The sequence below is a fragment of the Anser anser genome, assembly GCF_964211835.1.
Source record: "Anser anser genome assembly, chromosome: 12".
NCBI classification, from domain to species: domain Eukaryota; kingdom Metazoa; phylum Chordata; class Aves; order Anseriformes; family Anatidae; genus Anser; species Anser anser.
The window spans coordinates 12,069,141-12,645,504 of NC_139733.1; the positions used below are offsets into that span (position 1 = coordinate 12,069,141).

At 44.3% G+C, this 576,364-nt stretch overlaps 10 protein-coding genes across 41 annotated transcripts; 4 read left to right on the forward strand and 6 right to left on the reverse strand.

Moving 5' to 3' along the window:
- Positions 1-39,128: 39,128 nt before the first annotated feature.
- EEFSEC (eukaryotic elongation factor, selenocysteine-tRNA specific) lies at positions 39,129-202,855 on the reverse strand. Of its 14 annotated transcripts, none has more exons than XM_083795363.1 (8): positions 162,523-162,924; positions 129,311-129,518; positions 125,392-125,488; positions 122,548-122,712; positions 93,396-94,034; positions 80,125-80,281; positions 78,665-78,790; positions 39,129-39,986 (listed from the first exon to the last, which is right to left on the reverse strand). In XM_083795363.1, exons 1-8 carry the CDS (start codon positions 162,797-162,799, stop codon positions 39,802-39,804), a joined length of 1,854 nt encoding a protein of 617 aa, XP_083651489.1. In that variant the 5' UTR covers positions 162,800-162,924; the 3' UTR covers positions 39,129-39,801. The 14 variants fall into 14 exon arrangements, with proteins under 14 accessions (XP_083651489.1, XP_083651494.1, XP_083651501.1 ...); XM_083795375.1 differs by lacking the exon at positions 162,523-162,924 and adding an exon at positions 202,804-202,855 and having other exon boundaries at positions 39,229-39,986; XM_083795366.1 differs by lacking the exon at positions 162,523-162,924 and adding an exon at positions 168,863-169,006 and having other exon boundaries at positions 39,229-39,986.
- On the forward strand, positions 169,223-186,323 carry RUVBL1 (RuvB like AAA ATPase 1). Its single transcript, XM_083795393.1, has 11 exons — positions 169,223-169,419; positions 170,046-170,132; positions 170,762-170,894; positions 174,831-174,982; positions 176,301-176,390; positions 177,237-177,386; positions 178,657-178,720; positions 179,937-180,135; positions 182,096-182,198; positions 185,334-185,425; positions 185,750-186,323. The coding sequence occupies exons 1-11, from the start codon at positions 169,279-169,281 to the stop codon at positions 185,907-185,909; spliced, it is 1,371 nt and encodes a 456-aa protein (XP_083651519.1). The 5' UTR covers positions 169,223-169,278; the 3' UTR covers positions 185,910-186,323.
- A 3,312-nt stretch (positions 202,856-206,167) lies between the features above and the next one.
- SEC61A1 (SEC61 translocon subunit alpha 1) lies at positions 206,168-217,974 on the reverse strand. The gene is made up of 12 exons (XM_083795392.1): positions 217,817-217,974; positions 216,075-216,142; positions 215,374-215,439; positions 215,192-215,270; positions 214,204-214,335; positions 213,306-213,415; positions 213,059-213,212; positions 212,455-212,615; positions 211,617-211,814; positions 211,026-211,217; positions 209,348-209,424; positions 206,168-208,512 (listed from the first exon to the last, which is right to left on the reverse strand). The coding sequence occupies exons 1-12, from the start codon at positions 217,821-217,823 to the stop codon at positions 208,326-208,328; spliced, it is 1,431 nt and encodes a 476-aa protein (XP_083651518.1). The 5' UTR covers positions 217,824-217,974; the 3' UTR covers positions 206,168-208,325.
- Positions 217,975-229,292: 11,318 nt separating this feature from the next.
- On the reverse strand, positions 229,293-283,042 carry KBTBD12 (kelch repeat and BTB domain containing 12). 9 transcript variants are annotated; one of them, XM_083795356.1, is made up of 9 exons: positions 282,945-283,042; positions 282,054-282,185; positions 268,060-275,414; positions 261,103-261,163; positions 258,623-259,757; positions 257,406-257,676; positions 254,304-254,454; positions 245,634-245,831; positions 234,021-236,375 (listed from the first exon to the last, which is right to left on the reverse strand). In XM_083795356.1, the coding sequence occupies exons 5-9, from the start codon at positions 259,690-259,692 to the stop codon at positions 236,041-236,043; spliced, it is 2,025 nt and encodes a 674-aa protein (XP_083651482.1). In that variant the 5' UTR covers positions 259,693-259,757; positions 261,103-261,163; positions 268,060-275,414; positions 282,054-282,185; positions 282,945-283,042; the 3' UTR covers positions 234,021-236,040. The 9 variants fall into 9 exon arrangements, 8 of the variants coding, with proteins under 8 accessions (XP_083651486.1, XP_083651487.1, XP_083651482.1 ...); XM_083795354.1 differs by having other exon boundaries at positions 268,060-281,439; XM_083795357.1 differs by having other exon boundaries at positions 282,054-282,126; positions 282,945-283,041.
- Positions 245,959-346,747, forward strand: MGLL (monoglyceride lipase). Of its 2 annotated transcripts, none has more exons than XM_083795395.1 (8): positions 245,959-246,088; positions 283,937-284,075; positions 303,902-304,008; positions 329,239-329,375; positions 330,869-330,979; positions 336,658-336,747; positions 341,887-342,102; positions 343,070-346,747. In XM_083795395.1, the coding sequence occupies exons 1-8, from the start codon at positions 246,070-246,072 to the stop codon at positions 343,193-343,195; spliced, it is 945 nt and encodes a 314-aa protein (XP_083651521.1). In that variant the 5' UTR covers positions 245,959-246,069; the 3' UTR covers positions 343,196-346,747. The 2 variants fall into 2 exon arrangements, with proteins under 2 accessions (XP_083651521.1, XP_083651522.1); XM_083795396.1 differs by lacking the exon at positions 245,959-246,088 and adding an exon at positions 283,213-283,398.
- Positions 346,748-351,470: 4,723 nt separating this feature from the next.
- On the reverse strand, positions 351,471-381,432 carry ABTB1 (ankyrin repeat and BTB domain containing 1). Of its 2 annotated transcripts, XM_083795382.1 has the most exons (13): positions 380,227-381,432; positions 379,583-379,636; positions 378,532-378,594; positions 377,463-377,518; positions 376,409-376,553; positions 374,276-374,435; positions 373,312-373,357; positions 372,207-372,323; positions 366,796-366,911; positions 361,175-361,273; positions 360,435-360,602; positions 356,971-357,171; positions 351,471-355,138 (listed from the first exon to the last, which is right to left on the reverse strand). In XM_083795382.1, exons 5-13 carry the CDS (start codon positions 376,441-376,443, stop codon positions 354,932-354,934), a joined length of 1,149 nt encoding a protein of 382 aa, XP_083651508.1. In that variant the 5' UTR covers positions 376,444-376,553; positions 377,463-377,518; positions 378,532-378,594; positions 379,583-379,636; positions 380,227-381,432; the 3' UTR covers positions 351,471-354,931. The 2 variants fall into 2 exon arrangements, with proteins under 2 accessions (XP_083651508.1, XP_083651507.1); XM_083795381.1 differs by lacking the exon at positions 379,583-379,636.
- Positions 381,433-381,579: 147 nt separating this feature from the next.
- On the reverse strand, positions 381,580-411,749 carry PODXL2 (podocalyxin like 2). Its single transcript, XM_083795380.1, has 8 exons — positions 411,579-411,749; positions 401,504-401,797; positions 392,645-393,540; positions 391,530-391,604; positions 388,531-388,687; positions 386,980-387,041; positions 385,305-385,484; positions 381,580-384,961 (listed from the first exon to the last, which is right to left on the reverse strand). The coding sequence occupies exons 1-8, from the start codon at positions 411,622-411,624 to the stop codon at positions 384,752-384,754; spliced, it is 1,920 nt and encodes a 639-aa protein (XP_083651506.1). The 5' UTR covers positions 411,625-411,749; the 3' UTR covers positions 381,580-384,751.
- Positions 411,750-420,736: 8,987 nt separating this feature from the next.
- Positions 420,737-433,087, reverse strand: MCM2 (minichromosome maintenance complex component 2). The gene is made up of 16 exons (XM_083795831.1): positions 432,937-433,087; positions 432,279-432,469; positions 431,587-431,762; positions 430,987-431,250; positions 429,760-429,979; positions 429,249-429,456; positions 428,477-428,611; positions 428,074-428,265; positions 426,839-426,932; positions 425,932-426,182; positions 425,550-425,676; positions 425,219-425,331; positions 424,852-425,094; positions 423,876-424,058; positions 422,705-422,860; positions 420,737-421,794 (listed from the first exon to the last, which is right to left on the reverse strand). Exons 1-16 carry the CDS (start codon positions 432,940-432,942, stop codon positions 421,684-421,686), a joined length of 2,670 nt encoding a protein of 889 aa, XP_083651957.1. The 5' UTR covers positions 432,943-433,087; the 3' UTR covers positions 420,737-421,683.
- A 3,536-nt stretch (positions 433,088-436,623) lies between these two features.
- On the forward strand, positions 436,624-454,027 carry TPRA1 (transmembrane protein adipocyte associated 1). 6 transcript variants are annotated; one of them, XM_083795834.1, is made up of 12 exons: positions 436,728-436,795; positions 437,154-437,317; positions 440,505-440,707; positions 440,861-440,993; positions 443,490-443,576; positions 445,206-445,278; positions 446,291-446,370; positions 447,564-447,674; positions 448,074-448,134; positions 449,200-449,302; positions 449,922-450,002; positions 451,076-454,027. In XM_083795834.1, exons 3-12 carry the CDS (start codon positions 440,517-440,519, stop codon positions 451,308-451,310), a joined length of 1,155 nt encoding a protein of 384 aa, XP_083651960.1. In that variant the 5' UTR covers positions 436,728-436,795; positions 437,154-437,317; positions 440,505-440,516; the 3' UTR covers positions 451,311-454,027. The 6 variants fall into 6 exon arrangements, with proteins under 6 accessions (XP_083651959.1, XP_083651962.1, XP_083651960.1 ...); XM_083795833.1 differs by lacking the exon at positions 437,154-437,317 and having other exon boundaries at positions 436,624-436,795; XM_083795836.1 differs by lacking the exon at positions 437,154-437,317 and having other exon boundaries at positions 436,663-436,795; positions 440,509-440,707.
- A 1,804-nt stretch (positions 454,028-455,831) lies between these two features.
- CHCHD6 (coiled-coil-helix-coiled-coil-helix domain containing 6) lies at positions 455,832-566,714 on the forward strand. 4 transcript variants are annotated; one of them, XM_083795838.1, is made up of 9 exons: positions 455,838-456,006; positions 458,031-458,154; positions 459,309-459,378; positions 460,704-460,848; positions 489,614-489,634; positions 494,617-494,700; positions 514,998-515,068; positions 530,716-530,851; positions 566,173-566,714. In XM_083795838.1, the coding sequence occupies exons 1-9, from the start codon at positions 455,917-455,919 to the stop codon at positions 566,194-566,196; spliced, it is 765 nt and encodes a 254-aa protein (XP_083651964.1). In that variant the 5' UTR covers positions 455,838-455,916; the 3' UTR covers positions 566,197-566,714. The 4 variants fall into 4 exon arrangements, with proteins under 4 accessions (XP_083651966.1, XP_083651967.1, XP_083651964.1 ...); XM_083795839.1 differs by lacking the exon at positions 489,614-489,634 and having other exon boundaries at positions 455,842-456,006; XM_083795840.1 differs by lacking the exons at positions 514,998-515,068; positions 530,716-530,851; positions 566,173-566,714 and adding an exon at positions 495,977-496,484 and having other exon boundaries at positions 455,832-456,006.
- Positions 566,715-576,364: the final 9,650 nt, after the last annotated feature.

The window sequence follows — 576,364 nt, forward strand, 5'->3', positions numbered from 1 at the left end:
GATTTGGAAATCAGTTTTGCTGGTTCTTAGAAAATAAGAGTGTTTATGATTATTAAAAACCAAATGTAATTACGATCACATACAACACAGTCCCTTTGGAACAAATTATTTGCTGAACATTAAGGGGTTAGAGTTTGATTCGCAAAAGGAAACGATGTGTCTGAAAAATTATTCTTTTGTCTAGGGGCTTTCCAGAGACTGGAGACAGCAGGAGAAAGTGCTCCATTTTCGTCAACAAGCTGGAGAGAAAGTGTGGATGAAGTGCTATTTGTGGCTCAAGTCTATGATAAGAACACCTTAAAACATCAACAGTATCTCTTATCTCTTGTGCCTTTAACAAGGACCAGGGGTCCTGCCATCGTGCTAGTGAACAAATCACTCACCTCATCCTGGCTCTCTCCTTGCCAAATTGCTCAAGTGCTGCAAGCAGGGTACGCCCATGAGTAAGGAGCAGAGAAAGGAGCAAGTACCTCAGCTGACTGACGGCTGTGACCAGGGCTGGGCTTCCACAAGACAGCAGTATGGTGAAACCTGATGGCAGGACCATGAGCACAGATGGAGAGCCTGACCTAAACAAAACCAAAATAAGAAAAAAAAAAAAAAACAACAAAAATCAACAACGAAAACACAAAGCAAACAAAAAAACAACCACCAACAAAACAACTGTATGAGGCTGCCCGTTGGGTAAGTTGTTCCCCATTTCATTTGACTTACCTAGAGCTGGAACTCACTGCACAGTGATGAACAGCAACCTTAGCAGACTGAGCCTCACCACCTCTTCAACAGTGTAAACACAAGTTGCTCAACAGATGAGGCCAAGAAGTGCAAATACCAGACCAAAACAAGTACAAGAGGACTCTGGAAAAATATAATTGCTCAAGGGAGAATGTAGAGTTTGCATATACTTTCCATAACCGTACTGAAGGCTTTCGACCAAAGGATACCTCCAAAAATAAAGACTAATGCTAGGACGATGTTGATATTGAACCAGATAATTGTATGGCTATTAAACACCCATGCAAGGCATCCAAACCTGCACTAATGCAGGAAAACCAAGGTTACATTCAGCCAAAGGCAGTCTGCAGTCTCTCCAACTCCGACTCTCTCCAGCAAGCTTCCCTTCTCACCAGATATTTCATTTCTCCCTCTCAGTCCTGACTCCTAGCCATCTCCCCACTTATACCAGATACTCAGCATGCTTCCTCCCCCAAAGTAGATGGCAAGCAAGCTTCTTCTTGACTGAATTAATAAATCTTCATCCTCTATTTTGGGATGCATATAAAGATATAACAATAAGTCCCAGTCCCACATGTTCTGCCTTTTCTTATGTTTTCTCTTCCCTTGTGCTCCTAGACTGCATAGCCTTTGGAGAAGAGACAGTATTTTGCCTGACCTGGAAGCATGCAGTGAGCGCCACACAGATGAACAGCACTCTAAGCAATCAGAATTAATATTTCAAGGTAACTGAAGAACACAGAAGTTTGAAGGTTGTCCCCCTGCTTGCTCAGTTCCTATACACCGTCATACCACAACAGCAACTTTCTCCAGGCGTTTCAGACAGGAAACATTCATATTTACATCTTGCCTTTCATCCAAGGCTTCCACGCAACCCACTTGATACTCTATGTACCAGCCTCAACCCCTCATGCACCAGTTCTGTGTGAGCTACCACTCAACAGAAGATGCATCTGCCCCAGGGAACGTCACAGAGTTTCAGCAAGAAGCACCTTTCCTTGGAGTCCCAGCATGACCTGAACACCAAATCACTGTTACCTTTCAGAGGGGGCAAAAATCATGCTGCTAATCAGTTGTTGGCTTCTTGCAGGGGCTGAGAGCAGCCCTGCTATCAGCTCACTGGGGTGGGAATCACAGCACTTGGCTGATCACTCCCCTGGACGTGTTTTTAGCAGAAACTGGTATTTACACCTCAATCAGTGCATAGTCTTGTTAGGTACCATTAAACTTAGCTAGGATACCCACAGTTAAAGCCACATTTCAGCAGACACACAGGAGGTGTCTGCGCAATGCATGGGAATGAAACAGCGTGGGGTGAGATGCCAAGAGCAGCACCGTGCTGAGGGATGTTTCAGCACAGAGAAGTGTGCCTCATGCAGGCCTTCGGTGCAGGCATTCTTTTCCCTTCACATAACTGCATTGATTTTTATCATTGTTATATTTGGTTCAGCCGCCCATCTGGAAAGTTCTTGCCTCCCCCGGCCCCCATAAATAACCAAACCCAGCTCTAACCAAAGGCAGTTGACAGAATCAGCCCCGTTGCCCTTTGGCAGTTCTTCCAGGAATTTTTAGGGTTTTTACCAGTCAGGAAAAGGCTTTGATGCTTTGGAATCAGGATTTTATGAAGATCATTTTGTAGGGTTCAGCCAACTCATGAAGTGTCAAATGGGGGGCACTCTTTCATCTCATTGCTGGATGGGGAAAAGATCCTCCCTCTTACCGGAATGAGGACTCGAGAGGGGGGAACATCTCAGAGAGATGAAGGCTCATCCATAGAGGGGAGGGTTTCTTTTCTCTTGGTAGAGTCCACCCACCACATTCCCATCATACTGATTGCTGCAGTCCTATCTGTCTGGTCTCCAGGCTGCATCAGATAAGAGAACTGCCTGCTCGCTCCGGTTCTGATGCTGCGCCGTCGGGGCCTCCCAGCCGCAGAGCCAGGCTCTTCCTCACCCTCCTTCTCCAGCTGCCTGCTTCAGTGACTGCTGCATTGGTAGGGATGCTGTCAGAAAACCTGTCACTTGCAAAGAATGAGGCAGCGATCAAGAACAGCCTAAGGAAATTAGATCTTTCACTTTGCATTTCTAAACACCCAGTATAGAAAAAAGAGCAAGGAAACCCCCTCAAAATCTATGTGCAAATTGCTATCCAAAACAAGTCAAAGGTCTACCTGATATCCCATCTCTGACAGAACTCAAAGCTGTGTACCTCAGGAGATGATACAAATCCAGCCCATACCCATTTCTGCAATGACAGACTCCCTCTGGAAGAGGGAATACATCACTCCCCAGCTAGCAACCATGCCTGGGCTCTTAAAGGCTCGATTGACAGTTTCCCAAGCTAGTCCTGTTGTGAAAGGCATTCATGCATGCTGACGGGCTGCTCCTGAAATTTGCACCTCCATTGTCTCAAGCTTTGCAGATATCACTTGTTCAGAAGCTGCATGCACCAACTAATGGCCATTTGGCAGAACTCAGAAGGACTCGTGCAGCACTGCGGACTATGCAGCCCATCTTCATCAGCTGCTTGATGCTCTTCCACCTGGCTCAGCGCAGCTCAGTTACACAAAGATTGCTTTTGTATTCCTGTGAACAATTCCTTTGCTGACTGTCCCATTTACCATGACCTGTCACTTATTGCCTTTGTGCAGAGCTGGACCACAGTCATCCATGTGATATTTGCAAATGCTGAAGTCTCTGTCACCAAACCCACTGAAGACCATTCAGACCAGTGAAAACACAGAGATGCTCTTATTATACTCAGACTCGATTTACAGTATAGTTCTGCAGCCCAGAGGCCCCAGATTTAAGCTGTGCTACCCCATAACCCCAGAAGCTAAGAAAAGTTTGTGGGAGAAAATGAGCAAGACAGAATCCAAATTATCTTGCTGTCATAGTGAGCGGTTTAAGCTACCCACAATTTAGCACATCAGTATGCACAGACACCCCTTCCTGCACCCATGGAGACCATGATGGCATATTGGACAAAGTACTTAATTGCTCTTGATTTCTTACAGGAGAGCAAGCGGTAGTGTCACAGTGCTCTGGCAGATGTGCAGACACCAGATACTGACACATCCTACAAGAGGAGTGAAAATAGCAAGCAGGACACAGCCAGAGCTTCTGCTCTGCTCCTGCTGTGAAGCAGAATCCAAAGGCAATGTCAGCAGCAGTCCCCAAAGGAGATTACAGCAAAAAGGCTGACCCTGACAATGCTTCAACCTGCCTCATTCATGTCCTTGCCACAACCAAACACAGATGCCAGCCTGGGGTTCATCAAGATCATGGACCTACGTGTGAGGCACGCAGACAACACGAGCACACGCACTGCTGGCATGGAGGACTTCTGCTACATCTGCGCAGTGGTGCTGAGACCTAAGTGGGGAGAGATTACAAGAAACGTTTTAAGATGATCACCTGCCCTTAACACATTGCTTTCCTGGGGGACAGCCTCCACCCCACCAGAGAACTTGAAGCAGCTACTGAAAACAGACGAACAGGCTTGCAGCCATTTCTAAGCTAACCCAGCACCAGCAAGTTTCTGGGAAATCACTCTGGTGCTGTTGCATCAAATAGGTTTTTATGCATCGTATCTTTTGGGTCTAACTGCTAAAGGTGAAAGAATCGTGTATTTGCCATGCTGGAGAAAGACTAGCTCCTGTTTCCAGCTCTGTATGTATGACCTTGAAAAAGTCATTCAACTTTTCAATGGCTGAATTGTTTAACTGCAAAATGAAGCTCGTTCAGCTTTTGGCTGTCTTGTCTGTTTAGACTGTAAGCTCTTCAGGGCAGGGACTGTCTCTTATTAAGCTATCATAACTCTCTCTTAATTAAGGTCTTCTACACATCCAGGGGACTCACAAAAATGTCATAAAACAAAGGCTTTCTAATAAATTTTGGGGAATTCCACATTCTGATCCAAAACTACTCAGTGGTTTTCCCTGCTGAATATGGTGCTGAATCCCTTGTTAGACTGTGTGCGAAGGGGGAGGAGGGAGGCTCCTTATAATTTAAAGAGATTGCATAAAAGACAGTTTAAGTCCTTGTGGCTGTATATTTCTTTTAATTAGTTTATGCACAGTGCATTTGCATGGGAAGATGCACAGCGTGTGGACGGACTTAATTAGGAGAACAATACGTTCCCTCTTAAGATAATGACTTAAGGATTATGAAAATTATTATTCCAGATCCATCCATGGGTCATTCGAGGTTCAGTATCCAGCGAACTTTTAAAATGCATTGAGGTCAGCAGTTTGGATACTGTCAGTAAAGTCACTTGATTTTACTGCTGCTTAAATGATTAATTATGAACAGAGGCTGCATGCATCCCCCACGTTACACAATAGCCCAAGGACTCGCTGCATTTTGCATATGCCTTCAACTACTCTGGAGAGACTGATGCACTAAAAGGGGCCGTGAGATTCGCTGTAGTCATCTGCCAGCAACATCTCCTCCTGAGCTCTTCCCCCTCCCTTTCACAGGTCCTTTCCCTTTTTGTTCCTGGCTGGGGATGCAAGACATTTCAGTCTCCGTTAATGAATCTTTGTAGCTGAAGAACTAAGACAATTAGGTGAGTGTTTAAGGACACAGGTCACTAGCCCATGTAAAATGAGGTACAATACGTGCCATTTTAGAATAAAGTACCTATGGGCATCTGGAGACATCATCTACCTGTACCAGCTTTAAGTCTGGCAGTTTGGTGGGTCTCAAGAAAGGCATCTTTTCTGTCTCTCAGCCCTGGATGACTTGCACCTCTGTGCTCATACTGGTGGAGGGAAAAGTCTGTGAATGGCCCCAGAAGCCCATTGCAGGTGTGTCTCTGGGATTCTCATCAGGGGATTCTGCTTTCCAGAGGAAAGATGGGCACTGCCATACTCAGTTGCTCATGTATTTGACAAGTAAAGTCACAGACCCCTTTTAAAAACTGGGGCTTTGTTCCAAAGGGCAACAAAGGGGCTCTCAGTGGCTTTTGAGAACTTCTCTTCTTTGTAAGAAAACGTCTAGAACAACAAATGCTCAGGTCGCTTTTTGCAACCCTTTACATCAAACCAGAAAAAGCAGCATGCCCAGGAGTTGAGCTCTTGGCAAGGGCAGCCTGCAAGCAATGAAAAGCCTGGGCCAACAGGCTGCTGGCCTCCTCTCAGATGCAAACATACCCCATGATTTTCTTCACCATTTCAAAACTTCCTGAAGCCACAGAGGGTAGCTTGAGGCCAACCATGGATAGTTGGGCATCACAGATCAGCCACAGGATCTCACTGCACATTGCACTGCCTGCGGTGCAGGGCTGGGGGCAGGTGGAGAGCCAGCACCATGGCTGCTTCCTGCAATGCCTGGGAAAATACATTCCCAGAAGTGATCCCAAAGCACTTTACCAGCTATTTTTTAGTGTAGCACTACACAATGCACACAAGAGGCAGTGCTCAGCACCAGTCATTCCCTGCCCTCTTTCTCTTCCCCACTACCTGCAAGGCCAGAATTGCACAGCAAAGCCCCAAACCCTGTGTGACGGCTGGGCTGTGGATCCATCCCAACACAGCTCAGCACAGTCAGGCTACTATGGAGACAGGGAGCAAGGGAAAGAAAACATACCAATAGTTATACGACAAGAATAGAACAGCTCCTTGCTCATTTCTCACCCTCTGTTGTTGATAATGTAGCACCCAAAGCATGTTAGGCACTGTACAAGGCAAACAAAGATGTCCCTGCCCCAAAGAGATTACAATCTAATTCAGATTTTACAGTCATATTTCAAATGCACAGTGAGATCAAAGCCCTGCTCTCCTCCCCCAGGCACTCATTCTCTCTGGTGGAATATATCTTAATTCATAAATCAGAGAAGCAGCACGTCCCAGTGAATACTGCCATCCAGGACACAAAAGAAGATACAGAGATGCCAAAAGGTAGTCCTAACATCACATTAGAGCTTGGGAGGGTATTTCGGGGGGGCAGGAGAAGGGGAAACTTACGGTGATTATTGTTTTTCCATTAAAACATTTCCATCTCCAAAGCGTAGTTTTGTCTGGCTGCCATGCCACCAGCAGTAACAGCACATGACAATGATCCATGACACGCTAGAACAGAAAATAAAAATAGAGATTCTATTCATAAACTTCAGAAGCCATTAAGTGAGATAGTCTGAAAATACTTTAATAATTTGGGACAATCATCAGAGTACAGTAACACTTAATTGGAAAAGGACATCCTGAATTAGATTAGTAATTCCAAAGTAAAATCCCAATGTTCCCTGTTTTCTGATTCATTCACAGCTGGTACTAGCAGCATCAGGGCACACTTAAGCACACAAGAGTAAAAGGCAAGTCACCTCCCAACCATCATCCCCTCTGCAACTTCTAAGGGTTTCCCCCCTAGAAAAATCTGCAATTCAAACACTAAATTTGCCCCTGAACTGCTTAATCTGCAAGCTTCAGTGATCTCTCTGCAACGGGATGCACAGGCAACAGATGTTCAGAAACCGAGTTGGCAGTTTGTATCACCTGAACGTGTGATTGGGAGCAAGACAGAGAGGATGCACATTGCCTGGGAACATCTGATAACGCCGTGCCCTTCAGAGTCTGCATGTCGGTGAAGGGGCAGGAGCACGGCTTAGAAATAACCAGAAGCTTTCTTCTTCTTCCGTGAGTCACTCCTGCTTCAAGGAGCTGCAGCTTTGATTATTAACTGGGCTAGTCAGCTAGATATTTAAATGATTCCCAAAAGTCATTAAGAGCCCAATCAGATATGCAGTGCTTGACTCTAGCACAGGAATGCAGAGAGGGAATTATTTGCATAAACTGTGCTTTAGAGAAAACCTCCATGTATTTTATATTTCAGGGTACCAGGGAATCTGATTTAACCAAGTTGAAGAAATGAAAAAGAAGCTTAAGCAATTTAAGGGACAATATTAAACATAGAAGAGCAAAAAAAATAAAAAACCCAAAACATCAGCTACCACAGGGATTAGGAACAACAAAATATGATGTCAAAGCTTTCTTCCTCTCTATTCTCTAAGCAACAGGCAGCTCCTTTAGATTTCCCCTGACTTTTCAGAGAGAAAATTCAGCCTCAAAGTCAAAGCACTGCCTGAAGATGCATGCCTGATCAGGTCTCATGACCTTTCTGTCCTCTGTCCCAGCTCGAGATCACAGAGGGGAGCTAGAGCAAGAAGTAAAGGGGTAGGTGGATGCGGAAAGTCTGCCTTTACCTAGAAGCACCTTTACATTCACCCAGCCCCCATGCCAGAGCTGTAACAGTCTCCCACATCAAAAACTCAAGGCAAATCTTCCATGGATTTGTTTTTATAGGAAGTATGGGATGACAAGAAACCGACAGTGTTTGGTAGGTCTGAAGGCAACAGCGCACACGTACACTAGAACAAAAAGTAATACCCGGCTAGGAGCCACCTTCAGAGACAGGCAGAGGGCTGCTTAACTTGGCTGCAGCTTTTCTGGTGGTTTGTAACCCATTTTACATCTGTGCTATACCCACAGCAGCAGGTAGCTCCTGCCCCTGTCCTGCATATCCTCACGTGTACTCTGGCCATAAGGGGCTCCCCTCCAGGATGGGGAGCAGCTCAGGTCCCCCAGCACAGGGATCATATCCAGTACCTGAGATCCTTCCTGCTCTGGGTTACAATTAGAGGCACAACAAGCACATTTTTTTCCAGATCTGCAGCTCAAACAGAACTCATCCACAAGCAAGACTTGGGACGACTGGAAAGCTGGCCTCAGCCTGCAATATGTGAGAAAATAAGAAGGGAGGTGAATGAAGCTCCATGGGGCCCCCATCTCTTAAGGTGAAAAGAACAATCAACTACCCAAACGAACATCCTTACCCTGTGTTTCAGGCAGAAGTCAGCGTTCCCATCAGGAGCCAGAAGCCAGGGCAACCTGTGGCTGGTCACTGAGGCTCCTCACCCTTCAGTATCCCACCTGTACAATGGGGGATAAAATATTTTTCTTCCTTCTTTCCTTCAAGGGATGGGAGCTGACAGATTAAATGCACTCATGCCTACAAAGCCTTCCCCAGAAAGAAACTGTCATAAGGAGGGCAAAACTGTTATTGTTATTATGATTAGAAACCAAGGTTCTCCTGTGCAGTTATTTAATTAAACCATAAATACAAACGGATAAGTGTCTAATGAGCCAGCTCTACACAGTATATTTATATTCCTCTGAAAAGAACAATGCTTAAACTAGTTGCAAATAACAGTGCTCTCTCCCAGCCTGGTTTTCTCTGCAATCAGGAATCAGGCCGCACAGTAGTTTGCTGACAAATTGCTTCGTGTTATGAAGATAATGAAGGCATCAAATTACTTTGCACTCCTTCCCCCTGGAAGCAGCAAGGCTCTTGCCGAAAGAGATTGCCAGGGTTTTATTTGTGCATGCATGTGTGTGTCATTTGTGACAAGACAAGCCCCAGAGGCCTGTCAGCCAAGGCAGGGAGGCTGCAACCACGGCTTCTGGCAAGTCCCCGCTGCAGCCCTGACCTTCTGGCTGTGCACTTGTCGGCGCTGGGAGGGAGGTGAGCCTGGCAGAGAGCCACGGCCCCCGAGAGGTGTTTCTTCCTCCAGTACCCACAGATATGCGCCGGGTTGTTCTGGGAGAGCTCGCATGGGTACCACAAGCCATTTAGTCACATTAGGATGGCTTTTCCCTGTGTCTAACACACTCTGCTTTCCAGGAACAAAACCTAAAGCAGCAGATCCAGCGAAGCATTTGTCCAGGGGGTTGTGCAAGGTCATCTTCAGAACTTAAGCACTTGGCCAGATCACAGCCATTCTGCACCATGGCTCTGGAAGTTTGCCTTTCTTTCCCTTTCTGCCTTCCTTTTTCCCTTTCTGCCTGGTGAAAGGATGTTTAACTCCTTCTGAGGTGGTTTCTGAAACTCAGGGCAGAAGGATAGCAAAGAAAAATATTCCCACCCCAAGCTGTTATTAATAAATAATGTATTCTGAACAGGTAAGATCTCAGTAAACTGGATCCAAACAGCTTTTTAAAGCCCCTCCAGCCACTATGAGCATCAACAAGCCCAGCAAAGCTCTTTAGTGATCATAACAAATGTGTCAGGCTTTACTCTGCAATTGATTCGCTTTTGGTAACATAAGTTAAGCTTTAAATCTATATTTCATATATAATCAAGCAGCCAAATCAGCCTTTTGATATAGAACCCAGACCAGCCGCTGTGTCTTTATCTCAGAAAGCAGGAGGGCCAACAAAGCTACAGCCGGGGAAGTGACAGTTCTTCTTTATTATCCTCCCTGGTTGTGCCCATCTTCTCATCTCCCCTATCAAATTTCTGGGCCTTTTTGATAAAAAATAATTTAAGAGTGCGCTCCGCAGGAAGTGCACAAAGGTTACAGATTGAGCAATGCCTGGGAACCCCTCTTTAAAAGGTGCAACCATTAAAAGGGCCTGCAAACCAGAGTGGGACGCCAGCCCTGCACGCAGCCCCTTCTAGCGGCACAGAGGAGGATGCCAGGGTCAGACATGGCATGGGAAAGCTCTCCTCTTACAGTGGCTGACATCTCCTTCTGCTGTGAAAACTCAGACAAGGAGTTTTGAATCTCACTGACTGTGCACTTACTTGTTGGTGCTGCTTCTTTTCTCTCCACTCTCCCCTTTCTGCATTGCAAGCTTCCTGGAACAGCCCCCTCAACACTTCGGGGTCAGAAACAACTGAGTTGTTTCTTAAGAGGAAAAAAAAAAAGTTTTAAATTATCACTCAAGCAGTCTTCCCTGCTTTTTTCTTTCTTTTTAACTGTTGACACACTTGTACTCTCCTCCTTTGCTGGGGTTATGGTTTCACATTACGAGTTTGCAAGCTGTAAGTGTTTAAGGGATTCCCTCCTGACTGTCTCTGCCCCGCAGCACATGATCTCCTTTGCGGTGCTGCTGCAGCCATGCGTGACATCAGCCTGGCATGCGAATTGATCCACTTTCACAAGAAACATGCACGACTGTACAGCAGGATTTCTCTTCTGCAGCCGGATCAGTTCCCTGAGACATTTCATTGCACCACCTTACAAACCTGCAGGGTCACCAAAACGAGAGGGGTGCTGCGGGACGCAAATACCTCCAGACCATGACTCCAATGAGCAGTTTTGCAGTTGAAGTGACAGCTTGCCTCAGCTGGCCCACACCTTGCTTCGTTCCCTGCAAGCAAATCAGAGCATAGCATCTCCAAGTCAGCAATTAAGTCAAATTGTAAAAAACAAAGAAAAAAACACTTAAAATAGCCATCTTGATGAACCTATGTTTTTAGCTTAGCTCCTTCTGGGACATCTCAGAGTTGAGCTTCCCACAAGTGTCAAGGGATCTTAGGGTTTGGAAAAGGTGCAGTTCATAGACAGCTATAGAAGTAAAGGAAAGGATTCCACCCATTTATGAAAGGTAACATGGATTTATGCTCAAAGTCACTGCTCAGCCCTCTGTGAAGGCTCCACAAATCAATGTGTTTTTCACTTGCATGAATATCCCACAAATCAACATGCGACAGGAAATTTAAAGTTGAGGCTGGCACCTCCATCCATAACTCTCACTGTCGAGAGGAAAGAATAGGAGGAAAAGACCTAAAGGGCATATTTTGTGTATCTGGAAAAAATTGGACACAAGTTTCTGCCAGTCATCCACAACCCTATCCCACACGGACCACTTCTCTGTTACAGACCAACCCGCTATAGCACTCATTTTCAATGGGCTGCATTCACAAGTGCCAGCACCCTGAAAACCAGATCAGCAGAAAGACAAGGGTTTCTGAGCTTATCTGTCACTCCTCGTGCCAATTTCCCACCACTGCAGTTTGCTTCCAAGCCAACATTTAACATTTTGTTACTTCAAACTTTTTACCTTAAAATAGCAACGTAGTCCTGGAGTCTGCACCTTGCCTCGAGACACCAGGTGACAACGCTGTAAGGTCCTTCCCTTTTGTTGCAGCATCCCATCACAAAAATATGAGAAAAAAGATATTTCTGTCTACAGGAAAAAGGGATTTAATTTCAGATGAGTATGTTGCAAAGGAGCTACGTTACAGTTTGAGCTTTGCCAAATTCAGCTTGGATTCTTTACTGAAATTATTTCACAAGATGTGACAATTTCAGCACTTTCTGTGCCCTAAGCAAAACTTCCGAACCCGATATTCACAAAATTCACAAGAGAGTCGAGTCTTTTTAATACACGTACCCCCAACATACTTTTAGTTTTGTCTCAAAGTATCTTGGAAATGCATAATCTGGCTGATGGCTAACACCTGCAAAACAGGGTTGTTCCTGTGAGATTTTTTTCCAGTTTCAGGTTAAGCTCCTAAAAGATGTAAGACATGGCCACCACAGATGCATGAAGCCAATTAGCAATGTACAGTCATCAGAAGAAAGCTGGGATCTGGGGAACCTCCTGGTTTTAGGTGACTAATTTCAGACTTTTTAGAAGAACCTCATTTTTTAGAAAGGGCCATTTTATAACGCTCTCCAAAAGGCACCTCATGCCAAAGACCCAGTACCCCAAACCACTAGGCACTGCTTAGAAAGCCAGTCTTTACAGAAAGATTACAGGGAAGATTGTTTTACTTTTTAAAATAATGCTATTTATGGGCCATATATCTGCGCTTCCTGTGACTCTACACATTCACCCAAAGCACCTCGGTCCCGTTTCACTCTCCCAGCCCCAACAGCCCCCTCTCACTATGCCAGAACTCTTTCAGGTCAGGTATATTCAACGCAAGCGTCTGCAAAATTCTTGGGAGCGATGCACTGCTGTTGGGTTTTGTCCTGTCCCATTCTTCCCTTCCCCCCCCAGCAATGTGCCCAGTAGGGTCTATTAGCATACAAGACTATGAAATTCATTTCAGCTGAAATTAAACAAGAGAAGTTTAACCCTGAGGCTTCTGACAGTAAAACAGGCAGGGGAAAAAAAAGGGGGAGAGGAGAGCGGAGGGAAAAAGGGGAGAAAAAAGGAAAACTAAACCAGACAGCCTTGCTTGGTCTCGCTGCTCACAAACACGCACAGGACTGCTCTGTCAGTGCTTTGTAGGAGCAGAGCACTCGCAATCATACATTGCGTTTGGTCCAGCCTTAATTCCTCTCCTATGCAGATGATGAAAAGGTACAAAGGCCGTTTAATTAGCACGGCGTGTCACACCTTATAGCCTGTGTTCATTGCCTGGTAGCAACCGGAGGGGCGCAGAAATGCACACACACATGTACACAAACAGGCACGCTATCCTCCGCCCGCGACAGCTCCTCCTATGCAATTAGAGCTGGGTGCCCCCTAATTCTGATCTCTTGAGCATTTAATGCGTTTGCTCTGGGGTCTACACAATCCTGCTCTAATTTTGCCAGAGGCCTTTGTATAAAAGGCCTGAGCTGTGTGAAAGGTGATTTAGCAGAGATGGTGTCGGTGATTATTTTCAAAGGAACTGCTGCAGCCCCACCACGAGGGACACTGCAGCCTCCAGATAGGGGGCCCTTATCATATTTTCTATTCTCAGATAAGATTATGTTTCCTTTTTTCATCCTCCTTCCTGAATCTTCTTGATAACAATTGGGGGCCAGTTTAATCACAGAGGTTGAAATAACCAAAAAGGTTCCTAGGGTAGCGGTGGGGAGGGCAGGGAACAGGGCCAGGTGGGTGGGGAGGAGGGAGCGAGCTTACTGGTCGGAAAAGTTGGGTAAGAGCAACTAAGAAATAAAGCCAGCAGAAACAGGGTTATTTCAAAGGGAACAGCTGTTCAACTGCAACCAAACGAAAAGCACATGCAGCCAATGTTCTTGTGGTCGCCCGTCGAAAACAAAAACAAAGTGAGTTGTTCACGCGCCCATTCTGCGGTCTAAACAAATTAGAGTGAAAACGGGACCAGGACAGGGAGATGGATGACCTCAAAACAATAGGGACAGACCCTTTGTGAAACAGCCCTTTCTGTTGCTGGTGGCGGGGTTTCTAAACGCTAATAGTATCTTTGCAATACGACAAATCGCTGAGGCATGATGTGAATTGGGATCAGGGAGCTGACCCCGACCCCTGGGGTTTGAATCTACTTGGACTGGGCATGAAACAGAGAAGGGAGAAGCAAATGCCCTGTGTTACTGCCCCAGAAAAAGGGATTCAGACCTGCAGCTGAAGGTGTGTAGGTGACTCTGCATAGCTCTGTCCCATTCCAGGACAATGTGGTCATGTTACAGCACGGTGGCTTCCCCTAGCACATGCCCAGCAGGTTAAAAGCCCAGTTAGTATCTGAATGAGAGATTTTCTAAGAAACATTCAACAATGACACCGTGTCCTCTGAATCCATACTGAATCAGCACCCTAAATGTTGCATCAGAAGGTGCCAGGCTTTCAGAGCGGCAGTTAAGGGGCAGGAGGTGGGGTGGGGAGATAACACATTTCAGATGGGTTATAAATCAGAACTGCTCATCGCCTGTTGTTGTTAAGCACCCCCCTCCCATCTTTCTCAGTTGCAAAAAAAACTGAAAAATCCCATTCTGCTTTGGCAGCATTACCTCCAAACAAGCCCTCAATCACCAGCGTGTCTGTTGTGTCAGTGCTAACGTTCCCACACGCCAAACCACAGGGGACTGTTGATCCATCTTTGTGCAAAAGGAAACCTTTCAGTCCGTAAGGACTGTCTGCAGTGAGAAGCAAAGTGTATTTAAGACACCAAAGCTGCTCTAGAGGCATGTCCTAATTTTCTGAGCTGGAAAACTTTCCCTGAGGGCAACCAGAGAAGAGAAAGCCTTTGGGATATTGCCACCCTAAAATTACATTGGCAGAGACTGGGCCAGCACAAGCCATCCCTACCACAGTCCCCACTCAGACCTAGTAAAAAAAAGTCTGCATTTCCAGCTGCAACATTTGGAGGAACTTAACCCTGCTTAAGGGGGATCAAGTCACATATGAGGCCCCCAAACACCAGTGTCCATTAGTGACATCCATTCTGGAGTCACGCATGACTGGTTTGCAGGTGCCCCTCAGCTGGCTTCTGGCTTCTCATGGTCAAAATTACATTTTCAAAATTTACATTTCCATCCTTTGAGGCTGGAACCCAACCAAGGACCCACCTCCTTCCATCGACGGTCAGTCCTGACGGAGCCGTCAGAGCAGAGCACTTGTCCTCGAAGATACCCGCATGCAGAGTTCAAAGCCAGGCCTGTCTGACTGGAAGGCAGTGGATGGCAGCTTACCACAGAGTTCTTGGTAATAAAGTCTATTTGAAGACTCTCAGTGAAAAGTGTGTTCCTAATAAAGGATAACATTTCATGGTCATTATGCGATACACTTAACTTTAAAAGGAACAAAAATGCTGAGAAAGTCATTTTCTGAAAAAGGCTCTCGGATTTCATTACTATGGGTCAAGTGCCTGGGGAGAAGAATTAAAGAAAAACACGAACTTGTGCACAAATTAATTAAAGATATTTCCACTAATAAATTGTCCCTGTATCCCAAGGCAGAGCCTTCAGTTTGCAAAATGTGGTAATATTCAAGTTGTGGTTTTCTCCACCAGGCAAGCGGTTCAGCAACATTTAAAATCAAATGGACAGAGTTGGCGATGTAGAGTTTGGGAATAGGAGGGGGTCACTTCCTTCTTCAGCCCATAGAAAATTTCTGGCATTTTAGCGTATTTTTAAGAAAGAAAGCAAAAATGCCTTGGTACCCCTCGAGAGCCCAAAACCATGATGACCTTTTAACTTCTTATTTTTCCTTGATGCAGCCAATTTCCCCAAATAAGATCCCCTCCTCCACATTCTTCCACCAAAAATGCGAAGGACTGTTCCTTTTGATGCAAAGACAGTGCCAGTTGCTGTAACATGAGGAAATCGCACCATGAGGGGAAAGAAAACAAAACAAAAATCCCAGAAGGAAAACCAGAATCCACTGTCAGCAGCTTTCTCAGTAGTGGGCCTGACCCAGCCCAGCGTTCATGACCCCTTCCAGCCACGGGAGCAGCTACCAGGACAAGGGCTAGATTGAAGCAGCTAGGAGCAACTCTGGGATGGCAGCTGAAAGCCCTGGGCCTAGGCTGTTCCAACCAAAGGCCAACCAAAGGCCAAAGATTTTTGGTCTTCTTGAGAGGAGTCCTAGCCTGTAGGGCCACTGCTGGGGCAAAGCACTGTTGGCCCTTAGGTCAGGGGCTAGGATGCAGCCAGCACGCACAGGGCACATGAAAATTGCTGTCCTGTAAGGTGGCTTGCACAAGGGGTAATGGCTTCATTCTCAGCCCCATTTTCTCATTGTTCTCAGCTACCACCAAGAAAACCTGAAGCTGACCTTAATTTTCCTTTACTACTTTGATATTCTCCTATTTTATTGCCTGCCTGCATGCACACATTGGAAAGCACCTACAATGTTTTTCATTTGGAGAAGAGGAAGATTTGCAAGCCTCCTGCAGCGCACCTTCTGCAAAGACCACCACTGCTCTGCCCACAGAAGATGAGAGGATTTCAGTCTCCAAAGAAAGTAATTGACAAATCAGAACAAACTTCCCAGATACACAAACACAGCCAAACAGTCCTGTTCTAGGAGCTGGGATTGTTTGGTTTGTACTGACCTGATCCCATTTGAACATCCCTGTTCTCACACTGATCAGGGGCTGAAACGGAAGGAAACTGCTTCAAGCTTCTCTTTGCCTTTATTTTTTTTCCCCTCTACCCCCCACCACTTAAATTTCACAGGCACCTGAATCTGATCACAACTTCCTCTGTCCAGTGTAAAGTTTAGTCTGAGAGCGCGCACATACCACAATGCGTTGGGATAATATTAATGTATAGTATTCGAAGCCCCAGGGCCTGTATGTTTCATTAATTTCCTCCCCATTAAAGTAAAATGAGGATATCCTGTAGAGAATTGCAGTGAACCATTCGGACTGTGAAACTCGTCCTGACCCTGCTAAGAAAAACAGACAGAAGAGGAAAGAGCAGCTGATCGCAATATACAGCCACCCAAACGAAACACACGGGCTCCTTGCTCAGCCCTCTTTGCACTACTACCGTGCAAATATTTAGCTTAACAGGATGTGAAGAGATGGTCAGCAAGCGTTAAAAAAATACGCACTGATTTTTATTTGTTTAAAATGCAAAACATTTCCCGTACATTCTTTGCAGTGCATTAACCTCAGGCGCAATTTCCACTCAGGGATTGAGCAAGCCAGGGACCTGGGTTGCACACGAATAATTCGGATTACTTGCATCTGTTTGTGTGTGGCTGGGATGTGCATACCGATCCCTGCTCCCTCACCCAGGGCATCCAAGCTCTGCCAAACCCTCGAGGGCTGGCATCCAAAGGAAAATGCCTCTTCCAACACAACTGCCCATTGCGGTGGTCGCAGCCAGCCTGCAAAGGACTCTGTCATGTTGAGGATCCAGCAGAGCCCAAGGCCTTTGAAGGCACAATGATGTAGCCTCTCCTCCAATTTTAGCAACTTGTCTTCGGCTTTGTCCCTCACCTCGACCCCTCAGGCCTCCTCTACCCAGTGACCTTGGCAGGCACAGCCCAACACAGCTCACCTTCCACCCCACTCACTCAGGAATGACTTAGAGGAAGATGTTTTCCACTTTGGACTCGAATGGACAGGTGTAAATACATGGATTTTTTAATCAGCAGGAACCGTTTCTCTGTGTAGGACAAGGACAGGCACTCAGCTGAGGTTCCAGTTCCACCAGCTCCCTCGTTTTGGCTGTTTCCACCAGCCCTGCTGCTCCACAGCAGCCAGCGTGGCAGGCAAGGCAGGAGGCAGGGGTTTAACCCCTCTGAATATCACCACACAAGTGAAAAGACTAAACCAGAGGTTGCTTTCCCTTTTTCAGCAGCCACCTACCTTGCTCCTCAGGTTTTTCCATTTGTCCAGCAATTACCAAGCCCTGCTGGAAGTGAATCCCATGCAAGCAGGGTGAAACGTGGGGAGCCTGGGGACTAACCCTGCTCAGGAACCCACCACAAGGCGCACAGTTAGGGCACTTGCACATCACCTTGCAGTTGTTCTAGGAAACTGAACACCCACATTGGTCTAAATTACCTTCTGCCGACATGAGACATGCTTCAAAAACGCAGCTGGGAAATGAACGTACCCCCTCCAACACCGACCCTTTGAAGACCGAATTTCAATCCCAAATAATGGTTCTGCCCTGGTCCCAAAACTGCAGGTTAAAAAGCGTATTTTGGAGGCAGCCCTGGGGGTAAGAGGCAGCTGGAATTACCCTGCGCCAGCCTCTCTGGATTGTTAACAGACCTGCATGGCCAGGCTGCGGAGCGTGCCCTTCCCATGCCTGGGAGCACAGGGGTTTTGTGATGCAGGGTATGGGATAAAAACAGATATCGGTAAATCTCGGCAGGACTGGGAAGGTGTCCCCTGCCTTTTCCAAAAGGAATGAGGAAAACTCCTCTCTGCTCCTTCCCTAGATGCCCCCTTTGTGTCTCAGTACTCCCAGAGGCAAGGAGCTTGACCCTTCTATGGGTGTTGCCAACGGTGGTGGGATTGGAGAAGAGAGATGGCAGAAGTGCAGGATAACATGCTCCTCCCAGACCACAGCCAGTTAAAATGATCTCCAGCATGCGAGCACTTCAAGATAAAAATCGAAACACTGGCCTGAACAGCTGGAGAATTTGGTTAACTAACCCCCAAAATCTTTAGCTCAGCACCTCACATCTTCTCTGCAAAACCCTAATTCAGTCTTTACTTTTAAAATCTCTAGCCAACACATCTCGGTGCCAGAGATTCATAAGAAATATCCATTTGTATTTGCTTAAGCCTTAAAAGCAAAGCTCATTCCACAAAAAGCCTCAATTTCCAAGCTCCCATTTATTTTTACTCAGCTTCCTACCAGCTCCTTCCACCCAACCCCAGCATATTCTTCTCCCATTTGACTTCATGTTTCCCTTTTGCCAGCAATTTTCTTCTCCATTCTACCTCCAAAGCACCTTCTCTTACCTCTCTCAGAGCACACAATACAAATGCTTACCTGAAATTAGAGGTAGGCCTGAGGAGTGAAGGTTAAATCCAGATTTTACAATGTTTCTGTGGTTTTTGGCTCCAAGGCAGTGATTTGGGTCTGTCTCTGCTTCAAATGCCCTAAATTGCATGAAATATTTGGCCTCTGGGCATTACAGGAATGCACATAGTAATTAATCACAAAAGGCTCCAAGCACCATATATGCCAGTGAACACATTTGCACCATTCGGAATTGAAACAAGGACTTTTATGCTTGTATTTGCTTGTAAACTGCCAAGCCCCCACTGGAGACAACATACATATCGTTCCCCCATTCTGCACAGACCCATGCCTTTTGCCAGCTCTCAGCAGGGTGGGAGCAGAGGGGAGGACACACTCATGATATAATAAGCAACAGCCTGATGATTACTAATATTTCTTAATAAAAAAAACATATAAAAAAATAAACAAAAACCAAAAAACCACAACACAGCCCCCAGCTCATGATTTGAATAAGGGGGAGGGAAGAAGGTGCGTGGGGGAAATTGTCTTAATTAAAATTCTCCCTTTCATCCTGGTAATTACATTCAAACAGGCGACAGCAGCAGCATTGCTGCTTGTCACCATGCCAAAAAAAGAAATTGATTTGATCACCGGGACATCGTGTTGCATTAAATAAAATTCTTAAATATCTGCCAGTTGTTTTTTTTTTTTTTTTTTAACTGTAATTACTTCTAGAACACTGCAAAGAAGGGGGGAACACAGAAGAGAGAAGAGGAGGAGGAGGAGAGGGAGGAGGAAGGAGACCCAGTGGCAGATAATACGCCAGTAATGATGGAAACACCTGTAAGCCAGCGGAGATCTAGCAGCTATCAGCTCTGGCTGCATTCCATATCCATTAGCTACAAGAGGCTGCTTGGGCTCCAGGAAAGGAGGGTGTTAGCTCTGACAACTGGTGAAAAGCTGATGAAAACGTACCAAAGGGGCAGTCACGGCGCTGCCATTTGATAAAGAGAAAAAAAAATACAGAGAGGAAAGGGAGAAGGAAAAAAAAAGCCAGGAGTAAATCAGTCTAATTAATGGCTTTGCTCATTTATCGGGGGCAAATGCTAATTATTCTTTTTAATCACTTTTCTGCTGCAGTTGCTCATTCTTTTTTTTTTTTTCCTGCCAGCTCTGCTTAGTGAGAGAGGCCGGTAGAAAAGCAATCCAAACCTCAGGCTTATAAATAAGGAAAGCAGAAGAGAAAATGAAAGAACGGGTGAAATCTTTCCATGAAATCCTACCAGACTTCTCTCCATGCAGTAATTCCCAGCACCCTTCCTGGTCTCCTGCCCCTTTGTGACCCATACACTAAAAAACAAAATGCAGAGCAGCCCTTGACAGATAAATCAGAGGCCAAAAGATCCTAAAAGACAGCTTTTAAAAACATCCCTTAAAACTCTAAACTGCTCTCATAAACCACATTTCTGTCCCTTATTATTCACCAACATCTGCACGAATGGCTTTTGTTCACACCAGTCTATAGGAAACAACTCTCTGCTGGTAAACCAAGAGCTCATACGTGAATACACGTGTTTAACTTTCCTGTCTGTCCACAACGTGCAGGGCAAGGCTGTCAAAAGCAGCAAGCAACGTTGGTTGCACATCTCCAGACACCTAAAGAGCTTGGCTTTGAGCAAGCAGCTAACGCACCACTTTCTCAAGCCTCTTTAAGCTGGTTACCCGTAAAAACCACTAATTACCACTATAAATCTTGTTCTCATTCATCAAGTGGTAAGCAGAAACTTGGGTTTTGGTGACCAAGGAGACCATAAACACAGAGACTAAATCTGCAAACAAACCCACAGACTGAAAACGATTCAACAAAACCACCCAGCAAATTGTTAAAAAGAAAAAAAAAAAAAGAAACCTACATACAGAAGCAAGAGCCAGTTTGCAAACAAATCCCAACAGAAAAAGGAAGAAAGACTCCATTCATGGCAGTCTATTTGGAGTTAGACAAGCGATGAGCATCAGTGAAGAGACAGAGATGAAACAACTGTCAGGTCAGACGGACAGTACTGGGGAGTGCATGTGAGCAAAGCTGATCTACCAACACAGCTAAAATCTGAGAACCTGTTTTTCCTTACCTTGAATTTGCAGGGGGGGGAAAAGTTACTCGTAATAAGCTAGGAGAATCCACACAGCCTCTCCTATTAGAAGCAACGCTACCCATGGCAGGATCCAGGAGTGATCCAGGAGGACATGGGCAAGCTGCTAGAGGAAACCCCACCAGATGAAGAGCAGTGTTCTTTGGTCACAGTTTAAAGGTGTCCAATAAGAATTTAATTCAACAATCCAGTTACTGCACAGTAAATCCCCTGAGTAATAGATGAGTGTCTTTGATAGCTGCTAAACCTCAGTAAACAAGTCTTTAATCATTCATTGGTAATTAATTAGCAAACAAGAACTAATTGCAACTAGATAACTTCTTAGATTCAAGACAGTTGTTTTACGTTAATTAAATATAGAGGTCCATGAGTTACACAAATACATTCCAACCAACGTACATGCAGGTATCTAAAATGCACTAGGTTCCTAATGGCCAGCTTTACCGGTGAAATTTGTTCAAAGGAAGCTAATTTCAGGATGGTGCAAATACTGGCATCTGTGACTGGTGCTCATGAGCACTGACGTACCCACTGAAGAGCAGAAACTTCACTGGTGTTACTGCAGCCAGGGATAAGCAAGCTCAAGAAGTCAGAACCGAGACCCTAACAGTCAATGAAAGAGTGAAATAAGTGATAAATACATAAGGAATTTGTACTCTACTACATCTGTAGCCTGTTCTGTGAAGAGAACTAAATTATTCCTTGAAATGTTATTTGCCTGACTCTGATTCCAGCCCTAGCTGCGTTAAGTCAGGCTCCTGTCACCAATTCTGAAAAGAGCCAAAGCATTTGCCCCATTCATTTTCAGAGACTGATTTTATAACCTCTCAAAACCAGACAAAACCCCAAACCAACCTCAAGAAATCTTGCTACAGTAAGTCAAAACCCCAGTTTGGCATTGTCACTCATTTGGTGAAATCAAATGAAAACTTGTTCCTCTTGCTCTCCCAGGTTGACCAGAATCAGAGATTTTCAGGCCCACTGATTCTTTTGCCTGCCTCCAAAGACCACTTGCCAAGCAGCATTTACCAGCACAACGCACTAGCACCAATTTCTGGCAATTTTTTTGTTAGATAAGGCAAGATGCTGGAGTGTTGAAGTGCATCCCTGAGAGGAAGAGACCATTTGGAGTCACCTGTCTTTCCCTTATTCCTTCCCTTACAGCTACTGTGGCACGGTTCACTCCCTGCCTGGAAGCTAAGGTGAACTTTGTATGTCAGCACAGATCCTTACTGCGGTATTAGAAGTTTCCCCTCTGTTTTCTTCTCTAGATTAGCCTTGCAGCAAGACTTCATCTGCCTTTCTCTGCCTCCCTGTCGTATCCGCTTCCATAGCTCAGGTGGCCGGAGCTGCAGCACAGGGGCTCCTGGGCAGGGAGATAAGAGCGGGGAATGACAACTCCTTGTGGAAGGGGTACAGAAGAGAGGGGGAGGCTGGATAGATGAAATTCAGCAACTATCATTTAGATACGCAACTGAAAAGCCAGCAACCAAAGTCTGTGATCCAGGTCTCCAGCTCTTCACTGCAAGGAGACTGTACCCCGTCGGCGCGGCCTTCCCAGACACTGTACTACATACAGTTGCGGGATAATTTTATCCAAATGTGTAAATATGCAAAACAGATCATTAATGCATTTCAGTTCAAGCCCATTGCATGACTCTAACATCCCACTCCCCCCTTCTGTGCAGCTCAACCAACAGAACTCTGCTGCCCAAACTCCTCCGAGGAGCTGGCATGCAACTCCTTTTCCACGGCAGAGGGAGGACAGCAAAATCCATGCCACAGTACAGTCTCTTACCTGCCCCCATTTGCCCACCTGACAAAGTCAGCTGGGCTTGGATGGAAGTAGGAGGAGGAAGGGAAAGATTCCTCATTTTGACTGAAGTCTGCTGCTGCCTGCAGTCTCCCTCAGTTGTCTCTTATACAAAGAGCGTCCCTTCTAGGTCCCTGTGTCCCCCCAAAACCACACACATAGATCGTGTTTACAAACACACCATTTATATGTGCACTCGCAGGCAGCATGTGAGGAGAAAGATTTAGAAAAAGAAAAGTATGTCTGTCTCCATATACTGTAGGCTCCTCTGGTCTTTCCACTTTATTCTGCTTTATCTATCAGAAATATATTAACCCAAAAGCCTGTTTCCATCAAAGTCTTGATTCCATGAACATTTAAAGATAAGGCTTATCTTATTACTGGTGCATTAAGAACAGAAATCTAAAGGGCCACTGTCAATCATCTCCTTTTCTCTGTTTCTTTCACCCCTCTTCTCAAAGCAGCTTTGCAGAGAGCACGACTGGGATCTCAGAGGGGTTCAGGAAGAACTAAACGTGTGCAAACAAGCACAAGGAGGCCTCCTCCTCCCTCTCTGGTGAGGGGTACCACAGAAAGATGAGCGCTGGCTCTGAGGGTTCGGCCAGGGCCAAGCACGCACCTACATTAAGGGAAACAGAGCAGCGTCAAGCAGCACTCGTTCCAATCAGTAAGGAGTCCATATGAATTTCTACAGACACAAACCATCTTCTACAGCACAGACCCCTTTTGCAGATGATCTCAAAGCAATTTTCAGTAAGGTTGCATGGGGGAAACAAACCACTCAAAAAATCCAGGGCCCATGGAGAACATCTAACCCAAGGTCAGGGAGGACACCTGCATTCCTAATTCCATTGCACCTATTTCATTATAACCTCGCCCTTGCCATCCTTAACTACCACTTTCTCCTGGTATCTGGTCCTCTCCACATCATCTGTATAAGTTTTAGATGGTTCTTATTAGAATGTTTGCATCAACTGAGGCAGCATCCAAGTGTCTTGGCAGAAATGCTAGCTGGAGGTTTTTAAATTAAAAGGTTCTAGATTACATATGGAAAGCAGCGATCGTTTTCTCTACTGATCTTCTGGGACATAGCAAACCTTGCAACGGACCTGAATTCCACGTCTTTGGAGCAACTGAAATATCCACCTTAATTCTGCAGCAATGTGTTCTCCTTCCCTTGTGTGGGTTTTTTTTTTTTTTTTTGCTTTCTAATTAGAAGTTTTAATTCTGCAGTGAGTGTCACTAAGAACCCGAGCCAAAAATAACACAGTCTGTTCCAAAGGCCCTTTGAAAAGCTTTTATTTTTAAAAGCCAGAACAAGGCAGACGATCCAAGAGCGATAAATCTACGGTTTCTGAAAAGAGCTGAGGATAGCGGGAGGGCAAAGAGACAGCGAGGGATGAACAACACGCACAATACGTCTCGTAGCAAAAACAAACTATTCTCATGGACAGAACTATCAACTGTACATGTAAACCTCTAGTAGGGATTTTACCAGGCTTTTCTACAAGCTAAAATGGTTGCCACTAAGGATCTTCAGGCTCAAAAAGCCTGATCTCCTCTAACATCAGCACCTTCTGAACTGGGTTTGCCATCAGCTTTCCCAGCTGTAAGCTAAAGCAAAAGGTTTCAAGGCCTTTGCCACAAGGACCGTGCCCTGAGTAACTTGGGCAAGCACATATCCCCTTGGCATGGGAACACCAAAGGGAGTTCTCCTTTCCGGAAACACGGCTTTGGGATGTTGTCAGGTCACTCCACTGAGATAAGGTGAGCACAGTGAAGCCACCAGACGCGGTCAGTGATTTCCCAGCCATGCACATTGATCAGTTTTTATCTTCGCAGGCCTGGCACAGAGACCCCACCAGTCACCCCAGCCAGAGCAGCACCAGAGGTGCTCAGGACAGTCCAGCAAAGACCAGAGCAGGACCTGGACAGGTTTACTTGAAATGCTGCCTCTAAAGTAGTTTCACTGCACCTTCTTGATAGAGTTTTCCCTCTGTTCCTGAAAACTACCTGGTCTTCAGGGCAAAAATCTTACTGCTGTAGCCTACCACAGACAAGACAGCAATGGAAAGGATATCTCATGCTGGAACACCCTCTTGGTTTTCCACACCCTTGGCCAATACTGTTCTGTGCACGCACACCTGTTACTTAGGCCCACATCTTTTCCAAAGCGAACAGGACCTTCCAGTCCTTTCTTTTCCAGAGACTGACAGTTGCATAGATGGATTCCCATCACTGGGTCTGCTTTCAAACACCTTTAAGAAGTGTGATGTGTTGTGAAGGCCCTTACGCTTCAGCTGTTCTGACAGCGTAAGAAACCAACTACAAAGCTGAAGAGCTCCCAGGGGGCAGACACACCAACAGCTGCTGCTTTTCTTTCAGGCTACACTAATTTCAGCATGAAAACATCTGATCTCAACTATGGCTGCACAATATCTAACACAGATTCATTGACTCAGGTTGGAAAAGTCCTCGGGAGATCATCTAGCACCAACCTCCGCTGAAACCAGGGTCAACACTTATTTCAGACCAGGTTGCTCAGGGCTTTGTCCAGTTGAGTCTTGGAAAGTTTCCAAGAATTGAGCTTCTATAATTCAAATAATAGCCTGGTCCTACCTACATGGCTTTCTAAATAAAAATACTGTCCTCTCCCTCAAGTGCGCTGGGGTGGAGGGAGGCTGTACAAGGTTAAATTGTGTAAAATGTTTTAATGGGTCACTGCTGGAAAGAGAAAAGCATCTAAGTATTTCCCTGGCATACTATTTATTGTATCACAAACCTGCATTCAGGTAAACTTGTCTACAGAAGAAACCAAGTCGCAGCCAGCAGCTCAAAGTAGAATTAAAAGCAGGTTATATTTTATGGATGGTGGGAAAATGGAGGAATAAACTGTAGGTCTTAAAACAAAAATGCAGCACAGGGACATGAAATTTAACCAGGAAAACGCATCAGATGTTTATGCATGTTAGGTGTTTATTTTTCAATCAAGTACATGTGCCCAGATCATGACAGGATGTTTGAACTGTGCACATCAGGTCTTTTACCCACTGTTTATATGAATGTCATTCACTATCTGGCCTTTGCGGAAGATAAACAGATTGAAGAGAGATGGGGACATATCTGAGCTTTGCATTGCTTCCGCCTTTAACTCTGCTCTTCGTGCACTATAAGAAACAAAACCTCTTGACCATTAGGAATGTCAGAGAAAACAGCGAAGGGAGAAAGTGAATTGGTCATGAATCAGGAGGCAAAGGACAGTGCAAATCAAATGCATCTCCCAAAATACTTAGGCACTCTTAGAACAGAATAGTTCAGTTGGAACGGACCTACAAAGATAAAGTCCAACGGCAAGTCCAGCTGCCTCTCCGGATGTAGGAGGCACCCAGTGCAATTTTTCTGGTCTGAAAATGAGTCACAACGTAGCTGAAGCTAAGACCAAAAAGAAAGATCCACTTACCTGACAGACAACATTCAACACGAATGCCTGAAAGACTTGCTAAGGGGACTGCAGACCTGCCAAATCCTTGGTAACATTCAGATCGTTGGGCTTCTTCCCCACTCCAACACCTCTGAAATCTCAGAAGCCATGCAGTAGACTCAGACCTACGTATGATGCAGGGAGAGGGCCTTAAAAGCTAATCACAAATCAACCAAAAGCACCTGCATGGTTTTGCTGCGCCCCATTCCAACTAAACACTCCACCACCACAAACCTTCACTTGTAACCTTCACTTGTATTCTTCACGCAGATTCTACAAACATCTGTGAAAAGGTAGGACCTCAAGCATACCCTTGTACCTCAGGCTAGCCAGAAAGCCTAGGGAGGACACGGAAAATTTTAGGACTTCTGCATTAACTGATGCATACCAGTAAAGCACATCCACAAATCCCTTCTAGCAAGATCTTGTACTGCTTCATTCAACGCACAACTGCTTTGGATTATTCTTTGATACAGTGCAACATCATGGCCAAATTGACATAAAACAGGGTCACAAGCTCTGAGCCAGGAGGCTTTTGTTTTGTTTTTCTGTGGAGTCATCCTTGCCATGTTTTTGCAGTGGATTATCCTTCCTTACGTTTCACACACTATAACAACCAAAACACAATATCCAAATGCATTTAACGGTCCGTGCTCACGTGCTACCCACGACAGCCATTTTTCCTTCCTTTTTTCTTCCTTACTGTGTACATGAGGATAGGTTTAGGGATAATTATACTGGCATTAGACTATGCCCAAGAAATAGGTTAAATCCCTGTAGTCCAGGGAAAAATGCCCTAATTCTAGGCACATCCATGAGGCGCAGTAAAGAACTCTTCTGGAGGTCACCAAGGTCACTCATGCAGCCATACAGCATAGTGGGATATTGTGGGCAAGCCCATTCTACTGAAGTCAGCCATAAAACTCACTTTGACTTTTACAAGAGTAGGGTTGGGGCTACTGCTCTTAAAAATCCCATTCACAGGATACCACCTATACCTTCAAAATGTAATTAGAGAAATGGTTCAACCTATGGACCTAGCACAAGGTAAAAAGCTAAGAGCAAAAGGATATTTGTGGTGTTCGTTTCTATGTTCAAGCCTTTAGAGCACAAACTACTATCTTGATTGTTATCAAGAGGTCACACACTGACTAGAGATCAAGATGAACAAAAGGCAGCTGGCTAGGGGAACTCTATCTTTACACAGGCTACTTCAATCAGACGGTATTATAAAATGTAAAAGGATAGCAAGATTATGCACGAACCCTCAACAACCCCAAAACACCAGTGTTACTTTTGAATGGTTCACATACCCAGACTCCAAAAGAAAACAGCAAGTAACAAAATGACAACATTTAATAACAAAACAGCCTTCAAGCCTATGAGCAACAGCAACAGACTGGCTGCACCAAAGAGCGCTATTGATGAAACCAGTAGATGGAAAAGAGGGACTGACAGCAGAAAGGACAGGGGGAGGGTCTATTTTCTTGCACAGAACTGATGAATCTACCATTCAAATATCTGCAAATTCAAAGTGGAAAGACCACTTCCCTTGCATTTGGAGTACTATCATCAATTTCCCTTCAGACTATGATACCATCAAGCTCAGTGTACTTCCTGTGCGCTAAACTGTCCCTTGGCTGTTGTCTTTTCAAAAGACAAAAACATCTAATTCTATGTATTTTCACATCAATTATCCAAAGTGTTCGGTACAATTTAATCTTGTTGCACCATGGAGACACAAACATGTACTCCTGCTTTCTGAGCAGCCGTAGCATCAATGCATCATTTTAGCAGTCATGTTTACTACCAGGCAATGCCATAGGACAGCACTGTCTTCGGCCCCCTGGGGCAGGTGAGAAAGTAGTAAGCAGTTGCTTAGCTCCTTAATCTGTGGGCATAGTGAAAAGAATGGATGCTATAAAAGATAGCCCCCATTACCTTTGAGAATGGTCTCGACTCTTACTCATACAATCCTCGATGTTTCAAAACAAAGATTTTCAGATGTGCGCATCCCTGGTTACTACACAGGGTGCACACCAGCACTATGTATTCTCCATTCCTCCTAGTACCTGCAGCTGAGCCCCAGCCCTCACTTGGTGTGTTGTATTCAGTGTGTTTCCCGCATTGCCCCTGAAAACAACTGCCGTTGCTCCTTGGTACAACAGCTGCAGGGTAAGAGCACAGAGTCCTAGTTTCAAGCTTTTTGTTTCAGTCTCATCATTTCCCATCGCGAGCTGGGTGGAAGGGGAGATAAAGGCCGTCAGTCTGTCTGCAGAACAGGCTGGCTCTGTTTGCCCCATGCCCCAGCAAACAGAGGTTGTCGACTTTTAATGGAGCACTCAGGTTTCCGCCGATGCCAACTGCAGATAGAACAGCACAGTGGCAAACAAATTCAGGTCCCTGAGGGCTGCTCAGATTCTCCTCTTATTTGTTAGTTTACCTATAAAATACAGTTGGGCTAATTCTTGCTTGCATGGTTGCAAAGATACATTTCCCTCCTCTTTTCAGTTAGCGGGGGAAAAAAAATGAGCAAGTGCAGCAAGGCTAATGGAGTAAAAGAGCACTTCCCAGGACTTAGGCAATAGCAAACATTTTTCGCTGGGGATTGTTTGTCTAACACTGCACATGGGTGAAGCTGTGCTGCACTTTATAAAATGAGATTCATTTGTTACACACAAAAGTGCAGAAGGTGTCCTAATATCTACACGCTCAGATGGGCTTAAATTCAACAGCTCCTCATGACATTAGCTGTTGAATTTATTATATGCTTATTACAAGACTAGTGAAGGAGGAAGATTTATTGCCAAAGGTCTTCTTTGATTATTAAATATTAACAAACGTTTTAATCACACCTGGAAACATCATGTTATTGAAATAGGACAGTATACTCACCTGCAAGTCAAATTCCCAATTCCTACATGAAAACGACTTTGAAGGACTCCACAGACTCTTTTTGGATTCATATTCATCCTTGTCACCAAGCTATTGTTCAATTCACCTCCAAAATTTGCTGTTTCTTAGCACCAAAAGATATGCACAAGTTTGTTCAATTTAGACATGAGAGAAAAGCTGCAGTCCAGTCTGGGTTTAGATGCTACGCACCTGAGTGTTTGACGACAAGTCTGATTTACAGTTTTGACTATAGTATCCTTTAATTAGGAATTCAATGCTGTGAAGTCAGTCTTCCAAGTCAAGACTGAGAGGCATCTCCAAAAGCAGGAAAACTTGCGTAATGCCCATTTATAGGATATTTTGCACCAAAGCAACTTCTGACATTTTTCACAAGACATTCACGTAAGCTAGCTAGGGGAAAAAAAAAAAACACCTAGAGAAACTTATTACAGCCAGAACATGACACTGTTCAGAGAACATTAAGAGAGTAGTTATCAATGGTCCACTGTTTGGGCGGATATATTAAAACCATGGTTCACAGAAGTCTTTCTTCAAGCTAACACCGTTCGATATTTTCATTAATGGTCCTGATGACTGGCTAGATCAGGTGTAAATAAGTATCCTGGAGGAAAGGACTGGAATTTAAGTCATCCTGACAAATTAGTATGCAAGTAGTCTGAAAAAAACAGGAAGCTATTTAAGAGGGGATGCAGTAATATACTACACAGAAATGTGTAAGTGCAGAATGGAAAAACAAAAGCTCGTATAACAGACCTGCAGAGAGGTGTCATGACAGTTGAGTCACACATTACAGTTAACAAACTCCTGATTCTGCAAAACCAGCAGACAGGGAAGCATAAATAGGAAGATGGCATGAGACAAAACCAAAGTTAAAATCCTACTTTTTCCATTCAGTACTCACGAGGCCTTAGCTAGGGAACTACCTAGCTGAAAGAAATGCACTTCAGGAGAGACATGGACCATTTGGAGAAACTCAGGAAGACAGGCACGGCTCCAGTTCTACGAAACACAACCCCAAAGGGGAGAGACTTAGCAGACTTAAGAACATTCAGTCCAGAGGAAAAAGGATAAGCATGGATGTGATCAGTCTTCAGATACATAAAAGAGCACTGCAAAGAGAAAACTGGCAGTCTTTTCTGTGTCACAGCGGATAGGGATAATAAATAAATAAAAGGCTTACATTGCAACGTGAAAGATTCAAGTAACATACTGGAAGAAATGAACCTATCCTCTTTCTCCCACAAATTTACAATCCTAGCAACAGTAAAGCACTGTAACAGCGACAAAATCTCCAGGAAAACTTAGCTGGACACTGAGAATAACAACATACATATAACTGATCCTTCTTTTGGGTAGAGACAGGGACAAGATGACTTTTGGTTTCCCATCAAGCAGTGCTAGCCCCATCATTCTACATAAATCTAACATGTGACAACTTTTTACTGTGAAAGGCACAAACAGATACTTATCAATGACAGACTCAGTAGAGATCTTACCAGCAGATAAAACAAGAGGATACGGTTTCTTAATATTTTTATAGTGATCCTAATTGGATACAATCCCCCAAAACTCACCGAGAAGTTTTAGGTTTTAAAGTAACTGTTCATCTTTTGAGCATCGCTGCTAAGATGACATGACAAAGCTATAAGATTTCAAGGAAAAAAAAGTGGCGCTCTCAGAAACAAACTAGACACTCAAACCTTGCCATCTGATGTGGTGCAATCTTAGAACGAGACACTACCATATTGTCTTCCAAATCACGCACGAAACAGAGCTCCTCCTCTTAACACACAAATGCCACAAGCTAGGATGGTTGAAGCAATGCTGCTCTGCAACTTGGTGAGCTGGTGCTGGCCATCCCTCTAAGGGGCTGCACACCTGTGGGTGAAGCAAAGAGATTCTCCTACATCACAGTGCACAGTTGCTTACCTGGATTCGATATTCTGAGTTCAGAGTGATTAGAAACTCTGGTACTGCAAGCGTAAACAGCTACATTAGCCATAGAGGAAGACACCTAATTTGCAAGCCAGGAGCCACAGGCTGTTTACATCAGAGTGTCCCAGCCATAAACATTTAATTAAATCAGTCTTTTTTCAATCATGGCCTGTTTTCTACATCACTGCTCATTTTCTACTTGCTGCAAAGCCTCTCCCAGTGTTCCTTTTTCAAAACATTGAAATGCTGGACTCAGATGTTACTGCAATGGACAGAAGAAGCTTGGAGTAGCCTAGTACAGAATGGTATGCTGGGTTTGCTCAACTGCTCCTCAAAGGTTGCCTGGCTCAAGCTGCGTGATACTTGCAAAAGTCCTTCCAGCAAAAACTCATTCCACAGTGCTCTCTGAAAGCACTAGCTTAAAGTTCAAACAAATAATGAAACCTTCAGTTTTCCAAATGTAAAACAGAAGCTGCTTTCACAACCAGGTGAAAAACACAAGGATTTGTGCTGATGCCTGTGCCAACTCCCTGAGCAGCTTTGGACTAGCACTGCTCTGCTCAAAGGGGAGAACCTTGATGACATCCACTAATTACCAACTGCTGTTTCAAGTTAATCTAGTACTCTATGGCAAGTAACAAGGAACATGCTTCTGAACTATATTAAGATTCTTTTTCCTCTTTAGCAGTTTTTGTTTGTTTCAAAAGTAGGCAGGCAGGGTATCTTTACTGACTTCTATCAATTAGTATAAAAATGGTCAAGTGCACTAAGCGACTGGACAATCATAAGACAACTGTTACAATGCTTAGCTGCAATATTGACAATATCATTAAGAGTGGCACGCTAACAGAAATACATGTCTTCGCTATAGTCAAAAAAAATACCAAAAAAATTCTCCTGGGATTACAGACCAATGAACTTAGTTCAACATCGAGTAAACTGGTGAGGCACCAATCAAAACCAGGCTGGGTAATCATCCTGGTGAGATACGTTAAGCCCCCCAAAAGCAAAGAAAAATCGTGCTTCTCCACTCTACTGAAATTATCCACACACATTCACAAACCAATGGCTTACCAAGGACCATCTGTCTTGAAGCGTATGAAGACCTCCACAAGATGTTAAGGAGGAAACCTTGTAGCTCAGGAAGAGAAGGTAATCATGTCATAAACCAGAAACAGATGCAAAAAAAAAAATAGAGAGCTAAAAGTCCGGCTTTAACTAAATGAAAGATTAACAGGGTGCTAAAAAAAAAAGTCTCCATGCTAACCTCAGTGTTGCTTAACTTTAATGACTTCCAAAAAGAGAAGAACAATACTTTGGTGAGATTTGCAAACAGCCCAAAGTGAATTTAGCAGGTAGGAAGAGGAGGAAGAACTTAAGTACCACCAAAAACTGGGCTGAAATTGAGTATTGACAAGTGAAAAGTACACCACAAAGAAAGAATAAATTGAACTACACTGATACATTAACAGAAACATCCAAGATAAAAGATCTGGGCATCTGTGACCAGCTTAATAGAACATGAACCCTGCACAGCAGGGGCTCTGGAGGATGCAGGAATTAAGATGCTTTAGAAAAGAGACAGGTATTACTGAAATTATTAAAATGCCAGTGATCAATCTTCATTTTGAAGAGCACATTGATTTGATAAAGCCATTTGAAGCATGGATAACTTTCTATACCAACAGAGGCTCCAAAGATTTGCACTTCTGAAGACAGATGAGTAAGATGAGATCTGAAAAAGGTAAACATGCTAGCAGTAAGGAAGGAAAGAAAAATCACATACTTCTGTTCCAGCAGAATACAAAATTAACTGAAAATAAATTAAAATTGCAGGTTCATAATTAGTTTGTGGATTATAGTGCCACAAGATATCTTGGAAAACGTGTTTCAGCAATTTTTTAAATGATCGGGTATGTGTCTGGATAACAGAAAAACCCACACTTAAACTAGACAGAATAAAAATACAAATCTTCAGGCTTAAAGGACATAAGATATCCACCAAGTGTGAGGAGTCTGGGAAAACAGTTCCCTTACAAGTAGGTTATTCCATAATTATCCACAGCAGAAGTTTTTGTACTTTCCAGGAGTGTGATGCTGGGAATACGTTTTAGAATCTATCCCTATCTTCCCATGAATCTGCTTTAAAGCAGGAGGGAAGAAAAAAGAGATAAGGGAGCTTGAGGAACACAAAGCACATCTGCCCTCAAGGTTCCTTCATGTTCAGCAATATGTTGTACGTGACGTGTTAGACAGCTGACATTTGCAAATCAAAGATGGAGAAAACTCTCTAGGCATCTCCCTTTTACGTTACTGGATGGGACTGAAACCGAGAGCTGCAGAACCCCAGACATAGTAACTGATCTCCAAAGACAGGTACAGAGAACCCTCCCTACACTGGCAGCATCACACATGGAGTAAACAAACAGGCAAGGCTGATCCAATGAAACAGTCCAGCAATTCCCTTATTTGCCATTCAGTTTTGATCACCCTATGCACGGCCAGTGAATCTGTAAATCTCCTCTAAACTCAGGTCCCTTGGAACATACAAGGTCTGATCAGGAAGATGAATGCTACCTCGAAGAACGTTTTCTGATGATCCGACTCAAGAAGCAAAATACACCTGCAGGCAGAAGGGTGCAAGCTAATCCCTGTTGTGCTACAGCCCTACAGAGACAGCTGATCCTTCTGCAATTTCAAACTGCCAGTCAAAGCTTTAACATCTTAATACACAGCATGCAGTAATTAAAATTTCTAATTAAGGGGGAAAAAATACACTCACTAGCAAAACTAACATTGTAAATTAGCAAGCCTTATGTACAAATTGAGGATGGTCTCTGTTGTTCTTCTGTAGATCATACGAATGTTAGTATTTTAAGCAAATGATTCTGAACAAAGCTACCGTGTGCCCATTTTAGCAAACTGAGAAAAGTAACATTTGAAGTAACATTTGCTAGAAGAAGCAGATGGGCACACACAGATAATCTTTGAGTAACTTGATGCTGTCTGGAAGAGCTTCTAGAAGACTTTGGTCTTTCCAGGCAATAAGACAGTATTCTCACCTAGAGGGTGCAGAATCTAACTTAAGCTTAACTTTAACCAAAGCTAAGAAAAACTATGTGATGGATTGCTTGTTTTAGTTAAAATGAAGACTTTTAGGCAAAAAACACCATGTGGGGTCTACGTTTCAGCTTGTCCTTATAGAATGCTATTTTGGGAATGAATTCACCATAAGGGCATGGAGTGCTCCTAATTGTCAGGCTGAGGTTATAGGCACTAAAATATCAGTTTTCACTGACAAGTAGTATAAAAGAACTGGTTCCTACACGTCTGAATGGGGGCCATGCAATTTTTGTAGTCCAAGGAGGATGGAATCTCTGATTGACATGAATGAGGCCCTTGAGAAACCTAAGAATGAGCAACCAAAACACAAAAAAATGACTGCATGACTTCCAGTCAAAGAAAACAAGAAGAAATTGACCTAAACAGAACTTTCTAGAACTAATGAACAGCCTAGATTTCTTAAAAGATCATCAATAGTAAGAACGGTTTAGCCAAAATGCCAACATTATGGTGCTACCAGGCACCTCAGTCACTACAAGGGTTGTTCAGCAGCTCTCAATCTGGACCTCAAATTATCTTCTGGTTAATAAACAGTATCAACACCTGACAGGACCGAACAAAAACTCAATAATCAAAAGAGTTAGATCCTTAAGAGTGAGCCTTGGAGTGAAGGACAGGCTGAGGTTTACTAGCAATCTTGCTGTTGTTTTTTTCTGATTCTGTTTGATGAGTTCCTCTTACAACAGATCCTGAGCACGAGCTCCAAAAAGAATGAGATGGGAGTCCCTCTCTTCTCCTTTATTAGGAAAGAATAACAAATGTATTAGAAAGACCTAGTTCTCTGAAACAGAAGTCCCTTCTAGCTTTCATCTTTGACAAGCAACAGTCATTTGATGGGGGGAAAACAAGATTTGATTCTTGATCCTGGAAAGAGATTCATTCAGGCATAAAAATAAAAACTGTAATGCTTACTGAGACATCGAAAACCCATACTATCCACAACTCTAAATCCACTAACAACTGGAACTATAAACAGCACTACATGCACAGCAGATGTGGGACAGTCCCTATTCTGGTACTGGTAACAAGAAACTAGCAGACCCACCATACCCTGTCCTCATATCTAGTACCTATGGTGGAGCTACACAACCCTACTCAAACAATGCTCGTAACCTATTTTTGTACAGAACAGAAGAGTTTGAATCCCAGAAGGCTACTCCCCTTTCTCCAATCTCTTTTTTTAAACACAACCTCCTCAAATCCTTGAATTCCTTCTGGATGCCCATAATCTAGCAAGACTGACTGCTGCAGAATGTAATCCTACAGTTCTTCCCCTTCTCTCAGCAGGTTAGCTCCCTATGCGCTAGGCTTTATTTTAAAATTATTCTGTTTATATATTCAGTTAGTGAGTTTGTTAAAAACTCATATGTTTGTAAATAAAGAGCTTTTCAGCTCACTGTGAATATTAAACTAAAAGGAAAACACACAGTTTTTAAAACTGCTAATAACTATCATTCCTCTGCTGCCTTTCATCCTTCATTTCACAAGATCCCAGGGCTCTTTACAAATGTAAATATACAGCCTGCTCTCCCAGCAGTGAAATTCAGACAGTCCTGGGATGAAACATGGCTGCTCTAGGACATGACTGCATCACTCCAACTTCTATCTCATCATGCTGGGCTCTCACTTGTGCTCTGCCACCCTGTGGCTGTTCGACTGCACAGCTCAAGCACATCAAATGCCTACTGCCCACAGAGAGATGCCTTACACACTCCAAGAACTCTGCCAGAGCAGCTAGCTCACTTTTGTGTAGTCAAGTACTTGCAATGAATTAATACAAGTGGCAGAAAGCAAGGAAAAGAGCTACTTTCAGCTGAAGGTCACCAACAAACACACCAGGAGAGGACACTTCTGCTTCAGGATTTGGTCCACAGCCCAGAGTTAATGGCTCTACCCCAGCCATTAAACGTCCTGCCGCTCTTCATAGAAACTCTTCTTTCAAAGGTGGGTTGCAAGTTTCATCTGAAGTCTTCATTATCAGTGCCAGCACATACCCCGTTTTTAGGTGGGGAGATTTAGCTTTGATTCCAAGCAAAGGATGCCACCTACTGAATCCTTGCTACCATGATTGCATGACTTGACCCTCGCAGCTCAAGACCTCTGGCAGGATCGCAAGCCAGACTGCAGTACCAAAATAAGCTCCAAGGAAAAGCAGAAAACAGGCTTGGAAAAACAAAGCTTTTCTCACTGCTACTCGCCCCACTAACCCAAAGATGTATTACTCACTGAACATCTGCACAACCATAATAATTTCTAATTTTGCAACACTGACAACCTTAGTAGTATTAAAAAAACTCCTTACATCTTTATTCCATTTTGGATTCATTATAACACAGCCTGACGATATCTGCTAGTACATTACATTCTGCAACATTTAACCCCTGTTCCCAGTCGCTGTTCTTAACTTCACGGCTTAATGACACAGAGTCAGTAGATCACAATATGACCCTGTTAATATTTTTTTAATGCCATTTTTACAAATTACAGCATAATGCACTGATTAAAAGGATGAAAGGAAAGTCTCCACGTCTGTCTGGAAACCAAATAAAAGAATGTTTGAACATCTGTTCATCCTACAAATGTCTTTAAAAGCTTTGATTTTCCCATAATCATTTTGTTCCACCATTTCACCCTTTTTCGAGTGTGTATCCAACAGCCTCAGGACAGCAGCCAGAGATCTGCAGTAATAGCACATTATAATCAAAGTTCTTGGGCACACTTAAGTTCTCCTTTTGGAATTAAAATTGGGGAAAAAAACAAAACAAAACAAAACAGCCTTCGACAGATACCTCTCCAGCTGTCTGTCTTACACAAATCTCTGGTAGGGGAGCAAAATGAAAGGATGGGGCTTTGCAACAGGGGCTTTACACAGAGGACAACAAAGCACTGGGGCAGAAAATGGTGGCAGGTGAAGGCACTCACAAGAGATACGGCACGTGTGCCTCCGCACAGCCTGCTGCTCCTGGGTCAGCAGTAACTGCCCACAAGACCTCTGCCCCAAGCCCAAGTGCCTGAACAGTTACTCACCCCACACAGGAGCGGGATAAGCTGCAGGATAAGAGCCTTCCTTGCCAGGCTGGGCTCACAACGCCTGCTGGGGCAGCCCTGACAGCACCCACATTTACATCTCCTTCTCCAGAGGCAGGAGCAAAGCCACAACACAGACAAGCAGAAAGCAAAGGTGGGAAATGGGAGCACTGGGGAGGAAGCTAGGCCTTGGACTGGGGGGATGGAAGAACAATGGTGAGTTCATGTTCTAGGCTAAAGAAGATACAGAAAATGGGGGGAAAGATTAAAAAGGGTATTACAGGAGACTGGATGAGAAAGGGATGGAGGTACAATTCTGGAAGCTGTTGTTGCTCCCTCCCTTGGAGTACCCCAGGCAAACAGAGGGACCCTCCACACCAGATGACTTTTCAGCCAAGCACAGGCCTGCAGAGCAGTTAGAGTTCAGCACTAAAGAGTTTCCAAATGGATTAAGTTCCATAACAACTGAGTCACTGAGGCTGCTACAGGCAGGCAGCAGTGGAGAGGAAAAATATTAATCAGATAATGTTTTGTAAAAATAGCTACCACTATTTACATTTATAGGACATAGCGACTCCTCTCCAGAACTATTCAAAAATGCCTTATAAACGAGAAAGACCAAGACCTGCAAGTGCAAGGCTCGCAACTGTGGAGCAGCCAACAACATCCTACAGCATGATACCCTTCAGCATCAGGGCCCTTTTCTTTCCAAAACTCTAAGCAGAGTTGGCAGAATTTGGTCACCCATTTAAAATTTGGCAAGGACATTAGAGCCATAGAGATAAAAAATGTAAGATCCTTAATAATTCACTTTTGATTTTGCATTTAATGAGAGATTTTTTTATACCAGTAATTCTTAGACTAACCTGGTGTGGTAATAATGGCATTCCTTCTATGTCATCTGTTTCTCTAGCTTCCATCACTGCAGTATCTTAAGCAGAGGTAACAGTGCAGGATAAAAAACTGGATTTGATAAAGGCTTAAAAGAAAGATAACATAATAAATATTCTTTCCGAAGACTGCCTTTAGGGGTGTATGGGAAGAGAAGAGAAATAGGGAAGGAGAAGTGACAGAGGTGTGAAATGCATCTTTTTTCATTATAGAAGGATACATTTTCCAGCAAGGCTGGCAGCACAAGTCACATTAAGCCACAGCTGAAGTTGCCTGCCTAATTCCTCTGGGATCACACTGAAAGCATGCCCCATAATCTTATGGGATGTGTTAAAGCTTTGCTGGGACTCACTCAGCAGAAACTGTTTGGGATTATTCCACACAGCACTAATTCTGCTCTGATTTAAAGGGACACCATCAACCTAGTTTAGACACAAGACGCCCTGTCTCAAGACTGTCCAGCTGTAAACATCTTCTCAATAGCTGATATTTTTGCCATTCGTGCCCACTTTGGTTACCTGGAAATTAAAAGGAAACAAAAAAATGGGAAAAAACAGGATTATGTTAGCACGATGGATTCACACCTATTGATGGGCATTTGAATAACACTTTGATAAATGAGTATAGTGATCTATTGCACTTACTTCTATGCGCAACTAACACACTTAAGTTATTTCCCATGGCTGGCTCCACCGAATGTGTCGCAGGCTGCAATTTAACATCAGTAAGTAGAAGTAAATATTTTATTCAAAAGGCAGGAACTAACACTTTTCATGTTATCAAACCTGATTTCTCTTCAAGACTGCAGCTTCCATACCTGCGGAATTAGTGTTAGCTTTTATGTTATGGTGTTCTATGCTTTGTAAATAACAAAAAAGGGATACTGCCAATGCCCTCCTTTTTATGAGCCTAGAACATGAAATTAAGAGGAAGAACTAAAGCAGCCATGAAATCCCCATTAAACAACTAATGGTTTCTGAAGCATCTTGGAGATATTCATTTTACAAGGCTTATGCTGCAATCTTCTATCATTATTTTAATGAAATAAAGCCTCTATTTCCAGAGGCAACTTTTTCTTTCAAACGCAAAAGGCATTTCGGTTACAAAAAAAAAAAAAGAAAACAATTCTGGAATAGGATTCAACACAGAACCAGCAGGAAATTCAGAAAAGCTATATTAAATGTTACCAAAGATAGGTTCTTAAACTTTGGAACAGCAAATAGAACAATTAAGACTCTCAGTTACACGCATCATTATGTTTAATATGAAAAACATTTCTAGATAGAAATCATTTATAACAAAGATCCATACCACCTCTCAGATAGCATCTTACATAGTCACAGCTGAAGGAATGTGAAATATTCATTGTAGGTTTCACCTATTATATTGTGTGCTTTTTGTCCCACACTTTGCTTGGGAAATAAACCTAAACAAATCAGCTTCACTTTGTAGATCACGTGAAATTCACATCTTGACTGCATTTAAATCAATATTGGTGGCAAACTTAAATTACATGAAACAATTCTCCAGAAGAACACCACTATCAGAACGCACACCCAAATGCACCCATTCAGCACGTGACATTCTCCAAGAGGCCGTAAAGATTCACACTGCAAAGATGACAAGGTAAGCACATTCTAACAGAATAAAACCAGACTGCAGAGATTTCAGAAGGTGGCACGTAGTCAGCAGGAGCTTCCAGGCTCAGGCTGCAACAAAGGAACAGGTCTAATGCATTCAGGCAAGAAACACATTCCACCTGAATTCATTCAGAGTCTGGTCTTTCCAGTGTGATCAGAGGCCTCTTTGCTTTCTCAGGATTGAATCATTTTCTTCTGCGTGTCAAAGACGTATCTTTTAAAGAGAAGAGTGATGGTAACAGGTTGGGCTGAATCATTCTTGCTGCTTTCATCCTCTTTGTTTGCATCTCCCTTCCCTGCCTTAGATTTTTTCTTGGAGGCAGCAGTGAGAAGCATCTTGGTTTCTGGCTTCAGCCCATCTGTAAAAACCAAGAACATGCATGACAAAACGGCTCAACATCACATTTCAGTGTGTCTGGAAAAAATGAATAGGCAACTTTACTTCTGAAACCAACCAAAGGAAATAAGAAAGTACATCAGGTACATTAGGAAAGTTACATTTCTGTATCACTTCTGGACTACGGTAAATTACATGAAAAGACAGACAAGCCTTCAGACATAGTTCACAACAGCAAAACCCCAAATCCAGTGCAGTTTCCTACATGATCATTCCCAGACCCATTCTACTGCACACCCTGCAACAGACTTCCCTAAGCTCTATCTTTCTACAGCCTTTAAAGTATTTAAATGCAGACAAAAATTTAAACAAGCCAGGCCAACTTGCCTGGTCTAGGTCTTTTACTCAGCAGACCTTTCCTATTATTTACACACATTTCCCAGTTTCCTCGCATCAGTGAGAGTATTTATAAAAACATAGGTCATGAATGAAAAATAACAAGTGCTAAAATACTGAAATTGTATAGAGCCCTATACAAAGAGAAGGTTCTTGAATGTCTTTAGTCTATCTCCTAGGCTTGCCATAAACACACTGCTTAGTTTTAGCAAATGATACAGCCCTTTTTTAATTTTGGGCTAAAACACAGCTAAAGGTTATAACTCACTTCTAAAGGGAACCAGAATTAACCTACGGATGACTCTAGGGATCTAAACCAACCTGAATTTTTTCTCCAGATATTTGCGTCCAGACATAAAAACTAGCCCTTTTCTTCGTAAATGGATACGGCTCACTTAAACTTTCCTATTTTATTTTGACTCGACACATTGGTGACATTTTAGAGAAGAAATGCAAGATGGCAAAGTCCAAAGAAATACCATAAAACAGGAAAGATGCAGCTCCTAAAAGACCACTCCTGAAGAATTGCTTTCTTAAAGCAGAAGAGAGAAAACTCCTTGGAAGCTTATTCAGCACCACCTGAATACACTGAAACGTGGTTCTCAGGCACTTGGCCAAATTCAGTTCAGGTATTTTTAACCTGCGGTGTCACATAACCTTATCTCAAACACTTAATCAGCTTCTCCCCCCTCATATTGAAATTCAGCTGTGGATTCTCATATCACAGCCTGACAAAAAGATTGAGATGCTTATGATTTACTGGAGACAGGAGGTCTACAAGCGCAGGTGATTTGCTCTGTTCCAGACACATCCAGAGAGCACTTTCAGCTGATTGCACGGGGACGTGGCACCAGAGCCCACCTGCTTGTCCCGCTGTGTCAAGTAGCAAATTGTTCCAAGCCCCACGCGAAGGGAAGGCAGGAACCAGGGAAGTGTTGAACCAAGACTTGGAAACTGCCCATCTGCCATTGCATAACCAGAGGTTCTGAAGCAGCCCTCGTGCCTTGCCCTGCAGCACAGCAGCGTGGGGACTTTCACAGGCAGAGGGGTCTTGCTTCTTCCAAGACATGCAAGAGCACGAGAGGAAAACAACACAACTTACATAACAAAACAAACTACATCTCACACTAAGGTTGCAGAAGTCCAGCCTAAGGCAGAATCAAATTCACAGAGTTCTGCAGATCTCGTGTTTCGCAGTCACGGCAGCAGCAGATTTCTCTTTTCAGATCGAATACAAGAAAGCAATGATTATTTCATTGTGGAAATAATTGAGAGCGTTTTTCCTCGATGGCTGAGAAGTCTGATAATCACTATCTTTGCACATGTAAGGTTCAATTAATCAGACTAGATGATATGGTGTGGCCTGACCACATACTTATTATATGGTTTTATTATATGGTATAGTCATGTTTGATGCAGCTATTTCTTTTTTTTTTTTTTTAATTGGACACTTTCATACAAATCCCATTAATATCATTAGTGTTACAATCACTCCATCTTCATTATGCAAAATAATTTACCATTACATGAAAAGCAACTTATTTCCTATTTGGAAAGCTCCAAGATCATCCTGGGTGCTGCTAGAAAAAACAGCAACACACAAAAGTGAGGAAACCAAAATAAAAACAGCAAAAAAGAGTGACCTCATGCAGCCCTGCTCTCTACCTTTGCAGGATTTATTTCCTATTGTATGCTTTCTACTGTTTTGACCAACCTAATTGTAAGTGTCCCTGAACAGTGTTTCCTCCACTTTCCTGGGAAGACCATTTACTTCTCTGGACAAAGAAACATTTTATTTTGCTCTCTACTTGGTTTCCCTTTCTCGGTCTTATCACTATTGCTACGTTGCTGTTACTGGCACATTGCTGTTTAAGAAAGATGTTTAACTCCAAATCCTCTCAGAAAGACACACTTTAAATTAATTAAAGCAAACAAATCCTAAAACACTTCTATTTACGTTAGCAGGCTTCGCGAGACTAATTTCAAAAAATGCTAATTGACGGAAAGGAGGGAGGAAGGGAGGAGGTGTGACATTAAAACTGCAGCCAGCTTTCCCTTGCGGGTCTCTGGAGCTCGGCAGGCGGCTGCTGCCGTGCGATCCTCCCGTGCAGGCTGTAGGGCTGCTGGGCACTGATGCCTCCGCACCAGGGCTGCGTCGGTATGGGGGCGAAGTCCTAGCCACAAGGATGAAATCACCTCTGACAAAACTGAGCTTCAAAAGCTTCCAGTAAAGCCAAGAAGCACTCGGACTGCCCGACGTGGACATTACACCCCAACACTCAGTATATCCTCTTAGGCGTCTAAACAAAGAGCCCCGTGCTTGAAAAATGTCTTTTTCAAGAAAAATAGCATATACTGCACATATACAGAGGAAAACACTTAAAACCAAGCAAATCTCACCTTCTCCAACCTATCAGTTCCACTTCCAAACACGGGGAAGTAAAAATGCCTCACCTGCAGCTGTTAACACCTATTTGGATTCAAATAAGGCATCCCTGGTAAGAAGTTTACAGAAATGGAAGAATGTGATGGCTCCTACACGTGAAATTATGGGCTGAGAGCCAAAGGCAGCCCAGGTATTATTAAATTCACAAGGTATCTAAATTACCTAATCAGATCCCATGGCCCTCATTCTGCAAACAGATTAGGTGGCTGGCATCATACCCTAACAAATGGCATTTTCTGTTTTTCTGCTCTGGTGCCAGGAGGTCTAAGGGCTGAAGAGGTTCTGCGATACGGAGCGGCACAAAGGACCAGGCAGGGAGAGACAGGCGGGAGGCATAATCGGGGTTTCATCTACCTCCACGGATTTCTCGCGTTACACACAATGCATGCTTTGCATTTTACAAAACCAAGGAAATGAAGGGAAATATATCTGTCACCAAAGAAGACATCAGACCTTTAATAGCTGAAATGACGGATATTTTTAGATGGAGGTCTAGTTTAACTTACTTACATTAAGGGTCTAATCTCTCCTGAACAATAGCTATGTTAGCTTGAATACATAGTGAGAAATCTGTTCCATTAATTAAGTGCTGCCTGTACTACTCGGATTTGTAGCAAATGTTAATAGATTTTTTTTCTTCCTCTGTTGGACAATTACTTTATTTTTCCAAGTTGCTAATGGATTAAATTGAAAAGGTCCGTGTGTTAAAAAAGACTTTAGCTTCAAAGTTCTCAGAAATGCCTTGCATACAACAGTGAGAAATACCTATATATTAATATTATTAATGGGCAGTCCTCAGAGGCATAGAAGAGATCTGAAAGCTTAGCAAATTCATTCCCACCCATCATAACCACGTCTGTAATAAGAAGCACCCAGGTCTTGTGTAAAATATACTTGTATATACTAACCTGTATTAGATATGGAAATCTAGTAGTAAAACAGTTCAATCTACTTCATTCTTCTAGTTTCAATTACTACTACTAATTACCAAATAAGAATATCGGCTCTTATTCTTGGTCTCATCACAGTCTCAAGGATTAATCCAAACTGAGCCATTAACAAATGCAAAAATAAAACCTGCCAATTTGCAAACTCAAATAAAAAGCAATACATCATCAGGAAAAAACATTTTCCAAGTCTAAGAACAGTTTCATATGCACAAAATACAGGATAAGTGCAACATTTCATACAGTTTTTACAAATAAATCAAGCTTCTTAATGATTTGCAGTATCTCAGATTTGAAAGCATTGTGTCCAGCAGTTTTACAATTACTCATAAAAGAAGTTCAGTTCAGTTTGCATGGAAACATTCACGTTCCAGCAGCTTAGTATGGAAATGGCACATTGTGGAGTTCTCATGTCTAAATACAGGAAAACAATTTTTATTTTACTTTTTTTTTCCCCCCTTTTCTCTTAAATGAAGATAAGAGAATCTATGCAAGTTTTAAGGTTTCTCTAATACTACATGTTCTTCTTATGATAAACTTCATCAGAGGTCCCTGTAGCAGGGACTCAGCAGAGCCTGGTGTTACACACTCCCCTGCTGACCGCCAAGGTCTCCACGTCCGGCCCAGGGGATCGGCTCCACACCAGACTGCTGGCAAGTGGCAGCCAGCACACAAATCACAACACGCACATACAGCACATAAATGTCCGTAACCAGCAGGGTTTGCTTGTGTTTTGTTTTTACGACTACTATGTCAGCTGGAAAGAGGAAGAAAGCCAGTGCAGTATCTTTTCTTCTAATTCCTTTTTCTAGTCCAACTGCAGGATGACAGACTATTGCTGTGCTTTCCCCCCACCTACATACAGGTAGCAGCTGAAATAAAAATGTAAGTTTAATATTACTTTACATTTTACATTATCTCCCTACTTCACATCCTTCTTCAGTAAATGTTGTCATTCCTTATTAGTGTCATCTTTGTTGGCTTTTCTTTTGCTGCTTCTACTCCTTGAAGGGATTGCCAAGGGTGGCCTCTGCTATTTCTCCTAAAATCCAGCTCCTTCTTCCCTGACTCCCAATTCCACTTGCTATTCTGCATTTCAGCAGTTGACTCTTTCCTTTTCCAACTTCAATTTTCAGATTTCCCATCTCCAAATTATTTCCTGCTTCCCCAGATCATCTTCTCTTAAATACTGAAGAATAGTCCTGTCTCCTTTGAAGATAATTAAACATTTAAATGGAAGATTTTAAAGACTGAATGCTAGACACATTGCAGATGAGAAGCCAGATAACAAAATATCTCACTGTAGCCCAGCCAGAGATGGGAGTAATTTTTAAGCAACTGATAAACACGTCAGTGAAAACAGGTGTAATAATATAGGTCCCGGGCACGCTCTCCAGCACAGCCAAGGAGAATCATTTATTTTGCTGAACTTCAACAGCTTCCTTTCTCATATGCACACACGTAGAAAAAAATGCTAAGCATGCTAGCTAGCACTGATGAACATGAAGGTACTAGCTAGCATAGATCATTGCAGATTTTCCTTATGGCATTTAGAATTGTAACGGTATGAAAATTAAATTACAAGATTTCAAGTTTCTTGGTTCATGAGAACTTGACTTCCAGAACAAAATTACAAATCCATCCTATCAGCAGCAACAGAAAAAAGTCAGTAAATGTACTTCAGCAAGCGCCAGCAGTTTGCTGAGAAAGTGTTGGCCCAGAGAAGGCTCACAACTCTGGTCACACTTTTAGGAAAAAAGATTGAGGCTACACCAGTAGCAGTCAGTGGAACAGAAAATACTCCTTTTTGCATTCACAGTTCAGAGATTCCTAGACTATTCTTGACCTGCTGATACTGTTTCCAAACCTGCCATTCCATCCAGGAATTTGTGAACAGAGATTCAATGGGAAACTGAACCGTTCTCCCTTCTCTAAATGTTCTATTTACTTCCTTAGACTACTGCAGATAAAAGACTCAACAACCTGCAATTTCTTGTTACCTGTCAACATCTAAATGTTAAAAATTGATGGAACATCAGAGAACCAGTTAACATAGCACATTTGATGTCAGAAGTAATTTTTATCCTAAGTAAATGTAACCTTTTAGTATGACAGACATTTTTCTTTCTTCCTGAGGCAAGGAAAGAAAAGAGCAAAACTTAAAAGAGGCAAAGGTTTGAGGATAATCCTTACTCACAATGGATTATTCGTAACAGCTGTTTTTCACAATTTCAGGATTTCCTTAAATTGAACCCTGCGAGCCTGAACCCTCATTACACAGTTAAGGAGTGTGTGCCTGCATCAACTCTCCTGCTAACAGAGTACAAAACCCAGCTGACCTGAAAACCAGAAGTGACTAGAGGCCCACATGGAGACATCCACCCCAGTCCGATGCAGGGAGGCTGTGTCAGAGGGGGAAGACTGCACTCTAATAAAGCTTACTGCAATGACTGGCACTTGCTGGTACTGCAGGACTTCAGAATCCTGTAGTTCAGCATAACACAAGAAAGAACAGAAAACGTAAAATCCTGTTGCCTGAATTCTTTATATTATGCTATTGGGTAGCAATTCTGCTTCTCTGCTAAAGATATATCCAGAATTTTAACTTTTGATTTTATTGCAACTGAGGTGGTCATTTCTCTCCTCCAACATCCAGCAAAGAAAACTTGAGCTGATCAGCAAAAGGCTCTCTTTCTAAAGCCTTCCAAGAACAACAGTCCTGTATTACTCTGCCCATAAATTCTATATTGAGAACATCAGATATTCCACATCACAACTAGTAGACTGGATGGCTGGTCAGGTATAGACTGCTGGCCCTGTCTAACTTGCTGTCCCATCTGCCTGTCATTAATATATCATGCATCAGAAAAAACAGAGATGAAAACTGGGTCTTGAGCTAGAGTCTGGGATCAGTTAGAAATACCCTACCCAACATCAGGGTCAACACCCACCAGCCTTTCTAGCCAAAAGACTTAAGCGCAGTGCTCCTACTGGAGCCGATCTACTCTACTCCTAGGCATTCATCACCACGATAACAAGCCTAATGTAATTACCTAGACAATTTCAATGTAATAGTTGACCAGAGATTCACTCAAGAAACAAGGGATACTCCTGCTGCTGCCACTCCGAGGAGCTCAGGATTTGAGCTTCAATTACTTTCACAGATCAGGCAATGAACTTTACTTATGTAAATCCCTTCACAATTCTCCACTAATTCTATTTTGAATTCGCACCACCTTTTCCCACATCTCTCGTCAGCTCTCTTCAGAAATATTCTGTTGATTTTCAAACTCCAGAGTAGATTCATTTTTCTCTTTTGGCTGGTACAAGATCTGCCGTTATCACCTTGCCTGGCTCGTGAATATTAACAGAAGTACAGCATGAAGCTGGCCAGTGAGAGCAATCAGCCTCCATGGAGACCGGGAAGTGGACTCCTTCCTTCCAAATGAGAATTACACTAATGCCTCAGCATGGCACTTGGGATCTACTCAAAATATCCATAATTCATTGTTTGATGACAAAGACCAGAAAAAAAAAAAAAAAGTCTTACAGCCACTTGGAGCAGAAGTAGACTGCCGCATGCCCTGACCAAACGCTGCCATGACAGCCAGCCTGCAGAGCTGCTCCTGCAGCTCCAGCTTGGTAGGCTCTGGTTGGAAATCCTTAACTACTAAAACATTTTCCCATAAACTGGGGAACAGCTGCCCCGCACCACATCACAGAGGGCCGCAGTTCAGTGGTGAACTGAACTGAGTCTTGTGTATCAATTTGTTAAGTTTATACAGGCTTCCAGACTGAAAGGCATTATTACAAGAGGTGGTAATGCTGGAAATAACATGGATTTCATTATGGGCTCCCACTTAGCAGAGAAAGAGCTAATCTTCCTTGATGAGGAAGACAGAAGCCGTTTTAATTCAAGAGGCTGACCTAGGTGAAGTCGGGGCCAAAGCTGTATTTGGAAAGCTCTCACGTCAAGCTGGACACAACCCTTTCAAGCTCAGTGCCAACTCTACACAATGGCTTGAACTGCACTCTCCGGCAGCCCTTAAAGGCACATTTTGTATCTTGGCTTTTGCTGCAAGCAATCAAGAAAGAATGCAAGAAAACAAAACTGTTTCCCAAGCACTGTTTGCTGGTGCCATAATTAATATAATCAAACAATTCCACAAATTGCTTCCAATTGCTGGCGTCACTTTCATGTGCAGAGCCAGACTTTCAAAGAAGGGCCCTTCTTGTCCTACATCCTTACGCTGGTAACCCTTGCTTCACACAATAGTAAACAAGCCCTCACTAAATAGTGTAGGGTAATTTGTACTGTAATAGGTCCCCAAGGCACCATGGACACAATTTGAAATGCCATCTAATTTTTCTTTTTAATTAAAAAAGCAGTTACTATATTTAAACAACAACACAAAAAAGTTCAGAGGGGACAGTTTGGAGTTTCCCACAGCTCTCTGGGACTTTTCTCAAGGTCAGGAAGAGTTTTATAGGCTCAATTGGTACAGATTTTTTTCTTTAATTAGTCTGCCATACCCTCTGCATGAAGTCAGCGTCTTTATTTTCAGTCTGATATTTTTCATATTGCTAAGTGGAGCTCAGGCTCCAGTATCACCTGAAATCTATTAGCAGCTGAATGGTTATCAATACCATACGTCCCTATACATGCCTTGCCTGTCCCACCCTCTCCATAGTCCTAAACTTGCCATCTAGGTGGAAGGCACTCAGCTTACCACATTGCATTGAGCGTGTGTCTTTAGTTTTATAATTTATTTCCAGAAAAACGCTCAGGATACGTTACCCGATTTCCAAGATATACATTACATAACCACATTTTAACCTGTTTTTTGTTATGATTAAAACCCAACACCGGATACAAACGGACCACTATCATCTGAAGCCATGTAGCAGGACAGCTTCTGCACCTGACCCTTCTCCACTGTCAGGTGCCACTGCTCTGTAACCACTTCATTAAGTAGCCTACACAAACCCCCACACACTTTACGTTATTTGCAGTTTCCACTATGGGTTTTCCAAAACATATCCTAACCCAACATACCCATCAGCCCCAAATAACAGCTCTGAAATGAAGTAACACTGAAATGAAGTGACACTTAAGGTCTTAATTTCTTGGCTAGTTGGCCATACTGCAATACACACCGGTTGAAAGTACCAAACCTGACCTTGTCTTAGAGGCCAATCTGTATCTCAGCTGCCGTTACGTTGCGTGCCACAACCATCTGTTGGCTAAGCCCGTCTAGGACACCTCTCTTGAAGAAGTCTTTATACTTTGCACTCCCGGAACATAGCTCTGGCTTGTAGGCTTCACACAGTTTTGTTTCTGATGCCAAGCACCAACACAGGTTAGATCAGAGACTCCAGGGCACTGTGATTACAAGGTCTTGGCTATGCAAATTACACGCATACACAATACAATAAACCAACTCACAGAGCTACAAGACAGCAACTAAGGTAATCTTTGTCTTCTAATCCAACACCGTCCCATTAGTCTCAAGGAAAGGATTTTCAGAATAATTTTTGCACTGGCTATGTGTATGTTTTCAGAGCTTTAACAGCTGCAATTATGCCAGCTGAATTATTATACCAGCAATTATTCATAAACTGTTTTCTCTTGATGGTCACTCAAAGTGCCTGCAGTCACTGAGATCACACTCAAGTGCTATGCTCGATTCTCTCAGTACACCAGCAGGCAGAGCTCCCCCAGAAGGAAGGAATACAAAGACAGAGCTGGTTGTGCTAAGCCTGCTGATGATGTGCTTCAATGTTCTTCAAACACCACGAAGCAAAACAAATAACCTAGCCTTCTAAAGTGCATGGAAAATGCCCAGCACACAGCAGAAGCAATTGTGAAAAAAATGGAACTAATAAGGGCAACAAATTAATATAAATATACAAAACGTAGTTGGAAGCCTGGGAGCGTAGACAATTGTAGCTCATTACAATTCAACAGTAGAAAAATTACAGGCAGATCAGCATGTAACATCCAAGACTATTCAGAACACTCAAAGACAGAATAGTGTCTTAAAATCACAGTTATTTGGACCGGGAGGGGAGGATGGTTGCTTATTTTTAGAACTGATCATCATCTCTAGCAATGACAAACATTTGCTGCTCCGCAGGTTGCCTGGGGATCAGGACTCTGCTAAAGTGAAGCTGATCTTATGACAGATTCTCTTTTAAAAAAATCCACCCTCTCTTTTGCAGAATCACAGTCCTACAGGATTTCATTAGCACAATAAATATTGACAGCTAAATGGCTATACAGAGCCAAAACTTGACCTTCACTGCTTACTACTCAGCACAATGGATTTCTGTACTCACACACAACTCAGTGTTCCCTTGCAGGAGTCCTGGCAGTAGAACTCAGTATAAAACCATGACTTCTCATAACACTTTTACATAGCCAGCTTGACAAAAGCCCCTCTTTCATCAGGCCCTGTAATCAGTTGCACTTGCAAGAGCCTGGATACATACAACCTCACCAGCACTGTTCGTTCTCATCACATGGCTTCTACTACTGGTCTGGGGAACCAGGCACATCTGTGTTACTGGACCTCTAACAAGTACTCTTCCAGGATGCAAGAGAAGGAAAGAAACATGCAGACATCAACGTAAGTCAAATCTTGGAGAGTCTAAGACAGCTGCTGTCCAAGGCACTTTCACAAATTTTACTATAGTCACGGTCCTTGCTAATTAAATCCTCAAATCAAGAGGGAGAAAATCACCAAAATGTCCCAAAGAATTTAGCTATGTTATCTAGAAATAGTTCAAGGAACCACCGAGTAAAGGAACTTTCCTAATTCTGAGCCCCATAGAATATCAAGGCGGGACTAAATTTAACTTGGGCATGGGAGTTGTCAGGTCAGAGCCATGCAGCAGTGCACTGAAGATACTGATTTATTGTCAGTACCTCGCTCAGTACCTACAAAATAGTACATAAACAAAATGAACAATGCTTATGCTCTGAAACAACTAAAAATGTTCTGATTTCAACAAAAGGGACTAAAATTTCTCCAGCCTAGTGAAAAGGCAGCAACAACAACAAACAGTACCAATGTACAATCTCTCCTACAGCAGCCTTTCAAAAATGCACACAATGCAGAAGAAGTTCAGGTTTGCAGATCTGCCACAGAATCAAAGGCAATTCGTTACAAAGCAGCTTCAAATCAAAGTGCTGGATCCACAGGCCTGCCTGTAATCCTCCCATCTTGCTTGCAACTCTTGATGTGGAGTAGGCACCATAGAAGCCAGTTAAGCTGGACCAACACCGCTGACTTATCCCAGGCATCTGCTGCTCAGCGCTGGTCCAGAGTTTAAGTTTGGCGATATTCATCTTCCCCTGGGCTGCCTTTATACAGAAATCCTGAACAATGGGACTTCAGAATAAAGAATAAAACATTTTAAAAAAAAATTAACTTCTAGGCAAGGGCCTTTAATGCGATTAGAAGGGGGAGGGGGATTGGATAGCAGCTTTTTCTTTTTTATGTTATGTATATTGTGTGTAAACAAATATGCAATTTGCTTTAAAAAGATAAGGTGATTAAATTTTTATCGGGCTTGTACTCTGTTGTCATCACAACAAAGAGAATTAGGAGGAGGAAAGAAAGGCCTTTTTATTTGAATTATGCTCTTACCAGAGGTTCTCTACAGCACAGCTGTAAAGCCACTCAATGTTCTCCAAACAGGCCCTTTGATTGCATTTTATTCAACTTGTTTGCATTTGGAGCAATCGAAAGGAAAAGAACGCTCCACATTTTGATGTCTTAATGTTCCTTAATACCTTCTTTAATTTATATTAAGCTTCTTAACTAGGGTGATGAATTCTTCAAAAACAATAAAGACCTAGTGCAGAAATCTTTCACACACCATGAAAATTGAAATTATAATGTATTCATGGCTTTTTTTTTTGTTATGAAAAAACATCATTTAGAAGAAAGATTTAAAGTATAGAGAAAAATCCTGAAGTTGTACAAAAATTACTTGATCCACAGAAACAGATGAAAGTTCAAACTAATTACTACAAGGGAAATATAATGTTGTGGGAGGTGGAGCAGAAGAAACAGTATGAGAATCTTGGGTTACTATGAAGTTTTCAGTCTTTTAATAACCTATAAATTCCATCTCTATGACTTCCTACAAAAAAAAGGACTCTGGAAATTTGCGTAATTTTATTTTACCAAGTCCAATTCAAATGTTTGCCAGTTTTTCTATTATTCACAGACTTCTCCCCTAAAATGGCTCTCCAGGTTCACAGCTCCACAGTGTATTTCCCTCCAACCTTCTTTCGCAGCCTGCCAAGACCAACAGCACACACCGAGATCGGTGAACGCAGTAACGGAGCGCTCCAACACCCCCAGCTGTAGCAGCTTCGCGGGGTGTGCGGTCCCTGGGTGAGGTTCCCATACTGAAATGCCATACACAGGTGGGATCTCAGTCAAATGGGAGGCAGGATGCATGAGAAAGGCAAGGGGCGTGTAATAAAAAGTACAGGAGAGGCCACCCAAGGGACATGACTGGATGGGTTTGTTTTTGCAGGCACTATGTTTTCCAGTTATTGTTACAGGATGCTCAGCCTGGTTAAACTTCAAACACAAAATATTTGGCCCATGGAATTAAATCTACTCTCAAATATTCCAATATTCTTAAAAATACCTTCTGCAGCAAATGAATGCAGCTTTCAGTGAAAGTCTACTACTGTATTAATCACCCTCAGCAGGGAACATCCAGACAAGCATATTCTTGCTTTCCATCCCAGTTTGTCTACTTTTTAATTTGATGATCTAATGGAACTTTAGTTCTTTAGTTCTTCACATACATGTGCACATACATATAGCCACAAATACCTCATTTTGCTCCCCGTTTTCTTCCACCAAGTCTGAAGGAGAAATGAGCCAGCAAACCCCAATGCAGTGCCTAGAGCTGCGCTAGAGGCTGGGGACATGGATATGGCATTGGAGACATGAGCATCCTATGCCAGTCTTGAACTACATCAAATCACCTGACAAAATCACCTTGAAAGAGCAGATTTGGAAAAAAAAAAAAAAAAAAGGGATATATCGTTTTCATCTGGAATTACTGTTATTTTCTGTTAACTTCCATCAACTGCTCACCTCTCTTCCTTTTTAAGCAAACTTCCAGAAAGTTCAAATTAAAGCCTCATGAGAACGCCTGCCACATTTACAAAATGCTCATGAAAAAAGCTCACTTAGCTGTACCAGCAACCGACTGGCCACAACAATTAAAACAATTTAAAAAACACACTGTGCTGCCTTTACTATAAAGTAAAACAATGCCGATCTTAATCTGAGTGCACCCCGGGTGAAATGACACCTCCCCCTCCTGAACAGGGTCACACCATACAAGCACAGAAGCATCACAACCTAACTAACACAGCTTAAGAGCGTATATGGATCACTACAACGAAACTGAGGGAGCTTTCCCAACAAGTACTGAGAAACTGCAGACCATCCAAGGCAGCCCAGAATAGCTTCATAAAGCAGAAAGCTGTGCGTCGTCACCCTCTACCACGGTACTGTGTCGTCTTCACATCTGTCCTACAGCAAATCCCTGATTTTGCAGCAAACGGTGCTGAGAGACAAAGCAATGCTAAAATGGAAAAGAATTGAAGCACAATATTAACCTTTTATCCAGTAATGCCTACTGTATTCCACTTAAAAACTTTCCTCTGCATTTTTGTAAGCAAGCACGTAATTTGCATGTGCAAAGCAGTATGCAACTAGTTAGAAGCCTTAACTGTTGTATCTATGAAAGTTTGTGCCTTTAAGCAGAAATGATTCATGAATTTTAATTTGTTTTAAATGTTGAAAGATTCCACCCAAGTAAATTGAGTCAACAAGCCAGCAAAGGATGAAGACATGTATCTGTTTTTTATTTAAGAAATAGAAAACTCAAGTCTATACATTTCTTAGTTACCCACAAAGCTTCTAGCAGTGAAAAACACTTTGCAGTAACTACGTCTGTTGCATTTGTTCTAATTAAGACACTATGCTTCTCCCTATTCAGAACACGCTGGTTGAGCACCAAAGCCTTAACTGATTCTCTTTGTGTTATTTAACTACTACTATTTTAAAGTGTTCTTACACAAATGAATCAGCCAAAGATGCTGGAAATTAGGACAGGTGGAAAAGATTTGTAGAACAGGAACTCTAATGATGCTGAAGCAGCTAACAGAAAATCTTAAAAATGTTAGAAGTCACTCCGCCCTCCAAATTCATACTTTTAAAATGGGTATTTTTTTTAAAAGCATAATTATTATTCATATTTACCTCTTCAAAATCAAGACTTTCAGTTCAGCATTTTAATGCTTTTTCTCCATAAATCACAAAGCCTGGAAATAAACCTTTGAATCCAAAGTTGATGTTTTCTAATAGCTATTTTACAATACTTGGGCTCCAAATAAACAGCAAAGACTAATGCAGCCATATGGTGATACATTTACAAAGGGGCAGACATACTAAGACTTTAATCAAGATTGCCCAAGGTGCAGTACCAACGAGACAGTGACAGACTGAGCACATACAAAGAACTTAATACATCTATCCATGCCACAGCGATACTTCCATTTTTCTAGGCAAGCACCCAAGGGCTGGGTTTCCTTCCTCATCACACTCTTCCCGGGGCACAGGCTGTTCTAAAAGCTAGTCAAGTAAAATATCAGAAAATGCAGGTACACCTTCTGTCCAAGTCCACGGGAAGTTGATTTTAAGCTTGAAGCAGATTAGCTTTCCTGAGCCATCCCCTCAAAAGACTCCCCTCTTCTTTCTGAGATTTCCAGCCTCAGATGTTTGGGAGTAAGATGTAGGCAATTCACAAGGCTCAGAAGCAGAAAGCAGTAACAAGCGTACTAATGCCAGGTGACTGGCTGGAAGAGAACAAGTTCCAGAAGCTTAACTTTGAAGACTTCCACTACCAGTGCCAACCTGCTTCAGTGCCCGGATCCAAATCCAGCAGTGAGAGGGGAAAAAGGTTCACAACTATAGTATTTCAAGGGTGTTAGTGACAGTCAGGTCAGCCCTACGGAATATTGACCTCCTATCTGAAGAGTCACTGCACATTTCCAAAATCCCCAACTTGTCTTGACTTGCATTGCAAAACCCACACCCACTCCTCCCCCTAAAATTAGTGTTTCCAGGGAGCACAGTAAAAGGCAGCACTGAAGGAGAGGAAAATTAGATTATAAAAGACGTAACATAACCAGCCAAAACACACAAACAAGTTAAAAATAAATTAGCCCCATTACCAAAACCACAAAGGCAGCATCTTGTGTGATGACTGCTGATTTCATTACGTTTGGGTTCCAGTACAGTCCATTTCAGGAACAGGACTTCCCACATTTCAAGATTTATTATTCTTCACAAATAGCTGTTAAACATTTTCCTTGTGCTAACATATTAACATTTGTGATATCCTAACCTACTCAAAGACAACACAGGAATGTAGTTTAGCCTATCAACCTAAATAACCTGCAAATGACCCTACCAAAGTATGGAATATCTTTCGCCTGCTTGCCCTGACAAAGAGTTGCTAGAATATCGGACTTCTTGAAGGGGAACAGAGAGGAAATAAAACATTCACATTCAAATCACATTTTATCTGAAATTTATTCTCCATTTTCCAACTAGCTCCCCTCGCTCACATCATGATACTGCTCCAGTCAACTCTGCACTTCGCAACATCTACAAAGACATCCAACAAAAGGAAACAGTGTCCCTTCGAATACCCGTCTGTGACTGTGTTCTCTGTTTAGACCCCTGCCTCAGGGTTTTAATTCCATCCTCCCTTACTCTCTAGTTAGCCTCAGTGGTCCTGATGTCTCCACTTATTGTTCAGGGCAGAGCTGATCAACTGCAGGTTCTGTGACTGCAACCAAGAAGCCATTTACAATTCCAACAGCTGTTACTGATTTTGCAGCACAATCATGGCAAATCTGTGGTTTAGACTCTCCCTCCTCATGAGGAGGAGGAAAACAACAAGAACAAACAAAAAGAAAAAGAAAAGGGAAAGACTGGGAAAGTCACATGGATAAAGGACACAGCCTGATGAGATAATCGTTTTGCCTTCACAAAACACTAGCAGCATAGGAACTACTATAGCACATTACACCAAGCCTGAGGTCCTACCTTACTCAGGTTCCTTCCTTATCAATAGATTTTGGAGGACAAGGAACTCTACAGTGCACTACAACATTAAGTCACATTCTCCTTTTAAAGACCTACATTCCCTGCAGACACCAGCACCTGAGCGGTAGTGCTACCTCAGGTAATGCCCAAGGAAGCGGTCCCACGAGGAAGCACATCTCCGTGAGGGTTAACATGTCAATCCCTGTGCACACGCTTTGTTGGGCTAGTTCAGCTTTCACAGATGAAAACAGAAGCAGCAGCAGCATTTCCTCATCCTGCATATTGACAATATGAGAATGTGTGTTTTACATGCAGTTCATCATGGCTACAGATCTACAGTAAGTTTACATTAATACTTAAACTGCTAAAATTCAAGCTCTGGTTAAAAATTCTGTGATGAAAGGAAAAGCTTAAGCGAAAAGCTGAATCTTTACAAAATAAAACAGATGCATTCCCTTCCAAATAGGTTTAAACCATATGTCTTAGCAAGATTTTCCTCAGGACAATTGTCCTTTTTCCCTCTGAAGAAATACTGTATGGGAGACCCAGGGGAAGACAAGTCTGACTCTTGGAAGGAAAGTGGATACCTTGCCTAAGACTCATGAAAGCGGTTAGAATCAAGGCAGCATCTTAACTCCATCTCAAGAATAATAAAAAAAAAAAATCAGCCCTCATGTCTTAAACGAACATATTTAAGACAACCAGTGTGGTACCCACGTTCTGCTCTATGTGCAATAAAATCTTCAGTTTGCAAACAGGAGTGAATCAGCCTTATTTCCTGTATTGGGCAAAAAAAAAAACTGAGCAAAAAGCACACTAATATCATTTCTGCAGCAAGTGGTAAGCATAGAGCAACTATACTTTTAGGATTATGTTTCACATATACATGCATCATCTTAGACCTGCTAACAGCGTTTCACTAAAAAAGACATCAGAGATTAGAAATATCCAAATGAGACCTGCTCAACTTGCAGCTCCAATGTATACTTTTAGTTAATGTCATCAGAACAAAAAATAAAAAAATAAAAAATTGCCATAACATTAGAAGAACCTCGCACTCGGCTGTGCTGACTTCTAATGAAAGTTAGTTTGTGCTCTGCAATCTAAAATTATAATGGACAGACCACTCTATTCCCACCTTTTATTCAGTCCTATTTTACTACTCCAAATATATACTACCTAAATTTGTATACTCTTTAACAGTAGTTAATCTTCAATTAAAATACCCAGAGCAGAAACTTAGATAACTGGTTTAAAAGGTAAAAGCTTATTGACAAAAACGTATTCTTCATATTGCCTTTTTTTAATTCTGCATATTAAAAATGTCATTTTTGTGACTTGGAAAAAAAAATCTTCAGGAATAATGAAGGCTAACAAAAGACTGAAGAGCAGTAATTTAAAAAGCTCCATATGTAGCATCCTGATTACTGTATCAGTCCCATTTCCATAACGAAGGGAGAAGTCACCAAACTGCTGCCTGTCCTTTCTGGTGACAAGGAAAGGGCAAAGAGGACAGAGTGTTTTCACGGCATCATCCTTCAGGCTCTAAAGGAAGAACAAGAAGTCTCCTGCAGTACAATATGTGGGTGTCAGTGTCCGGCACTTTTCTGGAATACGGTAACCCCAGCTCTGGTGGTCCCTGCACATGTACTTAATTTGGAAGCAGCTGAGTTCAAAAGTTTATCCTCACTTTTTGACCTGCAAAGGTTTAGTGTGTGGGCGTGTGCAAGTGTGTACATCATACCACACAAGCTGAAGATGTGCAGCCACAATATACACAGTGTGCGAGTGCTGATGTGTACGGTTTTGCACGCAAAGCACATTACATATTTTTAAATATCATAACATTATCTAGCATACATTGGATTCATTGCACTGAAGGAGCATTCAACCTTACCAAGCCAAACAAGGACAACTTGCATTTTAAAATTCAGTAGGGTTCCGGAATTGATTGGCTTATTTTCAAAAGAATACATTAATAAAAGAATTTGCTAATGCAATACTACCTACTTAGTTTCAACATGCTTCATAGAAAATACAACAACCAAATTTGCAAGCCCAACCAGATTAACAACACTTACATGCCTGCCACAGGTACACCTGACTAATGGATACAATAGCCCAAGAATTATCTTCATATCGTTGTACATCACAGCCACTCCGAACTAAAGATGTAAGTGAAGCTGGGTTGAAGTAAGAGAGGCTGGGAAACTAGAAAGCACAGGGAATCTATAAAAGTCTGAAAACACTAAGTTTGTTAGTATTAGTGACAAAGGTACAGTCAAAGACTGGTAGAATAGTCAGATGTCAGAAGTTTTAAAGCATTCTCCAGGTGTCATCTGAATATTTTCTTGAGTTGCTCTAAAGCACTCTACAATTGGAGGCAGAAATCCCTGATCTTGCCACAAAGGATATATTTTTCAGCCATTTGTCATTTCAGAGCTCAGCCACAGAAGCAAGTTAGTGCATAACAGCTGAGCTTCGGTAACTGAATACACTCCTCAGCACATCATATGCACAACAGAATTCACTGGGATTTTAAGAGAGATCTGAGATTACGAACATATAGTTCATTTGTGATGAGGTTTGAGCATTCAGATACTGACTATCAATGAGATAACAAACAGCAACTCATTAATCCATGAAAATGTGACAGTATAATTGAGAGCAATAGTTTTCTCTGCACTTGCGTTATTCTGAAATCTTGAATCAATTGTTTACAGAAGCTCTTCACTTGTGTTGATAGCAGTAAGTGCTCTACATACCACTGAATCTCTAATAATTCGTAATGTGCAGCATGTATGAAGTAGTGGTTTGTTTTATTTAAAAGATAAAAACACCACACACAATGGATAAATAGTTCATGAGGGGAAAATAGATTTTAAAACGAAACAAGCACTTTGTGTTTGTTGATAAAGTTGTAATTTTCAGTCAGAATTACACAACAGTAACTCTCTATGACAAACCAGCTCCAAATACAACACGGAAAAAACACTTGGTGTGCAACACAAATCAAATAAAGTCTGTAGGCATAATGACACAGAAAATAAAAGTTACTTAACAGAAGAGCCCATACATCAGCAACTGAAACTGCAAATTAAAACATAAGAAGGTGCCCCAGGGGGAACACTTAGCACAAAGACACTACAGACAGCAAGTCTATGAAGACCAGACTACTTGACCAATGCCAAAAAAATGCAAGTCTCTCTTCAAAAGTCCCAGGGACAAAAAGTGAAAAGTTAATGATCAGAGCCATTGTGCATGTCAGACTTTCTTACGACCCAAAAACCTGTACAGCTTTCCAGGGAAATTTCCGGTTTTCAACAAAAATGTTTTATCCATTGCATTAACTTCATATCTGATTCCCCCAAAGGTGAAAAATAATGGCAAAAACCAAGATGACAAAAATTGTACTTCTCTTGTTATACAGTAGTCACATCTAGTGCAAAAGAAATGCTTGTGAATTATTATAGTTTTAGCATAGAGTAACAATTACTTTTTTAAACAAAAAAAATCACGATTTTAATGTTTTACCAAAGCAGAGAAATGAAATAAAGTTCATTGAGCAAGAAAGGGACAATGAGGGAAGAGGCGGCTCTCCAGCGCTGCACATAGCCCTGGGGCTGACAGCTCTATACAAGGGATGCCACCGCTTGCTGCTGCGCGTGGCATGGACAGCACATTTATTCTCTCATAAGTAAACTGGATCCTACTTGTTTTTATGTATAAGTCTGGAGGGACACTAGACATTCAATGATTGAAATGAGAATACAATTGAACTAGTAACTGTTGCTTATTTCAATGAAAACTGAAGAACAAATACTGCCTTACTGATGCCCAAAAACTGAAAGACAAATTGCTCTTGGGATATTATAGCCTAAGGGATAGATGCTTGGGTTGGGAATTAAGAAACACAGGCCTAGCAAGTTTTGTTTGACTTAGTTCACAGTATTATTCCATCTGTCTCAGTTTCCCCACTTATGAGATTAAGAAAACTACAATCCTTTATACAATGCCTTGAAATATACAGCCCTTTTTATGTAAAAACAGCTATATATTAAGTTTACAAAGCAGCATTGTTGATGAAACAGCCTGTTCCTTTTAATTTCATGTTTAAACAACTCCACTGAGGTCTGAAGATCATGATTTATTTTCAATTTTTCAAATTTGCAAAAAAAGACTTCTCTTGGAGATGTAATTCATGAGTTTAATGTTTCATCAAATATGCTTTTGTTAAGTGCTGTTGAACAGGCACATTACTCAAGGTCATAAACTAAGTCAAATCGCAGGCAACTAAGCAACTCCTGTCCGTTTTCTACAGCCTCCATGCCTACCACAGAAGGCTAATTATTTTACAACAAAACTCGAGAAGTGTATTTTCTCCCCTAGAGCCTTATTTGTTCATTGTTTCAAAAAGTTCTCTGCTCTCAGAGTATGAATTCATGTCTGCAGTTCAAGTTTTCCCATCAGAACCACAGTGCTTAATCCATCCGTACACCATCAAGAGTCAAGCATGTAACTTACCTTCAGCACTAACTTACGATCAATGCCAAATTTAAACCACAATGAAAGAAAACAGATGAGTTCAAAGAGAATCAGAAACGTCTCTCAACTTTACTAGACTGTGGTTCTTGCAAGGTCGTTGGTTAAAAAACAACGCTAAATTCTTCATATTTTCAAAAAAAATAAGAGTAATGTCTAGAACCAATTTATGTAGCCACATTCTTATTATGTCTAGTTTTGGAAGAAGTATCAATATAAAATGACCTGAGACATGAGCCAACCACTGCCACTTCCATTGCATTAAATGTTAGAATCGATCTTTTAGGCTTTTAACCAAAAACGACAAAACCAAAGCCAACTATCTCCACACAACCTTCACTTGCAGCACAGCAGGAGCAAGTGATGAAGCAGCCAGATCAGAGCTGAAAGGCCCTCAGCATTACACCTTGCTGCCATGAAGCTGTGGACCTTTACAGCACCTCTGATGGCTGGAGCAAGCTCTACTGTTAGGAAGCACCTGAGAAATGGAGGCAGCATACAGTGCAGGACAGTATGCAAGTCAGGATACTTGAAAAGCAAGCACAAGCTATGCATAGACATATTAATGATAGGACATTCTACAGAACATCTTCCTTAGTACAATCCTATAAGATACTCCTACTTTATACAGCCAAAGACTAAACCTCACTAATGGCAATGAAGAATAGCTCGTGGAACTTTGCCAACTGTGTTACCTTGCTGTGGCAAGAACACTGATGTGTATCAAGTTCTTTGAAATAGGAAAAGTCCTGTGACATCATGCTTAGAAGGTACCAGAAAGAGTGAAAAGAAAATCTAAGTTTACTAAAACTTTGATCTTTCCACACCCCTACAATTGGGAGTTGCCAGAAACTAAGGAGAATTAGGTCATCTGGAGAACATCTCAATATATTACAGAACATTTCCTGAAAGTCCATTTCCAGTTACACTATCAGACTATTTCCCAAGTCTTACAAATTATGTGACCACCAGTTTTCTTCTGAAGATTAATCCCCAACCAACATTAAATGCAGTGGATCAAAACACACTACTGTGACAAACTATTTATCAACAGTCAATGACAACAGGCCCATCATCTAACTGGCTGACCTGATAACTAACCTACAATCAAACCAACTGCAAAAGCTCCAGGAGCTTAGCTTGTACCAGTGGTGAAACAGAACACCACATTGCTCTTCACTGCACTGCAATAAACCCGCTGGCAACTTTACTTAATCTATCTCTGCTCCACTTCCTTGGAACACAGGTAATATCTTCCTTCACTGGGGTAAAAAGGAGAGGATAAACTTCATCTGCTTGTGAAACATTCAGGCACTAGCAGGAAGATGAGCACTATAAAATATCTGGAAAAAGAACTTGTAAATATTAATATAATGGATAGCAACCGTTTCATAATGAATAGAGTAATAAAATTCACATATGAAAATACAAAATTTCAACGTGTCCAGCTCTGCCCAGAATCATGCCAAACAAGAACTCTAAATGCAATTCCAGAGCTTGCCAGTCTTCTGCAAAAAGCCATGCCTCATCCTCTTTGCCTTGTACTGGAATAGTCACAGACCTTGGTAAGTTATTTAAGCATCAATGTAAGAATGAATTCAAACAGCTTAGAATTACCAGTTTTGCCACCCCCATTGTTTGTTTTTCTAAATCAATATAACATTTGCAGAAGAAGTCCCACAGAATTCCTTTCCTCATCTAAACAAAAAATAAGATGGTTATGAGGAGTGAGGATCTAAATGTCTAGAGAGTCATGATGATTATGTCAGCTCCGTTTTTAGCACAAGCCCCAAACATGCTAACAAAAATGACAGAAGTCATGGAAATTGAGAAACAAAAGTCTCAGGGCATTGTTTTGTACCAAAATAGATATTTCTATTTTTAGGAATAAAAACAAACCAGCATATGTATTGCTGAACTGTGACTGGTCTGGAAAAGGGAGTTCCCAGACTATGAAAGACTTGTGAACCTCACCCAAAATAAAGAAAAACAGGGTTGGTTGTTTTTAAAATCTGTTAGGACCAAGTGACCCTGTTAAAGGAGTTAGCTTATTCTACTCTCTTATGTTTTAGTGAAGATCTGTTTCATCTTAGTCAGTTCTACAGTTTACTCTTTCCAAGAATCTCCAAAGCCAACCTTTATTTCCTACCATATTTTCTTCCGAGTATATCCATGAGGCCAGCACTCACACATATTGGGAAAGTCGTTCCTGCACTGTGCACTGCTCAGAAAGAGCCTCAGCCCCTGAAAAACCTGGGTAAGACAAAAGTTGCCGTGTACAAACCTGTATGACAGAAGTCTGCTGTTTGGGAAATGAGTGGTCAAAAGCAATCTCATAATGCACAGCTGGGCAAATAAAAAACACACTACGCTTTCCTTCTAGGTATTATAAGCATGCCTGGTAAGAAAACAGGGGAAACGAGCAACTGCACTGGGATGAAAAGAGCCAGGAACATAGAACACTGTGGCAGGTGCTAAACAAAAAAAAAAAACAACAAAACCACTTTTCAGTATCTGGAAAATATGAGGATCATACATAGCTCTCCCAAGAGCAGCCAAAATGCACACACACAGTCGTGGGTCAGTATTTAACATAAGCCCACACTGAAATTCATGAAACCTCTTTGGACACAAAGCAGTGAAATCAAAAAGCACGGATGTTCAAATTGCAGCTCCATCTTCCTCTGAGCACTACATACAGCATTCCTTTGTATAACCTTGGCTGCAAGCCCACTGGTTTCACCACTGAATGCAGAGACGCACTGTAAAGCTTTTATAATTGTGGAAGCACATTGAGAAACTGCCTGAAAAGTGCCAGCACATGTCTGAAATGCCACCAGCCCATACCATCTCAAAATCACATGGCGCATTAAGGAAAGATTGGTAATTAAGACAGGAATAAAACAGGTCTAACGAACCCAATTTAATAAAGGAAATAAAATTATAACTACTGCAATCTCTCTCCTTTCACAATGACCAAACGGTGCACCAGATCAGCTTTCAGCTCTGTGCATGGCTGGGGGAAGGGAAAAGACTCATTTAACAGTTGGTCCCATTTAGTTATACAGAGCTGGAAGGAGGCAAAAGGGCAATAATGTAGCGATGAAGAAACTCCAAAGACCTAGAAAAGCATGGCAGCCTTCTGAGATGGTTTGCCAAAAGGCTATTTTGGAGACGGATAGGGCTACAAAGCTGCTATTAAGCTTCAATCCTTAAAATAAGCCCATAAACTCAGAAAATATTTATCTGGAAGGGTGGCAGCCCAATAAAAGTTTTATGAATGTTTTAAAACTGCCCTGTCAAGGGGCTAGCCGCTCAGTCACCTCCCTCCCTCCTAAAAAACAACACATGCAAGAAAGCGGGCCCGTGTGTCAGGTTCCCGAGCAGGGATGACAGGGCAGCCTGAAAAATGGCCCTGGGCCTCCCACGCCCCCTCAGAGAGGCTCGCGGGGCACGCAGGCCTCCAGGCCTCGCTGCCTCCGGCACGGGGAGCGGGGCCCTGCCACGGCCTCCGCCTCAGCAGGGAGTGGGATTCTCTGGGAGCCGTCTCCTGGTTCTCTCAGAGACCTTTTTCTCCTCCCCTCTAACTATCACCTGCTGGGGAAGTGGCGGGGGAAGTTGGTATACATAAATAAGGGACATGGGGAAATATGAAGGAAATCTGCTTTTAAAACTAGCATTTCTAAGCACACCTGGGTGTCCAGAGGTGGTAAGAACAGACGGCTTGCACCCCTCAGGTGGCCCTAGGGAGATGGTCAGCAGGACAAAGGTGAAGGAACAAGGAAAGAGCACTTTGGACTTCCACGCATCCCACTGTTTGTTAATGCTTAGACTGTACGCTGAAGAAGGAAAAAAATTAAGCTGAGGTAATGCAGATAAAGACACTGAATTTGTTTAAGAACATAATTCATTTGTTAAACTCTGCGTGAAGCCTGGCAATTCCAGACAGAAGAGGAATGCTGTTTCTCCCTCCTGCCACACATTTTTTCCTTTCCTATCTCCTCACCATCACCAAATCTAAAATCCTGCACAAAGCTAGGCCAGAAGCAGCTTGGCATCTTCCTCAAAAATCCAAGGGAGACTGATCATAGGCAGCTAAATCAAAATAGGATGCAAGATAAGAGCCAGTGACCAACGAAAGGCTGTTTCCAGCCAGACAAAACCTCACCACACACATTCAAAATTGCTTCCATGATAACCAGGTCCTTTTATTAGTAACAACTTCCAGAAAAATCAACTTCAATTTCTCCAGTTATTCTATGTTTCTTAGGCACAGACATCCTAAACGTATCCTTTCATTTCTTTCTCAAGTAAAATGTATGCAGGCTTGAAACAAAAACAAAACCAAAAAAAAGCAAACAAAAATAAACCAACCAAACAAAATCATGCCAACCTTGTGGCAGAACAGAGCCAGCCACCCTGAAGGCGGAGGTCTAACGTTCACGTAGGCAATGGAGCACACGCAACCCTGGGCTGGCGGTGGAGACATGTGGCTGTGGACAGTCCAGGGGATGGTTGGCAAGACAGATGTTTCCTGTCACCAGTGTCATGTTTGCATTACATTAGATTTTTATGTATTGTGTAACTCCATCCATCTTAGTGAACTGCCCATCTTGTAAAATTCTTTTAATTATGCTTTTTGTTATCTGCATTATCTAAAATTATTTATAGTATTATCATCTGGGTTTCAAACATCGGTTATAAACATTGTTGCAACAGTTATTAGATGGGGATTCATATACATAACATACACATCCATATATGCACACAGACACAATTTACTTTACAACTGCTTTGAAATACTGTAACACAATTTTGTTTTCCCAAATTACTACTCTACCAAAAAGGAAAAAAAAAAAAAGACCAGACCAAGAAGATGCAATCTGCCTTCCGCTGGGATGACAAAGCAGCAGTTTTCCTCATGATGGCACAGCACCGTCCTGTACTTGAAGCCTTGCTGGCCACTGCTTTCTGGGGGAGCGGAGCAGTCGCTGAGCCAGAGTTTGGCAGGAGTAAGTGCTCTGTTAGATTAAGTTTCAGCATAATGTTCTCGATAGGAATCGGAGCACCATCCCTAAAGTGCAACGGGAGGGTAAAACGCCAACCCTCAAGACGGATGGTTTGTTTTTATTTTTATAGAGATTTTCTAAACCTCAACTTTCACCTCTTAGCCCCCACCCCCTCCTGTTCTCAGTCACCTCCAATCGCCCATCTGTCTGCTTCATTTAATAGAAACCTATATTTCCTAGCTAATGGATGCATTTGGCCAAGAAGATAATCTCTTTGTGTTCGCTTCAGTTGTCACATTCCTGTTATCATATTAATACTGATTAAATACGAAACCCAACGTTTAAGTCAGACCCCACACATTATTTAAAAGTGACAAGACATTCATATTTTGGCACTTTGAAAACCTCAGCCAGTGTGGAAATGGCCTCCCGTTCCCACTCTAAACACATCACCTTTGAGCCAGAATGCCACCCATATGGATTTTTACATGACAGGATACTTTAGTAGTGCCTTCCTTTAGTAGTGCCTTCCTATTTGAGATCACTGGACAAAGTTCAAGTTTCCCGAGAAGCTCTAGGACTGGTACAAACCTCTCCCAAGAAAGGTGACAGTGCAGGTCAACCGGCACGACTCTGGGGATTACAAGATGGGAATGGCCAGTACAAATCTCAGAAACATTCAGTGGCAACTCACAGCACACGTTTGTGCCTCAGTTTCCCCAATCTGTATGCAAGAATCATTCAAAAGCAGTGAGGCTAGTTTATTAGCTTCCATTTGAGTCCTTCATGGCTACAGACTGGAAACGCTGCAGAAAAATGAAGTACAAATTGCCAGACACCAAATCAGCAAAAACAATTCAACGAATTCAGGGATTTAAGACAATTCTGTAACATGTCACATTTTAAAAGCAGCCAGTCACATACATGATAAAGCATACCTCTGACCCTGAGCAAAGTCATTCTCAAATTCCAGGACAGCTCTACACATCAGAACCCAGATCAATTTGCACTGTTCTGTTCTCTCCTACAGCCATCACCAGTGTCTGTGGAAGAGGAAGGCTGAGATGCAATAGCCACTGAAATTAACTCCATGAGACAAACACTAACTCACAGCATTGTTCAACCTGTAATAATCACTAATTTTTAAATAAAAAATAACAACATGGCTAATTATTTATTCAGGATTTATCCTATTTGATTTAATGGATTATCACTGCCAAGTCAAAAGTGGCACAAATTAGTTAGAATTCACCTCAAAGTTCTGGTGAAATTAGTTATGTACTGATTTTCAAAACTGCAATTCAGTAAGAACCTGAGTTACACATACCGCTCATCTCTGTGTGCAAATGTCAAGTCTGAGTCTGTAAGCACATTAATTAGTTACATATACTACATGTGCAAAGTATTTATGAATCACCGAAGACAGACTCACAGTGTTCCATCCCTTCTGATTACATCCACCTTTCCCAGAGACCAGGTACCAGTTACAGATGCTCCATTCAGCCCATACCTTTCCTAAAAAGGGATGCAACACCTCCTGCACAACTCTGGAGCAGATGAGGTTATACCATGGTCAAGAAAGCTCCCCTGAGATATCAAGAAGGCTAACCTAACCTTCTGAGATCCGTATAAACAAACAACCGAACATGGAGAGCCTTGAACTGAGGGACTGCTGTTTACCTAACCCCTGAACTGCAAAAGACATCAATCCCTGCCTTATTAAAGAAATGCATACGCTAGCCAGGCATGCCTGCTTGATCAGCCCTCTCCCGTTCACAGCTTCGCCGGGGTCGGAGGAAGTTCCAACAGGCCCCGTTCCATAAATAAAATCCTTCTGGCTGGCGATAACTAAATTGTATTAAGACTGGCTCAGACAATTTCAATTAGAAATAATCAACAGGGGTGGACTGAAATACCCTACTTCAATTTGCTTACAGTTGATCTTCTCCTTTTCCATTTCAAAGCGCTTTTAACTACCTCTTTCAGTGAGCGTAGTAGGGAATACGTAACATGCTTCCACTTACTATATGTGTAATCCATATGTATGTGTGTCCTGAAATCAAAATCACAACTACATAATATATGAATAAAAGCTTAAAGTACAGAGTCAAACACGTCTCGAACAGGAGATTCCCAACCATCAGCAAGCAAAACCAGGAAATTTCAGATTCTGAACGCAGACCCTTCCCCGCACAAGCTTACAAATTTGTCTCCTTACCCACATCCTAAAAGTCATCATTTGTGTATGTTACACATTCCTCCTTTCCTCATGAAAATTAGAGAAAGTTATTCAACCAAATTCATTTGCAAAACAGAAAAGTCTATAGCATAAACTCCTTATGAATACCAATATTATTTAAGATTTTTGAGCTTTATTAAAGACACTTAAAATCTGTTGTTAATCTACCTGAAAATTTTTTCCAAATGTCAAATAAAATGGATTTTTCCCCCTGAACTTTTAAGAAACAAGTTCTAAATGAGAATCACTCTTGCTCTTGTTCCTGCATGTTTACTCTGAAACCTAATCATATATTTAAGAGCAAGTCCTAGTGAAATTCATAATGATCAAGTGAACAGAAATAGTCAAGGTATTCTATTTTCACAGGTGTGAGAAATTCATTTGATTTTTCAAAGGAATGAACTGGCAAGCATTAAAAGTTATAAATATCTTAGTATTCTCTCCAAAAACATATTTCTATCTGGCCTTCGTCATGGCTGAGTCAATGGAAAAGGTTCCTAAAATATTCCATTTTTTTTTAAAGGAAAAGAGAATCACAAAGACAGGCTGAGTCATTAAACCCAAGCTTAAGTTTCACTTAAAGTAACAAATAAAAACACCAATAATTTACTGAAGGAGTTTAGTTTTTCCAAGGCCATGCTGCATCTTCTCCATCAGCCTTTGCAAATGCACCATCTGTACAACAGCTTTACCCATGCAAAATCCAAAGACACAACTAAAACACTCCAAAAAACTTCCCTTTCACAGTAACGCTGCACTGGCGTACTGTGGTCACTCAATGTCTTGTTCAAAAACAGGTCTCATAACTCTGTTTTCTGTCTCAGAAGTGCAACCAGCCAAGATCCAGAGCGTGGAATACGTGTGCTGAAGGACAGAAAGCACAGCTGAGAAGAGCTGAGTCTATTTAAAAATCGGTCTTTGCCATAAAGGCAGCGTCCCCTTATGCACACCCCTTAGAAACGCCTTATTTAATTAATGTGACTTTGTTGACAATCGGAAAAGAAATGCACTTCTTGCCTTTCTGGTGGGGGGCTGGTTTGTGTTTTTTTGTTTTGCTTGATTTATAAACTTTTGTCTCTCTGAACAGTCCTGGAGTAACAGTTGTTAATACCTTTCTTTCCATCAAGCAAAACTTCAATCCTGCTCTGAACGTGCGCAACTTCCAAGACAGAAAAAGAAAAAAACACCACACAACTAAAACCAATTACATTGCGTCCTCAAAATATTTACTTAGAGCATAACAAGGAAAACATCAAGAAAAACCATGGAAAATAGTCAGGGACCAGGGAACCAGGCATCAGTTTCCACACAAACTCCACAGGGACTACAATCTCTGTACATCTTCTCAGGAGGTACTTGTGAGAACAGTCAATTGTAATGAGCCATGAAAAGAAAATCCCCAGTTCATGATATACAGCCTGCTTCTGTCAGCAGGAACTTTCATTCTTTAGCACATTTTCAGTCCTTGAAAACGTCTTCTTTCTCTCGTGCTAGTAGTGCTACCTGGCACACACCACTTGGCATAGCCCATGTTACCATTATGCTCGCTTGAAAAGATAATTTATAGCAATCAGAAAAACAAACGTATATTCTTCACACTGCATTCATATTATAATACCAATCCTGATGAGTCGATACTTTAGGATTATACAGACAAACAGTCCCTAGCCTAACACATCCATACATTTACTGGTCAAAAGAGAAAAAAGGAATGTTATTCTTATTTCAGACTGAAAACTGAGAAAGTAAACAAATGCATTCAGAAGTAAATATATATGTGGCAGCAAAGCCAAGTATTAAATTAGAAATCCTTAGGTGCAAGCAGAAGACCGTACCATACAAACATTCTTCATTTATATACAAAGACAGACAATTTCGGATGAAACAAGTAATTGAAGGGATGGCACAGGTCCATTTTCTTGGTTTGGGGTTCTGTAGTTGTTAATATATTTACTTCATAGCAACAAAGAGCAGCTGAGGCTGCTCTGTATTGTGTGGACAAGGATGGTTGGCACAGGAAGGGACTGCAGGAGTAAGACGAAGTAAGTGGCCAAACACAGAAGGAACTGAGTGGAAGAGAGAGCAAGTACAAAGATTAGGGTAACATCAGAAAAATGAAACTGGGAAGCTAATCAGTTATAACAGGGAAGAAAAGGTTCTTTGAATTAGCAAACTGTCTTGATTTTCTAACCTGGAAGAGGTGGGAAGACAAGCAGGAGAGGGGTAGAGTGATTTGAAGGCTCAGAGGTTTTAAAAAAAAGTGATAAAATCCCAAGCTCAAACATATGCAACACGGAATTTTTGTGATTGAAGTTACAACCTCAGATATTAGGAGAAAATCTTTTCTAGGCAGGATGATGTTTTTTCTACTTTACACATACCTTTTATTCCAGCTATTAAGGACTTTCTTCAGCCTTTTTTAAAAATGGAATAATACTGTAGCTGGAAGCAGGAAATGCTTTTGTCGCTTATGCACAATATTACACAAAATCATGTTACAGCAGACCCCCTATCAAAGCAGGTCTATTGAAGCTCCAGTTATTTCCTACTCTTTATTAAACACTGAAAACCCTTTGTGAAAACACAAACCAAAGACTGCTTTACACAGACTTCCTTGAAATCAATGCACGCTATTAAGAAAAGCTATTTCTTGTCCCCAAACTCAAAACACAGATCAGCCTCTCAAGGTTAGCATCCTTGTCACATGCCAGTTCTCAAATCCACTAAGCACTGGCCACTGTTCCAAGTCAATACTTCAAATAGCCTGCAATCTGCCAACCACAAAGCTCTGTGCCTCCAGGAAGCCCTCATGGTGCATGTTTTTACTCAGACTTCAAAAAGATATCAGAACAAACACTGGTGGAAAGGGAAGGTGAAAGGCCCAGGGGATGAACGATCAAAATCAAGTAAATAAGCACAAACACTTTACAGAACAGGAGAGAAATTTCATTGTAAGACAGCAATCTGAATGCATGATCTATCCTTGTGGAGATATTTAACAGGATCAAAGGTAAATTATGTAAACGTTGGGAATATAAGTATTTTCCACCCAAATACTGCAAAGCCACGAGTGAGGACTGTAACGCCCAGAGATGGTAGCATCCCATCTTGCACACAAGAAAGCAAAAGATGAGGGAAATAATTCCCTCTTTGGTCACGTATAAACAAACTGCAGACCTGGGATCGCAATCTAGATCTCATGGATTCCACTTCCTTACTTTAAGTAAGCAAGTAGGAGGGCTCTCAGGGAAACTCGGCCACTTGAGGGAGAACAGAATGAGTTCCTCATGAACAGCTCGCCACAAAATCCCGTGTTCTGCCTAGGCACGGAGTGCTGCACAGTCATTTCTCACTGGAACGCACAACCCTTCAAAATAAAACTCCATGTTAGACATCTAAAGGAATAGAGGCAGCAATTGCAAAACATGCAAGTCCCACGCATGTTATCTGATACATTTAACAACTACTATTTTTTTTTTTTTGGGCAGTCCTTTGTATGGACACTAGTCTTGTAACTGAATCCAGGGTGATTCTCTGAATCCCTCACATTTAGATGTACTGACATCCATTGAGTCCTTAGCAAGAAAAGGGGGTTTTCTCTCCCAAAAGGACAGCACCTAACAACTGAATGGCAGTGAACTTCCACCAAAATTAATAGAAATGTCTATTTCACTTCTAACAGATATACATGTTTAGTTACACTTCTGAAGAAACTGTGCCTGGTCCCTTCAGTATTTTTTCCAAGGTACACACTGAAGCATCCCAAACTTGTGGAAAGTATTAGGGTCCTTATGTTGAACTAGATGAGAATTAAACAAACAAAAAAAAATGGATATTCTCATTTGCTGTAGGAGATAAGATATTACAGGATTGCTTTTAATTTTTAATTTTTGGTGCTCCAAGGTTGCCTAGCTAAGCTATACAGACACATAATAAAAAAGTTAGCTATATTCCTAAAGAGAAAAATACTTTTGCACTGGAGATTATAGTAAGAGAGTATTGAATTTGCAAAATGAAACACCTAGAAATGACAACAAAAACACAAACAGAAGGTAGCACATGCATCTTGCTCATGTGTCTAGTACACAACCAAACGTCTGTAGTATTTCATGAAAGAGCGATCACGTTCCACGCCATGTTCTAATACAAACTGCAATTTCAGCAGCGTAAACCCAGCCAGGTCAAAATTAAGTGCAGAATTTGATCTATAAGAACAGGATATTTGGTCTGTAGTTACTTTAGCAAGGCTTCTCCACTTAAAGCATACCGTATCCTAAACAGCAATGCAGCAAAAGTTTTCAAACTTGAATATAGCTTTATTTTGTAGTTGTCCATTTATGGAACTTCGCAACTATTACACAAACAAAATAGGACAGGATTACTTTTACAGGGGAAATAAACTTGTTCATTTCCTGATTTTGAATATTTAATTTTGCCACCCCCAAACAAACTTTTTCCCCCCCTTTTTTCATTGAAAAAGGTAACCCACAACAAAATAAAATAAATAAACAAACCCCTCCATTTAATAGAGAATTTCCTCAGCACTCTAGGCAAGGCTCACGATAGCCTGATATTGGCAGTTTATACAGCAGCAATACGAGGCACAAAGATATTAGATAATTTGGGAAAGGTCACCAGATAGGTTAGTGGTGATGTGGTGGCAAACATGAGCTCAGCAGCCTGCCCAGCTACATCAGTCACAGATGCAGCCTGTCAACGATCTAGACTATGCAACAGGGTCCAAGTAACTTGTAGTAGTAGTTGTAATTATTCAAAGATCAGCAAAGCAGCAGGCCTAAATATGCAAGGCACTTCTTTTCTCTTAGGGAGTGCAACTTTTCACAATAGCTACATTCCCCCAAAATAACAAAACCTGGATTAAGCGGGTAGACTTGTGACCACAGGAGACCTTACACAGAAGTAAGGTTATTATAAGCAGCAGCATTACCAGCTCTCAGTTTTACCACAAATCTCCAGATAAGTGCACTTCTTTTGAAATCCCAGATCCTAAAAAACATGCGACTGAGTGCAAATCTCAGTTTAAGTTATGTATCTAGCTATTGTGGCTTAGGAGAATCTTATATATATGAACCAAGTTTATCTAAGAAAAGAAACAATCTTTACCTAATTTTTTCTTTTTTTTTTCTTTTTTTTTTTTTTTTTAAGTCATTCTTTGGGGGCTTACCATTATGAGTACTTTGGACAGCTGACTACCAATGTCATTGCCAACTGAAATAACAACTGCTCAGTTTCAAAATACTTGTAAAAACCCACAATTGTCTCCCAAGCTCTGACCACATTATCTGATCTACATTTTATCCTCAAATTAAGATAAACAAATTCTAACTATAGCATCTTTCTACTTTGCAACAGGGACCTGAAATTTCATTTTAGGATATTAGAACAGTCTATGCTATTCTTAAGGCGGAAAAAAAAAAAACCACAGGAAAATGTCAGTTAGCGTGCCTTTGGAAAAGATTTTTGGCAGCTAAATGTCTACAGCCTCCATCTGCAGAGGGCAACCTTGAGCACAGAGACAGACTGGATTTTTCCAGTAACTGCACTAGAGCATCCACAAATCAGAAACTAATCCCCCCTCTACCCTGCACACCACTGCCTGAAACTGCTGGCAGAAATATTTGATAGGAAAATATATTACAGTTGTGTACTCTATACCGTACCCAACACAAGGGCTTACACAGGAGTTGGACCTTTTTCTTCCCCAGAAGCACTCACGCTATTTCACCTGGTACCTGATACCTCCATCGTCAGCGTCTGCGTGATCCCAGAAGAGCAACCTGACAAATAAACACTCCGATGGCAATTTGATATTCAAAGATGAGTCTTAATCTTCCCTGGGTGCCCTATCTATACTAGTACACATTACCAACTACACTGCAAACCGATATTACAGTCAACACATCACCTTTTAAAGCTCTACGATGAGAGACGTGGCCCTAAAATTCAGTCATTACAGCCAAGACCAAGATCTCCTGATATTACCATCAATGAGGCAGGCAGCCAGTTAATAAATTAACACTTCCTTGACTTCTGTTTTCATTCAGAAGGAATGCGTGTAAATCTTGACTTTGATTCTGCACAAAACACTCTAAGGTCAATAAATCTGGATATTCAGCTCCAAAGGTCAATACGGGCTTTGCAGGATGTCGCCACTTAAAAGGTAGGTTTCATTCCTTCAGGCCAACCTTTTTTTTTTATATAAACACAACACAAACTCCCAGTTCCTATGTGGTCACCAGGACTTTTACATTGCTACAGTTTAATCCGCTCAAGAGAGGATCATAGAGGGAAGCGATGCTTCCCTGGCAGCAAGCCTCTCGCAGCCTCTGTCCATGCTGCACTAGCCAACTTCCACAGAAAGGAAAGAAGGAGATTTATGCTTGAAGTACCCCTCAAGGATTTTAGGTTTTGTTTGTTTTAGAGGGTAGGGGAAGAGAGACTGTGAAAGAACAAGCAGAGCTAATCTCCAGCTTTTAAATAAAACACAGCTACACAGATTTCTTTGCCCTTGGGCTTTTGTTTTTCCTCTTGACTGAAATCCTGCTCAGCCTCACCTGATACTGACAGGGATGGCAACCCACCAGACCCTTGCAGCCAACAATTTTTTATTTTCTTTTATTAAAAGAGGAGCCAGGCTGGGCAAACATGGACATTAAATGTGCCTAAATTTCATTTGGCCTGAGAGAAGATTATCCTATTTTAATGCAACACAAGCAAAGAATTCCAAATGTCAAGATCTCCCACAAGAAGTATGCTGCTTAGTGACAGGATGTTTAATTATTTTCAGTGCAATGAAAAGGTTTAGCCTGCCCCGTTCCCCCTGATGTCAGTAAGGACTGCCCTCCAAATTACAAAGCTGGGAATATGACATTTATTTACAGTTGACTATTTAATACTCCTCCCCAACAGTTGTTTAAAAGAAACTGGAACTAATACTCCACAAGTGCCAGCTGCATTGATGTGCCGAGAGCCACCTGAAGAAAGCAAGACATCACCTCAATAAAAAATCACAACAAAATTTAGATATTTCTAAAAGGAAAATTATGGGAAATCACGTGCTACACATTTTCCTATTGTATTTTTTCCATCTTTGCATAATTCCAATTTCCCCAATATTATTTAGCCTCTACCTGATTGCCTTGCTTTAGTGGAATATGAAAAAATAACTGACTTGAGTCCAACTTCTAAACCCACGCTTTTTAACAGGAATTGAAATTATGCAGAGAAGCGCTGCTGTTCACCTACTGTTCTTATATCAAGACTTTCCCGTTGGCTTTAACTACGTGGTAAGCCAGAGTGGGATCTTATCCAACGGACAAAGTATGCAGCAAAATATAAAAACACCAAACTACAAAGGCATACCATTCTCCACAATACGCTAAGGGGGAAACATATTTAGCATTTCTACCCTTACTTTCACATATAAGAGTATGAGCGATTCTCAAGAATAAAGCGCACTGGTTAGTTCTTACCACTTTTTGTCATCTTATACCAACACTGCAGGATCCCAGAGCCATTGTGCCTCCTGAACCAAGGAGCACATCCATACTATTACTTCAGAGAGGACTTTCAGGTACATTTTACTCTTCTATCAAGGCAAGTAGTAGAAACACTGAACAAAGACTTGCTCTCTCGTATACAATAACACTTAAAAACGAAAGGTAGAAAAAGTTATTGGCAACAAAAGGCATAGTCACAAACAAGTTTGTCTTTACCTGTTATAAGAAACTTAAAACTACCATTATCAGGTACAGCTACAAAGAACAGCAAAGTAAAAAAAAAACACGTTGTATTCTCATTTTCTCATTTGTATCTCTTCTTACGAAAAGTATGCATTTTATTGTATTGAAATTTGCTCAATTCAGAAGTGTGTTCAGCTGTTAGGAATTTCTTAGATATGCACTGCTTCTCTTGCATTAAGAAAGAACGTAGCTTTGAATTCATCTCATGTAGAGCCCTTTTTACTGTATTGAGTCAAAGAGTGAAGAACTGTAGTCAAACACACCACAGTGCATCAGAGAAGATGAACGCTTTTGTAGCAACTAGACAGTAAAGAGAGACAGAAAATAAAGTGAACTATGCCACAGATATCACATGTTCCAATTAGATTTAAGAAGTCACTATATTTCACAATAATTAAACAAGACAAACACAACGTGTCAGAACCAACAAAATGGGCATATCTAGAGGCAATCTCTTAAAAGGTGTCATGAGAATTATCAAACCACATTATGATTTTGCAAACCAAGTAGAGTTTTACAGGGTCAGTTCCTGGGTGAGAGACAGTTAAACAAAATCCACAATTAGCAATAAGTTATTCAAACGATTCACTGAACTTTCCTCTGAATTTCTTACCAACCGGCATGACATTCCTAGGTGCAATGTACATTGAAATACGCTTTTTCCAAAGACTGTCATTGTTAGCTTTTTGTATTCCTTAGAACAAGGCATTTAGTTGTTTGTAAGGCATTTAGAGGCACATAGTTCCTGCCTCCCCAAACTTGTTCTTGATTTCAAAAGCGACCAATACTTTTCACTCCTTTACCCTGACTATATAAGTGTTCCCACTTACAAATAAAACAGCTGCCACATATCACCCACCTCAGCAAGAAGCACCTCATCAACAGCTCACTCATACATTCACACACACACACTTTCTTGCTTTACTTACAAAGCACAGTACTTTAAACTTGCTTTTAAATTCCGCTTTTTAAGCAGCTTGTTAAATGAAACAAAACTCTCTCATGAGATTAAAAATTATGTCCCCCCCTCTTTAGGTACTTGATTACTTTCCAGACTGGTTGTGTGATCCTCACCCTATCGATTAACACACCTTGAAACTTTTTACAGTTAAAACACAAATAGCTCTACAAGCAACCCCTACAGAATAGGGGGGTCTGCCATCAATTGGGGGGGGGACGATAAAAAACAAGAAACAAACCACAGCTCAAAACACCCACAAGCACTAAAACACCCACAACTCAAACAACTAGATGCCACTACAGTCTAGAAAGTAGGTTATATCTTGTAATTCAGGCAACAGTAGTGTGCTCAAAGACAAAAACAGAAACTAGATGAAAAATACACTGTCCTTCTACTTCCCACCATCTTGTTGTTTGTCTGTTTTAACCTGGAACAGGCACTAGCAAACAGCTAGGCTTATCTACACGTGTGTATTCTCCAAATGGAACTACATCACCTTCTCCTACAAAGATGATTTGACAGTACAAGAAATATCTGCCAAGTAACATCTCTCAATAGTCAAGTTACTCCTTGCTTTGTTTTATTTCATGTTATTAGCTTTACTTCTGCCTCCTTGGACCACCCTAAGGGATTCTTCTTCATTAAGTTCTTCAAATACTTGCAGATAATCATATCTCCCACTTAGACATCATTTAGCCAAGTTTCATGCATTTCTTTTCATCTTCTTTCCCTCATAAATCAATTCCTTCAGCCTCTTCAGCATTCTTGATGCTCTTCCCTGAATTTCTTCCAAACTGCTGACATCTTTCAGCGACTGAGGAACTTCCAATTGCATGCTGTACTCTATATGTGCTTTTTGTGCTCTAGAGAAATATAATTAAGACTTTTCAAGAAATACTAATGCTTCAATTCTGGAATAAATCTACATTAGATTTCATTATTTTTTTTTAAACAGAACAGATAGTAATTATACCCATTTTACAGAAAAGGGGATAGAAGTATGTTAATTATTGCTGCGCACAAGTGGTGCCAGAATAAGAAACAGATCCACATTCTGCCATTCCCAGCTGCGAGGTCTGCCAAGTTTCAGCCCGCGGACGACATAAAACAACGTTCCCAAGCTGTGATCTATAGGTGAACACAAGCCATTTCCAAGTGACAAGAAACAACGCTCGGAGAGCCCAACACTTCCTTGCATGAGCAGGCACAGTGCTAGTGGCCGTGGGCACCAGCAGGACCAGAGCAGCTCATGCAACGCACTACAAGGTGCCATGCTTTGCTTTCACCTCAAGCCATCAGGATACAGGTTTCTGGTACATCTACTCGATTTTTATTGCTTTGTGGAGGTTTGTTTCTAAAGGCAGCCCTCAGCTATCACGAGGTTAACTCCTTGAACAAGTTATTCAATTCCAGAGGTTAAGGCTGGTTTTAAAGACAAGACTGACCGACTGCCAGGCTGAGGCAATTCACGGCAGTTTCCAACTTGCACGTTTCCTTCCCTTCCCTCCCACTCCCTGACGCATTTGTGAAGGAATCACGGAGAAGTAACTTCAGAAAAATTAAAAGGAGCTCTTTGAAAAATATAACTGTTACAGACTATATGAGTGGAGGCAAGGCTGAAGAATGGGGGAGAAGGGAGAGAAGAATCGGACCATTTAAATTTAATAAAAGACTAGAAAACCCACAAACAGGATGCAGACATTAAAAAAGCAACACTGACCTAACAATGGAATGTGAACTGCAGTTGACTTAAACAGCATCACAGCAATAGCCCTCCCCCTACACACACATCTCTGCAACTCTTAAAGAAACAGTTTAGACCCCTCCAAATTCTGTGTTTTCTCCTGTGGTAGCCACACTTCGTGAGATACTCTTTCCGTGAGATATTCTTAGCTTGAGCTGATTTAGCTTATTGCCTCCTCTTTCCATATATAAACAGAATCCATATTTGACCCAGGCTAAAGAAAAGCAAACTAAATTGTATTATTCTGCTTGTTTACAGAGGTGTTAAATGCTAGTACTTTGCTTACATATTCTTACTGAAAGAACAATAAAGAGCCCTCTGCTTCATGGTCTACCGTTAAACATCAGAAAAGTATAACCAAGATTAGATTACGAACACCTTGGTGAAAGGTATCTTCCTACATTAACTCAGTATGCACAGCAAAAGGTAACTTTCTAAATCTGCGTATGATTTTCTTAACATGAATGTTGATTCACACCTATAGCTCCTGCTTACCATCCAGAAAGATGACAAACTCAGGCTTCTCTTGTCTCATGAAGAACAGTTTCCTCCATCCAATATGTAGAAATGCCAATGTAAATGGCATCCTCCCGTTATTCTTCCCTTTCATCGTATTTATGCCTTTAGGGGGAAAAGCTACCAAGATCACTACATTTTTAAGCAAGCTTTCATCTCGGTTTTCAACTTGAACCCTTTTCAGTGTTAAGGTCATCTACACATCATTTCACCACCTACTTGAAAGCATCCATTTCAGTGAATGCGTAAAAGCTTTTCTAGAATAGAAAACTCAAGGCATATATATGCCACGTGTAACATCTTTAAATATGCACCATGATTGCTATTTGCAAAGTCTAGCATTTGGTGATAAAATTGGAATTAGAGATAGGATAGAAAATGGGAGTCTTTTTTGCCTAATCAGTAGTGTTCCAAGGCAAAAGAAAGGATATTTGCTGGGGGTCAAGATTAGCTCATGTGCATCATGCTAAACTGAAAATAGTCAAAAAAATAGTCGATCTTTGGCAAGAAATCACTAAGTTTCAGTTTACTCTGCAGATCACTTCTTATGTGACTTTTTCATGTCATAAAACATCACAATTTTTTTTCCACTTATACAATAGAATCATCTTGCTCGTCTCCCTAAAAAGGGTGGAGGATTAACTAGTGACAAATGGGCTGAAAACGCTAGAGAAACAAAGTACTACTAGTATCTTTAAAATCTTATCCCACGGATTTGAGCTAAATGCAGCACCTATTATTGCCTGTTGAAAAGGCTCTGAACAACTTTTCTACTTTAAAAAAAGCAATAGTAATGACACTTATAAACTCTAGTACCCATCATTCCCCATGCTCTAAGCTAAGGAGGCATAAATCCTCGCTGTAACTCACCAAGGATGAAAAATACAGTACTATATAATATCATAAAACCAGAAGAGAAGCAATAAAAAACCCTCTCAATATCTCTAAAAACTCATTTATCAAAGCGTGTACAGTTTTTGCTTGAAGGCAAGATAGGTTGTAATATGCAGAACAGAGACGAGTTAAGGAACTTGCATCCAGTATTTGCTATTTAATAAGTAGCTACAGGTAAAAATGATTGCAGGTTTGTTTTCTTCTAATCAGAAGGGTTCTGGAGAAAACCATACATATATTGAGAGGAGAGATTTCCACAAACCTTTCTGGACAGTGCATGATTTCTATGGTACTGACAGTTAAAAAAAGTAATTTTGAGACCTCAGTCTGCTCACACACAGGGGATGTGGCTTCAGGCCATTAAGTCTCATAACGCAAGTCAATCACCATCATTTAATTAGAAGTAAAATCCACCAAATTGGTCCAACTGGTTTGGATCTGATGCCACAAACTTCAGGAAATTATTGGAAACATTCAGACTTGCAATATAGGAAGATCTCCTATACTTAACACAGATTAGAGTATGTCAGCTGTTGAGCACCCACCTGGAATTCGGATTTTAAATTTGCCACTTTGTCCAAAACCACCATCTATTATTCCATCTTCTCCTGTAGATAGTTTGATTTTTAGGCCCACAAAAATCTGGATGTTCGTTTCCTTTTTAAACAATGAACGACCAATCACGCTGTAATCATCCATGACCTGCAAAAGAAATAGGGCATTATGAATCTACAACCTTACAAGAAAAATATCTGAGATACACTGGTGACTTCTATCACCCCGCCCTTGGAAAACCATTTATCCCCAAATGAACAAAAAACTCTAGATTAGTCATCTAAACTGCTGAGCTTAAGGCAATTAGTGTCCAAAACTATAGAAGACTATGAATTAATAAATTTCTTCTTTCACCTCCTTTCTTTTAATACAGAAAGACTAAACCCTGCATCTGAACACACTGCAAAGATCAGTTAATAAAGATCTCTTTTCTGCTTGAAACCTTTCCATGAAAGTCACTTAAGTACCTATGCCCACAAAGTTTATTCCATTACTTGTCCTACAGCTAAGTACATTATCTCCAACATAAACATTTCTGTCTTGTAGCTCCAGAACTGCACTCCAACAGCTACACTTTAAAAGAAATGACAATTACTCAGAGTTTCTAAATACAGCCTTTTAAATATTCACCTTTACATACACATTGATTTGTTAAACTAAAAGCCTTGTGACCATTGTATCCAATTTTAATTTCAAGGTTTGTAACCCAGTGGGAAGAACCATTCCAAGTCTGGATTCTTAATTAAGCTATCAGGAACATGAAGCAGCAAGGTTGGCGGGTAAGGCAAGATAAACAACCCTCCCTCAGGCATTACAAAGTATAAGGTGCAGTCAAGTGAGCCTAATCCGGTAGGTGTGAATATCCTTGTATACCTAATGTCTGCAGTTACTCTACCTCACAGCCACAGCAAGAGCATTTATTTACTTATCAAAAGAAATAAGCAGGTATTACTTAAACCTTCCTGTGATTTTTTTTTTTTGGTGGCAGAAGCTGCTGCTCCTCCTATCTCGAGAGCAATTTTTAGTTAAACACAGAAAAATTTAAAGTAACTTAGAATGGTCAAAATTTGTACCTGACTTTGAACAGTCCCCTTATTCCATTTAAATGGCACCTTGAAGTGTTGCAGGTTTATTAAGCTGCTCTCCTTCCCCGGAAGCCTATTCCTCAAACAGGAGCGCGCACACAGATTCAAACCCCTAGCATTCTTGATTATTACTGTTGTTAAATACGTATGCCTTTATATTAAGGCCAAACAATCTCAGCTCATCATATCGCCCTAAATCTCAAATTAAATTTGTTTCCTTTTGTTTGAAATGGGGTTTACTTGCTCAGCCGTAACCAGCCCCGAAATGGCTGTGCAGTGAGCACAGCCTCACCCCAGAGCAGCATGGCAGCACCTCGCCCTGCCCCAGGCCCCGCGCGCACGCAGGACGGAGATGCTTGCAGCCCTTCCTTCGCTTGGAGATAACGGCAGCCCCACTAGCTCCACTTGCAGAGGAGTCAAAGCTGTAGGCAGAAGCATTCAGATGCCTCAACAACATTCGTTGCCTGAATATCCGCTCCCAGACTTTTTTTTGCCAGAAGGTTCAGGATTTTTTTCCCTTTTTTTTTTTCCCCCTTTTCTCCCCACACCACCAAACTGCTTCCAAGCAGCTTGTGAACCCATAATGGTAGTATCACTGCTTGGCAACCTCTGGCTTAAATTTAAAACCGAATAATGTCTTTTACTGAAGCGTCTGATACAGGTGGGGGGTAGATAAGCTTTCAGGCACACTTGCCTTTCTTTGGGTCTGAAGTAGCAGACTATCAGAAAAAGAAGCTGTTAATTCCAACCTGAAGCTGCACTTACGTTCTCAAAACATTCATCATTTTTCCAATTGTATGAGGTGGTCAAATAAAAATATTACTTCTTCCTATAAATCTTTTATTCCTAAAACAAGAATTTCAGACCTGAACACCCCCTCCCCTCCACTGCAGGCTACGCACTTCTTCCCTTGTGTCTGAAACGCAGTCTTACACTCCAGTGAGGCTCCTCCACAGATCTGCTTTCTGTAGTTACCCCCCAAAATGGCCCAGGAGGCCAACTTTAGACAATATAAACATCTTTTATTTTTCCAAGAGTGCTTCAACGTTAAATTTGACTTAATTAAAAAGTGCATTACAGGGTGAACAACTGTACTTTGCCAGCACAGTTCAGTTTAGCCTCCCCAGCAAGACTGTCAGAAAAAAATCCACCCTTGAACAATTTCTATAGATGCTACAGGCAACAGGCACTTCTGAGTAAACCAGTAGTGACAACTACAGTTAATACATGCACATGATTATATAACAAAAACAAAATCCATCACCAGTTAGGCTTGCCATACTCAATACCCTTTTAATTTTTCAAAAAACTTTTTTTTTTTTTTTAAATGTGCTTTTTATGGCTTTGCCCTTGTACACATGGGTCCAGCAAGGTAACTGAGGACTCCAGCTGCACCGCTTCTTTCACCTGGCTGGTCAATATGAAAAAAACACCTCCTTCAGCCAATCGTTACTATTGTGTCCATGCCTCCATTATTCCTTCTATTTGTATATGCCATTAGAAAAATAACAGCTTTAGCAGTGCTGAGATAGAAAGCACTCAGCAACTTGCCTGCATGCCTACTGGGAATAAAACCATTATATCCTGAGGTCTCAGTCCCCTACACTAGATATTGTTATATGTTTAATAATATCTATTCACCCCAAATCAGCCTATGACCAATTTACCCCTGAAGACGACTAAATAACGAGAGATGGCTGCTGGAACAAGAACTAAGGTAACTGATCGCTCTCTGCAGGAAAATAAATTGAAGAGGTAGAGCTTGGAGATAATTGCTACAAAGCAATTTTTCTCGGCTTTAAGACAATTTCATAAAAAATAACTGAAAAAATAGACTTTTTAGTCTTTGTTTGTAAAAAGCCACAGAAACGTGTGTTGCTCTTGCCGATTGAAACTCAACACTTCCAATTACTTTACCAGTAATTTACCTCCAATCGCTGGATTTTAAGTTAATCCCCTCTGAGTTCTCAGAACATCTACAATGGCAATCACTTTGCCTATTAGCTGAATAGCCTTTTGGGAGATCTTTCTGCTTTTCTCTCAAACACTTTTTTTGTTATAAAATATTATTAACTTAAAAAGCCAAATGCCGCAAAGACAGTAAGGGATACGCACAGTCTGCTCTGAAGCAGCAGCAAGGGGCCTAGCAATGAGGGCAGACTAATTTTATTAACTTCAGGGAAACTTCAAAAAGCTTTAGGGCTTTAATGCCAGACAGAGACGACCCCAAAAGTCAGTTTAAGTGCTGCATAAACAAAGGATTAGGGCAAGAAAAAGCTGAAGGCTCCTTGCATTTCTTGTTTATATTGTCATATGACCTAGTGGGAGTGGGAGAGGGCTGCCTCTCTGACTTTAATCCCCCATGGCATACAGTGGCGTTTCAGTTCACTGACCTACATTACGATAATATTTTTTTAAATTTATGGGCAGAGGTGCAGCATCAAACTCACTTAAGGACTTTAAAAAAGAAAAGGGGGCGGGAGGGGGAGAAATACTCAGAAGAGAAATTTCTGGCTGGTATAGTCTCCCCCTCTCACTTGGGTTAGATCAGCAGCTTAGAAAGGGATTTCAAGTTCAAAGGGAACGTCTCTGTTACTCTTGTTTTATGGCTTAGACCAGAGGACACAATAGCACTGAGTTTATGAAATATCCCTTCCCACTTGGCTTTTGTGTTTGCAGGGAAAAAAGTAAATAGCACTTTATAACCATAGGTGAAGTACGTACATCTCTGGCAAATAACCCTTGTGCTAATACCAAAAAGTTCACAGAAGAATATAAAGTTCCTCACACTCTCCAACTCAGCAGTGCTTAGTACACAGCATATTGCTACAGCACATTGCTCACAAAACCGCAGTTACATGCACTGGCACCCAGTGCAAACCATAGTGTAACGCCAAGGAAGACCTATGGGATTTCCCTTTGAGCAGGAATAGCAAGCTACGCCACCTACCCTGTTAAACCACCCTCATTTTTAAGAAAGCTTAGAAAATACTGTCATCTGAACACCCTCAAACAATCTGTCACATGCATTGCACACATGCAAGGCAGATAACTTCATATCTTAACACTACTTTGGAAAGAAATATGAGGATCAGAACTGAAGCACGCAACTGCAGATCAAACAAACCAGTGCTACAGTGAGATAGGAAATATAAGATTTCAGAGAAAGTAAAATATTAACTTATATTAAAAGGTAATAAAACATAAATATTGAATGCTAGAAAGACAGAAAAGAGCAACCTTTTCTGATTCAACTTATGGATGGTTTTCAATTAGCAAAAAAGATTTTAAAAAGTGATAAACGTGTCTGAGGAGTATCTTCAGCAAACAAAATTATCCATTGAAATCAAAGCAGAAAACAGGAGGGGGGAAGGAACAAAAAGAATATAAGACTAAATCTGAAAATACAAAGTATTTTTATTGCCTTACTGTACTTTAGAAAAAGTACACTTGAGACATCTTCATCATGATCAGTAAGAGCTCATTTGTTTCCAGAAAAAGTTTCAGAACAGTTTCCATTTCTGTCAGAAATGGGAATATTTTGGAGGCTGCAAATTCCTACTCTTTTTTTTTAAAAGGGTTTGTGCATTTAGGAAATGGCTGTACGTGAGGCCGCAGAAGGACAAAATAGAAAGAAACTGACAGGATTTCATTGACAATGGGGTTTGCAGTTTGATTCTCCAAAGACTGTTCTAGTTTTTGGTTTATTACCAAGAGCTACAGGTGAAGGACTTGGTACAAAGAAAAATTTGGTCAGCTACATCTTTTCCTTAAGAGCTTACATCAACGTAAAAGTATCAGAGGCTTTTCTTCCTGGAACTCCCTCCAGCACTAGAAGCTTTTAGTTGCGTGCTAGGCTCTAAAGACCTTCTCATCATCTTCCAAGCAAACAGACTAAATTTCTGCCTCGAAGATCCATCGAGGACAGATGAGAAGAAAAGTTCATCTCCTTCTGTACTTCATGTCTCATTACTGCTTTTCTAATAGAGCAAGAACCCAGCAAAAGGACATCTCCACATATCCACCAACTTTGGCTTTCAGATGGCCACATCTCTCCCCAGCCACATTTCTCGCATCAAAGAAACCTCTTCCTTCCTTTGCCTTTTGCCTTCTTTCCCTGTAAAGGTGCAATTGCATTTGGGAATTTCTGACAGGTGGCCATAAACACCCTTCCCTTCCCTGAGCATTCTGCCATCCCTACAACCTGGTTAAAACCAGCACAGTAGTGGAAGAGGAGTCTTTATTATTGAGTCTGCCCATAAGGGAGTAACAGCTGCGTACCAGACCTGACTGAATTTAAAAAGAGGTGAAGGAAACATGCACTGTAAAGGTATATGAGGATGTTACTGCTCTGTTTGTACCCCATGCATGCCTGGAGACATCAACACCAGCTGCCGCATAGCTTTTAAAATTCAACCTGGCCATGATGGAAGGATGCAGAGAAGACTCCCAAACTGGGGAGGGCTCCCAGGCCATGGTTCTGATCAACCACAAAGACTCTGTTGTATCTCCACGACTGAGGAACACTCAAACATTTTCTTCAACCGCTTTTAAGTACTTTAATATGGCAACCTCAGGCTCTGAGGTTTTAAACACTCAAAAGGAAAAATCAGCAAGACAACACAAAGTTCATTTTGGACAGTGCCTAATGGGTGCATAGCAGTAAGTTAACAAGCACAGTGATAGTAATTTTTTTTTCTACAGGAAACTGCCCAGATGTAACTTGGGGAGGTCAGAGGAAAACAAAGAACAGAGACTTAAAAAATCCTCACAGAAAATTAATCAGGGAATTAAGACAGGCTAGCAAAGGGTCGCCCAGAGCAATTAACAGTGATAGAGAGGAGAGGGCCAACTCAACGGACTCGTATCCTTCTCTGAAGACTCCACACGGACATACAAACCCCCCAAGTCTGTCCCCTCCCCTGACGTTCTGCAGCTCCACCCTCTGGACCCCCTGCCCCAAGTCCAGCAGCCCGTCATCTCTCCTGGACAGCAGCTTCCTTCCGATGCCTGGTTAACACAGCTCACGATATCGAGCCATACAAATCTGTACTACGCTGGTCAACATTTGTAATTCAAATCCTAGTGAAGGCATACAGTAGAGGGATGGTTACAGTTCAGTAATATGTGTTTTTAGTTTCACTTTACCTTTGTACTTTAAAAATGCCTAGGAAATTACATTTATATAAAACCTAAGTTATTTAAGTTGCAGAATTGAGCACTTAAGAAGTTAAGAAATGCCAGATGTCCATACAACCTTATTCCTGTCCCTCTTTGATATGCCCCATGATATAGTCTTTACATGACCACATCCAAAAAAATTTCACAGGAACCCTGCCTTATTAAGTGCACAGAGCAGAGGCACAGGGGAACAGAATTAATGTTGCATAGGCAACTGTAAATCTGGTATTTCCTAACTTTCAAGTACTTGATTTTGCAACCTAAGTAACATTCTTAATTTATTTTTGTATCCAATAAATAAAATGGTGTATTGGTTGCCTTACTGACAAACCGATTCCCCCACAGGTGACTCTTACACAACCTCAGAAAAATCAAGACCAGCTGTCCATACACTTGTAAGACCCAAAAGCATGTCTGCATTTTAAATTCAATAATATAAATAATAACCATAGGTGTTACTCAAACCTTGCAAAATTCTACTACCCAGTCATGTGGAACATGCCATTCTTTTGTTGGTGAGTGAACAAAATATCACGCTTTTCATATGAGTAAGCAGATTCTGTGACTTCGCTGGTACACTTTTTTGACAAATTTATTAAACTCTGTTAATCCATATGTTGCGTCAGTCAGTAAAAATCAGCACTCTTCTCAGTGCTGTTTAACAAAAATGGTATTTCTGTGTAATGAGCATACAGCCCTCCCTTCCCCCACTAAGCTTCCTTCACAAAACCTTTTACTCAGAAACAGAACAAGAGCCAATAAATAAATGCATCTTTTATATTCCTATTTTACAGTGCATTTTAACTAGTGAATGTGCTGTGCGCTTTTATTCACCTGATTGCCTTCATCTCTGTATTATTACTGTATTTAGCATACCATCAGCAGCCAAGCAGAACCAAACAAACTCATGTTCAGACTTCAAAGCAGGAAAAATATTAATTGTGGCGTCTGCATGTTTACAGTAGATGGAGTGACATCCACCACTTCTCCCAGCCGCAGTCACAGAGGTTCTGCGGACAGCCCAGGTCACTGCCAGTGCCTGCAGGCAGCACTCCTTTAGTTTTCACTGATCGGCCTGGTCTTAGGCCCTGCCTGCCTGTGCCTACATGACTCTGCACACCACGCCAGTCACCCAGATCTTGTGGCACAAAGTGTCTGTCGTTGCCTGACTGATGCAGTGTTTTACTTGCTATCCTGCTGGAGCTACAGTGCAGCTATAAGTAAACAGCAAAGCTTTAGCCCCAGCAAGCCAACGAAATGTCCCCTATCCAGAAGTTGGATGGAAGAATCCAACTACCTAAGCAGATAAAATTTACTTCTTGTTCCTAGCAGCACCACAACTATGCAACAGAAAATGCAAGGAACAGCATTTCCATGACAAATAGTTTACATACAGTGCATGGGCACAACCCTGTGAAACAAATTCTGGTATTACTAATATCTGGAAAGAATTCAGTGAAAAATATACCGAAATTGCTCTCACGTGACCCTCTCCTCAGAAATCTTCTCTATCCCCAAGCAAAGGCGACCTTCCCTAAAGCTAGGCCTCATGCCTCACGTGAACCATGTTGGATGTACCCCCTTCATTCATGGGCAAGTCCATTTTTCCTCCTTCAGCAGTTTGGTTTAGTGTGTGGCTGAGCTATTATGAACTTGACATGCACTCTGTAAATTATATGTTGGTATTTTCAGTCATAAAAAAGCTGTACGGAGCTGTAAGAAAATATGGCTGATAACTATTAAAGTTTTTAAATGCTATTTTCGCAACCACTTCACTTCAAAATGCCTACTCAGAAACACCAACTCTTTTTATCTTCCACTCAGATGCTCTGCCTCTCTGATAAAAATCTTGATAACTTACCCTGCTTTCACATCTCGCTCCTGCAACAATACTTTTCTCCTTGGGGACACTCAGATCACACCAATACTCAAACAATCAGTAACACCTTGTTATTAGGCAATAAGTGATCCTCTGGAAATTGAGCATGCTAGCTACACGATGGCCCCAGTCCCCATAAGAAGAAAATAAGAAAATTCACCGTCCAGCAAGCCACAAAACTCAGGAACAGCTTGGCTGTGAATAGGAACTAGGACAGCCCCATGGCCATGACACATGAAAGGAAACTGCTGAAGAAACAAAGTGCAACTTGATTACCATCAAGTAAGCACAGCCTAAAAGCAAGGCAAATAGTGAAGAAAATACATGAAAACATTGAAGTACACAGAGAATTCATTCTTCTTAACGTCAGATGAATATAGAAAAAAGTTATCTTTAGGAAGGACAAGCCCATTCTCGTAGAAAAAAACATTGTTATGCTTGAAATGGGAAAAAAATCACAATTGAGGTCTGCATTTATTTTCACTTAACAAGCTTGAAAGTGCATAAGGTGCAGCTTGTGCTCTGCAAACAAGGCAAGAGTTTTCCTTCTCTTTTTGTCTCTCCCCAAGAACTACTGATTTACGAGCATCCTTAACAATAGGACCCTGCGACAACCATCCTAAGATAAACCCTGCTTGTGCAAACACTTCTCAAAACGGGCAGAATATCTGAGTCATGCAGGAAAGCATGATGCACTTGTACAGTTCACCTTTCAGTTGAAATTCACTGCATTCAACCTGCATGTCCATGGAAGTCAGAGAGCAAATAATATGATAAACATAAAGGATTTATCCCAGGAACTGAGTAACTGCTTCGTGAGTCACACTGGAATTAAGCTGTGATGCTGCTTCGAGGTAGGAAAAAAAAAATCAGAGGTAGATATTTCAGAGATGTTTAGGATTAACACAAGACTTTCCCCCGAAGAACTGAGCAGGGCTGGTACGTGAGCAGCCTCTCTCCAGAGGCACACGACCAAGGACAACAGACACTGTTTACCTTCATAATTTGCTTGTCTGACTCCAGGGGCTGCTGACCTGCTACAGCTTTGCAAGCCCACCCTCATGACCACCATTCCAAGGGACAAACTTTCTTCACAGCATCTCATTTGCTGCTTTTTTTCTACCAAGACTCCCACATCACTATCCTTAAAGCAACGCTGGTGTTCACAATAGCACTCCCAGCTCTGCTTTTACTTTTTTTTTTTTTTAAATCAGTACAAGCCACTTGTTGCCAGCCTAGCACTTTTTCCTATTTAAAGTATATTTGTCAGGCAGCCAAGGTTTTGCAAAAGAAAGTACCCAGAGGGCCACAGCCTGCCTCCACATAACCACGCAAGAAAGCACTCTTGACAGAAACTTCCTTCCACTGTACTTCTTCCCTCTCAAGTCCCCTCTGCATGAGCAAACTGAACTAGTGTTTCATATAATTTTAAAATCAAGTTAAGCAAATACGAACCTTTGCAAAGGCCCTCTTCTGATTTTCCTTAATGCTAATCCCTAAAGATTTACTCTGACCCCAAAACAAATCTGTATTAAAGCAAAACACAACCATCCACACATCTCTGCAACAGTTTAATTGCATCAAGCACAATCATAACCCTAGTTTGAATTGCATGACTCCTTCATAACTAAAATGCAATTCCAGCATGGGTGCAGACCCCAAAAATTTACCATCTTGGTTAGAGCACGGTTTCTACACCATGCAGGGCTTCAGACAACACTAAGACAAAAAATATTTTGAAGCCAAATTTCTGAGATACTACAGTAAAATACCTAAAAAAAAACCAAAACCCTTCAGCTAGTGCATAAATGAACAAGAACACGAGAGAGGGGCTCAAGGATACACTGCAAAGAGGTAAATTTCAAGATCCCTGTGGGCTGTCACACTTTCTTTCCCAGCACTCCACTCAGTCTCAGTGTTAGAGAGGCAAGATACCAAAAGGAAAGGGAGCAGTGCAAAAGAAGTGGAAGGACACTTTAATTTTTGTAGAACATTTGCCATCAATGGAGCAGATAAGAAAATCCAGAGAGCTTATGCATAAGTTTCCAATAAAATGTACTAATTCAAGGCCATTGGCTAGTTTATGTATGATTTGGACTTTTAAAAAATATGGTGTTTATCTAGTTCATGGATTTGATTTCCATTTGAAACAACAGAAATGTCAACGTTGCTCTCAGAGAGCCAAAAAAACATCTTTGGAAATAAATATCCACCTTTTATTAAGAAAATAAACCTTAAAATCCAGGGGGGTGCTGTGCACAGGAGACACAAAAAGCACCGTGATGCTGAAACTTAATGAATTCACAATTCTTACTGTTCCATCAGTGCTCTGAAATTAATCCCAACAGAAACAAAAAGCCAAACCATAAACGCCTGATTTCTCCTGGGCAAACCAGTGGTTAAACTGCAGGGAATTTATTTTAATTCTAGTGGCAAGCGGGGGCCTGGGAGAGCCCCCAGCTGATGGGCTGCAGCACTTCAGCCGGCTATGGCCCAACTCTGCCGCAGCAGGGCGGGCAGACGTTACGCACCCGGCCTCCTCTCCCCCAGCCTCTCAGGAAGCTCTGAAGCCGATTTTCCCCAGCAGTATTCTCTGGAAGAAAAGTTCACTTCTCATGAAGGTAATTTGGATTTTTTATTTATTTTTAATGCCTCCCCAGGGAAGGTGAGGTGGGGGGAGCTTCCTTGCTCAACAGAGAGAATGAAATTTTCCTGTACCGGTGCCAAGAATAGACACCCTAAATTCAGCGATCCTAATCTCCAGCCATCCATCAGCAGCAGGGTGGGTCCAGCTGATTCAGATTTTCTATTAGCTAGTGACTTTGTGTACTAAAAAAAGTCGCTGTACCACCCAATTGTTCCTGCTGCTCTCTGCTCTGCGAAAGCACAGACTTCGTAGTAGCTCCCTCAACAAATGCCCTAAGTACTTCCCCAGCAGGCCTCTAACTGGCACCAGTCCTCTTCCCACCAGCCCTCCCGAGTCCCTGCATGCCCCTCTGACTTCACAGCAGGAACTTTTGCTACGGCAGCATTTGCTCCGCTGTCCTTTTGGCAGGCATCAGGGAAAACACCAACTCTGAGCATCTGCAGTACTGCAGGAGCCAGAACCTGAGGACAAGCCTAATCCGTAGATAGGCTGATGGTTCAGTGGCAACTGTTCATTTACAGGGCCAAGTACTATTCATACAGACTGTGATCAAGGCCCATATACAGGTCACACTGTGACATTTGAAGGAGGGAAAACAAACTCTCCAGCTTGGAGTTTATATCTGTACAGTTCACTGATGTATAAGCCTAGTAAATTAGTGCACTGGCCAGATATTAAATAACCTACATTCATTGGTGATTTTCTGTACAAGAAATTCAAATTTGAATAATATGATTAACATTATTCTGTTATTTACACAGTAAAATCTATAGCAGAACAAGTAAACCGGCAAAGCACTTAAAAATAGCACTAAATAAAAATTAAAAAAATATATGGCCAAGGCTCTCTGCAGTCAAGTTACTTCAGTCAGACAATTTACATTCTCACACTTGGCACTCTGCAAGTTTTCAACAACCATATGCAAGCGCCATGCATTGGAGCAAAAATAAAGAGAGAAGCCGAGACCAGTTCATTTCAGTTAAACAAAAAATCAAACACCACACATCTCTGGGGGTCACAAAACCTTTTGTTCTCATTCATATTCCTAACAGCCACAGAGAAACAAAAGGACTTAGTAAGCCAGGCATCTCTGGATTTTAACAGCATGGGCCATGCGCAAGCAAGTAAATTTTTAGTGGAGGTAATGGCAAACGTTTCATGAGTTCAAATAGTATTAGAGCAACAGAAGAATACAATGTAAAAAAATGAAAATGAGCAGAATTGGTATCCAGACATTCCCTTTTGGTCTAACCTCTGCAGCTTAGAACACAGACTACTTTGGACTCCATATTTTCGTTCAACATCACCATCAGGCAAAAAGAAAGGTAGCTGACCATTTTTAACAACGGAAAATCACAAGATACCTTCTAACAGTTTTGAAGAGTGACTGCTGACCCATCTTAAAGGTAAGTTTTTCAGAAAGTTAGATACCCTCTTGTTAACTACCTTCCTACTGACAAAATTGGCATAAAACCAACACCACAAAGTTCTCTAGTTCCTTTGCAAAGAATGGCCTCTAAAGTCATTAGTGGAAACACAAAGGAGAAACTCTGGAAAAGCAAAACCAACACAGAAGCCTCTGAGAGAACGGGGCAGAAATATGAATTGCCTATTTCATTAATATAGTGAGGCATTTAGAAAAGGAATCTCACTAATGCAAAATCATGCCCTTGGAAGGAACTTCATTTATTTTTTACTATAAAGTTAGTAAAACAAACATCGAAGTATTCAAGAAGCCTACACTATAAATTGCAAACATAGTGAGCTATGTTGATGAGTGTTTAGTCTCCTGTCGTAAAGTAAGGAGAGACCTTATTCAGTACTCAAAACAGCTTCCATGGAATTCTGAGAAGCAGCAGCAAGAATGCTAAATGTTTTGTTCAACTAAACCAACTTTTGGATTAGGAAAATAAAAATTAATAGTTCTTTACCCAGATGTTCATAAAACACCTAGCACACCAACTTATCAAGTAAACACTTGCTAAAATTTTCAACTATGCACATTTAGGGGTAAGCAATTAAATTTATATATTACACATCTCTATCTAAAGACATAGATCTTTACATTTTAATGTACTGCAGACTGTTAAACACATCAGTGGAAAGCTGGAAGTTTTGTCAACTGTTATATATGTTATGTTGAAAAGAACAGATGACCCACTTAGGAAGGCACACAAACAAGGCAAGTTTGCAGGAACACAATGGCTAGACCATCAAATGGATCAATGAAAAAACAGTATCGAGTTACTTAACACTGTATTGACCTAAATAAACTTGTCACTCTTAAGCAATCATCTCTGACTCTTTGCAAACAGGAAATATATAATACATTAAGTATACAAACATAAGAAAACATATATAAAGACTCTGGAATATAGCAGTGAAAATTCTGTTGCACACCAATATATGTAACTCAAACAGAACGAAGATTTCCCCTCTCCCACGTATAGCATCAAAATAACAACTTACCCTTTCCACTTGTCCTTCTTTGTGCTTCAGCTTGTACACTTTCAGCTTTGGAAGGAAAGTCTCTACGTAGTTCTTGTCTTCCATGCCTTGGAGCAGTACCCCATGGAATGCCAATCTGCAGGTGTTTGCGTGAATATCTGTATCCAGCTTGGAGCCGATCACAAGGCACAGTTTAGGGCAGGTGACGGGTTTTTCAAACTCTAGCAAAGCCCACTGTTGTCTTGGTAGCTGGACTTCTGATTGATCATTTTCTTTGTTCTCCTCTGAAGATTTCGAGTCCTTGGACAAATATTCCTCTTGATAAAGATAATCTTTTTCAAAATCAAAAACATTCTCTTGAATTTCTTCACTGAAGTCAGCAGGAGCTGGACTGAAAAACATCACTCTTCCCATGACTGTTTCATGACCAACGGTGATATGGAATTTAGCCTTGGTCTGAAGAGCTCCTCGAAAATACTGGATTTTCTTCAGGGAAATTATTGCAGCATGGATGGTGTGAAGTGATTCTGGGGTGCAAATCAGCCCTCGTTCCAGTAGTTTGGGATCAAACTGGGTCACACAGATGCCTACTCTGTCACCCTGCATAGCGTAAGTCACAGGAGTGTGGAACATCTGCATAGACTTGACTTTCTTTGTCACCTATTAATGAAAGAGCAAGAAAGAAAAAAATTAATTGCACACAAGCACATCACAAGCATAAAGCCATGTCACACCCTTCTCACTTCTAAGGAGGCTGATGTTCTAGAAGGGTGCACAACTCAGAAATCAGAAAGTGAAGAGGCTAAGAACATGATGCTATCATTTAAAGTTAGCATAGATTTGCATCTTACCTTGTTCTATTTCTGTTCACAAAACTGTAGCATTACAATGGCCAGAATTATGTTGATATTTGCTCCACCTCTACTGCAATAACTTGCTACTGTCTACAAATCAGATATCAGATATACCCACACCATGGAATAGCTTATTCAGTGTACTCTCCCCCAAGCACCTGTACCAGCAGAAATGTAGTAGTACAATATCCATCCATGCACCTGCCTCGCTGCTTTTCTACCCGCTTCCATTAATTTTTTCATTCAGTTTTTTGACTTGGTTAAAATCAACTGTGAAGTGCTCAGAACAAAATTGCTTTCCTTACAGTGCATTTGCACAACACCAAGCACAATGCAATCTTGTAAACTATCACATCAAATTAATTGATAATACAAAAAACTAAGATTGCATAGCCTATTCCATTCCACATATTACAAAAGAAAAAAAAAATCTTCAAAGTCTTTTACTGCAAATATCTGTATGCTTATAAATAAGGCTAGCATCACCACCACTAAAATCTGGGTGTTCCACCTGTTATGATTATCACATGAAAAGTAGAGCATTGTTCACAAATTAAAATCTATTAAAATATGTCCATATTAAAATCTAATAAGGTTGCCATTCTAGTACTTATTCGAAGGAGTTCTTCAGCAGAAGAGAAGAGTGAAATAAGCTTTTGAAGATCAGTCTTGGCTCTGCTTGATCAGACCAAGCCAATTTAGCTTAACAAGGTTTCATTTTGGCTTTTCTTTCAGTTCTGTAAACCATCTTTCAATAAGATTTTACAGGTTTGCGTGTAACCAAAAGTTTTTTCTGATAATATGTTTATGTTACCACCTGTTGCATTCATACTAATGGGCGTTGGAGAGTTGACCACTGTGCCTGAAGTCCTTACATTAGATACCAAGTTTTTAATACTGAAATGATATTTTTGGCAATAAAAAATACCTCTCCTAAATAAATATTAAGTACTTGGACAAGAGTCCTCAGTACAGAAAACTTACACACAACATTTTTGAAAGGCTGAAACCTCAAAATTCAGATCCAAGAACCAAATGCTCCATGGGAAAGCGCTTTTCTAGAGATCATTTCTTGAGTATGTTTTTATTAACATACAATGGATTATACTGTGGAATGTGCACAGAACAAAACCAGTAGCAGACCTCCACTCTCTGTATCATTTTCTTTTCTGCTGTCTTCCCTTTTTGATAGCTGTGGAACTGGTACTAAGAAAAGGTTCATGCCAAATGCTACTGTGCAATTTTCAGCATTCATGCCATTATTGTGTTTTACTCAGCTGCAACTATTCTCAAATTAATCCTCCACCACTGCATATACTTTAGCAACCCATCTTCTAATCCTTGCCTATCATATCTTCTATTCCTGGAAGTAAGAACTCAAAATGCACAAGCAGTGATGAAGAGAATCCCAAATCAAGTGCATTACGATCAGACTCGGCAGATCTGGGGTTCATTCTCAGTATGTCACACAACTTAGAGCACATCATTTAGGTTAGACTACTCAGAGCAGTCTAGAGAAGTTAACCTTATTAATCCCAGAATTATTTACTTGCAGGATAGCACTGAAAATCTCTGCTTTTCCTCCTGCATCTTGGATGCAATGTGTAAATGGAAATAAAGTGTTTATTCACCTTTTCCTTTTCTACAAAGCCTGCCAACCCTATTTGAAGGGCGTAATACTTGACCCCATACAAATCTTTGTGTGTCTTCTCAACACCACCAACATAAGCAATACTAAGAGAAGACTGTAGAAAAGAAGACAGAGAGTTCTCATAGGAGAACAAATTGTAGGAACTTAGATCAAAATAAATTAGGTGAAAAGTTTTTTTAGCTGAACAAAAACCTTTAGTAGCGGAAATATAAAAGCTCTCCAAATAAGCCAGGACAAAAATCATGGGAAATATACAGAAAGGTCCTTTGAAAAAGGAAAAAAAAAATAGCAGATACACATCTTCTGGAAAAGAACAAAAATTCTATATTTTTTCTTGAAAGTGTAATTATACAGATAACAATGGCTCCTACAAAGACTGTTTGGGCTCCCTGCATCTCTAGCTGCTAACCACAATCAAAAGATACACCCGCCCTTTTCCGAACTATGACAAGCTAATTATTGTAACACTTTTCAGATCAAGCATCACATTGATGCCTGTGTATTCTCCAGGTATCCAAAAGACATTATGAGAACGGAGAGATCAAGAGGTAGGTGTATGTACAAGAAGAAACCCTGGACCAAAATACTTTGGTGTGATCTTAACTAATGTCAAAACAGAATTTAGAGGCCATTTTAAATATTTATTAGAATTTTAGTTCAACATTTTTATATTCAAATATATATTCATTATTCCTCTGGAAAAACACCTGAGACAGTACTACCTCTCTAGATGGGCAGGAAAGAAACAATTTCATAGTTTTCACCTCTACTGTTCTGTTCACCTACAAGCTTGTAGTTTTGAAGGCTGGAAGTATCAGAGCTTGCATCAAACCCTTTCACCTTTCTTTCACTGTAACGTGCCTCTCCCTTTCCAGTTTCAATCACTGCAGTAGTTGCAGCACTGGTGATACTACAAATAATGGTTAAGGGCTTGTTTAAAAAAAGCTTTTGTAAATATGTTTCACAGAAAGGAGCAAGTACTACAGAATTGAAATTGCCATATGAAAAGTATCAGATTATTTTGAAAGACTATGATGTAATACGTGATAATTAAGTCTTCTACAACCATGCACAGAGTCAACAATAAACCAACAAGAACTACAGCATCTTCTATACCTCTTAAAGGAACTGAAACATGCACAAGCGACCTATGCAGACACAAAGGTTTTTATTATGAATCTTCTGGGTTTATAGTATTTTTTAGAAACATTTTAACACTTAAATAGCTAGTTAAAATATTCCCCCTAAATTAACTCAAATGATTAGGATAGATGTATTTGACATGCAGCTTATAAATAATGATCAGAAAGAATTAATAAGTACTTCTAGAATATTCATTTCACGTGATTAAACCTTTTCAATAACATTCACGTTTCTCAACTATGGCATAGGATGCTGGCTTGTATCAAAATATGGGCTGCCTTCTTTGATATTTTGCAGTGTTGATCTACATTCAAAGGAAGATATATTTATTGAATAACATTTTCCATGACAAACATTTGCTGCAATTCCTACATGTAGAAGAACCTTTGCAGTGGACTACCAACACAGGAGTATTTTCCAGTGTTGTATGAGACTTAACAGTATGGTTCCCCTTCATACATTTGCTGACAGCCCTGTCACAAGTCTTCAACCCAAGTTAAGAAAAAAAGTCATGAATCCTGAGTAATTTTCTTTCAGGATCTCTTTCAGAGAACAGCATCCTAGTTAAAAATCACTGAGAATTTGCAGAAGAACATAAAGCAAAGCTTTCCTGCCTCATCCCAAACAGATTATCCGTGCTGCCCTCAACATGGGAAGCAAGCTTCCCCACCGTTGCTGGGCTCACCCAGAACTTTCACCCCCACCTCATTTCTTTGTAGCTGGGTCTGATTTTCAGACAGCTCTGGCTGTCCTCTGACATGCAAAGGGAAAGGTACTGCATTACTCAACCTACTGAAAATCAGCACTTCGTAATGACCTACATCTAGTACCTTGTATACTATTTAATCATCCCATCTATATTCGTTGTTAAATGCAAACAGTCCTTCCCCTTATATTCAATGGTATCTGCTCTTGTGTCTGAAGTTCCTATAGACACATCAGAGGTCAGAAGGAAAAGAGAATTGTAAGAACACATTCAACTCCTTTCCTTTATTTCCTACACATTCTCAGTACTAGAATCTGCTGTAAAAGGACCATACAGCACAGTATCTTAACTGACCATAACCTCTGTTCCAAGAGTATAATGCACGGAGGAATTAGAATCTAGGCAAAACAATGCTATGCAATGCCTAGGTGACTGGGGAGAGGGGAATTAGATGACACAAGAGCTGAGTTGGAATTGCATCTTCAAAAGGTCAGACAGGACCAGCAGAAAAGTGAATCAGTGAGCTGATAAGCCCCCACTGGATCAAATAACAAGAGCCAAAGTAGCTCTAAATCACTAACTTCCTGTTTTCTGAGCAGACCACGAACATCACTACAGTATTTTACTCGATTTCTCTCTGAATTCAACTGACAAAGACATTCGTCCATAGCTTAGAGTACTTTTTTTCTTTCAAGACACTGAAGTATACAACCAAAATTCATCTTTGTTTTGTCTGGCATTTAAAATACAAACGTGGAAACACTGAGTAGGATGCAACTGGCCCTGAGGATTAGATTTATTTCTCTTACGCATATCTAGTTTCTCTATGTAAGGTACATCCACAAGTTATAACAAAATCCTAAACTTCCACATTTTCTCTTGCTTTACAGCAAGAGAAACTGCAAGTAGGGAGTTAGGGCTAGATCACTCAATGCACCCACCTACCAACAGACTGAAGTTAAATACTTACTTGGGAGCATTCTGGCCTGAGCAATACGAACTCATAACTGAAATCAATTCTGACCAATATCTTCAGCTTTTCTTTGCATTTATTTCAAGCACTCAATTACTATTCTCAAAATGTTCTCTGTAAAACAACCACCTCATCTACGAAAATAGAGCAAGGACCATTCTAACAATCCACTCAATAGAGACTTATTTTACTCTTTCTGGGAGTCAGGCATTTAGAAACAAGAAGAAAGTAAACGATGTTGAGAGTAACTTTAAAATGCCAGACGTTTTACATGCAGGTAAACATGGAAAATTTGGATACCATTGTAAAACATGCTACCAACTTTGCAAATAAATCCATTCCTTTTGCTTGCTAATAATGGAATGAAGGAATTGATGATATCATCATATAAATCAAGAACCAAGTGTTGAAATCTTACATGTGCAACAGGTTTTAGTTTACTGGTTTGGTTTTGTTGTTGTCGTTTTTAAATTTGTATAATCACAATAATGTTCCTAAAGCATTATGTAAAGGTCTGTAAAAATGGTGAGAAGAAAGTTTGTCTTGAAATGAATACTAAAAAAAAACCATGCAAAACAGAAATCGAAAGTACCCAAACGGTTCAGCCTTTGAGATAAACAAATGTGTTCAGTATAAGAGAACCTGTTATTTGAAGACCAAAGCAAAAGCTCACCATGATTTTCAAAGCAGTTTAGTACAGACTAATAGAAAACAGGATACAGAAAAAGATCATTAATGACTTTTTTCCCCGATATGTCAGAGCTTCTTTTCCTTTATTTATCCAAGTTCCATTAAGTTATCAGCCATATGCCATTGCTCATAGCTTCTTTAGATAAGAACCTAGCCATCCTGCTGCCTCTCCCAATGCTGCAAGTGCATCTTTCTGATATGAAAGATACAGCAACCGTACTTCCACATAATACTGATGAGAAAGTGCAAAGTTACAATAATTAGCATTGATAATCTAATAGAGAAAAAGACTGGATTATAAATGCAGCATTTATAGGAGTATTACACATGTATTACAAAAACGGACCCCACTTCAAGAGCAGACAACTCCAACCAGTTTAAAATAAAGATCACGTCTAAGAGTCTAACTGCTAAGATCTGCATCTTTAAACTTATGGCTGAGAGGGGAAAGGAACTCAAATGATGAATAGATTCAGTCCTGAGGTTCAGAATCAGAAATCCAAGAGTAAGCCTGCCTCAAATCAGAGTGAAGAAAATAAAGTAATACCTCAAGAAGTATAAAGAGACCTTGCATCTGAATAAGGTGCTAAAAACAAGAGACAACACCTTCATATCATCCACTAGAAGTGCCTGCTTGCACCTGAAGAGAACCAGTGAACCCAAAGCCCAGCTGCACCACCACAATGCATCCTATATTTGCTGCTTTTGAAAGCAATGACTGCCTTCCTCCCTACTGCACTACTGCAACTCCAACTAAAGAATAAGACACTCACCTTTCTGCTCCCAGGGTCATCTCTTTGTGGTCACAGGACATCACCCTGCACTGTCAAAAACACTGCCCACCTGCCCTAAAGGCTACCAGAACTTTGTTTTCAGCCAATCCCTGTCTAAGCCCGTGTACTGAAACTAAGAAAAACTCTAATTCAGACATAGGATTGTTCTTAGGTTTAAAAAGATTGTTTTATTATTATAAGTATAAAGCATACTAAATTCATTACTACATAAAATGAGGAAGACCATTTACAAGCAAAGTCCTATAGAAGAGTAAGCAGTGTTTTAGTGAAGACAAACCACTCTGCTCGAGAAACTTCAAAAGGACATCTAGGCTGTGAACGTACAAGACAGCAACAATGAGAATTCAGAAATCGTGAGTCAAGGCTCTTGCCCTACTCCATCCATACCCTCCACCACAAAAACGTTTATTTGAAAAGCTACAATATGGAATATCTTAACGTTCTGAGCCTGGAACAGGTTGCCCATAGAAGCTGTGGCTGCCCCATCCCTGGAGGTGTTCAGGACCACGTTGGACAAGGCCCTGGTCAACCTGATCTAGTGGGTGACATCCCTGCCCACAGCAGAGGGTTGGAATGAGATGGTCTTTAAGGTCCCTTCCAACCTAAGCCATTCTATGATTCTGTGATGCTACATCTCACAACAGGAGTTCCACAAATCTTCAACCAGGACTTCAGAAAAGCATGAAATAGGAATAACAACACATCATTGAACAGAAACTGCACAACAGAAACTTTGCCCAATGCTTAAGGTGTGGAAAGTCATCTCTTCTGAGTCAACATCCCAAGGGCAGCTAGGACCAACAACAAACAGGAAAAGCCTCGAAGAGAAATAATTAGAAGTTTGCTTATGTCACCAAGATGCTGTGACAGGTTTCTAAAATATCTTGAACATTTCTAGGATCTGCTATTTGACCACAGCCTCACTCAGTTTCCAGACAGAAAAGGAATATATAGCATGTGGAAGAAAATATATTTCACATAGAATGGTTCCTTTACCTAAATTTTTAACTGAAGCTTTTAAGTGCATCACTATATGACCACTCTGGTACTTATGTAATGCCACACACATGCTATCAGATTTTATTTAATCTACTCCTCCTGTTAAAATAACACCACAGCCCGAGTAGCCTGCACTGCAGCATTGGAATAAAGCAATATAAAAGAGGATATGAAAATCCCCTTAGCTTAATTCCTTTCACAGCATCTAAAATATGTCTATGCACCCAGTAAATAAAGAAGCAGGTCAATGATCTTACTCTCATGCTGCTCTGCTTTAATGTTATAATTTTAATTTAAATTACATGCATGTTATATTCATGCATACAACCACAAATCAAAAATTAGCAAGTGTTAAGATTAAGATTTGGCACATAATGTTAAGTGACCTTTTGTGCCTAGGCACTCTCCTGTAATCTTTAAGTACATAATCTCAAACTTTTTCAGCAGAGCCTGATCCATCCAACGCACAGGCTGAACAAACCTCACTGAACAAAAAAACTATCTTCTACTTCTTGTCCTCTGACTGAACTGGGGAATTTGTTCTTCACTGTAAACCATCAAATCCACACCGCAGTGCATGTATATTAATTCTCTGGAATTTTTGGTTATTTGGTAAAGTTCAGTGAATTTGTCACCCTTGTGATGTAACGTGGTATTACTCCTCACTGCCACAGATAGGAAGTTTGGCTGCATAATTTGGTAAGATCCAACTTCAAGAAATACCTCAGTGTCTGTTTTTTGAAAGTGAAACACTGATTTTTCAGAGTGTTTAATCATTTCATTGCAATTTTACTCAGTGGGAGCAAAGCTCGCAATCACCTCAAGCACTTCAGCTAAAACCCCCAAACCCAACCCATAGCTCCACAGCTTCCTATCAAAAGCCCTCCTAAAGTCAAGCTTCTTCCCATGTCTAAACTTCATCGCAGAAAAAAAAAATCAGGCTGGTCAAGCACGATCAGCCCTTGCAGAATTCCTCAGCAATTTTATGTTCTTCTCAGTTCATCCCTTACATCTGCTCCTTTATCTGGGATTCAGACGGGAAACACCAGAAGTTTCATGAAGCAATGACGATGCCATGCACAACTTTGCAGAGATAACAGCAAATCACAGGCAGCCTGACCTCGGTACTCGCTCTGCTCTGGGGCGCCAAGACCCACGGTGCCTTTATTCTCTCTCTGTATTGCTTCCTCTAGATCTGGGTCAATCTGTTGCCATACCCTGTTCACTCCACCAGAGAGGAAAGAACGAAAGGCAGACCCCTTTTATTCCTTGGGCCCAAAGAGCCTAACAGCCATTCACGTTGAACACACAGGGCTGTAGGTAGCAGAAGCCAGACACCTAATAGCCATTTTGAGATGAAAGGATATAAGACCTCTCCAAGTTTTCCTGTATCCAAAAATGAAGTCTTACGATGTCAAATAACCTTAAGTGCAAGGGGTACTGCTCGTGCTGTCACTCAAACAGCAAAGTATGCATTTTAAAAGCATACATAATGCTAATGAATTTAGCCATTAAGTATCTAGACAGAGAACATCAGAGCCACAGTAAAACTATGGCATGGAATAAGCTTAAAATTTACATACCAATTAAAATTTCTGCAACTTATCAAAATATATTTCAATAAATATTTTTCAAAGAAAAAAAAATCCAAGAAGAACTCAAAACCAGCGCAAAATGATAGGTTAAAGAAAGACTGCCTGGAATTTTCTTCCAACAAAATGAACTGAATTCTTTTTTTTTCCCCTCCAAATAGATTTCGGTTTAGAACAATAATAACACTTTTATCTGAAGACTTCAAAGTCACATGCAAAAGAATATATCACAGTAAACACAGGGTTGAAGGTTTTATAGAAGAACTTCTACTGGGATTTTTTCCCTTCTTCTTTAAAAGAAATTTGTTTACTACCAGTCTTTGAAAAGCATAAAAGGGGGAAACTATAGGCTAAACAAGTAAAACTTTTACATGTAAGGAACATTTGGAGCTTTGTGAGAAGGCTGGTTTTGGTAGAATGTGCGACATGTAGCCCAATGTGAGTAATATTATATCTCAAATAAAAATCAGCCCATGAATATACATAATCCAAAAGGTAATTCTCCCAATCTCTGAAATGTAATGGAGCCACTCTAGATCACTGAGGCATGAATATTTACCGTATTCAGGCTTTACTGCTCTCGATCTGGGTTCAATTTTGCAAATTAAAATGAAGGCTCTGTGGATAGAGAGATTAAAGAAGAGCATCCCAAAGCCTGCCTGTTTCCTTGGTGTGGTAGCAGTGATCTGGTTACCCTTCTGTTAGGTTATTTCTTTTTACTTAATGGAGTAGGTCAAAAGCAATTGCGAGTGGAAAGAGGAGGTCATTATTAGGTCATAACCTTGGAGTTAAAGGCTCACTAAAGAAAATAAACACAGAGTGAACATAAAGCTGCATTTAAAAATAAAACCTGTAATGAAAAATAATATTTTCAGGTCTTTTCACTTCTATTTTGACAGGTCAAGTGAGAAAAAACAGAACAAAGTCCTTTCTCGTGAATAAAATTCTCCTGTCCCTCCGCTAACATAAGCTCATTAATAGATGTGATCTACACAAAATGTAACAAAAGTGATGAGTAATTACTAAGAGATCCAGTAGGCTTCATTAGCTGTGGCAAATGTTAACATTAACTGTGATGATTTGTACATTTTCTGTGAAATACTTGGCATGTAAACACAACAGCACTCCAGTGCAATGCAGCAACAAGCAACACAAGCACGTACATCAGTACAAATCAAATGACATGGTACTACTGCTAGTGAATTCCTTGTACTAGTTACAAACAAAACAAAGGCTACCTCTGCTATGAGAGGAAATAAGGATTAATTGTTATTCATACAAGTGTTTTTTGCAAATAATCCTTTTTAGTTTATGAAATTAAAAATGATTGGTAAACAAAATCTTTATAGTTTTTCCTTGAGGTAGGAATTTTTGGTGGTAAATTTTAAAGAGTTGGACTGGAAAGCAATTTTTATTCCAAGTCAGTCAGTAACAGTGATTAAAATTAGACAAGTAAATTTATATCCTCCCTATTGTATATTTTCAAAATCTGAGCAGCTGAGTCAAGTAAAGAACAAACAGATTTATCCTTACCATCTTGGCAAATAATACTAAAGTATTAAAGGAACAAAGTAGCACAGTGCAAAGTTTGATATAGCAAAACCGAATCCTAACACACAGATACAAGGTGTAAGAAGTCAGGTTTACAGTAGTGGTTCTGATGAATCCACTCATATGTGGTTAAGGAAAAAAAGAGGACAGAAGGGCAGAAAAATGGAGGGGTAAAAAGGCGGCAGTGGGAGGAAAGGAATGAAGAGGTTATCTTATAACATTGGAAATAAAGCCGAAATATATTGGTCATTTTCTAGCCAAGCCAGCATCTACCACGTAGAGGTTCCACGTGGTATCTTTATAAATAAGAAATTCACCCTTCTTTTTAACCTCTGAGCTACATCCTGGTACCAAAGGGTTACTGTGCTTTGAAACCTTTACCAATGTCCTTACTAAACATTTAATATTTTTCTTTCTGCCTTCTTCAAGGCCCCAGATGTGTTCTTGCAGATCAAAAGAGACCAACTTATAAAGTTAAACGAAATCAAGGGCTTTTGTTCCGAGGCATCGTTGCTTAACTAATTATTCCTGGATGTTGTTTAATGAAATAGTGGTGCTATATATTAAAACAGTTAACAGGATGAGTTGCATGAGTTATAGGTAAGGTCTGATCTGGGAATATAAATTTAAGTTTTTCTTCAAAGGAGATGAAACAAACTGCTCACAACTCCCCAGTACCTTCTGTCACTGGAAGACAGAAATAAAGGAACCCAAAAATGTACAAAAGCTGAAATATCATTCTACATATTTACCCTTCCCTGAACGAAGGAGAGCAAAAGATGGGGGAGTTCAAAAAACTCCCAAGACGCTTTGAGGTGGGGAAATGAAGATCTAAGTTATCCTGTCTATTCCCTGAATGCCACAAAGCATGAGTTAAAATAAGTATTGGTGAAGTCTTGAGAGAAGCTTCATTTTAGATGTACCTACGCAAAAGAAGAAAGGACTCCCCCATCTTAAACAACTCAAAGCAAATAGTTACCAGAGCAATTAAGTATTTTTATTAGCAGGCAAAAAAAAGAAGTCCTTTGCCTCCCCTTTCATTTTTCCTGTCCTAACATCCACTTTATTAGAACTGGATCTTTTTACTGCACAATTATTAGAACTGGATTTTTTATTTATTTTTCTAAATAACACCCAACACCACTATATTTTTGGTAAAATGCTTAATTACCCATTTATCTGAGAAAAGCAAAAGACTCTAAAGATCCCTAAAGACATCTCAGACTAGGAAGGCAACTTTTCAGGACCAATGGCTCTTAGACAATAAACACTTCACTTCCCTACTGATCGCCTCTTCTGTGTTTGTATTTTACAGCCTGACACCAGCCAACCCAACACTTGACACCTAATTAACAGACCTAGGAGCTGGAGGTCTGTATATTGATCACACTAAATGGGATTAGCTTGAAATAAAAAGTTCAAAGGGTCTTGACCAAACTTCACCACAGCCCAGCTGTGACAGCTGCTATGAATTTGCGTAGCCAGTGCCCCACGTTTTTATTAAGAGGGGTCTGGCACACAAGAGCACGCAGTAGCCTATGAGATCACGAAGGTTCACCGAACAATGTCAGGCTCTGTAACTGAGGACAAAAATCCTTTTGCTTGTTTGCATAGATCTTTTTGATTAACTCCTGAAAAGGGTCCCTCACCTCTGATACGACAAGCATTTACAATAGACGTGGAGTTGTGACTTCTCTGCCTCGCAAGGATTTGTTAACTTCCTGTAGGAGAGCTGTCCAACTTGAAAAAACCTCGGTTGGAGTATAAAAGAAGTCCTGATACGTACTGTAAAGCACACTTAGTATATTCTGACAACAACAGCCTGGAGCTGTATTCAAATAACAGAACTCCAAACTATTATCTTTTAAACACGCTTTCTACTTACCCAAGCCTTTCAGCTGTTTTCAGGTGAACAAATACATCTACGTTTTACACACACAGCCATTTTTGCAGCAGCAGCCCTACTGACATGATTTTTAAACCTTCAAGATCCAAACAAGTCAGAACTAACACCGAAGTATTTTGCTGTTTCTGAATACCTGTGCAAATTACTTTCTTTTTTCAAAACAAGCATACTTGGTAGTGGAAAACAACGCTGGCCAGTGCCTGTAACAAACCCGGGCACAGGAAACGTGCTGTGACCCAGAGGGGAAACAAGCACTTGGCGCAGAGATGTGCGATACCACCGAGGCACAGTGGGATCATACAGCAGGATACTCCTGGATAATGTCCTGTTTACCAAAACACTCAGCATTAACTATGAACAAAAAAGGATTTTCTTTTGTTGTTGCTTTTATTAATTTGTTTCATAGGTTCACCCTGTCAGAATAGTTTAAAAGAAAAAAAAAAAAAGGAAACTATCTACTCTGGAAGCCTACATATCAGTGATAAGGAAATAGTCATCAGTCAGGAGAAGGAAAACAGATGCAAATTTCTAAGTTATTTTAATCCATTATGGGTCTTTCAAAAAGAAGCTAAATGTGGACCATGAAGTGACCTGAAAAATAGGCTCCCTGAGGCGGCAACATGCACAGGTAACAGAGACGATGGCCCCTCATAGACATCACGCAGAAATACCTGAGGGCAGATTGTCAAAGAAGTTTGGTAAGAGCAAAGAGGGCAAACCAAAGACTATGAAAGAGGGAACTGTTAATAGTGGCATGTAGAGGTATTTCACAGATGAAAGAAAACCTTTTAGCACTTTATACAGTATTGTGGCACACCAAAACCAGCTTTTATTGCGTTTTGTTCCTATGTATGCACATCTCTTCTTGCTAGACTTCTTCCCTTGCAAAACCTCTCTTCCTCTCCTTCGGGTTTCACATCTGTTCCACGCCCTGCTAAGACAACCTTAATTGAAATGGCCGATGACATTTCAAAGCACCACAACCAGGCTTCAAAACGAACATTCCAAGATAGAAGATTTCGCACGTCCGTCTGTAGAGCTAGGGCTGTAAGGCTGCAACTGTCACTCCCTCAGCCTTGAAAGCACGAACCTTTTCTTTTTAAATTAAAGCTGAAATTATGTATGATCCAAAATGTGCAGGCCACAAGAAATTCTTTGAGACAACTGGATCCAGTCCAAAGAAAGCTTATCTGGCCCATCCACTAGTTCAATTTTGTTCCTTATTCACTATATTTTTTTTGCCAGTGTAGTTTTAAAAATTCCAGATATTTACAATTACTCCTTGATAATCACATCTCCTCATCTGCAGTTTTTCCCCCGCTGTAGTTACTAGCTCTCACAGCTCACATCATCCAAAACTTTGGAATTATCATTCCTAAGTACTGCAAAACTGCATCGTTGCTTTTCCTCTTGACATATTACATATGTCGTAATTGTATGCACTATTTCAATTTAAAATGTTTGAGGAATGCCCAAGAACAACCCCATATACACACTACATACGTAGACATCTCTGAAAAAAATGGACAGGCAGGATCAAATCCGAAACTAAGAACTGATCACATCATTCAAAAGAAAAACGTCAATGCTAGGAACTCCTGCTATTATTGCCAACGTTGATTTGACAATTAAGTCAGCAAGTGGGTACAACCAGTTTAAGTTTCATCCCTCTGTCTCAATAGGAGGAGTAGGAGAAGCATAATTTAAGCACAGGTGAGCTTTGTAAACTTGGCCAATATTTTATGATGCTATGAATAAGCCAAGATTCCAAAGTCACTGCTTACTCCAAACTAGAGACCTAACTTCAAGGATCAGCAAATGAAGATAATAAAAAAAAGTACATAGAGTACTTAAGCATACTTTTACATTGCCATTTACTCTATATTCTGCATAGCATTTGTACACTTCATAATCTTTCAAAAGAACAGATTGGGGATACAAAGAATTTTAGAAATGAAATTTAATAGGTTGATGAAACTGCTGCCATTAGTCACTAAAAATTATCATTTTTCCATTTTTACTAAAAAGTGAAACAATACTGAGCCACTGGAATATTCTGTTCAGTCAGTGTCATTGTTTCTTGCATCCCCTTTGGATATCCTTTTATAACTGCATCAGTTTTTTCTGCCCTTTTCTTGAAAAAGGTAGGTACCACTTACTGCCTTTGGTTTTTTATTTTATTGAAGTGGGATAAATTACACGCTGTTTGGAAAATATTTCAACCCCTTATTTTTCTAAAGATACTATTTAAAACCCCAAAAGGATGTTAACATTTACCATAAGCATAGGGTTAGCCTATTAGAATATCAAGTCTGACATGTTATCTAAAGGCAAAGGCTTATTTCAGTTGCTTCAGAGGAAAAACATGAAATCTCAGTACCTTACCAACTGCGCAATAATGAAAACGAGGTTGTAATGAATTCCAGTCTAACCCTCAATAGTGGATTCCAATTACTGCGCTCAGAGGAAAAGTAAAAATATTGACAAAATATAATACCATTTTTCTGATTAACTGGTGAACAATGCTGCAGAAAACCTTACACAGACATAACTCTACAAAGAAAACCAGGTTCCGAAACTTGACTCTCTTCAGTCTCATCACGTTCCCTAGTATTTGAAGGGGTGAGATGTCTCCCACTCTGCACAGAGACAAGGCTATGAAAAAGGGATACTACTATGATGAAGTTTAGCAGCAAATATTTTTGCTGTTACAGTTTAAGCAGAAGCATTATTAAACTTCGTGGGCTTTGTGGTTTAATATGTATCAGAACAAGTAATTTTTCTACAAGCCTTTGGCTCCATCTGCTGACTTTTAATATTAAAAATTATTGATGAGTCTGAAAACATTCATACTTTTGAAATATTTATGTCTTCCACATTCTCCTAAGTCTGGTTCTAAAGGTGTAACTAGACAATCCAAGTGTTTAGTCTGGTATTTTTATCTGTTAAAGATCTAGAAGCAACAATGAACCATCTCTGAGAAGGTACTGAGTGAGCTTGGGACGCACAAGAGGTAAACAAATGTTCTTTGGAAGACTGGCTGCAATTGGTTTTAAGCAACAGGTATGTATCTGGATGTTTGTGACAGAATCACCCAGCAACCGAGTCCAAATCTGAGAAGTGAGATTCCGAGCAGACTAATAAAACGAATAAAGATCCATACCGCTACCTTTGTGAGAGCTCACTGGGAACACTTGCTCAACACCTGCCTGTGCTGATTTCAGCTTCTCCTACTTTCTTTGAGCCGCCCACTTCACAGAAACTAAAGCCTGTTGTATTTACGAATAAAAATATGATAAAAAATTGCTCTGAAGCTTCAAAAGCCCCAATACTTGCCTGTTGCAGCACTGATGTATTTTTCATTATTGCAGAATTCTGATCATTATCAGCACGTTACAGACTCAAACTAGATAGAATTTCCACACACAAGAAAAAAAAAGAGTACAAGAAATAGATTTAATGTGCTCTGTAAATATAGAAGGTAGAAGTCAGATCCTAGAAGTCAGATTCGATTTTAACTCGGGGGTGGGGAGTGCTTCAAGAAGTATCAAATACAGAACCATTTGAACAGCATAAATATAAAAACAGAGTCTCAGTACTTCATAGCCATTTTTAACAGTTAAACTATTTTTAACAGTTAAATTAAATTCATCATTAAGCAAAAGCTGCCTGATTTAGAGGAACCGAGCTCTCCTCATGGCAAATGATTTGAGTGGTACCTGCATTTCTGAAAATCTGTTTTTCCTTTATAACTCTAATTCTAAGCACCCATATTGGAAAAGAAAACCTGACAACAATAAAGCAACCAATAACGCCACACTCCCAACATTCAATACTTCCTGTGCTCTCCGAAAAGCAATTATTATTAATGAGGGAGACATGGTCAGCCTCTCATTACAAATCCCACTTTTTTAAAATGGTAGAGGAAAGATTTTTGAATATGTCATTCATGGCTTCTGTATTGGGCAACCAAGAACTTAACATTTCATTTACAGACAGGTTAAAAACATTAGGTGGAATCCATTATCTTTGCTAGAAGGATGGGTGGGGGTTTTAACACAGAATGAAATTAACTGCTTGAACTCAATCTGAACCAGACCCTAAAGCTCACTCTTCAACACAAAGGAGTGAAGAAAGCCCATCTTTATAGCTTTTTTCAATATATACACACATACTCATTTTTATATATTTATAATAATGTATATATATTCATGTTTAATGTATATTGTTTCTGAAATTAAAATATAAAAAGCCACTTTTCACATAGCATACATACCACAGCTACTGTAGCTTCCAACAAGCTCCTTTTAAAGCTATTTAAAGTTTGCAGTTTTCCCACCAGGACTAAGGCTGAAGCTATGGTATCCATTACAAGTGCCATTATTTTTAAAACGTGAAAACAAATCAGATGAACTAAAATTCTGAGTAACAGCTCTCAAGAAACTTTAATAGTATACGAAACGTTAAGAAGATACAAGAGTCGTTTTTACATAGCCATGCTCAAATACAGGCATAGTTCCAACAGATTCAAAAAAATACATCTATTCAAAAAAGGCTCACTTACGGAAAATTACCACCACACAATTTGAGATTTAGACATGTCAGGGAAAACTTTAAAATATAAATTACATTTTAATACATCTATCTTTCTTTAATTTTCTGTGCACAGGAAAACAGCAAGAAAACAAGTATGCATACATTAAAGTACTGTGCATAATTATAAAAATTTGAATCACATCACTGTATTCTCCGATGAAATCTAGCTAAATCCTGACTCAAGGAAAAAGCACTGCTTGGAGACACTGTAGCTGGATGAAAGTGAACAAAGGAAAGGCAGGACTAAAACTTTGCTGCTGAGCTGACCGGAAGCACCTCGTCCACCAGGGAAACAATAAAATGGAAAATCAAAAAGCAATAACGATTCACGGAGTTACACTCACTGTGCCACATAACGTGAACATTATGGATTCAAACAAACATTAGCTCAGCCCACTACATATTGTGAAAAACTACCACATATTTTTACAACTATCTGCAATGTATGCGTCAGATGGCCTAGGTCTCTCCTGCAAGCCACACCATAACCACAAGGCCAGGCTTGTTAACTTTTCTTTATGCCTCCCCCCCATTTAAGCCTGACATAAAAATGAATTGCTTTGCCCATCTTTTCGTATAAAAGAACGTTCAAAACATCAACGATATTAATTAGTTTAAATATGTGCAACCTGATGGATGAGAACTGGAATTGACCTTCAGAAAAATACAGAAATTGATCGTGCATTTGCTTTTTCCAATTGAAATTAACACAGGAAGCTTATGTTCTAAAACCACACAAACTCAAACAGCAACCCCTGTGAACAAAACCCTTACCTTCACATTCCTGTTTGTGTGTTGTTACTAAAGAGTGAGCATTGTTAAAAAATGTTTAGCTTCCTCCCAATAATATCCCCCTTTTAAAGAAAAAAGTACAGGAAGCCATGGAGTACCACATTGATGGAAATATGCTTAATGCTTCTGGTAATCCCCCAAGTATTAAGCCTATATCTGTTTTAAAGATTATAGATTAACAGAGACAACTGAAGCCACAGTTGTCTTCCCTTTCCTTCTTATTATTCCTATTACCTCTGTTTCTACTGTTCTAAGCAGTCAACCTGAAGCTTGCATCAAATACATTTTCAGAGATTCTGAAATCTTTGACAGCTTCTCTAAAAGTGGGGAAAGAGCCTGTGATCTCCCAGAAGACAATTATTTATCTGCAATCTGAATGCATCACACATCTGTAAAGTGAATTTGAAAAACACAAGTTTAACAACCCAGGAAGAAAGGAGGGGTGGGTGGTGCAAGCAAAGAGGAAAACAAAGCAGGGACACAAATTGTAGGAAGGTCTTGAAAGAAATCTGAATTTTTTGTACTGTTAGGAATAATAATGATCATTATCTTAGAACTCTTCACTGATCTGTTAGCATTTACTGCAGGAAGGAAGAACAGATATGACTTCTACCAATTTGAACATTTCCATCATTTTCCCCCTATTTAGCGAATTGCATGCCTAAAAAATATTAATACATCAGAATAAATTAACCTTTCTTCCTACGTAGCATCTCAGGCTCACAGTAAGCCTCTCAGAAGGGCTCAGAGCAGGCTAGGAGCCCACCACATCAGAGACCTTCCTCTACCCATAGCAGATTAAAGACAAGGATGCTACACAGGGCATATGCACACTTAATAGGTTCCTCTACAGCCTAAACAATCAAGTGGCATTTGACAAGAATGGAATGAAGCATTAATTTGAGGGTCCTTACCAATTGGATACACTTAGTAAAAACAACTCTCTCCCCTTAAACAAGCATCATGTCAACAACAGAAGAAATATGTGAAGTAGCAACACTATTTACACTGTGCAAAACATCATTCCTAGTCAATCACCACCTGCCTCCAATTCTCTCCTAAAACCCAGCACACAATGATCCAGGGTAGGATTTTGTGTTTTATTGTTTTACAAAGATTTGTATACTATTTTGCATTTAGACTAAACTAACTGGCTTTGGTTTGTGCTGATTCAAGGACAAACTGGACGTTTTAGTCTTATTAGGCATTTATTTCAGTCCTTTCATAAAAATACATATTTTCAAGTTTCCCCTTACAATCCTCTTTTCTGTGGAAACCACAGAAAACATTTTGCGTGTTTGTGGTATACCTGCATATTCCTCGTTCCCTAAAGACTTCAAAGTATTGTTAGTTGATCTCCACAAGCATGATCTGAGTCTTCTAGTAGACAAAGCAAATATCATGTGAACAACACCTACGTCTCAAAACTAAACCAATTTATAATACCATTTTTTCCCCAAAACCATTTAACTTATTGCAGTTCAATATACCAGGCATTGCACATCAGACAAAAAACTGCTAGAAATGGTTACCACAGAAGTCTATTCAAATTCCTTATACAGTAAATACATTAAGAAAAGGCAAACACCAACTGAACTGAAAAACAAAGTGGTCAGATGAAGACTGAGAAAAGAGCAGAACTTCAAGAGGTTCTGAAGCCTTACATTGAACAAGTAAACTTCAGCATCTTTTTTCAGTACCTCTCTTTTCCACTGAAAAAAAGAATGTCCATGTCTCCACATATAACAAGATCCTTGTTTCCAATGAGTTAATCTGTTTTCATTGCTGATTTCTGCTACCTGAACTGAACAAGTAGTAAGGTCATCTCTGCCTTTTTTTTTTTTTTCAGAATCCATTACATGCCCTATTTATAGAATGTTAAAAAAAATAGGTTGTCTAGATAGAAAACAGGTCAACTACTAGATATAAACTGTAAGACCTTTGTGAAAACTTCAGTCTATAGTTGAACATTTAAAGATGTATTAGTGACTCATTAAAAAGGCTGACCTTTTCATTATGATTCACAACGTGTGGAACATTTATTCTTGATTATTTATTAGAAAAGAAAAAAAGCTAGAAGCTAGTTTATACCATATGCTTTCAAGCTAATATTTAAAACCACGAAGAGCCTGGGAGTTTATAGTTTTCATTTTAGCCAGCTGCAAATGAAAATCTGTATCTAGGCATTTGTATCTTGTTCATCACAGTACTATCTGTGCAGCTTCCATAATTATATCATTCCAGCAGATATTATAAATATTGTCTTTCTCCAGTATTACTTTTTCTTTCATTTCAAAGTGTACCAACTATTATAATATAGTATTATGGGAATGCTGAATAGATGTGTCTTAAATTTACTTTAAACAATACCTGTTATTGTCACAGGCATACAACAAGAGATTCAGGTGATGAGCTGAATAAGTTTAAATAGCAAAGTCAATTCTCCTGCAACTTTCACAGCAATAACAGCATGAAGTTTATGAAGGGGGGGGGGGGGGGGTGTCTCAGGAAGACACAGGAAAAGGCATGAAATCCACAGGACTTTCTATGGTGTTAGAACACTTCATTTCATGGTTTTGGCTGCAACAGAGTTAATTTTCTTTGGGAAGGCTAATATGACGCTGTTTTGTGTTTCTGATAAAAACAGCAGTAATAACACACCGACGTTTTAGCTGTTGCAGAGTGGTGCTTACGCAGAGCCAAGGACTGTTCAGCTTCTATCGCTCTTCCAGCGAGCAGGCTGGGGGTGCACGAGGAGCTGGGTAGGGGACACAGCCAGGACAGCTGGCCCAGCCTGGCCAAAGGGATGTCCCATAGCACATGACATGTTCAGCAACAGAAGACAGTGGAAAGGAGAAAGGTGGGGGTGGGAGGACGGACATTGAAGCTGATGGCTTTCATCTTCCCAAGAACTGTTACGCATGATGAGTCCTGCTTTCCTGGAAGTGGCTGAACACCCGCCTGCTGATAAGAAGTACTGAACGAATTCCTTGCTTTGCTTGCGTGCAAGGCTTTTGCTCTACCTAGTAAACTGTCTTTATCTTAACCCATGAGTTCTCACACTTTCACCTTTACTATTCTCTCTCCCATCCCACCTGGCGAGTAAGCGAGAGGCTGCGTGGTACTGAGCTGCCTGCCAGGTTAAACCACAGCACTTCATTAAGAAAGCACTACGGTAAGAGTGATTTTAGATTCCTAAGTACTTATGCACTAGCCCATACTGGTCTATCTTTTGGTCAAATCTAGAAGGTCACCTTCAAAAGCCTTGGTTAAGTCAGATTTCCAAAACACACACCCATTTTTTTCCCCACTGCATGGATCTGACCAGAACTTCACAGTTTACAGACCATGGCTTAGTTAACACTGGGCTTGCTGAATAGTTCTACTTCTTAACAGCCTGATCAAATGAGGAATTGTACTGTATATGGATGACCAAGGAAGAACAAAAAGCAACATTCCCTTCCTTCATTCTGGTTACTGACATTTTGCCAAAGCCTCCAGCACTTGAACTTAAATATTTAAAACATGATAGTTACTCACTGACCTAACTAAGCCTACTCATACTAAAGTTACATTCACAGCAGGAATGCAATGTGAAAGCTATGTTTACCATATAGGAGGTTACCTTTCCAATTACTATTCAAGCATTCCAATAAGATTCCTGCTCAAACGATATGTGTACGTGCATGTGGGTCTGTTTTCAATTGAATTGGATTGATAACAATTCTACCTGGTAAATTAAAAGAAATAAAAATGAAGTTAATGACCTGGCAGCAGCAATGCTTAAGCAAACAAGTTATGCAAACACAAAACAGTCATCCTCTGCTTTACAAAGTTACCAAAGTTTAAACAGAAAGGCATTTGTATGGAAGTCTGTGATTACTATATCAACGTCCATTGACTTAGCTTCAAACTCATCTTGAACCCCAGTGTAAATCACAAGGATGAAACACTTGATTACCGGACCAGCAACTGTTCTACAGGAAACATTATCTAGTAAGTCCCAGGATAACAGGCAGGTTTTGCTCAGTTGCATCTAAGCAATGCCTCAAGTCATCTTAAGACTTTTCTCCTCCTGTACAGAACTTACTTGTATGCATTGCTTAGAGAACCCATTTTGGATAGCTGCATGGCTCCTTTTTAACAGTAAATGCAAGACATTCAGCCCTAGGAAATCAATAGCTGGCATATCCTTTAGAGGAGGTATCGGAACCTGCTTATCCATCATCAGAAACTGCCCTTTGGAGGACACCACCATTCAGCGTTTATCATGGCTGTTTTCTTTCTCTCCCCTTTGTCTCATCAGACCTGCTCTAGCTTCAGCCGATGGAAAGGAGTTAAAAAATGCCATCCCAAGGTTTCTCATCTGACCTTGATTGGTACTTGGCTTCAAACACAGGTTTCAAGCCAAGACTGCAACAACAGCAGCTGACAAAAAGGACAGAGAAAAAAAGTTTCTTCAAGCTATGGTGAAAGTGGAAAACATCAGTCACCTTGAACAGCAAACTTTGAGCCTGGAAAAGCAGCTAGAGACAGAGTGAGACGGAAATAGAAGACGAAGGGAATGAGCACGAGGGAGGTTAAAGCAATAAAGATAAATCTAAACGTCAGGTATCATCTTAAAAGCTTAGACGTTTGGTTGTTCTGTTGTCACAAACCTGCACGTTAATTACACATCTAGCTGTACTGAAGCTGACTCTCTCACTACCAGTGTACATGCACATATTCCATTTCTGCAGTAGTGGCACTTTTGTATTTGGACACTGAGCTTTTGCCGCAGATCCAGCAACCCAGTACATTGATATCCCCAGGGAGATACAGAATACTGAGCAACACAGACAACACAGCAGCCAGCTGTGTCCATAACAATCACTAATGAAACTATTACGCTTCAGTGCCAAGACCAATCTCAGAAAAGCCCCGCACGTATCATTTTCCTGACAGTCCATGGGTTCCCTCTTCTTCAGCTCAGTTTCCTTCCTGTATTTCTGCCTTGTATTTCTGTAACAACTTTCTTCAGCTTTTTTTAAACAATTCTCATGAGACAGATGATCTACTAAAACCTGAACAGAAGAAATATAATTTCACTTATCTAAGAAAATCAGTCATTACATTGAAGAAAAAACACAAAGTTCAAATCCCAATGTAATTTCATCTACTCGGACACAGTCAAGATGATCCCCGATTTCTTTTTCATTTTGAACCCCACTGAACAGAGTACCAATTCTAAGGCAGCAATAGCTCTCCGCACTTTCTAAATATCAAGACAAAATTATCTGTGGCAGTAGCACAAAAAATGTATTTTAAGTCATCTCATGTATTAACCACAACCAGTCAAAGCTGCAGATAAACCTGAACAATCAGCACCACAGACATGCCATAGAAGTTAAAGTCTATCTTGGAGAACATTATAGTTACCAACAATGCTGCACTTTCTCATGCATCAGTCATTTAAAGATGTCTTAAGTGGATAGATGCAACACAAATCCCTTACTTTTCTGATCTATTGTAGGAATAAACACGTACAACTTCTTGAATAATTCTTCCTCATCCATTAGAAGGCAATCTGTATCCAAACCGTAGCTAGCTGTCAGGGAGCACAGGGTACAACCTAGATCCTCAAGAAAGCTGCTTATCTATTTACTTAGAATTTGAAGAGTTAATTAGCCAGCACTGACCAGGCCACTTTTCTGCCTACGACATCACATTAGACACACAAGTTCCAAAAATACAGCGCATGGTTTGGATTAGCACTGCTCAGGTTGGCTGCTCTCCCCCTGGCTTTCTTCCCTTCTGCTCTGACCAAGAAGAAAAACTTAAAACCCCATGATAAGCATCCTGCTCCCTCTGTTATGTCTTATCCCTGGTCCTGAATAGAATATGGCTTAATACAGCAAGTCCTGATCTTGCTCCGTCTTTTTACTGTACCTGCATGAGGCTTAATAAAAATGGCAAATGATACAAACCTAGCTACTGTACATCAGTAGTGGGTGGCTAAAAAATAGCAGCGTACAAAACTCCTGAGTCTTTTTAAAGTCTGAATTTAATTAGATTTTTTTCGTCCAAAATTAAAATGGATTCCTTTCCTTTGTGGTCTTTTTCTTTAAGGAGTGATAAGTGGTAAAAAAAGTTACAGAAGTATACACTGAAAATGAGGGAACTGATCTTTAAAAGAGCTCAGCATCTGCTATTCCTAGTCTCTTAAGAGATCAAGCCAAAAAGATTTGAGAAGTTTTTATTGCCAGATCTAAATTTTATTCCATGGGCACTGGATCAGGTCTTTAATCCTTTACTTAACCACAAAGAACTGTGCTGAGGAGTTTAATTCTTCCAAAACAACTGATAATATCCCTAAATGTTGAAAGAATACTTTCCAATATAAGCCAAATCCTGCATGTTTTGCTTTTAAGTAAATGCCACAGCAGATACAAAACCAGTAGGATTCACTCTGATGTTTTCTAGGAAAGGAGAAAATCTCCAAAAAATACAACCCATGCTTTAGAAGTGGCAGACAATTAAAGAAACAGTTCCATACTTGTTCAGAATTAAACTGCATGTATAACATTATGCAGACGTTTAATTTATTGATTTAGGATTTAACACTCATATTTTATTACCCACATATTTTAATATGTATTATGAACTGTCTTCTCACCAGGAAACAATTTTGCCAGTTACATTTAATTCATTCCCCCCACACACACACTTTTTGAACTGCCCTTCTTCACAGCATATCAATGAAAAGGAAAGTTGGCTGAAAAGTTTATCATAACAAGGAAGTACTGATACAGTAAGTTACAGCCAGGCTTCAAAGGGAAAAACAAGGTGGAAATTGAGACATTTCTAGCCATCACAGAAATTAGGTTCTGGAATAGGCTCCCAAGAAGAACAGTGGGACAAAATGGTTAGTTTTAAATGAATCTTAGTAACTTTCTGTAATATTATTTGACATAACTGCTAACACAGCAAGTTGTACTCAGTGACAAGGTATCTTTCTCTCACATACCCCTACGAAGGGGAACAAGAGATTTCACAAACAAGCCGTGTTCTACTTGAGCTAGGCTTCTTCCCCAGCAGATGAACTGTAGCATTTGAATGGCTGCTTTAGCACCATTGGTTAAGGAACATCCAAGAAGCCTTGAAAAAACAGGTACAGAAACAGCAGTCAGGTATCCTTTCAGAAAATTTAGCATTGGCTCTACTTGCAGTGCAAAGCAAATACAATCAAGATATCCTAAATTTTGGAAGAGGTATACTTTGAGGAACAAGGAACGGAAAATGGAAGTGGTAAACATTTAAAATTTCACCATGAAATTCCACACACAAGTTTCTTTGTGACATGACTCAGTGGATTTTTTAACCAACTTTGTTTTCTGAGATTTAAATACAGAAATTTATGTCCTCTGACATAATTTATGTCCTCTTCAATAGTGAAGCTCTATATGATCTTGCATAAAGTCCTGAAATACACTGAAATTAGTTATTAGATTTATATACTAAAGCTCACTGATCAGAGGTCTTGGAATGTCAAATAGACTGAAGCAGTCACACAGGAAAAAGCAGAACTACGTTAGAGTTCAAATAGCTACAGTGGTTTGAAGGTAATAACCCAAATAGTATCTGTAAGGCCATTTTAACAGACACTGGAGGACTTTTTTTTCAATGAATCTTAAAAGCTACAGAATGTTGTCCAGAAAACAGACCAAGGTTATTTAGCCAACAAGGTAGCTAAAAAAGATCTCTTTCCATACAGCCAAAGCATATGAAGCCATGAAGCTATTTTAAGTGTTACACTTGCAAAGTGATACTTCTTACAAGTTCATAAAGGCAATGTAGTGTGACATCAAATAGGCCCTTGCCAAGACAAAAACTACTACTGGTTTAAACTGATATTCATCTTCTAAGAGACTTGACTAGATAAATAGAAGAAAGTCTCTCACTTTTCTCCTCCATACTTGATGTCTCAGGTGACCTCTTAAACGTATATCAAAGTACTAAAGCATCTGGATGACTGTCCTCTAGCTACAAGAGAAGCAGTTCATAAACCTTCTTGCAACTTTTGAGACTGATGTATTTGGTATTAGTAACAGAAATTGCACAAACAACAGTGACAACAAGGGCTGGACTCAGTATGAACATTCCTCTTCCCCTTTGACGATAACAGCTCAATTGCGCCTTGCAGATAAAAAATCTGACATCTAAGAGGCACCTCCCTAGGGCAGTCCAATCATTGGATGTCCAGAATTTGTTTATTACACAAGAAAACTTTGTATTATATTACTGCAGTGCATTAGTCCGCCCCAGCACACAGCAAAAATCAGCTGAAAAAACCCACCAGGCAATCAGCTTGCATCAGCTTGCTCTAATATTCATCAACAACTACATTAAACAAAACAGCTAGGATCGTGAATATAAAGCACAAGTTAAGTTTCTTCTGCTTAGAAATCCTGAAAGAAGAGTGGTGTTTGTACCTGCTGCCACAAACATGCTTTGTGGCTGCTGTATGCCTGCAGCAGTTGCTCACGGCTAAGGCAGTGCTGGATTAACACTTTCAGGATGACCAGATATGTTACTGACAGATCAAGGTGCAACTGCTTTGCTTTGAAACAAGCATACCTACAAAGTGACTTCACACTACCTCCCTGGCTTAATATCCATTTACAGTGAACATCTGTCTCTGCCCCCTTACTCGGTTCAACATGACCTCTTCCATGAACTCTCACAACTCTTAAGACAGAGTGATTCTTATTAGCTAACGTGGAACACTTTTTGTGCCTGAAAACATCTTCTCTTTAAAGGAATACTAACGTATCACTGTTTTATACAATCTTCCCGTACTTCTAGTGTGTCTGCAACTGTGCAATCCAAAGCCAGAATCACTAACCCTGGGCAGAAGGAAGACAACATCCCACACTGCATTTAACGTTACTTCTCACACAAGACTTTGTTTCAAGACAATCAGTAAGAAAAAAAGTCATGGTTCTTGCCTATTTTGCATTGGCCTCGTAAGTAGATGCTGTTCTTAAGCTATTATTTTTCTTTTCACCTGTGTAAGGAAGGCAAAGATACTTCTCCCCCACTGAAAAAACTTACCTTTTTCAACTAAAGAATGCTATAAAAAACAGCTCTACAATCTGACATGCTCACAAACTAAAGTCACTAAACATAATGTACTTAGACCAATATTTTGAAATGATTAGGGCCAAACTTATCAGTAAAGTAAAGTGAATCTATGCTGGGAAAAAAAATCCTTACTATTTCACTCCAGGAACTTTTATAAAGCAGAAATAAAAATGTCACAAGTTGTTACAGTTTATAACCTGGAAGACTGTAGAGATTGAAAGACCACTGAAGTAATCTTAATGGACATTCAGAATTCTGCCAACACTATGTTTTTGCTGCAGAAATCCTACGTTCATGCTCTTCAAGGTGGATTTCAAGTGCTAGTGAGCAAACAGTACTAACTCAATCGGATAGTGAACTGTTTGCTGTGTCAAAGCTTTTTGCCAAAAACATATATATAATTTTTCGTTTTGCTGTATGGATAATCAACCCCAGATGGCAATTTACATAGGCAACAGCATAAAGGAATCCATGCACTGCTGGTGCTCTCAGCCCCAATCAGAGCAAGCATGGGCGTTTGAGAATGTCACTGTTTATTTTTAATTGCTGTGTCCCTCCTTTGTGCAGGTTCAAGCGGTCAACGATGTCGAAGTCCATTAGTAGAACTGGAAGGTGATGCCACTTCATTTGGTGAGAGGGTTCCTCAAATTTAAAAAGCAGCTGGTTTGTAATGTCCCTAAATGCCCAGTGGGCACCAGCTGTCAATCTCAGTTACCATAGGGTCAGGGCAAAAAAAGGTCAGAGAGAGTCATAAACCACAATGTGTTGTGAAATGTGCTTCCTCCATTACCTTGTAGGCCTGAGAAAGGTTTGACCTTTTATAGGTATCCTAACCCAACTCCGCATGATGCTAGCAGGGGTAAGGACAACACACAATTCAAACTTACAAAAGTTGCTTCCTTTTAACTGTGCCGTGGTTACCTGTACACTATGAGCAGTCACATTCACAGGCTGCTCGTGGCAAAGAGCAAAATGCTGCTCACGACTACTACCACTCCGAGCTATGGCACATCTGCTGTCCCACAGAAGGCAGTGGAAGGACTAGTTCAGTAACAGCAACTGAAAATAACAAACTTTGAGGGAAATTGTTAATGCCATAAAAGCCAAGTGATCTGGCTTCTCTTTGTCAATGTCTGTTTATCTGCTAGCTTTGTCTTTCACTTCTCTGTAAATAAAATAGGAACACCAGATAAGCAGTTCAAAGTCCACTGAATGTCCTCTTGACTTTCTACAGGCTCTCTAAAAATCCCAGCCGCAGCAAGCCACACACCGCATTCCAGCAGCTCTTCCAGAACATGCTGACATCAATTAAACCCCTGGCAAACAACGATAATGTGCATCAAGCATTTCCATGCCTTCTTCTTGCCATTTCCATGTACTCTTCTTGCCACCTTCTATCACTTCCAGACATCTCAGGAAGCCTACCTGATCAGATTCTTTTGCAAGCCTTCTCATTGGGGCAGAATGTCTCAAACAAAAGTAACCTCACTCAAACCTTGTTCAGTCCTTAGGCATGTCCTGTCTTGGAAGCATGCCCACCTTGCCTTTCTGAAGTTGAAATACTAACACACTCATCTAGGTCAGCCTTCCCTCTTCTTCATTCAACTAAAATTATGCAGGTAACCTTACTGGCTGTGTTACTTAATCTCTTTCTCCCTATTATAAACATAGCTTATATTAGAGTATCAGAAAAGTAATGACACTGAAAATAATGAAATAATTTCAGACTGCCGAACACACTCTTCTTTGTTGAATGTCTCTTTCTATCAGGAAAACTGGGGGGAGTGAAAATGAGAGACTCACCTTCAGGGCAGGAATCTCCACATTGTCACCAAGGCTAACAGAGCCAGAAAGAATAGTCCCTGTCATCACCGTGCCTTGACCCTTGATAGAGAAACAGTGGTCGACTGCCATAAGGAAGTTTCCCGAGGGGTCTCTTGATGGCAGGTAAGCCTGAGACTTCAGGACCTGAGAAAAGAAAGATAAAAGCAGAACCATGCCTGGGTGAAAAGTCATGACAGCCATACAGCAAAAGGAAGGCAAGCGGATGATTGATTGAACAGGCTTGCAGTTTTACTGATTTCAGGCATCTCCCAGTGAGCTTAGAACGCACCAATGTCAAATTAACTGTGCGTGCCATAGAGGAGATGCACACTTAGCAGCAGGAACACTTCGATTTTCTGCCTTAGAAAGATTTGGTGCCGCACATTTAGCTTGGTTAGCAGAACTGCACTGGCAATAAAGTTGCTGCCAAACTCAATATAAACACTGTAGCAAAGCAAATGAAAAAAAAATCCTGCACCCGTCTCCCCCTCCTCCCCACCCTCAAAGTACAGTCTTACAGTGTATTTTGCTACTTCAGCTCTTTTTGATTTAGTGCAAATTAACTTATATAAAGGTATTAGCCCCATCCCTGCCTCCCTCCCAGAGAAACTATTACACTGGGATAAGTTTCAAAGTCAACTTCCCCTTCAGATTTACGTTAACACTTCTTGGAGGATCAAGCCACTAAGAAAAATAGCTACGTAAGTATCATTTTCTAGAGAAAATATCAAAGTTTAGGACTTCTGTTTTGCTGACAAATAACTATGCTTCTTAAAATACATCATCAGAGGCAGAAGACTAATTATAAAATTGCAGTCACATACCCAGCAGTGGTTCAGAGGAACTGGTTCACTCATCTCAAATCACTTTTGATCTTTGTTATAATATCAGCACATAAACTTGCCAATACCTTTAGCATCTGCTTTTAAGGTCAAAAACTGGAGGTTAAGCCTAAGTCATAATGGCAGAACAACGGAGAAGGAGCCTCTTACCAAGGAGAGAGAGGGTAATGCTCAGGGGCAGGGCTCTCACAGCATTTGCCAGCTCTGCTAAACACTAGGTCTCTGAGTTGACAAATAGCTGCAACTTGGGTATTTCCTCCAAAGGTTTTAAACCTGGGGAATGGCCCTGTAAATCTACCTAGACCTAATGAAGGCAAAACTAAAGACTTGCCTATCTCCAGCTCTCTAGATACTGCAGTCTGTTTTCAGACAGCCTGCTGCAGGCAAGACAACCCTAAGTTTCTGGTGACTCGTGCTTCCAGGGATTTACCCTTATTTTAAAGGTGGCAGCATCCAAGAGATCCATATCAGACGTCGGCAAGATGCCGCCTGTTTTAGGACACTTTTTGCTGCCTGCAAATTGCTGCAGCACCCCTCCAGGGCAAAGACATGCTACTCTTCCCCAATGTTTATTCACAGGGGTGACAAATCTGGTACATGCCATCTATCTCAAACGGCTATCCTAAGTGCCCTGCCCTTCACCGTTTAAGCATCATACCATATAACTTACCACATAACTCATTTTCTTTTACCATATAACTTACTTTCTTCAAACTCAGTTTATTCTCAAAAAATAAAAATTGAACATAGCTAAAACTAAGGATACCTCTGAAGCATTAGTTTGCTTTAACACTTCTCTTGTTCATACGCGTTTGATGTAATTATCCAATATACCATCATATAGCTTTTTCCAAACCCGACCTAATTCAGGGTGCAGGATAAATCCAAGCTTAGCATTTTACCTTTAGCACAAGTGCAAGACATGCAGTAAACAAGGCAGACTATCAGAGAAAGATGGTTCTGAAGGCAGGTTGGTGCTGCTCTAAAGAACAGATTATACACTTTATGCAATAACTTTTTTTTTTTTAAGAGAATGATGATGCATGGAACTTTCCACAGGTAATCACTGATTGTATACTTCGGAGTGTCCAAACAGAAACCGCAAAGCTTGATAAACAGAGTGCTAAGCACTCACAATTGCAATCAAAATTGGCAGGTACTCTGATTTGAACACAAGTGTGTCCCAGAAGAGTTCCTAGTTTCCTTAAACTTGGCATCCAAAACTAGTAAACTCATTGGACTTAACTCCTTTGTGCCACAGCTTCCCAACCTAAATATGGGATAAGTCACCTCTACACTTCCTATAGGTCTTTACAAAGTAAATTAATTGTTTGCCAAGTGTTCAAGTCCAGTGATGAGTGCCAAAGAAAAGTCCAGGAGGAAATTAATCATTCTGAACAGAGAGCAGTATTTGAATGGAGTCATGAGGCCACACGGAATAATGAGAATTAAAACAAAATACTGACTGCCTGCTCAGTAATTGAGCTTTGTGCATCCTGCGCATAGAATGAGGCAAGGGTTATTTAGAATAAAGAATCATGCATTTAAGCACTGTATCATAATGAAGGAAGGAGACATTCACATACGCATAATCTGGGCGCCTGACTTCACAGCTTCACTGTTTTCTTAACTGCAGTGTAATTAACACCTACCAATGATTTGGCAGAATTTTAAAGTTATTTTTATTTGTTATGCTTTCTAATCCCTCGCAACTTTAAAACGAAGTTTACCACGTGTGATAATTGTTTCTTGAGACAGCTATTCAAAGGCTTTGAAGCCTAGCAGTTGAAGAAGGAGACCCACTTTTGGGGAAACACATCTTCAACTTCCTCATTCACTGGAATAAATCCCCAAAGAATTAGGTTCCATAAAGCTGACAGTAAGGCAGGAGTTCCTCATCTCTAGATACTAACACTACAATCCAAAAGATTTAAAGATGCTCAAGCTCATTTTACATGACTATTGTTTGTTCAGCAGGTACCTCAATTAATTCAGAAACACCCAGTGGATTCTCAGACTCTGGGGCTTCTGGTCCGCCAGGCTTTGCTGCAACAGCAACAATAGGACACCCACAGAACCTGAAAGAGAGAAAGACTCCCACCATTAGGCCACAGATCTCCTACACACGTAAATTAGACTCACCTGACAATGAAGGCAGGGAAACTGCCTCAGATTCTGATTTCTGTTCTTCCCCCATGGTGAATAACTGACAATTTTTTTCTGGAGTTACTCTCATCTGTACTATTAGACTTCCCTATGAAATTTTTAAGACTTTCAGCATTAGCCAGATTCAACTTTCAGTGGCAGTCAAAAGTAAGACTTCATTTCAGAAACAAGGACCATTACTCAGGCTTATCGCAGTGACTTCGCATTCAAGCTATTTTACCTGGAGACTAATACAGGTTTTAACTTTCATTAGAACAATTACAATCCCAGCTATAGTCATAATCTTCAAAACAGAAGCCAAATGTACAATGTCACATGATATCTGTCCGAGTCTGCAGACAGCCTGTAAGATCTGCAGAGAGCAGAAAGATCTAATTCGACTAAAATCAAAATTTATGAAAAAAATCTCAAACATGTAAAGCTTTCGAGAACAGCAGTACTTCCACAGCCGACCCCAGTTTAGTTTTTCTCTTTCAATAAATTTTATTCTCCGAGCCCTTATTATTCAGCAGCTTTTTTTAAGCCTCTTGATTGAATTTGTACCATTTGCTCCCTAAAACACAACCTATTGTTCACCTCATCCGATAGCTTGCTTTGCCTACATTTTGGAAAGGGAAATTAGATAAGTTATTACTGCATTTTTGCAAAATTCAGGATTAACCATGTTAATTCATATATGCGAAGCAATGGAATAATAATCAGTAGTAAAACTAATAAGTGGTTGGTTCTCACAGATCCTTGATTCTTACACAATTGATTCAGGCAAAGTCATGACCGCTGTCATCCTTATGATTCCCCAGAACAAAACCATAGATTTTATCCCAAAAAGGGAATGAACTGGAGGAAAAAGGACAGTACCATGATAAAGAAAAATATGCTAGATTCTGCAGAGGGGGCTCATTTAGTGATGAAACTGTAATTCGGTACATAAGGTATTTTTTTCTGTTTATATGCCATAAGTCTGAGGCATCTAGGAACAAAGGGTAATAAAAATGTGCACTGACAATTTCTGTGATTAACCATGAAACTCTTGGAAGTTTATTTTCACACAAGCCCTTTAGGGCAATGTATTAGAATAAATTTAAGTTTATGCTGAACCAAATGCCTTACTCCTTTTCCCATTTGCCAGAACAAACTGGAATAATCATATAATGCCACTGGAGGCACTTCCAAACATGATTTGGCCCTACTAGAACTGTTACTCCACCACGCTAAATGTCAGAATTTAGACCCTGCTGGGCAAAGATAAAAGCTGGCATGTGCAAAAAATTACAACAATAGAAATTCCATTCATAGAGACAGTTTGCTTTTACTTGCAGTATCAATCTGTGGAACAAGCAAGTTTTGATTAGGTCAAATTTACAGGTGCAAATAAGACAGTTCTTTTCTCTGCCTTTTTTTTTCACCCTCCATGCAATCTCCTGACAACACCACAAGAATTACCTCTGAAAACTGGTAACACCTACTCTTACAGCTGCAACAGACTTCAGACTTTTTCTTAATATTAGGGTATTGTCCACACATGCGTGTGTAGAGAAATACTGAGCGAGTAAACTAGTCTTGGAAAACACCTCATTGACAAGCGTCTGAGGCAGCTGTCAGATGGTCTCAGCACGTGCCCTGCTAATAAAAGCAGTTTAATAAAAGTAGCTTAGAAACATAAAAACAGTTAAAAAGTATGCATTTGAAAATTCAAAGTCAAGTGGGAAAACACTGTCAAGAAAAAACACTTGCCTGACATACAATGGGACATGCACTTTACAATCAGCCCAGGCCAGCAAAGCTTTCAAAGCATCATAAAGCACAGACTACACTTGCAAAAAAAAAAAAAAAAAAAAAAAGGATTTTTTGTTATGGGAACAATACACAGACATCTGATGAAAGAGCATTTCTAGGATCCAGAGTTCAAATGAATAATTAAAACATTATGACAGACCACTTCTCTCCATGTGGTCTCACAGCTGTTGCGATCAGCTGATGCACATCCTTGTTTTAAAAAGGGGCTGGAGGAAAGGACCTCACAGTTAACATGGCCAGTGTTTCAAAAACACACTTCCCCCTCAGTTTGGAGGAGGTATGCTAATTTTTAAGACATACTTGTAAGACCCACCTGTACTCCAAGATATAAAGAGAAGGTGCAATTCAGGCAGCATACAAAAGTATTTCCTGAAATCCAGTTTCCTTACAAAGATTAGTATTCCTTTTATGAACATGCAACTAGAAAAGCAGTGTTTTCCTCTATCATTTGCAATACAATATTGGACTAAATCAAGACTGAAGTATCACCTCCAGCAGTAATTACTGAAATGCAAATATAAATTTTAAAAGGAGGACAAAATAAATGAGTAGAATATGAAGATAAGCTCAGTTATTACAAAATCTTTAACTTCTTGGCATGGACTGTGGATATTTTAGATGAGAAAAACAAAATAACTATAAATTGCAATGCTACTTAATTCGTGTTACATATAGAGGCATAATAAGTTTATTTGGTAACACAGTTAAGAAAACTTTAGAGATAATTATCTCAATGCTCTCTCCCGTGGGATTACCTGTGAACTTGATCAAACACCTATAAGAGACTGTTGTTCCAAAATGCCCTTTTGTTTTTCATATTGCAGGTACCTCCTTCCTCTACCTCCCCTGAAATAAGATGCAACAACCTACAGAGGAAAAACAAGCCACCTGTATCTGTTTGCCCTCAAATCAAAAACTGCTAGAGAGAATTGAGAGCTGTAGAATCCTGACTAGGTTCACAAGAGGAAATTTGACATTCTTGGTGACCTCTGTGCTACTCCAAGCAAAACAAACAGACCCACATTACTGATGAGCTGGAAAGACAGATCTTCAAAGTCACTATGGTAGCAGTTGCATAGTTGAAGAGGGACGTTGCTCTACCATCACAAATAAGCTAAGCAAGAACAGCCGTATCCAGCCACGCTTTGCTCTTTTGTCCCTGGTAAAGTTCTCTCCTCTTTATGCTGAATCCTATTCCTTTCATTCTCAAAGGTCAAAATGTGATCCAACAACTGTAAACATGGGAGTCAGCATCCCCTTAAAACCCTACGCAAAATCAGCTGTGTGTCAATTTCTGTAACCACTGAGGGAATACTGTGTCTATACTGTACCTTCCCATCTCCTAACAGCCACATTTTCATTCACTCATCATTTTCCTCAACTAGTTAAAGCAGAACACAACTGACAAAAACCAGCCCAGACAGAGTCACATTGCATTACAGAAACTTCAGGAACATTGTCAATTAGATTCTTGGCAATACTGATCAGTCCCATACAAAGATAACTACAAGGCAGCTTTATCACCCTAGTTGGGGCAATCACATCTTCCACATTCGGTTACGAAAAAGCCCTCTTTCTTCTTTAGTTAAAAAAGAGAAATAGAACACATCTGGATCACAAGAAAAGTTACAAAAAAGGTTCTTCACCCAGCCCTTCTTGCCTAAAATCAATCTGAACTCAAAGCAGCCCTTTAAACTGAAAAGTTTCATTACACTCAAATATTTCTCCATACATGGTACTTGCAGATGCAAATGCAGGACTGAATTTGAATTTCTGGTAATCTTTCCACTCTTCCCTCATCATCGTGGCAAGCGGTATCTATATGAATATCTCATCCAGCAGGGACAAGATTAGCTGCATTTAGAAGTATGTTGAAAGTGAAATGTGGGTAAAGTATTTTTGTTACACACTAGCTGTTAATATTACTGTTAACTTACTTTGTATTTTCCAAGGTCTTCTGCATTTTCTTCGTCATCTTCTCAATGGCACTTTGTCTCTTCCCCTCTGGAAGGAGATCTATTTTGTTCAGAACTACCACCATCTTCTGGCAGGCGATTTGCCCAATTACCAAGCACTCTGCTGACTGTGTCTGCATCCCTTTTGTCACATCGATTACAAGCATCATCAAATCAATAATCTGGGCACCTGGAAAAGAATTCACAGTCAGTATTGTAGCAGCATAAAGAGATTAAGGAACATTTTCTCAAATAGCTTCCGTAAAAACTGCATGTATATGTACACATGTCCAGAAATATGAACAAAGCACAAACCAACACAGGCACCAAATGAATGCCTGGCAATTTTTGAAAAATAAGATTTAAGGAGTTTAAGCTATTATATATGTCCATCAGTTCATACAAAATATGCAAACCTACGATTGTTTACACATTCCTCTATATTAACAGTGTAAGGACATTATCACTACGTTTAAAAATAAGACTCAGGTCTACCACAAATCCGAAGAAATCCTTATAGTCACTCTACAGGAGGAAAAGCTGATTTAAACCCTGCAATGCTCATTTCCAATTCAGATCTACGTTACTCAAACGTATACTTCATATCACAGCCATAAATAGATCAGATTTAGATCTGCGCTTTATAAAAAAGCTTCTAAATTTTAGGCTACTTATTGTGCTCATGATGATAACTTTTAAAAATTATTTTTATTTTTTGAAGCATTGTTGCAATGAGCTTTTAATCCTCTGACTGAAGCAACTTTAATTCCATGGATTTAACTTAATTTTCCAGGAAGCTTTTCATTAATGTTGGGCCTTCCACTAATTACATTCAGAATTTTCCTGCCTCATTCCAGGTAACCGAAATACTCTGAATACCAAAAAGGCAGAGTGCAACAAAGTTTCATGTTTAAAAAAAAAAAAAAGAGCTTAAATATGAATAAGAAAAACAAATCTAAAGCTGAACTAGCAGAAAATTATGTTGGAAAAACACATTTTAAGAAGTGTAGAAGAGACGTAAGAAAACATGCAAAATTGCAGCACTCCAGATTTAAGAGTTTTTAATATCTGTCTCAAGCTTTTGATCAGAAGAATATGAAATCGATGCAACTGTTCCTTTTTCTTTTGCTCTCTCTAACCCACTTTTTTTTTAGTCTTTATAATTGCTATCACAACAGCTACCCTTGTTCATAGTTCCCATGAACTCTCAAGATAGGAAATCATTCTGAGGCTGAAGTGCATGGGTGAATGAGTGGGTGGGAACTACAACAAGAAAAAATTATGGTTACAAATGACTATTTTCAACCTACCAATGCTTTCATCTTGTAATAATGAATGCTTAATGTAAATAACGAATGCTTCAGAAAGCTAGCTGGGTAATTATGACATTTGCAAAGCTCCTGCAGACTTTTCTCCAGCCATTTCAAAAAATGCTCCAAGATAAATTAGAGATAGGCTCTGTCCCCAAAAGTATTTTTAATTTTTATTGTTTCAAGAATTGTATTAATTTAGAACTTGCTTAGAGTATAAGCAACACCAGGACTGAACAAAAGACTCAGACACCACACAACAGCGCATATATAGAGTAGGAAGCACGAACAGCAACAAGTGAACAGCATGAAAATTGTTCTAGGAAAACACACTGAACAATCAAAACGCATGTACTTCTGTGAATGTATACAGCAGGGTTTGTCTTATTTTAAAATAAAACTTAACACCCAGGTTTTGTATTAAACTACACCACAGAGTAATTCTTACTACACAAATGACACCCTTAAGATGAATGGGAAATAATAATTAAAACCAAACCATGAAGTTAAATATGATCATTAATACCATAAAATGATGGGTCAAACGTTCAGTGAAATAACATTGCAGACTTTGCAGCTTAAGTTTTAGCTAAGTCTGTTATGGCAATCGCTGTGCTCCGTGATCAAGTCCAAGTAACCAGATCTGATGAACCAGGACTTGAAAAGGGTGGCTGATCTGATGCCTTATGTATCCATCTCCTCCCTCCAACAGGAGACAGAATCTGCAGTGAAGCAGTTATGTGAAGTTTCAGTACAAGGGCCACTTTATCTTGAAATGCTAAATTAACTGCTTTGAACACATTTGTTATAAAGCAAACACTTGTAACTGCTGTATTTATAAATCTATTAGGAACACTTTAAAGAGCGATAAAACTCATCAGCCCAGTTACTAGAAGGTTAAGAATGCCTACCTTGGGGCATTTCACAGCAAAGAAAATATGAACATATGAAAAACTGTAGAGTCCATGGAAAAACTCCAAAAACACCAGAAAGTGTATCGAGACACTCCAGATAAAAATACATTACAGCCAAGGAAAACGCAACACACTCAAGTTAATGAATGTGGCTTAGTACAGCTGTTGTGCCTCCTCCAAATCCTTCACGAGCTAACTGGCCACAGAGATGCTGTGGATGGCACAGAGGGCACTGTGGCATCGTCACCCACGAGGGGAGAGCAGGCACCTGCGCAGGGTAGGAAGCTGCTGAGCTTCAACAAAATTGTGAAACAAAACAAGAGATCAGGGCACTGCTGATGGAAATACTTTAAGCGTGTTGTGCTCAGGGCATGAGGATGTTTTGTACTTGCCTACTCACACATAGCAAGAGGTGAGTGCTCAAGTTTACAGGTCCCTCAAGCAACAAGGCAAAAAAACACAGATTTAGTTCCTCAGTTTTCTGAGACATTTAAACAAGACTTCTTTGACAACTTACCATCTTCCAAATCGCTGTCTTCTCCTACCAAAATTTAGATTTTATTTCATAACCCATTCTCTTAGTTGCCCTTCACCCACACATAACAGTTCCTTAACACCAAAGTGAAGTTACCCAGGGAGACCAAAGCCAAGCACACAGGGATTCCAAGGGAAAAGCTCCTAATCAGGACAGTGAGCAAGTTACCTGTAAGAAGGTGACTACACCATAGCCTCCCCACACACACGTACCCTCTCGAGAGCATAGAGCATCTCCTTCCAAGCAGCTTTCCCCTTTAGCATGTAAATATAAGAGAGCTACAATGTGTTTAGCTTCATATTTGAAATTTAAATCATCTTTATCAGGCTATTAGTCAACTCACTACCATGTTAGATTTCAGTCACCAACAGGAACAATGTTCCTGAAGAATTTTCTACAGCAGAACAAGATTTAACTAAGAAAAGCTGAAGTAAGGACGGTTTATAAAAGCAGAAACTCCAAGAACAACAATAAACCACACTATAAACCTGCACTATTTGACCAGAGAAGGCCCGCCACAGACTCTTGCGAGACATGGAACGAAGGAAACGAAACATTTTTTTCGTCTCAGAACAGGACAGAGTATTGTCCTACACAGTCAAGATAAGGAACACTCATCTCTTCCATGTTACTCAAGCTCTCAAAGCAGGCCAGCAGAGCTTCAAACAAACCTGAATGAAGCAGACACATACGCAGACCTGTCCTTTGAATACGGAAGCACAGCAATCAAGAAATTAAGCTAAGCTAAGGTATTCTAATTATTTCCCCTACAGAATAAAAGACAGTGTAACCTTCTTACTGCTGTTTCATCTATGAAAGAGGTGTTCAAGAACACCGAGAAAGAGTCCTCCTGAAGTGGGATTTCTCACTTAGCCTGAAAATGACCAACAATCAGGGTATCCTTCACGTAATGGCATACAGCTCTGTTATAGCCCTGTAAAAAGCAAATGAAACAAACTAATCATCATCCAAAAACACAAGGAAGGTGGTGGGGAGGGAAGAGAGAGGAATTATATTGCACGATAAGAAGCTAAACCGCAGTGAAAAACAAAGTAAAGAAGTAGACAGTCTACTGAGTGAGGAAAAACAAACAAAAGATAACACATGAACAGTGAGAATCTGGATGACAGCCAGGTATGGGAGAAAGGCAAAAAGACAGGCAGCACGGCATCCAAGAGAAGACTGCAAGCAAGCGTGCCAGCTGAACCTGGGGGCTGTAGCACTCATCCATACCACAGAAGTGGCAAGGATCACAGAACTCAGAGACATTAACAAAATATTTTCAGACAAGACAAAGAAAATGTCTACCCCTGCTTCAAATATTCAAGACCAATCCACTCTTGCTACTGAATTCTGGGCACATCCGACTGTGGCCAGTCATCAGGGAAGAAACTTACTGCCACCACTTGCAGATCAAATAGGATCCTGACTGTGAGGACTGCAGGCACACACCCCGTATTAGGCTGCATTCTTGTGTGGCCAAGCATAGTGGACTCCTAAGTAGGTTTGCACAGTTTGAATTGCTTACTGGTTCTGAAAGCCAAAACATTAATGTTTTCCAAGTAGTCTTTATCGACTGCACTAGATAAATCAGAGATTTAGATTACGCCAAGTTTTAAATGTGCACAAGACAGCAGTTACCAACAATTTGCTTCCTTAAACTGGACATGGTCTCCAAGGCAAGAGCAAAACCATACCACCTGCTGCATGTGATTCATAGCAAGCTCTCGCTCTTCGTCCTGGAACAGACTCACCACCTGCTGAGGACACCCAAAAAGACAGATGGCCCAGAAGAATATCATGCATTAAAAAAGTATGCACTGACAAACTCTTAATCTTTAGTAGAAAATTCATTTCATTCTCTCTGCTTTTATGTTATTTAGTATATTACAACTTCAGTTTTTTACTGAAATAGGAAGAAAGGCCTAAACATATTTCCAGGCAGCAAGGCTGCAGACCTTTGTGCCCTGCCTTATACATACGCTCCTCATACACATTTAGAAACACATCTACTTTGATTTCCACACAGCTTATATAAATAAAGCACACTTAATTTTGCTCACTGAAGCTGAAGTAGAAACTGAAGTCTACAATTTCTACATGTTGCTCTCTTATCCTTACACAAAAGAATACAAGAAATAAAACTAGATCTGTTATACCAGTATTCACAGGGAAACACCACAGGAGTGCCAAATCCCTAATTCTCTGCAGTTTTGAAAAATACAGCCTGTCACTGTTGCGTTTACTTTGGGACATTACATCTTACGGCAAATCGCTGTTAACCTCCATCACAGAAGCAGGGACAGCTCCGCAAGTCCATGAACTCAACCCCCTTCTGTTTGTGCAACCTGTTGCATACCTGTAAATTACACACAAACTCCCACACCGAGCTGTGCAGAGATGGAGCCGTACAGCAAAGCACATTTACTGCAAGTTAAAACAGGCATTACTAAGCCTAGGGGGAAAAAAATAACACACATCACCTCTCCATCCCCCCCAAAAACAATTTTAGCCTCTCATTTTATTCTATCTCCACTAGCTTCTTATCACTGTTATATGTACACACAGTACCCATTTTCAGAACAGTAAGGTTATAAACTGCAAGCGCTAAACCACCTGGCAATTTCAGCATCACTGAAAAGAAGAACCAAAGGACATTTTCAATGAACGTACAGAATCTGAATGGTTTTCTGTTCCACAAATGCAGATTAAGAATATTAGAGCACTTTTAACTACTACTACTTTGGCAAGCATAAGCTCAGTATTGCGTTACATTCCCTAACCCAGCCATCTAAAGCTGACGTGGCTCCACAGCAAGACCTGGCTGAGTGGAGGGACGAAGAACAGGAGGTGGGGTCCCCGTGTGAATTGTGCGAGGTTCCACATCCACCCCAGCATGAAAACAGACTGGCTGGGGGCTTCTTTAAGCTACTGTGTCCTCCTCTGCTTGAGATAATCTTTTTAGCTGAATTTGCACAAACAGTACAACTCCTGTTCACAGGCACCGAAAGGAAGCAGAAAATGGAATTTCAAATGTAAAAATAAAATAATTGTGGGCCATGGGCTGTAATTTGATTTCATGCTTTACAAGGAAATGAAAGAGGACTTCCTTAAACATACTTTTTTTTTTTCTTAAATATGCTTTTTACCATGTTAGGATTTCCTCTAGTGCTGAAGAGAAAATAGGATTGTAGAAAATATGCTGTTCTCAAGTATCATTGCTACTCAGGGGCAAAGCTCTGTTTTAATGTGCACTTCCCATTCTGGGGAAGAGGAAATTCTTCAATTAATAAACCGGGTGGACTGAGGCGAGTTTTTAAGGTTTAATCAATTTCATCTGCACATAGGATAAAAAGGCCGACTATTCTACCATTTTTGCCTCCCCTACTCTCCTTTAAAAAGAAGGAAAAAAAAAATCAATGTTTTATTTTAAATTCTTTGAGGTTAGTATCTCCTGTCTCAGGAAATATTGTCTATATCATGCAGTGAGCATTAAACTTCCCCCTTCCCAGCCCCCCCTTTTTGTTAAGAATCTTATTCAGAAACTACTAAATTATTCTCTCCTTTCATATACAGTAACACCTTGGGAGATGCTACAAGTTGTACGGGATCTCGCCAGTTACCTTGGGGGAGGCATTGTGATGAATAAGGAAGATGTTGTGCAGGATATGAAATCTTCCAAAATTTAAACAGAAAAAGGAGGTTTGAGGGGGAGAGAGACATGCACGCAACTGGAGCGCATGAATTACACATGAAGAAACCCTCTGTAAAGCAATGCAAATCATGGATCAAAACCGATACCATAACGTTCGTTAGGAAACACTTTGAAAAGAACAGGAACTCATGGAGTTCAAGTGTCCCACCACCACTTCCCAGGCACGTCATTCCTAAACGTTTCAGCAGCTGGAAACACAAACAGGGAGCTGCGCCGCTTCAAACTCTGGATAGCTTGGAATATCTCCGATAGCAAGGGTCAGACCAGCAACCCACAAGCCTTCTCTCTGAATGCACAGTAAAGCTTAGAATTATACGCGTATTTGATTTTTTTTTTTGAACAATAAAGAAACCGCTGGTTGCGCAAATTCCCCTTAAATGAAAACCAGCCACTAAGCTCTTTCCTAAACTGAGAGCTACAAAGAGAAGGCAGGATGACCACAAGAACGTATTCCTAAGAAGGCCATTTCTGATATGCCAGATGACCTTTTGGTTATTTATTTGTAATCCCAAATTCAACTCAACTATAAACAGTAAGTGATAGAACGAGAATTACTACTAAGGAATAAAAGGATTCTTTTGCTAAAAAGTAGCACAAGAATACACTCAGAATATACTTTATATTTCATCGCCCAGAAGAACCAGTGTGCAACACTGTCCTGAAGATGTTAAAAGACATATGGGCCTTAATCTTTTCCTCGTCAAGTCGGCCAAGGATCTTTCTTGCTTGAATATTCTCTGACACGTCAGAAACACGTCTCTGTTCTCCAAAGGGAGGAAGTAACATAATTAGAGCAAGTCAATAGGCTTGATAGACCATGCTGGGGAAGCATGAACACAAGCAGTAACACCTCCATGAAAACTATGAGAAGGATTGAGGGACATCACCTAACCATTCATGATTACATGCAGGCCCTGCTGTTGCAACACTGTACATATGAATCTTATTTTAAACAGATTACTTGCGTTGAGAAACAACAATTGCAAGTGAAGGCAGCTTCAAAGAGGCATTACAGTACAGGCAGAAAGAAGGTCAAGAGATCTTTTGCAAAACTTTCCATGGAAAGTAAGAAGTCCCACATTGCCTTCAGCCTCTTTGGAGAAGCGTTACAGACTGGGCCACCCCGGTAGCCCCAGACCCTGCTTCCCAAGATGATACAACTTGAAGGCAGCTGGCTCACCTTTGAGCCCAGGCAGAACCAGAAGACCTCAGCAGGTCCCTTCCCATCTGAATTACATTTCTAGTACGAAACAACTCTAGAAGTAGAAAACAAGAGGAAAAAAGAAAAAAGTGTAGAACACGAGATGTGCACAGATGCATTTTTTAGGGACATTTGGAGATCCCAGCCCTACGTAATTCATTATTACAAGAAGACATGCTCACTTGTTCTGCCTGAAGCTTACAAGCTCATTATTTTAAAGACCATTTGCTCCTCTCTGGATGTTGTAATGCCTGCTAAAAAAATTTGAACAAGCTTTCTCACTGCACCCCTCTGGTCCCACACAGGGCATCTGAACTCTGCCAGACTTCAGCTGGGAGCCGCAGGGCAAGGGCAGCATCAGGGCATTCAGCCCCCAACAGGCAAGTACAGGAGGCTCAGGAGCTGAAGCAAGGTACTTGGAAAACGAACGGAGATAAAGGTACGCTTGACGCCGTGACACAGACAGAAACTTAGCATTGAGCTGCTGACTTGACATCTCTCTCTGCATTACTTTCAGTGACTCAATTATTCAGAAAACAGTACGGGCTCGCACTGCGCAGCCAGCAGTGGTGGTTACAGAGAAGATGGATTCAGAGATCTTTGCTCCTCTTTCTTTGGCTGAGGGAGATCAAAAACATCAGTCTGAGAAGCATCTGAACACCAGAGCATTGGAGTACCTCCTGAATGCAGCATTCCTTCTCTGCGACCTGTGCTACAGAGGTCAAGGGCAGCACGAAACGAAATAAAACATTCAAGGTCAAAAAAAATAAAATGCAAACAGCCTTTCAAGAAAGGAAAGATTTCTTTAATTGCTATTTTGAAATGTTTTGGTTGTGGGTTCTTTTTTTTTTTTAGTCTCCTGATAAGGGAAAAAAGTTTTCTGTAAAAAGGACTGCTTATAATAGAAGAGGGACAATTCCAAAGCAAGGCAAGTAGAGGAAGCTCTCGTTATGATCCAAATAAATTCATTGATCAAACATTAAAATTTGTAGTTTTTTTTTAAAAAAAGCCATACAACATACACATACATAAAACAATGAACACCATACACACAGAGACATTTAGTTTTTCCTCCAAAGGCTCCCAAACAGAAATCACTACCAGAAAAGAGATCGCTGGGGATCTTTTTAATTTCGGTTACATGGAATCATTTCCTACATTTTTCCTCCCTTCTGCAACACAACAGAAGCCAAGCACACCTAATCTCTTTCCAGGCTGCACATGAAAGCAGTGAAGCTGAGGATACACAATTCTACAGACAAGCGAGGGCTCCTCTCGACTTTAAGCATACTTTAGAAACGCAAGAGGATTTTTTTCCCTTTACTCGTATTGAAAAGATAAAACATACAAATCCAAAAGGCATTTCTACACACGTAGTTTCAAGCCAGGACAAGCACACACATCACTTAGTTATTGCATTAATACACTGCTCCAGCCGCATACAGTCAGCTACCCAGACGCAGCCATCAGTGACGCGGGGCACACCAAAAGGCATCCATCCATCCAGCCATCCGCTCCAGCGCATCCCGGCCACAGCAGCTGCAGTTCCGTGAGCTGAGAAGTTCCTGCTTCCAGCTACACCTCCCCAGCGCTTTGCTTATTCAGGGGCGGATCAACAGCAGAGACTCAGCTCAAGGCAGGGGTCCGGTGAGAGCTGGAGGCAGCAGGACCAGGCAGTCAGAAGCAGCGCGAAAGGCAAGCTGCCTGCCACTAGGGATGGGATAGTGCTGCAGGCCAAGCCGTTCACAACACAGAAGCTTGGGGAGCTTGAGGGAAACTCGCAGCTCAGTGTGTTGTAAGGAAGTGTTGGAGAAACTCATCACCGAATATGCATGTATTTACAGAAAACAAGTGCTGTTATTTTAGAAAGCTGCTGAGGCGCATCGCATGCTGTACAACGCAAAATTGTTTTTATTTTTAGACGCAGTGGAAAATGGTGAAGTATTAGACTACACGAGGAATGTAATATTGAATACTACACTCATATCTAGCCCCTTTCTGAAAAAGGAATCTGAAAGATAAAAGTGGCTACAAAAACAGGAAACAAGACAAATGCAGTAAGTACTTCAACTTTTTACAAAGAAAAATCCACATTAACAGCATACAATGACAAAAACACACAAAGTTGAGTAAGAGGAGGAAAATAAAATCCCTCTAAAAAAGCACAAGCGGTTATACAATGGGGAAGTCTCAGACTCAGCGCTGGTAGGTACTACTTGGCCTCAGACAAACGAAGAGATGGATTTGATATTTACACAGCTAAGATTTAAGCTACGTACAGCTTGATTTTTATCTCGCGTAAAAGGCATCAGGATGAAGTTTAAAGCAAAGGACGCTTCATTCTATCATTGACATGTTTGCTTTGACCCCCCTGAAACTTTCACGTTGACCATATTCAAAGAAAATGTAGTAAATTAGACGGAGTAACTACTAGGGTCTGACATTTCAATTCCTGTTCAAAATTTCAGTGACTGAAAAAAATACAAAATCATCATAAATGAACGTTCTCCCCCCACTGTCTTTAAGAAATTAAATAACACTGCATTATAATGGAAGATACCATAATATGCAGCCCATGTAAAAACAGAGGTAAATAGCCATGTGAGAGAAAACATCATCCTTCTTCCATACATAGCAAAGTCCTTTTCTGTAATACCACATATTAACAGATATTTTCTGTATTGACAAGCAAGGCACAACCCGGACAGAAACCAGAAGGGACTTCTATTACTTTAAGGTTGAAACTGTGGAGGGAGTTAAAAAAAAAAAAAGGGCCTACCTACCTTAAAAACCCAACAAATCATTCTGAGGAGACACAAATGACCACTACAAAAAAAAAAGTTAGCATTTGCTGAATTACACAACACCGTGGTATTTCAGCTGCATTAATTTTTCTTGGCTTGAAGAAGGAAGTGCATAAATTGTGAATTAGTTAGCAAACATTAACTTTTTAAAGTGTCATTCATATATACATATATGCAAATGCAGATACCAATAAAGCTGGAAAGTTAAATATTCATGATACTGCATAAAACTAGAGTAAAAGTTAGCTAAAATTTCAGACTAGACGCTATTATACAGCTCATCGTTCCTAGAGTACAATCCATGACATATACTAGGAAAAAAAAGGCTATTTTGTACATTTGAAAGCAAAACAAAGCACAGGAGAAGAAAACAGTTGGGTTGTTACCATTTGCACTGCAACCTTTTTTGGTGCTATGAATTTGTATTACACAGAGTGCAAAAAGGTTCAGTTCTTTAATTTGGCATCCAGACTATAAAACATCTCTAGGAGAAAAAGTCGTGTCAGATTTCTGGGTCCCCAAATGACATAAGAAAATGGCACCTGTAATGCCACTGATTCATATCACAGGCTCAAACATAGAGGTTTGCAAGGAAGTGCAGTGTATTCTGCAGTGTTACTGAACTCCTGAAACGAGGTTTCTGAAACACTGTGACAATAAGTTGCACAGCAAATGCTATATTCATAACTTGGGGAAAAAGGAAGGTGTGGGGGAAGATATATTCAAAACACCACTTCCACCTCCTCAGGAGATACTGAGTGCTCAAGGTCCCAGTCAGCTTTCCTGTGACTTTATAAGTGATTAGTTCAGGTTTCAAACTTCTTATTCAGAGATATTTTGCTTTGGTATCAAGGCCATATGTGGTTTCAGACTGCTCTGTGAATTAAACTTAATGTAACATTACACTTGGGCCTTACACAGCTGATCATAAATGGTCCCTGATAGGCCATAAAGTCTTTAAAGTAAAAGCTGAAAAGCAAACAGGAGGGAAGAGATGAGATGAAAAATAGCATTTTTACCGTCTTGACTCATACCAGCTTTAATGCATGCTCTCTACAAGATTTCCAACTAAGTTTCAAAGAAAAAAGAGGTAAGTGTATTTGAATATCATAAAGGTATCATGGGGAGGGATTACCGAAAGGTGTGACCACTCTACACAATCCCTCCCTCCAAGAAAGGAGACAGTCTTTGAGGTTATTTCTAAGATCAAAAAGAGAAAACAGTGGCTGAAGAGTAGAAAAGGTATTATACATCCAGAAGAGTTACAGAATCATTGAAGCCACCAGAACAAGGCCACAAGTCCATCCCCAGCTTCAGGAATGTTGCACTGAGGATTTTGAGATGCTTCACTAACCCGATAAACGCTGGAGTGGGAAGATGCAGTGTGTGAAAGCCTTGGCAGCACCTACAGTCCTGGAAACCTCCAGGTCGTGGTTCACCTGCTACCTCCCGGATACCACAGGATCCTAAGGCTTCAGCCTACGCCAAGGTATGGCATCGTCATTTGTGAGTTACGACAGCCACACAAACCTGAGTTTGTACAGAAGGGAGAAGAGAGGTGGCAAACACTGCTCATGTGCACCCATTTTCTTTCAAACCTGTTAGCTGCTTCTGGCAATGACTTTATTTTTAAATTTAACACTTCCATGAGCAGCACAAGTAAATTTTTTTTTTTTTTTTAACTATTCATCTCTCTATAGGCATTTGAACATACTATTATACACATGCCCACCACTGAACTGAGGGGAAAACCAGATACCTGCACAGTACCTATACATTTTCTGTACGTGATATTCCGTATCAGTAATGTTTTATACTCAGCTCTTCATCTTTTCAAGTTTTTTAGAATTCTTACAAGATGATACTGTTACATTAGCATATCTAGGATTCAATCACATCTGTGCCTGTGTTTCAATGCAAAAAGAAATAGCACATTTCAGAACTCCTTACACAAGCAATACACAACTTAAGTACTTGATTATCTTAGGATAAAGAGAGTGTATTATGGTTAATTACCAACTGTATTTTCCCCCCAAAGGACTGGAGAATTACCATAGAGCATCTATTGCCTCCCTCTGGGCACTTAAGAGTATTACTGAATTATGAACATCTACAAATGTCTCTTGGAATTTTTAAAAGTATTTTAGTCACTTTATCTGAAGTCTTACTCTCAGTATTAGGTGACAGTAAGACTTTTTTCCCTTTATCTTCAGTGCCAACTTCTTCAAGTCCCACCTATCCTCACTGATTTCTTCATCCTTCCACCACACCTTTGAAAGCTCAGTCTAACCAGCAGCTTTGTGCAGCAGTCACAAAGTTAAGAATTACCATCACACACCACCTGGAGCTACACAGACTGACCCAAGTAAACATTTTTATGTGCAACTGTGCGCTTGTACTAGGTATAAATTCTAGTTTGCATTCAGTGGGAAAACATATACGGATCTGAAAGTTTTATCTCTAAGGTTCTGAGGAAGAACCTCAAAAATTTACAATTCCATTAAACTATTCTCTCCTAAAAATTCAAGGCCAACTACCCTCAAAGTCATGAAATGCACAGGGATCCTCAAGAAACGTGCAATTCTAACACTTTGGTCAGAAACTCATTACTGGGTTCTCTCTCTCCACCTCTGGCAATTCAAGGACATCTATCTTACAATGCACCTGCAGCTTTAGGTAGTCTAAAAAACACCAATAAGAAATGGATTTTAGACCTCTTGCAGATCAAGAACGTATTTCTATGAGACTAATAAAAAATTAGTTTTCTTGAACAATTCTGCAAGTCACCAATCCAAGAGACAACCATTAACTCAGAAGATTCTAAATCATTCTACTAAAAATAAACAAAAAACTGCTTTCCAGTAGAGCTGGGAATAAATTAATGTGATACTAACTCAAAGTATTTCAAGTCCTAAGCTGCCTTGTCTCCGTCTTTGAAATAAAGTACCCCAGAGGTCACGGACCCCACACCAAGGAGCTTGTTTTGTACTAAAATCCAGTACCATCTACTTACAACAACACTGCACGAAACACGCTGTACCCACAGAAGAGTTATGGTAGGCTACTGGAAGATTCATGCACAGCTCTCAGGCATTTTTCATCCGAGGTTGCTGAACAAGATTTTTTAAAGAAAAGAAATTAGAGAGTTTACATTTTCTTTCCCCCCCTTTTTTTTTCCAGAAAAAAAATTAAAGACTGCTAGGGGCAAAGAAAAAAAGCATTCTTTAATTTTCTCTTCACCCTCCACAATACTGAAATAACATCAGTCAGGGTTATAAACATCTGTAATTGCCAAGGGAATGTACAATACGCTCAGAAACTCCAGGCCCACATATCCTGTAGCCCTGCACTTCACAAACAAAAGGTTGGGGAAAGAAAGAGGGGGTGGGGTACAGGGAATAAAGGCTTAAAGATTAAAGTCACAGGCAGAGACAGACGGCTCCGTTTTTTAATAACTGAAAACACGAGTTCTGCCTGAATGTGCTCATTGTTTTATGGCGGGGGGGAGAGGCTACGCGCGCTGGACTGGCTGGCGACAGAACTGCCTTTGCATCAAAAATAAGATTTACCAAAAGAAGGGAAAAAAGACACCACCCCCATGCCCTAATTTCCCCTCTTGCAGCGTTTAATGATGCATTCAGGTAGAAATCAACAAGTTACCCCACCTTCCCTTTATTAAATTGGGAAATTTCAAGACGGAAAGAAGTACCTGGTTGTAACAGCCGAACGGACACGACTGAGGAGATCTGATGGCTTTATGCTGTGAAGGGATACAGGCTGCTACAAGAACAGTCATACATAACAAATAGGCACGTCTATGGAACACAACTAGCCTATAAATCAGTATCTGATAGTTTATTTGCACAATAAAACCAACGCTGCAAGACTGAAGTATGTGATCTAAGCAGATTTCTGTATTGATTCAAGAAGTTCAGCTGTCATGGGGAAAGTTTTTAAACCCCTCTGAAAAAAGTGTCTAGCAGCTATACTTTTAGCAAACAAGTTCATGAGTTGCATTCGCTTCAGTCACTACACAAAATCAGTAGCTTAACACGTTGCTCTAGAATATTAAAAAAATTAGTATGTTCCTGTTTTAAGGATTTTTTTTTCCCTCTCAAATCCTATGAGTACAAGATCCTGATGGCTACCTCAATATCCATGATTGCGTACAAATTATTTAAAATTCCATAGTGTGTTTTGTGTAAGGACATTCTTAGTATCTAAGAGTATCTAAGAGGGGAAAATATGTCTGATTTATTTCCATGAACAGATTTCAGTGCAGGAATGCTCAGGAGCCCATCTGAGTCCAGTTCCACCGCTAGGTGGGCAACGGACAACAGGTAAGCCACTAGTCTTTAAAGAAAAAACACACCACAGTAGGTCATCCTTTCAGTTTTATTCTAATCTAGCTTTAGTTGTTACTATAACGGAGCTTTTGTTCTATTATATCATTTTTTACCTGCCAGCTTTGCTTTACATACAGGGAGAAAGGAGATAATTCAACAAGACAACAGGCTCTTTCATCTAAAACCATAAGACTCCCAGTCATAACTTTTGGGGGAAGCCTAAAATAAGGCACAGGGAGGCACGCAACAGGAGTCAATGAAACGCAGCCGCCTGCCCAAAGCAAGCATGCTGTGCAGGGAGGAATCGGTGGCCACACCGCACGGCTCTCTGGCCAAAGGCGTCAGACCTGGAATGCTCCAGCTACCATCCCTCCTTTGTTGAGGCAACACTTCAGCATCATCAGCCACTGGACGTCTCGTTGAGATTAAAAATATTGTGGAGAGCTACTGTCTGTTTAGCAAAGACAAAAACAGGGAGCCCATGTCAGAAAGGGAGGGGAAAGGAAAAGCCGAAACATGAGCTCATAAGCCAGCTATGGAGGATAAAGGCAGGCTTTGTTTTACTCCGCTCAAACCAAGTACGAGCAAGAGACTCATCACTGTTTTGAGCTTCAACTGCAAGAATTGTTTTGTATGCAGTACTACCAACTTCCCCCCCTCAGATAACTAAATTATCCCTCTTTCTCAAAAATAGCTTTGGCTGATACTCAGATCAAGTATTCAAGCACAGATGAAAACCCATGTAATAGATCATCATTCTGCCACTGATAGATGTTTTGACACTTCGGAAGCACATAAGACATTTTTGTATAGTAAGCACGAGCCTTGGAAATGTGACTGATACCGTCCTGACGCAGACAAATTAAAATACATATTTAAAAAAAAAAAAATCACTTGGAGGACACGTTAGATACCTGGCCACACTCAGCAGAGTTGGGAAGAGTTATTAAACTAAAGATGCTTCTTTGGACAAAAGTGGCAATTCTTTAAGTTTTCAAATCTAGAAGTTGGTCCAAAACCACAAGATAACATTTAAAAATAGAGCCTTTGGGAGATTAGAGGAAAAACACTAGCAAAAGAGGTCTGTCCTCTGACAGAAACACTACCCACCAGGGCTGCCTCTAAAAGAGCTCAAGGGCAACAGTAAAAGACAGCAAGGGAAAGCACAGTCTGGATTCTAGTTTCTTGCTCTTAGGAAAAGGCGAAGAGGGTGGTAATTTACCGTGTACAACCAAATTGTACATGAAAGTTTAAAAACAGCCAATTAAAGCTAACATTATGGAATGGAACGGAGGGTCCAAGTGGAACGCATTAGATACGCATTCCAAACAATGGCTCGAGTCCGCCTGCAAGGCGGATACCATACAAAGAAATACAAAGGGTCAAGAAGTTCTTCTCGAAGGGAACCCCAGCCTTGACCAGGAGCCACATGCTGCGCCCAGCCGACGGAGCGAGCCGCACGCTCACCACAGGGGAACAACAGCAAGGCCACAGGGCTAAGAACAGTCATCATCGGCTCTAACAGCACGCTACGGGCAGACACGATGCGAACATGTCAGTCGAGGAAGGGCAAATCTCGTTATGATTAAGAATTAAATTTAGAAGGGAAACTAGGAACAAAGAAAAGACCCTCTACAATTCCTCGTAATGAAGTGTGCCTGTTCCAGTTTAAATCCCCTACACAGTCATCTCACATTTAAGCACAGCTTCACTTCTCTGTCAAGCAGTTCAATCTAGAATTATTATAAGAACTACCAACATCTAATGGGAAATTAGAACAGAAAGAAAGAAGGCTACCTCAAGTTACCAGGACTGTATTTCATTTAGTCTTCAGATTCTTCTGTACCTTGGAACATGGTGAATCCCCTATTTTAATGCTAACTTCTCTAACAGTAACACACAAAACTGATGTCTCAGAATCCCTTCTGCAGCTGGTTAGTTAGCAAATAGGACAAATAAAAAAAAGAATAAGTATATTACCCTTTATGTCATACTTCAACATACAGCCCCATGCATACGTGAACTGGGAAATTCATTCAATTTCATGATATACAATTACATAAGACTTCTAATGCTAACACTCATTTCCAAACCTTCGCCATCTCCAAATACCAACAAAATCACATCCCTTTCAAGAACAGCAGAGCTGGATCAAGAAACAGCAATAAATTCATATAGAAAGGGTGATCCTCAAGAATGACGCACTCTTCAGTTTTATTTCAAGCACCTGCATTACTACACAGCCATAGCAATATTGCACATGGGAAGAAATAAGTCTCTAAAACAAATCAGTCCCAAAGAAATTAAGGATGCCAATTCTTAGGAAAAAGGATGATTTCCTTCTCTGCACTGTGCAGATAATCAGAGCCAGAGTGAACAAAATATTTTGGAAGACCCAAATTTTTCTGGATAGTCTAGCAAGCAGTCAGTTAACCTGCCCTGCTGCAATGCTGGATATTAGGTGCTTTGTTCACTTACAAACTACAAAATTCAGATGAGACTAGCAGTTGAAGAGTTGATATTGCTCTTGCTAACGTTTTAAGAGTCAGTACTGCATTATCAAGTAAGTTTTTATATTCAAAACTACCTCAAAATTTACCACTTGAAGCCAAACTCAAAGCAGTGGTCTATTAGAGTGTTCATTTAACAAGGTTTTCAACATTCACAGAAGCCCTAACTCCTGTTTGTTTCAAAACATGGCTTTAACTCAGCACTCAAATCCTAGAGGAGATTTATTCCATACTCAGCTCTCTGGCCTTTGGTCCACGGTAGACATTAGGGCCTGCCTGACAGTTCAGTACCAAATCATGAACACAAGCGACCTCTATAGCTTGCCATTCCACGAAATCACATCAGATTGCACCAGAGAATCTTCCCACAAAAAAGCCATTATCAAGTATATGGTACTATTTCACACTTTCTGCCATGGCATTAGAAATGCTTTTGACAGCATATATATTTTTACTTGAACTCTCACTGACGAGGACTGCATGAAATCTACATTTCCCTTCAGAATAGTCCCAAGTGACCAAAGGTCACATAAATCTCACATCCCAGTTTGTTTTGTCCCAAGTACAATCTCATGCTGGATATGCTGTCTGAACTGCCAATACTGCAAAGCAATCCAGATATTGCAAGTTGTGCGCTATTTGTTTCACATTAAAACATCATCCATATAATTAATAAAAATCCACTGTAATAATGGAGGTGATAGTCACTGTGAAGGAGGAAAGTGGTGGAGAGTTTAATTAGTAAATAAAACTAGACATCACTTACCACATTCAGAATTGTATTGCTCCAAGTTTTATACCTAAAAAAGCACGTACTTTGTGAGGTGAACATACAAAAACCATCAACTTACAAAAAAGGTCCTTTCATCTCTCAGAAATTCATGATTAAAGAGGTTTTATTTCAGGTATTTTGAATAATCTTGAAGGGTTCTATGGTTCAACACAGTCCTGCACAGTAATTTTACAGTCCAATTCAAATACTATACAAAACAGAACACACCAAGATATCATAGATACTTGAGAATAATTCAGCACAAGCTCTCCAACATTTTCTCTGGGATGAGTGAACTGAATAAAACCCAATCATTTACTCAGGGTACAGGCACTTTACAAGCAGCAGTGGCAGTTTGCGTAATTGACATCTGTAAGCAATAACATCTGTTAAGTAAAAATACTCATCAAGATCAGAACTTCCACAAAGGCCACAGTTGTGTTTCTGAGACCAAGAACAGCCATCAGCAGAACAGTACAGCAGGTCTCCCAGCTCCTCATCCCCACAAGCACTCTCCCTCCTATGTTTCACTTGATAATTAAGGACTTCTCTCCCCAAACTAAATTTTAAAGCTAGAACAGAGGCTGGAAACATCCCCAGGGAAGTGGGAAGAAAGGCTACAGAAAACAAAGTCTGCTCAGAATACACAGTGCTCTGCCAGGCTCATGTGACCGCCTCCCTGGAATGCTGGCACTGCTCGAGGTATTTAATGCAAATACCCAATGGACTAACAATCCTAGATAAACAAGAAAATAACACGGACTGCAAAGCATTAATGCTTCCACTCCAGAGCATGCTGTACCTGTAAACTTACATTTGAGTTCTTTTTAAATGGACCAAGGTAACCAGCACATTTCAAGACACCACTGGTCACACCAACAACCCAAAGAGCAGCAACTGCAGGCACTGAGCCATCATAATCCATCTTGGACTAGATTCTAGAAATAAAGTGCCCAGAACTCCAGCTAAACCACCTGCACTCAAGAAGTTCACCTCCACGATACAAGTCCGCAGGTGATTAAGAAAAGCAACTCCTAAGCAGAAATTGGTACCAAACAGTGTCAGAAGCAGAACAAGAATTCCCAAAGACTACACGCTCCTCCTCTTGCAGGAAGCCATGCTTAGGCGCTTCTGCCTTGTGCAAGTTTTTGTACGTTATTGCTACTTTCTACAACCTGTTAGGTCTTGTCTTGTTTCACATGCAAGTCTTCTAGAACAACAGATTCCAAATTCAATTCTGACAACAGAAACTAGATTGACAGAACAAGGGATGAAGGACTCAGCATGCAAGTTGCACTGCAAAATAGCTTAAGTAAATATGCTTCTTTTATTATCTAATCCCTTTGGCATCCCTATCAAACGATGGAGACAAATGCTGTTGAAAAACTATATAATAAAGGAAGAGAAATAAAAAGAAACTTTATTAAGTATATTCTCACTGACAATTTACTGTAGATTTCAAAATTAATTTTTGTTCAAAGAGTTCATGAAAGGTTTCCCAATAAATTTTTTTCATTGTATTTTAAATGCCACATTGTCTACTTTTGAGGAAAAATTACCTTACTATATTGTAAAAACAGAGTTGAAATAGTGTATGAAGAGGAAAAGAAGTGGTCTAGGTAAAGAAAATGAAACTGTTTTTAATGACTGGTCCCCGTGGAATTAAAATTTAGATAAGCATCACAAATAAGTATTTACACTTTTTTCTCCCTTAATAAAGTAACACTAGTATACTTGTTAAGCAAGATGCACTTTATGGGGGAAACAAACTGTCAGACACAAGTGGGGAAAAAAAATTAAAAACATTTGCTCATTTGGTAGTCACCATGTTTTAAACAAGCAATGTTCTCCATAGCTTAGAAAAAAACAGAAATTAAATGTACAACAAGAAGATTTGCTCTTTACTGAAGAGTTAAAGTTCTGTTCATCCAAGAAAAAAAAAATAAACCACAGCATCTCAGAGTACACACATTGTGGGAAGGGATTTTACCAGCAAAATGAAAGCTTTGAAATTTTCAGTACCAAGATAGCAGCGACAATCTGTTCTCTCTGCAGCAGCACTGGGCAGGCGAAGAAGCCTACTTCTTTTCAGCAGCATTGCTGAACTAAAACTCAGGCTTGTATGCTGTTAAACCTGGAAGCAAACTGAATATGTAATAATTTTTAAACATACAGACAACTTAAATCAAATATAAGTATAGTAAGGGTGGGACATCAGCAACCAAACCCCCTATCAAAAACCATCCTACCTGACAGCCCACCAGCGCCCACCTAAATTTAATTCTTACCCAAGTCATGACAAAAACAAACAAGGCCAGCTTTTAACAGTATTGAGATCCGTTTCTCATTTCTTCCTCTTATAGGAAAGGACATTAGTATAAAGAAACTGCGTTTCAGCTATTGTCTACTACATTCACCCTCCTCTCTCCTCCAGCACCATTTAATTTTTTTATTTTTTTTTTTATTATTGTGTGGAAGTGCCCAGCTCATAAAGAAAAATCCATTCCAAGTACAAGCTTCAAGATCAGCCCGCTACATGGTTTATTCCCCATCTGAGAGAGGCTAAAAGGGAAAAAGAAATCTCATGTTTTCCACTTTCCCTCAAAAAAACAGGTAACATTATCATTAAAAACGGAGCCTAGGCTATAAACACCTCTACTGCTTACTTAGATGTTCTTGCACAGCGAGAAAAAAATCTGCTGGAATTGCCAGGCATCAGCCAGATTCAATAAACCAACAATGCATCACTAAGATAAAGTAATGCATAATTAAAGAGTACTAATCACTGCTTAATGAAATGCTGAAAGCACAAGAAAGAGTACAACCTTGGTGATTAAAACCTGATTTTTTTGGCTCCTCAGAACTAACAGAAGTAGAGATAGCACAACTCAGGCATTTAGAATATTTTGTAACAATCGTTACCACTTAGCAGCAGACCAGAATATATGTAATTTTGGAAAACTAGTGTGATGGGCTGTTTTGCTGACCTCGTACAAAGTCATGTTTGACGCCTTTAGACTACGGCTCAAGCATCCTGTATTTCAGTCGTGCTGTATTTCACTGGTGCTACACAGCGCTCTCCTTCTTACGACAACTTCTCATAAACGCAGTACTTCAGCTGAACTGATCTTGGCTACTTTTGCCGTGTCTATGCTGTACTATGCATCTGACCCCTAAATAAAATGAGTGGAAGGGGGACAATATCTGACCCTGCTTCAGCATGCTCTTAACAGAAACCCACATTTCTCACTCACGGAACATATTTAACCCACTTCTGAACAGACAACACATCGAGGGGAGCTTGCACAGATTGTGACAAAAATACAAGCCTTTCACAGAAAGCACAGACAGAATACTGCTGTCCCCGAAACGCGTGCATCTTGAGATTATGATGATTTCAGTTCGGTTTCCTGGAAGTTTTCAGAGTCCAATAAACACTGTAAAAATTGCTGCATTTCAGATGCTACGAAGTTGTTAGCTCTCCAGTACAAAGCAAAAATGCTGCTGAAATACTATCATACACTGCTAGAATAAATATACAGCTTAACCTCAAACATTCCTATTTTGTTCCTTTTTGTTCCAACTGTTCTTATATGAGCCCATAAGCTATTGCAAGAAGGCTTAAAACAGTACGTGCAGGCTTTGAAAGGATACCATCAACTAATTTAAATTTCACATCAGTCAGTTCTGTATTTACCTCGGATTGACTCAATTATATGCAAGAAAACAGGAAAAAAATTCCATACACCTGATATCACTTTAAACATGCTCTACAGTTTTCCTAGCTAAGGTCTACAGTCCTTTTAAAAAGGACAAATATAAAAAAAAACTTTAAAATTCAAAGGGAAAAGAAGTGAGCACATTAATTAAGCTCACATTCAACCACTGCATCAATTTGAATATATTTCTAAAAACCATTCTTTTAAAATAAACATGCTGGTTTCTTGGTGCATGGGTAGGTTAGGAAGAGGACAACAGCGCTTACGTTTAGAAATAAAACTTAAACCTATCTTCACATTTACTTTGTTTGGCTTTTAAGTAACAACAAATGAAGAAGCCATCAACACCTTAACTCAGTGCTGGCTAATCAAGAAGAATCAAGAGAATAATCAAGTCCTTCATACAGCAGATAAAACTTAAAAACATTTAGAAAATAAAAAAATACTTGCTAGTGAATACAGTTTGGTAACAAAAACATGCATCTGAAGATGAAATTTCAGTAAAACCTGGACTTTCAGCCACCAACCAATATATATGTTTCAGTTCAAAAGTCTTTCCTGCCCTTCACCTTTTCTTTCTCTATGCAAAGTTTGGTATAGGTCAGTTTAATCAAAATGCATTTTTTGCATTGCCTCTAGATGTAACACACAGCACCCCAAACAGACAAGGGAATCTCTTCCACAAGAGATTCCAGTTAAAATAAGAAAAAAGCTTTGGACAGAACATAGCACTACTGGATATCCTGATACACAGCACAGACTAAAGGGCAAGCTCAATAAGATACATGGGTAAACATCACCGACCATCGTAACTTCATCAGCAGGACTGAAAACATGGGAGGATCTCAGCTGTAGGTGAAAAGCCCGCTCAGGGTAAGCAAAGGTGGTCCCTCAGCATAAGGTGAAAAATTTATAAAGTAAGCAAACTGAAAGAACAAAATTTCTTTAGGGATGCCCAGTTCATGGCTTTTGAATATTTAGAAATATCCAGTATGCCATATTCAAGGATAAACACGATCAGCAAAACTTCATTTTTTTTAAATACATTTTATGTGTATACATATGTGCATTTACACACTATTTTGGTCTAAAATTTTTTTTCAGGCATTAAGGAGTTTTTTTTAATATATATGAGAGAGAGAGAAAAGGTGATAAGCCTTTTTTTTTTTCCACTTGTATCGCCAGGTATAAGTAAAAATTGCCAGTTGTAATATCACCAGACACAGGCCAAAGTTTCAATGTCATGTGCCTGAAGCTGGTCACTTAGGTGACCAGCACTGGTGGCACGTGGGATTTGTTGTTGTGCTTTTGAATACTCGTCTCACTGAGATCAGGAAGATATTCTGACGCTGAATGTTTTTTAAAGTGACTTTATGTTTCGGGGTTTCTTTAGTCCCTGAGAGCAGCTTAGAAAAAATTAAATGGCATTTGAACTATTTTCTTTATTCTCTAACAAAGTATCTCTTGGTCAGTTATTCTAAAAACTTTAAAGGCTGCTTCATAAACTATTTAAGTACAAACTCCAAAAGTTTGTGCTTAATGCACAGTATAGGATTTTTTTTCCATAAATCTCCAGAGAAGTTCAAGGATGCTATGGTTCCAAAATTGCACACACGTAGAACTGCATGGTAAGAACAACACAAACGCTTCTCTGAACCCTTCCATCGCACTGTGACGCGGACGTGTGCGCGCTCCAGCCCTGTAGGACTAAGCAAGCCACCTCTATAGAACCGCACGGAATGATCCCCACTCCCCCGCGTTTACCTGCTGAGCCTCCACGCGCAGCCCTACAGTGCTGGTGCAACCCCTTCAGAAGCTGAAGGGCTCAGACACCATCGCTAACTGCCAAAGCACGAGGGTTAACGGTGACCCACCCAGCTGGTAAATTCTGAGCCCTCCTGTTGGGGGGAGACAAACCCAGCACGATTTCATGGCTACGATATGCTGGGAACTGCAGCGGGTCAGGTGCAGAAAGCTCCCCCAAGCCACACTGACTGCTTTTCCTTCACTCCTGTTGAGATAAATGAAGACACCAGAGCTGCCACCGCTGCCGTCGGAGTGGTTACAACCCGCCGATAGTGCATGGCAGCAAACAAGAGCATCCCAAACCCAGGGAGGGCTGAGACCTGCCCCCGTTCATTCACACGCGTAGTCTAAGCCACGCTTTAAATCATTTCGCATACTGGAATGTCAGCGTGGATAACCACTGCCAGAACACGACACAGAATCCCCCAAAGTCAACCACAGGTTCAGGTAATCATGACCTCCCCTTTTACAACATAAATGCATAATTTCCGCACCACTCTTTGATGAGGGGACCACAGACTTGAAAAGAGGAAACAATTACAGTCATTAGAATTTCACCCAAGCATGAGATTTAATCTCGGGCCACGGTCTTGCCAATGGCTGTGGGGGTCTCAATGGAGACAAAATTGCTCCGTGGGAGAAAAAATGCCTCGATGATGACATTAGTCAGCAAGAGAGACTGAGCTTTGTCTTCCATCCAACGGCACGGTTAAATACAAGGAAACCATTTTCCCTCCCCCTCTTGATCCCAAAAAAAGAGAAAATACAATAATTTTGTTTCTTTCTCCAAATGCAGCTTTTGTATACTTTGGAAACTTTCTTCTCCAAAGCAATAATGCTGGAAGGGAAGTGTTTAATATAACCAAAGTAGGTTTAAGTATGAATAAACGCCTGCAACAAAAGACATTTTCCCTTGCCTACCCTGGTTAATATAATTGGACAGTACCATCAACAGTTCTAGTATTTCTATAGCTTTCCTTAGCCAACAGGTCCTCAAAGACCATTTCAAATTTTACAGATGAAGGAATCATCTCTAAAATACGCCCACCTGCTCTACAATACATTTAATGGAAATAAAAGACAGTTGAAACTTTGCACAACAAATTGAGGTGAAATTCCACAATGAAGAAGAGTGCCCAAGATGTGAGAGCACCAACTACTGCTACATGCCAACCACATGTTGCATCCCAAAGACGACATAAAACAAAGGAAAACTTTGGCACAGAAGACAAAAAAAAACGCTACAGGGGATTGGATTAAATTCACTTTTCTGGCACTGCAGAAAAAGCAGATCTACAGTCAACAAAACAACATTCATGATCCTTTTATGGCAAGAATTGAAAGAAAATACGAAGTTTTTAAGCAAACAAAACATTAAGTCCCAATGAATCATCTCATCTCTCCAGGCTGGGGTGAGAGGCCTGGTTTCTCACCTAGGTCAAATTCTATAAATCTCAAAACCCAAACTTGGATTAAAAAAAAATTTCAACTCTCCCATGTCATCCTTTACCCTTGCGGTGCTGCTGAACGCAACTAGCTCATTTTTGTTTAAACTCTCTTATTTCCTTTTCTTCCACTACTCACCAACTTGTTCCGCTGTCATATTCCTCATATATGGAGTCTGGCTGCAACCACCCCTCGTGCTGGTAAAGCCAATAATTACAATCTAATGTAAAATTAATCAGCTTAAGTTTGAAACAGAGATCGTAATTCAAATTGGAAGCCAACACTAACCATTTCATGTTCACTTGGAAGTGATTAGATAGGCTGTGCAAGAACATTTTGGTAGAATAACTGATAAGGAGATGGGAAATAAGAATTATTGGTATTTACTTAGCCTGCAACGCTTTTGGAAGCAAACAGTTTAAAGGAAGCACTTCAGAATGGCTATTTAATCTGAATTTTACAGATAGCACTGGGAATACATTCTCACAGAATGCACAGTATCTTTGCAATCATAGCTATCATACGAGCTGTTCGAGTCTTTCTTTGCTGGAGCTCTCGCTCAGTTTTGCTCTGTTATGAGCTGTGACCCACAGAACACAACGCGTTCAAGAATCCAGCTGGAAATCACCACCACTGAACATCTGTCCTTGCTCTTCTGCTTGCCAGGCCAACCTCAGGGTTCCCAGACAGAAAACAACTAGCTGCCACACCGCAGGAACAACTATTTATTCCACTTACGGACATTAACAATGACAATGTGCAGATCTGGCTTGCTTTCTTAGCTGGAAGATCTGCTGCACGTCTGCTTTAGCATCGTACCCTAGATTTTTCCATCTGCATTTTGTTTTTCTAAGGGCTTTGAAGAACACTACTACAGCCATCCAAGAACATACACTATTATTACTAGTAAAAAAACACACAAAACCCCCAGACCTATTAAGGAAGCAAAGTTCATGGCTCCATCAAGCTGAACTAGTTATTAAAAGTGGGTTCTATACATAAGCAATATATCATTCAACTTGTATCTAGCATCTAGTAATTGAAGACAGCTTCTAAAGCAAGCTGTAGAACAAATACAGTAGAACCTAATCAAACTGCTTTAGTAAGTAGACCACTGTGAATTGCTAAATTGGACTACTTAGCAAGCAAACAGATCCATCATCAGTAAAAATACTACTATAAAAAATAGGCTTTAAAAATTACTATTGTCAGACTAAATTATAAGGGTGCTTCATATTTTACAATGTTATAAATACCTGAGTAAAATCTATTCTAAGACTTCGTATTAGCTGATATTTAAAAACTCCTAAAAAAGATTAATAAAGCTCGACCACTCTCCCAGAGAGCTTACAAAATCTCAAGCAAGAAGAAACATGACGCAAAAGTGAAATGAAAAGGCATGCAGTTATTTGATGAATGCTAGCACACAGTATGATGGAACAAAGAAATTCTGTTTTTACATCAATAGGGAGAGCGATCAAACAGACTTACTCAGCACCATTACAGCACTTGGTTATTATGTTTTCCTGAGAAGCTGTCAAGTTTTTGGGTCAAAGAATGAAGTGTGAATTAGCACAATTTTGTTGTATGTAAGTATGCACACACAACCATTCACAAGCTTTGCAGAAAAATTATCCCGTATTAGCAAGAGAATTTAACATTCAAACATGGTTCAATAAAGCCACTCATTTACAGTCTACATTTAAGATGGAGAATTAAATTATAGATCACATCTTCAGACAATATGCTCTTTTTAAAAGCTGAATCCTAGAAACACTACACGAAACATGACAGAACTCTAAAGAGAGTAAAAGAGGAGGCAATTATTCAATATAACTTTTGAGATCAGAAGATGAGGGCTTTCTTTTAAGCCCATAGAACAAAAAGGAAGGCTCTTCTTGATTTTCTCTCTGATATTACTGAACAGTTGATGTGTACTTTAGGAGCACATTGAACCTGTGCAACTAATGTGGAAGTTACCTTCAAGTCAAAAAAGCACAGAAGAACATAAAATAGAAGTCATAACCGGCAAGTAAACTAGCCTCACTGTTACTGCACTCAAAAAAGCATTAATATGCACAAAAACAAGAAGGAAGGGAAAAGTAATGGAAGAGTAGAACAATTCAGGTTATAATACAGGTAGATAAAATTCCACAAAGACCACCATTCTGTTTTAAAGTATCTGGTGCACACACCTAAAAACAAGTTTCATTCTACTCCTAATACACAAGCAGCCCTCTACAGCACAGAAACAATTCAGAATAGATTTAGTACAACTACCTTGCTTTTACAGGGTTAAATGACATGGGAAAACAGGGAAGAAAATAAAGGAGTTGCATACTAAGTTTCATGGTTCCCACATTTCCAATTGCTTTACAGGTTAAATTAGCTAATCTTCCATAGTTGTAAAATAAAAAAAGACTGGCCCTTTATGTGGATGAAGTGTCATCCCCCCCACATGCAACTTCAGTGAAAACCAGTTGTTCCATCTCATCTGGGTTACCTGCCTGTCATGAAATATAGAAGACGACACCCTATGCATTTTTACTGCTTAAGGTATAAAAACGCTATTCAAATTGTAAATGAAGTAAGACTAACCTTCCTGAAAAGACAGGGGTCGTTTTCTCTAGGAAGGAGAAAGTTAAGCACCAGTTGAGTTCTAAATCTTCTACTTGATTTTGTTTCATTTCCAAGTAAGGTCACCCCATCCATGCTGGCCTGTTACCCTACATACTTATCATTAAGATCCTACATCGCAAGCAAACACTGCCCTCTTGTGCGCCGAAATATCCTGTAGACACAGCTGCATTTCAGGGGGTTGGGGAGAGGGCTTTTTAGAGCATTGCTGTTTTTATACCAGCTGCCTCTTCTTTACATATAGTTACTTAATAGAAAAAAAGGGTTTTAATTTAAAAATTTCAATAAAAATAGTCCTTTAATTTGTCTGACAAGTAGCAGGCTCCAACCAAATTCCTCAAAGTGAATTAAAAAACAGCACTCAATTTCAAGAGAAAGGCTTTTCATTCACAGAAAAAAAAAAGTTTATTTGCATTTTTAACACAAAGCAATGTCAGCAATTTAGAAGGACCATGAACCCAACAAGTTTACTAGGGTTTAGAGAGTGCTAGCTGGAAATGGTGAACTCTTGACTCGTGAGCATTTCCACTGCATCAAACCTCAAGAAGAAAAGCTACATTACATTGGACTGGTACTTTAATATTTTCAACAAAACAAGGTTGCTTGTTATGTTATTCTCACTTCAGGCTGGCAGGCAAGTCCTCAAATCCCTCCAGCGACCTTCCTGACCAGATGAGTAGCTGCTGACCACCACAAAGCTCTCTGTCCTCCAGAAAACAGGCTTCCCCTCAACAACCAACATCAAGAAGCCTCCATGAAAATTCACAGTAATCCATACATATAATGTAAGATATATATACCACTCTAAAACTATACATAAAGCTCTCTCTCTCACCTGGGATAAAAAAAACCCAAAAAAACAGCTGTATCTTCACAAAGGTGTCAACAAGCAAAAGTTGGCACTGATGGCAGCATATTTTCTTGACAGTAATGTACAGGTAACCCTGAGTTTACAAATCCTCTTAAAAGCTTACAACAACTTCATCAAAACAACAAGTCTGCGATAAAAGTACCTTCTTTTGGCGCTGTGTTAATCTTACAAATAATCTGCATCTGACTGCCTTTGGATGCTGGTAGCAAGCCCACATTCCCCTTGATCTCCCAAGACTGTTTTCATTGTACTCATTTGCATCAGCAAGACGTGCTTTCGCTATGCTCATTTCCCCCTCCCCAAGCTCTTGTGCAAGTTCAAAAGTCTTGGCCCCTCCGATGTATCAGGTATGAATTAATACCCTTCCTTAACGGAACACAGCAGCAAAGTGGAAACAGACACTTGCAAGGCAGTTTTCTTTGAAAGGAACTGCAGGGACAAATGGTGACAATGAAGCTCTGGTTATAAAGTAAAGAGGTCAAAGGTTCAGCAAAGCACAAGGATTACAAAACTACAAGTTCGCCAGAATTCCCCCACAGGTTTAGACAACCAGGGTCAAGCAGTAGCTTTCCAATTAAAACCCTATAAGGCTACTCCGTCCTTTGAACTTGATGGGGTTAAAAAAAAAAAAAAACCACCTTTCTTCTGTAGGAGTTCTTTTGAGAACCCATCTCAGAGCTGAACAGAACGCATCTGACAACAGCTCACCTAAAACAAACCCCGCAGGATCCCCTCAGTGCATGTGTGTGGGGGAAGCTGGGGTGAGGTAATCATGTTCTTCTGTATTAGTGTGCTGACCCTTTGTAGGGCATGAAATTAACCATCAGCAAGTAAAAAATCTGCTACTGGTTAGACTACTTTGCTACGCAAAGTGGTCCTAAAATGAAATATGGGGATTGAATTTCTTCTGGAAGATTAACTCGTATAACCTCTCTGCGGGCATCCCCTGCTGCTGAACTCGTCTGAGACACCGTTCTGGATGCACGGGTCTGTGACACACAAACCTAAAACCAAGTCTTGTTTTACTTCAATTTGGTTAACATCGGTTTTGCCAAAGACTGGAGAGCCGAGATCTAACACAAGAATGGAAGTTTAAAAAACACAGCACTGACAGAGACTACTTCACCTCAGTGAGCATGAAATTTTGACAAGACACCTCTTAACTCTCCCTAGCAATGGAGGAAAACAGCGTTACACTTTGCAGTCATTCGTTCAGTGCAAAAGGCAAGCACGGCTGATACAAGTGCCTCTTGCTGCTTGCAACATGCTAAGGAATTGACCATTAAAATTCAGTTATTCAGGTTTGTTTTCTGTTTAGCAATTTGACTACAAACAGCCATAAATACAAACAGCACTTGTTGTACTGCTCGTTATCTGAAAGACTACCTCCTGCTGCAGCAAGGGAACTCTTGAAATTAGTATAAAATACTAGGGAAAAAAAGTTCTGTTCCTTTTGTTCAGGAGAATAGTGCAACTAAATGAAGTACACAGCAGAGTCCAAACCATGAAACTATCCAAAGTAACTTAATACCTCCTTGCGACATCAGACACACAAAAGTCTGTGGTGGAAGAATAAACCAGTATGGTTTAAATACAAGCAAAAACCATGATGTACTAAGTCAAGTGCCCATCGCTTATTCCATTCCAGGCTTGACTATCACCTTCCAAATAAAACTTTAAGAAAGTAACTTGGGTGGAACTGTCTACAACATTTCCAATTCCTAGCATGCAGGTTAGAAAAAAACAAAACACTTGATTTAGCATTCGATAGGTTTTCTTTTCAAGGACAAGCTTCGTAAGAAAAATGCAGCCACAGAGAATGAAATATGACTTCCATTTTCCATTCCATTTGGTTACTGCTCAAATATTCTGCATTCACTTAATCCTAAGGTATTGTCTCTAAATAAGCATCCTGTGAGTGACTGTGAAAAGTATTTGCAAGGTCAAGTGCTACCTAGCGTAGCATGACAAAAATGCAATACTATATTCAGCCATGAAAAATGCCCTTCAAGAACTAGCCAGATTCAAAAATATGTTAAAGAACAGTAAATAGTTTCAGCTGATCTGTAAGTGGGTTTATCAGCCTCGCACAGGAGAGGAATTAACCCTTAGAGCATTTTGGGAGCACAGAAAAGATGCTGGGTAGAGAGTATGTCAGGCTGCTGGTCGCTCTTGTGAAGCCGGTAAAAAGCTCCTGAGAAGGAGCCTCTTGAGCTAGTTGCCCAGTGGCAGATTTAACAAACTGAATAAAGCCACTGCTACCCAGCCACTGCAGACAGCAACCCCCCATGGCAGGGCATTCGAAGGGGATCCAACCAGTTTACAGAACCTTCAATGACAGAAAGAGCTTCAAACAAGAGCATGCAGCAGCATATTTTCACACCTGTAGCCACAACAGCAAAAGCTGCACACGGATGAGGATAATACATAAGAGAAAACTGCCCTCTTCTCATCCCCCTTCCAGTTCCTCACATCCTGCTCCCTTTATTGCAGACCCTCTACCTCCCATTTTTCTGTAGGTTAACTCAAGCTACAGAAATCTCAGGACTTAATTTCAGAAGAGCAGTATTTTCAAGATCTGTGGGAACTCTGATGTGCAGAATTAACACAGGAAGATAGAACATTTTGCTCTGATATTTTATTTAACAGCCTTAGAAATAGAAAACATAAGAGGAAAATCACAGCATCTAAAAAAGAGCAGTAGCCTTCTTAGTTGCAGTGAAAATGCTTGGAATGGCAAACCCTGAGCACTTATGCCGAGGAAGAAGATGAAAATCTAAATTTTAAAGTACCGTGATCCGGGAGGCCTGGCTTTCCACTTCTGAAAAGCTGAAAAGGGCGGCAATATCAAAATACTGAAGGATGTATCCTATTACATATGATATACTTCAGTTTCACCAAAACATACTAAAATTGCAAGTGCCCTGAATAGTCCCAGCAGCATAGATCAGGTTTTAACAACAAGGTCTCACTTTTTAAACCTGGTAGTAAAAACAAATAAGCATCCAACATCAAGATTTATGTGTATGCTATCAAGCATGCAGCTGAAGTTTCTAGCTCTCAGTATTAACACAATACTGCATTTTCTTTGCAATTCTGTTTAATATATAGGATTGCAGTAAGTCATACGAATCAAATATTTTCATTAAAATACGTAATGTGGTATAATTGGAACTAAGCAAGTTTGACAAGCTTATGGATTGCTACCTGTACAGAATCATGCTTGCTGGGAAGAAAATTATCATTCAACCAGTCTAATCCACATCCTTTCTTCTCCCAGCACAGCCCATCAATAATGTTTTTTGATTAACTTATTCAACCAACTTAGACAGCTGTGACTAAATGCTGTAAAGTTCTTCATAAAAACAATAAATAGGAAGCAATAAGAAGTCCATGTATCAAATAAGCACTCAAAACTAAGTGATAACAGAAGCTATTTCTCCAGGGCTTCCTGAGTCCTCTTCAGAAAAAGTTCACCCCGCTCAGATTAGTTGTTTCCTAAAGAAAGGAGTGTCTATCTACAAGTCACTCTACCAGCGCGTCCAAGAAAAGCTACCATTCGCCAAAATAAACTTTGCTCTTCAGAAGATAATCAGGTGCTTACAATTACTTAAGCCCAGTAACAGACTGTAAAGTACAAAAGACTCAAAGACCACAGATTTCAGGGATTCGGCACACAGCCACTCCTCTCTTCCAGCTATGGAGCGCACACTGACAGCGCTGCAGAAATCAAGAAGTGAAGTATTTATTATTCTACCCAAAAGAAATGCAAGCAGTACAATGTTGTTACTGCTAACACCACTTACATGTATTATGACTGCTCAAAATGGGGTAACTCATACATCGTGAAGAGTAACTTGGCCTGAACCTCAGCGTAGCTGCCAGGACGCGTACATCGCATTACAAAACTACCACCTCCTAGACACTAAGGAGGCACTAGCACAACAAATGCACGGGAACTGAATTTTCTGAAGCCCCTGTAGCTTCAGGTTATCAGCCTGGGACTACTTTGCATTGCCTGCAGCCACAATCCCTGTCACGCACCAACAGCCTCTCAACTTTCTGGAAGAGATAGAGGTGGGAGGTGCTATTCCTCACAGAACAAGGTGAGCTAACCTAAAACAACCTCTAAAGCAAGCCAGATGAATCTCCGTGTATTCTCAATGAAGACTAAAACAGAAGATGACTAAAACCCACTTGATGCTTTCTAACCCTACCATTTTCATGAGAAGCCCTCGGCCTCTGCACCAGCAGGGTCTGACACACGTGCACACCCACCAAGTGCACCACAGCTCTCAGCGCAGGGGATACCAACCTGGCAGCTTCAACCGGGGGGGGGAACGAAGCTAATATTACACTTCCATACCACAAACAGACTCCGGATGCAACAAAACTTTTCTCCAAGGGCTTGCAAGCAAACCGGGCAGGCCTGCGCCAAGACCACCGGAGCACTCCTCTCTCCAGCCAGCCTCCCTCGGAGCGCAGGGCTTGTGCTGGAGGGGCCCCGGGGATGGGTGACAAGGCCACCAAACCTGTGCCAGCCCCGACCCGAGCCCGAGCCCCGCCGCACCGGGCCGGGGAGGGGCGGCCGCCCCCGCTGCCCCTTACCGCCGATGATGGTGCGGATGAGGGAGGCGTGCCCCGGGCAGTCGACCAGGGTGAACTGAAGCTCGCCGGGCCCCGGGCCGAGCTGCGGCGGCAGGGCGGTGCGGAGGCAGGAGAAGCCCAGGTCCAGCGTGATGCCCCGCGCCCGGCTCTGCGGAGCCCGGTCGAAGGCGGCGGTGGAGCCAGTGGTGCTGAGCGCCCTGGCCAGCGCCGTCTTGCCGCTGTCGATGTGGCCCAGGACGCCCACGTTAACGTTGAGGACGCGGGGCACGGCGGCCATGGCGGCGCCGCAGCCGGCCGGGTCCGTCCCAACAGCGCCCCTGCGGCAACGCCGGCACCGCCGCCGCCGTTCCGCGGCCTCGGGCCCGGGCAGAGCCGCAGCCGGAGCCGGGCCCGGCCCCGCGGTGGCTAAGGCGGGCGCGGAGCGGGGAGAGGCGCAGCCGCCTCCCGGCGCCCAGCGGGTCTGCCCTGCGCCGGCTGGGAGCCTTCCTCCGCCGTGAAGTAAAAGTGGTGTAAAAGAGCAGCGAGGGCATCGTGGTTGTGGTACATACGCCAAAGGGTGGCCCAGAGAGGCAACGAAGCAGCCACATGTGTTGTGATGGGTCACAACCACATCCACAGTGGCAAAACCCACCCAAGTCCCAATAAAAAACCCCAACTCACCTCACGGCACCACAGCTCACAGCCACACCTGCAGCAACAAAAAACACCCAACTCCTGACAAAAGCCCCCAACTCACCTCACAGCACTCCACGCAGAGCTACCCCACAACCCCTTCCAGTGCCTCCTTATCTAGGAGCAGCAATTAAACCCAATGACTTCATACACCAAACAGCTGGTGGCCCCTCTTCAGGTGGCCTGGGGCTAGTCAGGGCCAGGCCTAACCACAGCTGGAGGGAGCCATGAGCACCTGCTGAAGGCCTCGGGAATGGATTTCCCTAATTGTCCCTGCCCGCTGTCTTGCCCACGCTAATTAGTCACTGTAGGGCCACTCAGCTTGGCCCACTCGCTGGCACAGCACACCTTTGTCCTGCCTGCAAGGATATGTGGGTGCCGATGGAAGTACAGGGCTGAAATTTGGTTTTGAAGTTGGACAGACATTGCAAATTAACACACACACACAAAAAATAGTTAGATAATTCATTCTTTTTACTTTTATTCACTGATTTCTGGGTTTACATAATTCCTTCTCCTGCAAATATACCTACTTTGCGCAGGATACTTCCTAAAATTCATACCTTGAAGGAATTAAGAACAATCAAGATCAATAGCAGTACTGAACAGCTCTCCAGCAAACCAACAAAACCAACCACCACCAACCAGGTAGACAATCATCTGAGGCCTGGGAGCATGTAAGGATAAGGGCAGGAGCACATTTCACTAGTTTAAGTCACCTGGCTTTACTGATATCCCTTTATTGATATCCCATGAGGCATGTAGGGCCAAATGCTGGTCACAACACTTAACACAAGCATCAAGACATGTGCTCTGCATTTTCAGTAACAACTACTAAGTAGTCCTAAGTACTATTTCAAATGATAACAGCTGTTTACAAGCCAAGAAAACAATAATGGAACTGTTACAGGCCATACACAGGTGTCCAAATAGACTAGACCTGCACTATATGGATTTGTTTTGAGAACAGTTTTTGCTTACCTTATGCAATAATATGTATTGCTAATAGCATTTAGCATCCACAGCTCAGAAACTAATTATAAAATTGGGCCAGAAGGGTAAGATGACTTGCCTGAGGTTATTTTCAGCATCATGGATTTATTTTAGGTTTTGACTCTCAACACCAGGCTTTCTTACAAAGAAGGTTGCTTCATATCTTTTCAATATGAAAGGGTTTACAGAGCTTTAAATCTGGGTACAAATTACCCCTCCCTCCTAGCCAAAAATGCAGAAGTCAAGATGCCAGAGTCAATGAGTCAGTGGCACAGGAGAGAAAAAAAAAAAAAAAAAAGCAGACATTCCTAGCATGCAGTGCTGTTTGAAAGAAAACTATCTCCCTAAAGGAAGGAAAGAAACTCACAAGGAGTACTGCCAATGCACTGAGCTAGCCTGGTTAATAGGTTTCTTTAGCAGAATAGTTCAGCTTGATGGGAGCTCTGTCATGGGAGCTGAATTAAGCATAATGTCACTTTTCAGACCAAGTTCCCAGGCTTTGAATAGTTTCCTGTGAAATCATAAGGCTTCATAGCTCATGTGCATTTCACTGCCCTGAATGTCTCAATCTGTTATATCAATACATACTTGCAAAGTTAATGGAAAGTATACTTCTATTCCCACAAGAAAAGGCCCTACAATATCATAATCCACACAGATATCCCTGCATCATATTACATACCATTTAATTCTTTTAACATTAATTACTAGATAGCTTCAGAAGAAAAGGTGAAAAAAGGTCTGATTCCCATCCAGAAGAGGCATTATCCAACAGTACTCCAGACACCTAAAATACCCACCACTGTCAGCAAGCTTTGACAGAGTATAGAGGTCTTAAAGCTCCTACAATTCTTGTAAAAAATGGCAATGAGATAAAGGAAATGCCCATTTCAATGGCCTACACAGCCTAACAGGCTACAGCAAGAGCTCAGGTGTGAGCCGTTTTGCTTGGACTGCCAACTTACCAATGAAACAAAAAGCTGTAACCGTAACTAGAGAGATACTGCACAGAACTCGGGGGGGGGAAGAATTGGTTTTGCTAAGGTGATGTCATGAAGAAGATAAAAATCTATAGCAAAATGGATTTAATCCTACTGATCCCATACAAATGGTGGCATTTCCTTTATAGCGCTATACTCTTAAATGACCCACAAGAAGGAGGGATATTAGGTAGGAACTTGGGCTTATTCTTATTTTTCTTTCTTTAGACACAGAAAAGACTTCCAACTCTCTAGACAGAGAAGGCATTTATCCTTGTATAGAAGGGAAATTATTTGTAAACAACTTGCACTTCAGTGGGAAAATAATACAAGTTTGCTGCAGCGTCCACAGTTTTGTTGTTACCACTCAGCACATACCTCTGTATACAGGAATTTATAGTTTGTGGATCAGATTTTGCTATATATCACCTGAACGCACAGCTTTTTGCAAGACTGGGGGACATGTTGTACCAGTAACATGAATACACTTCTGTCACCGATAGCAAGGAGGAGATATTTGATAAACATGTGGACAATTTTATTCAGCACTAAGAGAGGCAGTTGCTCACAAAGTTCGCAGAATTAAGGATTTGGGAATAAAGAGATGGCATTTGTTATGAGTCATCACTCCTACTGCTTTGATGACAAGTAGGAAAAACTTTTCAGCTTCTTTTGCAGGAAAGAAAACAAAAAACACACACAGATCTTGACCTTACTAAGATGGAGAGGCAAACATGGCAAAATGAAAGAATCCCAGCTTCTCCATATTTTTCTATATCCATCACAAAGCAACCAGTTTATAGCATTTAGCTGTTCTCCTTGTTTTGTCCTCGATACACCATTCCCCTTTCCAGTTCTTTTCTTCTGTACTGAATTTCTTCCTTTAAAAGTGTTCAGTTTAATTGCTAAAGTTTATGGACTCATGGGAGAAAGGGCAGGAAGTCAGACTTTCAGGATAGAGTAAAAATGTAAAGGTCATTCACACACTCACACACACGTACTCTCTCTCACTCCAAAAATAATACACTATTTGACAGTTTCAGGATTCAGCATGTCCCACTGAAATTTGAAAGCTTATGTGAAACTAGGCCACGTCCTGTAACCTCAAACATTTAGTCTAGGAAAACAGCTCTCAAGTCTCCAGCTCCCACATCGGGTATCACATGACGTCTGTGCCAAACAGGAGACCTCAAACAGGGGGGCAAAAGAAATGTTGGTAAAATGAGTTGATTAAACCTGGGGAATAACAGTTCAGACCGTTAGTGACAGGTATTATTTTTTCTGGTTAACTGGCTAGTGAAATATTAAATTATACTCGGAGCACCTATAACATGAGATGGGCAGAATGGCCTAACACTGACTTATATCTCATGGAATGGACAAAGGAGAAAGGAGACTCAAGCTTTGCAACACAGTTATCTTACCCTCCCTCTTTAATAGATGTGTTAACTATCCGAGCTCACAAAAATCATGTTAAGGTTGAGGTTCAATATTTCCTCACAATGATGGATCATAACACATCAGACATCAATTATTATAGATCTTCTAAGCTATTTGAGTTCAGTCATAAACTTTACGGTAGTTCTTCTTGTATTCCTCTCTTCCTGACAAATAAACAATTAATCCTGTGTGGTCTAAAGGATTATCGTTTATTTTCCTTCACCCAAATGTACTTTTTCCCCCTCTAACTGCAATTTCAGTACGATGCTCTACGAGCATATGGAATGAGTAAAACAATCAGTACAATGAGATGTGCCAAACCTTTCAAAGCTTAAGGATGACAATAAACCTCTTCAAGTGATAGTAACTTGAGCAAGTAAGAGGGAGAAGCCAGTCTCACATCCATCAAGTAAACAATTGTTTAGTGGATTTTGTTTTAATATTGAAATACCCTCTTCTACTGCAAATACAAACCCAAGCCGTTTTCATAATGAATGCTGTAGGTTAGTACTAAAATTGTACCTTCATCACGGCAGTGGATTCTATTTACTGACTAGACATGGTTCCTAGCAGCCTGAAGTTTTAAGTTCTAGTCCAATTCTATTTTTGAGACATACTGTTGTAGACAAAAAAAAATGTTAAAAACCTGGTTTTGTTTCCTCTCGTTAAATATATGCTACCCATTTTTATCAGAAAATCTCTAATTAAATTAGTATTTCTTATGTAGTATAGCTGATCTTTACATTTCTTCTAAGTTATAACGAATATTAACAGCAATTCTCTATTTTTTTGTCTCAGTGTATATTCCTATACCCTGACCTTCACAAAGAAAATAAGGAAATATTAATAAATAGACTTTGAAATTCCATGGTCTCCCCCCCCCCAAAAAAAAAAAGAGGCCTGGCTGCAATTTCAAACAAGATAACATGGAGCATATGGTCAGATTTCAGTAAAGTTAACAAAAGACTACATATTTCACCCATTGCTAGCTCTTATTAAAGGAGTGCCATAGCTGGCCTGAACTTTCTGCTAACAATATCGCTGCCTCCAGAGCTCTTCGAAGACTTGCTAATTATTCCTTCAGAACTGGCAGAAACTTGAACTCTGACCAGACATACCCACAACACTTGCAGCAGCCCAATACACTAGAGAAATCAAAGTTGTATATTTGCTCTTTTACAAAAAAATGTCTACAGTTCAGTACATATTAGGCATTTGTATTCTGTGACTAATATGACCCTGAAAGGACGTATAGAATCCAAAAGTATACATGCTTTTTTAATTATTTAAAGGATAGCTTGTATTTATTGGATTCAAAAATTCCTAGCTAAAACAGTTGTCTAAGTGGATACCCTTACAAAGGTGTTGAACTACATGTGTGCACAATTATATTGTAATTACAATTTTAAGCTAGATTATGTAAATATAAACTGACAGAACAAGTTAGCAGAAAAAGAAAAAAACAAATAGCAAAGTCTTTGCTGAATGACACATATCAAAACTAACGGAAGCTGTTGGACCGAAAGGGAACGAACAGCACATATAGTGCTCACCAGGCTTCTGCAGCCTCAGCCACTACACCCACCCTTCCCAAAAGCCCCCCTCTATTTTGTATCATCGCACAACTACCTTTGTAATTCTGCCTGGCAGCTGGTAGCAGAGCTGAGACAGCCGCATCCCCTTGCACAAACAGGCCTGCATCATGCTCTGTTAGTCTGTTAACCCTGGGCATCACAGATGCGGCAACAGCTTTATCATCATACACGATGCGTTGGTGGGAAGAGTCCCCTCTTTTCGGGGAATAATCCCTGTATCTACAAGGACAAGTCAGTAGAACAGCCAGCTCTGAGGTCCTCTGAGATTTCACACACGTGTTCTCCATCTCAAGCATTTAAGCATCATACAGAAGGTGCAACAGGTGAACCACAGGCCATAGGATGGCACAGGTGCGAGAGCCATGGGGGAGTTCTGTGAGGGCACGAAGCTGACTGCTGAGGAGATGAAGTTTATTCCTCAAATCAGTAGCCCCAAGCTCAGGAGGAAGCTATTAGATCATATGTACAGCGTACATATAGCATACTGGAAGTCAAATTAAAGCCTCAGATGTTTACATAAGTACCTTAGCCATACAAAATGGAGTTATTTATCTGTTACACATGTAACTGAAAGAATTTGGCAAAATACACTCGGGGGTAAAAGCCTGCCCTTGCTACTTCCAGGACCCGTACCTAGAAACCCCTCACGGGAAGCCTCACCTCAGCTCTGTGAGCTGCACTCGCTGCCGGCTGGGGCAGCCCGCGCCCTCAGCGGGGGCACAAGACCACCGGGAGCAAACCGGACCTCCCCGTGGCGAGGAGAGAAGCAGCGCCCCCAGCCCTCACCCAGAGCCGGGCCACGACCCCCGGGCGAGGAGGAGCCGCCTCACCCCCTCTCCCCGGCCCGCCTCCCCCCGGGCCCCGCGCGCCGCCGGCCCCTCACAGCGGCGCACCGGGAAGCGCCGAGGCGGACGCTAAACCCCAACGCACCCCCCTGGCTGCGACGGGCATTCACCTCAGCCAATCAGCACCGAGAGCGGCGGCAGGCGGACCAATGGCGGCGGCGGGGCGGGCCGAGGCGGCCGGGCGCCTTGGCAACGGGCGGGCCGCGTGCGGCGGGGAGGCGCAGAGTCGCCATGAAGATCGAGGAGGTGAAGAGCACGTCCAAGACGCAGCGCATCGCCGCCCACAGCCATGTCAAGGGGCTGGGGCTGGACGAGAGCGGCACCGCCAAGCCGGCGGGGGCCGGGCTGGTGGGGCAGGAGAACGCGAGGGAGGTGAGTGGGGGGGGGGTGAGGCCCCCATCCTGGCTCCTCCTGAGCCGAGGGGAGGCCGGGCGGCAGCCCCCGGCCGGCCTCTGGGTTTTGTCGCCCTGCGGCTCTGCGCTTTTGGCTCCGGGGCACTCCGGGCTCCTCCTCGATCGCCCTGCGGTGGCTGCGGTCTTGTGAGCCTTAAGCCTAAGAATTAAGGTGCCAGAGGCAGTAAAAACGCGCCAACAGCCAGAGATGCGCTGCAGGTGGGGTTTGGGGCTTCCTTTTCAGCTCTGCATCCGGCCCTCGGGTGGTGCTTTAGCGAATTGTTCCGAAGGCCCAAACCGCGTTTCTTGCTTTATTTTTATATACTTTGATACATGCCTGCAGCGCGGAGAGGGGGAAAGGATGCAGTGCTCTGAAGTTTGAGTTTTGCTGTCTTTGATTATTATTTTTTCAGCGTGCTAGATAAAATAACTGCGGGAAGTATTTTTTTATGATCTTGCCTCTATTTTGTATGCATAAAATTGAAATCCTCTTTATTTTAATAGGTTCACATGACCTAATTTTTCTTAATGCTTCTACTGTTACTGAAATGAAAAATATTACAGCAATATTGTTATTAACAATGTAAATACTTATTTAACCTATAGGCTTGCGGGGTTATAGTGGAATTAATCAAAAGCAAGAAAATGGCTGGTAGAGCTGTATTGTTGGCAGGACCTCCTGGAACTGGCAAGGTATTATTTTCCTTATTTATACAGAATAAAGTATTCCAAAATCTATTTTAACTTTATTTCTTGTCCAAACCATTTTGGGGTAGTGGTTACATATTGTTTTCATTTACTGGATTTTCTTTTTCATTAAAGTATTGATGTGTTTCCCCACTTTATGTTTTGATTTTTGCTATGTCATTAACGTTGACTGTATCCACTGGTGTGTTCAGGCATCATTAGCATGAAGACACCCTGTGTAGGTTATAAACACATAGGTGGTGTGATTTCTTAAGAAGAGGCTTCAAAATCAATTTTAGTATAACAACCTAGATAGTTTTTGCTTTGTTTATTTTTTTCACTTGTCCTATTTCAGGCTCCGGGTATTTGTATCAGATGTTAAATTCAAATATTTGTATTGTTCCATTAAGGTGTTTTATATATCTTTGGTAAATGTCACTTAATGTCTGTCTAATTTGTTTTGTGGAGGAGGGAGCTTGTTATGTGTGAGAAATATCTGTCAGGCAGAACAGATCTAATACTGGTAGTTGATAGATGGAAAGTGATACGATAAGGAAAGTTAACTCTGTGCAGAAAGAATTCTGTGTTCATCCTTACACAAATTAAATGCATAATTTCTTTTTCTATTTTATAAGACTGCTTTGGCTTTAGCTATTGCTCAGGAACTAGGCAGTAAAGTTCCCTTTTGTCCTATGGTTGGAAGTGAAGTCTATTCCACTGAGATCAAGAAAACAGAAGTTCTAATGGAAAACTTCCGACGGGCAATTGGTAAGTTTCAGAAAAGCAGAATAATTAAATATTTGCATGATACTTACTTGGTTGTTTTTTTTCCAGTCATCTGAAAAGGAGGATTTTCTCAGTGGTCAAGGTGGTTTCCAGATCATGGTGTATGTTCTTTTTTTCAGTGTTGATCTTAATTTGCTGAATCTCTTCCCACACTTAGTGGAGTCGGTAAGGCTCTCTAGATATAAACCATAATTTAATGGTTGTGTCCCACAGTTATTTTGGTTTACTCTGCTTCCCCAGAGTCTATTCTCGTCCTCCAGGTCCATCTCCTTTTGCCCTTGGCTGCATAAATATGAAAGAAAACTTATTTTTAGTTTCTTACGTTAGCAGAAATAGACAGCAAAATGGTCTCTCCTTTTTTATTTTAGTGATTTTATGCTATTAAGCGAACAGCCTTCTTCAGGGACTCCCAAATGGCAGTGTTAGCCTGACTTAGTGTAACAGTGAGCCCATAGGAAATTCTGTGCCAGCAAAATAAATACCTTATAAATAAAATAATAAATAAATACCTTAATATCTTCCTCAATTATCTTCCTCAATTCTAGAGTGCTTGTACAAGCTCAATGCAAATTTAACCAATTTACAACACAACCTTACTAAGTATCTAAAATCTCTTAGGTGATCTTTGCTGACAGCTGATAAATGCAGTTAAAGCGGCCCTTGTTTGTATGAGGATTGCCTGAAGATAGCCTAACCAAAACACTAGACATATTAACAGTTAATTTTCCTGGTTTCTGTACCATGTTTCCCCTCTGACTTCATCAGAGTATTTGATGGCAGTGAAGATGTCTCTCAGCTCTGCAACCAAACAAAAGTAGTCCATTGACTCTTACAAGAAAGCAACTTTCAGTAGTCTCTGGTCTTCTAGTTACCGTGAGTCTGGCAGGGCCTGAGGGAGGGAAGCCAGAGGCTGAGTAGTCTGCAATATTTCCTTGATGTGATGAAGTTCCCTGTCAGAGGTTCAGAAACTTGAACCAACAGATGAAACTTCTGCCATCCATGTTGTCATTTGTAGAGATAGCAATATTTTAACTCTCTCAGGTTAACAGCCAGATACATTGTCAGTGCCCTGCATTCCCTGAATGTCAGTAGAGAGACACTTCTAAACAAATATTGGTGTTAATGAAAGATGGAACTTCTTTTATTCCTTTGTGTTGAATTCTCTGTCACATTTTCATAACACAACCTTTATTGAATGTTTTTATCAGTGTAAAAAGAATATTTTAAAGGAGTAGTATCCATTGTTTTTCAAAATGGAACACTTTCCAGTCATGTTTAAATCTCAGTTAGGTTTTAGATCCCCTGCCTGGTAAATAAATACTTTAAAAGGGTGCATGTTCTAAAAAAGGATTTTGTATGCGCAATGCACTGTTAGCCGTGACTATGTGCAAGAAAAAAAAATCAACTCATATCAATCAATACCTGATTTTTTTTTTATCTTTTGTATACCTTACTAGCAGGTTCTATATATATCATCTATTGCTCCTATTACGCATTTTACTTTCAGTAGGTTTGGACACCTCAATTTATAAAAATTATCAGGGATGTTAACACTAGTTTCTTTTTTTTTTTTCTCCTTGGAAACAAGAGAATCTGACATGTTTCAACACATCACTGTACGAGGAAAAGGACAATTCAGAGTTTTCAGAATTTTTGTTGAGAGTCATTTAATAACAGACTTGACATTCTCTAACGGCCAGACACTGTTTAGTGTATAGCAGATAGATTATTGTATGTAAGAAACAAAAATATAGAGTGGGAAATGAGAACATGGAATTGTACAGGTTTTAAAAACAAAAACCACTTCAGCTGAGAGGGATTAATATCATGTAAAGCTTATTAGCAGCTGGCAAGGATGATGACAGTAGCTAATGTTACAAGCTCAGTAACGAATAACTACTGGAATAGCCCCTTGAACAGCATGTCCATTCCCTGTATCTCCAAATTGTAGCTGTCAGTAAATCGAACAAGCATTGTTTAAGTTTATACATAGAGTGCTACTGAGCCCAAACATGAACCATTCTACAACTTTCTTCTTAGATTCATGCTTCAGATTTGTAAGTAGATGTCTCTGTTTAAGTTAGAGCTCATTTAAGAGTGAAATTCATAGTTGATAAATGCAAGTTGATTTGAAAACAAAAGATAGTCAGCAAATTCAGAACATGATTACCTTTGCTTAGATGATGTTAAACTGTAAATATTTTCTATGGACACATCTATGTGAACACATCAGTTTAAATTAGAGGCATGCTTTTGAAACAAGTCTCTGGGTTATCTTTGCTGGCTCAGCTCTGATTTGTGTTGTGGAGCAGACTCTGAGCATGTGAATCTGCTTCTTTTCAGACAAAGTGAAACTGGAAGATGTACTTTAGGAACATACAAAACTTACCGCAAGCATGAATGGCTTGCAAGTTGTGGGAGCAGAATAGTGCTTGTGCTGAAAGTTTAAAAACAAAGCAAAAAGGAAAAACAAGCCTGTGAATGTCCATTTCTCACCACCAACAGTTTTGCAATACAGTTTCCCATATTACTTCACATTCCTTGCATATGTAACCTATGGGATACAGCCTTGTCTAGGACAATTTTATAACTCAAAGGTTTATTATTTTTTTGTGCGATGGTTTGACATACCAGAAAAACATGTTAAAAATTAACTTTGTATAGAACTTCTTATATAGTGCTAAATAAGAGAAAGCAAATACTTCATACCAAGAAATTATCACGTCCACAAATAACCTATTTCTCACATTTCAAATCCTATCCTTGATTTGGGTCCAGTAGAGGGAGACAGACTCATATTTGTCAGTTCTTTCTATTTCCCTATCAGCAACTCAAGATTACTGGTGAAGTGTCTGATCTATTTCAAAGTAAAATGAAAAGTTGAGGAACAAGGAAAGTTTTATAAAGTCCTAATAGCCTCAGACTGGGCAGGATGACTTCCTTATATCTTGTTACAGCCCATTCATTATTTTTGGTATGGCATATGTGTCTCATAAAATACTTTATAGAGTCTCTTCAGATGTGGGTTCTTTGAACTTTTATGTAGTTAGAACATCTGCATAATTGTAGTGGTGGTGATGACAGTGCTTTTTCTTTGGGACAGTCTAACCGTAAACTCTTCAGCTCCGTATTATTTATCAGTTTAAAACAACTGTTAGTCCATTACAATAGTTGTGACAAGAATACAAGATACTCAGATACTGTGATGATTTCTTAACTATCTGAAAAACAGCAAAGTAAGGATGTCAATGTCACCTCTTTTGAAATAGTTTTAAGTTTGCATTATAACAAATCCTGTTAAACTTTACCTAGCTCACCTTCTGCTATTAACTTGACAAATATTTTACATGATACGTTAAGCTTTTCTTAATTTCATGAGGTTCTAACATACCTGTTAATCAATTTATTTTTAACTTAGTTGCTAAAATTTAAATTTTTTTACTTATTTTTCTCCTCTTTCCTGACTTAGCAGAACTTTTCTGATAGTATGAAAATTATGTAAAACTCCTAGTTACATTGGTGTCACTGATCTTTAGTTTCAGAATTTTGATGATTTTTTTTTTATCTTTAATGTAGGGCAGCAAATCTGCTCTGTGAGGGGAGGTAAAAGAGAGAGGATACTGACATTTGCTTCAAGAACTAGTAATAAGGGGCAGAAAGAAAACAATTTTAGAGTTTATTAAACTGCTTTTCAAGTCAGAACTTGGGCTGAGCTTTCCCTCTCATTACCCAGGATGAGTATTCTCATTTTCTATTGAGGAAGAGAATTATAACTGATCTTTCAACTTCTGAAAATAAAAAAAAATCCCATTAAACGTAATGAACCCTGATGATATGTTAAAATTTGTTGGCATTAGTGCAGCAGACTCTTGAGTGTTTACGGCCATTGATTTGTCTATTCCAAACAATTTCTTGCAGGATTGAGGATTAAAGAGACCAAGGAGGTTTATGAAGGAGAAGTTACAGAACTAACTCCATGTGAGACTGAAAATCCTATGGGGGGTTACGGCAAAACCATCAGCCATGTAATTATAGGACTCAAAACTGCAAAGGGAACCAAACAGTTGAAGGTATGTACAGTAGAGTCTCAAAAATTTCCTTAAGAATTTCATACCTGCGTTTTTGTTTTTAGCAGTTCTTATTTGTATTTTAAGCTCTTGATCCCCATTTGTGTAGAATAATGATGCCAGGAGACTGTTTGCTAGACAACTTTATCCTACTCCTGAGGATGTATGTTTATCTGCTCTTTGTAGAGATTATTTAGTTGTTAGTCTTTTCTCCTACCCATTGAAATGAGGGGTAATCCCATCACTCAATCAACAGTTCCTGTTATTTTTCTGTTTGGCAACAACCACTCATGCATGTTCAAGTGCGCTAAAGGAGAGTTTAGCACGAAGAGATTCTGATGCAGTTTTGCAGCATTACTAGCATCACAGAAAAAATGGGCGTAGCTGAGAATCTGAGCTGTGACCTGCCTCAGTCTACCATGTGCTCACACTGACTGTAGTTGTAACTTGGTGTTCATGACAGCGAATGTACAAGAAAACTCTTCTTTGTTTTTTGTTATCCTGATGCGCAATTGAATTTTTGAGGATGGTTTTGGGAAATTTTGCCTGCTTCAGTATAGATTGTTCTTTCTGTCACATCCCTTCTTTCTATGTGTGGAGATATGCTCTAGTGAATATGTGATAGAGAACTAGAAATTGAGCTGGTATGTTGCCAGCTCAGACCCACTTTCCCTTTGTTTTCTTGTACAAGTCTCTGTCCATATTGTGTAATTTCCCTGTCAGTTAGAGTGTGAGAGAACTGAATGCTGTCTCTGTTGTTAAGCATCATCTTCCGTTTGTTCGCTCTGAAAACAAGAAAATGTAGAGCAAAAATGAATAAATATGTACTAAGAGAAACAATAGCATCTAACGTATTCCATATCCGCTCACCTTCACCCAGCTCCACAGAGGATGCAGACTCAAGAGATCAAGTAGCATAAGCCAGTGCAATAGCCATTTTTTTGATAAAAGCATTGCTAGAAAGCAAGTGAAGTACCACATCCTAGGTATAAACATATTGTCACATTACACAAAGGCATACTTCGTTACTGCAATCATTATCATTGTGTTTTTGGCTCTTAACGTCACTTTCTTTAGACAGGTATTTTTATGTAAGAAAGTAAGTTTTGTGTGTCTTCTTTCAGATTTTACAATAGAGACTAAGTTGTACTCTACCATTACTCCAGGTCTTACAGCTTTATAAAATCCTATGAGGTATTTCGGGGGGGTGGAGTTGCAGTTTAATTTTGCCTGATAGGAGTGAGCTTTAGTCTAAGCTTCTTTTCCTCCATTACCATAACAATATGGAACTGTTTTGACCAACCGTGATGTTTGTCTCCAGCTGGACCCAAGCATATTTGAAAGCTTGCAGAAGGAACGAGTGGAAACTGGTGATGTTATTTATATTGAAGCAAACAGCGGAGCCGTCAAGGTAAGATAAAAGTTCTGCATTTTTATGTAGGTGGATGTATTCTTGCAGGTCTTTCTCTGCCTTTGTTAAAAAGCTCTCCAATTTGTTAAGCTTAATTGACATGAAATGGTTACGTGAATGTTTTAATAAGAGCCCAGTGTTTTCCTTATCTATAAAGAAAAATATCTCTTGCACTGAAAGAGCATGGTCATCTGGTTCACAATTGAGGTCATCTGGCAAGGAAGCTATCACTGATGCTACCTGGATGAGTTTTCTTTTCTGTAAGATCAAAACATCTTTAAGGGAAGGGGGGAAAAAACCAAGCAACTTTAGTCATTTTCAGGCTGACATGTGCAGCGTATTTAATCTTTCTTTTATCGCTCTGGTATTTTCTCCACAAGATATATACATGTAGAAGGGAATACTGCATTAGTTAGCATTCTCTTCATATCTGATTTAGAAAGTAGTGTACAGCGATACTTGCTGTTTAATGGATGAGCATAATATTTTGTATCATATAATAAATCACCCACCTACAAAGGAGTCTTGAACAGTTCTCCCAATCTCTAGCTAATCTGCTGGATTTGTCCTTTAGCAAGAATTGCATACAGTTAAAAGAAGAGGGGAGAGAGAGAGGAGTGAAATATTCTTATTGCTAAAATATCAGGTGCATTTCACCAGAGTTTTTGAGCTTTGATCAGTAGATACAGTATGCCTGTTGCTAAAGCAGGGAGTGGGATGTCTGAATTGTCTGACGCTTTTCAGTACTGGGACTGTGAACCAAGCCCTTTATCAAGTTTATGTCACTCAAGTTTTGGCACTGAAACCAATTCTATACCTGGGTTTTTCTTCTTTGCCTTTCTGCAGAGGCAAGGCAGGTGTGATACCTATGCTACGGAATTCGACCTTGAAGCCGAAGAGTATGTTCCCTTGCCAAAGGGTGATGTGCACAAGAAAAAGGAAATTATTCAGGATGTCACCCTGCATGACTTGGATGTGGCCAACGCTCGACCTCAGGTACCTGACTCCACAGATAAAGTTTTTACAGAAAAAATATTTTACATAGATTTGATGGCTTTTAAAATAATCAAGGGGATGCAGAAAACCTTGAGATATCCTAAATTACCTTCAATAGGAAGAGCAGTAGGTGTTATCTTGAAGGCCACTCTACCTCTCCTCTCTGTTTGCAGAGAGGTCCTACTACAGTTGGCTGCCTCTTTGGCCCTTCCGTCCAGGTCAAAGAGGCGGTTGCTAGGTTAGGATTCACTTAGGAGTATTTGTCAGAGGAACTTCCACATAGATATTTGGGATCTGCTACCTTCACAGTTAAAGCATAATCTAGACCTGCCTCTCTCCTTCCACATACCACTGTGCCCCATCCACTGCAAAAAAAGCTGAATGGGCTGCTCCTCTTGACCAGAGAAAAAGATTACATCTTTCTCTCTATAAGGAGAGATGTGAGGTAGCAGCAGCCAGATCTGCATAATTTTATTTATTGAAAGTCATGAACACAGATTAATTTCTTCTCTGTAGCTATGGCTTTGTGGCCATGAAATAGAAATTGCAAGCACTATGATAAATGATCACAAAGTATTTTTGACTTTGCTGTAGATTCTGTTAATGTCCCTGCTTCCTTCAGAAATATTTCATAACCTCTCATTAAACTTTCTTGTGGTTTTCACTAGAGTTCTGAATGCGCTTCAGCAAAAAAAATGAAAATGGAACTACTCTTTACTGTATCTTAACATAGACTCGGTATTGAGGAAACTCCATCTGTCATAAAAGCCACTGTGTTTAAAGGCTCACACTCCTGTGTTTTGATTCTACAACCCCTTAACCTACTCCACTTCAAAGTAATCATCCTTTTTTTCCCAACAAAATCATTTACCTGATGAAATCGAAGAATTAAAAAGTGTTAAAACTCAGCATAATTGTGTTGATAGGTTGAACAGTTACAGTGCACACAGGCCATCACAAGTCTCTGTGTTCCGTGATGATGTTTTCAGTTCTTAATCAGCTTCTGTTAAAAAAGGATATCTCATTTTGATTTTTTATGCACTCCAAATAAGCAAGGCTAAAGAAAGAGTGAGGAGATGGATAATTAATCTGTTAGAATACCACTGTGATAAAGTTACCTACCCTTTGGCAAGTTATCAACCACTGATGAAATAAAGTATCAGGTTAAGTGTAAGAAACAACTTCTTTAACCAGTTCCCAGTTTTTAAAATTCTCATTGTTTGTGTTCACTAGAAGACTTCATAGTTGATCTGTAACTTTCTTTTCCTAGGGCGGGCAAGACATCCTTTCTATGATGGGACAATTGATGAAGCCTAAGAAAACTGAAATTACCGGTATGAATCCTTCATCATATTTCCAGACCAACATAACCTATATGTTTGCTAGTTCGAAAAAAACTAAAAATCATGTTATTCACATGACATCTCTAATGATGAAAGCCTTCAAAATATTTATTCAAAAATATTCAGATTTCAGAGAGCAGTGATAAAACTGCCACAATTGCAATAGCTGGAAAGAGTACCAACATGTTATTGGTTCACATACATAGTTTCAAACTACATACTGTACTCTGCACCCATCTTCTTGGAGAGAAAGAGGTCAGAAAGGTAGTGCCATCCCCCTTCTCAAAACATTGCTCCCAGAGGGTGCATAGTTCATATTTTTCTATAGCCACACTGAGATCCAGACTGATCCCCCCCGAAATCTAAAAACCTTAGGGTGCATTTGTATGTGAAGCAACTATGCGGTGTTTCTGTGGAGCAGAAGAAAAGGTTTCTAGAGACCTTGGTTTGGTTTTGATTCCTCTATAGCAGCTGCAGTTTGACTTGATGGTCTAAGTGCACTGCTGTTTTCCTACCTACAGATCATGGAAGGAAAAAAGATCTACAGAAAGATCTACTCTCTTTTTTGCTTTGAAAGAAATGTTTCAGTAAGTGACTATATAAATTTAGATCAAAGTCGTCTTCAATATTTAACCGGAATGGTGCTCTTTTGAAGTTTTTCTTCTGTTCCAGAGGTCACTTTGCTTATTCTGAAGTCAGATTTATCCACATAACATCTTGCAGGACTTTGAGATCCAAATGTTGACAGAATTTGTATATAGCCCTATATATATATAATGCACATATAATTGTTTAAAAGAACTGTCTTGCTGAAATACAGTAGGAATATTTTATTCTTTCAGTAATGTTCTCTTCACCCATGCTTGGAAACTTGGTTAAGCTTCATGTTTTAAACTGAGGTTTGGCTGACTTTTTCTTCCTCTGACAGTGTTTCACAAGGTAAGAGAGAGAGAGAACAGACTGCTCCAGTTAAGTGCTAGAAGTTCAGGTTAGGAATAGTTTGCACAGATGTCTCTGCAATACAGGAGTGAAATCACGAATCTTAGTTTAGTCTTAAATGCCACATCATTTTGGTATCACAGAGATTTACTCTGTGGCAGTAAGAAACCAATCCATTAAAATTTCAAGGGGAATGTTACTCCAAGTCTTTCATAGAGACCTATAGCTCACTAGCAGAATAACTAACAATTTCTTTTGGTTCTTGTAGATAAACTTCGAGGAGAAATAAATAAAGTGGTAAATAAATACATTGATCAAGGCATTGCAGAGCTGGTCCCAGGTGTACTGTTTGTAGATGAGGTTCACATGTTGGATATTGAATGTTTCACGTACCTGCACCGAGCACTGGAATCTTCTATTTCCCCCATTGTCATCTTTGCTTCCAATCGAGGAAACTGTGTTATCAGGTATGTCTAAAGTTGAATTTTCCAGTATCATCAGTCCATAAACCATGGAGTGAGCTATGTCAGCAGAGTTTGTGATCTTTGAAGGCTTTTGTCTCAGATACTGACATCTGCAGTAGCATCCTGCGTAGGTTGCAAGCTGCATTAGTGCTCCAGAACTGCTCATGAGCTTCATGAGGGGAAAAGCACTTCACGCCAGACTGACTTAAATAAAGCAGAATGGAATCTTTCCTTTTCTCTAACAGCCTCTGAATTGTCTGTTTCCTGGGTGTTCCGTTACACTTAGCTTTCTCTTTGGATACCTCAACACATTTCTTGCTTGTGCATTAGGGACATTGAAAGCACTAGAGCTACAAATCTCTAATATTGTTTCCTGCTTCTGGATAACTTCACTTGTTTGCTATCCTTGTTGCATCAGACTTCAGCTTCCTGTTCTTACTGTTAAAGCGTATCACAGTTCAGCCTCTCTCCACTCTCCATTCTTTCCTAGTATATTTGTCTGGATTTTTGTTTCTCCAGCTTTGCCAACTAACTTATTTTTCATCTCCACTCCAATTTGTGCCTCTGCTTCAGTATTTTGCACCCACACAATGCATTCTTTGCATTTTCAGTAGAAGTGCTCTCCTCTTTGAGATTCTTCCTGAAGTTTTACTGCTAATTTGTGGTCTAGGTCAAATTATGTCTAAACAAGCTGTCATTAGCAATGATTGCTACTCTTTAAATTGATTTAATTCAGCTGTGTAACCAGCTATTCCTTTCACTCTTAGTGGCTCATCTGGTATTAATCTTTCTTTGTTTGCATTGCTTAGAAGTTAAGGTGATAAGCTCTTCAGAAATGTTTGAGGTGGATGTTGCAGTGCTCTTTTTACAAAGGCATGAAAAGGCTGTCTCGTAAAAATAGAACAAACAGCGCTGTCAGCATGGACTGACAGGAACATGTCATTTAAGAAAGGAAGTTTTCCATATAATAGTTGTATCAAGTATTGGTAAACTAAATCCCTTAAAAGCAAGGTCTTCACTGTAACAACTGTCTCACATAGCTGGTGAAGCTCTGATTCACCTATTGGTGGCTCTTAAAAAGGAAAGAATTAATTGTAGCTGAGTTTTAAACTCATAAGAGAATTGATTGATTCAGAAGAAACAACACCATCTATTCAAGAGTGCAGCAGGAGATGATTGCAGGGCATTTTGATTTGTCTCCCATAGAAGACTGCAACAAAAGATGAAATGCTTAAAGGTTGGCACTGAATTTAGAACTGTAGTTGTCTTACCAGCACTTTACCATTTTCACCTGTGATCTCCATAGGTCTCATGAAATGTGGCTGTCTTTCATTCTTGACTTCACAGCAATTCATGGTTGTCTTGGAAGAGCAGAGTAGATGTGCTTGTGACTTTGCTGTTGGCTGTTTTATGCCAAACAAATAAAATGGTTGAGGGTCTAGATCCTTCTCTATCCTTCATGCACAGATCTCCACCTCTTAATTTGGTGGATTGCAAGCATGTAATGTAAAACCACTGCGGTGGCTGGACGGGTGAGGGAAATACTGAACGAAGTAATGGTTTGTTCAGCAAGAGAGAATGTTCTCCCAGTTAGTGATAGTGGATATAATTTCTATTAATATTGGTGAACAACTTAATGAGTTGTTCCTCTCTGGAAGATACTTTGGAACATGAGCTAAGACTGTATTGTATAAGATGCAATGAAGAGAAACATGAAGAAAAGCACCACCTCAGACTATTTCTGAGTGACATTTTAAGAGTTCCAGAAATAGTATTTGTTTCCTTCAGGCTGTCCAGTATAAACTAGACTATTTCCTGTCTGTATCTGCAGAACGTGCCTGTATGGGAAGACATAAGAATTGGAAACTAGTGGATGTGTAGTCCACTATTACTGATTTGAGTCAAATCAAGGTAGTGAACTCAGAGCAGTAGTTGATCCATTTCTGTTTGGTTTCTCCTTTAGAGGCACAGAGGATGTAGTGTCTCCTCATGGAATACCATTGGACCTGCTGGACAGAGTGATGATTATCCGAACCATGCTGTATACACCCCAAGAAATGAAGCAGGTATAAACATTTTAAAGAGCTTCTAAGAAGTCCCTGGAATTCTAGTCTCTTGGGATAACTGCTGTGTTTCCGTATATTCTGCTGCTATAGAGCTGTTTGAATCTGTATGGTCAGCAGGGTTTGTGCCAGAAAGCTTACCACTTCCTAAATACATGCTGCTGCAGTAACCATTGAGAATAAGCCGGTTAAGACTTCGCATGCACTTTTTTGGTGGATTGCCATCCACTGATGAGTTATATTGGTAAACACCTCTAGAGCTGAAAGTGACATCTCACTTGCATGAAATGCCATGAATTGTTAGCTGACCACCTCTCTTGCACTGCTGTGCTTTCCATAGAGTTTGCAGGTTCCAGGAGATAGTTCTTTTTCTGTTGCTACGAGGTGAAGTGTTAGATTTTAGGACCAATGGTCCCACTCCTCAGGCTGTTCCTCCACATGAGAGACGAGAGAGATTACAGAACGCAACTTCATGCGCTGCATTTTTGCCTCCATGCTCTCTGTACCATAGCTTTAACCTTATCGAGTAGTTTCCTGAAACTGGAAGGAGTTTTGTGCTTCTAGTCAAGTTTGGAAATGTAAGCACAGTAAGTGTTGCAGAGATACGCTTCTGAATGCCTGGAACCTTTCCTGTGGGACCATCACAACGTATTGTGTATCGATTATAATGCTTGGGTTCCATTATGATGCACCGTGTCAAAGATCCCCCTCATTAGCGTCTCAATGCTGTGAAGTGACACAATGCAGAAGACATTACAGTTTATCATGTCAATTCTTTGTATTATTTAAGAGATAGTGTCAATGGAGGAGAGCGTTGTCACGAGATAATAGTCTCCTGCTGCTGGATAAGTGCCAAGGTGAAGCTGAGGCATTTATCGAATATAAACGTAGAGACAAAGCTTCACTTCATTTGATTTGAGGAGCTTTTTGCGTACAGCTGTTGTGAACCATGCTCGGGATGATTTTTTTGTACCTAAAAGGACACTTTAATGCTTCAAAGTACGGATAGTAATAGAAGCAGCCCAGTGATTTTAATAACACGATTATGTATTTTCTGCATACAAAACAGGTATTAAAGCATGATTTCTGCTTAGTCTGGAGATGTTAAAGACTGTTGTCTAGACTTTCCTGTATTGTATGTGAATTTTGTGCAATAAGGGTAGCAGGAATATGCACTCTGAGCTATATATAGCATGTTTAACAAAGTAATACGTATAAGTAATACTTATCTAGTGTGCTGTATTATCATGCAGATAATACACTGTTAAAGAGCTAGTTTCTGAACTGCTGATTTTTCAGAAGAGCTGGCTAAGCGTTGTGGTTTCCACCCTCCCCAGGGATGAGAGAAAAAGTGTTTACAGTAGCTTTTCCTAAAGCTAAAAATAGATACAGCTTTTTATCATAAATCATGTTCCCATAGTTAGATAATCTTATTTTCCCTTAAATTAAGGCTTTTGAATGACTTGTCTTGGGAGAGGAGGAGGAGCTGTTTATTACCCTTGAATGTAACTAAATACAGTTGAGAGGAGGAGGGGGCAAGGGAGGATAGTAAGAGGTCCATTTATTTCTCTATTTTTGCTCCCATTTTTCTTTCATGCTAGGAAGAAGTTTCCCCTGGTTATGTTTCTGTGTGAGACTCCTTGTCTTATCACAACTGATGTGCTTATCAGTGCAAGAATTGTCCTTGTACTGAAAAGTTTGTTCCTAACCAGCAGAAATCCCATTGTATAGCTCTGCTCCGAGAGAGCAAGACCCACAGTTACCTTAGTGCAACCAAAACAGGGAGAAAATGGTCCTAGGTAAATTCACTGTTATAAGAATATTCTAGTTGGATATTGTGGTAATTTTTTTTGCCTTTGTATCAGATGGAAGAGGTAATAACTGGCACATTCTGTTCATAATGTATTTCACCTGGTAAACCTTTTCCTATTTCACAGAAGCTTGTCTATATATGTATTTGCTGGGTTAATGCCTTAGACCCTGATCCTTCAGTAAGGTTCTACAGAGTTGCTAGATAAAAAGTTTTTTTAAATAGTTGTTCTTAGAGATGTGGCATTTAAGGTGTCTTGTTTCTAGCAGAAGAATAAAGTAGCAGTATTTCAATGAATAGAAAGTGATATTTGGGTGATCTATAAGATGGAAAAAGTCTTCAATTTGAAATTGCAATTTGCAGTAGCATTTCTGATATTCAGTATTATCATCTTAGCACAACTTCGTACCATTTCAAACCACTCTTTTACTCTGTTCCCTATCCTGACTCTCCTGGCGCATTTTTATGGCTTTAATTTAAACGAGTGCTTCTTGATATCTTGTTTACAAAGCTGCCAAAGTGAAAAATACCTGTATTATATGAGGCTTGCAGTTCCAGAGTTATCTCAGCACTACAACACAACATCATTATCCAGTCTGCCCCTTATCACTCAGCTGGTAATACGGACTACCGAGAGACTTGTGCCACTTTTGTTACAGCTTTATATGCTCAGGCTTATTGGTGATATCTTGCTCTCCAACTTTGTAAAGATCTTCAAATTGGTACGAGCCTGAGACTGTTCTTGAAAGATTAGATTCTTCTTAGTGATTTTTTTTCTTCTTGCAGGAATAGGTGAATCTTAGAAAGTAACTTTTTGATTTATTTTACTATCTTATTGTCAATTGAATAAAAAGTGTGTTGTGAGTTCCTAAGGGAAGAGTATTTTTTGTAGCGATTGCTGAAGAACTCTGCTGTGTAACAGCAGCAATACACTACAAAACTTGGGAACTGATGTAGCTGTCCACAAGACTCTAGCTGTCACTGCTACTTCTTGCATACTTTTCCAATTTCCTTAAGTTCTGATCTACGAACAAAATGCACAGTATATACCTCGCTAACCACACAATTATCATGAATTAGTCCAGATATGTTACTTCATCTGCCTTTTATGGTGGTCAGTTTTTCAACATTATATTTATCTATTCAAAGACTTAGAATTCCACAAATCTGTTCTAGTTCACTGGTAAATTACACAAGGATAACTCCATACCATCTCATTCTATAGCACATCCCATCTCTAAGCTGACAGGGTTTTTAGAAGCTAAGCTAAGTAGCATAACATGCTAATAGTTTGGGCTGTTACCTGACTTACTCATTCATCCCAACAGATCATAAAACTTCGTGCTCAGACAGAAGGAATTAATATTAGTGAAGAAGCTCTAAACCATTTAGGGGAAATTGGTACCAAGACAACCTTAAGGTAAGACGAACACAGTGCAATTTTCTGTTACATCTTAAGTATGACTGCTTTTAAAAACACTGTAGGATAATTCTCTCTTGGAAGTGAGACAGCCCTCTCCCATACAGTAACATGCGGTCTATTTAGAACAGTGTTGGTGTTACAAAAGACTGGTAATCCTCCTGCTTCCTTGTTTAAAGAGTGTACATGTTAGAGGATCTTAAAGATTTTTTTTTATACTGCTGATGGAGCTGTGTTTCCTGACAAATCTCCCACCCGTATGTACATTCAATTCACTAGGATGAACTGAATTGTAATTATTCGTCCATCTCTGTTTGATCACAGGTACGCTGTGCAGTTACTGACCCCAGCTAACCTGCTTGCCAAGATTAATGGGAAAGACAGCATTGAGAAGGAGCATATTGAAGAAATAAATGAACTTTTCTATGATGCCAAATCCTCAGCAAAAATCTTGGCTGATCAACAAGAGAAGTACATGAAATGAAGAGCTTATGTTAGATGCTTTGAAGTGGCTTTAACCCTTACCCAGGACTGGCTTAATTAATAAATGTTAATGGTTTGTCTCTTTTGGGACTGGAAAATATTTAAATATTGGACTGCTTTGTCAGGCCAGCATTAACTAGCAAGTGTTCCTATTTCATTGTCAACAAAAAGATTCTCTGTGATATGTGTAACATCTTAGTCTCCCTTTTATGAGTACATCTGAAATGAATAGCTCTTGACCCATCGGTTTTGTTTGTTAGATTTCATTACAGAAGAGCTCTAAGTGAGGTTGATGCTTAAGAACAGTCTATTTTCTTTAAGAATGTTTTAAAATTGTTTCCTTTTACAGATAAACATTTTTTTTGAAAAGTTTGTCTGAAGTGATTTATAATAAAATATTTCATGAATAGTGGAAGTCTGCTTATGTTTGTCCTGAGTGCTCACCTACCTAAAGAAACAGTTGAAATAAGTTAGAATTCACAAAGCAAAATATGGGTAAAGTGGATCTGCAACAAAAACAGATTTACAGCAGATGAAAGATACACTAACAGAACCTTTCTTAAGGTATCCTTCTTAAGGACTTTTGTCTAGGTCTTTTTTTATTCTCTGAAAACTGTTTTGGAAAATGCATAGATATAGAATAATTACTACCTTACTCAAAGCATTTCTTCTAGAGTACCTTATCCTTTCTTTGAGTTTTCTTAAAGCAGATTAAATAAAAATGGAAAAATATAGCTAAACATGACAAGCATTATGTTCTTTCTCCTCTTTCTTGATCAAGGGCAATCAAAAACAATTTGCAAACTAAAAATGTATTAATATTCGTATATAAACATGAAAGTTAGCAGAAAGATAAGAATAACCCAATAATTAAAGTTTGAAATTCTGTTCTGCACAGACTTTTTATGAACTTAGCCTCAGTTTCTTGTTCACAAAGCATGCTTCCTTTTCTAAAAACATGAATACATGCGTGTAACATGACTAACCTCACCTTCTTTTTAGAACCTTTAGTGATTTAAACCATTTTACGTACGCTTATTTAAGTAAGTGTAGTTCTTAGGGTAAGGAGGGAGGAGGGAAGAAATAATAGCTTGCCACAGGAGCCCAGTTTTAAATACGTTTTTCCTCTTTAGCAACTGCAAAGTTGAGAAGATAAGTTCTCTGTTAACGCCTCTTGCTCATCAAAAATGTAAGCCACATTCCTAAATGAGGAAGCTCTCTGACAAAATCAAACATAAGGCTACTCAACCTTCCACAAATCCTTCACAGAAAACCATTTGTGTTTCTCACCCTGGTCGACTCTCAGTAGTATTGCATTAGGCAGACACTGGCTATTGCATTTTTCTTTTCAATTAAAAAACACCTCTGTTGTTCTTGCTTTCCAGAGTTTTTTGTTTAAGAGTTCCTGACAGTTAGAGAAGCTAAAATGACAACCATGGTATGCATGTTTATATACTTCTCATTTACATAGCTTAATTCTTGTGTATCAGATATAAGAACGCTTCCTGGTTGAGTCTTAGAATTCTGCCTTCTAAAACCAATGCATAAACTCATCTTTTTGGGGAAGGAATCTAGCTGCTAAAAACCTCTGTCCTCACTCCCATATGCTCTAGCAGCTTGTCTCTTCCTTGTGCTGAATTGCTGTTTGTGGAAATGGCTAATGATTTTTCAGTTCAAAAAAAAAAATAAAAATGGACTGGACAGCAGAGACTTCTGGGGAAAAAAAGAGTGGAAGGAAGCTGGATAATTTGGATTTAATAATGTTTTGATCACATTCTGCTATCTCAGTCATGTAAAAACCTGTCCCATTCTTCAAAGTGAAATTCAGTACTCTGTCAGCCAACCCTAATTAGCTTTTGCACTTTAAATAATCTTATCTACTCCTTTCTGTACATCTGCAACTAAACAGCAGTGACAGAGATATTTAATGAATTATTTTTTTGTTTATCTGCAAATATTTTTGGCCAAGGAACAATCCTGCTTTCACACCTAAAAAGACCTCTCTCTTACTGAGTCCAAATGAATAAAGATTGCAAATACACCATCACACTAATTTCCAGTGTTTCTACAATATCTTTCCATTGCAGCAGGACGACGTGTTCTGGTTTTTTGTGCTATGGCACATTCGGAGGAAACCCAGTGGATTAAGCTGCTGTGCAGTCAAAAGTGAACTTTTTTCTTTTACAGTTTGAAAGTCCTTCTTGGCAGTGATGAATGTTGTTATTTAAGGTTATGAGCACCATTTTTCTTTCATTTTTTTTCCTGAAGTATCTAACTGATAAATTTAGAAAGAGGTTTGACTGAGCTCTAAATAATACTGAATGACAGAGCTGTTCAAAGTCTCAATCGGAGTTTGATGGCGTTGGTTCTTTCACTGATAAATTCTGGGCTCTGCTTGCACAGCAGCAGAAGACCTTGGGGTAGCGAAGGGTGGTGCTTCCCAGAGTACCAAAACCTTAAGACCACCGTTCCCCCTGCCAACCAGCAGCAGGAGAGTGCAGAAACTCTGTTTCTCCTTTGGCAAACCACTTATATCTTTGCTCACAAAACGTTCATTATAAAAATTCAAGCTCTGTAAAGCTGGCAGGAAACATCAGTTCTCACAAGCTGTAGAACAAGGAAGCCTCTGTAAAACTCGAGCTGGATAGCCTACCAGACCTCAGGTATCAAGCAAAGACCCAAGAAGTGAACCTTGCGCCACACACTGAAAATTAGCAGTTGCTATCCGACCCTAATTTGATAGCTGACTTCCATGACTGATGGTACCTGTCATTTGAGACCAGCTGCAGGAACAGAAGTGTACTTTTGCCAGAAAACAATATCTTAAAATACACATAGGGAAGATAAAATATAAAGAAAAAAGCAGCAGCAAGGAATCTAAATTGGCATTTTTCCCAACCCTTCAGCTGTTAGAAAAAAAAAAAGGCTTCGGCTTCATCACATAACACCATCCTTAGGTGGAGCTGGCTAGAGCTGCGGCTCCAGGGCAGAGCAGTGGCTGGTACGAAATAACCTACAGAACGGAGCAGGAGCCCTCCTAATGGTGTGCCCAGGAAGGGTACAAACCCACTGGTGTGCTCCTCACACCCTCAGTACTGCTACTGAAGGACTTGGTGCAAATTAGCTTGTGACGAGGGCCTGATTTTTCACTTCTGCTTGTGTTAATGTTTTTACGGCAGCAAGAAAGCCCCTACCTCATCTCTGCACCGGCCCTGGAGGACTCTCCCGAGCGTGCCATCTCTCTAACAGCCATTAAGTGTCTACCAAAGACATAAAGCTGTGATATAAAGGGAAAATCCTTCTACCCTAAATGGTGAGCGAATGTTTATCTAGCCTATTAAGTGACGTCCAGCTGACTTATTGGTGTCAAAGCTTTGCCCATGAAAATAGTCTTTCATATTACTGATAAAAATAGTTCTGCTGAAAGAATCACTACACCATATACAACAGCTACTGATGAAGGATCATGAGAAAAAATAGAAATACTTATTTGACAGAGCTGCCCCTTGAAGTGGGAAGGCACATACAGCAAGAAACATTCCCACCAAAAAAGTTTGGGTATTAATATTAAATGCAAAAAGACAAACCATTATTTTAATTCTTTTTGTCCTATTTTCCACAAAGGTTGCACTTCTTGCATTAATCTTCTAAGCGAAGTTTTTACGACCGATTGCCTGCACACTATGAGAAGTTTCTCCATCCATTACATGCAGGGAAACGGGCCTTGCTGTGTAGGAAAATATTTGTTACATCTTATCAGGGTGACACATAATCTAACAACAATTACAGCAAGCCCATATTTTGTACTATTTCGGTTTCAACGTGAAAAATAGTTCTAATATTAAACCTGGGCTAGGTGGGGGTTATAGTAACCAGTTGAATATTATAAGCTGTGATTTCCTCTCAGCCATGGAGTAGTGCCACGCTCAGATCCTGCTCTGAGACCGTGGACACCCATAAATCCAGTATACGTGCCTCCTATGCAGATGCCACGGTGCGTTGGCGACTGGAAGTTGATTCCCCCTCCCTGTTATATATCGAGGTCAGGCACTGTCGTGTCTTTAGTTTCCCTGTGGCTAAAAGCATCTCAAAGGCACTTAACCTTTATGAGAAAACAGGAGATGCTCTGCGAGCAGACCTGACCTGGCTAGGAGACCGCTGATGTCAAGACAAAACAAGACCCCCCACATCCTAAAACCTTTATCCTAAAACCTTTCTATCTCAAAAACTGTTCCAAGCTGCCTCAATGGAAAAGTTGAAATTTTAATTCAAAATTAAGTTAACTTTGCATTTCCTTTGGTTTTGTTACAGGGGGATTGTTTGCTTGTGTTTGTGACCACAGAACAAAGCCCAAGTTTGCAGGAAGGGCAGAGCATGACCACTAGAGCCCAGCGTCACCTACCCAGCACCCAGACCACACGTGCCCTTTCAAACCAGCTGCACCACACATCTCTCATCTGCAGCTGGAGGCGCTCCCAACGGGAGGAGGAAGGGAAAGGGACATGCAGATATCAGTCCTTCCATGTCCTGACTCCCCCGATGTGATCTGCTTGCTGCTTGGGTGTCCACACATGAGCAAACCGAGGCAGCCACAAAGGACTGCTGTGCCCGGCCAGCTCCTGAATCGGGGCAGTAAAGACCTCTTTGGGTTCACTGTTCTTGTCCAGCCTCACAGCCCAGAAGCAAATGCAAGCTTTTCCTGCCTCACATTTCACGTATTTAAAAAGAACAAATGCAAGTGCTCAGCTCCGCATTAGTTTAGGGAGCTGGGTATAAACACCAACTGGGCTCTCTGTTCGCTATCTCATCTGCTGATTGATGGCTCCACAGCCCGTGCATCACCGTGAGTATTCTAACTTCCAAGCAAACCACTAACACCCAGCAAAGAGAGCTGGGGGCAGACAAGTTTACAATGGCAGAATTCACTGACTGGAAAAAAAAAATGGATCAAATGAGCAGGCGAGGGAACAAGCAGGCTTTTTTTTTCCCCCCTTTAATCAACAAAAATTAAGAACCAATTTATTTTCCTTGTAGGTTGTTAAAAATGTTATTTGCAAGTGTTTGTTTTTAGGGTGCCAATTGAAGATTTCCAAGAGCAGAGGCCCTAACACTGCTTGCCTGACCTGCCCCTACTCTGCCCAGCAGCCCCAGCCCAGCCCCAGCAGCCAGCACAGAGCGCGACAGATTTCTGGTGTGACACCAGGCCAACGAGGAGAAAGAGGAGTGACTGCAGCACGTTTCGGATTCAGACAGCATGCTCACATCTGCCTCCACATCTGCAGCTAACGCATGCCTTCTCTTTCCTAAGGAAACAAAAACTCACGTTCCTAAGCCTGCAATGAAAAGCAGCAAACGGCACAAGCTGAGATTTTAGCCCCAGTTCTGCACGCAGCGAGAAGGGGGGGGCCCGTTCTCCCTGAAGGCGAGGACCTCTGTCTAGCCAGTGCCAGCAGGGACAAAAGCAGCGTCCCCAGCCCGTCCCCAATCCCTGGACCCAGGCACTGTCCCTGCACTTGCTAATTCTGCAGCATGCTGACCTCCCCTGGGCACCACCAGCTCCTCCTGACAGGGTGCTGCAGGCTCCTGACCATCACGGCCGTGCCTGGGGGCAGTAATTTATCCCCGGCTGCCTGTCATGCTACTTCTGTCCTGTGTTATTTTTCCCCCTCGAAAGCAATGGTGAAACCAGCAGGTATCGAGCACGTTGTCATCTCAGACCATACAACAGATTTTATTTGGCCCAGTGACATATCTAACCTCATCACCTACATTTAGGAAACTCATCTGAGCCTCAGAGCATTGTGAAAAGATGAAGCATGTGGGAAAAAAAAAAAAAAAAAGGCCATCTAGTAACCTTGTGTCCAGCCCAGCCATTCCCTTGGTTTGTTTCATGGTTATGGATGGAAGTCCGAGGTGGGCACATGGCTCCACAGACTAGGATCTCTGCACCAATGCTGCAAGAGATTGTTTTTGTCCTGGAAAGCTTCCAATCTTTACAAAGACAGTATATAGGTGTCAAATACAGAGAGCAAAAGCTCAGGTCTGTGCTGGAGAGGGAAGGCAGGTGAGAGCTCCAGCCACCCAAAGTATTTCAGGCTGGGCCAAGAAAAACTCAAGCACAGTGAAATTATATCCTGTTGTGTCACACGGAATTACTGCCCCTCTCCGGCGGGGAGAGTGGGATTGGAAACACCCCATGGGGCTAGTGTGCCTGCAGCAGTGGTAGTAACGCCGTGTGCCTTTCTGTTCCTGCCACGCGAAGAGCCAGGGAGGCGCAGGGACCATCGCTTGACGTCCCTCAGCCCCACCGATGCCCAGGAGCCGGGACAGGGCTCGAGGGCTCTGCTGTGAGCAGAGGAAGAGCTCTGTGTGCATCAGCACACGGCACGGGTGGAAGGGGTTTGCTGTACTCTGACCCTCAGTGCTCTGAGAAGCTGTAAGAGCCGGAAGATTGGTGGTGTCTGGTGGTAAGAGCAAACACTGAGTCATTTCTACGTTGCAAAAATCAACTGTGTTGAGTAGTTTCCCCATTTCATTAAGATGTTTGCAGACAGGACCAAATTGTTCATAATCATCTTAGTGGAATGGTGCTACAGCAGCCAGCTCGTAACCTGATTTCTTTAATGCGATTAAGAGACAATTTGATCCCATCTGCAAAAGCAATCAAAATACTGCAACATATGTGTGCTCTGCCATAACCATAAATACGATGCAAACATGACCTCATCTCATGTTTAAAAGTGTCTTGGCAAGGGTGACAACCTCCCTGCTTGGACTTGGTGCCGTGCCCAATTCCTCGGTGCAGTACTTCAGTCAGAATTAGCAAAAGACCAGCCGCAGTCCCAGAAAGCTCTTGGAAATCTGTTTTGGTTTACAACTGACCAAATTTGCATTACTAAGTGAACACAGGCTTCACTTGTCATGAGGCTGCTGCAGATCTACGTAGATTGAAGGACAGACTTGGTGTAACTTCAGTTTGTCCATTTTTGACTCAGATCACTGGGCATCCCCACCACTACACCTGCCCAAGCTGCAAGTAGTGTGTTAGTGTTAAACCCCACCTTCCTTGCATTTAGATTACATCGCACATCAGCGCCACATGTTCTAGAACTTCAGTTTTGAGGCTTATTCATGAAAGAGCTGCAGTCTCCCTCACACCACTCTGTTAAGTTATTAAGTTAAAGTTGTGCAAAATAACGGATTCTAGGAAACTATGTTTTAGAGATCACGGGCACTTTACAATGAAGACGCATCCAATACCACTACCAAAACAAAGCCTCAGATGTATAGATTCCCATGCTGAGGTTGGTAGGATTAGCAGAAATTAAGGAATTTAGATGTTGGGTATGTGCTTTCCCGAAGCAAGACAGCGCCTAGAAGGAGCCCAAGCCTCAACGGAGCCCCGGCTGGGGCTGTTTAGCTTTCAAAATGGACACAGGCGTTGGAGTTCCAGAGGTCCCTGTTCCTACAGCTCCAGGCCATGGAGACGCCAGCCTGAAGGCTTCAGAGAGCGCTACAAGACAAAGGCTTTTTTTCATCATTTAAGCACAGAAAACCGCATCTGTGCCATCTCTGCAGGGGATACACAAGAGGTTCATCCTTTAAGTGCACGGCTCTGGATGTCCTGGGTCCAAGCCAGCCGTCCAGCCCTCATTTCTTCCTCTGTGCCTTCTCGCTAAGATCTGCACGGAGACAGGGCTCTGTCCCCCTGCCGAGCCATCCTCATCCATGCTGGGCTCAACTTATCTGGGAGGATGAGGGGACTGTTCCTCAAGGACCGGTCTCACCACCACTTATTATCAACGTTTATCACAGCCACATGGTTTGCGCCGCCGCCAACTACTGTCTGCAGAAATTATCTGCTTTCGTGGAGAAGGCAGAAAGCAATCACCATTCAATTTTTGAAAGCCATCCAGAACAAAGTACTTCTTACCAAGACACTGTCTAACCCTCCCTGCTTTCCTCCTGATCCTACGGGGCTTGGGATGACGGGCTGCAGAGACCAGCGCTCCCCGCTTTTACAGACAAACCCCTTTGATCCAGATTTACTCATAATCCCTGCTTTTATTAGGATAAAAACAAAAACAGATGCAGATTAGCAAATCAGTTGTAGGTACAAGGGAGCAAATACGCAGAGTAAGAGAACCAACTGCCAAACGCTAATGTTAAAGAATTCAAGCCCAAGGGCTTTGTCTGAGGGAGGGACAGACAACCGCAGCGCGGAGCCAGGCAGCCTGGAAAGCTGCTGGAAACCACAGGAGAAAACTGCACTCAAGGACGTCGCTGCTTATCCCTTCAATTAAAATAGACGTGTTCCTTAAATGCGATGGAGCAGAGCCCCCTCCATGCCTCCCCCAGATCTCATGCCTGCTGCTCTCCCCGTCTCGTGGACACAGGGCCACTGGCATCTGCACACCAGGGTGGGAGATGCTGCATTCCCTGCATTTCCCTGGCTGACCCAGCATGGATGTGAATGCCCGGAGGGGCTGATTCCTGAGTGATGGCACTGGGGACTGCAGAGGAAGGGGAAGAGACCAACAATGGGACGATTTCATGGGCGTTCAGGAGCCCCTGGACATCTCCTGCTCCTGATGCAGGGCAGGTGCCCATGTGGGAGCATCGCCATGCTGCCACTGAGCCCATACCTGGGGCTTTGGGCTAACACACACACACCTTCCACACAGAAGGAGCCTTAAGTGCATGATGGGCAGCTCTGCACACTGGAGAGGAGGGCATCGTGCCCAGGAAGGCAAAACTCCTTTGGGGGAACGAGGCTGCACAGAGCTGCTGAGGAAAGGGATGGGGCTGGCTGGATCCAAAGGCCAGAGTCACACTGCCCAGAGCAGGATCTCTGCTGCAGGGAAACTCTCAGGACTTGTAACCACATTTCCTTCTGTGGGCTGAGGAGGCAAAAAGGCTGCTCCTCTGCGCTCGCTCTGATGCAAATCCATCTCACGCAAGAGCTGTGCTGGCTTTACACCAAGGACTTCCTGTGCGGGGCTGCCTCCCGTCGCCCCCTGCCCTGCTGCACAGGAGGAGAGGGCTCCCAGGGCTGCTCCTCTCCAGGCTGGGAGGAGGCTCCCCATCCCCTGAGACCATCAGGAGAAGGTGGGGAACACGAAGGAGCTCCAGACCCGCAGCACGCTCCCCTCTCCTGCCAGCACGGCCGGCATCACCTCCAGCTTCACTTTGTGATTAATGTTCTTCCAAACTTTCCCCAGCTCCCCGCGCTCCCACTTTCCGTCACCCTTCTCATTACGGATGTATCTTTGCATCGGGGAGAGCGGGAGGGAAAAAAAAAAATTGTTCTTTCAGGGTGACAGCTGAGCGAGGGCTATATTATTAAAGGTACCAATCATAGGTGCCGAGCTATCATCGCACGATGAATGCGCTTGTCAGGAGCCGCGGCGGCGGCCGGGGGAGCGTGGCAGGACGGCGGCACTCGTGTCCTCGCTCCTCTCCCCCAGCTCTCCCTCTCCCTTTCACGCCGGCCACCTCCGCTCGCCTGAACTTGGACCTTCCGCGGCGACAATTTCTCTGGCCTCGACAGCACGATTAATTTCTCCTGCCCTCCGCGGGGCCTCCGAGTGCGGTGGAAGTCCAGCTGGCCTGCTGCTGATAAGATGTACCTTTTGATTTGTTTTGTCTTTGATTGCCTTTTCTGTCACCTACAATGGCTGGCCGCCTGGAGACCCCCACATCGCCTGACTGACGGATCTATTTATCTATAGGCTGCTCCTCGCCTTCTCCTCCCCCTCGCTCCCCTCCTTCCCCCAGCCTCTCCTCCTCCCCCAAAGCACCACCTTGTACCGCTGAAGTCCCCGTCTAATAGAAGCCGTGAAGGCTCATCCACCATAAAATACATCTGCCATCCTCCTTCTCGCCAAGATAAAAGCCTGTCAGTGTTACTTTCCAATTCCAGGCAGCTTGATTAATGGTGAAAAGCCACCGCGAGATCGACTTCTGGTTTTTACAAGCGCTGTCAGCCGGCCCAGGGTTATGCGAAACACACACTCGGAGAAAACAAAACAAAATGAGAAAAGGTTGGGTGGGGAGGGAGGAGAGGGACGGGAGGGAGGGGGCGAGGGTATCCAAATCATATTAGGCTCAAGACTAAATAAAATAGGAACCTGGAGCCATCAAACCCCTGTCAGCCGGGTGCAGAAATACGCTCCGTGGCTCATTGTACCAAGGCAAATTATGGCAATAATAAATCATTGTTGAAGGAAGATTGTTGATAATTTTTTTTTTGGATGGTGGCATTCAATAGGGGCGCCGGGACACCTGCCACTGGGCTCGGAGCGGGAGCCGGAGCAGGTTATTAGCCTGTCACTCAGCCCCCCCTTGCCCCGCGGGGATCGCAGGCAGTGGGGCTGGAATAAAAAGTCTGGAGAGAGAGAGATATTAAAAAAAATTAATTAAATAGCGGATATATTCCTACAGGGGGAAAGGAAAAACAAAAAGGGAGGGGGTCAGAAGAATTACAGCACTCTTCACAGCGCTTGTTTTTGATAAAGAGTATTTTACAGCGGCCCAGCCTCGTAGTGCTTCAACTGTTCTGCTCCGGCTGTCACCGGGACACTGCCACCTCTGGGGGGACACACAGCTGTCTGTGGAGCACAGCAATGCCCCACAGGCCGGAAAAAAATATAGCCTGGAACAGAAAGCGGAGGTCTTCCTGAACCACCAGTGCAGGGCTTGAATGGTCAAGAACGGTGTTCCCTCAGGAGGCTCGCTCTGCAGTGAGCAGCACCACGATGTGTGGGGCTGTGAGCCCCGATTTGGGATCCAGCAGAGCCATCACACCTCTTGCAACGCAATACACTTACTGCTACACCAGAGCACTTCCCACTTCTTACGAGAAGGAAGACTGCCCTCAGTCAAGTCGCTACAGCACCTCTGCACCTGCAGCAAGTTTTCCTTCCAGGCGGATGAACGCCAGCACTTCTTGCGTGCTGAGCTCTGCCTGGGTCACGGAAAAAACAAATACCCCAGACTGCCCAGCAAAATAAACCACACCTCTGCTTTCACCACACCTGTGTGATCAGAGTTTAACATTGCTTCTTCTGAACTGGAAGGGCGGTTCAGCAGACTGGTTGTCAGCAGATACCATCCCACCTCTACCAGTGCAAGGAGAGAGCTGGAAGAGCAGACTTAGTTTGCAGCGACCTCACACATAACTCATTCTGTCCATTCGGAGGGATGACATGAAACCCAACGTATTGTATTTGGCCTTTTGGGGCATACAAGGTCAGCAGCCCAGCTCTCAAAGCCAGACATTGCATTATTTGCCCATCATGCTAGGCAGGACCTCCAGCTGCCTGCTGAGATACCACCCACACAGACTGCTTTGGGTATTACCCAAATCCCTTGATTCCTACCTGCAGCCCAAGCACCCAGCATCTCAGAGGGCAACAGCAGCCCAAGCCTTACCTTACACAAAGGCAAGGCTGATGCTATTTAAATGAATAAAGGAGAGACATCTCATGTAGAGGAGGAAGAAGGGAATAGAAGAGAAAATCCACACCAAAGAAAGAAAAAAAAAAGATTTAAGGAAGGAAAATCTAGAGAACAGGGAAGTGAAAGGCAGAAATAGTCTAACAAAAGGCAGCAGAAAGCACAACCAGAGAGGGAGAATAATCCCTGTGTATACTGGAAGCAATCCCAAAGAGAGCAAGAGGAGAACCAGAAGAGAGACATGGCATTTAGCAGAAGGCTGTGTATTATGAGAGAACAGAGGAGGCAGAGAGAGATGAAGAGGAAGAGAAGAAAGGTGAAAAGGCACCAGACAGACAAGCAACTCCCAGAGGGCACAGCAGGCTGCCCGGCAATGCTCTTCTAGGAAGCTGATGCCAGCAAAAGAAGAAAAAGAAAAGAAAAAAGTGTTCCGAGTACAGAAGCAAATCCATCAAAACCCCAGACAGAGGTTTTGCTTCACGTTGTGAATTAAATCATGCATTCAGTTTGTATTAGAGACACCTCCGCAGCCACACGCTTTCTGAACCAGCACGCACACGGGACCTCAAACCCTGCACCCCTTTTATCCCGTCGTATCCTCAAGCAGCTGCATTTCCCTCCTTTACCTCACTAACCAAGAGCCGTCATAACCCAGCCCACCACAGGCTCCCCTACACCTCAGCCACGGCACCGGACCCTCATCACCCGGCCCACGACCACCAGGCAGCGGGGACGGGACCCCCGCTATGGGGAGGAGGGCCAGAGGGCCCTCGGCACCACAACGTCCCCATTGTTGGAGCTCCCCTTGATCGTCCGGACGGTGAGAGCCGTCAGACGGGGCCGGCGCCCGGCCCCCGCAGATGTGAGGGATGGCAAATGGGAGCTGACAGAGGGGAGCAGCGGGGCAGGGCCGAGCGGACGTGGGAGGAAGCGGCAGAAGGCCAGCAGGTAGGGCCACCGCCGCGTGCGCTCGTCATGAGGAGGAAGCCATCGGAGGCTCCCTTTGGAGCGGGAGCACGAGGCAGCTTTTCCATCTGGGCGAAGTTAATGACTTCCACACGCAACGGGCTGGCTGATGAGTCTCGCATATGCGCGGCAGACGTGCCCAAAGCCTGCAGAGATCGCAGGGAGGCACGGGCTTGGGCTCCTGCTCCCATCCTGCCTGTGACCATCCCCACGGCACGGCCCCTGCCCTGGGGCACCGCTCGCACCCTTCTTCCCAGAGCTCCCCATACCCAACACAGCCGCAGCTCCTCCCGGCCAGGAGACCCCACAGCAGTGAGAACGGCAGTGCCAGAAGCTGGGAAAGCCAAACTAAAACATAGTACTCAGGAAAGCACTATAAAATGCTTTTACACGTTAAATTTTGAAGCAGTCACATTACTTCTGTATTCCATTATTTGAGAAAAGCTTTCCCTAAAACATTCCAATCCGCATTATTTACATTAAAACACTAGGCAGCTATAATTCCTGCTTATTGCCAGCCAATTTTATTTAGTCTTTAATACTGCACTGCTAACAACATTACAATAAGTCTGTATCGAAATCTCACTGCCTTTTTTCTTCACAGCTAGTTCTCCTAAAGCAAAGTTGTGTGTATCTGCACTATTAGGTCTATATTTAAATTCTATTTCAGAGCCATAAGATATAACCTTCTCTGTATACATGTTATCAATATTTATGTTTCTTATTTTCAGTATCTTACTCCCTCCTGGATAAATGTATTTCTTTTCTCCTGTAGCACAAGATTCTTCGCATGAAATGCAATTTCACTTCTAATGTAGTCCATATTTTTAAAACGATACAGTAAAAGAAATATTATTTCATAAATATAACAATTCTCCTTATGCTCTGTAATTATACCTAGCACTGTTTCTCATCATTAGAAAACCAAGACAGTTTAGCTCAAGCAACAGCTCTGGAAGATATTTCACTTGTCCTGAGAAACTCAGGAGCTTTCTTCTAAAAACGAGATTCCCTTCACTCTTCACTGGCTTATTTTTCTTTTTTCCCCTTATTATTATTATATTTATTTTTAAATTCAGCACCTTCCTTGTGACCACGTCCCATGCTGGGCTTGAACACCATGTGCTGTCAAGCCTGCCGGGCCGCTCCGTGAGCAGAGGGAGGCAGCCGAGTCCGTCACACACCTCTCCACGTCCACACAGCAATTCGCATATTCATGCGGCAAGAATTGAAAAAGGGCCCGCACTCGCTGCTATCACACCTTTTTCCCTCCCACCAAGCGCCAGTGCGGTGTATGAAGCGGCTTTGCCCTGTCGCTGCAGCCACAAGCCGGCTGCCTCGAGGGGCAGACAGAGACAGACAGCAAGCACTGCCTGATCAATGGACTTCTGCCCAACCCTTTATCACAAACAATAGGACAACCCAAAATATTTTTAGTTGGACATTGAGACCTACGAATCTAACTGCACAGAGGCCCAGGACGATCCCCCGGCACCAGAGACACCTTCTGTGCGTCCCAAGCAGCAACGCCGAGCCCTGCTTCAGCTTCTCTCTTCTTTTATCATCCCCAATGCTCGCCAAGTCCGAGAGCTCCGTGTGGGTTTCCGACCACTGACCGCAGGAGTGATGTGCTCAAGCTCAGTATTAATGTAAAGAACCATAGCAGCAGAGTTATTGAACGGCTCTGGCCCGCCTGGACATCTATATTGCACTAACTTGGATACAGGTGATAGGCACCTAAGATTAGAGAGACCGATAACTGTATATTCCTAAAGGGCCCTGTCCTTCTGGATAGATTTTTCAGAGGATGAATTTACTTTGTCTAATCCAGAAAGCAAGGTCTTTCCAGCAGTATTCAGACATATTACTAGTTTTTAGGGATACTGGACACCCTGCCTCACCTACAAGCAGAGCAGAACCACCCCATCCTACTCCCCAAATCCCTTGGGCCCTCCTCCCACTCACAGAGGCATTTGGCAAGAACCACACCAGTCTCCTGCCAGAGGATTTTACAAGAGAAAGGCAAAGCTGCCCTATCAGAGCTGCAGGGTAAAGGCACGAGGCAGCATCCTCCTGGAGCCTGGCGTTACCGACCTGGGGTGCCTGCCTGCGACTGCATACTGGTGGATGGAGAGCACGAAGAGACAGCTCTGTGCAGGCCCCCAGCCTTTTGCAGCCTCATGCTCGACTCTCAAAGGCCTGCAGGTTGCGTTTTGAAAGCAGGGTGCAGGCTGCGTGCTGTAGTTTAGCCTCCCATAAGCACACCGGGGCTGTGCTCAGCACAGGCAGTTGGGATCCAGTTGGGTCTTCCCGCTGTATTTGCGAAACATTTCCCAGGAAACCCATGTGCCAGCAGAAAGCCGCCCAGCACTCAAGGCAGCAGACAGCTTTAGGGGTGTTATTAATAACACTCAGCGAAAGGAAGGGCAAAATCCATAGGACTGATTCATTGTACACTGCACCGCTCTTCTGTAAAGATTTCTCCCCACGCAAATGCCTCAGGGCATTAACATAAACAAATCCCCACATTCCACCATGAGAAAAAGTCTAACAGGCAGCCAGAGGGAGGTTAACTGACAGCCAGCCACAGGGTAACAGAGACAGAGCGCACCCTTGCCAGTTCCCCTGTGCCAATCCCCTCGCAACAGCATCTTCCTGTTAGTGTAGAGATGCAAAACCAAATTCCTTTCACACAAGCATCTCCCACTACAGATCCATCTGTGGTCACACAAAGAGCCTGAAGCAGGACAGAGGCTTTTACCTGGCTTTTTCAATTTAAAGGCTGAAGCCCAGGCTAAATGATCGTAACTCCTGCTTGTTTCTACAGGACATTTTTACTTCATTATACTCGTACAAAGCTCCCTGGGCTGCAGCAACGTGACAGCCTTTGCGTTTATTGAGTCAAAAACAGGCAATTTCATTATTTCTTTCATGACACCTTTGAGAACCCCACCAGCATCAATCTGTCACCTCTGCTTAGTCAGATGACACAGATTTGAGCTGACTTTATAGCAAGTACTTTTAAGAACTGAGAACACAGAGAAACAGTCTTGCCTTCTCTTATAGTAAACGTAAAGTGTTAAACTTGATGAATTGCAGGCACTCAAAGCTCTGACCATTGCTTAATGAACTATGCATAACGGAAACGCTCTCTGGAGAAGTACAGATATTCTACAAAGATGAAATAGCATCGAGGCTGTGATCTCTCAGCAATTCCACGGGAACAAAGAAAAGCATGACCACGCTGGCACACGGACCGCTCAACTCTCTGACCCTCTTCTTAACTACAGGCTTGAGCTCACTGCTGACACACTGATTTTAGGCTTAAGGACACAATGAAGTGCACTACTTCTACTTCATTAATTAGAAGCTCATGGTTATGGTTAAAAGACACCTATTTTATATGCATACACGCGTGCAGTTTGGATCTGTGTTTCCGTTTCTACAGAGTTGGCATTTCTTCCACATGCTTCAAGAAGAGACAACATCAGTGGAAAAGGGAAGCCAAGTACAGGAACGGCACGGCACAGACACGCATCTGAGTCAGGACTCTTGCAGAGACCAACTGGCTGACCAGAGACAAATCCCGGTCTTCATTCTCTGCACCACCGCTTTATTTTCCACCCAATTTTTTTCATTTTTTTTTTTTAAATTCAGACTGACATCTTCAGAGCCAAAATATCTCTCATGCTGTAATTATAATCACCATCCACCAAAATGGGTGCTCCCATGCAAAACAAGCAACTCAATGCAAATAACAGCTGAGAATCCACTTCATAAAACCAGAAACCCTTTGGTATATTTGCCATACAACTGGAATGAGATACCCTTCGCCATTACAGTTTAAAGGATCATGCAAACTTCCAGCTATCCACTACAGAAGGACAGATACAAGCATTCAAAGCTAAATAAAAATAGCAGCAACACATCACTTGCAGAAAGTTGTGTTAGGCTAGGGTCTCATCATTAAATAAGACTTCACCCAAACATTGGCTTGCTTCCCCCAGCCCATACTACTCAATAGGAGAAACTGAGCTAATAAAACAGATCTTTTCTACCTACCTAAGAAAGTTAAAATGTTCCCTTTCTAAATCTCTCTTCTGGCCAAGGGTTATGCAAAGCAAGAGGGGCCTGGTTAAATTGTAAGATAAATTTGTATTCCTTTTTTTTTTTTTTTAAGAAGGAAAAAGTTGCCAGTTCAAACTCCATCCTCAAGAAGCCTTAGAGAATTAAGTTCCTTTTCCGAATATCTTCAACAAACAAATATCCATACCTCACAAGTTCTACAGCCACAGAAAGCAAAGATGACTTTGTACGTGGGAAAGGGAACACCAGGCCAGTCTGGGATACCAACAATAAACAAAACATCAATTTCTACAGCACACAGGTATTCATGGCTTTGTCTTACTGAGGAAATCCAGTCGGCAGACGCCCCTTTGTGACCTTAACTACCACCACCATAATACACTCACCATTTGTTGTCTGCAAAATCCTGGAGCTCAGGAACATTCTTAGAGGTGCTCATCTTAGGCATGGGCACACTGTACCAACGCAGATCAGCTTCACATTTCCTCTCCTCACTGCCTTAGGCATTACTTTTCCCCCCACCTCCTTCACATTGCTATCACTTCTCACCCCACTCCCACCACCTGCTCTCCACAGCTGAGCTCTGCAGTCCCAAACCATCATATAAATGACTACACCTGTGGCCAGGGTGAGCCTTTGCACTAGCTGCATTAGGAACGGTTCTGCGGCCCTTTGGAATGCAGCAGCTGCGATTCCTTGTTCTTCTGCTGGCAAAAAAAAAAAAATAGCAATTTAAACAAAAACACAATTCCCACTTACATCATGATGTTAATCACGCAAAATATTCTTCTCACTAAGTTTTCTGCTCCTGAATGCCTGGAGCTGCCTTTTTTTTAATACCCCTTCACACCACAGGTATACAGAAGAGGCACACCAAAGCTGAAAGAACATCAACTGGCTAAAGGCATGCTGAGGACTGAAGTGGGTAAGAGCCATCTCAGGTGGCTAATACTCCTGCAGCAGTGCTCACACCGTTTTTGGAACCATCCACCTCAGCCTTAATCTATGAGAAGGGCAATCTGGGCTGATACGTGTGCCGCGTATCCTGATTTTCTCTAAGGCAATGCAAAAAGATCTGAAACATAGCTTTTAAAAAATTTATATCCTAACTGTTCTTCTGTTTTATTTGCTCCTATTTTAAGCTCTCAGGTATTCATATTGCTGCAAGATTGTCTGGCCCAGTCTTCTTGTTCTCCAACAAGAAATATCTGAGTAGGCATCCCACCTCTGACAGCCCGCTCTGCAATGACAAAGTATATCATGTCTGTGCTCATTTCAGCCTCCAGCCCCTCTCATACAACTGCCAAAGGAGGTGCCAATTGTCAGGGTATTTCCTTTCTGCCAAGCACTGCCAGCTTGGCCAGCATCACATTAGCAATAGCCAGAGGATTGTTAGAACCTGGCCCGCTGAAGAGTTTCAATTTTAGCAGATCCATGCAGTCGTATGCTACAAAACAGCAGCTTAAAGTCTAGCTGACTAATTAGGTCCCCAGCTTAGAATATTGATTTTGTTTTTAAATGCTTCTTTTCTTGCCTTCTTTCCAATCCCATTGACTGTCTCAATCTAGGCTTAAATTGTATAGCAATATTGAGCAGACTAAGTAGCTGTAACACACTGCCTCTTTGACACTTAGAAGGCTTGAAAAATATTAGACAATGTTCTAAGTATTTATAAACGCTGTAAAAGGAAGAGATCGTTTTTAGCATCTCAGATTAAAACCACCTCAAGCTTGGCCCTTATTCTAGGACCTACAAAGAAACATTGGTAAACTCTGTTTCCAAACTTTTTACATTGTATGACACCCATCAGTGTAGCCGCAAAGTGAAGAAAAAAGAAAAAAAAAAAAGAGAGAGAGAGAGAACACACATTCAGTACAGATTTAATGCTTATTTTACTGCTCTCTTCCAAATTGCAGAACCCGGTGCCTTGAATTGCAGTGTAACATTGCCACCAGGCGGGCAAACGCTCTCCTTCAGCGTGCCAGCACCCGTCCTTCAGGGAGGCTTGATGAAGCTGGAAGGGCCTGGGTTTCACAGGCCCGAGCCCCCCTAACAAGCAGGCATTGTTTGAACACCTGCACATCTCCCTGTGCAGCTGGGAGGGTGCCAGCACCGCCGCTCGCTGCTGGCCGCGGTTCAAACCGTGACCTTTCCAGGCAGGAAGCAGGCGAAGGCTGGAGTTTCATGTCAGAAAGCTGGCAGAAGGAGCAGCGAGAGAGAAACCGAGACAGCAGGCCACCCGAGCCACATACCGAACCGAAGTTTCAGAAATGTCATCGGTCTCCCTCCCCGTCCACTTCTTCTGAAAGCCCCTTCTTTGTCGGGGAGAACACCCAGCAGCCAGCACGCATTTGGAAAGATGCGCACGAGCTGCGGGAATGACGCAGCAGCTCGGCCAGCACACAAGGATATGTGAGTTTTAGCACTGGGGGCAGCGAGGATGCAGCACTGATGTCACACAGTGTCAGTAACCAAGTAGCAGCTTTACAGAAACTTGTGTGAAGCTCCGCAAACTCAGAATAAAAAAAATCAAGGCAGCCTAAGGCTTGATATTCTTTGCTGCTAATGAAGAACAATTAGGAAAAACAGCTACTAAGCCACTCTGCTTCCTCCTTTACTGAAAGCTTCTTGCTAAAACTATTTCACACATGATCACAGGTATACAGTGTATGGACAGGGCTCTCCTTGGAAGAAATCTAGGGAATGCAGTCATGAAACCTTTCATAAAGTAAAGCAACAACCTTTACAGTTGCAGCCAAAAGGATTTAAAAAAAAAAATCCAACAACAAACAAAATAGTTGAGCTTGGTAAACAACAGGACCTTTTCCTGCCTCAAAACTACATGGACATAGGCCTTAGGAACAAGTGAACTGCTAAATAATCTAAAGTATATTTAAAGCTTCCTGAATAACGGGTGACAGAAATCAAGCACCCATCACTTACCTAGCAGCACAAGCTTTATGAGCTTTCACATGAAATCTGCTGTGAAGAACAAAAAGCTACACGAAGAATTTCACTTAAAACCCTACCAGCAGAAAGAGGATCTCAAACTTTGCCTTAGTGTTAGTATTTCAAACAGGTCTCTTGTGGATAACTCGTCACCTCTGCACTAACTTCACTTACTTCTGTGATCATAGATGTGATTACATAATATTCCTGCAGGTTATTAATGCAAATTTCATAGAAAAAAAGGGAGAAATCCATGTACTATTTAAAATGACTTCAAAAGTGACCAAAATCTTGGCTGCATTTCTGGCAAATGGTATTTAAATTAACTTAGGTATCTACTTCAGGAAGTTGTTGTGTTTCTTCGATTGTTTTTTAATACTAACTCCAACTTCAGTTCAAAAACTCGGGGCAAAACAATATTGGGCTATCAGCAGCCCTCGAGTTTTGTTGCAATTAATGCCCTAGTATTAATGTCATACAAAAAAAAAGACTGGTACTTTATGTGATACGAAAAAAGTTTGTTAAACTGATGTACCATTTTTTGCTCTCCTGCTATTTACTTGTGAAGCACTTTTTGAAATGTCTCTTCTGGAACAGGAAAGCCCAGAGGAATGGCTAAGGCCTTGTTATTCTGACAAGCTATTGTTAAGAGAAGATCTTGGAGCAAGTACAAACTTTATTTTACACTGACGCTCTAAACAGCTGTTTTGAGAGGGATCTCTTTCACAGTATTTTGGGCAGGTAACAGCATTCAACAATTACTAGAATTGTAACGGTATTCAAAACACTAAAAGCCAAGCATTAGCTCCAAAGATGTACTTTATTTCAGTATAAAGCAGATTGTTTAGGCATTATTTCTTTTTGTGAACATCCACTGTATGATCAGCAGGTCCTGCTTTGAGGACATAGCTGCTTGATAATAGACAAAGACTCCAGCACAAGACAACAAAAATACAGATGCGCAGAACAAGTGCTGCTTAGACACTCGAGCTGATGGTCTAAACTGCAACCAGTTCGAACAGATGATAGGACCAAAAATATAAGTACAGCTCCAGCCCAGCCAGAACTGCATACCCAGAAGTGGAGTCCTTTTTATTACAAATAAAAAAAATCACATTGGGCTTCCTGAAAAAAACAACAACAAAAAAAAAACAAATAAAAAGAACCACACCATACTCCTTCCCTCTCCCTTTAAAGTCACTTTTGAACTGTCCCTGACTTCACATCAAAATTGTGCTGTGGCATGCCAGTATTTTATAAAATACAGGAGAATTACAGAACGTAGTGTGAATTAATAATGAACAGTTGGTAGTAAGCATTTCACAGATATTTTTATCTCAATACTTCTGTTCCTTTTCCAATTGTGATCTTTTCCCCAGGACTTAACACCTATCCATAAAAGTGAATCTCATTCTGGATTTGCAGAATTCTCATGCATTTGGTATCTGAGCTCAGTGCATTAACAAGTGTTTCTGGATGTCATCTGTGCCCCTTGGGTACATAGCCGAGTCCCATCACTCTGAGCAGAAAAAGTAATTCATATACTGTCAGTCAGCACAACATGCAAAAATGCACAGAAGGCATGTTGATGCAGTGTTGAGAAACATTCCAACATTGTAACTTATTCTGGTTTCTGTGTTGTCCAATACTGATGGAGAAAAATTATATTTACAACACTCATACATGAATATTTCCATTTGGTCCTAGCCACCTAATTAGTATTAACAATCTAAAAAAATGGATAACTTAAGGATTATTCTGGTCCATTGAAGCCTTTTATAGCAAGTTCTCCATTTTGAAGGCATGATGCTGGAAAAGGAGTCCCAATACCTTCTGAAAAAGTATTTTTTTTATGCACCATTCAAGGCAATGAGATTATAAGATGGAAAAGCCTCCTACATGACTATAGAAAAAGGAGACAGGTATGAACATTCTTTCACACTCCTTGTATGATATGAGTGAGACTCAAAATTCACTAGATATGAGTAGTCAGATAATGTCCTGATTGCTACGAGACCAGATTTTTTTTTTTTTTAAATCAATGAAAACTACCTTTAGCAAAGGGTACAAGCAGATACGCATCTAATCAGCCATAACATCCATTTCTTTCAGCTAGCATCAGAACTAGGACTACAGTTAATGGCAAGGAGAACTAATTAAAAGGTTTTTACAAAGCTGCCGGTATTACCAAGTTTCAGAAGGTGCAACTCCTAGGCACAGACTCTGGCAGAATCTCAATTGACCTGAGTTTTCTGCTTATGGAGGGGGGGTGATGGGAAAGATGACATTCCTATCTCTTACCAAAACTTGACAACAATCTCAAGCCAGTATTCAACATCTGTCAAGGTCTAGCTCAGTAATTACGAGACAAGACATTTGGAATTAGAGATAATGTTTAGTGAAAAGAAATGACTGCCTCCCAAATCTGCCATATTTGAACAAAAAAGACCCCACAAAACTGAACATATTAAACACTGTTTGTGCTTACAACCATAATTATGGAACTCAAGCATTAGGGGGAGAGATTTCTCACCACTACTGCAAAGGAGCTACAAAAACATGTTTAATGGGGGAAAAAAAATGCCTTCCAAACATTCAACCCTCCCCACAATTATTTATTAAAACCTGCAAAGGCTTCAGGTATACTAATTTTCAAAGGGGATGAAAAAATTCAAGAGTCACTGAACTAAATCCAATTCAGAAAGCTGATTCTCTTAACACATAATTAAAAAACAATTTTCTTAAAAAAAATTTTTTTGCACATTTTCCCCCAGCAATCTATAAAATGCAAACAGTATGCTAGAAAAGTTTGAACATAAGGGAATGCGCTTTGGAAACATTATTAAAATATGTGTTCCTATAGAATGACATTATCAACTTTACATTACTTCTTTGCATCTGATTGAACACTTTTGAGAGTGTTTATCCCCTCTTTCCTTGGGTCCATGAGAAGCTAGGTTTAGAAAAGAAGAGCTCCCATACTGCCAACTTCACTCTGTTCCTTTACAAAAATTTCAAAGTACTGATAAATGATAGTGACAGCGAGCAAGATTCCAGTTCCAGACCCAATTGCCCCAAGGAAGTCTGCCAACACAGAGAGGGCGCCAATACAGAGACCACCAAATGCAGCAGCTGTAGGGATGTACCTGTAAAACAAGGTGGGAATAGAAAAGGTACCCTTAGAGCTTGCTCAGGATATTTCAAATGTAATAGTTTCCATATACTGCTAATCCTATGGGAGGTATCTAAATCAGAGGCTAGTTTTTCCCATAGAAAACCAATCCCACAGAGAAATGACTGCATAGATAATCTAAATCAGGTGCTTAAAAAAAAGACAAATTAAATGAATGGAAAAAAAACAATGGCAGGATATTCTTTACTGTTATAGGTCCACCAATCCAAGATAAGGCACATGCAATAGCATAACAGGAAAATTCAACCTGACTGGAAGGGAAAAACATGCTAAGCTAAGACAAGAAAGTATTCCAATCTACCATGTAATTAAGCATAAATTTATGGCTACTAGATCTTCAAGTCACTTGCAGATGACTGAAACATGAAGTTGCAATAACATTTGTGTAACATGAAGGGTGCACAGGTTCCACCCTGTAATCAGAAAAGCTAGGGATCAACCGCTGCCTACTTTTACACCTACTGCATTTAAGTAGCTATTAATTTGAGAAACGATTACTTTGAAAACAGTACCCTTAAGACACATTAACAATTACATTAAAAATACCATTCATCAGTTTGAAGCAGTAAAGTATAGACAAACTGTCACTATTCAGGCATAGTTTCTAACTGCAAGGCTGTGTTGTGCAAATCCAGCTATTAATGAGGCTGCATTCTGTGTCTCATGCATGCAACAAAGCTTCAGGAATAGCCATGCTCTGGAGTCCAGAAAACGGAACTCAAAGCAAAATTTGCAGTGTGCTTTCCTGTAACACTCTGCATAAATAACCAATGAAATGCGTAGCTTACCTGTTTAGTTCATGTACCATTGAAGTTTCTCTGTGGCCTCGCATTACCATTTGTTGTTCTTTCAATTGTTTGGCAACCTGTATTGAATCAAGGAACAGAGCGAGTTATTTTAGTGCCATTTGCCAAGGTCACAGAACCTAATACTATGAGAAAACAGAAGCAAGACATTTCAAGTAAACAGTGTTTTTGTTGTTGTTTTACTGTATATTGTTCATGTGATTTAAAAATATCCAGTATTTTAGCTTTGGATAGACTGCAGTCACAGGCACTTCTCTACGATGTCAATTATGCAAAGTTTTTTGGATAATTCAAGTCCTGTTGAAAATAGGAAAATGCAGAAATCGGTAGGCTATCCTACATGTAATTCAGTTCATGTTTTGCTACCTACCATCTCCTACTTAGGGTTTAGTGGACATCAGTAAGAACATCCCATGAAGTGTCCATTCTTACAGTTCAGTTTCCCACAATCAGTTGAGCTAACTAGTTATTTGTGGGACCATATTAGAAATGAAGTGACTGAGAAAGAATCCCTTCTTGGCACATTAATCTTTAAATGGACTTCTGCAATTGTATGGTATTACAATAGAGCCCTGCAAACATCTACCAACAACTGAGGGGAACTGGAACTCTAGCAGAGGAAGTTGCCTGTCACTCGGTCAAACGTACTGGGAAAACACTTTCTGATCATTAAGCTACCAGTTTTCCACTATATTGTGAACTTTTAAGTAGTGATTTATCTATTTTCATTTTTGACCTTGTTTATAACTTTTCTCCAGTATCCAGAAAGTATACTGAAGTGTTACAAGCTGCATGTTGGTTTAAACTGAAAGAAAATCTAGCTATACTTAGCTGTGAGTGCCTCCCTGCACCTCTGATAACAAGCAGCTGGATGCAAGGCTGAGAGAGTGCTTGTGCTGCTAACAGTAACTATTCAACTATCACGTATTTATTAAAGAACAGATTAAACCATTCTATCTGGCTGTCAAACTTGATTTCCTACCCCAAACCACGTAATACAAGCACACCACGATGACAACTATTTCCCATCTTGTTTTCCAATTTCAATTTCAGAATGATATAGTTGCTGGGTATCGAATATCTTGTAGCAAATGGAAATTTAAAAAGCTAGTCACAGGTACATTACTACACTGCACTACATTGTCTGTTATCAGGTCTCTCTAGTTAAAAAGAACAGCTTGTAGTTAACCTTCCCCAATACGAACGAAAAACTTTTTATGCCAGACAGGAACTTGCAGGTAAAACTTAAATATCCGTAAGTGGCAGCTGCCTTGCACACAGCGTAGCTGTCATTTGGCACTAAAGAGTTTTCAGTGTGTGTGTTACCTGGCCTCCCCTCGCACTGATCAGATTCACGTAGCAATGTCAGAAGTTTCCTAATGACAATAAAAGCAACTATTTGTCTATTGTTGTTGTTGCTTTTGAAAAAAAGTCAACAAAGAAAACAGGGCAAAAAATACCTGCATTCTACCTTTATCCTCCCCACTTAAAAAAAAGCCCTTTGTGATCCAGAATCAAAATCACTATATACATAAATGACAAATATTACTCAGGTGATTACCAGCCTAACAGCTATTTCAGGAGAAAGTCAGCATTTATATTAAAACAGCCCCTCTGTTTTCATCATGTAAGCTTACATCATTCGTCATTTTAAACTTACATCTTTGGCAGAGGAGCCAGAGACTTCGATCCATGTTTTAGAGAAGAAAGCACAGGAGCCCAACATAAATACAATATAAACAACTGCATGGACGGGGTCTTCTAACACTGAAGAAAAGGACTCTGGAGGTGACAAATAATAACAAAGTCCACCAACAGGATACGCACGAGCAGGGCCGCCAGATGACGTGTCCTAGAAGAAGGAAGCAAGCAGTCAACTATTTTCTCACTATTTCTTAGCCATAAAGCTAAGACTGGAGTTATATATCACCTTTATGTCACTGTATATCACTGTCTTTACAGCAGCACACAAAGATAAAACTTTACTATCATAAGCAGTTTCTAATGTGGAAACAGAAAACAATAAGGAACAGTAAAAATACCCGCCCTAGTTAAATGGGGACTTAACATCTACACTCATCACAGCAAGTCTCATACTCCACCAGTTAAAACAAATTACTAATCTAGGAGTTTCAGTGTACATGACCACCTGTAGAAATGTGCCTTTGTGTTTACAGAGACCATCTCTTCAATTACACGTTAACAGCACTCTTACAGAGCTGTATGCAAGATTAAAAGGAATAATACTCACAGACCAAGTGCCCAGCAGGCTAACCAGTAAGTTGCCACTGAAGCGTGCAGAAAGCATCTGGGAGATGACGTACAAGTTTGACACCAGAGCAGACTGAAGAATAATGGGAATGTTGGAAGTATAGAACAACTTGATAGGGTAGGTGTTGTACTGGCCACGGTAACGAGCAGATTTGATAGGAAGATCCACTCTGAAGCCCTGGAAAGTTTCCAAAGGAAAGTCCCACATTATACCTTGATGACATGAACCTATTCCGCGGGTGATGAATTGCAAGTGCAAAGCTTTGACAGCAACAGAAAACAACATGCAGTTAATTTTTGCAAGTACACATAGTCTATCCACAGGACTATCTGTGAAAATATTTTTACAAGGGGCCTGAAAGCCTGCAGGATTGTCTAAATTCATGCAAGATATGAAACACTTTGATGTCAGAAGAGATCTAAAGTTGCAAGAAGACTGAACATTGTGTCCAGTAAAAAAAAAAACATAAAACTACTCAAAACTTCTGATGTTCTCCAGTAGCTCCCTGCAACAAACAAGTAAGTTATACGCAGACTTAAAGACTTCAAAGTATTTTCCAGCAAAAAGCAACAGCACTTTTGTTAGGCTACATTACACACACACATTTACCACCCTCCCCAGCAGCTCTCGAATCTTCTGAATGACTACAGTAATCATAGAAACTGATTAAAATAAGCTACTATTAAATAAACATGTAGATGCTGCAGGCATAAAAATGAATCTTCTGAAAGTGAAAATATAACTTCTTGTAAGAAGCAGCAGATTACAGACCTTTTTCCATAAAAATAGTTTTACAGTCCTCTTTATTCCAACTGACCTGGAAGTAAATTACAATAGCAAACACAAAGATGGTGGCGATCAGATTCATAAGGTTGGGGAGATTCTGACGGTAAAAGGCCTCGCGGAGAGCTCTGACTTTGTCTGTACGAGTAGCCAGAAGATGGAACAGAGCAATGATGGCACCCTCAAATTCCATGCCTTGGAAAGAAAAAGAAATAAGTCAAGTTAAGCATGCTTGGTTTATCTCCAGACTTCAGTGCTTTGTCCCATTAGGCATCCTTCCAAAATACAGGATTCATACGGGGATTTCCCCAAGCTTTTTCACCTTGAGGACACAGTTTTGCAACTGTCATTCTTCACATCAGTTGTATTCTTTCCAAGAATTTTTGGAAATCCCCCGGTAGCAGCCTGGAAGCTAATCGCTATCCAAAGACCAAATGGGGTAACTTTACAGCTCTCTAAAAGCATTGACACTTATGAAGTTCTTTCAAAAAAAGTTTTTTTTTTTGTTTCAAAGAAAGTTTTTTTTCACTGTACTATTTTTAGAAGACTAGAGGGGGCAGGTAACTTGGTTTATTATGTTTTATATAATAAAATAATTAAACTCTAATGCAAATAAAGAAAAGACTATGCCATATTACCTCGTCCTGTGTTCACTGTGGTGGGGCTGAATGCCTTCCATACAATAGTCTCACAGATATTGGTAGCAATGAAGAGGGAGATGCCAGAACCGAGACCATATCCTTTCTGCAGGAGCTCATCCAAGAGCAGAACTATCAATCCAGCAACAAAAAGCTACAGTAAAAAAAACCAACAAACCAGCATTACTCACATTCCCTTTTTGTTTGTTAAAAAAATAAGAACTAGAGGAAGAGGACTAGAAATTACCTGAATTGTGATAAGCAAGCAGATACCAGCACCCATCTCAGACGGGTCTCCATACATTCCAGTCATTACATAGACAATAGACTGACCGATGGTAATGATCATTCCAAACACTGCAGAACACAAAAAAGAAAGTACGTGTTTGTCCTGGAGATTTATGTCCCTGGGCAACTAGAGAAATATAAAATCAATTCTTAGTAGTGGAAGTTGGGAAAGAATACATAAGTCACGGGACACTTAAATTCAAGGGCAAATTAAGTTTCTTGTCTGAAATCTAAATATCTGAAAATACAAATATGCAAAGAGTTCAGAAGCAAATACATTTAGAAGCAAGTATTTTAGGTTGCTGAAGGTGGCTTTAGATATCGAGAACTCTGAGAACGTTAAGACATTACTGTAGCTATGTATGATTCTTTTTTCCTGTACACAGCTCGGTAGGAGATGTGGTGCCACACAAAATAGCTAGAGTGTTTATCTAAATGCCATCTATCTCTTACTGCTAAAGAAGAGCCATGCTTGAAACTGCAAGGTAACAACAACTACAACTAGCATCTTAACCTAAAAAAGTTAGGTATCTATTAATGTTGACCAACACGATTCAAAGTTTAGGTCCACACAGTCCATATATTGTTTAGTTTACCCGATGAGATTACAGTACCAATGTCAGTTGCACGGATACATTTCCTTTACAAACTTATTTGAGGCTTAACAGCTAGCGAGCCGAACAGCAGCCAGTAAGAGACTGCTGAAATAAAGAAATCGGTAGCATAATGTGAACACACAGCATGACAGCAGCCCATACATCTGACTCCAACGCTCACCACAGGGTAGGTTTGCAGTACCTGTTGTTAGGGTTAGACTCTCTAAAACATTCTGCCTTGGCCTACCAGCTGTTACTTACATTTCTGTGCTCCGTTGAAGAGAGCTCTGTCCTTTGGAGTGTCACCAACTTCAATTATCTTGGCACCTGCCAAGAGCTGCATGATGAGCCCAGAAGTGACAATAGGTGAAATGCCCAGCTCCATCAACGTACCTGCCAGACACAGGAAGCACAATGAACTTCAGAGATGCCTGGAGATGGTGCACCCCAATATTTCCTGTAAAGTTTGACTTTCCACCCCTTTGCATCATGATGGAGATAATATAGAACTCCAAATCTCCATAAATATAAGCAGTTTCAATGATACCAGAACCAGGTTAAATGTCAGACTGGTAAGTAATGCAGTCCTTCTCAGTACCTTAAGATCTATATTCACTCAAAAAGACTTGTGCTGTCAGGAGCAGCTTTCCTGTATATAGGAGAAGGTAGGAATTTGTTTTCAGTCTTTGACAATCCGTCACTTTATTATTTATAACTTTAAACACAAAAGATTTTTTTTCCAGGAGTGCTCCTAGTTACATACTTGTACACCCATTTCATTATGATGCTTAATTAACACCTACATTAAAAGGCCTCTACAATAAACTGAAGTGATAAGAATTTTAATCTTCTGTGAGGCAGACCCAAAGATGTCACCCAGAAAACCACAACACAAGCAAATACAGTTTGAAATATGATTCAAAAAGCTGGGAAGATACATGGAACACATTACCAGCAGCAACGCAGGTAATTAGGAACTGTCCCTCTGCTAATCCCTTCTCCCCACAAAATGGTCCTTAGTTTTCGCACTTAATAGATTGCATATAGCCAGCCATAAACCCATTTTGTGGAAAGGCACAACTTTGTGCAATGCCACAGTGATTTATAATCTTGTATAATAATACACAGAATAACTTTTTCCTCTTTGTTCCATTTTTCATCTTCATTAAAACAGACCACAAATTAAGAAAAAGTCCAAAAACATTTTGGTTTGCGTTACAAAAATGCCCTCCAGAAAGACTGGCCGTACCTCTATTGGAAGCCAAAATCACTCTCATCCAGTAGAAGGGATCTGCTGAGTCTGATGACATGATGCCAAACAAAGGAATCTGAATAACCAGCCAACAGAAGAAAATAGGATTAAATTAGAGACTTCATAACATCCATTAAACATTTCGGCTCTTTTTTTAAAAACAGTGGAAAGAAGCATACCTGACAGCATACTAAGAAGATGAAGAGTGTGATAGCTGTCCATAGTACCTTTTCCTTAAATTGAATCTAAAGGAAAAAAAAGAAAAAACCAAAGATGATAAAGCTGTTGATATAACAAGATCTAGTCGATCAGTAAACTTTCATACCAATATACTCAGGTGCATTTGATTTTCTTGTGAAGGGACAAAGTATAGGACATTCTGAACAAAATAACTCATTCTTCATCCCTTTAATGCTACAGAGAGCCAAAGCTTCACTAAAGCTTTAATCCAAAGAAACAAGCTTATACAAATGAAAGGTAATTCTAGTACTTCCAGAGAAACAAGTCTTACATTTTCACAAGAAAGAGCTTCTAGTGAGGGGCTGGGGTGGGGAACACAACAATATAGAGAAACTTATCCTATCAAATAATCTTAGATTAGAACTTAAGAAGTACAGATTTTCAGGTTGTTATTTTAAGTGACTTTAGTTTACACTCCAATACACACTGCTTTCAACATCTCACTGCTATGACAAAACCAAATCTGTGCAAAAGCATCCATGGTACAGGATGACAAGCACAAGCACTCCACTAAGAGTAACTGTGCCTACACAATTGCCATTCTTCCTACAGGTAAAGAAAAAAAAAAAAAGGCAAACTAAGCTGTAAACATTTTATATTACACAAATATAAACCTATAAATAAAATGTTACCAACTTACCTTCCGTTCTGGCTTTTGGATTTCAGGGAGGATAACACAGAAGGGCTTGATTACTTCCAGAAATTTTACTGTAAAGAAATTAGTTAAAAGACAAAATAAATACACACAGAAAAGAACGGAAAAAAGCTCAAATAAAATTGAATTTGGATTTTTTACGTGTTAAAACTTGCACTTAAGGACAAAGCTTTTTTTTTTTAAAATGATCTCTTTATATGTATACCTTACTAACTGTACCTCTGTATAGGTACAATATGGATTGGAAACAGGAGAAAAAAAGTTTTCTCCTTTTGTTGAGTAGGCTGACATGACAGCACGTTAAACCTGCTACCGTTTCACACAAGTTTATCAATAGCCTTGAACTTTCATTTCATACTAGCTTCTCAACTACCCTGGTATTTGAGAAATACAATACCCTAGATAGTTACAAGTCAGGGGTTACTTTTGGGACATACAGCTGAAGAATTCCCACATACTGTTCATGTGCAACAGTTCAAGTTACTTTCCAGAAGTTCTCAATGCACTGACCTCCTAGTTAAAAGGACGTATTCCTATATCAGAAGAGTCAAAGCTGTCTGCCTCAGTCTTAGAAAAAAAACAAAAACACAGAAGAACAGTATGTGCAATGTCACAAATTCACCTACAAGCAATCAGATCTGATTTGGAACACAGTTAATGCTAAGCTTCTCAAGACAAACCTAAGACTGCACATACATTTTGGACTGAATTGAAATGCTTAAGACAATGCAGAAGAACTGGAACTACCAATAACCTTCTAACTCTTTGTGGAAGGCAAGTTTAGTATTTCTTAATTCAAAGCATTACTGGCCTGAAAAACGTACACTAGATTGTGGTTTTAAACCTTAACCGTGCTGTGAGCCTCTCCTACACCTCAGATAATATTCAGATTGCCTAAAATGCTTTTCAAGAGGTTAGCATGTTCCTCCTCATGGTAGGAAACCTGCAAAGACTTTCATAGAATGGCCTGGGTTGGAAGGGACCTCAAAGATCACCCAGTTCCAACCCCCCGCCATACGCAGGACACCTCCCACTACAGCAGGCTGCCCAGGGCCTCATCCAGCCTGGTCTTGAACACCTCCAAGAATGGGGCATCCACAACCTCTTGAGCAACCTGTTCCAGTGCCTCACTCCTGAGTGAAGAATTTCCTCCTATCTGTAATCTAAACCTCCCCTTTTTTTAGTTTAAAACCATTCTCCCGCATCATGTCATTATCCAATTGAGCAAGGGTCGCTCTCCATCTTTTTTATGAGCCCCCTTCAGGTACTGAAAGGCCCCAACGAGGTCCCCCTGGAGCCTTCCCTTCTATCGGCTGAACAGCCCCAGATCTCTCAGCCTTTCTTCGTAGGAGAGGTGAAGAAATTAATTCACTGGGGTTACTTCCAGACTGCATACTGACAACAGCACCGCTCCTTGGCCGCAGCACTAGGACCAGCCCCCCACCTGACAGCCCATCCCTGCCTCTCTGGGCCGGCCACAGCCCGGGCTGGGCAGCACGGGGCATTCCGTAGGACGAGAAAAACGGGATTTCCCCCTGAGAGGAAAACAGCCAAGCCAGAGGGAGGGCACCCCCCGAGAGGGGCAAAGAGGCCTGGCCTTGGGCTCAGCGGCCCGGGGGCTGGCGGGGGCAGAGCTGCGCCCCCTCATCCCTCAGCCCCCACCCCCCGAGCCCCCACCCCCTCATCCCTCAGCCCCCATCCCCTCAGCCCCCACCCCCGGCACTCACTGCCCATGGCGGCCCCGGACGGCAGCGAGGAGCGCGGCGGCGGCGGCCCGGCAGGGACACGTCAGGACTGAGCCCGGCCGCCCCCTGCCCCTTCCGCTTCCTGCCACGCGCCGCGTCCCACGGCGCCGCCGCACACCCTGCGGCGAGCAGACTACAAGTCCCAGCGTGCACCGCTCACGGGGGGAAGCACGCCCGCCAGCCAACGCGGGTGCTTATTGGGTCCTTTCAAGCCAACGCAACCAATCGGGTGGCGGAGGGCCGGCGCGCGGCTGGATGGGAGTTGTAGTCTCGCGTCTGCCGGCCGCCATCTTAATGAGGCGTGAGAGTGGCACATAGGAGGCGAGGCGTTGGGGTCGTAGGTCGCGTTGAAGAGGGCATGTTTCAGCAGCCAGGAGTCCTGGCTTTGGTTTCAGAGATTCCAAGAGATAAATAAATACACGAATAAACTCTTTTCATGCATTCTGTACTTTTACATATTTAGAAAATAATTTTTTAGACCTTTTCCTGCATTAAGAAACTCCCCACACACCCCCGTACAAAATGGCAGCCAGTGGTGTCACACAGTTGCTGGGTGGATGAGGTTGGATTTAACACAGCCAGGCCAACCTGGGCCTCTAATAAGATATAAAAACACTGGCAAAAATGTGCAACACCACACAATGTGTCCAAGAAGTCCTGGCACATTAGCACACCTTTATGCCACGCAGGAGTGCCAACAAGTGAAAAGCTGGTTTTAACACACCAGTTTCCAATCAATGAGAAAGCAATTGTTTTTGCTGTTAATGGCTGGACTCTGTCAGCTTAGAGGTCTTTTCCAACCTAAATGATTGTATGATTCTATGTAGAGTTGATTTAATGAGATCTTTATGGCTTACTACAGGGGCACTGAGTTGATTCGCCAAAGTCTGCTGGAAGAGAAGGAAGAATTAGCAGTAATTTTGTGGAAGTCTAAGCAAGGAATCAGCAAGAGGGATCCAGTGCACTGATGGTAGAAGCAAGCAGTGAAATGCCAGAATTTTGCCGAATTTATTAAAATAAGGGTATTTATTAAAATAAGGGTAACTTGTGAGAGGTGCTGATAGCATCACCGTGCCACATCACTGTTACATTAGAAAGGATAACATGGCTTTTTCCTTATCTAAACAGCTCATCTGCTTTTAGCCATTTAGAAGTCAGGTGTCTGGGTAGTTGTCTTGGCTCCATGCTCAACAGAGATGCTGATGAGCACTTTTGGAGAAATGTTTACTCCACTTATCTTACACATCTGTATAAGATGTCTTCTCAAAGGTGTTATCTCTGAATCAAGCTTGGGCATTTTTGAAAGACTCTGAGGGGAAGCTTGTCAGTCTACTGCTTCTATTGTAATTGCTCTTTTGACAAATAGATAATGTCAGACTCTAGGGTCTCAGTCTATTTCCCCTCCACGGTGTTAAGTCTGTACTTAAAAATTGGCTTCTTAGGATACAAGGTCACACCTCTTCTTTATGCCTTTTTTTTTTTTTAATCTGTAACATTAAAATAGTAGTTTTTTTTTTTTTTTAAATGTGATTATTTGCATGGGCCATCAGTCAGGCATCTGGATTTCCTGTCATTTTTAAAAATAATTTTAGTCAATAATGTAATTTGGTTTGCTACTGTAAGAAAATAAACCTTGTAATTAGATATAGAATTGTCTACTTGAACGTGGAAGCTGAAAACTCAGTAGTTTTTGCTTACCTCTCCGTATTTTGTCCATTCTGGATCTGAACAACTTCACACTGGGGATATGAGGATACAGTCCTACAGCTGAAATTGGCCACTGCAGTTCAATTCTGGGTATAATAGTTTATGGAAAGTAGTTTTCTTAGAAATCTACGGTGAAAAGCCCCCTTTTTTGCCAACTGAAGCAAAACCAAATAACAACAAAAAATGTATAGAGAGAACATAAGGTCAGCTTCTTTGTATAATCAGCTGTCATTCTGCAGAACAGAAGAACCAAAGAAACTGAAGATGCAGTTGTTGCAGAATGATTACTGTGATGCCATGTGGGACACTGGGTCAAATTTCAGCTTGATATGACTTTGACAGTCTATCTTGGTAACTATTTTGGCAGCCAATCACAGACTGAGTGACAAAATTTAAATCTGGTACACTAGGGTTGATTTTTACACTTTTGGAAATGCACCTACTACTACAGAGGGCTCAGTTTAGAATTGCGCCAGCTGGCACAATTGGAACGAGGAGGAGGAGGATGGCATATAATTAATAAATAGCTCTTCAGAGAACAGCAGTATATGAGGAGCAGACGTAGATATTAAACAGTTTGTTCTTTTCATGCTTTGCAATTCCTTTTTGAACCAAATCAGTCGCTCTTATATAACCAAGCTAATCCTGCTTTGGAAATAGTGTGATTTAGGACCATTAAAAATATTAATATTCACTTACTGGCTTTGAAGTTTGTTAGTCAGTGTGTGCTACTGTTTCACACAGTGCAAATCTTCAGCATTTACTGCAAAATTATATATCTCAATATATCTCTATTGCATTAGTACAAAATTGACATTTAATTACTGCTTTTGAAATCAGTGTGCACTCTGTGCTGACTGACTATGGACGCTGGACCCAATCACGCTGAATTGTACCCTGATGCAAACAACAAAGACTACATGATTGCTTCAATAGCCAGAGGTAAAAAGCAGAAAATAGGTGTGGAAAGTAGAAATAAGGAAAGAAGCATAGATGAATTTTCCACTGCCTCCAAAGAGTTCCTTTTAGTTCTAGCAACATTGCTCACAGAAACTGGCCACAAACTCTATTTGAAGAGATCCAATTTTTTGTATCTGTGACATGCTCGCCCTCTGTTCCCACGTCAGTACTTGTTATCAATGTGACAAAGCTTGCATGTTACATTGAATATGCTTTTTATTTTTTATTTATTTTTTTAACCCAGCAAACTAAAAGAGACACTCTCTATCTGTTGTTACACCAGGTTTCAGAATGTCTGTGAGCTGAGATCACTAGAGGGCAATCAAATCTATTTGTTCGTGTGTGTTTATGTGTATATATGCATACACACACACGTATATGGACGTGCACCTTACAAAATACGGCTAGTTAACATCCGTAGCATTGGTCTGCAACAGGGATCCTGTGGTAATAGTAGAGCTTTGTGCAAGGGTCTGTTTAACAGCCATATACATATGCAGTCCCTGATTTTTGATGTACAAATGCTGCCAGTAGTAGTCTATTTAACCACAAGGTGGAAGAACTGCTTTACTTATGATGCCACCTCAGCTTGCATGAAGTACGCACAACTCCGTAGGCAAGTTTTGTTATCATTATTTAATAGATACATTACAGGTTGCAGAGGCTGAAGCATGCATGAAACAATTCAGGTCATACGTGGCATTCGTGGTCTGAGTGGCAGGTGAGTGTGGACATAAGGGAGACCTTCAGGGAACCATGAGCAGACAACACTTCTAAAACAAATTGTTTACTATCCTACTAACTGAAAGGAGAGTTAATTGCTTGCTCCTTTAAGGCCAACTGCCAAACTCCATTCATTTCAACAGAACAGTTTCCCGTGGAGTCTTCACTCAGCAGATTTTTTTCCCAAGCTTGCTTGTGAAGCAGCATGCCAAAAGGTGGACAGGAATCTTCTTTGGTTGGATGCTGAGAGCCACTTTTCTGGTTGAAGAATAGTGGAATAATATTTTCTTACACAAATTTGAGCTTGCACTTTGTTACAGGGCAATGGAGGATGCTGTGCGAAGAGATCTTTCTGCCTAGCTGAAGCAAAGAAATTAGTAAACTTATTTTTTTTCTATCCAGTAAAACCTCTGCTTCCTTAAAAAAAGGCTATAAAAATGTAAACTCCTTCTAGCCGAGCTGATTTCCAGTTAAACAAATGCATTCTAAAAGATAAAACCTGCATTTCTATAAGGGATGAAATTCAGATTCTCTCCTGAATGTAGAAAGATAAGAAATGCAAAATCTGATCCTATCCTGAAGATCATAGAATTGTGGTTATTAGAAAAAAAAAAAATCCAATTTAGATATCAAAAATATGATACCCAAACCACTGTTTAAATAGAGTTGCCCTAGATACATCAAAAGAAGTACAAGTATACTTCCCTTTCAGGCATAAGTCCAATATCACAATGCACAAAATAATTTCCAACATCATTATCAGGACATGAGAGGTTAACTTGCATGTCTTTGCACTCCTTTTCTTGAAATGTTTTGAATCCTGAACTCCTGTTATGACTCACAACCTTATTTCTCCAATTTGTTCACCCAGGCACTTTTAGAACATCACTTTACTCCCTGCATTTATGGCAACACTTAATCAGGTATCTAAAATACTTTATAATACTGGAATTTAAGTCACCTGCGCTCCTAGCTAGCAGTATTACAGCCATGCTTTCCCAATAACCAGGACCCTGATTTCTGGCTGTGGCAAGCCAGACCTTCTATATAACATGCACTTTGTGTAGTACAAAAAAACAATGGCTAAACCCTGATCTTGTCAAAGAACAATAACAAAACTTCAGTGGGACAAGTATTTCGTCCCATCTCCAAGTGAAGCCTCTATATTTCAAGTAGAAACAAAACATAACATGCAGCTTTGTAGTGATAGCAGTGCTATTAATTCAGAAAAAGTTCTGTAATAGAGCTACTGTCTGTTTGCTAAAACATGCCACGAAGGAATCAAATTATGATAAATTATGCTAAAAATGTGCAGATCAGCAAACAAGGTCAGGCAGATTCTTGCCACTGTCAGTACACGCCGCAAGGGCAGTTTACACATATGTGAGAAGCAGTTTAACATCCTTACTGAGGGATGTGACACTAGGACATGCATTGGGACTGCTGGCCATAGAACTCCAGACTGGACGGATAGTGGCTGGTTCTCCACTGACAGCCTCCAAACTGTGCCAGTTGATGGTGAACCACAAGGTGGATATTTCAGCAAGATTGGAAGGCCCGCAGCATAGTACAAACACAATTATTTCAATGAGCTACTTCGTACAAGGTTAAAGTCTCTTTTTAACATCTACGTGCTTCCCACATCTTCTCTTCCTGTCTTTTCTAAGGTTTTTGAAGTCTCCACCATATTTTTTAATGTTTAAAAAAAAACACACACACACAGAGTACGGTTATTTTTCATGTTCGACTGGTTTTACTGTGGCTTCTCTAACTGGATTCTGTAAAAATTATAATACAGCTAATCACCCCAAACATGTTCATATTTCTAGGGATTAAGAATGAGCTTTCATTTTTGTGATCTGTTTTTTAATCAAACTGTTGACCTAGAATCATTACTTAGAGAGGGGAAAAAAAAAAAGAGAGAAAAGAAATGTTTGGAACATTAAGAAAAAAAAGTGCTTGTCTTGCAAATATTGATGCCAATTTCCCCCAGGTGCCTATAGCCTAATAACCGGATACATATAGTTCTGATAATTGACTCATTTACATAAAAATCACTGCCAGCTTGATTGTAACAGTCACCATAAGCAAGTTGGCCAGGACTAGAAATCATCACAATTAACCCTCTGAGAGACCCTTTACACCTTTGCAAGATACAGATTTTGGCACAGAGCATGAATTTTCTCTAGAATATTGTAAGACATTAGCAAAAACACCTTTCATGCTGAAAACACATTGGACCTATATTTGGGACTGGAGAATACCCATAAGAGAAGGCTCTTTGGTTTTCAAGTCAAACCTTAAGCTATACTAGATCCCTCCCTTTACTCCAGCTTGTATGTTCTGACAGTAGTAAAAAAAATCTAACAACATGGACATTGGCCTCCTGCATCTGCATGGTCTGTTGTTTTTCAAATTAATGATTGCACATTGAATTTGAAGAACCTCATGCACACAATGAGAGCTATGCTCTTAATATGTACATGAATGTGTACTGTTATTGAGCATCAAAGTGGTAACTGCGCTTTGCTTCTATTTCCTAACATTTTCATGCAAAGGAAACATGTAATACGTGAATATTTTTGCATGCAGTATTTCCCACATGCATACACGAAAAGCAAACTCTGTACATTTAAGATTACAGTTTTTATCCTAGAACGGGACTGAATTCTCTTTATTTTATGGATATTTGCATTTTGCTGAATAATTCTTTGAATCTTTCAGCTTTGCTCTCTTGATAACATCAGCTTTTAAATCCAATCTGTAAGTTACCTTTTCAGATTTTTTATTCTTATTTTTGAAATTGAGTAGCAGCAGAAATTTATCAAGTGAGTTCTCTTCTTGGCTTTAAAACCAAAGCTGAAACCTGAGCTCTTTTATTTGGTATACAATGAATGAGCTTTGATTTGATTTTTATTGTATTTCATTCAAACTTTATTATAAAACATCTCCCAGGGACACTTGCACGAGAAACACTTTGCAATTAAAACCAGCATTCTATCTCCAGTCTTCCATTTTCAAGGGTTATTATAACAATTTTATCATGCTTGCTTATCTCCATAATATACCACTGTACGGCAGGCAACTGCAGATGTTAGGTAATAGAGCTAGATGTCTCTGTAGGTTTTTCTAATGGCTTTCTTTCCCTGTACCACAAACGGGATTCACTGTCATTAACCCAGTGACCAGCACTTCTGCATTCTGACTGTAGGCAGTCCTCATGCAACTGTATTTCCACTGTTCTTTGGCTTCAGTTCTGTCTCGACTGCTTTATTGACATCAAATTTGTTATAAGATTTTTGTTAAAAATGCCCCTCCAAAAACCACTATAATTTAAAATAAGACAGGTGTTTTGTTTTTTTTTGGTTGTTTTTTTTGTTTGTTTGTTTGTTTTGTGGATGGTTCAACAGTGAATTTAATGTCATTCCCAGTAGCTGGTTCCTCCTCTAGAATTGAGCCGCCTTTAATTTTCAGTGGAACAACTGTGACTTTCAGCAGCTGGATAATTTCAGGTTTGTAACTGGCTGTACAAAGCGTTTTCTTTATATTATCTTTCCTTTTAAAACATTGCAGTTTGGAACCAAACGATATAAATTACTCATTCCATATCACTTTTTCTAATTGCCTTTTGATTACTGTTTTTCTTGATCTCAGAGAAACCTTTTGTAAGTGTTAACAGGATGTCAGCGTCGGTTTGATCCTGTTCTATTACAATCACGGGCCAAAAATCCTGCTGGGTCACATCCTCTGAGTGGATCACATCCCTGTGGATCTCCTAATGCACTTTATAAAATGTACCCAGTAAATCCAATAACAACAGAAATATGGTTTAAATACACAGTGCACAGATGGTTCCAAAAAAAGCAAGCTGCAGCTTCACTTTGAATTTGTGCTTATAAAGATTTACTTCCCTTATAAAAATAACTCGTATAAGTCTTTATCAAGATTTATCTAGCTCAGCTAAGAAAATAAAGCAGTAACTACAAGCTGATCGGTGCAATAGCGTTAGTACAAGCACGTTAAAGTCCTCCTTAAATGCAAGTGAGCAGGACCCTGGCCAACTGCAAAGAAAAAGAGAACAGTTAACACGCCAGTGTTATAGACTTGCCTAGTGGCTTAGCAGTTTTTACTGAACCTTCCTGTTACAGTGGCTTACCTGAAATAAGGCACAAATAAATCAGATTAAAGATTGAGCTGCTTAGGACAGCAGCATCAGTACAGCAAATTTCCTGGCAAGATAACTATTATTTTCTGCATCAGATGGCTGCTCCAAGCTGCAGTGCTGAGCAGGGGTGGATTCTTAATTCGTTTTGAAATGTACTTGAGCGAAAACCTTTAGGAAGGTTTTGTCATCTACAAATACTTGAAAAGGAGTGAGCCTCCTGTCCCCTGGTTTTGTTCATATGCTGTTTGGCCTCTTTGTATAAGAGCATGAGGCATCAAGCAGTAAGCTATTAATGTCTGCGTCATGACAAGGCTCTGCAGCAATTATCAATCTTTGTACGGTCTTTGGCTATTTGTCCCCTTAAAGCACTCTGAAGAGCAGGCTTTACAGAGGGCCAGCTCCAGGGCTGAGGTGAACGCTGGTGCATTAAGGCACAGTTTGATAAGTGAATTTTCAAGTGGCGGTGGTGCTGGCACAAGCAGCTGCCATACCAAACACCCATTAGCAGGCACTTGTTCCCGTCTCTATGCCTCTTTGTGCTGTGCCAGTATAGGCAATTTTGTAGCTTCATGGCAACATGGACTATGAAATGATCTGGCTGCAAAAGACTTTTTCAAGTTCTGCAGCTGAACTACAGATTTAGCTTCTTTCATACGCGTTTAGGAGTTCTAATTGCACCACAAGTAAATATCTTAGCTTTGGTTGAGACTGCTAAGCAATGAGAGCAGTGAGCACGCCACAGCCTGGGCTGCTCTAGCCAGCCCGAGGTCACACAACTGCTAGGGTCGACGTTCAGTCTTCACTGCAAATCATTGCATCTGGCTTGTGTACATTATCTATTAAGCTTAAAGTCACATCTCACAGCTCAAGGTAATTGTTACGCAAACATTACAGAAATCTCGAATACAAAAATGAGTTATACTGTGGTCAATGGGAACTTTGCCATTGATTCCAGTAGGCGAAGATGTGTCCTTAAAGCATTGTTACTGAGGGATGCTGAAAGGAATAAGGAAGTTAATAATCCTTAAACCTTTTGTATATTCTATTAGCTGGAATTTAACACTTAACTGCAATCTGGAAAGACCTATCCTATGAACAGCACACCATTTAGTATGACTCCCTGGGACATGATCCATGTAGACACATTGGCTATGATCCTTCTCAAATGAAGAAAAGGGAGACAGAGGCCGTGCCACCAACTGTCACAGAGTGCAATAGTCACCGCTGCAATTTTCATCTCAGCTATTTAAGAGGACTAGAGATATTCTTTCTGTATATATTAGAATAGTGGTAGCCATCTCTGCATATAATAGCAAAATCAGTCCTTCCATTGGTTTGCCTTCTAGGAAATGCAAAGGGTATATATTCTGGGGGACATGGTTAGATAGGTGCTGTCCTGTTGTGGGTGACTATCATTGTAATCAAGAGTAGAAGTTGAATACCTTACCTCAGAGAGAGCTTACCTTACAGATATATCAGTCTGAGCATCTAGCCTGTTATTCTGGAGGAATTTGGAAAAATACAGACAAGTGATAGATACAAATATCCAATATGACATTTGAGACCCGGATTATGCATGGGCTTCCAGTCCGACATATTAAAAGAAAACAAAGCAGTTAGGCAGCTTTCTGATCAGTCTTGTCCTAGAAAATAACTGCATTTATCTATTTGCTTTGTTGGGGCTTTTTAACTACAGGGAAATGCCAGGGAATCTCCCGGTTTGTTAGTAACAATGTTAGTCACAAATGTTCTGTACCCTGCAGAACTTGTCTTAACGTGAAAGATTTTTGGAATCTTAGGTCTCATGTATTATAAATTACCTGTCAATTCAGCTAAGATTATTCACTTGTGCACACCAGTGGGGAAGGCAGCATAATCCCCAGTAAAAATTCTGTAAGTCAGCAAGTAGATGCCACATTGTTTACACGTTCACAATATCCTAAAACCCTCTTATGCATATTCTGTAGGCAATTTCTTACATTCAACAGTACCTTTTAGTGGCCAGTTAAATGCATTACAGATTCGTTATGGAAACCCCCGGGGACTAAAGGCAGCTGCTTTCGTATCAATTCAGGTAATTCAGGTCTCAGTTACTCAGTAAATCTGATGCACTTCTGTAAACCACCTTCTTTTTTGCTTGATAGCAATTGTGTCCATCTAAACTGCGTAACTTATTAAATCAGGTCTGCTTTAAGAAACATACAGTTCACTCATTCTTCTAATTACTACTGTTCAACTCCAGCCTCAATTAGTGACCTCTTAATTTTCTGAGATTAGTTCTGCCTCTGTAGAAGTGTGACTGGCTATGAAGGCACATGCACTCAGCCTTAGATATCTGCTACTAAATGTATTACACTGTTTAACATCCCTCTTTGTTTTCCTGGGAAGGAGCGAACGAAATACCATTATTAGCTGCAGACACCCAGTCTCTCCTTTCCCAGGAAGGCTTTGATTGGTGTGTACAACCGTGTTACCAAAACCGGGGAGATGACAGAGGTGCAATAACGTAATTATTCTACCACTGTATAACATTGTGAGCTCTGGATCTCAGCATAACATTACAGACATCACCCCCTCTAAAAACACAATAAAGCAGCCCCACAAAATGCGTAGGGATGTATTGGTGTAAGTATTTTACGTTGATGAGCCTAGGCACAGAGACCAGATGCCCAAGTCTAATGACTGAACTAGAAACAAAGCCCAGAGGTTCAGATTTCAGATCTGTGCTCTAGTTACAAACCAACGCCTCCCTGTGCTCCTCCTCCTGATGCTGGAAAGCCTGAGAGCCTACTGAATGGGTATCATAGCTTTTTATGTTAGGATTTTGCAGTTGTTTCAGCCACGTTTGAAAAGAATGAGTCAGGGATTTGTGTATGTGGGAAGTGGTTTCCTCTCACATTACCGTATGTATGGATGAAATACATTTCCTCTACTATGAAGTTGCTGAATGAGAAAAAGTAGCAGAGCTGACTGTCATTTCAGTGACTGTACTTCGACCCTGGTGATGAAAAGCCAGCAGCCTCAAGAGGCTGGTTTGGATAATGCATTTCGTAGAAAAGCTGGTGAAGTCACTTGCATTCTTGTAAAGAATGATTAGAAAAGGATAAAATGAAGAAGAAAAATAACAAAACAAAACAAAACAATACTCAATATGATAAATTAGAGTCTAGGTTCTCTAGGGAAACCTGGCCTGACTGAAGCTTCAGGACAAAATCTAGCTTGAAGACGTGATCCATAATGCAATAATGAAGATGCCTCCCTCTGTGTTTCAGACAGCTTCTGTAGCAACTAGTGTTCAGGAGTCAGAGATAATGATAATGGCTTCTGCCTGCAATCATTACAGCTACGGCACGCGCAGTATGCAAGGCATTTAGCATCAAACTTAACAGCATCATGCAGTGAGACAGCGGCAAGAGTAAGAAGAGCACAGGTTACTTGCCTTCCCTCCCCGCTCATAGCCAAAAGGCCAGTAATACGGCAGAAAAGGCAGAATTTGGTCTGGGACCTGAACCTGCTCAAAGACATCCTCAAATCCAGGAAGCTGGTATGGCTGTCCTCTGTCCTTCAAAGCTGATTCCTTCCTGGAGCAACAGGCACCTGAGCAGTCTGGAGCCTGGTGAACACCTCGAGTAGCTGTTCCCATCTTCTGGGGAGGCAAAGGGGAGACAAAGGAGTGAACGGGCTGATTAGACAAGTGGGCTGAGGCAGGAGTAGGGAAAGAGAAACAGAACAAACCTGTGCAAAATTCAAGAGGACTCTGAGCTGCTCAGGGGAGAGCCACAGCCAGCAAAAGACTTGGAGAAGGAAGGAGGCGTAGGCCAGGTTGAAAAGATTTCCCCAGTTGTTCCTTAGCTCAGCAAGGAACTTAAGCTTAGTTTTGAATTGAAGGCTGGAACAGTTCCATGTATTTAAAGAACAGCACTTTATTTGAAATACTTTGATGAGATATGCAGAAGACAGAGTTGCCAGGTATGTATTAAAAATGGATCCTACTGCTGTCAGTAAAGAACTTCTAAAAATAATGTTATACATATGTATATAAAACACATACAACCATACATCCTGGAACACTTAAATGCGTTTTTGTTTGAAGGTAATTTCTCCTAGCAAGGCAGGCAAGTCTGCCAGGAGCCACATCTCTGCTCCGTGCTGGTTCTCTGCTCCAGCAGCACAAATGTAGTCCCAGCGTGGCCTTTGCCATGGCTGCAATCATGGGTTGTCATGAAATCATTCCATTAGGCACCCAGGCCTGGCACTAAACACAGGGAAAAAGAAGGAAAGTGTACTCTGTGTAGGCCCTGTGTATATTTTCTCCATTTTCCAATATTTCCTTTGCTTTCAACCTCAACATGTCAAATGATTGTAAATTGCAAATGTACTAGTTCCAGCTGAGCACAACTGGGGGTGAAATAGCATTGCTTTGAAGCTACAGCTAGAGTCCACTTGAAAAGCTGTAGGAAGAGTCACAGAAATGTGCAATAGAGCAGCTGAAATTCTGACCTGGTGATTCAAAGCATTATGATTCATGAAACAGATTTTCAGAGGTACTACATAATCCATTAGGAGAACAGCCTATGAGAAAGACCATCCCTGTAGCTAAGATAGCATTCACTAGGTAAATCCATATTAAATTAATGTCATTTTCCAGATCAGCAGAAAAAACAATACAGATCTTCATAAATATATTTTAAAATTATATACATATACACTAGCATTTGTTTTTGTTGCTTTTCAGGTGATCAAGGATATCAATACACCCTTTGAGTAGAGGAAAACTAAGATTAACATCTAGGGTGCAATCCTTTTACATATTAAACTTAATCTAGGAAGAGATGTGAGCATCATTCTGCTCCACTAGACTCCTTTCTGCTCCACTAGACTCCTCTGTGCATTGTAACATTCTGGGAACAGCTCTAAGTTTTATTGCTGGTATCTCAGTTTTGATGCTACCTCAGCCTCTTGCCTGGAACATACCTGGGAGTGCTGGTGGGGGAAGCTATCCGACAGCTTTACATGCACCAAGGAGATTTCCTGCTGGCAAGTCAAGGCATCCCAAAGGGCAGAATACAGCTGGAACACAATCCAGCACCTGCCCCATGCATTTCAGTATTGCACACACAGAAATCGTGTGTGTGTGTGTTTGCCAGGCATGGGCAGGGACTGAGCCACAAGCCACCGTAGTAGAGTAGAATGGGTAGTCAAGTGCCTGATGGTTTATACATGTGAGCAGTTCCTGTGACCGCATGGATGAAAACAGATTAGACATCCACAGGGATCATTGTGAAATCAGTTATGCATGGACAATTTCAAAATAAAACACTAACTGGGGATAAAAACGGACAGCCTCAATTAGCTTTTCAGAGCATTTCATTTTTTTCATTCCCTGTGGGCCACATGACCAGTTACCTCTCCAACATTTTTCTTCATATTTGGCAACTAGTGATGTACTTCAGCGTTTCAAGTGAAACTGAAGTGCATGCCTTTGCTTAATAATCCCCCCATTCATTTAAATAGTCCATAGCTTGTCAGCACTGCTTTGTTCACATTTTAGAATTATGGACGATGTCAAGGCAGCCTTGATTAAACACTCAGCTAACTATGGCTCAGCCAGAAAGTGGCTGAAGTAAACTATTATTTCAGTAAAGCTCACAAGCTTGGAGAATGCATATTCTGTAATTTACTTGCATCAGGATTTGTAATAGAAGAAATTAAAGCTCTTAAGGACTTTCCCAGCTATGTGAGATTACCCACGAACATATCAGACGTGCTGACACATTCACATACTCTTGGAAGGATTTTGGCTCAGATCTGTACCTCTCAATAAGCATGCTTTCTACTTCTTCCTTCCTTTCCTCAAGCTTTCATTTCCAAGTATTAGCTTAGAAACTGTAGTCACCCCAGGGACAAACGATGAACTAAATGGGGCCCCCACAAAATTTTAAAGTTGGAACCTAAATTAGTCTGCCTTTGCCCCCTGTTCTAGATACTTAATCCAGAAGAAAACAATGCCCAGCTGTCTGCTGGACATGGACAGAAACAGAGAGACACACCAGAGTCCCTGCTAAGAGCCAGACCACATGAGCAGAAGAAAAGCAATGCTCCATGAAAGCGAGAGCAGATAGCTTTCCAGTGGCACGTGAAGAAAAACCTCTTAATTGTCCACTATGGCTCAAGATATCTGATTGCAATGCCCACATATAAACATATGCAATTACTTTCCTTGGTGATCAAGAGAGACGACCTCAAGGAATACACTTTTCACTCTGCTCACTGATTGTCCCTAAAAACAAAGCATACGAAGCATGAGGGAAACAGCCAGCTTGCTACTGGAATAACAGTTTAACAGAGGAGTCTCAGCTGTGTTCCACATACACATTCAAATATGTCAAATGAAAATCTGCAAAAGCCTCCTTCCCCACTTGAACCACCCAGAGTGTGAAATCCAGCAGATTAACTCAGGCTTTACACAACGGAGGATTTGAATCATCAGGCATAGACACAGAACAGAGACCAAAGACAAAAAAACACCCACCCCTTAAAGCATTCTCCCTTAAAACAAAAATGGTGATAGAAAAATCAGTAGATACATTGCAGAATTTGAAGTAATCAGAAGGAAACAGCGGTTTGGCTGAGAGCGGCCTCTCAAGAGCATTGCTTCCTGCTGATTTGAGAGCTCTGCAGAGAAATTACAGGATTACCTTTAGTTCACAGTAACAGCTAAAGTTAAAAAAAAGTTTCTGATGTTGCACGGTTAATTGGAAAAAAATCTACTGGTTTTGTTTAAAAATGTATTAAAGCAGAAATTTGTAACCTCTTTAGTCTTACACCTACAATACTGTTTTGTGACCAGAGAGGTTAAGATTAAGAAATGGTCACTGATGAGCACCACTGAGTTCTTGCTTTCACGACTCTCCACTAGAGAGATGACAATCCACGTATCAAAGGAAGAAAAAAACCAAATCCCTGGACAATACAGAACTGATATGAACACAAGAGTATGCATTTAGGCTGTGACACTCATTTTGCCTGTGAAATAGGGAGAGAAGAGATCAGTTTTTCAGCTCACAGATTACTCCTTTTCTGCATGTTTTCCTTAGTCTCCTCCTCCCCCCCCCCCCCTTATTGTGTGAGGGATCCTCAGCAAGGGACTACAGTTATCAAGTAAACTTCAGTGACCTTCCTGCTAATTGTTTTTATACAGCAGTTTAATATTCCCACTGGATATTCTAGAGAACAAGTCAGGAATCAGAAAAGTCAGAACTGAGGAAGGGCTTTGGGGCTGTCCTCTCCATCCCTCTCTGCCATATGCATTACAAGCAAAAAAACAAAACAAAACCAAACCAAACCCAAAAAGCCACCACCAAAAATGTTTTTTTTTTTTTTTCCAGCCTAATAAATGATTGAAAAAGAAAATGGAGGTGCTCTGAATTGCAAAACAGGCTAGTAACTACAGATGAACTACCTGATGGATTCCTTCATTTCTTTGCCAATTATTTCCATCCAGTTTTGTCACTGCTTTTACAACCTTAAAAGCAACTTCTTCCTGACAGTGATCATTCTTGTGTAATTTTATCATTCACTCTTTTAGCATTTGCTAAAGCCAGGGTTTTCTAGCTTTAAGGTTCTGGTCACACAAGACCAGGTGGTCCTGCCTCATGACAGGTAGAATCTATGCAAAAATTTAGGATTCTTCCTCTCTCTGGTACAGAAGGTAGCCATCTCTTTTGGAAGACTCAGTTGTGACTTGTTGCCAGAAGACCAGTTTTCTGCCAGCACAGGCTCAGCTCTGCTGACAGAGAAAGGATGACTTGACTGTCCTGGCTGTGGGTTAGATAATGTTTGCAGTAGCTGATGTACTTGGCTAACAAACCTTGACTAAAGCTTTTTTGTTTAAATAAACAAATGCCCTTCTCTGTCTTCCCTCCACTCCTGCATCAGCCAAATAGCCTGTCACTGTGGTACAGCTGGACTGGTTTTCACCAGCTGACTTCAGGTATTTCTTAATCCCCTTGGTAGCTTAGAAGAACTCAGTGGGCTGAACAACAAAAGAGGGTTTTCCCTGGCTAGAGCTTTCCTTCCTATGGGGTGCTCTGCTGTGACGTGAACCCTGGGCTGCCCCCTTGCCTGCGAGGCAGAGGTCCCAGAAGCCCAGGCTGCACCAAACACCGGAGCTTGCACAGCCAAATGGAAGAGGAAGACCAAGAGACAGTGTGCCTGAGTGACACACAGAGGATGGCAACCTCAGCTTCAATCAAAAAAGTACCAGTACTAGCAAATTAAGCATTGTCCAAGAAGCGCAGTTCAAAGGCATCTCTGTCCTTAAGCACGTGTTGCAGGCTTCTCTCCATGGTGCTCAGCTGTCATCCAGAGCCAACACAGAATTTATTTCTCCAAATTCTTCCATTTCTGCAGAATCTGGAAGCAGAGAGTCACTGAGCTTCTATTGGTCCACTAAATCGGGGGGAGGAGGGATAAGATCCCGTGGGTTCAGCCTCGCAACAAGGCAGACATCATAGCTGTCATGCATGAGGACATTGATGGCCACCACGTTCCACTGGTTCTCCCACGTGTCGAGCTCGAGGATCTCCTTGGTGATGACTTCATGACGAGCTGAAAAACAGAAGCAACATAAGAACCAGAAGTGAAACCAAACAGGATCGAAATGCAAAGGTATTGTTACTAATCTGCTGTAATGTAGCAACGAAAAGGTCCTTTCTCTGGTACCAACAGCTACGTTGAGGACTGTGCAAGTTTGTCAACATACAGCCAACTAACTGGTGCAGATGAAGACCTATACAGGACATTCAGTCCTCACCCTCTGAACAGCAGAGATAAAAGTATGAAGCACTCCACCTTGGTACAAGCATGCAGGTGGCATTTCATCACACGATCAAATGTCAAATGCTCACTTTGAGACAGAGCTAATGAGCAGGCCTACATGCACTGCCTTGTCTTTTCTTTCCCCCCCGACTAAACTGTAGTTCTTAGGCTCCTGGAAGCACTCCAATTCCATAGCAAATAAAGATAGAGAAACCTCCAGGGCTTGAAATGTACTTTATAAAGAGGAATGTCTTGAACAGTCGGGTCAGAAGAAAGCCAATAAATCACAGCCAATCTGAAGACAAACAGCTTTTTACTGAGACTAACAGAAAATAATGAAAGAATCACCACACAGCAGAGAACTGCAATTGTCAACCAGCAGTGCTGAATTAAACTTCTTGTGTAAAGGTAAAGCCTTTCATTGCTAACAAAAGGCCTGAATTCTCCAGCAATTTTGTTACTCAAAGCCAAGCTATTTCCTAAAAATAAAAAGCATCTTTCATTTTTGCTCACTCTTTCATGTTAAAGTTGCTTTCCCACAGTAACCTTAGTCTAAAGTCTTTGAGATGAGGGTGTGTGTGTGCTTTGCTGTCAGCTTCTTTCCCTTCTTTCTGATGAATCTCCATGTAGATTTGTTAAGAGTCAGGTCTCAAAAACTGCCAAGCACAGGCACTTCACAGGTACGAAGGTAAGAGCCATCACAGCAAGAAACACCAAGTACTTATAGCTATTCTGAGTCTTGAAAGACTTGTGACACAATAAACTTTACAGGGTCTGGTCTGAGGTTCCCATTCAGCCCTGCTATAATATTTTATTTTTTAATGTCACCTCAAAAACAATCCTTCATGTCTAGCGACTGCGTCTCATGTTTGGACACTGCCCTTCTGTGGAACCAACAGCAAAGAACTGAAAAAAAGGGAAAGAGTGAAATACAGAAGAGCATCTGGAGGCATGTATTTTCTTGCATTGGAAACAGACCACAAATTCCTCCAGAAAACAGCAACTTTGGGGGTTTACTACCCCCCAGATAGTGTTATTGTCATTTAGGCACTGAGGAAAGTTGGTGTCCATGTTACAATGATGTAGTGCCACGGGATTTAAATGTCCCTGGGGCTCCTCTACAAATAGCTTCAGGATGCAAGGAGGTCACATGAAGAGAGACTTCTTCCACCCTTGGGATCAGTTTCCTCACTGCACTATTTAGAGCCACTTCTACATTACTGCAGGTCCTGCACACTGTGGATGCCTCAGCTTTATGGAAATATTTTCATGTTTTTGTCAAGTATTTACTTAAGAAAACAGCTCACCAACCATCCGCCATCTCTCACCCCTCTCTCACCAGAGAACAGCACAATGTTTCCACCCCACAGCCCATAGCCATTTTCCTCTCAGCTGTACCAGAAACATTTTTCTTGGTCCAAGCCCTGGATTCTGGGAGCTTCACGCATCTCTGCGAGCTTGAGTGAAATTAAGATTTCAGGATTTGGCCTCATCTGCATAGTTCTTGTTCTATTCCTTTCCTCTGTTCTTGGAAAATGGAACGATAGTTTTGATGGCTTGTTTGTTGGACTTAGGTAGTTCATTAAGTACAGGAGAATAATAGGTAGGCAAGCAACAACCATCTATGAGACAAGACAGCAAACTGATAAAATACCCAGTGACCTGTGAAGAGAAGGCACAACTGAACCTGTGAACAAGTAGCACATGCCAGTACCAAAGAGCTCACTTTTGTATGACCCTGCAAGAGCGAGCAGGTTTTCCCTAAGATACAAATATGAAGACAAACAGACCTGAGCTGTGACATGGGAGGCTCCAGTCCCCGGATTTATTATTAGATCATCTCCTTTATGCAATAAATTTTTATGCCTGGATTTTCTTTGGCATAGATCATGACAAAAATGAGACAATCAGAGGAAAAAATCAAACACTGGGACTGTCTGAAATGTTCTGTGGACGATTGCAACACTTCAGAGAAAATCATAATTAAAACATCAAAGGCAGATTCAGCCACCCTTTCTCGCCAGCCTTGCTGTGTTTTATCCTGACCCTGGTGACTCACAACCTTCAGTGCCCCTTGTTTCCCTTTTTGCGGGATGATGTAGCTGGTTTTGTTCCACTCCACAAATTCTGCTTTCCAGCACGCGGACTGTTGGTTAACTCTTAACCCTTGGGAGATAAAAAAAGGTTTGTTGTTGGAATAAAGGAAGCAATCACTTCTGCAGTCTTGTCTTATTTAATATGAAAGGAAGCAGCACGCTTTGGATGAGAAAGTTCATGTGAGGAAAAGCACTGCTCACAATGTAGTTATGCTTCAAAAAATGACATCCTCTTTGTTTTGAAATGAGAAATGAGTTAAAACACCTCAGCTCTGAAGAAACACACACACACACACACACACCCACCCCTTGGTATGGGCAATAGAAAAGGTAACGTTTGTCAAAAATTCTGGAAGTTTGTCACTTTTGATTCCAGACTCTAATATTCATTTGGGCTTTAATCCCAAAAAACTGTTTAAAGCCTACCATTTACCTTGGTGCAAATAATTCCATATTCTACTTCATTGGTTTCTCTTTTTTTTTTTTTTAAGGCAATACCTTAGCAGCCAATTTTGCCTAAAATAGAATAAAGACATCTACAGAAAGAAAAAGGTTGAATTACACAGATTATCCTTTTAAAAAGCCAATGCACAGAATTCCCTGTCGCACATAGCATTATTCTGCATCATTTACCAGACAGCCACCTCACCTAATGAAAGGATTTCACTCCCTTCTAAATGCTTTTTTCCCTACAAAATGAGGCAGTATTATTCTGCACATCATTGTTTAACCATGAGAAGACGACTTAAGAAGCTTGCTTTTTATGTTTGTACATGGGCCTTAAACCCCTTTGTAATAGAATCATTCAGGTAATACAAACCTAACCCTAACGCAGACACTTTTAAAGCAGTACAGTGTTTACTGCAGTATGTTTTTCTTCTTATCTAGGAAAGGGCTAAACCAGCATAAGGAACATTCACTCCAGCATAAGTTTATCCACACTAGAAGTTATAGTACTTCAGAAGAAAGTCAGAACTCTTGGTACAGTTATGTTTTTTTGTCATTCAAATGCAGGCTGAAGGCTAACACTGAACCTACAAATGTGTATTTTTCCAGTAATAAAGAACTTGATTTATACCCAAAAATGTTTGTTAGAATCATATTTCAATTACAGTAGGCTGAAAGCAAAATAAGTTTTTGCATTCATCTGTAAACAAAACTGTCCACAAAATTTTGAAATGAAGTTTTTCTTTACGTGTACAGATAAAACCCACAAAAATATTAGTTTTTCAGTGATTGCCTGCACTCCATAGACACAATCATGTTTTCTCTACAATGTGTTTATTTTCAAATATGCTCCACTCCCCATATATGGCCAGATTTCATTTTATATTGTATGCTTTCTTATGTCATTTGAATGAGGAGAGACCGTAAATCAGGACGGACCATACTGGGAAAGACCCACAGTATGACTGCAGGCAATATTATAAATATTTGATCTGCTTTCGTCTTTTTTTTTTTTTAAATAAAAAAACTTGCATTCCACTTGTAATTTGGGATTAGGAGGAAGAGCGCCTTCCCTTGTAAGTGTAGTATTTATAGCACTTTTGGTCTTTTTTGGTTTTGCTTTGTCTTTGGAACCGAGCATTCCCACATTATTATTTGGGGGATGGGGGAAGGTGTTAAAGGGTTGCAGACACAGAAGAACTGAGCAGTATGCTTAACAGGTAAAAAATCTATAGCTCAATACAGGACTACTAACCATACAGCTATTATGTTGCTAAAGATGATACCAAGAAATTCACTCCATGGCTTGGAGTCCAGAGCACTGACCCCCCCCCCCCCCCAAAAAAAGAAGCTGAATTTTAGCTCATTGGAGTGAAACCTATGGAAGTTTGCTGAAATGTGGTCAAGAATTTAATTTCTTCCAGAAGCCCATTGACATCAGCCAGTCAGTTTGCCTCCATCTTACGGAGGAAGAAAGCTGCATCATGGCACGTGCTCTCAGTATCTCCATAAGCTGTGATGTCTCTGCCTACATCAGTGCAGAGATTTCCAAAATAGCTTTGGATAAGCTCACCAGCATCTTATCTGTGCCACAGCCACATCGGCACACTGTTATATGGCCAGCAGTACCCAAGCAGGCTCATTCAGAGCAGGGCCAGGTGCCTCAGCACAGAACCTCATTGAGCAGTAGGGGGGAATGGCCTCAGTGTCACGTCTGCCCTGGGACATCCTCACCCATACTTTCCTAAAATCCTGCTGATACCAGTCCCGGCACTTCTCAGGTTGTCACAGCACCTTTTCCTTTCCTGTTGGCACAGTTCCCTAACATGCTCCATCTTCTCTGGCCATTGATCAATTTATAGAAAAAAGCCACCAAACCTCTAGTGGTTGTGCTGTTAACTGCCTGTTCTTTCCACAGAAAAAGCACTTCAACATCACAAGGTGCTTGCCAGTCCCCAAAACTCATTACGCAGGGGGGGTTCTTTCTCAAGCTTCTCACATCCTTGTCACCTAACAGCCACCTCAGAGCTGTCTTGAGGCAGCTCAGCCTCCAGTGCTAGTTTGTAACTGGTTTTGCATGCCATTATCTGCACCGGAGAGCAGACAATGACTTTAAACATAAGGGATTAGCCTCTGCTACTTATCTTCCTCACCACTAATAGCTGCTTTCGTAATTACATGATGTAGAGTTCAGTGACTTGGGAATTCATGTTTGTGTTGCAATGGGATAGAAGTGCATTTAGATCATTATCACCAGATGTACTGGTTCCTGATGTGCAGTAGGAAACAGAATAAGTTCATCAAGTCTCTGGCCTTCAGTTCCATTTGCATGTGAGCTGCCCCTAACTCCACCAGCCTTGCTAGGACAACGCAGCCAACACCGCTTGTGGGGTCAATCACATCCATCATCTGTGCCTGTGGGCAGAAGCAGAATACACAGGAGAGGGAACTTGGCTTGGCTGCTTAACATGCTGGCCAGCCTTCAGGATGTTAAGCACCAAGGCAGTGCTTCCCACCAGACACAGTGAAAGCTGGGAGACAGGTTGGGTCTTCAGTTTACAGCTGTGGCAGCTTATTGTTTTCAGAGCACCTGCATGGAGTAAGGTAAGCTATTCGCTCTCATAGACAAGACTTCTATCTTCCCGCTCTGCTGTGTAATTCTTCAGAACCATAACTTTATGATCCACCCATTCCCTCACAGATCAATGTGTATTAAAATTAAAAAAATATATATATGAAGAATGGTCTACAGGAAGGAACTTCTGATTCAGTTATTTCGACTGATTTTCTTGGGATTGATCTAGCTGCTTCAGCATTTTAACTCTTTCCAGTTGTCTATTGTTCACAGGCAAGGCCTCTTTCAGTCTTACAAGCACTGATCCTGCTTGTGCTGCAGGTGATAGCAGGATCACAAATTGCAGCAGCAGCAGGATCAGTGCTCTTGAAGTCAGTGCACCATGCATGGGAGTAAAAGCTGGAAGAGCAAGATGAGAATTACTGGTCTCAGACCATGCTAAGATACTGTTTCTAAACGCTTTGCACTGGGTTAATACATTATTAATAGATGATATAAAGCATGTTTAGACTGTATGCATGACAGGCAGTTATGAACACAATAGAAGATGTCATACATGGCTCTAAGCCATGTTTCTAAACAACCTATTGACCTCTTTAGCAATTAATTAAAATGCATTAAAATATCTATTAATCATTTATTAACCCTTTATAAACTATAAATGAACCTTAGTCAGAGGCATGACCAGATTACTAATACAGTCAGACACCGGGTTGAATTTAGATCTGAAACAAGCAGGTGCTGCTCACCAGCGATTCCCTGACCTACGTTGGCCTTATTTACAGCAGTGAGTTTCCAGCTAATGAGCACAGGGCAGGCGGGCAGCACTCCTGAGGAAGGGAGCACACCAACGAGGTGTCTCCAAGAGCAGCTTCTCAGGGAACAGGCAAAATGTCGAGCAGCATTTTTTGGGGTGGACCTGGCGAGCAGGCTGGAGAGATGTGGCAGCATCTGTGGCACATCAGGCAGCCACGGGCAGACTGCTACGCTGAGCAAGACAGGGACCCTGAATCCATTTCATGGGTGGGGATATTTATTCAAATGATAACAACTGTGGGCAGGAGAACTTCAATTATTCATCACTGCCTGGTAAATTCTAACCAAGGGAAACAAGCAGTGCTGCAGATAGGCAGCCCGGGGTTTGCCCCTCTGCTTTATTTAGCTGAGAACATGGGAAGGTGCTGGAGAAACAGCTTTCATTCCGATCCCTCATCCCCCAAACTTCACAAGTGTAGTATTTACTGTGCCAGACTCCTTAATACATCTAAATTTAATTTGATTCCAGTAATGTACCATAACCACTATAATAAAAAACAAGCATTACAACGATTCCCCATCTAAATCACGTAATGGATGAGGCTGAGGGGAACAGCATTTATGGGAGATTAGTCAAAATAAATAACTATTAAGCTAGTCCGCTGTCAGGAGAGGGTGGCGTGGAGATACAAACTCATTAGCTCAGTTGGAATACAGTAATTACTACACGGCTCTGCACTGCCGCAAGCAGTGCTGCTGCTATTCCAATGTATGGATTACAATTTATGTAAATGAGGAAGAAGCGTCCAGAAAATGCACCTGGGGTAAGTATGCATTTTTTTTTCCTGTAGAAGCAGTTACACAGTTAGTGGACTGAATGTTACTGTATCACCTATGTTGGCTAACAGCTACAGACAAAATTTAGATTTGCCTGCTCCAAATCCAGAGGCATTTCTTCCCTTCTTCCTTCGTCTGACTCTCCCACTGCCTGTAGTGCCCCTTGAGCAAAAATGAATTTCTATTTGATATCAATGATAAGTAAGCAGATCTGGGTTGAATAGCTCAGATATCATACATGATGCTAAATATTAGATTTTTTTCATGTATTTAGTAGGAAAGCAGCAAATTCATCTTCTCTGCTGTAAACTGTGTTGGAGAAAGATGGCACAACTGCCAGTTCAGAGAACGTTCAACATCAAGTGCAATAGCTGATAAAAATCATACAATATTTTAAGTGATGTGCTGCTAGTAGGAGACCTATTAAGTATCTTATTTGAGTTGAGGTGATTGTCCCATTACTTTGCACATCAACTGATGTCACATGGGTGTACAATAATGATGGCATTCTAATTATAATCAAGTTAAAAAAATCAAATCTGAATTTGAATTAATTCAAATCTGAGGCAGACAGTTGGACCAACACCTATAATCTAAAAATGCAGCTACAGATCAGGAGAACAGCCCCCCACTGACTGTTCCCACAGCACCAGCCCCCAGGGACGTGCTGCAAGATTTGTTCGAAGCAACTAAGCACAGTCAATGAATGTGTGCCTCCACAAGGCTGGGAAGTCCCAGCAAACAGGCATGCACGCTTGCCTTTATTATAAATATATTTAACTGCTTCATAGCATTATTTTCACTGGAAATGAGACAGGGAGCCCAGTCTGGCAGGCATTCATAATCGTGTAGTGCTGCATACCTGAAGGGCTGCTCACCCCTCCTTGAGCAAGGCGCCCTAATGAGCCTGCTCCTGCCATGCCCAGGCTAACATTAATAGCTGTCAACCTGCACAGGTGTCAGGTTTTAGTGCTAGGCAAAGGAAATAAGATGTGTCAACAAGAACATTGTACACTTGATCCACAAAGGCTGCTTTAAAATCTGTAGCTACAGCACTAAATGCGGCAGCATTCAAGCAGTTAGTAGGAAGCTGGTTGGCTTCTGCACACTGGGTCCTTCTGAATATTCATACTATGACTGGCGTTTTCACTCTGTGCAGAACTACAAAATAATGGATAAAACCAAGGATTTTAAACATTTCTGAATATCTTGCAGAATGCTATAACATTGCTGGCAAATGGCAGTCAACACTCATGGCACTAAGCTATGAGAGCTGGAGCTGGGTGTCAGATGGGCAGATTAATGGTTCCTATTTGCAATAATAGTTTTAGCAGAAAATGAACTAATTTGGATAAACTGTGGGCTAGCAGATGAAGTCTGTCAAGTCATTCTAAAGCAGGGAACTGGAATTCAAAGCAAGTAGAAATAATTTTTTGGGTACTCATGATCATAAGATACATCATTTGTTGCCAAGTGATAAGAGGTCTCAGAATGGTTTCTACCATCTAACCACCAGGCTCCTGACAGATTTGCCTTCAGTAAGCCAAGTTAGGATTGCCCGTATCCTGATAGAAACACGGAGCATTAACAGACAAGAGGTTCTCAGGGTTCTGAATTGCCTTCTGGTCTGTCAGAGAAAATTTCAAGCACCAAGGACCTGAATGTCCCCCTGGAAGTCTGTGCTCCTCTATACACTGCATGGAGTCTGGGGTCACTAACGTCTCAGTGTAGACCCCTCAGCTAAGTCTAAACTTCTGCTGAATTAATCCCCTCTCATAGCCTGTCGCTGAACAAGCTTTTAACTTGAGGAAGCCTCAGCAGGAAAAGTCTTACAAGCAGTGTACACCAACAGCTCAACATGAAACAGCATTCCCTGCAGTACAGAAGAAGCTTTCTCTTGATGAAGTTTGGACACTTTGGAGTACGCTCATCCTTTAGAGAGGCTTTACTCTGCATTGCTCAAGCGATACTCCCAGCTGGCCAAGCAGACTTCCTTCTGGAAACCAAGTTGCTGCAATTCCTCTTCCTCTGCTCCTGGGAATGCTGTTAAGTGCTACTCCACTTGTCCTTGTCCTTCTCCAAGCAAAGGTTTAGAGGCAGTACATGAGATGGGAATCCTGTTATCAGGAAATTTCAAGGAGTGTAATAAAGGACACAGAAGTGATGGCAGTTGAAAGGCCAATGTCTTTTGATCCAAAATTAAGGCCCTTTGGGCACTTAACAGCTGTTTCTCAGCTTTGTGTACAGCATCTCTGGCCTCTGATTAACCACTTAGGTCTATGCTTGCATAGAAAGGCACACAGAGCATGGTGCATACACAAGTAAAATTAAGATGCAAAAATATCCTTAGTAGGTCAGCTTTCCCACTGCTGGATCAAGAATTTAAGTGAATTCAAAGACTAGTTGAGACTAGGAGTCAGGGACAAGTCTACAGTATATAGGGAGTCCCTATATACAGCTGCTTATATACATTGGCTAAGGCTCTCCAGAGCAGCAAAGCGTTTGGCTTTTTTTTTTTTTGAGAAGCACTTGTACTCGAGTGTTCACAGCAGCCTTTTAGAGTTCAGCAGGCAGAAAACCCAGAGACTACAGCTGTGCCTCCAGCTTGTTCCAAAAACTCCACTCAGTTGAAACTAAATTACAATGTTTTGTAAAATTGGAATATCCTCTCTTGGTTGCATCCCTCACAAAAACTGAAGTGGCATGCCAAGAAACCCAAAAGACTAAAGCCAAACAAGCACATTCTAAAATAACCCTATCTGCTACTAAAGCAGCAGCAGCACATGCTGTTCTGTGAATATCTTGAATCTGCTGAGCAGCTGTAATTGTGAAAGAGCAAAGTCAAGCCACTCTCTCCAAGTTCCCACATGACAGTAATAACCCTCTGTCCCATACTCCAGCCTTCACACCAAAGAGCAGCACTCTTCCCAGCATGCAGAGAAGACAGGGACATGGAGAAAAACTAATGACATAACCTCCAGGTTCTGCAAACGGACTGCAGCCATCTATTCCTTGATGGTGGTAGCTGGAAGTTATTATGAAGATTTAAAAAACCCTTTCCCTCTAATAACTTTAAAGTCATTAATAAGTCTATCTTAAGACACAGCTTCCTCTCAACTCCGCAGACATTTGGATATATCAGATTTAAAGTTGACTGCGAATCTTATCTTGGCTCCCTTGTTAATAGACACTATGCTAACAACACAATCACATACTATTTCTCTGGTATACAAAGTGCACACATGGAGGGCATCAAAATCCAGGTTGCACAGGTAACTGCAATACTGGCATTTTCTAACTCCAACTCCTTGTTTCCCCGTCTAAACAACACTTAGCGTAGGAGAATTCTATACCTAATTATCTAGATTGCAATAATACAGTCAGGAGTCAGGACCCCATTGAGCTGGCATTATACAAGCATACAAAAGATGGCCAGCTTGAAAGCCACAGGGGAACTTTCAACCTTTCCCAGTGCTGCCACTCCTAATGTGACTCAGTGACAGAATGCGGGGGTATTCTACAAAGGTTTTATGGCTCTTTAGCTACCTTATTCAGAAGGTTTCATGCTAATCTCTTGGCCACCTTGAATGTAACTGCTTCACGTGCCAGTGCAGATGATCAGCCTTTTGAGGTTTGTACCCACTAACTTTAGGCTTTCCTTACACTGCTGAGGACAAAAATGATGGCACAATGTTTCCTGTGGAAACAGTGATGAATCATAACCAAAATCATTCTGAAGCCACAATTTCCATCAGGTGTGGCACAAGAACACGCCTGTTAGAGCTGCCATACAAGAGTTTTCAGGAAGCAGGTTCTTCAGACAGTAGCAAGTGAAGGGAAGGTGAGTTGTGAACTAAAGGATGAAAATCGTTCTAAAACAGAGCAGCTCTAAGTTTAGAGTTCATTATACAAGTAAAAGCCAATGCAGCCATTATCAGTGTAACATGAAGGACATGACCCAGTGATACCACACAGACATTCCTGGGCAACAGTGAGCCTGACATGACATTTAGTAGCAGTGAGTAGTGCATCTGTACTGCTTTCTCCTAGAAAAGAGATTGGGGTAGCAGCTGTTCTATAGCAGGAGAAGTGTGCATGTTTTGAGAGACTCTGCATTTATAATTATAAATGAGTAGCAATACTGGAGATTTAGATAGTCAAGTACAGCTGGAAGAAGGAAGACTTAAAAGGAGAAAGGTGGCCATGGGACTACGATTATTTCAAATCACCAGATCCGGAATTTTAGTCTTTGCACCTCAGCTCCCTAACCAGAGTACTCATTAAATACACAAGGTTTTTCAACACTGAAAATGAAAAGCATGTAAGTAAACAGAGCTAGCTACCACAGCTACAGATCGATCAATAGCACCTTAATCTTCAACAAATACAATCAAGTTCTTCAATGTATGTAACATACATTAAGATCCTGATCTCGGTAGCTCTCTATGTATATCAAGGAGAATTCTGCATAGGTTTGGACCAGTTCAGTGCAGATCAGAAACATCCTTAATTTTTCATGCTTTAAGAAAAAAAACAAAGAACAAACAGAACACCATTCATATTGACATTAGGAGTCAGCAGTCCAAAGGGCTGGATCAGCTCTGTTGTTCCAGGGCATGCCAGTGCCACCTCACAGAGTTATTCGGTCAAGTCAGGCTGCATACAGTGAAACCGATTTCAAATATGCAAAGAATTTTACACTCATTTGAGTACCTGCTCCATGAAATCCTCCACAGAGGTACAGCTTCCCTTCCACTGAGCCTGCACAGGTAGAGTTTGTTCGTAAGGAGAGGAGGGGAGAAGGCATAGGAGGTCCATCCCTCCAGAAGTCTCCATCAGGGTTATAAATCTCCACTGCATCAAGACAGTTCCGTGTCTGCCCCCTGTCACGACCAAGGCATCCAATTCCTCCTGCAGGAAAAGAATACATAGATCAAATATAGCAGTCCCAGGTTCTGCTGAAAAATACATGGCTGGTTGCATCATCTTTTGTTTACATGTCCTGATATCCCTCTCTTTATTCCTTTCCCTTTTGCAGCTCCAAAAGTTCATTAGAAGGTAAACTCAAGGCAGAAGCCACCACACATCATCTACAGACATCCAAGCAAGATCCTTTCTGAGGGCTGATAGCAAAGGAAGGACAAGAAACATGTCTTCAAAAGGCAAAGGTATTTTGTTTTCTGCATATGTAGTAGAAATGGTCATAATTACTTGGTTTGTGTGCTGGGCAAATCACTATCATTAAATCACGGTGGATCAAAAATTATTTTTCTCTTAGCGTATTTGACACCAACTTGCTAATCAACAATCATTTGGATTTGTATCTCAGTAAGAGAAAGTTTATACTCATTTTTTAATGGAAGTAAACTTCAAAAAATATAACCATTCAATATGCAGGAGTACCAATGGTACCAATGGGGTCATTTGTGACAAGCCTGAGTGTTGAGGGGTTAATTATGATGCCTGAAGTCAGTGTGCGGGATTGAAACAGATCCCAGTTTTCTTTTGCTGGAACACACTGCAACAGGCTACAGGCACACGCAAGATCTCAGTGCACAGCGCAAACACTGTACACTGAATGCACAGAGTAAACACCGCCTTCCCAAATCTTTTCCAGTGATCAAATCCAGATTTTGAATTCACAGCCTTCGGTTCTCCAGTATTAATATGCTGACGTACCCTCGCAGGTTTTCCATCTGTGCCAATGGACACAATACCCTGTAATGAGCACTGATGGCATGCTAAAGCAGTTCTTTTGTGCATGTGGTGTGTGTGACCACTTTTAAATACAAAATGGCTGCAATATGCATGCAATTTCCACATGAAGGGCTAGCTTTCCAGATACTCTTATAGGATTAATTGTGCACATCCAAAATGGATGGCATGGCATGTAATTATGCCCTTGCATAATTGCAAAGGGGAATGACTGCAAGTACAACCTGTGCAAGGTTGGGGAAGCTGCCTTGAAATGTATTGCCCTGCCAGTGCTAAGATTGTCTGTTGGAGAAACGAGCCCCTAGTGCTCAAAGTTTTACTTGCATATGGCTTTCCATCTACCTCTTCATATGGACTCTGCTATATTTTCCAACATTTTGAACACTCTCCAAAGATATTTCCAAGAGAACACAAGCAGGGACCATAATTCTCCAAATTCGTACCCGATATATTCCTGATCAGCATTTCAGAGTCAAGATAATTTATGCCTGCATCAGAGCAACAAAATGAGAATCAAATTCAGCGTCCTTTACCATCAGCTGCAAGTTTCCCTCCAGCTGAACTTGCAGTGCTTGATTCAATCCAATATTTGAATTTTTCAGGCACTGATGTGTACATATTGTGCTTACTTCAACATCCACTGTCAGCAACTCCATTTGGAAGATGACAGCTTTATTTAACTATCGGTGAAAAGCTAACAACTAAGGTCTAAGTGAATCAAGCCTCAGAGGAGGAACCCAAGAGAGCAGGAGAGTGATTTGGCTAATCAGTTCCAAAAAGGGACCTGTATACATCATCATGCTGAGCCACTCTCATAGTTCAGTTTGAGCTATTCCTTAGGACTATCTGGAAACAAGAGAGTTTCAAACAAGTTTCAAAATTCAAACGTTCACTTATATTGTTCCTAATGTCAGGAACATTGTCCTTATCTGTGCAGTATACTTCACTGCTCCTTAATGGCTTTTAAGAGATGTTCCACAGTAAGGCCAGGACACCATTCCCCTAAATTTAATCAAGGAAAGTTTCAAGGGCTGATCAGACAAGGTTTTCACATAAGGCTATTCAGTTGATAGCTTACCAGTCTTTCTGACTCTATAGCATTCTTTGGTAGAACCACAGACTACAGCATGCAAGACAATCTGCTAACAGGATACGTACAGTCTATGGAGTGCAATGTAACACAAAGATGCCCAAGGCAATTTTCACTGGCACCCAATAATATTAGAAGTTCCCACAGACTAATCTGATCTGTTCAAGAGGCAGTTTCATGATGCCAAAGACTGCTGCTGGTTTCCAAGCTAGTTTTAAAATTGCACAGGTGGTACTGGTACTACACTGAAGAATGGACACTCAACCTACAGGAAAAGTCTTCATCTGAGGAATGAAAGAGAATCTTGTTCAGAGGAATGTCTGATACCGGTTAGGTCATGCATGTGGCATATCAGGCTCAAATAACTGAATAGCATTTTTGATTGCCTCAACATTTCTTGGGGGCCAGTGCCCCAAGTGCCCTAGAACATTTCTAGAAACATAATTGCTGTTTGCTTATTTCTTAGTGCATTGTTATTTTCACTACCAAATTCAGTAACTGTGGGGCATGGTAACTTTAGAAATAACAGAAATAATGAGGTATAGCACAGTCAGTGACTTTCACAAAAAGTCACGACCACCACCAGTTAATGAAGACATTCAGCTGCCAACTCGGGTCATCAGCCTCCAAGCATTTTCCCTGTATAGTTATTAGAAAGGTAATATTTAGTGGCCTATTAGAGCATCTTTTCAAAATTTTAAGAGGTACCACATTTTTAAGCATTTAAAAAACCTTCATTAGGCCATTTAGGCAACTTAAATTTGACCTCCTTTAATCCTCTCATAACCCGACACAGTCCTGAAGGTACAAGATATCTCCAATTTACATCCTTAGCCATTTCAGTTAGATCCAATTTCACGTTCAATTTACAGCAAGGACAAAGCTAAGTTCTCAGCAAATAGAAAATGAGAAGGAAAATCAGAGAAAAATAAAGTTTAATTTTCAAGCTTAAAAAAAAACAACACAACAAGAAACCAAACTCAGAAGAATTACAACCTTCTCTTGAAGCAACGTTAATTCTGAAATATTGCTAACAAAGGAATGTGAGGATATTAGATTCCACCAGCACTGCTTTGCCTTTCCCAGATGTGGTAGTTCAGCAATACTCCTGTGAGACAGCAGTCTTTCCTCTGCAGACACTGATGTCTCAGGCCTCTTCCCAAATAACTGAACGCACAAATCAGCAAGAAAATTCCTCAAAGTGAAATCAAACCACATCTGCGAACAAGTGGAGGCATCTCATGTTAACCAGGCTATCCATCACCTACAATGTGTATTCCATGCAAGACTTCAAATGGGCAGAAAAAAATAAATTTGTTGCGTCAGGCAATTCGCGCTGCCTTATGCTCAGTCACTCAGCCCCAGATCGTCCCATCCTGCTGCCTTCTTCATTCAGATTTATGAAACTATTAGGAGCGCAAGTGGAGACATATGGAATTGCAGTTAAGACCAGGAAGGCTGAACTGAACAAATGAGTTTATGTTTGGTTCCTACAGGGGCCTCTACATGAGGTGGAGGTACCCTTAAAGAGGGTGAGGGCAAGCAGCAGTAGGGGCAGAGGGCTGTAAGTCGCTTGGGGGAGGTTTTGTGACAAGAGGCCTGGCAGCAGCGTGGGGACAGTGGGGGCCATTTCTGTGTGTTTGGAATTCTGTACATGTGATTGTACCTTAATCCAGCCCATGCTGTGGTCACAGCCTCCCAGAAGTCCCAACGGGTGTACCAAAGGGCAGCAAGTGCTACTTCCATGCCTGCGGACTGGGATGGATGCCGGGGAGGGTGGGTCAGTAACCCGTACTCACCTCTCACCACAGAGCAGGTGAATTCAACACCACCTGGCTTAGTTCCCTGCATAAAGCCCAATTACACGTCCTTTGTGCAGGGAGAGATGGATTTCTCACTGGGAGATTTGAACATTTCTGTCATTTTCACATTCATCACACAAGAGGATTTAATCCCAGAACTCAGTCCTCCCCCACCCACTCCTTACAAATACACCCTTTCAACATGTTAGGCTTTTTACATTATTCACTTTCCCTAGGAGATATTTCAGATGCCACTGAAGGACTAAAAAAAGCCAGTGAAGCCACCTTTGTGTTCCCAAACCCATTAATGCTTGAGAGCTTTCCATATCACGCTTGGATGATTCTGCAATCAAACATACTTTCAAGGGCACTCTGTAAACAGTGGTTATAATGGACTTTAAATTTAACATGAAGCACCATTAGTAAAATAAATATACAAATCAAATACATGATCTTTATTAAGAAATCATGACAGAAAAGACAAGCCTTTGACGAAGAAGGCAAAGCAGGGGTAGGTGATGTGATTAGCACATCCCTAGAATTTCAATGAGGTGCAGTTTTGTGCCTTGCTGTACCCACACACTGTTCGTAGCTGGCTGAAGGCAAAGCATTTTGCCTCGCTTAAGGTCAGCTGCCTCCCTCTTGTCCCATTCTCATCTGAGATGGCTGCATGCAATTTGAATCACATCACTTCTAATAACAGAAACCCTCCCAGTGCATGAGGGGGAATGGCTGTAAGGGCTGTGAGATAGTGCAGAGTCACTAGCAATAATTAGCTCTGTGGATGCAAAGGAAATAAATACCTTATATACATCTACATATATCTAAAAGAGCAAGACTGACACATGGTTAAGTTCCCAGAAAGAGGGAACACTCCTGCCTACAGTACCCAGTGATTTTACCCACGGCACTAGAATTGGCACACGTAAGAGCAGGGACCCCCACTGAGCTCCTATGCAGCTGAATTTGCCTGACTCCAACCTAGACAAGTTTTCTTTCCCAGAATAGCTGCCCAGATCCAAACCTAGATTGTTCGGTGCACAGGCAGGACAGCTTACTTAAGTGGCACCTGCACGGGGGTTGGTGGTCTAGGTAGGACTGAAAAGAGCTTATATACATTCATTGAGAGGGAGCTGGGGACCTCTGAATGTTGGAGTTCACACTATTTAATTTGGCTCCCCTACTTGGGGGGGGCTTAAATTAGACACAACCTACAATTCCTCAACCACATCAGCTTATCAGAGCAACAAGAGCAGGGCTATTCCCAAGGGGAGGGTGTCCCAGACAATAAGCTCACCAGCAGGGAACAGCTCCACGAGGGAACAGCTCCACGACCCCAGAAGCAGGCAGTTGCAGAGGGTCCCACCAACAGCCCAGCAGTCATCAGGCAAGGAGATGATGAGAAGGGGCTAAAACCCCAACTCTGGGCTTAAATGATGCTCGTGGACCTATGGGCAGAGAGAGTGAGATGGAGGCCCCAGGTGAGGCTGGTCAGGGTGATGAAGACCTCAGGGCACTGACACTGGAGTTCTTTGCCATATAATTAAGTCCTCAGATGACAATATTGAGTAATATTTATTCTTACTAGCATCTCTGCGAATTTTTATCAAAGGAACATGGGAAATGGGTGAAAAAAGCAGTAATTCTCCAACAAGCAAATCAAATCTAAGCTCACGCTCTCCTTTGCCTCCTGTAAAATAACTCACTATTAAATTGATCTCTGAAAAGCACAATGGATTTAATAGCGCTAATCTCTTATGTAACATTTCCCTTCATTACTCTTTAACAGCACTCAAGCTGGGAGTCTTAGCACTTATGCTGCTCTCTCACTCTGAAAAGCAGGGCTGCTTAGCTGGTTTCGTGGAGAAGTAAGGGAGCAATAAAGCTAGCCCTGGCAGGCACTTCCAAAGATGAGAAGCACTGTCATTCTTTACTAACGCAGAGCAAAGCAGATGATGTAATGCAGTTTGTAGAAGACACAAGGAAAGAAGATGGATTAGAAGCAGGGCTGAAAAAAAAACAGACAATTGTCTTCCTAAACATGGTCAACACTTCGGTTTCAGCTCCTTTAATGCCTTGTTCTCATTTCCTTTGATAATTCTTAAGTGAGTAGGGAGCATTTCTTGTCTCATACATCAGACCAAATTTTGCTTTTTTCTTTCCTCCCTGCCTACAGGCACTTCAGAAATTGTGGCACAGGTATAACAGAGCAGAATCAGGCCCGTAATCTGCTGCTTGTCAGAAGTCCAAAGCATATTTATAAATAGACATGTTTATTTTAGAAGAAGGTGTTATTCAAGTGCATGGTTAATACTCAAGCATGAAAGCTAAAACATCTCCTCCCAGTCACTCCTACACAAGCTTTCCTTTCCAGGGAGACCCCAAAGTACATATTCAAATCAGTATTTTGTGATTAAGACCTATAGTATTTAATTGAACCTCATTTAATTGCTTAAAACATTTAAAAGAAGCTCTCGGCAAGAACTCAAAGAAAGAAAAATGTTTTAAGGAGATGGGGTGCCAGACTAAAGAAGATAAACAAAAATTCTTTGATTCCTAAATCTTCGCTAATAGGATTTCTCATTTAAGTCCTTCTATATTTCTTATTTATAAAGCAGGAATTACATAACATAAAAGCAACACATGGTTAAAGCTGTCATGGTGATACAATATTTTTTTACCAGTGACCTGTATTTCAGAGACAGTAGTTCTACTGAGTACATTTTATTATAAGCTAATGAACATGGAATTCAAATGGATTAATTTGGATAAATCTTCCTAATTTATACATTGGCTGCAATGAGTTTTCAGAGTCTTAGCAGCAAAGGATATTTTTTTAAGCAAGAGATTAAAATGCATGACCTTAAATAGAGCCCTCCCATTTGGTTTTCTTCCAAAAGTATCTCAATTGCCTCTGTCATTAAGAACACAATACTGCTCTTTCTTGGGCTTCCCAATGAATATAGTTATGTTCCTGGGAAAATATGGAGAGAAAGAGCTAAGACCAGTCAAATGGGATGAATAGGAGAAAGGATTTTGAGCCTTAGGAGATGCTGTTCATTTACTTTTAAGGTTTACGTACATGATATAAATAGCATAAGATTCTCTAGGAACATTACACAACAAACAGACAATTATATTGCAGGGTTGCTGATTAAGACACGTGATACAGATTCCTGAACAATGCTATTACTCAGACAAAAAACTCTAATCTATTTCTCATTTTCCTTCCATCAGTGTGGCTCTAGAATAATTCCATTTAAGTCATTAGGGTTTTACACGCTGGAGCTGGCAATTAGGCTGGGAAGGGTTTTTGGACAGTGACTGTGTACTCTATGTTCTGTGCCAACAGGACTTTCCAAAAATTAACACTTCAAAGGCTAAGCATCACAATCTGATCTGGGTCGGGAAAAAATGAGTCTGACACAACACAATTGAAATCAGCAGAATACTTACTACAGATTTACACCTACATGGATGAGAGCTAGCATTACGCTCGTATACCAAGGAGGCTGTCACTGTGTGTCATTCAAAGCTAATGTTCCATCTATGATTTTTGCTTCATATTTATGGTAGAAATTGGATTCATACATCAGAGACATTAGAGAGGATTAACACTTTGTGCAGTGATTTTTCATTTATGCTCTAAAGTCCCACCTAATCCTGAATGTGCTGAGACCTGTACAAATTGTACAGGAAGACAGAGATCCTGCCTGAAAGAGCTGACAAACTTAGTTTGAAAATATGTGCCAAGAGTTGCTTGAAATAAGTCATATCTACATGCAGCATTACTTTATGTACCCAGCTAAAGTTATATTACTTTTTTGATTTTTCTTACTTTTTTTTTTTTTTTTTACTTCTTCTTGGAAGCAAGGCTTGGTCCTTGCAAGGTGACATCTTGCATTTCCCTGTTTCCAGCTTGCCTCCCTTCTCCTCCTTCCTCTGCCCTCAGCAGACGGGAGCAGAATACAGGAAGCCCATGGAGATGGTGCTCTACTTAAGGAACAAGTTTTATATCAAAAGTGGGTGATGCTTGTGGGAATCCAAGCACTGTTATGGAGCACGCTTCTGAGTTGTCCCTTCACTGAGTGTCCCATGCATGAACTGCAGAACTAGGGATACGGACAGGGATTGTTTCGGGACAACAGATTCGGGGGGAGGAGATTACTGAACTCTTCCACACAGCTCTTAAAACTTTTGGTCAAACTACTGTTTTGAAAGCAAAAAATGAAAAGTTTAGTTTAAAAAATGACAAAGTGAGAGATACAGGCTTTCCAAAAAATGCACTGCATTGTGTTGGGTGGAAGAGCATGATTTACTGAATTTCATCAGAATCCACAAATAATGTTGGTTTTGTCCGGGACATCCACATTCTCTTTCTCCCTTTGCCTTTCCTTCATGGCACTGGGCATGTTACTTAGCATCCCACTGGTCACCTGTGAAATGATGCTAACAAGGTTTCTCTACCCATCTTTTAAAACTCATTATTATTTATAGCGCACACCAGTAGTCCAAAGAAAAGCAGTTTAAAAAGCAAAGTATCTTTGTTATGTTAATCCAGAGCACTAAACATTCACTTAATTTAATCTACACGAATTAAGGAAGGAAGAAATTATGTGGGGAAAAAATAGACCCTGAAAAATACTATCCATTCAGTCCAACATACGTTGTCCTACAGTACCTAGCAAAGGGTGAGATATTTCACTTCACAGAAGCAAATTGCTGGAAAAAAGACAAAGTCATGGTGCTATCTGTTAAAAATCTGTTTCCTCTTACCCAGGACATAAATCTCGCTGTTGACCACGGCAGCGCTGAAGCGGTATTTGGAGTACTTCATTGGTGCACGCTCTGTCCATTTGTCTTGGCCTGGGTCGTACTGAAACGTTCTGTTACTTAATCGATCCGGCTCATCGTCAGGCAGATCCATCTGTATGAAATATGACAGCCATATAATAATACAACATTTGGAGCCCTCCGCACATGCCTGCATGCAATTAATCACAGCAGACAGCTGAGCAGATAAATAACATAAACACATCAATTATAGCTGCGAAGTGATGCACACACACTACGGCTTAACGGCGTCCATGACTTGCGGCTGGGAGTGCGTTGTAGAAGGCAAATGAATAAGAGTGCATTTATATTCTGTAGCAGTAAAGATGAGGATTTGTGTAATAACGGTACATTCATGGGTCCATTTCTGGCAGAATGAAACTCTTTTACAACGTTGCTGTGAAGTCCTAATGATAATAGAAAGGAAAACCTTGCTATAAGATATTTTTCCTCCCTGCTAAAGGTTGAATTTCATCTTCCACTGTTATTCAGACTATACCATGAGTCCCAGTGAGGTACTTAGCTGGCCATGCTCAGGCCTATTTATATACATAGCTTAGCCTCAAGTCATATGTACATTTATTTAGTCAGCCTAGCCAGAGTAAAGTTGTTTGACTGTGGTAACTTCTCCTTCAATACTTTTAATGACAAGCTCCTAACACCCTGCTATACTTTTGCTGCCACAATATTCTTTTTATACTCACTCCTACTCATCTTGTTCTTCCTAATCTTCTTCTCCCTTCTCTCCCCCTCCAGTATAACACAGGAAGCTCAGATTATGTTTTATGGGTACTGCACTTTGGATGTAAGCTGCAGGCTGTGTGGAGAGGATTCTGAAATATTTCAAGATGAAAGGTTTCACTTGGAGAGAAGGAGAAGAAGAGAGATACTTTCCTTACTTATAAAGTTGGTATACGTGTTCTTGCTTTGCTTGCTATTTTACTTTCCAAAAAGACCTTTCCAGCACTGATATAATGGACAAAATATTAGAAAACAAATTAAATTTAGACAGATATATAACCCCTTGGTTACTGCATTCAAGTGCCCGGGAGAATGCTTTTTCTCCATGATAGGTGTGAAATACTGATTTATTCACTGAGAGAGGGGGTAACTGCATATTTGCAATACAGAATAAGCATACACTTAAGAGCAGACACCATCTGACATGCACTAAATTCACATCCTATCTCTTTTTTTTTTTTTGTGGTGGTGTGCACATGAGCCACTTCAGAGCACATGCTGTGCTCTTCATGCACAGAAAACAACATCCAGTGCCCCTTCTCTCTGTCGCATGGGACAGAATCCTTCCTCTCAGACTTCCACCAGTGCTTGCTTCCAATTTAAGGGCCCCCCAGCTACCCCAGCTTGATCCCCTTGCATTTCAGTGAGGACAGACCCGTGCTGAAATGGAGCGATGCTGCAGCGAATCAAGCTCTCGCCTTCCCAAGCTTTCCCTTCATGTCCTGGCTTGACTTTGTCTTGCATTGTTCCCCTTGCAAAGCCTGAGTGGGAAGGGAACATGTATTTATCTGTGTCCCGTAACGGACACAGGCACTTACAGCACTCTGTCAGTGCTGTGCGGTTAGTGTTCGTTAGGGACCGACAGAACATTCAGTGCTGCCCGAGCACAAAGGCGGCTCCTTGCCCGCAGCGCAGCTGGGGCAGTCACATCCACCACCACCCGCCTGGCAGGTGAGAGCAAGGGGACGATGGATACCATAGGGATGAGCACCCTCTCCAGCACTGAAGAAGGACAAAGCTGGTTGTTTGGCTTCTACATTTATTTTGTTATATCTTACAGTTGTAATTTTTTAGTTTGTTTTCTATGGACAGATTTTTTCTACAGCAAGTGTGTTCTCACCATTCATTTCTTTAAATAGCCAGGTATCCTTGCTCAGCTGTTTTAGCATCACAAATGCTCTCTGATCTTTCTGTTGCCTTCTTTGGGGACTTCTGCACTCATATTATCCAAAGAGGTGGAAATTCTGTTTGCTGAATACATCTTGCTCAAGTACTTCAACCAGCAAAGTATTCCAAGGGATCACAAACTAACGAGATGTGAAAACAGACTGAAAATATTGTAGCTGGCAGTAATGATTACAGGTGTTCTACATCATTGTCAAGTAAATGTGGGGCTCCTTCTTGAATACCCAAAATTAAACTGCACTGGGCAGTAAATAAGAATAAGCTACAGTCTTAAAAAAGATCTTTTCACACTGGGAGCAAGTAGAGAGAGTGAGCACTGTTTCTGACATCCATCTGCCTCATGGCATAATTCTGTATATTCACTGTACTACTGAAAATGGTAGTTGTGGTCTTGTTGAAAATTTCCATTAAAACTTCACATGGCCAAGCAACGCAACTGAAACTAAAAAATGGACTGATTACAGGAATCTCTTTTCCAGAGAATGCTTCACCTTTTCATTTAAAATGCAATAAAAATTAAATGAATGAGCATTAATCAAGAAAGTTTCCTGAGAGATTGAGGTGAACTTTAAATTTCAGATATAAATCTGGCTCCAAAATTTACCCGTGTACATGTTTTTTGAAGATGGGACTCAGTTAAGAGTCTCTGTTATTTAAACACCATTATTTACTGATACTTTTGAAATTTAGAGGACAGTATATAAGGAGAAGAAAGGCTGAAATTAATCTATTTTTCAAAGCCTGTGATGACAAAATATGCCAAATAAATATCATCCTACTTATTTTAAGTTTTCACAAAAACAAGGTGTTTTTAGCCCATTAGCTATTTAAACTAGAACTCATGTTGACACAGAAGATATATTTTAAACTTGCTCACTGTGCACACCGCCATGAAAGAACTGCCCTTCCTGAAGTGGTTATTTACGGTGAGGATGGCTCAATATGGCTATTGTTCCCCTTTAACCTGTTTGGTTTTCCTACAAAAGATATGGAAAGAATGCAAGCAATTTTTTTCTTCTCCCATGCAAGAAGCACCATAAAATTACACATCGTATAAAGGAAACATAGTTCTGCTTGTTAATACATGAAGAAAGCAACATAACTGGCACTTTTCTTAACCTGTGGTGTCCAGCCACCCAGCACGTACAGCTTATTCTTCATTGTCACCACCACATGGCAGGCTAGTGGTACTGGCAGAGGTGCTGTGCTTCTCCAGGTACCTTGCTCCATGGAATACTTCTCCACACAGTTGGTGACTTGGTATTGATTTTTCATTTTCATTTGCCCTCCGATTACATAGAGATCATTATGGACAGTACCCAATGCATAGAGTTCACGGAGCTGAGCGGTGCACAGGCTGTGCCAAAACTGGTTTCCTCGCTGGTGGTATCTGTAGGGAAATCCAAAGCTGTAAATGCCCTGGCTCATCGATGTCCCATCAGCTTGTTTCAAATGTTATCCCCTTCAACCCCCAATGTTTATTCAGTGATATGATGACAAGAGTTGCTTTCTCCTTCACAGACATGTTGTAGAACTGAGCCCAATATTTGCAAGATCAAGCATCTTTAGTATTAGGGATCCTAATTTTACGCATATTTTGAAAGATATTTGACCCTAATTAAGGTAAGGAGTCCCTTATTTCTGCATGTGCTGTTCAATCACCATTTCTACTGAAGTTCACAGGAAGAGTGAGAGTTCAACACTGCTGAAAATAAGGCAACTTCTTCTGTCTTGGTAGGGATTTATTTCCTTAAATTTAGATAGCTATGTTTGAAAATGTTTGTTTTTTAATTTTGTCTTTAATCCAGAAAAGCTCTGGTTTTCTTTAAAATGGGCTCACCTGAAAAAGACATGAGTAAAATAGAACTTTAAATTACTGATCATTATCTTTTCATCTCTGAGCTTTCATCAATACGGCATTTTTAGGGAAGAGTATTATCTCTGGCTTACTGGACTCCTCAGGACTTTTGCTTGACTCATTTACCCCCACTAAAGACCATGAAAAGAAAATCGTAGGAAAATGTTGAGATCTAAGTTGGGAGTATATAAAATCCATGTACATTGAAGAAGAATCTAATCAAGCTTATTTACACAGAGATGCCATTAGAGTAAACCCTCCTCCTTCCAGGAGAAAAAGCACGAAGACTCGGTTGTATATATATAATTCCTTGTACCATGAAGATCAATTGTGACAAACTGCTTAAAGTAGGCAAAATCTCCGGGAAAACTTTCAGCTAATGAACATTTTGTCTAATGGTCTTTCCTTGATCCCAGAAACATCAACTTGATTTAAAATTTTTAAATCTTAGGGAAATTTTTTGACAGAGGGTACACACCTATAAATTTCGATGTTCCTGGTTTTTTGTCTAGACATTTTGGCAGCGCTGGCCTCTCCTGCCACAATAATATCATTATTCTCAGTGACAACACCAGTGCAAACACTTCCTAAGCCCTCTCCGTACTTTGGAGAGGAAATGAAGTAAGTCTTTTTTGTTGCAGGAGCATAACAAAAACTGGCATCTGCGTAGCTCCCATGCCTTGACCTAATGCCAAGGGAATTGTTGCCGATGCAGAGTAAGAGATCAGTCGTCTCCATGCCGTATCGCAGGCTGAGAGAAGGGTGGCTGACTAGCTTGATGGTTTTCAACGCTTCCTCAAACATATCATTGCATTCTGAATTGCACAGGATCATGGTGTTCCTTTTGCGGGCTTCCATGAGAAAGGATGGGCTGACAAGCACCAGTCTCACTTGCTTCAGGAGCTCAATAAGGTACTCTACCCGTGACTTTCTGCTGTGGTTTACCCATCTAATGACAAGGTCCAGAATGCTCTCCTCCCTGGAAACATTCAGGTCATCTGATTTTATGAGAGACAACAGCTGCTGGACTTCAATCTCTAATATTTCTTCCTGTAAGCTCACCTCAGCAAAGTGCTGATACAGGTATTTCTTCGCTTGATCACATAAATCTTCCGCCCCAATGTGATTTGCAAAGTAGTAAATGCCCACGCAGTTGGAAGCATCCATATGGTCCATCATGTACTTCTGACACACACTGCAAACCTCTTCCATCTGCATGAAATACGCAGCCAGGGCAACAGTCTGCACGTTCTGGTTAGTGAGGTGCAAATCCGCGCTGTACATGTAGTGGAGTATTACGGACACGCTCTCTGCCGAGATGTCATACAGCACCACTTCTCTTTGGGTGCACTCAGCCAAGCCACAGGTAAACATGGCTTTGAAGTAAGGACTGAAGGCAGCCAGCACCACCTTATGGCAGGGGAATTTCTCACCTTCTGCAACTAGCACAACATCAACTATCTCTGTTGATTCCTTCATTCTCTTTACTTGTTCCAACAAAGTCAAGCCATGGTGCTGCTTTCTTTTCTCCTCAGTTTTATGATCCATGTTTGCTCTCAAAACTCTCCCTTTTTAAATCTCCTTGGAATCCAGGACCTTCATTGGGAATGTTTCTGGAGTTAGAAGAATAACACTGTTATTCAACAAATTCTTGGGCAAAGGAATATTGCTGTTCATATTTAAAGATAAATTGTTCCGTAGTGTTTGACATAAATCAGTAATACACAAAAAGCATGTTACATTATGGTAAGAATTCATGCTCAAGGTCTCCAAGACAAAAAATAAAAATCAGTACTCCAAATTATCTTTAATATTCAGTATTCCAACCCCTTCTCCCCACCCCCCCGCCCCCGCCCCTTACTCTCTCGGATATTCAAGTTTTCATGTATTCTCACATGCACCTGACAGAAATTGGCCCACTGGTTAGATGCTGAAAGTACCATACATTTTCAACATCCCCCTTCAGGTTCAACAGGAGAATGGAGCAGTGTCTTTTCTGTTTAGCTCTTCTCAAATCAGGAGTTTTGCCTGAACTGAGACTTTAAGAAAGGCTTTTACAAGACTAAGAAGCCAGAACTTTAGACTTTTCTCATACTTTTTACAGTAATCTACGCTGCTGCAAAGTGGGTGGGAAATAAAATCACTTTAGTGCAACCCAGTTCAGTGGCATTTTATGGGGGCAAAATGGTTTTGATTCAAATGCCCTGAGCTTACATCCTTGCAAAGCTGCCTCGTCACTCCCTGCTTTACTGGTAGCTTTCTTCCCAGGCTTAAAGGCAAGAAAGAATCTTGGTCAAGAAGGTGTTGTGGGCAGAGAGCTCCCACACCTGAAATATGGGAGAATAATGGGCAGGAAGCTATTCGGTCTAAATAAATGGCCAGGTTCGTTACTCTTTCACCTCGAGGTGTAGGTCACTGGTTTCTACAGAGTTGCTACCGGCTTGCTTTGATATAAATAAAGGATCAGTAAAACAGGGACCAGCTTTCCAGCTGTTCTCCTGCCTTTCAGTGGGATGCTGAAGTGCTGCGCGTTCACTGAGTTTGTGTTTCACTTACTGTAAATGGGATTTTAATTGAATTGTAATTATTTACATAAACCCTCTATTTTTATTTACTGGGGAAAACAGAAGGAAGTTCACAGTCCTATTTCTGTCGGGGATTTGGGGCCCTTTAGTGAACCTCATGAGCTTTCAGATCAGCTGGCTGCAGAATACAGTGGTAAAGCTGTCAATGGGAGAATAATGCTTACCCATCACGTCAGGGATAGCAGTCCTTAGCAGTTTTTGTCTCTAATGTGGTAATGGGACAGTTCTGTGGCAGAAATGCATTAAGGAATCATGTCATGAATCACTGCCCCACAGACATGTCCTGAAGCCATGGTATAACCATGTTTGAAACACAGTTGTAACATGGTATGAATCGCTTAATGGGACCACTCAAACGAATAACATTCCTCACCAGCTTAAATGTTTGCAGGATCAGGATCGCATACGACTGGTTGCACTGGCTTTCTCAAATCCTGAAAGCACAAAGATTAGTCTTAGTTTTATTAAAGATATATGCATCAACATAAAAAAATAATTATATGAAATTCTTTGAAATCTACCTATCAAGCAGTCCCATTTTTTTCTACAGACCTAGGTAGGCTGAATTTTTTAAAATATTATAGTTATTTCCCAGGTGAAAAGGAAATCTGCAGCTATATTATCAATCTCAGACCTAGTCTTTTAGACGTTCAGTTGTTTTTGGAAGTAGTGACCATTCTGTTTTTATCAAATTAAATAGATTCATCACTTTGAATGTTAAATTAAAAGCCAGGCATGCTTGATGACTTGCATTTCCTTGATTTTATCTTTTCTTTCCATAGTCCAGATCTGGAACTAGAAGCAACACATCTGAGAAATGAATCTGGGTTATTACCAGACTTTAAAAATGGTTTTGGAAGACAAAATACTAACTTTATAGTTTGAATATGGGCCAAGCTCTGAGCTTTTCTTACGGTACTTTTTAAAATCAATCAAAGACAATAAGTTTAGTACAAAAATAGAGTGACGGTATCTCCAAAATGTAGATTTATTTTTCTTTAAACAGTCAATAGAAGCCTTTTTTTAAAACAGAAACTGTTCTATTTTTAATCCTTTGTGGTAATCAGATGACCAAATTGTTGTTTTCCCCCTCTTCCTGTTTTATTATTTTGCAGCGTTTGATTTTCACTGTATTTTGATAAAGGAACTACACCATATCTCAAATATCATATGTCATGAGCACACATATCTCAAGCTGATGAGCTGTAGTGTTTTAACCAGGCTGTTAATTCTATAACTCAATGGAAGAGTTAACTACAGACAAGACTCCAGTCACATTTAGCAATCTGAACTAACCAAGCTTTTTCCTCCAAACTGATCAAGTTCTCTCCTTTCTCTTTTGTGATGCCATAACTTCACACATCCTCCAGCTTCTCTGTAATGGACAAAATGTGCATTTCTAATGTGAGGAACAAGGAAGATGATTAATCATCACCATCTTTTCCAGACTTTTATACATATCAGGAAGAAGCAGCATGTAGAACTGAGTTATAATTTCACTTCCTTTGCTGGTCAACTTTAAATTTTCTTTCACCATTAATTTAGCTTTCTTAAGAGCAACACTGTCTTTGATTACGCGGTTTAGCAGATTTACAACTTCTGTGTGCTCATTTAACAGCAATTCGGATATCTGGCACAACATGCTTACAGCCTTTTTCTCCTCACTTCCTCCAGTAAGGCATCAGCAAAAGGAGTCTTAAAGCACAGAGTAGCTCGCACCATTTGTGTACTACTTCAGGCACAGCTTATGTAAGGCAGAAAAACCTACATCCATCATCCAGGTGACTGTGGACATTGCACCTGGTGCGGGGTGCTCTCCTCTACCACCCATGAAGCTGCTGGAGGATGCCTGAGCATCCTCCCCGTGCAGCCCGCGTGGGGTTGTTGGCGGTGTGCCTCCCCTCTCCTGGGGCTGACCCATGCCCACCACCTCCTCCCTGGGCTGAGCGCTGCAAGGAGCCTCCACCCTACGCGGGAGTCTCATTTCTCCATCCTACAGCTGGGGAAACTGGAGCTAAAAGGTTAAAAAGAAACCAGGATTAAAACCCAGGGGTGAAATCCTTTCATTAACCAGAATTTCATCCCCCTGCATTAGCTGCAAACTTGTCACTCCCTTCCTGGCTTTTAGCAGTGTTTAGGTGAGGTCACTGGAAAGATATTAATATTCTCCCATATATCACTGGAAAGACTATTAAAGGGTAATAATGAAACGGTGCTGCTTTGCTTTCCCCTCTGGGTTACAGAGCAAAGAGATGGTACAGTGATATTAAAAGAAAGGATAAATGTGATACAAATATAATTTGCAGTGAGACACTATACTGAGATTGTGCCAGAGGCTGGGTTGTCATTATAAAAACCCCAGTGCAAGGCTCAGATCCTTTGTAATGTCACCAGGAGCTAAAAACAGAGTTATTGCCTTCTTCAGAGTTTTTGGATATTTCTTTCTTCTATTTTGAAAACTGGATTCAGGTGAAAATCTTCATTTAATGGTACTTTACTTCAGAGCCACGCTGTTAATTTTCCTCCACTTCTGGCTGCCACTTTTATTTTCATGTTAGTCTAATTTTGCCTTTTTTTTTTTTTTTTTTTTTTTACCTTTATGTCATGAACCTTGTAAAGAGCCATATATAATTTTATGCAGGAGCTACAGCATGCGTTTTGCAAGGCAGTAGGGTGCTGCATGAGCAGTTTAAAACATAAATAAGTACGCTGCTGTGAGCTCCGCTCTACAGCTTTTATGAGGCCATCAGACTATAAATAAACGCTGTCCTCGATTCTCAGTTACACTGCAGCCTCTTTGAACTGCCCCATTGCAAGGGGACTGTAAACCAGATGGAAGCGTCTCATCAGGAATTTCCCTTAACCTCTGAAAAAAAAAAAAAAAAGGCTACCTTGTAATTAGAGAGATTATTTTGTCTGTGGTTTGGTCTGGGACATAGATTTTCCTTGCCTCTCCCTCTGTGCCCAGGAATCTGCTCGTTCCCGCGCCATGGCAGGAGGGTGGGAGCTGCAGGACCCGGCCCAGGAGAGGTCACAGTGCCCAGCATGGGGCACTCCTGCCTCCTCCTCATCCTCCTTGCCTTTTTTCATTATTTTCCGCTTTAATGAGGCTGCCCGGTCTTCAGCCTGCCTCCCTTCAGGTGCTGAGCGGATCAGAGTTCAGTCGCATCAAAGAACCGGTGCCTCTGCCTATGAATTATTTGTGCTTCCTTTGTTATCGGTGAGCCGGGAAGCAAATCTGCTAATTGTGTGCATGATGACATTTGGCTGACAGCCACAGCCAGGCAGAAATCAACACCCAGATGATAATCATGTTATAATCTGGGTGTTTAATTGTGAAGGCTGTGCTGGCATTTAAGATTGAGATTTTGAACCGCACAAAAGACCTCCCGGTACTCAGGAAGAGCAAATAATAACGCTAATCGTGATACAGGGAAAATATATAAAAAGAATAAGCCAATGAAAGGAGGATTCTGGGGAATTATAAACCAGCTTGCCTAATTCTGATACCTGGAAAGATGCCGGAAGAAATTGAATTATAAGAATTCAGAGTGCAATAAGGTGATAAAAGCAGCTATAGCACCTATTTATCAGGAGCAAATTATGTCAGTCCAATCTCATTTTCTTCATTATTTTTTTTTAGTGATATTAGAGGATTAATTAGATACTTTGTCTTGAGTGAAGTTACTGATACGATCCCACATGATATCATTAGAAACAAATTGTGATTAAATTAACTGACTAAATCAATGCAAGTTAGACCCCCAACTGGCTGAAAAAGCACATTCAGATAATAGTTATTGGTGGTCAAACTGGGAAATGTTGCCAGAGAGCTGTCCTGAAAAGGTCTCTCACATTTTCAGGAAACATTTACTTCTTGCTTTGACTTATATATTATTTCTTCAACGATTTCCATCCATTCTGGCCAGATAAAATACAGAAACTTGTAGAAGAGCATTTAAGTGGGAGAACATCCAATTATTTTTATAGAACTTTTGTCTATATTTTTTGAGAGCGTATACAGGTACATATTTCTTAATAAATATTTCCCTGTGACAATTAGGCATACAGCATTTGGAGGCATCTCATACACCACCATAAATACCAGCAGCCAGGATACCTTCCCTGAAGTTTTCAGTATTCTACTAGTCGCTAGTTACCTAGAGATTCAGGACTTCCAGGTTTTCAAAGGCATCCAAGGAATTTAAAAGTCCAAGTCCCATTTAAGCTCACTGTAATTTCACAACTGAAGTGTCTGCATCACTTCTAATGGCAGAACTTCAGCCCCAACTTTCTTGAAAATGTTTACCAGATTATGTGATCTCCTTCCGATTAATATCAGAAAAAGAACTCTCCTTGCTCAGACCTGCCCATCTCCCAGGATCAGCCCTATAGCAAGTCTGTTTCAGATAATCTGATTTATTGCTGGAAGGTACAAAGGAACTGTAAGGGTTTGAAACTGTGAACACTGCAGATCAAATCGTGCCATCGGCCTACATGAGATGAAGCATGGCAGTACTCCTGGGAGAGATTTTAACTATTTTCCTCCTTCAGACCCTGTGGCACCTTATTTATTTTCACATCCCATCTGATACCAAGGAGCCTGAGCCAAGGCCATCAGAAGTCTTAGAATAGCCAAGCACGAGCCAGCTCCTGCTGAAGAACTCGGTGCTGGGCGTGCCCACAAGAGCTTTCCTAGCATGTTACAGTGTGCAAGTGCTGCAGGTGGGAGCTCTCAGTGCAGAAAGGCTGCTGACTTCAGAGCAGCAAAGGCTGGCAGTTGTGCAGGCGTTGTGTTCCCACGGGTGCGTGCCTGTGCCCTGTAGGCGTCCCACTGTCAGCAGACTGGAAGTCATCTCCGTTCACATTGCCACATCTGACACAACTTGGCCTTTCTTCACTAGCTTATGTCTTTTCTTCCCTGTTTTGTTGCTCTTCATTTAAAATAAAAATAAAATGGGACTTAAGTCTCACCAGGCTAGAACAGGCTGGACACTGAGCAATGAGATTTCAGGCAACCTGCAAAGCTTCTGAAACTGTTTGGGAGCAGCTTTGACCATCGAAGACTTGAAGATGCTTTGATCAGCTTTCAAAGTGGTTGCGTAGTTTGTGGTTCTGGAAGGATTTGTCAGTTTGAGCTCTGTTTAATGCCAAGACAGAGGCATAGATGTGGGATTGGTTTAATATTGATCCTACCTCAGCAAATCCTAGGCTTTTTTTTTAAACCATTATAGATTCATATTAAAAAAATAAAAAAAAAATCAAAGAAGCTGAAAATGAAAGACCCCATGGGACATCTTTTCAAATATACCTTCACCTGGCCTTAATCTTCATCTGATTCTATGCTCAGTGAAGTCAGTCAAAAGAATCCTACGATGCAAGTAGAAAATGGACATGGCTCTGTCCACAAACAACTCCCTACAAACAAACCCCAGCCTGAGCCAATTATGTGCATTAATTGCACAAGATGAATAGAAGCTAAATACATACATATAGAACCCTTTCATTTTAGAGTTTGTATGTGCAGATTATTCACCTGTGCATCAAAACTAATGGAAGTGGCACAGTGCTTATTCACAGAAGAAGGATGTGCAAGTTTTTTACATATCCAATGACAGGGGCCAGCAGAAGAAAAACGTATTTCTAAAACACGTTTTATTAGCTCTTTTGGGAGCCTGGCAAAGGTCTTAGAAGTTTCTCACTTTACTCTCCAGTATGGTTAGAAAAAAGCATAGGAACGGCTTACTTTCTGGAAAAATTATATCATACTGTGCTTTTATAATTGGACTGTATTACAATTAAAAGAAACATTTTAACAATTTAGTGCAGGCTAAACTCTATCTGCATTTTTACAGCAGAAAAATTGTGAACTGTAATCACCAGTATTTACATAAAATTCCAAAGTATGTATCTGTTTGGTTAGCAAATACTAGCATGTGAAACCTTAGTATCCCTGTCACTGAGTAGTGAAATTAAAATAAATTATGTGTTGTAAACCCTTAGAACTTGACATCAGCACTCCTTTATTTACTGTTCAAATCCAGCCTTTCCCATAAATTTCTCTAGTTTCAATTTCAATTGCTACCAAGCCAGTATCTGGGTATGTCTGTTCCCACAGAAAAGAAAGTTCACAGCAAACCCATGGGAAGAAGGGAGCAGCAGACCCAAAATGGCCCCTGCACTCACACATACCCGATATGTGCTAAATCTGCAGTCCCCTCTGAAACCTCATATGAAACATTTTCAACTTCTTGTTGGTAAGGATCAGTCCCAGACACATATAGATATGGTGATAGGAGAGGTAGGAGCTTCTCCAAGCTTCCTGCTGGAAGCAAGGGCAGATGCCTGCAGTCTTTTGGGGTCACAGAGCCCCCAGGCACAGACCAGAATCCCTGCATCCCATTTCCACACTGCTGGCAAACCCCTTCTAGCTGCAAGCACACCCCATGTTGGTTGGGGGCTCCCATCCTAACTTTGTAGTTAATCGCTTGTGTCTCCTTTTTGAACTGGATGGCAGGTGCAAAATACTTCGAGGGCTTCAGTTTTGGAACCAACAGACAGTAAGCCTTGGGTCCTACATCCTCCCTGCCACACAACTCCCTGCAGCAGACCCTGCATAGCTGTGCAGAAGCTCCATCTCTGGCAACCTCACAGGTCCCCCTAGATATACACCCGGCCGCTCCTGCCCACAAAGTGCCCACGCACCCAGCAGCCCAAAGCAGCCCTGGCATTGCCATGGCGCCCGCCCTGCTCAGCGCCGAGCTCCCTTCTCCACCCTGCTCCGAGCTGGGGAAAGATTTAACACGTACCTTTCTGACGCCGGCAGCGGCAGGTGTCTGTGAGGCTGCGTGGGCGAGACAGGGCTCAAAAGGGAGGGAAACAGAAATCGCACATAGCAGCGGAGCTGCTGGTGCACGGCGAGGTGCTGGGGCTATGAATAGACTGAGCTGGGCTCCTGGCTGGGACATGGAGCTGCTCGAATATCATGTGCGGGGGCATGCAGGGACTCGGCTGACTGGCACTGATGCTGCTCTCCTGCCCCTGTGCTGGCTGGCTGGCTGCTGGCCGGACTCAGCAATCCCACACAGAGGGGTCCTTGTGCAATGGCACAGCTCCTGTGCTGCCCCAGGGGCAGACGGTGATGGTGAAGACCAGGTGGTGGATGTGGACCTGCCCCATTCTCCCCGCCTGCCCTCAGGGAAAACACACAGAGGGAGGTTTTGCCATTACTGAGAGAGGGCAGGATTCCTCCCAGACCTAGATGCTTATTTAGATCTGGGCAATTTTTTACCCATAATATTGAAAGTTTAATTTCCTCGCACAGATATACCTGGGATCCATCTTTCAAAGATTTGGCTCTTTGTACCCTCAGCGCAGGTTGAGAAAAGAAACCTCTCCCTTCGCGGTGCTGATGCTGCGGACATGGAGGCTCCTGCAGGCCTGGTGGCCATGCTCTGTTCCTCTCTTCTCCTGGTCCTCCTTGTTGCTGCATGCTGTTCTCATCCCCTTGCCAGGCACGCCGCTGTGCCACAGCTGATCGTGGTGCAGGGAGCAGTGCCAGCACAGGCAACGGCCAGGCTGACTCCACACTCACTGCTGAATTTGGGGTACCAGCCGAGGGGAGAGGCCATCTCTAGCTCACCCTCTTCAAGTCACACTCAAAATCAAGACCACTATCTCTACAGCTGGGATTTTCCCCAAACTTTCTTCTGCTCGTTAAGAGCTGGAATTGCTTGTGAAATGTCACTTTTCAAGGGAAATAAGTATTTCTTTCTACAAAGGCTGACAGCTTTTGGAGAAAGTATTCCTGACTGCATAGAAGTGTTATCTGCATATTTTTAATCAGACGTAAGGCCTGAGTATCTTCTTGTTTATGCTGATGTAAATCAGAAACAGACCCACCAAATTGGTTCAGAATAATGGGGCTGCGCTGATTTACATCAGCTGCAGATCTCTTCTGATAGTGTCGTACTCCGTAAATTAAAGGGGAATCAAGAGGGCCATAACAAACTATTTATATCTCCATATGTTTAAGCAAAGATGGAAAAAAGATTAAGCAAAAATTAGGGTTATAAAATTGATTGATGTTGAGCCTATACTTTTAGTTGAGAAAGGCATTAAGGGGTTTTCAGAATGTTCTTTTTTAAATGGCATTAATTTATTTATTCACTGAGCTAATTGGTTGATTGATCATAATAGCTTCTGAGAAAATTGAAAATGAAATGTATTTCCTTATCTCGATTTTTAGTCTGATGGTTTTATTATAGGGTTTTTTCAAAAGTGGTGAGAGGAGTGTTCAGGAATGTTCAATTGTTAAGAGCAATTAGTTGGTTTTAGGGTGAAAATTAAGATATACATTGTTTTAAAAAGCCTATTTCATATAATTTGTGAACAAAACAAAGGAAAAAATCAACATGATTAAAGTTTACTCATGTCAGAAAACTCAGTAGATCAGATTACAAAGATATATACTGCCTAAACTCCCAGATTGTTCTTATTAAATGTTCAGCTTTATCTTAGAAATAAAAATGCCCAGTCTGATACTATAGTTTTCACAGAAGCCAGGATGGAACAGTGAACTGATGAAATGCCACAGCTATGATAAAAATGAACCATATCCCCTAAATTGCATTGTTCTCCTGTTAGGTGGAACAATTTATAGCACCGTGATGGTTAACATGGAACATATATGTAATAAATTTTATTTATACCAAACCACTCTGCTGCCATAATAATAAGAATGTTTCCTTTATGAGTACATTTCTTCAGCTAATGTAATGAGCCTGCTTCACAAAAATGCTAACTAGCACTTTTGAAGACAAATTCCTTTTTATTGTTCACAAAACTCTGAACATTCCTCTAGTTAATTCCCTGAATTAATGGGCAGCCCTGAGCCTGTCTGGGACCCTCCGCTGCCAGCAGCAATTTCTGACTGCACAAGTGGAGTTACGCAGCGGTGAATCAGGCTTGGGCTAGGTCTGATGGAAATAGAAGCTTTCTCTGCTGTAAGCCAACCCCATTTCCACCTTCTTCGTGTAATTAAGTCACAATCCCTTTGTTCTAATATCATTATCTGTTGTCATGGTGATTTTGATTTACAAAAATGAATGGCTGAGAAGTGGGCGAAGACAAAAGTTTTGCTGAATGAGGTTAAGTTAATGGAAAACGGAAAATATCTGTGGCAATACAACAAATGTGTGATCTTTTAACAGCAAATTTTAAAACAATGATAAGAAGTAGGTGTGAGAGACATTTGACGTGAATATATCGGTGTTTGGGAAATATATGTTGAACTTAACGTCTTAGAACAAGTTTTGCGCGGCACCAGCCGTGCCGTACCTTCTGGTGCTGCATGAACAAAGAAATCCCATTCTGAATCTCAACATCCTGTAATTAACCTACTGGAAAAACACCGCCTTGCTAGGCAAAAGTCCCGCCAGTTTCCAAGGGTGTGCTTTGATTTTGGGAACAGATACATGGCCTTTACAGCTCATCCAAAAGGAGAAAACCTGTTTTGATGGGTAATTACGTGGTGTGCATGCAAATTGTCCACAGGCGAGGCTGCATCGTGGCTAGCAGCGTGTGGGCACACAAGACACAGTCGATTAGAGCTGAGCTTTAGAAGAGATCTACATCAGCTTGGTTAAACTCGGGGCACAGTTTTCCTTTGCTGTGTCTGAAATGCTGCAACCAACGCATGGAGCTGAGCTTATCTCCTCTTTCACTCTCGCCATGGTTCTGTAATTTTGCTTTGGCTCTGCTGACAAATGCATAGAGATGCTTCATTAACCAGTGGTGCAAACCCATGGCTTGCACGTGGCTCTATGCCCATGGGTGCTCCCCAGCACGGCCACTTCTCACCCCCAGGGCCTCAGCCCTGCACTTGTGTCACGCACACGGGCATGAGGCTGAGAAGGGTCAGTGCCAAAGCAAAATGGAAAATCGTCAGCATTGAGCCAGAAAACCCCCTGGTGAGGCAGTAAGAAGCTCTGTACTGCTCCAACATTTACATTTGTTCCTGGAATTAGTTGGGAATGGCCAATTCCTTGTTTCTAGGACTTAATCCTCTCCTTCCTGGCGCAGAGCATATTTTCTTTTCCCGGAGTGTGAGACAGCCTCTGACTCAGGGACTGGTATCTTGCTTTACTTTCAGCACGCGCGTAGTCCTGTGATGTCAGCTCATCCACTCGTGCCAGCCGTGCGCTGAGTGCCTGCAGGCTGGCCATGGCACCTCGGGGACACAGCTGCTGCCTCCTCCCGGCGGGCAGGGAGGGCTCCAGCATCCTCCTGGCTGGGCGAGGACCTGGGGTTCATTCAGGCCCTGATCACCATGCTGAGCCTCATTTCACATGGTGCTCTGCAAGTGGAGGTTGTTGTGTGTGCCTTCTGCTACAGCTAGTTATGATATATTGGTTATCATATCCATATACACCGTGTCAGTTTGAATACATATATATATGGAAAACAGAAACAGAGGGATTTACTTGACCAGAGAATCCATTGTAATCCTATTACCTCTTATTTCAGTCCAAACCCAACACTGATTTTTTTTTCCTTAGGACGAGTGCTGACCTTTAGAGCAGAGCAAGGGCAACCCGGGCTCGCCTGTGTCCGCCAGCCCAGGGAGCAGCACCCCTGCAGTCCCTCTGAATAGAAAGCTCTTCCTGGCTCTGTCAACCTGAATCCCAGGTTGCCTCATGGATAATGTGGCATGCCAGCCACCCGCTGCTTTCTCATTTAAATAAATGAGAAAGTTGAGGCTAAATTAACACTCCAGCGGAGGTAATAAGGGCCGACTCAGCAGCTGCCGTGATGTATGCAAATTGCAGTTTCACACATTAGGAGCTAGATGTTGCTTAATTTGTAGGTCTTTCTGTCGTCTAAATGAAAGAGCCTTCGACAAATTCAGGCAACCTTAAAAAATAAAAGGCCACAGAAAGCCCCCGAAGTCAACTGCTCACCAGTGCTCCTGCACCTACAGTCTGTCTTCTGGGGTTTCCCTCCTGATCCCCCGACAAGCAGTTATTGCTGAGTTACACTGCACTGCCGGATGCCTCTAGGCAAATAGCTGCTGATTTTCAGAGCAGCCTGACTGAGGAGGCACTGCCAGCCCTTTGGTAGAAAAAGAAAGATGTTTGTTGTTTTTTTTCAGTGGTGCCATAGTCCGGGAGCTTAACATCCACTGGGTTTCTTTCTCTGGAAATGAAACTGCAGCAGTGCAAAGGGAAAACCCTGATAGCAGCCAGTTAATCAGACAGAAGGAATGGGCTGATAGGAGAGAATTTGTTCTTCTTTTAGATCTGTAGAGATGGGAATGGAGATGCAAAGAAGCATGTAACTGGATGGGGGGTTGGGGAAATGCTGTTCTGTACATTGGTTTATAGGCTTTTAATGTCACTAAGAAAATTATGGACATAACCATGTTACGGTCAAAAAGAAGATTTCTAAATGGAGACAAAAATTGAAACTCAGGAAGGGAACTGCATACCCAGAATAGCAGAACTTGAAGCCATTGTGACTACACAGAGTAGAAAATAAAATAACTGTAATGTTTGTCAGGCTTATGTGTTTTGTAAGAAGAAACAAAATACTAAAAAAATTTTAAGTAAGAATTTAGCTGGCTTAGAAATGCCACAGCCACAGAATATGCGGCTAAAAATGCTCCCAACTCACCATATTGTTCCCAGCTTTTATTCAGGAATGCAGGGGTTTCATTCAAAATAAATCCCATTCAGATGATTCAGCTTTTTTGCTCTCCTGACCTACACGGTCAATCCTCAAGAGCTATTGCCACAGGGCTTTGAATTCCTTCGGAGGAAATGCTCTTTCCTCCATCTGGTCACCAATTCCTCCGTGCTCCCAGCCCCTGCTCCTGGATGCCACTTTCTTAGCCTTTGCTCATCCTTTTCAGAGCCTGGAGATGCTGTGGTGACTCCCGGCATGCCTTTAGCAAAGAAATAACAGGAACTTGCTCTGTGCTGAAATGAACCGTGACGTGAAAACGCAAGTGAAAAAGCCCCAGTGGCCACGTGGGCAAGAAACAGGCTGGAACCAAAGCTCAAGGTCTGAGGGCACTTCCCAGCTCCCCGACATGACCACGCACCCAGGCTGGAGGGGAGCTGGGCACATACCTCTTCCCACCACCCTTACGCCTGCACCAGTAATGAAAACAGAGCACACACAGGGCAAAAAGAGCTGTGGCCTGCCCTGGTCTGAGTTACTGAGGACAAGCATTGAGGGAAAAACCCTGAAGAGCCTCCATCCTGCTGCCCAGATGTAGTCCCAGCAGAGCTGGGTGGTTTATTGCTCAGGACACCAAGGGAGACCATAGCTCTGACTGCTGTCACTTTATCACTCGGTACAAGCCCCTGCAGATCTCTTGGCCTTTGTCCCTCATTGCTGAACCAAGATGATGATGGAGCTTTCCTACCAGTTGGAGAGATTAATTCACTGAGCTGCAGGGCTCATGTGCCAATAGTGCAAATTAAGACAACATATGTAGGTGTGCGTATTCCAATAAATTCTGCATTTGCTTCAGCCCCATACCTAATGCACAGTTATGCCACAAAAAAAATGCATGAAAATGTATTCCTAAGCAGCACTTATGGCAAATGAATTACCAAAATATGAAGGAAAGTATGCATCACTTTTCTGACAAACAGAGGCAATGACTCTGAGACACATGGACTTCTCCTGTCATGGGCATGAGGCATTTGTCCGTAATGTGGCCCAAAGATGCTGCTGCGTCTTGGATGTCCACTCCTCAGTATTCATCTGGAGGTGGCTCCTCTCTCGCATTCCTCTGCTGCCCCAGCTGTGACTTGTTCTGACCCATATGATGAAAGTACGTGCCAGAGGCAGACAGCCCAAAGTGTCCATCCGTCCGTGGGTGTTGTGGTGATGGGGGGACAGATGGCTGCAGGGGGAGCACGAAGGATGGGCCACCTCACAGGGCCTTGTCCTCAGCATGAGGCACACATCCTGGCTCAGGCCAGGCACCACGCATCCTCATTCCCAGCATGGTCTGAGTCACCAGAGTGTAGCCTTTTGGGTTCAGCTGTGAGGGATCTCATGAATTTGGAGGTAAGAACTTGGGAAGATCTGCAATACTGTCACCTGTATAATTACCCATCTGCAGCTGCCCATAAACATGCAGCTTATTTGCTGCTGAACATAGTGGTTAGTTCCAGAGCAGCAGTACATCATTGAAAATGAACAGGAATTAGGATCCTTCAAAAAAGTGAAATTTCTTCTACTTCTGTCCACAAAAAATGATGAAGAAATGTAGTATCTTCCAAGTAACACCCCATGTGGCACTCTTCCAAACCTCTTTCCATATGCTCCTAAGTGTTGAAAGCCCAAATGTTCCATGTCGTGCTGCCAAATTTTCTGGCTTGCTCCCAACAGCTCTTACAATACAGTTGGGTATTGTCTAGTATGAAAAAAAAAAATTACCTCAGATTGATAATTAAAAATATATTTGATCATCATATAGATATGAATGGCCAAGGGGTTCTGTGCTGAATGAATCATTCACGTTGACAGAATTCGAAGCAGCAGAAGGATATACTTCTAATCTTACTGAAATTGCCCCAGAAATCCCAGTTTGTTGCAGAACATATTGCTGGAGAACCTTGAAACTGGGGGGCAAAAGTGGAAATAGAAGAGCCACGTCAGAGACCTGCATGAAGAGGGAGGCCTTGGACTCAGGCTGATATCACTGGCTTGGTGTCACGTTGTCACATTTCAGACTGAGCCCCACAACATCAAAGGCTGGAAGTTTGTCCTTGTTTTAAACTGAGGCATAGATGCTGCTGTAACCCTGTGACTGCAGGAGCTCAGGAGCTGGGTACGGGTCTCGGGATGGGACTGAGGACACGTGCCTTGCCCAGCGTGTCTCATAAAGGCATCATGCCACAGGTGTGGCTCAAGCGCTAAATGTTACGGCTTTCCCTCTGCTGTCACCTTCCTCAAACTGTTCCAAGGTTTGGGAATGAAGGTGTTTAATGCAGGTGTCTTCATACAGGAGCCGAGTGCTTCCTTTCTGCCTGGAAGGGTAGCATCTCCAAACCTTAGATTTCTACAAAGGGAAACTGCTGTAACTCCAGAGAAGATTCAGTAATGTACTTGGAAGAGTCAACAAATACAATCAATACAGGTGCTGGTGTCAAAGCAGACTGCTGGGAACTAGAAGATTCCTGTGTAGAGGAGTTCAGGGAGCCCTGCGGATAGGTCTGCATAGGGCATCTGCACTGATATTACCAGCCCACAACCACTGCAGATGCTTGGGACTTCAAAGCACAAATAAAACAAAGAGAAACAAACGAGAGAATCAAAGGCTGTAGCCAAGATATTACAAATATCTTGTGCTGGGGGAAGCAGGCTGAGGGCTGGGGGAAGAACACTGAGATACGGTAGCTTTGGATGTTATTACCAGCACATGCTGTAACTTTGCAATACAATCAAATAGGAAGGCTGTTAAAGGCCTCGAGGATTGAAGATGTCCATCTCCAAAGCACATGAGGCTCTGGTACCAATCTTTTGCTGTCTTGAGATACAATATTGTATGAAATACTTCAGGTGCTTATGGATGTTCTATCCTCTTTTTTACTGTATTGCTTCTCATTTGACATCCTCTTTCCCAAAGTGTGCTTCTGGGTTAATCGTTGTATGCATCAGTTCAGCCTAGGAGGAAAACCAATGAGCATGTTTTGCTGTGCTAGGAGCTGTAACATAATTTGTAGCAGATACTGTAAAAATCAAATAACTGAGAGGGAACAATTATGAACCAGATGCAAACAGTAGTGAACATGGTGTTTACTACAGAATAAGTTACATGTGAATAAGTTACATGTGAATTTGTGGTATTGAGTTGCAACACTGAGCACAACAGGGCCTTATTTTTTTGTCTGCTTGGTGCTACCGCAGTGTATGTACACGAGAATAGTGCTAGGAGTCAGCTGTGTGCTTGGTGGAAGGTTGTTGTAGGACATTATGCAGTATCCTGTACCAGGAATGCAGAATAACTGCTAGAGTTCCCCTGGTTGTTCCATACTATAATGTTGACTATTCCTCTGATATGCACTTCGCTCAACGGATATTCTTCTCTTTCTCCAGTACTACTTCTGATTTACATCAGGGCGAGCAAGAGGAGAATCAGGCCTCCAGTTAAATAACTAATGCAGCTGTTTTGCTGAACCAGCTTCCTGGCTGGGAATGAATCCAGTCAGCTGTGGATAACAAAACCCAGTAATAGAGATTTCAAAGATTTCATACATTAATTTTTTTTTAATATTTGCAGAGTTACTTTTCTTACAAAATCTGTTAGGCAGATGTTAGGAAGTAATTACTGTACATGAATCAGAAAGAAAATGCACATCTTACACAGCCTTACATTGAATGTGTGTGAGTGGCCAGAGTAGAGAAACCAGGGGTAAATGAGAAAATATACATATATATATATATATATATATAAATACATGGGCAGAATCTGCTAGAATTTGCCGTGGTGTTATAAGCAAGAAATAACACAAGGCAAACTCTTCTCATCATCCATAAGTTCAATGTATACCCAAAACAATAGGCCTGCTACCTTCTCTAACAACAGCCCAAACTCACAATTTGTGGATGGAAGATGAATTTAGCCCTGGCTAAGCAGGTACAGTTCCTATCAACACCAAAGAGCCTTTCAGCCAATTATACCACTAATCAATGTGATGGACAGAACCGAAACATTCCTATCTATGCTTTTGTGCTCAGACATCCCAAAGCATCCTTAGATCACTGCACACATAGATGTAACTAAGAGTGATCATGAGCTAAAACTCTTGCCTTCATGTATAAAATTTTTGTAATTTTACTCCTGAAATACAGCTAAACTTCAAACTGTGGTGGCAGCAGTAATAACACCCAAGACATTAGCATAGAAAGCAAAATTGGAGGGAACACTTTGCCCTGAAGAATGCAGTTGTCCAGACATGTGTCCTGTGATATTGTCCAGGGCACAGTATTCCCTGTACTTGTAAATCTGGGGAATCCTTAATGGCTGAAAAGTTGCTGCTTGAGTTGTTCCTGGGGCTCTGACGCTGTATTTTGAGATGAGGTTGGAAATCGTAGTTGTATAATTCGGTAAACAAAATTGGGAGCCATTAAGAATGGATTCAGCCCTTGGCTTACCTCCAGTATCGAGCCCTATTTGTCTCTGTCCTGATTTCTCCCTTGCAAAATAAAAATATCCTTCCTTTTGAAACCACTTCGAAATCTCAGGTACAATGCACCAAATTAGATTTAAATAACATATCTCAATAAGTAATAATAAAAACACCGTGTCTTCCATGACATTTTCAACACTAGCAGTTAATGCACTTCATAAACCAGGCTGATATATTTACCCTTACCTTTCAGTGTGGCTGGAGCAGCTAAGGCCAAGTTAGGACATGACTCACCTGTACCACCACAGCTGCCTTACAATGCCTTTTAGGAGCATAACACATACCTCTATGTTGTGCTGATACTCACGCATAAAATCAGTTGCATTCAAAAAATAAATTTTGTATCAATTATTATGGCCCTGTAAAATTCCATCTCAGCATTTACAAATCTATAAACACTACAAAAAGAAATGTTATGAAAGAAGCCTTAAAATCGCAAACCCGCCAGGACATTTAATATTTCAAATCTAAATTACAACATAAAGCCTAACTTTGAAAAATGCTATGAAAGCACCAGGGTTGGGTGCTTTTTTAAAACAACATTTGTCATAAAAAAGATCTTGAACATTTGGGTTGCCAAGGCAGAAACAAGCACCACAGACACATTTACCCTTATGGGGATTCATCAAGGTTGTGCAGTGCAGCTGTTGTCTTAGTAAAAGAAAGTATCGGCCCCTGGCTGGAAGAAACAGAAACATAATTATGTTATGATGAGCTGGAAAACATGCAAAGAAAAATTGGAATGCAGAGCATGATAAATGATGCTTTGTCAATTGCAAAGCAGCAAGAAAACCAGGCGGCACAATAATAACTCTTCTCCAGTCAGTGCTTCCAGTTCGGCTACCAAAATAAAGCACCACTCTAACCACGACAGAATAGCTGTAGCTTTTTTGCTGTGTTATTTTGTCGTGATACAATGATGTTTGGTTAGTAAAGTGGATTATGCAGCCATCGTTTGTCAGAGAAATGAGAAAAGGAATGGGCAGGTACTTCTCAAAATTGAGAATGTAATTCCAGCAGTAGAAAACTTGTAAGATTATTTTACAGCTGATTTTTAGGCATATTAAAATTCAAAGTTAAGAGTATTTTCCTTTAGGACACCTCTTAGTTATATTTTCTGTCATAAAACTCTGGTCCTATAGAGGTGACCAACACTGTATCAGCAGTAACATGGCTACATGCAGTAAAATAGGAAATGCCATCCCGCAGCAGACTCATTAATCTCTCTGTCCTCGCCATGACAAGGACAGGATTTCCCTTCAAGTGTTGCAGCAGTGTGCTTGTCTAGGGTATTAGACACTGGAGTTTATTCTCATGGTGTGTGTAAATCCAGAGGGAAAATGACTAATTGTGTTTCTTTACAGGAAACTTTTATTTAGAAACCACCACCGGGCCAGAGAGATAAAAAGGGATATATGTTTTAAAAAAACCCTGTAATGATAAGGCAAAAAATTGATTAAAAAAAAAAAAAAAACTTTTAAAACTCACCCACACTCATTAGGGAGCCGGATTTGTTAGGGTTAGCGTGTCCAGGGGCTCCAGAGGAGCTGTTGCTGTGCCCTCTAGTGCCGGCGAGCTGCACTCCTCGCTGCAATGCCTGCACAGCCCCGGGCTTCAGCACCGGGAAATCTGGGCAGCGAGCTCTTTTCTGCAGCACCCACCCCGGCCCTCTGCCTTGGTAGGAAACTGCTGAGGTTACACGATTCCAGAATTGAAAACACAAGCAAAAAAAACCAAACAAACAACAAAAAAAAACACACTCATATTTATCCTCAAGCAGAGAGTTGCTAGAATAACTAGCAATTTCCCCTCTGCAGACAAAACTTTAGGGTGAGTTTCAGCCGTTCATTTTGAATTTGCTACCTTTGGAGGATGCTTGTTAATTTTTTTCTTACTAAGAATGTCTCAGAATCTGGTATTAATATTCTCGGTGGGTTTTGTTTGTTTGTTTTTTAGTTAAAAAATCAACAAATCAACCACCGAACAGAACACGTATCACTTCTGTAATTAAAAGCAACCAGCTCTGAAATTAGCTTCTACGTAGGATGGGTCATTCTCTATACATCAGTTTAAAGGACTGAAACCTATATTCAAGCAGTGTATTTTTAAGTGGATATTTTTGGTCCTGTCAAATTAGTAGCACAGGCAGGTAGCACAATCACTTCACTCATATAGCTACTGTTTGCAGTCACCAATTTATAAGTGACTTCTAATGACAGCAGGATTTGCAGTATTTTTATTACCTCTATTACCTACAAAAAATTAGTGCTATCTTTATCGCTAATTATTTTAATTTACATGATAAAAATACTTTATTACTTCACTGCAGTTTGCATCTAGAGGTATTAAACCACTTGCAGCTTCCTCTAATAATTCTATTCCCTCTGTGATTAGAGAAAATGAAAACAGAAAAAGAAATTACTGATAAGCAACAAACTGATGGAAACCTGCAAACTGTCTCTGTGGTACTCACATATTCTCATGCTAACCCTTCAACCTTTCTCCATCTCACTTAGCAATAGTTTGGGAAGAGGTACATGACACTGTAGAATTGCAGACCAATGCCAGGCTCGTTATAATTTCTGCTGATATCATTAAGCTCAACTTGATCAATAAAGCACTGTCCTTTAACATTTTCTTCCTCGGTCTGGTTTGCCCAACACCAAGTTTAGTTTTTGGCTTCAATGCATTAAAATAGATATTTTATAGGAAAACAGAAAGAGTTTATCTCAATGCCCACTCCTGGATGTGTCTTACTCAGGATACCAACAGGCAAGCCAAGGCAGATCGCACCAGTAGGTAAAGATGAATGACTGGACTCTGGCTAGGGATAAATAAAACAAATAGCCAAAGAGAAGGGCAAAACCAAAAGAATGACTCTACGCTGACAGCTTTAGTGACATTGGGTTCTTTGCTTTTCACTTGATTTGAATTCCTCCTCTTCATGCTTCATCTCTCCCGGTTTCCCATGTGCTCTCTGCTGCTCTCCAGCTGCTCCCTGCCTACTGTAAATTCAAGCATTTTTCTGTTGGAGGAAATTCTTCCACAACCATGTACTACTTAGGTATTTTGTCATTGCATCTTCCTCTATTATTTTTTTCTTCCTTTTCATCATCAAAAGTTCTCCTTGAGGTACTGGTGAGCAGAATCACATGTAGTATAGCACCCACACTCCATCAAATCCCCTTCCCAAACAATATTCCTTAACAATTTAGGAGTGTGATATTGTCAACCAGAGCAGAAGGAACTCATAAAGTCTATTTACCTCTGCATGCCAACAAGATATGATCCATTAAAAATTCATTTTGTGAATGAAAGTCTAATGACAAAGAAAATTCTCTCTCATTCCCCTGCCCCACAATCAGAATTAAATTCCAGCCCTCCATGATGTCTCCCATCCATCCAGTGCTCCCCTTTCTTCTGTCTCCCCTTGTTGTCATAAAAACTTTTCATGACAGTTTTTTTTCCTGTCTGTCCATAAACTGATTCTTTTCCTAAAATTTGCCTCATTTGAAGGCCTAATCTTTTTCTTTGTACTCCTTAGACATCAGTGGAGATGCTTAAATTAAGCAGGGTTCAGTTTTTAATAAAGCAAACACGTTTCTCTTCGAAGTGTGATTACTGAGTTAGTGTAAAGATTCACCAAGTGTGTTTCTATTTTTTATTAAGAAGTTGGTTTAGCTTAAACTGTATTTCCAAATGTATTTCACTCCACAGAGACAATAGAAGATGTTACAGTCTCTTAAATCCTGCATGCTCACACATCCCTTTGATTTCTCACCAGGACCCCAGTATGTAATAAATGCTCTGCTCAAGCCCCGTGTATTGTTTTGATATCTGCTAGGTGAATCCTTCAGACCCAATCCAGTTTCCTCAGGTGGATTTTCATTCACAGCTTAAACTCCCCATGAACAGAATGCAACTAGTCATCACTTGCATCTCATCCATTTTTACGGTGTTATCACAAGATGGGAGAGAGGTGTGTGCTATCCATGCAAAGAAATGTCCCCAAATTCCTGTGGGCTCAAGAAGGACGGAGAAAAGGAACGGATGGGTTGGTTCATGCTCCACTCATCCACTCCTGTGTGACAGTGAGACCCTGGGCCTGGCAGAGAGCTCAGGCTGGACCACAGCCCTGCTGCCATTACGCAGAGGTTGGCTGCATGGCAAGCGGGTCACGCATCCGGGCTGACCAGGGCAGGCTCTCAAAGGCAGGATCCCGTCCTCGTGTCCCAGCAAAGGTCATTTGCTTTCAGATGCTATTTTTATCTTGAATTATGGGCAGAGATTTTTACTTGTCTCCCCCACCTCTCTGTGGCCCTGGGAACTCAGATATTCCCAGAACCACAGCGGGAGAGGAGGCTGCCCCTCGAATCAGGTTTCACGGACTGCTGTAGGGAAGCGTGAAGTGTTCCTGGCTGATAAACTGTGCGAGCTGGGGAAGAGGGGTCTTCCCTTCTTTCTTCTCTTTTTAATCCATTTATTATCTGATCTGCCTCCTTTAAATAAACAAACATGCCCTTGATTCTCCCAGCTCTGGAGCTGACTGGTGATAGCTCTTTAATACCACCCACCCCTGCTCAGCCGGTAGCTGGCCTAGCAAATTATACACCTCCAAGTACAGCTCCCAGGGCTCTGGCCAAGACCCCATCTGACCTAAATCTTGCTCATTATAAGCAGCCATAAACGTTTTTTGTTAAACAATAGCACTTACAGGAATATGTAATTTTTCTTTTGCAGTTTATAACTAAAGCCCCCTCTAGGGCATTTAATATAAATGACACTGAACGAGGAAAAAATCTGCTTTTGATTTCCTTTTTATTTTTTTGTATGGTCATCTCAGAGGTTTTGCATTTATTGTTATTATTGTTCGCATATATTTCTTTCTTTCCTTCAGCCTTTGTTCAGAGGTTTGGACTTATTGAGCACATTGCCTAGCTTTAAGAAATATTGCAAAGAGCTGCCTCTTCTTAAAAAGCCCTGAGACCTGTAATTATATGTAGGCATCTAAAAATTAAAGTTTATATTATTAGCATGATGAAACATAAAAGGCCTGAACCTGTACTCTTAATACAAACAAATTGAAAGCACTCAATAAACGCTAAGCACTTACCAGTATTAAATGACAAAACTCAGTATCTGGATGCCTTTGGGCTGGGAAGCTATTTCAACCACGGGGAACCTTGCTGCGACAATTTTCATAAGCAAATGTCATGTGCCATAAAATATATCTCCAGTTATACAGCTGTAACATATGTATTGAGTATGAGCTCTGGTAATTAGCCGCGCTACATCTGGCTAAATGTTGGATTGTTAAACCGCTTTTACGCACCAAGGGTGCAAACCAAGGTGCTGGGGTGCTCCTCCGAGCCTGGGAGACCCGATCTTCCTTGCATGTCCCATCTGCCCCCAAAATTTGGCTTGGGGACCGCAAAGGGAGGTCCGTGCTGGGGATGCCCGGGAGCCCCTTGGGGTGCCCCCCCCCCCCCCCAGCGCCCCCTGCAGGGACAGGGGCAGGCGGAGCCCCGGCGGGGGAGGCCGAGCCGGTGAGGAGCCCCCCGGGCTGGGCAGCCCCTGGGGAGCGGGGGGGGGGACCGGGGGGAGGGAAAAGGGGGGGAAAGGGGGGGGTACAGCCGCCGGTGCCCATCGCGCTGCTCCGCTCCTGGAGGGGTGCTGGGGGCTGCGAGCCGAGCCGGGGGGGGGAAAGACCTGGGCTAGAGTGGGTGCTCGGATCTTTCCTCCTCCTCCTCCTTTTCTCCTCCTCCCCTTTCTTCCTCCTCCTCCTTCTTCTTCTCCTCCTCCTCTCCCCTTCCTCCTCCTCCTCCTCCTCCTCCCTCCCTCCGGGCAAGTTGGGCTGCACCCGAGGCGGCTCGGCGGCGGGGCTCGCCGGGATAAAAGGACCCCCCCACCCCCCCCACCCCCCGTCCCTCCATCCCTCGGCTCCCCCCCCTCCGCCGGGGCCGCGACCCCGCCGGCGGCAGCAGGCAGGAAAGTTGCGAACAACCTGCGGCCGCAGGAACTTTGCGCGCTGCTCCGGCTGCGTGCGTTCAAGGTGCCTTTGATGCGTGCAGCAGCTTCTGGAAAGCGGGCTGCAGCTTTTCCCACCCGCCAGCCCTCCCTCTCCCCACCCTTCCCCTCCCACTTCAGCCCGCACACGCGATTTGTTTGAGGGAGGGGAGGGGGGGGGGAAGAGGAGGAAAAAAAAAAAAAAAAGTGATGAAATGAACAAGAAGTGGTGAAATTACCCAAGCGACTTTTCTCAAAGAGAGAGAGCAAAGCGGCGAGAGGAGCGGCGGCGAGCCCCGCGCAGCCCGCCCGGCACCGGAGCCCCCCGGGGGGGCTGCGTGCTCGGGGGGCTGTGAGAGCGGCTCGGCAGCGAGATGCGAAAAGCCTCAGCTGTTTGCCTCGCCATGCCGGCTTCCCACTAGAATGCAAAGCCTTGCACAGGATGAAAACAGGTTCGTTTCCATTTCTGCTGGGAAATGTTGCGCTCCCCACCGCCACCACCTTGCTGTTGGAGATGCCGGAGAAGATCTTCATGATGAAGCAGAGCCCTCTGCTGCGAGCCCTCCGCTCTTCTTCGGAGATGTTGAGACAGAGATAAATCTTTTATGCAGCTGTCTTTTCATAGCTGTGGCGGTTGCCGTACAATCTGCACTTGATTGCAGCTAAAATATTCTTTTTAAGATCCGTTTCACAAATAAACACAGATGGGAGAAGTGGGAGAGGCTGAAGTAGTAATGGTGGATTGATCTTCCTTCCTTCCCCCCTCCAGTGTCCTCTCCCCAAATGTGAGCCTTTTCTGAAGGCAAAATGCTCTCTCAGTTTTAAAGCAGGAAAGATCTGGGGGGGCTGTTTGGATGGGGCTTTGGAGGGAGACTTCCATCAGTGGTGCTTGCCTTACTGACCGACTTCCCTGAATGTCCGTGGCTACCGAGCCTCTGTCTTGCCTTCACCTGTCTTAAAGTATGTCTTGTTTCTTCCAACACCTTGCAGGTCATTCCTCCAGAATGCCAGAGGAAAGTTCGCCAAAGCGGAGTCCTCAAAACATCCCGTACAAAGACCTGCCCCACATCATCAACGCTGACGGGCAGCATCTCTTCTGCAGGTATTGGAAGCCAGCAACAACCGCCAGGTGAGCACTTTCAAGCAAATGCTCTTTTTCACTATCAGTAAATAAGACTCTTCATGTGATTATTATTTATAGCTTGGCTGGCACGCCAGGGCTGTGTGCATAGAGCTTTACAGAGCCGCTGAGAAGAGATGCCTCTCATCTGAGCTCCTACTGTAAGGAGTGTATTCCCCAAACCTTTACTGCCTCAAGTTCGCCTTACAGATGTGAACCAGAGTTACTTGAGCACAGCTGGCTCGGTTGGCAGTTTCAGTATGCTACAGGGTGGCACACGCAGGTGGCTGGTGCCTACCAGCAATGAACAAGTGTCTCCAAACTAATAGCACAGGCAATCAGGGAGGGATGAGACGATGGCTTAGTGATGTCTACTCTTGTTAATTTTCTTACTGTCAACAAATAAAAAATCAGCATCTGCCTTCAGTTTGGAATCATTAAGGTTGGAAGTTTGAACAGTAATAGCAGAAATCTCAGAGCAACAGGCAGGATTTGGTTTGACTACATTGCTTCTTGACTGCCTTTTTTTTTTTTTAATTTATGGTTAATGAGTGATTTAAGGACCTCTCACTGGAAACTGTCTGTGATTTCAAAACTGAACTCAGTAATAAACATAGGCAAGGAATGAGATAGAGAAATTTAAATAATGTCTTTTTTCATAATTTACATAATCCCCTTACTGTAATGGCTTTCTGTGCTTATTATGTGCTGATTGTGGTCTGCTATAGAAAGCTATTTGTGTTTCTCCCATAGTTATTTATGATCGTTCTTCTTTCTGCCAGTATCTGCTGTAAGATTCTGGCTTCATGTGTGTTTTGCTACCACTAGTTGTATAGGTAGCTACTTTACAAAAGTCTGGATGTTGTTTTATTGTTTTCTTTTAGTTCAAGCCAACAGGAAAAGCTATGTTTATCTTTTTAAATTTAAGTTTAAACAACTAATAAACAGTTGCAGGAAAAGTGGTTCAAGTGGTTCAGGAGTTCCACCTTTTCCTTGACCACCCAGTAAGTCAGACAACTTCATGCACGTCAGCCTGCAGCTGTGCTGAGATGGATATGTGCCCAAGTCACCTGGCCTTGGGTTTTGTGTCTGCCTACTGAAGGGGCAACACGAGTGGCGTACATTTGGGTGGTGGTGAGCACCTAAGCAGTGTATGCTGCCACCTTGTCCCCAGGGAGCAGCACTGTGCAGCCACCCCCCATAGCTCTGTTGCACCACTTGGGCTCTAGGACATGGGACTTGGCTTAAGATCATCCCCATTAAGATCGTCCACAACACATTTTATAGTAACCTCTAATCACTGCCTTTCAGAAACACAGAGGAAAGTTTTTGGCACCGATGTTTTACATATCCTTTGCACCAGCCTGGAGATTTCCTCTACTAGAAAAAAAAAAAAAAAGCTATCAAAACAAGCTTCTACTGTGAAATCAGCCTGTCTCATATTGTAATGCTAATTAATCATTAACTGCCCACAATGTTCTTCACCCAGTAGTGGAACTGCTTTCTCTTTTCATGTTTAATTTCTTAGCAAATTAGTAGTGAGTGGAGGAGTCTTTGATCAAGAAATGAAAGGCTGATAAAGAACTGAGAGTTAAAACTTGGTGTCTAAGTCCTCTGGGTAGTTAATTTTTTTAGGGCTCTGTGCACCAAGCAGTTAATTGAGAGAGCTTGCCCTAGTTGTGTAACAACAAAAGTAGATGGGATCAGTGTTGCTCATTTACAAGTGGTTCCTAAGTGTGTGTCTGTGTGTGTTTGCGTGTTTGTGTTTAAGGAGGGGGCGTGCTGTTTATTATTAGCTCTTTTGGCATTGTTATGTATGAGAGAGATTGGAAGTGACTGAGCAGCAAGTTAGTGCCTGGATTCTACAGTCAAGAATGCTCCCGAAGTGCTTTGATAGGCAAACCAAAAATACATTTTTTCCCTCTCACTTTTGAGAAGCAGCTCAGATTTTTTCTGCTTCATATGTAGAAGCTTGGCAACTTTCATCTAATTTTAAATGTTCAGCAAAAATGATCTATATATATGTATAGGGAGAGAGAGACACCTCAGGGGACTTTTACTGGCCGGTTACAATTATTCTGTTTCAAACACTGAAGGTAATTCTTTCAATCTTCTAACTCAATTGTTGATTTGGGTTGAAATCTTAACACTAATGAAGGACGCTATAGCAGTCAAATGGTGGGATCTTGCATTGATCCATTATGCATCTAGTCCCAGCCAGGGCTGCAGAAATACCTTTTCACTGCAGATGCCCAAAGGTTATCATTGACCTGGCTTCAATTAGAACAGAACTTACCATCCTTGATCCACCCCCCGGGGAGAAAAAAAAAACGGGATATCTGCCAAAGGAAAAATTAAAAAGTAGCACTAGCCTGGGGTTGAAGAGCAAACAATGGCTAGGCGCTCTCTGAGAGTGGGGCCAGCCAGCAGACATTGCCCTTCAGAGCTGGCGCTTCTCTTTTATCTCCTCAAACGGGCCCACAAAGGTGGATAAAGGCTGTGCCGGACTAATGTGCTGTAGCATTAAAGAAAAAAAATGGTTTGTCAGGAAGACGGGAAATTTTGTAAGGCTCTTTTGCTTCGCGGGCACAAATATCCAGGCTCTGATCCTGCGTGGTGTTGATCCGACTGATCAGCCCGTGCTGGTGCACATATGGACGCTTTGTTGTAAGTGCCACCGAGGCCAAGGTTGTGGTGCGTGTGAAAGGCACCTATTGTGAGTTCCTCAGCAGGGTCTGCTTTGTTTCAGAGGGGGATTTAGGTGATTACTTCGCAGGAAGCTGACACACAAAGGCACTCAGATGTCACAGTGATTAGATGGGGTAGATAAGAGTAGATATTAATGGGACTAAGGAAGGGGAGCGACAGTGTTTTCGCTTCTTTTTGGGGTGGGAAGTCAGCCCCGAGAGGAGAGCTGTGGAAGGGGTGTCTTGTACTGCTTGCTGGCGGCAATGCAGGTGCAGCTTCCCTGTCCAGCAGCCCTGCAAGCTACCCTACTTGTTGGGCCAGTTTCAGCCGAAAATGTAATTAAGCGGTTGTGCTGATTGTGGCTGGGAGGAAAAGGTGGTTCTGTTCTGGTGTCGTTTTCTTCAGTCGTGCCAAGAGCAGGGTTTGTGGAGCATGATAGCAAGTAACTGGCACGGGGAGCTCACCCATGAGCACAGAGCTTAGGGTCTGGGGAGGCAGAGTGTTTTCAGGATGGTGTAACGTTGTTTGGAGGAACTAAACTGGTGGTACCAAAACAGGCTGATCTCATGCCTGTGGCGTGTCCCGGTAGCTGAGGAAATCCTACTTAATGGAAACGGTGGAATGGAAATGGTTTTTGTGTAAACAAAAACAACAGCTCCATGCAAGGTTAAAACCCCTGCCACCACCCTGAGCCATCTGAGTCAAAACATGAGGTAAGAGGAGGTGAGGAATTAAGAAACCGTGCTCTGTTCCCAGCTCTCAGACAAAGCTGCTAAGAATAGAGGTGGGATGAGGAAGGGGAAGGAAAGTCGGGAGAAGTCAAGATATTTCCTTTGAGGCCCCAGAAGGGCTTGGAGAAGTTCAGAGATGACCTTCTTTTCCTCTCTGCTCTGTATCCTCGTAGCCTTCTCTGGATGCTTCAGCTGCATCACTGCCTAGATAAGTACAAACAGTTTGTGCTGGGGCACTTGCAGCCCCTCTGCGTGACCTCAAATAAACCCTGTGAGATTTGTTGACCCAGCTTAGCTTTTGAAAGGTGCTGATAGCCTGCAGCCACCGTTGACTTCAGACAGAGACAGCGATGCTCAGCTCTCGCCCTATAAATAAGGATAAACCAGTTGCTCTAGGTTGGACGCTCGATGCTTGAGGTGCTTGCAGTGAGATGTTTTTGAAAATGTGGATTCCAGACATCCTCGTATCTGAGCTTCCTCATCAGTCAAACAGAAATCATTATCTGGCTAGTTAGCACGATGCTTGTGTGTCTCCCCACGTAGGGGTCTCTAGGAGCACTTAGATGATTGCTGGCAATTGAAGTACGCTGCCCGAGGAGGCTGCCTGAAGCCGAGACACATGTGCGGGCCACATATGTTTTCCTGGCTGATCGTTAATGTACAGTGAAATGGCGTGGCTCAACTTTAGACACTGTGACCATGATTTAGGTGGACAGAGTGCAATTGTCTGAGTAAACACTGTCTTTGTTGGAGTTGTCTCAGTTCTACACCTGCAAAGTGTGATTAAAAACACAAAATGAAAGAAACAAAAACCACCCTCTTTTCTGTCTGCCTTTTTTTTTCCCCTCAGAAATGCCTGTCATTCTTTCGACTTGCTAGCAATAAAAGAACAAGCCAATAAGGAGAAAATATATTTTTCTCTTCCCGAAGGACTTTGCAGAAGTGCCTGTGGTGCAGAAATACAAACTGCCTTTATATTTGAACTGGCCCTTATACTGTGAATATTGCTTGCTGATTTTGGCACCTCGTTATCAGCATTTCCATGGCATTTCCAGAAGAACAGCACTGCTCCCAGCATGAGCAGATGACAAGGCTGAATTTGACTTTCAGACCCTTCCAAAATGACTAAAGAAACTGAAGTGAAGTCAAAGCAAAGGAAACCGAGTCACTAATTGTAACGTCTCTAATTATACTGTGCTAGTCTCTAGAAATACTTGCAGGAATTTCTAATTCGGTGCCACTCTAGAAGAACACTTTTGTTTGTGCTAATGAGGTCAACTTCAAACTAATGCATAAGGGCCAAATTTGTGTGGTGCAAAGTGACTGATGTCAGCGTCGTCTGTCGTAGGATGAATCGAGCTCTGTGTGTCTGATCACATCATACACAGTGCTCAGGGGAAATAAGAGCTTTTTGCTTAACGATTATCATTGTCGAACCAACATTCCAGGATTCTTGTGCTATATTGTTATCGCCTGAGTTTATAAAGCCTCCCTTTTCCAATTCACCAGCTGTATGCGTTCCTTAAATTATGTTCTCTTTGCTCTATATGACTGTCTTATTCACTGTGAATGGGGGCAAGCTTTCATGATTTCTTGTGCATTTCCAGGGGGTGGGCAAATTAATAAACCAGCTTCACCTAAGAGGGATGCTTTGACAGATAGGAGAGCAGCTCTGGTTCTTGCTGTGGGTGCTTCCAGCAGCTTTCCTTAATAGGATAGGTTCTTTTCAGTCCCTACAGGAATATCTGACAGAAGCAAATCTGCTTTTGTTTTTTCCATGGAATCCAAGGAAAAAGGCAAATAACAAAGAGAATAGCAGTGGTTATTAAACTGCCACTTTTAGTCATTGCACTGTTGGATCAGTTTCTAAGCACAAATGTGCAACTTTCCTGCAGGACAGTGCAACTACATGCGTGCTGGTGTGTGGGTACAAGGTGACTTTACGAGTTCCTTGTGGTGAATCTCTAAAATTTTATTAAAATGTCATCCTGGTACTGACACGACAGTTTTGGCTCTCTCTGCCGCTAACCTGATGAATCCTTGGAAACTGTGCTATCCAACACAGTCAATGTCAGAGGTAGAGATAGAGGAAAAGAAGAAAAATGATCTTGAGATTGTGCTGAGAACCTAACTTTCTGCTCATGATTCTGCTAGACACTGAAGGCTGAGAGAATGTTGCTTCTCTGGTGCAAGTAACTAAATTCATTTGAATTGGATTACGAGTGTGGTGATCAGTACTGGCTTTGTACTGTGACCCAATAGATGCCCTACCTGTCCCTCCAGGTCTCTAGCCCGAGCAGGCCAGGCCCTGCACTGGCTCTCTGCTTAGCCTCTGTTGCGTAAATTTCCTTCATGGCATCAAACTGGGAGCACTTTAAGCCAGTTAAGTTTTGAGGGTGGTGCCATAGCTGAACTTGACAAACTCATCAACTCTATCAGGCTTCTAGATGCAAGAGCTCTTTCCTTCACTAGCCCAAGAAATATATAGGTTTACATAAAATAATACAAGCAGTTACACACAGTTCCTTGCCTCAATTTCTTCAGCACTCTTGAACATCCCTTGGGAACACAAAACAGCTTTTCTAGATCATCACAAACACATCTACAAGAGTTGGCTGGTAGAGTTGTATTGGCTAGAAGAGGGTATTTTTCTGGATGCCAGTTGCAGAGAACTTGGCCTGTGTCTCCTTGGAAGTTCCCCTCAAGCTGCTGTGGCTTTGTGCTTTTCAGAGCCAGCATCTGATCTTTTTGTTCTTCTAGGGAAATTGCATTGTTCTAAGAGCTGTCCCTGCAGACACATTTGGCTGAGCTGCCTTCCCTAGGTCCAGGCATCCCATTGTCCTAATGTGCTTTCACTTGAATGGAGCCGTTAGTGTTTAACAACCTCCCATTGTTGCTTATCCAAAAGATGTGACACAACTCTGATAGCAAATGGCTGATTCTCCTTACCCTAAAGTATCCAAAGAAATACTGTTCCATCCTACTCATAGATTCATTACGTTATGTTTAGGCTGATCCCTTGCCTCATCACAACCCGGAGTTACACCCTTGACTATACCCATACATCCCTGCCCCTACTCTGCCAGCACCAACACTGACACTCTGTCAGTACTGTTTATTAACCTACAGTGAGGAAATTAGCAGCACCAGAGTAAAGTTTCTGATTATATTAATACCTCGAGTAATACCATGCTCCAAGAGTACTTACACTATAATGACAGAGACTCCCCTTCTGTGTGATATGCACTTGCTCTCCAGCCAGGATCTGTCTTCATTTCCGTGTGGCATGCCCTCACTTGATGATGGGAGCCTCTGAATCCTCTGAATCTGAAAGTGGTGGCAAAGGCATATTGCTGGACCTAGAAAATTTAGTAACAGAAAACAGAATACAGAAGTCAACGAGGAGCAGAGAACAGGCAAAAAACACAGTCAAGACTCTCAATTGCCAATGGCACAATGATTGGAAATTTAAATAATTGGACCCTTAACTTCTCTGTGCTTTTGTTTCCTCATCTAAAATTGGGTATAATCATACAGGTTAATGATGTAAGCGGGGTGACAGCTTGTTGCCAGAGAGAGTAGATTATTCATTGGGGTTTGGTGGTTGAAGAGTGATTGATGTTTGAAGAGAGATTTAAAAAATCTGCTAAGTGATGCATTAGTTGTTCTCGGCTTTTCAGCTACAAGTAAATTGCCTCAGCAGCAATCCACTAAAAGAAAGACAAGAGAAAAAAAAAAGAAACAAAATATTGACAACTGGTCTAGAGCCAACCATTCAGCGGTAATAAGGTAGTGATCATTTGCTCCAATATTGTGTATAGATGGGCAGGGAGAAAATGTACAAACCACTACAGAGTTAATAAACAAGAAAGATGACTGAGCTTTTTCAGCCACATGTGTCCTATGCTAAAAAGAGTTTGCTCTGTATGTTTTGTCTCTTCCTTGATCAAGCTTGAAGACTGCAGAGTGAGGGGAAAAAAATAAACCTTTGGCCCTTTGTAGAGAAGAAAGTTGGTTAAATTTGTTCTAAATGTCAGCAGGTTAGCTAGTTCACCAGCCAGAGAGACAGGTTTATTTTTATTATTCTTCAACATATTTTTTACTTTTCTTATTCAAAACAATCTCAGTAAGGCTTCAAATTCACTTGTCAAACTCCAGAAATCTTCAGTAGCTTAATTTGCTGGGCTAAAGGAGTGAGGAGTGATGAGGAAGCAGTAAGTAATTAAATTGCTTTGGAGATAACATCTAGCTGACTTAATGGTTAAGCTTTTTCTTTTTTTCTTTTTTTTTTTTTTAGTTTTGTGTGAGAGCTAGTCTACAATATTTGGAGTAATAAAAACTGTGTTCTGAGCAGCATGAGCAGCATTCATAATCTCATTTTATTAAAAGAATATTCAAGGGTCAGCCTTCAGTCATCATCTGGCCCTCTCCAAATGGTTTTAGCGAGGAGCACCAAGCATCTAAAACCAGGTTGTCCTGAAAATGCACAGATCATCTTACTGACATGATTAGCTGCCCACAGGTTCATTAAGACAGAAAACTTTTTAGAAATTGTCGTTCTCTTTCCAGGTTTGCCATGTCCCTGGGTGCGTAGCACAGGACTGGGGCTCAGGGAAACCATGGGAACACTTTGGCTCTGCTGCTGAGTTCCCACTGACTGCTGACCCTAAGGTTTTGCCGCACGCTGTGTGCCCATCCCTGCTGCTGGCATGCTGTGTTGCTGTGAGCGAGGCTTTTCACCTCTTGTGCTCAGTTTAGGTGGCACTTGGTAGGAAGGGTCAGCCCTTGCTTGGGGCAGGGTTGCAGGCGAGAGGACCTCTGGAGGGTCCCGTTCAACTCTGAATTACGTGGCTCTACAACAGGCACAGCTGCGCACTTTGTAAAGCATTCTGGGTTTTATGAATGAGGAGTGTTGTACAAAAGCCAGCTGTTGTTATTATTTATGCTATTTATTTACTGGTCACATTTCTCTGCGCTGAGGGATGGAAAAAAAATCAATCAGCAGATTCACTTTGTTTATATTCAATTTCACTTTCAGTGTTTGGAGAATGTTAATGTGCTAAACACTACTCCTTCCCCTAAAGCCCCTGGTTTTACACAGCCTGTAGAAACATTGCAACATTCCTAGGCATCGGTATACATTTCTCTTTTGAAGCACCATGCAACGGTTCTGACCCCCAAAGCTTTGCTTCTTGGTCTGTGCATTTTCCTGCTGCTTTAGGAGAGGTGGTCCCATCACTCGGCACAGCTAAATGTAGCATCAAGGCTTGTTTGAGTTTTGCTAAACGCCAAAAGTTTTCAGACATGCCCCTTTTGTTCCTGCCCCTCCCCAGTTATGTGGGCAGTTGGAGAACCTGACTGAACAGAGCTGTCTCCCTCCCTTGCCATGACCCCACATGCAAAAGCTCAACCCTCATCTGAGACCCCACGTCTCCCACGCCTGTGGTGATGCAGCTGATAAAGCTCTGCCCGGTCCCACTGCAGGCTGGAGCAGATGCACGCCTTGTGATCCCACAAATGGTGGCTTGGAAGTTGGCAGAAGGGAAGTTCAGGAGGAAAGACTGAGTGCCTTCCCTGCTGCTCTCTCACCCGTCAGCTCTGGCTCTTTCTTCGCCAGCAACACAGAGGAGCTGGAGCCAGGCTAGTAGTGGTGGGGTTAATAATTCTGGTGTTAATAGTGTTTGGTCTTGGTATTGTTGAGGCTTTTAAGAAATGGTCCCAAGTACGTGGTACTTTTCTGTTTCTGGTGAAGCCATCCACAGAAAACAGAGCGTTCCCGCAGCAGAATAACAGCTTGTGGTTTAAATAAATGTTGTTATTTCTGCTTTGCTGTAGGTGTACATGTATGTTTTGGTTCAGTGACTGCCAGATACTGTAAATGAGTATTGATTTCCTTTTCTATTTTAAGCTTTTCTGCAGAAAAGGCATCCCACATGCCTTTAGCTTTCTTTGCCTCTACCTAAAGCGATTGCAGCCAAGGATATATCTGACTAAATACCTCTTCAGTTCAGTATTATCAGTCATCCTTATTTCAGCAGTTGCACCCCAAGTTGTCCAAGTCCTCCTTCAACTTCTGGAGTTTAAAGCTATTATATCTAGCTACTTTTTGAGAGCAAATCAACGAGAGTGTTTAGACGTGGTGGCAAGCTGTCCCTGATTCACATTGGTGTGGCAGCCCTCCCTGCCATAGGGGACACAGCCTGGGAGCTGGAAATGAAAGAGCATTTCAGGAAACAAGCCTATCATAACTAAATTCTTTGGACAAACATGCTATCTCAGTATGACCAAGAAATAACACAGACCTGGATTTGGCAACTGTAGGCAGAAGTTTCTTTCCATTTGTTAGCTTGTAAATCATCCGTAGGTAAACCATTGCACCTCAGCTGCATTTCAAATTTACATTGGTTCGAGGCATGAATAAATGTTTCAGCCTTTAAAGCACATGTTCCAGCAATCACTGCCTTAGCAGGATTACTGTGTGTCACGTTCAGCTGTTTACTTTCAACTTTCTTTCATACCTCAGGTCTATGGCAAATGTGGAATACTAAATTAATTGGAACATGCTCAAAGCCTTGGCAAACGCTTTGCCTGTGACATTACTAATTTCCCAGAGGAATAGTTCCTGATATTGATTTTGACAGAGCCTGTAAAACCTCTCTCTGCAAAGGTTCTTCTCATAGCTTGGCGGGGCTGGAGTGCAGCTCTGGGATGTGCCGAGAGAGGATTATTCAGTGGAAATTAATGTGCTTAATCTCAAAGTATGCTAAAATATATATAACTGCTTTCTGATTAAGAAATCAATCCTTGAGTTTCTGTCTCTGAGTTTACGGGCTAATTCCATGCTGACTTTTGGAAAATCACACAGAAAACAACTGGGTATTTGGAGACTCATGTTATCTCTGACATCCAAACTGGAATTTTATAAGTGTGCAGGAAGTAATCAAGAGCTCCTGAGCATGTTATGGTGGTATTGCCTGGTACAAGCCATGCTATCAGGTCTAAGCATTTCAGGGAATTGAAGTTTTACGTTTTGCTTTAGACCATGGCCACACATGGGATTTGTACAGTCAGGGCTTTATTAGAAAGTAATAATAGCATGCTGTCTCAGGGTCACAGGACAGCTACAGTGTCTCACTCCTTACTTATTCACAGATCTCTTCAAAGCTAGTGGAAGATTTACCCAAGTAAGCCCCAAATGCCTGATCAAAGTACTTCGGTTGTGCAGTTTTTGTTACAAGAAGTGGCTTGGAAACACTCTGATCCTCTTGTGCCAAGTGTGCACTTTTCTGTTTCTTCCCTGTACAGGTGCCAGTGTAATGACCTGAATCATTCCTCTAATAACTGTTTCAGTATTGTTTGTCATGAGTTTTCTGCTCCATCCACTCCCTGAAATAACAGTTTGAGACTGGAGATGATTAGAGCTACGGCTAGAGTTTAAGACATGGATGATCCCATTTTTAAGAGCCATTTATTCTGTGGGGAGACTGGCAACGAAGAGCCCCTTGCTCACATGAGCCCAGGTTCAGACCACAAATGATGTCCAACTCCTGGCTCAACCAGAAGTCCTCACCTTGATACAGGAATACTGCAATCTAACCCTATCTCCTGTGCTTACGTAAAAAGGTGAGATTAAATTGTCAAAATGGGGCTTGGTTGTAACATCAAGAACATTCTTGCATGGCCTGAACTGATCCCTTAATTAAGCACACCTTCCCTTCTAGAAAGCCTGCTTTGTCTTCCCGGGTTGAGTTGGATGTGTCAAGCTACAAGCTCAGAGCATCAATAAGGAGCGACTTGCACTGTCACTGGAACTGGTGGGACTGGTGCTTGGATATGCCCGGACTGCAAGTGAGCTCAGTAACAAAGAACAGTTTTTACACAGATACTCTGAAACAGTCATACCTTTATACAGAAAACCCTTTTTGTTCAGTGAACAAGTTTAGTGCTCAAGTGGTGAGCGGAGCTGAGTTTAAGCGGTAGCAAGCATGCAGTAGAAATCTTTTGGCCTTTAATTGCAGCTCTTGTGCTTTGGAAGGACAGTCCACTTAATCACACAGCCTTTCTTTTTTCCAAGGGTTCATATCACCAAGCAGTGCCTGCACTTTGATTTCAACAAGAAACTGCTACAAGACTGGCTAAACTCTAATTTTTGTCCCTTTGCAAATCAGTAGAGGCTCAGTGCAAGCCCAGGAAAGAGGAGGGGGAGACCTGCAAGAACTGTTCTTGCTCTTACTTTCCATTTCTATTTCCTCTTCAGGAATCATGGTCCTGCAGCCATCTGCAGTGGTTTTGCTTCCCAGTGAAAATTAATTTTTAATAAAATTAGCAACAAGTCTTTTATTTTTCCTGATTTCCAGGTGGATTTATGTCAGAAACTCTTTTGCTTCTTCGAATATTCCCCATCCTCACCCTAAAAGTAATCTAAATATTTTGGGTGTGACTTCAGATTGACTTGAATTTTGCAGCTGATGTCTCCTCTTTGAATAATGTTTTGCACAGTCTTCTGAGAAAGACACCGAATACTTTGTGCATGCATCCTTGTAGCTCCCCTTGGAAGATATGACCTCCATTTTATCTCCCCTGTGCACAAGGACGTGCATGGGGCTGCCCTTTGCACTGCAGACGGGCTGAAGCAGAGCGAAGTACAGCGCTGGACTGTCTGATCCCAGCCTTTCTCCCAGCCAGGCCCAGCAGCAGTTGTGCCAGGGCTCACCTCAAGTGATCCCTGCCTCAGTCATGTGAGCGATGCCTACACTTGTCTCTTTGGAAATAGAAATCATAATTCATCCTTCAAGGATTCCTACACTTTGTAGAAGGGCAGCGGCAAGAGGAAAGCGCAGCTCCAGACCAGAGTGCTTGCCTGTCTCGCACATTCAGAGCAGCGGGTCTGCCAGGAACAATCCCATCTCTGATATCAAAGTGGGGGAGTGTCTCCCCGAGGCAATCCCCATAACCCTAGGATCCATTCACTTCAGTTTTATTCAAGAAAGGGGTGGGAAGATCCTGCCTATGAATTTCAAATTACACACCACACACTTCACCTCTGATCTCAGCCTTGTGTACCCTAAAATACTACTTCAAAGCCTCCTTGAAACAGAATGCAGCTGGTCAGAAGCGTTAACTTTGCAGAGATCTGTCCGGAGCTACGCAGTTGCAAGGTTCAAGTAATTCCTCCCCTCCCACCTCGCCTGAAGTTTCCTTCATCTCTTTTCCCTATATTAGACCACTCATGAGTTATTTGCGGCGGGGGCGTGCTTTTCAAGGAGCTACAATAAATCAGCATAGGCTGTTACTCCACATTGTTTTGTGCTGGCTCTGGCTAGATCCTGTTGAGTCTTTTGTTTTGAAATATGTCTGTACTGCCCGGTTCTGTCTCTGCTCTCTTGATTTATGGTATCTACACTTTCTGGTCTTTGTTGAACAGCCTACCCATGGTACTTCTCCTGGAGGTCATGGCAGTTCTCAAATCTCCTCCTAACCCTATTGTTGCGATTTTGAACTGCATTGTGAGCCAGGCCTGCAGACATGCATGCGAACAGCTGCTGAAGGCAAGAGCGTTGCTCACGGAAGCAGGCACAGATGTTAAGACTGAGCCCTAAGTCTCCATGATGTTAAACAGTAGGATGCTGCCCAAACTAACAGCAGCACCTCCGGGCAGGCTTGAATGGGAACTTCCAAGCCTGGGTAAATGGGGGAAAGGGAGGAGGTAGTTTGCTGGTGGGGTCTGTTTTTACATTGTCAGTTTAGGATCTGGACTGGAATGAAGCCACTGATTCTACTAGACTACGTCAAACTACATCAAACAGAAATGTGCAGAATCCTAAATCCCCACAAGCCCTATAAAATCAAGCAGAGATGTTGTAGTGCAACCACAGCACACAGTCCTTCGACACAGCCTCTGGCACTCGGAGGTGTTTCACAGGCTGAACAGCTACAGTCTTGAGATACTGCTTGCCTCAGTTCGTCTGGAAGAGGCAAAGGTTCCTCCAAATTTAGATCCCAGGGAGGTATCCGTGCTGATCACAGACAGCTTTTGAAGATCTCCAAAGAGGGAGACTCCAGTCTTGCTACAGTGTCTCTGGTATTAAGAGAAGGTCAATGTGGACTTGACTCCAGACTATTGCTATTCTGACTTGCTTTTTTTTTTTTTCTTGAGATTGGAAAAGTAGCAGTAGAACTGCTAGTATAAGGTAACATCATTAAACTCCAATGACAGCTGAAAACAGGTGACTGCCCAGATTATGGACCTATGTAGGCCAGCAGAGCAAAGGCTAAGGATGTGTTTCTCCAAAAAGCTGAGCAAAAGAGCAAGCAAAGCCCTTGAGCTTAATGAAACATGCCTCCTTGAAACATGGGCTGGAATTAGGAGCAAGGTCATTGCCTCCTGTGCCTTCAGAGGGACATAACTCTGCGAGTTTCCTGGAGACAGAAGAACAGCATGAAGGGACACACCTGACTCCACCATAAATTTTCCTGTCTAACCAGACACACCAGCCTGAATATTTGGCTAACTGCGTAGGTCACAAGTGTGCACAATGTGAGAGAAACTCCCATAACTTTTTGTAATCCCTGCCCACTGCCAAGTTCTGCCAGGGTCTCTTAGGGCTGCAGGTCACCTCAGAAAAAATAAAAAGCGCAAAAGCTGACTCAAATGACAGATACAGAGACTTCAGGTCTACACCCAAAGCAAGAGGCTCTAGAGACCTCCGGAGGAGAGATCACCCATGTCTTTTCCAGCGAAAAAAAATCATTCTTCATTACATGTTCTTGGAAATGATTAGCTGGAAGTTTCCAAGAAAGAGGTCATCTTTAACTGAATACCAAGGGTAGAAAATTGGAATTACAGTTAAATCTTGACAAAATTGCAATCTGCTGAGTGCATAATTCTATTATAGAGAAGGCAAAGGAAAGGATTTATATATATAAATCTTCATAATCAGTGAGGACTACTAACCCAGCTAACACAAGTGTGCATACCTATAATTGATTTTCTGTGACAATATCCTGTAGAAGCAAAATAAACATAAACAACACTAAATTTTTAATAACTTTAAAAGGTTTGTGATCAACTATTCTGTTCCTTGTCCAAAAATGTCACCAGTGAAATGTTTTTGATAAATAAGTGTTCATTGTTCGCCGTATTTCTAGGAGTCAGGCTGATGCTGCCTACAAGGGAGTTAATAAATCAGTTGGAACAAGGCAACCAAACCTAATGCTCACTTTCAGTGAGCCAGTGATTTTCTGGCAGCCTCACTAACTCAGAGCTTTCCTATCGGTTAATTTAAAAAAAATTACTTTAGGAATTTGGTGTCAAGTATTCAAAACTACAAAAATCAGATGTTCTTTGTTAGACTTGATCTGGTTCTAGCAAAAACATACATAATATCAAATGAATGCATGGTTGCCTTACATAGAATAACATGGTATTAGGTTAAGTTGCAAGGGCCTGGTTCAGGAAATCACTTCCGCATGTGACTAAATCAGTCCTAACTCAGAACAGCATTTATAAATCCTTTTTTTAAAGTTCAATCTTGTACGTTATAAGTCCCACTGACTTTCATGAGTCGAAGGGAGTTTCCTGAGGTTAAGCAAGTACTTAAATACTGTTATGAAGAGGGATGTTTTCGAATGGGGTGGAAAAGATTGAATTTTTTGTATATGCAGTCATAGGAAGCTTGTCTTCAGTTCTTTGGTCTAGTCCCAGTGTTCTGGGTTATTTTCTGGCAATAAAGGAGCATTCTTGGGGTCCCACAGAAGTATCTCAGTCCCCAGAGGACACGATGTTAAGATCATAGCATCCTGCTCACAACCTTCCACATCTAGTTTGGCTTCCACATGATTTTTGTGGCCCTGTCTCAACCAAGAACAAGCAAGAACATGTGTCTTGCACCCTAGCAGGACCCCAGCCCTGAGTGTTGTTCCTGGCCTCCAGATGCCATAGCACATCACCTTTCTGAGTTTTGTTTTGTTTTCTCTATTGAACCCTGCTTTAAGAGAGTTCTCGCTCAGTTGTGTAAGCCCTGTGCTACCATTTGTTTTTCCCTCAATTCTTCTTTTGCAATTGACTGTGGAATTACATCTATAAACATTCGTACTGTTGCAACAGGGCTAAGCAGAGGTGGCAACATGTGCCCAGCAGTAAAGGTGGGACCCTCTACAACTGGTTCTGCTCTTGCACCGGTGCCCGAATCCCTGCCCTGCAAGGGCTGCTCCCCACGCAAGAAGGCAAATATTGGAAGGTGTGTGGTAACAGTGATGAATACGCAAGGATCAAAAGCAGCTTAAAGTTTAGATCAGCTGGTGACCTCTCCGAGAAGTAGGATGGAAAAAAAAAAAGCATTCCTCTGTTGTTGTGCACACCACCTTTCTTTGTGCCATAGCCTGACCTCTACCACTCCTACTTTCTACTTTCCTCCCTGGTGCAAGAAAGCATGTCTGCATGTGTCCTGCACCGCCTGCACGCAGGGCACCTCTGGGTGCTGCTTGCTCAGCAAGGTGCTGCTGCAGCACGGGAGGACTGACAGCAGTCATGGACAACCAGCCCAGTGGAGATGTGGGAGCAGGGGCTGGTCACCGGTATACACCATTACCTCCTGATGGCAGATCAATAAACGTAGCCCGTAATTGAACTGAATGGTAAAAAAAGACAAATATTGTCCTGCCCACTTGTTGTGCTAAGTAACCACATCTGTTTGCCCAGCTATGCAGTACCAGGAGACAGAAACCTGCAGGTTTCCTCCTCCTGAGCTAGGGGGAGGAGGCTAAGGGAAGGGCAGGGATCTGTGAAAAAGGTTGCTTTTGCAAACAGCAGTCAATAAAGCTAGTTTCATTTCATATCCATAATTGCTACTCCACTGGTTGCTTACTGCAATGCGGATGCTTACTCACACTCCAGATTACACCTTGGCTTTGTGTGAAGACACACCTGTGGAGTGTGGGGAAATTGTGCTGTTGTGTGATCAGGTGCATGCTAGGTGCTTTCCTGAGCAGAATTCAAAACAACGTTTTGGCAGCATTTCGAGATATTTAGGAATTTGGTTCCTCCAGCCAAAGCCAGCTGAAGCATCCAAAGATGTGTCAGGTGGCCCTGCCTGCGGTTAGAGACTGGAATTCATGGGTTCAGGCACAGGTCAGTCTTTACAAGAATTGCAGAGTGTGAACAATGTTTTCTACCTGAGATGTGTGTGTTTGCAAGGATTTCACTGGTGAAATTGCAAGAGCTGAAGGTGAAGAAATTTCTCCCCAGGATCAATTTGATACATGACCAATACACAAACCTTGCTTAAACAAAACTTACAAAGGTATTGCAGTCCCCCGCCCCCCCCCAAAAAACAAACGAAAAAAAACCCACAAACACCACACCTTAAAACCTGCTGGGTTTCTGTATTAATTTTAAACGACTTGCAGAAACCCCTCTGCTGAAAGCAATCTCTGATATTCCGTGTTTCTTTCTTCCCAGCCATTGCAATAGGAAAGAGCAGGCTGCGATACAAGAGCAGGGGTGTCTGCAAAAATGTTTACATACAGTAAAGAACTGCTGTCAGTCAAACTAATCACTCACTGTATTTTCATGCCAGCTTGCCAGTGAAAATATGTGCACCACGTATTTGCTATACTGCCTTCAGGTATTCTTTGCCAAATCTAGACTTGTTTTGCAATGGAAAATGGAAGATTAGGGGAAAGAGCTAAATCCTTCAATCCTGGCTCCGATGATGCTCAGACTAACTTCAGTTTTCCAGGTCATTGTGTTTGATGCATGGCCCCCCTGCATAGAGACCCTGAACCTGGCCCCAGAGACCTGTGTAGAAGTAACCTGGGTTTTAGTCAGTAAATCTCCTACTTTTCATTACACAACAGCAAAACAAGCTACTTCTGTGTGGACATAACAGTTTGGAAATTTCACTCCCTGTTTATGACACCACGTTTTCATGGGACAAAACTTTTAAAAGTGCCTAAGTCATCTTGACAGCTTCTGCCATTAGGGATCTTAAGGCACAAACAGTCTCGGGGAATTTTACTCAGTATTTTGCTCTATTCTGTAACGCCTGACATTTTTCATGCTAGAATGAGAGGAGAGGTTGCAGGAACACCTTGCTGCTTTGAGGAATGGAGTTCTTTCTTTTCTCACTGGTTTCACAGAAGATGAGGGGGCTGAGCATCTAGCAGGATGCTGTCAGGCGAAGTCGTGGTGCTGCAGCAGTGTGAATGAGAGCAAAATTAGGGCTTTGCTGTCAGGGTGATGAAATAATAGCAAGCATTCCCTGGCAGAGTTCTCTTCACCAGCTTCCCATTAGGTTTCATTCACTTGATGCATTCCAGTGCATACATTCAAATCATATTTCTCTGAGAAATGAAGGGCCATATGCACTCCGCCAAGCCGCACCTTACTCCCTGTGCCGAGTCAGCAGAAAAAAAAAAAAAAAGAAAAAAAAGGTAGATCCTGTAAAGAGTAACAGGGGGCTTAAATAAAACCCCGAGGAGAAAAGCTGCCAAGAGCCAGGTAGCAAGAGCTATACATCAGAGAGACTCAGCCTGACTGATTCTGTTGGATGTCGAGGTGATGGGTACATAGGAGTCTTCTCTCACATTTCCTTAATTTCTCCATCAGAGTCCTGGGCATGCAGTGCCATTGCTTGTCATACTGCAGAGCCCGGAGCATGCAGGTTAGCAGCCCAGCTTTGCTTCATGCTCTGCTGCTGCGTTCCTTAATGTCTGACAGATCTGTCAGCCCCAGACCTGGGGACTGTGGTGTGTGGTCTCTTCGGGTCACCCAGGACCAGAGCTGAGATCTCAGACCATTACGCATAGGTGGAGGCAGAAGCATTTAGACAGGGACTGCAATTTTCAGGGACACATATAGAATAATGATTCACTGTCCCAGCACTGGCTGGAGTCTTTGCTGGGCTGCCTGTGTCTAGGAGAGGTGAGACATGCAAAGCTTGGTGCCTCTGCTGCAGAAAGTTAGTATTCTTCACTGTCTTTCAGCAGTCTTTCCATCTCTTCAGCATTTGATTCTATAACTATAGGTGTTGCACTCTGAAAATCAGTCTGCCCGGGAAGTCCACTGATAACATGACAAATCTATTGACAAGGGAGGGTGACAGGGGACAAAATGACTGCTCCACACCGATTGTTTTGAAACCTTCAGTGACACTAAAGAACATTTGTAAGGCATAGGAAGTTAAATATGTTACACGGCCTAACCTCACCCTTGTTAATTACTGTTAGATGCCAGAGCATCTTTGCATTGCTTTTTTGCAAGTTTGCTCTGTAAAAATCCTTTTGGTTTCGATGGGTGCTTTCAAGTTGTCTAGCATGAGAAAATACTTTGAAGCAGGTGCTAATCAAAGAGCTAGAGCTGGAGTTTCTACATCACTCACATCTTTTTAAAGTTTAAATATATAAAGATCAAAGCAGCTTATTGCAGTGAATACACTGTCTAAAAATGTATTCAAAACCTCGATCAAAATAAAGTTGAGGAAATCACTAGCTGTAAACTGCTGTCATTGCTTTGTGTTGTCAATTCGTCTAATGTTTCTCTGTTAATGTACTGAAAATGTCTAACCTGTAGCCTTCAGACTGTTTAGTGGTTGCTGATGTTCCAGTGACAGACAGTACTTGTAAACGAACAAGTTCTGTTTATGTTGCTAAAGCCAGATTTTGGAAAGTCACTTGTCAAATTCAGCAAAAACTTATGTAATCACGTTGCTACTTCTGCTGTATTTTTACTACAAGTCTGCACAAACTTTGCCCATTAAAAACACTGGGAAGGTTCGTTCAACTTTAGTCACTCTTGATGCCATTCCAGTGAAAATAAAGCATCACTGGCACAACTGGAATATTTGAAGATAAATATTTGTATAGCGTCTTTCAAAAATAAATGTCTATTAGACTGGTTATTTTCTTGATCCCTGGCTGTAGTTGTAAAGTGGCTATGTAAAAGTCACTTCAATTGCCAAAGTGAAGCAACTGTTTTGGGGTAGAAACTGCAATGGTAAGAGTACCAGAATTGGGGTCAAAAGATAAAATCCCAAGCTCCAGCCAAAGTTCTGGACTCTGCTCGAGACTTGTTTAGCTAAAATTTCATCTTTAAGAGTGTTCAGTAGCATGAGACATCTGCATCTCCAACCTGTAGCAGATCACGGTGGCAAACAAATCAGTAAGTTTGTCCCATGTGCAGCTGACCTCCATGTGGTCTGTCCTGCTACGACCTGGTGAAGATCAGGTCGATGATAGGTCAGGATGGCAAGCTGCTTTCCCGTGTTAAAACCCACCTCAGCCATCATTTACTTGCCTTGTACTTGCTGACGTCTGAAATGCTGTTGCTAAATTGAATGTGCTGTTCTTGCTTGCAGCTCTGAAGCCTTTGTGCATTGATTGCCAAGCTAATGATTTATACCTTAATGCTCCATTTAGGGCCCTCGTGTTTATCGCTCATGGCGCTGGGGAACACTGCGGCCGTTACGATGAGTTGGCCCAGAGGCTGACAGAACTTAACTTGTTTGTATTTGCCCATGACCATGGTGAGTAGCCTTGAACAGTATTTGATTTACAGCAGCTCAGGACTTTACCGACACAAATGCCATTAAAGCTACTCAGCAGTGAGAGAAAAGTCAATAAAATATTTACACATCACCGTAAATGAGAAAAGGGTTGAAGCTTTGTAAAGATCTGCATGTTTAATCTATAAGATAGTGACCCCATTACTCAGACTTTTCCTCAACTTTGCCATTGACATTACTGCTGATGCTCTTTTAACCTCTACGTAAGGGACTATTTCTCTTTCACCTGCCTCCTGGGGTGTGAGGAGGGAATGTCCACAGTGGAAGTAGGACTAGGTGCCATTTTTGCTGGATTCGTGCTTGTTGTTGTCCTAAATAGTCCAGAGGGAGAGAATGAAATGACAGCACAGCTTTCATACACCAGTACAATTAGACAGCTGCACCCCTGGGACATGAACAGGCATGGAAACGTCACAGAGGTTTATTCGGACACACCTCGACAGCCCTGCAGAAACACCAGAGCTGGCTGCAGACACCTGGGCAATGCTGTGACATGTAGACTTACTATCCCTGCCTCTTCTGCCTTGAGGATCTCTGCTCTGCTCCATTCCATAATATAGATACTCTGGGTGTCAACAGACCTCCTGAGGGACATCAACTGGTACATACCGGGAACATATCTGAACCAAGTGTCATCCTCTTTTGGTAGCATCCTCTCACACCTGACCCTTGCAGCTTCATGACTGCCTTGTGCTAGGAAATCTTCGCTTTGTTTTTATTCTTGCAGACTGCTGCCTCCCAGCAAGAATCACTCTAGACATTAGTAAAATGGATCAATGTGGTTAATAATGGCAGTGGACAAAAAATAAGGCCAAATTTTGAGCTGACAGGTGAAATGGGATGAATCTCAGTGCAATTCTGATCTCCTTCTGGCAGATCTTCCACTGACATTGCAAAGTATACCACAGTGCAATGGAAAGTGTACTGCAGTGTACTTCGCTGAAACTGAGACTGAAAGCTGCCCCTAGATCTCCTCAAAGGCAGGGATGCTGAGTTTGAACTAGAAGATCCTGAAAGCTGTAGAATTTAGAGCACGTGAGACATTGCACCATTTAGTCTGTGAGAGGAAAGGCAAAGCCTTACCAAACCCAAGTAACCAAAGCTTCCCCTTGCTTCTGCTCTCATGACTCCTTTTCACTCACAGCACTGGTTATACAGAAATTAACCCGATATTTTCCTTGACAAAGAGAATATCCAGCCCTGAGAACAGCTCGCAATGACAATAAATAAAAACCACAATGAAGTGCGTTTAGCATTTTCCAAACAGTTGCCCACGTGCCATATACACAGCTGGCTTTACAAAGACAATCGACCTGTGCAAAAGTATCATTGCTGACTGCAGGAGCATGTTTCTCCTTATGCAGGCACAAAATTTGTAAGTGGGGGCTCATTCACTTCGATCTACTTCCTTGTGATTTAGACACAAGGTAGTGGGAGCGTGCAGCAAAACCAGCAGAAATTGTCCCCATTCCTCTTTCGTTATCTATATGGAACAAAGTTCATGAGAAAGGCGATGGGACAAACCACATGTCGCCCACCCTGCAGCTGCTGTTAGTAGACCACAGGCACCGTATACAGAAAGTTAGTGAACTCCAGGACACACAAGCAATGTGTTCAAATGCCAGAGCCCAGCGCTGCAGGCCTGTGGTTTCTCACTGTGCATGTTGAGCAGGCCTTAGTTCCTCATTCTTTTAAAACCTGATAATGGTTTTAAGAAGTAGAGTTAAAATAGCAATATTTGAAGCAATGAACCTAGAAGCAGTGATAAAGCATTGTATTTATTGCATGGATTTGATACAGAGAATGACTTTTCTGTAGATGGAAGAAGGCTTTGGAAGTGAAGGCCCCGACAGGTGTTTATTGTACAGTTATTTCCTCTCTTTTTCCTTGAATTTCTTTTTGTCTAGAGAAGCATAGACATGTTGTGTTTGTGTTTTCCCTATAGATGGATGTTGCTGAATTGATCAGTTTACTTCAATTAACACATTTCTGGTTGCTCAGGCCACTTTAAAAGTTCATCCTCCCTGTCAGGCCTACAGTACCCTTTGTAAATTCAGTTTGGTTTTCTTCATCAGTGAAGGGGAGAAGCAAAGAGGAACCTGAAAGCAGAACACTGGACACGCAATTGTGTTACACAAAGAGCTAATCTAAATGAGACTAGATTCACTAAGCTACAAAGACAATTAACATATTTTAGGCTCTGTAAAATAATCTTCGCACCTAAAGTGCGGAGCAGTGAGGACAGACCTTGTCTGGCAGAATTCAGGTTATAGCCCGAGTAGACACCAGCAAGAGCTGAAGGGCATACTCGTCTCCCTTGCCAAACCTGCCCAGGCTAACAGAGTTTTATAGCTTTCCCTATTCCAAATCACCTCACCAGTGTGTTCCCTGTTTTGTGTCCCATCCTTTGGATATCTTTGGGTAATATTAATTATTCAATTGCATTAGCAAAATAATTGCTTTCTCTTCCTTATGTCTTACAGTACATCTTATGAGTTTGGCATAGACTTCCTGACCTGGATGTTTATTCTTGTTCTGGAATACTCATGGATACATTTCCCATTTCAGGCATGAAATTATTAATGCAGTTCCACAGTGTGGCTAGCATGATTTCCCAGATGAGTTGGGAAGTTGCTAGGTCTCTAGTATGTGTGACTTGACTGATTTATATGGTGTCTAACCTTCAGTCAAAAGAAGGAAAAATAATTTCCATTTATACTGCTGATTCTGTAAGAGTTTATACATGAGCTCTAAATCTTGCTGAAGGCTGCTTTGTGCTGTTTCATGTTATGTGAGGCTGCAGCAAAAAAAGCTGGCACTTCTCAGTATAACAGTGTTCACCCAAATTTTGTGCCTTCCTACTGACACTGAAGAGGTAGCACTGGCCAGCTCTCTCAGTGTCTCAGGATATATTATTTGTGCTTTCGCTCTTTCAGGTATTTCATAGTAACCTCAAGACTGCTGTATCTCATAGCTATGTATTAGAAACTTTCCAGTGTGGTGGTGAAAATTTAATTCCAGAAGACCTTTACACCTAACATTGTTAAATTGCTTTGTTTTATATCAATCTCATGGAAGAGGAACATTTTTTTTTTCTTTGTAAAGCCACATTTGGTTCTGTGGTCTCTCATGTTTTTAATAGTCAGGTAACAGTTTCCCATGATTTCTGAGCGTACTCAGAGTGCAGCTTCATGAAGGCAGAGTTAATGCTGCCAGGATGACCTTGCTATGTATGTCTGTAAGCTTTAGCTTTGTTGAAATGAAATTTCACTTTTCAATTTCCTTCCTATATTACTATTATTTTATTATGTCAACATTCTGATGACAGAAAAAGAGACAAACATATTAGGTTATTGGCAATCAATTTAGGAAAGCCCTCTTAGAAGGAATACTCGTGGGAGATTCATCAAACTGGAGTGATATTGTAATTCTTCATTAAGCTGCAGACAGATTGCAGCTCCTTTAGCTATAATGCAGTATTTTTAGGGAATTGTAAAGCTGAGAGCCAAGGAAAATGAGAATAAAAGATAGAAAATGTGGCTTTGTTTTCTCATACTAAGCATTTCCAGTTGGTAAAGCACATAATGTTCCAACTATCCTCATCTCACTTCTTATAACATCTCATTTGCTGAGATCTTATTTTCTATGGTTTCATTACGTAGCCTGAGCCCAGAACAACCACAGTTTCACCTTCAAAAGTACGTCAGTTACAAAAGCATTTCCAAGATCCAGGGGCCACAAAAATGTATTAGCTTATCTCTTAGACTTTTTAACGATAGTGGCACAAGCTGTTTTTTTCACTCAGACTTGCTGGAGCTACTTATGGGTAATGTGGCCGTCTGAAGAGAAAATGAGGAATGTGAATTACTTTGCCCTAACCAGTCAGTAGTTCCAAGACCTCGCACTTGTTTGAGGACAGTCCATCAAAACACCTTCTCTCTCCAGACAGAGTCAAACCTCTACCTGTCCCTGTGCATGGAGAACCCTGACTCTCTACCAGTCTTTGAAGCTGTTGAATTTCTAACTCATAAGTTACGTGTGACATCAGATCAAAGCAAAGGGAAAGGCTGCAGCTTTAACAGCTGATTCATATTCCTTGGATGTTTCTAACTGAAGTTCAGCTTTGCTTTTTAGTCCCACTGCTACTTTGTGTGTGGCGAGCATTTCTGATAGGTTAGCAGGTCCCTCTCAGACACCTACTGCTGCTTGTGCCCCCCGTTAATTTCCTATGTTTTCTCTATTTAACAAAGCACTTACTTTTAAAAAGTAGAAAATAGCTGGAGGTTTTTAAATGCTTCAGATATTGGTTGTTGTTTTTTTTCAAGTGATTGCTGTGTTGTTCTTGCAACCATTAAAAGACCATTTTGTTGATGAGAACAGAAGGCTTTTATTTATTCATAGGACTGGGAAGGATTGATCTACACAGGAAGGTTAAAAAGAACTAAACACAGACAAACTGGGAGGGGGGAAATGACTAAGAAGAATGTCAGAATTAATAAGAACATTAATAAGAATTAGGATAGAACCATGAGTGAGAAGAAGAGATCATGCACACCAGAGCGAGGGAATGCCCCTGGAAAGCAGCGCTCCCCGATGCTGTGATCAGGCAGGCTTTGGGGGGATCTCCAGGGATGGAGTCAGGAAAGCCCTGGCAAGCTTCATGTGGGGCTGGCTGTGCACAGAGCAGCACAACTGCTCCTTGGTAAAGATGAGCAAGGCTGGGTGTGGGCCCAGTTATCCAAAGCAATCTGTTCTCTTTCTGCTTCCTCTCATTGAGCCTACCTCACCAGAGCAGAAAAAGCGTAACTGCTTTTCTGCAGAGATGTAGGAAAGAGTGGCACACATCGTTTGTATCTCCTTTGACAGGAGGTTTAGAATGGGTTGCGGGCATTTACTTTTTTTCAGAGAAGGTCTCCCAGCCTTCAGCATGATATTCGAACGTTGCTGGGAAATAAAATCTTCCATAGGCACTACTGGAAATAACCGTAGGTCTGGAAACATTAGCACTTGCAGGAGTACAAAATGACTGTTCTCCCCATGAATCCTGATCCCATTTGTGCTCCCCACAGCAGGAAGACCCTCGCCAAAGAATTGGGATTTACTTGCACTGCCAAGTTACTCTACCAGAGGTATAGCAGCAGCAGTGCTCTGAGCAGCTGGGCTGCTACTGATGTGCCCATCCTTAGACAGATGCTCCTTGGCTAGGAAAAAGAATATAGCTCCAGCTGTATAACTATATTGTTACAACCTCTTTTGAGCTTTTTCTGAATTCACAAAAGTTGTTCACCTAGGAGGAATTCACAGAGCTGTCCAGCTCCATGTGTAAACACGGGGGTTCTTACATTCTGCCCTAGGCAGAGCTCCTGCTGTAGGCTAACATGGCTGGGAGGAAATGAGCTCTGCAGTTCTGCAAAGCCAGAGTGTTTCCCACAGAGAAGTGTCACAGAGGGGTAAAAGCTGTTGTTAGAGTTCACAGGCTGGGGTGGTGATTGCAAGGGCAGGAGGAGAGCACAGCTGCCAGGGTGAGTTCCCCTCCCTTCCTGTGTATTTCTTCTGCATAAAGCCCCACTCTTCACAAATCTTGAAAGCTTTTTCTTTTAATATTTTTACTAATGGTCCCAAACTGAAGATTCCTAGCGCGTCCTTGTTTGTCAGATAAGGACCGCTGCAGGGACATCTGCTGCTGATAGCTCCTTAAAATTGCAAGGAAAGAAGTAAGAACCAAATTCTTCAGACCTTCACATTAAATTTTGCAAGTACATTCCCTATGGGGAAATTAGCCCTTTTGTTCTTCAAATTATCTCTACTTGTCCATCTTTCAGTATTTTATGATCATTCGTTTGGACTGGAGAGAGAGCTGCTAAGGGGTGATTAATCTGTCCTGCCATGATACAAGTGTATGGACATAAATCTTTGTGCTTATAGCCCCGAAAACAGCCAGACCAAAAGCTCATGACAGAGCAAAACTAACAGGAATATAAGAGAACTCTTAAATGATTCTTTGACCCTTGATCCACCTTAAGTGTCACATAGACCCTGCTGGACCTCATCTGTTCTCCCCTTTTAACCCAGGGGATGATTGAGTCATAAACACTGCTGTGATGTGAAAAGCAGGCAGTGATGTCTGCTGTGTCGCACGTGGGCAGAGACAGAAACTCAGGGGATATACCAGGGAAGAGCCACGCCAGCCTGCCCCACCACTCAGCTTTTCTCTTTCAAACATCCGTCCTCTGTAAGTTAACAGGAGGCTCTAAAGGACGGCTGTTTGGCTCAGCTGGCACAGCACAGCCAGCGCCATTTCATTCCTGTTTTGACTCTCGATTCGGTACAGACCCAAGCCAGACTAGCTCTCCCTAGCCTTCTCTTCTCAGATGTTGAAGGAAGGTAGCAGCAGGCTTATCTGCCCCCCAGGGCAGCAGTGAGGAATGCTTAGCATGCGCAGGGCACACAGGAGGTAAAACCACAGGGCTCAATACAGGGTGAGAGTTCAGATACTGCAGTACACCACGTAATTCCTTAGGCAGTGAGAAAGCTCGGTAAGAACCTGGAGCAAAGTCCTCCTACAAAACAAGCAGCTAATGAGTAAACTTATTCGTGCCTTCCTTTTCTAACTCTGTTTTAGTTGTGGGGATGCTCATGTGAAGTGGATAACTGACCTCCATAGAGGGGTTACCACGTGCACTTCACCCAACGCAGATGTACTAGAAAGCTGCCAAACAAAAAGCAAGATTAACTCGAGATGAACAGGGAGGACAGTCTGCCTGCCACCAGTGAGCTCCAGCCAAAGTGAAACCAGCTGCTCCTCACCTCCAGCTCTTCTGGCAATTGACCACTGCTCTTGTAGCCCTGCATCTCAAAGCAGCAGTGACAGCTTGTTAAGGTCATTCAGTCTGAGCCTCTTTGAAATTACAGGCAAAATGATTCATGCTGCTAAAAGGGCCAACTTTCTCCATGCTCTTGAACGCACTCTTTCAAAGGGATAGTGTATTTTCTCTTGCTTTCTCCCAGACTGCTGCATGGAGGTGGGCTCTGTTGGTGGCTGTGAGAGTCCCAGAGGAAAAAGTGCTCTGTATACACCTCTTACAGTACAGGAATGCAGAAATTGTACCAGAATACAGGTTAGCCCAGCCTCCTGAGGTGTAACAGGCAATTATAAACACTTTGAGATGTTTTTTATTGAACAGAAGTGCCACACTACTATTATTTTTAAGTAGCTTGTTACAGACATCTGCAGCCCAGTCTTGCTCTGGCGAAGCCATCTCAGGAGCAATCCTGTCACTTCAGCGCTAGCCCTTCGTTCACACTGGGATCATACGGTCCCACATCTCTGCCTGCACCACATGGCATCTTTCAGGGCAGTGAGCAGTGTTTCTATTTGAGGAGAGCAACTACACATCAGCAAGAAAACACTAGGTGAATCATGAAAGCAAATACCTACAGTGTCTCGCGCTCTAGAGAAGGCCAGAGGCTGAGACTTGGAAATGGAAGCGCGGCTTTTGTTTGTCTTGTGAAGGCAGATGAAACAACATTGTCAACCCAGGAAGCAGCTAGACCACAGCAAACTAAAAATGAAGAGACAATGAGGCTGTGCGTGGCTAGTGTGTCGGGCAGTGCACACATTAGCCACAGTGAAATGCTTTGCTTAAAACATTTGGGTTTGGGGAGAGGCAGGGGGTATGCAGAGATGTTTCACCTCCACTCCACTCTGGGGGTGAGACTGTCTGTGTTTCATGGACTTCCTGAGAGTAATGTGGGAGCCATGCTGATGTAAAAGTAGGGAAAACATGATTCTGATTCTGTCTTTTAGTCAAGGAGGTTGGGAAATTGTGAGGACTGGATGCACCTTTAGCACAGACACAAGTGAGAGAGTTGAGCACCTGAAATTAGATGTGCAGTGTCATCTAATGTATGCTCTGAAAACATGCCAAACCAAACCTGGGTGGCTCAAACCAACCTATTCGTTTATCTGACCATTTTTTTTGAAGTCAGATGTAATTGTGATTTTAAACACTGACATAAAGCAGGCAGACAATTTCCATGTGATAGCTTAGAGCTGGATGCAGGCATTATTTGGGCTGGGAGAAAGGCAATGCAGATAAAACTTCCTCATTGCCCCTGTATGTGCACATCACTAGCTGATCATGTTGGATTGCAGTAAAGATTACAAAAGAGTGGGTATGGCTTTCTGTCTTCCCCCAGTTACTCTGCTACTTCCAACCGCCCAGCCATTTCCTCACTGCTGTAGATCCACCCTGTAACGACAGATTACTGAATAAACAACAACATCGCATCCAGTTGAGCAGGATCCTTGGCTCGGTTCCTGGCTGAGCCGAGTTTGCTCTTGATGCAGCTGAGGTGAACAGGGGGAGGTGTGGATCTGAGCTCCGAGCCTGCCCGGACCTGGAACACCCTGTGCTCCAGCCTTGCCCTGTCCAGCTTCAAGCACGAGCTGAGAAGATGAGAAGGAGGTGATGCAGAGCCAGCTCCCCTGGCCTTGCAGCGAGCCCACGGTATGAGGGAATCCCTTTTAGGACACACTGGGATCTGAGGAGCTGGCTTTATACTCTGAAAGAAGCAGGCCATGCGGTCTGCCCCAGTTCTCCTAATTACTCCCTGCTTACTAATGAGCAGAGGGAGCAATGTCAGTAGGTCATTCCCTGAGATAGTACATCTTCTCCGCAGCTGCTTCTTGAACAAAGCCTCGCTGTTGGCCTTCACACAAGGAGGCGTGAGGCTGTAACAACGGGCCCTAGTGCGAGGGGAAACAGTGATAGAGGGAACAGAATGCTCCCTTTTTACCACAACAACTTTGAGCGTGGAGCTGTCGGCACTGGCCACCTTCCAGGCCCTGCTCCTCAACCTGCCACTGTTAACTGCTAACAGGCAGGCTGCGTGATGGAGGAAAGACGCGTCATTCATTCAGGAAAGTTAAAAGGCTTCCTTCCTCCTCCGAGGGTTAAGTCCTTCTGGCTTGCCTTCTGTGCTTACCCTCCATGGTAAAGAGGAGTGGACCCTTAAATTTGTGTGGAGTGCAGATAATGCTGGAACCGAGCGAGAGGAGTTTTAGACAAGTGGTCCTCATACTCAGGAATACCACATCGTTTATTCAGACACATGGCTCACTGTGGGCAATAAGGGAAACTGAAGAGGAAATAGCCTTGACTGAATTAGCTCATTTTGTTTTTCAACCTGTTGCCTCTCTTCTGCAGTCTCAAAGATCTGTGCAATTGTCATCTGTACTCAGTCTTTACATATATAAATCCATCCTCCCAATAAGGGTCAAATTCTGTTTTCACATCTGCTCAGGGAGCTTCAGGATAACTCTGTCACCATGCCAGAACGCAGGTTCAGGCATGTAACTTGTAACGACATTTCCTATTAGTGAAGGAAAGTTGACAACCTCTTGTAATGCTTTCAGCAGCTTACTTGCCCTCCCATAACCAGCTTCGCTAGCTGTAGGAGTACGTCTGTGTGCAAGATGGTTGAGGGTGAAAGGAGAAGGAACAGATGTTTGTTAAAGAGCTTAAGCTGAGAGAACAGATCATTTCTTGTTATGAGCTATGTCTGCTATCTGGAGCTATTGGACAGACATCAGACTTGCTTCAGAATTTATTCCAGGGATCATTTCATTTACTGACTTCTATGGCAGGACATTAGTTCATATCAGCAAGAACACTGGCCTCAAGAAGCTATTTGGAATAATCTATGTCTTACAGAGGAAAAAATAATAAATAGATGTTGCATAAACCCTCAGTGGAACTTTCTCATTAAAGATGTGGATGATGGGCTAGAAAGCACTTCCAGCAAGTGTACAGGGATACCAAGTTGTAGAAAGCAAGCATATGCTGGAAGGCTGCTATTTACAGGGACCTTGACAGGCTGAAGAAATGAACTGGCAGGAACCTCGTGGAGTTTCAACAAAGGCACTTGTGAGGTCCTGCATCTGGGGTGGAATAACCCCATGCAGCAGGAAAGGTTGGGCACTGAATGAATAGAAAGCAGCTTCGCAGAAAAGGACTTGGAGATCCTTGCAGACAAGTTGAACATGGGTCAACAGTGTGACCCTGTAGTGAAGAAGGCCACCGCACACTGGGCTGTATTGGAAAGATTAAAGCCAGCAACTCGAGAGAAGTGATTATTCTCTTTCAATGAACATTTCTGGGACCACATCTGAAGCGCTGGGTCCAATTTGCTCCCCAGTACAAGGAAAACATTAACATACTGGAGCAAGGCCAGTGGAAGGCTGTCAAAACAATTAGGGTACTGGAGAACAAGACGTACAAGGAGAGGCTGATAAAAATGGGTTTATTTGGCTTTAGAAAAGAAGGCCATGAGGAGATCTTATTGCTCTCTACGAGTACCCAGTGTGAGGGCATGGAGACAACAGAACCAGACTCTTCTTGGAGGTGCATGGTGATAGGATGAGGGAACTGACATAAGTCACAGCTTGAGAAATTTCAACTAGATAGAAGGAAAAATGTTTTCACCATGAGGGCAGTCAAATGCTGGAGCAGGACCCAGAGAAGTGCAGCAATCCCTAGCCTTGGAGATATTTAAAGTTCAAGTGGACAAGGCCCTGAACAACCTGATCTAATGGGAAGCACTTTCAGTAGGGCCTTGAACTTGACAGTCTCGGTCCTCAGTAAGTCTATGACTTTATGAGCTAAAGAACATCCTAACTGATAACATTTGGGATGCTTCTTCCGAAGTTACAGCACAGGAGCTTTTGGAAAGGGGGGAGAAATGGTGAATTTAAAAACACACTTTGACAGTGTCTACAGTTAGGAACAGCTTTATCTTCAGGGAGCTGCTTCTTGATGCCTTTTCACAATGAGTAAAAGGAAGCATGTGTTTATTTTCACCTTTATAGGGACATTTTTTTTCCATAGCAACAGCATTTCATTTACGTGACTAACTTTTCTATTGTTTGTCAGATGTATCTAATTTGGAGGAGGTTGTTTCAGAAGCTAATTACTGATGATTCCTCACCTATAAATGTATTCTCACACAGATGTGGAGTTTGTTATCCTATTGAGTTACAAATGGCTGTTCTAAGTTACTGAACACCATTGGAAAAGTACAGAAGAAAATGTATTTTGTGTATATAACTCCTGGTAGATTAAAACATAGTCTGACTTCCTTCAGTCCCTGTTTAGACAGATGACAGCACTCGAGGGAGCACAGTCCATCTCAGACTGGTGTCTAGTTCAGTGCTAACCTGTAGGAACAGGCTTATTAGGGAGTGTAGTACTCAGAGAAAGCTCTTATTTGCACTGAACAAAGGTGAGGGACAGGTAGCTTTACAAAGAGAAGTAAAAAGTATTACCAGTCAATGAATGGTCTATAGCTGCCATTTCATCTTAATGGTCTATAGCTGCATTTTCATCTTAATTACATCCTGATTGTACCCTACCTATTTTGCAAATGACTGAATAACAGGGTATAAACAAGTGAGGTAACAGTCCCCTGCACCTTCTCAGACTTCAGTGGACGTCCCTCAACGGTTTGTGCTCTCAGATCAGGGTAGAGAGCTGGGGCAAAAGATACTTGCCAAGATAAAGATGCAGGAGCAGCTGGTACACCGCTTTGCATACCATTTAGTTCTAGTGTTTGTTGTTTGCTGGTTTATTTGCTCACTCATAAAGTACAGTGTGTTGTTATAAAGCTCATAGGCCTGTGTCAAATGGGTGGATTTTCTCCGTAACTAAACAGCAGTGTTGATTTTCCTGGGAGTAGCTTTATTTGTTACAGACCATGAGCCCTTTTAACCGACTGTTCTCACAAGTTCTAAAATTGATATTTTTCTTTTTTTAAAAAGATACAAAAAACTTTTTAAAAAAACAAAATGTTCTCTATCAGGGACTGCAAACAAGACATTGAATATTGCAGCATCAAGCCCCAGAAGCAAAATAGACAAAGAATTAAGGGAAATTTCATCCTTTTTTGATTCACATCTTCAGATTCTTCCCTTTTTAATTAGTCTGAGTGTTGCAGAGAAACATATTTTGTTACAGTGTTTGGTGCTTTCAGTGAATCATGTTCCTCTTATTGCACATCCATTTTGAATGTGAAACAGAAAAAAACATTTCTTTGTTTATTAAAACATGCTCTTATTAGGAGCACAGACAGGAAGACACTCCCTGGATCACTCCGTGTTTTGTTCCTGCAGATAGCATCCCCACGTCTTTCTCACATATGGTCAAAGCTCGGGTTTTAACCAAGTTTGGTTGTTAGCAAACCCTGCTCCAGCTGAGCAGGCTGCTCCAGGCTCTTGGACCTATGACTCGCAGAAATGCACTTCTCGCTTTTTGTCTCAGTGTCTTTCTGCCCACTTTATGGCTATGTATTTCAGCGCCAATATTTTTCTCTCCTCTCCATCTGTTGATTACCCACAGCATGTTTGTTAAGAGCACATCCCTTGCGGTCTCACACCTTATCTGCAGGGCCTGGCATTGCATTAGCATTAACTGATGTCTCTCCCTGCTGTACTACATAACCCTTGGACTTTTCCTGGTTCTGCCTTTTCTTCCTTCTCTGGGGCATTGGGGAGACCTTGTACGTGCCAGATGCCCTCAGCATCACCTCTTGCTCTGGCAGGGATAGTCCCAGTTCAGCACTGCAGCTTCTTTTTAATTTCAGAATGCCTATAATTTAAAGCCACATTCCTAATGTGATTCTTACATGGTTTGGAGGGAGTTATTTCTTGATTGCTTGAGCTCTATGTCTCTACACACAGAGTACACACTTGCACTCTCTGAAGGCTGTAGCTAAATGTCACTAACTTCACTGGGGCCAAGACCTGACTCATGAGTTTTAAGGTTGTTTTTGCTATTTTAGTGAGAAGCTAATGCATCTTGAGCTATTATTTCAGAGAATAAAATATTGTTTTAGCTGACAAAGAGATGTACAGGGAATTGTGACAAACATGGTTGGTGATTCAGGAAAACTATTTCAGAATTAAAAAAAAAATAATCATCATAATCAAAAGCCTCTGGCAGTGTTACCCTCTTTGTTTCTTAGTCCATTAGCAAAGCAGAATAGAACATCTGGTTAGCCTCTGGTTCACTTTCCAACCCAGATGAGATTTTCCAGCACCACAGTAACATTCCTTTCAGCCTTGAGCATTTTCATTATAAAAACAAAACGAGTATTGCAAAAGATCTCACAAAACCTATGGCCATCTGGAAATAGTCTTATCTGAAGGTGTGTGCACCCACTGTGAAGTCTTCTGTGCAGGCTGGCGGTCAGGGAGCCAGTTACAGTGGAGGTGTTTTGGTTTTGTAATGCACCAATCTGTTCACCAAGACATCAAATGAGAACAAGTCCAACCCATTTCTGTAAGCAACAGCCTGTCCTCGGATGGTAACATGTCTTGGTCTGTGCCAGCTGTGGCCAAATTCCTTTTAGTGACCTGAATAGAAAAGCTTTTCTGCTCAGCGTTCCGTTGATTTCGCATAGCTTTAGTTCTGGTCTCTGGGTAAGAGGAAATAATTGTACATCAGATAGATACATGCTGGTTGAGTAGTTTGGTAGTTACACATCCTTTGGCTGAATTTGTGTTCAGGATTGGACCTGGAAACTTGACCACTTCACAAACAAAGCAGAAAAGTTGCTTAGTACCAAGTAAGCCTATTCTGTACTCCACCCTCCTTCAGTATTGCCCCATGAGCGGGAATAATCTGTCTTAAGTCTCACAAGGTGAGATTTCTTTGTGCATCAAAACTGAGAGCCTGTCTTGTGGTACTCAAGGGTTAATCTCTCCAAAGGTACTGTCTGCAGACTTGGTTCATGGGGAAAGCTGTTATACCCACAGCATCCCTAATGCTGAGATTTATTCAAGGCTTGGCAGTATTCTCCAATTTGAGAATACTTGTTCAGCTTAAAAAAAAAAAAGAAAAAAAAAGCTGAATTGTAGACGGTACAAAGAACAATGCTCCCAACCCAAATCCCTTAAAACTGGCATTCTCCACACCACATTTATTTTCCGTTTCTGAATTTATCAAAGGCAAAACTTGCTGGGAGACCCTGGTAATTTATCTCAAGCTAAGGAGTCTGCAGCCTGGTAGTGCCGAGCTTATGCTCAGTTCAGCAACAGCTGGGTGAAGGGAGAGGAAGCCGGGGCTTTTCTGAACTGAGTCCTTCTGATCCTACTTGCTATTTTGACTCACTGACTGGTTGAAAAGTACCTTGCATAGCCCACAAGCAGCATACAGGTTCCCAGTCTTCAGCAGCTCAACATTTGCACTGGTGGGTAGGTGACTGAAGTGCAGGCTGCCAGCTAGTATTCATTGTCTGCTGTCAGCCAAACGTGGTTTGAAATGAGCATCAGAGCACAGAAAGCAATAACCTGCCTGTTTGATCCTGACCTGCTTGGTAAATACATAGGTAGTGAGGATTTCAGAGTTTCAGGGAGGAGAGTTACAGAGGAAAGGGTATTGGCTGCCAAAAAGCAGCTGAAACAATCACACTGAAATCAGCCCGTACCAAGAAAGGACAGCAGTTTTGCTGCAAGATGAATTCAGTAGCATTATTTTCTGCCACGCTACTTTCCCCATGTGCCAGCTCACCACCAGCTGGCACCCCTGGGACTGTCCTGGCACACCAGGCAGGGCTGTCCCACCTGGGCACGGCCCCTGGCAGACCTGCTTAATCAGAGGGGTTTTTCTTAATTGTGTGAATGGGAAAAGTGGGTTACAGTTAGGTCTGGTAGGGTTTGGGTCAGCTGTAGCTCTGTGTGGATGTACGCTGTTAAAAAAAAAGAAAAATCCACAAACAAAGGCTGTCCTTATTTCAAATAATCCACCTGCTGCTCACATGGTATGATCACTGAGCTTATGCAAAGTGGGTACAAAAAACTGCCAGTGCTGGAAGAGTACTATTTCCTTCATGCCTTGTCAGAAACGGGGACAAATCCAGCCTAATGAGGGTGGCACTGCCTGGCCATGAAACTGCGGCTGTGTGGCAGTGCAAAGGAGTGAAGCAAAAAGCAAAAACCTCCCCAACGCTGCGGAACTGACGTTGTTCCAAGCCCCCTTCAGCCAGGCCTACTGTGGGGAGAACAGATCCTGAACACAAGAATTTGGGAGCTCTGGTTTGCAAACAACCTTCTGGCAGATGAATTGGTGTAGCACCTTGCTGGTGTCTTCAAACACAATTTCCAGTTTTAAGAGGCATTATTGTTATTATTCCATTTGCCAGTTGCTGAAAAAAAAATATATAACGAACTATCTATGCCAAGATTGCTTTGGACTAAGAAATGCTGTACTCCAGTGCCAAGAATCTCACAGACTAAACAGAACCCACCGGGAGCCCTTGTTCTGTATGGGAACTCGTGTTTATTTTAACATGTAAATAAATTGGGTGAAAAATGGCTCTTTTACATTCTTTTTTTTTGTTGTTGTTATTGATGTGGGTTCCCAGTGGGTGGTCTGTATGGAGGGCAACCTTTTGAAGACAGCTTGAAAGGAAGCCGTGCCTGTCCCCCAAGACATCAGTCAGCAGCACGGAGGGAGTTACTGCATGTTCCAGCTTTCATCTCTTTTTCTTCTCGATGCTTAATCTAGTGTTAGCAGGGAAGAATTAGGACTGTCTTCCCTGAGATGAATTGATTTGATTGTTTTCTCAAGCATAAAAATATTCGAGGCACACGTATGGGTTGTCAATGTGAGTAGCAGGCTGATGCGCCCGCAGCGTGCTGGGCAGGGCTCCCCGCTCAGGGATCAAGAGGTGGGTCATTAACTTGCAGCTCTATTTGGAGGGGAACAATCAGGAGGGCTGTGCAAACTCTCAGGCAGGGCAAATGAAACCGTCTTTAAGCAAATAGAAGAGCAAGAAATGAATGGCCTTTGTTAAGGAAAAAATGGAAATGTTTCCTAGTTAAACAAGCTGTCATTTAGGACTTAATAGCATGTGCGTGTTGGAGAGCCAGCCCACATGCCAGCAGTGCTCTGGAATAAATGGGCAGGGAAGGGGAAGGGGAGCATGCAGTTCCACCGCAGCACTGGCTTTTTCATTGAAAACCCTGACATTTTGAATTGGTTCCCCAGCTGTTTTAAAGCATCTTAAAGCTGGAAATAGGATCAGAAAGTAAAGAAAAGTGGACTTTCAGCTTTCTTGTCATCTGGAAATAAAGTTTGCACCCTTTATTGGATTTTACAGTGCTAAAGCAAAAGAATAAATAAATAAATAAATAGGTAAATAAATGTTTTAAAAAATAATTTAAAATAGCAGAAAGATTTTCCTTGGATGCTACAAAGGTGGTTCCTCCTTGTCCAGTGAGTGTGGAACTCTGGCTACCATTAGTGTATCTTGAGTCACATGTGAAGAGCAGAACAGAGGCCCTACAACAAAGACCAGTGGCAGAGCGATCAAATGAAGCAGTGAGAGCCTAGATTAGCTCCAGCAAAGTCCATAGATTTTCTTCTGCAATAACTGCAAGCTGATGCTGGTTTTATGTCACCCCAGAATAAGTCTCTGAGGACCAACTCTGTTGTTAAATAGTCACCCCTTCTATACATCCGTAAATGATCTGCTCCTCAGGAAAGAGAGAGAAAACTCAGTGCAACACTACAAGAATAACAGTTACAAATTATTATAGGGCTGTAAGTAAAACCACTAATTTCCTGGTTATAAAAAGCATATGGTATGCCTCACTAATCGTATGTCTTATATTTGTATTGGGATTTTCGTCCCATGGGAAAAGAGATAAGATAGGACTCGCTTCACCCATCACCAAAAGAAACTCTTTTGCAGTGGAACTCAACAGCTGCTCAACCGTCCGTGTCAGCTTTGTGCAGCACTTTCAAATCATGGGTCCCAGCCGCTTGGTCGAGAAGGACATTCACTTCACCTCTCTTTTGCTTTAGTGTTCTTGAGGGCTAGCTTGGGAGGTGGCATCGCAGAAGGGGCTAAAGAATAAAGTAGGATCTTGTTGTGTATGAGCTTTGTGAAAAAGAAAATGGGCTCCGTATTCCTCTTCCCTGGCCTTACCTCCCCCAGCAGCAGCTTACTGTATTTGTGGCAGGAGTGACGAAGCTGCCCGAGTCCTGGCTGTGCAGGAGCTGGCTGCGGTGTGAGCAGGCTTTCAGCCCGTCTCACCTCCCTTTGTTACTTGACATCCCGGGAGATGCTTGTATCTGCAGTCTGGCCACACTGACTTATTATTTTGTAACACAAACACCCAGATGCCTTTTTTCAGCATGTTTTCATGAGCAGCATGATGTTCCAGGAAGACTTTTAAGAAAGTGCAATTCAGAGCCAAACTCTGCAACAGCATAAGAAATGGACAAGTCTTCGAAAGCTGAAAGAACCGTGCCTGTATCCATTAGAGATGAATTGGCTCTTAACATTGGCAGAAACAGTTTGCCTTGTTGGACAGAATTAATGACTGCTCTGATATGTTCCAGGTCATTTTGTTTGTCATCTTTAGAGTACAGAAAAGATTTGAAATGGCTTCAGCAAGATGACTAGTTCTCTACTCCCCAGCAATAAGGCACAAATAATTTTAGTATAGAAAATTGCCTGTTTCTTTTTTTTTTTCCTAACCAAGACAACAAACAATATAACTCTGTGTGTGCACTATTCTAAAAATATCTCGGCTCTGCAAATGTGTCTCTGATGTGGGAGGAGAAGGCTTTCAGTTTGCTGCACTCTTTGTGTGAGGCAAGTGAATAAAAAGTATCCAGCAAATGCTGAAAGAAAAACCATTTTCCTAATCTTGAGAAGGAAAAGGGAAGATGCTGCACTTGCCTATTTAGGGCAAGACTCCCCTTTGATAAGAGAGCAGCAGAATCCATCTGTAATTCTCAGGTAAACGTTCAACACATAAAACACCAAGGGTGTAGAGATACTGCTGGGTACCATAACTAATGGTTTTATAATGTGGCTATTGTCACGGGAAACCCAGTGTATTCACTGCATCTATGCAGGTCATACAAAAGAAGGGATGCTGAGGGCTGCCAAGACAGAGTAGAGTGGATGAAAGTTACTAACGATAAGCATGTGTCGAGATATATTTCAGATCCTTGAGATAAAGGTGGAACCAGTGGTTAGGGTGAGCCCTCTCCTCTTACTCCCTAATGCTTCCCATCTGATGCAGATGTAGCCCTCCTGGAAAAGTCTTAGACAGTAGGCTTGTGGCAAACACTGACAGTCTGAAGCTCGTCAATTCTGCAGAGCAGGCTTACTTTGCAGTGTGCCCCAGGGTCCTGGCTCCTGGTGGTCCAGATCACAGGCTGAGCTGGAGCCCTCCACAGCTCCCTTCCAGTCTAACCTTTTTCTTCTTGGGGAAACCAGGGCTGTCGAAGAGAATAAGGTGGTGCACAGCTAAAGCTTGGTCAGACCGACATTGAAAAGCTCACCTCCAAAGGTTTACCTACAAAATGCACTGCAGCACAGCAGCTGACCTGTGGCAACTTGAGCAGAGGCATGGTAGCATGGCATGTCCTGGCCCAGCTTACGGTGCTTCTTGGCTGGCTCAGGTGTGTCTGTCCTGCCTCTCACATCTGCACGCAAAATGAAGAGTATGGATGTATGAAAGGCAGACACCACTGAGTGCCCTCCGTGCATCAGACTTTGGTTGCGAAATTGAAAAAGGTCGCATGGTGGGAGCAGAACCAGCGCCCTTGCTGTGACGAGGGTGTTCTCAGGGCAAGGAAGCTGCTTTGTTGAGTAGGAATCTTTTTGATGGAATCGGAGGTGCTTCCTGTGTGTATTTGTTCTGCGAGTGGAACATTTGCTTTACATGTTCCTGACAATAAAGGAACAGTCTGTTGACTTTTCCAGATGTTGATTGTCCTGCTTTGAAGCTTCTTCCTGTTGCTTTAGTTGTTTGTGTGTTTGAACGGCGGATTAGATGTAGTGCTTGTTAAACAAATAATTAAACATTGGGAGCTTTGAAATCCAGCATGTCTAATTAATGAGCTTTGCTCACTTGATGAAAAAGATGTGTACTTGATTCATTACAAAACAAGTATAGTTTGTTCAGTAGTGAACTGTTCTGACAATTTGAAGTGTTTACTAGTTCATTAATATTTTTTTCATTAAACCTTGAAAAAACACCCAAGCAGAAAATCAAGGCTTCATACAACATTTGCTATGCACACCCATTATTAGTGTCGTCTTGTGTATTGTATCACCCACATTCTACATCTATGTGCTTTCTCCTATCTCCTCCTCTGCAAAAATGTGCTGCCTTACAATCTGGGATTAGAGTTAATTATTACATTAAGATCTTGGAGTATCTTGGACCAAGGTCTGTGATGACGCCCCACAGTGCTGGGTACTGTACAAGCGCAACAAAAAGCAGTCCCTGCTCAGACGAGTTTAAATAGATCTCATAAATACAGGCATCAGCTGTAATGCCTTGTGACACCACTTAATTAACTGCTAAACTGACTTCCAAAACTGAAACACTCCTGAAAACCTTATCTGCTTCATTTTGTACCTTAACTGTAAGCACTGGCTAAATCATAGTGCTCTATCATGGCATCCTAGTAGGTCTACGGCATTACAGTTGTATCGATGCCGGGCTGACATGACTGCTTTTACCTCCAGTTCTGAATGCATTTTGTGTGGTGCAGAGAGGAAGGCAGAGGCTGGCAGGGCTGCTGTCCCCCAGCCATCAGGGGCTGGATATCTTCACAACGAGCGCCCCCTCCACAGCAGCAGGATCGCAGGGCTGGTCACAGCGAGGGTCCCACCTGAGCCAGCTGCAACGTGCTGCTGCTCAGAAGGGTTGCAGAAGAGGGATGAAGTTGGCACATTTGCTCCTTGGGCATAGAAAGAGCCATCCAAATGGCTGCCATCAGCTTCTTCCTCCCACAGGCTCCAGGTCTGTTTGGGCCATCTGCAGAGTCAAAGCATCTACAGGATCTTTTAGTTGTCATTAATTCAAAACCTTTTTTTTTTTTTAATCTAAAAAGCACACCACCCTTTGGCGTGCAGCAGTGTCCAGAACCACATGCACCAGCAAGAAGCCCATCTCAACTCCATTTGGGGGCAGAAACCTGAGGCCTTCAAGAATAAAACAAATCTTTCATAACATTCATAAACACATAATGCTCATGTAAATGCCTCCTCTAAAAGGCATTTAGGCGTTTGTTTCAAATGGACTTGTCAGACTCCAGCTCACTCCAAAATGCTTACTGATCAAGGAGGCAGTGAAAGAAGAAGGGCTCTTGCAGAAATCCTCCCTTTACTGCTGCCCAGCACAGCGGTGGGCGTGCTGAAATGTGCTGCTGCTGCTGCGCCAGTGCTGGAGCAGTAAGATCACCTTTTCTGGCCTTTTCTGGCCTCCAAAGGCCTCGTTGGGAATGGAATCACATCCATGCTCTGGCTTATTAAATCAGCGCCGAGCTTTGCCGATGGCCCCTTCTGACATAATTGGGAAGTGTCCTTTTGGTGTGGGATTCTGCGGTGCAGGAGCAGCTCCTCAGCTGGGGCTGGTTAATCACTGACGTCTCGGTGGTGGCAGGTCTCGCATTTAGCTGCTGCTGAGATCTCCTGCATCCGCGCTCCTCTGTTAGTGCCATTGCAATGTGAAATGTGTTTATGCTCCGGAAGCAGCAAGCCTGAGATGCCCGAACCTCTCCCAGCCCTCTGTCAGTGGTTGTCCCTCTTTAAAATCTTGGAGTTAAGCTTATTAGAGAGGAAAACAAACACTCGGTGTGATGGGTCCTGAGGCAGGGGTCAAGCCCTGAGTTCCTCCTGATTGTTTCTACCTTCAGCTGGCAAGAGATAGCATTTCACCTCACTGATGCCTGCGGTGTTGTCCTCACTACAATAACAATGGATCCAAACCAGTCCCTTTTCCCCAAAGTTGGAAGCCTCCAAATATGCGGAAAGTCAAGATCCAGACTCTGCCTGGAGAATTACAGCTCCCTGGGCAGATTTCTCATGTCCTCTCAGTGTGTTTTATGGCTTTTCCATAATAAATAGGGAGCAAAGGCTGAAAAAACAACTTAGACCATAATTTCTACTCTCCCATGACTGTATGCTTTAAGGGACACCACTGAAATCAGTAAATTTAAAGCAGCATAGCTGGAGTCAGCATTTGACCCTGCATTTTCCATGTCACCTCATCTTCTGTAGCCAAACATTCCAGCTGGAGCTTTGAGGAGCAGTTTGTGCCACACCTGAGCACACAGGGTTGGGCTGAGCCTTTGTTGTGAGGGTCTGGCACTAGAAGGAGAAAGAAATACCTATAGCCTGTGGCTTACATAAAAGCCTGAGGACAAGCCTCTGCTAAGGTGCAATGCAGTGGGGCGCCCAGAGGGATTTTTTCATCTCTGCTCAGCGTGATTTGATGAGGATCTGAAGCTCCCTCCCACTCCAGAGGGAATGCAGTGTGATGCTGAGAAGACAAAAGTTGTCAAAGCACCATCTCATTTGTGCTGCCACCTAATTTTGCTATCTGAAAAAAAGTCCCCTCTTTTTCTCTCAGCAGAGGAGCTGCTCAGCAGCTTCTCCCTTGCTTTCACCCTGGGTGAGGCTCCAGCTCTTTTTGAGATGAGCAATGCTGCTGAGCCTATCCAGCCCAAGAGGTTCCTCCATGCAGGCGATACCTATATGGTGATAACTCAATCCCCAGAGCCCTTACACCACCAGATATTCCATTGCTGAACCCTCAGCTTTGTCTTCCTGCACAGGCAGTCAGTATTCTTCCACCCAGAGAGGTGTGGAGCTTTGGAGGATCCACAGCCATAGGAGAAATCGGTCTGAGGTCATGCTTTCAGACAGGATGGATGACTGCCACAAGTCGCTGTTCTTGTCCCTGTGGTGGCAGAGCTGCAGTCTGAACAAGCTTTTACAGAAAATACAGAGGGCAGACCTTAATAACTATTACATATCTATTACATCAGTGCAGCCTTTATTCAGACTTTGAGCAAAGTACGCTATTTTGCAGTGACGAGTTTGGTTGGAAATGGAGGCTTAGACCTCCTAATCCTAGACTGGCAATTTGTAAAAAAGTTGTGGATTCTCTTTTTTAGAAGCCTGCATTTAGGAAAGGGTGCCCACAATTACCTCAGTGCCTACAACCTGAAATAGTCAGTCACCGAGCCACTGCAGATTCATGATATCAGCAGTGAACCATGCAAGTTGGGTATGAAACCAGGTAGTTATGAAACCTGTTTGAAAGGTTTTGGAAACCCAGTGTGCCATGCAGAAGTGCATGGGCAATTACAGCTCTTTGGAGATGCACATCCCAAAAAAGATGGTTAAGACATCCCTCTGGAACCCGAGGAGGAGAGTTGTGGTGGGAACTCACGGAGCTGGGACTCCTGTGACACTTCTCTGGCCGACTGTTGTCTCACTTGGGTGCTGAGCGGCCCCTGGTTAGTTCCAGTTCCCAGGTGCAGGCAGGTCCCCTCCTCCTGCACCAAGTGCCTTGCCGCAGGCGCTGTGGAACCACTACGTCAGGTTCTTTCCCAGCAAAACCCAAAGCAAATAGCTTCACATCAAGGATGAACCTGACCTTTCATTCTTAATAGCTCCAAAGGCAGAAGATCAGAGAAGAATATGTCAATACTCTTGACTGTATTGATGTTTGGTCGTGCACATGCCTTTCATTTTAGTTCCTCGCCCTGAAGCTTTCTCAGCTGGGATATTTGAACTTTCAATAAACTCATGCTCTGGAGAAACAAGTTCGGTTTCTTGGAGGTGAAGAGAGTAAAGGAATAAAATAAAAGAATGCAACCTAGCAATGCCATCAGGTAACCCTGCGCAAGGGGTAGGGAGGGCATCGATGCAGACTTGCATGGCCTTCCTTTACCATACATGCAGCCAGACGGCGCCCCGAGCACTGCTGGGTGCCATCTCAGTGGGGAACAGTAGTTTAGTAGTTGAAATTAGGTTCAAATGGCAGGTTCATTAAGTAATCAATAACGAAAAAACAACCACAAACCTGGAGAACTCCAGTGATGTGCTTGTCACAGCTATTGCACAGGCACTTCTTGGCTTCCCACAATCATAACTCTCACTGCTATGAGCAGTATCACTGTTTTGCAGTGGGACCAGTGACGAATGAAGCCTTCCAGACCTGCCTCTGTCTATCCAAAAATAGAGCAAAGCCTCACAGCCCCACAACAGAGAGTCACGGCCCATATACAGACCTGGGCCATGGGGATTTTGCTATTTCTGCTTGCTCAGCTGTCTCACACAGGCTCTGTAGAGAAAGAGATACCAGAAGCAAGTGCAGGCAGCACCGGAGAAAAAAGAAGTGCAGAGCTCTCTCTGCTAAGAGAAAAAGTTCCTCTCTCTGGACTGCTCAACTCATATTAACTTGCTAAATCTGCAGTTTGATTATTAGGCAGAGAACACAATAGAGCTCCACAAAGTGGTGAAGCTATGTGTATAAAGGCTGGGAAAAGCTCACTTTCCATCTGTAATAAAAATCAGTTTAAAGTAAAGAGATCCACTAGACCCACACAAGGCTTCACTTCTGTAGATTATTGGATCTCTTATTTTAATTGGCTCTTTGACTTGTTTCTGGTCACTGACCCATGGAAGATGCTTGCAGTATCGTGTTTTGGCAGAAACTGGAGTGTGTGCACGGAAAGCACCACCAGTAACGTTTTATAATCAACCAGGATGACATCTATGGGTTTGTCTGGCAGACATCACGGCTGATTGCAGTGCTCACTGCCATGAGGCCCAGCTCTGGAGACCACCTGGGAGGGCAAAACAAGAGCAAGTTTGGAGTTCAGGGTTTCTCAGACGTCGTGTATTTAGTCCAGCTCTTTATTAGAAGTTTTGCCTCATTTGAAAGGTGATTTTCTGGACGGTTTGCCAGAAAGTCAATTCAGACATGCTGATTTCTTCTGGTATGACTATTGCCAACAGATCCAGCTGAAAAATCTTTACCTTTCGGGCTGGGTAGGCAATGCTTTTCTTCGGCGATCACTAGAGGGGCTGCCATCCAGCATGTAAACAATTACCAGGCACTTAACATCCTTTGACAAGTCACTGCCCTTCGTGCCTTTCAATTTCTCTCCCTGCTGCCTGGTCCCACGGGGGAAGGCCCAGGGGAGGAGGGAGCTGTGTTTGAGATGCCCTACGCCCTATCCATATGGAAGTGGTTTGTGTAGTGTTTTCTCCTTCAGTTTTCCTTAACAATGTGCATGGAATAGAAATAAACGGGACTGTTTTTAAGGAAGGCTCCTCTCCTTGATGGGTACCAACACGTCTGTGTGGTCAGGCAGACATATAAACCCGTTCCCCGGGTGGCAATAATTTCAAGCCTTTGCAGGCTCCGAATTGCCTGGGACTGCGTTCGTGGGTCTGCCAGCTCCACCTCTGCCAGGGATCCCCTGTTTCCATAGCAACTCATCATCTCCCATTTTAGCCGTTCCTTCCCTTTGATCAGACAAGATAATTCCCAGATACGGAAAGAGCGAAGGCAGCCAGATGCAGCACAGTTTGTACGAGCACGTGTTTAGGTGGAGCATGCCACTCGAGACATTCCCACCACAGGCTGTCGCCACCACCATCACTTGGCCTCTCCACAGAGAGCTCTACAACTCGTAGCAGGGAAGGTTTCCAGCTCACCTACTGCTCCCAGGCAGCACTGAGGAAAGGAGGACTCTGCAAAGCTCATGCACACCCACGCATTGGATAAGACTATGTCCAGGGCCCATTAAGTTCATAGCGACCATATCCAGCCTTCAGGATTTTTGCTATTTCTTGGCAAGACTCCACACACAGCAGTTCTTGCTCTACAGTAAACTATCACACTCCAGCAGCTATGATCTCTAGGGCAAAAACCCATTTCCCAGGGTGCAGTTTTGAAGAGCAGGTAAAAACGTGGAGGAATATAGCATTCTTTTAGCCAGGTCATGAACAATACAACTCTTTTTAAACTGTTCTTGTGCAGCTTCCTTTGTGTGTCTGCAGTACTCTTTCTGTTGAGAGATCACAGAACCACAGTGGCTGAGGCTGGAAGGGACCTCTGGAGGCCATCTGGTTCAACTCTCCTGCTCAAGCAGAGACACCTAGAGCAGGTTGCCCAGAACTATGTCCAGGCAGTTTCTGAAGATCTCCAAGGAGGGATGCTACTCCACAGCCTCTCTAATTGACTGCAGGAGGTTAGGTTAGGACAGCAACAGCCCAGCAAGCTTGTTTCTGATGAAGCCTTTCTGGACTGCAACCCTTGCTTTGAATGACTTGGACACATGCTCTCCTTTTCCCCTACAGTTGGCCATGGGCAGAGCGAGGGGGATCGTGTGGTTGTCTCAGATTTCCACGTCTTCATCAGGGACAGCTTGCAGCACATTGATCTCATGAAGAAAGATCACCCCGGGCTGCCTGTTTTCATCCTGGGACATTCTATGGTAAGCACCGTCCCCTCCCCTCCCAGCAGCATCCCGTGTACGTGCTGCAGCACAGGGGTACAACTGCAGGCAGCAGGAAATAACTCAGCCCACAGCAGGAGAAACAAAACTACACACAAGCATCCCTTCCATTTCATCCACTGACTGATTGCCAGCATGCCTTACCGCACCAGCTCTCCCTCGAATATAGTCAATCCCTAACTTTTCTGCCTGGATCGTGGCCCTAATTAGTGCCATTTGCAACAATGGGCCTATTTTTTAATAGGACCATTCCATCCCACTGGGTAGCTGATAAATCCCACCACCTCCCTGCTGCATGGGGCTTCTCCTTTCATTTTACCCAGTAACCAGGCGGTTAAGCCCTCCAAAGCTTTGTGAGCAGCTAGGGGATGAAGCACGAAAACACCCTGTAGCCTCATTCTGTTAAACAACCTTACAGGAAAATGTACCAAGGATTAGGGCTGCAAAAACAAAGGCGCTGATTTGGTGAACAGATCTGAAGTCTGGTTCTGACAGCACGGGCCAAATCCCGTTATTCAAGCTAGCAATATTCCCATTGATGTCATTGATCTTCTCCCCCTGCCTTCCCGGAGGAGAGAAAATGAATAAGGACTTTGGGATTCAGCCCATGCTCAGATAAACGAGTGTTCTTGCATAAGAACGCATGGCATGCTCTGAAGTGCTCGCTGCGCTCCAAAGCTGCTTTAACAAGGAGCTAATTTCCCAGTGAGGTCTTTGAGATGCTTCTCGCTGCTGCTCCATTTAACAAGCCCCTGCTTCTCCGGCAGCATGGAAGTTCACCAAATATTTCCCCTGGCAACTAATCCTCTGCGAACTTTCCTGAGCAAGCCAGCCAAGTCCCTCTGTCCCCCACCCCTCTCGCCATCAGCTGCTGTCCTCACGCAGGAGGGCTCAGCCTGGCCAGTGTTCAGCTCAAAACGAAGCGCCAGGTGTCAGCCATCAGGCTGTGGGGCTGGAGGGGATGGCGGCACTGAAGAGGAGAATATTTAACTTCCAGTAATTAATGAAAATTTTTGTGTGCCAGCTGACAGCATCGCTGTTACCCAGGTTACCAGTGCCACGAGCACGGAGCCAGCCCGATTTCCCTTCCCTTCCTCCATGCAGCACCGGTCTGCCACGCTTAGAGAGCCCCAACTCACTTTTCAAGTCCCACCCAAACTACCAAAAGTCGGGTATTTCCTTCTTAGCCATCTTTACTGAGGAGGACATAAGGCATCCCAGAGAGCTGGCTGCCGTGGCACAGAGGGCTGAGTTCAGTGCGATGTGAGCGTCTGCAGCGTGAGAGCAGAAACACAAAAATCAGCCACTTGCAGTAACTCACGCCTCCAGCCTTCCTTGCTGACCACAATGCACTCTTGCTGGGGCAGAAATTGTTTGCCTGTTTGGCCTAAAACCCTTCCAGCAATAGGATTACTATATGAGTGAGATGTTGACATCTGTATTAAGCTGTGGGATGTTATTTTGCGTTGCAGGGGGGAGCCATCTCCATTCTGACAGCTAGCGAGAGACTCGGTGACTTTTCAGGCATGGTGTTAATCTCTCCTTTAGTGGTGGCCAGCCCAGAAGTCGCCACCCCCATCAAGGTAAGAGCAAACACGTGTTGCACCCGGTCACCTCTCGCTTATTGAAGGAAATGCCTTCAGACCTCCAGCCTTTAAATACAAAACCCTGCTGAGATCCACACCACCTGCATGCCAGTCAATGCTTTTCTCAGGAGTGCCTCCCCCACAGTCCCACCCGCTTTTCAGAGGGGAAGTGAATCCTGCACTTGTCCAGAAAAACTGATTTAGATGAGAGCCGGAGAGCGATGCTACCTCGGGAGGCGGCAGCAGGCTGTGCTTTCTTCACCACGCCCTGCGGCAGCCCACACAGTGCCGTCCTTTCCCTTCCTCAATTACTGCTTTCTCCCTGACTCATACAGAGTCTGGTACGGTTGCAACACAGGCTGCTGGCTAAGTTGGGCCGGGGTTATTTTTGATGTTTGGGGGATGACCGATGTCTAAACAAACCTAGAGCTCATGACTCCGAGGAGTCCATGAGCCTCAACGAAGGCTTTCAGCTAACGCATCACTGCCCCAGCAGCAGCCCGTTTGGCTTGGTACCGTAGCTGGTTCTTGTCCAGACAAACGTCTCCTTCAGTTTGCAGTTAGGCTTCACCCTGTCCCGTTCGTGTCTCCCTCCCTGAGTTATTTCTGACCCTAATTTGCACTGCCCGACCTGCCCTTCCCCAGGGAGGCTTTGCGAGGCAGCCAACTCTCCGCTCTCCCCATCGTTCTGAATGTTTAAAAGAATAAATAACAACCCTCTGAGAAGCCGTAAGCAAAGGGAAGGACCAGCTAAGCCAGCAGGAATGACAGAGCATCTCATTCCCACAGTCCTTGTTCCTTTAATCTTTCTCCCTAGAGTCTTCTCCTAGGGCTAGCTTATCATTTTAATCTACTTCTAAGCTATTCCTCCTCTTTCTTTTCTTTTTTTCTGAGAGAAGGGAAACAGATTGCCTCAGCTTTCAATATAATCCTGTCACACCATCTCCTGTACCTTAGCCATCTACTGACCCCACGAAACAAGATTACAGGCACCACAGGGTGATTGTTAACCACCTCGCTCTTCCATAGAAGGACACACATTGAGACCTTCAGTCCTAAAATGCAAAACCCTGCTGAGATTTGCACCACCTGGATGCCAGTCGGTACTGCTCTTCTGAGTGTCTCCCCCACAGTCCCACCTGCTTTTCAGAGGGGGAGTGAATCCTGAACTCTGGTCTAGGAAAATTTATTTAAATACGAGTCAGAGCAACAAAGGGTGCATTTAGGGGGCTGGTAGACAATTCCTCACAGGTGAGACAATATCTGAAATACCATGAAGATCCCTTGGGCACCAGTGCTCCCATCTTTTCTTTCTTTGGAAAGGGAAAAGGAATAAATATTTAAAAAATAGCATAGGGTCTGAGTCTGAGACACATGGTTAGCCTTCTATTTCTAGACGATTCAAGGAAAATACAGAATGTTTTTCCTTCTTCTAGAACTATACATTTTACTAGGTGTAAATCCCAATCTCTAACTAGAGTGTTGCAGAGGTGTTTATAGGGTCTCATTCCTAGATAGTGTCTTGAACGCAATAACACAAGTTTACAGTGGGTTTCTTTCCCTTTCAAATCTATTGTTGCTTCTCCAAAAGGATAAACAATAATTATTTCTGAAATATCTCTGAAAATGTATTCACAAGAGGAAGGAGTGAAAGCAGTCAGAGTAATCCTGCAAAAGCTGCGATTTCCCAGAAAGCTGAGCTGAAAACTCCTGTGTGCTTTTTTTCCTCTGAGAGTCAAAAGACGTTGCATTGGTGCCAGTGCCCCTGTGGCACAAAGGCTTCCGTTTTCCCCTGGAACTGGTGCAATTTCCAGGCCCTGAGCCATTTCCCAGGGACCATTGCATTCATCCCTTTGCTGGGGCAGTTTCCAGTTGAGCAAGAATTTACCTTGCTTAAATAAATGAGGGTTCAAGGCAGCAACAATAGCAGCCCAGAGGACGTGCTGGGTCCTTTAGCTGGTGTCAGGAAAAACCCAGTGCATTTGCAGACTCCACACAGGAGAACTGAATTCTGCTCTTTGCAGAAACACAATTTCATCATTGCCCTGTAAATTCTGTCTCCTGATAGAAACCTACCTACTAGTTCTACACCCAGTGAGGAAAGCAGGATCTTGCAGCTTTCCCCTTCTCAGCTCATCTGGACCAAACTCGGCTCTGAGCCTCCAAAATTTCAAAGGATGCAAAGAGACAGAAATCACACGTGTTGACAAAGAGCAGAGTAAGGGTAAGAGAGTATCTCCCGCTAAATGTCTGCTATTGAATGATGTGAAATAGGGTGGGCAGCACAATCTCTCAGGAAAACAATTAATTGTAAGTTACCCTCCAGCTATCCCTTACAGGCTCAGTACACAATATTCTCTTTGTGTTTTCTGTTTGGCATCAGATCTGAGATATCAGATCTGATATCTCCTTGATCATATATCATGTCATATCCCTGATGTCATATCTCCCTGACACCACTGTTTCAGTTGCTTTCAGACTGATCTTGGTAGCTCATCTCAGTGTCTCTTCCAGAGAGTTTTCTGCTCAGCCAAACGAGCCTGGCTAGTATATAGAGTTCATACAGCACCCTTTTGTTTATCTGTCTCTTTCATAGCTGAAATGAACTAAAAAACATTCACACAAGCAGTGTGACAAGCAGAGATCATGGGAGAGATAAATAACCATGTAGAAGTATGCGGGGAATGGGGATTACTCCACTCAGAAGTGTCTACATTTCGAAGCATCCATGCAGTTAAATCAATGCAAAATGACAAAAACAGCTTTGAGTCGCACTTCCAGCCAAGAGGCAACGTCTATTGATGGCCAGGATTGTCTAAGGTGGCCAAGAACCGTCTATTTCAATCTTATTCTGAGATCTTTCTCAGCATTAGTATTTCACCCACCTGCAGTGGCCTCGAGCAGCTCAAATAACCAAGGCTCTGCAGTGTCATCCTCAGCCCAGCCAGTAATACCCCCCTCATTGCTGTACCTGTTCTTGGTCATTTGGGAGCTTTCTCTCAAGAACTAACATTGCCACATCGAACCAACAGGGACGTAAACTCTTCATGTATCAAACACAGCCAGCCCTTCAACAGGATGCCTTTTAATTAAAGTCCAGCTTGTCACAGACTGTATGACTGTGCTCACAAACTCACTGAAGGCCCAGGGGAACCCTTTGACATTTTGATTATAACATAAAACTTGATTTCTCCGCTGGCTTGTGGAGACCTTGACTCCAAGAATCATCAAAATTACATCCAAATTTTGAGGGTGTATTACACACTGGAGGGAATGAAGTGCCTCCTGCAGATGTGAAGACCCTTCAAAGGTCAGTGGCAGAGCTCTTTCCCAATGAGTCCTTTAGACCAAGACTGGTTCTGCTTATGTGTAAATAAGAGTTCTTATGCACACAGGGAGTATATATGTGTGTGTAGGCACATCTGACATGTCATCTGCGGGGTCTGGTGCTTCCCCTGTGCAGCTGAACACCAGAAAGGACGGCGCTGATACCACTTACCGGCTGGTAGGTGCTGCTGTCCTTGGGGCCAGGAGCCAGCCGTGTTTCGTAGCAGTGCAGCAGGCAGCTGGTGACTCCATTTGGCAAAACTCCAGACACGCACAGAAACTTCAAGAACATTTCCAAAGCATGTCACAGAGGCGAGGTCATTGGCAGGCTGTGTGGCTGTGAAGATGAGCAGGGTCATTAGAACGGAAAATGGCCATACCGAATCTGACAAAAGCATGTTTAGCTTGTCACCAACAGGGCACAGCCTGAGAGTCAGGCGTGTGTGTAGTTCTCCTACACCTTGTCACAGCTTCCCTGCCTTCCAGATGTCACTGGGCTGGTGCATTGTTGCTCACGTGAGGGGAAGATTCAAACTTATGTTCCTTCTAGAAAAGCCCCATTGCTTTTCCTTGGGAACATAAATATTTACATGTACAAGCAGACACAGACAAGAATCACCATAAAAAGTACCGCTTCTTCAGTAATTTTAGAGGACGTCAACTAACTTCCTTCTAATGCTGACTTTAAAAGTAAGGAGAGCTCCTCTCTCTCTCTTTTATATGTGGTCTTGGACCTAAATATCTATGGCCTTAATAACAACAGCTGGATCTTGTGGCCAATATTCTAAATAGATCTGGGGAGATCATCAGCAAACTTCTTATGCCAAGGATTTTCCTCTCAACTAAGCAATCATTAGGGATTGGAACTCACCCTAGCACTTAACTCAGGCTCCAGTTTTAGGGCAGCCTAATTGCCTTAGGTTATCATGATGATGTTCAGAGACAGGCACTTCCAAACCATTATTTAGATCTCAGAGGTATTTTTTTTTTCCTCACTCTCCTTACTCTCTAAAGAAAGCCTAGGACAATTACATTTCTAAATTAAATACCTCAGCTAGGTACCTACAGTTACTTGACATATATCTGGGTCAGCATAAGTGGCTCGAGAGGAGCAACACTGTTATAGCATTGTCAGTACAGAGTCCATAGTCTTGCCTAGAATTCACGAAGTTGTGTTCTTCAAATCATCACAGCCTGGGGTTAGCACAAAAGACGACCCCATTCTTGCTCATTAGCATCGTAAGCTTATACTTGTATCTGTGTGGATATACTTTTTTTTACTGGTCCAGCTCCAGAGACCCCACTAGAAGTAAATTTTGCTGACACAATGCCATAGCCAGTGAGAGACTCGATGTATGGGTAAATGGTGACACCATTTCCCAGTCATATCCACCCCAAAGTACTCAGGTGTTCTCAAATCTGCTGTGAGTCTTGACTGCTTGTCACTCTTGGATGACTTTGACTTCAACCTTGCGTTATTTCTCTAATACCATAATTACTCTGTCATGTATCATCCGTGATCTGAAATGTCAGAGAGTGCTTCAGAAGTGATTAAATATAAGCACAGAGAACATAGGTGACAGCCCACCTGCAGGTATTAGCTGTGGACACAGAAGGGCCATAAATAGACCGACAAACACTAATGGCGTATTTTCTGACTTAAGTGGTAATCACTTAATTAAGGACGGCTATCAAAGATCAGAGCGCAAGCTTGGTATCAACTCAAATGAAAGATATTACCCTTTCTTCTGCTAATGGTTTCAAGCCTGGGCTGCTGAATGCTTTTGTGTTTTGTTCCCAGGAGACAAGTGAGCAATAGATTTCCTTAGCCAATGCATGCACATTTTGCTGTTGTTTATTTACAGGTTCCCCTGAGAATCTGCTTATCAGAAAGAGTGCAACCTAGGCAACTAGTGCAAATTGCACAGAATATCACGTATGCACTGCAGCCTGAAATCAGAGCTGCGGCAGCAGGAAAGGGCAGTAGCAACCACAAAAAACTGCTCCACCGTGGAATGGAAACAGCTTTTTCCTATCAAGGCATTTTTCCTGAGGCCTTTTTTGTAAATTAACTTGAGAGTGAGAAAAAGGGAAAGGACGATGAAGTTGTGATGTTGTGGACAGACAGTCGATGCATTTCAGACAAGCATGCCCCAATCTCAGGAGCAGTTTAAACACTTTGCCTTTAAGAAAAATGTTTTAAATATAGGACAGATCTTTCTCCAGTGTCAGCTGACATTTCTCTACTGTTTAACTTCTGTGCTGGTTCCCACCAGCTAAGAATTCGGTCCTCTATATTCTCTCTTTCTCTAACTAGCTCTTTAACTACTTGCGTTCCTCTCCCACAGGTTTTTGCAGCAAAAGTGCTCAACCTCGTTCTCCCAAACCTGTCACTGGGATCGATAGATCCAAATGCAGTTTCCCGGAACAAGAAGGAGGTGAGAACCTTAATGCCATTTAAAGTCATTGCATAGTCGGTATCTTGTCCCAGTCCTGTCATTTCTTTCTTAAAAGAATAAAATAAATTACTAAATCACAGGGCAAGATTTATACTGGTGTAAAAGGCTGACGCATCTCCGAGGTCAGTGGAACCATAGCCTTTTACACAGAGCAGAAAACACAGCTCACCATGGGAAACCAGCTCTTCATCCCTGTGTGCCTCTTGCACCCGCAGCTGCTCTGGGTACCAGGCGTAGCAGAGCCCGGTGCTACAGCTGGGGTGGAAAACACACAGGTCTCTGCCGCACCACCACCTCTCATTACAGTGGCAAAACCAGCTCAGGCAGGTTGCAAATGCTGCTGAAGTCTCCTTTTCCAACCGTGCTCTTTGCAGTGAAACAGTGCAAAATGCTACAGTCCCGGAGGCTGGTATTCCTGCTTACAAACCAGGATGGCATTGTGCTGAACGCATTCAGCCAGAGGAAGAGCATGCTTGCCCCAAAGACCTTGCTACAAGGTCTCCTGGATTACACGCTGGCTCTGCTACAGCCTTTCCAAACAAATGATGTATTCTTCCTGCGCCTGAGAATAATACTTAAATGAGCTGCAATTGAAGCAGCCATTGTAACAACCTAATTCCAGTTCCACCACCGTGACTGTGAATGGAGCAGTTCCAGGGTGAATTTTTGTCAACGTTGCCATAGTTTGAGCCTCTTCTCCCATTCATACCCACTCCCAGTAATAACCGTTGCAGCCTGTTCATGCCATCACTGGCAAAGCCAGGTGTCCTTGCAACTGCTGCTGCAACACATCACAAGGTGTTTTCCTTCTCAGAGTGGCAGGAGGAGTGAGAGGAAGGAGACAATCTGTAAGTGAGCAAAGTTGCTAGGTCTGGAGAGGGGAATGACCCACATCTTGGTGCATTTCAGGAAGCAGCTTGAAAGACAAAATACAGCACGCAAGGGTGTCTCCAAAGCAGGAGAGCTCGCTGCTGTGGTGGCCAGTTGTTTCTGTGTTCCCATGTCAGCTCACATCCCACTGACAGATGCTGTCACTTCTGCTATTCATGCAATGCTTCCTATCTTAATAGAAGCTAATAAATTGCCTTCCTCTAGGGAGGCAGCTTGACCAGCGTTAGAACTGAAGCTGAGAGGATCAGGAGCAAAGACAACGCCAGCGGTTGTGTGAGAGCGATGCACTGGCCTCAGAATATTCCTTCCCTTGACTCACCCACCTAGGAAACTGCAAAGCAAAGGAGACTCATGGAATAGCCATGAGGTTTTCAGGGTTGGGTTTTGCCCCTGCCAAAGAGTTTTTTGATCAGATCATTTTCAGTTTACTTACGTGTTGAAGCAAGCATAACACTGAACTGGAGTGAAAGCAGGAAGATTCAAGGAGATGAGAAAAGAAAGACAAAGCAAGTTCTAGCAATCTGTTGGGACTAGCATGAGGCGAGTTAATGGGCATCTGCTATGCACTGATGCACCATACGACATACGTCCCAAAGTACAGTGTGAGGCTGCTAAAACACATGCTTGAGAAAGGCTGATTCCAGTCCAGCTGTAGAAACCTGTTCCTAATTACATTCAGCTGCCAACTTGCTGCATATAGTTCAGAGAAAAGGTTTAAATTAAAGAACTAATTCACTAAAATCACATGGAGGAAAGCTTTCAATTCTGCATTTGTATCTGGAGGATGAAAGCAGTCAGTGCCACGGAGGAGGAGGGGGATTTGAGGACATTAGCCCCGACCTGAGCAGTGAGTGTGGCTGGGAGACGTGGGTCTCTGCCAGGCCCTGCACTGGTTCATTATGTGGCACTCCTTAAGGATGGCATTTTTTAAACGCACTGCTTTCAACAGCTGGATCCTCTGCTGGAAGGTGCCAGTGCTGCACTAAATAGCATTACAGGAGAAAAGCGCTGATGGGAGACGTCCCGATTGTAAGGCATTTAGAAAAGTGTCAGTGGAGCTCCCTTAACTGGCTGCACAATATTATCCAATTATTTCCATACTCCCTGGGTATAGCTTATAATAAATGCTACTGTGGGTTTTGTTTCTACCCAAATATTTGCTGCTGCTCCCACTGCCCTGTGATGTTCCAAATCTCAAGAGCTTCCTGTGGGTGTTGTTCTTCCTCTGCCCTTTCCCTTTCCGTGGAGGAAGGGAAAGACTTTGGCAGTGGATGAAAATATAGGTCTGTTTCATTACAGGCTGCTCTTAATGGAGTAGTCTTCAGTATGAGACAATCACCCCCTCCCCACTCTGCTGCCTGCACACCTGCAGATGAACACACAGCTGATATAGCAGCTGTGGATGCAATGTGAAGTGCTTTCCTGACCAGCATCAGACACCAGGCTTCGAGGCTCCAGGCACTTACCGAAAGCAACACAGCATCTCAGTCCTCTGGCTGCCACCAGGGCACACTCCATCCTCCTTTTGGACTCAAGACACACAGCTTCGCAGCACACAATGTGCTGGAAACATCCATTATTTATATATTAAACATATTCTTCTGCCAGACCAACTTTCTATTCTCTAGAAATGTTTTTGGGACGTCATCCAAGAGTTTCCTGATGAGCTTGTGTTCCCAGCAGGCTGTCCTCAGGGTGGAGGGACTGAAACACAGGATGGCACGGAGATGCTTATTTGATCTGCTTGCTATATCAAATGCAAGAGACACAAAAGAGAGCAAGATGTAACCTCAAAAACCCACTCCTGCTTCCAAGGTGAATAACATCACAGGGGCAGGCTCTTTTACCCCATAAATCTTTGTTAGCTGCCATTGAATTTGGTTGAATAGTCCCACTGACTTTACTCTTGCTCCTGTAGAGCGCACAAGGGATGAGACTGTAATTACCTTATGAAGAATTTATTCTGCAAAACGCAAAAGGAAGATGCAAACTTTTTTTTTTTTGCATGTATGCATGCAAAGAAATATGCCTTACAATGAATTTATTGTTCCGCAATAGGAAGATGCAAAATTCTAAGCAGGAAGCAGGAGCCCTGATGGTTGTATCTTGCACCCAGAGGCAAAGCAGACTGCACAGAGAGGCAGGTCGGGAAGAGGTCTAGTAACAGGAGACAGGAAGATAGGAAGGCCTGCAGGGTGCTGTGGGTCACCCCTGTGTTCACTGAGCCTTCCCTACAGCTAGTTTAACACAGCAAATGATGCAGATAGTGGTTCTTTAATCTGCTTTTTTTTTTTCTCCATCCCAAGCTGCTCCACTGCATAAGTCTTTCCTCTTGGTGCCACCTCCCACCGGAATATAAAACCCATTCCCTATATCTCCCTCTTTTCCCCCATGAGCTTCTGCTTTGCCCTCACCCCATGCTCTGAGCATTAACTTTCTGACAAAGATTTTGCTCATTCACCAGCAAGAGGATCCTCCCACTCGCTGCTGATCAATTTAGGTTGGGATTAAGCTATTATTCCTTCTCCTCCCATCATCTATACAAAAATATTTATTGGCTGCTCAGTACCTAAAAAATCCCCTATTCTGTAAGAAGAGAACAAGAGAACGAAACCCATTAGGTCATTCTCCTAGCATTTATGGCACTAGGGAGGGGGCCAGCACACATGAATTCATCAACATTGTTTTACTCCATGGGAAAGGAACTTCCGCCAATCCATCCACCTACCTCTCCTGATTCCAGCACTCTCAAGGTCCTTCAACTGTTGCCTTCAATTCAAAAAATACAAAAAAAAAAAACCTCAAAGCTGCATTGCTTTAGTGCAGCACTGGCATAGATCTGGATTCAGCTGAAGCAAGTAGTTAAGAAGCCAACGCAGCTTGGTGGATTTGCTCAAAATGCTGTCAGAATACCATAAAGCAAGAAAGTGAGAGGGAAAGAGTTCTAGGCACCACCATGCCTTCCTGCCAGCTCCATTTCCAGTGCCTTGTGCCCCAACATATTGCAGATGACGAGGAGGGAAACCAGCTCCCCAGGAAGCCAGCTCCACGCCCTCTAATGAATTAATTCCCCTCAGCTGGGAAAGCCCCACCACAGGTGTCCTCCGGCCCCTGATAATCTCATCTCATGGAGAGATGGGAGCAAAACCTGCCCCAAAACCATTCTGGCACCTTGGTGGTGTACAGGCAGGCTGTGCCTGTGCCTTCACCTCCACAGAGCTGCAGGTCCCTGGGGTGGCCTCGTGGGTCATTTCCCACCCGTGGCCCTCAGCATGTGCAGCAGCAGCATGACCTCACCTTTCTGCAGAATGAGGAGAATTTGAGCAGACCTCCATGCTCATGATGAGAGGAGGAGGCTGTTTTTGGCTAACCTATAAATAATCGTCATTTCTATAAACATCTGCCAGGGTTGGGAGGAACTGGAGGCTGTGCCAGAGACCAGCCTGTAATCAAAGCGTTCTGGCAGATATTGAGATGGCAGTGGCTGTGTGGGCCGTCTCCATGTACAGTATACAAATATTTACTGTAGATTTGCCTGCTGCAGTAACTACTCATTCCTAGTGACTTTCTGCACCAGCTCTTGTGCATTTTTATCCTCTCACAGTCTGGCTGAGCAAATTGTTGACTTTTTTTGCCTACCACCTAATATCATCTTTTGCTGCCTTCTGTCTGCACCCTTTTCACCTGGAACAGACCCTCAGTGTAAGAGTGCTTTGGAGCTGGATGTGTCAGCTGCCTGCAGGTGTAGGGCACAGTCTTCATCCCCAGAGAGGGAAGATGAAAGAGAGAAAAACACCCGAGCCCTCAGCAGAGCGGGATAAGGACCTGGACAATACCAGCCTTGAAGTAACACAGGCTGAAGAAAACTCTGCAGAGGAGACCGTCACCTTTGAGTTACAGAGGGACATGGCAGAGCAGAAAAATGCAGGCAGGTGCCCCACAGGAACAGGCTTTGTCCTGTGCTGGTTGTTTGCCTGCTGCTTTGGCTTGAATATTTTCTAGTGGTGGAAGAGAGAAACACACAGCATGGAGCGAGACCTGTTATGTGAGCAATTCTGGGTAGCCACAGTGAAGGCCTCGACCTTGACTCTGATGGCAGGAAATCCTGACTGAGTAGGAAATACATGCACGAGCCAAGGGAAGAGACTCCTCACTGCCCAGCCAACCTGCTTTGTCTTTTCTGCATGAAATACTGCTAACCTTAAATTACCTCTTTCTCCCTGCCAGATGGAGTCTTACACATCTGATCCCCTGGTCTACCACGGTGGCATGAAGGTGTCCTTCGTCATCCAGCTGATGAACGCCATTGCCAGAATTGAGCGAGCTCTGCCCAAGCTGACTTTGCCCATCCTGGTGCTACACGGCTCTTCCGACAAGCTCTGTGATATCAAAGGGTCTTATTTACTTATGGACACGGTGCAGAGTCAGGACAAAACGCTCAAGGTCAGCTTGTTTTCTTGGTTTTTAGGGTATTGGCCTGTTAGCGCTGGCCTGAGCGGCCTCTGTGAGGGGTGTGGCGGCCTAGGCTATGGTGGCTGACCTCAAGGCCTTACCCTGGGGGGCTGTACACCCCCGGGCCACTTGGACATGAAGCTACTTGCCATACAAGTGCACTGAGGCTCACGACCAGGTGAGGTGGTGACCCCGAAACTCTTCTGAACAACGCCAACCATGTTAGTGCCGAGCCTACCTCATGCCCTGGCCTGTAGGGGTACAGGGGGACCTTCCCAAAGCGCTGCACAACAAAAGCCACTTCACATCTGCTCATTTCAAGAGAGCCACAGCTGATTAACCGATTGTTAGCACATGAATGAGCCTGAAAGAGAGACAGGGAGACCAAGGGAAAGCTTTTGTCATCAGAAAAATAACTGGGTAGCCTGGGCATAAAAGGAGTAAAACTGCACAAGGCATGATGGGAACATTCCCCATTGGCCTTTAAACTCCAGGGGCACGATAAGTATTTATTTCCCTGCTCTTACTGGGAGAAGGAGCAAGAAATGCCTGGTGTTGGGACATGTATTGTCTTCCTCACGTGCAGCAGGGTGCTCAGGTTGAGCTGCAGTGCCAACGCCTTCCTGCTTGCGGAGGGGCAGCGGCAGGGAGAGGACAGGGCAGTGTGTGGAGAAGGTGGGAGGGTGAAAGAGAAACAGCAGCAGCAGAACCCAGAGCCGGGTCTGTCAGCACAGAAGCTGGGAGTGGGATCCCTTTTTGAAGAAGGGCCTGCTAAAGCTGATGGCGTCTCTTGATAACCTATCTTGATTTGATAACCTGCCACATCCAGGAGAAAAACCTGACAAGGTGTGGGCAGGACACATTGGACCTGTGGGTGTTGACAAGAGGGGACTGAAGGCTGCTCTGTTCACGAGGAAGTTTTTTTCTGTGCTAATCTCCTCTCTCTCCCTGGTTGCAGGTGTATGAGGAAGCCTACCATGCCCTCCACAAAGAGCTGCCCGAGGTCACTACCTCTGTCTTCACGGAAATACTTACGTGGGTTGGCCAGAAGGTCTCAGCAGCTGGAGAAACCAGCCATACTTAAGAGCAGTTGTTTTTGCAGCTCTTACTGGGGGTTTCTGGGAATAGACGCTTTTCTTAATAGAAGTCTCTCTGGAAAAGATCTAACGTGGAGGGGCTCGTGGGATATTTTGCCATGCACAGCGTAAGGGAGGGTGGGGGAAGAGGCACAGAGTGGGGCATCACTTGGTGATGTAAATGGCCATTGCCATAACCTGAGAAAGCATTGATAGCTGTGGGAGCAGCTGTCAAAGCTTTCCAGGTGGGTGATGTTGCCAAGATGCCCCTCACCCACCGAGCTTCCTCCATCACTTCCTCTTCTCTGCTTTCGCCAGGGTGACGGGGGTTAATTTATACTGCAATAATTTTTGGTATGTTAAAGAAGTCAGTATCTTCCACTTTACAGTTTTGATTCCAGGTGCATACAGTCCCCTCCCTGTCCCCACCATCCGGTCCCTTTACAGCCTTGGCCCTGAGAGGCGAGCGTTAACGAAGGTGCTGGGTAACGAGGAGAGGCCAAAGATGGAGCTGATGGGGGCAGTGGACAGAGGCTCCGGCTCGGAAGCGAAAGGATGATTTTTGAGGTCAGACCCCTTTGGCTGCTACCTTTGTTAGCAGGTCAGGCCCAGGGGGAGAATAAAGGGCCCCCCGTGAGTCTGCACTGGGGGAAGGCATGCTGAGCAAACCTTCAGTTGTCATCATCACCAGAGCAGAATCCCAGAGAGGAGAGGATGAATGTATACTCAAGCCCACGTAGCACATTCACAAACCATGCTATTCCCAAGGCCAAACCCCCTTCTCCTCTCCAAGATGAACTATTCTGTAAATATTCCTAGGGGCTGCTTTTTTTCCTTCTTTCTTCCTTTTTTTTTTTTTTTTCCTCTTGGAGTTAATCACTTGCGCTACTGAAACTGAAAAAGTAAAGTCAGAGTTATATGAGAATATAGTAATATAATATATGATGTATATAGAGGTGGCTGGGAGCTAGGGAAGAAATGGGAAGAGAGTCTAAAGAAGGGTTAATTGCTCCTTCTCTTGGCAAGGAGTAATGTTGTCCTACCACGATCCAGTCCTCTCACCATAACTTTACAGTCATAATCTGTTGTTTTCCTTCATCAGTTGGAAGATGTCCTGAAAAGAATGCTAGAGAGAAGCGCAGAGCATCTGGTGGGTGGGGATTAGCAGTGGGTGTCCTCATGGTCCACCGGTTTGGCAGGAGACCCACAGCGCGAGCAGAGATCCTGGCCAAGCCCTTGCCCTTCTCCTCCCGAGCAGCACAGCCACCTCTGGGGCCGACAGGGCGCTGGGGACGAGCTCGCCCCTGGGGGCAAGGTGGGGAGCAAAGGCAGAGGACAGGGTGCAATCGTAGGTCCAGCATCCAGGGAGCAGCTCGTGAAGTGCTCCAGCGGTGCAGACAAGCCAAACCCCAGAGCTGCCTGGGTCTCTGGCAGCAGCAGGGATGGAGGCAAGGCTTGAGACCCCAACATGGAGCAGAGGAATCGTATCGATACAGCAGAAGCAGCGCAGCGATCACAGCGTGGCCGTGCGGGTCAGTTTGTCCAGGGAGATAGCCCTAGTTATTACCATGCCTCTTGGCAGCAGCCAAAGGGAAGGGCTTTAACCTGCCCCTCTCCCTGCAGTGCTGCAGCAGCCTGCAAATGCTCCAGGAGGAGATAACGGGGCATCTCCCACGGGGACAAACCCCACTGCCCTCCCTGGCAGCAGCTGCCCTGTGCACTGCTGCCCCCAGGGCTGGATCCTGCCCGTGGCAGCCCTGGGGTCTCACCCACCTCTCCTGCCTTCGGAGCCACTTCTGGCAACATTCAGGAAAGGGACCTCTGTGCAATAGCAGCCAGAAGCAGGGCCCGACACCATCAGCGTGCAGGGATGAAGGCCCTGTGGGTGCAGGTTGCGTCCTTGCAATTGCCCTAAGGGGCCCAAGTCAGGAAAGCTCTTTTATTGAGTTTGATGCAGGCACTTTTCCACTTTTATTTTCCTGCCCTGAAAGAGAGGAACCAGCTGGGCTTCTCCCAGCTTCTGCTTAAAGCATTATTCCCATGCAATCCGCTGCTCCCACCCACCCCTGCTAAACCTGCAGCAGCACCGGCACCGGGAATGAGGCGACGCGCAGGTCTCCCGCTCCACGTCTTCCAGCAGCCTGCCTCGTTGCAATTTCTTTCCCTGAGCGAGGTCCTTCCTTGCCAGATGCTGCTGGGGAAAGAGAGCAAGAACAGAAGTGCTGCAGCGGCGACGAGGCTCACCTGCTTCTTCAGCCGGAGCAGGAATCCAGTGGGCGTGATGCGGCGGTGACAGATGTTGCGGGGGTCGGAGCAAGACGAGGACTTAAGGATGGGATTTTTGAAAGCACTTTTCCCGAGGAAGTCAGGAGGAACAGATGCCCACATTCATTTCATCCCAAATTGACAAGCACTTTGCGGGGCGGAGGGAAGCGACCCTGCAGCAGGAAGGTCAGAGCCCGTCTGCTCCCTCCAGCCTGGCTTCGGGCTGCGGTCAGTGCCTTGGCAGAGCGTGTCTTCCGCCCACGACACATCTGCAGCCCAGAAGACATAAAAGGAAGGCAATTATCTTCATCTAGGGAAGACTTGTCCCTCTGTCTAGCTAAGCTCAGTGACAGCGGCTGGGGGAAGCTGCGACTGAAAATCAGGTCAGCAAACAAAACCATTGCTTAGTTGAAAACCAGTAACAAAAAGCTAAACTAGCCCCAAACCTTGGCACAGCAGGTGTCGCTGCTACCCTCAATCACTTTTCTGAGTTAGCTTCCAAAGGAATTAACATGGGGAAACCTACCCCAAAAAGCCCCGATGCTGCCTGCCTCCAGGCAGGTTGGTGAGTGGAGATTTTCGGGTGGGGAAGCCAGCAGGGCAGGATGGAGCCGGGAGCAGATGCGGGTGGATCAGCTGAGGCTGGTTTGCACCAGCTGCAGCTCTCAGCCCGCACGCTCCAGCTCCCTGCTGCTCCCTTCCCCTGCCCATAAACTACTTTACATTGACCCAGTTCGGTTTCACCGTGCCCCGGAGGAACCCTCCCTTTGCTGACCAGATTAGTAATGAGCAGAGCTGCTGCCAAGGGAAATGTAATTAAACTCCATTTCCAAGCGGCAGGTACCGTTTGCAGGGAGCACAGCCGGCCTTATGAGCGCTGCTGTGCGGAGATGCGCTGGAGACGGGTCTGCCTGGGAGAAGAGGTGGCATCCGCGACCGAGCAATAGCAACGTGCGACTCCCACCTGTGTCACCCACCTCCTGTAGCACTGGGAGACCATTCCCCTCCGCCCGACCCATCACATTTTCTATTTAGCCTGTTCTTTTTACACCACTTACCTTAGCACACTGCCAGCACAAATCCACGGAGATCACGTTTATTTTTCCAAGTAATTTCCGAGCTTGTCTCTCTTGTTCCGTTGTGTCCCAGTTCAATAAAATACATTTATATATATATATACATATATAAAAGCGTATATACATACACGTATTTTCAGTGGGAAACCATATGCGAGTTTAGAATTCTTAAAGGAATACAATGTATATTGCAACTAATAATAAAGTTATGTTTTCTGAGCGGAGCGTGTTTGAGAGCATCATTTGTAACCACCGTATCTCTGGAGGGTGAGAAGGGAGCGGCAGGGAGATATTAAATCCAGCTTGTGGAGGGGCACCTGCAGCCCCTGGGCGCTGCTGGTGTGGCTGGTGCTTGCTCCCCCACCACCATGGACCGGGGAGCCTGGGGGCAGCTGTCAGAGCCCTGAGGTTGCCTTTCTGCTTGAAGGTTGGCTTTTTGGAAGCTCCTGAAACCCACAGCCCTGTGCTGCTGTTTGCTATAGCCCGGAGCAGCCCAACGAGAGCCATCGTGGCACCGCAGCAGTGCTTCCTCGCGTGCTTCCCCTGCCCCGCATGGGACAGGGGTCCGGAGCTGATGGAGGAGCCTGTGCTATCAGACGAGCTCGGCCTGCTTCGAGACCCGTTCCCCACACTTCCACAAGCCCGTTAAAATATTATTTCTGTCCTGAAACGTGCCCAATTCGAACAGGAGGCATGAGCACCGCGGCCAGGCGGAGCAGCGGGGTAAATGCCACCTCGTGCCCCTGGCTGTGACTCCGAAGAGGGCCGGGGAGTGGGACTGGCCCCTCGCTGGCTGCCAGGCAGTGCCCAGTGCGGGTGAGAGCCCGGCCAGCCTGGTTTGGTGTGTTCAGGGTGCCCCTGCTGCAGGAATCCTCCCCTGCAGGGAAAGCAGTGCCCGTGCCCGGCCCGTCGCCCTTCATCATCCTCATCCTCCTTTCTGGCGGTGCAGTTTACCCAGCGTTTCCACGCCACCGCCACCACCCGGGGCACAGCGATCTGTCACAGCCGTGGGTGGCCTTGCTGTTTTTAGCACGTGCTCGTGGCCCGACCCCGCAGGCCGGCAGGAAGGCTGAGGCTTTGCGCCTGTTCCCCCAGCCCGTGCCAGGCCTTGTGCTGCCCCGAGCTGGCGGCTCCTCTCCGGGCTGGGCAGGTGTCCCCTGGCCTCTGCCGTGACACCGCGGGAAGGGGGGACAGCAGACCCTGGCAGGCAGGGGAAGCTCTTCAGTGCCTGGAAGCACTCCAGGAATTTGGATGCAAAACAATTCCTATGAGATCAATGGCGAGCTGGGATGGGTCGCGCGGTACGCGCTGATGTGTAAGCAAAGGAAACTTGGCAGAGGGACCTGCTTGGCCTGGGGTGGAGCGGAGGGGAGGACAGGATGTCCAGCATGGAAAACACTTGTGCTGTCCTGAAAGATAACATGCAGAGAGGAGAAGGGCAGAGGGGAAGCAATGGATGGAGCTCAGGTGGGAAGGATGAGCAGTACCTTTCCTGCAGCAGCGTAGGAAGGGCCCACGGCCGAGGGCAAGCAACCCCCTGACTGACCACAGGGCAGAGCCCCAGGAGAATGACAGAATCACAGAATTGTAGGGGCTGGAAGGGACCTCGAAAGATCATCGGGTCCAACCCCCCTGCCAAAGCAGAGGTTCTGCCAAAGCAGAGCCTCTCCAGCCTTCCCAAGGCCGACAGCCCTCCTTCCACAGTCACGTCTTCATCTCGATGAAAAACGCACTGGCAGCACAGCTCTGCTCAGGCCAGCAAAACAAACCCTGAAGCAGGAGGGGTGCACACGCTGGATGCAAACAGCTCTGGTTCCCGATCCAGAGGAAAAACACAGATGTTCCCTCACGATGGGTTGCGGGGTCAGCTTTGTGCTGGAGCGAAGGCGACAAGCATCCTGCCCGCAGCACAGGGCGGCCCTTGTGCTGGCCACATCAAAAGCGCCAGCGGAGCCCAGCTTCCAGCGCTCAGCCCGTGCATTTGAACACCAAGCCCACTATTCCCGTGCCGAGCGCGTGCGTGTCCCCCAGTGCATCTCCTCCGCACCCAAACCCAGCCCGGGGGCACTCGCGTGACTGGCAAGCCCCGGGCCCCCCGAGATGCCAAAGTTTGCACGCACGCCCTGAGCTGCCCTCTTGGCGCAGTGCGAGCGCTACAGCCGGCAGAGCAAGAGAAGCACTTTCCACTTGCGCGCCTTCAGACCGAAAAGGCTGTTGTTGGATTGCATGCGTGACCAGGAAAAGTCATGTAACGTCGGGACACAAGAAACGTCATCTCCTCCAGGCATCGGGGAGGGAAGGAGCAGTCACCCCAGGAGGAGCAGGACAGAGCCCGTGCCCTGAACGGCGGTGAAGATGCTGCGCCCAAGGAGAAGCATCTTGGAAGAAAAATCTTTCTGGACAATTTGCCTGAAGCATTCCCAGCTTCTTAACAAGAGCTTTGGGGAATTTGAAAGAGGTTGAACTTGCCGCCAACAAACTTGGCTTAAAAACTCCTGGATAAAAGTTCAGTTTTACTTCCAGGGAGGGGGAGGGTGGAAGGAGTTAGAGAGAGCAGATTGCTGGCTCCCGTTATGGAAGCAAGCTTAATAAAATTCATAGAAATATTGGTGGTTCTGTTGTGCTGTGCCAAGAATGTGTTAGAATAAAACCTTCTGAGCAGAAGGGAGAGATATAATGTCATCTTAGCCTTGATATGAAAGATCAGCCTTCACCTCCAAAAGCATATCTCAAGGAGTGGTAACTAACATATTTACTTTCCTTCCCTCTAGAGCAGGTCTCAGCACAGCCCTGCACAATTCATCACTGTCACAGCCTCGCACGAACGGTGTTGGGATGACCCCGGCTAGCAAAGAAGCAATAGGATAAAAGATTAAAGAGGGAGGCATTTCTTCCCACCAGGGTTTTAATGACACCAGCGCAACACAGACCAGCTCAGTTCCTTCCATAGGAAAGCTACATCATGCTCCTCTGGCTTTCCTTAAAAACAAGCCAGCTCCACCCAAGCCCATGAACCAGCACATCTGGCCCTGCCACAGCATTCCCCAATTTCTCTCTTGCTTACCACACCGTGCCAAAGCAATGGCCTCACGTCCTGCCACACCACCAAAGAGAGCAGGGAGCAAGGCACACCCCCGGGACAATCTGTCAGAAAACCACACGAGCTGCAGTCAGGAGGGAGCAGCCCTGGAGCAGATGGCATTTTCCAATCCCGCTCTCTTTCCCCTCGAGCTTGCTCTGCCAGCAACAGGAGGAGGGAGAGGAAAGCTCTCACACTCAGTTCTCAGAGCTTATTTTGGGAACTGAGCAACCAGACCCTCGAGACCAGGGCTAGCTCTTTGCATGGTACTGATCCTCTTCCAAGGCTTGCTTTCGTCTCCTGAAGTGCCCTTCAAACCTCGCCCGAAACCTGCGGGCTTACAAAGTTAACCACGGCCAGGAAAAGCGGAAGGCACATACATGCCTTCCCCAGATGCTGATCACACTTAGCTTAAAGCTTGCCTCCCTGCAGACCTCGCCTTGGTTACTGCCAGTAACCCCCTGCCAATTTCCAACCTGAAACCCCCAAAATGTCCATAACCCCGGAGGAGTTCACCGCCCTCCTCCCTTGGTGCTCCTTCAAGGCGGGCAGCCCCGCCACCTTTATTCCAAACAGGCCCCAACCATGGCAAATGGTTTGCCAGCGTAGCCTCTCTTATCTTAATAAATTTGTTATGTCAAATCTGTTTTAGCTTAGAAGGTAAAATAAAAACCTGCTCTGCCAACACACCCCGCGAGCAGAGAACCAAGCCAAGCCTTTGCTTTCCGTCGCCAGCCCCAGCAGGAGCTGCTCATCCTTAAAAACCGAGCCCAGACACAATCCAGCTCCCTGAGCCGCGACAGGCTTCAGCAGGCTGCCCACAGCAAGAGAGAAAAGCTCAGTGTCACCCCGAGCAGACGAGTCTGTCAACACACAGCGACTGCGAGCTGTTCCGTGGGAAGGTGCCATCTCCACTGTTTATTTGACCATGACTGTACCAACGCCAGCAGCTCAAGTCTCTTAAAGATCCTCGTCTTTTACTCCAGGCTCTCACAGCACAGTGATACTCCTTATAAGCACTGCTCCTTGAGTCCCAAAAGCCTGATTAGTGCTTGAACTTTGCCAAACCCGGTCCCTCCCTTCAGCAGCATTACTCACTCAGATACTATTGCTCTCCCCCCTTGAAAACCGTGCATTCCTGCAGGGAGCTAGAGGGGGGCGCTCGGATCCTTGCTCTCTGAAGCCAAGTCATGCTCTGAAGTCAGCAGGCTGTGCGCAGGCAGCTCGTCGTGCTAGTTGCCACCAGAACTATCGCAGCCACGCAGGCACACAAGAGGGCAGAAGGGAGAATAAGTGTGTGTGTCCTCAGAGAGGAGAGGAAAGACTGCCTGGCACTCCAGCAGGCCTGAGGCTTGGAGAAAACACGTGCTTCGAGGGCACCGCGAGTGCACTGAACAAGTCAGAGTTAAACAGAGGAAGAGCTTTCCATGGAGGCTGAGAAACCTCCATCCTTGGATCTAAGAGAAGCCAGCAATAACAAAGGCATGGGGTGACGAGCAGAGAGGAACAGACAGCTGACCTCCCGGGGACTGCCCAGAGGAGCACTCCGAGATTAAAATCAGCTCCCTGACACACCACCAGCACACGGACCACGTCTGCACCATGGAGCTGCTCACGAAACACAACAACGCCGGGAGAAAGGAGCGCACAAAAACAAGTCGGTGCTTTACACCCATGGCAGGGCTGTCCGAACAGGTCACCAGGAGAGGAGAGCAGTCACATCGTCTTCATCTCTTGGAAGCTTGGTACAGAGCCAGCCCCAGTTCAGGTGCAGGAAAAAGTGCCGAAGAACCCACCCAGTCCTTTCAGAAATAAAGGCACACTGAAGTTAGTTGGTAACAAACAGGCTACAGCAGGAACGGATATAGTGAAATATACTATTTTATTGCTGCACACATGCTTATACATTTCTTCTTAAATATACTGTTGCTCTGATAAACTTTACAATCTTCTTAATTCAACAAGTGGCAAGTAGTAAATAAAAAGGACAGAGGCAACAGAACACAAAAAGGACGCTGGCAACAGAAGAAAAATCCTAAGTTTTTTATTTCGTGATAAAATTATATGCAGCAAGAATAAAGTGAATTCCAATCTACTTTTTGACCTGGCTCCTGTTAATTAGAAAGCTTGCCTGCATGCTGACCATCTGCTTATGCATGCTTTTTCACAGCCCTGTTTTGCCAAAAGGGGTGGGGGGGTTAAAGGACCCCGAGTAATTGGCCGATCCAGCGGGGCTCACAGAAGCGGCCGCTAAGTGCAGGCGGACAGCCGAGGGGTTTGCTCAGCAGCCCGTGAGGAACTGGGCTGCTGGGGGAGCAGATCAAAAGGCCACGCTGACCTTTCCTCCCACGTGTACAACCGCAGCCTCACTCGCTCCACGCTTAAGGACACGGGAATGGAATTATTTAAGAGCAGCCACACGGAAAACGCTTCCCAGCACCGCTGCCCCTCCTCTGCTGTCCTCCCGCTTTGCCCACCGCCAGCGTCCATCCTGCTTAGGCAGCTGAGGCTTCTGCAGAGAAAAGAATTGGCACATTCCTCGGTAATCCTGTTCCTACATCTTGTTCGGTACAAACAGAAGGCAAAGGCCACGTTCTGCTCTCTGGGGCTCCGTGCGAGCCTCGTGCAGGGCTGTCACAACCGTTGCTGTGGGAAGCTGACTACCGAGATGTCAGATGGGGAATTTATGCAGGAGCAGCAGAGGGGACGTGATAAACTAAACATCCTGCTTATGTTCAGTGTCATCTTCAGCCATAAACGGAGGAGAAACACAGGGGAACTGAACCGGCCGGGCTAAGCTGAAGGTTGTTTCTGTGCAGGCTTCATGAGCCTGACACTTTGCTGAGCAAGAAAACAGGCAGTTCTGCTCTTCCACCCTTCTTTTCCCCAAATACATGGGACTTCGTATTCGAGCTTTCCAAATAGCCATTCCCCTCCTCAAATCTACTGCGATGCCTTCGCCAGTTCAAGTTGTGCTGGTCTCTTTGGTGGTCTTGTCAAAGCCAAACGAGGCTCAGAGACGGACACAGACACGTTCCACACATCACACAACACACGCACAGCTCCTCTCCACGCCACCACCCCAAACAGAAGCGCACTGCTGCTGCTCCCCTACAGCAACACACCCTGCACCAACACACCCATTTCCCCACCCTCGTGTGGCTGCAGAAAGCAAACCACAACAACTCCTTAGGTTTCCTCACAAGCTTTTTGAAACAGAACTTAAGCAGCCACACAGCCACTATCTCTTGCCACAAAGAGACTCGCTTGGCAAGAGAAACCAGTTAAACACAAATGACAAAGTGCACGGGCATCTGGGGTCCGGTTAGTGGCACTGCACCTCGTTCCTGCCCTGCCAGCTCTGTCTGCAGCTTCTGTTAGTGCAACTCAGTCCTGACGTGACTTTGCCAAATCCCAGCTTCTCAAATACACCAGCTGAAGCCCAGTGCCACCTTCTCACCGCAGCTGAACCCAGCCTGCCTAGTGCAAGCGGTGCCCAAAGGCTGCCTGCGTGAGCTGCAACACATGCCAGGTATGGGCAGATGCTCTGAGCAGGGGCAGAGTTTGCAGTTCTCATATGGTGGGAGCATGAGTGCCTCACCAGGTGAGATTAGCAGGGAAGGGAGACCCAACCTCCCAGTATATCCGCACTTTTAGCAAGTACCTGCTGAACACTGGATCTCCAAACCCTTTCCTCGTCCATGTGAAGCACCACCACCATTACAGGAAACAAAACCCTGGAGCTGCAGGGAACCCGTGCCCAGTTCTCACCTCAAACACTAAAAGCACACATGACATGGATTATTTTAAACTCTTGCTGCACAGAGTGACCAAAATGACAATACGTATTGGTGACAGCAGCCCACCATCTGTGCAAGATTCCCTATGTGCTTCACACAATGCTTTTTCTTCCCCCCAGCTCACAGCACTGAAAGCGTGCCTGGCCCGAGTCTTGGAGACCTGAGGCTCTCATGACATGCCACTCTGGAGATAAACAGCTCTCAGGGCAGCCTGCTTGGCAGGGGAAGCTTTGTGCAGGGCTATCACCTGCGGGTCGGTGCTGGGGAGAAATAACATCATCACCCTCATTAGGAGTCTAAGGAGACGAAGAGAGAACATGACCTAGTGCAGAACACAGATTCCAAAACATTCATTAGTACAAACAGTGAATTTCCTGGAGAACAATGAACCTACAAGGCTGAAGGCTGAGCAAAGCCAGAAGGTCGAAGAGTGGGACAGCTGCCCCGCAAGAGACCCAGAAGACCCCTCTTTCCTTCTCAGAAGACTTCTGGTGACCCCTCTCCCCCGACCCAACCAGCAAGTCAGTTTTGCACCACCACAATGTACCAAGAGAAAGGGAAAAGTGCTGTTTCCAAGAAGAAGGTGTTTCCTTCCCCTGTTAGGGAGACAAGTGGCACTCTCCCTTTTTTATGCATCAAACGCTACTGCTTTCTAGGAATGGAAGGTCTCTGGTCTCTACTGTATTACCAAAGATGTTTGTTCAGCAAAGCTTTTAAATTCTTAAGTTGTGCATTACATGCAGCACAAGGAAAACATCAAATCTGTGCTCTGTATTCCCCTCCTGATTGCATATACATTGTCCACCTGTCAGAACTCAGATATTTTAAAATCTGAGTTTTTCCACTCCTCTCAGTGTGGAAATCCAAATGACAACACTTCAAAACAACAAAAAGCTAGGGAAGACCTGGAAATCACTTTGGCTTTTTCCACCTAACTAGAATAGCAGGTGAAAACAGCAGCTTCCACACAGCCAAGTGCTTCTGTCTCTCTGTTAGGGAAGTGCTGCTCAACTTTGCCAATCTTACAATGCTGACAGGGAAAGAAGGAAAGGCCATCTTCTTTCTAATATACTTATTTGGGGAGTTTAATCCAGTTTTCTTCCTCTGCTGCTGGCAGCTCAACAAATAGCCTGGCATGAACCAGTTTCAGCAGTGTATTGTTGGGCAACAGAACAGGATGGGTCTTAACACCAGGCACAGCAAGTCCCCCCGAGCAACTCCCTCACCCCCATGGCTTGCGGTCTCCTATCAGCATTGCATCATACAAAGCAGCAGCTACTGAATTAGGCTGAACTTTGGGAGCTATTTCCGAAAGGAGACACAAAAACAAAATAAAACCAAACACAAACCAGACATGCAAATGTCCAGACATAAATAAATTAAAAAGAAACCATGCCTGGAAGTGGATGGGAAGGAGGACAAAGTAGAGGAAAAGAAACATTCAGAGACTCAGATGTTCTTGCACTCCGAGCCAACCCACTGGGGGTTACGCAGGCTGCATATGACAGGCAGGGTTTGCACACATCAGCACTCAAGCCCTATACTGGCCAGGAGGTTTTCCAGAGCTTCAAGTTTCTGGTTGGCTTCCTCGATGGCACTATAAGTCTGCACATTGCTGGTGATGTGGAAGCGAATGTCATCGACCAGGGGAATGGAGTCAGTCTCCTGCCGCTCCTCCACAGCTTCTGCATTCTCCTTCACAGCAGCCACAAACTCCTCTGACTCCACCAGCTGGATGGGGCGGACAAAAGCATCGTTAGGAAGACAAGAAGGTGGGTAAAGAGATGTAAACTGTTGGGATAACGGGCTCATCCACTTTTTCGAGATCTGCTGGGAGAAGAGGGAATCCTAAGGGTGTCCTGTGTCTCCTACAGGCACCACTTGGAGATGTGTCCTGTGGCACTGCTTCACCTGAGGGAGGCAGTAATACTCCAACAGTAAGTGGCCACAGCTGTGAGTAATCTGCACCTCAAGCAGCACGCTGTAACACCCACTAAGAATCCATAGCTCTGCTATCAGGGCACATGAATATACATAATATTCCTTCCAGAAAAGCTCCCTAGCAGGAACTGGCAGCAGGAACCAGGAGATTCTGCCAGACACCTTTGGGTAACGTCTTGCAACAGGCAAGGCAGCGGGCGCTTGCGCCCAACGCAGAACCAGGAGACCCAAACGAGTCTGCTTCTGCCACAGCTCTCAGCCCCACCACTGCCAGCGGGTCACAGCAATGCAGCTGCTCTGTTCTGTGCAAAACCTGACAGAATCAGGTCACCCATGAATGATTCTGCACCGGGTTCCCCGGGAACATGTGGTGTGCTGAAGGGTGAGAGGCAGCTTCGTCTGCCTGTGCGACCGAACTGCGCCTGGGCACAGCGGGCTGCTGAGCCCTGCTCTATGCTATGCACACTGCCAAAATTTCTCCCCGTTGCCATCATCAGTGCATCTCCACAAGATGCTGGCAGCTGCTGCTGTTTTAACAGCTGAGGTTGGCTCCATTTGTGCCAACACCCTTAGAAAGGCACATTGCCAGTACTGGGTCTAAGGATGCCCACTCAGGATAGAAAAGAGGAAGAGGAACATGTAAGCAAAGCCCTACCTTGCCCAGTTACTACTTGGGATATTAATTCAGCTTTCAAACCAAATTCTCTTTTCTGAAGCCAGAATCTGGGTGCATGATCATGTGTTTATCATCCCCAAGCAATACACTGAACAAAATAACAGCCCTAAAATTACTTCATTTACTGTTTTCACAAGCTACAAAGAATTTCACACCTTTCAAGCTGCAGGTGAATATGTTACATTCCCATGTGAGCTGTACAAGCCACTTAGAGAGACCTATCTAAGGACAAAAAAACAAACAAACAAAAAAAACACAGATTCTAGTTTGTCCTTCTGTATGGCAACATAGTCCATGAGTCCTGACACTTCAAGCTATAATCACTAAGCTTAACACTTAAACGGAGCCTCGTAAAGAAAACTTCAGCATTAGATGAATTATTTCTGGCTGTTTAACAGCCAAATTTCCCCTGTGAGAACCTCTACAGTTAGATTTGTCATCCTAAAGGAGAGAGATCATACTGATGACTCCAATCGATAGCAATATGCCAGGGAGACCACCCTTCCCCACCCCGAGCAGGCTGTGTGTGAACACTTGCATACATTTCCTGCACCAAGCTCCCCTGCCAACCCCTTTGGGTTCTCCAGGCTGCAGCTGATGCACTTGGAGAACACTGCTGCTGCTGTGGCCACAGTGTCTGAAAGCTTGGTGAAAGTCACCTGCACACAGCACTGGCAGAACTTTTGGGGCATGTATTTCACCCCACAGCCCACAGGGCTGTGCTAGACAGCCCCCAGCATTTGGCTTACTGCAGTGACATTCCCACCCTCCATCCTAACTCACCACAAGCATTCCTACCCAACAGCTGCTCTTTTTCAGGAAGCACATAAAACCAGAGAGGGCAACTATTTATCACAGACCACGCACAACCAGTAAGTCTACAGCTCACTGTGCATTTAAATTTATGGGCACATGTGCTAAGCGCAGTGGGGAGTGTTTCTGCTACCTTCTCGATGATCTTTGCCATGTACTCCGTGCACTGGTCCTCCAGCCGGGTCAGCTGGAACAGCTTTGCAATCCTCCAGATGCTGACAACGTTGTCCTCATCGAGGATCTGCGCCAAGGTCCTGCCGCACAGGCGCTTGAGCCCGGGCAACAGGTACATGTCTGCCACACACAGCACGTCGTAGGCATTTTCCGGGGACAGCTGGCAATGGAAAGAAGGAAATTACTGCCCAATCCTACCCACCTCACTCGTCCCTTGCAAAATGCCTTCTGTGTCTTAGCTGAGGTTCCCTGAAATGTTGCTTAGCCCAAACACTGCTTTGGAAAGAGGAGCTCAACCTTTCAGGGCTAGGTCTGCCACTCAGTCATTATAGAGTTTAAAATGCTGCGGAGGCAACTTGCTCAGCATAAAGCAAGAAGTTTGCCATTCTGCAGCTGACCCCCCTAACTAAGCACAGAGCAATGCTGAAACACTGAAGCGTAACTGCATGCTGGCTGCTAAGAATGTGGTAACAGAAGGGGGTAGCTTTTAGCAGAGGTACTGAAAGCTCTTCAGAGAGACTGGCTGGCAGAACAGAGAACCTTGTCCACACTACGGCTTTTCCTCCCATTCTCTACTTCTGGACTCACTTTTTGTGAAAAGCGTGTGAAATTCTCTTAAGTTCCTCCCTCAACCTGGCTCTGTGAAGCCAGCCAGCATATCCTCCTGCCCCCACTGTCATTCTCTTCTCTTTTGGGAACTCCCAGTCTTATCAAACTACACCTGGAAGGCGCAAACCAGCCCCTGAAAAGGGGAACGAGACGTATGAACGCAAGCACTGCAGAGATCTAAGATCAAGGAACCCACAGGCAAAAGGACAGCACACGACTCATCTCTGCTTCAAAGGCAGCTCTCAAAGCCAGCAGTAATCCCAGCAGGTACTGTCAGGACCAGGGCTCCTTGGAAGCATCGCAGTATCAAAAGGAGGTCAAATCACATGGGGCTTTCAAAGCCACAAGCAAGTATTTTGACATATGCATCAGAGCTAGATGAAGCACACAGAAAATTGTACCCCAAATAAATTGTACGTGAAGCCCAACTAACTGTGGAACAGACTGCACGTCAGATATTACTGGAGCTTTGACAGGCATTCAAACTGAACTAAATTCATGCACCAGATGCTCAACTTCACACTGTTGTTAATGGCCTTTAACATTTTCAGGCTCTTGAGGTAGAGAACCAGCCTCCCATTTCCCTCTTGGATACTTTTGTTCCTTGCAATAGGAGGATGAAAAAATGCCATAGGTAATGCTGGAGACACCACCTCCAGCTTCACTCAATCTATCCTCCCTGGCTGGGCAAATCCTATTTTAGTCAGCCATCTGCGTCACTAACCTGGAACTAGAGCCACTTTCCGCACAGTTCTGTTCCTGCTAATGTGAAGTGCAAAGAGTGCACTTACCCACATGCATTTCAACAGCCAATCTGCAGGATACAGCACATCCTGGCTGGGGAGGAAGCAAGATCATTTGTTTCTAGAGACCAAGCCACGCTGGTCTAGACTCAGGAACTGTAACTCTAGCGCAGCACGGTCCACTGCTCTGAAAACTGCTCAGCAGCAAAAACACCGCTACCCACATCTGCACGTGTGGTTGCTCACTCTGACAACTGCACAAGGCTGATTATTTCCTCCCCTACAGCTGTCCGCACCGCTGTTTGGACACGCTACTCACAGCAAATGTCTCAGCAGTACACAACACCCTGCAACAGCTGTGCAGAAGGATGCAAGATGTGTTAGAGGCATGTCATGAATGCTATAGTGCCACAGTGATGTAACGAAGCTTTTGGGATTGCTAATCAAGTGCTGCTTTGTCCTTTCATAAGGCTCCAGGAACCTCACAAGCTGGAGGTGTTTGAGTCAGTAGTATTGATGGCAGCAGCTTCCTCCATAAACTCCCGTTGAGCCCACACAAATATCCTGATCAGCAACTTCTCTTTCTACCTGGAACTGTTCCTGGGCTCTGTACATACTCTTCCCTCCTGCTGCAAGCTTTGTCACTACTACAGAGCAGAAAAACCTTGAAGTTATTTGGAAAATAAAAGTGGAACTGAGAGTGTTGACATCTGGCTGGAGAAATCCGGGCCAGGGAGAACACTCCACATGTAAGTGTGGAACTTGAGCTATATTCCTGTTTTCTTGACCGTTCTTCTTGGTAGCTTTCCATGCCAGATGAACTCTCCAGAGAAACTCTTGACTTGGCTGCTCAGTTTACAATCCAAGCTAGTGCCTGTGATGGCACCATCCTGCACGGGAAACATGCAAGCAAGACCCCTTCCATTCCTACCTATCGCTATTGGTCTGCCCTGCCCCAAGTCCAGCTAGGGCAGCTGAGGCACCCCTTGGAAAGGGGCAGCTGACTGGGAAACACCTTTCCTGTGAGCCGTCATGAAGAAGGAAGGCAGACTGCAGAGGTGCAAGGCAACAGGGTCCCACTGCAGCGTGGTCTCAAGGTGAGGAGCATCTTCACAACCACGACACAATTCTTTCCCTCCCTTCCTGCTCCTTCAGAGCACGGCTGAGGGGAGACCACAGACAAGTGAAGCATCTGCTCTCTGGCATACCAATGGCAATCCTGCTCTTGCTGCCTGCTAAATACATCTCTCCCCACCGTGTATTCCTGGCTGCTGCCCGGAGGTGAACAGATCAGCACAAACAAGGTCGCAGCTGCATGTGCTCTCTGTACGTGGCACCTAACCCAGAGCATGCAAGCTGCTTTGGGAGAATTGACACTGGCAGGTGCAGCAGTCTCTGATCACTGCCCTAATGCTAGAATGTGTCCTGGCATCTTGTAGCTACGTTCGTGGAAAGCATTTGCCGCAAAATCAAGGCAGGAAGCTGCTTAACTGCTGAAATTTGCAGCACCTTCCACTACACTCAAAATTGTGTGGGTTAGAGCCCTTTTGTCCCTGCTTGCAATACTGAGCACAGCAAGGCCTCGGTCTCCCAGTGGAACCTTTGCCCACCCCAGCAATAAATAACAGCGGCAATGATTACTCGCTACAAATGGAAAAGTGGGCCATGATGCCAAGGGTAAATAAGTAGGAATCTCTTAACCTTTCCACATCTCCAAATGTGTTCAATCTGCCATCTACTGGCAGCTCCTCACCTTATCCTTCCAGAGCCCAAGGGGGAAATCTGCAAAGACCTGCATCTACCAGCCCGACATGCAGCATGAAACCTAATTTCCAAACTTTTGTCATTGGATGGAAGAGTGGGGATTTGCTTCCTGAATGTCACGCACATAAGCCATCTCCCTGCAGAGCTCACAGCATTCCCAGTACGTGGGTTCCTAAGACAGAGATGAAGTAGCAGAGTAGGGCAGTGGTATTTATGAAACCATCCCCAGGACGCTGCAGAAAAACTCTGCTGTGCACACCTCCCAAATTACACAGCACAGGAGGAAAAGCTCTGTGGCTGGCCTCACCTCTGTATCATCACTGTAGATGTAGTAGAGGACCCGGATGAAGATGTCTTCTGAGATGTTGTGGAGAGTCACCACAGGGATGCTGGGCTGTGTCTGCAGCTCCTCACTCTCACAGAAATGGTCTTCAAGTAGCGCTTTGAAGTAATCGCTGCGGCCACAGAAAAATGCCTGGAGAAGGAAGAAAGGCCAAAACACTAGCAACTCACCAAACAGCAATACCGACCACCCATCAGAGCAGCTCAAAGATATTTCTGAAGCTCAGAAGTAACTGCAATTCTCCCTATATTCTGAAGCTGCATCTTCACTCTTTGGGTGAGACTTCTTCCTCCCCTTTTTCCGTACCTTATTTCTAATCTTGCCTAACCTCAGAACCAAAAAGCATTTGTAAACTTAAGAGATTCACAAGTAGCATGGGACTAGGGCAGGAGCTGGAGTTGAGGTTGGATTTCAAAATCTATTCTTATTGGTGTGTACTTGTAAGTCAAACATTCCCCTCTCCAGGCAGTGAACTCACTTCATAACTCAATTCATAAATTTATCTCCTCACTTTTGCAAGAAAGGCAGGGTTTGCTGTTCTATTAAATGTTTTGAGCAGAGTTTTCAGCTGCAGCGAGACTTTGCGTTTTCCAGCTGATGAGGCAATGCTGCTTCTGCTAAGCGTATCCAACACTGGATGAGTGGGGGAGACAGGTAGACTCACAGAAAAGAGCAGGAGAACGAAGTATAGCACCAGCACATACCTTATGGCACAAGAAGTTGTAATCTGCCACCCGGAAACACACGTCAGGACAACTGTTGAAGTTGTCGGTGCTGTCAAATGGCAACTCCCCAAAACCAACCTGGGAAAAGAAATCAGAAAATCCTGCCTTTAACATTCTTGCCATAAACATGCTCAGGACCCTGAGTTTGGACTTCTTGGTCTTCCCAGATGCAACCATCCATCTGTTCTCTCAGCACAACACAGAGGACCAGAGATGCTCTGAAGAAAGATTTCAATGGGAGGGACTGGAGTCCAGTCTTTGCACTCCTGATAGAGATATTCCTGGTGCAAGTTACAGCTGCTTCCCTTTTCAATGACAACTCCCTGACCCTTCCATACACCTCCAGAAAGCATTTCTGTGCCACCTAGCAAGGCAGAAAATCAAGCGGAGGTGACGTTTATTTCACAAATTGGGTATCATAAGCCTACGAGAGCTTAGGACTAGCACATGATTGTGTAGATCTCCAGGTGGATGTAGTAAAGTATAGATTACATAGATGTATAAACCATCTTAAAATGGTTTGGCTACAATTACTGCTTCACTTGAATAATCTAACATTTCCAAAGCACATTTTAAATTTCTCATTTGATTTGCAGCCAAAGATAGTGTTGTTGCGGTATTAATACTCTAGTGAATTATTTTAACACCAACACACCTCCTCCCAGTCCCACATGCCAACAAAGACAGAACACACATAAAAAAGAATCTGTTGGCCTTATGTTATTTTAAAGTGACACTTCCAAATATTTTCACTTCTACCTTATTCTGTGTTCAGTTGCTAAAAAAAAAAAAAAAAGTTTGTATTCACAGTTGTAACCAAGAGAATTAATCTCTGGAAACAAAAGTTCCCCTGGTTCTTGCTTTCCAGACACATGCCCCTGTGCTGCCTGTGACAAGTTTATTACCTCTGTCTCTAGTCCAGGAAAGTTACGTCCCAAATTTGCACCTGGGACAATCCTGGGCTGACCACAGAGACCAGTCTCCGATCAGAGACTACCTAAGCATCATTTCCAGCATGCCTGCCTCGATCCGAACTGGAAGCAACACACTTTCAGCTGCACTGAGGAGCCAGATGACTCCTCCCTCCAAGACTAAACAAAGGCACGGTCCGCAATACACTGGGGCGGCGCTCTCAGACTAGCTCAGTTTGTATGCAGTGGGGTTTCTCTTACACAGGCCCTGGGATGTGGCAAGGCACCAGGCTGGCAAAAGCTCACGGCACCGCCAAACGCGGCAATCTGGCCCCATTTGCCGTACTCTTCATCTGTCCACAGCAACATTTGGCAGCCTGTGCTTCCTAATCATACGTAAGCCCAGCAACATCCCAATTGTGTGCAGGGCTGTCACAGTGATGCTTCCTCCCCGCTGTGAGTCCTTCCCTTACATCCCCACCAGGGGACTTCTCCCCTAGAACAGACGCAGCCCTCAAGGAACACTCCACACCTGATCTGTTACCTCCTTTTTATACAGCTCTACCACAAAGGACACCTCCAGTACCAAAGATGAGACAAACTGCCCCATCCGTAGCTTCCCTGGGCTGTTACTTTGCTGTTAGCCATGTCTCATGTTTGGAGGCAATGAACAAACCCCAGCAGGGGTGCTCTGTGGCATCCCATTACAAAGGCTGGTAGCCATGGTGGGACTGCCTGCTCTGTTTGCCCTGCTGCTATCCCCACTGCTTCCGTGTCCTCTCCTAGAAATTCTGATAGGAAATTTAAAAAACAAAAGCAAACAAAAACCTTCACAGGCAACTAGAAACAGGCTTTGCATGAGATGCCACTCTTTGCAGCACAAGTTTAAATCAAGACATTAATTCCCCAGCTCCTACGCACATCCATTCTTTGCTCCTCTTTCATTCCCCAAATGTAAATTTTGAGAAGGAATTCACCCCTCTGGGATGGACATGGGAGTTTGTTTGGCTCAGAGTTTGTCTCCTGAATTACAAAATCCTACTGGCTCAATTTCCAGCTCCTAGCCTTGCCTGGTCGGCACTCTAATTGCCCAGGTTTACAAGGTCATTTCCAATTCATACTACAAAAGCAACGTCATGTCATTGTCACTCCTAGTCAGCATGAAGTGGCTTTGCAGATTTTTTCCTTTTACTCCCCTTTTAAGTCTCTACTACTTCTACTCTCCTCCCTTGTCACACTTGAGAAATTTCGTCTCGTCTTTTCTTCCCTGCAGAAAAACATTTTATTCCCGTGCTCCTCCGTTCAGGCAACCTCTTTAACATACTTCTGCTCAGGCAAAGCACAGCTGCAAAGTATGCTACCCAAGAGGCACAAAACAATCTAGCCTGCAAGGTGCAAACACTTTCACAGTATCTCATTCACCATACAGAAATATTCTCAACACCTCTGCAGCGTAAGACAGCACGAACACTTACAGGATCTCCCTGCCACCACAAGGATCAAGTCTTTGCTACTACAAATTTGCTATTAGTGCTTAAATAGAAATGTTGCTGGAAGCAAAAACACACAGAGCAGCTCAGTGACAGCAATTTGTACCTTAGCCAGGAGATTATCTCAGCAAGAAGATTCAATTGTAAATAAATGACAACACAAAATACAGGGGTTAGCGATCCAAGAGGAGATTACCAGCCCATAATCAGATGCAAGTGGACTGGATAAAAAATTTGGAAGCAAGTTTTTAATAGGTCAGCTCATCTGCCTCTGCCAAACACAGGAAGCAAAACCCAGGAATAACTACCAATAACTACATTACATGGCTGCAGTGACATTACTTCCAAATGTTTCTATGCAGTGCAAGATTCACCTTGATGCCAAAAATGGCAAATGGCCACATTTTTTGTAGCCACACCAAACGTGGCTACAGATGGAAAGAGCAGTATTTATTTCACAGCACGCTGATCCTTCTAAGCCTGATTTCATCAAATGTTGGAAAATAAGATTTCAGTTTAAAAGGAATGAAAAAACAGCTGCAAGGAAGCGATGTGCCTGCAGTCCTCCATACTGGAAGTCCTGGAGTTTCTAACTCAGAGGTCACTGGGCAGGCATGAGATGAAGATCGAGGCAGACAGCGCAAAGCCACACGGTTTTTGACAGTTGCCTGGCTTTTGATGGTACTTTACTTGAATCTGTCACTGCAAAATTTGATTGCAATAAACCAATGAAGAAGTTGTTGTGGTCAGAAAAATTCTGGTTCTCACCAGTTTAAAACAGAACAGTGACAACCACCACGTTTTTAAAAATACACACAGAAAAAGGCTTTCACGTATAACAAATGAGAAACAAGACAGTAAGATTCTAAACAGGTTTAAGAGCTCAAAGAATTGATAGTTCTCTCTGACAAAGCCAACAACGAACCATGATTGCATATCAAGTGTTAATTATTGGTTTAGTCACATATTTCAGCACTGAACTATGAAACTGAGATGCTCAGAGTTTTCTGCATCATTCAAATATAAAGACATCGCATGTAAATTATATGTTTATAGTGAAACAGAAAGTGGTATACATCCCAATACCACGCGGTACAGCATTACACGATATGCAGCAGCTCAGAATCTCTCCTCAAATTCTGGTTATTACCTCCACAGCCATCAAGAAATGCTGGGTTTTACCCAGAAGCCAAACACCAATTGTGTTTTGCATATGCTAGAAAACCTTCATGTTTCTCTAGAAAACATAGATATCTGAACACGACTATTTGGTTGGCCCTGACATTTTGAGTTAAACGGTTTGCACACTATTCCTTGTAGGATGTCAGACCCTGTAAGAGTGAGGATTTCTCTGTCCAGGACAGATATTTCTAATTCACAGAATTTACCAATTTGCAAACGTTAGGAAGAGATAAACGGGAATAGGATGATGACTTTTGTTTATATATTCTTTGTAAATTAATGAAAAAAATACAGAGAGAAAAACAGGGAAATCTTTTAGAATTTGGCTTTAATAAAGTACACATATTTGCTCACGGCATACAAAATCTCTACTGAACAGGCGTGTGCCCACGCCTTCTTCACTTTCACAGCCCTAACAAGACTAACGCTGTTGTAACTGCTTTCTTTCTGGTCTATGAACATAGCAAGAAAACCACAACTCACAGAGGCATTCATGGCACTGTCAGATGACTGCATTATTCCAAGTTTCATATTTTCCTTCCAGTTCCTATTCTACATGAAAGAATTACATGGGAAGCGTTTCCAACCCTTGAGTAGAAAACCTTAACTCTGACAGGAGTCTGGTATAAAGATCTAGGAACAAGCAATCAAAAAGAAAGCATTATCTTTATTTGTGAAGTGGCTTAAATTTTACGTAAATCTCACTGTTCTGGGGTCACAATCCATTTTTTAATTCCTGGGGAGGTAACACTAAGGCTTACTTTTAGTATCACCTCCCTTTATAGCCTGCAATCATATAGGAAAGCATACTGAGAGCCACAAACAATTGCAGAGTTATCTGGGGGAGGGAAGTTACATAGGAATGATGCCGGCGTTGGTAGGTGGAAACCTGACAAACTACCTCCATAAAGAGCTCAGTACTCACAGAAATGTCCTCCAAAAGCCAGCACAAGACACACTGACATATTGCAGGTAAGAAACTCTGTCCATCAGGTTGGTCGCTCACGCTAGCATTTGCATGCACATGCACACAGTCCTGCATGAGCACACACACACACAGAGCGAAGGATCCTCTCTGATTCATCAAGCTCCCTGACATTTGCAGCATACACGTCTATTCAGTAGGAGATGAGAAGGGAAAAAAAAAAAAGAAAAAAGGCAATAAACTTTGCTACAGCACTCACTCATACAATCTCTGGGCATAGCAGCCACCAAAGATGAGTTCATGTTATTAAATTCAGTGCTTGGTATGAAAGAAAGAAAAAGAGGGCAGACAAAAGCAAAGTGAAAGTGCTGGTACTAGAGAAAGCAACAGATGCAAGGAGAATGAAGATCTCTAATATTAAACCTATTCTCCTCCAACTAGGTGCAAATATACACATATCTGATAATAATCCACGTAACTAATAATCCTGATGGTATTTTAATGTAATGATCATCATTCTGTTGTCTGTGGACCATTTCTAAGGATCAACAAGACATAATTATGAAAAACAGATCTATTGCCAGGCAAGTTAAATTTGCTTCAGAAGGACTCATTTCTACTGAAAATATTTCAGGGCTTGAAAACACCTCTCAGCTGCAGGGTGTCAGTTCCTAGCAAGTAAGCCCTGCAAGACATCTTCCATCTGTAAGTCCCCTCGGGTAACTGCCCACTGATAAAATATTTCTGATATTCAAGAAGGGTGGTAGAGAGAAGGAAAAAGATCTAGGGGGACAACTCTTGTCCCATTGTAGTCAACGGGGAAATCCCCACCAACTGCATGGCAAGGGTTTCATTTACCAAGATCCCTGCCAGGGGAGAAATCCAAGTGAAAGGCCCGGCACTGACAGCCTCATTAAATACTTTTACAGCATTTCCAAGCAATAAAATGCTTCGGCATTTACAAAATCAGCTTGGAGCATTAACACCAGCAAACAAGCAACCATTAAACTCAAATGGAGAGAATGAGACTGAACACATGTGAACACACACCACAGCCCCAGAGAGACCAGAAGTAGGATAAATGCTCCCTACCCGCAGTTCGGCTGGCAGGGCGCAGTCTGCTAGAAGAGCCAGATCTTCCTGCAGCCGGCAGTTACCTGTGGGCTCAATCGTCAGCACTTTCACACAGGTCCCTGGCTTGGAAGAAACTGGAAGAAGCAAAAAACAAAACAGCAGAGATGCCTAAATTCCTATGTAAACATTTTCTCCCATTTAGAGAAAAGAAAGAGACTCTAGGAAACATCAGCGTTATTGCTGCGTAGCTTTTACTGCAACGCGCAAGTGATGGCCCTACGTAAACACGCACACAGCACCCCTCACCACAGCTCGCGAGCAGGGCTGGAAGGGGATGCCTGTATCGTCTCACCTCAAACTTATTCCTTGCACCAAAATATGGATGGTAGCAAACACAACGTTGCTACAGGCATATTTCAGGCCAACTTCCTTGTCGTCAGGTATAGCTGAGGACTTTCCTACAGGTTGCTGATCCCTGCAAGAGTCACCCATACAGCGACTTCTCCAGCTGACCATCCTTACCACTGACAGCACCACCTACGGTGGAGCCCTTGACAAGGGATAAATGGATAAAATGAAGCTGCCCCCATGCCTTTCCGCTCTGCCACATGCTTTCATGGGTCTCATTTCAGCTGTGCCATCCTAACTTCATGCCAGGGAACAAAGGGATTTACTCTTGTTTAGGTAAGAACTTCTGTGCACCTAAGTCTGTTCTCTACTCTCTACCTGGAGATCCCATAGCACAAAGACCCCCAAAACACCCGGTCTCCTGACTATGCCTTTGTTGTTTGCAAACATTAAATATCATTGCCGCCACCACCAAAGAGACCAAATAAACCGCACAGAGACTACAACTTCATTTGCCTTTTTCAGACTTAGCGTGTCTTCCTGTCTTGCCCTGTCACTAAACAGCCTGATTAAGGGGAAGCAATACACATGCCCTTAGTTTTGTGGTCTTGCTATGATCAAAATGATGTGGAGCTCACTGAAGCCAACATCCAACATCCCCCTTCCCCCCCTCCCTTTTTTTAAATTCAGCCCTGCTGCACACCTGTGGGCCTGCAGGCTGCTGCCATGCCCATACAGAAGGGTTTGCTTTTCTTGGTGCTAAAGCACAAGTCTCCAGTTTGCTTCAACACCAGCATCTTAGAGAAGGCTGGAGTCCCTCCAGAACCTACTGAGAACTAAATGTGCCATCACATGTGAGACAAACATTTAAACCTGCCACCCCTCATTCAGAAGAAAAGCAGGCTGCTGTAGCACTTGTAATCAGTCCCCTTTTCCACTGGAAAAGGCAATATAAGCAAGTATTCGGACATAATCTAGCAAGGCTTGTAAAATTCAACCCTTAAGAAATCTTTGCTGCTTTTGAAAGTTCAGCTTTGTGAATAACAGAGAGGAATGCTCCAACTTCAAACGAGCAGCAAACCAAAGTGGCACTGCAATAGCTGGACAGAAACACTACTGCTGCTGGCACAGCTGCTCCTCTTTCTAGCCACCTCCCTCAAGTTTGTTTTCAAGTCAGCACAGTTTGGGTGAGGACTGGAGCATGTGAGACATTCAGGAGTCCCTGGCATACCGGGAAGCATGTGAAAACCGTGACGCACCACTGGCGAATGCCAAGCTGAGGTAAGGAAGGCTTGAGATGCTGCTGGGAGCCACGGAGAAGCAAAGTTAACTCTCAAGGACAAAAGAGTTAAGCAGCCCCACACTGAAGCGTTTAGAATAATTTGACAGGTATGATTCACTGCATTAAAACCCCTCGCAGGTGAATCACGCCACCTTGAGACCTCATTTTTCCTGACATTTTGTGCAGCACTACATGAGCTCCATCAGATGACTTCACGGGGCCGTGGGCGAAACAAGACCATGATGTGCCTCAAAACAAGTTCTCCGCCCCCTCCTCCGCGTTACTGCTGCACCCTTCAGATACGCTACTACTGTGCCTCAAATACGCCGAATATCCCAGAAGGATTCTGGAAAAGGAAGGGTAATCTACCAGTACAAGACAGCCAGGTGCCATCACTGCTGCACATGGAGCTACACCAGTGGGGAGGCGGGCTGCTCTGTTAGCACTGAATGCCACCTTCAGATTGGGGAAATAAGCCAAAGGGAGACCTGGCACCAACTCAAACACATCGCTTGAAGAGCCCTGTCCACTTACAGACCAGTGTGAGAGAAGCAAATTTCTCGCTGTGCAATTAGGAACTCTTTATGGCAGAGAGAATCGTTTATATCTGTGTAGTGCCTGTTGTCGCCAGATCAATCAGGCTCTGTGAGCACTAATGGACCCAGCAAGTTTTAAGCAGTAGTCAAGGGAAAGAGTTCTTCTCATGGGATCTGCAAAGCATCTGTGCACTTTCACAGAAGCATGAAAGAACGGTGATTTGTCTGAGAAGCACATCTATCAAGAGACATTTCCGACGCTGTCTCCCAAAATCCAGGAGTACAGTATTTGGTATCACATGCAACTCTCTCCTAACAGAGGCAATAAAAAAATCAAAGTGACAAAACAGGAAAAAGCAGTTGGTTGCAAGCAAGCAGCAGGGACCATCATCTTTAGCAAAAAGTAGGAATGTAGGGCTTTCTGGAACAGGCAACATGAACAATGCAAGGAGCTAGAGTGAATAACCCAGCTCTGGCTGAGGAAGGATCAATTTTGTCTTCCCTCCCAGCCCAGCCCAGCTGTACAGCACTGAACATCCCCTCCCAATTCATCAGCTGCCTTTGCTTCTGCTGCTCAGTACCTCTTTGTATTTTTTTGTTTCAGTTGAGTCAATGCACCACAAAAAACAAACACCAAACTTCCAAACCCTCACAAAATGGCGTCACGCCCAGGTAACGCCTCATGCTTCCTCTTCCCAATGCCACAGCAAACTACAACGATTAATTCTGTATCTCCAGTGCCTCCCTCCGCTATGAAGGTGAGCATCACAGAATCATAAACCTTGTTCCAAACCTTTTGTAGAAGTTGTAGAAATAGCTACAGAACATTTATTTTCAAAAACATTCACTTCTGAAGGAAGGATTATGGCTTAGTCTGGACAAACCTTGTCTGAGCTCTTCCAAACACTGCAACGTTTTTTTCTTTTTGTAGGCACAGTCCACACACAAGCAGTCACACTGAAGCCTATCTCAGGTGCAACAGAAAGCTGTCGGTCATCCTCTCCAGGTTTTCCTAAACTACTGCCTGTGGGTGCCAAGTCACTAAGTGTTTTTGAAATGCCGATTAACTCTAGATAATGACATTGCAAAGACTGCTGTTATCCACTGGAGCTGCACAGGCCTGAACTCACATGTTTTATTAGGCATGTTTCTACTTTATAATAGAGATGCGAGACATGACGCTGCTCCACAGACCCGAATCAGATGTCTGTTCCACAGCAAACACTTTGAACAAGCAGAGATTCCTAATGCACTAGAGGGAACAGTAATGCTTTGTCCAGTGCCAGACATGATGTGATCTGAGATCTTTCCCATTTTTAACGTCTATTATTCTTGTATGTATTATTTTCTGGAGAATCAACAAGTTCTCCTGGCTTCCACATGAGATCTGATAGGAGACAAAACATTTAACAGACCTATCAGCAGTTCTGTCTATTCCACTGAATCCAACCTGTTGTGAATAAAAATTAAGCCTAGGACTTCCATCAGTGCTTTAAACACATTGATTATGTCTTCTGTCAGACCTTAGACATGAAGAACAGCTCTTTCCTGCCAAAGAGCAAGGAAATTAAATGATTTGTTCTCTGCCACCCAGAAGGTTTTTATCACTTTTGCAGGCACAGCTTGCACCTGGAACTCCCAAGCACCCTCAAATGTTACTTCACCATTTTGCATTTTTGAGCCTGCCAAGAAGTCAAGAGTTTGGCAGTTTGCTAATTTAACCACTGGACTTTATGATCCTTAAGTTGCCAATGAGTGGCTTCAGACAGCCAGAAATTTATTCGCTTTACTTTCCTCCCACAATTTAATATGAGATTCTAATTTAATGTATTAAGGTAGAATGCTCACCTTCGGGGTCTCAGCTAGACCCTGGGAGAAAAAAAAAAAAAAAAAGGATCTCCTGCATCTCCCTGGATTACTCTGATATCAAAAGATACCACAGGACAATTCTGTTACCTGATTGCCTAAGCAATTTTTATTTTCCACTTCTAGTATTCTCCACCACTCCTCTTTTCCACCAACCATTTAATACACAGATTGACATCTTAACACTTACTCATAAAAAGAAACCAAGAAATACATTTCTCATCTCTGCAGATGTATGTTAACATTTGTGTTTACACAGCTAAGGTAAGACTTATGACACAGCTTCCACTTGCAGCCTGGTCTGTATGGGAACAGCTGTACTGTTGTACCCTAGTATCCCACCACCAACAAACAACTGCACATGGCTAAGGGGAGACATATACATGGTAATATCTTCCACGCGATCTGCAGGTGAGGAATTTCTTGAGTCAGAATATTATCTCTATTTGTTAAGCCCTGCAACTTTAGGAGGCTGAACAATCAGAACTTGTAATTCAAAAGGGAAAGCTGGAATAGCTACACCCTCACCTCTTAGATCAAGGAAAAAGATGCTATTGACTTAAAAGCTACAAACTACATTACCTTCTCGAAATAAAACTCACTTGGTTGAAGCAAAGGAGTTAACTCAGAGCATGAAATGAGAATCAGATTTTTTCAGCCCGAAGGTTTTGTTACCAGATACCTTTTTGTTATTTAATGATTAACACTGCTTTGCCCTACTTGTGCTGTTTTGATTCTTCACGTGTCCTTTTTCTTGAGCTAAGGAGATGAATGATAAACTCCAACTGTTGGTTTTCATGCAACAAGCTGATGTCATGACTAGATCACAAGCTTTCTGGATAACAAAAAGCCCTTAAATAGAGGATTGAATCATTTAACATTTGGCACATACATGTGTTAAAAATACACACATCCTTTCAGAAATACTTCTCTGTTTTTAAAAGTATTGTATCTCTTTCTGCATCCATTTTGAACCAATTATCAAATGTTTTACTTTGGTTAGGAGTCAACTAAATGCAGAAAAGGACTTCCAATTCTACATATTTTATCCCCCCAGGGATTTAAATAAGCTCTCTGCTGAAAGGCACTTTCCAATATACCCCATAGTGTTGCACTGAATGGCTGGCAGCCACAGCAAAGTCCTGCTGCCATGGCTGCTCTACTATAATGAAAACATTCAATGTAAATGATAAACATGCACATGCCAGAAACCACTACAGCTGCCCCACAGAGAACTTGTGACTGAAAACTACCACGCAAACATGGGGATTCCACAACAGAATCATGTTCTGGAAGCCCCAAGGGGGCCACCATGAAATATCCACCATCACGCTTTCCTCTTTCTCCTTGAAAGTACACACATGCACAGCAGAGACAACAGCACATAAAATGCTTACCAAATTCATAGACTTTTTTACATTTGGTCTCCAAGTCATCTATGAGGTCTTGCAGCCGACACTGTTTGGCTAATCTCTTGCAATCATTTACATATTCTACATCAATATCGAGACGACCTGTCAAGAAGAAATTCAGACAGCTCTTTTAACCCATATCACTTAGCTGTAAAAATGGTAAATTCAAGGACTGAAGACTGGATGGCACAGAAATGCAATAATTAGATACGTCACCTCACCTTTCAGTGTCCAGTTACAACTCATTCCAAGAAGCTAAGATCTGCTAGCCCACCCCCATCTCAGCTTGGCATCTGATTCATATTCCCACTTTCCAGCACCTATCCTAACAGCTCCATTCAAGAAACCAAAGACGTAACAGGCTTATACAAAAATGCACCTAATTCTCTCAAAAAAAATAAAAATAGAGCAGCACAATAGCATCATGTATGACTGGTTTGGGGTCAGAAAACACTTTAGGTTCATAAGCTGTAACCCTGGAATCTTTTACCATCACTGAAAATGTTATGAGGAATATTTCTGAAAACGCTGAACTGGGGAGACAGCCCTGAAGATACAGTTATTTTCTGGCACCACCTCCTGGCCCAAAATAGCTCAGCACTCAACATGCGTACAATACAACATTTGGCATTTTGATTGAAGGCTTATGATCCACTGCTGCTCAGAAAAAAAATATCAGCAAGTAGTCAAAGCATTCAGCACACACTGCTCAGGTCTGCCAGACTGAAAATGCCCTATGTGGAAACCTGAGTTTTCAACAACTGTAGAGATTGTTACCCCAGATGATAAATTTACCTTCTCTAAGTTAAAAATACATTCTCCGCATCCATCCACCCAATCAGTCAAAGCTGATTTTTTTTTAATTGACTGTATAGTTACTGGCAGGACAACTGGCAAGAGGTACAAACAACTTGGAAGATCCGTGGATTGCTCACATTCTCCCCTTCTGCCAGCAGAAAGGATGTGTTGGCAACTCATGTACCCAAACATGCCTGTCTGCAAGCCTGTGCCACCCAAACTATGCTATGGCAGAGGCACAGACAGCAACCCACCAGCCACGTATACATGCACTAGACAGTAAATCATTTACCTGTGTACAGATACTGCAGCAGAGAGCCAAAGGCTGCTGGATTAATCTAAAATAAAACATGAGAAAGTTACTGTTAGAATTCCCAGGCATTTAACAAGCTTGAATCTTGCCTGGATACCAACATGATCCTGAACAAGTTGGGGAAAAAAACACACACACACAGAAACGGCAACTCAGACACGGCAGTCTGAATATCTAATTTCTATGTTCCTTGCATAATTGATGCTGGCACTCCACCTGGTTTACACTGCTCTTTAAATGTATCAGCTGATACTAATCCATGTGCCTAGGGGACAGGACCTGACTAATGCAAGTGCTCTGAAGACACAGTTATAACACACGCTCTGTAAAATCCCCTCTTTTACTGGTCACAAATATTTCCAACCCCTCTTAATTTGACAGGACAGCTATGTTCTTGTGCAAAGAGAAAGGAGAAACACTATGTAACGTCCTGAGAAACTGGATCTATGTTTGCCATGAGAGGTTTTGCACAGCCACAATCAAGCAAGAGAAACGTATGCCAGAGTATTGGTGATTAATGGATGGAATGTACTTAGGGCTGTTTAGTTCTTGCTGTAAAGGCAACAAAAGGGACTCAATTAGTACCAATTATGGAGGTTATGTCTTCACTAGAGACCACCTGTCCACCAGGAATTAGAGCGACTCAACTCACAGAGGAGTTATGACGCAGCTGGCAGATGGTAACAGCTACCTGCTACTGCAATTAATTAAGCTATGTTTGAGCCTGTGACAGAGGGAACAAATGCAGCCTTACAGCCTTTTGTTATTCGAATAAGATGCTATTATATGCATAAAGTGCCTTCACAAGTCCTTCTTGCCTAGGGTCATTCTGAGCTGCAGGAGCCACTCACTGCGGAAGTTAACCCTCAGACCATCCTTCCCACTCACTTTTCTCACCCCGCTGAAACAGGAAAAGAAAGGCTGGAAGCACAGCCCTGCTCACCAGTGGATGCTTCAACACTATCATGTTCTTCCCCTTCCACTTGGTCTCGAACATTTCTGCAAAGTAGGCGCTGCGAGCGCTGAGAATGCAGCGGTGGGCACAGAAGGATTTGCCGTGAACAATGAAAACGATGTCGCTTTGGTAACCCTGCTCCAGCAACCTGTAGGGAACAAAGAGAGGGGAAATCTGCTGCAACACGAAAAAGGAGAGAATGGAGCAGAGCTGGTGGGAGACACGGCTCCAAATGAACAGCAGGTCACAGAGTGTAGGGGGGAAAGAGTTTAAAGACAGACTGCTTTGCCTAGATGCCTTTTATCAAATCAGACAGTTTTAATGTTTCCTGGTAAAAGTAATTTGAAAAAGTTATAAACTTACCTGACCTGTGTATGATTAATACATAGTATATGTAAAAAGTAGACTGAGGAAGGACTTTCCTGCCTCAGGGGATCCCCTGAACACAGGCAGAGGATTTTATAAGAGGCACTAGCTGCCCCCAAACACATCTTCTAAAGGTTAATCCTACTTCTACCGTCATACGACAAGCAGCATTTGTCCATGACCTACAGAAGCACACGTTTTCATAAACTAATTGCCCCGCCACAAGATAAGGTGCAACTTTCCTGCTCCCTGGCCACTGTCAGTGTGCATGCATTAACCATGCACCAAACAGGAAAGGACTTGAGATCACACACCCTTAGAAGAAGGAAGGATGTTACGGGCATGAAATACAAGCAATTACCACATAACAGATGAAGCCCTGTTTATGTCTGCAAGCCCATACCCTCATTCCTGAAAAGGAGAAAAATAAGATTGCTACTTAAAAGATTTTTGGCATCCCTCACCAGTGTTTCCTAACACCCATCACCTCTTGCATTAATATCCTCACAAACATCCCTCACGAATGAGGCAGGAGAAATAAGCACCATGCTCCCTTTAGAGAGCAGGACTGATGCACAGAAAGGTGTGGGGGTCACGCAAGCAGATGATATCACAGCAGGGTCCTGAATGCTGATCTCAAGCTCCTGCCACTACATCCTTCCTACTACTGTCTTGCCAAAAACGAAATAAAAACAGTTAGGTGTTAATTTTTTGCCCCCCCTACCGTTGCCCTTTGTTTCAATTTTAATGCTAAGTCTGTTTGGAATGAGAAGTGGAAAACAGCGCATTCTGGTTTTCATGCATAACCTTGCATTATCTGAGCCATGAACTCATTGGGAAGTGACAGATCACCCTGCAAAACTCTACTTCCACATAAGGCAGAATCTTATTTTAGTTAGACAAATGAGTTTCCTTCCTCCACTCTTTTCTCATGGCTTTAGAAATTAGGACTCTGTAGTAGTGGGAAGATTTTCAGATCTTTCCAGGACTTGCTTTCTCTCCAATTTTGAAGATACACATGCTGAAATCTGTGTGGTTTGTTGTGTTTGTTGTTGTTGTTGTTTTTTTAAAGTCATTCCAATTTAAAAAAAAAATATGTTTGTGTAATAATGTAAGAACTTCCAGGGTAGAAAAACAGCAAGAGAGAAAGATTGACACTATTCCTCTACTCGTAGAGCAAGTTAGGCTTCTTTTTGAGCTCTAGGCTAAGACTACATGGTGTGACAGGCAACTTTCAGAAACATCTTAAAATTAACACATTTGAATTAAATGTTAATGAACAAAAAGAAAGAACTGAGCAACATACCTATAAGAGCATCTTAAGAAGCCCCAAACTGAGTACCTCAGAAATGAGACACCTATTATCACTTTGGTTGTGGGCTATAGTACTTTAGCCCAGAAACTTAATTTTAGCTGTCATTTATCCTAAATTGCTGGTGTAGTTTTGGTGACCTGATTTAGGTCTGATAGTCAAGGATGACAGTCTAATGCTTCTGCGTTAGAAAGACAAACTTGCTGTTGGCTCTGGAATCTGTACCTGAAGGCTGTATTTTCAGTGCATGTGCACCTGGAAGTCAGCCCTTAGGGCAACACAGGAACATGTGCCCCTAGGAAGCTCTGCGTGCATGGGAATGAGATAAGGTTCTGATCATCTGCCTTGCAAATCGGCCCTTAACAGAGAGCTTGAATATGCAGGTTAACAGCTACGGAAGGATGACAGAATGCATTGCACACGGAGCTGTCCCGTCTGCTTACCGCTGTAGGAAGACATCATAGTAGTCTCTTTTCATGCACTTCGCTGTGATCTGTTTGTACTCCTTCAGCAGACGTCGGATGGCATCACTCAAAGCTCCATACAAACAACGTTCCCCATCAAAAGTGTTTGCCTCACATTTTGCTCCTGCAAAATGACAACAGGTACATGCCAGAGGGCAGACTTACGTCTTTCATGTGTCCCTGAACGGTCACTAAACAAATATGATTTTCAGCTGATGACATGTTTCACTGTGATCTCCTGTGCTACTGAGCACAAATACGGAAATTAAATTCCCGCTACACGTGCATAACCTAAAGCCATACTCCCACCACATAATTCCTTTCTGAAGACGTCATGACTCATTTAAATTGACTTTGGTAATAAGCCACTCAGTATGATTCCAGCAACGTTCTGGGGAAAAGAATATCTCTGTACAAATAGTACAATCGCTTTTTGGACTTTTAACAGGAGGACAAAAGACGCCTCTTTAGATTAGAATCTATTACAAATTTGAAGGGCACTTGCATTTTCCTATTTTAGAAGTACATGAGTGGCAGATTAAAGTGCACTGAATGCAGCGAGAGAAACAAATATTCCAGATCTCACTCTGCACACTGATTCCTCTGCCAGAATGCACAGTGCCACCACTGTGGAAGGGAACTTGGGTGCCAAGAACCAAAGGGGCAGACACTGCCTGGACGGTTTGCCTTGCTTTGATTCAGGTTAGCAGAAGTCCTTGCTTTTCACCTTCAAGTCCTGTGTATGAAGCAAGGCTATCAGAAGACTGCAAAAATGTTTTATATGGACAGTTCTTCAGATGAAATACAATTCTTACACCAACGTACTCCTAATAGCAATGCACCCTTCTAAAACATCAGCTGTGATTTCAGAAAGTCATGATGTCTCTTGAGCCATCACAGAAAGCTTCCCTGAAGCCTGAGATTACTGATTAGATGGTTCATTAAACTAGAAGTTTCCACAAGGTACAGATAGAACAATATATAATCCCTACAGACCAGTAGGGAGCAAGATAACCAGGACACTTTTGCTCACCATTGGCTAGAAGATAGCGTACAAGCTCCTCATGTCCACAGAGGCAAGCATAATACCTAGCAATAACAAGAGAAAGGAAAATTAGAGATAAAATAGGAAGCAAAATTCAGTGTTTGGGCACACCACAACATGCAGACCTCAGCACTGAGCCATCCATGATAAGCTTAAAAGATGTCTCCTCATAGAAGTGAGGAATTGTTCCTGAACAGCATGCAAGTCTGACCCAAACAATAGACTAAGCAGGATCTGTTTCCAGCACTCATAGGCACTGCTGTCCTACAAGGAGATCTCAAGGTCCCAGTCTGGGTTTTGCATCTTCTGTTGCACCACTAGCTGCCAAATCCGCCTCCTCGTTTTAACGGAGTTCATTTCACGGGCACTCAGCAATTCCACTGAATTCTCCTTGCTCCTTTGCATGTCCATCTGACTGCTGCATGCTATGACAATGAGGGAACAGCACCCACACTGTATGGACAGGAAACCCACCCGTCAAAGTCTTGCTTGTGATAGGTTTGCAACAGGCAAATGTGACTCTACTTTTACTTTGCAAAGTTATTCCATACTCCAAATATACTGCAGATGTTTAAGTACACTTTGGAATTGGGATGTAGGAAGGTAAAAAGCTTGTACAACCCTCCTCAACACTGGAATAGAGATTCTTCGCTACCTACTGCATGTTCACAACCTTGCCAGACAAACAGTGATCCCACAGCCACTTTGCATTTTATCAGGTCACACCTTTACCTGAAAAGACACGGTAAGATGACATAGACTTGGAAGAAAAGCATAGCCAGGCCAAGAACAGACTGCTTAATCCAGGTCATTTCGTCACAAAATTAACCATGCTTCTGAGCACTAACTCCAGCAAGTGTCACTCAGATGGGGAGACAAAGACATATTTATCACAGCACCCACAGAGGAGAGAAGCAGAAATATGCAGCCAAATCTCCCACAAAGCAGAACCTAAGACATTTTGTACCAGAGCTCCTAGCTCTAATGCAGAGAGAGCAAAAGAGCTCTGAATGCCCTGCCCTCCCGCCCAGGCAGTGCTCTAGGTTGCAGGACTCACAGAGGCGTACTGTCCCACTTATCACGGACATTAATTTCCACATCTCGCTGCTCAAGGAGGTATCTGGAAGAGAAGGGAGAGCAAAGTCATAACTTCATGCAGTTGCTCACTCAGACACATTCTTCTCTTTAAAAAGATAGAACTCTGAGTTTGGGTGGTAACTTCCAAAGGCACGACAAGATCTTGCATTCAATCTAGGGATGAAGGGACGTCAGTCAAACAAAGAACAGTGTTCTGCAGTGTGGCTTGACAGCTTCCCTCAATCTTAGGTGGTGAGTAGGGGAAGAGGGGGATCAAATCAACCTTCTGCTGACCCATAACAAGGCCACAGTCACAAAAGAAGAATGAGCAGTTCAGCAGTACCTTTTTTTTTTTTTTTTTTTTTTTTAAATGCTCACAGCCTGGATGCTTACAAGCAAGCAGCCAAATTTACAATAGGACAAGGCTGGACTCCTACCCTGTTTATGGCTTTTCTTACCATGAGTAACAACATCAGTATCACTCCAGACTGCCCTTAATTCCTATCACTTCCTCGTCCTGCACATTTATGCTATACCAAAGGCTGCCAACTCTTGCCCTTTGGCACCTCTAGGAACCAGCCTTTGCCTTGCACACCAAACTCTTTGCTGTCTGGCTCTTGCCCCCAGCTACAGCCCCAGTGTCTCTCCTAGCCGCATGGAGAGGTCCCCCTCAGCCCTCACCAAGATTCTCAGTTGTTTTCCTCATCCACATCAGTTCCCTTTTCCACTCCTTCTGTCTTTCCTTCCTCAAACTTCAGCTTCCTGTGACTACATCCAAAACCCCAAACGACGCAGATCCTTTCTACTCAGCCCGTTTTGTCTGGCTCCATGCGGAGCTCGTCTCTGCTTTGACAGCATTCCCAGACCGATGATTTCGCCACTATCACTTCTCTGCTGGTTATCTAAAACCTCTGCAAGGTCATTTGCAGGGCCTCTCCTTCTACAGCAAGCTGCAGCTTAGCGCTTGCAATAAACTAAGCTAACGCGAACGTACAACTGATCAAAACATCTCCCAGACCTCACCCACCGACCTTCTTCTCCCAAGTTGGGAAGCTCCTTGAACCAGAGGGGATCTTTCTGATTACCTGGAAGGATCAAACAGGAGCAAAGAAAGAGGCCGTGAGAGGCAGCGGAGGTGTGTGCGGGGTCACCCTGTGCCTTCGCCCCGCGGCACCCGCCGGCCCTGCAGCCCCGCAGCCCACCCGGCGGCACCACAAGCAGGCTGAGGCTGAGGCTGAGGAGCCCCGGATCTCGGAGGGACCCCCACAGCCTACGCCACGAGGCGTCTGAGTATCTCCACGACGAGCACTTTCCAGAGATCCAGCTTCCTACCGCTGCAAACGCAGCTTCCAGCCGGAGAGACAGATCAGCCGAAGACGAGGGGTCTCCGCAAGGACGTTTTTACCACAGACAGCACCCATATACAGCCACCCGACGGCGGAATTTTAAGAAACGAGGCAACCATTACAACAAACTCCAGAGAACAGCGAAGACCCTGCAACCACCCAAATTTTGGGGGGTGTTTATACAGAAGCGAGCTCTCCCTTCCACTCCCCAGCCACCTCCCGGCTGCGGGGCAGCCCCGGCCCGCCCCGGGGCTGAGGGGGGGGGCCGGGGACACGGTGCTGGCAGCGGCTGCAGCCCCCCCCGTCCCCTCCGTGTCCCCCCAGCTCACCTCACACGGCTCACGTCCCCCTTCTTGCAGCTGGTGAACAGGTCGCTGGTGTCCATGGCCGGGCACAGGCCGCGGGGCGGCGGCGCCGCATTGACCCTGCGGGCGGAGGGCGGCCGGGCCGGGTCGGGTCGGGCTGGGCCGGGCCGGGGAAGGGAGGCCGGGGATCGGAGAGGACCGGGGGGGACCGGAGGGGACGGAAACGGTGCCGGATGTAAACAGGGCTCCGGGAGGGAGGAGAGAGGCCCCGTCGCCGCCCCCCCGCGGCCCGGAGGAGCAACGGCCGGGGCCTGAGGGGCAGCGAGGGCAGCGGGGCGCGGTGCCCCCGCGGCTCGGTGCTGAGGCACCCAGTTATTGAGTTTTGTTGTAAAGGGAATAAAAACCCAAGTCTGGCTCCCTCAGGGTCAAATACGTGTTTCCAAGTGATCTCCAACCGCGGCTGGGGCGTTTATGAGGAGGCTGGGAGAGCACCACAGCGAAGGCGGGCAGCAGGGGTGAGCCAGGATGAAGTCACCCTGGATGGTGGGGCTGAAGGGCCGAGCTGCTGCCGACCCTGAAAGGATGGACATGGTCCTGAAAAAGGAGCAAAGGACGGACACACTCCTGAAACATGGAACAGAGGAGGCAGGGGGATACTGCTGCCACGCTCTGAGGTGACAGTGGGATAACCCATACGTGATTCCATCTCGCACCACAGCTTTTGCCCAGGGCGAGCCCTGAGGTGGTGTCCAGAACTATGGGCTCGGCCCGTTACATATTGCACAGCCCAGCAGTTACCAGGTGTCCTCGCAGCATTTCAACACCCTGCGAGGGGGGCTGTAGGATGCAAAGTCCCAGCGCACTGTACTACACGCACCCGGCATTACAGACCCCCTTCTAGACATCTCAGCAACATCTGGAAGCAAGCTGCAGCACGGCCAGCCCGGACCACATCTGGCCCCTGTCCCACAGAGGTGGAAAGTCGCTCTGCTCCCAGCCATGCATCCAGCTGCTGCAATCGCCACTTTCCTGAGGCAGAGCTCCTCCCGCCAGCACCCCGCTGCTCTCTTGGATGAAACACCTTCGGTTCCAGTCAGAACCTCTGACTTCTGGCCGTGTTTCCTGGGAGGAGAGGGGGCAAGTGGAGAAGAAAGGGGGCACACGGAACTGTGACCCTGGGCTGGCTGTCCAGGGCCTCTAGACTGGTGACTCCGTGAAATGTCCCATCTCATTGCTCTGCAGACAGGGACATCCTCACACAAACCATCCCGCACGTGCCTGGTGCCAGCCCCTCTGCTCACAAGGAACTCCAGCAACCCCCCGTGAGCAAAGCAGGTGACTGTTCTAGGCAAGTCACAGCAAACAAATATCCACAGATAAGAGGGGAGAAAAAAAGTTCCGTTTTATTTTTTTTGTCTCCAACTCCCAGCAGCCACCAGGTGTCAGTGCGGTCAAACGTTTGGCAGATGGGACTACAGCGAAGTCCTAGTAGGTGGAAAAGGGTTTTCCAGGAATTACATTGTCTTCTCTATCTGCTCTGTTGCCTGGCTCACCACTCTGAGCAGTCCAGCTTTGACAGTCTTTGTTACAAAGAAGTTTAACTACATTAAATTGATAGAAAAGTTTCCCGTTACAAGTGATAAAACAAAAGTTTCTCTTCCTTTTTAAATCCTCCCTGTACAGAGCTGGAAACCCAAGCACTGAACAATAAAGTGAAATGGGCTACAGACAGCCTCTCTACAGCACTTCCCAGCCCACAGGTACCAGGAGATGACCCATCTGCAGGGCTTGCAGGAGAGGACAACAGTGCAATTGACTTAACAAGATTGGCCTAGTGCAAAAAAGGATACAGAGAAAAAACAAATGGAAAAGGTATAAAAAGTATCACCAGACTACAAGGAAATTGTATTAGCCAGTAGATTTCCAGAGAGAAACTGAGATCATACAGCTAAGTGCACCCAGTCAGAGACATCAGAAGATAGTTCTCACCTTCGTGACAGCCACCCTTAGACACTCTCAAGACACCCTGGAGCACTCCAGGTTCAGGAGAGTCCACTACAGTCCCTGGAATACAGTCAGGCTGTAAGAAACCAGAGCAGCAAGCCAGGAGAACTTGCTAGCTCATTAACAAGCCCAAGTGCCTCCCAGGTGCTTTCTTTAAAGTTTGAAGACATTGACAGAATCAGGAGGTACTGAGCCCAACAAGAAGCATTACTTTATCAGCACATTGTTGTTTGTCTGAATTAGTAATGCAGAGAGAAAATGAGGCAGCAAAGCAGCTCCTAGCAATGAAGTGCACCGATAAAGTGTTTTGCAGGTGAGCTAATTCACATCTGATTGGTGGCTGTATCTTTTTAATAGCCACTGGGTTATAAAAACATATTTAATGAGGATTATTGGACTTAGAAACATTTATACAGTGAAACTGCCTAAAGGCCACAGCCATGCCAGGCCCCGTTATGCTAAGTGCTATACAAACTCAAATTTTAACTCCATGCTTTAAATTTACTCACCGTATCATAACAACTTGCGTTTAATTCCATGAGCCCCCAAATGCCCTCAACACAGCCACTGAACCTGTGCAGTTTCACTGCACGGACCCATCAAATTCAGCAGGAGCCACCACCAAGGGGCAGTCAGCGAAGGGCCACACGTGGCCATCCACGTACGAGGACTGTCCCCCCTGCCAGCCACCCGTTGCCAACTGCTGGTGCAGGAGAGGGAACTCCTCTGGGCATCTCTTCAACTCTACCAAGATACAAAAGGAGCTGATGGTCACCATCTCCTACACAACACAGGGAAAGGTAAGGAGGCAGGATAAACACTGAAAGTTAGAATCTGGATAGGAAACCAAAGGCTATCTCTTGAATCCGTTACAGACTGCTATCGACCTGGTCCTACATCGAGGTGATCTGTGATTCAGTTTGTATGCAAAGCGCTATGCAAAATGAAACAACAGACTCTTTCGTGCCTTGACTTTAGGCACTCACATCAGGGATGAGCATGCTAAAAATACGTATATGTACAGGGATAGATTTACAGGCTGCATATCTGGAGTCTTTCTGTACAAAGGTTCCCTTAAATACCAAATGCAAAGCTGCCTCTTGCAGTAAGCAAGCAAGCAGCTCACCAAAACAGAGAGCAATACTGTTGCCTCTGACCGAAGCAAGTCCCTCAATCCCTCAGTGAGAGAAAAAACGTTCTGGGATTTCAGGCTTGAAAGCAGTTCTGAGTCTTGATTTAGGCAGGGCTCAGAGAACAATTATGCATATTCACGTGCCTTTTATCACACATCTTCAGGGAGCTGGGGCCTCAAAGTTGCCTGAGGCGTGCCTGAGAAACATTCATTGGGGAGCTCTTAGATCTGATTCTCATCTCATCTAAACAGGCTTTTACATTTGTTTGAATGCAGCAATTTTAAAGATGTTACCCTGATTTACACCAATGTGACATTAAACACTTCACACCCCAAGGCAAGATCCTGAAACGGAAATAAAAGGACCAGAAAATTATCTGAGTTTTCACTTTTCTCCCTGTTAAAAGACTCCAATAGCCTTTACATTTACCTCAAAAAGATCAACCGAAACCAAACTATCCTGGAAAATGGAACAGGAGTAGAAAAGGCCTGCCAGTCTAGGACTGAGACTTACACAAGGGATACTTTGCTGCTGATTTCACAGGCTGTTAGGTGAAAGAGGCAGGTAAATGTCCTTTTTGAATAACTCTCCAGCCTAAAGCAAGTTTCCAGCTGAGATGCTGCACCATGGCACCAAGTTTTCTGCAATCAGTGAAGCAAGGGTAAAGTGCTCAAACTTTGCAAGCTCAGCTTGGAGCTGTGAAATGGAAAAGGGATAGAGAGAAGCTCTTTGAGGGTGTGAGGAAAAAACAGATGACAGTAGGATGTTCTTCCCAGATATAAACATTGGCCTATCCAATCAGCAGCTGAATGCTAGAGTGCTAAAAAACAACCAAACAAAAACACCAAAAAACTCTTTTCATGTGTGGAATGCAAACTCTGCCCAGGACATCAAACAAACTGTGGCTCTCTCCATCCAGAATGGTGCACAGGTTCTACTGCACCTGCAGGGACTGAACGTCGTCTCAGCTCCACAGATACAAATCCAGACGTAGCAAGGTCAGGATCTGGCTGCCGTAACTCCAGCTGGACTCCCAAAGTGAACTTACTCCCCAGAGCTCCTGGTGGCAGACTTAGCCTCACCTCCTTGTTTCTCAAGCCCAGCCACTTTCGGCCACTACCAGAGAGCTACGGTAAGTGCCTTTAAAGGTGATGAAAGCATTGGTGCTACTGATAGGAACACACACACAGAGACCTACACACCCACCCCTCCCGCTTCCCTCTGTTCAGTGATCCTCCTGGCTCCAAGCCTCAGATGCAGGCTCAGGACTTCCATCGGGAAAACTTGCCCAAAGACTTGACCTGTCCCAAGCCTTAAAAAGTTCCTGAGAAGCCACCTGATCCCAAGGTCCACCAGTTAAGACAGGAGAGAGACAAGTGTATTTAAGGGGGGTGACGCTCTCTCTTGTCTTTCTAAAGATGCGTGTCTTCCTCAAACACATCCACATCCTCGCTCGCCTGCTTGTTGATCAGGACATCCCAGCTGTCGGGGCCGTTGATGGTGTTTCCACCGTTCACGCTTGGCTTCTTCTCCTGCATTTCTGACTGGCTGTCGCTGGCTACATCCAGGGTGGGGTTGTCGTGGCAGCCGTTCTCAACAAAGCGCAGCTCCTCGCCGTGGGACTGCAGAGGAAGGAGAGGAACACAAATGGAGACAAAGGAGAACAGGTCCTAGTGTTGCTGAAAGGCACAATTAGATCAGGCTATGAGGGTCATGGGGACTTTGCAGGTCATCTGTGGGAAAAGGTACATTTACTCCTGGCCCAGCCCTCATGGTAGACATGAGCTGTCCTGAGCACAGCAAGAGCCACAGGTTTGCATCTCTCTTATCCCTAAACGGGCTTTCTTGCTGCTCCAGCAGTGTATCCAGCTACATCCAGAAGGTGCACAGGGGAAAACAATCTCCCAATTTTCCAACCCCAAGGGATAAGAGTCCAGCCACCTTCCCCACCCACCCAGTGCTCACCATGTTCTTCATCTTGGGCAGGCGTCGCTGCCAGCAGTTGTATATGAGCCCCAGCACAATGATGATGGCACAGATGGATCCGATGATCACCAGTACCACGAAGAGCTTTCCATAATCGCTGCGTGTCTGGTTGGGGTGTGACTGACAGCTTGTGGTGGTCGAGTAGTTCTGGATGCCAATCTGGAAGGAAGGAAGGGGCACACTGAAACCCATGGCCTGAAATCAGGTGGGATCCTGTTCAGACTTTCCAGGGTCTAAGTACAGGACTGTCACTGTGGGCAGAGGAACTAAAAGCCAGGGTTAGGGAGCCAGGATGTTCGCTGTCTTACGTGATGAGAAGGAACACGACTGAATTTAACACCATCTTCCCTGAGAGCTGACAAATCAGCAAATGACAGTAGGCACAACCCTGCCTTGGCTGCCTGCACAAGGCTCACACCATTGCGCGAGACAGGGAGGCTTTTATGGCAGAAACCACCCAAGTTTTAGAGTTCTCTTGGGGTTGTCAGCAAAGCCCAACGCCATTCCCTGTGACTTGGTGCATTCCAAACAGGTTACATGTCAATTCAGTAGCAAGTATGATGGGTGTAAGAAAATATCCTCCTGCCTCTTCCCAAGCTCGTGCTAGCGCAAGGTCAGCGCAATGAGCGGTGTTCCATTATTGATGGAGAGCCAGAGGCAGGCAGTGGAGCTACTGTGGTAGGATGCACGCTTACACAGGGGCACTGTTGCACATAGAAGTCTAACCTTACACCAGCACGAATCCGTCTTTCTGGACAGTTCTAGGTGTTGATACTTCAGTCACACTATTTCCACAGGGTTGGCTTTTAGCACTTTCTCTGGTGTAAGCCAATCAATACCGCACTGAGCACTTAATTTGCTTTGTGTAACTGCACCAGTTTGTTAGGTCAGGGAAAAACCTGGGAGCAGACATCTAGCAAGGTAGTGGCCCAATTCTGCTGCTGAAGTCAGCAGAATTACTCCAGGAATGTTTAAAAAAAAAAAAAAAGAGAGAATCAGTGCCTAAGGGGGAAAGTCAGAGATCACAGGACTGTTTTGTTCTCATCTCTGCTCTCTTCCAAGCTGCCTATGGGTAAAAGTGAATTCGTGAGGACTACTGGCAGCTGGCAGTGGAATCTGGCATCCATTGCCTGCCCTTGTGGAGACAGTTCTTGTCTTCCTCCTAAGGAGTGAAATGCAGACCCTGGGATTGCAGGAGGACTGCGTGAGAACGTGTCACACCTAGTAAATGCACCTCTCCCACCTCCTCCAGCAAAGACTGAGCAAATGGGAGCAGCCAGCATGTGTAAATCAGCTGTGGGGTAAGCAGCAGTGAATCTGGGGCTCTGCAGCACCCACATCACCACAGGCAAGAGTGTGGAAAGTATAAGACCAAGTATCCCAACAAAATGAATTTATGAAAAGCAGCTTCAAAACTAAGCCAGAAAAGCAGGGAGGGAATGACCCACAGCTACTCTCTTACTGGGAGCAGACATTTGATGATCTGGCAACTACCAGAGAGGGCAGAAGGGAGTTTGCCAAGAGTCTGACTCATCTGTGCGCCTGCTGTGGGTTCAACATTCGGTTAGACTGAGATGTGCTCCCAGTTTGCAAGATGCTTATTTTAATTGTATAGCCAGTCTTAAAGGATGGATGCAGGCAGACAGGCTCTCACCTCAGCTAAGCTCCTCTTAACGTCTCCCAGTGCCATGAGAACATCTTTTGTAGGGATGACACCTGCAAAGAAGGAGAGGGAGGGATCAGTGCTGCTTTTTCAGCTCACGTTAACTCGGTTAAGATGTACTCAAAATCCCCAACAGGATGAAGGAAGAGGAACACACATTTTTATTCGTTGGCTTTATGTTAGGAGGCCAAAAGAATGCAAGGACCATAACCAAGCTCCTTACGCTCCTTAAAGGAGGAAAAAAAAAAGGCATGAACTGATACAGCAGGCACCTAGGTACCATTCCAACAGCCACAGCAGCTCTCAGGATCTGCGTCTGCTCTGTGAGCAGCAGCATCCGAAGAGTCACGGAGGCAGGTGCCTATGTTGCCCGATCCAGCTGCCCTGCTCTGATCCTGAGCTGCAGCACTTAGGACATTCCCACAGAGCCCCATGCTTACCTACTGCATCCTTTAGCAGGTGCATTTTGCTCTTCAGGGCACCCTGGCAAAGCAGCATCCCTGGCACCACAGCAGAGGCTGCAAGAGGTGTGCTGTAACAGCTTCAGTCCCAGCAGGAAACTGCTTTAGCCAGGGAGTCGCCGGCGCACACTGAGCCAGCCCCTCCTGGGACCCTCCTTCCCCAGCAGTTTCTGGGTTGTTCTCCAAGCCAGGCAAGCGTGAGCAGTCCGGGAGGATTTAGAGGCTGAGGCCCATTTCTACATTCACTCGCAAAGCAGCAAAGAGAGGAACTGAACAAAAGCACAACTCTTCAAAGCAGAAAATACTTTGGTTCCTGAGGTTTCTAAACTCAGGGATATCTCCCAGGTTGGCTGTGCTGCTGCTCAGATTTTTTTTTTCCCTCCAGGAAGGGAGATGTCCTCTCTTAAGGCTTTATTTCAGAAGACCAAATGCTTACCAAAGCCTTTTCATTGGCACATGGTCCAGCCTAAGGGCTTTTTAAGGCATCGATACAGCAAATATAATTTAAACATTAGCTCTATATTCCTACTACTATAGGGCATTTTAGAATACTGCTTTTTTCATATTGGCCACAACATCAACATTAGAGGCCTCTAGAATAAAGCAGAAGCAGTACAGGAGAAGCATGCTCCTACCAGAAGGGGATGAAGGTGTTAAAATTCCCCAGCTCAATTCACCTCTCATTGTAGGTTTTAGTTTCTCTGGGGATAAGTTAAGAAGTGACCTAAAAGCAGGCTGTCATGTCCTGCCATGGCAGGGGCCTGCTCATGGAGGACAGTGCAGAAGCATGGTGAGGAAGGAGACGTGTGAAGGCAATCCAGGGAGGGAGCGAAGCAGGAAGCAAAGTGCAGAAGAGAGCTTGGTGCAAGCAGCGAGGGACAAGCCAGAAGGAAGATGTGAAGAAAAAGGGTCTTAAGTCCTCAGAGCCCACTCTATCCCTCAAGCCCATTTAACGCTGGGAATTGGTGGGATTGAAGGGGACAGGAGAGCAAAAGCTCCTTTCAACACGGCTAAGCACCTCTGTTTGAGAGCCCCCTAGAAACAACCCCATGACAGGAAGACTCCTCCTCCCAGCACTTACCCTGTTCCCCTGCCAGTGTCATTAGCAAGTGCTTTTCGTTCTCATTGGGCTTGCTCAGGGAGATCAGCCAGCGGTCCTGCAGTCCGTCCGTCTGTCTGGAGAAGGCGTCCTCCACCAGCGCCAACAGCTGGGGACCCCTCTCCAGCCGAAACTCCTCCTGCCACGGGAAAGGGACCTCGGTGAGCGCACGGTGGGAAGGGGGCAGGTGTAGCACCGCAGGGCTGGCGTGGCTGTGCGGCCAAAACCCCTGCGCCAGGCACACCGAAAGCCAGCAACGCTAAACCTGGTGCAACGCTCCCAGGACACACCAACCAACCCTCCTGCCGGGCTCCTGCGGCCGCCATACACCCCGCACCATGCCAAATCCAACACGCAGGGACCGTGAAGCACCACCACCACCACGTAAGGCAGGAATCAGCCAGGCTTCTCCCCGCGGCCAGCGCCGGTCAGCGGGCGCAGCTCAGCCTGCCGTGCTCCAGCCATCCCTCGGCGGGCTCCTTCGCCGCTTTTCCCACTCGTGCGTTTCTATTCTTATCTCCGGTTGCCATGTCAACCCGAAGGCCGCACAGATGATTAATAAAATGGAGAGCTCTCGTTGCCATGGCAATCCGAAGCGCTCAGGGCAGGCACAGGCCTGTGCCGAAAAGGGCCTAATTGGAAGAGACACCGCTGGCTGCGGCCTGGCTCACACGGGCCTGCCGGTGCCTCGTCTCGCCAGGCTGCGGGTGCTGCCGGGGAGCCCGGGACAGCAGTGCGGGGATGCGGCATGGTGCTGAGCAGCTGTGGCTCCTGCTGCCGGCCTGCAGCTGCATTTGGAGGACACGGGGGAAAAGGGGAGAAGCTTAGCCCAAGAGCAGGGGGACAACGGGCGTGAGATATTTCTCCTCTGCTTTCCCCGTGACGTTGTAGAGCGCTGATGGATTCTCCTCTGAACGCACATGAGCCCACGTGGAGGTCACCTCCCAGCGTATACCCAGGTGCCAGTGTCAGGTGAGATCCTGCAGTGCTCTCCTGGGCACAGTTCCCAGGTATACTGAGTGGGAGATGTGCCGAGAGGGACTGAAGCGACTGCCTTGCCCAGAGCCCATTAGGAAGATGGAGCTTCCCAGGAGGAAGTTAAGCTGCCAGCCTAACCCTGCAATACAGACATCGGCCCTGCACCGGGCCAGAGCCTGGCGCCACAGAGAACATCGAAGCTCACGGTGCGACTCTGCAAGGGGCTGGGCACCCTCCTTGTCCCTCGGCTTCTCAGCGGGACTCAGCACTGCACCAGATCATGGCATCAAAACATAGGAAATATTTGAGAAATCCCCTCGTGCTAATTTAAGCTACAGCACTTGCAGCGCAGATTCTGCGCCACAGCCCCAGAAATCCCGACAGCGCAGGCCTTGGATGCAGAAACCAGAAAACAAAAGGGGGAGGCAGAGGACAGGTGACCTGCCCAAAGTGAGCAAATTGCCATGGGTAGGAAACAAACTGTGCCAACAGTGGTGGGAAGGAAAAGAGCTTGATTCCAATTTCAGCCATGCAAAGTGGTAATGGGAGACAGGGAATGAAGCAATGTTCGTGTTAAATACGTGTGTTGACAAGTGTCCCTTAGAATAAAGGGGAGGAAAGTACAAATCACCCATTGGGAAGTTTTTTGAAACATGAAATCAAGTAGAAAAACAGTTCAGGCCTGCCTATCCCAGGGCACTTCCTTCTTTCAGCATGACAGAACTGAGGATCCAACAGTAAAGGCACAGTTTTGTCAAGGGACATCTCCACGTCTGCTTTTCAGCTCTTGCCCTTCCACTGGTTGAAACAACACAAGACCACAATAAAGAAGCTACCATGTTTTGCAAAATTAATAAGCACTTAAACTCCACAGAGATGGCAGAAAGAGTAATGGTGGATGTGGAGGAAAAAGGAATGGTTTTCAGAGTTGCAATTGTGAACTACAACAGAAACACGACTCTCCAAAGGGCAAACCTGTCTGCCTAAAGTCAGGAGGAATGAGGCGTGACTTTTAATCTGCCTCTACAGCAGTCAGCGCGCTTTGTGGTGTAAATCACCTGCCTTCACTGCCCCCAGATATTTCACCTTGAGCCCCAAGAACACACACCACAAACTCACCACTAGTGGAAACAGGTCAGTGCAGAAGGGTCACCCTGCAGTAACAAAACCACTCCCCTCTGCCCACGGCAGGAGCTGCAACAAGCAGGAGTGCAGACACACAAGGACAGAACGGGGCTCCCTGATGAAATATTTTGGTCTCAGGCTGTCAGGCTCATAACCATTTCTGAGAATTATGAAAGGCACCTTGACCCCAGGCCTTTCACAACTGGTTTTAAAGTGCCTGATAGAAGGCCCAGCAGAGGTGAATGAGCCCTTTTACCAGAGATCCACAAGGGGCTCCGGGCTCATGAATTAACTGCAGCTTTGCGGGGATGGATGGACAGGCAGTGGATTAGCAGAGCACGTCTAGTTAACAGTCCCAGATAACACACAAGGTAACAGGGTGGGAACAAGAGGCATTTAAGGAAGATTTAGAGACAGCTGCTTGATACTGAACCATTCACACTGCAAGTGGGGAATCCTTTTTCCTCTGATCCATCAGAGGAATGTTCCTATATCCTGGAAGGAAAAGAAGGAAAAAGAAGACAAGGAGGAAGGGTCACACCTCAATCCTGCCACACTGCCTGTAAGCAAGAGGTACACAGTTAGAAGCTCTCATGTCTCCTGATAAACCAGGTGAACACGCACAAACTAGCAGCCAGGAGTTAGTCAAAATCCAATCTGGAACTGACATGGTCTAGACTGAGTGAAATCCACCCACTCTTTACCCATTTGGGGAACAGGAATATTTCTGTCCTTCTCTCCACAGCCTCTGTAGGGATTTTGAGAATTAGTGCTTTTAAAATGTTTTGTAGTGAAAGCACACAGCAAGAGCTGCGCCTGCCTCCACATCTCTCAGCACTATTCCTCCCATGCCAGCAAATCTCCGTGGACTGACTTACACAGTCAATGTTATCCGACATATTCAGGATGATGTAGTTTTTCCCCGCAAGGTTGCTCCAGTCTTTGCAGATCACCTGGAAAGACAAGACGTAAAGACAGCTGGGTTTGTATAGCAAATGCAGCTCTTCTGCTGAAAGCACGGGGTACACACGGGGCTGTGCCATACCCCAGAGAAGTGCTTCTCAGAGGAAGGATCTGTACTCTCTTCGCACTACAGAGGATTCACCCTTCCATTTGTAATGCGGGACACTGGCTGCTTTCATTTCAGTGCTAGCACATGCAGCACAAGGCTACTGCGCCAGCTTCCCACAGCCCAGCTTACCTTCCCCTCATATCTAGAGTCTAGGATGAGTTGAGAACTCAATGCAAAGCTTTCTAGCCTGCAGCCTTATTCTATATGTGATCAACTCTTACCACAAAACCTAACCAGGAGCCCATGGGGAGCTTAAACTGGTGAGAGAGGGCAGTTCTTTGCAGCCTGGGCAGGAAGCACAAAAAGACTAAGTCACTCACTCAGGGTCCCAAGTACTTTGGGGCAGAAAGAAAAATTAAAAGCTTTCCCTGGTACTTTTTCCACCAATCTGCTCGTCCTGCCTTTACCAGCTGCCAGCTTGCTGGATTCAGGAGCTGTACTTCACCTCACGCCTCCTCACCCACGGGCTCTCCTAGACTAACATCCTCACAGATCGCTCTGCCCTGCTCCACCTGCTCTGCATCTGGTGACCGCATCAGGCAGCGGCAACAAAAATAGCACTTCCTTCTCACTCCCTTTCCAGAAATCCTTGGGGCCGTTTTTGTCCTGACACTTCCAATAATGAAGTCTGAGAAAACAAGGAGCTCTCGCTGCCACGTGTGCCCCAGAGGGAAGGTGTTTATTAGAAGCAGGGTTTTTCATGAGGGAAGATGTGAGGGGGGCAGGGCTTTCCCCAAGCACCACAGGTACCTTAAGAAGTGCTGTGAAAAACCCTCCAAAATTCAGTTTGGGCTGAGTTGGACGAGCAGGAAAAGCTACTTCCACCAGTCAGACTTAGGGGGCTGGTAAGGTTAAGGGGTTGAGCACCCTGCCAAATATCTCCAGTACAACCCCCCATCCGCTGCCCCCTCCCAGCGCTACCTGTGCTGAATTCCAGGGCATTTCTGTCGGCAGCACGGCCATGCGGGCGTCCCCAGCCTGCGGCGACAGGCTCCCCTCTGCTGTCACAGCCTCTGTGGCCGACTCGGTGTCATTCCAGACAGGATCCTGCACGGGCTCCTCAGCCCTGTCCCACGGAGCCGCAGAGGAAGCGGGGTGCTGCTCACCACCAGAATGAGTCTGGGCGTCTGTGGAGCTGCCGCCAGGAGCGGGTGTCCAAACAGGCGTTTCTGCTGGCTGCTCAAGTTCAGTTAGCGCTGTGGGCTCCAGCATCTCCCACCCCACCGTTGTCTCCAAGAACTCCTCTCGGGCTGAATGTTCTTCCCCACCAGCCTCCACCGTGGGCTCTGCAAGCTCTGCTCTTGCGGTAGTCACAGTCTGCTCGGAATACGCTCCCCCGACAGCCCACGTGTCTCCGTCTGTCACCTCAAAGGGCTCTTCCAAAATACCAGGAGACCTTGCAGCAGCAGTAGAAGAAACAGAAGACACTGGCAGAAGACTCGGCCCCATGCTGCTCCCAAGGTCTAAGCCAGCAGGAGCAGAGTCCTCTTCTTGCCCTCCCACAGCTGCCTCAGTCACAACACCTGGGCGGGCAGAGGCTGTGGAAAACACGACGGAGAACAAGGACTCCTCTTGGCCCGCTGGTTCAGAAGATGTAACCTCTGGCCCAGAGGTCTGAAGGCTCTCCACTCCTCCTCTTGAGTGATCTATAGGGAGCAGCCCCTCCTCTTCCTCCAGCGTGCTGGAGAAAGGTGTGTGCAAGTCAGGCTCTACAAATTCTGCCGGCGGATGGACAGTAGCTGCTTCCCAGTTGTCTTTTACCTGCGTCCCATTCCCTTTCGGCAGGGCCTTCTGAGAGGCAGCAGGAAAGCTGTAGTCTAAAAAGAGATCCAAGAGACTTCATGTCACATCCTAAGTACCTGCGAACTCCGAACAACAGAGAACTGCCCCCACTGCACGTGGCTAGCCACATATGGGATCAAACGGCAGGGATTCTTTAAGAGCAGAGAGCCTGCCACTGAAGAGAACAGTCCCACCCGGTAAGCGCAGCGTACTGGTAAATGCACTGTATGCTCCTGGACTTACCCAGCTCCCTGCCCCATCCCAGCGAACCCGCTTTCCCTAGGGAAAATTCGTACCTTCATTCTCCTCACTCCTTTCTGCCCTGAAGGTGTTTTCACAGACCTGCTAGCCACGAGGGCTGCAAATAGCAGCTCTGACACCTCGCATTCTGTCAGGTGAGGTTAGGAGTGTTAGGAATCAGGCTGGGACCTAGGGATTCATTCTGCATGGGTTTTAGAAAGAGCTGTCAGATACGAGCTGAATGAGAAATACTAGGGAAGGGAACGGCAGCACAGCAAACCCCATCCTTCTCCCTGGCATGCCGAGGTTACACCGCCAAACCCTGAATCAACCTGGGCACCTCTGAAATGCAGAACTTGAGTTTGTATAAGGCTTCACAAAAGAAAAGTCATCCCACAGACATCTGCATTATGAGATTCCCATGTCATTAAGGAGCAGTTTTGCTGCAGGGATACAGAAGTCAGAAACAGGAACTGAATACAACTCCCCTCCCTCCAACTTCAGCCCTGAGTTGTTCCGTGGCTCTCACCACAAACACAAGGGATACTGCTCGACAAATGTAGATGCTGAAGGAGAAGAAACACCTCACAAAGGTAAGGTTAAAGCAGGCAGTGGAAGCCCAAGGACAAGTGGTTGCAGAGTAAGGAGAGTACCCATAAGATCAGACACACTAAGCTGGAAGTCAGAAGAGTCCCCGCAGCCACAAATCAGCCTATCTGCCTTGAGAAACTGTCTGTATCCAAGTAGCTCCGTTTCTGCAGTTTGCTTCCCAATCACCTCCCTTTCTCCCCAAGACAAGCACAGCGTATATTCTGAGAAACAAAGGAAGAGGATCCCTGTGCTGGTCTTGCCAAAGGCCTTTACCGACAGCCAGGCATCCCAGCGCCTGCAGGCCAGGGTCACTGCCGTGCTGGACAGATGCTGGTTAACGGCAGGCATGGCCCCAGAGCACAGGATTGAGGACACCAGGTCGGGACCCTCTGCAGACAGATGGTGAAGGTTTAGTGCCTCTCGCAGGGCTCTGCTGCTGCAGGGACACTCAGGGTTTGCACGGAAAACCCCGGCCTCAGCAGGAACCCTGCCCGCCCTGATGTGCTGTGGGCGAAGTGAGCGAGATGCTGGTTTCGTCCTCTAAAACAAGGCCCTGTCAGATGAGGCATAATTTTAAGGGATCAGTGATCCAGTGTGCCATCTCCCTTGCCTAAAGACATTCGCGGCTATTCTCGACTCCTCTGCACCTCCTCCCAGCGGGAAGAGAGCATGAACTGGCAGATGGGCACAGAATAAAAACAAACAGGGCAAAAGCAGCGTGAGGTTTGCCCCACAGGAGCTGGAAACACTCCTAGCCTGTCAGCTGGCCCCTGACGCTACGGATTCGACCTTTCCTTAAGGTGCTGTCACAGATCAGCTGGCTCCTGAGAGGGGAAGCCCTGCGTGGTGCAGCCATGCTGCCCTTTCACAAACAAGAGCTACGGGAGCCCGAAGTCCTGCCGCCTCTGCCACCTCTGCGGGGTGATGGAAGCCCAGGAGAACCGATTCCACTCTCCAGCAGGCTTCTGTCTCACAAGACAGCTGAAAACTGAAACCCCAACTGCTTCTCCGGGGCAACAAATCAGCGAGGTGGAAGCAGACACAGGAGCCCTCACACCCACCACTGATTGATTTAACATTCCCACTTGCCACCAGCCTTTCCACTGTCCTGCGTGCTAAGCTAGGAGCATCTCCCTCCTGTCTGGTTCAGTAATTCCACTGATTATAACCTTAACTCCTCTCACATCTTGCAAAGACCGTTAGTAGCTGCTCGCCTTGCAGTCAAGGCAAGAGGCAGAACTCAGAGATTCGCGTGGAGAACACGGGAACTTGAGGTGTTTTGGCCAGAGCTGTACTGCTGCGTGCTCCTCAAAACAAGCTGCTCCCCACATAACTCAGTTCCCAAAGGGCTTCAATCACCTTCCAAGCTCAGAGGTCTGAGGATGGCAATGAAATCCTTCCTTCCAGGCTTTGAGCTAGACACTTAGCTGGCCAGTCCCATACCAACCAGCTCGGCCGGAGGTCCATGAGAAACAGCAACCGTGGAACAGAGGCCGGACAGCCTCGGGTGACCTGTGCTCCTGCTGCAGGAGTGGGGCAGGTTCTTCTGTTGAAGGAGACAGGTATTACGGAGCTGGCTGCAGTGCCAGACTTGTCAGATCTGCTGCTTTATCACCTCATCAAATTGAAGAAAGGAAACAGAAGGCTGCCAAGCAGCCAAGCAGGGGTGTCCGGGAAGGGAGCAGGTAGTAACCATGCTTTCCCACCGCGGTCTGCTCTGTAAGCCTCCTGCTGAGATCAGCACTAGGTTGGAGCACAAGAGGAACTTGTGGCCACATGCGGAGATGGCGCATGCCACACACCCCTACAAACCACGAACAAAAGCAGCCAAGCCACAGTGGACCAGCCCTCTCCCAGAGGGAGGGAGCTCAGGACAATTGCCCACGGGACTCTCAGCATCTTCAGCCCCAGAGTCCAGCAGGGATGGCCCAGAAGAGCGCAGCAGGCAGCCCCACCTCCTTGTCACATCCTTTCCCAGCGTCCCTGCCTCACCAGCCCCTTGGGAGCCCGTCTCACCAATATGAAATTCCACACCTCCACCTCACCTCCCGGCCACCGCAGCCCCCTTCGTGCTTTCTACCATAGCAGGATTACATTGCAGCATCCAGCTGCCTTCCTCCCCCCCAGACCTCCCAGTTTTTCCCCTTCCAGGCCCTCCAGCAACGACCCCCAGGATCACCGCTTCCCACAGAAGCCATCTCGCACAGCCCCCCTGCCCTCTGCAGCTCCCGGCAGACCCGGGGCCGGGCCGCACAGATTCATTTCCTTTGCCTGGGGAGATGACTTGCCCTGGGAGAGGCGAATATGAGCTCCGAACCTCCGCGAAGCCACCATTTAGGTGGCGCCCCGCTTCCCCTGAAATCGATACCAAAACTTCCCCTGACACCAGATGGGCCAGGGCCTGGCTCTTTGCCAGAGCCCGATTCCCCAGCCAGACATTTAATTCATTACACTTCTGCTTCTCCTTCATTCAGAAGAGCCGGGCTCTGTTATTGCCCCGCGAGGTTCCCTAACCTGTGTTTGCCACATTAACTGTTTAAAGCAACCGAGACAGCTCAGAAAAAGGGTGAGCCCCATCGTTTTTAGTGCGCATAACCTGACCATAAGGTCTTTATTGGATTAAACGGGAAGATCACGTTAACCAGAGATTGAATTACTGATAACTAGACGGCACTGTAATAAAGACAAGGACATTCCTGGGCTTCCATCACAACACAGCTCGAAGCACAAGGTGCATTTTACCTGCTGCTTCCTATGCAGCCGGTTCTGCGGTGGTACCTGCTTGCTGTTTTACCATACAGAGCAGCCAGGCTTCTTGCAAAAATGCATGCTACATCTGACTGGAATTGCAGGGGGATCTCAAGGAAGCAAAATGCAATTACTGGTAGCGGAGCTGAAACAGTTGGGGTTAATATCCTTATCTTCCAGAAGAGGTGGGAGAAGTTACTGTCTGCCACTCCAAGACAAGTCTGAAGAAATCACAGCTAAAAGAGAGACCCAGGGTAGCAAAGTGGTTACCTCTCATTATGCTTGGAAGTTGCTTCAGGTGGAGGCTGGGTACTTTAAAGCACTACAGCTCTTCCCAAAGAGACCCACACCTCTTTTCTGCTCCGTGCCTGATCTGCAGTAAGGCTGGAATAAGCCACCCTCCCCTGAACATGGAGTCGCTGAGGGATAGCTGCACCAAAATAACATTGTGCACAGAGAAACCCTGTTAGCCACAGGTCAGCCTTCGCAAGCAATGCCTTGGTCGAGACAGCTCGTCCCTGGGCAGATCACCTAGCGTGTCAGCGTACGTTAAACCAGGGCATAAACAGGAGGCATCTCGGGAGCGGAGCTCAGGCAGGGGGCTGCTCAGTGCTAAGCTTCTTATGTAGACAGTCTTTACCAGGTGCTTCATTTCATTAAGGCTTTGTTGAAGATGGTATTAACAACTGCAGCTTTGCTGTCAGTCTGGATGAAGAGGCAGCAGATTTCAGTAAGGCTGGGAGAGACTGGGATCTCTCTGGCCAGAGGCACATAATTCATCACGGAAAGAAGTGAATCTCACTATCAGAGAAGAGTTGAGAGTGGAAAGAGATTTTATCCCTTTAGCTGGTTGGAAAACTTATTTTTCTTTGGATACAGTGCTTCTAACTTGTCTGTCCTGCTATTCCTTATCCTAGCTCTCATGGAAATCCCTTCTACTAATTACTATGAATAATTAAAAGATTACCTTTTTTTTCCTCCTCCGAAGTGCCACATGCCACCCTGGTGAATCACCAGCCCGTAAGACTGTATTTGATAGCTCCCAGCACAGTCACACCACAGGCTTCAAATGCACAACCAGGAACTAGAAGTGCTGGCTCTGGCCGTAAGGAAGGGAGCCTGCTGCCAGCCCACCGCCAGGCTGCGAGGCGTGGTGAGTTTTTGGGAGGCCACGCTTCCCACCAATTAATAATTAGGCTGTCAAATTCTAGAGCCTTCATTGGAAGCAGAATGTGTGGGGCACGGTGTTGTGATTGAGAACGCAAAGCGGGGAGCACCCCAGGACGGATGTGACACCACACAACGCCTTGACGAGAAATCAGGGACTGGAAGGAACCTGCAGTCCTGATGGCTCCTATCTTCTACCCCTAAGCCAGAAGAGATGTTGCATTTTTTTCCCCAGAAATCCAACATGATAGTAGAAAACACTACGGATGGAAGCCTCCAGGCAAAACAAGATGGAAAAGGCGGAAAGGAAGGCAAGAAAAACCTGAGGCAAGGTCCACTATATCTTCAGGGTTGATCTGTGACTTGGGGCAAGTAGATACCAAAGGCGAAGTAAAGCAGGCAAACCCAAGCTACAACCTGAGCAGCTTCTGGGTTCGTTGGAAGCCTGAGGGCACTGGGATGCAGAAGTGGCAGGTTCACAGCTCCTCTGACCTGCCTTTTGGCTGAAGTACCAGTCATCCACTGCTTTTTTCCATAACGATATGGCATCCATTTTCCCAACAGACCTAATTCTGTCTTTTCCAGATGCGCCTCTACTGGCTAGCAGCTGTACAAGAAGAGCAAAGCCAAGAGGTACCGGTGGGTTAGCACACGTGCACGTGTGCACTTCTGTGTATGCTCTGACAGAAAGAGACAAATCGCAGGGTCCTTCCACGGGCTGGTGTTCACTGATGTCAATATAGATTTACTGTTCCGAAGCATAAATCAGCAAAAGCATGTTATTCAAGAGAATGAGAGCCTCAGGCTGAGCTGTGCTCTGCCAGTGGGAGTTCGTTCTCACTTTCTAATGGACTAACAGGTGGCTGTAGATGCCACATGTTTTCCAGAAATATTTTTAAAGGATGTTCGAGTGCACTTTAAAAAAAAAAGAGCAGCAGCTGCAGATTGTTATTACTTTTTATCTCTCTCAGCCTCAAAGTCACACAAAGGCAGAGCAGTCTCCCCACACAGACTTCAGAAGGACAGAAAAAAGGAGAGATGACTAATACCGTTTTGAAATCTCAGGAGATCTGGCCTATCTGCAACAAGACCACCACTTCCAGGCCCAGTATCTTTACAGCAAACAGGGAAGGAAGCCAGCACTCCACGTCTCCTTTCAGGGTAGTAAATTTTCTCTCTCCAGTAGTACAACAATCCTGTTTTGTGCCTTGATTGATACAGGGTCTCAAATCTGTGCCTGGGGCAGATAGATCAGCTATGCCAGGCTACACTTCACTGCCATTCAGAAAGAAATCCTACTTAAGGAGAACTTATAGTATACACTTTTTTTTTTAATAGCAGCTGTTTGAAACTGTTTAATGGATTTAAAGATTGAAAATAACCTAACAGATGTCATTACACAGCTCCACAAGGTATCACATGGCATCTGTCACACATGCAGAACATAAGAGCCATTGGTTATGTGTCTCTCTCATGCACAGGCTTTGCATGACAGGAGAAGGCTGCCCAATTTAGGGATGCTATTACAATATCCTTTATAGTAAAATGACACACAGCAGGTTTCTAATTAAATTTTAAGTAGAAATGTGCTCCCAGCTCCTGAATAATTCAAACTGTTCTATTAACCAAGGTTCTGAAATGCCACTGAGACATGAGCTGTGGACATAGCAATGGCCAGGGGAAAAAAAAAAACAGCGCTTGGACGCAGTGAAGCGCTGGGCAGCGGATCGGGCAGGGTACGTGTAAAGGACAGCTGAAAGAACACATCTGTTCGTGTAGGAAAGCACTGCAGGCGAGAACGGAAGGAGAGACGAGCATGTTCTGCATACAAATGGGGTGAGGCACGTGCAAGAGGCAAGGCTGGGTTTGGTACCCAGCGCATCTCGCTCTCAATGCACAAGCACATGCCGTTCTCCAAGTCACGTCCAGATCTGGGAGTACATGCAGGTGCCTGCTGGCACACCAATAAAAGCGCCGCTGAGCACGCTGCCAGCTCGTGAGAGCGGCTAAGCCAGAGCGTGTCCCAAGGATGCACTGGTGGGAACATCCCCCGCGAGCATCGCTGCAGAGGAAGCATCTGCACAGCTTCCCCACGGCCAGGCCTGCAAGTGCCCTGGGGCTGCATGAGCGCGCGGCATGGGAGCGTGGCTGGATGAGTTTAAGGGCAACGTAAGTGAGCAAAGGGCTTCAGAGACCTACGTGGGGATCGCCCTTGTCCTCCAGAGCACGGCCTGGGCCCCAGCGGGCGGCCCGAGGCACAGCGCTGCCAGTCGGCATGCTGCAGCAGACCTCAGCCCTGGGGGAGCACAGCTCTTTTTAAGGTCAGAAACGGGTGTGAAGATAAAGCTAAAACAAGACTTGTGCCTTCTAACTCCAGGCCTGAGTCAGACCTGCTGGGAGGGAGGCAGCGACACTGGATAAGGGAAGAGGGATAAGGCTGAAGGTCTGGCCCCTGGGTAACGTTTAATACACGCCCCACATGACACTTAAGAGCGGGAGTATGTGAAATAATCTCCTAAGCTACTGGAAACCCTGCAGAGACTCCTCCTCCTTCCTCCCATCCCTCGCCGAGAACACCTCAAAGCCAACAAGGGACTCAGAGGGGAGACCACTGAGGGGACCAACGCTCAAAAACATCCACGGAGGAAAGCAAGCAGAAACACTAGCAAAGCTCAGCGTGGCCTTGGGCTCCCCAGGGAGCAGGCAGGACAGCAATGGGGCAGCTGACCAGGGGAAAAAACCCGTTGTCTTTCATCAGGCCAAATCCCTGCTGAAGTCACAGGGTGAGGAAACCAGAATTTGGCCCAGGGGATCCAGCTGCGAGTCAAACCCTAAGATGGCCTTGATCTCTGAGCCAGGGTCTTGAGACCTTTAGATCGTAACTAATTGATGGCAATGGAAAGAAGAAAGAAAAGAGAATAAAAGGGAGAAGGAGTGAAAGAGAAAGAAGGGCATGAGGCAAATGGGAAAATAGGTGGACGCGATGCTTTCCCCCCCCCCCCCCCCCAGCTCAGGGAACCTCACAGCAGCTCAGGAATAAAGGCTCAGCTGTAACTTGATTTCTAAAGCCTGTGCTTGCTCAGGGTTCACTGGGGACACATCAGGCACTGAGGTGAGAAAATAGAGCTGACGTTTAATCTCAACCCCTCTTAGCAAGAGTTGTGTCAAAGCAGGAAAACAGATCCCTGCATCCCTTCGCCTCCCCAGAGCCCTGGTGGAGAGGAGAGGAAGAACAAGGTAAAAATAGCCCACCTGTTGCTTGTCCCATGTCCAAGCTGGAGTCGTTGAGCTCGCCCCCATCTTCCCAGAAGTACTGTGGGGGCTGTAAGATCTTGGACTCTTCGTTCTCCTCGCTGGCAAAGCCTGATCCCGGGGCAGCATGCAGAGAGCCAGGGATGAGATCAGGCTCCACGGCCTCGGGGCTGGATTGCTCGTGGGAATTCATGGCCTCCAGATGGGACATCATGGCAAACTCCAGCAGGGAGGTTGAAGTGAGGCCATCAGTGGTCGATTCCTCCGAGGAGGCAAGGCAGAGGCAAAAAGTCCCTGTATAGAGACAACAAACCCACATCAGAGAGGACTGGCAAGCAGCAGGCTGGTCTCCAGACAACCTGCTCCTGCCAAAACCAACCTGCCTTGGGGTAACCTGCCCCGCACACGGGCTGCACTCAGCTGACGAGGAAAATCCGGCTATCTGGGGAAACATTCACAACCAGACAGAGGAGCATTCACATCCCCGAGGAGCCGGTGCCAAGCAGCCGCTCAGCCCTGGGCACTTCCCTTCAATGGGGCAGCGATGGGGCAGCCTTCTGGGGGCTTTCTGCCTCCCTGAAAGGACAAGGTGCCTCGTGAGTCACCCGTCCTGGAGAGGAGGTGGAACGGCTCATACTTACAGCATAAAACCCCGGCTCTGCGGAGTCAACGCCGGTTTTCTATTCCACTGTCACCCAGCCAAGGCTTCACCCCAGTGTTCCCGATACGCAGCTGTATTATATACAGGGGGATTGATTTAAACCAAAATTATTTAAATCATCAATATTAATCATGTTTTAAATCAGAAGGCTGGAAATCTATTTTTAAGCCATTGATTTGAACTTCATTTTGCATTCGCATCTTTAGTTTTTGCACAGACAGGCTGACTGTCACAGGTAAGAATTAAGGCAAACTAACAGCAAACACTACCTAATGCTGAGCAGGGATGCAGGTGGCATTTTACACTTTTGTTTAAACAATTATATACTTGGTATTTCCATTTTACATATTAGAAAGTTTGACTGACACTCCTTGATTCCTAGATGAGCCTTTAATTGTGATTTGTGTCAAGGTACATTCACATGCATATTGAACTTCAATCAAAATGCAGGAAAACAGCATCTGGAACGTGGCTTTATTCAACCGAGAAATACCACGACAAGCACGGGGACATAAAGAAAAAATACATCTACCAAACCACACTTTGCATTTAAAACATTTTTCTTAAGCAAGCGAAGTAACTAATTTGGGTGAACTGAGGGCTTCCTAGCCCTCTGTTCTTCAGCGCATTAAAATGAGATCTCATCCTCTCACAGCTGATTTTTATTTGGAGATTAAAAGAAAAAAAAAGACAAGTTTTCCTGCTTTCTCAGCTCATATTCAGTTTTTTTCAATTTTTAATGAACTAGTCACTGAACTGAACTAATTGAATAAGCTGAAATGAAGGCTAATTTGGTATCTTTCTTTGATAACTTATTTTCTAGACTGGAGAAGTGCAGCAGATCTACTCCATCTGGAGTTCAGAAAAATATCAGATACGGTGCCCCACACTGAGTTACAAGAGAAGCAAGAAAAGACAGTGATTAGTTGAAAAACTGTAAGGCAACTGTAATGCATGGGCTATAGGAAAACTGACAGGGGCTTGTGCTGGAGGGAGGCTGTTAGGAGAAATCCTCAAGGTCTGTCCTTGGACCTGGTGTTGTTTAACATTTTCCTAAGTGACCTTGGCACAAAAAATCAGGAACAAGATAATGAAATTAGCCAAGGAAACAAAGCTAGGAGACGTCCTCACTACAAAGGAAGACTGTAGATAAAGGCAGGTGATCCCAAGGATGGAAATAACAGAAATATTATGAAAAGGGACGCTGCAAAGTGGTAAGTCACCACCTTGGGAACTAGCACCAAACATTCTCTGATATAAGATAGGAAACCATCCGTTAGAAACTTCTTAAGAGAAGCTCCTGTATTAGAAATGTCTCCGAGATATCACTGGAATGCACATGTGAAAACGCTTGCAAAGTCCTGAAGCATTAGAAACAGAGATTTTACAAAGCACTGCTGAGACATCACCTGGATGCTGCACGCAGATTTGGGTACACGTGGCCTGGAATGATTCAGGCAGAGCTGAATCTGCCTTCAGGCAAGGGCACAGACTGGGCGACCTCCCAAGGTTCCTTCCCACCACCACGTCCAGAAGGACAAATTCAAATCAATGCAAGTGCCAAGATGAGTTACGGCTGGCCCTCGTGCTTTCACTGAAAATATTGGCTTCTTAGCACAGAAAAATGTTTGGGAGTTGCTGCTCGCTTGCCAGGCTGGTTACCAGCCCTGCCCTGGGAAGGCTGGAAGCCCAGAAATGCACTTGTCAAGCCTTGTGCGTGCTCCGAGCTTCTCCGCCTACCTCTGCTCTTCTCTGAACCCAGCAAAACCCAGTATTGGTTATTCTTTCCCATAGACACTTGAGTCAGGCTTCTGCACTCCTCAGTCTCGATTGTTTTGTTCTATTGATCCAAGGCAAGACCGGCTGAGGCCAGCGCAGCGGCAAAAAGCAAATGGCAAAAGAGCACCGGAGGGGAAGGAGGCTGCTGCAGCATCACGGAGCCGACCAAGGCACCCCTGGGGACGGGCCAGCTCCCTGGGAGCCACACACAGTGAAATGCACAGCTGGAAATGAGAAATTGCACACCTCTCGTGCAGGAGTGTGTCGGTCCAGAGAGACCCGGCCTGCTGTCGTGCCGCCGACTGAGTGGTGCTCACCAGGCTCCGAAGCGCCGCTGCCCAGACCGGGCATCCCCAGCCTGCCACAAGAGAACTGGAGCGTCTGCAGCAGTAACGGGGCACTGCTGAGCCCCGAACGGCCCAGCCGGGGACAGCCCTTGTCTTGAAGAGCTTACTGCTTGAGGAAACATGACAGAGAGCAGCGAGGGGCGGAAAGGGAGCGTTATTCTCCAATTATCCAGAAAAGGGGAGCAGAAGGATGGGGAAAGACTACAGCAGAGGTCCAAGGACATGTGGAAAACGTGGCGTAGTTGGAAGTAAAACCGCCTGGATCCTACTTATGCACAGCCCAGGTCCCCCTGCCAGCTAGGCAAAGCCTCAACACACAGCTCTGCGCCAGCTCCAGGCATGGCTCAAGCTTCTCAGCTCCACACCGAGCCACACACCGTTTGTGCTGCCTCCAAGCCCCAGCCCAGCCCAACAGCCCTACAACAGACATCTCGTGGCAGATGAACCTGGGCAGCCAGGGAGCTAATCCCACCCCTGCAGGAAGCTCAGGTCCTGGGACTTCGTTTACCCTCATTTAACTCTGAAGTGTTTACCCAGTTAAAACCCCTTAAGCTGCATTATCTTGCTTACTGGGATGCTCTGCTCTCCTCAGCCCAAGATAAAACTGCACCGCCTCATCCCTAAGAGGGAGGCATTAATAGACACGGCCCGAGCCAGGCAGGTTTCTCCAGGAGTGGATGTGGGGTAGGACACCAGCCTGGGGCCTGACCCACGGGCACAGGGTGCAGAGGTCGGCCTGGGGGAACTGCCTGCGCCAGCCCCAGCCCAGGTATCACAAGGCACCTTCTCCAGACAGCATCCTGACACCAACTCATACCTTTTGCAGCAGCACCAACCCAAAGGCTTGGGGTGCCGAAAGCAGATTTGTCACTTTCCCCCCCTCTCTCTTCCAAGCATCTGATAAAGGAGCTCGATGCAGCTGTCAACTCTGAGGCAAAGAAAGAATCAAAGCACGAGCTGAGCTGGGCGGCCGGGGAGCACAGCTGAGAAATCCAACCCAAGGAGTCAGCAGCTAGCCATTGTCCTCCTAGGATGGGGAACAGGGATCAGGCGACTTCCATTAGCCATCAGTCTCCAGTCTGGTATTTTAAAAGGCATATCAAACGGTAGGAGAAAAGAAACACGAATAAAACCCTGCGACTGGAGATGGGAGGGAGCAGGGAACGGAGCCAGGGCTCGCCAGCTGCTTCAATGGGGCGTTTGTCTCTCGTTTCTATTTTTGCGGCACCTCTGCGTAACCTGGAGGAGACGAGGCTCTGCATGCTAAAGAGGGCAGCCAGCCTTCGGGGAAACAGCAGGGATGTGAGCACGGGAGGCAACACCAGCCCCAGCCCACAGAGCGCAGGGAAAGTGGGAGAGGTAAGCGGCGCGGGGAGAGGGAACAAAGGCAGAGAGCGTGCAGTGGGAACAGCGCGGGAGCTCCTGCTCTGGCTGCGAACTCTCGAGCTCTCCAGCTGGCAGCAACCACAAACGTGACATGTGGAGGGAACACCGACCTTGCTGAAGAGGCTTCACCTCCACGAGGAGCGGAATGGGGCAGTTTCAACAACAGGGAGCAATAGTGTTACCTTGCCACAGCCGCTGGAGAAGCGCCAGCCTGGAGGATACACACGTGAAACGAGTTTGCTGGTCGCTGATCCCACTGGTGCCTCAGAAAATGGCTTCAGCTCACAGCAGTGAAGCTTGCTCTGCTCAGCTCAGCAGAGGATGCGACAAAAGAGCCCGAAAAGGCAGATGGAGGAGTTTTGCTCAATAGCAAGGAAAAAAAAAAAAAAAAACAATCTGAGAAAAGAACATCTGCCGCCTATCTCCAGAACTGCTGGGAATAAAAGGAGTTTCATGTTTGTGCTCAACCCTAGGAGAACCCCAAAGCGTTTTCTACGTTAGCCAACCAAGAACCACGTTGTCCCTTTGCCACAAGGCAAGCCACCTCTCCACGGGATGGGGCAGCTGCTTAAAAGCTCCCAACCGGCCTATGGAACAGGACTAGCAGGGAAAGAGGAAATAAGTCACTTCTGGATCCAGCTGAAATGAGAGGAGGGACTTGGGGACGTGAAATGGAATCTGGCTAGGACTGTGTCAAACGGCCTGTAAAATTTTCTTGCTTTTTAATTAACAACGAGCAAATCTCAGTTTTCTCTCCAAGGAAATAACACAAACATCCTATAAGGTGTCATCACGTTGGCTCGACCTACAGAGGGGTTGCGTGCCCTTTAGTTTGCCCATCTCCCCAGCCCTATCAGCTGGTTTTACCTCTCCTTCTCCAGTGCTGGGACTGTAACACACCGCCAGGAAGGCGGGATCAGCCCTGGCTGAGGGGAAGAGCATTAGCCTGGAGCACGTGCTCTGACTTTCTTGGCTCTCACCACCGACTAGCAGAGCCTGTACAATACCACCCAGGCGGGTGTACAACGGGTACCAGGGAGGGAGGCCAGGGCACCTCGGTGTCACCAACGCGGCAGCCCCAACGACGTCCATCTGGCCCTGCTACCGTTGACCTTCCTTTCAGGCTCAGCCCAGACCCCGGAGTTATCCGACAACGTTATTTCCTAGGAGCACTGGGTCAGGAATGGGTCATTCGCCGATAATCGGGTAGGACAGGAACACAATGACCAGATGAGGGAAGCATCTGCCACGGATCTGCCCTCCCCCAGACCACCGCCTGCAAAAGCTGGGGAGCAAGGCCCGAGGGCAGGGAGGAGAGAGGCCCCAGGCAGAGCTGCCAATGCAGAAACGCTCACAAAACATAACAAAACACGACGCTGATTTAAATAACAAAAAAAAAAAATAATCCCAGCTGCAGGCAGGAGGAAGAGGAGAAGCGTAATGCTGTTCAGCTGAGGGCTGTCCCAGCTGATTCCCCCACTCTCACCTGAAGTCGGGCTCTCAGCAGGGTGCAAACGGGAGAGCCATTTAACAGCCAAGTCATTCTGGTGCTAATTCAGTTACAGCCTGGAGCACTGCCCCTCTCCCAGCCCGGCCCTGCTGCTGCTCCCCCAGTGCCCCGGACCTCTCACACATCCAGCCAGGTCCCTAATCTGAGAGTGTGTCTAATTAGGACTTCAGAAAACAAGATCAGAATGCCTTCCTCCTCCCGTACTGTCAGCAAGCAGGTCCCTCACTGGGTGTCCCCCGAAGCCATCCACCATCCCACGGCCCTGGTACATTTTGCAAAGCAGTGGGAGAAGTAACGCGGGGAGCACGTACAGGCCCTGCACGAACTAAGGAGAAGGCGACGAGGCACAGCTGGAGGCCCTTGCAATGGGGCAACTCTTTAGAAGGAGATCCTAAAGCACCCCGTAGTTGTGCCAGCATCTCGAAGCTTTTAGAGATCTTGACAGCTAATATAACCAGGGAGCTCGAACACGGGGAGCAGGGCGTGCAAGTTGCACACACCGAGCAGGCACCACCTCGCCACAACAGACCGCACGCGTTTGCTCCCCTGACACCTCAGCGGAGAACACCTCCAGCAGGCAGCGCAGGTACCACGATGGGAGGAGGCCAGGAACGCCAGGACGGGCACCTGCTTTTGCAGCCAGCTGCAGACGTGCCCTCCAGCAACGGACATGCACCGAGGTCTGACCTGCAGGGCTGCCGGACCCTCGGCCCGCTCTGAGCAGAGCCAGTCTCCCAGCAGACTCCACAGAACCAGGCTGCAGCAGCTCAGGCGAGCCCCTCTCCCCCCTTCCATCAGCCGTTCATGCCGGGAGTCACAACCGTGCCTGGTTTCAGCCTCGCAGACTGTTTCCCTTCGCTCCCTCCCCGGATCGTCTCGTAGCCTTCACACCTCCCTCCTCTGCTGCTGCCGCGTCTGCTCCTCCGCGCTTCTCGCTATCGACCGCGGCGGGTCCCTGCTCGGGGGGAGACGCAGCCCCTGGGGAAACAGCGCCAGGTAGGCAGTTGCGCCCAGCAGAAGTGAATTTACCTCTCTCGGTTACCTTTCCTAAGCATCCTCAAAGCAGCCCGCAAGCCCCAGGGGTTAACAGACCACAGGATGAAAGCAACTGATCTGGGGAAAAAAAAAAAAAAACAAACAAAGCAAAACAAAAACAACACCGCCCACAGATTCCTTTGCCCAAAACATTTCAACTGCCTGCCAGAAAGTCACCTCGCCAGGCCTTTGCTCCCACTACTCGCTCTGTCTGGGCTGCACGCCCCGGTCCTGTTTCCAGCACACCAAGTAAAGGTGCGCGGCTGCCCTGCCTGCAAACCTCCCTGCCCGGGCAGGACAAGCGCTGCTGCAGAAGGCAGGACAGACATCCCTCCAGACACGGCCCCAGCGGAGCAGAAGCCTTTGACACCAGCTCAGCCCAAAGGACTTTACGACACACCGGGCACAACCCTGAGCACAGAATGCGCATCCAGATCCCGGGAGGCACAACGGGGCTCGGCACGGGGACGGCGGGGTCCGATCGGAGCGCCAGCAGGGCGCGTCTTCCTCACCAGCATCCCTGGCCCTCTGAGCAAACCAAGGCACGTGTTTGCTCTGCCTCTGTGCGACTCTGCCCGGGCTGCGCTCGTGTGGCTGACAAATACCCTCTCTCCATTCTTTCGGGATTACGTGTTTCAATAGCCGGCGAGGACTGGAAGCAAGTTCACCCGACTGCCAGCTGTGGGCCGCGACGCACCTTCCCCGCAGCCCCTCGCACCACAGCCCATCTGCCTTTGTGTCTCCTGCTCACTTATTTACCCACAAAATGCCGGAGCGTCTTCCCACGCTGAGCAGAGGGGAAAAAAAAAAAAAAACTTTTGTGTGCTCTGATCTGCAGCTTGTCGCCTGCAGCTTCCCCTTGAGGGCTTAATGTAGTTATTTCTACCCCTGATGCCTATAATTAAATGAACATTTCCTTATGGCACTGAAGAGGCCAAGGAAAAATTGACTACAGGGAATTTTCATCCATCCTGATTTATACTCCCTCAGCTCCGGCTGTTCACACACTGCTAACAAGGAATCTTCTAAGCAGGCAGAAGGGAAAAAAATAATAAATAGCCCACATGCAGACAAGCACCTGGGGAGACAATGAGAGGGAAAAGACCGCTTCCCTGCCCTCTCCCCTGCTTTTAACCACATCATTTTCCTACTTGCAAAAGCAAAGGGGCTCAGATACCCGAGAGCCCGGAGAGATGTTTCCATGCTCTGCCAGCAGACCTACACACTGCTCAGCCTGCTCCGGGGACCCCGATGTGGGGCATGTTTAGCCTGTCCCGAGGGTCTGCAGAAGCTCCCGACCCCAGGAGGCAGCTGCAAGCACGCCTTTCCCTCGGCATCAGGGATGCAGACCCTGCAGCTCTCGGCTTTTAACCATGCCTGTCTTGTGGGACTGGAGGAGCGAAGCCACAACGCACTGAATTATGCCAGGCTGGAACAGCTCCTTAACCACTGAGCAAAGCTGCTAACCAAAATGGGCTCAATTTAGAAATTCTCAGCAGTCTTTGTCTCTAATTCTGACCTTCCAGCTAGGTAGGAAAACAGGTCTCCAGAGATGCCTGGCCATCCAAGTCCAGCCACCACAACACACCAGGATTACCAGTTTCACTAGATGAGGAACTGAGCTGCCCCTCTGGGCCACCCCTCGTCTCCCATCCCTCCGCCTCTCTCTGCTAGGACAGCAGAGAGGATCACAGGGAAATCCAAGGACCCAAATCCTCTGTATCATCACCAGCTGGACAGCAACGCTAGAAAGTTTCCAGCAGTCTGTGCAGAAGAGGAAACACCCTCCCTCAGCACAGCAGCATCAGCTGTAGACCTTTTGGGTGCCAGATTTTAAAACCACCACGAGGTCCCTGTCCATTCCCCGCAGAGCAAATGCAGCTTTCAAGCGTGGGGATGGGGCCAGCCTGCGCTGGCAGAATGGTGGGATAGGAATACAGCTGCTCCTACCCATGCTCATTGCCCTGCTCCATGGAGGAGGCGGAGGTCTGGCAGAATTTGGGGCACAGGTTTCCCAATGAGATGCGGCTAAAGGACTTCTGCAAGCTGTGCCCGCGGTTTTCCCTAGCGTGGACAGCCTGCCTCGAGGGAAACACGGAGCTGGCTCCCAGCTCAGCTCAGGAAAGGCTTAGTGCTTCTGTGCCACGGAGTATTGGCACAGAACCCCAACAGGTTTTTTGATCCATTTTGCTCTTTAAGCTCACTATTGTTTCCAAACCTAAAAGGCTTTATCCCTTCTCTTTAGGGAGCTCCAGACCACAGGGGCAAGGCGCTGTACATACAGCTCAGGGACAGAGAGACTCCACAGAGCTTCCAGATGACACATTCCCCCACAAACATTTTCAGGAGCTTGGGGGTAATAAGACAGACATGCCAGGGGGCTGGATGTCACCGTATCACAGCTCGGTCGTGCTGGAAGACAGCGACTGGTTGGGAAACCAGCCCTTCCCTCCCTGCCAGGATGACTCAAGACAAAGACTCCCCCACACTTTAGATGTCCCCGTTCCGAACTCCTGTTTCTCAGCTTCGCTCTGACCAGATTTTGGTACAAAAGAGACGGTGGTAGGGAGGGCGAGCGCAATCGCAGCCTCATGAGTCTTGGGGAGGGGAGCCCTTTGTTGGGAAATTTCCCCAGATTATTTAAAAATAGGAGCAAAGCCCTCGCAACTATTCCGAGTACAATTATTCTTGCACTTAATTGCCTCTCCCTGGCACCCTACCTCTCCTCCAAATTTCAAGGGGAAGCTCTTGGAGGGGGGAACGCGGAGCAATTTGTGGTTCCCCCTTCCTTTGTGGCAGTTTTGCGGTAGTTGGTAAAATTACCACGACGCCAGAAGAAGCCATAAACACAAGAGAGCGCTTTGGGGGCAGCCCTGGCGTAGCAAGGTCCTCCGTGGCGGGCAGCTCACCCCATTCCGGGCGACGTCCGTCCTCACAGCATCGCGAGGGCAGTCGGGACTGGCCATGGCGTGCAGGGTCCCCACCGGGGACCCCGTCATCGATGCTGGAGACCCTGGGCGAGCAAAACCCACGGGCACCCCACAACCGGGGGGCAACCAGCCACCACCCCTTGGGGTGCCGGTGCTCAGGGGGAGCTCGGTACCCAAGGAGACCTGCGGGGACCCAACAGCGGGTCCCGGTTCTTGGGGTAAGCGGGGTGCTGGGGACCTGCCACCCGCAGAGGTGCCGGTGCCCCGGGGGCAGGGATGGATGACCCCCGGTGCTCAGGGCGCTCCGCTACCCGGGGACGGCACCGGAGGGATGGAAGGGATGGAAGCGGGGAGGAGGGGGGGTCCCGGTGCCTGCCCCCACCCTCCCGCTGGGATGGCGGCGCCCCCCCCTCCAGCCCTCACTCACCGGCGGCCAGCAGCAGCAGCGCCGGGGCCCGGTGCAACGGCTGCATGGCGGCGGCCGCTGCCCTGCCGCGCCGCCTCTTCACGGGGAGCGGGGCCGCCCCGCCGCCCGCCGGGCTCTGCCCCTCGCCGCCGCGCCCGGCCCGGCGCCGCCTCCTCCCGCCGCTACGGGGGCGGGGAGACGGGGAGGGGGCGTCCGGAGCCCCCCCCCCCCCCCCCCCCCCGGGGGCTGAGGGGGGCCGTGGAGGCGGCGCGGAGCCGGTGCTCGGTGCCCGCCGAGCCGCCCCCCCCCCGCCCCCCGCCTCTCCCCAAGCCGGCTGCAGGGCCCCGGCCCCCCGCGCCTCCGTGTGGCGGCGGTGGGTGGTGAGAGCCGGGAGGGCCGCGGGTGCCCGGCAGGCGCCGAGGGAATGGGGTTCCTCAGCGGGAACCCCATGGGGACGGTCCCAGACCGTGGGCCCTTTGAACCCCGGGGTGGAAAAGCCCGCAGAGTGATATCTTGCTTCACACCTTGTTTCACCAGTGAGCCACAGAGCCACGCACTGTGTGTGTACCCGCTTCGCTCCATGAGGAAAGGTTTCTCCCCCACGGCAACTTCATTTCTCTGACTCGTGTCCCACAGGCCTCCAGCCCCTGAGCAGCCACCGCTGAGGGGCCGCACAGCTCCCAGTCCAGTCACGGCCTCACGTCTGAGAGATCTACCCAAAACCCAAGCGTTACAGGGCTGCAAACACCTCATAACTCCAAGCTGAAGGACCCCAAAACAAATCTGCCCCTTTCCATTGGGTATCAGGCTCATTGGGCATCAAGCTTTCCTCAACAGCAGCACCTAGGTGCCTTTTTCTTTGGTTTCAGAACAATTTTCTCTTGTCACGCAACTCTAGGAGGGCAGGCAACGCCGACATCAAACATCTCAAGCCCTGAGTGAGGAGGTGGTAGCACTGCCATGGCCTCACCGAGTGCCTTCACGGTGGCCACTTTTGTTGCTTTCTGAGCTGCGAAGACGTCAGGAGGAGCATTGGTTTGCAGGTCTCTCTCCATATGCTCTGCTCAGCAAGCCACACACAGGGCAGAGACATGCTGGTGGCTTCTCATCGGCCTCCCCATCCTTCACGAGCCATGTTGGGCCCCCGGTGCCCAGTGCTCTCCTTTGCCCATGCAGCATGTGGCTGAGACAACAACATGTCGGTCTGGAGGCGGTCAGGATTCTAGATCCAAACATTCTTATCCCCTAAATAAATGTTCACTAAAAATATTCCAGTCTTTTTTTTTTTCCTTTTCCCTGCAAGTATTGAATGTTCTTTTGTTGAAGATTGAATCTCCTGAAAAAGTACTGATGGTATTTTTTTTCTGCCATGAGCTTGGTGGCTTTCTGACAACTAAAGAAAGGTGGCATGCCAAAGCCCACCAAACCCTCTTGAAAGCCAAACAACCAGCCCCGGGTACCTGATACGGTCAGTGCTGGCCTTTGTAGCTCCTACCAGACCACCACCGCCCCTCTGGGCAGCTGCCTGCCCTTTTTGCCCTCTTTTCCCCTCCATCACCCGCTCCCATGCAGCAGTTACCCCGAGTGGGACAGGGGCAGGTGATGGACTGGCTGCTCCAGTTCCCCAGCACAGCAAGGCAAAGCCAGCAGGCTTGAACCAAACTACTTGCTTTTGGCTTCTGTCAGACCACGTCCTCCCAGCGCTCTGAAAGTCCTTTTTATCCCAGAATCAATGCAGCCCCCAACCCCCACTGCGCAGGAAATGCAGCAGGAACTACCGAGCTGCCTCCTACCCCTTCGCCGAGATAAAAACCCTTCAGTACACTCAGATCCTAGCCCAGGCATGGCATTTAATGAATACTCTTGTCATTTTTCACTTTTATGCTGGTAATTTGGCTGTCTCTGCGTGCAGGTGGCTTACTACAAGCGGGTAACTAAGGGCCTTTCAGATCTCTTGACCCTGCCACATCCAGCCCCCAAATCTTAGAAACTGGTTCCAGTGTCTCCAGCAGCCTCATAGCATCAAAGGCAGTGCAGACACCCTCATGAATTACCCGGGCTCGCATCAGAGGGGAGGAAACCACGCTGGCACGGCGCTGTGCACGCTTACTATGAGGCTCATGGTGCTCCCTGGTGCCGCATGGATTTATTTTGACATTGTACATCGGTCTCACACTGAGCAGCAGAAAGGGGCAGTATGAAAGGAGAAGATGCATCTTAGACAAGAAAATGAGAGAAAATTTGTGGCCACATCGATCAGCCAGGTCAGCGTTGCCAGCAGAGACGGGCAACACCAGTGCTCTTTAAAAACAGCATGAGCTTAAACCCAGCACAGCCCGTGTCTTCGTCGTATGCTCCCTTGGATAGGCACGGCTGGCTCAGCTCTCCCGAGGTATTGACAGCTTTACAGGCAAAGGTTTGTCATTTCTCATTTGATCTTCTCCAGCCTCCCTACCTGGGGTATGTTCTCCAACCATGGTCAGAGCACCGGTAAAAGGGGCTTTGCAATTGCACTAAATGCTTTTTATAGCTGCTTCAAAGCTATTCAGAAAAGTGATACTGGGAGGAACTTTTATCAGTATTACCATTATCTGTGCTTTGCTGTTCTTCCCCCAAATTGTTCAATTTCACAGTTACGTCTATTAGACGGAATCAAAAAGCAAGTGTGTATTTTAGGCTGGCAAAACTGAAAATCCTTCTGCCGCTTTCCCCCTAAGTTACCGTAACAGCTTTTGCCTCCAGGAAATTCAGCCAGCTTTCCGATTTCAATTTAAGGGTCACGTTTTGTTCCAAGACGCTTGCAAACAAATACTACTGAAGTAGAGGAATGAGGTGATAGCTAAAGGAAAGAATTTGCTGCCTAGGACTTGTTAATTAAAAGCAAATTAAATAGAAGTCTAATCTCAACAGAAATACAACTTGTTTTGAAACTCCAGTTTAAAAAAAAAAAAAAAATCAACACATTAATTTGAAATATGCTGGTAAGATGTTTTATTCTCCTAAATCCAGCAAAACTGAATTCACTTACAAAGATGAAAGTGATCTATTGCCCTTGCTCAGCAGAGCAAGAAAATAAACAATACGCAAAACAAATAAGCAGTCAGATGTTAAGTTCTTGCAGTGTTAGAAATGCAGGATGTCACCAGTACCAGGAAAAAGGTTTAACACTTCTTCCATTGCATGCTCACAATTATCATACAGCAGAAAGGGATCTGTGGCTATTCTTGGCGCAAAGAAAAACAAAAACAAAAACCCACTGCTTTCAGACTCTGTCCAGTTAATTCAGTCTCTGGCTTTTTGGGACAGAGACTCAGTGACACAGCAGGCTTGTGGCACACCAAGCAGTTTAACCCCAACTACTGTGAAGCTGGGCAGCCTTTTGGCATCTCACCCCCCCTTGACAGGGAAGCTTGAGAGTCCCCTGCCCAGCCTCTCCTTCCTTGGGCACAAGGAAGGATTTAACCTCTCCCTTGTTGCAGCATACCTGAATTTATTCCAGAGTCTCTGACAAGCTTTACATAAGCTTATTTGCTGACTAGCCTTTTAATGCTAGGACACAAAGATTTTGACTGCACTGAGCAGGGGTGGGTACCCACTCTGTTCTCACCTAGCCCAGGCATGCAGCCGTTCTGTGGGGAAAACGCACGCCTTCTGCTCTCATCCAAAATCCTTCTGGGAAAGATGTGTAACAAACACTTCAAGAAGAGTGACCTGGAGCAATTGATGCCTTCCAGGATGTGCCGTAATTAGAGGGGAATGGGATCTGTTCCATTGAGAGCACAGGAGTGGGAGCAAGGTTTTCTGTATCACTTTGAGCCTTTCTTCATCTCTCCGCACCAGCTTCCTCCCTTTAGGGAAGGGCATGCTACCCACCTGGGACACAGCGCTGCCTGCTTCCCAGCCCCTGCTGTAAGAAGTGGTGAAAGAGCACACACAAGTTGTGCTGTACTTTTACTCCCAGTTTTCACATGCCCCTGCTGCTTCCCATCCCTGAAGCGCTGCATTTCTCTCCCCTCTAAAGCGGAGCCGATTGCTGCATTAATAGCCATGCCATTCTCCTGCAGGAGGCTCTGACAGCAAACCCCCACAGACTCCTAGAGGGCAGAAGAAAACAAAGCTATATTGAATTTGATTAAGGGGCCGGAATAACCTTTAACAGAGCCACCTGAGGCAAGGAAGCAGACAGCTCTCCAGCTGAAAGCCAAAGCAAGTTTCCTCACAGCCATAGGGACAGGGCTCCTCCCAGAGAAGCAGCAGCCCAGGCACATTGCTGTGTTGCAGCAGGCACGCAGAGGGATGGTCACAGCCCTCCACACACTTGAGGGGTGACTACTGACTGAGCTTCTAGCTAGGAAGCAGAAAGGATTTGGTCTCTTAGGGTTTTAGTCACATCATTTAAGCTGGGTTTCTGCACAACACGGCTTGGAGAACTCTTATCTCTGCATTGAGCACAGCCACTCAGTTCCTAGGCAGAGACCAAATGCCCTTCTGGAAAGGGTTGCAGACGGATAGAGAAATCTGCAGAAATGCAGAAAACTAGATGTCCGGAGAGCAGGCAAACCTCAGACCTCCTGAAGCTTTTTGCTGGAGCAGGAGAATAAGCACGTTAAAGCCCAGTAGAACAAGGAGGTTAGCGATAAAGGGCAGGAGATTTGGTCTTTGCATATCTTAGAGGCATAACCTGGGTCCACGTTAGCAACCATCAAGTCCTTGCTGTGCAGGTTTTAAGGAACATACACTGGGGAACTGAGCACAGTAAGACAGCTAGCATGACAGGGACCCCTCCAGTGCCTAAGCGAGCAGAGCTGCCCAGGGATAGCAGTCAGGTTCAGACTCCACATCATGAGCAGAGCTCATGTCAGCGAGGCCAGTCCAATACCAAAGCAGGGAGCTGGTCCAGAGGCCAGTCAGGTCTGGTGAAGGCAACCATGGCCAGACACTGCCCAGCAACCACTTGGCAGGTCCACAGTGATGGGACAGAGCCAGAGCCGGATGGCAGATCACAGCCCAGAGCAACAGGAAGAGCATAGCCAGGCACAGCTGAGCTGGACAACAGCACAATAATCAGGTAGGTTGGAAAAGACCCCTAAGAGCATCAAGCCTAACCATAAAACCATAACCTACCCCATAACTCAAATAAGGAACCCCAGGCTGAGCTTAAATAGAGAACTTGGGCTGTGGGTGTGGGGTGGTGACCACAGGTGAGGCTGGTCAGAGCAATTCGGGCCTACCAGTACCCTCAGGACCTAGACAACATAAACCTTCCCCTTCACACAGCGAGGAGAGTTTCTATCCCTTACTGAGTGAGGTACTGTCTGGGGAAAGAACCCAGAGGCGGCTTGTGTGTTATGCTTTTCTTTGCTAAACTGAAAAGCCCAACAGTATTTTGTGAGAAACTCCTGGTTCCTTAGCAGCTGGCTAAGCTACATGCAGGCAATCCCAGGACCCAGGGAGCAGCCTGCACCCAAAGAGAGCTGGTTTCTGCTGCCTCTAAGGAAGGCCATGCCCTGTCTTATAGGGCCCACTGGCACTCCTACAGCTGTATTTCCACGTGGTTTTATGGGACTGAAGCTCCTCAGCATTTCTCACACAGAGCAGTTATTTTCGGGTCCCCCCTGAGCACCAGATAAGCCAGAAGAGAAACTTGTCAGCTCCCCTGGGTTCCCCCCCACAGCCCCACCTTGCCTTTAGTGGGAAGTGACTTGCAAGCAGAGCAGAAAGAAGCACAGCCTGCTTCCAAGGAGCTTTTGCTCTAAAGATGCATTGCTCAGCAGCCCCTCGAGGCTCCCTAAAGATGTTTAGTTATGGCCGAGGAGCGTGCTGGATGGCTGGAGTCATTGGCAGGCCAGTGCTCCATGATAATGGAGACATTAAATCAGTCATGGCAGCATGAACTGCATAATAGATGCAAAATACAGCAGAAGTCTGATCCAATTTTGGCTCTGCGTTGTTAAGTAGTAAAGTACCTCAGGAGATGGAAAAATACTGGGGAGTTCAGAGTGCATCCTCCCTGCAGCATGGCATGAGGGGTGGCTGTCCACTCACCTGTGACTGCAGATACACATCCTCTGTAAAGATATTCCCATACTGTGTTCGGGGCTCAGCAATGGCATGCTGGAATTCACCTAATTAGCTCAGCCAGTTCAACAAAGACAGAGCCACAAGCGCCTGAAATGGCCCTCCTGGCTGAACTGCAGCTGGTTGGTCTGCTCTGGGGCAGGAAGATGGCACTGTCCGACACAACTGCTCCATCTGCAGCACGGTTGCGCTGCAAAAGCCCTCCTCAACCAGCTTCTGGACAGCTCTATAGTAAGCACACAGACAGACAGATCAGGTTTCAGCCAAGATGTGGGAGAAACTGAATCAATGCTGGTCCAGAAATGCTGTGTATGCTGATTTTTCCAAGTGGCTACGGCATTAACTTTGGGGGAAAATGTGGGGTAGTGAGGGTAGAACTTCCCCCACCCAGCCAGCAGCTGCCATTTGACAAGCAGACTGGGCAACAGCTGCTAGCACACAGGATACAACCCGGGACTTGCAGATATAGTGTGGTGGTTTATGATCACAGTAAAGGCAGAAACTGTTGAGACTCCAAACCCTTTTAGTGGATACAAAAGAGCTTGCAAAAAGGAGGAGTTTCTGTCTCCTTTTTTTCAAATACCCTCATATGAGTTAGCTGGTTATGTGCAGGCACATGCTCGTGTACGTACACATCGTGTATGTGTGTGTATGTAAATATATACATATATTCAGGGTTGTACTCTATCTAGCCAGAATGCTCCATGCTGGGCTAAGGTCAAAAAGGGTTTTAGGAGGTACAGAGAGCCGTGCTGTTCTCTCAGGGGTGTGCACACAGCACGTTCAAATTAAACTGGTTCAGGATCTGGCCCGTTGTGTCCTTTTCCAACCAAGATGCTCTTCCAAGCCTGCCTGACTCAGCATTTGCCAACAGCCACAATCCCAAGGGGGCGATGATGACTCGAAGGGACACTGCTGGCTTCGCAGAGCTCTGCTTTGCAGGGAGCATCCTCATCACCTTCCCGGCTGAGCCCAGGCACAGCCTGTTCTGGACAAACCTCACCTCCCCAAGACCTTGCTTTTGCCCCGGGTTGTCAGAGCGTGCAATGTTTGAATCTCAGCAGCGAGAAGTCAAGTGCTCAAGCTTGGCTAAAGCCAGGGTTGTCAGGGGAGCAGCTCCTCTTTTCACGAGAGCGTGGCTCGCCTTGCTGATCTCCAGAGCCCTGTGGTAAAATCCTTGCTACACTCAGCTGGAACATGCCCCCGGGCAAGGCAGCCCCTGTTCAAAGCAGCATCTGTTTTCACCCCGTCTGCACCCCTGTCCAGAGCAGACACCTGATGCTGTCAACAGCCAAAGTTTGCTCCAGGGAACCTGAAAAGCTCAGTGGCCGTGAGAGGAGGAACATGCCTTCAGACTGGCATTAACACTCCACTGAGCGGCTGATGCCAACATTAGCAAGGGCGCAGCTGCAAGAATTCATTGCTCTGCTGGATGCTGGCAACACAAGGTGGAAAGGCAGAACTGCCTCTGCAGTGAAGATTCGAGATGAGGCAGGGTGAGAGAAGTGACAAACAAGTGACTCCGGCAGCAGCACCTCTCTGCTGCCACAGCTCGCGTCTTGTGTCAAGTGAGGTGGGGCCAGAGGACACGAGGCAGGAGTAAACTGTAAGACAAAATCGAAGGGTGGCTGTCATCAGCCCCGTCCAGCCACAGGGCAAGGAGCTGGGAAAATCATCTGTTCCTGTGTATTCTCTCATGGTTTACAGTAACGTGCTTGGCCATGTGTTTAACTCTGGGACACTCCGTGCACAGCAGAGGCTTCATAAGGTTGCAGGTGTTTGGGAAGCATTTTGTATTTCTCCAGTGCAACACAAAGCCTTTCTCCTCCCACACCCAACCCTCATCCCCACGACACAAATCCGGTTGTTGGACAAGCTCGTGGCATCCCTCCTTACTGCTGGGTTTGCTGTCTCAGGGCCAGCACTTTCTCCAGCAAGGTCTGTGGGTTCCCGTGGAGCTGGACACGGCTTGCAAATGCTCGGGGTTGCTCTCCCCAGGGACTGCCTCCGTCCGTGTCCCCTGGTGTTAGGAGGTGAGGTGCTGACAGCGCTGTGCCCAGACCTCAAGAGCCCCGCTGGCTTTAGGCAGGGCCTCACCCCGTGGCTCCAGGCACATGGCAGCGCTGCCATCCCCAGCGCGGACCTGACCCATGCACGCAGCTGGGGGGCAAAGGGCGAGCTCAGGGAGGGCATGCCAGGAGAGCGACTCTGTGGGCTGCCTGCGGAAAGCCCTGGTAGACAGAGACCCAGTGGGAAGGGAAAAAAACAGCCAAAACAGTTAAACAAATACACAGGAGGGAGCTGGCAGACAGAAAAGGCAACATGCGGAGCCAGTTTCAGGCTGAGAGTCATGTGCTAAGCCCCCAGCAGGGTTCAAGCACTGCTAGCTCCCGAGTAACAACCGGGCTGGGAGGACACACACACACACATCACCATGACAAAACTCCACAATGCTGGCAGCCAGGGACACGTCTGCTTGGCCAGCCCAGAATCGCAGCAGCCAGTTTACAAATTCTCTCCAGCAAAGGCAGGAGGAGGCTGGAGATGCTGTACAGTCCCCACGTCTAGCCAGGCAAAGCACATTCACTTCAGTAAGCCCTGGAGAGGGTTTACTGCTTCTCCCAGGCTGGAATCCAAGACGTAAGACCAAGGCTGTCTAACCCAAGACTGGGAGGTGGGAGATATATGTTGTGATGGAACAGTCTCAGGGTGATAGTAACATTTACGGGACGGAGTCCCACAGCGGGATCAGAGCTCCAGGAGGCAGGCAGGACGGGGAAGGAGCCGCTGCAGGCTGGCACTGGATGGGAACAGCAGCGTTCATGTGACTGTACTGCAGACAATCACGTCCTGGTATCTATCCATGAGGATGTGCAGTAGCTGAGACCAGCACTAGCAGGATTTCTCTACCTCTCATTGCACAGGCAGCTCCCACGAACTTGGGGAGCAAACAGGATGTGTTTGTACCCAGGCCGTAACCCAGCAGCAAACTGCTGGGCAGCTGGTGCAGCCTCAGGGCAGTCAGGTATGCTCTTCCCTTCCCCCTGTGGCCGCAGGAGTTTCCAAAAAAAAAAAAAAAAAAAAAGAGGAAACACAAAAGGTATTGAAAAAAAATGTATTAAAAATGCACACAGCAAGAAAATTGCATGTGAATACTCAGCCCATCCTGCCCTCCCTGAACACCTCCAGCTCAGGGCTCCTCCCCTGCTACTCCCCAGAACAGCACCCTCATCAAACGGGGGTGAGATACTGCAGGATCCAGCTGTAAATTCACATCTGCTGACAGCTGTACAGACCTCACACCCAGTGAGGTAGGGGAAGTCCCTTCCCTGAGGCTTTTGGACACTGCCCCAGCATCCTGGGAAGGCACTTCCACTGCCCATTGAGGTCACCCCTAACACAAGAACTGGTTATGTTTTATTTCACATCTTCCTCTGTGCCCTCCCCTTCCCTTGCACAAACCAAGCACAAGGTCAGCCCATGTGGGCACCTGGGGAAATGTCAAGTGTCAGGCACAAAGGTCTGGAGCTGAGAGGCTGACTGGTTCACGGAGAGCTGAAAGCAGTCTCAATTATCACCCAGCAGGCTGCACAGTCGCCAGAGATGGGAAAAGAGAATCCCCGAGGGTGCTTGCGATCCAAGGGACGTGGGTAAGGCAGACAAATGTCTTTCAAATGCTCCTGTTCAGTTCATCCCTCCTGCAGATGAGCCCATTAACAACTAGGGACAAACAAACAGCGAACACGTCGGCTATGTGGCCAGCAATTCTCTCGCTGTTGGTCTCATCTACAAGGCGGAACAGCGAACAAAGTTGCTAAACAGACTTGGCTGGGCATTTAGCAGACTCGGCTGGGCATTTAACTACTTAACTCTGCACTATTTACAAGGTCTTCAGCAGCTCAGCAGTTCCTTAATCCATAAGGCACAAAGCAAGCAGGAGAATGTGGAGCCAAGTCCCTCTGGCTGGCGGTGGCTGTAGCGTACCCAGGTGGGCAGCAGCACAGAGGTTCCGTCCTGCAGGAGCACATGGAGGGCGCCGGTGCCAGGCTCAGAACTGCTGGACAATCAGCTTCCGCTTCACGTCCCGGCTGAACCTGTTCATCTTGAACACCTCGCTGTCGTAGAAGGTGGAGAGGTTGTGGATGTTGATCTGCCGGGCCTGGAAGGACAGAGCGGGGGAAGAGGTAAATGTTTATTCAAAACCAAAAAAAAAGCACCATGTGGTTTTCCACAGCAGCATCCTCACAAAATCTGACAGTCAGCAATCTCTGCTCTGCTCAGCAGGAACCAGAACTGCAGTAGAAGGGGAGACTGCAGGTCAGGAGGAAGGAGCATTGGCAGAGCTGAGCTGAGCGAAGAGAGGATGCTGGCTCAGCATCTGCCTGCTCTCAGCTTGTCCTTTTACTTCCACTAGAGGTAGAACATGACTATTATACACAACTATTATCCAAAACTTCCCAGTCCTCGCTCAGTGGGAGACAGTCTTGAAGGATCTCTCTGAGTGGGGATGGTCAAAGAGGCAGCAACAAACTGGTGGCTCTGGAAGGAGCAGTTACTCTCGTTGTTTGATGCAAGGACCAGAAAAACAGCAACCCAGGAATCAAGTACTGCTCTATTGCCAAGCGAGGTCAATGCATTGCACAGAAAAGCATGGAGTCAGGAGCACAGCCCCTGCGCTGGGATGAGGACACATTAAGGAGGAGGACAGTGAGCCTCAGGAGGGATTGGCAAAATTCATACAAGCAGATTTTTCGACTCATTGCTTCCTCACATGTGGGCACCAGGGAACTTGTGTCCTCATTCACCTGCAAAGCAGCAGCCTTACTGCAGAATTTACCACTCCGACCCCAAAGTTCTATGGGACGGGCATGAGAACTGAGGAGGAAGAACATGGCACTCCTAGACTACAGACAGATGAGACCGTCCTGATTCTGGGTTGAATTGATTAACACCATTTTTTTCTGATACGTTACCTCAAGAAGTCACCTGTCTGATAGCACCTCTGGTTGAAGCTGCTGACAGAGAGCAGGAACCAACCCCAAAGAAGGCTTGTTAGAATAAGCCCATACCTTATCCACTAGATCCTTCTCTGGGACTTCTATGGTGTCTTGCTGGGCCCCATAGCGGTTCCTCTGGTACATCACCTGCTCTGCAACCAGCTGCTTCAGGATGAACAGCAGCAGCTCGTTGTTGTCTCGCTTGAACGAAAGGTAGCGGGAGAACGTCTGGCAGAGGAGAAGAGAGGAGATGAGCCAAGAGGGTCAGGCATCGAGTGCCGCACTGCAGGTCTCCCGTGCCCGACACCAACCAACCCCCTCCTCCCACAGAGTACAAGGGGAACCAAATGACACCGTTGTCACCTGCACCTATTGTCTCCTTAGGGATTTCAGCCTTGCCAAGCTGCCACCTGCATGTGCAGTTACAACAAAGCCCTGTATCAGCCAAGATATTTTTCCACCAGCTGCTCTGATGCCCATCCAAAATCTCTGGGGGGACCCCAGCAGCAGCCCGGGAGCCTCCCAGGGGCTGAGAGGACACGGCTGCGGAGGTGTGCTGCCCCCGGGGGAAGCAGCCCTTGAGGAAAGGTAGAGCTGCTTCTCTTAACCCAGACCACCCCGTGCCTGCCCAGCAGACGCTCGTGCCCGGCTGGCTGTCTGCAGCCAAACAGAGGCCACGAGTCGCCCAGACTGAGGGCAGGCACCCTGTGGACAGATGCCAGGCTGCAGCCAGCCAAGAGCTGTTCAGAGCCAGGCCCTGCCACGCAGAGAAAAGGGCAGGCTCTTGTGCACTGAGTCACGGTGTGGGCTGCAGTGGGGTTAACTGTCCCCTGAAGAGACAGAAAAACCTGAAGAAACTGCCTTCCTGCTCGGCTCGATCACCTGGCAGTGGTAGCAGCGGGAGTGCTGGGCCAAAACAGGAGGGAAGGTGTCAAAGGAGAGAAACAACTGTGCTTTGGGTACAGGGGCACAGGGCACAGGTCAGGACTCATGTTCGTCCTCAGCCCTGATAAAACAGCGTTCCTGAGAGAGCCCCTACACACCCCACCACAGACCAGCAAAGGGCAGTCACAGAGCAGTGCCTGCAGACTCTCAGTGCTCTTCACATGGACACGATGCCTGCCTGTGCAGGATAGACCCCGCAGAGCCTGCAGGAGCCTTTCCCCACAGCCAGCACAACCGCGGGGGCTGCAGCCGAACCCCCAGGGCCGGGGGTGCAGCTGTGGGCCCGGCCGGTGCCCACCTTGCGCATGCTCCGCATGACGCTGAACTTCTGCGTGTCGATGAAGCTCTCCAGCATCACCCGGATGGCCATGTTGACGTCGTCCTCCACCACGTAATCCCGCAGGTGCATGCGGGCGTGAGCCTCGGCCATCCGGATCATGGACTCGATGTGCCGCACCGTGATGGGGATGCTGCCGGTCGCCTGAGGAGGGGGAGGAAGGAGCAGCTCCTTACTAAAGGGTAAAAGACATGGGGCAAGACACGCGGCTTCTGGGTCAGGACCCGCTCTGGACCTTCAAGGACTGTCTCAGGCTAAGGAGGCGCTGCCACCTGCTGGCACATGCTGCACAGAGTGCTACAGGCTCCTGCGTTCAACATTTTAATTCAGCGGAGTGCGAGGGAATACTACACGGGGTTCCTCTTTGCCAGTGGTTAGTGGCCTTCCAGGAACATCAATCCCCAGCTACCTCCAGCAAGGAGAAACAAAAAGCCAGGAAGAGAAATATAAGGCCAGTTTAAAACAAACAAACAAAAACCATAAGTTTTCCCAAGGCCCAAAAATCCCCTTCTGACCTCAGAAAAATCCACTTGCACTTGGAGAGGATGAAGTGAGCCTGAAAGATCCCACAGTCAAGAGAAGGACGTTTCTACACAGAACAGCTCCTTGTGATGTACCAGGAGCATATGGGGCTGAACAAATGCAAACATCTCCCGTGGGCCTGCCAGACTGAGTCACAATACGAGGACTTTGCCCCGGCAGGAATTAATGCATGTGTCCAGCCCATCAGTCCATGGATCACCCACAGGCGAGCCTCTGCATTTAGATGAAGAATCGTCTGTTCAGCAGACACTGTAGTGTGTGCCTGTCTCTCACAAAAAAGTGGCACAGGCTCTTGTGACACGAATAGCTAAAATGTGTCAACATATGCTGGAGCAGCCACAGGCTGATTTACAATCTAGATGCATGCTTCTTCCCTCTTTTCCCATATTCTTACCATAGACTCTTTCCTGAGGTCACTGTACATCCGGGCCACCTTGTCCTGGTCCATCTGGTTAAGCTTGGGGTGGACCTTCTCTTTGGCATAGACGATGTATTTCCTCAGGATCTCCTGGGGAATGGGTTCCACCCCGTATGTGTTGGGAAGAATAACCTCACTGGAGTCCCCGTTCACTGCCTCCTTGCTACCAGGGTGGTGCTTGATGTGGCTGCCAACAACAAACCGGGCCAGCATTTCGTCCTACAAGAGAGCAGTGGAGTAACAGAACTGAGGACACCCACTAGACAGCAAACCTCTGTGAGCAACTGCAGCTGAGCATCCCAACAGCAACGTGACAAACTCAGATTCACTGCACAACTTGTACCTGCACAGGGTCCACCGTGTCTCTCACCACGCACAGGATATCAAAGCGAGAGACGATGGGCTCCGTCAGGTCTACGTTCTCCGAGAAAGTCAACGATGGGTCGTATCGACCACCTGGGGCACAGAGACAAACCTTCAAGTCAAACACAGGCTTCAGGGTTGAAGCTTTGAGGCAAACACAGATCTCCTTTGCAGGAAGACGTTACTGCTTGTTTGGTCCCTGTTCGAGACTGGAGAAACCAGGCAGAGGGAGGGAAGCTGCACCACAGTGCTCGTGACAACAGGGCTGACGCTGGAGGCCTGAGACAGGCCTGTGGTCTCTCAGCACTTACCTATGGGATTGGCAGCAGCTATAACGGTGCAGCGGGCTTGCAAGGATGTGACGATGCCCGCTTTGGAGATGGAGATGCTTTGCTGTTCCATGGCTTCGTGGATGCTGGTCCGATCCTGGTCATTCATCTACAAGAAAGTGAGGATGATGTGAGGTGAACCGAAGTCTATACTCACTGCCTAATGCACCAAGGAGAATTAGCTTGTGTGGGGTGTTCTGAAGAGACGGCGAACTGCACTGTGGACCAGCAAGGGCCTAAGTAAACCGCAGGATTACCCAGTCTGCTCGGGGATGGCACCCCAACTTACAGTCTCCTCACTACAGAGGTTACAGCCAGGCCCTCCACAGCACAGCCTTCCCAGAGAGATGCAGCCGGGACTTACCTTGTCAAACTCATCGATCAGGCAGACACCTCTGTCAGCCAGCACGAGGGCTCCTGCTTCCAAAGTCCACTCCTTGCTGACCGGGTGCCTCTGGACATAGGCTGTGAGACCCACGGCAGAAGCACCCTGGCCGGTGGTGAAGATGGCCCTGCTGGACACCTTCTCCACGTACTTAAGGAACTGCGACTTCGCAGTACCGGGGTCCCCACACAGGAGCACGTTGATGTCACCACGGACCTTGTGTTTGCCGCCTAAAACAGTAACGGGAGAGACACACGGGCAGCTGAGCCCTCTGCACATGGCCTGATAGCAACCCTGCCCTGACCACCACAAAGCCGAAGGGAAGGCAAAGTGTACACGGGGAAACCACCTTGCAGGGAAGCTGAGGGAAAAAGAAAACCAGCCTTGGATGCTGTCACGTTTTGTTACAGTTTAGAGCACCAAGAAGAACCAAAGTACTGAAGGGTCAAATATTGAGCGTTGGGAATCCAGAGCAGAGCTTCTCCCTTTCCAATGCAACAGCAATTTTCTAAATACAAGTGTAAGGCAGCATTTCTAAGCCCGCTGAACACGTTCTTCTAAGGAGATGGCAAATCAGGATGCCAAAAGATGAAACTTTTAAAGGGGCATCAAATATGACCTCCTAGAGAAGGAGGGATAAGAACTTGCCTAGGTTTGCAGCAGGAGCTGGTTTTACTCTAGGCATTTCTACTCCCACACTGGAATTTTCACTGTGATAAAAAGAGCCACTTTGATCAGAGACATCCCTCAGCCTGTTACCTTGTCTGTCACCAAGACACACGGACAACTCTAACCACTCTCGTTGCAACAGTGCGGACAAACCCATTTCCATTTGTTTCCAACTGACTGAAGCAGCTCCAAGCAACAGAACACAAGGGACACTCACCTGGGTTTTTGGGCTCTCCACCAAACAGAGCTAAAGCCAACCCCCTCTTGATATCTTCATGCCCGTAAATAGATGGGGCAATGCTGGCAAAAATCTGAAAGGAAAAGCAGAAGAGAGTTGCTAAGGGAATGCCATTTCCCAGTCTGGGCAGAAAGTGCCATGAAAACCATCACGAGTTGATCTGCAGTTGCCTTTACTATACAGCTGTCTTCGAAGAGTGTTCTATTATCCATGGTAAGGGGGATTTTTCAAAGGTAACCGCCCACCCAGAGTCCCCTAAAATTGCCTTAAAAAAAACAGAGCTGCGGGAACGTGGGAGATTCCATAGTCCAGTGCTGGAAGCTGCCACCACTGCCTCCACACTCGTGTTGTGCCCGAAGCGCACCACAGGGGCTCTTATCGGCTGTTGCGAAGCTGGAGACCTTGATTCAGTTTGAGACTCACTCACTGCACACGACAGTAGTTGGATGGGCTGTGCCGTACACAATTTGTCATCATGGTCAAATATTACGAACAACTGGCTTATTTTCTCAAGGGTATTCTGATAATAGCCTGATGCTGGAGACTACTGATTTTAAAGCAGTCCTGACTTAAATGAAGCTGCTCTACCCACCAGGAGCTGCACCATCAATATAAGAACTATGTGACTAAGAGAACAGAGTGAAGTCCCTGTACTAGAGAACTTAAACCTGACTCAAGGGAGTTTGAACGCGCACCAACCCAGGAGCTTGTTTCTTTTGAATACTGGATTCGGGTCTCAGCATGCAGACAGAAGCAAAGCCAAGACCCCCGTCACAGCTTAGCTAAGTAATAACACCCTTAAGGGGATCAGATATGCAGACACTGGCCCCTCAGAATACTTTCTCTCCCCATATCCTGAAAGCAAAGTGTGAGGAAACAATGATCAGAGTCCAGCAGCGTCCGAGTGCCTCTCACCCTCATCTTCCAGCCCTGTCATGATGTGGAAGGCTCAGAGAAGGGTAGAAACAGAAAATATGACCCTCCAAAAGTATAAGAAACAAGTAATATCTGTTTCCCTCCTGTAACTCATGTTCATCAACAGCTGTCTGAGAGCTACAGAGGACCAGAAGAGCATTGAGATAGAACTGGGATTTCTAAAAATTCCTCTAGCTAATATTTAGCCAGCTGACACCTTCCATCACTTTCTGATCCAACTGATCCAGGTGATAGCTGGCTCTCAGCAGGAAAAGAAAGGATGTTCGAGGCAGACCCACCTTCTCCGCAATTTGCTCATCCTTGGACAGACCCACAAGCACTTTCACGTCCTCGTCAGTCAGCTCCCCGACAGCCAGCTTGTTGTCCTTCTTGGTTATGTGGTTGGCCAGGATCACAGTCGCAAACACCGGGAACCCATTGGCAGTGTTCAAGGAGCCATCGTAGTTGTTGTGGTAGATCCCTGTGAGCTCCTGAGAGCCAGGAGATGGTATATTAGTGCCTGCACCGTAGGAAACAGCCCCCCTTTTCCATTTTAAGATACCAGTCTTGAAAGTAGGTGCCCAAACATATCTGAGGACAATCTGTCCCTGCATCCCCTCTGACACAATTACTGATGTACCTGTCAGAGAATTTAGAAGTGTTCTGTGCTCACCCCATACTCGAGTTCAACAACATACTCACAATCTCATCCCCTGGCTTGCAGCTGTCGACCAGATCGGCAAGGAGGATGGCATCCTTGGAGCGGGGCAGCCTGCCAGCAGCTACCTTGCCGGGGCTCTCCTGGATTTTGATGCGCTGATAGTTCTGATAGACCGTCTGCAGCAACGAAATTAAAGTTACCCAGCACGTCTGGATGGCATCAGCACTGCCACTGCTTTTCAAAGGCACCTCACTGAAAAGGTCCAAAGATTTACTGTATTTTGGGTAGAAAACTATTGAAGATGGAGGTCGTGAGGAACAATTCTAGTCTGTGACAGACAACGATGGTGACAAGAAAGTTTTTTTTCCCACATCTGACTACCGAGCTTCAGCTTCTGTAGTGTTTGTCCACCCCAGACCAGATCCTGGGAGAAAGACACTCTACTCTTGACAGTTGAAAATATCAAAGCAAAGAATAGGAGCCAGAAGCTACACATCAGTGATTTTGTTACGGTCCCCTCATTTCCTTAGCTGGTAGCTCTGGCAATATTGACCTAACCTGGGAAGGAGGAGAGCTGGACAGCTTGTGCCTGCAAAAAGGCAGAAAATGACTTCTGGCTGCCAGATCAGGCAGATTCAGATTAACACCTCAAATAGAGAAGATCTATCTTCACAGTCCCCTGGATGTAGCAGTAGACCCCCCTCACAGCACCAAGTCCCTTCAGAGGGTGAGATCCAAGGCAGGGTGGTGAGGGACAGGCACGGCAGCAGCCAGGGCAGGACCAGCAGACAGCCCTGTGCCCACATCTCTTACCTCTTCCATGTTGATTTCAAAGGGGCCGAGAGACTGACACTCTGGGCAGGAACCAGGCTTCACCTCCTGGTTCTGGGACTGGAAGAAGGGTCCCAAGATGAAGGTGCACTTCATGCAGTTGTATTTGACCATGCTGAGCTGAGGCAGGACCCCTGTGCAGCTCGTCACCACTCCGCTGGTCCGGATCAACTGGTTCAAGTGCAGTTGCCTGAGGAAAGAGAGATGCTGGATGCCTGTGGGGCACCAAAGGCAGAATACCCCCCAGGCACATTCTTGCTCCAAGGCGCAACTGCCAAAGGCCTCCTAAGAAAAAGCTATCACTAGGAGCTTTCTCCCAAGGTTTGCATTTTACTTCTAGGGACACTGGAAGTTCATCCTTAATCTTTTTCCTGTTATAAGCTTAGTCATTCTGTTGGACTTATCTAGAACTTTAGCTCGCAGACTAGTTCTCCTGAGCATCCCAAAGCCTCCTGCGGGCCCTACAGCCACTGCTGGTGGTTCTGCTGCTCACCTGAGAGACCGCAACTCTTCCACCAGAGGGAGGTGGGAGATACGGACATGGATCTCCTGAGCAATACGATCGTATTTGGGGTACATGGCCAACACCACTTCCTTGGCTGCTTCATCAAAGATCTTCAGCATTTCTGCTGGGGCCTCAGGCAGGAAGTAGGCAAGGACATGTTCCTGGGCAGCCAGATCCTCGTAGTTCACCACCAGGCTCTCTCTGTTTTCTGAGAGAAAAAGAAAGGATGGAATTTATTTTCAACCTGCTCGCTCCTCAAGGAACTTTCAAAAGATAGCCACAACACACAAGCCTGTTTCCTGCAAGCTGCATCTCACAGATGTCTGCACCTTCCCTGAAAAGTGTGGAGGACAACAATTTGAAAATGGATGGAAAGTCATTTTAAGTCATTTTTTCTGCCAAATTCTCCATGAGTACTAAACTTCCAGTTGTTCCTCTCCAATTCAGCACAGGTATCTCCCAGGCTCAGTGCTCCTGAGACTTGTAAGCCTCAGCCCAACACAACTCTCCCACAGACCTCCAGGAAACAGAAGTTAATAGGAGAAATAACTGCGCTGAATAGTTGGCAAAACCCTTCGGCCTCTGATGTTCCTGGGAAGAGACAAGACAGATACCTTTTATTTGCTAGCTGCGTAACAATGACCCAGATCCAGTACTCAAGCTTCTGGCTCAATGTAACAAAGAAATATGAATTGCAGTTACACAAGCTGTTCCTAGATGTGACAATATCTGCTTTTAAAATTTATCAATAACAGCCCTAATGATTGCTTCTGTCAGTGACTAGTTTGAATACAACGATGCAACACTGACGTGATTTTCAAAGTCACAGGCTCCGTTTGTGTCCCCTCGCTGGACAATCCAGACTCCAGTGTGAGAAAGAAGCGGGCACAGACAGCAAGTCATTGTTGTCTCTTTCACATCACAAGCTTGCAGGCCACTGTCTGCTGCCCCACATACTTCTTGCCAGCATTTCTAGGATATGAATATTAATGAATAGCAGATGCCAGGGGCCTTCTAATTAGTCAGTCAGAATCAAAGACGACAGTCACGATGTTTCCATTATTCATTTATCTCCATCAGCACCAGTTTCTTAACGTGCTGACTTGATGTCTGAGACAAACAGGGCAGGCAGCAAAATACCCCCTGGGGGCTGGATCACTGCGAAGTACCACAGCCCACATAAAGAGAAGAGAGCCTGTGATCCCCCAGCCCTACCTTTGCACATGTCACTGATCCTCTCCTTGAAGACATTGTGCCCGTGGTCATCCACATGGGTCTTCAAGAAGTTCTTGAAGCGGTGGTAGATCTCAAGACGGGGAGCTGCCATGGAAACCCACTCCCTCACTGAGTGCCCCTTCATGTCTTCCAGATTCTCGATGCTCTCGATCATGTCTTCATCCTCCTCCTCAATGCCGTCGGCAGCCCGTTCTGCCAGCCGCCTCTTCCGCGAAGGACGGTCTTCGTCTTCATCGTCACTGTCTAAGGGTCAGGAAGACAGATTGTCAGAGTTGGGATTCCCACTCCTTGGGCTGGTCGTGGTCGGACTACACAGGCTGTGGAAGCAAAGAGGTTGGCACCTGGGATACAAACCTTGGGACCTCCAAGTGCACAAAAGGCCCTCCCATCCAGCCTGCAGAAGTCTCTGTAGGAACACCAACCCCAAACTCCACAGCATACGCTGGGTACAATCCCAAGCCCTTGATCCAGACCCAGGATCCTGAGGGTGAAAGACCAGCTCCCCCACCAGGGCCAGCTTACGGCCTGCTTACCACACAGGTATCAGCAGCCCAGCTGCTAAAGCTCGTCTCCACCTACCGTAAAGCAGCCCCCTCCTCATGCGGCCCATGCCCTGCTCCAGCTCCCGGTCTCGCTGCCTCATGACCCGCTCGGCAGCCTCCCGCTGGCTGGCGGTCAGCTCCTCCACATCTTCATCATCCAAGGCCAGGCCCTCTGCTTCATAGACGTCCAGCTCCGGGATGGGGCGGTAGTCCCTAGCACAGACACAGCACCGGATTAGCAGAAAGCATTTCTCCAGCCCTTCACTGGGTACTGCTGCACAGGTGTCAGTACAGCAGGCTGAGCAGGCACCCACAGAGAGATGCCCTACGGTACAAAGAGCTCCAGCACCAGGGTTACAAGTGCCAGCATCCAAGTCTTTGTATTGTAAAGTTCACCAGCTTGCCAGCAGGCCTAGCTGAGTGACAAAACATTCAGATTTATGCCTGCAAGAGCAAGGAACCGAGCTAGATGTGCATCCCGTATCCTGATGGATCCACATTTATCCTCACTGGATGATGATGGCATGTTCCTCCTGGCTTGCAATTTGCTCTGTGCTTCCAGGACTTGCCCCACACCATGTCCTGCCCCTTCTCCCCCACCAGCAGCTCTTCAAACCCCCCAGCACAGCAGAGGCGCCCACCCCAGCTGCGAGCTCCCATGGTGCTGGCTGCAGCAAATACTAGCAAAAGCCCAGCTCCCCAGAAGCCCTCTCCCCCCAGCTCCCTTACCTCTCCATCCCTTCCCCGATGAGCTCTTCCCCTTCTTCCTCCTCCTCCTCGGGGAGCCCCTCGGTCCCCAGGAGCCCCTCGGACTCATCCTCGAAGGGGGGCAGGTCCCGGCCGGGGCTGGACGTGAAGGCATCGCCGCGGCGAGAGCTGCGCACCGGGCTGGTGGCCGCCGCCTGTGACTCGGAGGAGTCCTGCAAGGAGACAAGGGGGGGGGGGGGTGAGGGCTGGGGGGCGGACCGGGGGACCCCCTCCCTGCCACCGCGGCAGGAAAGGGGGGCTCGGGGCTTCCAGGAGCCTCCGCGACGGGGGGTCAGAGGGGCAAAAAGGGGGCAGCGGGTGGGCTGATGGGCAGTGGATCCTCCTTCCCGACAGGGGGGGACATGGAAATAATTAGGGCTCCTCGCACATATTAACGGGGACACACGGGAATTTGGGGGAACCCACCCCCAAGGCGACGGAGAAGAGCTCCGCGCCCACCCCCTGTCCCGAGCACCTTGGGGTACCCCCAGCGACCACCCCCCCGCCGCCCCCCAAAACCCGACCCCCGGACCCCGCAGGACGGTGAGCGGGGTGGGGGGAATCGGGGGGTCGGGGCTGGAGGCGGCGGCACCCCGAAACCCCCGGCCCGGCCCGGCCCGGCCCGGCCCCGGCCGCTCACCGCCATGGCTCCTTCCTGCCCCGCCGGGTTCCGCGCCAAGCGGCCCACGTGGGCGGCAAAAGCGCGCGAAACCTCATGAATAATGGATGAGCCCGTGTCTGGCCACGCCCCCTCCTCATGAATATGCACGAGGCCACGGCCTGGGGCGGGCGGGGCGTGTTTAGGGGGCACCGGGGCGGAGAGGGAGCCCCCCCTGCACCCCCAGAGCCAGCCTCGTCCTTATTCGGCTTCGTGCCGAAATTACAGGGGCTGGGGCCTGGTTCTAGAGCTTCGTGGGGTTTTTATTTGTTTTGGGGTTTTTTTTGGCTTTTTGGTTTTTTTGGTTTTTTTTGGTATGAGTCTGTATGTCCCAACAGTGACTCGGCTCAGGCTCTGGTGCCCTGTAGCAAAGAGGGGCACCTGTGCCACCGAAACCGGGCGGGGAGCTCAGAGAGACGCAGCGTGGCCACGGGCTGCTGCTCTGTGAGGATGCAAGGGGGTAAAATGCCCCGGCCACAGGCTTTTTCACAAGTGCAGGTGGCTTGGGTTTTGGAGAGCTATCTTCTTCTCTGAAGGGTTTCGGGCTGGTGTTTAGTACCTGCACCCGGACGTGGGACAGAAACCCTAAGGCAGGAGCCAGCAGGAGCCCAAATGACCTGGCAACCCCAGGCCCAAAGGCCTCTTCCAGGAGCCGATTCCACCCGGTACAGCAAAGCAGAAGCAGCACAGCAGGAGGGTGGCTCAGGACTGTCGGCCCACGATTGCCCCTGCCTTGGGGCAGCCAAACAGGACAGCGGCTTGAAGGTGGGTGAGGTGGTGCTGCCTGGCAGGGCCCGAGGGACGCAGCCGTGAGCTGCTCTCACCACAGGGTGCCACTGTTCCCCTGGGCACAGGATAGCCAGACACTTTTTCTGTCTGTCCTTCCCAGAGGACCACAGCCCACCTCCGTGTCGGTGCCAGCTGTGAGCGGTCCTGTGCTGGAGCTGGGGTGCTCGGCCTCGCTGAGGTTGGGCAGCTAAAAGCGCTGCTAAAATCGGGTAGTTTTTGTGCTAGAGACCGTGCACTGGGGTGTGCGAGAGGGCTGTGGTACCAGCAGGGCCTGCTGGCACGAAGGCTGTGGGTCAGGACACGCAGAAGCTCTGCTGTTCCTCCCTCACAGCTGCCCAGCGCCCTTTTGAGTCTGAAACACCAGCCTCCCGGCAAAGCACACCACCAGGATTTTGCAAACTGGCGGCTTGCGGCACAGGGGGAGCTGTGGGACTGAGCTCAGAGCAGCCGGGCAGAGATGTACAGCCCAGCGGGAACCCTGTGGTGAAAATTCAGGCCTAGCTCTGGGCATCGGTAGCTCTGAAACAACGCGAGCACGTCTGCCTCTGCAGTTGCTCAGCAGCTGAACGGCAAAGCAGTTTAGGATGGGAACTAATGTTCTGTCCAGGAGGCTGATACAATGAAACCTGAAACGTATTTTAGAGAGAAGATGTCTGAAAAGAATTGAATTTGGTGACAATATGAGAGTGCGGTGATGTTTTGGAAACTATGCCTGCACCATCTGTCTCTGACACCTGCGAGTCGGGTGAGACTTCGGTGCCAAAGGGCAGCAGGGTGTAGCAGGTAAAGCACCAAGTGACAGGGCCATCAGGGTTATACCAAGGCATGCTAAATACCACTTTTGTCTTGCTTCATCCTGGCAGTGTCGAGAGACACAGCAAGGACCAGCCGAGTGAGCCCGGCCACCTTTATGCTCAGCTCTGGGGAAATGTCAGAGAGCGGTGGTTCTCAGCGTGCAGCAAGGAGATGGGGCAGTCTCTGAGGTGGGAAGAGCAGAGCTGTTTGCACACCATGTGTTTGGGCTGAAGGGCACGGCTCCTTAGTGCAGGGAAACAAGCGTGGATTGCCCATCTCCATTTCAAGGTGGCAGCGAGGAAGGCAGGATCTAAACTGTCGTGGTCCTTGGGGTGGCACCCAGTAGCCTTCTATTTGAGAGACAGTTTTTGGTGTCCTAAGGGCTGGGCTATAGCCTCAGAGTGAATCAGATGGAAAGAGCATGTGGATTGGAAGGCAAAATCTTTCCTTCTGACACAGTAATGTGGGAGGTAACACGTTCAGTTAGTTAGAGCCTGAGGCTAGAAGTGAGAAGACGCATCTTCTACTCCTGGCTCTGTTGCCAAGGCACTTTTTAGTCAGAAGCACTCCACCTCTCTTAGAATAGAGGTGTCCCTTCTGTAACTCAGAGACCTTGGGGCCTGCTGAGCCTTAGAGTTTGGATCCATAAACAGAACATGCCAAGATACTGCAACATATCATTAACCCGAACGACAATGTGAGATGGAACAAGCTGAGGACCGGCTGCTCCAGGTGTCATTCCAGTGGCATGACACCAGCATAAAAACCTGGTTCAGCCTGGTAGAAAATCAGAGGAATGGGGCTGAGGCAGCCACCAGAGTCCAGCGCGCATCCCGTCCCCTCCATGAGGTTTCCTGCAGTGAAGCTGGAAATTTAAACCTGAGAATAGTGCCAAGCAGACTTATCTGAGAAAGATGCAAGTATGGGGTGGTCCCAAAATAACTCCGTGCTTGCTGTTCCCTAGAGCAGGTCACGCAAACTTTTCTAATACAGGGATCTTCTAAAAAGGTATTGCCGGTGTACAGCAAAGTGCAACGCAGCCGAGGCCTTGCATTCCTACAGAAGCAATCCCTAGAGCCCCAGGTGAACCACAGATAGGAAAACCACGTCAGTGTAACCTCGTCTTTGGAGTGACTCAGGTAACAGGCATCCTCCTTGAAACTGGGATCTCAGTCAGACGGCTCTTACTGCCAAGAGGGACCTGCTGATATTTAGCCAGCTATTTCCTTTAACTTCCTTGTTAAATCTTGCCTCATTTCTCCCAGCTATGTCCCTGTTTGCCATACCGAACATCTTTTCTCACCAACTGGTGTTTGCACCTCCCAATCCTGCTAACGAATTTTCCTATTCCCCTTTTGCTGCTGTTGTCCAAACTATGCCGAGCTAGTTCAGCTTCAAACGTTCCTTAAAAGCCAAACTCTCCGGCTCGTTAATCATTCTCTCCTACAGGGTGTTGATTACAGCATCCGGGTCACGGAGGAAAATTATTAACTCCCCTGCTTTTAATAAACAATTCCTCTATTGAGGTGGCCTAAAATCCTTGCTCTCCCAGTCCTGGAGGTGCACACTAATGCAGGTGCCGGCTCACACGAGCGCCCATGGCCACATCTGTGCTCTCGGGAGCTGGGTGTGACGCTGCCTTGCCCGGGCTGCCCCTGAAAATCCGAACCAGGCGGTGCAGCCCAGAGCCTGCTGCGAGCGCCGAGGGCACGGCTGCCCCTCCGGGGGCTCAAGGCAGCCATTTCGCTGCCCCACCAGAGCAGTGTTGGGGCTGTTGGGCGCCGCCAGGTGCTGAGGGCAGCGTGAGGGCCCTGCGGGAAGGGGACGCCTGGTGGAGGTGCGAGGGCAGGCTGCGGGGCGCTGCTGTCCCCTGGGGGGGTTGGTGAGCGCCTGCAGCATGGCCCTGGGGCATGGGGTGTGTGTGGGGGGAGATAGGCTGGGTAGACCTGGCCGCCGGGACTGGGTTCCTTTAAACCGCAGCGTGCCCGCCCTCCGAGTCCCGCCTCCCCCCGCTCCCCATTGGCTGTCCGCGCTATTTCTTTCTGCCTCTCCATCCCCACCTGCCTCCCCATTGGCCTTTGCGCTCCCCCGCTGAGGGACCGTCTCTCAATAACCCTCCCCGGAGCCCAGCCGAAAAGGCTCCGGCCTGGTAGCCGCGCCCCGCTCCCGCCTCCCTACAGCGACGCTCCCCGCCGGGGCCGGGGCCTGGTGGGGCTGGGCCGGGCCGGGCCGGGCCCCGCGGCTGAGGGGAGGCCGGGTAGGAGCCGGAGGGGGGGGCGGCGGCGGGGCCTGCCCGGGGGGGCTGCGGGTGACGGGAGGGGACCCGGAGCCTGCAGCCTGGCCGCCGAGCGGGGCGCGCTGGGGGTGGCGGTGCTGCTCCGGCGGCTGCCCCCTTCTGGGGGGGGGCTTTCGGCCCGCGGGGGCTGGAGCAGGGGCGGGGGGAGCGGGGCGCTGGGGCTGCCTCCTGTGGGGTCCTGCAGGGGCTAAAATGGGAATCCTAACTGTTTAGACGAAGAGCGGGGTTTGAAAAGCTGTCCTTAAAAAGAAGAGTAGGAAAAGGGCTTTTTTCGCTTGTTTTTTTCCTTTTTTTTTTTTTTTTTAAACCTTGAAATCAGCGAGGCGACAGTTAAATTTAAGCAGGAGCCGGCGGGCAGCTCCCTGCTGCACAACCCCGGTGCCAGGGAGCAGGGCCGCCCGCCGGGCTCTGTGCTCGCCCGGTTTCCCGGCGCCGTTTTCAGGAGGAAGGCGAGCGGTCGCTTCTGTCAGAGCCAAGGCTCAGGTGGGTGCGCGGTTCGGCTCTGTGGGGCTGGGCTCTGGGCGAAGGCAGCTGCCGGGGACGTGAGCCCCAAATTGTGCGGAGCTCCCACACCGCTGGGGTCAGGAGCCAGAAAGCTAAACCCGCTCAGGGAGAGGCAGTTATCAGCCCCAAAGGCGCCCGGGCTCTGCCTCAGTGACCCCACAGGGTATCACTGTGTTTCCTCTCCAAATAGCACTGGAGGTGCCAGTGCCTGGGCAGAGCAACAGGGCTCAGCCAAGTCGGGCTGTGCGCAGAGGACCGTTTTGTTTTGGCTTCTGCCTGACAGATAGGGCAGCCTGTCAGGAGGGAGGCCGTGGCTGTGGCACCGGGCTCCTTTCGTGTGGCCGGGGCTGACTTCAGCCCCCGTGCGTGGGCCGGGCAGGATTGCCCCGGGGTGCGGTGAGCGATGGCTCGGATATGCTCAGCTGACTGCGTTTATTTTGAGGGTTTGGAGAGCCCGCTGTAGGGAGCGGTGCTGCTGGGATCACAAAGCCTAGCCTGATCCCTGCCATCAGTTCCCGGCCCCATTGCTGTGGGGTTTTTGCCGGTGACTTCCACCAGGTCAGGGCAGACCTAAGCGTGAGGATGGTGCTGTGTGGCTGAGGGCTTTGGCTGCCCCTCGCAGTGCGCTGGGCGTCCTGCTGCTGTGCCTCTGTGCGTATCCCGCCTTGGGAGGAGGAGCAGGATCCCAGCACCAGGTCGCAGTGAGCAGCCTGGCACAGCGGTAAGCTCAATCCTGCTTTGCCCTTTGAAACTTGTGACTGGAGCTGGCTGCTAGACGTGGCCAACCCCTCTCCTTATCAGCAGCTCGCTGCTGTTGCGCGATAGTGGCGGATTGTAGGGGAAAAGAATTGGAGCCTGTTTGTTCGTTTTTATAAGAACGTGTTAGTTCCCATGTAATTCTTCTGTAGCTTTACACTTGGGCTCTTTTCAATGGGACAAGCAGATCAAATCTTTGTGCCAGAAACGTTATTAGAGGGTGTGATGGTTCACAGCTGGTGATGTTGTTCTACCCATGCTCTGTGAGGTTTTTCTCTACCCTTTCCAAGCCTTTTTAAAGTTAGGTAGAATTTCTTCTGTGTTGACAAATGTGAATGCATTTGTACCTTGCTGCTACTGAGACGCAGGGGTCAGGGAAGTGCTTCAGAGGAGAACGGAGCAGAATTATTTAGAGAAAATCATTCTCAACGGTGTCAATTCAGAAGAGTGCGAAACTGGAGGGGAGAGAGGACACTTCTGGAGAGCTCTGCCATGTGAAGGTTGTTTGCTGGAACCTCTGCTAGAACTAGGGTTTGTTGGCACGCACGTTGCCACCTCAGCACAAAGTTGATTTTTCCAGGTCTGTGTGTGTTTGTTTGACGTGACGTCCCTTGTGCAGCGCAGCACGTGGCAGCCGCGGAAGCAAATCCCGTTTCAAAGTCTCTGTCAGCAGGGGTGAATCAAAGGGAGGCTCTGTCAGCTGGGAGTGACTCCTCAGAAGACCTGGGAAGAGCCTCAGCTCTGAAGAGAGGTTTGTGGCCACAGTCCTGAGCGGTCTGTGGGGAGGGTGCAGCGCAGCACCTCCTGAATTGCCCGACAGATGACGCAGGGCCGTGCTGATTCTTTCCGACCGGTGAGTCACCCGGCATCTACCAGGGAAGCTACCTGCTGACTCCTGTCATTCAGGCTGCTGGTTTTGCTGTGCCAGCCAGGGCTAAATTCCAACAGGGAGAATTTTTCTGAGGTGAATCCTGGATTAACTATAGCACACAGACTACTAGAGTGCTATCTCTGGCACCACGCATCTCTAAGAGGGCAGTTGGTCGAGGTTCTTTTGGATCTGTCAGCAGTGACCGCATCTCTGGGGAGTGCTGGGAGAGGTGACAGGACCCTGTGCTTGCATTCAGCTCCTGGGCAGTGTGTTAACAGCGAGGGTTGCTGTTCTGGGGTACGAAGAAGAGCGGGTCACTGTAAGACGACACTGAATCAGGAACAGGTTTGCTAATATAAATCAGGTCAAAACTCTAATCCCGCTCTCCAGTACTGCGTGCCAGCATCCACTTGAGCTTCCAAAATGATTTTGGAACCAAGAGAGTGATGAACTGCTGTCACTTCTGCTGCTATGACACTTAGCGAAGCCACTGGCATGGGTGTGAAGCACGTGGGATTTAATGGATAGCGGAGCAGAATAACACAGCAGTGTAGGGCCTGGTGGACAGACAGATGGAAGAAAACATGTGAATGTCCTCTCAGGAAAGGCAACTCAAAAAGTTTCAGCAGGAGATGGGAAGCTCTGCCTTGTCACTTTTCCAAGTGGCTGGAGAATTGTAAGGTAGGGCAGGAAGAAGAACCAAGCTCCGCAACTCCTGTGATTCTGACTGTGTAGCTCTCTGCTGCCGGAGAGTTTGGCCTTGGGAAACTCACCAGGTAGGACTGCACCCCGTCCTGGACTTGTCGACTGCCAGTTCGCACAGGTGCTGCTCTACGTTGGAGAGGTTCACTGTGATTGAGATTGGTGGGTAATGAAGCTGGAGAGCCTTATGCTGGTCAGGTCACTGACAGGCACTGTCTTTCCATATCCTTACTGTTGTGCTTTAGATCAAAATAATTCTGGTGTCTTGTGGAGGATTAGAAGAAAAGTTCTGAATTCTGGCTTTTGCCCTTGTTGTTTTCTGCAGATAGTGCAGTCCCTTTTGGTAAAAGTATGTCAGCCCTGACTGTAGGGTTGGTAACAGCAACAAGTTTTAGGTACGGGCCTTCATTTTTTCTTTGCTGTAGTTGAAATTAATTCATTGACTTCTTGGTCTTGGGAACTGGAATGGTACAGCAGAGTTTGTCTCTGAGGATGCCATGCATTGCTGCTGAGTCTTGATTTCTTCTATGAATCTGCCAAAGCTCAAATCACAAAATCACTCCAGCTTAGTATGCCACTATGTTGAAGGTGCCTGTTGCTCTGACACAAGATCCTGGTTTTCCACTGAGTACCCTAATGGCTGTGTGCAGGGCAGGTGGCATTTGTTCTGTTGTGTAATGCAGTCCTTCTGATGATGATAATTTGCTGTAACAAGCAGGGAGCAGTTGTCCAGGGGCCTAATGGAAGGGATGTGCTTTTTTAGCTCTGACTCACAACTGATTTAATGTTCCTTTTTCTCTGCTGTTGTTGTCCTGTGCTGTGCTTGACCTGGACCAGAAAGAAGGCAGGATGCTGCAGTCCATGATGTCTGTGATGAGATTCTCCGTGTCTGACAACGTCACACACTCTACTGCCCTGGTGACAGCACTAGATAATGTGACAACTTTGTCTCCAAAAACAATGCAGGTGATCAATGACACCAACATCACTGTGCCACACAAGTGCCTGCTGTTGCTCTATGAGGACATTGGGAAATCCAGGTGAGAAGGAGAAAAGGGGATCACAGCCTAACCCTGGGCCAGGGGAAAGAGCTTTTCTTCTGAGAGTTTGGGAGAGAAGGGACTGGGGCTGGTACCTTGCCTTCTAGATGCTGAAGAACAAGAAAAAAAAATTGTTTTATTTACTTTTTGCAGAGTCCGCTACTGGGATCTTTTGCTCCTGGTTCCCAATGTGCTTTTCTTTATGTTTCTTCTCTGGAAGCTGCCCTCTGCCAGGGCCAAAATCCGGGTCACTTCCAGCCCAATCTTCACCACATTCTACATACTAGTGAGTACCACTGTGTGCTTTTGAACTGATTGAAGGAGTGTTTTTTATTACCACTCATGAACGATATCACTGAACCAGTGGAGAGAGAGAGAGCCTAGACCAAATTACACAGGGATAAAATTTATTTTTAGTCAGAGGGATATTACCAGAAGTAGGCACTATTTCACTGTTGAACTCTATTTTTCAGATTCTGGGAACGTCCGTATCTGGATATGGGTGACTTTTGTTCTGTGGTGACTTATCTTCCTTCATTTGTTGCTTTGTTGTCTTGGGGTCTAGTACCTTCTATTCTCCTTCCTCTTTACAGTAAGTCATGTGACATGAAACTTGCTTCTCACTGAGGTAGTGAAAGTGAAACACTGGAGAGCAATTTTTGTTGCCCTTGTTAGAAAGCTTGGTCATCTAGTGTAGAAAACAGTGACGTGACAGGGTTCTGGTTAGTCTGGGAATGCGGCAACCTTACCCAGTCAGTTTTTCCCATCGTATCAAAGTGGCTGCTAGATGATATTCCTGTTATTACTTAAGATGGAAACATAGGCAATGCAGTCACAGTTCTCAAACGTGCAAGATCTTTTCTGTTCTCTTCTCCCCAGTTCAGAAAAGCACAGGCAACTTCTGATCACGTTCAGATAGTCTCTGTAGTAATCTCTGAACATCGGTCCTACTAACTGATTCTGCTCACAGGGCATTGTAAATGCAGCTAGGAACCTGCTCGGATTTGTGTGAAATGTCATTCAGAAGCTTGATCCTAGGTGTACTTTGAGATCCTAGCTTGCCTCCAAGCAGCATGATGTGCCTGCTCTTTCTCAGTGGGATGAGTACAGGCTGTGTAAGTAAATGGGTGTTTGAACTGGGTTAGATTGGGAGGCATCCTTCAGGCAGCATACAGGTACTGGCATGGCAAAACCCGTAGTGCATCAAAAGAGAATGTAAGCTGCTAGCCTCAGCTGAATCTTTGGTGAGAAATCTTACAGCTCCTACAGGTGTGAGGTCTGGGCACCGGGCTCGTGCAAAGTTTTGGGTAACCAGGACCATGCACAAATCCTCCAACTTTAAGAAAATATTACTAGCTATTTCCAGCCTGGATTTAAGTCTTCCGTTCCGTTTCCAGTAACGCAGAGGGGTCAGCAAGAAGTTCATTCCAAAGGCTTTGAAAAGTAAAACTGAGAAACCAACGGAAAGAAAAAAGTGAACTGACTGTATGCTGTCAGCATCTTCAGAACAGAGTGAGAAGTGGCATGTGATGAAACAGCCTTAGAGGAAAGTGCTTTTCACTCAGTTTGATCTTCTGGACTGAGTTTTTGGGAGATGAGGATGTTAAGTGTGTTCTGTGAGGATTTCCTTTCAAATGGCTATTTGACACATTTTGAAGGAATGCTTTCTTGTGGAGTCAGTGATTAAAGCTAAGTTAATAGCTTTGGAAGAGTCTCTACCTTCTTAGAGAGGAAGCAAAAAGGGTGTGTTTTCCTCTCTGAGTTGTTGCTGCTCCAGAACACGTTATATTTGGGGACCCTTCTTTTTTTGTCAGTGTTTTGTCCTCAATTTTTGATCCCAGAAGGGAATGTCACGCTATTCTTTTGTGCTGTTGCATCCCCTCTTCCTCTGAGGAAGCAATCTGCAGTAGGTGACTTATTGGTTGTTTCCATTCTCCATCCGTCTTGGAATCAGCTTGGACTTCCATTTTGTAGTAGATTTAGCTGTCTCATACCTTCATCATTTGTCTAAATTAGCTTTTAACGTGGAGAACTTTATCCGGAAAAATCTGTCCTCTCAGAGGGTAAGTCTGCACAGCAGAGGGTAGATATATCCAACTGAGGTCTTAATTGCAGAGTATAGTTGTGACAGCACAGGGGATGGCAAATTAGCCTTGCTGTGCTCTGTGCTGCCATGCTTAAATGGTGCGTGAGCTGACTTGGGTATCTTGACTTTGCTCTGTGTGCTGGGGTAAGATGCTTTAAAGCTGTTGGCTGCGTTGACTTCCCTTCTGCATTCCTGAGCATTGTCAGCGTTGAGGGAAAGAACTGTGGATTTCAGCTTTATCACGGATCTGAAGTGTGGTAGTTGGTATGAAGTGGCTTCTGTTATCTGATGCCATTGGTTTATTCAGTCATACCAAGTGCTTTATCTTGTAATTTGGAGGGCTGTATTTTGTCTGACTTTTCTCCTGCCCAGCCCCAGCAGACTGAAGGGTGGGAAGAGTTAGATTATTAAAGCACGGTTGTAAAGGAGTGGATGAGAATTCCTCAAAACTGTTTAATCTGACAGCTGAGGAAATATGCCCCTTCATAAATCCTAAGCCAGTACTCCCACACCTGACAAGCCTGAGGAATTTTCTTCAGGAAATTAAATTGAATCTATTACGTGGAGTTCTCAGTACACGTTATCAGGCTTCGAAGCTGACCTGGAAACAGTATTCCAAAAGGGTGTCTGGTCACTACTGCATGCGTGCCTTTGGACGTGAGCTTACTTGCTTATTTTTGATACCTTTTCACGTAGGTGTTTGTGGTGGCTTTGGTTGGTATTGCCCGTGCTGTTGTCTCCATGACTGTGAGTGCCTCTGATGCTGCCACAGTTGCTGATAAGGTAGGTACAGTACGCATTCTAGAGGCTCTGCTTCATGCGGTTCTGGCCACAGCATTCTGCTACTGCTTCCCTTTTATTTGCATGCAAGAAGAATGTGTTTTTGTTTGCACTACTCACAGCTTATGTGGGCTATGGAATCCTATTCTGATAGCTGTATCTAATTGATCACAACATCCAGGGCTGTAAAACAATGGACTTCCTAAATTAGACACAAACAGTGGCAGTTAAACTTTCCTGCAGATGGAAAGCTGTGCTTTGCAAGAGCTAAACAAACATTCGGATACCTTTAGTGGATAAGCAATAACTGGCCTCTGTTGCTCTCGCTATATTTGAGGGGCTCTTGGAAAAATACTGAAGTCTTTTGTGTTGAAAGTAAATAAAACAGAATTCCCTTTTTGTCCTGATATCTGAATGTCCTTGCAGTTTCTCTGAGCAGAGGGTGAACCCTTAGCAAACAGGAAATAGCTTTGTACATGTTGTTCCTTTGTAATCGTTTGCCTTGCAACAGAATATTACCTAAAACAACAAAAAAAATCTGCTGCTTGAGCTGTTGGAGGAAGAAGGGCTGCCCGGAGTACAGGTCTTCTACCTTTGTTCTCTGGGATCAGTGTGATTCTCTTGCTTTCCCTGTAAAAGCATTTTAAGGCATTGCTTGTTGTGAGTAGCTGTACGTTTGTAGCACTTCCACTCACCTCTGTTGAACAGATGGATGTCCAGGACTCGAATAATGGAGAAGAGGTGAGAAGGTGCTTTCACCTTGCTGAGAAGTCATGCAGGAGGACAGGCATTCAGTTAGTCTTTCCTGTGGGCTCATGTTCTAATATGCCTTATGTTTCTGTTTTCTCTCATATGCACATATATTTTGCTCATGTATATGTGCATATACACGAGAGAGAACATCTCAGAAACTATAAGTATATTTTCTGAGAAGTCTTATTGCATGCCTCTTAAAATATTATGTATATTCAAGAGAGCACCAGTGCTCAGAGAAAAGGGATAAATAAGCCAGAATCAGGGTTCTTGTCCTAAATGTGGCCCTGGTTTATTGTATGAATTTCTGGAAAGTCACTTCACCTGCTTTTTGTCCGATCTTGTTTCACCAAACGAAGCCTGGGAGTTAAAAATGACAAGCTGGAAGCTATTCAGTTTTAGAGTTGAATATACTCTGGATTTGGGGACCAAAACCCAGACCTCCTTCTTGGAGGAGGGCATAATACTGAATTTATTCAGTTATAACTGTACTGCAGAATTTTCTGCTTTAAGAACTGTCCCTGTTTGAAATTACACTTTTAAGATCATCTTGGGTTGTTGCTTCTTGAGAGTACAGCAGAAAGGGCACTTTCATGACAAGTGACAGATCCATGAGCGTGGCAAACCGTGACCACTCTGTCTCTCCGGAGGCAAGCTGTTTGCTTTCTCTCACACAATTGTTCTGTTCAGACAAGATCAGACCTTGGGACAAGCATAAAACTCGCATCCCTCCAAAGCACGAGGAAGGTTTGTAGAAATGACCTGTTCCATTCAGAGGCAGCTATGCCCTGGAGCAGAGAATGGAGTTTTGCTGTATTAACTCCTAACTGGTTCCTGGCTCCTTCTAATCATGTTTGTCTGGTTTCTGTTATCCCTCAGATCCTGTGGGAGATCACAAGGTTCTTCCTTCTGGCGATTGAGCTGAGTGTGGTGATTCTAGGCCTTGCCTTTGGTATGTGCCGGGAGTTTGAGTGCTTTGAATGTTTCCTATTCCCTTTCTTTCCACAGATGCTGTATCTGTAAGCTTGTAGAAATGCTAATCCTACAAAATTAAGGAGTTCCAGAATAAAGACAGAGGAAAAATTAGTGTGTTAGAAATGGCTGAAAGCCTGATTACATTCACAGTTCTATGGCTTGTACAATTGCAAGATTTATCTGTGCTTTATTTGTCCTGCATGCTTGTGGTGAAGGAGTGTACAGCTTAGGTGAAGACCTTTATGCAGAGATTAACTGTCTGGCCTTTACTTAAATCGCTTTTTATTTAAAGAAGATGGTTACTTCTGGGGGTCCTTCTATCTGCTTCCCACCTTGGTTAGTTTGAGTCCATCCTGGCTTCATTCAGTCCATTTAGCTGTACTTGTAATCTGTCACTCTACTTGCAGTTGTACAAGTAAAAATACTTTTTGGAGCACCTCTTGCTGGGGGTCAAATTTGGGGGAGAGGGTAGGCATCTCCGTCACATCTGCCATTAAGACATCTGAGCACTGTCTCTTTCCTCTTTGGTGGGGTTGTAGAATAATTTAGGTTAGAAGGAGCTCATGGAGATTGACTGCTCCAACGTATTTCAGTGCAAATTCTTCTAAATTATGTAAGACCTTCTCCCTTCCTCTAATCCAGTCTCCCATCACCATTTTTCCTGGAAAGAAATTAAAACCTGTCCGTGTAGATGATGATAGAATCATTCCTGATTTTTGCTTGTAATCCAAGTGACAGGACTTGGTTTCTCACTGTATTAGTGTGGGCAGGAGGAAGCAATTAAAAACCTGTTATTTTACAAGTGTTACTTTGCCTCTGAAAGGCTTAGCTCTCCAAATGGGAGCAGTTGACAGGGGTTAAGTAAGCTTTAAACTTCCCTTGAAGGCCTGTGGAAATACAAATGTTTTCTTTAATTGGTTTTGGAGAGAACTGATTTTTAGCAGGGATGGGATTGCAACCTGAGTCACTTCTGTATTCCTTAATTCCAGGTCATCTGGAGAGCAAGTCGAGTGTGAAACGCGTTCTGGCGATCACTACAGTGCTGTCTCTGGCATATTCTGTCACCCAGGTGAGTACATCGGAGCGGAAGAGTTAGCCTTTGCAAAAGGAGTGACTTGCCATGGAGTTTGTTAGGTGTGGGATTCCTGGAATGTTTGGGAGGTGGCAGCTTTGCTCTCTGGACAGAGTTTTGGGGGAAGATTGGATGCTCGTGGTGGAGTATGAAGTTCCCCAGAGCACATGCTAGACCATATCACCCTGTCGTCTCCATGGCAGGAATACCTCAGTCGAGGTCAAGAAATGAGATGGAAGTTTGGATGGGTTGCCTTGTTCATTGAATCTTGGAACAGGAGTGAGTGTTTTTCACATCTGAGCCACAGATTTTGGGTCTAGCCTCAAGTACAATCAAAACTAGATGGAGACACCCAAAGTGCCTTTGTCAGTATGGGCTGTGCACTGTGCCTCTTGTCTCCTGTCTCTTTGAGAGATGAGAGCTCTTGCTTCATTTCAAACGAGCAGCTGGCTTGCTAGCTCGGTTATTAGCTGTGTCTCCCTCTCCCTGGACAATGCAGTGTGTGTCTGGGTTTATTTTTCTCATTGGTATGTAAGTGCTCAGCTCTGTGCCTCTATTTGGGGCGGCACCAGAACAACACACAGATGATTGTTCAGTGATCAGACCCTGGTGTGTGGAGGCAGTGAACTGATCATTGCCACATGATATCCTGGAGGAGCCTGATTAAGTATCAAGTGTTTGAGAACCGTATCAGAGGCTGATAACGCTTACAAATTCTTTTCTCTCTCTACTGTCAGTATGGTAGCTTCTATTTATATCATTTCTCAGGGATTCAAGTGAAGAAGACAGTCTTCTTTCCTAACTCCTGCACAAGTGCAGGCATTTATATTCTGGATGTTGCAGCAGGAAAGGTGTACTTTAGAGATGGAAATTGGAGCGGAACTGTTTCAAATAGATGACTGCTTGAAACCACTCTCCTCCCTTTCTTCAGTCTCTTCTCTGGAATGTCACTGATGCTGTATCCCTTTAGATGCTGATTCTTGCCACGTTTTTTTTTCCTATCACTTCTTGTTTTCTATTTTTTCCTATTCTGGATGAACATAACTTGGCCTAAGCAAGGTAACAGTTAGGTCTTAGGTGTGGCACAGACAACTGTTAACTGAACTTTCAACGGTCTCATTTATACACACACCTACTGTAGTGAGGATGCTGACTGTCCTAGTGTAGTGATGGTGTCACTTCTCTCCTAGGGGACCTTGGAAATCCTGTACCCTGATGCCCACCTCTCAGCAGAAGATTTCAACATCTATGGTCATGGAGGGAGGCACTTCTGGCTTGCCAGCTCCTGTTTCTTCTTTCTGGTAAGTACGAGGCACGTGTTGTGCACTCTGACAGCCTCTTTGTGATTTCTGAATGGGGTAGGGAGGATGATTTGAACATAACAAGGCCCTAGGCCACCTCCTGCCTCACAGTGCAGCATGATGCTTTTCATGAGACAAGGAAGCTGAAGCAAAAAAGCTTGTGTAAGCTGTGACAGCTGAATCTGAGCTGATCTCAGATGTTCTTTGCTCCCTTGTTTCTCAGTGACCAGACTTTGTGTGCTGATGGGGTGAGGTGTGGAGCCTTCACGTGTGCCCTGGGTTTAATGTCAGGGAGCCTGTGCCCCTGCCCTGAGACATCTAGGAAGTGTGTGATGCCACTCACTGCCTCTGCAAGGCTTCCCGAGCAGCCGTGGAACAGTTATTTCTTTGTCTCAACAGGTCTATTCCTTCGTGGTGACTCTTCCAAAAACTCCTCTTAAGGACCGGATTTCTCTGCCTTGTAAGTGCTTGTAGTGTGTTCCGTCATACAGGTGGGGACAGCATCATGATAAAACATAGGTGGGAATAAGAGGTTCCTGTATGTGATTGTGCTGAAGGTACGTCCTGCAATTTAAGGGTACAGAAACATGGCAAAGGACTCAAGTTATCACTGGAAAGTAGGATGTTGTGCCTTTTGGAGGGCACGGTGAGAGGAATTACATTGCAACTTCAACAGCAAATCAGTTACATTAAGGAAGCAAGATGTAGTAGCTTGGTTCTTGATAGAGATCTGAATATATAATCTCCCAAGAGCAATAAGAATTGGCTTCTTAATAATGATTTCCTTTTGAAGTGCACATACGATGTTGAAGTGTCCATGCTAGTCAGCCTGTGAGAAAGAGGCTGATTGGAAGCTGCTTAATACGTTTTATCTGGGCGTTTACTTTAAGATGTTTTTCTGTTGGTGTGTGCTGTTTATTTGCTTGTGGAATATCTGCAGTTCTTGAACAGGGAGAGAAGCTGCTACTAAGATACTTACACTGCACTGTGCTTTCTCTGTGTAGTGTTGGTCTCCATGTGTGGGTACCTGGAGGGAGTGGATATGTGGCACAAGCAGGCAATCCTGAGCCAGATCTGCCTAGTCCAACATACCCCACTGTTCTTGTCCAGGTGTCCTGAGCAGTTTTGCTAGTCTGCAGATCAAAAGGATGCAACTTCTGGTTCAGCTGGGGAATTTATTTTTTTCTTATGTCCAAATAGATGAGTGACAGTGGTTCCAGATGTTTGCTTGTAACATCTTTGCACATGTTGCCATGGCCACATGCTTTCAAAACCCATCTTCAGTGTGTGTATTTGCGTATACACATGCAGGAGGGTCTGGGTTAGCCCATTATACCTCCATCAGTCCTGGCAGCATGGCACAGGAAAATGTCATCTCAACTCCTAAGAGCTTATAAAACAACCAAGATGCTGAGATGCTTACGTTGGGTTTGCCAGCTCTGTCAGACAGGACCTGTTATTTGCATGGCGCTTTCTGGTGCTTATGAGGTTGAGCTTCATCCTCGTGTTCATGTCTTCCCCACAGCCAGGAGGAGTTTTTATGTTTATGCTGGAATCCTGGCACTGCTGAACCTGGTGCAGGGCCTGGGCAGTGCCCTTCTCTGCGTGGATATCATCGAAGGACTGTGGTATGTATGCTGGGAGGGAGGTCCACAGCCCAGTCTCTCATGTTGCATTTGTGTCCGTTAACACTGCCTGTCTCGAGAAAACAAACCTCCATGGTGTTCCTAAGGGGGAGTAAAGTTGTTGGTTCTGTTTCATGCCAAAAGAATTCTAAATCATCAGGAAGCTTGAAGTAGGGAGGTCTCTGGAGTGCGTCCTTCACAGTGGCCTTGAGGTGGTGGGAGAGGCCAGTAGTTTGACTCCACTGATGCCTGGCCACTGGCTTGTTTCATAGATAACAAGGGAGTAAATAGCCTGTTTGCTAGGAATAGCACGGAGATGCTCATGGTCATATCTGGAGTCTCATTCTGCAGAGATCAGTCACCTTCCATTTGTCATAATTAGCAGCACTGGGGCTTGGAACCTGCAACATGGCATGGCTTCCTCTTGAGTGTCTAGGAGAGGTGACATGTTGGTGGCAAAGTCTGTTATTCTGCATCAGTCTGAAATTGGTTAGCAGAAGACTCTTCTTGAGCTCTGCTTGGACGCTGGAGGGAAGTGGGATCGTATGCTTTGGGTGGATGTGGCTGGGGTTGTCCAGTTGTTGTGTTTGAGTCCTAAATGTCTTCATGTTCCCTTTTGCAGCTGTGTTGATGCTACCACGTTCCTTTACTTCAGCTTCTTCGCACCTCTCATCTATGTGGCATTCCTGAAAGGCTTCTTTGGGTGAGTAGCCAGGAACAGGGATTTAGGGAGTATATATTGTCGATTGTTTGGCACCTGAGTTTTTTCAGTCTGTAGAAAAAGGCAGTGACTAGAATGCCAGTTAAGGAACCAATTTTTTATCTCTGGCCTTGCTGTTTTTCTTGCATGACCCAGGGCTGGTCACTTCTTTTGTATGCGAAGTTGAGCCAATATTTGTATTCTCCTGGAACGCTTAAGGAGGGTCACTTCAGCGTCTGCGTCCTGTTAGTGCAAAGTTCTGCGGCTGAAGTTGGTAACTAAGTGGTTAGTGAGAGGTTGAGTCCTGACAGATGAATCGGGCTCCTGAGTGGATTTTTAACACCTTTTTGGTAAGGATCTGGGGGTTAAGTGACCCCTTGACTGGGGATTCCTATACAACGGGGTAGTCACTAGTTAAAAGCACTTGGGAGTGTTTATTACTGGGTTGAGGGTGCCGCCGTGTGGCCACTCAGGAGATTCATCTTGATTGGAAAAGTGCAGTAGCGTAGGCTGTAACTTTTAGTATCCACGAGCAAGAAACATCAGGCTTTTGAACAACCAAGAACAAAAAGTACTCCTAAAATACCGAAATGTTTCTGCTATCTTCTGAAATCAGAAAGAAACAGTTTCTGGAGTCAGACGTGTAACAGAGGCATGTAATCTCTGTGAGATGGAGACACATGTGAAGTACTTGTATTTTCACTTTCCTGATGCACATGAATGGAACGTGAGGTGGAATCCTCTTGTTACCAGTAGCCAGGCCTGCTGTGAAGTCCGGTGATGTTTGGATGCTAAGGATTGCCCTCAGTGCTTCAGAACTTGGAGTTGCTTTCCGCACTGAAGTCAGGGCTCTGCCATTTTTATTTCTCCCAACTAGCCTGGTCCTAAGCTACATTTAGCATAATTTCATGGCAATCACTCCACTAGGTGTATTTCAGGACTGAACGCTCATGTGAAGGGTTCTTCAGGACCTGACTACGTGGGTTTTGGTGCTGCCGAGTTTCAGTTAAGGACAGGTGGCTGTGATGAGACACCGCATTGCTTTAACGTGTGTTTTAAATCTTTAATAACTCCAGGTCTGAGCCGAAGATCCTTTTCTCCTACAAATGTCAGGTGGATGAACCTGAAGATGTGGATGTGCACCTACCCCATCCGTACGCTGTTGCCAAGAAGGAGGGAATGGACTCTGGGTTCTACTCCAGCACTCAGATCGACACCGCAGCGTACCTGGATGACATAGCCTCTATGCCATATCACGTGGGCAGCATCAACAGCATAGACAGTGACCGCTGGAAAGCCATCAACGCCTAAGGCAGGGCTACCCCCTTCACATGATGCCTCGTTCCTTTCCTTCTAAACACCCTGATACACAGCTGTTAGGATGTCCATTGGAAGTCTGTCCTTGGCTATCTGCCGTGGCTTTCCTCTGTTCCTTAGGATTTCTGAAACCTATCGTGGAACTAAGTTGGCAGCCCAAATCCCGTTGGAAAGAACACTGTCACTACCTGAAAACAATCCAGAACAGCTCTCTTCGTAAACCTATGAACACCAAACCTTCGTGATCCTCCATGTTCCAGATGTGAATCTGATCCAGAAGCCAGGCCTGACTGGCACCTCCTGCTTTTCAGTGACTGGCAGCACTTGTCTGCCAATTAAGGGAATGGCATTTAGGGATGATGCTATTGATCTGACTGCTGTATTCTACACATATTGAAAGAGTTTGGTGGTTTAAACCAAAGATGGTCTTCCTGGGATTTCTCAAGCAGCACAATTGTCTGGGTCTTGTCATAATGTAGCAGCACAGGCAGCAATAGCAGTGTCTAAAGAGGGAAGCCAGTCAGCTGGGTTCATCTCTGTTTTCAGCTAATGCTAATGAAAGCTCTAAGTTGCTAGGGTTTAAAAGGACTTTGTGAGCGTGTGGGGAGGAGAAGAGAGGTATGAAGAGGAATGAACTGTCCAGTGTGCCCTGGGACTATTTTGGAGGGCACAGGCTGGTAGCTTAGCAGCATGGATGTGAACTGACAGAGCAATGGGGAGACAGAAGGACAGACAGCACGGCTGAGCTGAGGTAGCTGTGAAACAGTATGGAGACTGCACCGCTGTGCGTCTGAGTTCACAGGGACAGCTAGGTAACAACACTGAGCCAGGGCTAAGTTTCAAGAATAAAACCTGTGAGGTAGGGGTGTTCTACATCTGCACCCGGCTTTATGGCTCTTGCAGGGTCATGGAGAGGGCTGTGAGGGAAGCTGACTCTGCAGATGAAGGCTTCAGAGACATTCAGATGCCGGAGGCAGAGCAGAAGTCTGTGATGAATCTGAGCTGTCAGCATGTAGTGACTGGGAGCTCTCAAACACCACAGGCATTCTGGAATCAAGCTGGCTGGTGTTCTAGGTTGGGAGGTGGGTGCTCTGCTACAGCTTCTGTTATGTTACAGTTTAGATCCCCAGATTTCTTCTGGTCTGAATAGGTTTTATGGTTTGTTATAGCGGAAATAGTTATGTGCACGTGGAGTGTGGTTCATTTAAAGACTGTCTGGGACTTACTAATCTCTTCCACACTGGAATGGGGACTGTTGTCAGAGCTGTCTGGCATGCAGTTCCAAAACATTGTGTTCTAATCCAGGGACCGTTAGCTGAAAGCTGCAGTAGACTGGTTTCTGAGACAGATTGTGCTCTCCAGGGACGAAGAGGTTTATTCTTCTAGCTTTGGGGGTGCTTTCCTACCTGAGTCCTACAGGTAGGTGGAGATCTGCTATAGTAACTTTCCACTAAAAATGGTAGAAAGAGGGAATCGGAAACACTTGAGTACCGTGTACATCTCTTGCCACAACTCACTGCTATTTCTGAGAAGGAATATTGATGTAAGAGTTTCTGTGAAATCATCATGCAGGGTGCAGTGTGGAGGCATTGGTTTGGGTCATGAGTAGGCAGGGGGAAGCATTGGCTACTCGGTGTTCCCACTATAGAGGGAGAAACAGTTTGGATAAGAACACAAAGTTCGTATCAGATGCCAAAACTATGCAGGCCCTCTGCTTATCTATTTTTTTGTTAATGAGCAATGCAGCCTCTCTGTTCTGCTGCCTGTGGACTTTGCCCTGCAGGCCTCTAAGTAGCATCGACAACTTTTAAAAAAAAAAAAAAAAAAGAAAAAAAAAAAGGAAAAAAAAGGCTTCCATGTGTGAGAACTAAATTTTCCCATGTGGATCAACAGCCTCTCACATTTCCCTTCCTTGTAATGACTGTGAAAGGGGTGGACAAGCAACTGGCCAAGTCAGTCCTTGCCACATTAGAGAAGTGTTCTGTGCTCCCTCCCATTGCTTGCTGTGAATCGGCCTGAGCCACGCTTGCTTGCCTAATCTAAAAGGGATGGATGGTGTGTTGCCTGAATTGCCCTACTGCTCCTAATGCTGCTTACAACACCGATCCTGAGCTGCTGTTTGGAAGTGTGGGGAAACCTGCAGAGCTTCCCTGGAGCTGGTGGGCCTTGGACAGGTCTGAAAGATCTGAAAGTCTAAGCAGTTGAGAAATAAAGGAGCAAATACTTTTCCATCCCAAGGAGTGTTCACTGACTAACGCCCTGAGTGCAGGGACTTTTCATCCCTCCTTGGTGCTGTGAAGAGCAGGTCCTGAATTTGCCTCCTTATCAGCTGGATTCAGTGCTGAAGGATCACCGGTGCAGGTGGTCAGCGTGTCCATCCTGTCCGTTGCCGGCAGGGCTCCAGGATTTCTGGAGTGTCCCGTGTTCTGCTGCTGAGGAGCTTCTGTGCTGGGTCATGGACTGACCTTCCTCCTGTTGTATGTGTATATAGTGCTTTGGGCCATGTCCACAATGGTCCTTGAGCAGAAATGTGTTGTGTGGGGGGTGCAAAGAGACTAAATATAGAACAAATGTATATATATTTTTTGTAAAATAAAGAGAAAATTGTTTGGCATAAATGGTCATATGTTCTTTTTCAAATGATCCATGTTATGGAGAAAAAAATATTTCAGATTAAATAAAAATAAACCCTGAACGAGTTTGGCAGATAATATTGGAGTTCCATGATGTCTTTTTGTCAGAGAAAGATTTTTCCTTTTTGCACGCCTATTACTAGGGCAGTGCAGAGAGTGGTTTCCAGGTCTACAATAGAGTGAATTTCTCAATAACTGGGTCTTGCCTAGTGTCAGGGGTCTCTGCTGTCGGTCAGCCTTCCCCTGTTGCTTGGGAAAAGGCTCGGTGGGAGTAGGCAGTGACTGGTGCCCAGTTTCTATTCTGGGCTTTGAGATGACTGTTCGTGGGCTCTTTCAGTATGAGAACTGAGTGCCATCAAATAAAATGAGCAGGTGGCAGGTTAGAAATAGAGGCTTGCGAGTGGGTTTTGGGAAGAATCACTGTGCACTTGACTCGCTTACACTTCTTCCTTGGTGCTAGCTGTTGGCTTTACTGAGAGCTTTGCTCTTTAGCTTGGTGTGTGCAGTGTTTCTGTACTGCTGTGCAAACAGCTAATGCTGTTTTGCTATTCTGCACTCTTGGGACCTCAAGCAATAGGAGAAGTCCCCAAAGTACAAGGTATTACACAAATAACAAAGTATTCCCCACTCCTGGGAACATGCTATAGAACATAGATAGTGATATCTTGCAACGCAGCGTCCTAGATATTCCCTTAGGGCTGGACAGAGCCCTGTTGATGAGACAGCTGTGGCTCTGCAGTGAAGGGCAAGTATTAAACAGTTAAAAATGTTCTGATGCACAACTATGATACCAAGACTTTATTAACTATTATCTGTCTAGTCACAGATGCACAAAATTGTATGGGTCATCATGTAGGCTGTATTTCTAGGAATCCAGAAAGTTTATTTGGAAAAGATCCTCCAAAACTGCTGTCTCTAGGTCCAGCTGCTTGTGTTATTTTTTTATTTTTTTTTTCCTTTTTTTTTTTTCTCTCCCTTGCTTTAGCATGTGGGTCAGCTGTATTTGGAGCCAGGGACTGTGTCTGCAAAGGCCTGCGTGATCTGGGGCAGTGCGTAAGGCCAGGCAAGGCATTCCTGGGGTGGCAGAGGGGAATGCCCCCTGTGTTTGGGCTGCTCTGCCTCAGGGAAATGTGTGGTGAAGGGGCAGGGGAGGGATGTGGGGCCACTCTTCTGCTTCATCCAATTTCCTGCAACCTGGAGGAGAACCTTGGGGCTCGGAGACGAGCATCATGCCTTCATACTTCATTTTCTGTGTGGTAAGGTGTGTCGGATTTTTGTGTTTCCATAACTTTTACCCAGTAAAGAGTCCCCACACGTTTAGCGTATCGAAGTGGAAGCCTAAGGGGGCGGTTTGGTCCCGCTCCGAAGGATGAAGGACGGACAGAGCAATGGGTGTGGGAGGGAAGGAGGAGGCCTGACAAAGGCCTGGGGCTAAATCCACATCTGAGCCGTTCTGCTGCAGGAGCGTACTGCAGAAGGTGCTCACAGAGGGATGTGCTGGTGCCCTCACGAAAACTTTGATTTTTTTTTTCTCTAGAGGCGCTCTGTGTTGTTACCAGCCTTGAGGGCTGGTTACCGCGAAGGCAGGTTGGTGTGGGTGGGCGAAACCGCTCTCCTCAGCACCACAACCCGCTCACCCTGTCAGCGTACAATCCGCTGTTGTTTGGACTGACGCCCCAGTACCACCCCCTGACTATGACGAGCAGAAATGCGTGGAAAAAGCGGTTTAATGGTGCACATCGCACCGCGAAGGATGAGGGGAAAACACTCCCAACGCGCCTGCACCGCCGGCAGACTACAACCCCCAGCCTGCACCGCGCCGCGCAGCCAGCACCGCGCCGCGCTATTGGCCGTCCAGAAGCCATCCACCAATGGCAGGCGGGCGTGTTGGCAGGCGGCGGAAAGGGAGTGTTGCCGCTCGGGTCGGAGCCGGGGGGGAGCGGTGTCCCGGCGGCCGCCCCGGCGGCATGGGGGGCAGCGGGAGCCGGCCGGGCGGCAGGAGCGTCTCCTTCGGCCGGGACGAGCGCGACCGCGTCCGGGTGCTGCAGGGCGTCAGGGTGAGGGGGCGCGGAGGGGCCGGGCGCGGCGCCGGGGGGGCGCCTCCGCGTTGAATCCCGTTGGTTTTTTTATTGCTATCGCCTCGTCCGCGCGCTTTTCTCCCTACAATTCCTTCGGAGCGAGCCCTCGCGGGGAGTCCCGTCGGGGTCGGCTCTGAGGTTTTCACTGCTCGCCCTGCAGAAGTCACCCGAGGCCGTGCCGGGCTCCTTTCAGAGCGCTCAGCGCGGGTGAGGGGGCTCCTGCCCGGCTCCTCGATGCTGAGGAGCACCAGAGGAGCAGAGGAGAAGGGCAGCCCCTTGGGGTCTGCCCGGTGCCCCTCTGCTCAGCACCCCCAGGGCCAGGGGAACCTGCTGGTGGTGGCGGTGGCGGCACAGTGACCTCCATCAGCTCGCCACGAAGGGGGCCACCTGCGTTGCCCGGTGCCTGGCCGTCTGCAGCTCCTCGTGAGGTCCAGGTGGCTGTGCACAGCCTTGCAGGCCTCTCTGCCTGGCTTCCAGGAGGAAGAGTTTCTCTCCTGTTGGTTTTTCTGTTAGTTTGCTTTGTGAAATGAAATAGCCCTTCCCAGCTCTTAGCGCCAAAGAGGTTCCTTGCCTTGTGCAGTTGTGTATACAGAAGTAATTCTGCTCGGCCTGCCCGTAACTAAGTCTGGCTTTGTGCAGGCCTGTGCGTTTCAAGAAAAGCAGAACGAAAGTTGCCGTAGCCCCTTTATTTCTCTGTTCCTTTGGACATCTCTCAGGGTAAGAGCGACTGGTGCAGAGCACCGTGCCGATACGTGCCTGCGGACTCACTGCCCAGGGTTGCCAAAGGCCAACTGCTGTCGGTGTGCGCTTCCACGGGATGCTGGCATAGGATTCTGGCTTCCAACCACCACTAATTTCCATTAAATTCACGTGGAACTGAATTATTTTTGAGATACCTACTGTCTAGTACTGTGTATTATCTAATAAGGCTGGTTTTCCATAGAGAATAAGGTTAAATTCCTAAAACAAGTAGATGCTGTCCTTAGCTTTCAGCTGTATTGGAATTGATACCGAGAGTCCTCCCCGTATCATCCCCTGCTGTGGGGATGCCTTGGCAATGCTGCTTGTCATTGCCTTGCTGCCCTGTCATTTCTCTCGTGGTAGGCATTACATATCTGGGGTTATTTCTCACCAAATCCTATTGCGAAGGCACTGTGCGCATACACGCGTGTTTGTAAATAGTGAAAGTGTAAAGCGGGAGGGCAGAACAGCCATGACGTAACTGGCAATACTTGGTCTCCTTCTATGATAAGGTCAGCTTCTTAATGGCACCGAGTCCTTCTGGACTTCAGCAAGGCCTTTGATACTCTCCCTCACAGCATCCTTCTGGATGAATTGTTCACCTGTGAGAGAAAAAAGCTCACGCTATGCTGGGTGATGAACTGGCTCAACAGCAGAGCTCAACGCTAGTGGTGCTCCCCAGGGCTCAGTTCTAGGGCCAGTCCTGTCTAACGTTGTTATCAACGCTTCTTATCAGCATCAAGGTGCTGGTAACAGGGCTGGAAGGCCACTTGGGTTGCATAGTCTGGAGAAAACAAGGCTCTGAGGCGGCCTCTGCGCTCTGCAGCTTCCTGAGGAGGGGAAGCGGAGAGGGAGAGGTGCCGGTCTCTGCTCCCTGGGAACCGATGGCAGTTCGCAGGGGAACGGCACAAAGCTGCATCAGGGAAGGTGCAGACTGGATAGACAGAACAACTTCTTCACCAGGAGGGTGGTCGGGCACTGGAACAGGCTTCCTAGAGAGGTGGCTGATGCCCCAGGCTTGTCAGTGTCAGGAGGTATTTGGATAATGCCCGCATTAATATGCTTTACCTTTTTGGTTAGCCCTGACGTGGTCAGGCAGTTGGAGTAGATGGGCTTTGAAGGCACCCTCTGTTCTATATTCGATTCTGTGTTCAATTCTATTCTTGCAGTAACATGAAAACTAACAAGTTGGGTACTTTGATACTGAAATATGTGTGTGCTAAGTGCTAAATTGATTCCTTTCTCATGTATGCATGTTTCAGCTCTCTGAAGATGTAGTAAACCGAATGAAAGAAACCCCACAAAGTAAAAGGGACAACCAGAGATCATCCAGCGGCACAGCTCCGTTTTCACCAGCTGCAGAAGGGAAGCCCAAATCCCCTACAGGTACTGTCAGTCCCTGTCAGGTCCACTCTTTTGACACACCTCTCAATAGCACTGCTGCTGGATGTTACATAGCATGTGTGTATATTTCCAAGGCTGCCCTGTTACGAGAGGAGCTCTTTGATTAGCCTGTAACACTTTTACATATGTAGGTATCAGCGTCATTGAACGTCTTGGACGTTGCAGTCCCGTGACATTTTACGGGTTTCTGAAAGGTGGCTGTATCACCTGGCTGTCGGAGCAGTTGAAATGCTGTCCTTCTACTTCTGTTGTTGTGTGACCTTAAGTAAGACAGCATGTTTTGCTAGGTCCTTTCCTTCTCTGGCTTTGGAATGCCACCCTTCTTGGATGCGTTAATGAACTTGGATCACTTTGTGAACGTTTCTAAGAATGATTTCAAATAAACATGCAGTAAGCGTGGCAGAATATTTTTATCTTTTATTTGTAGAAACTTGATTTATTGTCTCCTTTCCATGCCCGGGGAGTATGTTGTGGATGGGTGGGGAAATACTGCTTGTTGTTCTTTGGAAATAAGCTCATGCTGTGGGGGCAGGATGGACTGACTAAGCACAGCTTACGTGACAGTCCAAGTGGATGGTGAGAACGTGATTTCTGAGCTTGTCTTTCTTTACAAGTCACAAATTGGTTTGATTTCTGTTAGTTTTCAAATATGCTTTGTTGATAAGCATTATTCGTGTGTATTTAAGGCGTCCAACGTAACATGAAGGTAATGAGCCAGGTGTTTGCTGTTAGAGATTTATTACTTGTGGGATCTTTCTAATTATAAGGAAAGCAGGAGCTTGACGGTAAGACTTAGTTGAGCTAGAAGAAGCAAATAGAAAGTAGGACTAAAACTATGCTTATGTTTCAGTATAAAACAGGGCGTGGGGAGTGTAGGTTAACATTTTTACCTAGATACTTCTATAGCGTGCCTTGTTCAGTGTGCCTTGTGAAAGACGGTGTTGTCAGGGTCTTTCTTTCCTGAATTTTGACTATCAAATTTACATTTTCTTCAGACTTTTTTTATGTGTATTGTTTTTTTCTCTTGATGGGATAACACTCACATATGAAGTGTTCTCTTCTTATCAAATAATTTATGATGTGATGACGGACTGTTTTCTATGACACTTGTCACAGGCTTCTGTCCTTCTTTCCAGGAATCCAGCCACCAATGGCAAGTAACTCTGGTCAGAAGGCTTCAGTTGCGGAGCAGGAATTGTACAGGAGGTGAGGTGAAGTTTGTGAAAAAGACATAGTTTAGCTCCTTTTCGACTGTATATATGATTTATTTCACTCTGAGTGCGGTGACTGTAAATTTTAGTGCCTGAGAATCCTCTTTGAAGCCTTGTTCAGCTAACGGCTACTGAACACTTTGTTTAGATAAGCCTGTACCTTAGCCAAAAGGAGCAACTGGGGGAGCTGTGAGCAGATGGAGTGCTGTTTGGAGAAACAGGTAGGGAGGACCAATGTAAAGAGTTGGTAACTGTAGAAAATGTGTATTATGTGCATTGCAGGACCAGTTAAGCCTAAATTTAAGTAGTTGCCGTTCCTGAGACAAATGAGGGAAACTGTTTGATACTAAGGGATTTTTAAATCTCAGATGTGGTCATGGGTTTAATTCAGTTTACACCTAACATTATCAGATCAATTTTATGTATCTGGCTCCTTTTGATAGACAAGGCTTACTGCCAGTCAGCCAGTACTAGAGTGCTATGAATTTTTCATTCAAGGGTATTTAAATTTATTATTTTTATTTATCTTTAAAGATATTTATAAGAGCTAGGAAAAAAACGTACAAGAAGAATGTCCTCTATCAAAACCAGAGGAGTCTACTCCTAGTTCTAGGTATGCAGGGCCGTGAGAACTTCAGTGTCTGTGTAACTCAGTGGCTTTCTGCTACAAAACTGCTGGTCTGCTCTGTTTTCTTTTCTTAAAGATGCTGTAAAAATTGGTCTTTTCCTGAAGAGCAGGCTAGCAGTTTTGTAGCAGAAAGCCACTGAATTACACAGACACTGAAGGTGCTTGCTTGTAGAATTCCCCAGGCTTGAATTAGACTGAATTTCCAGTCTCTGAGATGCAGGTGTCCAGGCAATGGATATGACAAGGATGCTCTCTCAGCACTGTCACTGTATTTGTTCTGTGATTTTTTTTTCCCTTGTAGAATAGAAGAAGCCCTATCAGACTAACTCCTTTTATTGTAGTACGTTTCTTGATTTTTTTCCAAAGCAGTATCTATTTATCTAGCTAACTACCTTCTATTATCACTGTTTTCAGGTGATAATTAAGCACTTAATAGAGCTAAATATAACTGAGATATAAGCTTCTAAGGTGCTCAGTCTACTGTTGTTGTCTGTGCTGTGTGACAGTGAAGTCTGCAGGTCGTGTTTACAGTTTGTTGGACTCGAATTCCTGCTGATAATGGAGGGGCTGTGAGCAGGCTTTGTACCAAATCGATAACGCGTTTGCGCATTGGCTCTGGTCAGGGATAGTCCATGCTAAGCCGTGACCCTGCTGCCAGAAGTCTGCTGATCGCCTTCTCTGATCTCTTACAGGTATGAGCAGGAACAGGCCCTGGTCCAAGAGGAGCTGATCCGGCTGGCCAAAAGAGAGAGGGAAGCGGCCGGTGAGGCGCTGAACACTGCCCTTCAGCGGGAAAGGAGCAGCACGAATGAAGAAAGGCAGAGAGCAGCCCAGTTGGTGAGTAACAAACCTCCAGTGTGCTCCCACGCAGGACAGACTGAAACCTCTCAGCTTGAAGGGGTTCACTGAACGTCACTTGTGCGATGAGTTTAGAACCTGACTGAGGCTGAGGCGCTCATCACCTCCTAACTCCTCACTTTACTCTTGGGCTTACAGTGCAGTTGGCAAGCTGCGCTTGCAGCCTGTCATGCAGTGATTCCAAGGCCAAGCTTGCAGGGAAAGGCAGGAGCAGTGACTGTGCTGAGGACAGCCTTAGCTGTAGGGGAAAAAGGATGAACGGTAGGTCAGCGTGGTGCGAGCCTGTACGAGGTGGTTGTCTCAGGTAGTGCAAGCACATGAAGTGCGTGTGTCAGTATAGCCAGGGTAAGATGATGCTGATTGTGCTTGCCGCGGTGAAGTCAAACTGCCTGTTCATGCAGACTGTGTGGTGGTTTCACCCCGATGGGCAGCGAAGCTCCACCACAACTGCTCCTTCACTCCCCCTGCTTGAAGGGGGAGGGAAGAAAATAATGATTGGGAAAAAAAGCTCACAGGTTAAGATAAGGATAATTTAATTAAAGGGAAAAGAAAGAGGGGGAAAAAAAACACAAGCAAAAGGCTGCACAGAAGCAAGGAGAGAACAATTCTCTACTTCCCATCAGCAAGCAATGTTTGGCCACACCTTGGGCCTCAATACGCCCAGCAGCTGTTTGGGAGGACAGATGTCTTCATAACAAGACCCCCCCTTCCCCTTCCCCAGCTTTTATTGCTGAATATGACGTGATATGGTATGGAATATCCCTTTGGTTGGTCTAGGTCAGCTGCCCTGGTGGTGTCTCTTCCCCACCTCTTGCTCCCACCCCCAGATGGCTCTGGGGGTGTGTGGAGAGGGTCTTGGTGCTGTGCCAGCACGGCTCAGCAGTGGGCAGAGCAGTGGTGGGATGGGATCGCTGCTCCAGCCACCTGTGCTCTGGCACTACACGGGCTGCTGGGGAGAAGTTAATTCTGTCAGCCGCTCCCAGTACAGGCTGTGGTGTTTGAAAAGTTTATTGAGAGAGCTAGGCTGAGGGTAATTCTCTTTGCCTACTGCATGCTGAAGGGACAGTTTAGGAAGAGGGCAGACTTGAGGAATGTTATCTTTATTTGTGTGTCTTCCATCCTGCTGATGTGTTGCACGCGCTTGATTTAAGCGAAGAGCCCTTCTGTGAGCATGTTTTCTGCCTGGTGAATAGCAATAGGTGTGGCTTACCCGGGCTCGTGACTGTGCTGGGAAGCAGTTTGAGGTTATAAATCTGCGGGGTGAATAAATAAAATGTAAGTGAGCATCGCTGTAATGGTTTGGACAGAAGGTTCTAGCTGTAGTCCGTCTCTAACAGTGATCCACGGCGGATGCTTATGCGGAGTGTGAGAACAGGGCAGACATAGAGTGTCATAGACATAGACAGAGAGCTTCCCACCTCCATACCCTGGCAACTTCTGGGGTTTAGAGCCTTCTTGGACAAGAGGCTGTTTTATTGCCTCGGTGCTTAACAGTCGCTGACGAACGTGCCTTCTGTGAGGATGTCCGCTTGGGGGTTTGGACCCATTTACGCTCTGACTGTCTGGCAGCCTACTGCACGTGGCTGAGTTGGTAGGTCTCAGGCCGCTCTGCTGGGTGTAGCTTGGGAATTGCTGCGTTGTAGGAAGCTTCTGCTTGGCAGCTTGTACCCTGGCCACGGGAAGTGTGCGTGAGCGCTGAGCCTTAGGAGAGCCACGTCTGAGGCAGGTGACTGCCGTTCCTCTGAACAGCAGGTCTGGGCCAGCGGACACGGTGTACTAACTCTCTTCCCACTAGAAAGAGAATATTATCTTTATGAATGCAATTAACAAAGCTCTGTAAAGGGGGCTGGGAGGGTGGGGGAGGGTGGTGGATTTAGTGCCCAGCCTAAAGATAAGGCCCAGCTCAGAAATAGAGCCTGCCCTCCCGCAGTGAGACGCAGAGAGTAACCTCGGAGATGCGTGGCTAGCAAAGGCAGGCAATATTTGTGGAGTGCGAGGAGGGCACCTCTAAAATGAGTAGGGACCTGACCTCTAACATACAGAAGCTGTTCTATTATCTGAATTAGCTTTTAATCCTGCACTGTCACATACCCAGATATTGCAAACTTGATGGTCTGCAAAAATCTGATCAGGCTCTCTCTGTGTAACCCATAAAAGATAAATAGTGGCCATGGAATGCGGCGCAAGAATGAGAAACTGTTAAATTTCATTGCTCTTTAACTATCTCTTTATCAGTCATAAATTTGAGATCCTTAAAAATGGAATAGTCTAGCCTGTCCTTCCAAAGATGAGGTCAAAGCTATTGTCTGTTGGTTTCTAGGTGTCTTCCTAAGCAGTAACTGTTCTTGCCAGCCTTTTGAAATGATTGGAATCCTATCAGATTTGCTTTATCTCAGCTACAGTTTCCTTTCAGGCATGGTCACCTTATTCTACTTTCTTAATCCTACTCAAATCATATCTGTCCTTTGTCTTCCAGTATTGTTTTCTTCTTTTATTTGGAGTAGTGTTTGAATGGTTTTTGCTCACTTTTTTGATTTCTAGCCCCAGAATATGAAGCAAATAATGGATGTGAGCTGCTCTTTCATCTCATCTGTATCTGTCTTCTCTTTCAAACAGAAGAGTAGTGGAATTAGGTGTACCCGGTGGTAGTCTAGGTGCAGATAGAACTGGAAATTATCTGCTGAAGTTTATAAGGGAAACAGCTTTCAGTTTTTAGTGTGTTTTTGTGGTGTTTTTTTTTTCTTCTGTCTTGTTTGTTATGACCTACTAGGGAAACCGGTGAAAAATGGGACAACTCCTATGAAGGAAATAACAAATGAATAATTTGCTTCTAACAGCACTTAATTCAGTAAGAATTGAAAATGATGCCATGTATTAGTAGTAAGGTTTAGTTTTATTATTGTTTTGATACTTGCAGTAAGGTCTTGTGCTGCTCTGTGCCCTCACTGTATCAGTAGCTTGGTGGCTGGTAGCCTTCCCTCGTACCGTTGTCTCTAGTAGTGCTGCAATATTCTCCTGTAACTTTACCACTTGTGGACCATAAATCCAAATATGATAGCTGTATTTTGAAACGATTTCATTTTGCTTGTGTTGGACGTAACTTGTCATTTAATCTGTTTTTTATGATTTTTGTCCTGACTTTTAGTATTAACAGCATCTCTGTGAAGTGCTTCTGTGGTTCTGTGCAGTGTCCTGCTGAGAGCGCGGACTACAAATAACATTTGGTAGGGAACTTGCTGTCGGTTTCTGGGGCCAGTTACTTCATCACTGGTGGGGCAGGGAGCAGATTAAAACTGGTTGTTTTTTTTCTTAGCGGTTCACTGGTTACAGGAGGGTTTGAGAGTTAAGAACCTGGGTTCTGTTCTACATTTTTGTCTTGATCTTTTTTTTTTTTATGACTTTGAACAAGGTACTTAGCTTCTGAACAGGGTACTTAGATTCTAGATACCTTTAGGTTTTGACTAAAACTCCGTGAAGTTTAAGAAGCTAAACACCTCTATAAGTAGAAACACTGCAGCATTCACTTCACTCTTGGAGTGAATATGGCTTTTGATTTACCACGTGGGACTGGCTCAGATGGAAGCAGTCTGCTAAGCTCCTGTGGAAGAAGCCTCACCAGTTTATATTAGAGAGAACATGTTTTGTTTGTACATCGCTGCAGGATCATGGTGCTGGCTGGATTCTTAAATAATGTAATGCCATGAGCACTTAGAGTACAACAGGGATAGTATGTACAGAACTTCAGAGCAGTGCCTGGGATGTTTAACTGATGCAAGTAGCATACCTCAAGTCTCGTGTGAAATAAACAAGAATCAGTACAGCCATCATTATTTTTTATTTTTTAATTCTAGCACAAGGAATTTCTGAAGTTGTCATAGTCAAGTTATTTAATTGCTTGGATGTGTTATGAATAGTCTCGCCTTTTCCTAAGCCTTGAATCTTTCCTATTTAATTTCCAGTTAATCAAAACCTAATCTCTCAACTTCTTGGTTCTTCAGGCTTGCTTTTTTTTTTTTTTTCACCAACAAAAGAAACTTTTTTTCCCTTTCTGCTTTTGTAATCTCCTAAGGCTGTGCAGCATATGCATCATGAGCCTTCGTCTTGGAGCCAGTGACTCCCAGCCTGATGGTTTTTGCTGAAACCTTTGAAACAAATCAATGTGGAATGGGGATGGAGAAAAGCAGGAGCTGGGGGGGGAGAATAAACGCGATTAAGCGAAGACATCTCATTACTACTCTAGAAAGGGAGGATTATAACTTATAAAATAGGAGGATCTCATTTAGGGGCCATGTGTGCCTGTGTTATCAGGACAGAGGGAGAGCAAATAGAATAAATGAAATTAATACTTTGAAAAGAAGCATTACGCGGATTTCAGAATTGAACTAATATGATTTGTGCAAAGCCCTGAAGTTCTTATCTCCCCATTTAATACCCCTCGGATAATGGCTTTGTCAGAGTTATTGACCAAGAGTCGTCGTCTTCCTTACCACTTTGAAAGAATGAATTCAGAAATGGGGTGATGGTAGGACAAACTTTGCACCGTAATTAGCTGTTTGAGACAAGACTGAAGGGCATTACTTGCTGTGCGAAACCAGCCTGGACACAACTCCTAAATTGCTGGGAAAGCCGTTCGCCAGCTGTTGATGACACATGGTTCACCATTCCCAGTGCTCCTGGGAATTTGGTGACTTCTATAAATGTACAAATAAATAACGTGCTCTGCTCGCTGGGCGGCAGCCCCTGCTTTCTGGTGGCTCCAGCTCTGCACCGTTGTGGTTAGTCAGGCCTGGGATGCGAGTGTGGGAGGAAATCCTCACGGGAGGAAGGGTTTGTCCTGTTGCTCCAGCGGCTGGTGATAATTGGTCATAGGCTGCTGGGTTCTTTTTGAACGATTTGTTGGCCAGAAATAAGCTGTGTGCTCTTCGGAGCCCTCCTGAATCAGTGAGAGAGGAAGGGCGTGCGTTGAGCAGGAGTGACTTTGATCAGGACAGCGGGTTTTGATATCGGGGTGGTCTTGTGCGTGTGGGATTCTGAACCCTTGGGCTTTCCACGTTGAGTGCATTGGATGCTTACACCCTTGTTTTAGTGTGCATAGTGTATATGTTTAATGCGTACCGGTTAAAAATGCCTGTTGCCATTTTAACTGTTATGTTTTCTTTCTCCAATTCGAAGAATGTGGAGGTAAAATTGGTGAAAGCTTAATAGCCTGTACATTGCTTGCTGTAAAGTGGTGGTAGTAGGGGAGTGATCAGCTGGAATAGTGTGGGTTGGGGGGGGTTGGCCCCCAGGAGGGAAAGGAATAAGCCAATGCCCATTTCTGGAAAGTTTTTTTGTTAGGTTTCAAGGTCACTGATGAAGTTTCAGGCCAACTTTGTGCTTTTTGCCCAGTGTTGTCAACCAGTATCAGCTGCAGAGAGATGCGCCTGAACTGGGACTGAAGATGGCTTTAAACATGGTGCTGAACACGACTTAGTTTTGTTAAGGCTTTCATTTACTTTGTGGTAAGCTGGGGATCAGCTTCATCCTGGCTGATTAACCCGCAGGTAAACATCCCTGGATTAGGCTGGGCTTTTGTTGCGCGCAATCTCTTCCCGTTGTGACAACAAGCTGCGGTGGCCAGCTGAGGTCTGGGAACAGTGGGGTGTTTGTGACAGCGTGGGGACAGCAGTGAGGCGAGGCTGCGTTTTTAAGGTCAGGCCTCTATCACCAACACTTGGCCTTGGTTTGTGTATTTATTTTTTTTTTCCCCTCCCTGGGTATATGAACTGATGTAGTGAAAGCCCCAGGTACCGCCCCTGCGAGCTTTGCCTTAGGTTTGGATGCTGCTCACCTCAGGGCAGTTTTGTGGTCTGTTTGCTATGCAGTTAAAATGTAGCACATTGAGCTAAAACCCTTCTATTTTAAGAGTTGCAAGTCTGTATGTAGGAAATAGTTGGTTCTGGGAGGAGACTTTGCTAACACAGATGTTGGGTTTTAGTCTTGAGTTGTTCTTTCTGTAAATGGTTCTTGATTGAAACTTTTTTTTTTTTTTTGTGGGTGAAGCAGAAAACACTGAATTAAGTCAGGAAATAATAGTGCAAAATGAGGAAAAAGTCCAGTTATTTTTCTTCACATTTGATTTTTTTTTTCAGGGATGTTATCACTTGTGATTAGCAACAAGTACCTACGTGTGTTTATTACAGGAATGACACTTTCTTCAGATCCGTTTTTATATTTTGTTTGGAAAATGACTGGTGCATTTAGCTACTAGAACACAAATTTGTACGTGTAATTTGGGTACTGCCGGTGGTAGGAGCAGTACCTCCTAGTGGTTTGGCTGTTTGCAGAGCACTCACAGACCCTTAGTGCGTGCACAGCCAGCTAGGAAACCTGCCTGGGTTAGCATGAGTGGTGTTGTCTTTGGCTAGAAGTTGCAATGTGGTTGTTTCCGATTGCTTTCACTAACTGAATAAAACTGCCTTTTAAAGATGTTGACATACATGGAAAGATGTAGATTTTTTTTTTTTTTTTTTGCTTTGAGCCTTAGTGATTTATTACCAAAAAGGCCCTGTCATTGTCTCTTAACGTGTATATTGAAGCAAAACCAGGGCACGTGTACGTGTGACACTCCCAGATGGTTTCTCTCTGGAAGAACTACGCGTCGAGCGGAGCTGGCTGAAGGTATGGCACCTCTGGAAGGGGCTCCTGCTGGCAAAAGCCGATCCCACTAGGCAGTAACGGCTGCTAGCTGAGAGCTTGTGGCACACAAAACTTCAGAAACAAATGCGTGCCTTGAACAGCTGAAGTGTTTGAACAGATCTTAGGAAATTCAGATCTTAACCTGTAGCGTCATAACTGGTGTTTATTTTTAAATAGCCTTAATTTTTTTAAATTGCTTTTTAAAATTCTTTTTGGGTCAGGACTTGGTAATTAACAGATGTGCAGTATTCCTTTGCCTTTACCAAAGGCTGCCTCAGCCTCTGATGAGCTGTCTGCTGCGAGGCGCGTGGTCAAGCACGGTCTCTTTGGTGTTGGCGCTTCTAATTAGCAGGCAGTGTGTCATTGAGTGCCAACGGGCTATCCGAAGAGTCAGACAGCCCTTAGTTCTGAGTCTCCTGTCTTTATTTTTATATTTTAGACTACTTTTTGACCTGAAAAAGTCTATTTAGTAGCAGCATTAATAAGGTTATGCGTTTCATTTCTCTGCATTTTTAATGCTTTATATGGAGACCTCCTGCTGCAAACGAGGCAGAGTCAGAACACGTGGAAGCAGTCTGCTTTTCTTCCCCTGGTGAGGACTCGAGGCTGGGTTTTGTAGCTCCATGTGTTGTTTTCTGTGTTGCAAGCTATCGATAGGGGAATTAAATAGCTGGATTGCGAGTAGCTTCAGATCTTGTTCCTTCTATTTCTCTCACTCACGCTTTTTTTTTTCTTTTATTTTCTGCACTTTCCTTGGAGGAATGCATGTTAATCAGCAGAGTCTTGAAAGTTAGTGGCCTGTTAATCTATATAGCCTCTGGACAGAACATCCCTCGTTCTCCTCCACGGTTGGGTTCCTCTCTGGCTGCTGTCTTCTGTAGCAGAAGTGGGTGCGCTTCTGCAATGAAAGAATTAATTCTTTTTATGAAACCATTAAATGTTTAAGGAATCCCTATAGAAAGTAATCTTGCAGTATTAGATGATGGACTTCGGAAAGGTTTGCGTTAACTTTAAACTTGGCATGACAAGGATCTACATGTGTGTAACCTCCAGCAAGCTACTAACTTTTGGCCTCCGAAGCACCAGTGAGGTCTAAGTTTAACTAAGACAATTGTGCAGAATGTTTAATAAAACCAACCAGGATTTTAAAAGAGTAAATTCTTTCTCCATCTTCTCTTGAGGAAAGGCAAAGGTGTTATCTGGCTGGGGGTAAGATGTTGCATCTGTACTCCTTATTTTCCCTGCTACTGCTGCTATGATTTGTCAGACATTTATAGCATTTTTTTTGAACAACTTCCAATTTCTGCAGCTAGTCTTTTATCTCCCGACTCTGAAGGTTAATTTGTGTTTGGAGAGTTTTTGCAGATTTCAGCAGCTGATGGTCGTTCGTGAGCTTCTCATTTTTGTAGTCTCTTGGGCTAAGGGACGTTATCACAAGGTTGGCCTGTTTTTAAATCCTACAGCTGCAACAAATTGAAGTTGTCTGTGGTGCTGCCTAATTCCCCTGTCTCGGCTTCAATTCTCTTTTCCCCATGTTTCACTTCCTTTTGTCTACCAAGTTCATACATTCCACAGAAACTTCTTCCAGATTAATTCCTTCTAGTTAAGGGTTACAGTAAAGCCATTCTGTTGTTTAAGAAGCAAAAGATAGGATTAGTCTTCCTTTTCCCCTATCTACAACTAGATATTACATTTGATAATGCATGGGGGTGTTTCAGTAGCCTTTCCTTCTGTACAAGCCAGCACGGCTTGTGGTATAAGATTGTTGTAGGTGTAAAGTACAAAATATAGTTCCCACAAGCTTGGTTAAACTTTTTATTTTTGGATTATCATTTTGTTTTTCTGTTTTGTGTATTTGGGAGCATGCATCTCACTTGTTACTTGGTTATAACTTTCCAGCGTTCGTTGTATTCTATCTACAAAATGACAGTGTTTGAATCCTGAATCAATGAGCCTTAGACACAAGCTTGAAAATATCCTTGAGATGTTTGAGAATGAAAGTGTTATTAAAAAGAGAGCAAGATTACAAATTTAAAGGGCTAATATAATAGCTAGGAAATAAGTTTGCACTGAATGGAAATCAGATCGGTCTTGCACTCGGATGATGGGGATATGAGGTAGGTGACCGCTCGCTGGATGTCATTTCTGTCACATTCCCTAAATGCCATGAAAACTAGCTTTGATGCTTCTGCTGCCTTGCTTTGGAGCCTTGATGTACATGTCTTAAAGCGAGCCTCGCTGGCAACAGAGGGGGTGGTAAGGAAGTTGCTCGTACCTGAGATGGGAAGAGGCTTCTGCACCAGGATGCTGAGAGAGAAATGGTGCAGGGTTCTTTCTGGATCCTGATACGAGGGGCTGACCAGTGGCTTAATAAAACAGCTCTTTTAATGAGATAGATTTACTTGCTATCTGTACTCTTTTTATTCTGACACCCCTTCATGTGCTGGGAGCCCTGCTTTACACAGCATGGACCCTCTAGATTTTCCCATGGCATGCTGCACAGATCCCATCTGTGGAGAGGTTCCTCTTTTTCTGTCAGTCAAGCTATTATATTTTTATAATATAACTGTATTACATTCTTCTAATACGGCTGTTTAAGAAGCTACTATTCATAAAGGATGTTCACATGAGAGCTTCTTGCTGCGCTTTTAGATAAAGGTGCCATAACTGCCGGTCCCGAGGGCGAGCTGCCCGCAGACTCCTGGGTTGTGCTGAGCTGGGCGATTTTATCCTGCAGCACAGCACAGGCCTGAAGGCTGTGCTGCATGAGCAACACCGCACGGCACTGTGCCTGCTCGGGTTCGGTCTCTACCTCCTCAATACGCAGTGGTCTCCTGGTCAGGATCAGTGCCTTCCACGCCTTGACCCACAGGCAGGTAAGCTGCAGGTTATACACCTAAGCTGTACAGCTAGTAGGTTTCCTGACCGCCTGGACGTTACTGTGTGTAACGCCCATCTGCGCACAGCACAGCCCACACGGGGTGTTCCAGCGGGTTCCCATACAGCAGCTGCTCGTGCTGGCGTGTGGGCTTCTCGAGCCCTGAATGCCAGGCCCAGCAGACCAGTTGTGCCCTGTTCAGGATCACAGCTCCTTGAATCAAATGTCTCCGGCAAGGCTTCCATTACAAACAGCCTTCCTGGATCGTACTAGGAAACGAAGCTGAGAGTACATGGTATGATGGGAAAAAGCAAAATAAGCACTGAGGTTATTTCTTTATTTGTCATCTTCAAAGAAAGTTACAGCAAGCTGATACGAACAGCAAATTTCACTGAGGCTTTTCCCAGTTCAGTTATACCCTGTGCTACTGCTGGACATCCTACAACATGCTTCTGTTCGCTGATGAAGTTTATTTCAATTCTTGTTTGTTTCCCTCTCCCTCCCTGTCTCTCTCTGCCTTTTTAGTTTCCCGAAGCTGCAGGACGGTTTGCTCCAGCTGCCGCTCTCGGTGGTGGCGTTATCAGCCACGTGTGCAGAGGGCGAGATTGCAAGCGCCACTGTTCTCCGCGATTCTAAGTATCAGACAATGTTTTACACGGCGTCCCATTCTCTAGCTGGCTGGTTGGACATGATGTTGGTACCTTATCTTCACGCTGACACACACTGGACATTAATAGAAATACATTGCTGAGGCACATGTGTGGAATTTCAAGCAGCCTTTCTAGCTGTGCTTTAGATAGTCTATTGTGTGCTTAACCTCTTGGAAGAGGTTTTGATGAGAAATGCATTATGTTAACTTTTGGGCAGCTGGCTGGACTCTCTTAGAGTTTCTTATTACATTCAGCATAATATCTTCCTAATTGCACAGTGCTGATGTATTTTGGAGTTTCAGCGGTTTTAAACCTATCTTTCCATGAGCAGCATTCCCACTTCATAATGCAAATGTATAGAGAAGAAATAGCTATGCATATTGCACATGGGGAGGGGGTAGGAAATAAATGCTTCAGAGAGGAGCGAGCTGCCAGCAGCCTTGTTTAACTTTGTCTGAAGTCTGTCTCTGTATTATTTTTGGCTCCGATTGCCTTACATCAACTAAAAACATGACCTGGACGCAACTGCTGCTATTTGCCAGGAATTCCTTCTGCTTTTGGAGCACCTCAGAATTTTTATTGTTTCCTTTGTACTATATATGTACACTTTCTTGCTTGTTTATAATGGCCATCTGCAATTATCTGTATTATTTATGAGTGCTGAAGTAAAACTTGATGGAGAGTAGCTTCTTGAAAGGGACTGTACTAAGGGAGAGGAAATGAGCTTATGATTTTCTCTTTGATTTTTAGACAATGAAAATAGAACACCTGCAAGCTTATGAGGGAGAGAAGGAATTAGAGAATTAACTGGCTTTCTTCTTCCTGTCTGCACGTTGCATTGGGGGGTTGGAGCCTTTTTAGCCTTGAAGACTTTGTGATAATGGGCAAACTTGAAGGATGATGCTGTATGAGTTGAGAGTAAAAATTGATCAAACAGACAGATAGAGCAGGGCTATGTATAATTACTGTCCAAAAGAAAAAAGCTCCATGGTTTAATACCTGCTCAAATAGCACTTTATGGTAAGGATACATTTGTTAAATAACCACTGCTCTTGTAGTTAGGAACGAGAGCTTGCCGTGTATATTCGCTGTATCTTCAGTCTAATGCTTTTGCCATGGAAAATGTCGTTCACTTTCTAGCAGATAACTTCAAGCCCCTTTCTTTTCCTAGACACAGGGGCTCATATCTCTTCTCCCTCCGTTTCCCTTCTGTCCAACCTCTGAGCAGAATGGATTTGTTTCTTGGTGTTCATCTTACTATGGCTGTAATTTGGCACTGTCAAACTGAAACCAGCTCCCCTCTCTATTTTCTGAACTTCCAATACACAAACAGTTCCTTATAAGAGCTGTTCTCTTCCCTGTTGAGGACTTGAGCAATCACTCATTTTTCTGTTTTCCTATGATATGCTCTCCCATTTCAACAGCTAGATGTGGGAAAGGGGAATTGGGAACACTTTTTTGTTTTAAACAACAAAACCATATAGTTGCAATTGAACTTTAATATTTCCTAAATCCTCTTCCATGATTTTTTCAGGGCAAAATATAGATTTTTTCAGGTACAAAACTTGAAAAGCACAAGAGCCTCAAGCTGCAAAGCAAGCTGATTTTTTTAAAGATAATGAATATCATTCCAGCCTATAGTTTTCTGTCATTTAAAAATTTGCCCTCCCCACCCTGCATGCTGTTTCCTGTTCAAGGCTCTGCATTTGTAGTGTAATTTTTCTAAGTTTTGTGCTACTGAAGGTTATCATAGAGTTCTGTTAAAACCCTACTTCCCTGTGATTTCCTGTTGTAGGGTGACCTCTAAGAGGTGGTTCCCAGTGGTCCCATAAGAACGTGATTTGGTTCCTTCACTGGTGACAGACGTGAAGCATATCAGCACCTCTTACTCTGCCCGTGTAACTACCTACCAGGCTCTCAGGTCACTGCGGCCTTGTGCCAGGTGATGCAGAAGGTCTAAGTGCAGTCTTGAAGTTGTTAACGGCAACTTGCATTTTCTTTTCTTTAGAATGGCTTAGAAGTAGTTTGCCGAGTTTTATGCATCTGGGGTAAAAATGAGAGTTTTCACTGTAATTAATCTAGAGTGTCAGTTTGTGCTCAAATTAGGTGAGGACCATTAGCTGTTCTCATGCTCCAATAATGTCATTCTGCTGTAGCAGGCTTATTTTCTAAGGTTAATAAGGAATGTGTTAAGGTGTCTGGAGGGAAAGGAGCTCTAATGGCCTTAGCTATCGTTCTCTTTTGTAAGGTGGGGCTTGTGTAGTTGGTAAATACCTTGCTGCCTCAGGCCTTTCACACGCTGGCTGCTTCCTTGGGAAAGAAAGCAGTTCAGGAGGTACCTTGGGTGTTCTTCAGATGCGACTGAAGCAGTTGGACAGAAGACATTTTCTCCTGCATAGTCTCACTAGCATGAATTTTAACCCCTCTTAATTTCAGTGTTTTGATGTCGAATATTTCAGGGGTAGGTAATGGTAGATGACATTTTTCTGACTATGTGTGCATGCAAAGTTGTGCCTTTTTGTTGTTTGCACGTGTTTAGCAGTTAGATCTGTTTTCTGCACATGAAATACATCTTACTGGGTATTCTTAAACTGCAGTGAAAATTCACATCTTTGTTTAGAACAAAACCAAAGCCTTCCATATAATTAAACTAATCTGATATTGTTGCTCGCTGGCCAGCAGATGTTGCTGTTGAGCTTGGTTAGGCTTCACTGTAGAGTTCAGCAAGTCATTTGCCTATTTTAAGAGTTAAAATGCACACTGATTTGGACTGAAATTTCATGCTTGATAATTCCAGTCATCTACTGGCAAATCGATATACTGGTGTGTCATGTATGCTTGTGTGTATGTAAAGAAATGGCATTAGAATGTCTTTTTTGACCTGCATTTTTAAATTTCATTATTGACTCTGAATTCTTAGGAAACTTCCCTTTCAGTGAAGCAGTTTTGATTTTTTTTTTTTTTTTTTTTTGAGGGAGGGGGGTTTGTTGGCCATTCAAGTGGGTCTTTAAGATGTGTTGCTGCAAACGGAGTCTTATTAGAGCAGCAGATCCTCACTAATACCCCTTTGACTCTAGGATCTGGGAAAAAATCTATTCCCTACCTCGTGCAGAATCTGGGAGATGAATTACATATATTATTTGGGGTCAAAACCACTGCTCAGCCTGGGCTGCTCTGTGTATTCATCTTGCAGACTGTTCTGCTGCTCACTTCTTTGGGATGGGATTCTGGATGTAGTTCTCCTATTTTGTGACCGGCGATTTTTAATAAACATCTTGGTTGCGTGCCAGTGCTGCTACCTAAGCTGAGCTCGTACGTTTTTTTCCTGCTGAGAGCAGTTTGGAAGCATCGAGTATTTCCAGAAGGTGGCAGTGAAGGGACACCCATGAAGACTTTGCCAGGAGTGGACCAGGAACTGCTGAGCTCTCAAATTGCTTGCATACCAATGAAACGTCTCAAAGTTTTTACTTATTTGTTTTCGTTCTGACTCTAGCTTCTCCTGGAATTACTGTAATATTTTTCAGAATGAGTTTACCCTGCGCATTTGCAGTCCATTGGTTTCTGTAGAAATAGATCGTTTAGAACTGTGAGGCCGCTGCATGCTGGCATAATTTACAAATTGGAGATCTGTGTTGAATGAACCTGCTTCTGTCTTCTCACCATGCTTGCTGGGGCTCGCTGTCATGCCCAAATGCACGGGGTCTGGCAGCTCGCGCGGCTGCTTTGTGTTCAGGCTGCGGAGGAAAAGGGCAAGGTTGTTGTCAGGACAGCGCAGGTTTCCTCACAAGTGATGTGGGATGTCCTTAGCCACCTCAGATTTGTCTTTAGTCCCCAGGTCCCTGGCTGGTTTCCATTAATACTTTCCAGAGGGGGAGGTAACTACTGCGGACTGCAAGTTGGGGTTTGGAAGTGGTGGGAGGACAGCAGCAGATGCTGCCCTGATCTTGTCTCATGCTAGGTATCAAGGCTGCCTCCATTCCTCAGATCCACTTCAAGATTTGCTGTTTTGATATTATCTGTGAAACCTGGTCTGTAAAGAAAGAAAAAAAGGAAAGGAAAAGAAATTGACTACAATAGCTGTGTCCCTTTGGCTGTTGCACTCAGACTATGCAGGCTGTCTAAGAAGGCCCATAGCAAGAAAACACCAGAGTTTAAGCAGAAGTTAAACATGTGCGTGCTGTCCCATTGTAGAAGCAGGATTCGAGGTCCGTCTTCACTGATATTGCAGGTTTCTGACTGACTTGAGTGGTTCGGAGTTTAAGACATAAAGATGATCTAGCTGGCCGTGGACAAAGTGAATTACTGCGCTGGGGCAGAATCTTCTCTTGAGCAAGAAGTTGGTGGCTGGCTTGAATCCCTGCAGATTTTTAGGGAGGAGATTTGTATCTTTTCATCTGTTTTCAAGACGGAGAAACAAGAGTTATAAAAACCACTTAAAGGTTCAGTTAAGATTTATTCTGGCTGCATAACTGCCTCCTATAATAACTTTAATATGCATCATCCTGAAACTCCTAATTGGCCTCAGTGTTGGCAAGGCTTTCAGACCCCGCAGAATCTCCAACGTTCAGCAGCTTTTAGGAAGGACTGTAGCCAGAGAAGCACAAAAGATGAAATGGCTGCCTTATAAATTCTGACTGACCTTGAGAGTCCTTGTTTTAACAAGCAGGAGGACGCTGTGGAGAGCCATCTCGAGAGAGCGGCGGCAGGAGGGCATGTGGGAGCGCCCCTGGTAAGGTGAGAGGAGAGGCTGGGGGAGGCCTCGTGCGCTCGGTGAGGGAAGATGGCTGTGTTTTGGGTCAGATCCCTTCTTATCCCAATGTTTTTGTTGTTGACTGGAGTCTATTGGCTATGGAAGACCTGTGGGTTGAGTTAATTTGACCCTTCCAAGCCGGTGCCTTCACTTGGGAAGTGACCCCAGACAGCTTTCCCTCACTAGTTAGCGACTGGCTGGTCCCTGGGTGGGCTCTCACCAGACAGACCAGAGACTGGGTGACTGGGCAGGCTGAAATGTTCTCCAGCTCTCCTCCGTTCCCCTCCATGCCTGGGTGGATGGTGGCAGCCTGCTGGGTGGTGTATCGCTGCTGTGAATGACACAGGGCTGTCATTCTCGCTCTCCTGGGCTGTCAGTTGGGCACCTTTTGCAGACCCCGAATTCCCTTTAAAACAAAACATTTGGCTTAGTTTATTTTATCCATTAAGTAATTTAACTGCTAATGCGTAATTATCTACAGCAGTGACACTCGTCTATGCTTTAATTATCACAGAGCCGCACAATTCCCCCTCCCCCCTGCCTGGAAGTTGTCACTTGTGCAGGGTGGTTTTGCAGAGATAAGTGTGTAATAACGTGGCGGTGCTTTGGGTCTCTCACAATACTCAGGCAGTCGCTGATTGCTAAACGTAGGCAATAGAGAAGAGGAGGATTTTGGTCTCAGACTTCTATTAGTGGCTCTTACTGATGTGGAGCGAGACAGTGGGAAGGAATAAGCTTATAAAAACTTCATAATACAGGCTTGAAGATGAAGATGTGAGCAAGTGCTGATTGGAGACATTACGCTTAAAGGTGTTCAGAAAATTTGGAAGCACAAGTATTTGTTTTTTCTTCTGAAGAAATTTAAGAAATGAGGTGACCATGATCTTGGGCAGCAGCCCAGGAGCCCTGGCTGTGTTTGAGAGAGTTTCTTTGTATTTCGCGTTTTCTTTTTTCTTTTAGCCTTCAAGCTTTACTTCCAGCTCTGTTTTCTGTAAACACCCTCTCTGAGTGCAGAAGAGCCCGGCAGAAGTCTTTGATGCAGTCTGTCATAATGAGGAAATGCAACTGAGCTACAGGTTGTTTACTCCTGAGTTGGGAGAGGATACATACTTGAGTGAAATACCTGCTTTTTCTGAACACCTCACTCCCTTGCCTGTTAAGGAGTGATTTTGTTGGTAGAGAGGACGTGGTCAGTCCTGTCTGAACAAAGGGCAAGTGGGCAGCATGAAAGCTGTGTCCCTGGAAGGTAAAGGTCTGCTTGGGAACAAAATGTTCTTCGAGGTTTCTGAAAACCTTGCAAAATCTGAATGAAGAAGAAGATGGAGGGGACTTATAATTGCACTTGTCTAGTTCCACAAAGCTAAGAGAAGTGGGTCGTAGACACCTCATTTAACTTGCAAGGATGCACTGAGGCTTGTGAATGAAGAAAACCTGGAGCATGTGTCACAGAGGTAGCAAACCGTGAGAAGGACGTGATAGAAACGAGGACAGTATGAGGAAGCAAGGTCTGTTTATTATCTTTTAATAGATGGAAATGAGGCCATTTATTGGTGTTATCTGCTGGCAGAGACGTTCTGCCAACTACCTTTGTTTGGAGCGCTGACCAGGGCGTGTAATACGTAATTGTGTTCCAGTTTCCATCCTGACGGTTCTTAGGACTGAAATTACTCTTTCATATACAATAGCATTGAAATCTTTTCCTGTATTGTTACGATGAAAGTCAATTTCTGGTTGCTGACTGGCAGGAATGAGGAGGGGAGGACTTTACAGCTTGTGTTACAACAAACGTCCTCGGTCGCCATGTATCTGCTGCACTTGGCTGGCAGCAGTTGCACCTGTTAAAGCAAGATTTCTTTGGCCTAGATGTATGTCGTATATTTTCTTTGGCCCAAGGACATTGTCTTAAGTGTGTCACTTGAAGACTTCACAGCTTGCTGATTTCTAAATCTTTCCATCAATGATATGCTTGTTTTCTGTGCTGTTTGTCACCACAGTGCTTTATGTACTTCCCAGATAAAGGAGGCTGGCATACAGTGGTCAGTTTGGCTTTTTTCCTCTCAGGAAAGGACGTTATAATAAGAATCGTATTTTCTGCAGGAGGTTATATACTCACCCTTTGGTAATGTAGTCTCTCAAAACTTTCTTTCCAGGCACCTAAACGCCATTGCCTAACTTCCAAATGTCTCTCCTGTAAATACTACTAGATGAAATGCCTTTCACATCTGGCAGTGGCTGTTCACATTTTAAAGGTGGCAGAACAAATCCCAGAACAGGTGCTTTGGCTTTTGGTTTTGTTTAAAGCATGCTGGAAAACCTCCCTTTAAAGGCAGGGAGGTAAATACTGCCTTAGTGACTTTTTGGACTCATCTTGTGAAAATCACTTGTCAGGTTTAAAGTTTCATCAGCCTTTGTTAGTAGTTTCTTTGGAGCTGCATTCATATTGAAGAGCTGTAATATACTTTCCAAATAGGAATGAGATGAGATGTCTCTTTTCAAAGTACTAGTTCATGCAAAGATAAAAAGAAAAATGAGGAGACGAGGGCTACGTAACGGAGGCAATAGAGCTCATTGCCTCCCTTCTCTGGGCTGGCATGAGTGAGAAAACATGGGGAGAGCATTTCTTATCCACGTGGCTGGTTGGCCAACCTGGGGGGGAGCACCTGGGGAAAGCATTCATAAATGATTCAGAGGGGTCATGTGTGCTTGTTGGGTAAAAGCAATAATAAAGCACACCTTGTGAAAGAAAAGTGGGGTAAGGGGGCGAATGGCACTTCCCGGCTCTGCGTGCCTATGCGATGTTTTTGCCTGCTGTATGTTTGTTGGCAGGTGTGGAGAGAAAGGATCCCCAGCCTGGCAAGTCAGCTGCCAGTGTGGCTGATGATTAATTGCCCTTTTTAAATTGCAATTATGTCAGTCATGGAACCCGTGAATATTAATTCCTGATTTGCTGCTTGAAAAATGGAACAATGATGAGCCGGCTCCATTTTCCTGAGGTCTCCAAAGTGGGCTAAGTGCTACAGCCAGGAGTTAGTACTGAAAAGGAGCGGTGCTGTGACTCTTGGCGCTGTGTTGTCAGTCTTACCTCTTCTTGTTCTGTGTTTCTCTTCCTTTCCTCAGAATCCTCTCGCTGCTTACAGCAGATTTTCCGTACTGACGTTAGTAGGCGGTGGGCTGGCACCTAGAGCGAGTTAGTCACTGCAGGCAGCGCTGGTTACCTGGACGTGGTGCATGGCTTGCCACCATTCACTGCTGCTTCCCGAGTCCCTTCGAGACTTCAGAGTGAAACAGGGATTGCTTTCTTGCTGCTCCAGCTCTTTCTCTTCATCTCAGATGTGTGTAACCTTTCGTTCCGTTTTACTTAAAGCTTTTGAAGTAATTTTCTGGTTGTGCCAACTTGGAAGGACATTAACAGGCGAGCATCACTATGCTGCGACTGTTTTCCTTTCAGTAATCTGCACAAATGCATGGTTGATGAAAATACTTTTCTTCTATGGTTTGGGTCTCAGTTATCACTCATGATCATGTCTCGTATTTTCTGCATGAACCAGGACAAATTATTGCTTGTGCTTTAGTTTCCTTGGAACAGTAGTTACCTCAAGAAGTGTTGTTGTGATGTGTTGATATTCATTGAGATCTTTAAAGGTGAACAGATTGCTTTTTGTTTTTTGTTTTAAACAAAGCAAATTGCCCCCCCCCCCAACCCTTAGAACATTCTGCTTGTTTAGATCTTGGTGCTTTGCAGGGTTTTAAAACTTCTTTGAATTTCTTTCAAAGCTTTTCCATGCCTTCAGTTATAAATGACTTCAAATGCCTACATATTTCATTGTTTGCTTCTCGGGTTGGTATCTGCTGCCTTATCAAATTGACCTTTGATGTGTAAGAAACATAATTATATGGTGGAAGTTGCAGAAATTCAGCCTTTACTATTTGTTCTTTTAGTTGTCCGTTTTGTGTGGCAGGTAAAAGTTGGCTGTTTCCTGAAAAATTTTCAGAATGGGGCTGTGGACTAAAGAGCTGAAAGCGGGTGTGTAAATGGCAGGTTATTACTTGGTGTTGCTGGAAAAAGAGACTATTACGTGGTGAATGCTCTCATTTTTACCTTTTTCATTTTTTTTTAAGCTGAAGTGGTGTGGTACTCACTTTCACATCTCAATGTTCTGTGTGTAAGAGAGAAGGCCTTGCAGGAGACCCATGCAATTTGTATTAAGGAAGAACTTTAGTTTGTTAATTTTGATCATTGTTTAGTGCTCAGCTTCATAAACCGCTATCGTTATAGTTCAGACATCCCTCACTCCAGTTACTGTCCTGCTGCATTAAAGGCACTGAGTGATTGCCCCTACAGAAGCAAGGGATTGGACTTGAAGGCTGCTGGAGGCCACTTCTAGTTCTGTGTTCAGACTGCCAAGCTTCGAAGAAAAATAGCTGCAGCAGGGAATAGGTTAAAAAATAAAAATGTTTTCAGTTTTTGCTTAGCGTTGCCCTTTCCTGGAGGAAAAGCATGTAGCAGACACTTAGTTGATTGTGGTAAAGACTTCTTACCAGCCTGAAAAGGCATCGAGGGCAGCCCTAGGACTGCAGGTTCAGCGCTTCGTTCTGACTTCTCTGCTTTCCCCGCTTTTCAGCTCTCTAATTCAACGGTAAACTGCTCGTTTTCATTGGGCCCTTTCATTTTGGAAAGCTCCAAGCAGTCTTGTGTCGCTACTGTTGCCCTTTCGGGTGAAAATGAAGCATTTCATTTTACAAAACAAGGATGTTGGGTAGACGGCTGTTTAACAACCAAGTTAGTTTTTGTCACTGGTTCTCGTGGGTGTTACTTTTATCCTCCTTCTCATTCTTCCTGTTTCCTTGGTGCACTTTATCTTGATTCTCTGGTGGAGGAGCTACTTTGTCTAGCGCTTAATTTAGGGCCCCTAAGCATGACTGTCAGATGAAGAAGTGGTTGCTTTTACTACAGCTCTGCAGAGATACCAGAACTGCCAAACAGCCCTGGCTCCTCAAAATGTTGCTTTATTTTGTAAGGAGAACGCACTTAAAAGTCTGCAAAATGCAAAGTTTTCAGTTGCGCCTGGCTAATACAAAAGTTTCCACTGTGTGATAGGACTGGAGCAATCAAACTCTTCAGCCTTTATTTCTCTTGGAGCAGTGTCTGTTTTACCCAAAAATGCTTTGAAAACTTTGTGCTGTCCTTAGGAACTGAGCTTCAGTGTCACACCACTTGCCCTTAGGATAACATTTCCTAGCTAAGTGGGTACTCTAAACACTGAAATAAGCATTAAAATGGTTTTGAAATAGATTTTTTTTAAACTTCTTTTAGTCAGATTTGTTTCTGTAGTTCTCCTTAACAGCACACGTTACAAGCTCTCCTTGCAGGGTGAAATGCTCGCTGTTGTAGGTGTCAGCCCGGCAGACAAGCACGTAGCCTGTGTCACAGAAGTGTAAGGTGTGTTCACGCATTCTACTGACACAAGGTGCAAATACCAGCTCTTCCTCAAAAGTGCCAAGGGAACATCGTGTTTAAAGACCATGCAGGCTCACAGGTGATCTCTGGCTTTAAAAACACGTTTAATTATCTGGCAAAGAGGGGGTGGTGTGATGCTCCAGTGCTTTACATTGAAAAGGAGTTGAAGCGTACGTGGCCGGGAGCTGCAGGTTCCCATCAGAAAGTACGGGCGTTTTGGAACAAAATGCACTGACTGTCACTGGTAATTTTGCTTGTTAGGGACTGCAGGTAAAAACTAAAACTTGAAACGGCTCTTTTTGTTGTACAAAATAAAGAAATGACCAACTTGTATTGTGACTTAGGGAACAACCGGTGTTGGGGAAGACTTGGCAGGAGAAGGGAACCTGCTTTTGTGCGTTAGTGTTTTTTGTGTGCGGGTGGTTTTTATCTTTTTTTTTTTTCCTTTTTCCAACGTGATGTTAATACACCTTGTCCTTTTTACTTGGCAATTCCAGAGCTTGTGAGTTCAAGGTAAGCTCTGCTTCCTCTGGGGCTGTGGTCTGAAAAGGATCCTGCTCTCACTGCTCAAGCACTGTGACCAGCAGCAAGAGGAGGCTGGGGGCAGAGGAAGACGACTTCGGCTGCTGCCTGTCTCTCATTTCTGTCAATGCAAAGAGCTTTACAGAGACAAGTAATATTTTGCAATTGAGTTTCTCTTTTAAAGACACTCTGATGCTAATGTTGATTTAATAAGGTTCTCTCATTCTCTCTCCTTGCTTAATTTGAAACGTCTAATTTTGTGCTTCACAGTTCTGAACACAGAATTAGCGAGGGAAGAAGAGCCAGAGGCAGGGGGAGCAGAGTGCCACACCAGAAGTTGCCAGGGGAGATTGATTCAATAGAGTGAAAAGGTGCAAAAGGTTATATGACCACAGTTCAGAACAACGTGACGGTGGTACTAATGAGAAGGAAAGCTTGATCCTTTAAAATGTTTTAAGGTCTCTGTAGGTGCATAACCAACACTAAATGGAAAATGGAGCACTGGAGCATTGGCTCTTTGAATGGGCTTTTCTTTTAATTTTATATATGTGTAATATATATGTTACATGACAGGAAAGAGAACATTATGAGATAAAAACCTTTAAAAGCGTATTTATTTTAAAGGTTGTTTTGATGAGTGTGGCATTCACTTTCAAAAATGCTGAGAGGTTATGACAGGTAGTGAATGTGGTCTTGCTAATTTATTTTGTCTGCACCTGGCTGTTTTTTCCTGCTTTAGCTTTATGCTAGTGGAAAAAGATATTGTTAGCCTCGGACATTTAATTCCTTTGTTGATCTGGGGTTAAACTTAAACTCTTCAGTGACACAATGCAAAAAGATTATCTAAAATATTGTACAAACAATAGTAGTAATGCAAGTTTTTTCCTTTGCTTCCTGCTTTGTTTATGTACCTTTCCTCTACCTGTTAGGAAACCACTCCTTCAGCTGGGTGACAGCTCTTCTAACGACCAAGTGGACAGTGGAAATGAGTACACGTTGTGCTCAGCTTCGTTTGATGAAAAGCTGCCAACATGTTTCGTTGAAAACCTCATTAAATCACAATTAAATCTATAGGAAAAAATAGGCCGTCACAGTGAACACTTGATTGATGAGATACATGGTTTTCAGTAAATCGGCTCCTTGCTGTTGGAGCTCGCTGAAAGCTGCAGTGAAGTCTCACCACAGAATTCCCAAAAATCTGTCCAGAGCGCTGTGGGAGATGATCGCTGCCTGTGTTTCTCCAGTCCCATGGCCTTGGTTTGGTACAAGTCTCCCTTTCTTCTCTCAAACTCTACCCCTCTGCCCACCCTCACTGTTCTTTGGCAATAGGAGCTGAACTTCTGCTGAATTGAGTGTCAGATTGGGCAGAGTTACCCCAAACACCTGTCCGAGGACTGCACTTGACCAAGCGGCCTGCATATAGAGTGAAGTTGTAGGGCCAGCTCTTAGCAGAGAGCCTAAAAAATCCCCGAACCCACCTTGAAAGGTAGGTTTCTTTTTCCTTTCCTTTCAGCGCCTTCAGTGACAAGTCTCCAGCAATATTTGTCAAATCACTTAGCAGTCTGGTTATTTCTAGTCTACTGCACCGGTCAACTTATTTGATCAATAAATCAATCAACGGGTTCTTAAAATTACTTTCATTGACTTTGGAGGTGTAGTGTACAAAAGGAGCTCACAAAATAAATGATTGTATGTGCTCCAACTGTAATTAGAGAGCAAACAGTGTGGAGATATGTTTGTAAATAGTATCTAGTACAATAAATACAGCAATCTGTCTTTAGGGTTCTGCGATACTCTGAGCTGGATTGACTCTTTCAATTTGCAAACTCGTGAAGCATGAATCTTGGCTCTGTCAGGTCATCCGACTGGTATAGTTAGAGCATACAGTATTTTAAAGCTACATTTCAAGCTTCTTGCTTTTGATCAAAAGGTCTAGGAGTAAATACTTTGGTTCCTTAGCATGTGGCATCATGTTCATGCTTCAGGAGCTCCACTGAGAAGAAAACAACATTTCTTTTTTTTCCTAAATAAAATTCTTCAAACTGCTTAACTCTTCCTGCTGCACCCGGTCTATACTCTCTTCCTTGTGATAGCAACAACACCTGGCTTGTGATCCTTGCTGAGAGACTAACAGTTACTGCTCCTTTGTAGAGAGAGAATGGTCTCCCCCCTGATTTTTCCGAGCCACCTGCCTAGAGCAAGAGTGTGTTGCATTACCCGGTAAATGGGCATTGAATCAGCATTGAATCCTTGTAGTTCTTACAAATGTTAAGCACTTGCACAATGTGGAAAACTGCTGTTTGCAAATTGTCCTATCAAATGGAAATCAAAATTTTGCTGGCAGTGACATAGATTTGCAAGTTGCTCTTGATACAATCATGCCCCGGAGGTTGCAATAGAAAAATAAAGAATTCAGTTTTACAATAGCCTGAAATTCTTGTTGTCGCTGAATCTATACTCTTCTTTTTGCAAATAATTTCATTATAATTTACGTGGGCTTCATTAAAACATGCAACCTTGCAGCAGCATCTCTGATTTCAGCCTTGTGGGGAGCCGGGAGAGTATGTAGCTGAGAACCAGCACGTTCACTTCCTAAAACACACAGTGGGATGCAAGTGCTTTTGAAGCAAGAATCGGAGTCTCCAGTGGACATTTTGTCTGTAGCTCAAAACCACAATTTAATTGGCAGCCTTTTCATAACACTGACCATGGCCTAGGATGCAGGGAATGCTGCAGGCCAAGACAGAGATACGTTTTCAGAACTGGTTGTAGGGAAATGTAGTGCTGCCTGCTCGTCTCTCTACGGTAATCATGGGAATGAGGGAGACTGCATTGAAGTCCGTACTTTCTGTGGTCCTTTCAGTAAGGCTTTGGAATCCACTTGATTTATTCTAAATCTTGAGTGCTCTTTCATGCAAACGTCCTGGGAAACTGGGAGGTTGGATTTTATACCCAGAAGGACACCGACCTTGTAATGCTGCATAAAGTGTGCTCTGTGTATGTCTAGGATGAAGGAGCAGAGAGAACAGGAAAATTCACAAGACTGTTGAAGTGGGTAAAGACATGTTCTGTGATGTTTGAAAGTCCTGAGTCCTCACCTGCAGAAGGATTCGTAGAGACAGACAGGGGATGCGTGATCATGACTGAAGGTTTTCAAGAATTTTCTTACTCAAGCGTGTAATTAAGATAGTCTTTGCCTGTATTAAAAAGTAGATTCAAAGTCAACTGAATTTCTCTTAAACTGTGTAGTATTTGAGATAATCTTTTTTTAAATAAAAAGAAATTAGTTTTCTAATCTTGTAGAAGGAACACCGGATTCGCTGTACTATATTAAACCTGTATCCAGTGGCTGGTGCCTATAAATATCTGTTTTGTTTAGACACAGGTAAAAATTGCATTAGTGTCTGGGAGCATGTGCGGATTGGGAATTCCTTCTCAGCTCACATGGCTCATCGTTTTTGCTGCTTGGAGGCACGTGGGTTGATTATTCATGTCATCATGATTTCTTGCAAAATAGTGGTTGTGTTTGAAGTAATGTTTGACTGTTTGACTTGGGAGCTAATATATTTAGTATTTAAGAACCTGGCAAGAGAAAGCTATATCCCCAAATGCATGCACAGAAACGAGATTGGGATGCAAGCATGCGTAACTGTTATTTTCCCCCGTCTGTACTATCCCTAGAAAGCCATATGCCACCCTTAGGCTGGCATAATGAGAGTCAGTATTAATGATTACGAGCTAGAAATAATCCAGGAAGAGTTGAGTGGCCTTTGATTCTAGCTTTTTGAGAAAATACCTCATTGACTCAGCAGGGTCTGAAATACATTCTGGGATAGAAAGTCATAATTAATGGAGAATTTCCTGATGCCCTCCCTTGGGAGTGTGTGTTTTTGGGGTGTTTTTTTGGTCAAATTGGTCAGGGACTAGGAGTCTTATGTCTAATAGGCAGAGCAGGGATTTCAGCAAGGAGGTAAAAATTTAGAGGGAGTTGTTGACTCACCTGCTACCAGCTCTGAGCATCTTGAGTGTACATCTCTGGAGAGCCAACACTCTGCAAGATTCCTATAGACATCGAGTGCCTTGTCTGTTGGCAGCCTACAAAATGAAAGCTCTGTATGTATGTATGCGTGTGGAGAAGCGGTGATGGGAAAAGGAGAATGTGGGAATGGGCTGCGGTATTAAAGCAGGCAACGAAAGCAGATGGTTTGCTTTGGATTTTATAAAAATAGGTTTCTCTTTATTTTGTTTCAAATGAAAGCTATCAACTGTCAGCAATGCAAACCTATTTGCAGCAGCGCCATAAGTATTAGAAGTGCAGTTGTCCCTGAATCATAAAAGGGCAGAGGGTTTTTCTGGTACTTCCTACCTCCATATTTATAGGATTGTGTACGCTCTGTATACATTAGCGGAGCAATTTCATCTCAGCCTTTTCTCAAAGTTGATTGCTGTTCAGTTTTGTCTCTTCCTGCTTCCTTTCCTGTGTCAGTTGGTTACATCTCTGACTTTCATTACATTTAATAGTGATACTGCTTCAATTTTCCGCTAAACTGGAGGTGTTTAAGGGTCTGGAGTGGGTACTGAATGTCTAGATAGATTCTTTAAGTTCTTTAATTCCTACCATCGTGGAAAAGCTTAGAGCTGGATTATTGCCTTATGGAGAAATGACTCTTTGCTCATTCAGTGATGAAGTCTGGTCATCAAGATGTTAGAATATGTGCTGCAGAGCTCTTCAGATACCGACACGAGTGCAAAGAGTTGTTGCCAGCAGCTGTCTTAGGTTTTGGGCACCTGCTGCCTCTCATTTCTCGCATCTCCCACTCTATCTTCCACTCCCAAAGTTGGCAGTGCCCCTAAAAATATTCTGAATTGAGTTCTTCAGTAGGCGATCTCTACTAAGCTGGCAGTCTGATTCTCAAGTCATCGGTCACGCCGTAGTGAGATTAATTATGTGACAGTGTTAGTGTCCATGGCGAGGGAATGGACTTCTGGGGTGAAACTGGTTCCAGTCGGCTTCCAGCGGTGTTGCCCTCCCTCAGGCCACTTCTGCACCACGCTGATCCCTTCTGCCCATGCCACCAATTGCAGAATTGTATTTTGATTCTTAAACCACCTTTTTTACGTTTCTCCAGACCATGGCAGACGTGAGTGGTGTGGCTGTTATGGCAGTCGTGCGTGGGCGAAGCGGTGAATGGATCTGGGAAAAGAAAGCGCTGGTAATTGTCTGTATGCGTGAGAGAGTTTTGGCGCTGCGTTCATGATTTCATTGGAAGTCGGACTGTTGATACATGTGTGGGAAAACATCCACTGCTTGCAGAATCCGTGCTCAAATGCATTTTTTTTTTGTACCAAAATGTATTTTGTACCAAAAATGCATTACTAACGTAGTTCCCATATCCAGCCAAACTCCTCTCAAGCAGACTGTGTCTTGTCTTCCGTATAAATACCGAGGACGACAGGGGTTGCTGGTTTGACCTTGGGTCCCATTTCAGTAACAGCCTTTTACTTCTGGTACAGTCAAAGGGAGTATCTTGGTTTGATTTTGCCCTCAAATGATTAAGTTCAATATTTATTCGGCTTCCAGTGATTGCTATCCAGAGGGTTATCTGGAAGAGAAATTAACCCTTGCTTTAGCAGAAGAGTGCAGCAGTATTGACCAACGGTGCTAAAAGATGGCTTGTGTCCACGGGAGGGCATCGTAAAACTAGCAAGCCTCGAGCTGGGAGCTGGAAGTGGCTTGTGCATGGTTAGGAAGCAAGGAACCCAGATATTAGTAATTTCTTGAACAGTTAAGTTAAACTTTAAAAATACTTGTGGACATGATGTGTTTTTATTTATCAATGATGGTAAATGCTGGTCTGCTAGAAGATCTTAGCACAGACTTAAGTAGGTAGCAAAACTTAAACCAGTAGCCCTCTTGAGTTTTTATTTTTGTACTTTATTATATTTTATTAAGTGTGTGCTTCACTCCAAAAGTACTTTTTTTCCCAGCACAGGATTATACCCTATTGCATCTGTTGCCTTTCAGTGGAGTATATCCATCTGTTCTTGGGGTAATAATTTTTCTCCCTCATCAAGGGTGGCAAAATGACCGCCTTTGGCAGTACCTGCAGAGTAGGTGCCCTGTGGTTAACAAGTGTAATTCTCCTGTTGTGCGTTATAGTTTACAGGGATAGAAGAGAGACTACCTCTTGGTGATGGGTTCCTTCTCCCTGCTCTCTTCTCAGCAACTGCCTGGTGCCACTGAGCCAGTGCCCTGTGATTATTTTGTCATAAGCATTTATCCACCAGGCTCGATGGCTTAGGTGTCCCAGGAATAACATGCAAATCCAGTGGGGAGCTAGCAGCGTGCGTGACCTACCTGCTGAAATAATAATGTACACCATAAAGAGCCCGCTGTTCTTCCTGCCCATCTGCTGAGGATGGACAGCCTCACAACTGCTAAAATGTAAAAACAACTAAGCGCATCTGTCCCGACTGTAAAAATCAGTGGGAAGAAAAATGTTATTCAAATCAGGCTTTTGTCAAGATCGGTCAGTGATTACGGGTGAACACCTGTTGTGTGCTGGCTTGCTTGGCCAGTGACCTGGTGCCAGTATATCAAACCTGTCCGCGGGAGGGGGGATTGGCTTCCCCAGCTGAACTTTTGTTGTTCGGATCCACCCCTCTCAGCTGTTGCAGAGGATGAGGACGGCCGAGGCACGCGGCGGGCGTTACCTCAGCCCTCAGCTACCTGCAGTGGTCGCTCTGTGCCATGCGAGTGATGGCAGGTCCCATAAACATATTGCGCTCCGCCGTCTGCTCCCTCTGGCACTGAACTATGACCGAGAGGAAGGTTCCTCCTGCCTTGTCAGCCCCCGTCAAATAAATAATCGTAATAAAGCAAGCCGGCGTTGCCGAAGTTCCTGCTTAGCGAGCGTGCTGCTGATTGAATGGGGCCCTGAGAGGCAGGGAAGGCTCGCAGCCCTTGACAGCAAACGAGGGCTGTGCCTGCCTCGTAAATGCCTTGGCTTCGGGAGGAGGTGTTTATGGGCATGAAACGTTTATCATCCTGTACTTGCCTTGCTGCTGCTGGGTTACTGGGAGAGTAAAAAGTAGTGATAAGTAAATAAGAGGCGATGCTGCAGCTTGCTCGATCTGCTTGTCTTTTTGCTTAATTTGGCTTGCCAACAGACGAAGGAGCGGTGGAAGGCAGCTTGGATTTAGCAAAGGGGTTTGGGCTGTGCACGAAGCGTTTGGTTGCCTGTGGAGGGAGATCTGGTTGGAAATCCCACCGGTCAACTGACTTGCTGTGCGGAGGCACTCCTTGAAATTGTCCAGGAAAGATCCCTGGCTATTTGGGCAAACTAGCCTTGCAGAAAGATGCTTGTTCTGCGCAGGGAATTTGCAGACAGTGCAGTTGTTGGCCGCCTCCTTCCGAGTACGCCCAGCATTGCCCCGCTCCCTGGTGTATGCCGTGGGCATCAGCATCCCTAACAGCGTGCGGCGCCCTGCCTGGCTCCCTGGGACGGCCGCCTCACAGCTGGCTGTGCTTAGCTCCTGCTCTAAAGGGGGATCTTGCGACAGTCTTTGGGGCTTTTGCTTTGTTTTTATTTGGGGGAACGTGTGCTTTTGTTTCTGCTTTAATAGCACAGTTCCCAACAGGGGACAGCACTGCACTGTTTAAGATGCTTGTCATTTTTAAGGAACTTTTCTAAACTTGTCATACTAAAAGCTGTATTGTGCAGCAGCAGGCGGCCTCCATAAATCACTGATTTCTCTTTTTTCTTCTCTTTTCCTTCTTTTCTCTCTTGCGCTCTCTTTATTCCAAGCCTGCGGATTTGGCCGCCTGGGTAAGCTCTCTTTTTTGTCTGGATCTTGCTTATTCCAAGTGTCATGTTGTTACCGTGCGCATAGAGATTGTTATTGCTGAGCACAGATGCAGGATTTTATTTTCTGTCATTACATTTTAAAAGGTGTTCAGCTAGAAAATTGCATATTATTTCCTCCATAAAGGTTTTCACTGGTTCCTTTTGTGTAGCTTACAGCTGCTGAAACCAAACTTGATCTGGTGATGTGTGTAGTTGGCTAAGAGAGCAGCAGAAACAGGAGGAAATTAAGGTTACACCAGTACTGCTTTTTGAGGCTGCGAGTCTGCATCTGGGGTCTACAAACAAAACAAACAGTCGCCTGCCTTCGAGAGAGTGCGAGAGAGGACAAAAAGCAAGCGATGCCGCGGGTCCCACGGGGCTGGGATGGCGGCCGCCGACAGCTCCCTGTTAATGGTGGTGCTGCTGCAGGTGGAAGTTGGGTGAACGCTCCCCAAGGCTGCTCGTCCGGCAGCAGCTCCGTGGCCAGCTGGGCTCTTGGGTCTCAGGCACGGTGTGTGCGGGCTGCCCCGGCTGTCGTGGTGTTGCCCTTTCAGCCCTGCCCTTCCCCTTAGGCCCGGTCAGGAATGAGCCAACTAGCTGGTTTTGGAGGTAGTTCTGTTCTTCAGCCAATTCCTCTGTCTGTCCTTGGAGCCTTTAATAGTGTTTGGTTTTCTTCCCCACCACCCGGGCTGCTACCAGGACTGGAGGAGCCCCGGAGAAGCATGAGCTGTGAGAATTTGCAGTTGGGAAGGTGGCAAGCAGAGGTGCCCGGCCCAAACATCCCGGCTGTGCTGCCGCAGAGGTGGAGGAAGCTGGTCGCTCTTCAGCAAAGACAGGATGAGGTAGAAACAAGGCATCTGTAAGAGCCTTAAGGACCTTTCTTCATCCTTGTAGCTTGTTTCCTTGGATTGCCTATGACTGATTCTCTGGGCATCATCTCACTAGTTCATCTGGGGCTGGTGGATGTGTTTTGCCAAGAGGATAAATATTTTTGCACTGATCTTGCCAAGAGCTGTGACTTGCTTTTGAGGAAGTTCTGTATAGATAGAGGTATGGACCCTTCCCTCTAGCTTGACTCACCCTTTGCAGACAGGTTTTTTTTTTTTTTTTCCCCCCAGTAGTCTCCCCAGATCCCCGAATCCCAACGGTATTGCAGAGAGGCATGTCCTGATGGTAGCTGTCAGCTGGGGGCTGTGCATTATTCCTCAGAGCCACGTTCCCTGCTGTAACCTGACCCTGCCAAGAAGCCCTTTTAAAGCAGATTTCCTTCTTAGTTTTCGTGTTTAACAAAATGATGAGAAGGGCCTATGATTAAAATTAATAAAAATCTGGTGTTATTTCACAGGGGGGGAACCAGAGCTCCTCTGTGGCTGTAGCTCGAGCGAAGCTCGGCTCTGGAAGACCCAGGTGCACAGCCTGGTGTGTCGCATGTTGGCTGCAGCTCAGGATGGGGCTAGGAGCGTCTTGCTTTGTTCATAGAGAACGAACCAATGATATTTCATTACCTCAGTTAAGAGGCTTGTAAAATATTTCTTTTGGCCCGTCTGTCAGCTAGCAGGCCAGTGCTTGAATTCTTTAGCTGAGCCAGTATGTAACGCATGGCTTTAAAAAGGTGCTTTCGCAGCGAGTTCGAAGTGGGTTACTTGATAAAGGGAGGGGAGGAGGCAGGGAGTCGCGCAGGACTGTGCCCCAGCTCTTTGTCACGGTTCAAAGCGGCACCTACATAACCTGGTAAGAATTTGGGCTCTGAAAAAAAAAGTGTAAAGATTAAAAACTAGGAAGAACTTGAAAGAGCCCCCAGCCAGTCCCTGTATCCACGCGTATCTATGCCCCTGGAAACTGTAGTAGTGTGCTTGTAGCCAACCTGCACTGTGCTTTTGTACGAATGTAGTGCTTTTAACTTCTGGCACCATTACAGCGAATTCTTGGGCATTCCCTCAATATATCCTATAGCTCGTTTTTGTACAGAGGGAAATTGCCTATTTTATACATTCTGTTTTGCAAATATTTGGCTGTCCCAAGCTACTCTTCAAAATTTTGGGTGCATTCCTGTATTCTGCAACTAACTATACTCTGCCTCTCTTCCCTCTTCGTTTTGTCTTCTCACTCCTTGACACAACCCTCTGCTGCATTCTGCAGTGCAGTTTCTTAGATGTCATCTCCAGACTTTGGTCATCTGCTGCATGCTCACGCTCAGATGTCGTTTCAGCAGTGGGGATGAGAAATGCTGCTTTCCGATGTATGGTTTTCAAACCAGTGTGTTATCATGCACGTCTTCCCTCTTCCTTCCGTTCTCTAGTTCTGAAGGCCTTTGTGCGAGAAGTGTATTTGATGCTTTGTTTGCCACCTGCAATCTCAATCCCCTGTGAAATTATTATCATCTCCATAGCAGCCAGTTCTGTCTGGGACATCACAGGCTTCTGACTTCAGGTAGGGAATACGAGGCAGGACTAGAGGAACTCTTAATAAATATCCTGTATTCAGACAAAATGTCCCTTGTTGCCTAACCCAGTTTGGAACAGTGAATATTTCAAATGACACATGCTCTGACTGTACCATTCACACTTCAAACACCATCAAAAAGTGTACTAAAGTTTCTAGTAATAACAGCTGGGGGGAGAGGGAAACAGACAGCAACTTTCAAGCAGAGATCTCACTAAATAGAATGTTGCTCCGTGTACTTGAGCGGCCTGAAACAGTAGCAGCTCTCAAAAGATTTAAAATATGTTTGAGTTGCAAGTAGAAGTCTTCTCTGCTCCCTCTGGTTCATCCTGCAATTTAATGGTGATAACGTGGGAGAGATTATCTAGGAAGCAGAGTGGTATCTGTACCGAGCTCTTGCACACCAGCGTTGTTACGTGTACTGTTTTCATGCTCCCAGAAAAGTCTGCTACCCCAGGAGATTAGCACTGCTGCGTAACTCATTTGTTTAGACTAAAGAGACTCTTGTGTTTTTAGGAGTTGATCCTTTGACTGTTTTCATCCTGTATTACACTTCACACTGAAAGCACCTTCCGCCTGAGCTGTGCAGAAGGAACAGTACTATGTTACCCTTCTTTCTTTTCCGTAGTTGTTTGCTCCTTAAGGAGATGCAAGGCACTTGTTTAGTAATCTGATTTTATGGGTGTTATGCAGAAAAGCAGCCGGAGAATCAGGGTCCTTTGGTTATCCACCAGACCACTCTGCCTTCTTGCGTCTGTTTCATTTCAGTTGAAATTGCTTAGTCCTGTACAGAGGATGGATGGATCTTGGTTCAAAAGAACAGCTCTGTTTCTCTTATGAGAAAAATGGTAATAATTGTGGCACTTACAAAGTGCCTACTATCAGTGCCCCCGTTGTTGCTGTGCTGTCTCTTTGGAGCTCATCCCTGCCCTGGCCTCCCCCTGCCTGCTGTTGCAGCTGCTTTGCGAGGTGGAGGATATAGAACAGCTCTGGTTAAACCTAAGCCAGAGATTTTGCCATGGATCAAGCATCTCTGAGAGCAAGGGGATTTATATGTGAGTCCGTAGCGATTGTGCCTTACCCTGGCCCTGTTGTCTGGGATGACAAACGTGAGAACCATAATGATTTTTTTCCTTTAAAACCAAACTGCCCCCCCAACACCTATTTCATGTGCTCGTACTTTACTCATTTACTCATCAACCATCCCTCACTGTCTAGCTTAACGTCTCTTCTTAGCCCTGTTGTACAACTGCAGTTCCAGCAGTAGGGGAGCAGAAAGGAGGAAATACACAGCAACCTGCTTTCCGATGTCATTTTTTGCATTAACAGTGGCACGGGGATGTTCCTACCCCAGCTGCTTTATCACATCGGACCAGCATTTTCTGTGATTGTACCATCATTTAAGGTTAGGAGCAGTGCTGCTGGCATACTATGGGTTAGCAAGGTGTGTGTTCACGTTAAAAACAGCATTATTAGTCAGTTCGAAAGGTCTTCTGTCTGGTGGTGACTTATGAGGCCCCAGAGATCGTGGGGTGGGGTAGAGAGAGAAACACAAGTGCTGTTCTTCTTGCTATTGTTGCTTTTTATTTTTAGGTTTAAAAAGCTTGGTTCAGTTCCATCAATGCCATGTTTTCTTAATGCTCGTTCAGTTCAGGGGTGGGAATACAGCGAAGCGCTGCCGGTCTTAAAGAGCTGAAAGGCAAAAGCCATTGCTAGAAACACAACTTGGTCTTTGTTTTTCTTTTAAATGGGCATTGTCTAGATGATGGCCGGGTTAGGCTTTAAGGATGTTTTCATATACCAAATTTGCTGTCATGGAACTGCCACGGTTAAACCTTGGAAGAACGAAGAGAAATTCCTACCCGTCTCCCTTCTAGATCTGCATCACCCAGCCAGAGGAGCCCTGGTGTTTGTGCAGAGAGCACATGAAGAGAATACTTAATTGTCGTAGCAGTCTTATATAGGCGTGTAAAAGCACGTGCCTAGGCTGTGAGGATGTGTTGCTTACAGAAATGCTGCTCTAGACTTGCGTTCGGTGTTTCCGTCGTGATCGTAGGGGTGTGTTATATCTCTAGGAGCTTGCTGACACTCCAAGGAGCAAGTGTTGATGAAGTGGAGGATTTGAGGTTTATTTTTAAGGCAACGTGAAGAACGTTGAAGTGGAGCAGTAAACATCACGATTCATGTAACACACTTTGATAAGGTGGACTTCTGAAAAAGATGATGGGAAAGGCCAGACATATCACCCTTTTGTAATGACAGGTTTTCAGTTAAAAAGGAGAAATAAAAACAAGGTAATGAGCTTGAGTATGATACTATTTAGAGTGTTTCAGACTTGTGGGGATAGTCCAAAATGACCCAGAACACTGAAGGTTTGAAGTTCCCCTGGCAGGGATCCCGTACACCTGTCCTGAGCAATGTGGATTTTCTGTGTTCCTTCCAGCCTGCGTCCCATGTGCTTTCCTTGCCCTCGCGCTCTTTAATTGCTTCTTCTACTGATGCTCCTTTGTTCTTCTTCCCAGGCCATGGAGCTGCAAGGCAGGGAGGCAGAGCTGAAGAGGCAAGAAGCCTTCTATAAAGAGCAGTTGGCCCGCATTGAGAGGAAGGTAAGGCTAACTTCTCTTTCGTTTGTGGCCTCCAAATTCTAACGGGGTCAATTGCGGATCTGAGCAGAGAAACAAGAAGCATTGTGCTGAAACCTGGAACTGTTAGCACCCTTTATCTGCAACCACCCCCCCCTTACATAATTAAATAATGATAAAGCTGTACAAACCAAATCTTCTGAAGAACTCACTTTTGAGATGTGTTTTTTTTTAAACTAGATGATTTTTTTAAAGGTTTATGGTAATTCAAACTCTTATTGTCTTTTTCACCATAGGGTTTAGGTGAAAGCTAGGTTTGCTGTGTTTTTTATTCCTTTTGTTAGAAATCCTTTGCTAAATTAAAAAAAAAAATTACAAATCTTGCTATAAATATGAATTAAAGTTGTATTATTAATTTTTCTCTGGGGACCCCAGCAGTTCAAACTATGTTGCTGCAGCACACTGCTGCTTGCTGGATAAGCCTCTGAAATGAACATGATTTAAAGAGGCACCGTCAAGCATCTTTTAAGCCTGAAATGACCTTTGAAAATCCATTTAGGGATTTGAATCTCTCCCCTAAACGTGGGATTTGCTTCTCTGTTTAATTGTTTACCATGATGAGTTTTTAAAAATTGATGCCTTAAAAATAGGAGCAGCCATGCTGTTCCTTATGAACTAATGTGGTTTTCACTTCCTGGCAAAATGAAATAATGTTATAAGTAGTCTTTGTTTTTTAATAAACATGGAAAATAATCTTCTTCAATTTGAAACAATTAGACCTCCTGACAGGGAGTTGCATACATCCAACTTGTAGTTATGTGACTAAAAAGAAATGCAAAGCAATGAACAAGGTGGATCGTAAAGAGACAGAGAAATCAATCAGCTTTACTACCAATATGTAGCATGATGGTGAATGTAGAACGCAGGAAAATTACAGATTATAGAAATGGTAGAAAACTGTTGGGATATCTATTCCCCTTGCTACTGCATGATTGTCCATGCAGCTCTTTTTTAAAGCCATTGATGATAAAACATGCCCATGAGCAATTTCACGTGATATGATTTTGCAACACTTTAATCCGTACAGTTCATTAAAAAATAAACTATTAGAACTACCACTCAGTGTTGCATTCAGATTTTAAATTCTATTTCTAGATAATGGGGATTGTTCAGTGAAATTGCAAACAATCTAGCAGCTATCGTTCTAATTATCACAGTTGTCCATATGTTCATACGCAAAGGGAATTTTTGCAATTTCTTGGTCTCATGCTGTGTGCTTCTATTATATTCTTCTCCCCAGATCTGGTCCCACGAAGCGGAAACCGCAGGGAAAATTTGTATGTGTGTCTGTCCTTTATGGACAGCGGAATGGGGAGAAGTTTGTGTCCAGTCTGCATTGTCATAGTCTGGAAGTCTTTTGTTGCATTTTGTGTTTCCTTTTCAGAACTGTATTCCTTTTACAGGTAACCTTTTAAACAAGGTGATGGATATTTTAGCGCAGGACCTTCTCAGGGGGGTAAGGTGCTTGGCCATGGTCCTGTTCAAATTGTGGAGGTGCACAGAAACTGCCTTCTAGTTCTGAGGTGTACGAAAGCAAGGAGATATAAATTACAGGGTTTCTTTCCTCTCTTGAAACACTAGATAGTTTCTGACCCTTAAACACTAGCATTTTGCTGGTAATAAAGTGGAAGAATGCCTTCAACTGTTAGTCTGGATTGGAGTGGGAGGTGGTGGGGGCTAGGAGAGAGAGGAGAGAAATGTACTTGAAACAGTGTAATAAAGCTTAATTGTATTAGTTTTGAAAAAGGTTTTCGATCTCTCTGGATAATTTTATTCCTGTAATGGTTGGAAAGATGGAAAACACAGCACAGAACAATCTTTTTTATTAGCTGCTGCTTTTATATAATTCTGCTTTTATTTGTTGAATACACGCAGACCTTGACATTTATTTATTTATTTGTTCCTTTCACTGTGCGAAAACCTTCCAACTATTATATATAAAAAATATATGTATAAACATATGTATTTATAATGTATATATTAGGAAAAAAAAATCAGGGGATGAGGTGGGGAGGAGCTCAGCAGTAGCAATTCGCTTTCTCTTCTCTTTTCAGGGGGATGGTCATTTGGAACATGGTTTGGAGGCGTTGGGCTGGGAGTTAACGGTTGTGATGGCTCAATGTGGAGCTAAAAAGCCAAAATTTCTCCTTCTAGGGACCAGGCTGTCAGGAATTCTCCCTCTCCTCACCTTTTCCATAACTTCATTTTGGCTTTGTCCCTGTTTCTGCATGACAGCAGAATTCAAGAATAGAAATCCTGCAGATTTGTTTGGAAAGGGTATTTAGCACACTTGATTGAGACAACCAAGTACCTTCCTGGTAGGATGCTAAGAACAATAGCATTATGTCTGAGGAGCATTTTTCTTTTGACATAGTAGCTGCTGCACTGAATCAGGCAGACTGTTCTTTTTCTTCTGACAGTGGTCAGTTTAAAAGACTTAGAAGGAAGATGCAAATAATCCCCAATCCCCTAAATAAATTAAAAAAAAAAAATGCTTGGAGAATGACTTGGAGAAAAGTCTTCCTAAGTGTTGTCAGTCAGAGGCTGACACATGCCCTGCTGCAAAACAGTTTATTTTCATTCAGTATTTTGATTCATTGTAATGGAGCTTGGATTACTGCCAGCACTCTTCTATGTGTCTCAGCCACTTTTTTCTGAACTTGTTTAGCTCTTTGCCTTGATAGCACGTGGCATTATGTGCCACAGGTTAACTACGTACTCTATAAATTCTGTTACCAATTTCAAATACTTTTTGTCACTTAATATGCCTTATGTGAAAGGGATAAAAGGAATTCTCTTCATTATTCATTATCTGTAGATTTCTGTTCTGTTCCCTTCCCATTAAGCTGAGCAGTCCTCACCTTTTTTCAGCCTCTGCTTGTATATGCTTGTATATGATTTTTTTTTCCAGGTTTCTCATTCTACTTGGTAGTCTTAGAGCCCTTTTCCTCTTGCAGTTCTGTCTTTGAGATGTATTGACCAGAATTGAACTCAGTAGTTCCCTAGAATGCAGCAGATTGTGTGAATATATTATCCCTTTATTTTGTAATCTCTAAAAGAGTACTGTAATCTACTGGACAGAGCACAGAATTGAAAGCAAAAAACTCCTCATTTTCTAATAGTTGTTTCTCTTTGGGGAGTTTGAAACAATTACTTAGCCCATCTATCTCAGTTATTCCATCTGTAAGATGGAATAGCTTATAATGGGAGGGCAAAGTGTTGTGAAACAGTAAAGCTATAGAAATGCTAAAAAGGCTTTGCCTTTAGTTTTGCATGAGGTGAACTATGGGTGTACCTTATTTCAAAGAGACCTTAAACACTGCTTCTCTAGACAGTCTTTTATTAAAGTTTTCACAGAAAAGGGCATGTATTAAGAAATAATTTCAGTGTTTCAACTTTGGAGTTTTTCCCTGCATCTTCTACTAAAGCCCTGGAAAAAGTAAGACGGAGTGCCATGGTGCTTTGTCACAGCAAAAATGTGTCTAGTTCAATGTGCTGGTCCTGAGTCACTAACAGAGGATGTCCAGGGACTGAGTGCAAGATCAGGGCAAGTATGTCTGATACTTGTTCCACGTGCTTCTTCAGGCTGTGGTCATTTGTGATTCAGATATCTGTGTGTTTACTAATCCTAGATGGTTTGTTTATTTTCCGTAGAGTTGTCTAGTCTCTTCTTGCTCATTCTGTAGCAAGCAGTTCCCAGCGTGGCTGTATGTTGTGTGAACAAATGCTTCCTTCTGCGTGTTTTGAACCAGAAAGCTTGAACCTGTTAATTTCATTTGATGTCCTTTCTTCATGACAACTGGATCAGTGACAGTAAGTCTTCATCTCCTTCCTGCCTCTCATGGTGTTGCAGATCTCTGCCGTATCTCCTGATGCCCTCTCTTGTTGGGCTGAAAGGTTCTGGTTCCTTAGTTGCTTCCTATGGAAGATTTACCATACTTTAATCATCCTGGCTGGTCATGTATGAAACTTTTCCATATCTACTTAATCCTCTCTGAGAAGTGGGAACCAGAACTGCACACACAGTGGTCAAGATGCAAGTGGACGGTAACTTTATACGGTAGCTTTATGAGAATCGTTGTTCTGTTCTACTTCTTTCTTAGGGGTGCCTAATGCTTGATTTGCATTTCAGACTTCTGTTGAGTAAATGCTCAACGCTGCTCGCCACTGCTTTCAGTAGCATTCAGCTCTTCTGAGCGCATGAAGCAGCTGTCCTAGGGTTGAACCCACACTGTCATTCGTTGTTGGGAGATATTCTGCTCAGTCCACCTTTATTTAGGGTGGACTTATTATGTATCAGATTGTCAGGAATTGTATGTGTGTGAAGGGCTGTTAGGTTTTGTTCTGCTTGCAGTGGATGCTTTATAGATCGGTTTTCTCTTTTAAAAAAAATAAACACAATTTTTATTCAACAAATACTTTGCAGACAATCGGGATACTGGTGTGCTCTTGATCTTCCATGGTAGTTCATTGTAGTTGTTGGTTTCAGTCTCTTGGGTTCCTTGGAAGTTTTTGTTTTGGAGTGCCTGAAGTATTTTGGTAACTGGGAAAATTGCAGGAAATGGATCCTTTGAAACGACCATTTCTTACGTGAGTCTGTAATTGCCGGAGTTTGAAGCTGATGATGCAGGCATTCCCTTCCAGGCTGATGTTTCCAGTTTGGCTGTCTTAATCTCCAGTAAGTAATCCAGTAATGAGACCTGGGTAATTGGGTAGAAGCGGTTAAACTTCTAACTCTAATTTGTCAGAGTGATTTTACACGTCATCCATGTAATCTGGAGTTGTTTCACAAAAAGTGGGTCTTGTCTCAACTGCTACGAAGGCGGCTTTGTACTGTGGAGGTTCTCTGGGTAGAGGGGATGAGAGCTGGGCCTGGTTCTCAGAAAGGAGAACCTTAGAAACATGCAATTTGAGAAGCTTAAGCTGACGTAGTTTTATGCCTATATACGTTACTGGGAAGCAGGGGCAGGAAGGAGGTGAAAGGAGCTTGGTAGCGCTAGTTAGCATACATACTGCTGAGAGCTGGTATTTGTATTGAGGATTCTGGGTATTCGTGCTCCTGCCATCTCCTAATGGTAGAAACATCCTTAACGTACAATCAGAAAGAAATGCAGGTACCAGGGGATTTCACTTAGCATATTAGTTGTATACGTTCTCCCAGAAAAATGTGTTTGATTTGTTTTGTTGTTTGGCCTCTTACTTGGTTTAACCTAACAAAAGGTAAGGGTGGTGCTACGATACAGAAAAACCTGGGTAGCTCTTTGGAGTCGTGTAAAACAGCGAAGAGGCTGGAGGTAATCTCGGCAGATGAAGTGAAACTCCGTGCTATAAATTGATGTCTCTTCTTTGTTTGGATTTTCCTAAGCTCCAGCTCCCACGTTATCTTTTATTATGTGGCTATGGACTACTGTGAGCAGTAGGTACATTAATATGCAACGTTTTCTGCTTGTAGCTTTTCAGAGCAGTACGTAGCAGAAGCATTCATAAGATGTAGCGTATTTATGCAGGTGGGAAAGGAATGCATTAAACAAATACAATTTTTTATTAATAAGTTAGACTGCACCTCTTTCTCTGCATAACTTCACAAATCTTGTAATTTTGTATGTAGTATTCACCTTGTTTGTTTTGTTTAAATTAATCTCCTTTTGCCCGTGCACTTAGCATTTAATTCGTGTTTGTAAGGCATTTAGCGTGCATGAAGAATGGGAGGAGGTGAACTTATTTTGGCTTGTTACTGTTGGCCTTGATCCTTGTTCTTGGAGCAGTTTCCCACTTCAGATGCACCAGGGTCAGCCCTGCGTGCGAGTCCCTTGTCACTTCTGTGCCTTTCGGCCACTAACTCATCTCAATAAAAATACTGCCAGGGAAAATGACAGTACCCTGAGGAGAGGGGGAAAAAAACCCTTCCAGAATAATCTGTTCATAGGGGCTCTTCACGATCGATTTTCAGCCCATTCGGTGGGGCTGAACAAACTGATGGCCCTCGGCAAAGGTGGCAGGGGATGTCTGTTGAAGGGGACAGGGAATCCATTCCTCAGTTGGGATCCCCGGATGCGTTTGTATCCACGAGACCTGAAGAGCCCACACCTGGCTTTGAAAAAGAAAGCTGCATTAGGGTGTTAGTCTTCAGCTGGGCCCCTTGCCCTCTCAGTGGGAGTTAAAGATTCAGTGCCCTTTTCCAAAGGAGTGGATATGTCTCGGCAGGTGTCGCCTGCCAAGACACCACTTATTTTCTCAATAAAATGGCCTGTAACATCTTAGGGCTGCACGTGAGCTGTTGCTGTGTGTAATGGCTGCTTTGTTTGCCTCCAGTCACTAACTTACTGCTCCGGAAAGTGCTGGGGGGCACTCGAGGAAGAACAGCAAGGGTGAAACCGAGTTCTCCACAAATGCGTTTTCCATTCAGAAGTAGTTCTTGTCCCCTCCTTCATAACTGAGTCTTACAGAATTTACAATTTCTGTTTTTTTCTAACTTAATTTGTTGAAATTTCATCTCATGGCCTGCTACAAACCCTTCCTCCCGCTAAAACAGCAGTTTTATGTGAACCTGCAACAGCTGCGATCCAAAAAAGCAGTTTGCCGTTCAGGCCAGTGTAGCAATATAACGAAGCACCCAGTTCATTGAACTGTTGATTTCATCTTCTGAGCACAAGAAGGATAATCCCCGGTATAGTTTTCTGAAGTGGGCCGATAAGATCCTTCCTAATCATCCAGATCACTTCCCAGTTGCTTGGGCTGTCTGTCCGAGGCTGTGACATTCCCTTCCAGGTGGCGGTGGCTCTAGCAGTCTCTCAGGGCACAGCGTTTGTTATTTAGAGAAGGAATATATTTAGGGAGATTTTGTCCCGTTTGTGAGTTAAATGTCTGAGCAGGAACAAAATGGGAAAAAAAAGAATGAACCTGGAATCGTCGTCTGAACCGCTCCTGACCCCCATCCTCTTCCTCTTTCCAGTTATTCACAGACATTAAATGTCATACAGGGCGAGGAGGGAACACAGCATCCCTAATTCCCCCCTTTTCCCTGTAATCTGTCAGGGCTGAAGAGCACGGCGAGGAGCTGCCTCTCCATCGCCGCCCAGCAGCGTCCCTGCCTGCAGGGAGAGGTCGCTTCGCTGTCGCCACTGGCCAACTTGCGAGCTGACATCAGTCCCCTGTGCTCAATCCACCCATTTAATGGTTGTTTTGCTGAAAGCTTGTAAAGTTTAATAGTTAATATACCTCAGTACACCAGCTTTCAGAGATCAGATAAATTGATTGGTAATTTGATGAGCTCAAAGAACATCTATAATAGGGTAAATAAAATGTGTTAGATGTCAGCACTGCCTCTCTGCCTTCTCTGCAGCGTGTGTGCTCTCTCTTCAATATGTGTTGACTGATGTACAGTACATTACATCAAATTACGAGCAGCCTCTATGCAAACAGCAACTAAGTGTTTGCTTCCTTTTCAGTCTTCACGATTAGTGTAGAGATGCATTTGCAGTCTGCGTGCTGAAGGGTGAACTGTCAGAGCCTTACGGGTGATTTTGTTTCCCTGGCATTTAGAGTACCTTTGCAGAGGGAGAACGATGCTTATGGGCTGCTTCGTCTTGAAGGAATCCATCCTCAGGCTCGACTTGTGAAATAAATGTGGCAACGTGTGGTTTGAACTTAGTGTCTTAACACTGAATTTAGCAGCTGAATTTAGATAACAATCTGGTATCTGGTCTCATCAGTGTATCACTATGAAGACTTGTTAAAGGCAGAACAAAAAGACCTAGAATGTAATCTTGCCTCTTTGTTAGAACTGAGCACCAGAGCGTGCGTCCAGTCTGGTCCAAAAAGAGCAAAACGAGCCATGCTTTTTGTCTTCCCTTTGGGAGCTTTGTCCGTTACCTAACATTTCTGAGACCACCCCCCCGTTTATATTCACCCCAATTTTCCCTTCATTCGTTCATTCGCTTATTGCCTATTAGCGTAGACTTCTGTTTTGTCTTTTTGCTGTTGATAAGCTTGTTTATTAGCAGAAAGGTATTTATAAGTGTGTGTATATACAGGGAGCACTATTAGCAGTAAAGACAGAGCTACGTTCTGCTGGAAAGCAGGGCGCACATGCGCACACACACATACACTCTCTCAGCTATTTTTTACTGTGGTGTAGTTGTACCCTAGCACCAAGTACATTATCCTGCTGCAATAAATACCAGTGCTGCCTGTTATTTCTGTGTAATTGGCCAACCAGTGTACAATTAATTTTTGGCCCTGTTACTGCAGCATTGGCTACTTTATGAAACTGTAGAGAGTTAGCACAGTGAATTGATTAAATATGTTCCAGACCTTAGGCTGGAGTCTGTGTGTCTGCTGGGATTTGGATGATTGAAGCTTGCGTTCCTCTTGGGACATTCCAGATTTAGACTTGGTCTTGGAAATTGTTTCAGGTAGACAAAACTTCCCTGTGTGTGGGATCCACTTGTATAAGACCCTGACTTTGGGGACTGTGAGATTTCTGTTTCAGCCCGCAGCGTTCCTTCCGCATGTGGCAGGAAAAAAGGCATCAATATTGTGACCGAGGCCCAGGTCCATTTCAAAAATGTCCACGAAATTCTAGCTTTGCCCTTATAGAATATGCTTTCGTCATGTTGCTGGAAAACGTAGCTAATAATTAATCTGAAAATTGGGCAGGCTCCACAGAACATCTCAAATTTGTGCTGAATTAAGTAGTCCAGAGATGGAGCTTTAAAAAGGGACTACTCTGCATTTACAGTGGCTATACCTTCTGAAGTGAGGGTGTTTAGTGGTTTACCGTGGGTGTGTTAAATACATGTTTCATGACAGCCCAGGGCTTCTTCTCTGAAGGTTTTCCCCCATCTGTCAGTCATTTTAAAGAAACATACAAATAAGAGCTATTCCAGTTTCTTGAACATATAATGCACGTTCCCAGAATGACTCAGAAGTAGCTTGTAAATAACATGTTTTAATGTTCTTAAATATACGGGCACCATCAGGCTCACTGTGAGGTCTCGAACCACTACAACTTGTATTTGTTTTGCCTGTCTCAATCTCCAGACCCCGGGATGATGTCTGGTGGGTTTCTTTTGCGTGCTTGTTTTGGGGTGTTAGCTGCTTGTTTCACTACCTATTCTGCTGCCCCCAAAATGATTCCCATCTCCGTTTACCATTAAACGCCTTGACTTTAATGAGGATTACCCGAGTCACCCATTCGCAGTCTAGCTCCATTATAAATAAATCCAAACTGACTGATTTTGTTTGGTGTTTTTATTGAAGATAAACACGTCTCAGACACCCGTGTGCAGAGTCCAACCCTGACGAGCGCTGCGAGGGGAGTTTTGTCCCGCTACATGCTCACCGGTAGCCACCAGGTAGAAGATGCTGCCCTGCGTAGGGGCTGACCCCAGGGAGAGGCCAGAGCCAGAAAATGCCGGGTGGCCACTTCTCCCCTGTCTGTCTGCAAGGGGCAATGGGGGGGCGAGAGACGGGAGAAGTAAATGCAGGAGCTGAGATAAAACCCTCAGCGCTGATTTAAGAAGACTTCTAGTAACTAGGTCATTTTAAGAGAAGAGCTAGCTTTCCTTTTCCTTCCCAATTACTGCATTTCAGGTCTTTTCATAAGGAAGAAAGGCTTAATTCCTCCTCCCTCTTCTTCCCTCCCCATTCTTCTCCACGTTTTGCTTATATAACTTCAAGCTGCAATGTTGCTGCGAGCTCTCATGCCTGGGTCAGTCCTGGGTTTTCTTCCCCTGGAGATGTCTCATGATGTATTGGCTGGTATACAGAAATCATCTAATTTGCCCTGACAGGCAGCAAGCCTTGAACTGGCTGGACTGTGGTTTCTGAACCAGGGAAGAAGACTCATGTATGGGTGTACAGAACTGTGTCGTGTCCCCGCCCGGGCATGGATATGAATCGAGAACCTTCAGCTGCTCTCCAGAGCCATTATTTTTTAACTTTCGTTTTCATAGCAGCTATGTATACCATAAAATTTCCGTTGGCCTCTCAGGGGATTAAGAACAGTACGGGAGGCCTTTCACCTTTAGGTCATTCCTTCAGATACAGCTTCCGTTAGCAGCAGCAAAAAGCCATTACTTCTGAGGGCTAATCAGTCATTTGGGTGGCACCGAGATAATAACTCTTCTTCCAGTTAGAGGCAAGTGTTTGTTGCAGCAAGGAAAAAAATGTGTCCTGGCTGTTGATCTCTATGATAGGCAACGTGTGTCCCAGTGAGGAATACCGAGTTTGTCCTTGCGAGGTGAAACTAGGGCAGGGCTGGGCTGTAGGTTTGTGAGCACTTGCTCTGCGGAGAGAGGATTTTTTTTTTCAGGTCTGCAGTGTTTGTGTTGGTTTCTTGTTTTCTTCTTGTTGATCTTCAGCAAAAGCATAGTTGTGTCCCGTCTTAATGTGCCTGTTATCCGATTTCTGGGCTCAAGCCATCCCCAGCTGAAGGGCCAGGATGCTCTTGGTCAATAGTTACGGGGGAGAAAAAAAAAAATATATATATACTTTGTTCATGAGCCTGAAAAATCCACTTAGAGCACCGTTTCCCAAGCCTTTTCCTGTAATACCCTTTATCAGCTATGGCAACAAACCCCAAGTAATTACGGATGCTTATGCCAAAATAATTCTTTTGGAGCTTTGAGCTTCCTTTCATTGCTACCTCATTTAGTCCTCAAGACAAAGCCTGGTGCTGTTTGCATGCAGTACACCTTGCTGTTAGAGATTGTTCGGAGAGCAGATTTAGCTTAAATCTTGGAGAACGATACCTTGCGTAGGCGACGTTCTGCCCTTCACGTTCTCGAGATGCCCTGGCAGCAAGGCTTTATGGGACCTGTCTGGTTTCAAGTTAACAAGTGATTATTCCTATTATTCTGTGCTGGGCCAAAAGTGAGAAATGCCTTGTTCCTCACCCTCCACTTGCACCCTGTACGGGACAGTTTGAGGCCGGTGGTGCCCAAATGAGGCTGTGGGAGACGTCGCGCGGCAGGGCTGTGGCAGCCACCGGCTGGGAAGGAGCAGCCCTTGCCGGAGGACGGAGGGATGTGCCCGTGTGGCTGCCCGCGCTCTGCCCGGGGGTGTTTGATTTCTGTGTGAATATTCACTTCTCAGCAGCCCCACTGTGAAAGCGCCTTTCAGCTCCCTGGCAGCCCGTGGTCCTTCTGCTCGGAGGAGCTTCTCTTTGGAGACTTCACAAGCTCTTTGCCAGCTGCAGAGATGTCTCTTCAATGCCTTGTCCTCTTCAGAGGAGGCAAAACTACTCTGCTGAAAACCATGTGAAAGAAAAGATCACTAAAAGCAGAGAGAATGAGACTGCCAAAGATGGAAAGGAAATTGCTTACAAATACTTTCTGATTTCTTTCTTATCCCTTTTACCATCCCTCCTCCTTTGTCCTCCTTGGCTTTTTATCTCAGGATAAACATCGTGTTTATTTTCAGTTTACTGTGGGGAGGATTTCAATCCATTTTGAATAGCAAAATAAATACAAAATGATACTAGTGTTCTTTTCTCTGGAATAGCTGCTGCCTTGTGGGGAGAACAGGCGGTTTTGTGAGAGGTATTGTAAAGAGAGGCCCAAAGAATCTGTGTTACTCCATTTTCTTTTTCTTGTTAGCAGTGTTTTATATTGTATTTTGTTTTCCTTTTTAGATAATAATCAATGTTTCTTGGTGGAAATCGTCTAATAACTTGTTTCCAACTGTAAAATAAATATATCATTACTTTACGATGTTTGTCTATGTATTTATTAATAAAGGGGTATGAAATCAAGTCATCCTAGTACAACTACTTTTGAGCTGTGGAGCTGGGAGCTTTTTTCAGGTATTCATTAACTAAGATTTCCAGCTCACTGAAAGATAAGTGTACACTGTCTCCATTAAAAAAAAAAAACAGTGAGACCCCAATGCTTAAGGTTAGTATTTTCTATAATGGCTTTTGTTACTTTTTGGTTGTCTGTGTGCAGCTTATTTTTTCAGATGTGCTGATTACCAGTAACCTGAGCTTGAAGTTTTGAATAATGAGCTCCTGAGCATCTCCAGACAGAGCCGCAAGCCAGTGGGCACTTCTGAAAGTATGGATTTGTCTGTGTCATTAACCACGTACAGTGACCTGTAAAGTCCTAGCGGTCTTTTTGGCTGTAATCATTAAACCAGCCTCTACTACAGGAGAAAATGGGAAGAGAAGCTGCAAGCAGAGTGAGAGAAACCTGACTGAAAATACAAATATCTTCAGAAAATGCTCTGGGAGTAATAATAATAAAGAAAAAGTATGGTGGCAAAATAAATTACTGCTGATACGATTTTTCTTCCTCTCCCAAGTTTGCCTCTAGTATGGCAGTTTCTCTCCCTTCGATAAATAAATGCAAAGATGAGAATTGCTGCCAAAAACTGTCACATTTCTGGAACTTTCAGCCCCTGATTATTCACATTAAGCCTCCCCCCCCAGCAGTACAGTATTCTGAATATGTACACCCACCGTTCTGTCAGATCTGTGCAGTCTGCGTCTGGTTCATCTTCTGTGTCTTTGATGTGCTCCATAACGTAGGCAAAGAGAGGTCTGATAGTCTCTCTAAAAACCTGACAGTTTGTGTGACAATCTGTCCACGAATCCACAGGCTCCTTGTCAACCAAATGAGCCTTTGAATATCAGAGGTTTTCGGAACAGTGCTTGCAGCATTGCATATGCACTGAGGGGAGAGTACAACAGGCTTCCTCGTAACCTGAGAGATGTCTGCATTTTCCTTAATCATTTCAGGGACATCTCATCATTGCTTGTTGGCTGGTTCTCAGCCCCGCACATGTCGGGGTTATTTAGCAAAGCTTGATTTACTGGAAACTGCACATGGAGAGTGATTTGTGATTGGGGGTAGAGGAAAGACCCTGGGAGGGGGGTGGGACTTGCAGGCTTTGGTGTGCTTCTGGCTTTTTGTTTGTTTGTTTCTTACAGTGGCTCTCTTCCTTGCAGTTCCCTTTGCCCATGGATGTGATGCATTTGCTTCAGTATTTTGTAGTCCTCGTGCACGTTCCTCTGCCCTGGGTCCCTCCTCCTGCTCCGGCTTCCCCTGGGGCTGCAGCGCGTTGCTTCCCTTAGCTACCCGTTGTGGAAAAGGATGGGATCGTGAATACAATTTAGGTTCTGAGAAATGGACAGGAGCTGTTAGCAGGGCCAGTTGCCTACAGTTCGGAAATGGGCTGCGGGATATTCTCAGCAGCGAAAGCAGGGAGTTTTAGCTGCTGCGTTCCCGTCCGAGGTGGTGGGAGTTCTGCTGGAGGCTCTGTCAAATCCCAGCTTTGGCGTGATGGCAGCAAACCTTAGCTATAATATTCTCCTTGTTTCTTCCCAAAATAAGCTTCCGTGATGGGTCTGACAGGGAAATGTACTTAATATATATATTTTTAAATGTGTGACAAGTACTTGATGACTGCCAGCTTTCTATTTTTTCCCCCTCTGAAGTGCTGGTCAGCCTCCTAGTGAAACTTCTACTATGGTACTGCTGATATTCTGGTAACTCACTTCTTCCCCTCTCCTCCCCTTCCATTGCCGTTGATTCTCCGCGTGTGTCAGTCTTTCCTGGACAACACCTAGCTGGTAGAGGCAGCATCCTGTGCTCCTGTACTTTGTTCCCGGTGTTGTGGCAGCTCTGCAGACAGGACCTGTACATCACAGTCCGTGAGTGGTGGTGCATCTTCGCAGCCTGGCCTGGGGATTCAGCAGCCCTGGCTGTGCCCACGGGCTGCGGGCACTGCGTTATCTGCGCGGCTCAGCCGGGTTTCCGAGGTCTCCAAAGCAGATGCTGAAAACCCTTGATGTTTAATCGATGCGTGGGAAGCCTGTTTACCTGCACTTGTCAGGTATAATTGATTCGGGCATTTACTGTGAATTCTTCACCTAGGACTTCTCGCTCCTATATTAAACTTTCTGCTAGGAGAGAGTGGAGCGATGCTCTCCCGGCGGTTTTAACATTAATCTGGGCCTTTCACATTGCTAGTGCTGTCCTTGTCAGAAAGCCTGGGTTGCCTGCTGGCATTTTACGGCCTTTCTCTTTGAAGGTGCTTTTTACCTTCCAGAGTTTGTGTTTAAAGAATTACTAATGCTATATTTGCAGTCTTTTAGAACAGCGTGCCATAAAGCAATCTCATAGAAATGCAGCGTTTAATTCTTTCTGGTGTTTTTTTGCTGCTTCTTCGCCTTTTAATCACCCCTTTAGTAATAGTTTCTTCATGTTGTTGGCTGTCTTTCTGACGTGAAGATAACGTGAGGCTTTTCTGCACGTTTCCAGTGAGGCACTCACCAAGCTTGCAGCTTTTTGCAGAAGTTCTACTATCGTCTTGTCACGAGGTACGTGTGTTAACTGGGCTCCTTCCAGGGTACCTTCCTGGAGACAGTCAGACTCTGGTGTGCAGACTTGGTCTGGGACTGTAAACCCATTCTCACCCTGATGGTGTATCTCAGCGTGGGACCCGGTTTTGGGGTGTAGCCTTGTTGATTCACTGCGTGGTGCAGGGCCAGCAGCTTAACCTTTTTGTGTCTAGCTTGTTATCCACGGATTAAACCTCGCTGTGGCACGTCTCCCCAGATCTACCTCCTTAAACTTTTGTGAGGATTGGTATTTTGTGGGATCTTATCTTTGAGACGCTGTCTAGATGTGCTACAGAGTTAATGTTTTGCTTTAATTGCAAGATAACATTGCAGTCATGAGAAGATGTGTTCGAACAGGAATGTAGTTCTGCCCAGAACTAGTTTAACTTCCCTGTGTCGTTACTGTGGACATTGCTCTTTTTCTGGCGTCTCTGAATCTTAATCCAAAATTTATGATCTCACAGCCTATTGCCGAAGGAAAGAATAGAATGACACAAATTCAATGCTCTCATTTCATTATTGGTCTCAGCGGGAGGAGTGGATGAACCCACACATGAACAGCAAACAACAGAGCTGTGTTTAGAAGTTGGCTTTGGCTAAAAAAAAATCTTTTCTCCTTATCAGCAAGCTGTAGTTGCTTGCATCTCTTCTTTATTACCTTTTGAGAAAAAAAAACACTTGAATTCTCATAAAAGCAGTTTAACCCTTGGCTTCTGTGCTCTTCTGATGTGCTTTATATGCAATTTTCTCTTCCTTGTTAATCAGCCTCTGTGTGTACGAGCACTTGTGCTTGATAGGAATGAGAAAACGCGAGCGATATCTTTTAGCTAAATGCTGGCTGATACCAACAAATGGGCTGAGCAGGAACTCGGGAGGAGCGAGCTCAGGAGGTGAAGAGATTGCTTCTTGCAACGTGTCCTGAAATTCCCGAGCTCCCTGTTCTGGACCAAGGTTGATAGCAGTGATTGATGGTGTAGGTTGATTGCAACAGATCCAAGGGGTCATCCGGCGAAAAGATCGGTTCAGCTCATCTGCCTCTGTACCTGTGGGAGGGGTCCGAGTAGATGGGGTAATTTTTCAAACCTGTTAGGAGCCATTTGCATGAGGCTTCAGAGAGATGAGAACTAACAGCCTGATTTATGGCGCGTGTGAACCAGCAGCCCGGGCAAGTCCGGGGGGCCCGGGTGTACCTTCGCTTCCCTTCGGCAGCGATGCGAGCAGATTTCCAACGCCTGCACTAACCGAGGTTTTTCGGTACCTTTCTGCTACTGCCCGCGGCAGCCACCATGTCCCAGGCACGTGCGAGTTCCCTGTCCCCAGGCAGGCGGGCAGCAGCCGTGCCGGATTACTGGGGAGACGTGAGGTCTTATTTCTGACTTCAGAAGCAGTTGGAAGGAGGAACTGGAACGTCTTCCAGTTGATGTTGGATACAGAGCAGTAACCTCTGCTTTCCTTTCCCTTTTCTCTCCCAGTTTTGCAGTGTTCCCTTCCCCTGGGGCACACCGTGCCTGCCCCATAACACAGCACTGGCTCTTGCTCTCCTCCCAGCCCGACCGGGGCTCGTGCCTGGAGGTTTGCTGGAAGCTGCCGAGCGCCTACAGCAGGAGAGGGCTTGAAGCGATGCGTCTGTCAGGTGCGAGGCAGATTGTACTGTGTAATCCCCCGGCTGTCGTCTGCAGCATTTGTTGAGGCCTCCGCTGGCCTGCTCCGTTTCATCAGAGGTATCGCTAGCAATCATCTAGGCTGGCAGCGTTTCAACAGCTGCTAATCCTCTTTGTATCTTTAAGCACTGTGACCACTGACAAGCTTCTATACTCCGAGGTGTCAAAATATCTGAAGATAGCTGTGGTGGTTGTTATTTATTTATTTATTTAATCCAAACACACTCTGATCTATTGACCCGGCCTGAACCTGGTGGAGAAATCTGTATCCCGGTCTTGTTTTTTTGCTGCTGCTGTTGTTTGATGTTCACAAAGAATTTTGCCTAAAATCTGATTCATTTCTAGTTCCTTGTGCTCACGTTGCTTGGTTTTCTGTTTTACGTGTTACCGCAAGTAGTGCATGTTTTGCTGAAGTTGTAAGGAATGTGGTTTAATGTCAGTGTGAGAATGAGCTGGCAGGGTTTTCTCTTTACGCTTCAATTACTTTCCCTCCTGAAATAGCCCAGAGAACTCCTTTTGCTGTGTTGTTTTCTTGCTTCCTTTGCTATGTGTTGTGGAAAAGACCTGGGCAATGTAGCGAGATGTAGCTGCGAGTGCTGGAGTTTCTCTGCGTGTTTGCAGCAGTGGAGGAATGCTGAATTAAAATTACTCCAAATTTAGCTTTAAGTTTTAAAATCAGCTCCCTTTGGAAAGGGAATTTTTAGTCCCAGGGTTTTTTGGGAAGAGTGGGGAGCAAGGGCATAGCAGCAAAGCTGTTGTAGAAAAGCAGCAGCGTAAAGGAAAATGGCTCTGTTGGTCTTTAGGCTCTAGTTATGTATTTTTATAACTTCCTGGTGTTTTTATTATTTGCTACGAAGCATCATTTAATAGCAAGGGAGAATCTTTCAAACGAACATTTCTTTGTTTAGGTTGTTTGTCCTCTCTGGAGAGCTCTCTCCCCATATGACAAACCTCTGATGTTCTGGAGTTGGCTCCCCTAAGGCTCAGCTTTATTGAGAGAAGTGAAACATTTTAGGTGGTTCATTCATTCTTTCTTTGTTTCTTGTTATTTGAGCCCTTATGGTGTCCTTTGGTCATGTTTTTAAACTTATTTCTGCAACTAAGACTGCCAGGAGCTTTATTTAATAATAGTTGAGGTCTCACGTTCAACTTTTTCTTTGTGAGCTGCCATTTTATCTCAAGCATCAAATATTGCGAGAGTAAATTAAAAGGAGTGTTGGTGTCTTGTAATTTTGTGTTGAATGTTCTGTTTTACTGCGCGGCTGAATATCATTTTATGAAGCCGAAGGACTTCACTGAGATTATGGGCAGCTCAGTCTTTGTTTCAAGTGCAAATACGGCACCTTGATGCTGCCGAGCGGCCTTCAGGAGCGGGTGGCTCTGCTCAAGTCACCAGAAGTCTAGAGGTGGTTCCTGGCGTGGCTCTTCATTTGCAACCTCATTATGAAGTCCTAGGTTTTCGTTCAGCCTTGAAACATCATGCAGGGCCACAGTGTGATGGGGCAGACCAGTGAAACGAAGATCTTGCATCTCAGGTTGTATAGGTGAGGATACCTGGAAACTTGTTCTGTGAGCAGAGGCCCCCCATCACAGAGCCCGCCGTGACTGTGCCACGCGGGAAGCCCCTTGCCTGCTGCTCATTCAGCCCCACTTTGGGACAAAAGTCAGTGCCCCTTTCCCAAGGTAGGAAGAGGCCTGGAGGCGTAGGGAAACCTGTTTAACAAGTCCACTTGTTGAACAAACTCGGGTTTAAATGGTAAAACTCTGTTCTTCTTACTCGAGGAAGCATTTGAAGATAATGATCCAGAGCATTAAAAATACTGCTTCACTGGGTTTCGGGTTTCTGACGGGCAGAAGAAAGAAGACAGGTTTGATCCAACGCAAGAGGGTCACCTGGATCGTGTGCAAAGATGTTTCCTTTCTATTTTTAAAACCGAGCAGCTTTGAGCTTCGGGTTGAACATCGTCTGTGCCCCTCTTTGATCTTTGCATCATGCCATGTTCCTCGCGGTTTCTTTGAGGCCAGGGCTCCCCTCCTTCCCCTTGCTGAGATTCTTGCCTCTCCGTTCAGGTTCTCACATGCCTGCTTTTCATCAGCCTTGGGATCCAGAACTATTTCGTACTGGTTTCTTTCCCAGCTCTTTTTGTCCCCGTTTGTAGTTGATTTTGTTGAAGATGGGGCTGACCATAGCACTGGGCAGGCGAGTGCTCTCTCTAATAACCTGGGCGAGGTTGTGCCACAACCACTTTAATCGACAGTGCAACCAGCAAATGAATCTGTTGGCTAGTTTTTCTTTCCCTAGGCGGGTTAAATGCCAACCTCATGCTGGGTCTCACGTACAACATATTTGTTCCTGTTTTCCTCTCCTGCTGCTGTTTCACTGCAGAGTGCTGCAAGCTAATAGTATCTGACGGGGCTACTTCCTATTGCCTGAAAAATGTTTAATTTTACTACCTTGCTTTCTCTCTTTCCCACTTTCTCTCATTTTGATCTCTCAAATCCAGTCCCTTTGAGAAATCAGACAGTATGAAATATGAAAATTGCTCGGTTAGTAATTGGAGAATGGTGAGACTTACGAAACCCATGGAGATAACGCTTACATCTACTTATTCATATTATTTAATTTTTAATGGCAAATTTAATTAATGGAACACAGGTCTTGTGGTTTCATGTGTGAATAAGTAACAGCAGGGATCTGAAAGTCATGAGGTCTGTTTACAGGACAGAGAAAAAGGCTCCATTAAAAGCTGAACTTTTCATTATAGGAAGGAGTAAAATGGGTTTAACAGCATAGAAGTTTGACCATTATGTAACAAGTAAGTAGATGAAAACATTAATGGCAATTTTGCTGGCCAAATGCATCTTGAAGTGGTTACTCATCCATGATTTTTCACTTTAAGTCTGTCTCCTAGGTCAAAGTTTGGAAACGCAAAGCCTGTTCTGGTTGTTTTTCAGTACGTGACATAAATTCAGGCACCAGAGATAAATGCTTAAATATAGCACCTTGAAGTCTAGGCTTTGAAAACCTTTATAAGCCTTCCAATTAGCTGAGCTTCACACAACTTCAGTGATACAGGCAGCTGTTATCCCTAGCTTGCAGATGGAAAATGGTGACTTGCCCAAGATTGCCCAAGTGCCAGAACCGCTAATAGAACTTGAGTTATATCTGTCCTTTCCTTTTTCTAACCACTGAGCAGTGTGTGTAGTCTCATCATGTGCAGGACCACAGCTGCATTTGTGGGAAAATAAATGAAGAAAGGCAAGAATAGTGTTCTATATAGCATGAGCAAATTTGAGGAGAGACAAGACAGCAGCTAGGACTGGCCCTAAATGAATAGCTGTCCTTGCTTTCAGTACCATTTTGTCACTTTTTTGATTGATCGTTCCATATTTTCTGCATGTGCCTTTTCAGACGAAGGGCCTTGCAGATGAGCTTTGAGTGAGGCAATTGCAGCTGTTTCAGTATGAAATCCAGAGGCTTTGCCTGAAGCAGCTTGATCAGCAGTTCGGTGACACGAGCCCTTGCAGCGAAGTCGCTGGGGGTGTGCAGCGGTTCCCTCCTGCTGTCTGTGCTTGGGAGGCCTCTCGGTGCAGCAGAGGGAAGGAATTCATCCTCCATGCTCAGCGGCTGAGCAGCTCTGAACTAAGACTCTTTCTGTGCAAGCTCAGGAGAATTTAATGCAAACGTCTTAAGCCCTGCAGCAAGACACTCCAGACTCTGTTTGGCAGAGCCTTAACTGATACCTGATATGCCTCCCTACGTTGTTAAAAGGGAAACAGGCTGCATAATTTTCTTCTAAAGAATAAGTAACATAAGCAGAGGCACTGAAATGTAAAATGGATTTTCCCGTGCTAGCAGCCAATTTTGATACTTGCAAGTCAGTAACTTACAACATTCTTCACGGCAATTAGTGAAAAAGAACAAAACACAGCCTAACTCAAAAGAACTCGGTGCGGGAAACACCTTGTTTTTGTGGTTGCATGGAATAATCAAAGCTGACTGTTGGTTGTTGGCGACCTTTCCCCCCTTCTTTTCCTTCACAAAGGTGAAACTTATAACGGAGGACGTGTTGCAGCCTTGATGCATTTTCTTGGAAATAAAATGAACTTTTTGTGCATTTTTTTTTGTGTTCTTTGAACTGAATATGCTGTTTGTTGTTGGAAATCGTTATTAATTATAGAAGATAACTACCTGACGGGATAAGATCTGAGACGCCTTTCATTTTTTGAGCTGAGCATTATGTTCTTTGTTTCAGAACGCCGAAATCTACAAGCTGACGTCTGAGCAGTACCAGGAGGCAGCCACCAAGGCAGAGGAGTGGATAAAGTGAGAAACCATTTTTGTTCTTTTCTGCAGTTCCGGTTGCGTTTCCTAACGTTGTGTGTGTGTACAGCCGCTGGATATCCCTGTAACCAGAGTGCGAAGTTACCTCGTGTCAGGTAGTTATGGGGCTGAGGAGCTGTACGCCAGCATCCTTTCTTTCTGTGCCAAACTTGACAGAATTTAGTATAAAGATGTTAGATCTTGGAAGGGGAGAGCAAGAGGGAAGACATGGAAAAGAAAATTGAAATTAAATGGGAATGTTTACCAGGATTTCCAAAGAGGCAATGGAACCTGTTTGATCTGCTCAAACTTTGACCCAATGTATTTAGCCTTCACATTGCAGCATTGGGCTTGCGTATAGAGTATGAAAAATGTCAATTCTAAAGTTTTTCATTGTCCAGGGAAGAAAAAAGATAAATAGCCTAAATCACCCCTGTAAATTTCAATCAAAATAGAGTTGTAATTATCATAAATGTTTTCTTAGAACAGATGCAGTGATTTTTCTGACCTCTTTAACTGGCCTTGGCATAATTAGTGGACCTTTAATGTTGTCTTTTTACCAGGAGCATATTTAATGTCTAAATTCCGTTTGTATTTGCACGTAGTGTTATATAGCTTATTGTTCCACATGCACTAACAGCTGTCCAAGAAGAAATATTTTCTATAATTCTTTATTATTAATGAGTCCAAAGCAATTACACTGTCACGAGCAGCACTCAGATCTCAGTTGGGTAAACAGTTGGCCAACACGCAGTAAACTGGAGTAGCAACATATGTAGTCCAGTTGGGTCCAGTCCAGATTGTATGAAACTTAATTGCATAAATAGATAATATAGCAATGATGAATATATTAGTAGGGTGTGCAGTACATTGTGCTGTCTTTATTTAAAATTGTGTTTGGCTGCCAAAGCATCACATAACCTGTTGTAATTTCGCATTTTTGTTTGGACAGTCAAGTAATAAGTTGCTAAAGAAGCCAAACCAAGGCAGCTAACACATCACATGCGTTTTCATACGGTTCTCCATAGTAGAATTCTTAAGTTCTGTTTTTAAATAAAATTTTAAAAAAATCATAATCCATAAAGTTCTGAGAGTCTTTGATCGGTTCAGTCTTCGCTTGAATTTGCTTCTACAGCTGTGTGATCGGATGTAAATTCTTACAACTTTGTAAAGGAAGAGGTGTGACCTTGGGTTACGTTCTTTACTTGCTATTACACACTGTTACAAATCTATATTTACAGCAGTTGTAAGCTGAGTTCCTGAGGTTTTATTTGGTGTCTTCTGATTCTTAAGGGGATTGAATACTGGCAATGTGGGAAACCCTCTGGTAACAAGCATTTCTCACAAAGGTCAGTGGCTGAGACCACAAATGCTAATGACTTCTTGCTTTCAAGATTCAAAAAATGCCTTTATGATTTCTTAGGGGTCCCTTCCACTTTACTTTGAGTCCCTAATGTCTGCCAGTCCCTGGCTTCTGGCCTTATTGTACATTGCTTTTCTGTGTGAAGGGCATACGAATGTGAGCTGTTGTAAAGGGACAGTTCCCTTGGTCTGTCTTCCTCACAGCCAAAAAAGACACCAGCCCTGCCATGAATTTCACTGTGAAAATATAACATGGCTGAGAAGTGGCTTGAGAGCAGACAAGCTGTGTGGCACCAGCGAAGCTGAGGGGGGAAGAGAAGATCTTATTTTTTATTCCTTTACGGCAGAAGTTGTCGGCTGTAACCGGTGTAGCATTGAGCTGCGTGTTGGAGCACACAGTCTGGGACTGATCATGCCCTTTGATAATTGTATGTGAGGGAAGAACCATTGCTTTAGCCTACCAACTCGCAGTGTGTGTGACTCTTCAGCAGTACGCAGCCATCCTTTTTGGGATTGTTGCCCTGGTGTGCAACATGCGGATCAAACACCGAGTGCACGTGCCTCAGGTGAGGGTCATGATATGGGGCAGCGTCAGGGAACTTCCTTCGTACATTGGCATTCATGCGGATTTGCTAGGAATTGAAGTTTGCATGTTGTGAATGCTCTTCTTAGGTTTTGCACATTCGAGTCTTTGTACAGCCTGTTTATGGCCATAAATTACAAGATCCTGTGAACTCAGTGGAAATAATTGTTCATCTTGGTTTGCAATTTCATGTTAGACATACAAGCACAGTAAGTGCTAAGCTAGGTAAGACTGATTTATGCAGATCTAGTAGCTTGGATGACATGAATAAACTGAAACTCTAGGAAAATTACATGAACTGGAATACAGCCAAATTAAGAACGAAGCACAGGTCCGCCTGCTTGCAGTGCTGGGCGACAACAGCTCCTGGAACAAAGGGAAATCGGGAGTGGCATTTTCTCCATCTAACGGGAAGAAAGCATCTCCTTTCCCTAGTGTCTCATCCCTGGCTTTACACCATCCTTGTGTTTCACTGTGAACTCTTAGCCCTGCCTCTGGCACTTGAACACGGTGAGACCAGCCTACCCTGTACTTGTTGCCTTTTTCCCCTGGATGTAAGTGCAGCTGATGGAGGAAGAGGACACTGGAGCTGGGGCTGTTTCTGCAGGGAGTGCACTGCTTTTTCAGAGTCTGTGTTGAAGCAAAGATAAGAAATACCTGAAACAAAATTGTTTTCTTGGCATTTATTGACTTTTGTAAGTCCATTATCAGTACCTACAGCTCTGCACAAATGGTCAAGTTCCGTGGACTATTTCCTCTCCTTAGTGATTATCAAGCATTTCTGCATTTGAGAATGTCGTGCAAGCTTTCTAGAAGTGACCCTTTGCAGCACGGCTGTGAGGTAGGCAGGTAAACCAGCTCCAGTTGTACAGGAACAGAAGCGTGGAGCTTCGCATTACAGCACTGACACGGTCATCAGCTCTTGGGTCCTGCTTCAAGGAAGGATGCTAGGCTTGATGGTGTGATGCACTTCGTTCCCCATCTCTTCGCCTGAACCCATCTTCCTCCTGTCTCTGCATTCCCCCACCACAGCATCTCGTCCTTTGTTCTGGGCTCTATCCAACCTGTTTCTTTCTCCCTGGAAGAAGATCCTAGCAACAAGAAACCACTGAACACAGCTTTCAGCACCTTAAGCAACTTGCCCTTGTTGCTTACATGCTGTGGTGAATTGGACAGTTGCCACGGACATATTGTCTCAATGATGCTATTATAATTGGTGCATTATTATTTTTCTCTTCTGTTAACCAGCAGAATTAAAGTCTAGGGACCTAGAACTTTTTTTTTCCTTCCTTCCTTCCCTGTTTAGCAAACTGCACATCAGTAACCACCCACAAAAGAAGCAGCGTGTAAATAAAAAGCCAGTGCTCTCCGCCCTTCACTTCGTTCCACATCCTTTTCTCAGTGTTCATAGAGCCATGACTCAGACTGGGTTTAGAGAAGACAACTTGCTAATCCCCTCCCTGCTACAGAGAATAAAATGGCATTTCATTCCAAGCTCTATTAATGCGCTCGCTCCGGGGATAAAGCAGCACTCCCAAAAGGCAGTGGCCAAATTTTTTTTCTGTTGCATTGTCTTTGTCTTCTTTTGAGTGTTACATTTAGATTAGCTTCTGAGGATTAAATGTTATTACAGTCCCTGAATCTGTTAAGGGGAAGGAAAAAAAACATCAGTAAAGAGGTTATGGCTTAGTACAGGCACTCTAGATTTATCCTCAAAATGCTTTTTTTTTTTTTAAATGTGATTTATTTTCTTTTGTGAAGGCTGCCTTATCATATTTTTATTTTATTTTATTTTCGTAGTTGTTAAATTTGGATGCAAGGATTGCCGTGGGTGGGGGTGTGACTCGCTCTACAAGGTATAGCTGCGGGAGTGGGGTGAGGGGATTAGGAAGCTGTTAAAAGATAAAATTGTTCTGAAGCTGAGTTTCCCTCCGAGATCTCCTTAAAGCTTGCCGAACCCTCCCTGAAGCTGCTTACCGACGGCCGGGTTGCTTTGCATGTTGTGCTGAGAACTGAGCAGGCTCCGCGCTGCTATCGAGGAGCACATAAAGAATGCCGGTATCTTATCCTGATAGAGATCAGCCTTGAGTCCAAGGCAGCTTTCCAGTGGAGAAACTGCCAAAGAGATTTACTCCATATGGGACTTCATATCTAAGAGTTCCATTTAATGGTCCTAAGATCTTTAAATTTAATGGACATCAGTATTTAAGGTGATTACATTAGGAAAATTGGCAAGTAGTAAGTATCCTCCTGGGCTGAACATGGAGCTGAGAACCAAACTGACTCGGTGGGGGTAGGGGGAGAAAGTTCAGAGATGGACTGTCTGCTGGGAACGGGGAATTTATGGCTGCCTTTCAGTACTCACGGAAACAAAGATTTTATTGAATTGCACAAGATTTTATGAGGCTGATGGTCCCTCAAATAAAATGGCATCAGTAACTGGAACCTCACTGTTCCAGTTCCAGAAACTGCATTTTCTTCCTTTTTTTTTCTTTTTTCCTTTGTGTAGATCTGGAAAGTTTATAAGATACTTACGTGGTGAAACTTGAATTTATTAATTTTGAAATCTACTCCAAGGCCCCAGCTATTTCAACAGAGGGCTGTGCCCGGGAGTCAAGCTCTAAAGTAGTTATGTGGACAGCCATGAAGCCTGAGGAGAAGAAGGGTAAAGACATCATAGTTTTCAAACAAAATTGCTCTGGGATTTCTCGTGTCGTTAGATTAGATAGATGATCAATTCAATGTTGAAATTAAGAGCCTCTGCAATAGGGGTTTAAGAGTTTTCAGGAATAAAAGACTGATTAGTACTTGGAGCTCATCCTCAGCCTTATCTCAGCACAGTGCTTTTGTACGCTGCACTGATTACACCTTCAAAAAATGTTTTGGCTCCATCCCAGTCCTGTTCTTCCCTCGGAGCTTGGTTTGTGTTGGTTGTTCCTGCTTCTGTCAGAGGCGAGTCTGTTCCATGTAATCTCTAAGTAAAGAGATGAGTTATTAGTCAAAGCTTTGCTGTTTTTCACGTTCATAAAGTTGGTCTTTGTAGGAGATTGGAATATTGCTGTCAGAGACAATAAGGTACGAGCTTCCCCAAAGTTATTTCAACAGCAGGTAAAAGAGGAGGAGGGTCAGTTTTGACTTTGTGTCATTTTGTATGGTGTGAGTATCTCTGAAAGAAAACCTTGTGGGTCTTTGTGAAGCAGAAGTGAAAATGATTTTGTCTCATTTACATTAGCATGTAAGCATTTTCTTTACTAATTCTGGAAGGCGTGTTGTTAAGCAGTTGTGTCTACCAGTGCACTGATTTCCAGGAGCTGTATTGTTCCCCTACTACTTTAGGAATATAATTTTCGGTAACAAAGTCAAATACACGTAACGGAGTTTTGTAAATGTTCCATTTGGGCCAGATTATCCTTTTTTCGGCTTATCTTTAATTCCTGAAAATTGATTAGATTGCATACCTTACCCAGCTGTTGTATCTTCTTTCTGAAATCCAGTTCCTGAAGATTACAAAGCTGCTGCTTTCAAACAAGACTTTCCTTTTGCCCACTTAGTAAAATAATGTTCTAATAAAAAACGGTGTTAAATAATGTTCTAATAAAAAAAAATAGCGTTCACAATATCATCTTTCCTCTTATGCGTGTTGAGGGATGACTAATAAATCAGCCCGATGGACTGAGATTGCAGTTCTGTTAGTGCTGAAAAACTGGTGTAAAATATTAATACATCTTTTCAAAACTGCAAGGGTTTTTCTTTGCAGGTACATGGGTAGAACTTGGGAGCTTATAAAATAAGACTTGAATAGCAAAGGAAGAGGTGCCAAAGACTCCATGTAGTCTATTAGGGATGTTTCTATTACTATCGATTTTTACATGGAAAGCACTTGTATTCTGCAGTAATGTTGCCATTATAAAACCCTTAGATCAGGGTTTGTTGGCAGGCCAGATCCAGATTGTTTTCGAAAGCACGGATATTTGTGCAGCTGTTAAAACAAAACTCAGACATGCTTTGTGCATCGGAGTACATGAAGTATTTCGGTTCCAAGCTCTCCATCATGGTGAATGCAGGGAAAATTGAAGCAGATCGCTGCCCTCGGTTTGGGAATTATGTATGCCACTGGGTACCTTGGTGGAAGGGAGATTTCTCCAAGGTTCACAGTATTTTATTATGGTTTTAGATGTAATGACAGGTCTGCAGCCAAGTCCACAAGTTCTCTGTGCCTTGGCTTCAGTTAGGAGAGGTATTGTGAATATTAATGACGGGCCCAGCCACGCTCGCTCCCGCTGTGTTTCTCTGCCTCAATCTTCCTGCGTGTGAGTTACGTAGCGTGCTGCTGGTAGTGGCACGGGGCTGATTTGTAAAGGATTGAGGTTTACAGTTGTCTGGGGAAGCTTTCCAAAAAGACTGGTGAATTAAAGATGTCAGTAGCAATAATGCCTGAGAAACCACTTGTTACCAGTGAATTAATGACTTGTTTGCTAATTAGCAGCCTAAAGCAAAGTTGAGGTAACGCTCCTACCAATCCGGTCATTAATTCACTAACAACTGGTTTCAAGGGCAGTGTTGCCGTTTCGAGCAGTAATTGTGTTCCCGATTCTGGATTACACGCTCCGTGCAAAACGTCACTGCTGCTGAGTCAGGCTCCTCCCGGAGGGGTGGAGGGATGCAGGCAGAGCTCAAGGCAAGCGCTGGGGCGGGAAGTTTGAAGAAATAGTTCGTTGTGTGGCTCAGAGCTGCTCTGCGCCACTTGCCCAGGTGATAACCACAGCGGCAGGATGGGGACGGCTGTGGTCACCCTACCGCACGGTGGTCAGCCTGCACAGAGGAAGGTGCTGGGGCTCGATATTACCGGCTGCTGAGAGGCTGAGGTCTGTCCCTCTCTTATGGAGGGACAGAAAAACCATCCCTGCCACCAGACCAGGCTTCGATGCCTTTTCTTTCTTTATTTGGTGTGCTTTTGGTAATTGCTGAGGTTACTCTGAAACCACCAGGTTTTGGGCTAAGGGCTCCGTCAGCAATGAAGTCCCAAGGTGAGGCGATGCTCAGCCTGCTGTCAGAGCACCTCGCTGGGGCTGGTTCCTCCTTCCCATCCTTTCCTTTTCCTCCTTAGTCCTGGAAGCATCTCCTGCCTGCCCAAGCATCTCCTGTCTGCCTGTCTGGAGCACACATACACCACACCAGCCAGAATTGTAGCTGATTTGGCCCAAACCAGTGACATTCGGAAGACGGTAGCACTTCTTTTCAGGGGAGGATATTGTTTCCTTGGAGAGAGCACGCCGAGATGTGCTCCTGGGGGCTGAAGCTGCCCGTGAGCCCCACTGACGGCGCAGGGGGGCAGCTCCAAGTAGGCGCTGGTCTCATTAACTCACCCGAGATGTTTCACGTCTTCTCTGAATTTAAAAGCACGTTATCGAAATGATTTTCTGTAAGGGCTTTTTCAGTTCCCCGAGGGCTTCTCGAAATTATAATCTTTATTTAAAAACCAAAAAAAAAAAAAGAAAATCCCAACCTCTCCCCCAAACCCAAACGTGAAGGCTTTGTGCTTCCTCTGTGGAAGTGCCATTACCCCGCTCTCTGGGGGGATGAGTGGCTGCTTAATGGGGATCTTGCTGAGTCAGTGCTCGGCAAATTGCGCAGCGTGGTGCCAGGGGGCACTGCGGGTTCGGAGATTAGAGCACGCGCACAGAACCAAGGGGATTTTTTAATAAGGTGGATGTTTAGCTTCAGATCCCACCTGAACTCTAATGCTGGCAGCCTCGTTCTCCTCCCAGGATTTCTCTGCATCTTCAGCAGGTTGCGCCGCTGTCGGTGCTGAATATCCTAATGGAGCCGTGGTTTTGGCCATCACCAGTGCCCCTTTTTGTAGTCTGCTGTAACGCCTGTAACAAAGGGACCTGGCGCAGTGCTTAGGAAAGTAGTATCTTAGGAAAGTAACTGCTGGAAAATTTAGAAAAGTAGCAGGGCTTCCAAAAAGAAGCGTTTTGTTAGCAGTCTGACATCTTTACAAGATCTTCTTACATAAGAAAAATGTACTGGACCTGTTCATCCCTCAAGTCTTGTGGTTATATGAAATTAGTGTAACAGATACCTAAGGATATTTTTGGGAAAGGTTTTAATATACCAAAAAGAATACGGGTCCAGCATTCTTTCAGCAGGCAGTTCCCCAGCTAACCCGGAGATCATACAGCAGTATCACAGCCCATATATTCCTAGGGTCACTGCTGAATGCATTCTGTAAGCTGCATGCGTTTGCTTCCTGACCTGAGATCTTAACCAGTTTTTAGATGATGTTTTTTTATCATGAGAAAGAAAATCCCTATTCGGGTCACTTGTTGGGCTGTGTGTTGTTTTCAGATGCAGTTATTGCTTGCTATATTGCTTTTCTGCCTTGTGGGAGCTGAGCCAGCTTCCCTTCTGATTCAGAGAACTCCTTCCAGCAACAAGATTCTGACTCATTCCTGCTTGGCTTCCAGAGACCATTTTGCTGCTAACTTTAGGCTCTTCATCTCTGCTAGTCAACTTTTAGTAGCTTGGCATCTTTGGGAAAAAATGGTGCATGGCTTTGTGGGCAGGAGATCCAGTTCTGATAACTTCTGGATCTCTTGGCAAGGCAGGGAAGAGACTGTAGTTTTCTTTTCATCTTCCAAACTGACAGTTTCTCATAACTCAGTATTCTGCCATCATAATCAGTAAAGAATTCACATCCAAACATACGCTGAAATTATCCACTTGCGGGGAAAAGTCTCTCATTATTCCAAACCACTTGCCATCTCCTGTGCGGAATACTAATAGGGATGGTTAGTTACTGGATTTGCAGATTCAGTGGGGTCTTGCTCTCCCTGCCACCCACCCCAGAAGACCTACAGCCACCACCAAACCCCAGGACCTGCAGCTTTCGGGGTGCTGCAAAGGAAGCCAGCTAAATCTGGCTGAAACCGCACCTGTACGAAGAAGTATAAATTGAAGACGTTTAGGCTTATTTGGTCAAATGGGAAGTGGCTGCTTGTGTATGAGGTTCAACCATGTAGGAGGACAGGAGAGTTCGTGCTGTGTTGGGATAAGTGAGACACAGAGCTGGGACCTGTGCTGGAGGGGTCACACTACCCCTTGGCATCAATTTTGTCATGAATTTCATCATCAATTTCCCCTGGGGGGACTTCCTGACTTCCATGGACGTTTCAAAATTACATCTTATATAAAACTGCTAACTATTAGTTATATTCCACTGCAATCTGTATGTTTTGGATGGGGGTTTTGTTGTTTCGTAAAGAAAATGTGGCTGGGTTCGGCTGTTTGCACTGACAGCCAAACCGTTTGAGCAGCGCAGTGACACAACAAGTTGCTGACACTACTGAGATTGGATATTTGTTTTAGCTTTGGGTCTCGGTGATAGAATCTAATTAGTTACACGGGGGAAGATTTCAGAACAGTTTCTGAGTATCTGTGATTGGAAGGGAAGGAGTTATCTGTCCTGGAAAGGACAAGGGTGCAGCGAGTGCAGAAATTGCAGCAGGGAATTGTGTGACAGCTTCAAACAAGCTGTCAGAAGAGGAAAGGAGACTAGGGAAGTGCTTGAGTGACAAATTTTCTAGGATCACAGAGTCACACGGAAACTCACAGTACTTCATAAATATGTATTCATTAGGCAGCTCCATGGACAAGGTAGGGAAAAAGAGAATCAGGTGGCCTGGTACTGAAGTGCAGCTGTCGGGGGGGAGAAGGGGAGAGGGGAATTAGCGCACCGTGCAGTGGTGTGCTGCAGCCAGCGTGGAAGGATGTGTGTGAAGGATTTAGGAATAAAACCACTTCAGCTGAAATTTGGAGACGGTGCCCCTATTATGGAAATTGTCACGAGGCTCCACCTTTCCTTCTAATCTATCTCCTTTACACAGCGTTACTTCTGCACCCCGTGTGTTCCATCCGGATCAGTGCAAAGCCCGGTGCGCAGGGTTTTCAATCCGTGAGGCTGATCAGAGGCGTTTCCTTCCTGATCGGGTTAGTTTATTCTCACGAGGCATGCAGTTTGTTTACACTACGCTAGATTAGCTAGCTAAAATATTACTGAGTTTTTAGTAGATATTTGGATCATCTATTAGGCATCCTCCATCTCTTACTTCTCTTGCCAAACAGCTGCAAAATGACTCTTCCCTCTTTCATTCAACCACGTTATCAGTCTGACGTCCAGGGTCAGGGAATTCCATAGGTTGTGGTGAGGCCATCGTGTTTGCTTTGTGACGGTACTGCATCCTGGAGCCTGTGATGAAAGTGAGCTTTCTTGGCTGTTTGTTCTGTGCTGATGAGTTTGTTACATGTGAATGAAATGCTTCAATTGTGTTTAATTTTCTGCTGTAAATGTCAAGGATCCAATAATGAGAGAGGATGGAACCTTTCTATGTGCTGTGTACTGCATCTGTCTGGAGTTATTTTCCTGACATGTTAAAGAGGAGCCATCAGAGCCAACTGCTACCCAAGGGAGAAAGCAGTTTTACAGGTCAGTTAACCACTTAGCGGCTTTTGTGTATGTACAGTGCTGCGTGGCTGCACACCACGTTTATGTGACCAAAACATCACCAGGCTTACCCTGAAATGCGTGTGGCCTACCCTGGATATACAGACGTGCTAACCAACTCTTTGACACGTCTCCATTTCCTTCCTGACACGCAGAAGCTGCTGCTGCCTGCCCTGGGCTTTGCTCTGTGCTGCCCGTGCACCTCGTTGCTGACCTCTGAGGTTGTCTGCGCTGTGCTAACCGTGCTGACTAATGCGGTTTGCTCGAGTTAGCTCAGACACTGCTTGCAGTCAAATTACGCAGCAGAAAGTAGCTAAGCCAGTTGTTGCGGGGTTTTGCAGCCCACAGGAAATTCCAGGTTGCTGCACCATTTAGGCTGCTTCTTGCAGCTACGTGCTGGAGCTAGCTACCCTCAAGTTGGCATGTGCAAGGGACCCTGCGTAGCTTTGGCTTTCACGTTCTGAGTAGAGGTATCTAAATGTCTAGGTTTAGATACCTTCCATCTCAGTCTTGAGTTTTTTCTCAGCTTGAATGGTTTCCCAGAGTAAAAGGTAAGAAGAGGATCTTGCTCTTACCTCCATCTGGAATCACTGTTTTACCCAGGAAAGCCAAGCGGCGGTGCGGTGCTCACCGTGGAGCTACTGATTTTGCAGTAGTCGAAAGAGCTGCCAAGTCCTAAGGCTTTAAAGTTGTATCTTCACTTGGCTAGCCTGATCTTTCGGCAGAGTGGAAGCACTAGCAAATATATACACATCTTCCAGCTTCCCCTTGCATTCCCATACCGAGCCCCTAATTCTCCTCCCGAAAGGGGAAGCTGTCAGCAGCACTAGCAAGTAGCCATCGTGCTATGCTTGAAACCTGCTTGTGGGATCTGTATCCTGGAGATACTGCCTTAATCAGCTCTTGAAATGAGTTTGTATGTTTGTCTTCGAGAGCTGTGTGGCTCCTTGATTAATCGGCGGACATTTAGACCAGCGCACTACCTACTGTTGCAGAGCTTATGATGGAAATTCCCGAAGAACCTTGCTTTAACCTCCCAGACGCTCAGCACTTCTTCATGGGGCTTATAGCCACGTAGAAATGAATTTGCCAGGACAAATGAATGCAGTTATTGACTGGAGCAGCAGTTACCTGCCGCTATTGAACAGGTAGGAGAGGGTTAAGAAGAAAACCTCTTCTGAGCCACTAGATTGGCCCCGACTAAGATGAATGTCTAATTCACTCCCAGCGTCCTTACTGCTGCCAGTAATAAAAAGCTTGCTTCACATATTCACCCCACTGCAGACGTTTCTCTTAAATTAAATATCAAGAGGACATATAATAGCACGATTCCACGCCAAGCCAATATTATCAGATTGATGTCAGCAGTGATAATAGAAGAAGGATAAGTTGATGAGATTTCATTTATTAAATAAAGTAAAGGGAATACGCAGCGATAGAGAGGATTTGGTAACTCTTGGTGTGTCAAAATGCAGCGAGATCACACTTGTTCTGTCGTACCTTGAGGATAGCAGAGAGAAGGATGCCCTTTGTTTCATTTTACGAAAACCTCTTCCCTCTTTTCCAGTCAGACCTGATTTAGCCCCCTCACTGGGAGGGGGGAGCAAGATCTGAAATCACGGATTTCCCGTGTACCTCGCCTTCTGTCCCGCTGCAGAGCAGCAGAGGTTTTTCCCCACTGTGTTGGGGCAGGTGCTGCTAATGAGTTTTATTCCTAGATTCATCCTTTTCTTTTTCTGCCTGTCATCTTTTCTCTGTTCTTCCTTTTCTCTTCCTTTAAACAGATGAGAGCACGCATTACGGGTTTAATCTTTCCTATTCTGTATGACCTGCAGTTGTTTCTGAGGTACTGTCCCATACCTCCCTGTCTGTGTATTCCCCTGGCCTTCCCACCCCAGCCCTTCTCTTCTGCCTTTTTCCTATAAACGAGCCTCGTGCATCTGTTTTCATAATAGCAGCAGCAATTACAAGGCATTTTATTTTAGACAGAGGCTAATTGCCTACCTTTCTTGGTGGGAGCATATTATGCTTAAAACCGTGCCCCGTTTTAGGAGAAAGGTCAAAGCTTGCTGGTGTTCTGCTCTTTCTGTATTCAAAGCTCATCCCTTCTCCACCACGTCCCTTTCCCACCACTGCTTAAGAAATAATAATAAAAGATGTTTGCAGTTAGATGCTGCTGGGCTCCGCCAGGTTTTTTGTGTTTAGTTCCTTTTCCTTGCAGATATGGATGCGTAGAGCTGGGCAGCAACTGGTGTGCGGGGCTGTAGTTCCCACCGCTGTGCAAAGGTTGCAACCTAAAATAAATAAAAGGCTTAATGGGAGCAGGAGGGTGACGTCCCTGAGGCAGTAGATGGGACAGGAGTAGTGGTTGCTCTGCTGGGAGGAAAGCTTCTCCGAACCGCTCGCCAAAGCAGTCCCAATACCCTTTTTGCTCCAAATGGGTATGGGAACTGCTGTGTTGGATGTGGACGCCTTGGGTGTTCCTGGACTCTGCGGGATGTGCTTCCTCATGCCGAGCTGGCCCTCACTTCTCGTCCCCTTGTTTGATAGATCCCGCTGCATGGTGCAGCACGGTGACAGTTCTCCCCGAGCAGCAGTCGCGTCCCGTTTCAAAGTGAAATGCCATTCACAGTAGGATTTAACTGGTTTTGTTGAGTTTCCAGTTCACTTACGAATGCACTCGTAAATTGGTTTGTGTGATTCGTATTGATAATTACCTCGGCTGACTTCGTGGTGCATTGATTAGTTTCTCTAAATCTCTTTTGAGAAGATGGTGCAACTGATGCAGAACTAGACTCGGAGATTTTATTCTGAAGACACAGCAACGTACTGACGCAAAGCGAATATTGTTTATGGCTCTGGGTACCCGCCTTTCAGTCGCCCAAGAAATCCTCTGCGTGGTGAGAAGACACATGTACCAGTGCTGATGGAGGTGCAGGCTTGGCAACGTGCCCTTCTGTGCTCAGTGATCCCTTGCCTCTGGTAGGCTTGAGGCAGCAGCAGGTGCTCGGTGGCTTCTTTTTTTATCATTTCTTGGCTTTTAAATAGCCCTGTGCACTGCGGGCTGGCTACCAGGGGGCTCCTAGAGCAGAGGGGCACCAAGTTTGTGCTGCTGTCTGTCCCCCAGCTGGCTCCTACCTTTGTTGTTACTCCAGGTAATGCAGACTGATGCCGTAGGAGACACAGTGAAAGAAAACATAGAAAAACTCTTAATTATGGTAGCTTAATTATGATGGCTCTCTGTGCTGACAATGTCAACCTCAAGCATTCTTCTCTATATTTCTGCAAGATATTTGTGCCGTGCTGTTGCAATGAGTGCAGAGCGTTTTGTGGCATGCTCTACCTTTTTCTTCCCCCAGCTCTCTGCATGAAAATTACAAAATGCCCTTCAGTTTAACATGGCTGAGTTTAAAAAACCTAATTTTAAAAGTCTTAACTTCTTCATTGAATGGAGGGATTTGGTGGTATTTCCTGACCTGGTATTGTTTGGTATCGTTTCCACAGTCTCGCTGATTTGATTAGAGTGATATTAAAGTTAGTGACAAAGCAAAATGCCAACATTATGAGTTTCTGAAGCTCCCTCTGAGTTCTCTTCTATTCCAAAATTTGAAGATTTTTTGGAATATGGATTTTTAGGGGATTTAAAGGTGATTTGCTATAGAACATAGAAATTACAAATGCACGCTAACCTCTAGGGGCTGTGTGTGGAATAAGTTTCTTCTAAAAGCTGTAAGGTTAGAAAAGAGGTGGAAAAAGAAGTCTGTGTCATATTTCGGTGGTTTCTGATCCAAATATTGGTGTTTTAGGTTGTGGCCATCACACCAGTACTGAGGAAGCCTCAGTCTGTCTGTGTCTGTTGGCAGAGGAGGGCTGAGGACTGAAGAAAAGTCCTTTGGAGTATGTCCCTGCCAAACTATTTGGAGGAAGCAGTGGGGTTGCTGATATGGAAAGGACAATTTCTTTTTTCTTCTTTTGTTCCTTCCACTTGCCTCCCTGAGCACCTTACAGAAATGAGCGTGATTTGGAAACTCATATCTGCGCTCTCCGAAAAAATTTTCAATGATCTGGCTTGAAGATTTCGTGTTTCTCTGAGATCTGTTTCACCTGAGAGAATGAGACATGCCCAGGAACAGGTCATGTTTTCTTCCTGCCTGATTATGAAGCACTGCTGCTGAATGAGTGCCTGTTGTTGTTCCTGGGGAAATGAATGTATCATAGCATGGCATTCGTGCCTGCCTGCAGCATCAGGTGCTTTGGGAAGAAGAGGTGCATCTCATATTTGGGCACAGATCTCTTTAAGCACATTGGGGCAGGAAATGCAAGGAATTAAATGGATTTATGGTTTGGAAGGCAGCATCTGAGGGCTGCTACACCTAAGCATATGTTCTCTGGTAAAACGTACCGGGGCGATTGTGCTGCAAATTCCTGCAATTTGCGTCTGCCTGGCTGTGCAGCTGATGACACTGTTGTCGCTGTGTTTGTGCCATTGTTGCTCGTATTGTTTTACAGTGACCTTCCTTTTATCGGTGCGGTTGCTTATGATGTGCCATATGCACACGGGCACGTGACAGTATAAGAGCATCATCCCTAATTGTTCCTGGGTGGCTGTCATTGCCACTTAGGGGTATGAGTACCACTTCCTTCAGAAATAAAGAAACAGATATCTGGTCTTGCTATTATTCCCTGTTTTTTCGAGTCACTAGGAGAATTGCAGTGCTTCCAAACATGCTGGATTTTTTTGAAGCATTTAAATAGATGAGAATTCGATAGGTGGAGGTAGCTCATTCAACAAGTCCATTCAGTTCCCTGTCAGCCTGTAACAGATCCAGTGCAAGCCCAGCCAGGACTCCGGAGTTCTGCCAAAGATTTCCAATGTGACTTGGGGAAATCATTGAACCTCTTGGGATTGATTTTTCCTAACTGCAGAGGAGATATGATGTTTTATCTATGGGTAAGAACCTTCCACACCAACCTAGAAAGAATGGGTTCTTTCTTTCTGCTTAGTACTCTGGATTTTTCAGCCAAAAGACACTGTTGGTCATTTAACCCATTTTGGTGATCGCTGTTTTTACTGGTTTCTTTATTTTTTAGGGCTGGGTGACTCCCAATACAACATTAGTGACTGTGCCACTAGTAATGTAGTAGTAAGTGGGTGAAAACTCCCCTTCGCACATCTTTCTGTTCTTGTTTTCCCTGCAGGAGGAGGAATACTGATCCTGTCTGCGCAAGTCTGCAGTCTGAAATCCTGAAGTGCTACCAAGAAAACAAATGCGAAGTGCTCAAATGCTCGGAACTGGCTAAGGAGTATCAGCGCTGCGTTAGTGCAGCTCAGAAGGTAACAAAAGCTTCCCTGATATACTTGTGGGCTTTGCTGACTTGTTTTGCATGGTGTTTTCTTCTGGGAAACGTCTCTGAGATCTGTAGTATCTGATAGTTAAACTGTGGTGTTCACAGGAGGCAAATTTTCCTCAGGATCCATTTTGCACGTTCACATTCATTCCACGTTTCTCAGTCATGCTGCGGTATGTCCCAGCAGTGGGTCCCGGGGTACTGAGCTGCTACCAAAACATTAGCGCTGATGCTCCTTGGTTTCAAAGGCAGCCACAGTGATTTTCCCACGTTTTGCCTTCTTGGATGCTGTGTTCTGCAAACAGTAGGGAAATCCATTTTACCAGTGTTGGCAACATTTTGAACGGACTCCAAACATCCTCACTCCCATTATGGGACCTCACAATTGGAGGTCTTGCTTCCTTTCATGGCTTCATGAGGAAAGCTGCTTTACTGGGCAGAGTTGCTGCCTCTTGAGGGAACTGCATGCTCCTGAAAGCTCTTTGTCTTGTGCAGAGGTCCAGCAAGGCCACGGCTCTGCCGTCAGAGATGCAGAACCCTACTAGCTTCTCTTGATGCCTTAGGACAGTGACTACTCAGCACCTTGGAAAATCTGTGTTTATTAAAACAAGTGAAGGAGAAAGGAAAAAAAAAAACAGTATTTGAATGTTACAACTAGGATATAGTCTCGGAAAAAGGGCATGGTTAGACAAGCTGCTGCTTGGGATGTCCGGAGTGTAAAGGATGTTCTCCATGTGAGAATTCAGCCAGCTGTCCCTCCAGGGCAGACTTTTCTTTTTCTTTTTTTTTTTTTAATTCTTGAAGGGTGTTGAAACTCTATAGTAAGGTGGATTTGGGGAAAGCATACAGCCTTTTGGGAATAGAGAACTGAGACTCCTCTCCTGGGATTATTAATATGAAGGCAGGGGGTGGGGGGAGGTGGAGATCTCGTCGAAGCAGTCTTTCTCTGTCGCATTAGCATTGTGAGGGGAAGCTGTATGGCTGATTTAAGTATAACATGAAACAAGCTGCCAGCCGGCTCCCAGAAGAAGCCCGACAGAAGGAGATGGGAAAATTGTCAGGATATATTAGACCAAATGTTGTTGCTAGTCCTGGTGGAATTTTTTTCCTTCCTGTTTACAAAGAAGGTCTTTGTATGTCTGCAAATCAGCAAGGTTAAAGCTGCCAGGGAAAGGGCTTCTCTCTGATATCTTTAAAGTCCCCAGCTCCCAAAACGTGTGGTTTCTTTTTCTTTCTCAGCTTTAAAGTAAAGCAGTGCCTTTGCTGCTGCACAATCCGTGCCCTCTGTTGCTGTGTGCAGAGCACTGGCGCATCTACTGCCAGCCTCCGTTACCTGATGCTTCCTCCTTGCCTCCTGTAAATCAGGCTTGTAGCCTTTTCAGTGGAGTATATCTTTAGCAAATGCATTTACCAATACATCTTTATTGCATGCAGTGCGGGCGGAATGTGATTACCAAAGAAGACAGATTGCATTAAACTTCAGCATATTTGCAAGCTGCGGCTCCAAGCCGCCTGAGAAAGGGGCTGGGATGCTGCCAGCCCTGAGCCCCAGCCCGACATTATTAAAGAGCAAATTGGAAGCTAAATGACTGGTAACAGCAGAGGGCAGTGAAAGATCCTATTAACTTGGAGCTTGTTTGGATTTGTGTGATTTTTTTATTTTTTGGGGGGAGGGGGTATGCTTTCTTTATAAACCAAAAGCTGGGGGTGGTCTGGGTTCCCAGAGTGTTCAGTGAACTTCAGAAATTTTTTCCCCACTCTTTTGGAAACTTCTCGGAAGGAGCAGTACACAGGACATGAACTTGCTGTGTAGATTATGACAAGGAATCTCCTTGCCCTGCTTTAAGAAGGGGCAAGAGATACTAAGGCACAGGTAACTAAACCTTGCAGCTAGATACAGGCACTAGAAGGCTCTGCAAGTGCAAATTCCAAAAGACTTGTGCGAGGAAATACATGTTCTGTAGTTCCCTTTATCCCAGGACAGCTCGAGCCCTGACAATTTGCCTTACTGCTCTTACCGAGTCCCCTGACTCGTGAGATATGTATGTAATGATCGCAAGCTGTTGTGTTTTTTCATGAAGGACTATAAAACTCCCTCCTCCCTTCCCCATTTAAGCTGTTATTTTTCTTTAAGTTTAAATTAGCATCTTCTACCAAATGGCTTTCTGTCTCACGCATTCCTCATTCAGGAAATTCGGGTTGGAGGAATGTGGGAAAGAAGGGTCAGAATCTCTTGATATTTTTTTCTTTTCCTTTTTTTTTTTAAACATGATATGTTTGCCAGTATAGAGGATGTTGTAATCAAAGCTGGATGCGGGACTTAGCTCACTTGCATGCTGGTGATTTGTTCTTCTGCTTCTTACTAAAGATTTTATAAGGCTTGGTGAATATTCTTTAATGAAGCATCTGGTTCTCTGCAAGTTCTTTTTGATGGCTGGTTAAATGTCTCCAAGGCATGGTATACATTAGACTCACAGAAAGCAAGCTCTAGATTTCTAGGCTGAAAATTACAGTTTACAGCGGATTACTGTAATTCCTTGCACCTTCCCCTGTACTGTGCTGCTCCGAGACCATTCCTTTGGGCACCCATTTCCCTTTGCCTATTGCTACGCGCGCTTCTGGTCCAGGAGGTGAGATGCACCCTCAGTTACCTCAGCCCCACGGACGGATAGATCGGGAAATAATTTCAAGAGTTTGGAAATTTATTTTCTGCTCCCATTTCCTGTGGAGGCCCTCGCACTGGAGCAGGTTACTACGTACCGTGGAGCAGGTTACTACGTACCGTAGTGCAGGATAGAGACGTAAATGGTGTTACCTGGTTTGTATGTGGTCATCTGGGCTTCCTTTGCAGTCAAGGGAGAGAAAGAGGCACAGCTAGAGCACGGTGCGTCTGGTCCTAAAACAGTCATGTAAAATAGGCCAGCTGAATTGCCATCCTCGGGTGAGTATTTCTCTCTGCCGTGTAGGAGGCATACCCAGCCCATGAACTCCAAAGTTAACACGTTCAGTTGGATGTTACTTAGGGGAGCAGGATCGTCTCCTGGATGTAGCTAGCACGCTCACGACGTGCTCTGCGTACCCTGCTCACTAGCTTTGCCGGTTTCGCTCTCCTGAATGTTAAATTTTGCTTGTGTCATCACGGGCTTGCTGCAGCAGCAGCAGCCCGCTTGGGCTCTGGGTTGCTTTCTGCATCCTGAGCTTTGCTTATGTCGAAGCCCTCTGACTTTAGAGGACGTTACTGTAATGTCTCCTGTTTAATTTAGGAGTGTTTTATCTTTTCTGGTGGTCTGTTTTCGTGGCTCTGCAGAACTTCAGCTACAGCCTAAGAATCGCTGGTTTTAAATCTAATAAAAGCTGGGATAATGGGACAGCTGTGGGAGGGGCAGTTCCCATTGTGTCTTTTAAAATTGCCTGTAGTTTATTGACCGCAAGTTTCACCAAGAGCTACTGCTGCCGCTAGATAATGAGAATTGAAAATTGCTGCTGCTGTTTCCCCGAGGTTTTATCTTGTGCCAATGAGAAGAGGGTGTGGAAGGAAAAAGGAGAGTGGGCAGTGGAAATCTGCGTAATTTCTTATTTTGAGCCCAGATGGAAGGGAAAAACAAATTATTTTTTTGAAGTCAGAGCCCTGTTACTGAATTGCTCCCCCACCCTGCGAATGCGCACTCACATGCGAGCTTTTCAGAATATTTGCGACCCCCTTCTGCTTCCTCTACGTCCTCTTCACACCAGAAGGCAAATCTGAATTTCCATAGAATTTTACTTAGCTAATTTGTTATGTAATTGGTGCCTATACAAGGGAATCTCCGACCAGCTGCCACTTGAAAACTGTGGCCTCTGGTGACCACGTATTAACGCGATGTGCGATTTTGAAGAGTGCTGCTTCTCGCAACCGCGTGCGAAGAAATGTCTGCTGGTAAAGAGCATGTAGCCCTTTTTTTTCCCAGGTGTTCTCTTAATGTCTCTAGGTGCCTGTCTTTCACAGAGGGACCAAGGTGAAATTTTTTTGCGCTCTAGCTCCTGGCCAAACCAAGTTATAAAGAGCTGCATAGTCAGACACATGTATTCCCTTGTCAATAGGACGGGTACACATTGAGCTGGGAGCCCTTCATAATTCCGCTCTCTTTCTCCCTGTTCTACATCCAGCTTCTCACAAGCCTGCTATTCATAACAGACAAAGGTAAACCTACTTCTATCAAGGCTTTAGGGCTTGTCTACATAAGGAAATTACAATGCAATAAACTGGCGAGCGAGTTTATTGTGCAGCAACTTCGCTGGATGTGAACGGTCTTGGTTGGTAATGGCAGGACGGGAAAATTCGCCCTCGTTTGCTGTGAGTCACTCTGCTATGCAAACAAGCCCGTGCAAAACACTGCCCAGATTCCAGCGGAGGTAGCCTTGTAACGTAACCTTGAGTCTGCTGCATTCTCCTTTACCCTTGGCTGTAATAAAAAGTAATGTGGTCAATTTACTGCTCTTACTTTTCCGAGCGATCCCTGTGAAAGCCCGTTTAACACACAGAGCATTGCAACTCTGCCTCAAGTTTACTTCTGCTCCGTGGGCAGTGACCTAGGTTGGTGTTACCGAGCAGATGCAGCAGATAGCCGTGCAGCATCCCAGCCTGCTGGAGCAGTTCTGCTCAAGCTTTTTGGATCCTGCTGGAGTGTGGCGTGCTGGGAACAGCTGTTTCCACACCTCAAATCTCTGCTGAAGATAATCAGCTCCAGGAGGCATTGGGTGCCGCGGGCAGGTGTCTCTGACCAGCAGGTATCGTTAGACTCATGTATAGAGCTGTTGCCATTCTGTTGGATTGCAGAATGCTTTGTAGATTGTTTTATGTGGAGGTCAGTGGTCAGTGTGCATGGCTGGCGGAACTTTGACCAGGTATACTGAGAAATGCTGGGATTCTGCCTCCCTCCTTGAGGTTCTGCAGAGGTAGATCCTAGCCGTCAAAGCCTGGTAGAGAAGATGCAAATATATCACAAGGTATGCTGCTTTCAGTACAGTATATCTAACTTGGAAGGCTCTAGGGTTGTTTGAGCTTTCTGAAATCCAACTTTGTGGTTTGAGATAAATCTGCGTTCAGATCAGGAGCGTGATGCACGCAGCCATCCTCAGCCAGGTATTTGCCTGCCCTGCCTCTCGTCTGTCTGTCCTTGTTCAAAGCAAACGTATCTGTAAAGTGTTTTTCTTGCTTTCTCTGTAAAGTCAATTCTCTTTTTTAATCTTTCTCTCTCCCAACCTTTATTTGTGCAAATGCTGTGGTGATAACACTATCGGAGGAGTTTATGACTCAATAAATGGCCCCCACAAGGGAATCGGTGGAGAGGCCGCAAGCTGCAGGCAGCTGCTGTTTATTTAGTCGTAAACACAGAGGAGAGCGGCGCTGGATTAACTGTACCCGAGCATCCCCTGACCTGTTATTTGCAAAGGTGAAAATGATCCATATTTTGCTTCTATTTATAAAGGATAGAAATGGTTATTGTTTTGATTCTTTTTCAAGGCAGCGATTCCTGGTTCCGGTGAGTCTTTGGTCCTTACACGTTTCCTATCCCCAGGAGTTCATCAGTTGATAAACTAAAAATACAGAGCTGCCTGAAAGGACATAAACCGCCATCTTAATATATGAGGCATGTCCCAGAATAAAATGCTGGCCTACTTAAAATGGAAATGGCTGCTGCATATACCCGGTATTCATGAAACTGGAGGCATAAGTTCTTTATTTGCTCTGTATCTCAGCACTTCACAAAGCCCTGATGTTCCTCACAGCTTGGCATATCGTCAGCACTTATTAACCCAACTACCTTCTCTCTCTGCTGTTTGCCCAAACATAAAAAATAAAGCCCAAACACGACACATTCTGGAGTTTGCCATTTTCGTAGAAAACAAGAGCACAGATAAGCTTAAAACTTTATTTTGCTCAGTTGGCCGTGCTTCAAGGCTCCTCTTCTAGAGGTATTTTGTCCATACCCTCCGACGTTTTTCTCTCAAGTTCTTGTAGGCTTTGCCTGGTCTGGAAGGAAGACTGCCTGACCCCATTTCTCTCTTCCAAAACAGTCCGTTGTCTAACAGTCTAACTCACAGTCTGCATTTATTTATTTTGGCTCTGTTTTTTGCTTTTTTGTCTTTTTGTTTATTTTTTGACATCATTGTAGTGAGGCAGAATTGCCTTTGGGTCTAATTTCTCACTTAATGATTCCGATCTCAGATATACTTACAGGTAAAGTTAATCTAAATGTGCATGTTTCACAGATGGTTTTGAAGGAAGCTGTTAAAAGAGGGAAAGAAGTCAGAACATCGTTACAGTTTCTGGAGTTGGACTAGATGGCATCTCATTACGTTTAAAATGTGGTCTGTGCTACAGCTCTTTCTGATTTAAAACTTAGTTTGCCTGAATCTGTTTGAAAGCAGCCTGAAAAATATTCTGTAGTAAAAAATACTGTAAGAGCTGGCCAGTGAGGAACAGAAGTCAGAGCTGACTTTACATGGTGTGGTCTTTGGGAGGGTGAATCTGAAAACAGGCATTTGAAGTTGGGAAATCAAAATCTCATTTATCGTTCTCTCTTTTAAAATTATTTCTTTATTAGCTTCAGTTAATGGGACCTACGTGGATCTACTTCATCTAAGAGGTTTCCCAGGTTCTGGGCTCTCTGTATGGCATATTAGGAGGTGTTTTCCTGAGAACTGTAGCCTGTTTGCAGCCAGGCTTATCTACTATGGGAAATAGTTGCTCGGGGGTGCGAGAGTGTTGTGATACATCATGCTGTTTTAATGCCAGATTTTTTCACAAAAGATTTGTAGCACTGTGTTGGCAAGTTGGAAGTGGAAATTCTTACTCAGATTAATTCTGGGAGACTGATGACCAAGCAGTCTTGGACAGAAAGAAGTTGATTTCCAATTTTTAAACTGTGTGTTTTGCTGCTGAAGTTAGATTGAAACAGATCCACAAAAATTGCTGTCGATAGCAACTGCTGGTTAGAAGCACAAGGTCAATGGTCAAATGCCTTCAGACTCCCAGGAAGTTCCAGAATTGCCCTGACTTCCATAACTTGGTGCTAATGTTAGATCCATTCTCTGACAACTTGGCTATAACTTGGGAAATTGTATCCGTGATGCCAAAGCCTTCATGACAAACTGGGGAAACCAAAGATTTGTTATGCTTGTTGTTGGTCTTAGTCCATGCAGGAAGGTCTCCTGCTTCACCCAGCCCGCAGTTCTCACACACCTTCCATCAGCTGTTTTATTAGCAGCTCTTGGGGCTGAATACCTTGAGGACTAATGGGATTTGCTGCTTTCCCCAATCCGTTGGATTTGTCTGTGTGGATAGCGTGTACAGGGGTTATTCTGGTGGCACTGGTCCTCATCAAGTGGAAGAGTTACTGCCAAGCAAGCAAGACTGCTCTACCTAGACCTTTGCAGTGCCAAGGAGAACGTGGGAAGGTAATGAGCACCCCATGAGCCCTCTTATTAGTAGGATGGCGATCCTTTTCTCATCCAAGCTATGGCACGTCGAAGGAGAAGGCCTAGGGAAGTTGTCCTGATGCTGCTTGCTTGCATTTGTTCTCCCAGAGAATCTCTGCCCAAGGCTGGGGAGCATTCATCTCTTACAAAACCTAAACTTAGTGGGGAGAGTTCCTTGGGAATCCTGCCTGCCTTAATTGTGGATTTCATCTCTTTGTGGCTCTGTCTTTGTGCCCAACAGGCCTCCTTGCCTGGAGGTGTTACCTGCTGTGCTTGGAGTGCTTCCAAAGCACTTTTAAGCCGTCAGTCCTAGCTAGACCCTCTCCGGAGAGGTGAAGTAATGTTACTGGACTTCAGGGCTGTGGGTACAGGAGCAGGATGTGTCACAGACAGCACCTTACAGCAATGTGCATATACTAATAGAGGTAGCTCTGCTGCCACTACGCTGATATGTTGGCAAGAAACATTTCAGGTTCTAACCTCTTTTTTGGTTAGAGGCCTTTGGGAGGCCTTTAGGGATTGGGGAAAGGCTCTTAGACCTCTGTCAGCATTCACAGAAACTGTCCAGAAAACCAGCACTGCTAGGATTAGGATTTGATTCCATTGTAATGCGAGGCAAGCAGGTAGTGAAGCCTTGAGTCAGGGTGGTGTTGCAGCATCCTGTGTGTTTCGTTGTTTCTGAAGCTGGAGAAGCGTGCTGCTCTGCTGGGTTAAGCCTGAATGTGTCCAGCAATGCCGACGAAATTATTTTGACAATGTGTTCGCTCTTTGTCCCTGCTGAATGCCTGTTTGTCCTGCGTAAGTGGATTTCAGGATCAGCCAACCTCCAGCTCCGAATTGCTCTAATAAGGTAAGGTGGGTAGGGTGTAAAGGTCATTTTGCAAGCAGCTGGCTCCCTGCATATATTAGGGGGAATGATTTTTAAAAGAATGCTGTTGGAAAGCTGTTGATTTAACTTTTCAAATATCTGTACTCTGTAAAATCTCAGCTCTTCTGCCTCCGTCCTTCAAGCTCTCTGCTCGCCCTCTGCCTGCTTATCTTTCTGTCATTTCCGATTACCTCCGCCCATCTGCCTCTGCATTCTCTCCCACTCGGTTTATCAGGCCGTGTTTGCTGCCCGCAAGGACTGGTTTTGTTTTTTGGAGCAGATCATCTGCTGGGTTACTTCACTGAGCTGTGTAACAGAGAGATAAGGGTTACTTGGTTCAGTCTGTTAGTAAAGCATTATTATGCTGGTCCTTTATTGGGGGACTGGGAGCTCTGAACAACATCCGCTACATCTGCAGGCTTTTGGTGTGTTTGCATGTACCTCGCTCCCTTCTGAGAAGGAATTTAGCATTGGTTAACGCAGATCATGAGATTTATATTCTATTTTTTTTGACTCCTGAACAGGTTAGCATGTGCACAGTGATCATTCCGGCTTTCTGTCTGGGGAGTGTGTTTCAGTCCCTACCTGGTCTGAATGCTTCATGTGGAAATGGAGAAGATTTTCTTCAATTATTTGTTCCCTGGGTTCCTCTTAGGGAGTGCCAGCAAGGGTGACTGCAAGCGTTCCGGTGATCTTTATGCTGTGGACATGCTGCCCCAAGCCATATTAGCAGGAACAGCTGAGAGCTTTTGTCTTCAGCAGTGCTAGAGGTGGCCTGCGTAGGGTTACCATCTTTCAACAAGCTCGGTAATGTTTCTGGGCCCTGGGATGCTGGCAGTACCAGTACATCGTCTGTTAGTACCGAGCCTAAGTGTAGTCAGGAGTATTCCAAGGCTCAAAAAATCTTCTGAAGTCTTGTTAGAAATACAGAACCATTGAAAAATGTATTGGACACAGTGATTGAGGTGGGATGTGCAGCTGTGTGCACCATGAGCTGCTATGGCGAAGGCGCTGTGGTAGGGCTGGGGTGCACTAGAGGAATTTTGTGGTGACCCTGCACTGCACCAGTGGCCACTTTCCTGTTCTGCAGAAGCCAAGCACACGGGGCACCACGTTGTTCAGGAAGAATAAGCACTTTGCACACTATTGAACGTGAACCTTTACTCTGCTCCAGCTTGTGCCGACATGGGGCCTGTGCGCACACAAAGCTCTGTCATGGACGTGAGGTCTCAAGTTTCTTGTTTAATGCCTTATCAAATACCTGCTGCTTGGGAGATGAGCAAGAGAGGTCCCAGGCTGCCTGAGACCGTTGCTCGTGCTTCATTTTGCTGAGCCTTGACATTTGCTGCAATAGAGACCCATAAAATGCGGGGAGGTCTCTCCAATCATGTAGGTATATTAGCAGGTTTCTTGTACTGATGGATTAAAGCCAGGCTGTGCTCAGTAAACGTGGATAAATAATAAAAGGTGAGATTGTGTGCAGTGATCCCAGGTCTCCTTCCTCCAGCTGCCACCTTCTGTCTGTTTGCCGGGAACCTTTGCACACACAAAATGGCTTTGCTTGAGAGAACAGGCTGCGCACTATTTCTGACATAGCCAAAGGTGGCTGATACAAAGCCAAAGGAGAGCTTCTCTCTCAGGGACTGAAATGTCAACAGAGATGTAGTACTGCCTTACGGGGCCCTGACTTGCTTTTGTATAAAAACTGAACAGATGTTGGAAGGTCAGGAGCGTTGCCATATACAGAGCAAGCCCTAGAGAGCAGGGCAAAGCCTGCTCGAGTGTCCCAGGTAACGTTGCTCTGAGTTTAATATGCCGGCACTTCCCCTCACATGTGGCTGCTTGGTCTGTTCCCCTGCAGCCATGTCTGGATTTTTACCCAAGCTAAGAAAACAGGACTCGTGTAACCGTGTCGCGTGTCGGTGAGCATGCTTTTCGTCCCGCTCTCCGAACCTGCTGGTGAGCTGCGGTGGTGTTCCTCAGAAGGCACAAAGGCTCTGAAGTAATAAGTTCCTGTGTATCTTGTGAAAGCAGGCAATTAGGTGGAGGAAAGAGACCCCAGCGGTGCCTGTGCAGGGGGAATTGTATCGACTGACCCTTTATTAGACATCAGTTTGGTCACAAAGGAACTTAACTTTGAGAAGTGAATCTGGAAGAATCCAAGGGACATCAGCTCTGTTCCTGAAAGGGCTTGTTTCCACGTTAGGCTTTCCTAAATGTAGGGGGCTGACTCGCACTCACCGCTATCATCAGCTTCATTGAGGGGCTCAGCAAGGGTGGCACTGTAGCAAAAGACAGAACAGCCTGGTTTTTAGGGTCATTTGGAATAAACCTTCTCTGTCTGTGTAATCAGTTCCTTGCTCACTTTTGAGAAATGGAAGCAGACTTCTTGTTGTGAGAGAGGGCCCAGCCTCAGTTAATGCAGGTTGATAGCCCGATCCTTTAATACAAGTTCTCTTTTTTTAGGATGAGATAAAAGATACAGCATTGGGTGTGAGCAACCTAGAAGAAGAAAGAGCTCACGGGAGCAAGACCACAAGCTACTTTAAACCCTGCACATCTCTATGTGCTGTTCAGTCAAATGCTTCACCGGGGAATGTAGGCCCTGGTCCAGACCCTAGCCGGCCTGAGCTCCTTCTCCTGCACATCGCCAAGACCTATGCTTAGATGTCAGTTGCCAGCTTCTTGGTGTCTTGTTTTTGCTGCTGCATTTTGAGGCAGGACAGCAGCTGAGGTGGGGGAAGAGGAATGGTGAGTCCAAGGACTGGAAAGACATCTGTGAGCGACGTAGCCTGGGGCCTGTCGGTGTTCAGGTGGGTGGCTGTGGGATCGTTGGCTGCGACCTGGGGGGCTGTCACATCTAGCAGTCATCATTCAGAACTTGCTGATGGGGTTGATGACTTTTGACCATCTTTTTCGGTCCCCTCTGGTCACCCTTGCCCATCTATCATTAGGCATGCTTTGACATGTCTGATGGGAGTTTGTTGCAAAGCTTCGTGGCAGCGGGGTGCAGCAGTTGTGGAGCGTGGCCGTTGAGGAATTGGTCGTGTCAGCAGGTCTGCATGTGGGCTTTGGGCAGTGTAACAGGGGATCGTGTTTATGGAGTTTTCACAGCCCCTGTGAGTACAATGATAGGCTTTGAAGCATGGTTTCCTCTGTGCTTCGCTTTCCCACAAAATCTTCAGGCATGATCCATCAAGGAGTGTGAAATATATTTAAAATCCCAGTGCAGCCTTTTTCTTGCAGTCAGCAGGGTTGTGCTTTCTTCTCTGGTGTGGAGTTGTTTGCTGTTGAGAATAAGCGGTCTCTTTTCTTGTGATTCCTTACCTCTCTTCGGGATGTGATACCATCAAGAAAACCAGCTGTTCCAATCTGAGAGTCTGCCTCTGCCTTCCTGCTCCCTTGTTGATTGTGTTGAATCAATGAATTGTTGCAGTACTACAGAAAAAAAGGATGTGAAGAAATGAAGAGTGAGATCACACAACAGAAGTATAGAGGAGAGGATTCAGTTCACAGTGGCTGTGTCTGGAACCAGATCTGCTCTGACAATAGCAATCCCCTCATAGCACCTTGAATCTCAGATCCAACTTCTTGCATCAGTAAGCTGTGGGGTGTGTGGGATCCCACGTGGAGGAGAGAGCAATCTGAGCTCCTGGGGAGACCTGACAGCCAGTCCTGACTGCTCCCGCTGGGAAGATGGTGGCTTTGATAGGTGTTAGGGAGAAAAATATTTAAAAGAACAGAAGCAAGCAAGATAATTCCTGGATGGCAGCTGTGGCAGAAGGATGTGGTACAAAATATTCTTCTTGTAAATACTGCAAACTGGAGTTCTGACTCTCTTAGCATCCTGAACTGCTGTCTCAAACCTTTGTCAACATGGGTTTTTTGCCTGTGACTCAGGTTCAGTGGCAGCTCTGTTCAGCCAAGAAAACTGCCAGGTTGTGCTTTGACTTTGGTTCCAGCTGTTCAGGGCAAGAAGCTTTCACTGCTGCTATGAAAAGCTTTTCTTAGGGGACAACACAAAGCAGTAGGAGTGTTGTGGTGCTTGAAGGCTGGAGTAGACATCCTCCCCTGAGAAGCGTCTTCCAAAGCACAGCAGTCTAGTACACTGTCATGTGGATAAAAGGCTATAAGGATTCTGCATTAATCTGTAGCTGTCTCCAATTAATCTCTCTAGTAGTTTCGAATCCGACTGATGTTTGGACCCACCAGCCGGGTATGTAAAGGAATTTCTTCAGTAGCTCTGAACTGCTCCACAAGCCTCTAGGCTCTAACTGTGCATCTGGGGCCTGCCTGCTCTTTTTCACCATCCTTGGTTCTTGCTCCTTCTTGTTCTTGCTTCGCTCTCTCTGTTATTTCTTTCCTTGGCTCCATCAGTCTTGGTCTGTACTTGACCACAGTACCTGGTTGCACTTCCATCCTGACAGCAGGTTGGTAAGTCGATGCCATGCTGCACGTTACACCTCAATCAAGCTTGCATTCTTCTTGATAATTGCTTTAGAATCAACAGTTGGAAGCGTTTCTTGATCTTGGCACAAATCTCTCAAGTGCCCCTGAAGTTCTGACAGGCTTCTTTAATTGCATGTTGTAGAGCTGTAAGAACCTGTCCTGATTTCTGACTTGGGGTTTATTATTTGCAAGCTTACTTTTAGGTATGCACTTGCTTTTCTTTTTGTCTTTTTTTTTTTTTTAAGGTTTTCAAAACTATTTCCCTGAAGTTAACTACTTGGAATAATTGTCTTTAGCTTAAAACCCACAGAAATTTGCCATTCCCGTTGATCAGGATCTAGAAAAGTGCGTCATTGAGGAACCCCTACTTTGACCCACTGGCACTAGAATCAAGTGCTATATAGCACTGCCAAGTTACTCTCTCTGGTGTTTTCGGGCTGTTTTGAGGTATGCTGAATTCAAGTCTGTTAGGAATGCCACACTACCACTGTAGTGGGTCTCCGTTAGCTCAGGACAGTGCATGGCAAATGTTCGAGCTATGGGCAGGGGTAAATTGTTCTGTGATGGAAGCTCAAACTTGGGAAATTATACCTATATTCTAAACCGTGGCTCTGTGGTACCCTGTGAGTGATCTCTTCCTCACTACCTAGTATGAGTAGCTCTGGCCACCTATTGAATTTTTCTTTTAGTATGGGCAAGAAAGCTAGACACATGCTGTTGCCTACTTTTGCTGCTTCCTCCTCCCGTTTCCTCTTTATTTACTCACCCCTTCCTAGAGTCTGGGCTCAGATTTTCCCTTTCCCTCTGTTTTCATTTTTTTACCTGCTTCCTTCCAGCGTCTCTGCACCCTCTCCTTTCCTCTCTCCCTCCTCTCCTCTCTTCTGTCCCCTTCGTTTGAGTTCCTTTCATTTTAAAATCTGTATTGGAGCTGACACCAGCCTGCCTGTTCCCTGCAGCACTGAACTGGCAGTTCGGAAAGAGGAGGCTGCAGTTCCCTTAGGGGGCAAGACAGAGTTCAGGATCTGTCTTATTTTAAATGTGCATCTTAACATGGCTGATCAGAGGAGCAGAGAAATCTTTGGGCTCTGAGTACTGGAAGCTCATAAAGACGTAGAGTAATCCTCTGCATCCCCCTGCGCCCCTCAGTGAACATGAAAGCTGCTTGGCACAGGGAGACTGGCTCCAGGAACCGCGGGCAAGACTGAGAGACTCTCCGTCAAAGGAGGGTAGAACGGTGTGCATGCTCGTGTAAGCATCGCACCTTCTTTTTCTGCTTCAGCTTCCTTCTCATCTCGTCAGATTTAAATGCGTTTTTTTTAACCCTGAAGGATCCCAAAGTGCATTACCTAACTGCATACCAACCTTGCAGGATGCTGTTTGCCTTGGGCAGGTGAAAGATTGATCGCTGATCGTCTCGCTCCTATGGTACGGAGACAAGCTGGGGTATCCCTCTTCCGTGTCCGTACCACAACCAGTGCCACGGCAAGATGCAAGAGATGGGTTTGCTGGTTTCCCGGGATGAGTAGCAACACTTCTGAGGCAGGCTGCACACCCAGCTGGTGTATTCCCCAAATGGTTTTGCTGTGCAACTCTCGCTGCTGGCATCTGTTCAGGCAGCGCTGCGACATACTCACCTAAGGAGCAAAACAAAAAGCGGGTGTGTAACGGTTCAGCAGCTCTCACCAGCACATTAGGATCAGAAGTGAGGGACAGCGTATTGAATTAAAGCTGCAGCCATAATTTTAGTTTGGACCAAATGCATGTAGTTTGGCAGAACAGCAGGGTCCTGATTCTTGTAAAAATGTCATGGCCCTGCAGGAACATGGGAAGGTCAGGACCTCTACTGGAAACCTTCTGCCAGCCACGTTACTTTCTGCTGCACAGGCTACTTTGGTTTAGCATAGACACAGGGGAAGAACTGCTTCTTCCTGCAACATATTGGAACTTTCTGATTCTTCAGGTGGTCAAATTGGTCTGCATTGCTGAGGGTGTTCAAGGTAATTGCAGCAAGAAGTGTGGGAGAGGCTGCAAGCTCATCCTTTTCATGTTTTCTTTTAGTATCATTGAATGGTGAGGAGCCTAACCCATCCGAGGAGATGCCTGGCAGCATCAGGACTCAATACCAGATGATTGTCAACTGGAGAAATACAATGACCATGCTCAGAGTAGGTTAAATAAAGTAGGTTCTGCTCCGGAGAGAGAGGAAATATGCAGATGGCTACCTCTCAGTTCTTCAGAAATGCTCTAATAAGTTGGAGAAAAAGTACTCTGGTAGGATCTCAGTGTTTGTTCTGACTTCCCTTTTACTTAAGGAAAAAAGTAGTGGTTAAAACTTCCCAGTTGGAGACTGGTTTCCATTAGTGAAAAGATGTGTGTGAGTGATAGAAGAACTGACTGCTGGGGTGGATGGATTTGGCCTTCTGTTCTGCTTCTGCTTTTTTTTTGCCAGAGGATCCGTGGTTTTTGGACTGTGACGAGGTGTGTTCGGTTGCTGTCCTTGTAGCAGTTTGCTCAGTATTTGTGGAAGAGGTTGTGCATTTGAAGTGGGTGGGGAATGGAAACAAGAGCTGGCGCCGTACAGCTGATTTCTTCTCTGCAGTGCTACATATTCAGTTGTCAAATTTTCCTCTACTTTCTGAAAATTTTTAGTTTTGTGGTTTAAAATAGCAAGTAGAGAAAGAGGATTCATTGCCTGCGAGAAGGGCTGCTGGAGCCAGGTGGCAGATAGACCTTCCCCAGCTGTGTTCTTTCAGCCCCGTCCTGCCCTGAAGATGGCTCTGCCGGAGCTTTGGGCCCCCTGGAGGTGTCTGTCCGTGTCCCCTGTCCTGACATAAAACTGTTGCTCATAGACTGCAATCCTGACTTGGCATTATTCTTCCTCTCAGACCTTTCCTGACCAGTGAAGCTGCTCTTTACAGACTGTCAGTTTTTCTGAAACACGACATACCACCGCGTCCTTCCCAGAGCAGCTTCTGTATGTGGGGGAGCTCTGGATGACGGGGTGGTAAAATTGCCTGAACTGCTCGAACATTGCCACCGTTGCTGCGCCCATGGAGGCTGTGCCGGAGATAGGAGAAGTCCTTGGGGAACAAACAAACTGCTACAACTCGGGCAGGATGGTATGTGACCTTGTGTGGGCTGCGGGGTGGAAGCGCTTCCAAAAAAGTGGTAGAAAGGATACGTCCAAAGTCGCTTTCACGTGTAACTTAGAGCATTCAGGATTTGACCCTGGATATCCAGAGGTGAAAGGCTGCTGTGTTAACCCCCCTACTTCATCTCTTGCCTAGTCTGAAAATCCAGGTACTTCCAAGGAGCTGTTACTTGTATGACCTTCATGCATGAAACAGTTTCTCTTTTAAAATGTTTTTTCCCCTTTATCAGTTATTCATTGAAGAGTCTCTTTGCATCTGTAGAATTTTGAAGGGTAGCTATTATTTTACCATTTTAATTTTCCCAGCTGTTCAAATAATTGTTTTAACCTCTCAGTGTCTGGAAATGCTTTTCACATTCCTGTTTGCATTGTATTTCCTTGGTTTCATGTTTTACATTACCAACAAACATTTTTCCCCATTCCACATGGCTCTTCTGCGACTTTCTTCTCTGTGGTTTTAGGGGTTGGTCTGAACAAGACCCTGGGAGTAAGGAACTTGTGAACGTCCATGGTGTGATACTGGCCTTTCACACCCTGCTTGTTGATTCTTTTTTTTCTCCCCCTCACCCCAAGAGTGGAGCTCAGGACTTGCAGATCCCGTTAGGACCAGAACAATGGGGGATTATTCAGGGAGACCTTGCCACTGACCTCTCCAGGTGACATTTCACTGTATGTAGGGAAGAGACAGCAAAGCGCGGTGTGCCCAGCCCCGCGTGGTGCTCGGAGGGCAGCACTTTTTGTGTGCTGTCCGGGGCAAAACACTTCGTTTGGGTGAACCTCGAGAGCAGCAGGGTCTCATTTCATAGCATTGGTTTTCCTGTTTGTTTCTTTTTTTCCCCCCCAATGACCATTGCTTTTCTTAAGCCTGTCTTTAAGGGCCTTGCCATAGGGACAGAGGTGGAATTTGAAATGAAGTGATTATATTGTGATATTTTGGACGCATTGCCATAGTTTCTCTTGCATGCTTTTCTCACGTGTTCAGAAAGTTCCTAGAGGTGATTTATATTTGATCAAACTAAGCGTAAAACATCTGACTGCAAAACCTATCAATCTGATCCCATCTCTTTCTAGCCCTTTAATTAGGGAAGCCCTGCTGAAAAATGTACCCATCAGCTACTGAGAAATGGTGCATTCCTGGACCCTTGGTATAAATCTTGAGTTATCCAGGTGCCAAAATGCTGTCAGAACTGACAGATCTTAGAAAATACACCCACAGGCAGAACATTATCCATTATACTAGCACTGAGCAGTGGGCAGTAAGGAAAAATCAGCAGAGGATGTGTCTTTATCAACTTTAATTGGCTTTTCCCGTTGATAAAAATCAGGGTACCTGGCAAGGAAGAGAACCTATCTAGCAGTTTGATCTTTCCATCCCCGAGCTGAAGGGTGCAGTCCATCTCCACTGACGTGTGATGTGGACTTGTCTCAGCACAGCTCCTCGCAGTGCAGTGGAGTCTGCAACCTACAGAGAAGGCTGCCAGTCTGTCTGCGGTGAGTGACCGTGCTTAAACAAGCATGAAGAACGAATTACTCTGGATAAGCTGGATTTCGTCTGTGCTCTAGTTGCTTGAAATCTACTTTGAGAGAACCAAACTTAGTTAAAGTTTTCTTCGGGTCCTGGTTTAAAGAACTCCTGGACTGCGAATAGCTGGGCTAGTGAAGGATGTGGGTAATGGATGTTCTGGTGTGAAAAGGAGACCCTGGACAAAGGGAAGCAGCAACTTTGCAGGAGCTACTGGATATGGCATAGGTAGGGGTCTGGGGAATAGAAGAAGCTTCTGCTGGGTCATTTAGCACCGCAGGTTTATATGGGACTTTACATCAATGACAGAGGAGTCAGCAGCTGCCTGCGTTTCTCCTGGGAAAGCTCTTCTGCAGCCTTGTTGCAGCATCTTCCATTTTCTGAACGACATAAAAATGTTTCAGTTTTTCCTTGGCACTGCTTTCGTCTATTGCTATTAGATTTATGAAAGTTTTATTAGAGTAAATAATACAGTAAAGATGATTGCAAGTCTATTACTACACTAGTCTTTTTCTAGTTGATTAATGAGAATGACTCATTTCTTTATTTATGATCAATTTGGCAGTGTATAGCACTTCTCTTGCTAAATTCTGCAGGGTTTCTCAACATGGCTTTATTTTAAGTTTCTATTCTGCTAAACCAAACTTGTCTATCCTATTTTCCATAAATAATGGAAAACAGAAGTAAGTCCATTTGAAAAAGATTGTTTACTGAGTGAACTTCGTTGCGAAAGTTTCCTTTCCACGGTACCTGGTGGTCATAAGTCAGACTGTGCGACCATCACAGGGCTTCAACCAAATAAATACCAGTTTAACCCTTGCGTTTAAAACTTTTTTTAAAACACAATTTATGAATATTTATTATCCAGTCAAATGAAGGAACAGCCCAGCGTCCAAAGCTGGCTGCACAGAAATCCTGATGTCCATCGGCATGGGTGACCGTGATCTTCTGGAGCACATCTGCCGTGCCATGGTGGCACAAGCCTCCTGTGCCCTGGCTGTGCCAGCCGCTGTGGTGCTGAGAAGCGATGGTGCAGCAGCGGGACAAGCCGTGTGCCCAGGCCGTGGCTGGATCCTGCGCCCGCACAGCTCCAGCACCCCTCCGGACACATGCTGCCTACCTGAGCACAGCCTCTGCTCTCACCTGGGTGAGGCAGTGCCCGGCCCAGGAGCATCCCCGTCGGGGTAACGGGAGAGCCTGCCGCTGCGCAAGCTGTAAGAATATGATGGACCCTATGGAAGAAAAGTGTTGATTGTGTGTTTTTTTTTTTCCTTTCCCCCTTCCTTTTCCTAGCCATATGATAAGCAGCTACATAGTGACTTCTTGTGTTCAGAAGGTTTCTTTAGAAACTTGCAGCAAGTGGGAGGGAAGGATAACAAAGTCCATTCTGTTCCTCTAATTCAATCTGCCTATTTACAAGCCCAGCCCGTCAAGTATGTTGTCGCTGTTCTTTGCAGCAAGAGGAAGACTGAAGCTTTAAAAGACTTCTGGAGGATATATACAAATCCATGTGAATAGCCTAAAGCATGATAATTCACATGGTTTCCATGGATGCTGGCCATAACGCAGTGTGGGCAGTTCCGTTGTGCCGATGTAAATGCCGCAGCAGATTTACCAGGACGCAATAGTCCTGACTGCCGGCCCCAAACTCGTCCGTGGTGTTGCTGACCATCTTAAAACAGCTGTCCTGTACCTGGGCGAAAGAAGGGCTTCCTGGGTGTGCAGTCCAAAGAGAGGGGAAAGAGCCATAAGGTTTATTATGTATTATAAAATAATAATTACAGATGAAATATAACAGAGGAAAGAGATCAGGATTTTGACTCTTTTTTTCCTTTTTTTTTCCTGCAATAGCAAACTAAGCACCTAGGACAGCATCACCTTAATAACTCTAGGCCACCAAAGAAGTGTTTTTGCCAAATCTGCAGTGTAAGTGCCTGCCACTGGATCCTTCTCAATCATTTCCTAAATGCCTGATGGCACCTGAGTGACCAGCTCCCCAACCACCTCCCGCTTTAAAGCGAGGCTGCCTGATTTTTCTATTTTTCTAAACCTTTTGCTCTCTTTTAATTGAGCACTGGGAGCCATTGTGTGCATAGTGCCGCAGGATCCTTGTCTTGTAAGGGCCTTGATAAATATGTATTGTGTTGTCAAGTGTTTGTACCTACTCCGCAGGTAGCAGCGGAGAAGCAAGCTGCATACAGCTGAGAGTCGTCGCGTCTCCAGGGTCACTAAAAACAGGATGGCACGGGGGATTGTGGGGAGAGGAGCCGGGATAGCTGCCTTCAGCATCACCTGCTAATAAACCAGCTATTTATAGATCAGCTGAGGCTTTGTCAACTAGATTGTTAAATGAATATTTACATACTGGCTTCATTGTCTTTCACGGAAAATCTCATTTGCATTAGTGCCTGGACAGAAGCGCAGCTCTCTGTGCTCCAGCTATGTGTGTGCCCGATAGAAGTTTCTGCTTTGCGTTGCGTGTAGGAAACCAGTCCTGATGGATTCTTGCTTTGCAAATCCTCTCGTCCCTGTAGCAGCATTTTCCCATCTTTCTGTGCCACTCGTTTCTCGCAGGAAAGCTCACCTTTGTTCCCAAATGTCCGCAACTCATCATGAGGCTGATCTCGCTGGAGAGAGAGATGAGCAGCATTTCTGCATAGCAATTCCTAGTTAATCTCTGCCTCTCGGAGAGACTTGAGTTGTTGATGGCTTGTGGGTAATTTAATAACTAACAGACAAATAGGACGTATAGATTGTGGAAACTTAGCCCAGATGCAAAATCCCCCGTCCCTATTTGCATCTGTTTGAATGAATTTCGTTACAAAGGTTTGATTTTTACATTTCAGCGCCGGTGAAACAGCAGCAAGAGGAGTCGCTGCTCAGTGAAGCTGCGTTGATCACAGCAGGCTCCACACCTGGCTAAGCAGTTTCAATCCCCCTGTGCGTGCGCCTGTGTGCCTTTCAAAAGGGAAGAGTAATCCACTTGCTAGACGCGTGTGCGTCTGTCTCGTAGTCCTTGGATGACCTTGAGCAGTCATTTAACCCGTGTTTATTTGCCCGTCTCTCCCTGGGCAGATATTGCTTCTGTGGGCTGGAGGGCTGAGGTTGATCGGGTGTCTCGGAGACGTGGACGAGAAGTGAGACGCGGGGTGTTCACAGTGGCTTTGCGGACAGCCGAGCACCGTTCAGATTCACCTGCCTGTCTTGCTGCTTCTTGCTTCAAAGGCGTTTGGACACTTGGGCTGTGCGGGAGCTCAGAGGACGGTCGGAGCAGGGCAGTGCTGCAGACGGGTGTCACAGCCTGCGCCGAGCTTCTGCTTCTTAGCACTCACAAGGCTGCTGATAAGGTCCCATCCTGCTGGTGCTGTGTTACTCGGCCTTTGTCCTGCAAAGGGTCTAATGGTATCCGTTCCTCTGACTCCTCCGCAGGCTCACTGGGCACCTCATTACCCCTTTTTGGAAGAGAGTGGTGCAACCCAGTTACCCTCTGTGCAGAGAGTGAGCCCATCTTCCCATGCCAGCCCAGCTACCCAAACGCTGGGGCTGAGAGAGCAGGCTGCAGCTTAGCTCTCTGGGTGCACAAAGCCCGTAATATTGCAACGATATCACAGTACGTTCTGAAACCATTTGCCTTTTATTTATTTATTTATTTTTATTTATTTATTGCCTTTATTTATTTTTTTTAAGCTAGCAAAGCCTCAATTTCCTCGTGTTCAAGATCTCTTCTCTGGGCTCACAAGAGGGTGGGGGGCAGGCCAGCTGCGGCCACGGGGCTGGGAAACCCGGCACTTGGCTCCTTGGCACTCCAGCTCCAGTGGCTCGTCCCGTGCCCGTTTCCCCACTGCCTCTCCCTTTTTAACTTTAATTCCTGCCGAAGGCAGCACCTGATTCTTACATCACTCAGATCTGCCTGTTTTTTTCTGCCTTATGCTGATATTCGGGGGGAGATTGCGATGTGGTTTTCTGCAAAATGTCAAGGTCTTTTCCTAGAGAGCTGACAGGATAGGTGTTTTATATGTACACAGGCTATCGGGATTAGACGTTCTTGCTCAGAAACATTGGCTGAGACAGACAGACATTCCTCTTGCCACGGAGAGGCAGGCAGGCACTCGCTGTTGCCAAGCCTTGAAGTATTTGGCATGTTGTCTTTTGCCCTAGTTTTGTAGAGTTGTTCCTGAAGTTTTGCAAATATATGAGAACCTTAGTTCTGTTTAAAAAATAAAAACAAAGTAAAAAATTATATTTCTCACCCTTTGCCTAGAAGGCAGCGGTCTGGGAACGTGACTCAGGTGCTTATAACCAGCAGGCAAATGAAATGACCCCAGAGCATTTCTGAACAGTTTTACAAGTCAACCTTGTGGTTTTGGGGGAGGTTCTGGCTTCTCTCTTGGGTTTTGAATATGTGAAGAGTGTGCAGTAGGGCTCATTTGCTCGAGTGAGAGAGTGTTTGCAGCTATGCAGGGGTTCCCACATCTGCGGCGTCCCCTGCAAGCAGTAATGAACCGACCGAAACAATCAGTCTCCCCAGATTAGAGGAGCCCTGCATTTCCAAATCTCGTTTGCATTCTAATTTGTGCTTTTTCAGTTGTTCCGCTTCCCAAGCTCCCCCTGCAAGCATGTGGATCTCAGGCTCTGTACTTTTCAACGGGAGCCAAGATTTCATGTAGGAACATGATTCTGGGCGCCGGAGCTTTGACATTTCCGTGGTTATGTCATATACCAGCAGACTTCACGCGAGCTGGCAACACCATTTACGCGGAGCTGAACGCAGTTATTCACAGAGGGGGCCTGCTGGGCTCCGTGCCCCTCGGTGGATCTGCGGAGAAGACTCGGAGGCTGCTCTGTGCATCGCAGGCCCGTGGCTTTGTCCCTCGGGAGAGGCACGCCGGGCTGGCGCGCTCACGCTGCTGGGCTGCTTCTATAGGCAGCCGCGGAGGCACGTGCCCTGGAAATTGCAGATGGATTCGTAGGCACACACTCGCACCTCTGCGTTGCCTGAGCGGAGGGGCACATGCAGTCAGCCTCCCACAACATAAAGGTTTCCAATAAAGCTGAAACACAGAGGTATTGTTTGTCCAATCGCTGGCAAATGCACAGAGCCATTGTGTGGGTCCTGAAAGCCTTGGCGCTTTATTCTCCGCAGACTGAATGGCAGCCGCGGGTAATAATAACACAAGATTAAAAAAGCCAACATTATAGGGGCATTTACAACCCGCTGAGAGAGTGAAATCTCAGCAAGGCTGAGCCGCGTCTCTAGTGATCTACGTTTTTACCACTTGATAAGGAAATGATGGGCAGCTCGGGTGAAATGGCCACCGCGGAGCGGATGAAAGGGGAGCGGGTTGTCTGCTCAAACGCCGTGCTAAGAGCGGGACAAATGGAGCAGCTCTCTGCAAATCGAGGGACCGGCCTGTCCCCCGCGTGCTGGGTGGGCCGGGGTGTGTGCTTGTGCATTTATTTGCATGCCTGCCTTTCCTTCGCGGGGTGAAAAGCAAAGGCTGGCTGGCTGGCACCGGGGCTGGGCTCGGTTTGTGCAATTCAGAGCCTGGTGCCTGCGGCCTCTTGGTCGGCATCGTCCGGGGATGGTGCTTTGGCAGCTGGGAGTAGATCCGCTGAAGGCTGTTGGTGTGTGAGAATATAGCTGTTGACCGATCGTGGTAAGAGACGGTGGGATTAGCCTTCCTCCTGCAGGAGCAGCCAGTCTTCTCTGTTAACTTCAATTCTCCGACACAATAAATACTGAGCTTTCTGAGTGTAAGCCTCAGTTTTCAGTCAGGCAGCAGTGACACCCACCTTCCACAAGTTAAGCTCAGCTGACTGATACCATCTAACATGTGGAATTTAATTATTTTCAAAACAAACATGCCTAGAAACCCACCCTGCCTGTGGGGAAAAAAGAAAACCCGCACATTTTAACGGGCAGTTTCTTATATTAAAAGTCAAGCCTTTAATTCAGTGTTGGTTCTAGCAATTCTTTAACTCAAGTGTCTTACAAAGATTTTTGTGTACATATATCAATCTGAACAGCTTTAAAAGACCCAGCTTCCCTCAGCACACACGTGGAAGTTGTGTTCGGTAAACCAGAGGCAGAGGACCAGCCTGTAGGAGCATCCTCTCCAGAAATGCCTAGGCTGCAGAGTAGCGATGAGGTATCAATGCCAGCTCTAACCGTGCCAGCTTGGTGTCACCAGCAGGCTAACTCTGGCAGTGCAGAGCCGTTGGAACGTGTGCTCACCTTTTCAGATGGATTTTGGAGCTGCCTGCTGCTCAGCAGGGCTCATGGATGTGACCTTGGTCTTTGGTACTACCGATGGAGTGAGCGAAATGGCGGTAGGTATTTTACGGCTTGATGTAATAAAACACTTTTTAATAAGAATGTTTGCCTACCTGGCTAGGGCAGCTATGGTTGATGACTGCAGTTTTCGTTTCTAAAAGCATTCTCTTCTGTTCATGTTTCTTGCTTTGCCTTGTGCCAGGCAGGGCGGCATGGAAGTTGCTGGGATCTGGGATTACCGAATGCTGTTTCTTGTGTGGGCACGGTGGGGATTCAGCAAGCCAGCCTACTTCACAGAGTCCTTGACTTGGATTAATGAATCTGTCCCTGCCTCTGTTTCCCCCAAAGTAACGCGAAGGTACTTAGGTCACAGGGATTTGTGAGCTTCTTTTTATATTGGCTGTTTTGGGGGGGATGCAGTTCAGCTCGGAGGGCTCTGCAGAAGGGTGGAAGGTTTGAGGTGGTTCTGTTCTAATCCTGCTTGCAGAAAATTGGCAAATTCCTGCTTTAAATCTCTTTAAACACAAAATGTAAATACCCTTTGATCGCAGGGCATTTTTTTCCCTCTCTCTTTTTGTCCCGTTTATCTCCTTTTACTTCCTTTGTTTCGTTTTGTTTTTAATTTTCTTTTAAACATGACTTCTCTTAAGCTTTGAACCGTTCAGGTTGGGACCTGAGAGTTGCGCTGCGCTGGCACAGACCCGTGGAAGAAAGCTGTGGGCTTTTTGTTTCCACAGGTTGCAAGTATGAACTGAAACGCATGTTAATGGTAAGGCCTTTGTGGGAAGAGGGTGTAAAGAGGTGTTGAGTGACACTAGAAAAGAATGGCCTAGGAGGTGGGAAGAGAGGATGGAGCTAAAACTAAATGTGATGCTTGCTTTTTGCCAAATCCTTTGCAGCAGAAGTATGGACATATTCCCAGCTGACAGCTCCTCATCTCTCTTTCCCCCTCCCTTTTCTCTCTTCCCCCTCTGGGGCTACTCTTTTAGGATGAGTTAGTTCCAAGCAGACAATACTTTTCTAGCAGATAAATCGACACCTAAGCAGCTGTGCCGGTATCTATCATGAACAGACATGCTGCACGGTGAGAGAAGTTACAGGATGGGACCAGCATCATTTGTCATAAAGGGAAAAAAAATAAAAATTCTCCCCCTCCACTCGAGCGGTGTCCAGAAGACAAGCAAGCAGAACACTCAGAAACTGTCATTTTCTTTTCCAGTTCCTTAATACGTTGTAAAAAGCTCCACTGAAACATTCCACCTCAGGTCCTGTTTGTAAAGGATGTGTTTGAGACAGATGGAAGCAGGTCTCTGTCCTGACGCAGATGCAGGACTATAAATCTGGAGCGGAGAAGATGGGGAGATAATTATTTAGGAGGCTTTTGTGTTTTTTTTCCAGCATCTGGCACCCTACCAGGGCACCTTCTGAGGAGGGAAAGGGGCAGGCAGGAGCTAGAGAAACGCTGAGCTTGTTTATCACTTCGGAAAGGATTTTGATGTTGAAAGAAGGATTTGGGATTCATGTGTGGGGAGATGTTGATTGGGAAATAAAGATGCGTCTCCCAGCGTTCGCCATTCTCCCTTTGTTTGCTCAGATCCGTGCGTAAGGTCGCGGGGCATCTTATCTGCACTAATCTTAATTGCGTTGGCGTTGTGGGACGCTGGTGGGCAGTTGCTCAGAGCAAATCCATCCTGCAGAAATTGTGACGGGGATGGTTCCTGTGCTCAAGGCTTCGTGCGTGCTGCTGCCGGGTGTGCCTGTGGTTGGGCACCCGCGTGTAATTGCGCGTCTGCATGTCTCCACGGCCCTTAAATCTGTCCGCATCCTCCGCGGTCCTGTTCACACGCCGTGCCCAGCAGAGCGCCTGCCTGCCTGGCCCGCGGATCCTCTGCCCTGTGCCCTGGCAGCAGGGATGGCTTCCGCACGTCTGGGCTCCTTGGTGTTGTAAAAAGGGGAGCGGCAGGGTGAAATATTTCGGGTTTATTGAGTGACTTCTGATACCTCTATCTCAGAGGTGTGCTTGAGTCATTTGGCTGTCTCAGTGCAGCTCGTTAGCATCCCAGAACGCCTCTTGTTTTTCTCCCTGGTTGCCTGAGCTTGGTGCAGGATTGTCAAATTGGTGCAGGCCAAACAACCAGACTTCTCTTCCTTGGGATCTAAGCAGATCTTGCAGCTCCTGCAACCAGGTATTTCAAGATATTTAAAGATTGCCAAGAGTTAGACATGTAATTAATTCTTAAAAGTCTGATACTCGGATAGCACAAACGCCCAGTCAGCAACACTCAGCTGGTTGCAGTGGTGAGTCAAGGGGGCTGATTCTGCTCAAAAGTATTTCAGTTCCTGGTTTTGTACCTGGGCAGTTGAGGAAGGCTCCCTCTACATTTATTTATTTAATTAATTTGCCTGTAGTCTCTTTACTGTGACCCAAAACCACGCAGAAGCTGTAACCCACAGCGATGTGCCAACAGGTGTGTGAAGTTGCAGTCCTCCCCCTGCTCCATCACAGCTGATTTTTGTCTCTTCTGCCAGAAGAAAAGGAGAGCGACATCTACACCCGTACGGGCGAGATGAATACGGCTATCACACAAATAAAATTACTGGCTGCCGAGTAGCAACAGTTTAATGAAAATGTGAACTGTTAAACAAATAAAGCCAGTCAAGCTCATAATACTTCTGCGTGGAATTTCACTGTATCGCTGAGCAGAAATAGAATTAGACACAGAAAAAGGGCATTGGCAGAAGTCATCTCTGCCTGCCACGCCGTGCTTGCTGTATGAAACTGGAGTAGACAGTGGTGAGTGGATGTGGACTTGCTCCCCTTGACATGGAGAGGAAATCTCTTCATCCAGTGCAGGAATCTTCTAAAGGAAGGTGGAAAGGGACAAGTTAAAGCACTAGATTTCCTCTGAAACCTCAATGCAAATTGTACAGAGGGGATGGATCCCTTAAAGGTGTGATTGTCTTTCATTTCCCATTTCTTTAGCATCTTCTGCTCGTGTTATTGCACAGTTGTGTGGTTGGTAAGTAGCACTGCTCTTATCTACAAGAAGGGAGACTCAGATGGGGATTTACCTACAGCTGCTGGGAGAAGTCTGACAGCAGAGCCCAGGACTCCCGCTCACGCCCTCCGGGCAGAGTTTACCTCGTTGTAGCTCAAGGGACAACTGCAAGGTTTGGTGGCACTCACAAGTGGCAGGTGAAATCCCCGGGAGGAGAACTGAACGAACACTCGAGTTCCCATCGAGGAGGCGCAGTGCCATGGCTGAGGGCTGTGAGCTGTTTTCAGCAGCTTTGTGCCTTGGCCCAAGGACTGGCCTGGCCTGTGCTTTCGTGTTCATGAAAATCCCCAGGGATAAGACGTGCTCAGTGGAACCAGTGCAAGGTGGCAGGCTGTTCCAGGGCGAGATCTGGAAATGCAAAACGCAGCACGTGAAGCTGAGATCAGCTTGTGAAGTTCCAGCAGTGAAGGAGCTGCTGTAGCTGCCTCCAAACCAAAAGCCATCCTCTTCTCCCAAGTGGTGTATTCCGTGTGACAAGTGAGGGGCAGTAGACGAGGGGGGTGAACCCTAGGAGTTCAACCAGGGTTGCCCTTTCTGTCTCCATCTCTCTCTTTTCTTTTTCTTTTTTTCCCTCTTGTCCTGGAGGCATTTCTTCGCAAGAAATCATGTCTGAGCTGGGCTTGGTCTCAGACTTGCATGGAGTCACCAGTGTGTTGAAGATGTATAGTGTCTGGGGCACACGAAGCTTTAATGCACTCTGGAATTAGAGATGTTGTTGTATGAGTTTATGTTCAAAGTGTATTTATTTTTCTGGGTGACCTTGTGAAATTTCCTTGCACCAGATCTGTATCTTGCTGTCCTGCTGCCTTCACCTAATTTGTTTTCTTGTGTGTGTTACCGACATCCAGTGAAGTGTAATTTGTTTGAGAAGTGGTACTCATAACAAGGATCCTGCTAGTAATCCCTGCTTTGAGTCCCTGTGTACACAATGTTCCAGGAGTAATTAAAGTCACAAACTTCAATCTTGAGGGATGCACGGGGGAAACCTGTCCTGAAATGAGGCTTGGCGTATCCGACTTCTATACTTCCAAGGCTCTTTGGAAGGATTTGCTATTTTTGTTCTAGGACTGAAGTAGATAAAAGTCTGACATCCTGAATTTACACGTCCTAACAACAGTGTTCATCAGTCAGTGTTGTTACCGTATCCTTTCTCTACACTTTCTCTCTATTAATTTTCCTCAGTAGTCTGCAGGGATCATTTGCTAGCTTGATTCAAATTCCTGCACTTTCCTGGCACCTTGTTTTGTACATCTTGCATCATGTACTTTCCATTTCTGTAATTCATTTAATCTGAAGCACTGGAATGGCTTTGCAGGTATTTATTGCATCTCTTTCTTCCCCCTGATAGGAGGTAACAGGTCATTTATACAACTTAATCCAAAGTCTCTTGGTTTCTGGGATTATTTGTTTTCCTTTTATTTTCCCCCTGGTTATCCTGGGGCCTGGTGGCAAGAGCAGGAATGAGTACAGGGAAGGTGCCTTTTTTGTGTATGCTGTTTCATTATGTTTTGCTCAGGGCACGGCTTGGCAGCTCCGCAGGTAAACTCCTGCAGCCAATTGTCCCCAGCCACGACGCTACTGTTGCCTGTCCTTAATTTTTGGATACGTCGGGCTTAGGGTTTGAAATAACGAAATTCTGTTGCATCAGTGAGTGGTTTTCCATTCCTTTTGGCTCTGGAAACGGATATTCACAGTTGGGTGAAGTTCATTTTAATTCTTACAAAACCAGAGCTGAATTTGTACAAGTTCCCGTTGTTCCGCTTTGGAAACGCGCTCCGCGTCCTGGAGCCCTTCCTCCCTCCCGGGGACTAATCCACGAGCTTGCAAAACGCGAGGGGTGCCTCCAGCTGTGGAGCAGAGGGGTGCCCAGGTTATCTCCCTTTCCCCGTGCATTCCTGTCTCTCGGCTTGTTGCAGAAGTGCGGCATTGTGCTGGCTGCGTGTGCCTTCTGATGGGGTTAGATAGCGGGATGTAATTACCACCCCCGAGGCAGAATCGCTATGCCGGCTGTAAAGAGAGAGGGTCGCAGTCCTAAAGGGAAATGATTTTAAAGCAATCTTGACCAATTCTATTGGAGGCATTTCAGACCACTTAAAACTCAGCCAGTCCTTCATGGCACTTGTGATACGTTCTCTTTATGCGGCGAGAGGCGATGGGACTAATGCTCGTCGAGGGATAAAGGAAATCTGATAAACTGCAGCACCGGCTTGGGCAAGCGGGGCGTGCTGCCGCGGGGGAGAGGCGCAGACGGTGCCCAGCCTCGATTGTTATTGTTCTTGATACTGATTTGGAAAAATGCAAGGCACTCGCAGAAGCAAGACGGTACTCATGCAGTCTGCCACCCCGGGCTCCCCGTGCTGCACGAGCTGTCCCCGTGCCCTGAGGCTGGGCTCCTGCAGGTGGGAGCGGATTGCTCCCGCTTCCCGAGCAGGCGGCTGTGCGCGCCGGTCCTGTCCCGAGATCAAAGCCAAGCTGCTCGCGCGTGTGCTGCTGGTTTGCCTCAGACGTTCAGGCTTCAAACGTGCCCTGAGTTACGAGGCAAATGAGGTCAGGGGTTGTTCAGTAGCAAATACCGCTTCGTGTTTTCATGGAAGGCAGAGTTCAGCATCCTTCGGCACGCGGTGGAGCTGCGGGCAGCGGCAGGCGGAGGAGAGATGCTGTGGCTGAGCCGATGGCCGTGGCAGTCAGCAGCTGCACGTCTTTCGGAGGCGCATGGGCAGGCCTGCTGGGATCAGCCCGGCCCTGAAAAGCAGGCACCGCTCCGCAGAAGTGATTTTCTTAATTTCAGCTCTTTACGGAGGCTGGATAGCCAGGGCTGTGTGGGTTAGCCAAGCTCTGAGCCAGTACCCAGGAGAGCAAGAGCAACTAGCAGTGAAATGCTCCATGTCTGATTTTCATCCTTTGAGCTCCTGTGTAATTTTATTGGAAAACAAAAATTGTTTAAATAATGGAACAGACCCAATGAAATTGTGCAGCGATGCAGAAGGGGCAAGGAAGGGTTATTTCCCTTCTTGCCGTTACTTTTCTCCTCCTGCCTCGCCTCCCAAACATGAGTGGAATCTGCATGGCAGGCGCCGGCAACATCAGCCTGGCCCGGTGGCTTTTCTTAACGGTGAGAACGAGATTAAATGCAATTAACATCGATTGAACAAAAACCCGTCCTCAGTTTGTACGCTGATTAATTAACAGCCATCCTTTCAGTAGTGACCCTCCGCAGAAGGGTGTTTGTTCCTCCTGGCCCTGCTATTTTCCAGCACATGTCCAAAATCAAAAGAGCCGAGCGTTGCCTTCCCCGCTCCCCGCCGCGACGGCCGGGGCTCGCGGCTCAGCGGGGAGGTGCAGCCCCCAGCTGGGCTGATTTTTCCTGCAGCCTGGTGACTGCCGAGCTGCTCAGTCGGTGGCAAAACATTTCCTGTTAAGCAAGGCTAATGACGGGAGCTCTCTCCGAGTTAGAACAATGATCAGAACAATCGGCTGGAGGAAATCGATGTTATAATGCATGAACAAACAGGTGAGTCTCAGAACAGCCAGAGATGAGCTGTGCTAGTAAATAACTTGCGATGCTGGCAGCGCGGAGCGATGGGAGGCGTCAGGGCAGAGCAAAGCAAACAGCGTGGCGGCTCTCCTGAGTCAAGAGAGAACGAGGAGCGGGGAGGCGACCAGAAAAGCTGTTTCTCTTTCTCGCGCTCTGTTTGTGGGGTGTGTGGACCGGGGGACTTCCACGTGAAGGCACTCTCTGGGGCGTTCTGACAGCGTGTCCTGCAAGCGTGTTGGAAGGCGCCTTCGCCGCCGGTAGGCTGGCTTTGAAGGCACCATCTGGGGAAGTAGCCAAGAAGTCATCGGGTGAACTTCTCTGCTTTGCAAAGCTATTAACACCAGCACAGAGGAGAGGGAAGACAAAACTCTCTTCATAGCTTTTTGAATTAATGCTTTTTGTTGCTGCCAGGCATGCTGCTGCCCCTTCGTATTCCAAACCCAAGGACAGCAAGTGTTGGGCTCCTGAAGGATGAGGGAGACAGAGCGGCTTTTCTGCGCGATAGCTATATGGCATGGAAGTGCTGGGATCCATTAGTCAGCACAGCTGCTCTGCAAAATAGCCAATACCCTGCGTGTAACAGAACAAATTGCACATAACCAAAAAATACCTACAGCATACATCACAACAAAGTGACTCAAATGTCCCTTGCAATGCGTCGGGGTGCTAATAGCCGCACAACAAATGCCTTCCCCAGCTGAAAGGCCTTGAACACCCGCCTTAGGACAGGTGAGGATTGTTGTAGTTTGTTAGCGCCTCTTCCCAGACTAACAGAGGTGCAGAAGTGGGGCGGTCGTGTTCCTGAAGTCGTGTGCCAACAGGTATTCTGGTTTTGAGAAAGCTGCCTGCGCATGGTGGAGAGCTAGGAACTACGGAGATTAATTTCTACTTTGTCACTGACACTCCGAGTGCACGGCGTCATTTATCATGGGGATCTGCCTTCTGATTTCCTCGTAGCTACGCAGAGCCCATATGTGCGAGCGCCCTGGTGTGACTGCTTGAAGGAACGTTAGAACAAAGGTACGGTATTCGCTGGAGAAGACCTGCAGGGTTTGCCCCTGTGAGACTGAAGGCTGGGTAAATAAATACATCTTTGCACAGCTGAGGCTTGGCAAACAGCATCCTTGGCGAACCCAGGGGGAGGAATTTCTTCAAGGCCTGGCTTTTGGGGAGGAACGTTCCTCCTCGAGGCTGAGAGCCGAGGCGCAGGGCAGGGCAGCGGGAGGTGGAGAGGACGCTGGGCAGCCTGAGCTCTGGTGCTGGGATGTCGCTGGCAGCAAAGGAGGAGGAACACGAGAGTGGTGCACTGAAAAATCTTCTCGCTGAGGCTTACTGTTCCTGAGGCCGCTGCTCTCCCATATGGGAGAAGGACGGTGCTGGGCTTTGACTGGGCTCCCTTCTCAGCGGGGTGGAACATGGAGCAGATGTGCCTTCTGAGCTTGACCCTTCCTCCTCACTCAGCTGGAACCAGCACTGGAAAGCTACCGGCTTCCCCGCAGCTGCTGCGAAGCGGCGGCTGTGTGAGCTGAGCAGCAAGCCAGCTCTGACCGCGGTCAGTTCAAAACCAGGGTCTCACAGGGCTGGAAGAGCGTGGATTGGTGCCTCGGGTTCCTGCTTGCCAGGAGAGGCGTGGAGGAGGTCGCTGCCTGCCCTCCAGCTGGACTGGCTCTCGGTGCTGAGCAGCTTGCCATGCCTGTTTTCCTGCAGCCACAGCTGCGATGAATTGCCTCGAACCCCTTTGTATGGACACAGTTCTTGTGTGTAGAGGCGCTGGAGTTCCTCACGCCTGGAACCTGGTCTCTGCCTGGTGTTGCATTGGCAGTGGCATCAAAAATAATCTGTCCGCCCGGTGCAAGAAGGGCAGCGTCCCCTCTCATCAGTGAGCGCAGTGCACTCTCCAAGGCTTTCTGAGACTGCAGCAGAGACAGCTACCTGCCAGCTGTGGGGCAGCTCCGTCGTGATGCATCTCTCAACTTCAGGCTGAGCCTCAACTTGATTAATTGGGAGCATCCCGTCGTGTGAGAACAGCTCTTGGTTGCAAGCTGCCTGGGCTTGCTGCACATGCAACTTGGCTGGTGCATACCTAAAGATAAGGGCGTGTAATAGAGGAAAGGCTTCTCCTTCCCTTTCTGGGCTCCTCCTGCCCAAGGTAAGTGTTGTGGCAGTCCATTGGCATCTTGCATGGAGGGTTCCAGGTTGGAAGGGAACCAAGGGGTGCCGAATCTGTGTCAGCGTGGCTGCAGAGCTAGCTGGAAATGAAACGCTGGTGTAAACGGCTGGCTTAGCGAAGAGTTGGTCTAGACTTGGAGATGTGGCGTCCTTCCATGCTATTATGCAGCGTGCGAGGCATGAAATCAACACCACCGTGCATTTAAGTAGTTAGCCACAGGTTTATGAACTGATGGCCCGGGAACAGTGAAAACAATTACGTGCATATGGTAGCGAGCATATTCTTATACGATGTGCTAACAGACCACAAGGCCTTCAGAGCTTCCTCTGTGCAGCGTGCAGCAGCTGTGCGACACTCGGCGGTGGCTGGCAGAGGAGACCTCTGGTCTCTGCCTCTGGCCCCCACGTTGTTAGCTCATACTGGTGCCTGCCCTGCCCAGAACGGGCAACAACGGGCCCCTGCCAGGCACGATGGCAGTGGTCTACATGAGCTTGGCAAATGGTGTGAGATCTGGGTTGGCATCTGAGCCGAAAAGTCCGAAACAGCTGGGAAGTCACCCCCTGTGCAGTGCGTGGTGCGCTGGGAGCGCTCCAGTTCCCGAGAAATGCCAACCGCCCCGAGCACTCTGTGCCCTGAGGAGGGAAGGGAAATTCATCAGTCACTCCATCCAGCGCAGGTTGGACTTTGAGGCAGTTGGGTCTGGCCGCTACTGGGAGCAGCGTGGGCTGATTGACGGTATCGTTACCTGCATCCTTCGTTCACAGAAACTTCCCTTGGTGCGAGCTGCACGGCAGGAAATTGGTGTCTCGCCTGTCTGGCATCTCATCAGCTCTGGGTCCAGCGCTCACTGTGCGAAAGGTTTTCAGAAAGCTTAGTCATCCAAAGTGAGACGGAGCCTGGTGTTTCTGCAGGAGGAGTGTTTGTGAGCCTCCAGCTGGACGTGTCCCCAGTACGTGGATGGGCTGGGCTGGAAAGAATTGATTGAGGTTAAGTGCTGGCTCTTTGCGTTTTCTCCTGAAACAAGTACAAGAATGTAGTTATGATTAAGAACATGAAATTGCGTAACTGTGCTTTTTTTTTTTTAAAGAAAATTACTTGAAAGAAAAGGCTTTAGTGCCTTCTATAAGGGTTAGCGGCAGAGTGGCCACATCAGTGGCTTTGTCACAAAATGTAGCGTTCCTTGACACTTAACTGAAGTGTTACAGTGTGAATGCAGCAAATTACCGTATTGCAAAATTGATTGTGAGTTGTTGCTGCTTTGCTCATTACAATTTGTGTGAATGCTGTTGGAGTTTTTAAAATGTATTGCTCTGTGCAAAACTTTTAAGTCAGTAATGATGACAAAAATTACCTGGGAAATTAGAGTCAGTCAAGTAATATTGATGGTTCGTTTGTCAGATTTCTGGATAAGCTTTGTCTAAATAATTTGGCAAACAATTTTCTCTTAATTCTCAAATCCTTTGAAGCTTTTCCAGTTCATTGTTGTTAGAGACAGGGCTGTCTTTGGAGATGCATGGTCAATGTAGGCTGAATACGCTGACTTCGCAGGTATAAGGCACTGAATATCAGCCTGCTGTGCAGAAGTAGCCTAGATGACACCCTCACCTTCTGATAGATATTGCCGAGTGTGGTAGCAGCATTAATCTGTGATGGTCTCCGTTCTGGTTCACTTTCAAGGAAGCACAGCCTCTTTCCTAAGAAAGCCTTGTTACACAAGGAGTAGAACGAGCACCAGTCCAGCCCTAGGCAGCTGGGTGACGAAATCACATGCAGCTAACTCTGTGGTCATCTGTCTGTAGCTGGCTTTAGCAAGGTGCTGTGAATGTGGGTAAGTACTCTCTGCTCTGTCTTCCATTTTGGAGGCGTACCTAGCCAGAGCGTGAGAAGAAAGCAGCAAGCTGATGGGATCACCCTCTGCGATTCTCCTGTTTGTGTCGCTACCACGACCACCAGCAGGTCGTTGTTACAAAGGAGTCGGTGCTGCCCCATGAGAGCTGACTACCTGGGGTTTGCGGTAGGGTCCAATGTCGATACCACAGACCCCCAGTGGGGAGAGGCGTTACAGCTGATGCCACGTGTGTGCTCGTCCACAGGTGATGGTGCTATTGGATTGATCTATTTGAATTTTTAGGAGTGAGAAGTTAAAATAGGAAGAGACCATAGCTAGCTCTGCAACCTCCATCTTAAAAGGTCTAAAGCCTCTTGCTCCTACCCGCAGAAAGTCCACAGCTCATGAACAGATACCTGCAGGATCTGAGGAGTTATCACTTACAACAGAGGCGATTGCTGCGAGGACAAAGCAGACATGAGTTTACTTTGAATTTTCGAAGGGTTTGGGTCTTAAGAAGAAGACTCTCAGTAGGGTAGTCTCTGGGTCCCTCTTTTCTGGTCCCGCTCCAAGTGTTGGGATGAGAGGTGTGTGCGTGTTTGGCAGCAGCTAATCAAAGTGCTCCCCTGTCCTGCTGAGGCTGGGACTTAGAGCTATGCTTACTCCTCCTGGTTAGCCGAGTCTGTGGCCTTTCCTGCTGTAGGCCATCAGATTTATAAGTCCTAAGCATTTACAACTGACCATATATTCTAGTTCACAGGATCAGTCTTGCCTTTGATATCATGACCTGCTCTCTTGCTTCTACAGTCCTCTGTCCCCCTGAGTGTCTTATTGTACTTTGCAGAAGGCAATACCTGGTAAATTTTCTGAGGGATTCTCTGTAGTCTTACCCCAGCCAGCATCGCTCCTTTGTTCCTGAAAGAAGCAGTCCAAGGTCAACAGCCGCATAGCTAACCTGCTGCCTTTTCCTTTGTCTCCTTTTCCTTCCAGGAGCTGTTAGTTAACTCTGGATAAACGTCAGCCGCCAAAGAGCAGAGGACAGGGACCACAGACGCCTTTGGAAGGCCCAGCACCCTTCTGGATAGACGCTGACCAAAACCGGTGCCTTCTGCCCTTCGCGGTCCAAGACAACGACGTGATTCCTCTTCTAATTGCCTGCATGTATTGGGCTCGGTGGATGCTTCTGGAGTTGGGAGGAGGGTCCTGGGAGAGGGGAACACTTGCTTCCTTTTTTTATTGTAATACAATGCCAAAAGCTGTCTTGACCCCAGCACAGCTTATAGCTTGGAGGTTTGCCCCGCACAGGCCTAGTTCACCCTGTGCTAGCTTTTGTTTCACCAACCCGTGTCTGAGTTTCAAGAGCTGTTATCTTTGTCCATTTGCTCCAGAAAAAGGGGTCTGAAATACTTGGAAATAACCCTGACTAGCCTGTTGGGATTAACTGTTCCTAGCATGCTCCCACTGGTTACACCAGCAGGCTTGTTTCTTCCCTTCTAAAGTTCCCTCCTAAACAATAAAGTGTTTAATGGTCACTGCGTGCTGTGAGATGCTTTCAGTCCCATGAGTTTGCAGATTGCCATTTTCTGCCTCCTACCTGTGCCAACAAAAACTCCCACCAAGTGTGGGGAATAGAACTATTTCCAGTCGTAGTTTATAAATCACAGAACTCGTTCATTTTGGTCTCAGGCTGAATGAATTTGGCTTATTTGAAAGTACTTGGAAGAGTGCAAAGTCCTGGCTGGTGTTGGTGAATCATACTGAAAAACCCTTTTCCTGCTGAATGCAGAGCCCTAGTTATCTTTCCTTGCACCGACTCTTGTGCACAGCTCCTCCTTTCTCTGCCACGAAACACATCCCTTTCAGCCTTGTGCTGGTTTTGTGCCCTCCGTGTGGAGCCGAGGCACAGCGGGAGCTGTGTGTGTCTGACATCTCATCCTCCAAGAGGTAGGATCAACAGATTTGCTAAAGACCTGTCAGCAAAACAGGGGAGCAGGTCTAGCTTGGTAACTTCATCCCCTTTCTCTGGCTGTGGCCTCTCCTCCATTTGGCAGTTTGCTGCTCGTGTCCTCTTTGACTGTAGCTGACAGATTCTGAGAAAGGTGAACGTGAATTTTTGGAGGTCATGTCAGAGCTGAAGGCAGTGTTTATGAAAATGGATGAGGGGGGCTGAGAACTGTTTTCTCTGTTACATTCTGCTTCGTCTCTTTCCTTTATGCAGCAGTTTAGAGCTTCATATCTTTGTTGAAGCAACAAAATTCCTTTCCTTCTTCTGGAGCATTGATGCCACAACTCTCTCCTTCCTCAGAAGTGTTTGCCTACCCGTGGCTCAGCGTTAGTCTCAGATCTTGCAAAAATTCCAGCTTTTTATCACTGTGCGGGTCAAACTTGCTGTCCCCAAAGGAAGAAAGAGAAGTTTCCAAAGCAAAGTAGGGCACTTTGTACACTCACACCTGATGTAGCAGCATTGGGTGGGCTTCTGCTGTGGCTGCCCTGCTGGCTTTTGGATCCGCTTGTGATAGTCAGGTTCTGCAGAGCCGCAGGACTTCTGACACCGCATGTGGAAATTTGGAGCAGCAAGGCCTGTCGCTGACTAGATTTTAAATTATTGTTGGTCTGAAGAGAAAAATACCTATTTTGTCTCTTCCTCATTTTCCTCTTACCCCCATCCAGTGTTGCTTTGGCATGAGTTATTTGCATGTCATTATTTCAGCTGCCCTAAATTGGGGGGGACTGTGATGCCAGGGCTGATTATGTGGCGGCACTGGACAATTTTCTCTGTTAGGCAACTGTAATACATTTCCATGTTCTTTTATAATGAGCTTTATTTACCAAATTGGCAATTCCTCTGTTGAGAAATAACTGATTACAGCATTCAGGGAGTTGCTGTCATCTCAAGATATGCAGGTGTCTGTGGAACATAAACAGATGTGATCGTTCAGACAGTGAACTCAATTGATAGAGGGTAGGGGAAAAAAAATCAGCCATAAAATCATAAATGTAACATCTCCAGCTAACGTTGGCCAGGTGCACTGCGGCTGTTTTGCAGACCAGCAAGGACAGAGTGGCACTCTCAGGCCATCCAGCGCCTCCAGACGAGAGACTGCTTGATTATTAGTTGAAAATACACCTCTTGCACATCATCCCACTTCAGTACTGGCTTGCCTAACCCTCAGCCTCTGGTGGCTTCCGAGGTCAGAAGTTAGTTCATCGTGTAGCCCTGGAGTTGGAAAATCCTGTCCGGCCATGCCAGGTTTGATTTTGGATACTCTCTGATGAACGTCTACAAACTTCCTGGTGATCCTGTGTTGTGGGGATTGCGGTCCCGTCTGCCTTCCAGACAGCCCCTTCCTTTGGTGTTGCATAGGGCCCACGAGTGGTTTTGTTGCTGCTGTTGCCCTGATCGTCAGCTTAAATATCTGAGCCTCGGGAGAAACATGACGAGGAGAGGTGTCAATAGGAAACTGCCAAAGATGAGGGTCAATTTGTGGAGCCTTAGAAGCCACCTGAGTAAAAAATCTACAGGTAGCACAGCTTTGAGTGTATTTTTTTCCCCTGCTACTATTCTTACTCTTTTTTTCCCCTGCTACCGTATTACTGAGGCCCTTGCAAAGAAGGAAGAAGCCCCAGATCTGCCCTTAAGCTCCCTCTCCTTCTGTTTCTCCTTGACTGCTTGTTGGATATCCAGAGCGTTATTTTTTTTTCCATGCAGGATTGTGACAGCAGGTGTCAGTTACATTCCAGAGTAGCAGAGATCGTTATTCCTGGTGCCTGGTGGCCAGTGTTGAGTAGATGTCCTTATCGCACAGCCACCATCGCAGTTGGCATTAATGGGAAGCTTGGCCAACAAGGATAAGCATGGGCTGAGTCTTTTGTAGAAGCTGAATTGGAGGCAGTTCCCTCCAAGGCAAGTCTGAGGTGGGGTACGGGCAGTGAGCCACACTGCTGTCTGTGCTGCACGTGCTGGATGAAAAGGAGCTCTTTCGTGCCCAGGAATATCCGTGACCTTTTTCACCTACTAAAACCCAAACTGCCCGATGCCAGATGCAGTTCAGCTCGATGCTCCATTCAGCCGAACAGCTGCATGTCCATTTTGCCTGCCCGGTTTCTGCAGTTCTGTGTGCAAATTGGGTAATTGTGTGTACGAATGCATCCAGTAATTCAGCTGCAGTGTGCACAATTGTGGTAATTTCATGTAAAAATACAGGTTTTCAGAGTGCCCGCTTTACAAGTAGGAATTGTTTTAAAACTGGCCAGATGAATGAAGGAACAACCTTTTTATTCGTGCATAATTTCTTGGTGTTGTGGGAAGGAAAAAGAACACAAACAACAAAGTTAGAGGAGATACAGCAAATAACAGAACTGACAGAAATTTTCCAGTAGGCTTCAATAGCTTTTTAAATGAAACATTCAACAAGCACTTTGAGATTCCAGCGTGCAAGGACATCTCAGGCTCTCTAAGCACCAAATTTGTGATCTTGCATATAAACACAACCCATTGCCTCCTGTTGTTAATATTTCACACTTGGCTTTGCAAGATGTTTTATCTAATATCCTCTCTGCATTCAGGCTTCTACCAACTCTGCCTTGTCCACAACAAGAGAGGCTGGAGGAGGAAGGCAATTGCCAAGCATGTCTGTAATCTATGTAGGAGGGTTTTGTGTAGCTGTAGGGGGAGAAGAGTAAGTCTCATTTCTTATTTTATAGTCTGCTGAATCCTGTGATCTCGTGCTGTGCGCTCCTTTCCTAGGCAGAATTTTTCCATTTGTCTTTCGGGTTGTTGTTATTTTTTATTTCCAAACTGGTTAAAAGTGTTTGTCTGTAGCTTGTCGCTAAATTGTTTACATCTGATTCCCTTAAAACACTTCATTGCCAGCCTTCTGCGCATCTCGGGACCACGTTCTTCAGTTTGCCTGGTTACTTGGTCTTTTCAGGTTAGAAGCAGGATCGATACAAGGACTCTCCTCTCCTCCCCTTCCTTCCCAGTGCCTCTAACAGCTGCTGTAATTAGATGCACCTGGTTAAAATACAGCCTGCAACTGCAACAGCTCTTTCTGCCACCCCAGGGAGCTGTCGCACCCTTTTCTCTTTTCAGCAGGCGCAGCACCCCAGGAAGCTTGTGGCAGCCTGATGGGCTGTTCAGAGCCCTGCGGGTCCGTAGCCCCACACCTGCTCTCCTTTTTAGTTTTATATTTTTATATTTATTGTCCTTGGAGGAGATGGATGTGATATTCCTGCACCAATTCTCATGACCTCCTTATCTGTCAGCCTTATCACTCTGCTCTTTGTGCACGCCTTGGCTTCCCATCACTTCCCCAGGTCTCCTAGGCTGATGTGCTGGGAGGCTGAAGGGTGATGTGGACTGAAGTGATCAGCCTGGACCAGTAGTCGTCCGAGTGCTGAGCTTGTTCAGGGCAGTAATGATGCCCCTCCGCCTCCCGCCCGGTGTTAATTACGCCGGCAGAGTGCTAGTTGCACAGCCTGGGGCAAAGCTAGAGGGAGCAAACGGAGCAGCCGTTGGTCTCAGGAGGGCTCCATGTCAAAAGTGCCTTGAATTTAATGACACACGTGCTCTTTTCAGACTTTTTACAGAGGTCAGCAAGCACTTGGCAAAGAACTTTCCTTTGTCATCCTGCTTGGGACAGCAGCAAACAAAGTTTAGTTTCCAAGTCAAAGATGAAATCAGCTGCTCCCTCCGGGGCGTGTAACAAGCTGCACCTGAAGCTGGTTTCCCCTTGCAAATGGCCTAAATTAGATGTTCTTCCTGCTCTCCCTCGGTGGAGGAGCTTGTGCTTGATCCAGCAGTTCCTTTTGTGCAAAGTATTATGAGATGTTTGCTGATAGTGCTCGTCCTGCAAGGCTCTATGTAGAATGAAGGACTTGTTGCTGAGGGACTGGGGGGGGGGAGTTTGGGCTCCTGCCTTGCCCACTCCTTTGTTTTCAGGAAATTTGTTTATAAATAAATACAATTTCTGCTATCTTTGGGACAGATTTACTAATTAACATGAGCTCAATCAAAGCCCGTTGGCTTACAAAGGTCTTTTTGGAGACTTAAGATCCGCTCACCTTCTTACGGATCCATTAAACTCAGTTTTAAATTTCAAAATCCTCCTTGAATATTGAGTTTACATTGGGTTGATAGCTGTGGAGGAAGTTGTCTTCACCTCCCATCTCCTACTGCTAACATTTACAGCAAACTGGTGCATGCAGCTAAGTACATTTCCAATTTTTTTCTGTACAGATATATTTTTTTTTTTTAGTTATCATCACTGTTTAAGGTCAGAAAAAAACAGTGGGTCACCCAGGCTGCCAAGTAGGAAATGACCTAGGGCTCGGAGCAGCTCTAGGAAGCATTGTTCAGCCTCGGCTTTCTGAGCATCACATTGGAAACTCGGAATCCTTTTGGGTTCTCTGCTGCTGGTCCTTTTAAATGTCTGGTTTCTGTAGCTAAGGACTGATTTCCGTGGGCTGTTCCTGCTCTGGGGCAGCTGCTGCTTTCCAAGAGCCCCATGCAAGGAGCTGTGTGCTATCTTGGGTATGCCTTGACCGATCGCATCCTTAACCTGCGTACGTACTCTGAGGTGTGTGAGTGGAGAACTCAAACCCTGCAGGCAACGAGAACACCCCCGGTGCTGGGGTAAGCTCAGCTCCCGTGCCGTGAGGCTGCCCGCAGCCCCGCTCCGAGGGGCTGCTGCTCGCGGGGGCGGGACACGAGGGGCTCTGTTCTGCCGCGTGGTGCTGGGCACTCGCCGAGGTGCTGGAATGGCTCCATCTGCCAATTATTTTTCTTGCAGCTTTAGATGGGTTTTGTATTATTTAGTTCTTGAACTGCCTGAGCTAATTTCTATAATGGGCACCAGCTGAGGGACATGAGTGACACTCCCTCAGCAAGAATGAAAAGGGTGTTATTTTTTCCCTCCTACGACTGCTTGAACATCCTTCTGTATCCATTCTCTCGGTGATGGAGTCCATCGTCATAGCGAGGTTGATTTTTATTTTCTATGAATGGGGAGTGCCACTGTAAGTCAGGATTAGCTAAACATAACATTAAAAATAAAGCATGGCTATTAATTTAATGGGTTCCTCGTTACAACCGTCATAAAACAAGTAAACAGGAACTCTGCCAGGGCTGCCGTGCATTCCCCCTCCGAGCGGCTGAACCAAGGGAGAGATTTGAGTTTTTGCCATTTGATAAAGCAGTGAGCGAGTGTGGCTTTTTAAAAATTAATTCTTTACTTTTCCTTCAGTAGCCTTTCAACTGCTGAAGAAGCCTGGCTGGTGACTGTGACGAAGCTTTGTGGCTCTTAACAAGCCGGGGGGGAAATGCCAGTTCAGGACTTAGCTTAAATCATATCGGCAAAAATAAAAGCTTACAAAAGAAAGAGAAATTGCTCTTTATGGGCTGCTTCAATGAAACAGCCTTCATAGTCCCTTTAATCCTTATTTACTTATTTTTCTTTTGCAAGCCTTCTTTGTGCTGCGACTTTTTCCCTCTACTCCTGAGCTTCCAGCGTGCCGTTGCCAACTCACGATAACTTCCTTGGACCGCCGTTTATTGGATTAAATGGATCAGCGCTGTACAGCTGTGATGCCCCGTGCCGCATGTAGGCTGAGCCCGGCATCCCCGTGCGTCGCAGGTTTCCGAAGCCACCTTTTGCCACGAGGGTGCTGCTGCTCCCTGGCACGGCTCCGCGATCGCGTCTCAGAGCTCGGCGGTGGGACGGGGCACAGCAGAAGGCTCTGGTGGCACTGGCTGCCTTGGAGGGCTGGGTTGTCTAACCTCAGGCTTAACCTGGGGGCTTATTCCAAACCTAAATCGGGTGCTTGCGCAGTGCTGTGGGGGTCTTTGAGATGAAGATGTTAAAAAATGAGAAAATGCTCAGCTCTTTATTTTCCTACTGTGTTCTTACTGTGTTATGTAGTGACTTCTGGTACCCTGAAGCATCCGTTCCCAGGCTGGGGGCGCGGTTTAGAGAATGGAATACCCACAGTAATGCCTTTAATACACTCGGTGGCTGCTTTCCCTGCAGTCCTAATGAAACCCAGCCATGAAAGGTGAGTGTCAGCTGTCAGTTCCACCCCGCCAGTGGTTGGCCTCACCTCCCCCTTGCCAGGAAAATGAACTGTGCAGCCTGAAGGAAAGGGTCACAGTTTAGTCTGTGTCCAAACAGGCAGAGGAGAGAAATTCAGCTCGAGTCTAAGCCGATAATCTTCTTGGAAGCACCCTCAGACAGCAGAGCCTGGTTCTTTGGCTCCTCAAAGAAAAAAACATCATCTTTGGGTGCTGCAGGTGGTCCTGCATTGCTCCTTGTTGATGTAAAACTCGAGTAGTTTTGTTCAAGGGTATTTTCAGCCAATGAATGGGGTTAGACCTATATAGGTTATAGGAATCTGATGTGACAGTATACAAGTGTGGCATCAGGAGAAAGAGGTACGTTTGCTTTTTCCTTGTGACCAACGGGTTAGTTGTTTCAAAGCACGGCTCTGTTGCTGCTGGCTAAAAATCTTTGTTTGGCAGTGCAAGGAATCACACAGAAAAACGAGGCCCAGGTGCCCACCATAATTTTATGTCGATCTTATATCATCCTTCCGAGCACGACCATGGTCACTGCCCACCAGTGCTTACCTTGTGCGATTGCCTGGAAGGCCCAAGCCATCACAGCTCTCTGGGAAAACCAAGGCCACCTACTAGCAGAGGAGGTTTTTAATAAGTTGTGCTTAGAGGGAACTGTGCTGTAGATCACTTCCTACTCACCCTTGGGATTGAAAGTTGATGCTTAAACACTGCTACAGACCTTCCAGCATTCCTGGGCAAGTAGATGACAATATAGTCACAGATCATCTTGGGAGACAGAACTGTGCCATTCTTAACTTGAAAGAAAATTAAATTTTAATAAGGAGTACAAGGTAAAAGATTCTGAAACTCGGAAGCCTTTAGCATTCACTGTGAATGTGGGCAGTGCAGCAAGAAGTAGGAAACGTGGCTCAACCCCGCTACTGTCAGCCAGGGCTCCCCAGGCAAAGCTCCTGGCTCTCCGTGCTTTGGTCCAGAGGAGTTATTTCCACCCAGCCTTCTATTTTAGGCTAAGCGATTTATAAACCAATCTGTAACATTTTCTCTTGTTATTCCACATCTCCACGAATCCTCCCAAAAAAAACCTTTCTGGGTTTTCAAGTTAGAACAAGGCTCTACCTGCAGACTGCAAGAGAAGAACCTTTCATCTCACGATGCCTCTGCGTGTGTCCAAAAGAGCCAAGCCTGGCCCAGCGCTGTCTTGCTTGTGCTGAGTCTGAATTTTTGGGAGAGGAGGGAAAGTGCTCATGAAAAAAGAAGTGGTAGAAATAAACCTTTGACTGTTACCTTGGGGAAAAATAACATCCAGGGTACGGGGGCTGAGGATAGCTCTGCAAACTGATGCTGCTCTCTCTGCCTCCATTTTTTTTTTTTTTTTTTTTGCCCCGTGAGTAATTGAGTGTTTGTGTTTTATTGATGCCAATAACGTTCTAGCTTGAGCTGTTGGTATACAATTTGATATTTATTTGTTATATCCAGACTTCGTACTGTCTGGATTAATCCTCAAGTTAATCTGATGCTGAGCTATTATTGTGACAATTTGACATTCATGCTGTATGTTGTGTAGCTAATTTATGTAACTCAATTTATAAATTACACAAATTGGTTACATAATTTACCACATACCTTGTACACTTCACTGTAATATTCCCAGTTTGCAATTTAAACAATCCTTATACCACGAACAATTTACACTGAAGACTCTTGAATAATTTTGCAATCTATTCCTGGACAGATAAGGAGCCAAGTTTGTTACACAAACGTGTGCTGGTGTTGGGTTTAACTTATTAATCACCCTGTCCCGCTTCCAGGCTGATCTGCATCCCGCATGTTCGTCCTCGACGGTGCTGTGCTGGCGGGGCCAGACCAGCACTGATACCCAGCTGTTTGTCCTGCCCTTTCCGAAGCTGCCAGGCTGCAAATGATGGATTTCTCCTTCCATCACACCAGGCTTTAGCAAAGCTGACCTCCACACGAAAAACAGCTCTGCTGCATCCCTAGGTATCACTGCCCATGTATGTGATGGGTGATGGTACCGCTGTAGGGCTGAGGGCGAGGAGGGGGCTCTGCACGCGCCGTGGGGAGCCCTGTGGTGGTGTGGGGCTGCAGGACTTCCACGGGTGGCAGCTGAAGGACGTTACCTGTGATGAGTCCTCGCAACATGTCTGCTTCACTGGTTCGTGGTGCTCATAACCCCGCAGCACCTGTGTGCAGACTGGGCTGGGCTCCTCGTCAGGCATTAATTTGGCACCCAGCTGCTCCAACCACCCATCCTACCCCCAGGCTGTCGCTCCATGACCGATGCTGCCAAGCACCACAGGTACCCGACCTCCAAACAGGGCCGGTGGGAGCACAGGGACGGAGATCTGGAGCCGTCCCCCGCCACCAGCCCCCTCCCCGTGCCACCCAGTGCTCCCCAGCCCCAGGAGGGGATGTGTGCCCCCCGTCAGCCGCCTGGCAGTGGGGGAACCACAGCTCTTCCCCACTCCTCCTACTCCCCTCTGTACCGAGTGACCTTTCAGGCCCAGCAGCCGAGCTCTGTATGCACACACGGCCCCGACACGTGCTCGAGCCGGACCCACGCAGCCCCCGACCCCGCGTGGGCAGCCCCCGACCCCGCTGGCATCTCCTGCGAGCCCAAACAATTAGGAGTCTCTGCTCTCCCTTCCCCCTTCCTCTCTATTCTTGGCAAAAAAAGGTTAATTAAACTCAGAAAATATCCCTTTTCTCCCCCTTCCTAAGCATGAGACTGTTAATTTTCTCTTTAAATTTGTATTTAATTAATTCCTGTAAAGGCTCCGACTATATTTTTTTGGTATAATTTCTCCCTTTGTCTCTCTCTCTCATTGTTAATCCTTGCATATTCAGTTTTTTCCCCTCCCTTTTCCCCTAGATTTGAAATTCTATTACCATTTCAGAAGGCAGGCGTTTGAAGAGAAAATTGAATACCCGTCCAGTCTTGATAAGAAGGGACATTTGGTACGAGCGGTAATTTGCGAAGCAGATTTCTTCCCCCCTCCCTCCCTCACCACGTTCCTTACCGGGGGGGTATTATGGGGTACGGGGGGGCTCCTTTTGGGGCCCCTCCGCTTTTGGGGTAACCCCAAAGTG

What these genes read in the sequence shown, in the direction of transcription:
- RUVBL1 (XM_083795393.1), top strand. Translation starts at nt 169,279, where the DNA reads ATGAAGATCGAGGAGGTGAAGAGCACGTCCAAGACGCAGCGCATCGCC. An exon ending in AGGGAACCAAACAGTTGAAG is followed by an intron (nt 174,983 to 176,300) that starts GTATGTACAGTA and finishes GTTTGTCTCCAG; the next exon opens with CTGGACCCAAGCATATTTGA. An exon ending in GGTACCAAGACAACCTTAAG is followed by an intron (nt 185,426 to 185,749) that starts GTAAGACGAACA and finishes GTTTGATCACAG; the next exon opens with GTACGCTGTGCAGTTACTGA.
- MGLL (XM_083795395.1), top strand. An exon ending in TGTATTTGCCCATGACCATG is followed by an intron (nt 304,009 to 329,238) that starts GTGAGTAGCCTT and finishes TTTCCCCTACAG; the next exon opens with TTGGCCATGGGCAGAGCGAG. An exon ending in TCATCCTGGGACATTCTATG is followed by an intron (nt 329,376 to 330,868) that starts GTAAGCACCGTC and finishes TTTGCGTTGCAG; the next exon opens with GGGGGAGCCATCTCCATTCT.
- EEFSEC (XM_083795363.1), bottom strand. Translation starts at nt 162,799, where the DNA reads ATGGCCGCCGTGCCCCGCGTCCTCAACGTTAACGTGGGCGTCCTGGGC. An exon ending in AAGACCTTGGAAAATACAAA is followed by an intron (nt 125,489 to 129,310) that starts GTAAGTTAACAG and finishes TCTCTCTTTCAG; the next exon opens with GTTCTGTGGGTGTCCTATTG. An exon ending in TGGAGATTCCTGCCCTGAAG is followed by an intron (nt 94,035 to 122,547) that starts GTGAGTCTCTCA and finishes TTTCATTAATAG; the next exon opens with GTGACAAAGAAAGTCAAGTC.
- KBTBD12 (XM_083795356.1), bottom strand. Translation starts at nt 259,692, where the DNA reads ATGGATCATAAAACTGAGGAGAAAAGAAAGCAGCACCATGGCTTGACT. An exon ending in TGGGTGGCTGGACACCACAG is followed by an intron (nt 254,455 to 257,405) that starts GTTAAGAAAAGT and finishes TATTTCATACAG; the next exon opens with ATGGATCTGCCTGACGATGA. An exon ending in TGGAGGATTTCATGGAGCAG is followed by an intron (nt 236,376 to 245,633) that starts GTACTCAAATGA and finishes TTATCTCCCAAG; the next exon opens with GGTTAAGAGTTAACCAACAG.
- CHCHD6 (XM_083795838.1), top strand. Translation starts at nt 455,917, where the DNA reads ATGGGGGGCAGCGGGAGCCGGCCGGGCGGCAGGAGCGTCTCCTTCGGC. An exon ending in GAAGCCCAAATCCCCTACAG is followed by an intron (nt 458,155 to 459,308) that starts GTACTGTCAGTC and finishes CCTTCTTTCCAG; the next exon opens with GAATCCAGCCACCAATGGCA. An exon ending in GCGTTAGTGCAGCTCAGAAG is followed by an intron (nt 530,852 to 566,172) that starts GTAACAAAAGCT and finishes TTTTCCTTCCAG; the next exon opens with GAGCTGTTAGTTAACTCTGG.
- MCM2 (XM_083795831.1), bottom strand. An exon ending in TGGAGAGCCCAAAAACCCAG is followed by an intron (nt 426,183 to 426,838) that starts GTGAGTGTCCCT and finishes TTACTGTTTTAG; the next exon opens with GCGGCAAACACAAGGTCCGT. An exon ending in TCATGCGGAGCATGCGCAAG is followed by an intron (nt 422,861 to 423,875) that starts GTGGGCACCGGC and finishes CTCCTCTGCCAG; the next exon opens with ACGTTCTCCCGCTACCTTTC.
- ABTB1 (XM_083795381.1), bottom strand. Translation starts at nt 380,282, where the DNA reads ATGGACACCAGCGACCTGTTCACCAGCTGCAAGAAGGGGGACGTGAGC. An exon ending in GGGGACGTGAGCCGTGTGAG is followed by an intron (nt 378,595 to 380,226) that starts GTGAGCTGGGGG and finishes CTTCTCTTCCAG; the next exon opens with ATACCTCCTTGAGCAGCGAG. An exon ending in TATGATGTCTTCCTACAGCG is followed by an intron (nt 374,436 to 376,408) that starts GTAAGCAGACGG and finishes TGTTCCCTACAG; the next exon opens with GTTGCTGGAGCAGGGTTACC.
- SEC61A1 (XM_083795392.1), bottom strand. An exon ending in TCCAAAAGCCAGAACGGAAG is followed by an intron (nt 215,440 to 216,074) that starts GTAAGTTGGTAA and finishes TTTTTCCTTTAG; the next exon opens with ATTCAATTTAAGGAAAAGGT. An exon ending in CTTCAACGGAGCACAGAAAT is followed by an intron (nt 213,416 to 214,203) that starts GTAAGTAACAGC and finishes TGTGTTCTGCAG; the next exon opens with TGTTTGGAATGATCATTACC.
- PODXL2 (XM_083795380.1), bottom strand. Translation starts at nt 411,624, where the DNA reads ATGCAGCCGTTGCACCGGGCCCCGGCGCTGCTGCTGCTGGCCGCCG. An exon ending in GCTGCTGCTGCTGGCCGCCG is followed by an intron (nt 401,798 to 411,578) that starts GTGAGTGAGGGC and finishes GTCTCTATACAG; the next exon opens with GGACTTTTTGCCTCTGCCTT. An exon ending in TGCCCTGGAATTCAGCACAG is followed by an intron (nt 391,605 to 392,644) that starts GTAGCGCTGGGA and finishes TTGTCTTTCCAG; the next exon opens with GTGATCTGCAAAGACTGGAG.
- TPRA1 (XM_083795832.1), top strand. Translation starts at nt 438,915, where the DNA reads ATGACGCAGGGCCGTGCTGATTCTTTCCGACCG. An exon ending in GATTCTAGGCCTTGCCTTTG is followed by an intron (nt 445,279 to 446,290) that starts GTATGTGCCGGG and finishes CCTTAATTCCAG; the next exon opens with GTCATCTGGAGAGCAAGTCG. An exon ending in GATATCATCGAAGGACTGTG is followed by an intron (nt 449,303 to 449,921) that starts GTATGTATGCTG and finishes TCCCTTTTGCAG; the next exon opens with CTGTGTTGATGCTACCACGT.